Source organism: Rousettus aegyptiacus, unplaced genomic scaffold (assembly GCF_014176215.1).
Source record: "Rousettus aegyptiacus isolate mRouAeg1 unplaced genomic scaffold, mRouAeg1.p scaffold_m13_p_9, whole genome shotgun sequence".
NCBI classification, from domain to species: domain Eukaryota; kingdom Metazoa; phylum Chordata; class Mammalia; order Chiroptera; family Pteropodidae; genus Rousettus; species Rousettus aegyptiacus.
In genome coordinates, this window is record NW_023416312.1 from 89,225,929 (window position 1) to 89,802,644 (window position 576,716).

General features: G+C 38.1%; 1 protein-coding gene, 1 non-coding gene and 3 pseudogenes across 4 annotated transcripts; 1 reads left to right on the plus strand and 4 right to left on the minus strand.

Moving 5' to 3' along the window:
• Positions 1-20,294: 20,294 nt before the first annotated feature.
• FGF13 (fibroblast growth factor 13) lies at positions 20,295-477,721 on the minus strand. 3 transcript variants are annotated; one of them, XM_016125141.2, is made up of 7 exons: positions 477,586-477,721; positions 476,214-476,426; positions 207,428-207,595; positions 83,655-83,765; positions 78,297-78,400; positions 23,003-23,201; positions 20,295-21,716 (listed from the first exon to the last, which is right to left on the minus strand). In XM_016125141.2, exons 2-7 carry the CDS (start codon positions 476,260-476,262, stop codon positions 21,580-21,582), a joined length of 768 nt encoding a protein of 255 aa, XP_015980627.1. In that variant the 5' UTR covers positions 476,263-476,426; positions 477,586-477,721; the 3' UTR covers positions 20,295-21,579. The 3 variants fall into 3 exon arrangements, with proteins under 3 accessions (XP_015980627.1, XP_015980629.1, XP_015980628.1); XM_016125143.2 differs by lacking the exon at positions 207,428-207,595; XM_016125142.2 differs by lacking the exons at positions 207,428-207,595; positions 476,214-476,426; positions 477,586-477,721 and adding an exon at positions 85,697-86,608.
• LOC118608559 lies at positions 40,433-40,551 on the minus strand (annotated as a pseudogene).
• LOC118608031 lies at positions 59,271-59,389 on the minus strand (annotated as a pseudogene).
• LOC118608134 lies at positions 174,740-174,843 on the plus strand. The gene has a single exon (XR_004952932.1). It is a non-coding gene; the product is annotated as a U6 spliceosomal RNA (small nuclear RNA).
• LOC118608562 lies at positions 237,528-237,646 on the minus strand (annotated as a pseudogene).
• Positions 477,722-576,716: the final 98,995 nt, after the last annotated feature.

Genomic DNA, 576,716 nt, shown 5'->3' on the forward strand with positions numbered 1-576,716 from the left:
AAATCTGAGACAAATATGAATTTTTCTTCCTCTTCAAATTCCCTTTGTTCTTCTGTATGCTTATTTTCTTGATCATAGAAATAAAAAAGTCTTGTCCTGAAATTTTCGCATATTTTCATTATTTTTTCTTTATTTCTTCTGAAATATTTTCCTTATTGGGTCTTGCATATTTTGGTTTCTCAATATGCTCTCCTTCCTTGTACAAGAGCATGAATTGTCTGCATTTGCCTGATCCCTTACACCTACCATTCTTTCTCTTATAATCATCTTTTTAATTTCTTCTCCACATCCTGAGAGAACCTCAGTATTATTATAGTGTTGCTTCTTCTAAAGATTCTAATTCTTTTGTCGAATTATGATTTTTTTCTTACATTTTCATTATTTCATCCAAACTTCTTTTAATTTTTCCATTCTTTTAGCCAAAGACTTTTCTTACATTTTTATGTACTCTCAAATTTAATCCCTTATTTTATACTCTCTATTTTAATAATATCCATTAAAATATGTTACCTAATATTTTTTCCTTCTGTAAATTATTTTTAAAAGTATGCCTTTTCTCTAGAAAGAAAAGGGATCATCCAAGATTGTTATTTTCCCATTTGCAGTGTGTGGTATATATAAAGGCTCTCAAAAACGTTCATAATATCTTTTAGTTTGCCTTCATTGTAAAGGCAGGATATCTAAAATACCTTTCCAGATTTCCTTGCGGTTAATACAGTTTCTAGCCAATGAAATACAAATAAATATTACAAGGTAGGGCCTACTGGATACTTTATTTTCTAATTTTATTTAACAACTTTTTTCAGAGGAAAAAAAATGGTGTAGATGATCGAGACTCTGTTCATCCCTCGGGCGACCATCAAAGTTGCGAGGGAAACAAGGAACAGGAGCAAGGAAAAATCATCTGGGATTTTCCATACAACTAGGGAGAAATTTAAGAAAGCACCCTCCAACAGCAGCAAGTAGGATGGGGCAAGGACGTAGGGCTACTGGTTCCGAGTGGCTGAGTGAGATGGAGGCAGCAGGAGCGGCAGATGCCTCTTAAAGGGGCCGTGGATGCAAGCAGATTCTCATGGTGATAGACCTGCTCGCTCTGAGCACCGGTACCAATTTGTCTGTGTGCAGGGGACACCAGGGACTTACAGGGAGACATTGTTGGAGTGCGGGCTGAGGTGAGACTCGCTCTGTACAGCGGTGCCGAATATCCATTGTTCCCTTTTGAGCCCTCCACCTACCAGTGCGACCGACACAGCGCTGCCATAGCTGTGACATCATCAAACTGGATAACGGAGGTTGCTCTGCCCAGAGGATTCCCTGAAACTCTGCCTCCACCAACTTATGACACCACCCAAGCCACATCCAGGTGTATCATCTGTGAATCAGGTGCTACTTGCTAAATAGCACCTAGATTCACATTGCTGGCCTCGGTTTCTTCTGTGGCCTTTTGAGGCAACTATAAGCACAGGAGCTTTGGATTGCTTGCTGAATCTTAAGAAGCAGACCCGGAGGGTTAAAGGTTTGGGCTGAGTTTGGCCTGCAGCTGAACCCCTCTCAGGACTGTGCCACTGGACACCTACTCTGCAAATCCACACTAATGAGACCAGGAGACTTAGGGACTTTGCTTAGTCCACAGAAACAGACACGGAAAGGCAGCCAAAATGGGAAGACCAGCAGAAACCATATGAAAGAACAGAACAGAGATCCAGATATAATGGAGTCAATTAATCTAACAGATGCAGAGTTAAAAACACTGGTTATAAAGGTGCTCAATGACCTTTGGGAAAGTGTAGATAAATTCAATGAGAACTTCATTAAAAAACATAAAAAAGGAAATAGGAATTATAAGAGGGAACCAGTCTGAAATGAAGAACACATTATCCGAGATGAGAAGCATATTAAATGAAATAAACAAAGGAATAAACAAAGTGAATAAAGAAAAGGATCAAATGTCCTATCTAGAGGATGGGAAAGCCAAATGCACGCAATCAGAATGGCAAGGTATGAGATGCCATGACTATAAAAATAATTTAAGGAGCATATGGGACACTATTAAGGGTCCAAATATCCATCTGATAAGCATAACTGAAGAAAATCAAGATGTAGAACAGCTGTTTGAAGAAATAATGATGGAAAGCTTCCCTAATCTAGTGAAGGAAATAGACATAAAACCCCAGGAAGCTCAGAGAATTCCAAAAATCAGGGATCCAAAGAGGCCCACACCAAGATGCATTATAATGAAAACTCCAAAGGTTAAACACAAAGAAAGAATATTAAAGACAGCAAGAGAAAAACACATAATTACTTATAACAGAAAACCCATAAGACTGGCAGCCGATTTCTCAAAATAAACTATATAGGACAGAAGAGCTTGGCAAAAAATATTCGACAGGATGAAGACCCAGGATCTACAATCAAGAATAATTTATCCAGCAGAGCTATCATTTAGAGTTGAAGCCAGATAAAGAGTTTCCCAGACAAAAATAAGCTAAAGTAATTTATCAACACCAAGCCAGTATTACAGGAAATGTCGGAGGGGCTTCTTTAAGAAGAAAAAACATGACTCAAAAACAGGAATAAAGAATAACTATGTTCCTATCAATAAGTAGTCAAATGGAAAAGAATTAAGTGCTCCAACTAAAAGATAGAGTGAGTGAATGGAAAGGAAAACAAGAGACTCACTTCAGATTAAAAGACACACACAGACTAAAAGGAAGGGGATGGAAAAAGATATTGCTTTGATGGACCTAGAAGGTATTTAAGTCAGACAGAGAAAGATAAACACTATATGATTTCACTTATATACAGGCTTAAGGAATAAAAAGAACAAATTAATCAAAAACAGACTCAGATATAGTGGACAATTTGGTAATGGACAGAGGGGAGGGGCCTTGGAGAGCTGGAAGAATGGGGTGATGGTTAAAGAAGTACGAGTTGGTAGCTGACGGATGGTTCTGGGGTGGGGAGCATGGCATAGGGAATGCAATTAACATTAATACATTAGCTAGGTGGAGGGTCAGGGGAGAGAGGGATCAATTGAGATCATTTTATGAACTATATAGATGTCTAACCAATGTACTGTATAGCTGAAACTAATTAAAATAAATTAATTAAAAATTTTTTCAATTACAGTTCACATTCAATATTATATTAGTTTCTGGTATAGAGCATAGTGGTTACATATTTATATAACTTATGAAGTGATCTCCCCAGCTGGCACCATACATAGTTGTTATATTATTGACTATATTCCTTATGTTATACTTTAGATCCCCATGACTATTTTGTAACTGACAATTTGTACTTCTTAATCCCTTCACCTTTTTCACGCAGTTCCTCAACCCCTCTCCCATCTGGCAACCATGAATTTGTTCTCTATATCTCTGAGTCTGTTTCTTGTTTTGTTTGTTCATTTATGTTGTTTGTTATATTAGGCATGTAAGTGAAATCATGTGGCATTTGTCTTTGTCTGGAAACTTTTCATATGGAGCATAGTAAATTGGCATGTCTCTTTGACACTTTGTGTATTCCTGCCTGAAATTCATCTGAGAAGTTTGGCTTTTAACCATAAAATAGCTACCTAGGAACCATGAGGGGGAAACCACACACCAAGGCTAGCAGAGCAAGAAGATAGAAAGAGCTTAGGGTTTTTAAAATTTTTTTTAAATGATATCCTTGAGTAGCTGCTGTACTTGAGTAGCTGCCTTGAATTGCCTACTTCTGGCTTTTCCATCACTAAAATAAATAGACTCATCTTTTTAGACACCGTTAGACAGTTTTTCTCATACACATAGACATATGTGAGTAGATTTCCCTTTTATATATTTACTATTTACCAATTTGCTGTTCAAGAGAATCGGCTGATAATATATTCAAAATAACAATTATTGATGGAGCAGAAAATAGAGAAGGGGTTGGTGCTTTGGGAGGACACAGAAAGAGATTCTCATCTCTCTGTGATATCTTTCTTCTATTTGGTCAAGCCATTGAGCAAAGGGACAACTTTATGGATTTAGCTCTCTTTTAGCTTAGCCTTTGTTCCGGTTTTTTAATGGCTCTGTCTTGTCTTCTTCTTAAGGCTATTGTCAGAAATGCAGGTATCTGCACAGCTGGCTACCTGTTCCTGGTACCTCTGTGCATCCTGGAGCCTTCCAACGTAGCTTCTTGTTGCTATTATGGCTATTGGCAGAAGGGACTCAAGAAGGTTTGTTTCCCATCTGCTTTTAGGTTCATCCTTGTCTGCAGCTCTTGCCCTTTCAAGTGAGATGGTGATGGTTGCCTGTTTTCATGATGGCATCTACATATGGCCATAATTCTGTAATGTCTTTTCAGAATAGGGGTGAGACTGATATTTGCACATTACTTCAATATGCTAATCATCACATTTAGAAGAAATTTCTTGAAATTTCTAGTATAGCAGGCCCTTGAGTGTTTTGTTCAATGTTGTCTTGTTATAACATTAATGAGATGCCATAGGAATTTAACTCTTGTTTATATCAATTAGCCTGTGGTAAAACTCGTTTCATTATACATTGTTTCACATAGTCACAGAACCTATAGACCATGTTAAGTGAGGGCTTACTGTATGTGAATAGTACCCTTACCTACTTTCCAAAGAAGAAGCAGGCCCCCTGCCATCCTTTAAATTTCTATGCTTATTCCATAGGTGGATATTTGGAAAGAGGTAGACACTTTTATTCAAGTCTCATCTTATGTAGAATTCCTGACGTTCACTTTAAACTTATGAAGACACATAAACATTCAGAAAGAAAATTAAATATCTCAGTTTCAAATACAAAAATCCTGCTGAATGACACTTGACATCGATTCTAACACACCGCAGTCAAATCGGTGAGGTACAGTTTGAAGTGCACTGGTCTGGGACCTAGAGGCTCACTTAGGAAGTTTGTAACAAGGCAAGGGATCTAAATTTTCAATTTCTTCATTTTCTCATTTGTAAAAAAAATAATTTGGATTAAAGTATGGTTCTCAACCAATACTACACAGAAAGGCAGTAAACTATCCAATATCTATACTGTGAACTTCAGGAATAAACAAATAGAAGAGATGGACAGAACAGGGCATGTTTTCAAAGCATGAAGTAGCAGACAATACACTAAGATTCCTTCTACCTACTATTCCATGTGTTTCTATGTGTGACAAGACATTTTGAAATTGCTACAGTCTTATCACAAGTGTGCTGTCACATGCATAGTGGTTATTTATTTTTAATTTGGTGATAATTTTTATTCTATAAAAGTTTATAACTTTCTACATTTTTCAAAATTTTTAAAGAGCCACATATTAAATATTTAATAACAAAAAGAAAATGATCATTTTTTCTCCATAATGTCATATATATTCATTTATGTAGGAGATTGTCTAATAAAGACCAGTATGTTGCATTATATGCCCCTCTCAGTTTCCAAAGGGGATGACAGTGCCAAGAGCAACAGCAATAATAATGATAGAAAACATTAAGCTTTTATTTGAGCTCCATTTTTTGTCTTATACTTGTATTTTTTTTGTTATATAATATAGTGAGCATGTCTATTTACTTGTGCCAGGCTCCGTTCTAAGCTGTTTAATTTAATCTTCATAATTAACCTATAAGAAAGGTTCTATTATCATCCCTATTTAATATATAAGGAAATCTGGGACTGTGAAGTTCTATATCATCAAAATGACATACCAGCACATAAAATAGCAGAGGTGGGGCCACATCAGCCCAAAGAACTTTGCAAAGGTGAAGTTCATTGCTCTGGCAGCAGGGCATTTGGGAAGTACTTTCCCTCTCTGTTCCCTAGAGCTGTGTTGACTTGACACATAAGTTTTGAAAAAACGTCAGACATATTTTGTTACTAATATTAGTCAAAAGATTATAGTTGGCTAATTGTCTTAAAGTTTATACTTTATAAAATTAAAAAAAAAACATTTAGCGTTTTTATTGTATTCACAAAGTTGTACAAACAACACTATGATCTAATTCCAGAATAGTTTGTTACCCCAAAAGGAAATCTTATACCTAATAGTCACTCCCCAATTTCCCCTTTCCCCCAGCCCATGGACACTATGAATCTATTTTCTGTCTCTATCAATTTGCCTATTCTGAACATTTCATATAAATGGAATCGTAACATATGTAGTCTTTTGGTCTGGCTTCTTTCAGTGAGCATAATGTATTCAAAGTTTGTGCATATTATAGATGCGTCAGTACTTTATTCCTTTTTATGACTGAATAATATTTAATTGTATAGATATACTACATTTTATTTATCATTTCATCAGTTTGTGGATATTTGGGTTGTTTCCACATTTTAGTTATTGTGAATAATGCTGCTGTGAACATTCATGTACAGTGTTTGTAAGAACATACGTTTTCATTTCTTTTCCATGTATACCCAAGAATGGAATTGCGGTGTCATATGGTAACTTTATGTTTAAGTTTTAGGAATAGCCTGACTTTTTTCCAAAGTGGCTGCATCATTTTACATTCCTACCAGCCATGTATGAGAGTTCCAATTTCTTCACATCCTCACTAATATATTACTGTCTTTTAATTTTTTTTAGCCATTTTAGTGAGTGTGTTTATTGTAATTTCATTGTGGTCATGATTTGTATTACCCAAATGACTAATAATGTTAAACATCTTTTCATGAATTTATTGGTCATTTTTATGTAGTTAATGAACTGTCTGTTCAAATAGTGTGACCATTTTAAGTAGGTTATTGTCTTTTTATTAAGCTGTAATAGTTATTTTAATATTTTGATTAATTTCCAGAGTTTTCAAAAAGTTGAATTAGAATTTTTGCCAGTGTTCTCATTGCTTTTATGATGGAAAATATTTTCATAGGTTCTTACTCTACCATTCTCAAAGGTCTCCCTTAATTATATACTTCTAATAATCAATCACTGGAAAAAAAATGCAAACCATATACCTACCAAAGGAATCATAACTATAATACATAAAAAAACTCTTAAAACTCAAAGTTTTTTTTATAATCCAATGGAAAATAGACAAAAGTCATGAACAGACATTTCACAAAATAGCATATAGTAATGGAAAATTAAAACATGAAAAGATGTTCATAATCATTAGCCACTAGGGAAATTCAATTAAAACCATAATGATATTTCACAGGAACCTATCAGAGTGGCTAAAAGAAAATAGTGACAACATAAAATGCTGACCAAGATGCAGAAAACTGGGATCAGTATACACTAATGCTGGAACCTAAAACAATACAACCATGTGGAAAGGAGCTTGTCAGTGTCTTATAAAACTGAACATGTGATTATCATATGACCTGGTAATTACATTCTAGTGAATTTGTCCCAGAGCTCCCTTATCTGCAGTTTTGCTTTCCGCAGTTTCAGTCAACCGTGGTCAGCTGCGGTCCAAAAATATTAAATGGAATATTACAGAAATAAAAAGAAATCAAAAAAAATCACAAGTTTTAAAATGTGTGCCATTCTAAATAGCATGATGAAATTTTACATTGTTCTGCTCCATCCCATCTGAGTGCGACTCCTCCATTTGGCCAGCGTATCCATGCTGTAGATACTACTATTAGTCACTTAGTAGCCATCTAGGTTTTCAGATCAACTAACTGTTGAGATCACAGCGTGTGTTCAAGTAACCTTTATTTTACTTAATAATGGCCCTAAAGTACAAGAGTAGTGATGCTGGCAATTCAGATATCCCAAAGAGAAGGCATAAAGTGATTCTTTTAAGTGAAAAGGTAATAGTTCTTGATTTAATAAGGAAAAAATAGTATGTCAATGCTGCTGAGACCCACACTAAGAATGAAACTTCTATCTATGGAATTGCATAATTTATAAATTAAACTTTATCATAAGTATGTATTTATAGGAAAAACATAGTATATTTAAGTTCAGTACTATGCAATATCTCAGACATCCACTGAGCATCTTGGAACATATGCCCTGTAGATAAGGGGAGACTACTGTATGTAACATTTTGAAATTAAATTATAGAACTAGTGGTTACCAGAGGGTAGGGGAGAGGGGAGAGAGAGGAAGAGAGTAAGTAGCTGGGATAAAGGGGGTCAAATATGTGGTGACAGAAAGAAATCTGACTATGCCTTACTGTTATAGTGTACAGCTGAAACTTATTGGATTTTTTAAACCACTGTCACTATAAAAATAGATTAATTTAAAAAGACAAAAAAGAAATAAAAGTATAGAAATGAAGAACAGATTGGTGGTTGCCAGATTTTATGGATGGTGAGGAAAAAGGGAAATTGGCATGACTGTAAAGGAACAGTACAAAGGATCTTAGTGGTGATGAGCCAGTTTCATATAATGATCATTGGTAATTACATAAATCTATACATGTGATAACATTGCATGGAAATACACTCATATCTACACACAAGAGTGCATTGTAAAATTGATGGAATAAGGTCTGTGGTACTGATGTCAATTTCCTTATTTAGATACTGTACAATAGTTAAGTAAGTTGTTATCATTGGGGGAACTAGGCAAAGAGCACACAGACTTCTCTGTACTCTTTGCATCTTCTGTGAATCTATAATTATTTCAAGATAAAAATATAAAGAAATCAATCAGAATGGACTCATACTCATTCCTACAGTTGTAACATTGTTCTCAACTACATTCTCATAGCTTCCTTAATTTGGAGAGAAGAAGAGGTAAGGAATCAGAGTTAGTAATCAGAAATGGAAAGGAAACATGGTGGATCAGTTTGAGTGAATATCATGGCAAAAAGAAAGGTTCAGAAACACAGTTTTCTGGTACCAGAGAGTAAAGAACAAACATAATACAATAAAGGGGAAGAGTTGTGGGAGTATAGGTTTGCTTGTGTGTGTTTGTCTGTGTGTGTGTGTAAAATTTTACTCTGTAAATGTTGCATAGTGGATTTCAGAATGATAGTCTCTCAACTTCCCTGAAGGGTAGTTTTAGATGTAGAGCATTTTCCCACTATGTTTCTATTTTATTCTGTGAAACAATTCTGGTTCTGAGAAAATGTAAAATCTTTGCTATTCTCATGCTAGCAATGCCAGGATAAAAGAGGCAGATGAATTTTCTTTAAAAAACCCTACAGCCCAAGGGACTGAACTGACTCAAGTTCCATAATTGGTGGTGTAAACCTTGCTATTTTCTCTGATGTTGCTAATTTATCAGAATGTGGTCCTGTAACATTTTGTAAATATTATATTACATTCCAGTCAATAAGATAATTTATCTATAGGCATCTTGTCTTCCTCATTTGACTATATTCTTTTCCAGGATGAAGATCATACTTATTTTGTTCCTATATTTTGAGTGCCTACATAAAACTTGGACCTTAGTAAGAATCTAAGAAATGTTTGATCAATGAATGACTGAGTGTGGCAGATGAGGTCATCGTTCTTGAAAGTTGTTTAATTTTTGGTCCTCATTCTTAATAATAAGGGTAGCATATTTCATTCTCTTACCCATCTATGAGAGATTTTACTTTGAGCGTTTCAGGTCCAAATATGGTCCAGTGGTGAACTAATTTTAAATCTAGGGCCAAGTTAATGTATAAATAGATTGGGAATTGCCTAGGTACAGTGTTTTGAGGAAAGGACTTCACTCAAATACCTTTCTGCCATTAGATATCTAAAATGCCATTGTCTCCGTTCATTCTGGCTGCTATAACAAAATACCACAGACTTGGTGACATAAACAACAAAAATTTATTTCTCACAGTTTGGGAGGCTGGAAGTCTGAGATCAGGGTACCAGTACCATCAGATGAAGGCTCTCTTCCAGGGTACAACCTTCTTGTGTCCTCATATGAAAGAAGAACTGATGGATCACTGTGGGGCATTTTTTATAAAACATTAACCTTACTCATTAAGGCTTCACCCTCATGATCTAAGAATCCTGAAGACCTCACCTACTAATACTATCTTATGGGGCATTAGGATTGTAATGTATGAATTTTGTGGAACACAAACATTTAGACCATAGCAGCCCTTAACATAATCTTAGACTAGGATAACTGGGATATACTTAAACATCATTGATTCAAAACCACTCATTTTACAAATATAAAACAATCTGAGAGAGAAGTGATTTATTCTATATCATCGAGCAAGTGAGTGAGATGGCTAGAACTGGAGTACCTATCTCCTAAATTCTAATAAAATTAAAATTACATGAAGATTACTAAACTTCTTTCTATGATGATACAAATTTCTTCAGGAAACAATGAATTAGAATTATCTGGAGCCTAGACTGAAAGAATGTAGTGGGAGATTAGTCACATATAAAACACAGAAAGGAAATTTGTCAGTATTTACTAATGCATATTTCAAGAATAACTTTCTTGCTGAAATAATAGGAGCAGAACAAAATAATGCTTAAAGTTTGCTGCCTACAAAAGTGTCTAGGAATAAAACCAAGAAAAAATTCCTGATCAGTGTCATTGAGCAGGTCACAGAAGACCTTAAGTTCTGACACACTACTTAATCAATGCTGACTAGCAAGGGATAGAATAATGAAGGGAACCAAGATGTCTCTGGGAAATTTATTAATCAACAGATCCAAGAATACTTTGAAAAGATAGAACTCATTGGTTAAAAAATCTAAGTTTGAGCTAAAATGGTTAGTGAAACATGAAAAAGTTTAATGCAATGTGACTATTAAATAATATAATTTTTTTCTGTTCTGAATAGAAGAAAATCTTTCTAATTACACCTTGTAATATCTGGAAAGTTTAAATTTTATGTAGTTAGAATGACTAAATTGTTAAAAGGCTCAAATAACTACCAGATAGCACATTTATTTATAAAGATTACTAGGAGATGAGGTGAGAGAGTTGGAGGGAGACTACATATGGAAGTGCTTCCAAGGCCAAATCCAGATGTTTAGTTTGATCATATATTAGCAAACAAGGGAATGATACAGGCTAAAGGATTTTCAGGAAGATTATCTAGCTAGGTTATGAAAGGGAGATAGTGGGAGACTACAGCATTAATTATGGTGGAATATTCTAGAGAATGTGGCAATAAGAACGTAAAAAAATAGAAAAATACAGCAAATAAAAACTCAGAAACCACCAATGATTGGCTGAGTATAGAAAACAAAGACACAATTCAAATTTTGTTTTTCTGAGCTTGAAGCTGGTAAGAATGATTTTACTCCTGATTTGGGCCACCTTAAAAGACAGCCTAATGAGCACAATTCTTTATTGTTATGGAGAAATGTCTGAGCTTTAGGGGAATATATGTATGGCCTTGGGGCATGAATTGGATTTAGCTGGAGATTAAGATTTGGAGATTTGTTCATCATCAATGATTAGTGAAGACATGAGATCAGGCGAGCACTTAAAGGGAATGGAAGTAGAAGGACAGAAGACTAAGGAGTGTGCTTGAGGGGCACCTCCAGCTACCATCAAAGGACCTAGAATTTTCAAAATGAATCTAGGAAAGAAGAACACATATGAAGGAATCTTTACCTGACATCGAGACCTACTACAAAGTTACGGTAATTTAGATGGTGTAGTTTTGGCATAAGAATAAATAAATATGCCAATAGGACAGAACGAAGACGTTAGAAATAGACTCACACATACATAGTTATTTGATTTCTGACAAAGAAACCAAAACAACCTAACATGGAAAGAGAAGTCCTTTCAATCAGTGGGGCTTGAAAAACTAAATATCCACATTAAAAAATTTTTAAAAAACACCTCACCTAGAACCTTAAACTATACACAAAAAATAACTTGAACTGGATCATAGATGTAAACATACAACTAAGGACAGGATACAGAAATTAATGATCATAAAACAAAATTATTTATAAGTTAGATCATTAAAGTTAAAAGTTCTTGTCACTAAAGATACCATTAAGAAAATTGAGGGGCTTCTGGTGAAGATGGTAGTGTAGGTAAATGCTGTGCTTGCATCCACTCATGACCACACCTAAATACAACAAAATTACATCTTTGAGAATCGCCTGAGGTCTAACTGAACTGAAGTCTTATGACTAAGGATACACAGAAGCAGCATCGAGACTGGTAGGAGGGGTAAAGAGGTGAAACAGGCTAGTCCCAAACTCACATGTAGTGGTTAAAAAGTGGGAGGGATATTTCAGCTATGGAGGTTCCTCCTGAGGAGTGAGGGGGTACTAGTCTCACAACAGGCTCTCCAGTCCAGGGCTCCGGTGCTGTTGAGAGAAGTCCCCATTACTTCTGTCTGTGAAAACCAATGGAGATTGTGGCTGAGTAAAACCAAAGTTTCTTGGCGTCTCAGGCATTCCACTTAAAAAGGCCCACAAATGGACTTATTCACTGAAAGACTCACTAGCTCTGAGTTCCAGCACTAGGGCAGCAGCCAAAAAGATGCCAGGGATGTACATGGAAGAACTGAATTCTCTGGCTTCAGGGTGAGGACTGGAGGTGACCAGGGAGACTGTACTTCTGGGTCTCACAGGACACTTACTACATAAGGCCAGTCTACTAAGACTGGGAGACATAGCAGACGTATTTAATACATAGAAACAAACACAGGGAAGCAGCAAAAATTGGGAGACAAATGTGTCCCAAATGAAAGAACAGAACGAAACCCCAGAAAAAGAACTAAACAAAATGGAGACAAGCAATCTACCAGATGCAGAGTTCAAAACATTGGTTATAAGGATGCTCAGTGATCTCAGTGAGAACTTCAACAAAGAGATAGAAAATACAGAAATTAAGATAGAAAACATAAAAAAAGAACCAGTCAGCAATGAAGACTACAATAACTGAAATGAAGAATACATTAGAGGGAATAAACAGTAGATTAGATGAAGCAGGAGACTGATTTAGCAATTTGGACAATAAAGTAGCAGAAAACATCCAATCAGAAGAGCAAGAAGAAAAAATAATTCAAAATAAGAGGATAATTTAAGGGGTCTCTGGGATAACATCAAGTATACCAACATTGACATTATAGGTGTACCAGAAGGAGTAGAGGGTGAGCAAGGAATTGAAAACCTATTTGAAGAAATAATGACTGAAAACTTCCCTAAGCTGGTGAAGGAAATAGATGTACAAACCCTGGAAGCACAGAGAGTCCCAAACGAGATGAACTCAATGAGGCCCGCACCAAGACACATCATCATTAAAATGCCAAAGATTAAAAACAAAGAGAGAATCTTAAAAGCAACAAGAGAAAAGCAGTTACCTAAAAGTGATCTCCCATAAGACTGTCAGCTGATTTCTCACCAGAAACTTGGTAGGCCAGAAGGGAATAAAATGAAATATTCAAAGTGAAAACAATTAAACACCTACAACCAAGATGACTCTACCCGACAAGGCTATCACTTAGAATCAAAGGACAGATAAAGAACTTTACAGACAAAAAAAAGCTAAAGGAGTTCATCACCACAAAGCCAGTATTACAAGATATATTAAAGAAACTTCTTTAAGAAGAAAAGAAAAAAGATAAAAAATATGAATAATAAAATGAAAATAACTACATATCTATCAACAATTACTTTACATGTATATGGACTAAAAGCTCTAAATCAAAAGACATATGGTGGCAGAATGGATAAGAAAACAAAACCACTACATATGCTGCCCACAAGAGACTCACTTCAGAAAGAAAGACACACATAGACTGAAAGTAAAGGAGTGGGCAAAGATATTTCATGAAAATGGAAATAAACAAAAAAAGCTGGGGCAGTAATAGTTATACCAGACAAAATAGACTTTAAATCAAAGGCTATAACAAGAGACAAAGAAGGACCTACCAATCTTACTTCTGGGTATATTTCCCAAGAATCCCAAAACACTGTTTTAAAGGAACATGTGCACTCATATGTTCATTGCAACATTATTTTCAATAGCTAAGATATGGAGGCAATCTGGGTGTCCATCAATGGATGAATAGATAAAGAAGAGGTGGTACATATGTACAATGGTACATTACTCAGCCATAAAAAAAGAATGAAATCTTGCCATCTGCAACAACGTGAATGGACCTAAAGGGTATTGTGCTAAGTAGAATAAGTCAAACAAAAACAAATGCCATATGGCTTCACTTACATGTGGCATACAAAGGACAAAATAAACGAATGAAGCAGAAGTAAACTCGTAGATACAGAGAGCATTTTGATGGTTGTTAGATGGGTGGGGGATTGTGGAGATGGGTGAAGGGGAATGGTAGAAGAGGTACAAGTTGGTAGTTATAAAATAGTCACAGGGAGGCAGAATATAGCATGGGGAATATAGTCAGTAGTATTGTAATAGCTATGTATGGTGCCAGATGGATACTGGATTTATTAGGGTGATTACTTTATAAGTTACATAAATGTCAAATCACTATGTCGTACACATGAAATTAATATAATATTATATATCAGTTGTAATTTAAAAATTAAAAACTATTAAAATAAAATTAAGAAAAGGCCATAAACTAGGAGAAAATGTTCATAAATTATATAATTGGCAAAGGACTTGCATCTAGATTACATAATTTCTAAAAAATCAATAATCGAAAGACATTGCAATATAAATGGGCAAATCAGAAGAGCAGACACTTCACAAAGGAAGATACACGAATCACCAATAAGCATCAGTGAAATGCAGGTTAAAACCAAGATACCAAGGCACACATACCAGAAATGCTAAAATTAAAAAGACTGACTATATCAAACGTTGACAAAGATTTGGAGCAACTGAAACTTTTATATCCTGCTAGTAGAAGTGTAAAAATAGCATTTCTATTTTTGGAAAAGTTGTAATAGTCTGTTATAAAGTTACTCTAGGATATAGAATATCCTTGGTATTTACCTAAGAGAAATAAGAGTATATTTACACAGAAATATTTAGTAAGACTGTTTATAACAGCTCTACTCAAAACAGCTCAAATTTGGAAACAGCCCTGGTGTTGTCAACTAGAAAATGGATAAATGAACTGATATATTCACATTATGGAATTCTAGTAAGCAATAAAGAGGAATAGGATATGTGACAACATGAATGGATCTGAAAACCTTTATCCTGAATGAAAGAATCCTTACACAAAGAGCATACATGGTATGATAATATTTGTAATAAGTTTAAAATGGTGAAATGGAAAAAAGTAATATAAGATGAAAAAAATCAGATCACTGGTTGCCTGTGTGTGTGTGTGTGTGTGTGTGGATATTGACTGGGAAGGGGCATAAGGGAATTTTGTGTGGTGATGGAAACATTTTATATCTAGATAGAAGTTTGGGTTCCATGATGTGTGCATTTGTCAAAACAAATTGATACACCTAAGAGGTTTGTACATTATGTTACATAAAAATCCTAGCTCTGCCTTCCAAGGAAGTATACAAATATTGTGTGTATGTGTTTGTGTGCATGAGAGAGACAGACAGAAAGGCAAAGACAGATACAGAGAGACAAAGACAAGGAGGCAGGGAGGGAGGGAGGCTATTTTAAATAATTTCAGAAATATGAAAATTCCAAATAAACTTTATTTTACAAATCATTAAATTGCACATTTTGGATGGAATGGATTTGAAGAAAGTTTTCCTTTCATCAAACTGCTTGACAAATTCTTTTTAGAGCAGGCAAAGGACAGCTTGTTCAATAGAAGAGAAGGAGGAATTAGTAAGGTCAATCCACTCCAGTCTAATAAGCCAGGCTGTGAATCATACTTTGTGCAGAGACCATTATCCTGAAGAGAATAATTTTTCCATTGGGTTTCTATAAAACATATAGAACCACTTGGTTTCAAAGACATTCCAAAAATCCACACCTAGGTGGCTTGCAATATCTTTTAGGCAATGAGACATAATGAAATGAAGCACTCGGGGTAGATCATTCCTTTCTCAAGCATCTCTTGCTACCTGGGGCTCTGACTCCTATTGTGCAGCTACACTAGGCTAATTAATGTTTTCCGGACACTCAGTACTATTTCATGACTCTGTGCCTTTGCTCATAAAATTTTTGGCCTAGGGTTGGCTACATTAGCTTTTTAGCTGTTGAATTCCTACTTATCTATTAAGACTCAACTAAAAAAAATTAACCCCTCTTTGAAACTTTTCAAATTTCCCTAATCAAATTTTTTCCCATCTGGCACCTTGATTGTACTATAGAATTTATCATATTCTGACTAAATTTGATAGTTACATGTCTATCTCCTACTCTAGACTGAGATTTTCTGGAAAGTAGAACCTGTGTATTTTGTTTTTAGCAGAATTTAGTAATATGATAGTATACTTAATGCATGTGACTCCAAGGAAATTTGAAGACCTCTTTATTGAAAGCTCTAAGAGTAGGAAGCAGGACTCTTTATTTAAAAGTGTCCTGTCCCAAAACGCACACACACACACACACACACACACACCAGGGCTTTGTGTGTATTTGGCATTCAATATGTTGGTAAATGTAATGATGATGTATTTTGAAATGTCCCTAAGACCCATGAGACACCAACATTTTGCAAACTGTTTAGTTCAGCTCTTTTACATGAAAATAAAAACTGTACTGTAGTAAAGTTAGCCTTTTAGAAATACTTCATTTTGGTTTTGCAATTTTCAAAGAAGAAAAGAACTCTTGGGTTATAATTATCCAGTTTATACAAGGGTATTAGTGATGGAGATGTTTATATATGTGAAGAATGTAAAACTGAGTAGTTATTTCCATTTGGAGTTCCACTTTATTAATTCCAGTAAGAAAATAAAATTCCCCTGTTGTTAAACCCCAGAGTATCACTTTTTCTACAAGGCTGACTCAGTCTCAGTCAACTCATCCTTGCGTGAATGCTTTATCCAGGTCTCAGTTACATGCTGTGCAGCATTGACAGCTTATAAGGTAATAAATATCCACTCAGCTAACAAGCAGAACAATTGACGTAAAGCAGCTGAGCTTTTTACTCAATCATCACCCATGTACATTTCTCTTACTCTAATTGTTAGCTCTACAGAACTGAAAACAAATTAGTGTGCACACTTATTTAGTCCAAAATGTGCAGACATGCTTTCATGTGGGCCAAACCTGGGCAATACTCCTTAGTGTACAGAAGTGTCATAGCTGGCAGGACATCTTCAGAAGCCAGAGAGCCCTGGCTTTTTAACTTGGCTGTCCCAGACTCCCTATTGAACAGATATGTTCACCTCCCAGAGGAAGAGAGCATTTTGAAGACCTTTAGGAAGCACATCTATGTGTGTATGCAGTGTCAAGTGACTGTATGAAAAAATTAATAGAAACAGAGAAATTGGATTGATATTCCACTAACTGGTTTAGAATTCTAATATTGAAAACAACCCATGTTGTGTGTTCTAGAAAGACTTCCTGCAAGATGACAAAATTACAGTTGTCACAAACTTCTTCAAGAATGGCTACATAGAAATTGGATCATTTTCAAAGTGATGCCATGTACTTTCCTGTATTTTTTTTATTAGAGTGAATGTGATGAAATAAATACCAAATACATGTACTCGTGATATTAGCAAAAGGGCTGATTGATTTGGCATATACTATTGTTCTCTGTGCAACAAATTCAAACCAAAGCAGCACCATGTTTCAAGATTAAAAAGGTCCAGGTTGCGATGGTCCACAAAAGAGTAACACCCAAATGCCATTACTTTGAGTTAGGATTTCTCTCTCTTTTTTCTCATTTAGAGCTAAAAAGCAGCCTAGACCACACCTGTTGAGTGTCTTATAGCTTGTAGCATTCTCAATCTTCAGGGGTGGGGGAGGCACACCCAAAGGACAGAATAAGACAGCATGGTGACATGGCGTTTTCATCCCACAATAGCTAAATGCATCAAGCAAAACCATGGGACCACATCTTTGCATACTGAGCAATGAAAAGTCGTCATCATAAACATGGTAAATAACTTGGGGTATCACTTGTTTTTGTGATTGGAAATGGTCATCCATTATCACTGCCATATCCCTGTATAGATTTTTGTACTGGCAAGTGGGTGTTGCTATAATCAATACCTAAAATGCAAAAATGTTTTTGAGTAGAGTTTGGAAGAATTTTGGAACACATCATAGGAAAAGCCTAGATCGCCTTGAGAAAACTGTTGGTAGAAATATATGTGTGCTAGTTAGGGCACATTTCAATTTAACCCATGAAGGACCAGTGGCTATATGAGGCTGCTAGGGTACATTTGGATGACATATACTCAAAATAGTTATCAATTATGATTCTGTCACCCCTTATCCACAGAATGATTAATATCAACTGGTACAGATGGGGGATGGTCCTATTAGATATTCATTTCCCCCCAAATATTCACTTGGACAATGGATGCTTGGGAAATTTGGGATCATGTAGCTGGGGTCTCTCAAAAATTCTTCAGTGAACTTGATTGGCTGAGAACTGGGACATTGCACTGGGGAGTGAGGTGAGAAGTGCTACAGATCACTTCCCCTCTCAATCTAAAAATTCCATGGCAAAGAATGTTTCTCTTCAGGTAGAAATAAAACTCCTGGAGGAAAAAGCTGGCATTTATTTTGTTTTTAAATAATTTAAAGTAGCTTGAGGAAAGTGGTTGGGTTCTTTTTTTCTCCTAATGCCTCCAGGCTCAATACAATGCAAGATTGGATATACACTTATAGTGGTGACAATATGAGATCAAATGTTATGCTATAGAGCAGTAGTTCTCAAGTTGTGGTAGGCATCAAATTCAGCAGATTCCCGAGCTTAGCCTAAAACCATAGAAGGAGATTAAATACCACAGGTGATTCAGGTGCCCACAAAAGTTTTGAGGGACCATCACTCTATTTAGTGTTAACATGCCTCTGTGAAACTATGGCTTCATGGTCAATGATATTTATCCAGCATTTGTCAAAGTTAAGCAGGTTTCCTTAATGCAGGGCTTTTTTAGAACTCAGTATACTAATAAACATTTTTGAATCCCAAAGAAGGAAATAGTGTATCCAGGTGGTTCTCAAAGTGTGGCTCCCCAGGACCAGCAACCTCAGCATCACCTTGCAACTAGTTAGAAATCCTAACACTTGAGCCCACTCCAGACCCACTCAATCCGAAACTTTGGAGGTGGGGTAGAGCAATCGGAGTCTTATTAGCCCTCCAGGTGTTTCTGATGAGTACAAAAGGTCTGAGAGCCAATAGTCTTTGTAGTGTTTTCCACAACTATTCTTTCATCAAGCATGTGACAGGGCTAATACATTCTGCCATGAGAAAATGTTACTGGAAATGTGTGTGTATAATGAAGATGTGTGAAAGTATTGTTATTTTAAGGTTTTTTGAGGACTATTTAATTACCGATTTTTTTAAATACCACATTCTGTTAAGAACAAGTTGAGGCAGCTTAAAGAGAATGCTGAGAGTAAAGGGCTCTTCCTGGGTATTTTGACCACTTCTTATTTATGCCAGGCTTCCCTGAGACACCAATATACTGATATGTTTATTACCAGCAGATCTATGCTCTTCCTGAAGAATGACAAAGCAAAAGCAGCAACCAAAATAGTTAATAAACCAAACCTTAAAGTCTTTGGAGCAAGACTGAGAGGATACACTTCTTTTCTTTACTGACTGAAAATTAGTTAAGACTTAATAGGGGGCGGGGGTTGAGTAAGTCTACTACTGGTACATGATACAAAGGCTAAGTCCAAGCTAGGCGGGGAGTCTAACTTCATGCAGGTAGACTTCAGAGCTCAGGCAGGATGAAAGTTTAAGATGGAATCACAAGGTGACTGAACTGGGCTGGGCTGGGCTGGGCTAGGAGCTCCTGTTGAATGTGGTCAAAACGTCTTAGGAATAGGTGGCCTCCCTTTCATGCAAAAGCATGCTTATTGGGTCCCCAGTAACTTTATCTGATGGATGCTCTGAAAAGAACCCGTCAATTATGTTCTACCTGTTCCTCCACTCTTACCTTCATATATTGACTATTCCCGAACTATGCATTACCAGGCAATGGTAGCTTTGGATAACTAATGAAAAGTCAATGGCATTAAAAAAAAATATTTAAATTTTCCTTCAGCTCTCAGAGGTGGAAAGACCTTAGATATTTAGTCCTGTGTCTTTCCTCTACCTAGAAAATGAGCAACAGAGAAAGGGAAATAATAGTGTGGATGGTAGAGAGAATACTAGAATATAGGTTTCCTTTGTATAATTCCATCACTTAATGGGAACGAGAATTCTTTGCTCTAATGTGAGTACAATAGAGTACAATAACTAATACAATAAACACACTTTAAAGAGTGTTTATGTTAATATGAATCACTAGACTGTAGATTATCTTATATACATAATTCAGTGTTTGTTTAACTCCAGTTTGTACAGTAGTTAATGGCAAGTAACGGACATTCAATAAATACATATCGAAAGATTTTTCTTTGAATGAATATAAAGAGTTTATTCGGTGCGTATCTGGGTATACAACAACAAATATTAAACAACTTTTTTTAAACTTTTTTTTTGTGTGCACAGGGCAGAAAACTGCCTGTACATGCTATGTCCACTTTTGGAACACAGATTTTAACAATTATTAATGCACAAAATCTTACATATCATGCAACTCTATGCCAAGATTCCAACTTTCTTCCATGCAACAGATATGAAGATCTAAATGGAAACCTAGCTAAGTCTTAAACACTTTTCCAGAAGCAAGTATAAGTATATGTTGTTTAGGGGTAACCAGTCTTAATATTTCCTTGTACACAGTATTCACGTGCCAAATACAATGACAAAAGGACTCATACATATACAGATAAGACATTTCTTATTTTAACAACACAAAAGACAACATCACAGTTCCACAGTTCCTGTCTTTACACAAGAAGCCACAATAATAGTTTAACATGATAACACAAATGGAATTAAGAGAAATCTACACTTGAGAATAATCTTTTTTTTAAGTAATCCTTACTGACTGGGGTTGACAATACAACTTAACTTCTACGCACAAAGTAGTACAGCACAAGAACTTGACCAGAATACTACAAATCTAAAAAAAAAAAAAAAAAGAGGTAAAACCACAAGAACATTGTTACCTTGAGCCTGAGATGCCAATTCAGATTCAACCCTGAATTTGGTTGATTTGGATTAAGTGACAGAGAGTGAATAGAACCATTGAATTTCAGAGATCATAAAGTTACACTATACCAAAGTAAAGAAGACATTTTAATCAAGCGTAGATAGAAAACATTAAGCCAAGAAAACGACACGGTTCACATAATTTTGTTTGCCCCTACAAAACATTTAAGCAGTTAATTTTGTTTTTTGTTTTGTTTTGTTTGTTTGTTTTTGAAGAACAATTGTGGTCTTTTAAAGTTTCTTGGTTAGAGGGCAAATTTTTATCAGCATTAGTGCTGTGAAATGATTTTGGTTTGTCATCCTCAAAGTATAAGTGAGATTATGAGAAAATTGGGCAGTCCTTCTCCTGGATTTAGTTCACTGATAATGCTTGGCATTCTTTTGCACAAGCTCAATCTAAATTATGGGGCTTTAGTATGGATGATAAGGTTTGATAGCAGATAGAATAATGAACTCTGCCGGTTTGTTTGGTAAACATCACTGACAAATTTGAACTTTTGGGTGAAGGACTGCTAGAAGAATTCAACAGCACCTGGAGGTAAGGTTCTGTTACAGAGCCCTTGTTTTGCCCTCACTGGCTACGTTGATTCATTGTGGCTCATGGATTTGCCTCCGTTCAGCACGCCGGAGACACTTCTGCTCTTGGTTGGGGTCCCGCTTCCAGATCGGGAGAATTCCGTGAGATCGTGCAGTGATGGCTCCTTGTACATGGCCACTGAAAAACAAAGAAAGATGGTGTCAAAGGCCTTCAAATGGGCACACCACAGTGGCCCTCAACTTTTCTTCTGGTTACTAGGCTTCCATGCTTGAGGCCAAATATGGCAAATGCTGCTTTCAAAGACTCACTAGGGAGTGAACTGGATCAGATTAAGCCAAATGTAAGCTTGGTGAAGAAGCATGTAAAGAATTCTAATGCCCAATTTACTTCACTTATGGTTATGTATATAAGAGGATAAATGAAAAATGCATTTAATAAAGCTCTTAGAAGTTTAAATACGATCTAGAGCATGCTGTGCAAGGGAAATATTAAAAATTTCAAACCCTTTAAAACACTGATTTCTATCATACTTTAAAATGAAACTCTCTAAGAGTCTAAATATTAGCACAATTATTAATTCGATAAATGGTAAATATTATTGTTAGGCTATAAACAACAGTACTAACTTATATTTATGGAGCATTTATAATGTGCTAGATACTGTTCTAAGTGCTTCACATTCATTATCTCATTTAATCCTCATAAGAATCTTCTGATTCTTACCCATATCTTATAGATGAGGAACTTGAGGCACACACAGGTCAATAATCTGCCCAAGACCATCCATCAGGTTAGTAAATGGTAAAGCTGGAATTTGATTTCAAGTAGTCTGGCTCCAGAAAATGTGCTGTGAAGCAGTGCTATGTTGATTTGACTGGGCAGTCTGCCCTGCTGGAAATCTCTAGTTAAACTCCAGACCTCTTGGAGGTCATGCTCTGCTTGCCTGCATTTTCTTTGCCTTCTCTACCATGTCTCACTACTAACATCCCTATCTTCTGCAGCCCATTCTTATTCTTCACCCTTTCTAATTTGCTATTAATCTGCTAATAATTACTGAAAAACAAAACTATGAATGAAAACTGTTGGGACCATATTATTGGGCACTTAGAGAAGGCCCAAGGAGCTTTCCAATTAGTGTTGTATGCACACATTTAAGCATCAGTGTTTCTGCCCAGGGACCATTTTGGCATAACTTAGGGTTCTTGGATATCCTGAGTTAGCAATTAAATTACTTCCATATAAGTAAGGCATTACTATATGTAGATATACTATGGAAAAATCAAAATCAGGAAATTAGATGCTATTGTCAATGTTTTAATATTTTTAAGTATTGTAAAATGTTACTAAATTTTTATATAAATATCCTAATGTAGAAAAATTATGTTTCATTTTCTAAAGTGTGATAAAGGATTGCTTTAAATACATACTCATTTAGTCCACAGCTCCTATAAAAGCAAGCTTACCTTTCAGTGGTTTGGGTAGAAAGTGGGCTGCAGGCTTGTTCTTCTTCACATGGTTTCCTTTCATGATCTCTCCTTCTTTGTTCAGACCCAAATACCACCCTCGGCCTGACTGCTGCTGACGGTATATCATTGATGAATATGTCACATAGTAATTTTCAAACACGGATTCTTTGAATTTGCACTCAGGTGTGAAATGTTCCTGCAAGAAAAATAAATAAACTAAAGCTTAATATTTTATCTATAGATTTAATATAGAACCATGTGGTATTGCCCTTCAGAAGTTAAGGACATACTTTGTTAAAGCTTAAATGACCAGTGTTCTATTTTAATAGTATGAACTATTATCACTGGAAAACAAGACTATATATAACATTTTGCATGACACTTTAGAAAAAGTCCCAAGTGCAAGTGCTACTGATCAATGATTAGCTCTCTTTGTAATAAGGAAATGGAAAAACTAGATCCAGCCACACAGTGTAATACACTGGATAAATATAAGAGCCAAAGATTGAAAAGACAAGCATAAAGTGGTTACATGGAGCTTTGTTCCCTTTGGGATTAAAGATGAGAAAACAAACATTCAGTCCTTGTATTTAATTTTCATAAATTCTTCAGTTATTATAAACTATTAATTTTCAATTGCTCAAGGCTGAAATCTGTGTTACAATTTTACAGTACTGGCTGCCTATATTTCCAAATGAATGCTAGAAGGAAAGACTCCCTTTTACTTGTAGGTAAACCAAATTGATTTATTTTTTAGATTGCTGGACCTTGGCTTAAAAAATTCCCGCTTCACCCCGTCCTTGCCTTATAGTAACATTTACAAGTAAATCAATATAAAAGCAAGAAATTTACAGTATTTCTACAAGTAGACATGAGAGAACAGCCCAGGGGACTCTGAACTCTGGAATGTGATTTTCTGCCACATACTTGGCCATGTTTTCTCTGGACTTGCCTATAAAAATTAAGGGCCTCGGAACCAATCAACTGACAGTTTCAGAAACAAAAACAGAAACAGAAAACCTTTCAAGTTTTGGGTATGTGCATATATATAATAAATAGCTATTAAAATGGCCATTTGTAAGCAAAATAAAATGAATAGCAAATTTTAATCCCTAAGTAATCCATAAAGAAACAGAGGGTCCTTTTGGAGTGGAAGATACTGAAGAAAATGCTAACGGTGGCGTCGAGGAAGCCATTAGAGTTTTGCTCATTTGCTGAGATATTATGAGGAATAACTTTTGATAAAACCATAAAAAAAAACGCCTTGTAAAAATACTGTAAGCTTTCTGGATATTAGTCTTTTCTGAACAATGCCTCCATGGTCCCAGCTTCCTTCATTTTCATGAGATATCATTTTAAGCAACACAAACTACCTCAACAACAGGATCTAAAGCACTCTCAGGGAGTCAAGTCAGCAAAGAGGGACAAATTCCTCAAATAAGGCATCCTTTGTCTGTAGGTTAAACAACAGAACTTTTTTTTCCTGGGAATCCACAAAATCTGTCTCTCTCAGTAACCTCACTGACTCCCCTCTGGTCTGTAGAGTGCACAGACTGGAATCATCTTTGAGGGTTATTTCAGCCCGAGGCACACTTCATAGAGCCTCAGAAGACTCATACAAATTCAAGCTACCCAAGAAGAAATGTACTTCTAAGGCAATTATCACTTGGTTGGAACCAAAGTGTTTTATTGATCAGCTGTGAAAACTTCTCTTTGTAGGATTCTTAACATAGGGAAAGCCAAGGTATCCCTACAAAGAAATTGTACTAAGAGTCTCCACATTCCCTCTAGTGATGAGGACAATTGCATAGAACATTGCTAAAATGCATTGGGAATTAAATTATCATTTAGTAAAAAAAACTCATCGTTGGAGAGTACATTTTAGTTTTAAAGAGTCAGACACCATTTGAAAATAAATATGGTGAATAACATATGATTATGGTGAGTGATATTGTGTAATCACATGAACAACTGTATGACTGACTAAAAAATGATGAAATGGGATCATTGTGTGCTCTAAGGCAGGTCCCAAAAAGGGGCTACATTTATGTCTTTTGTGTAACAGCACTCTTTCATTTATTTATACGCATTTTCTAACAATCTATTACATGCTTGGGTGGTACTAAAAATTTACAGGCAAATAAGTCGTGGCCTCAGAATGCTCACCATATATTTTCAGGAGCGAGACATGAACCCAGATAACCTGGACACAAGTATGCTCTCATTAAGTATAAACAGAGAGGTATAAACGAGGTGTTCATTGTATGAGAAAAGAGGAAGCCTGACTTCATTATGACTGGGGGACTAGGGAAGGGTATGCTTTATAGAGAGGGTATTATTTTAGCTGAGCCTTGAAAGATGGGTAGAAATTGTAAACAGAAAAGGGGGGAGGAATAATATTTGAAGCACAGAGCCACAGTTCCTCTAACCTCCACTTCTGTGTCCCCTGTCTCAGTAATTAGAGTCCACCCTCCTGGTGATGGCTCACACTTAAAACTTCAGAAGACCTTGATGTTCTTCCACATTCTCTCCAGTTCATGATATTTCCCTTCCACTCCCATTGTCACTATTATTACATTGCTACCCTTATTACCTCTTCACAGGCCTGCCGTAATAACCTCCTAACCCATCTCTTCTTCTGGTAAAAGGGTTCCTTCCTAACACAAAGTTCCTTTCCTCAGGAACTTCTGATGGTTTCATCATGCCTCTAGTAAAACTGACAACTTGATGTGGCATTTAAAATTCTCCACAATTCAGTCACTATCATGCCTTCAAGTCTCATGCTCTACCACAGAATCATGTGTGCCTTTGGGCCTTTACAGATTCCATTCATTTTCACTGTTTAGAATGTCATTCTTATACTCTATTTCTCATCCCTCAAGGCCTAGCTCAAATATGACTGCCTCTGGAATCATATTTTATTTCTCCTAGTTAGAAATGACTATACTCATATTTGTGCCCTCACAAACTCTATCTGCATTTCCAGCTTGTCCCTGTGACTAAGGCACATGCTTGATTGGCTCCAAATGGCAGGGAATTTGTCTTATTTCTGAATCCACCTTCCACTTTCATAAATAGCTGGTCATATTGCCTAACACACAGCAGACCACCTGATTATTGTTTATGAGATTTGAATTTCAGATATTCAGATTTGAGGACTGTTAATTCCAGGATTCAGAAGTATCAAGCAGTAAAAAGTCTGCAGGGAATTTCCTTAATACCATATAACAAAATCAGTTGTATATAGAAGGAAGCTGTATAGCACATAGAAATCCTGAATGCATGACTTAGTATCTGTTAAGAATAACAGATACTACACAGATACTGGCACCTACAACATTAAGAAGAAAAACTTGGCAATTGTTACAACTATTGGAAAGTGGCAAGGAAGGACTCAATGAACTGAATGCTCTGTCATATCCTGGAAATTTCTTAGTCATCACCACTAAATTTGGACTCGAAAGCTCAGTAGAGAGGGAGGAAAATGAGGCCAAAAAAAGAATGTTGAAGCAACCAAAGGAGTGTTCTGTTCTCTGTGTGCGACACTGTCATTTTATCCAGTGTTTGAATGAGTAGGCAGAAGAAGCTTGATTTTTATGAAATGTGAAGAAATGTGAACATCCCACCTAATACAGGAAGGGTCACCAAAGAAAAAGGGGTGCAATTGCATCTATCAGCAGTGCTTTATATAAATAACAGAAATTAAATTTGACTCCAATCAGGGAAGCCCTATTGAGAAGATACAAGGTAGACACATGGCAAAGAATAAACTTTTGATCGATGTGGAGAAGATTATTAGTACTCCTGAAGAAGGTACAATAGTGGCTTTGACACATAGTAGGCACTAATTAGAGGCAGCAATACCTGCTCTATATTTAATGTGAATTAAATATATAATAAATGAATTTAAAAGGATTCCAAGCATTCCATCAACAGCTACTAAGAAATTACTTGGCATGAGTACAAGAGAAAAGATGCTTTATATCTTATAAACTTATATGCATTGATTTTTCTTAAAAGTTGTTTACGTCTTACATATCTATATTTTTTTCAGATAAATAATATCTTTTTAGTTTATGATACAATCAATCTGTCTCTCCTTTGTACCATCATCTCTATTTCCCTTAAAGATCAAGATTAGTTTATTCTCAGCCAAATTTAAAACTTTTTTATATAAGGGATCCATACCAGTTAGTTATAAAGATTATATTTTCAGTCAGGAATCGAGAATCTACATTTCCAGAGTGAGAAGATCCAGGAGCAAAATCTAACACTTTTTTTTAAACCAGTTTAGTCGCTATTAAGGGGAGATAGTTATTTGGACATTGAAATATCACTGGCAAGAAGAAAACTTTTGAAATCCTCAACATCAGGTCAACAAAATATATTGGAGAATTCTTAGAGCCACAAATGGTAATGGTCAGCTATCCTTTTCAGGGCATCTTAGACCTCCACGCAGACTTTGAAAGGCAAGTGAAGAGGCATTAACACCGTCAGCAATGTTGGATATTTGCAAATAACCTTAGATCCAATGGTGTGCCAGAAAACATCTTTGTCCAGAACAAAAGGCTTTAGACCTATGTAAATTGCTGTTCTTTATTAGGGTTAGAAGAAGCAACACTGTTCCTTGTACCAAGTGTGAAGTATGGAGAGGGTGCAATACCTCTTTGACCTCCTTGAGCTGGAGTCAGGTTAGAAGAAGCATGGGCTGTGATGTGGCTTCCCTGAAGGGAGCCAAGTAAGGACCATACCACTCAGCAGGTGATGGGTAGCTACATATAACCAATAAAGGCAAAGTGCCCTAAAGACATCTACAATACCAAAAGACATACAGCATGATTAAATGCCTTCCTGATTAAGAGAAGTAATTCAGTACATTAAGACCTCAACAGAAGATTTTTCATACATTCCCCCCTGCTTTTGGATTTTCAGCTATGGTCCCACTAATAAGCTGGCTGTGTTTCATTTGCATCTGTATCTCAGTAGGACAGCGAGCTCTGAGGATTGTCATGCATATTATAAATGTTTCTTTTTAATGCATTTCTCTCAAAAGAAATATATTTTTTAAATGGGCTGCACTGATTCCTTTGGATCCCAAGAAAGCAACAGTCTACTGAGGCTGCCCATATATAAAAAATGGCAACACTACCCCCCCTAGATGTTGAACAAAGTCTGAGATAACAGTATTGCACATTAAGTATAATCTTTCACACATGCATATGCTATGCCAAGTGCGCACAACCTGGTATAATGTTTCTCAATACATTTTGTTTTATTCACATGTAACAGTTTGTAAAGCAGGCATCATAAAACAAGAAACAAAAACATACTATATTATGAGTGGACATTTAAAGAAACTTTGAAAAATGAACCTAATAAAACACAATTTCCTCTTTTCAGTAAGTTATTTAGATGTATTATAAATAATCTACCTCTCCCTTTAAGCCTCTTACCTCTTTCTTGTCTCTTCCTCTCTTGCAGTCACATTTTCAGTAGCTTGGCAATCCAATTAATTTAACAATTACTGTCAAAGCAAGGGTCACTTTTCTAATTCTGAGTTATCTTCTAATGACAATTAATTTTATAGATTTAAAGTCGCAGGTTATCTAAGAAAGTCTGACTTGTGTTAATCAATTATACTCCAGGCTAATGAGAATAATATGCAAATTAAAATTGGATCTTCAATTCTATTAAAAAATAAAAAGAATCGAACTTTAAAATATAAGTCATACCCATGGGAGTGACACTGTAACTACCTATATTCTTTATATAGGCTTCCCCTCTATCAGTGATTTCAAAATCCAGGATTAATTATTATATTCAGAACTTTGATGTTCTCTCCCAGGGTATATTTGATGTGCATGAACTTCATTATTATAAGATCAAAGCGTGGGAAGGGAAAGGTTGGGGAAGAGGGAATCAACCCTCGCCCAGTGCACTGTAGCTAAGCAAAATTATTAATTCACAATAAACCGAGGATGGTTTGTTCACTCGAATATCCTCTGGACTGTCAGATACTTGAGGGCAGCTCCTAGTGTTAGGCCTAGCTTATAGTCAATGATCAATATGCACCTGATGAAATAAATAAATGAAAGAATGGAATATCTATAAAGAGAGCTTAGAAGCATAGATCCAAAAAGGAGTTAAATGTGGCAGTGCATGAATAGAGGGGTTGTTTTACAGTAGAGAAGGACAAGTAAGAACTTGCCTGCAAGGGTAGAAAGAATAGGTGATAAAAGGAAGAAAGCTGCCTACAAATAAATTCAATTAAAAAAACTGGAGATGGAGAAAGAGAGGAAAGAGAGCGGGAAGCGGGTAAGGGAAAGAGGGAGGGAGGGAGGGAGGAGCAAGGGAGGAAGAGGAGAGGGAATAATAAAGATAAAACAGTGCTTAAGTTGCAAGAATAAAGAGATTTCCTGTTAGCCAAGTATAAGGCATTAAGCTTATACTCTTGGTCTTTGGATCTGTATAAATAGCTAAACATTTCAATTAAATTAATTAGTTTGAGTTATAAAATGAGGGGGGGTGACTACCAGTCCTACTGACCTTACTGGATTGTTGTACGAAGATCCAATGAGGTGACATATGTGAAAGAAGCTCTGAAAATTATAGGCTCCAGAAACATGAAATGTGGGATTCCTTCTGATAATGCATGCCCAGAGAAACAGGGCAAAAAAAAATTCTCTTCTTTCCAAGGTTATTTTTCACTACGAAATCAATTTTAAAAGAAAAAGTCTGCCTTTGCAGGTTTTAGTAACATGGAAGATGATAAATTCTGCCAGAAATTAAGACTGCATATGAATACTCTGTGTTTAGTGTTCTCCTCCAAGCTTGGTTCCCAGAAAACTGTTTTGACTCCTTTCATTTTCCATTTCTGCCTGCAGTGGGCTCAGAAGGCTGCAGTGCTTCAAGCCACAGTATTAAAAAAACGAAGTTCTTTACAATGGGCTTCATGAAATACCATGTAACAAAATGCCTTAAAAGTACACGCTAATTAGCAACATTAGTAAAGAAACGAAAAATATAATTAAGAATATGCACACAGTACTATTTTTCCTTAGATAGTTACAATGAAATTTCTTGGCAGCATTTTCATATTCCAAGATATTTCATAGGCATTTTAATTTACCTCTGCTGATCCCACAAAAACTGCCAGCACAGTATTGTTTTTTCTCCTCAATTCTTTACAAACAAAGATGAAAAAAATATTAAGTAGTTTGTTTAAAACAGAATTAGGATGCCGATATGACCACATTTTAGTCCTTTGTATTGGATTGTTCGAGATTGTCATATATTTCTGTAAAGCAGTCTCATGCAATGCATTACTCAAGTTGTCAAATTTTACAAAGCAAATTGTTTTATAAAAACACACTCAAATAAGCTAGAGAAAACAGGAGACAAAACAAAAATAATGCATCCCTTACAGAGCCTAAGAGGAGTTATATTGTAGTGATATAAAAATTATATGATCCAGAGGCCTCACTCAGCTCCAAACCTGGTCAGCAAATACATTCTGAAATGGAGGTAACTTGCTGAGATTTATAACAAGGGAAAGGGACCAGCCACATGTCTAAGGTTGTGTAATTGGCTCAAAACAGTGTTAGTCTGACCCAAACCTTGCAGAATACTGATCGTTTAGACAGTCCCATTAGGTGGCAGAAGATGTATTTCATTTTACATAAAATACGCTACAGAGGTACTGTATAACCATCATGTTATTTTAAAAATCTTGCCAGGGGATTTCATTGTTGAGCAAACATCTGTGGAAAGTCTTTTTTCCCCAAGTAAAGAACACTTCTCTAAAGTGAATAACTCCCTAAAATGTTTTTAATCTATTATGTATATTGACTCTAGATGTTGGCTTTTCTCATAGAAGGACTGACCTATGCATTTTGAAATGGGAATCAAATATCAGATACAGTTTTCAAAAATAAACTTTCCTGTCTTTTGGCTGATTACTGCAATTTGTGCCCATTGGATAAATATTCTGTTACCATGTTTTCTAACTTGTGGTAGTACTCTTCTGTGTAATAACTTCAGAGTGAGATCTAAATACATCTGCAAGAGAATGATTTGGATATATTCATAGTCAGCAGGAGAATAAGTTTAGTATGTTGTATCTTTTTAAATAAATGTTGCAAGCTCTTGTCTGAAAACTCAAAGCCTGGGAGTCTGAAAACTTTTCCCAGAGATACAACAAACTCTCATACAGAGGAGAAAGGTTCTTTCTTTGTAGATCAATTTCAAAAAAAAACTCTGGCAAGGGAGGTGGACTATTAAAAAATAAAATCATTGCAAGGCGGGCACATAGGATGTTCTAGTAGTTCAGGAAATTGAGGACAGGAATGTCGATTTGTGTTGGATAGTGGTTGTGTTAAATTTGATAAGGTCTGTCTCTGTAGAAAACAGTCAATTAACAATAACCAAGAGGCCACTTTTTAAGAGTTCCAAAAAAAATATCTTACCTTTTCTCCTGCACAAGTAGAAAAGCTAGACAACAGTGACTGTTCGAATGGAAGTCACTAATGCATCCTTTCCACTGCAAACCATAAAACCTCAAGTCTCATAGGACAGGGTACAATGTCCTTGTCTATAAATGAAGGATGAAAAAGGTGTCGCAGAGGGCTATTGGACTGCCACATTGCATTACACCTGCAAATTACTTCCGAGGATAGAAAGTCGTAAAGAGAGTAATTCTCTCTATGAAGAGAGTTCAGTCTACCCTCATTTGCCCCTTGAAAGTAGCAAATGAAAAGATGCTAGTGACAATCACTTGTCATGAGTCTGAATATATTACATTAATTTCAGACTCAGATAGAAGAATTCATTCTAAACTACTACTTACCAAGAGCCTACTGTGTGCCAAGCATGATGTGAGGCCCCTTTGAATACGTAATGATCTGATTTAACCGTGACAGCAGTTCTCTATAACAACTTGAGCGGATCTGCAGCCCTCTGGTCTGAAAGAGGAGTCCTCTCACCTCACAAGTGAAGAAACCACAGGAAACAAGCCCTGAACAAATCATTTTTTATAAGCTCAATTGTAAATGGGATTTTTTCACCCAAATAGTCACTGTGTAGGCAATAGCTGCAATGTTAATTCTCTTCTAAATGTACAGTTCCAACATTTGCTGAAGGTTCACCCCTTCTTCCTTATTCATGTGCCCTGTTTCTTTGAACACTGAAGACCTCTGTTTATACCTGCCTCTTCCACTTTCCAGATTTCTAGCTTTGAGCAATTCACCTGTGCTATGAGCCAGCATCTGTAAGAGGAAAATAGCATCATGTGCCTTATCGGGTGGACTGCAGAGGCTATGGAAAGCTGCTAGCTTATGTGTTAAGTACTCGCTGACTGTGGGACCCCTTCTCTTGCCTTAATTTCAGTGTGTGCGATATATAAAAAAAATGCAGCCTCCTCCCCATCCTACTCGCAGCTTGAAACTGGTATGAAAACTAGTGGTTGTCAATGAAAGCAAACGGAGTAGAGAGCACCTTTCCGTTTTTGAGAGGGGTTTATGTTACACCTTAACTGTATGACAGCTGTATTCAGTAGTGATTCCTTTTCAAGAGTAACAATACAAGAGCTTTCAACTGGGGTCTTAAAATATTCAAAGATTCTAAAATCTGAATTACTATAACATGTATTGGTGAATCCACATGATATTAAAGAGATTTGTGAAATAATGTAGTATTAATGGACCAAATGAGATTTACATGTCTCATTTTAATTACTATGCTACAAAAAAGCACAATATTATTAGCTCAATTCTTTTGTTCTAAACCACTGTTTGCTAGTACTAATTTCATAATGCCAGTTACTAATAACAACAATAATGAAATATCTAACAGTACCTTATGTTTAAGCAGCACCTACTTTTAAAGTTTTCTACGACTGCTTAACAGTTAAGGCATTTGAGTGACAAATAAGGGACAGTTTAATAATGATAATGATAACAAAAGGAGTGATTATAATGGATTTTGGTAGAATTTTTTTTCTCTCTCTAAAGAGCTTTTTTTTTTACAGTTAAAGAAATGGAACCAGAGATGCTAATTACAATGAAATCTGGCTTTCACACTTTCTTCTAGAGATTGAATCCAGGTAGGGAAGCAGCTTCTTATAGGGGAAGCTAGAATCTGTATAAAGTACTTGGTGATGACATATGAGAAGCCCTCATTTTAACACCTGATCTCTAAGATGTTTCCAAGGCTACAAAACACTGAGGACCAGGCAGCCCTAATTGGTCTGGGTTGCAGAGGGAAGGAAGAGCTTTAACATAGCACAGCCAGGCCCGCCAGTCTGTCTCCCAGCCCACTGCTTTCTCTACCACACAGCTTTCCATTTCTCCTATGTAAATGTGTTCATTTAACATTCTCCTAGATCATGCCATGAAAAGTTCATTATCCTATTGCAAAATGTTCATGACTGAATTCTGGCACATTTTCAGTTTTTTTTTTTTAATTTCCAGTGACCCTTCTACCTTGGAGTTTTTAGGTGATGACCACAGAGCACGTTACTGAAACTAGGATTCTGCCTTTTTAGGTACAGATGTGGGTAACAGGTAAAGAAAACCGTAAATCAATCTAGTCAGACTCATGTGTGATGGTGTGAGCTTGTGATAGCAAGAGAAGGAAAGGGAGGTAGAAACAGAGAGACAGAGGTGTGGGGGGGAACAATGAGACAGGGAAAGACAACAGGAAGTGAAAACAGAGAAAGTAAATGAGGTGATTTGTTTTTCCCAATTCCATAAGCCTGTGGCCATTTAGAAATGTCTGCCATACCCTCTTCCTCTACGCCCACCCCATAGGTTTAATGGGGAAAGCGGGAAGGTAAGTTGTATTTCCTCCACTGGAGAAAATCTCTCCAAACTCCCAGTTGTGCTCTGAGCTCAGGGTTAAAATCTGAGAGGCCACCCAGGGCAGGTTATGTTCTTCTGTAAAGTTAGTACCTATAGAAGAGTCTGATAGAGGAGTAAACCTATTTCTTCCTTAAGATTTTCCCATGTGTAATGCATAGCCACCTCGAAGAAGAAGAAAAAAAGGAAATACGGGTCTCAAGAAACTCAGGATTAGTGCAAAGAAGTCCTGTGAACGTTCATTAAAATAAGACACTTTGAAATATGAATATCACTATCATCAAGTGAATTACATTTTCATAAGAGAAATGTAATGCTTACATGTGTGGCTATGTTGCAGTAATCAATAAAATGGTTCCCTAGTTATGACCAAGCTGCTGTTACTTGTGACGCCCTTTATTATTCCCATCACCTTATATTATGGTTATGTAGAAACCACTGCAATGAAGTCTGATTTCTAAATATGCAGTGCTTTACAGGAGTGTACAGACCAAGTTTTCAGGTACAATTCATAAATGAGCTTTCAGAAGCTTAGTTTAAATTAAATTTGGTTTGTTCTGTAATTTTATATTAATTTTTTAAAAGTTTTGATGACATTAAATTTTGAAATAGGCAAATTACAGTCCTTTATCAAAATATACAATTTAAAATTTCAAATATTTGTTACTTATGTATTACCATAGTTAAAAACACAATGCGACAATATAATACAAACTATAAGAATATATAAAAATGATTAATAGTTCATAAGCTTTGCACAACCGTGACCTATTTGGAATAATTTTCAGCTTTCATTTTCAACAGTGCAGACTATTAAAACATTTGCATGAGAATTCAAAATGCATAAATTATCCCTGCAGGGAACACTTAAAACTTAAGGTAATTATATAGCATAGAAGTAGTTTAAAGAACTCAACAAAATAGCAAATAATTCTATAGTCACCCTTTAAAATGATTATTATTCTGTATTACCAGTGATCTTGATCACTAAAATCCCTCTCTTTACAATTACATTCACACAATCAAGTCTTACTTTTTTTTTACCATCAAGCTCTTGCAGCTGGCCCTGAAAATTTGCATGCTGTAAAAGCAGAACTAGACAGCTAGTAGAGATGAATTCTCCAGTTATAGTCATGCTGTGAACAGAACCATAACACTCTCTTAATATATCTTATCATTGCACTTTTATACTAAACATGCATCCAAATCAAGTCCTATTTTTTACATTCCTCCTGTTCAAAATCTTTTAATGGCTCCCTGCTGCCTACCAAATAAAATCCAAATTCCCTGGCCTGGTGTTCAAGGCCCTCCACAATCTTGCATGTGTTCTCCTACAACTCTAGCATAAGCTTCCTCAACTCAAGCCAGATTGGAGAAATAAGGCCAGGACCAAAAGGAGCAGAGATTTCTCTTATGAATGGAAAAATATCTCCTTTGAACCAATTATTGTGCTTTAGAGCCTGGGATATTCACTGTGATTGCAGAGAAGTACTGGGTCACATCTCTCCTAAATTTCTTTCTTATGCTCTGCATTTTTTTTAATTCAAAAAATGACTTGCACTTTTGCAACATCCGAGCAGCCTCATGTCATGGTTCCACACACTTGATTTAGCAGGCAATGTGTTTGTGCAGGGGCCGCCACCAGCTATGCAATTCTCTGAGGCCAGTTGGTAATAATCAGCACCTTGGTTCTTTTCACAGCACAGAGGAAAAAAGAATCAAACGTCAGCATGTCAGAAACCTCTAGGCTCAGCTTCAGCTGGAATGCAAAAGCACTTTACAATTGATTATTTCTGAAGACTTTCATAGCATCTAGGAAGAGGGTAGTGAAATTGTGTCAGAACAGAAGGAAGCTAAATTATTTATCTCATACTAATTTTTAGCAGATGGCTGGTGATGAAAAATCTATGCTGGCAAATATGCTGTATATATTACTTTAAAGATAAGCAAGAGGGCTAAAACTTCAAATGTTCACAATATATTTGTATTTAGTCTCATGTTGATTCCACACAAAGGTTCTTCTAAGTTTACATGATTAATATATGATAAACTGGACCACCACATCATTGTAAGTTGCATCATCTATTCATGAATCTCATCAGCAGTTGGATTGTTTCTCTTTTTTTAACCTCTCAGATAGACTACATGTTGCTACTTGATGGTGCCTACACTATCCCTCAGCATCAGGAGAGTGCAAACACTCCTTTCCCCAAGAGAGAAGAATATAGCCCTTCGGGGGCATCACGGTCCTCAGAATTAAACTCCCTCACCTAGCTTCAGGCAAAACTGATTAAATGCTGACTTCCAGCTAAAATAAACAGTAAGTTGATGGAAAAGTGATGATAGGATGGCCCCAATGTACATCCTTTTTCTTTTCTGCCCAAGTTATGTCTCCAAAGAGAGGGCTGTGGGTTTAATATGCATTTTTTCCTTCCCGAACCCTGTCAAGGATCTATTTTCTTTCGTTGCACAAAGAAGACATGGACTTATTCTTTGGTAGGCTCTCAAATGCTAATTGTTAAGGAAAAATGAGAAGACATTCAATTACATGCGTTGTTTCATATTGAGTAAAACATCTTCATATGAGCCTAGCTATTCTACACTGTTCCCTAGGTAAAGCTGATGAAAGTTCTGGCCCCAGAAAGGAATTGGTTTGTATACAGAATCACGATGCAAGCTTTACCTAGTGAGTCAGAGCTTCTCTGAACAACATCTTTATATAATGTTTGTTGTTTTGCAGAATGTGCAGTATCATCTCTGGCTGATGTATGAAGGCTGATTATTTTATATGCCATTTTATCGGTATTATTCTCATTCAAGCCAAAAAAGATTTCTTGAGTGCCTACCATGCACACTATTTTTCCCAAACTAGTTGCTGAGTTGGTGCTCAGTACTTTGGCAATAGCAGTTGCCTTCTCCAGACATTTGTTCAAAGAGCACTTTCCAAGCTGCAACCAGAACCCATGCAGTGCCCCAAAGTGGGTTCTTACAGTGAGAACACAGACCAAATCTGAGTCCTATAGTCTATAGTGGCCAAGCAAGATGCAGACCTCTTGTGGGTGAATATCTTTATACTATGAGAACTTCATTGAGCATTTATTCCATTTGAAAAGGTTACATTTGGTAATGACATCTCTTACATTTGAGTGTTCAATTACTATAATCATCAGCAGCTAAGCATTTAGCAATCTCTAAAAAAGTGAGACTATCCTAGGTCAATGCATAGCTTAGAATGAAAATAGCACATGGTGAAACCTAAAAATAGATTCTTCAGAATTACACTAGTATGGCCAAAGTCACCACTGTAATAATAGTACCTAAAAAAACATAATTTGTACATGAATCAATTAAATAAGAGTGAACTATAAGTGATACTGCATACTACATGCCAATATAAACTAATAAGGCTCCATTTTTAAATCAGCCTCCTGTATGGTGAGATTAGTAGTACTCCAATCACCAGAAAAAAAATACGCTTTAAATACACTTTGTGTTTTGATGTCACTGGGTTATACTTTCTGAAATTCCAATCTACTGAGAGAATGTTTACAGAAGCTAGATATTGGCTGAAAATCATAGGGAAAAGGAATGAATAAGGGGCTAAGCTAAGTGACTAGAATACAGGGCAGTACAAATACTTTGAGTAAACATTAACAGAGTTTCAGACCTCATAGCTTTGGGGGCAGCTCCATAGGCCATGCCATGCACAGTTGTCAGTGACTTTGCTAATTTTCTAACATTAGAAAGAAACAGGAAGAGACAAATTAAACAGGTGTGAAGCCATTAGAACTGCAGCGTTTAACTTTGTATAAACACATCAAATTACATGTACAACTCCAATGAGAAAGTAAAGGGATAGGTGTGCAAACAGCCACCAGTCACTGGCAGAAAGATATACACATAAAGCCAGTGTGAGAACTGCAGATTACATATTTGTCTTCTTAGCAACATTAACGTTCTGTTCTTCTAAATAGGCTCAATGTTTATCCACAGTTGCTTACTGTCTTTTGAGTAAGTGATAATAGGTTCAATTTTCCCTAAGTCTGAGTCACAGCCTGGTAGTAAATTAGAAGCTTAGGAAGGTGCATTACTTCCTTGAGGCCACTGAGCCATCATTTAAGGCATAATACACTTGCTTTGGTTTATGAAGATGCTACCGACTCACTTCAGTTGGAGTTATTTTTCCTGCACTGCCGATGGCTGAGTTAAATAAATGTACTTGATTTTTTCTCTTTGCATTATGGATGGGATAGTCTGAGCTAATTATGTATTCTTGTACATTTCACTGTGACCCACAGAGCAAATGCCCAGGATGTTTGCTTAAAGTTTGAGGTTCATTCTGTAGCTGTGGAACAAAGCAAAGTCAATGAGGGATAAAGGAGATTGTGGACTCCTTGATAGTATTCTCTAACTATGTTAGCTGGCTACTAGTACCATACAAGCCTTAATTTGTAATAAAACATTGATATACAACATAAGGCAAATCACTTCACTCCTCTACTCAACACCCTCCAATAGCTTCCCATCTCAGAGGCAAAACCAAAGTCCTTGCCTTAGGTGATAAGCTTGGTCATATGTTATCTGATCCTGGCTACTTCTCTACCCGCATTTATCTATGTCAAAATGGCTCCCTATCTTGTCCCTTGAACATGCCAAACATATTTTCATCTTTCGGCCTTGGAATTGGCTGATACCTCTGCCTGTATTTTTTTTCATTCCAGAGACCTACTTGAACCCTTCCCTCTTGTCCATCAAATGCCACCTTCACAAAAAGAAGCTACTCCTGACCACCCTATATGAAAGTTGCCCTTACCTCTCAGCACACATATCTTATCCCCCAATCCTGTTTTTTTTTATGCACCAAAACAAATTATATATTAATTTATTTATCTATTGTCCATCTGCCCTCTCTAGAAGATAAGCTCCATGAGGACAGAAAATATATTTTGTTCACTGCAATATGCCAGCATTCGGAACAGTGCCTCAAGCTTTATATTCATGCTATAATAATTTGCTGAATAGATGAATGTATCCTGGTGGCCTAACAGATTGAAGAGATAAATTATTCCAGATTATTATGGTCTTTGCATAAATATTAAAGAATCGATGTGTCATAAAATGATATTTAGGCTCCTATCAAGGTACAGTTATTGGGGCTTTCATTTTCACTGTGGTTATGACCTGCATTATAATTATAGCCAGGATCTCTCCCCAAAGAAACCAAATAAACCTTTACTAATACACTGTTGAGATCTCTATGAAAGGCTATTCATAAAAAAGGGTAGGTCATGATGAAAGGAAATAACTAAAAAAAATATGTTTGAAAAGGGTTCCAACAGGTAATCAATCACTGAAAGCAGCAAATCCTGATGGATAGTGAATTTCAAGGGCTAATCTCAGTAACATATGAAAGTACAATCTCAACATATTAGAAATGTCAGTTGATTGTACTGAATAAAGGAATAAATGAAGAATACATCTTTCCAAAGATGTTATTATTTTTGATGATCCATTAAAATACATTAAATAGAACATTAAAACATGGAGAAGAATTTAGCTAGAGACCTAGTGTTTAACTCAAATGTATATTTCATGGGGGGCTTAAAAGCTGATATGACTTGTGCTGAAATTGCCCTGAGTAGAGCACAAGGATCAAAGGCTGAACATATACAATACAGAAGCATCCATATCTCATTTCTTTGCCATGGACCGCATTTTGTCTTCAATTTATCAAAAGAAAGATAGGAAATTTTTAGAAAGAGGAATGTTAAATAAGAAATAAATGCCACAACTTGCTAATTAAGTACAATGGGATAAAACAAAATTACTTCAGTGCCACACTTCAGATATTTAGAAAAGGAGTAATTCGAAAGGAAGCATAGTGAAGAAGGAAAACAATGGTTTAAATTGTAAATTATACCTTACATAAATACACTTATTTAACTCTGTCAACAATGATAAATGCAAACGGTACCACTATTCCACTCACTGGACAATCATGCCTATTGAGGTGAGCGGGTACATCAGGACTCTATCACAATGTGCCTTGCTAGCTAAAAAGTGGACTCAGAATTAACTATATCTAACCCAATGCCTGGGATGGCTTAGCCAGCAGTGGAGGTTCAGGGCCCTGATCTAGGTAGAATAGAGGTTGGGCTATATTCCTTGCATGATAGTCTCTTTTGGATATAAACTAATGGACTAGATACTGGGCAACAAGCATATTATGCCTCTACTTATTCTTTTCATGGTAACTGGTTTTTAAGATATGCTCACTTGATTCAAACGGTTTGGTTTGTTGATGTTGGCACTGGGAAAAGGAAAAGAGGACAAACAATCTTAACTAGTGGCAAACAGCTACCCAGAACTGTTGTACTGTACACTCTCTTTCTTCATTTTATGTTTTAAAGTAAGGCAACTTTGCATACCAGTTGAGAGAACAGGTTTTCAAGCCACGAAGTGACACAGCAATAATTAGAACCCAGGTTTGTCTCACTGGGTAAGTTTGGGCAAGTACCGCAATCTTTGGCCTTAGTTTCTTCATCTTTATTTTTTTAATTTGTATTTATTTTTACACTTACAGCACCCGGTCTTCCTAGGTGGTCTCCCATCCAAGTACTAACCAGGCTTGACCCTGCTTAGCTTCTGAGATCAGACAGGATTGAGTGTGTTCAGGGTGGCATGGCTGTAGACTAGTTTCATCATTTTTAGGATGAGGAAATTAATAGTACTTTCTTCATAGGGTTTTTGGGAGGATTAAAAAGGTTAAGATTCGTACAGGGCTGCCTACCCCATAAGGAAAATATAATTTTCTAAAGCAGATGTTTTAAATTCTGGAACGAATGGCACTATTGTAGGACATTTACATTCATACAAAGCACAATTACCTTCTGCTGGAATAAAATATTGGCGCAGCAATAGCTGTGAACAGTCATATCATTCCCATGTATAAATCAGAGCAGGACTGACAATCAATTCGCACCTGCAGTCAGCATCAAATCTGCTTCAGGGTGGATGATTTAGGCATTTGGTTCTTAAAACAGGGTGGCGGCAGGCACTGAAATTCTGTTAACTAATTTTCGGGGTAAAGTCTGTTTTCTCTCTGTCCTTAATCAGTCGTCCTTAGAGAATAGGTTAGGAGTCTCTGCCTTCAAGAATTAAAACAATAGTTTATAAACGTCTGCCTAAGAAATCCCTGGGGAGTTCTCTGGAACTGCTCTTCCACTCCCCTGCTCTTTTTCAGCTTTTGAGGAGTGAAGCCACTTCTGTTGCCAGGCGATGAATCCCAAGAGTTTAACTTTGGATAGTGACTCCTAAAACTGTGTCTCATTCTAGTTCATCTCCTTGTTTACATCCCAGTTCCTAGTCCTTTCTTATTGTGTTAATACTCACATCTAAAATTACAGTTATAGGGCTGCTTTGTAACAATAATCTTTTCAAGGTCGTCTTCATCTGGCAGTGGTCAGACATCAGTAAAGAGAGGACCTTGAGTAGGCACTTGATTGTAATTAGCAGTTCAATCTGTTTTTTTACATTTGACTATAAGCTCAGAGAAGGCAAAAACTGTGTTTACCAAGTATCGGGCAATCAGTGGATTATTGCTTGGATAGATGGATGAATGGAAGTATATACACTAAAGGAATCTATTATGAAAGAGAAAAAAAGCAGCAAGAAACATTTGTTTAGGATCTTACTAACTAGTCAAAGGAAAGTAAGAGGAGCTAAGATTAGGTGTATATTTGGTGAGACTATCAATAGCAGGTGGACAAAATGAAAAATGAGATAGGGTTAAGATGTGCTAAGGAGGGGCTACCAGGGTTGATGTGTATGAGTGACAGTTACTTGAGAGGAAAGTGACTTTTAGGGGCTGCTATCCTTAGCGCATTTTAGCTGATCACTAATGATATTGCATAATGATGGTGAAAGGATAATTATCTACTACCTTATCTAAAGTTTTGTAATTAATATCTAACTGTGATTATTATGTTGTATCCAATCTGAGACATAATTGCATCTATTCACATCACTCATTCTGATTATGCTAACCCTGTATTTTGGGGACATAACTAAAGAACACACACCTTTTTGTGGGACCACTCTTAATCTCTGTGGGATTCATTCAGTACCTGTGATACTAGGACACTTAATTCAGCAAACATTTACTGAACACCTACTACGTGCATGAAAAGTTCAGTTCAGACCCTATGCTAAGCATTAGGGATACAGTAGTGAATGAGACATAGCTATTTTCTTCTTCAGTTTCTGTTCTGGTTAAAGAAACAAGAGAGATAAATGTACACGTACTGTTTGGCAAGATGAGTATGGAAGTAGGAGTAATTATAGTGCCCTGTGGGGTCTTTGAGAACACACAATTATCTAGTCAAGGAGGAAGCTGTTGATTGGTTAATACCATCCTAGACATGGATTAAAAAGCTATTTTATCCTGAGGGCCACTAGAGAAACTTAGTCATAATACCGGATATTTGATAATAGAAACAGCTGACAGACATTTATTGAACACTTGTGGTATGTCAGTAATGTACACAGGGCTTGACATAACATCCTATAGAATAGGGTAAAATATATGTGAATCCCATAAGCGTTGGTAGGGAAAATCGCATAGTTGCCTTGGGATATTTTCTAAGAAGGCTTCCTTTAGGAGGTAGTGGCTTCTGAGAGCTGATAGGAACAAAGAACAAAAACCATCTTGTGACACTGTCTCTTGGTTGTCCAGGAATTCAACTGTGCTTGTTAGAGGAGTAGAACATAGTACCTTGGGGGTTCTTATGATGGCAAGCCAGTGAATGACAATAGTTATTCTACATTGCCAGTTACCAGAAGCATATGCGTCTAACACTAGAAAATCTTCTGGCAGATGCTAGCAAATCACTAGCTCAATGATGGAGGGTAAAAATGGTTTAACAAAATGGTGGTGACGAACACAACCTCCTTTTCAACCCTCTAGGTAAATGCCACTAAAGCGTCAAACAAATGACAGACAGAGATTCCTCTGAACTTTGGAGAATAGACATAATATCCAGGAAAACAAAGGTGGCAAGGAAATCCTAACTTGAGAGCATTGTGAAGCATCTTAGCCATGGAAACACCATATACAGAAGGGAATAAAGTGACAGCTACAGGCATAGTTAAGGCCTATCTTCCTCCACCTGACTGATAGTGTTGAGTGAAATAATTCCTTGTATTTAATGACCCCTTACTGAAGCCTTTAAGGATTGATGGCATTTCACTGATCACTCTGTACGCTCTGAGCTCAACTCCCAATTATCGGTAAAATGACTCCTTCATATTGTTCTCCTTGAATGAAGCCTTGTTCTCTTGGAATTATAGGAAATCAATCTTAGCAAAACTAAAGCTAATTAATTGCTATATGTTAATTGATTGCCTACAGGCAAGGTACTGTTCTAGATTCTTGGAAACGAATGAAAAGATTTAGTTGAATATTTAGTTTTAATTTTGATCCCATAGAGTCTCAATTATCATGAATAAACACAACCCATTAAAGCCACTAACTCACAGATTAGGTGTCCATGTGACTGCATCTACTATTAAAATAACATTAATCGCTCCATGTTCTTCAATGATCTTTTAAGAACCAAACACAAATATATACCCAGCAATCACTGATTTTACCCCTAAAAAGCCATTATTAGGAGCTTTCGTCTCAAGTCACATGGATATGCATAATCTATTTGAAATATTTTAAAAATTTGACCCCATATTATACAATGAAATTGCATGTGGCACTGGAACAACACTGCCTACTTTTATCATGTCAATTTTTCATTTTATGGCTGTGGTTATATATTTAAAGAAACCAATCTAATGACTGGGCTTTATGAAGGTTTATTCTGGTGATCCGCAACAGAAACTCAGTTTATTTCCCAGTATTTTCCCTTCTTGGAGAAACAACCAACCTCCAAAGTGATTACTGCACAGATGTCACAAAGCACAACCTGAATATTTGATTAATATAGGTCTTCGATGATTCTGTTTCTCTTCAATTACTATATAAGGCAGCAAAAGATTCTAATGAAGATCTTGCCTCATTGATTTTCTTCTGGGTTTAATGTGACCAAGTCCAAGTCAATAGTAAAATATTTATTATGCTTGACTGGTTGTTTTCTTTTCTTGTGGATCAGCTGTAAAAGTAAAGACTGTGAAATAAGCCCCCATTTGTAATTGCTCAAAATCTCACTGAGACGAAGCCAACTAGTGAAGATGAGCAGTTAGATTTCACCAGGACTATAATATTTATATTCAGGAGAAAGAAATGTTTTTCCTAAGAGAGAAGGAAAAATAAATTTTCTGTACTCAAGTAATTTTCCCAAGTAATTTTCAGAACGAGCAAAAAAAAGTGAGCTTGTCAAAACAGACAAGTTTCCTTTAAAGAAAGGTGTGAGCAAACAGTACCAACAATTACTAGCAGAAATTGCCACCACTATCACAGCTATCAGCTAGGCTGCTCAGCACACGCAAGAAAACTCATCCTTAAAACCTCATTTTCTTTGTACAGATACTTAAATGAAACCAACCAGCTAATCCAATTATTCTAATTGTACTTTTTAAATTAATTTTTTCATTTATTTTGGCTAGGTAGATAATCCAAAAGTTCCAATTATGACGAATTTGAATTCCATTTACCAGTGTAGAAGAAATATCATTATTATGAAATGTTGCAGGAAAGAACTTTTCAGTTTGCCTGAAAAATGTCTGAGTATTCAAGTGTCTGATGTAGCTTATATAAACCCAGTTACATTCTTTTAGATCAAGGAGTTCTGGTGGGGAGGGACCTTTGGCTCTTTCACCGATTTAACTAAGACCCTTTACTAAAGTCTGGCAAATGCTTTGAACTTTGGGTTTCATAATTTATATAATGGAAAGAATGATAGTGACCTTTCTCACTTATAAGTTAAAGGATGATGAATATTATTTCTGTAAGGCTGCATAATTACAGCTTATTTTTTTCTCAAAATTGTCTTTAAAGAGGAAGTTATTTTTTAAAATGAGTAAACCCTCATCTCCTGCACATTCTGATAAACACCTCAAATTGAAAGAAATTGGCTCACATCACACTTCAATGATGTAAGTCAAAATATTGTATCTTAACTTAAGCTAATGGTGAAATACCACCTTGCTTTTTCTATCAACCTTACATAATCCTGAAAATTGGCCTTATCTCTACAATCCTTCTGAAATGTGAAGTACATGAATGATGGTTTAAAAAATGAATGACTGATCTTTATCATCACAATAATACCTTCTATATCAATGGGCCAAAATGGTTCATAAAGTAACTTTAAAAAATTAAGTGTAAAATGGACATTATAAACATAATCATTCTTTTCATTTTCCCAAACCTGTACTTTTACTAATTTGATGCTTAGAGTATTCATGTCCAAACAAAGATATCACATAGGTTATTAATACAACATTGCTTAGGGGAAATAAAATTTAACTGGTTCTCCAAATTAATTTGTAAAAGAAATACATTGTTGGAACCCACTCCCTTAAAAGTGAAATGCTACAGTCTTTTCTAAAAATCCTGTCAGTTGAAAATAAGTGATGACAGCCTCATACTCATTTTTAAACCCACCTGTATACTTTGTCTAAACAATGTACATGTTGTCTAGTAAGGCAAACCATGATTTGGAGTGATCTTCCTAGAAGTACTCTATTCCAGGGTTCCCCAAACCCCTGGCCGCAGACCAGTACCTGTCTGTGGCCTGTTAGGAATCGGGCCACACAGCAAGAGGTGAGTGCCTTTGAGTGAGCTTCATCTGCATTCACAGCCCCTCCCCAGAGCTAGCATCACTACCTCAGCTCCACCTCGGATCATTAGGCATTATTCTCATAGCAGCACTGGTCCCTGGTGCCAAAAAGGTTGGGGACCACTGCTCTATGGCATAAATTTAGTTTGAATGTTGCTCTATACATATATTTTTTTTCATTTTTAGAATAAAATTATTTGAAATTTACTATATTTGGGGGGAGTTACATAGGGAATACACATTCGCTTTAGTATTCACCTAAAATAATATAAATAGGAAGAATAATTTATGCCCCAAACACCATCTTGTACAGTCCAAAGTTCCAACAGATTTGAGGAATTCTGCTCCTTTATATAATATACAGTGTTATCATTCCAGAAGTCTATTACCAGTATTCATTTTCTGGAGGAGTTAGGGCTAGTAAATGGATAAAAGTGACTCAAACCACGTGGTTACTTGGCTAGAATACATCCATGTCATTTTCCCTCCTTGCCCTAATCCCTATCATGGCTGTCTCACTTGGCCTTATTTTGTCGCACACCGATTAAGAGCTTGAGAACGTTTATTACAATTTTGTCGCACACCGATTAAGAGCTTGAGAACGTTTATTACAATTTTGTCGCACACCGATTAAGAGCTTGGGAACGTTTATTACAAACAGTTTAACCCTCAAATCTCACCCTCTCAGATGCTCCTCTACAATTGGCATTTGTGGATACAGAGTAATGGTTTACTTTGTGCTTCTGACATAAATCTGAACAGTGATTCTCTTTCTTTACAAAGAGACCTATGACTAAGGAAGGTTCTTGTTTTCTAAGCTCTAATTCTGACTCCACTTGGTTCTTTGGAGCTCCAGTGGGGATAAATGATAATATTTCACTATGAACTCTTATGATGTTACTGTTGCTGCATTACTTAAGTGTATTAGGTATTTTCCATACCAAGGAGTCCAGAAGGCACCAGGATTCTGTTTGGAGGTTTTCCTTGTTTCTCACAGTCTTCTGTTTTTGCCAATATTAGACAACAATTTAATTTATCTGACTTATATTACTATAGTTAAAAAAATGAGGAAGAATTGCTAGATTAAGTGAGAAATAAAGATATATGGATACTTGAAGATCAATTTTTTTTGTTCATTTTCGTGAGTAGTTCGCCATTTTCATATGTTTCACTCTATAGGAATGATTTATTTTATTGAATTTGATAATTGAGATATAATGAGAAATAGAATCAAGCTGTGAAAATGTTCATGACAAAATCTCACCCCCAAAACACTATTTGTTTAAATGTAATGCAGATTTTACCAGGTGATTCTACCTTCTTTATAACCTTAGTCTTTGGGAAAAATAAAACACAATCCTCAATAAAAATTCTAACTTGCACAGTCTTGCCTCTTTTGGGGGGAGGTAAAATAAAAATCCAAAGAAACAAAGCTTCAACATAAAAAAGAGAGAATGTGCATTTACATAAAGCTTCATCCATGTCTATGTGAAAAATATTTTAAAATTCCACATTAGTAAAGTTAAAATTCACGAGGTCCTAATGACATTCCCCTGACTTCTATAGGCTTAGCACTGAATGATCCACTTCCTGAACAGTGAAAAAATCAGATCCATTGTTCCTTTAGTTTTATTATTTTTCCCTATAAAATAGTTTCCTTTTACATGAGTCCAATAATGAATAATGACAAATACAATAAAAAAATGTTCCCAGTTAGCAATGAATGATTAAACTGTCTCAGTAGCAGTCAATACAGTTCCATATTCTTGCAGTGTGAATTAAAAGGTGACTTTGGAATATGTTTTAACCATCTTTTTAGTGTTGTTCAGCATGAGGAAATTAGCTTACTAAATAATGCTTTCTAAAAAGCATATGAAAATAGAGGCAGCAATCAGCAATAAAGATACTGAATCCGTGTCCAGAAAATTTCCATTTTTAGGTGGAATAGAGCATGTATCAATGACAGAGAAATAAAATGTAATGTAATTCAGGTAAAATTGTACATTTGACTCTAAAACGAGCATCTGATTCTATTCAAATGTTGCTTCTAAACACTAAGAGCAGCAAGGGGCTCTTCAGTTTTCCATTTGCTAATTGTTTCTAATCTAGTCTGTAATAAAAAAAAACACGCTGTACTAATGGATAATCATTAAGAAGGAGGGGGAATGGCTTTCAGCTAGCTCCTACTCTTTTGAGGTCCAGAGAACACATCAGCTGTGGTTCGCAGGCTCTGATGCCCACTGAGTAGAGGCCGGGTGTTGTCACCATCCGGCTGACAGACATGATAGCTGAAGTATCCTTTTGTTTCCGAAGGCTCTCAGCTTTTACATTTCCTTTTTTATCATCTAGTCCAAAAGCTTATTCAGGGTTTCTAAACTATCTGTGCTTTCTAAGGAGTGTCAGCTTGGACAAGACTAGCTGCACCCCCACTCCAAAAAGCTAGGTTCTGGCCTAATGAAAAGGAACAAAAATCAGCATAAGTTATCCAAGAGAACAGATTACTTCAAATATGTTTCTCTTGGAGTTCTGGTTTGTGCAACATGGTATTCAGGGTAGAAGTTTATCTTCTTAATTATATTTTGCTTAAGTGAATATTAAAATGACTATATTTTCAGAGCTCCCTTAGATAGGAAGAACTGGGAAGTGAATTAAGGCTGAGATGGCCTAGAATTAATTTTTTTTCTACATACACAAATCATAATTTTCCGTGTTGTAATTGCTTCTAATCAATTCTGAGCCAAATTGTTCTATGAAATCCATAAAGTTGTTAACATTACCTTGATTATTTATTCAAAGACAGTTGAAAATTGACTAATGAGTCTTAAGGAACAAAATCTACAAAGCGACTGTGTCATTCATGAAAGAATGCACATTAAATCCACACCAGAAACCAGGATAGTTATTTCTAAGCTTATGCCTTGTGTACAGACATCCATTAAAACCTTGAGAATGGCAATATTTGAGTTATAACTGCATTCTGTATCTAGTCCCAAATGAATCATCCTCAACTACTCTCCCTCTCTCTCCAATATGTAAGCATATAGTAAATTAATGGACACATGGTCATGGATAACCTTAGCCGCAAACACTCAAATTAATAAGCACTTGTTTCATTTATTAAAAAGCAAACTAACCAACTAACTAAAATCAGATTTAGATCAGAAATAATACAGGGCTGGTATGTGTGTGTGTGTACATCCACACAAGGTATGGGGTGAGAGGCACATACATTCTGGTCTACATTTTTGGTGCTTTATAATTCACTTAAAGCGTTGCAGTTGAAACTTTAGTTATTTCAGAGTCACAGAGGGGAAGCCCTATAGAAAGTCCCATAGCATCTTCTGCTGTGATTCATTTGTCTCTTCTGTATTGTCATCTGATCATCTACTAGACTCATTTCAGTCTCTTTTAGCACACTGCCAAGCTTTCACAAACAGGAAGCTGCCATAAGAGCATCTTCTGAAATGGCTCCATGAATGAATAAGTAAAGAGTGTGGCTCTTCCTGTAGCTTATGAGGCTCGATGGTACAAACTCCTAGCTATACCATTCCCCGGGAGTTAACTCACCAGTACAAGTAAAATCTGTTTGACTGATGCAATGAAATCTGAATAATAATATGGTATGAAACTCCCTAGCCAACTCAGGAGGAAACTTTGGCTAACACAATCTCTTGAGGATACTTTTTTTTTGGTGGGGAGCAGGGTTCTCAGGAAGTGCAAAGTTATTCCAAATTACTAGTCAGTTCCGAAATTGTTACATTTAATACCTTTTCAGACTCTAAAAATACACATCATTTCTTTATTTCAGTGAAATCACCTCATTTAAGATTTTAAAGAAAATATCACCTCATTTAAGATTTTAAAGAAAAACAAGGAATAAAGTTCAGCTGAAAAAAGTTGTTACAAGAAAGATTAGTTGTTAATTAATCCTTAAAAACTAGTGTGTGAGAGAGAAAAGGAAATAAATTAATAAAAAAATTAATTAAACAAAATTTCCACCACAGATGGCTGGTTATAGAACACTTGGCAGTTCGAAAATGCCAAGAAGGTTTCCCACACAGGGGCAGGAAAACTTATTTTACCTCTTTTTAAAAGAAACAGTGGCGGAAAGATCAAGAAACTGGGAAAGAAAGAGATGAAGAAACTGAACCTCTCTCTGTACAAATATCCAACAGTGATCTGGCTCCAAGAAGTCAGGTAACATACAGTAAGGAGTTTGGCTCTGAGAAGTCCAAAGAGACAAAAGTATAAGAAAGAAGTTGTCTTCTCATCCTTTTTTACCTTCCTCATCACTGCCAACTCCCTTATGTGCCTACATTTTCAAATTCAGGTATGTATTGACCTCACATTCAAGGATGTACTAGGTCCAAAGAGCTCCAGAAAGTGAGGGAACACAGCTTAAGTCTCTGTTTCACAAGGATTCTCAGTGTCCTGGAGTTTGCTTCTTTAGTCCAATCATAGTCTTCTAGCTCTGGAGCATAGTCTGTAGCTCACACTTTACAGAGATCATCCAAGATCCAGACCTTACTGAAGCCTAAAATTCCTTCATTCATAACAAATTGAAAGGGACAAAGCTAGGCTGTATCTCTTGTGGTCCTGTAAGACGTAGGAACCTGTATCAATTTTCCTTCAAATATCGTGCTGATTTGGGTTTGCTTCAAGCCAAGTTTCTAATGGTTTCAAGTTATTCTTGATTCTGATTATGTACTGATGATAGTTTCATCTCTGTGCATTAATAGCAATTATACTTATTGCTATTTTTCCTGCTTGGCTTTAGGGGATAGTGGGTGAACAAATATCTGTGACTTTTAGGAGGACACAGGAAAAATAATTTTAGAAGATTTCATAAACCCTTGAAATCGATGTTATCCACAATGTGCTCTTCTGGCTGGGCCTTTGGAAATGTTATCTTAAGCACTTAGCAGCCTGCAGTTTATGCCCAAACATTAACTCTGAGCAAAGGGATACTATTGAAAGCATTTCACTCCTGTTTACGAAGAACGTGCAGATAATTTTGCAGTACATCATTTCAGTATTCTGTAATTGCTCATTAAATGCAGGCAGTTTAGCTGAGATGTAATGACATTTAATTCTTGAAAGAAAAGCAAAATCTTTACCTTCACATAAAACAGGTTGCAAAAGTGTGACCTGATCACTTTTTAAATAGACACCAGGATCAAACACCAGCATCAAAAGGTGCCATTTTAAAATAATAACAATAATAATAATAATAATAATAATAATAAACATAGCAATCTGCTGTGAAGAAAATAAAAAATCAAGGAGCAATAATGCCATTAACTAAATTAAGGCCGATACAGGACTAGGAAGCACACTGTCATCAGTACATTCATCAGGGACCCCATTCAGGGTATAGGCACATCTAGACTCTTTCTCTGTCTCTCTAGATCCTTCTCTCTTTCTCTGTCTCCCTCCCTTGCTCCTTCTCACATATATACATACATACATACACACACACAAACACACTTCTCAGTCCTATTCCACTATAGCCTGGGTATCTAAGTGAAAAGACTATAGATGACACACAATAAATTAAAGGCTGGCTTTGGGTTCACTATTCTTATAGGCACTCTTTTGCCAGTTTCTGTATTTTAACGTGTATCTTATTTTGATAAGGATTTTTTCTTTGTCCTATGGTTTAATTCCCTGGTATTTATACTAAATTTCTTAACCAGGCTATCCATGTTTTGAAATTAAAATGTTCAATCTGTGAATGACTGCAGTCCAGCCTCCCTACAGTGTTAGAGAAAAAGAATGGGTTATCCTTTTTCTGATAAAAACCTGAATGGCTATGTAAGGTACTGCATAAACATCATCAATAAGGACCAACTTCTAAACGTTTTTTCCAGGTATAACACAAAGTACATTTGCATTTCAGAAAGGAAAAATGTGATGTGTTTTTATTGTTAGAATCTAGCTATTTTCAGTTTTCTGCTAATGAAGAAATAGGTGAGCAAACTAAATTCTAAGTTATGACTAAAAAATGTTTAAGAAGAGAATATTTGAGTAAGAAATGTTAGTAAAAATCACTTAAATAAAGTGCAGAGGTTGGGATACTGCAAAATGTACTGAAAAGAGGATTGGTTTGGAATCAGGAGATGAGTTCGAATTCTAATTCTGCCACTGATTTATTAACTGTGTGTCTTTCATCTCTGAACATCAGTTTCCTCATCTATGAAGACATAATAATAACCCTTCTCTATCTCTCAAAGTGGTTGCAAGGATCAAAGAAGGAATGAATGTGAAAAATACTATATATTTTAAAATGTTAGACATATATCAATTACTAGTATATATGAGCAGGATACAGAATAATACATAATTTGTAAGTAAATTATTAACTATTCCGTTTCCTAACACATTTTGAAGGATTCATATGCCCTGATCTAGACATGGAGTTTACACACATTTAGGTGTGAGCAATTCCTTGTTTATAAAAACAAAACCAAAGAAACAGAAAACAATGTAGATTATTATTATTCAGCCATTAAAATGATAATATGAAAATGTTCTACTAGATGAAATTTCAAACATGATATGTATGGAGTGATTCTATGAAAGAAAGAGAGGGAGAACAGCCAGTTTAAGAAATGTTAACAGAATGTTAACATTGGTTGTCTCTCATTAGAAGGTATTTTTATGTATAGTTCTTAAAAATATCTCCTAACTTTTTTTTAATAAAAAACATACATTACACATTCATAACAGAAAATAAACATGCACAAAATCAGTATTACTTTAAAGATAGGAAGAAGAGAGAAAGAGAAGCTAAATTAGAAAGTTAAAATTCTTGTTCAACCTAAGACTATAAAGACTGTTACAATGAACCAATGTTACCTCAATTAAAAAAAATAAGTAGCTACTGCAGAGACTTAAAAGAATTGAGCTTCTTATGAGCAGACCAGCAGAGTTTTCATGAAGCGCTGGACTGGTGAGGCAGATCCAGGTGAAATGGCTTTGAACTTTGAAATGGAGTTCCGATCAACTTTTGCCATGCGGTGGTAGCCTGTGCCCTCTGTATGGGAAACCCTGCCCTGCACTCCCTTTAGTCAGCATACAGATAGAGTGCAGACCAGGGTCTCCCAACAGCAGCTGATCCAACATTCCACTTCAGATTTCCTCTCTTCAGCTGTGATGTTATGTGGGGAATAGATGGCTTGTTGAGTTACCTTTTCCTTTTGAATTATCCCGCTGCAGTGATTAGTACTGGGGCTTTGTGGATCAGTTTGTTCCCTGTGATTAACTACTTTTGGACTTTCTTTAAATTTTATTAATTCAATCTTAGGAAAAAAGGCGAAATATGACAATATTATGTATGATAAGATCCTCACAGTCTTCCAAGAATAATAGGCTGCCACATATCGGCCTGAAGTTGGCATGTCATTATGTGGACTGTAACAGCAACTAATAAGACAAAACATCATTATTAACTCTCTGTGTTTAGCTGTCTAAAATGCTCTGCATGTGTCATCTTCTTTAATCCTCTTAAGGAGATCTATTATATGATTAGCCTCATTTAATAGGTGGAAAAACTAAAGAACAGAAGAACTAACTCATTTACCCCAAAATCACAAACCATATAAGCAGTTGATCCGGGTTTCAAATCTATTTAGTCTGGCAGAGACCTCCCTCTCAACCATCTTGAAGGCAAATATTAAATATCATTCATCAATGATGCTGGAGCCTATTTAAACCTAGGACATCAGAAGGCTGTTACCACAGGGTGAGAAGTAGACTATCCTGTTCTAGTTTCGATATAAACATACTGTTGGTTATCTTGAGTTTGAAGAGCTATCAAGTGATAGATAAATGGATATGTGGGGTAGCCAGTTGTATATACAGGTCTGGTTCTCAAGATGGGAGTTGTTTGCATATGGATGGTACCTGAAGCCATGAAAATACATTTAATAATTTAGAGAATATATGCAGAATAAAAGACAGTCACTGAGGCTGGAACCTGAGGGTAGGGAAGACATAAACATTAAAAAAAATGGTGATATGGAACAGAGAAAAACAGTGTTCTGAAAGCCAAAGGGAAGAGTTAGTTTCAATAAGGAGGTGACCAACATAGTTCAAGGCTGCAGAGAGGAGAAATAAGGTAAAGACTGAAGAGAATGATAGATTTTATTTGGTGGTCACTAGTGACCTTTGCAACAGGAGTTTAAGGATGATAACGAGGGCAGAAGATAGAATGAAAAGGGTTGACAGTTTAAGAAGTAGATGAGAAAATAAAGAAAGCAGACAGATTAATTTGGCGTTTGACCATCAAGGAAAATAGACAAGTAAACAGCTTAAAGAGGAAACAGAGTTCCAGGAGAGGCTTTTTAGGATGAGTAGTCCTGAAATGATCTATATGCCAATGAGAAAAAGCCAGTAGTCAAGGAGATAGTGAAAGTACAGGGAAAAGGGTAATCGATGGATCTAGGTTCACACATCTTTGGGAAAGGATACAATCAAGGGAAAACTAAGAGGGCTTAGCCCTAAAAAGGAAGAGGACTTTTTTATATGACCTATAAAGCCCTTCACAATATTAATATTATCTGAAAAAGGATAAATGACCTTATAGCAGCTGTAGTGAGTTTTGGATAATTAGGGAGGAAATGTACTCCTGTGGACTTAGGCTGGCTCTATAAGGCACAGAATAAGATAATGTTACAAGGATACAGACAACGACTTGATGTTAAACCTAGACTTTTTTTTTAAACAAAAGCTGTCTCTTTTTTTTCTGTCTTACTTGGTTTCTTCTAAAAGCCGAGAATGGAATGTGATACCATGGCGTGAAAGTGACATGCAATCTACATATAAGATCACAAGAATATACTGGAAATATGTCACTTTAATAAGGTGGATTGGGTCTCCCTTCCCCACTCTGGTCCCCTCCTACTTCTCCCTAAAATACCTTAATTATTTCTCCTGTGTGCATAACAAATAACAGCATGATGTACATTTCAGCACTTCTTCAAAGAGGTTTCCAGGTGTTAGATACAAGCCGTAGAAGACCTTGTGATTTTTCCTTTAGATCTAAATAATCTGAATCTCAAACTATTGCTCATGGGAACTGTTTCAAAGCTGAAGTGTCAAAATCAGAAAGGAAAGAAATATGTGGGTGGAAAGTTGCTACATGCAAACCTGTCATACTCTTCTTTCATTTTCAGACCTGAATATGCATGGGTGCAGAAATTATAGCTTATTGCAAAGTCTTTATTGTCAGCATCAAATACAACAAAAAATGTGAAGAAGATGAGACTGGTATATTTTAAGTGAAAATATTCAACATATTTGATCTTTAACTCAAATAGCTCTATGTGTTAAAAAGCCTTTTCATTCTCTTTGAATATACTTTAAGAGAGGGTTCTGGGGCAAAGTATACAGTAAAATCTCATTTATTCAAATTTCATTACTTCAAAACTTCTCAATAATTTAAAAACAGAATAAGGGAGAAACTTATATTGCTTAGCAAACCCATATATACACAGAATACAAAATAATGACATTGAAGAAACTTTAAAAATACTTACAAATTAAATGAAAAAAATGCATGCATAAGGTTGTTCATCACAGCATTGTTTTATAACAACAATCGAAAAGGAAACAATCTAAACATTCATCAACAGAAATTGGCTAAACAAATTATAGGACAAATATAGAATATTATTCACCTTTTAAAAACGATGTGGATGTACAATGATTGACATTGAAATATGTGCATGAGATATAACTGAAAAAAGTGAGTTACAGAACAGCATGTGTTGATTTATCACATTTATGTACAATCAAGTACATACATGTATATATATACATAGAGAAGCACATGAGTGACAGACACCAAAATCTCTGGGTGGTGAGTTTGGGGTAATGTTTAAAAGTCTTTTCACTTTCATAAAAAACAAAAACTAGAAGTAAAAAAGTACCCATGAATAAACTTTTGTGGAGTCCTCAAATAACTTAAATTCACATTAAACAGCTGAGGTATTAATTATACATTATTTTTTTCATTAAATCAGGTCATCTCAAACCTTTACCGAAAAAGGAATTAGCAATAGTTTCAGTTAATCTAGGGAATATGTATAATTGCATCTCTTTAAAAAGTACTTTATAAGACTGACCCACTTTGTGATTCTTTTTTACTAGTGAGTGGGTTGTGTGTATGTGTGTGTGTGTGAACTGAACAGTAAGTCTCAAAGCTGTTCTTTAGCTGTGGTACACACACATCACCACCACCACCACCACCATCATCATCATCTCCATTATTAATCTACATCATCATAATGGACATTAAAATATACTAAAGCTGATTACATAACTCTTAGGGGGAAATGTATAATTAAAATACTCATAGTGTTTCCTAGCAACAAATCTGAACAACTGAGAAAGGAGTCAATGTTTGGATTATAGGAGTTCAATATAAATTAAGCTAAATGCCATCTGTGCTTCATGCAAGAAAAACCTCTGTTTTTCATATTTATATTTACCAGTTTTTTAAATAAATCAACATTTCCACATCAAGAAGTAGGATAAAATTATAAATCTTAAAAATACAGTCAATGTTTATCAATATGTTTTCCTCATATAGCACTTAGATATTTATCCATCACATTGATTTGAGTTTGAGCATTACTCCTAGAAGAAGTTTCAAATATAAACGAATTAATCAATTAATTAAATATTTCAACATATATTTATTGCACACCCACCACATGCTAGCCAGTGTTCCATATCCCAGGGATAGATTATTGAACAATATAAAGAACCTGCCCTCAAGGAGCTGACATTCTAGTAGAGGGGGACAATAAATAAACATGTACAGATTCATTCATTTAACAGAAAGGGAACAAAATTCTTGCCTCTAAGTAATTTATATTCTAGTATATAGATACGAACAATATACAAATAAGCACCTTATTCAAAAAATATACATTCAATATATTTATCATGACTTCACCTATTTACATATCTATATAAATGCTATGTAAATAATGGACAAAGGAAGATAGAGAATGAGGAGGGGAAAGAGCTATTGTAAATTAAATTAGTCAAAACAAATAAATAAAGAGCTAGATAAATAAATAAATAAATAAGGAAGCCTCTTTGATAAGGTAATATTTGTACAAAGACCTGAAGGTAGTGAGAGTGAGCAATAAGGATATGTGAGGAAGAGGAGTCCAGGCAGAAGGAATGGCCCGTGCAAAGGCCCTAAAGCAGGGAAGGGCTTGTCATGATATGATGAAGGAAGAGCATGAAAGCTAAAGTGACTTGAACAAATTGAGTGGTGAGAGAGAAGCTAGTGAGTGTTAGGAGGGTGCAGTCAGACACATAGCTAGGGGGCCATGTCACAGAACATCTTATAGTCCATACTAAGGATTGTGGAATTTACTCTGAGGAAGCCAGCCATTGGAGGAATCTGAACAGAGGTGTTATTACATTTGAAAAGGATAACTATGTATAGACTAGAGTGAGGAGGCATAAGATGAAAGGAGGAAGACTAATTAGGAGGCTGTTACCATAATCCAGGTATGACAGGATGGACCTAAGAGGTGTAAATGAAGGAGATGAGAACTGGTTTGGTTCTCAAGTGCATATATTTTAAAGTCAAGATTTGCTGATGCATTGGATGTGTAATATTAGATAAAGGAAAGAGACAAGGCAACTCCAAAGACATTGACCTAAGCTACTGAAAGGATGGGGTTGCCATTTACTGAGATGGAGAAGACTGTGGGGAGAGCAAATCTGGGGAAGGGATGGGAAGATTTCTATTTGAACGAGTTAACTGAAAGATGGACAAGCTAACTCTATCAGGTTTCCAAATGGAGATGTCAAGAAAGCAACTGGAAATATGATTCTGGATGTTAGGTAAGAGGTCCAGGCTGGAGATTTTGAGGACACACACACACACACACACACACACACACACACACACACACACACACAGTATTTGAAGTCATGAGAGTGGTACATCAAGAAAGAATGAATTTAGAGAAAATAACAGGGCCAAGAACTGAGCCCTGGGACCCACAAAAATCTAAAGGTGATGAAAATAAGAAAGAACCAGCAAAGGAGACTTAGAGGGACTGGTCAATGAGGGAGAAGGAAAATCAAGAGAGTGTGGTATCCTGGAAGCCAAGTAAAGAAACTGTTTTCAGGCGAAGGAGTCGTGAACTGCATCAACCACCACCATATGGTCAAATAAGAGGAAGATTGAGGGCTGGACATTAAATTTGAAAACATGGAGGTAATCGATGACTTTGAGAAGAGGAGCTGGGTGGAAAAATTCAGGGGGAGGGGTAGTGTAAAAGCCTGACTGAGACAGATTTAAGAGAGCATGGAAGGAGATGAGGTGAAGATGAGCATACATTTCTTTAAAGGGAACTAATAAATGGATTGGTAGCTGGTGAAGGATGTATAATAACGGGAGATTTTTCTTATTTAAATGGGAAAAATAAGAACATGTTTGTATGCTGATGGGGATTACATGTTAGAGAGGTGGATTTGATGACATTGGAGAGGGAGGAACAATTTCTGGAGTGATAATTTTGAGTATGGCATTGAATCTAGCACAAATTTGTAAGGGCTGGCTTTATATAAGAGCAAGGAAAAGTGATCTATAGTAACAGTAAAAAAGGCAGAGTATGTGGGCACAGATCTGTTCTCTCTGTAAAACAAGAATCTCAGCCTTAGGAGGTGCAGGAGATACACAGAATTTCAGAAGAAGGTATGAAACAATCAACTAGGCTGGTATAAAATTAATTCAACTTAGGAAGTTCTAATAATACTAACACTAATAAGGAGAAGGAAGTGGAGAGTCAGGGTAGGGGAAGAGGAGGAGAAATTAAGCACTTACCATGTATCAGGCACCGTTTTGTGGGCTTTATATATGCTAACATATTTAAATTTCTCAACTGTAAGACATAATTTCTTGTTATTATCTCCATACTATCGGTGAGATAACAAGGTAAAGTCAGTGACTCCTCTGTGTAGTAGACTTACTTGGGCAGCACTGATGGTTCACCAGTGGTCATTCATTTAAAGTGAAACAAGTCAGCAGTATTGCATTTTCATCCAGCAGCAGTAGCACACATGATATAGTACAATTGGCAAAGATGTGAATTTAACTAGGGTTTGGGTATTGCCAATCAATGAAAATGGGAGAGAGAAAGGAAACTGAACTAAATCCATGGTGTATGAACGAGTGATTATCATGATGGATTGTGTCACCTAAGTTGGGGAAGGAGGTAGTTGAAGAAATAGAAGGGTAGGGGTTGAGTACTTCCAGTGGAATCAAGAAATTGTTAGAAGCTGAGGACTACAAAGAATAAACTGTTAAGGTAGATGGTTAAAGAGTGGGATGCTTGAAATTGAGATGGGGGTGGGGGCAAGGTTACTTTTAACGACAGTCTTTTCTATAAGAGTGAATGGCTGAGATTGGTTAGACATGATCCTTGAAGAAAAGTTCAAGACACTGAAAGATCAGAGCACTTGAGAATCATCTACATAGATATTGAAATCATCAAGATTCTGTTTTTTTAGGAAAGGCAAAGCTTGGTTGATCTCACAGATTGCAAGGACCTTGTCAGCTTACAATCCCTTATTTTTAATTTTTTTTTACACCTACAGCACCTGATCTTCCTAGGTGGTCTCTCATCCAAGTCCTAACCAGGCCCGACCCTGCTTATCTTCCAACATCAGATAGGATCAGGCTTGTTCAGGGTGGCATGGCCATAGACGAAATCAAGATTTATAGCAAGAGTAATGCTGGAAGCTGTGACAATGCACTAGAAAATGAAATTGTCAAGGGGTAATGGATATTGGTACTGAAGAGAATAATAATCATACACAAGAAAGGCTGCCAAAGGATTTAATGTCACTTTCACAGGAAGTGTAATCAAGGGAAAACTAAATAGTGGTGTAGAGTATGACGTAAACTAATAGTGAATGACAATCATGTGGGATTTCTCATAGTTATGGTTCTAAAGAGCACTCCTAATTCTTGCCACTTTCCAAGTAATTGATTGACTATACAAATCAACACACAAGAGGGAGTGGAAGACTGAGGTAAGCTCAACACTGTCTAAAGAGTCCACTGTCTGTCTTGCTTTTATACTATTTATAAATTTAATGCAATACATTTAATTTTAGAAACTTTGATAAAGACATAAAAATAAAAAAATCACATATGAATCTACCATGTGGTAACAACCATTTTGAATATTTTGGAGTATGTGTCTCTTTTATAGGGAACGAGAGCCAAGAGATGGGGCCTGAGTCCTCTAAGAGGTTTTGTTGTTGTAGCCTCTCAGTCTTTGCAGTTTGTAGTAATGCAGGTTCCTGTTAAATCATGGAGAAAATCCATGCTAATTTCTAAGGCATTATTATTATTAATTAAGGGTTCTTCTTTGGAGGACAAATATTGGTTTTGAATGCAGAGAAATATCTTCGATCTGTAATAGAACAGCTTAGTAGGTCTTTAGTACCAAATATTTGACACAGCAGTAAAAGATAAAGAAAAAGCTGAAAAAAATCCATACCTCAGTGAACCTGAAGTTGGTCCCTACAAGGTCTGTTAGCCTCACAGCCTAAGACAACAGGGTGAGTTGTAACTAGGCATAGACTAGTTTATGGGGTCATTCTGGGTTTAAACATGGATGGGATTAATGCACTTGGAAAACATAATTAAATGTTTACTAATGATTTGTTTCCATGAATATATATTTTCTTCACCATATGTCTCACTGAATTCAGAAAGCCTTATTTGGGCTTCAGTCTCCCAATCTATAAAAAAGGTAGACTATAAAGAGAAAAGGGTACATTATCTGAATGCTAGTAGGTCATCTTGGTGGAAATTGTTAAGATTTCCTTATAAGGAATTTCCAAAGTTATAAACTCTTTCCCGTCAATCAGCCAATCAGAAAATTAAACGTTTTGGAATATGATTAATATTTAAAACTAGCTCGTTCTTCAAATTTAGTTGACCCTTTCCCAGAGAGCTTTTCACATCTCACCGTGTGATATACTGCCTGTTATAGCCACACACTGATAGAATATCTCTGCAAAACAGAATAGCAGAGATGATGATGAACTCTGGGATGATAGCTTGGGAAATAAAGCAGCCTCCCAAATAAATTGTTCCTAAGCTGTTAGATTCAGTCATGTCAATTTTTCTTTTAGCAGCTTTCATGCTCTCTTTGCTCCTTTCTAATACATGGCATGTACCATTCACACTTATCTCTGGTACAAAACAAAGCTAGAAAGGAGCTATGACTGTGAGACTCTCGTGATACCCAAATTGTGCACACTTATGACTGGACCATATGTTTTTAATGCAAAATAGGTGAGCTGTGGAAAGTCTTAGCTCTGAAATGATCTTAGACTTATATAACATGAACTCGCACGAGTGTAGTGTTTTCTTGTTATTTTTTCCCACCAATATTCCTCAGTTCATTTAACTTAGAAGAGCTTTCTGCCTACAATGTACAAAGAAGTATACTCAACCAAGTAAAATAGAATAACAAAGCACCCATACGAGATGTTTTTATCAAAATGTTTCATAAAAAACTCTTAAAAACTGACTGTTTTTCTATAAACCACACTTGCAAGCTAAAATTAAATTTTAGACTCTACAATTGCATGAGCTTCAAGAAATGTTTCCAAAATTTTTGTTACGTAGAAGGCTGCCTTAGTCCAATATTCACTCAACCACAGTGATAGGGGTGCAAATATTTATTGAGCACCTATATGTATCAGATAATCCACATATGTAATCTTATCAAACCCCAGGAATATATAATACCCCAGAAATAAAAATGTCCCCATATTTTAGATGAGGAATCTGAAGGTCAGAAATGTAAGATAACTTGTCCATGGCCACACAGCGGAGGATGTACATGCTTATGATGCCTATATTGGGTCTCAGAGGTGACCCAATTTTCTTAATTTCTTATATTCTATGATCCTATGAAAATGGAAAATAAGGCTGTTTGTGGCTATCACTGTAATTCTTTCCCTTACATTTCTATAAAGACATTATGAGATAGAAAATTTCATGCATTATAATGCCTAAGGAATATTTACTATGTTCCCACAGGTCTTACCGCTGAAATGGACTGTCTCCCTAAGATGGAAAAAAAATTTCAACAGTAGAAAGCTATACCATAAACTCTTCAGCATTGTCCTACAAGTTAAATGTACTCACAATCCTCATAGTTCTTAACATAATTATGCACATCTTTATCTTGAAATATATTTTCAAAGGAGGAACCTGGGAACATTGACCTGTATTTCTCTAAAATGAAATAATTAGTGCATAACTAGGAATTTTATGACAGATTCTATGTCTTTTAAAGTTATCTTTAATTTCACTGTCATTTAGAGATCGATGAAAGACTATAAACTATGAAACAGCTTTTCTTGGCTCATTCCTGAGGAAATAGGACCGAACTCTTTGAATTTCATTTACAGAAATCCCAAATGCCAGCATTTTTGATTTTCAATGAAATTAAATATAAAGAAATAGGAAAAACTAAGTCAAACTTGGTACATCAGCCCTTCCTCTCCCTTCAGACCATCAAGGTTTGGATGCTTTACCTGATAACAATTCCTTCAACGAAATCTCAAGCATGTCTTCCTGCCAGCAAAAATAATGTAAATTCTAGGGAATCATGACTTTATAAATTCATAGAAGAGAGAAAATTTTCATGAATAATATCAGAAGCTTGCTGCTATTTTTTAGTAATGCTAATAAACCCTGTTAATGTCCTACATAACTAGGGTAACTCTGGAGGTAAATTTGTTTTAATTAGACCTATGACTATATATTTGTTAAATCTTGCATATTCAGTTGCCCTGAGATCCCTTCTAATAAGTACCAACTTTTCTAATACTGTTTTACTGAGTTTGGAATGAAACTATAGAATGGATAATTACCATCTGAGAAAGTAAAGCCTCTAACTATCACAATTATCCACATTAATTCAAATTGCATGAAAAGAGAAATAACAAATGTTTAGAAGTCTGTACCATGGAGGAAACTAAACAAACTGCACCAAAAAATCCTGACATTAACAGAGGAAGGAAATCATGTATTTTCTCCTGTCGTATGGGATAATAAGATTTGAGCTTTAAGTGCACTTGGTTTGTTCCCTGGGTCATTACCAGTGGGGCAAGAAAACAGAGGAAGCAAGTGAGCTCTTCCTTAGATGATGTAATAACTAAGTGCACCATAAAAGCATGTTTCTGAGCCCAAATGACAATTCTTCCCATTTAGAAATATCTAAGTATATACCTTAGCATTTTTGAAAAGTGTCTCCCTCCCTTTACATACAGCAAATTGCCATACTTTGACACTGTTCACACATTCCTTTATTATTTAAGACACAGACCATGGAAATGCGACATTTTCTATAACTCAGCGGGATGCAGAGCAGGACCATTAAGTGAAGCAATTAGAAGGCACAGTCATCCTTTATTGGTCAAGCCCAATTATGTCCCCAGTGAAATCCTAATGTTATTTTAGATAAATAAACCAGATAATCAAAGGCAGAAAAAAATATAAAATGTTTTCATAAAAGAGTGATTAGAAATCTATGTCCACTGTTTTGATCATGAGTATAAAATAATTGTTCTTTTCCTCAGGTATATAACCCATCTATTTCAAAGATGATTCCTTAGTCAATGAGTAATAAGGAGCACTCACTCAATCTGCATGCTACTCAACTCTGTTGCTATGGATTTTATTAAAAATTTAATGACAGATGCAAAGTTGAGGTATTTATGTCTTGCAAAATAGATTCCAGGGACCATAAGAATCAAATTTAACATTCTCACTTAATATTTGAAGCAACTGAAATCCTGACAAATGAAGGGAGCTGCCCAAGTTCATAATTCATTTTAACAGGGCTTAGAAGCTACATTCCTTGAGTTCTAGTTTAATGTGCCCACCAGTGCAATTGTGACACTGCAACTTGTTCAATCGATGCTCCTCGTGTATTAAAAAAGACATAATTAATCAAACACCATTTTATTCACCACTATTTTGGAATGGTGATGAAGACTTGGTATACACATTAACTTCCATGACGAAGAGGGAGAGACGTGTACATGCACACACATGGAAACACATACGTAATTTGGATCACTAAATGGTTCCATACTAAATTGCATAGTTCTTGATTTAGTCATCTCTTATTATATAAAAGAAAGAAATCTTTTATTTTCTCTCAATCTTTGGCATGTTACATAGTAAAATTTTCCTCTATCACTTATTTACTAAATATTAGTAGAGCATCTACTGGGTATTTAGTAATGGATTTGGTATGGTAGAAAATATAAAAGGAAAGGACACCATTTTTATCCACCTATAGCTTAAAGTACAGTTTGGGGTATCAGATGTATACACAAGAAACATCTGGGGAATAAAAGAGGTACCTAAAAATAGTACACACATTGTGCTCTGAGAACACAAAGTGAGGCGCTGTTGATGCTTGCACCGACTTTCATAAGGTCATAACATTATAAGAAAATAGTCTGATATCAGATACTTCTTTAATCTCTGTATTTATAATGGACTTACTGGAAGCCAAACAGAGTATAGCTGTCAGGATGTGTAATCCAGCTTCTATCAAGGAACCTTTGCTAAATAACAACGTGAAGGCAGTGTGTCCTTCCATGAGAAATTCAGGAGAGAAGGGAATTATTGTAGACAAAACAAACAAAGCAAAAACAAACAAGAAATCCTGTCTTTTGAATTCAAATGTCACACTTAAAGAGAAAACAAATAACTAGGTAGTCTTACAAAAAAAGTTTCAATTAAAAGCAGGAATTAAAAATTGAGTTGGTAAGGAAGTTTCTTTAGTAACCACAAGGAGATACAATAAAACTACCTAGAAGAACAATTTTTCCTTGAATTAAGTGGGATTACAACTGAAGGCACATAATTTCAGACTACTGTTGATATCATAGCAGCAAGAAAAACTTTCTAAGACCATTGGAAACTATGTGAATCTGCCACAAGATCATATCAGAGGTATTGAGTCTAGAATTCTGTAAAAGACTCAGACTCATGAAACAACTAAAAGTTAAGTTCACATATCTTGCAAGAAAGCCACTAATGTTTCTTGGCCAGTATCACCTCACATATAAATATTATATACATACCTATAATTTCTAGAACGATGAAGAATCCTTTCAGTGTGACTCAAGGGCAGAATAAAAAAATTAAATGAAAAAATGATGAATTCCAAACTATTACTTTTGTTTGTTGTTACAGAAAACACTTATTTTGACTTTACATTTAATTCAACAGAACAAAATAATAATCCAAGTATAGTAGTTTTTCTTGACCATTTGTCAAGTACACATAGTGTGATGTAAGGTGATTTGACAATAGGGCTATGAAAGAATAAATCACCATAGATAATAGTATGCATTTTGATATTTCTGGGCTACCTCTATAATTCTGCCCTTATTGTTCTAGAGACAGGACAAACTGAGAATGGAACTCTTTTTATAGCAGTTTTTTTTTTGACATGACACAAACTAAACTCTCTCAAATGAGATCCTCCTATATAGAGAAAACACACTTATTTCCATGGTATCCCATGAACTTTTGACCCATCATGGATTCTGGTATAGCAGCTCTGCATGTGGCTTCCTGAAAGATTAACTTCCTCAATATATTAAATGAAATACTGGTTCAAAAAGAAATAGTACTAGTTTGGGTAGCAACAAAAACAGCAAAATCTCATAAAAAATCTCATAAAAAAGACACATTTTCTTTATTACTGCTGTACTTAGATAAACTCCCCATGAAAAATATTGTTTTCTAAAGCGTCTTGCTGCTAACTTTTAAGAACAACGTTTAATCTTAAACTCTAAGAGAAAATATATTATTTATGAGAAAATGGATACCAGCCAGCTTCAATTTTTCCCTAATGCTCTAACAAATGTTTGACAATTCAGTGTAGCCACTCAGTTGGGTGACCCTTATGCTAATTTATAACCTAAAAACTTCACTGATTCATTAATAAATTAAATGTTGGTAACATTAAGAAAAAGAGTGCTATCCTGTTTATAAAGTGAAATGGGAACATGGCGAACAATTTGTGAAGTAATTAACTAATGTGTCAGAAATGAGCAACATGCTGATGGTACTTTCCAAGTTTTTTTCAGAGTGGGCCCTATTTTCATTTCCCCTGATTAAAGACACTGTATAAAGTTTGAGATCCCTGAGGTTAAGGAATGCTAAGCCATTAAAAAAAAGTAGGATTTAACTACTAATAGACGCTATTTATTCAGTAAATGAGTGATACAGTTCATATAGAGAGATCTTAATAGGCTTTCACCTCTATAGAAATGACATTGATATGCTGGTAGAAATTCTTGGATTGCTGAATTTTGAATTTGATGAAATCTGTATAATATCAGGTAAGAAAATTATACTATATTAAAGGAACGACTCAAATTGTGCAAATGACATCTATATTGAGGATTAGTTAATTATATATAGTAAATGGCTAGAATGTCATCATTCAATGATGAATAACAATATTTCAGGAAGTAAAAAATAATAAAAAAACAATTAAACATGAATAGTTAAAACAAAGTAAAAATTCAAATCAGCTAATTATCAATCTTCTTTCAGCATGCTTTTTTATGTCAGCATTTAGCCAGTACAATAACCCACCACAGGACCAATTAAATCTCATTATGGTTCCAATTTTAAACTAAGGCAGTTCACAATTATTCTGACAAAAAAATGGCAAGTACTTCCTCCTCCTCACTAATGAAAAATTGATCATATAAAAAGACCATTATACAAATGCTTCTTTATTTATCAGAAAAAACCGTCAAATATTCTGACAGAAAATGCAAAATAAAAAATGAAAACCTGATCATTTAGGTATGTAATCAAACCATTTAAAATCTGTTTACATAGCTACTTATATGAATAGGCACAAATGGGGGTGGGAAACAATGATGGTAAACTTATTTGAAAGTATCTGTCATCATATAATTTCCTCTACTGACTCACCGAATTTATGGCATGTGTTTACTACAAAGGTAGGAATATCGAAGATAAGGTGCCTGGGCCAGGTGCTCCCACACTGTTGTACCTTGAGGGTAGACCTTAGCACTTAAAGGCTAGTCAGAATTTCAGAGTATAACAACCTTGTGGAAGAAAATGCACTTTATTTTCATTTTGGCTCCCTGAAACTGCTCCAAGGTGCCCTGACTGTCAAAAAGAAAGGGGTGAAGGGTTAAAGAAGTACAAATTAGTAGTTGATAGATGGTCACAGGCACGAGGAGCACAGCAGAAGGAATGTAGTTTGCATTAATGTAATGGCTAGGTGGAGAGCCAGAGGAGAGAAAGCGTAATCAAGGGGATCGTTGTGTAAACTAGATAAATGTCTAACCAATGTACTGCATACTTTAAACTAAACTAAACTAAACTAAACTAAACTAAACTAAACTAAACTAAAATAAAATAAAATAAAATAAAATAAAGAAATGTAATTGGGTCTGAAACACACCTAGTCCAGAATTGTTTCGAAAATATCCGGAATTCTTCTATTACTTATTATTGTTCCTCACTTGATTGCTTGCATCTTTTGGATGTTTTTATGGTATATAGTTACAAAATTAGCACTACCACCCTGGCTGCAAAACAAACACCACTCTTTGTCCACATCCAGGTGCAAGCTCTGCAGGCCAGAGCCCTGACATCTCCAACAGCAAGAGCCAGAAGTGGTTCATTCAAACAGATGAACATCACCAGAATGTGTTATATCTGTTGAAAAACAAACAAAACCAAACACCTCTCCTGATGCTGGAACTCCGCTAGTCTTACCAAGGCTTCAGAGGTTCAATACAGCAGCTGTTGATGAAAGGTGGCAAATAAAAGATGAATTATGAAGAGGAAAAAAGCCTCTACCTCAAAATCTAGAGAGAAGACATACCAAAATTGTTTCCAAACCATATAGAATAAAATACTGCCGCTCTCCATGTCCCTGAGGTGGACAGAAATAAGACCGAGGTCCAAAGCAAAGAAAAGCACTGAACAAAACCACCCATCATGGTTTTGTTGACCTCTATTCTCAAGGTTAATTACTGGTTTGAATAAAGTCTCATGGCTAGATGAAAGACACTAGCAGTTAATATGTTTCCTGAGTTTATTAGCTTATTTGAAACTGAAGAATTGTTAGATTCAAATATCCTTGTGACATACAAGTGCTTGATTTATTGATAGCCATACTCGAAGCAGAACTTCTTTATTTGAGTAAATAATTCTATTTGGGAATAGAAGAGTACAAAGAAACACAATGAGTTGGCTAGGTCGCTTTCCTTGCTGGTAAGGACATTAGGAATGTAAATGTAATAACCAGCTTTAGTAAGTGTGCTTTTTAACCACATACTGTCTCTCGTGTTAAACACTCATCTAACTACCCATCTAATCAGAGAGAAGTGGTACATGAGTAACAGAGATGTCAGAGCAAAAAGAGATGGTAAGGGATAAAATTTTGCTCTGAAATTTCCTCAGCAGTCATGAAAGTCACTGGTAGAAAATGATAATTCCATGTTGGAGAAATGAACACTTGGTATTCCTCAAAATACCAGGTGTTAATATATCTTGCATGTAATAACTCCAAGAAGTTGTATCTCTGTCTATGGGTCAGAACAGTTTCTCTTTGCTATGTCAACTGCTACAGCATGAAATTATATAAAAACGAACGATAAGATTTCCCTGTGTCACTGTCCAAACATGTGAGGTGGACTCTGATATATCGTAAAGCTTTGGTTAGTTGAATCCACTGAAATCCATCTGTGTTACACGAGTGGGCGACTTTTTTAAAAAAAGAGTCACACAGTAATAAAACTTTTAAAGTGCTTCAACTTGCATCATTTCTTGTTAAAATTGAAAACAAACTTTCCATTATATTCCATTTTACCATCCCATGACATATAAACATCTTCTTAATGTGATCTGCTGAAGATAATGGTGCTAAACATCCAATATATATTGTTTATTACAAGTGGTAAATTTCCATTACGATGCACCCTCACTCACCCCATCCCCAAGGACATTCAAATTGTTTCTCAATGCGGAATTTTCTTACAGAGAGTTCTGAACTGAAAATAGCATTACAAGGCTGCAGAAGTTGGGGAGAAATGGTTTATTCTGATCCTACCTGTAGTAGATCAACTATTAACAATTAGAGCTCTCAATTTAGGATGAATCTCCTGATGTGTACTCTAAACTCTAGTAAAGATCAATGTGATCACTGTCTGGGGTGCCTAGTACCTTATAGATGTTCTAACAGGTATCTGATAATTGATTGGTTGACAGAGCTTGTAAACCCCTGCATGCCTCAGTTTCTCTGGGAGTTTAGATATGTGACTGAGCTTTCTGAGACTAGAGGAATGGAGGGAGTTTTCAGGAATTCTCTTTTTTAAGGGTTTCGATAACGGTGTAGAAGTGCTCAGCTTCAGGTCTCCCCTACACTCTACCTCTATCTTCTTCAGTGCAAATAGCCTGCAAAGAGGCTCTTTTGTTAACACTTGTATTACAGTGAATCATTTTTATGATGTGAACAGGAGCCAGGGAATATCTTATACGATATATGTGAGAATTATTTAATCAGACCAACAAGCAAACACTTTTGTTGTTGAAACCTTGCTGATTTTGTGGCCAGATTATAGCAATGGATTTGTGACGCACGGGCTTTTCCCCCCCTTATATTTGCTACATACAATGGAGTTCTTCTACCTGCTGGAATCTCATTTCTGAAAGTTAAAACTGTCATTTTTTGTGTCTCATTGTCAATTATGAAAGTATTATGAAATGATTCATACCCTCCCTCTGGTAAGCATTCTTCATCCTCTGTATTATAGCAGTCTATGTTCTAACACCTTTGGGTTGGTTATTTACATTTGACTTTTCCAAATCTCTATAATAATTTTTTTTATCAAGTAAAAATGGACATCATTTTGAATTTTGGCTATTCCTATTATATGCTGAGCCAGAATTTCTATATATATATCTCTGAGGCCCTTATGGAAGGGGATGTTATATATTATAGCTACTGGCTATATGCAAAATCTATCCAAGAAATCAACTGAGGCTTCCCCAATAGTTCCACTTCCAGGACTGTCAAAAGCAGTTAGCATCAGTGTATCTAATGAATAACTTAATCAGAACATTAGCACAGATGTGTTATCTATTCACACATTCAACCTGGGCAAAACATATTAAATGTATTAGTCTGGGGCTTGCCAGTTATTAACCTTAGTTATTATAATAATCAGAGAAATGCTTTCATTTAAAGTTTCCCTGTTCAAAAGTCACAGTTCCCTTTAAGCAGTGTAACCACTGAAACCAGCACCTGTTACCTTCAATTTTTTTCTTCTGTCTCAGTAATTCACTTTCTTACATAATCTTAAAATGCTAACATTTGGGAGGATTCATGAAAGGTTATAGTTGGGTCCTTTAACTTAAATATTCAAAAGTCTTGACAAATAATAAGACATGCCTTTATTGTTTATTATACACATATTTATTAATTATTTTAATAGATATTTGTCAAAAATGTCATTTTTACTGGGTATCACTCTATGACTGGGGGGGTGGAGAAAAATCAAATTAATTACTACTTAATGAGCACAGGATTTGTTAGATAAACTATTTTAAAACACAACTTAAATGGAAAGAAGGGCAATAAGATAAAAGGTCTTGATGGGCTCTGTTTTTTGTTTGGTTTTGCTTTGTTTTAATTCACATTATACAAACAAGAAGACAGGGACTAAAAACAGTGTCTGTACCAAGATATGAGAATTACTGGATAACTGCATAAAACATAGCTAAAAAGTCGTGTTTACTGTGTTTTATAAAGCTATTAAGATTACCAAATATGTCGCTTGGGAGTAAGCTCCAAAGGCATTACATGTTCAGTATAGGGTATGCATTTAAAACAGAATTATTTTAGAAATTCCAAAATAACTCGTCCCATAATAGCAACAAGACCAATTAATGATTGGTTTATTCCATTTGTCTTTTGTGCATGTGTGCTGTATGAGTGTCCATTGCGCATGCATGTGCGCCTTACTTCCTTACGTCTGGCTTTACTTGCTAAACCTCTCCTTCATTGTTCTTGCCAATTACTTTATTCTTTAGCTCCGAGAGACTGGCTTTTTTCCTACAAATATGAACTTCGCTTCTGAGTTAAAGCCATGAAATATTCTTTTAAATATGTGCCCCATGACCTCTCATTTGGACTATTTTTTCAACTTCGCCTTGAAAACGTTATACAGTCAATCTCATGCTATTTAGCTACAACTACTATTGTCTCTTTGATTTCTGAAAAAGTACCATCCTTAGTCATTCTTCTAATCTCATGTTCAAATAGTGCCAAGCTAGATTTTCTTTCACATTTGAATGAAACTTCTATTAACTACAAGGAGTTCTTTTTTTTTCTTTATATGTGAAATAATCTGTGATGTGGGAAATGTATTTTGGGTTTGAAAATTATGCTGATTCACTGGTATTGTGAAAGACTATCTAAGAGGAACACAGCTACTATTATAATTTTAATGACTTATAACTCAACAGCAGCAAAACAATAACTAAAAGCCTCTTTAAAACATAAAATTTAGATCCTTGACCCAGCAGTCATTCATTAGCAAATATGATGTGTTTGTTTTCCCTGCTTTTCACCTAGTGAAGTAAATTCATTTTCTCTACTTTCCACTTTTAGTGATACCATTCAGAAATATGTGTGTAAGTGTGTAACTACCCTTAAAACCCATTAGTATGAACTGAAATGCCCATCAGAAATGTTTATCCCACAGCCACTGAAAACAAGAAAGTTTGTTAGATGTAGGCACCAAAATTGGGAATCTAACTTTTCTTAGTCAACACTTTTCTAATTTTATATTAAAGAAATCAAATTCAACAATTTTTGAATTATCTACAGTATACAAATAAAGTTGTAGTCAGAACCTGAAATTTGGTTGTATTTAATTGTTTGGTAGGGGGAGCGGTTCCCAACCTTTTGGCACCCAGGACCTGTGCTGCTATAGCAATCTAATGCCTGATGATCTGAGGTGGAGCTGAGATGGTGATGCTAGCACTGGGGAGCGGCTGCAAATACAGATGGAGCTTTGCTCTCTAGCCTGCTGCTCACCTCCCACTGTGTGGCTGGGTTCCCAAGAGGCTATAAAGCGAGGGGAGGGAGGGGGTTGGGGGGTTGGGTTATACATGATGGCTACTGGCTATATGAAAAATTCAGTCGTGAAATCAATTTTGATTCGATAATGATCAATTTCCTCTATACTGGATATAATAGTATTTGTTCGATAGTTCATGTTTAGTTTAAATCTATTTCCTTTTATATTTGAGTCAATCCCACTTCCCTAAAGAGTTGTAATATTTAAAACAGCACTCTCAATTTAATTCTATTAAATGTATAAGCTGCTATGATAAAAATCCTAGAAGTTAAATTATATGAACTTGCTGATATACAGATCTGACATAACATTTTGCAAGGTAAAACTGTTTACTAGGAGTACATTCATCACTATGAATTGATCAATGAGTTCATCTAAACTTTTAACATCTTTTCTATATTAGAATATGGGCTACAGCTGTGAAGCCATATCACTGAAAATTAGGTCTTAAATTGTCACACACTGAAATCAGAGGAACTAAACAAGTCTGCAAAAGACTAAGCTTGCAACTGATAGCTAAACATATTGAACATCTGAGGTATCTTAACATAAACAAATCCTCTACCCTTAGTATAAAATTAAAATATATACCAGAAACAATTTTAATTCACCTGGACAATATAAACTAACCTTCTGTTAACAATGGCGTTTAAGCACAGTAACTAGAATGCTGAACCCAGAAAACCCTTTGCTACTGGATCTTATTTTTTATGATCCTTGTTTGCTTTGTAAAAAACATGTTAATTTTTCTCTACCTCAGTTTAGTTATCAGTAAAATTATGTGGCATATCTAAGAATCAATTATCACTTTTCAATTTTTGACTAATTATCTTATTTTTCTAAATAGGTTTGGAATTCCTAGAAATATAGTTTTAAAACCTGGGCCCTATGGAGCAGCATATTTATTCCAAGTGTCTCCCAATGGATTATTCAGCCGTTGCAAAAGAAAAGCAAACAAAACTATACAGCGGAAAATCAGACAACTTCTTGATTAGATCATCGAAATTAATGTCTGTGATGGAGAAAAAACCTGGTAAGTTAAGGTATGTGGAAATAATCCAGTAGAGAAAGAAAATACATTCTCTTTGTTCAGATTTGAAGTATGACTGGGCCCCTGGGATCAGTAACACCGAGTGCCTTATTCCCATGGCATCAAGAGACCTGCTTTCTAGCCTTGCATCGAGTTTGCTGTGGTAGTCCCGGGACCATAAAACATGGTAGTAAAATCACTTCTATAAATCCTCTCTAGAAATATGTGAATGGAAAAGGTTTACTTGTCCAAATATTTCTACTTGTCTATACATTTTAGCTACTCTAACCCCAACAACAATCCAAGCAACACCGTGTACTCTGGAAATGGAAAATTAGTGTTGATGAAAGATAAGTAATTAGGAAAATAAAAATGTTGCTGCTGAGCTCTAGAACATTCCAAAATGAAAAGAAAACGCTTTTGGTTTAGCTTTGAGTTTTTATTATTCTGTTTCTAATATCTATTATTATTTCTCTATTAAAAGATACTAGTATTTTAATATTTTCAGATTTAACATTCTGATTTTCTATAGTTTATGTTCATTTATGTCAAATAATTTTGAAATACGTATTACAAATAGCTTTACATTATTAAATATATACTATTAGGTTTTAAGGAACTCTCAGAAGCATGTATGTAACTCATTATTATTGGTAAAGAAAACCCAAAGGTATGAACAAAGTTCTCTATGCACAATGAATAATAATTTCCTTGCAGTTCCAGAAAGACTTAGTTATATCATGGACAAAAGTAAATGTGTTATGAAATAATGGCTAATTATGATTCTCTGTGTCACAGATGGTTTCTCACTGCCACTTGAGCCTACATCAAGTCTGTCCCCCATGGCAACAAGAAAAAAGGGAGGGGAAGGTTTAGTGCAGGAATCCTGAGATTCTATAGCAATAACAACACGGGGGTATTATTTCTTCATTTAATTGACAAAAGGGGGGAGATATGGTAAAAATATAAAATTGAATTTAAAAGAAAGTAAGGGATGTAGAAGCAAACATGCAAAAGAAAAAAAGAAAATAAGAAAGCTCTTCTAAGGATCAGCATTTTCCTTCACTTCAAGAAATAATCCTTCAGAAATAAAAAGGCAATTTTTTTGCAAGAGAAGAAAGTAAGATCAGCATCAGAAACTTTGAGTAAAGGATAAAGTACATATAAATTCATGATTTCTGACTTCATTGCAGGCTTTTCAGTGCTATTCAGCAATCATCTATCTTAGCCCTAGACCAGCAGTTGTCGACAAGAGCAGCAGCTGGGTAGCTTTAGAAAATATTTATGCACAGATCCCACCCTCAGATATTTTGATACAATTGGTTTGGGTGTGACACAGAGAATGAAATTTTTTTAAAGGTCCTCCGGTGATTCTAATAGGTAGCTAAGGTTGAGAACTACTGTCTCACTAGGGATCAACGAATGTTTTTTGGTAAAAGTCAAGACACTAAATAATCTAGGCTCGTGGGCCACAAGGGCTCTGTTATGACTATTAAACTCTATTGTGACAGCTTAAAAACAGCCACAGACTATAAGTAAATTAATAATAGAGGTGATTGTTCCAATAAAACTTTATTTACCAAAAGAGGTGGTAGGCTGTATTTGGCCTGTGGGCTACAGTTTACCCACTCTTGGTCATGAGACTGTTTCCTCTACCCTTTCCCAAAATAACTATTTCAAACCTTCACTTATGCCATCCCTGTGCCTCTGATGACTTTCAGCAGATGGTCTCTCATTCTATTTTAATGGGAAATACAGGTTATCTAGTTGGAAATTCTTCAACTTCCCTGTCCATCACTTGCAGACATACTACACCTATGTCTGTATCTGTCCTCATTTCTTTGCCTCCTATTATAGCAGTGATCCATCTTTTCAAAGTGAATCTAATCTTTTTAAATCTACTCTCAATTCCATCACTCTCCAAAACTCCTTTGGGTACTCCCTCCATTGCATCAGATCCCATTTCCTATATCCTAAGAGAGTGTGGGAACATTTCCTGTCTTTAATTCTTCCTTCTCTACTGGTTCTTTCTCTTCAGCTAACACATATATTCAAGTGTCTTAAGCAAAGAACCCTCAAAGCCTTCCTCAACCCCATGTCCACTTCTACATACTCATCCATTTCACCTCTTGCCTTAGAAATTATATGCCTACTGTCTCTACTTCCTCTCTTCCCATTCTCTCCTCAAAAACCACTAGTCTGGCTTTGGTCTCCACTACTCCACTGAAAATGCTCATCAAGATCACTGAAGACCTTCATATTGCATATTCTTACTTATTTTTTGTTTTCTCTGAAGCATTTGACATTGCGACTCTTCTGAAAACTCTCTCCCCACTTAGCTTTTGCAATACCACAATTAGTTCTGCTGCTGCTGGCCACTTCCATGCTGGTATTCCATAATATTATTTAACAAATTCTCTTTTCTTATGATACATATTCTCTCAGCTATTCCCGTGGTATTGACCACTACCTACATGTGATAACTCCCACCTTTTATCTTTAGGTCACATCTTTTTTTCTCAGGCTATAGGTTCATATTTTCAAATATCTATTGCAAGCTGTATTCAGGTATCTTCTTTCTCCAGTTCTTCCCTGTTTCCTTTGTACTTCATCTCAGTGAACAGCTTCACCATCAACCCAACTGCCAAAGGGAAAATTCTCCTCTCCCAAAGGGCCCCTAATAACCTACTATTGTGCAAATTAAAAAAAAATCTCTACATATATGGTTGCAATGAGTGGCAACCATACATGTTCAATCATCTATGGTGGTCCTGCTTTTATGTAAAATCCAATTAGCTACCAAATTCTGATGATGCTACTTCTAAAATATTTCAAACTCATCTCCTTTTAAACTTTGCCACTGCAAAAGCTTTAAGGCAGACCTTAGCCATACCTCACCAAGATTACTTTTAATAACTTTCTAACATTTTTTTTTAGTTACCCACACCAGTAGCCCCTACTTTCTTTTCTTATTCTGCTTCCTCCTTAGGTCATTGTCCAATACTATTTTCTCTTTGCTAAGTGGCAGCTAAAAAAACTGCAGACAGTATTTCAGTAGCAAGAAGTGCCACGGTTTTATGTAAGGGCAGAGTGGTCCTTTATCTTCCAAATGAAGCATGACATTCATTTAGCTTTTTGGTCGCAGCAACACAAGTTGAAATCATTAAGACAAACTATATCCTAAGAGAGTCTGAGTACCACACTTCAAGTAAGGTGACAAAATGGAGTGCCCACAGAGGATGGTGATCAACATGATGAAGGGATTCCAAACCATGATCAATAGGAGAAATGGGAAACACTGAAAAATGTAATCTGAAGAAGACTGATTTGGATATTTTTACGTATATATACACCAGGATTATCAATCGGACATTTTTCCTTCTTAACAAAAACAGTTTCTTTTCTTTAATAGGAAGTGCTTACTTAGGTTCCTTTTCCTTACTAGAAAATGCATGCGAAGCGTCCCACATGTGCTGTCTATTGGCCTATCCAACAGAGAAAAGAAGCCCAACAATCCACAATGTTGATTCCCTTGGGAAACCTTCCTTAGAAATGAGGTCACATTGACATTTATCGATTTGCTAAAATAATGGTCAATTTGAATGGTAGGCTATGAATTTTTAACATCAGTTCCCTAAAGGTAAGACTGAATGTCCTAATTTTCATGAGTGGGGAACATGACATACACCTAATTTAAATGACTTTTACTCATTTTAACTTAAATATTATTTCCATTTTTAAAAATCGTATTGTTGTAAGATTAAATAATTATAAATATCTATTTCAATACACACACACATATAATTTCAATCATTCTCAACAAGGCACCACAAAAGGTGACCACAACGCAGTGAAATTATTTGCTAGTAATTATTCCCTATGTCATCTGGTATTTACCCTCTCAAAAAAATGCCCAGTATATTAAATTTCCTTCTCATGCCTACATAGTAGTTTCAGAAAGCAGCCACTTATTTTATTAAAAACCTACCTTTGTATCTGGTTCTGATAAGGTAGTCTGTTGATCTGAATGAGGTTAAATAAAATCCTTCAATATTAAATTATCTTACCTTGATGTACAAATCTGAAAAGCAAATCCCCTTTCCTATCATTTATAACAGCAGTGCATTAATAACATGACAGATTTCATGAAATTTGCAATAAATCCAAATCTTCCATTTGTAAAAAGAATAAAACCCCTGAATTTACTAAACAAAACAGTTTAAATGCCCTGAGAGGGATGCTAATAGTGGCCAGGGTTTGAAGATTATGCTAATAATTAATCTTTTATCATAATATGAAACGGACTACCCCATTTATGGAAAATATAGGCCCTTTGTGGTCTTACTCTTCTCCCACCTCTCTTTCAATCTTGGCCTCTGAAAAAGGGTTATGACATGCTTTCCTCCTGTCTCTACCAAGAGTCTTTCTACACACCTGTCTTTGTAGTAAATTCAGGGAACAGGAGAGAGCAAGAGGGGTTAACACTTTCTCCATTTGAGAAATAGATTTCTACAGTCGTGGTAATAGCCTCCTTCAAGGCTATACCTAGTAGGAAGTTTGGTAAGCAGTTTTCTCCATTTTTAACATCCAATCCTTTAAAATATATGAAATTCAAAACAAAAATTAAAAATGTTTATATATTAAATGGTCTCCTGTAATCTGTAACTAGCTCTGCTGATAAGAATGAAATCCTAATCCTGGTACTATTTCTTTCTATATTTAAATGTCATTTTTTAAAAAGCTTAATTTGGCATCATGTTCCCGATGTTGAACTGTTATCTGCATTGTTTATAAAATTTTTGGTAAAAGTTCCATTTTTCACTCTGTTCATTACAAACTCATAAGAAAAAGGTAGCAGGAATTTGTATGAGAGAGGTTGAATCGTGCTTGATGGAACAAGAGTAATAGTATTTAAAGTAGAGACAGCAAACATGAGCTAACTGAATTGAAGATAAGAAACAAAAACTTCTAGAACTGTTCTTTAGGTCCTAGAGGTGATCTGAGGAAGAGCTCTCAATAATTTCTTTAAGAATAAACATGGATAAATATATATATTGAACTGAGTTATAGAAAAGGCTTTCCCATAGCTACAAAGCAAGGCAGATTACTATAATATATACTACATAAAATAATAACCCAATGCCACTGTATGCAAAAATGGTTAGTGGACCTTTGATTTTATACCAAATGTTAGCTTTAAATGATTAATTAGTAATAGACATAATTTTCACTAGAAGTTAACTTGTCCTTTCAAAGGAGAGCTTTCCATGAAGAACATTCTTTATTGCATAACAGAAATCTGCCATGATAACACATATGCAGCATATTTTATTTCATATAAGATGAAAACTACAACATTCAAAACATGAACACTGTGAAAGGCTTACCGAGGTGTACAGGTACCCCTCGCTGTTCATTGCCAAATACAGCTTGGTTTGAACTCCTTGGATAGCCACTACTCGAAGACCCACAGGGATGAGGTTAAACAGAGCTGAAATCCAAAAGAATGTGAAAACAATGTTATATTCTTAATTCCACAGCTTTCAATATATCCAGCAGGACTATCTGGTCCTCCAAAAGTAATGTGCTTGGTGAGAAAAGACATATATTTATACACATACAGATATGTAGGGCCTCTTCTACTTTTTAGTATATTTGATTCATGCTTACAGTCACATAATGGGGGCTATAACTACATATTCTTAAATCCCCTGGAGAAAATGGAAGAAAATTCCATGGTTTGTATAGTGTTAGAGGTGGGGAATCTTAACATTTCTAAAGAGATCCAGTTCCGGGAATTGGTCTACATATTAAGTAGCTTTATCCTCAACAAACTAAGGTTTTAAACTGCTCCCAAGATAACTGCTAAAATTCACAGAGACAGTTATGATCTACCAGCTGGGGAGAGATTCCTAGAATCTTAGAAAAGACACTAGTCCAATTCCCTAATCTAAATTATCTGTAATATTTCCAATGTGACAACCCAAAAATAAATCCAGGCCTTGGGGGAAAAAAGGCATTTTATACTCTTATGTTCCCAGAGTAGTATTTCTTAAAAAAACAACATTTTCCAAGATAGGGTTAGCCTCCAGGGACAATGCTTATAGGAATAAAAATAATTAACTTGATAGATTTATTTATTTATTTATTTTTCTTGCAAAATAGTTGTCAGTGGGCAGCCAACTGGTGCCAAAGAGGCCTTCATTTCTCCATTTAAAGGTCTGACTGCATGAAACTTACACCCAGGCTCTCCTCACAATCACACACCACTCACTGGAGAAAACAAGTGGGTGTCCTCCCCCTACCAGCTGTCTACTCCCTCCTACATTATGAATAAAAATAAAACAGTACATTTTTAAAACGTAGTGCTTGCCACACACATCTTTTGAAAATAGTATGTGCACCTTTCTCTCAAGAGTCCTAGACCAATGTTGATTTTTGTCTTGGTGTGTAACTTTTTTGAGGAAGATAAATTGGTCTGCTATCATTTCTGTGAACAAGAATGTAAAGGAGTCACCTCATGGGTAAGCAGTTTTTTCTGAGATCTGTTATCTTGGTGTGTATAGATTCTGCTGTAGTATATGGCATCATACAGATGAGAAATATTAAGGAACAACTTAATATTCCTTTGTGAGTCTACAATGTATCTTTTCCTTAAAATTGGGGTGTTACCAAAGAGGAGCTAGGACATATTGTACAGTTCAAAATACAAGTGTTCCTACCACATGCCACTATGGCACTTTATTCAATACTCATCATATTAAAAGCTGTGCCCTTCTGTTATGTGAGGTAAAGGAAAGTAATTGCACAGATTGCAAGCCAGGATCTCATGCTATATTTGACAATGCAATATGCAGGAAAGAAGACTGAGATCTTTGAGCATATCATGTATATATTTTTTTCTGCTGATGATGCCTTGCTCATAGCAGGTACCCAACACACATTTCTAGATTGATAGCAATCTATATGGTGAAAACATGATAATATTATATTTGGGGAAAGTAATAGGTCACAATCCCATTACATAAAAGCTCATAGTTTAAGAATTCTGAAATCTAAATAAGAACCAAACCAAAACCTTCCCTATGGGTTTTGTTTAAAATCCATGCCAGTGCATACCTCTAGACAAATAGACCACCAGTATGTCTGAATCCTAGTTTAGTCATACTAATAGATGACAGGGAATGATAAATGAAATTCAGAATTGTTTTCCCAAACTTAATTTTTTACAATATTCTGAACCTCCTTACTTCTCTTAATACGGCTTGTAACAAACAGAGAGAAAGAGATTGATTCGATTTTCACTGTATGCCCTAACTACTCGCTGATGTGGATTTTAACAAGGAATAGAATGTTTAAATTCCAAACATCAGATAGCAGGAAGAGAAGGAAAGAATATCAATAATAGGAAGAAGAGAAGCAAAGAATATCAGTAATCCATGCGTGGGATTATCTATTCCTGAATAATGGTATTAACTAGAGTAGAACATGAATTTCTCACTACAATCACCACTCTAAACAAAAAACTGAAGAAACAGTAAAAGTAAAAAGTGGCTGGTTATACTAGTGCAATCTTTTCTTTAGACATTCAAGAGAGATCATAAATTCAGTGGTTTAAAGTCTGTCTAAAGGGATGTCTTTCCAGATGAAAATACAAAGATATTATATTAGAGATGAGCTTGGACAGAATCAATATTTTCTCTTATGCCTTTATTTCACTAAACCTGGACTACTTCTTCATGAACTTAAGATATTACTTTGAGTTGGATAACAATATCCTAAATATCAGAAGAAAACAGTTGATTTCATTTGTGTATCTAAAACACATTCACTAAGTACCTAAAATCTCTTTTCATCAAAGTTTTGAAGAAGTTTTTAATAAAGTGGTCTTTATTTCTTGTTTGTTCTCTGTTGTGTTAACATAAAAGCAAACTCCTTCTACCTTGAAGGGAACATCTTTTTCAGAGACGTGCCCACAGTTGGCACTCAGTGTTTGCCGAAAACAACACTGAGACCATCCTACTTCACAAGTTTGGCTAAGGTCAATTTCTCAAAGGGCGTAATTAATGAAAATATATCTTAAAGTAGACTGGAAAAACTAGACACGTTGAACTGGTAATACATATTGTAGGTTTGAAGGAAAAGTTGTCTATTCTTTTAAAATAGCCCTCACTGGACACAAGGGAGATACAATAAAACTGCCGCCATGAAATGTCTATCATCTTTTTCCTTTTGAGGAAATACATAATTTACAAGGGCTGATTTGCTCATGAGTTTTTACTGGACTGACATTTGCCATTGTAATAACTCTACCTGAGGTCATCTTAAATGTGTAATATCAAACATATGTTTCCAGAAATAGATGTATCTGGGTAAATGTGAACTGATGTTTTATCATGATCTTGCTTCTTATGTCAGAATTAAAATATCGTAAAACTAATCAAAGTGAACTAAATAAGAAAAGTATGATTAAAATACTAAAAATTAATAAAAATAAGAAAAATATAAACATAATATCAGGAATACATACTAGAGAACTACTTACTACATAAATGAAGAAGTGATAGTCAGAAAAAGACACTTCACCCTTGCTCCACTTTTTTAAAATAATTTAATTAAGTAATACATGTTATGAAAATTGCTCGGTCTTAGGGGAAAATTTGCATGGCTAGACTTCCATTTTAATGATCATTTTAATCATTAAACATTCTTGTTCCATTATGACTTATGACCTACAATACCCTCATTTGGAAAGATTAACTAGTTCCCTGGCCCCTGGTCACATTTATCATCAGGGGTAGAGAGTCAAGTCCCACAGACTTGCTATTTTTTTGGAGATATTTCTCATCAGCATGCTTCATGCTATGGTAATACTTACCATTGACTGACTTACCTTTCATTATTTCATTCTGCCTAAACACAGATTCTGGTTATCAATTCATGTTCTTGAAAGGTCTTACAATATCATTAGTACACAGAAATGCCATGTATATCAGTCAAAGTTATAAGGACAACCAGAGGCAGAAGTTATGCATATGAAGAATTAAAAAATAAAAACTACGATGTGATTTAAAGCTACATACTAAAAAACGGAGCCTTGATTTACATATATATATGTGTATCTGTGTGTATATATGTGTATGAATATACACACACACACACATACATATATCCTAAAATGACTACATACAGTATGATCTTGATGCATTTGGTACATCACTGTTTATAAGGCACAGCAAAAGAATTTTTTATTTTTTTTTCCTTTTTAGGAAACACATATGAGCACTGGACCCAAAACAACTTTTTTTTATGATTTCAAAATGGGGAAGATGTTAAAAATAAATGGGGAAAATGATGACTGGGTGAGTGAGGCTCATTAGCATTTAATCATGAGCTTCCTTTAAATAACCCCCAACTGATACATTTTGCTGAGGTACTTTGGAAAACAGAGCAGCTTATATCCCCTAATTCCTCCCCCAAACACTGATTTATACATAAAATTTATGGGAATGTTTTATTACTGATCGTCATATACTACTGCCTGTTAAATGATTACAGTAACCCTCTAGTCACATTGGACTAATCTTTTTCAAATAGAAAAGTGTACATAAAAAGTCTATGATATTTTAATATCACAACAATAACAATGTATTTTGCAAAACAGTAAAGAACCATTCAATATGAATGTTTTTCATCCTTGGTACCAACAAAGCTTTCTTCAAGGGTAATTAAAGGTGACTTCCTCTTGAGGTCACTGTTTAAGCATTCTTAAAAGGTGTGAAACTAACACTTAACATTGGGACCCTGGTCTATGGCTTTGCTGTCTATAGCCCAACATCTCTACAAATGCTGCAGAGGACTCATTAATATTCTGACTAGACTTCCTCGGCCTTTTTCTTAGCCGAAAATGGGAATATTTCTGGGAAATTCTCACAGTCTGAGGTAAATGCAATATAAATCAGGGAAAATGGAGAACGAATGGTCAGAACTAGGTGTTTTAGTCTCAGAGAACATTTAATAGGTCAGCAGAAATCATAAATTGCAAGAAAACCAATTATTATCACTGAAGACAGGGCTGCACTATTTGAGTTTGTTGTTATTACTCAAAATAAATAAAGTATATGTAGTAAAGGTTATGTAACATCTTGGAACTATCTTACTTCAATAATTAGAAATAAAATTGACTTTATTTTTGATGTGTTTCCTTTTTTAGGTTCACCATTAACGGTCTCCAATTTTGCCTTAACGCATGGTTAAAAATAAAACACTAAAATAAATCTCTTTACTCACCTGTGGAAGTATCTCAATGTTAAAATCTCAATTACTCTCAGAGTTATCATTGTGTGTGGAGTGGGGAGCAGAAGTGAAAGCCTGTAATGATGAATTCTCATGACATGAAACTACTCCTTTCTCTTGAGATGAGACTAGTTCTTAAGAGTAGAGATAAAGCGCTATTTCGGGATCAGTGTGTGGGTGAGTAAATTTTCTGTGAGAAAAAAAGTAATAAAATCCAAAGGACAGCCATAAATCTATCCAGATCAGCATCGAAATGTCATTATTTGCTACAGCTCACAATTTTAGATATTTTCATGTTCAATTTCCTTTAGGTTGACCTGCATTAACAGAATTATACAGTGTTGGCTATATTCTGTACTCCCTTCAGGATTTAGCAGGAGTTTACTTAAAAATAAATAAAATACAATATCAAATACATGCTGAGATATACTATTTATTTAGTCACTCACTGTAAGTGCTGTCCTCGTCTTTTGTGCCATCAATGGTTCCATCTGCCTGTAGCTGCAAGTGGTAACCTTGTCGGCTGTATAGTTTGGTAACTATACCCTTAAGTTGAGGCTCTGTAAAGAGAGAGATGGTTTGGATTAATTGTTAAGTTCTGCATAGTTTGTTTAAAAGACTAGGAATTCAAAATTTTAATTTCAATTACAACTTTTAGTGGAAAAGGTCAAGCTACACTTTAAAAAAATCCTCTGAGAGAAAGGAAACAAACTTCGTTTCAGAATAAATCTCCAAATTAAAGAAACATTTGATTTCTACCTTGTAATATCGGTAAAGCCATAAAGCTTCTGACAGCAGCTACAGTTTCTGATAGTGTGTCCTTTGACTTAACAGACTGGTGGTACTCTTATTTCATTGAGTATTCAGAATGGGTTGGCAAATGGCATATCCTGCCTTTTAACAATGTGCCACTTTTCATGTGAAAGGAAAAGAAGAAATACAAAGATAATTTAGAGTGGTTTACAAACCATGGACCAAAAACACACTAGCAATGATTTCTCTCCGAATCACAGCAATTTGGATAAACAGTCCTCTCCATTCTAAGAAGGCTGAAATGCATAAATAACCTGCAACCTCCATCAAAGGACTGAAATTTAGAAAATTGAGCCATGATACAAAAGAAGGAGGAGGAAAGAATAAAACAACCATTACCATATCCCAGCATGTTAATTATCCATAGGGAAAACGGGTGCAAAAATAGCAGAGTTTTTGTTGGTAGTAAAGAAAATTAATTCATACTTATTTTCAAATTTAGTATCAGAAATATGATTCTCCAAAATGTGTTCTCAACTAAAATGATTTTTAAATATGAATCACCATAGATTAATAAAGTAGCAGCCATGCTACTCAAAATTTGCTTATATTGAATACAGACACCTGCAATTGAATAATATTCACGTGATTATTTGGGCCACATAATTACGCCTTGCAACTACTTAAGCCTTTTTAAAACAAGCCTAATTTACAGCTAATGTCTTGAAAAACTTTGAGTCAACAGAAAATTTTTGTCTGCATTTCCATTCCGGGGTGTGTATAACACATAAATAGAGAAATAACAGGTTGTTAAATAAGTCTTAAATTCTGCAACATTTACATGGGTAAAAGCAAGAAAAAAAAGTAAAGGATTCGTTTGGCTAATGGCCAAGTAAGCTGCATGTTCGCCTTAAGGTCTACCTTGACGCAACCTGACACCTAGAGCTGAGTAAATTTCCCCTGGCACCAGAACGCCGCACTACTCTGATCACTGAATAGGTTCCAAAGGACTCACACTCTGCCTATGAGTTTGAATACTCTCTTCAATCCTGCATTTTAGTAGCAAGTGACCATAGTTTCACTATTCTAACCAGATCACTAAAGTCTCTGCCACAAGGTTCTAGGAATCCACTCCCCCCCTCCAGTAAATATTGAAAGCTGCACCACAAGTCAAGTCTGTCCCGATCAGCTTAAAAGTGATCAAAGAAACAGAATGCCTAGATAGCTGAAGCTGGAGTAAACTGGAGGGGAAGGGTCAGACTTTCAGAGATAAAGATAAGGGAGGGATTCCCTGGGTTCTCCTCCAGGGGGATGGAGGGAACAGTGGTGTCTCCTCAGCTCTGCGTCTGCAATTTCCACACGCCACACACACACACACACACACACACACACACACACACGCACACACACACGGCCATGTCTGGGTCGCGCCTGCCCAAAAACCCAGGGGTATACACACAAATGGCACGTCTGAAGCTGAGGGCGCGCTACCTGGGCAGTGTATGCCCCCAGGTTCTGCGCCTGTCCCATGGTAGTGGCAATGCAGTAAGCCTGGTAGCGTTACGAAGGAGGCGAAAAAGCAATCACTTCCCACGCACGCACAAGGGCTGGGTGGCCACATCCATATAAGATGGGCCACTGACAAACTCACCTACGCTTACCAACACGCCCTCCAGCCCCTCTATACTTGTAAAGTATGAAACAAAGAAAACAAAACCAGTCATGAGCCCCTTCCGACCTGGTCTCCTTCTGCGCCTCTTCTTAGAGCCGAAGAGTTTGACCCGGGAAAAGACGTTTAACTTGTTTTTGTCGCAGCTAGTCTTGCCTTTGCTGGGGCTGCTGACACACTTGCAGGCGTTGGATTTCTCGCGCTCACGGGCTTGTCTCTTCTGCCGGATCAGCGAGCTGGCGATAGCCGCCGCCATAGCCACGACGCCCACCACCACCACTTCTTTCGCTGCCCCTCTCTGGCTTCGCCTCCTCCGCCCGCTCCCCCGTCGCTCGCTCGCTCGCTCTTTCGCTCTGTCTCGCGCCTTCGCCGCCTTCGGCTTCTTAGCCTGCGCTCGCCTGGGCTTCTCCGCACTCGGGCTTCAGCCGAGGAGTGGGCTCAGCATGCCATTCAAGCTCCTCCGGCGATGGTCCGGCTCCTGCGCGGGCTGCGGGCTGCCTGGGCTTGAACCGACGCCACAGCTCCCGGCCGGGATCAAAGGCGAGACTGGCGGGCGGAGGCAGAACTGCGCGACTGCGTGAGCTCGGCCCCTGTGCCCCGAGGACACTGTGCACGTCCAAGTGGCTCTGGTCGGAGTTTGGTGGCACCCCCCGCCCAGTGCCTCGCGGAGGGGGCTGGAGGAGAGAGGCGGGCCGAGAGAGCGCAGGCGGGAGAGAGGCCGGGAGCGAGGGCGGCGGGAGGGAGGGGAGGAAGGGGGAAGCGCGCTGGGGAGCGCGCCCTCGCCCTGGCCCCTCTGAGCCTCCGACTAGTCCTTGAAACTTCGTGGCGTGACAATCGGGAAAAGTTGGCCGGTGCCAGCTTTCCAACGGGGATCAAACAGGTAATGGCCTGGCATCTTTGCGGCGGCGGCTGCTGCTGCGGCTGCTGCGGCTGCTGCTGCTGCTGCTGCTCTGGGCGCGGCACAGTCTCAGCACAGGAATTCCGTCGCCGCAGGCACCCTCCAGAAGATCGCGATAGCCTCCCTGAGGCCCCCTCCACCAGAGGCCCCTCCTTCCCGGAGCCCAGCCCGCTGGCTCTGGGCCGCGGGCCTCCTCCCCCCACCAAGTCCTCGCCAGGCTTCTAGGGCTAACACCTGTAGGGGCTTAGGCACTGCCCCATCACCAAGTCTTCCTCCCCTCCTGTTCCCAAAAGGAGCTTCAGGAACAAACAGTGATGGAGGTGGTACCGGGATGAGGTAGTTGCACTAGGGAAACGAAGATGGGAGGAGGTGGTGCTTGGAGATGAAGGATGGCGCGGTGGTGGGGTGTTTCGTTAGTGTTTGACTCTCAGCTAGCAAGATTACGGCCTGGCTGGAGCCCCTGGGAAGTTCGCCAGCCGCTTGCCCCTGGTTCGAACTCACAACATACCCGCTAATACCCTCCACTGAGGTATTTCGCTTGGCAACATTTGTACCCATTCAGGGGAGAGGCTGGGGCTTCCTGACGGGCTCAGCCCCACCAGCGGCAGCAGCTGCCTTAGCAGCAGGCACTGCAGAGCTGTGCCCACACACCACGCTGCCACCCAGTGGTTTTTGCTGACTTTTCATTTCGGGCCAATATGTGCGGTCCGAACTCAGTTTTCCGTCTACATCCCCTCATCATTCCGTTCGTGTTTGGAATCCAAGCAGAGAGCGTGAGTCGTGCACCATGAGCAATATAGGAGAAATGCAGATCTAAACCTCCTTATTTAAGCTGTAGCCCATTTCCAGTCTCCTAACTTCTTTTTTACCCCTGCTCCTCAAGCTCAGACAGCCAGCCTCCCTCCAATTTAAGAATCAAGTCCAGCTTTTTGCTTGCCTCATTCAATTCGCAAGCTCTATCCTTCCCTTATTATACACTTTAATTTGCAGAAGAGTTTTGAGGTCAAGAATGCAACACAGAATGGTCCACCCATATCCCTACCTTCAAACATTTCAAACGGACATGATTGTTTTACTATTTTACTTGATTTCTGTTGCCAAAAAGAATGACCCCAATAGTAGGGCTGGTCTATCTTGGAGCTGCCCCTACATTCTCTTTACTGGACTCCAACCTCTTCCAGATCTTTTCAGAATAAATGTAGATGTAAAACCAAATGCCCAGACTCCAGCTCTTCTTTTTTCTCCTGAGCTCCCAGCTAGGAAACTCTAGCTTCTTAGTCCATCAGAGCTGAATCACCTGACCCTTCTGAATTTTCCAGAGCTCCATTGGGGAACTGCTGCCACCTCCCCTTCTACTTCTCCCCAGTCTTGATCCCTTGCCCCATCAGAAGCGCTATTGTGTCTGCAAAGACAGAATGGGGTGAAGGTTGCAGATGCAAGACAGAGAGTTAAAGGAAAGTGATAATAAATGGTCTGAAATTCCCTGCAGGTTAGTCTATATCTTTGTGCTTTTGGCTTTCCCAAAAGAAAAGGGAGGATGAGGTAGAAGGACAAGTCAATTCAAGTATCTACTTCTTAAGACTTTAATTCATAGGGGAAAAGTCCTAGCTTGCTCCCACTGGATTTCGAATGACTTGGTCTCTGTCACCACCATATTCCCATCTCTGGGCACAGTTCCTGTCACAATTTATGCTCAATAAAACTTTACTGAAAATAATTGATGAATGACTGGTTTATATTGATTCTAAAGGGTAGGAGAATGTTTCCTGGCTCAATGCATGTGATTCAAATTCCAAGTACCATGAAGGGAAATAATCTCACCAAAAGAAGGGTCAGAAGAATCTATGACCAGGGCCAAATATTTGGGTTGTGGGATGAACAGTTAAGATGTTCCTATTCTGCATGTTTCTACCTTCTATGGAGCACCAGGGCCTTTCTTTTCATTCCTCTTGCTTCTCTCTTGGGGCCCTGAACCAAAGCAGGCATGAAAAAGTTAAAGGACAAAGTCCTGATTCAGGCAAGGGCTAGAACTTGGGAAGAGTTAGAATGAGGAAATGGTACTTGTAAATACATCAGCTCTGTTACTAACCCCGATGCTGATGGAACCACTGGGCCAAAGCTGAAAAGCAGATGATCCTATGGGTGTCTATAAATACATTTATTGCTCTAACTTCTCCCTCACAATCAAATTTTATAATCTTAAATAATAAGGGTGCATAGGGGGCCCAGAATCTCTCCCTACCACATGTTTCCATCTGTCTATAAAATGTACTTCTGCCTTTTTAAATCACCCTTTTATTATTTTGTCTTCATGGACAGGAAAAGAAATGGCGCATGATCGGTGAGAGTGGACATGGGGGGGCCTCTAACTCTCTGTGTTCTGTTTAAAGACCACATGCATTCTCTTCTCTCCACTAAGAGAACTCACAGAGGCCTGTGAGTTGGGGAATCATCCCCAACTAGTGTTGGGGAATCATCCAGGGGAAAAGTAGAGGAAGGCCATTTTGACTTTTGGTCCAAATCATATTGTGAAACCAATTAAAATATTAATTAAACAGATAATTTGATCTTTTCCTAACTCTCGTGTGCGTTTCTTAGGTACTTTCAAATTCAGAGCAGAGAGTGATCATAACTCTCAAGTCCTCAAAGGAGAACTGTGCCACAATTCCGGTCATCTTAGGAAGTCATATGAAAGAAAGAACTGCTGCTCACCCTAGAGAAGCATATTTTGCTTTTCCTTTGTGTCTTCCTGCCACCCCAGACCACAAATGTGGCAGTTTAGTGGGGGATGAGAGAAGAAAGAACTTCCCGTTGACACTTATTTCCAAAGTGTCTTTTTGTCCTATCTTGCTCTATTCTTCCCAATTGACACCGAACCCTTGTTATGAAACTTTCTGAGTCTACTCCAGATTCCTAGAGTTTAAATTTTCTCTCCTGAACTCCAGGGCTCTCAACTCCTGTATGCTGTGTGGGTCCATTTTCCTTTGCTTTTCCTAGACTTTCTCCCACCACTGCACTGTCCACCAAACTCTCCTCGGTACTTACTATTCAAGAAGGAAGCATTCATAGCCCCTTTCTCCAATTCAATTGACAAATAGTTCTAGCCTTGGTGACAGAACACATATGTTTTTATCCTGTGTCTGTCACTAACTGGCTGTATGACCTTGGGCATGTCATTTCTACTGTTGGGGCTTCAGTTTTCTCATTTTTAAAGTAATCCTGTAGACTCAACTAATGGATTTCAAATTGTATTCTACAGAGCATGAAGAGTTCATGGAGGGGATACAAGTTCTCCCACTGACAATTCAACCATAGTGCCTCTGCTTTCATCTATTTTATATGCTGGGGCTTGTTGTATGATTTCTTAAAAATAGAAATAAAAGATTCTACTATTTAAAACAAACTGTTTGAAAAATTCTGTATGAAATGTTCCTTAAAGTCTTTTCGGCTCTGGGAGCCTATGATATGACTCTGTTCCTTCAAACTCTTTATCTTCTCCTCCTCATACTTCCACTCTCCTCTTTCCCTTCCCACCCCACCAGAAGATAAACTCTAAAATGGATTCTGAAGAAAAACAAAGAAGTCTCTTTGGCTCCATTCATCCGGGGTTCACTTGAAAACCAGGATTTAGCATTCTTTCCAGAGAGAGTTATGTGAGTTATCAGAGCATAGAATGCTGATCGTTCTCTGCCAATCTCTTTTGGCAGGCCTCAGATGAGCTGTAAAGAAGCTAAGGGGACCTACTCTCAAGAGGCATCTCCAGGAGAGAGACAGAAACCCAAACAGATGTGACTGTGATGAGCAAAAACGAGAAAATTGACAGCTTAATCAGGAGCAGCCTCTATAACTTTTGAGCAGGAAGGAATTGGCTGTCTCTCTGAAACTGTGACAGTGAGAAATTTCAAACACCCTTCCTTCTTGAAGATAAACATTAATGGGCCACTTGCCAGATTGCTCTCCATCTTCACCGACTGTCCATCAAAACATCTGAATGACTGTTTACAGGTCAAGGACTGATAATGTGCTCAAAAGGAGGACAAAGAGGCAGGTTCAAGTGCACTGAAGTCAAGCAACACGGATCTCACCATTAACTGGGTAGGCCAGCAGAGTGGGTATTTAAGAGACAGGGGAGCAAGTACTGCTTTTTATGGTCTATCTAATTGTGTCCAAAGCCCAGAGAAACAACTGGAAAGAAATACAAATGAGATTAGAGAAAAGCCATTAGCAAAGGCTCTTGCCACTTAACTTCAAGCAGAAAGAAAAAATGCAATTGAAGGTAATCTTGTCAATGTCACACTGAAATTCCAGGAACAGAATGAGTGTCTACTGTATTCTGTAACAACTTGACACATTTAAAAGCTGGCAATGAGTCTCTTCTAGTCAGATCATTTGGGGAAATTATTCTCCAGAAACAAAGGTCTCCAGAACCATTTTTTTTTTTTTTGGAAATTGGTTAGCTTTCTAGATTTGCATTCAGGATGAAAAGCCAAGGAACCCGAGTTCTTCATTGTGTCCCCTCTCTGAGATCATTCTCTAAATACTTAAACTATAGAATTCACTAAAGCCACCTCTGGTTTATATTTAAAATCAATTGAGAACACACCGATTAATTCTGATTCTTTAAGAAGAAAAATCCTATAACTCACATAAAAATTTCATTGTTCAGTCATAATTTATGAACATTAAAACCATAAAGCATCCTGATGGTATTAATCATATCTATGAATTCAGCCACTTAATTAGCCATAGCAGCTGCAACATCAAGAGTTCAAGGCGTCTGATTACCTGCTTGGTCATTTAATCAAGAAAACCTGGAGAGAAATATTAGGTTGCTAGGGCTAAGGTTTCTCCCTTGATTATAAGGGAAAGAACACAAAGAGATGAGCTTAAGCTCTAATACATAAAGATTTAAATTTTGTACAAAGAAAACGTTCTTTTCAGTAAAAGTTGTTAAATACCATAATTGCTGATTTTCCTATAGAAGCTTTTGTGAATAGAACAGAAATCTTATCTATCCTGGTGAGTATATGAGTTGATTTCCCTCAAGGCTCTCATTCTGTCATAAAAGCTACACTATATACTATTGATATTGCTCATGATCTGCAATATCGATTAGTCACAGGGAGAGGGGCAGCAACACCATTACTGAGAAAGCTAAAGGTCCTGTCTTTGACTTTGGAAAATCATATTTTGTGCACTTAAAGCATGTGAGTCAAGGCAGTCACACCCAATTTCTAAAGTTTCTCTCATCCAACATATGGAAAATACTTTGTAGGTACAATAAATTTATTCTCCTCAAACAAATGGGTTGCCTCATTGGTGACAAAGCATCCAGAGCCAACAAAAGCAACAGCTTCTCTAAGTGAGTTTGTTCAGCTTTATTCAGTATTTGAAGATCCTGGAAGAACGGCTGCTATTTTATGAACTGACTGGTGGCTAAAAAACATAAATGAGGTATTACTGTGATGGAATATTTATGGCAAACGAAAAATGCGCAAGACTCAAAGGCAAAATATCTTTAACGCTGAGTTCATTTCTTGCCCAGTGAACTAAGTAATCTAAATGAAAAGCTAGAAGGAAAAATGATGGAGGATTGGAGGCAAAAGCAGACAATCGGTAATTTTTCTGGATCTTAGCTGTTTTAGGAAATGCGATTTCTGGAGGAAGGTGACCTAAACTCAGATTTTGAGGAAGAGAATGCAGTGTTTGCAAATGATGTAATGTTCATTATTACTTAGCATGTTGGGGTGGGCTTCACAACCAACATAAGAAATTCTGGATGGATTTCCTATTGACGATGGCACTGACTCCACCAATTTCCTATCAAGAGCTGTTGTTTTTTTAAAGGAGCAGAGTGGTTATGGGAAAATATTTCTGGACTCAGGATTAAGAATCTTAACACATCTTTTTTCAGTTGTTAACCAGGATTTGGTCAGGAGAAGCTGCTGAATTCAGAGGAAATGGCAGCCTCCAGATTCTAAGGAGGGGAAAAGAGCAGGTCCATGATCCACCTGAGAACTATGCAGATGCCCTAGACTTTAAAATTATTTTTTTTAATTTAAGTATAGTCAGTATACAATCTTATATTGGTTATATTAGTTTCAAGTATACAATATAGTGATTTGATATTTTTATACCTTATAATGGTGATTGGCTCACCAATTCTAGTAATAATCTCACCTTGCAAACTTATCACAATATTATTGACTATACTCCCCTTTCCCTTTTCACCCATTCCTCACCCCATCCCTTCTGGTAACCAGGCCATTGGTCTCTGTTTCTATGAGTCTGGTTTTGTTGTTGTTGTTTGTTTTTAGATTCCACATATAATGTGTCTTTCTCTGTCTGACTTATTTCACTTAGCATAATACCCACTACACACATCCATGTTGTCGCAAATGGCAAAATTTCATTTTTTTATTGTTGCATAATATTCCACTGTGTGTATATATACACACACGCACACACACACATCTTTATTCATTCATCTAGATTGCTTTTAGGCTCTCTACTTTTTTTTGGCCATTAGTGTTTCAAATGGTGATAACACTCAATGAATTCTGTGGTTATAATTGCACAAGCAACCTGTTAAGTGCAATTCTATTTTTCTTTAATTCTTACATCAACCTCTAAGGTAGGTATTATCATTATTGCCATTTTACAAGTAAGGAAAGTAAAGTCTAGAAAGACTAAGTGATATATCTATGGTTTCCTGGACTTCACAGAGGTGGAAGTGCCAGTATTTACACCAAAGATCCTCAGCCAATACAATTTATATGTACAAGGTCAGCCCATTAAATACTTTTTCCTTTTTGGCACTGTGTTTGGAATTTGGGTTGCTGAACAGTGGTGTCTGAATGTGGCTACCTCTTGGCTTGGGAAACAGAAAAACTGGACTATAGTATAATTTTCAATTCCATTACGTTTTTTTCTCTTTCTTAACAAAACTGAATTAGGAAACAAATTAGATAGATATGACCTATATTTAGTTATGAGCATAGTTCATATACTTTTAAGAATTTCTTAGAGTTATATTTAAAGGAAACATGACTATGTTTCTCACTAAAATTAAATGATTATAAATCACTGCTTTATGTCATTCTGGGTTTCTCAGTCCAGGGAGGACTCTGAGATAGGGACCTGGTCTGACGCAGGTAATCTGGAGCTTTAGAATGCTATGAGACCCAAAGCACAGTTCCTGGCCTTTATCTTCATCACTACTTAATAGAGACAAGAAGTGAAAGCATTCCCAGTTCTTTCAGTTCTTTCCATACAGGGAAAACTGGCTGTCCACACTGTAAGTCTTTTTATGCCATCCGATTTCAGCTCACAGAAAGCTTGGGTTCAGCCAAAAGAGAGAAATATACTAGACACGATGTATGCATTTCTACGGTCTGAAGCCCACGACTATCCTTTTGCAATCAGGGGTTTCTCTAATATCCATTCTAACTGATTTGCTCTACCTTTTTTCCTTGTGACAAACAGCTAAAAGTATAATCAACAGACTGAAATTATTTAGTAAATTCTCCTTCAACCACTGAAGAACTCGAACAATTTTAGAACCTGATTTCCTAACAGAGGCTTTGATGCTCAATTAACAATCTCATTTTAGAGAAAAGATCTGAGGGAAGAGTAGTTAAATAAATAAATGTGTCCTGGGCCAAGTTGTTCATTCACTTGTTTGTTTGTTCATTCATTCATTCCCTCATTCAGGATTTACTGAGAACTATTTGGCATGTACTGAGCTGTGTCCTGAAGGATACAAAGGTACTAACAAGTATAATTTATTTATAGAGCTCTAACTATATTTTGGACACTATTCTAAGTATATTGCCATTATTTACTTATTTAATACAACAATCTTATAAGCTTATCTCCATTTTACAAATGAAAAAGCTGAGGCAAAGAGAGGTTAGCAAGTTCATTTAGGTAGGAAGTAATGGCGCCAGGATTCAAAGCCATGCATTCTGACTTCATATCTCATGTTCTTAAAACTGCTCTACTGCCTCTCCAGTGACTGTCCCTGGCCTCAAATGAAGGTGCAAGAGAAGTAAATAGCTAAAATAAAAATGTGTACCACACTGTAAGAGTGGTACCAAATGTCCAAAGTGTTGGAGGGCACCCAACAGAAGGCACAGAAAGGCAGAGTTTGGGTTCTGCTTCAGAAAAATAATCTCACTGAAGATGAATTTTGGAGGATAAAGAAGAGCTGGAATGTTGGGGAATGGAACTGAGTAAAGCCAGACTTCAAGCCTGGGTTACTGACTCTTCTCCAGGATGTAATTCTCTGTGAAATATTTCTTACTGGCATGGTCATGAAGCATTCTGGAGATTAGGAGAAATAACATGTGCCATGTGGATATTCTGATGGACATTTGTGAATTTATTTCTTGCTTGGAAACCAATTGTCTTGCCTTTCCCACTGACCATGTTTAGCACATATTGTCAACGGTGATGTTCAAGTGTACAGTAGTTTATTAATTTGCAACTGCCACTGGCAGAGGGGTTATTAGAAATGATCCCTTTGGAAAGATGTCAAACAAAATAAAAATTAAATTGCAATGAATGCCGCAGTGAGTCAGGCATTATCCTCCTGTAATTACTGGGGTGAGCTTGGAGACCAGAGATTTGCATGTGGGCAGTTATTAAATAATTTTATTATGATGACGATAAAACTTTAAGCTAACAAATGAATTAAAGATCATGAGAAAATTACTGTTCAAGCCAGGTAATCCTAGTAATTTCTCAATGTAGACATCAATATTCTTACTGAACAAGAACAACTATGATTTGGTTGGTATTTGAATATGTTAAAAATATATATATTTAAAAAAAATCTTCCTGCTTCCTTCATTCTTCTTCCTGCCCCTAAAATTCCAGTGCCTACTTTCTTTGTCAGAATCTTGGTATCCTTTGGTCTGAAAAAAATATGCTTAATTACTGAGGGAAATAACAGTGCTCCATTTCGGTATAAGAACCAAAACAACATGCGTGTATGTACACATCAGGCAGGCCTCAGACAATGCTATAAAGCTAGCATTTTAGCCCAGAAGCCCACTGTCCTTATGAGGCTCCAGAGGAAACTGATCTGCCAGACAAGATTTTAGTTTCCAGTTTTCCTAATTCTTCTCCTCCATTAAAATCACACTTTCCTATATCTCATCCTTGGGTCATTGCATCCCGCTAAGACAGCTAGTTAAATACTCTCATCAGTGCTGAGTTAATGAGTACTAGTATTCCTTGCAAACCCCCTGGGAATCGACTCATTCTAAGAGAGATTTTATGGAAGCAATAGTCTATTACAAAATAGCATCTCTACTGGTGACATTTGAAATGACAGAACAGGCTGCTGGGATAGCTTCAAGGAAGGGAACAGCTTTGGAGAATCCCTCAATTTAACAGCCCCCTGCCGTTTGCATGTGAGTGTACATAGAAGGTTGCTCTACTAACTTTGTTATTCATACAACATAAAATAATGTCAAGCATGCTCATTTCAGCTCTTGTTCAATATTTCTAACCCTTCATAGACAAGATTCTCTAAAAAAAGCTGTCTAACAACAATCACTACCTCCTTACTCTACATTCATCTTTCACTCTGATTTTATTATATACCATATCATATCACATCACATATTATATTATGCGTGTGTAGTCCTAGTAATTTTTCTACATAGATTACAATATCCCTTTGGAGAGAGACAACTAGTATTTGGTTGTTATTTGAATATATTTCAAACATGCAAAAATATTCCTATTCACTGCATTCCTCTTCAATTGTGCTTCTTCAATTTCTCACTTGTTTTTCTTCAATTCTGGAAATTTAGCCACCAACTCTCCATCTACTGCCTCTCCTAGATCTCTATCTACTCTCCTGAAACTTCTATTAGCTGTATATAAGAGCCCATTCTCTCCTCTTTGACTCCTTACTTCTTCCTAGTTCCATCTGTTTATCTTTCTTATAGAATCTCAGTGCTTCATTGATCCACTCTCTACTTGGGTTTAGTCTATTCGATTTTGTTTTTATTTCATTGGAATATACACATATACTATATATTAATATACATTATATATGCATACATATTCACATATACATATATACATATATAATTTTTATAATTCGTTTCATCTTTCTAATATATCTGCTATTTTTTTCACAATATACTGTTCATACCTTATGGATTCTATTTCTTCATTCATCCTATTGAACATTTTGAAGATACTTATATTAAAGTCTCTTTCATATAGTCTTATGCTACAACTTTCCTGGAATATGAATTACTCTGTTTATTGTCACTACTGACTCTCCCTGCAGTGGTTTCTGTGGCCTCACCTTCAGCAGGAGGGTGATTTTCTGCAGAAGTCCCATTGAACCCTGGATAGGAGAGTTATCTATCTCTAAAATTTTGTGTTCTTTCTATGCCAGCATTCTATGGGTATCGTTGGATCCAGGTCCATTTTTTCTTATTTTAATTTTCCAGCTTTTTAGTACAAATTCAAATGTGGGATTCCAATTTCTTACACTAAATGCCCAGAATGGACACCTTGCCTATATCCTGCATCCCCAGGCCTTGAGTCCTGGTTGATCATGAACTGAACAGGATTTCCTAGCTAGTACCTTTATGCAGGTGGTTCAGGAATCTGTGTCAGCACTGTAGCTTCAACTTAAACTCCAGGGTATATACTCAGTTCTAATACCCTTCCTTGATGGCCATTTAGCTTCAACTGTTACACTTCACTTTGACTTTGAATTGTTTTGTTTATATCACCTGGAAATTTCTCTTTTTTGCTTTTGAATTTTCTTGTATATTGCCAAAGATCTAAGGTAATATTTTATCCACTATTTCTATGTGTTTATAAAAGAGTAGGGGCTTCTGCAATATCTTAGTTCAGCACATTGACTGGAAGTCCCTATTCAATCTTTACCTCCACCATAACACTAAAATTGCTTTTATTAAGATCATCAATAGCCTTTGTACTGTTATTTCCAAGGACCACTTCTCAGTCATTATACAACATTTCAACAGTATTTCCCATCATTAACTATTCCCTTTTTGACATTCTTCCAGAGGCTTCTCTGAGACTGTGTTCTCCGGGTTTTCCTCCTACCTATATTTGACTCCTTCTTCACAGTCTCCGTTTCCAGTCCCTTCTCTTATTACTGACCATTTGAGTTCTTTAGGATTCTGCCCTTTGCCCTCAGATTTTCTCTCTCAATCTCCTCTTTCTAGGTATGGGCTCTTCATTCATCCATTCAACAAATGTTCTTTAAGCATTTACTCTGTGCCAGGCTAGGTGGTAGGTGTCCAACAGTAAACAAGGTAGATGTGTTCCTGCTCAAATGGAAATTATAGTGTAACAAAGAGTCAGATAGTAAACAATTAACCTAAATATGTAGATATAGATTGTGATCACTGCTATAAAATAAAGGACAGAATGCTATTCAAGAGTAATTACAGAAGAAGCTAATTGAGATTGGAAGGAAAGGGAAGGCCAATAAAAAGAGATGACATTTTGCTGACTCTTAAAATATGATACAGATTCAGTCTCATGAATTGTATAGGAAATAACTACCTCGTATACTGTAACAATTCCAAAAATCTCCATTGTTTTTGATGGGGTTCTAGACTTGCTACCCCAAAATACGGCACTTTGGCATATTGACTATTTTAAATTGAAGAAGTTTGAGAAAATGATAAAAGCAAGACAGTCACTCTAATCTTCCCTCCTTTCTTCTCCTCTGAAAGAGGTCATAAAACCATCCTGTGAGAAGTGCCCTCCTTGTAACAGAGGAAATGAATATCATTATTTCCCAAGACAAATGGATACCAAGAAGAATTATAACCCACAGACCCTGCTAAGTTTTCAATTTGCTGCTCTTACCTCAACCTCCTTGGCCTATCATAGCTCTACACAACTACCCCATCCTTGATCAAACCTAGCATAAAAATACTCAGGTCTATATCATTTCTCCTGCTCTCCATTTCCTAAAGAAGGCTCTCATGTCACATAATACTTAAACAAGTTAGCATGTTTTTCTCTTGTTATTATATCTGTTTAATTTTCAGACCCAGCCAGGTACGCTAAAAGGTTTGAGGAAGTTTTTCCTCCTCTGCACTTTTGTCAGCTCAGATAGCACCTTTGAGCTCTAAGTATGGATAGTTCAAACACCACTCAAGACCTCGAACAAAATAAACCCCAAATTGAACCCATATCCACAAACTGGTTCCTCCTCTCTTATTCCATGTGGTTATTAAGGTTATTTCATATATTCAACTCCTTTCTGGATTCATCAACTATCTCACCCAAGCCAGAAACTTGGACATTATCCTGCATTTTTTCTGCTCCTACCTATATCCAAGGAGCAACCAACTACTGCAGGGTCTATTTTCTTAATATCTTTTCTAAACTCCTATTGTTAAGGCTTTCACCTATTTCTGTTTCATTTCTTGTCCGAGTTTTACTATAGCTTCCTTCTTGGCCTATGATCAAATTGGTCTGTCACTGCCACAATTCTGACAAATCTGATCATGTCATGCACTGTTAATAAGTCTCAGTTGCTGTCCACTTACAAGCCCTCCATTATCTGGTCCCAGAATTCCTTTTTACCCTTACCTTCTGTCAGTCTCCCTCCCCCACACTGTAATTCAGACATACCTAAGTATTCGCCTTCTCCCTACTGCTGTGCCTTGGAAAGTTCTGTTCCCTCTCACTCGGCAAACACATCAACATTTATCTCAGGCATATTCTCCTTTGAGAAGCCTTCCCCAACAATCCCCATGTAAAGACACAGTTTCCTCTTCTCTGTTCCATAGCACACTGTACATATAATTATCGTAGCATTTATAATACTCATTTCTGTCTACTTGTTTGTCATGCCCACAGTGAGCTCCCTGAGGCAGGGACTGGCACTTTGACTCTGGATCCGCACATCTAAACAGATAGGGACTCAATAAATGATAGCTTCATGGCTAAATGAATTAGCTAATTCTCCCTTTCTCTGTTTAGAAAGCAAGCAGAAGGCATTTAAAGCAATGAAATGCAGGACAGGTCCATTTTGCTAAGAGTAGGTTTATGTACAGTGCATGTTAAAGAGTGGTCATGTCTTAATTATTAACAGAACTATGGTTCAGGCACTGAACTATAAGCAGGGGCCTACCAGCTTCTTGTGAAAGGCAACGTTAAAAAAGGTTAGTAATTAGATTCCATCGTCTTATTTGATCTGCATGGAAGCTGATGTAGCCAGAGCTGCTTTTAATTAGCTCCATTTTACAGAATAGAAAACTTTCTCACCAACAGGTCATGGTTTCCCTAACATCATCCAACTGATCCATCTATTAATCAGTTTAGGCCCTACCTCATCCCAAAGAGCAACTGTAGTTGCTTACAAAATAGTGTACAGGAATATAAAACTGAAAACAAAGAAAATGGCATTGGAGTGAAGGGAGAGGAGTCATATCAGAGGAAGCCAGCAGGGTTTCTAACCCAAGGTTTCCTACTCCTAGCCTGATTCCCTTTCAGTCCCATTAGGCTGCCCCCAAACGTTTTCGAACTACTGGGTGGTAATCGACAGGAGTTTGTTTGCATTTAAAAAACCAGCAACAATTTTGACCTCATAAAGCAAGTAGCCCAGTATCTATTAGAATAATCTCAAATCAAATGTAAGCACTGAAAATTAAATCCGAACTTGAATTACTTCAATTATCCTGCTTGGACTAGAAATCTAATCAGTCAACAGAGAAAGGCAAGGTGAAATGAGATGAGGCCACTAAGAAAATTGGTCCATGAAGGTGCAGGGTCCTGGGTTTGTTTTTTAGAGTGACACATATACTGAAACATTAATTAGAGCAAAAGGTGACCAGTTTCTGAGGTAATATAATTCAATTTTGATCACATCACATTTTACAGACATCCATCTGCTCCTAGATTTTGATGAGAGTTTAAACAATAATGTGGCTTTACTTGGATCCTGTGACTCAACCAAAATCACAGTTACCATTTTCCTAAGTGTTTTACTGAAATTGAAAATGATAATACCTATCAAAGCTCTCCAGTGCTGACATTTCCAAGTCTCTTTACCAGTACAAACAAAATTAGGAAATGGAAAATATAACCTTTCTCGCCCTGTATTTTCTTTACGGGGTATAAAATTGAAAGGTAGTGTATGTTCCAGTATCATGACCAAATAGCAGGAACGATAATAATGATGAGAGAGTGATAACAATAACAGCTATTTTTCTGAGCATTTACTCTGGACGGTATACTATTCTAAATGCTTTAGAGAGTTAACTTACTCGATTCTCTCAGCAACCCTATGAGAGAGGAACTATTATTATTCCCATGTTATTGATGTGAAATGAGGCACAGTGAGATTAAAAATTTGCCAAGGTCACACAGCTAACATGTGGTAGGACTGGAACACTAATCCAGATAATCCAGCTACATACAGATAGGCAAATAATCCTAATTTATAGTTATTTGGTCAGATGGATAGATTGTATATTTCGTGGATTGTTTCTGACCTTTTTCTACTAACTCTTGCTTTTTTCCCTATTTATATCATTGCCAATTAACATTCTAGTAATAGGGGTGCAGGGAAAGTGAAGATACTACTAAATTTATAAGAGCTTGTATGAATTTCTTCAAGAAGTGGAAATACTTCTCAGTTTTTGTCCCTTGATGCTCACTGCAGTGACTTCTATCATACTTTGCAGCTTTGAAATCTTCTTCACATGTATATAGCTAACCCCTGTGTTGCCATGGAGATTTAGATAAATGCCACGAGCATGGGCCTGATTTGCATATTCCGTTGATTAGCAGGGGTACTTGCTAATCCCTGCCAAATTCTCCCATCCACTACCATGACTAATCTCACATGTTGGCAATTTATGGGATTCATGAATGTTAGGAACTGATCCTCTCAGGTTATTTAACACTTCAGTTCTGTTTGGTAACAGCTTAATTAAACTTCGAGGGGGAAAACAAAGGTCAACAGAAAAATAAAATTAAGTCTTTTAGTTAATTAGTGGAAAGGGAAATATAATTCACAGCTATGAGAAAGAACAAAAATATAATACAACATAAATGGTACATTTCATTCTGGGTATTCAGGAGTTGATAAGAGTAATAAGAGTTTTTTTTCTGTGCCTGGTGGGGTGCTAGATGCTTTCACATGTGTCATGTCATTTCGTTTTCACAATAATCTTATGATACCTAGAGAGGAGAGGTTGAATCACATACCCAAATTCAGACAGCTATCAAGGGATACGCTCTAAATACAACTGGACCAGTCAAGTGTGTCTGACTCCTTCCACACCACTGGAGTGAGACTGTAGATGGAGAATACTTTCCATTCAACATCTTGATTCTCTAGAGAATAGAAATGGGGCCAATGAAGAGAAGCTGCAAGGAAACATATTAGGGCTTCCTTTGATGAAACCATTTCTAACAATAAAGGCTGTTTAAAACTAGATGTAAAGGATTATTTTGGGAGGTAATCAGTGCCCTGTCACTGGAGGTGTTCAAAGATGAGTTGCGGGGATCACACAGAGCTGGTAAACACTTATCAGATATCATAGAAGGTATTCTTGCATTTAGTGAATGAGTGAATCATCGTGGACTCCATTTTCAAAGCTCCGCCACAAAGACCACCAGAGAAACGTATTCATCATAAAACACTGGGCATGTGAAACATACTGGGCAAAAGAAAGCACTTCCCGGACACATTCTCAGTGGTGGCTCACAAGGGGAGAGTTAGTGAAGAATGCGTATAAGGTTATAGGAGCTGGAGTTGGTCATGAGGTAGTTTTTAAGGCAGAATTTTATAAGTATGATCTTTACAAATTCTGGTCAGGATTTGCAGACCAAGTTTCTGGAATAGTCAGTGGTCTTATCTTTGGGACATATGAGCCATGTGGAAGTACTCTTAAAGCAGTCTAAGCAAAACAAACAAACAAATAAAACAAAAACAAAGAAATTGTCACAGACAACAGAAGACTAAGACATGACTGCCAAATGCAATGTGGTATCCTGGATGGGACCCTGGAACAGAACAAGGAAGGGCATTAGTGGAAAAGCTGGTCAAATCCAAATAGTCTGGGGTTTGGTAGATAATAATGTACCAGTGCTTTTTCCTTAGTTTTGACAAATGTACCATAGTATTTTAAGATATTAACATTAGGGAAAATTACATGAAGCATATATGAGAACTCTCTGTACTATTTCTGCAAACTTTTCTGAAAATCTAAAATTATTCAAAAAAAATTTTTTAAGTTTCTTCAAAAACAGTTTGAGTTTCATTTGTCTTGCATATCATGGCTTGCTTCAGTTTTTCTATTTTATGAGTAATAGTTCAATATGTTCTGCAAGTTGTGGTTTGCTTTGTTTCTCACCTTGACTTGGAAAACGTTACAGGGGCTATCTAGTCTGAATAGAGTGTCTATTTAACCTGAGCTATCGAAAATAAGTAATGAGATTTGATGGGATTAGAAAAAATGCATTTGAAATAAGACTTATTTTTCACTCCTTGTCCTTCCCCCCTGCCCCAATTTTATGATTTCCTGAGGTAAGGGGACCATCTTGAGTACATAAATGATAGTGCACCAACAGGGCAGTGAGAAGACAGTTTCTGAGTCTGTAGGGAGAAGCATGGATACTTCCCATCACTGCTAATAGAAAAGTAACAAGTAAAGACTAGTGAAGTCCATGATACAGTTATTTACTAGGAAATATCACTCCCTGAATCCAGCAAACAGAGCACACAAAGTCGGCACAGGTCAAGAATGGCTCCTGTATGTCTCTCTGAATCAGAAACAGCACTCTTGTTTTTCCTAAGCTGTACTGTGAGATTTCTCAGCATTCAGACTGCCAGCACCAGACATTATAAATTTTAAGTCTTTACCTCTTAGAGGAACCAGCTGCAGATGGTGTTTGTGATTGCAGCAGAGGAAATGGCATTTAGGGCAAAGAGTATTGATAGTATAATGGCTTCTTTCCTAAGGATATTTGGCATGCATTTCCAGTGATATTTACTTTTACTTTCCCAAGAAGCTTGAATCTCCTTTTCTCCTTCTCGCAAAAATATTGATATTATTGGTAATGGGCAAAGCATGACTTTGCACTTGCAAAATAAGGACTACACATTGTAATAAAGTACCATTTGTTATGGGTTTGCACATGATAATTAGAAACAGTATTTAGCTGTGTCCAAGGTAAGCTGTCATTTCCACTTTTCAAACTATACCCTTGATGGAATGATGAGAACAAGAATACTGGGTTTGAGTCTCAGTTCCCCTACTAACTAGTCTTGGACTTTAGGAAAACTCTGTCTTACACTCTGGGCTTCTATTTCCTCATGTATAAAATAAGAGATCCATGTACACATAATTTCTTTGATTTTAATTAATCCACCACTAATCAGAAAGACAATACCATGGGAGTGTACCATAAAGTCTTAGAATTATTTGTCTATCATGTTCAGTTGCTCCATCAAATTGGAAAGTCATGAAGTACAGGAAGCCTGAAGCCCCAGGTTCTCCACTTAATGCAGAAAATAGTGGACCATGTTGCAGAATGGTCAAGGTCATGTGTTCTGCAACTAAAAATTCCGGTGTCAGTCTTGATTCTGTAGCATGCTAAATGTGTGACCTCGGTATACCAACTAACCTCTCTGTTCTTGAGTTTCCTCAACTCTAAGATGAAAATAACAACAGTACCTACCTCCTACAGTAATTGTGAGAATTAATTGGGCTAATATTTGCAAAAAGCTTAACATGTATTTGGCATATAGTACGCCCACAATAAACTGTAGTTGTTATTTCCATTATTCCTCTTGATATATGTTATTAAAACCAGCTTTATCTTCACACATATCTGGACAAAAACAGCCAATAACGCTTATCTGCTGTAGACTAATGGAAGTGACTGATATTTATTTGAGACCTCCAATGGTTTCCAATTTCCTAAGCCAGCCCTGGCCTAGGCTGTCTAGAATAAAAAGAATAGCAAATACCTACACTGTACTTACTGTATGTGTCAAATACCAGTCCTTTGCATTTATTACTTAATTTAAGCCTGCTGATGAGGTGGATACCATTATTATCTCTAATTTTTGGATGAAAAACTGAAGTATAGAGAAGTTAAGCAAGTTTTCAAGTGGCAGCTATTATATATCAGGATTTGGACTCATTCTGGTCCAGAGTCTCTGTTTTTGATGCTATGCTTTGGTGCCATAATAGCCTGCATTTATTAAGTGCCTACTAAGTGCCACACTCATCATAAATCTTATCTCTAATCCTCAGATAACCCCGCAAGGAGGGTATCATGCTCATCTTAACTTTTATAAATGTGGAAAGCGAGGCTCAGAAAGACTAAGTAACTGGCTCAACATCACAGAGCTAGAGAGTGCTAGTCTGTTTTCACAACCTCTGTTCTGTCCAGTCTACTGCATTATCTTTTAGCAAGAATAAGATTCTCATTTTTTTTTAAACTCAGAGGTTGTCTAGTGGGAGATGAAGGCCAATTTTATTCAGCGTCAAATTTCTGGAAGGGTGGAATAACTGCAACACTAACTTTCTCTCTGGGAAAAACGCATAGCCCTCCCATTAATGAAGCATAGGAAAAAAAGCCTTCGGTGAAGGCTCCCTAGTGCTAGTCCATGTCCCACAGGCATTGGTGAGATCTGCAGATCTCTTCAACAAGAAGATTTTCTCTTATATAAAGGGGAAGAGTTACCGAAGCACATAAAGAGAGCTTTCATATGAAATTCAAATTTGTCCAACCTTCCTGAGAATGAATCTTAAGTGAACAAAATAACATTCTGACTAAAGCCCATAATCACATCACTTCTTACATGATGAGACACAATGAGATGCATGAAAGAAATAACTGTAGAACAAATTCACCCTATTTAATTTTATAGGAGAACAGTTCTTCTAGATTTACCCTAGAAGTACATAAGATGTCAATGAGGCCAATGCATTTTTTTTTGTGATCTACTAAGAAAATGTACCTAGTAAAATATAACACTAAGCTAATAATGAATTTGTCCTTAGATTCTTAGAAGTATGACCCACAAAAGATGTTCCAAAATGCATTACAGTGGATTAGAAAAATATACAAGTTCTGTGATTTTTATGCTTTTCCCACTGGATATTACCTACACATAACTCCTTATATGTTGATTTTGTACAAAAAAGTCTCCCCAGTTCAACAGGATCTCAATATTAAATATAAAAAGAAGACAGATGGGAAATTTATATTTTAAATATAACAGTGACTTTTACTCACCCAGTATTTTAATATTACATTATCCTTTCCAAAGCTACAGTTAGCAAAAACTGAAGAAAAATGTGTGAATTCATCTCTGTTGAGGATCCTTATATGCAGGGAAATATGAACACATTTATATTAAATAAAAGCCTTTTTATGAATCATAATCCAGCATGCAATGGCTTATTTGCTTATACTCCACTTTAAGTTGATAAATCTTTTGCAGTTTTTCTGTTTTGGCTGTGTAGGTTATACCTCCAGATTTCCAAAGCTTCAGAGGGGAGTCAATCTCTATCTAACATTTAAACGAGTAGACAGATAGACCATTTTTCCCTTCTCCCATTACCAAATACTCTATCCTTGAAACCAGAGCCCCTTGACTCTTCAAAGACCTTTCATTGAAAATTTACCGTCAACAAACTCTGACCTCCAAGTCGGAGACTGGGTTTAACCAGGCCATATATGCAGTTATTGCTTACTCAAGCATGTGGAGAATTTTGGAATATTATGTCATTGGTGATATTTTACTCACATTATATTGAGTACTATTATTATTGCAATAATGGTACTTTAGCCCAAGTCTAAGATATAATGGTAAATAAAACTCAGTAAGTATGAATTAGAACTCCACACTCTGGGCTTTACAATGAGTCGGAATCATTAGTTACATGCCACTGGAGAAGGGCCAGGAAAGCTGAATGAGACACCCCTCTCCACTCAATCCTAGATGTATAGTGTAGGGAGGGCCAGGATAACTGAGATAAACCTCACAGGCACTGGGGACATTGAGTTCACTGAGTAACTCCTTCGTTGGCCCTCTAACGCTGTGATAGGCGAGAGACAAAAGAGAGAACACCTCCTCCTTTCAGGGTTCCAGTACATAGAGTCTACTGAAATATGGGGTTAAGGAAGAACAGGGACAGACTACCCAGATACACATAGTGAAAGCTCTGATAAAGAGAAGGTTGTGATCTGGCTCTTAAATAAGGTGAAACTTGTCGTAAATTGAATATAACTAAAGCAACAACAAAGCCCAGATCCAGATCAATCTAACAGGAGATTAATCCCAGACCAAATACTAATGGTCTAATAGAAGAATAAGTATTCCCATTTTGGGACATTAATATAATTTATCTCAGTTTCTCTTTTGTACATCTAGTAACTTGTATTTAAACAGAAATTACACAAAAAAACAAAAGACTTAGAAAAAGAAAAAAATAGGAAACATTATCAAGAGTTAGAGTCAATAGAACCAATCCCAGAGATGGCCTAGATGAAGGACTGGATATAGAATTTCAACACTGAGATGGAATCTGTAAATAGAGAAATATGGAAAAGCTAGAAATGAAATGCAGAAGGATGGCTTTGTTTTAGGGATTTTCAGTTGACTGGCTATAGCAGAGAATGAAATTTCTGACTTAGAAACAGGGAATAGAAAGAAAAAAAGTAAAAAATTAGAAAAAAGTGCCTGATATCTGTGGGATAATAGCAAACCATCTGACATGAGTAATTGGAATCCCTGGAGGAGAAGAAAGGGAGAAATGAGCAGAAGAAATATATGAGGGAATAATGACTAAAATTTTTTTCAAGATTGATGAAAAATAACATCTTAAATATCCAAGAAGCTCATAGAATACCAAACAAGATTGAGATGGCAAACAAAAACCAGCTAGGCAAATCATAGTCAAAGTACTAAAAAACAAAGATAGACAATCTTGAAATCATCTAGAGAAAACAGAAACACTACATATAGTGGAACAATGATAAGAGTAATATATAACTTCTCATCAGAAACAATGAAGGACAGAAGACAACAGAATACCATCTAATCTACTGAAAGAAAAATAAAAGTTGTCAACCTTGAATTACATATACAGCAAAAGTTATCCTTCAAAGATAAAGGTGAAATAAAGAAATTTGCAGGATTTAAAAAAAAACTTAAAGAATTTTTATCCAGCAGACATGCACTGTGAGAAATGTTCAAAAAAAGTTCTTTATAATGAAGTAAAATTATACCACATGGAAATATAAATTAGAAGATTATACATTATAAATTAGAAGAAGATAAAAAACACCAGGAGTAAATATATTGGTAAACATAAAGGGAAATTATTTATAAAAAAAGTATGTGCATGTTTACGTGTGTGTATGAAGAAATCATATCTGACTATTGACTTTATATAGTAAAAATAATAATATAACAAGGGGTTTATAATACGTATAGGATAAAATACACAAGAAAATTAACACAAAGGTTGTGAGTGGCATAACTGGAAGAATATTACTGCAAATTTCTTACTTTGTGAAGTAACAGAATATATATTGAAAGTTGCAGAGATAAAGATGCCTATCATAATCTTGTGAAACTGCTAAAATGATACGAAAACAGAAAATGAAAAAAAAAATATTTGGTTCGCCCAATAAATGCTGGAAAAGAGGACCAGGAAGATGAAGAGAAGATTGGATAAATAGAAATCAAGCACCAAAATGGAAGATTTGACTCCAAACATATCAATAATTATGATAAACAATAAATAGTCTTAAAATCTCAAAAGGTAAAATTTGAGGACTGGAAGAAAAGCAAAGACTGAATTATATATTGTTTACAAGAAACATACTTTAAACATAAAGATACAAACAAAATAAACATCTAAGGATGGAAAATATACATATTGCAAACGGTAAATTGAAGAAAAATAATGTGGCTTTGCTAATATTGTAAGAAAGACCTCATGGTGACGAATACTACTAGAGACTGAAAAAATAAATTTAAATTAGAAAATAGTCATTTATCAGGAATATAAATTCCTATATGTATTTGCACCTACTAACAAAGGTACTAGATACTTGAAGCAACAATTGAAAAATTGATAGCAATAAAAGAAAATACAGATAAATCCACAAACATAGAGATTTTAATATTCATCTCTAAAGAATTGCTAGAATATGCAAACAGAAAAATCAGAATACAGAATTGAACACTGTCAATCAATTTGACTTGATATAATTTATAAAACATTACATGAACCAATAGCAAGAAACACATTCTTCTCAAGGGCACAATGGACTATTTACCAAGTAGACTATAAACTCAGCCATAACACAAGTTTAAAGAAATTTCTAAGGGTCAAAATAAAACAATATCAGACAGCAAAAATGTCAAGTTTGAAATCAGCATTAAGAATATAAAAAGACCATCCCCCTACATTTGGAAATCGAATGTCACACATTTAAGAAATATAAAAGGGAGGTTAAATTCAATGATAATTAAAGTGTGATATGTCAAAAAATGAAATGAATCTAAAGCAGCTCTTATCAGGGAATTTATAACTTTAAATGCCTTTACTCAAAAACAAGATAGTTGTAATATAAATGATTTATATTCCCACTTTAAGTAACTAGAAAAAGAACTAACTAAATCCCAAATAAGTAGGAAGGACACAATAAAAATGAGAAAGGAAATCAATGACAAAAAAAGAGATAGTCACCAAGGCCAAAAGTTGAATTTTTAAAAAGATTAATAAAATTTTAAACCACTAGCAAGACATTTTTAAAAAAGATACAAAGTATTAATATAATAAATGAAAATGAGAACATCACTAGAGATACTACAGACATTAAAAGGGTAATGAGAGCCTATTGTGAAAAAGCCAATAAGACAAAAAAAAAAACCCAGTGAAAACAGGAAAAACACTTGGACAGATACTTCAATAAAGAAGATATGTAAATAGCCACTAAGAGCATGAAAAAGCACTCAACATCATTTCTCATCAGGCATATGCAAGTTAAAATCAAAATGGAATGCCACTATAAACACACAAGAATAGGAAGAATGAAAAGAAAATAACCGACAACCCTAAATGCTGGTGATTATTTGGAATCCTCAGAATTCTTATTGGTGGAAGTGTAATGTGATGGAAAATTGTTTTACAGTGGCTTAAAACTTAAACTTATGTCAACCTTATGACTCAACACCTCCATTGCCAGGTGTTTGTCTCCCCCTGCCCAAATTTAAGTCTATGCCCACCAAAATTTTGTAAAAACTGTATATAAATGCTTTACTCATTGTATTTAAAACCTAGAAACAGTTCAGATGTCCCCAATGAGAGACTAGGTAAACAAACTGGCATATTCATATAATAGAATTAAATATTCATTTAATAGCATTAAAATGTAATGACTTACTAATAACACAGACACATGAGTGAATTTCAAAAACATTATTCTGGGTGAAAGAAATCAGACACACAAAAAGCACATCCTATAATGTTTCCATGTTTCCATTTATAAAAAGTTCTAAAACAGGGAAAACAAACCTATGATGATAGAAATAAGTTCAAGTTCTGGCAGCAGAGGGGTGTTGACTAGGAAGGGACATGATGGAACTTTCTGGGGTGAAGAAAATGTTCTATATCTTGAGTATGGATTACATGAGTGTATGCATTTTTCAAAACTGATCAAACCGTTTACTTAAGATCTGAGCACTTTACTGAATGCAAATTATAGCAAAAGAACTTTAAAAAGTAATATACTTTCAACTTTTTGCATGTGGATATGAGAGGCTGGTAAGGGAAAGACAGCAAGGAAGTTAGTTAGTAATTAGTAGAAAATACTTTCAGGAGGATTTCTCTAAGTGAGTTATGGGTGGTCTTCCTGTTCCAGAGTCATATGAAGTACTTGTTAAAATGTAGATTCTTGGATTCCAATCAAATCAGCTGAGAATCTCTAATTTTTGCTAGTTTCATAGAGGATACTGATGGCATACACTACAGGTTGGAAACAGCTGAGTTACAAAATTTTCAGCTCAAAATACAGAATTTTCCCATATAGAAATAGTGTAGTTAAACAACACTGAAGCTATGCTTGAAATGTGATTTTGGATATTTTCATGAGTTATGAATGCTATGAGTCAGCTTTCATATGTCTATAAAATCAGATTATTTTATTTGCTTGAGATGACTTGATGTTGTAATTTTTTAGTTGTATGTTTGAAACTGAGTATCTGACAGAAACTATAACTTTAACTGAGGTTCTAAATTTTCCTGTTATTTAGATGAATCGTCAATATATATTCATGTAAAAATGTTTAAGAAAAGTGAATTATAGCATATAAAACAATAGTTTTGCTTCTATTAAGCATAAAGAATTCATAGAATTGCTACTGAAACATAAAGACACCTGCCTGGGATTGACAGGAACCAAAGACTACCAACTTCTTACATTGGAATTTTAAATATATAAAGATCTTGCAATCAGAATGACAATAATCAGCCAATCAACAAACCAATATTTGCTCAAATTCTATTATATTTGGGATAGTATGACATTACATGGATCTGTTTAAAAGACTTACTTTAATGTTCATTAACTGAGGAACTCTGTCTCATTCCTTAATCTCTCTGAGCCTCAGTTCCTTCAGTAGTAAAATTAGGAAAATATTCATCTACCTTGCAGGATTATTGTAAGAATTCAAGTTCTACCTGTACAGCATTTATACTTGAAACTGCCCTCTAATTGATGCTTAACAAATGGTAACCATTGGATCACACAGTCTAACCATTAAGGTGATTATTTAAGCTTCTTTTCATAATGTGGAGGAGCAAAGAAACTGTTGACTAAGAAAAAGGATCAAGTGGATCACATACTTAGAGAACAAAATATTGCAGAGAGAAAAAAAAGAACTTACTACTTGTCTTTGGGTTCACCATTCCCTGTCTTTGGAGTGTTAAGATCTATAGCACAGGGTTATGATCTGATTTAGGGGAAACAGAACAAAAAGGCTGCTTGAGTTGCTTCCATATTATATGTTTCATGTTTTATTCAGTATTGCAGGCAACATAGTAGGTTCTCCATACATATTCGATTAGTGAATAAAAAAGGGCAAAAAGAATCTTCACAGCTTGGATGTAGTCTAGTTTAGCTCAGTAACTGTGAATTTGACTAGTTTTGTTCTCTATCTTGGCATATTACTGTGTAGCAGTGGTTAACTAAGAAGTCAAGGAATTCTCAGGACTCAATAAAAAGTTTGTGTTTTTTTTCACGGCATTTTTAGTTACTATTGTTATTAGTCCTGTGTTATAGATTAGGTAGATAAATAGAACTACTGAATATGGGTGTGGTCTCCTAGGAATTGATAATCCAATAAAGGAAATGAGCACAAACTTCATTCAATATGAGGGAGCTTAGAATGAGGGTCAAAATGATCAGTTTATAGATAGTAAGTACTATGAGAATTCTAGTGGTGATGAAATCTTATTTGGTTGGGAGAGGGGCTATGAAATGCATCTCAGAGGACATGAACCAAAGTCTAACACACATTTAAGTCACTGGTTAAATTACACCTCTTCAATGAGGCCGTCCCAAAACCAGCCAGCAGAAGGAATCTATCCTAGCCCTGTTCCCCTGTGGCTTTTTGTATTTCCATTATAGCACTCATCACAGTGTGTCTGGTATTAGCTAGCTGAGCAACCAGACTGTGCCTTCTGGAAGGCAAAGCCTATGGCTCTTTCATTTTGGCACCTTCTTCAGTTTGTAGCACAACACAGAGAGAGCACTGTACAGAGTACACACTAATGAATTAGACAAATTCCTCTAGGTGCTATGGAGGCAATTGAATTGACTGAAGCAGTTATTTGAGGGAAGAAAGGAGATAGAACTGGAAAGGTATGCTAAGCCAGACTGTTGTGGGCTTCACTCGTAGAATAAAGTCAATCACCTCATGCCCCTAACTGGTTGGCATTCAGAGTGAAGTGAGGAAAGGTATTTATATAGGGAAGGAATATGATGAATAGGACATTTGGAGACCTTATCATATTCTATCATCTTTTCTAGTATTAGAGCTGGAAAAATATCTTTTTACTCCACTACATAGTTAGGCCTAAGTGGAACAATGAATATTACAAAGAATGCCAGCATATTTGGTCTTTACACAAAGATTCATACACTTAACCAACCAAAGAGAATCATAACAAATATCTGCAATCCTGATTCCTCTGGAGCCCTAGTAAATACCTAAATAACACTCATCTTGTCATTCAAGGAAAGGCTCCTGAATCATAATTCTTAGCCAATATTTGGACATTGTAGGTCCATGTTGAACTAGATATAGAGAATTAGCATGGGTAATGAATTAAGAGTTTTGGGTGCATGAGACAAGTGTATACCCTCTTTAAATATGTAAATGACCATATCTGTTATTTATAACTCCCTTTGAGTAAGGTTTTTTAAAAAATTCTATTTTAGAAGGCAATAGTATCATGTCATATCAGATAACAGCTGCTAAATTTTAAGAAACACTAGTAAGTTATGCAGAAACTTGCAAAACAAAGTAAGCAGATTAGAATTTTTAATATTCTCGCAAATGAGGCACTATTATGTGAAAACATACTTACTTTACTTAGCCCTGGTCATAGAATTTCTTCTGAACAGAATGTAGATATCATGTTTTCATTTGGTATAAAGAAATTCGGACTTTCAAGAGGATAGAGTAATTTTTAAATATGTATATTATAAAATAAGTCATTTTATAAAAGCACTCACAAAAAAGGCTTCTTTCCTTACTACACACTCCACATGGATTTCAAATGGGACTTGATTTACATATAATTTTCTGAAAACAACTTAATTGTATAAAGACACAGTTGTTCTGTCTGTAGCTCAAACTTTTAAGCCATGCCCAGTGGCACTATGGGAATTAAAAGAAAAGTTATGGCATATTTATACCTTTTGGCCTCAGGCATGATATCCCAAGGAAAACTTACAGAACCTTGTCTACACAAGAGGCACTTGCTTCCTGTGGATACTCTCCTTCCTTCCCAAGAACTTAACTGCTGGAATGAATTGTCCTATCACCCAAGACCTCTCCTCTTCCAATAGTATTCATAACTCCAAAGCCTCCAGTTTTGAAAGCAAATGGCAAAAGACCAATATAGACTTCCACTATACATTCTAAAGACACAATATGAAGACAGTATTTCTAGTTAGTTTTATATGAGCTTAAATTGTTTAATCATGTGTCCAAAGCAAATATACTGAAATATTTTTGAGTGTTCTATGCAGCCATTGTGGATATATTCATTCATTCAACAAACACTGAGTATCTACTAAGCCCAGGGTCATGCAGTCAGAACTGCATATCATGAGAAGGCACTGTGAGGCACTGCCCTGGTGATAATAGCCTCAATGTTTGGAATGAGTGACTTATGGAACCGCTAAAAGTACACATCCGTATCCCTTGAAAATGGACTAAGTGATTACTGATAAAAACAATTAATACATATATCATTTCCTGAGTACCTATCAATAAGAAAACAATTAATCAATGTTATTTCTTATAGTGCCCAAAGAGAGGAAAATCTGTCTTCATGTGTTCTAAATTGTCAAAACTCTAAATCAATAGGATATGCTGACTATTAGGCAGGCCACTGAATAGAAGGCCCATAACTAACCAGAAACAGAAAAAAAAACACTAAGGGACCTTGAAAAGCAGAAAATGTAGTTGTGACAAGCAGAAAGCAGGAAGTACAGCAAGGACAAAAACACTTAAGAGAAGCAGCTGGGTGAGCTAAAACAGGATTGGTTAGAAACAAGACTAAAAGGGTAGGCTAAAGAAACTCAGATTCCTTTACTTAAAAAAAGCATAATCATGAGGGCTTCCAGCCTGTGAGGGGTTACACAGCACACAGATACTGTCTCTTCTTTAGTTTCTCTGAGGACAAAAGAAGAGGCAGCAGACTTAACTGAACAATGAGAATTTCAGGAGAATGTTTCTGTCTTGAGGGCTATTGAAATGAATTCTTTAGAGAGCTTCCAGGCGCGGTTGCTGGGACAGTTTCATCTGTATACCAGGGGTGAAGTGTTTTCCTGTCTAAAGGCAAAGAAATAAACTACATGACCTTTCTTGGGACTCGTCCTTCTTTGGTTGCTTAATCCTTTCTTCTGGTTTCATTTGCACTGTGCTACCAAGGACTCGGAGCTTGCCTTATATTGCATCAGATACTTTTAACATTTCTTTGAAAGAGAAACCCCAGTCACTGTCAATCTGCCCCACAATGTGAATTCATTTCTGCAAAGTGGCTTGGTTTGCCATGAACATACATCTATTTAAAAGACATGTCTATTTATAATATTTCATCAATCCAGAAGTCTTTTATAAGCAAAAGTTGGTTGATGCTTGAATCTAACCAAACAGCTTAGATTGCAATTTGATCATTTCCAATTAATACATGCACATGTCAATGCAATAATTGTTTGGTGAGAATTGCCTGTGTCATAGACCCTACTCAGCAAAGAATTAATGTACAGGTTCCACTCGCATACTTTACAAGCAGAGCGATGAGTTTAAATATTTCTGCTACATGTAGCATATCCTGAGATAAGGGGCATAGAGTCGGCAGTTCGTTCCTTCAGAGATGATTAAAAGCTGTCTCCCATCTGACAGGTGGAAACTTTGGTGGGTTTATTAGAAGCATGAGTTGTGAGAATAATCAAAAAATGAAATGCTGAACCGACTTCAGAAATTCTATAATGACTTTCATCACTAATATTGCCTTTGATGCCCTGACCATTCAAATGAGGTTTTTCTTCCTCCTTTTTGTGGGGAGAGCAATTGAAAATAAGCAAATAAACAATGCCCATGCAACATGACAGGTAAATCCGAACCTTCATTTGCAGAAGCTCCGGGACCACTCCAAGTGGTCCAAGAGATCCTGCCAGGTACTCAGAACAGAAAGCCTTTAATTCTAGTTAACTCCATTAATAAACACATGTTACTCAGTAGTTTCAGGACAGGGGGGAGGATTTTGAAGAAACAAAAACTGCAAAGAGTAATCACTTACTTGGATGAAATGTTCTAGCAAAATAAAACGTTCAGAGGCGTTAGCATTCTCTGGGATCCTTTCAAGTTCGTTGTTAAAGGAAGCGCAAAGGGTTTCAATGAGAGTATTAGCTTGATGAGGCTACTTCATTCTGATAATAGGCAGACTGGCAAAAAGTTTCCCAAGAAAATATGTAATTTTCCACTGAGTTACATGTTAAAATTTCTCATCAAAAAGTAGCCGGCGGAGTGATTTCAGCCCTCCAAAGGAATCCCTGTCTTGCATTCTGAGAGGTTTCTAACTAGCTGCTCTGGCAACCTTCTCTCATCTTGTTTTCTCCCTGAGACGGAGGCTCTTGGGCGTTGGTTCCATTAGCTTTCTGCGGCATCTCCCTTGCCGCCATGGAGGAACAGATCCTTTCCTAGTTTTGCTTAGACATTATGGGGTGTCTATCTTCTTTGATTTCCCTGAAGATGGACCTAATAAGATTCTCAGAATTAATGTGTAATTGTGTCCACCTTTCCTTATCTCTCTGTCGCCTTCCCTTTCTTCCCCTTCACCAAACTTAAAGCAAAATACATTTAAAGCCAATTATAATTCTCTTTTCTTCCTTTAGAAATTCAGATTAATGTTTTATGCTTTATACATAAAGTAAATGCAGATATAGAGGTAGGAAATCTCTCTTGAATCAGCCAGTGTCGTGGTGGTTCTCTAAACACAAATAGGACTTTAGATAGATAGATACACACATTCACTCTTCTATAACAATTAATACCCAAAATTCTTCTTAGAAAAAAACAAAGGAAGCATTTTTCCAAGAGTCTATGCTCAACAGCCAAATATCATAGAGTACTGGGACACTCAAGAGTCCCTGTTCCATCCAGAAAGAAAAGATCTCAACAGAAAGATCACCGGCATAATTTTGTTAATTTTTACAAAGGCATTCATGCCCAATATAAGCTATCAAATCTATGTCCTTCAAAAACATTGCTAAAATAAATCTTACCTGAATACGACTTCCTTAACAAAGCCATGCTTCTTTATAAGCTGTTCCTATCCAGACAATTGCTGTCTACATTTGGAGCAGACACAGAGAGAGGAGAGGGAGAAAGTTTAAGGCATATCTAAAGTATTCTCCAAGGTACTGGCCAGAAGCATCAAGCCCATACTCGCGGTATAGAGAGATCATTAATGGGCATTAGTGACAGACCATTATGACTCTCACAGATCATTAATGATTCATCATGTAGCGGTATTGTTCTGGCAATAATCAGACCATTGCTTGGACTCAGATATAGGCTTCGCCCATACAATTTGCTTAAACTTATTATTTCCAAGCAGAAAATTTTATTTTGCCTTCTAGAATTACGAAAAATGGTCTGTAACAAGATCCCTCTGTGCATTAAAGGCGCTTTTGGAGCTAGCTGCCTTTTTGGTAGATGCCTCTCAGGAATCTCGTCAGGAATCTTGTAGTTTGAAAGGTTCCCCACTAGCTTTTGGGATGTAGAAAATGTGTCTTCTATTTTGAAATTGAATTATTGATGAAGAGAAAATGCTGCAAGCAAACTAGACATTTATAAGAATTACAGTTGCTCAATCCTCTGTAACAATTACTTGTAAAATGTTGAAATTCTAACTGAATTTTGAGTTTCTTGCTAAAAATATATTTTCATATTGAAGTCCTTTGTTAAAATTTCAGAGAATCTACCAGCAGCCTATGACAAGGCTTTCAGCTAATTATAACAAAAAGCAAGATTATTTTAGCATTATATCACACATGTTACTGAAGCACGCAACAGTGTTAATATAGGAATCAAAATTTTAAGGAAAAGTGAAACCCCAAACCAATTGCCATTCTTTTTATTTTTGCCTTATTCATTCTTTTGGTTAAAAATTCAAATGCAAAGGGAGATTTAGTTATTCCGGGAGAAAATGAGTCTTTCCTATTGAACAGATTGGATTCTCCTTCTGTGTGGCTCTGGGTAAACTTCCCTTGAGTCAGAGCGAAAGGAAATCTGTCTCAAGGTCTGAATATTGTCAGTATCAATGAATATTGAAGAATTACTGACACCCACAGGGAGCTATATTTATTGAGCCCCACCACCCATACTCAGTGCTATATGGAAAGGAAGATTATGTATATCCAAAAGCACTCCATAAACTTACATAATTTTTTTCCTTAAGCTCCTCTGCATAATCAAAATTGCCTTGTGATTTCTCCCTCCATTTTTTCCATGAAAAACTAAGAGTGTAACAGACAGCTGCAAATATTAGCCCCTCCCAAGGGGATCCAGCCTCAAGCGAAATTGGTTTAGCTGTAGGTTGGGATTTCAGCAGTAGGCAGAGGATAGGAAAAAATCGTTTGGCCCTGAAATTAAACATTCTTCCCCGACTCCCATGAGCTACCCATAGCCCAGGGGCCTAAACATCAGAATTCCTCAGAATGCAGATGGGCCAAAGAGATGTTCCTCAGTATGGCTGGCTTCCTGAAAGCATGTCCTGTGCACACAGTATCCTGCTCTGAGGGGAACCCTACACTTGGTGTCATGCTTTGCTGTCACCTTTTAAAATTATTAAGTTTTGAACAAAGGACAGATTTCTGAACATTTTCATTTTGTACTGGGTCCTGCAAATTATTTAGCCAGTTCTGCCCCTCAAAAATCCACTTGCTAACCAGTCAGGCATGCTTAGAGGGGCAGATGACCAGCTTCAGAGTGTGGCCAGGGCTCTTCCCCATTTCCCTGTGACTGGGAAGCTGAGCTAGTGCCCAGGCCAGGCACACAGTTATATATGCTCAGATCCCTGTTTACAATCCAAAATGGCTAATGGAAGAATTTAAGTTTTAGTGAACTTCTTACACAGGAGAGATGCCAACTTTCCTCAAACAAAAATAGCAAACCCTAATATGGAGGCAGTCTCTCTTGGTCAATGTAAGAGCTCTTAAAAAAGGCACTTTCCGAAGGACAAAATTAAGTCATCTCAATATGAGTGGTCTTATCAGGTCTAATAAAGAGACTCAGTCTCTCTTTCAGTTGTGCAATAGCTCCTTATGGCCCTGCAGGGGCTGCACTGGTCAGTACAGTTGGGAATGGGGTCCCTTGGGATGCGAGCAACTCAATCCTTGATGTCTAGACTGCACAGAAATAAACAAAGTGAAGGCTGAAATGGAGCCAAATTGCAAGGCAGGTGAAATTTGTTTCTGCTATCCTTTCTCTTCTTGACCCCAAACTATCAGCCACTCAGGGCCTACCTGCTACTCAGGACCTTTGTGCTGCTCTTTAACTGCTGTAACTCCACTGCAGGAGTTAACCCCCTATTAGGCTTGGCAGTTCCCTCAGTACTCCAGGCTTCTACCTTCTTTTGCATTCTGGATCTCCTTATTCTTTTCATCATCAATGTGGCTGATCTGGGTCAAGCGTTATGAAGTAAAGCAATCTGATTAAGCTAACTTACATGATTTTGTAAATAAATGACAGCTCTCACAAACGTGTGTTCATTTTGGGGAAAAAAAGTGACTTTTCCTCCGATTGGCATACTCCTGGGTAGTGGGACAGATGGAAGGATTTTAAACAACAGAAAGGCACAGAGCATAGTAGCATTCATCCGTTCTACTGACCCTTATGGATACAGGTTTATATTTATCTAGCTCAATAAATTAGGGTACCACTCCCAAACCCACATATAAGACTGAGTTTTCTGAATGCACTGGGCTCTTTCATACCTCCACAGGTATGTTTATGATCTTCCCTCAGCTTGGGATGCCCCTCTCCTTTTGCCTACTCTCAAGTAGGACATCTCCTAGGAAGACTTTTCTGCTAAATCCTTCATGCTGCTCAAGTTGATTGAGGCCTCCTTGGTCCTTTCACTGTACCCAACACAAACTTCTATCAATGAACTATTATATTGGATCACATTAAGCTGTTTACATGATTCCTCACTTACTGGACTATAAGAGGCTACAGGGTAAGGACCACATGCAATCTGACAAGCACCTGTGAATAAATGAACTTAATAGAGAACAGTGTATCCTAAATGGTGAATGCACTAAAGCCTAAGCCTGTGTGGCTGCCATAATTGTGACACATACATATTCATAGGTCATAGGGTGTAGTTTTGCATTAGTCAATGTAGGCAGGGGCTGCATGGTCAGCTTTCACTTCTTTTATGAAGATTTTAATCCAGATTGAACCCATACTGGGGTGAGTGCTCAGTGCTGTGTCACTCACCCTTTTCCAATAGATGGCATTAGCAAGCAATTCTCTCTCTGCCCATCTACTAAAAGTACTCCTCTGAAGTCATGATCTATCATTTGCCCCTACAGGCATAGTCCAACTAAACAGATATTGACAAATCCAGTTAACTGTCTGGTGAGTGGCCTTTAATCCCAGCCCCAAAAGTCACAGATCTTGAAGCTTTCATTGCATTGTGGTCAAGCAGGCTGAATAAGCTTCCTCCCTTCCTGGAGGCCCCAATCAATACTCTGTCCTCCTCTTAGAGCCCAGACACATCAAAAGCAATAACGCCTGATATTTAATCATTTCCCATTAAAATTCAAAGCTCTGTCTCCAAGCCCCCTTGACAATTTAATTGTTTTAAAATGTCTGCAGAAACTGATGTAAACAGATTTGTAGTACATTGTTTACTTGCTGTGCCACCATGGCCTCTTGGGTAATTAATAAAGAGCATTTTGCTGTAAATTGGGCATCTTGGCTGCACTGATCCCACACTTTGGGAAGAATTTGTGGGAGTAAGGACAGGTATGTTTCGCATTAAAAAGAACCAATGAGTTAAAATTTTATATCCACACAAAATCCTGCAAGCAGATGTTTACAGCAGCTTTATTCATAATTGTCAAAACTTGGAAGCAACTAAGATTTCCTTCAGTAGGTGAGTGGATAAATAAGTTGAGGCACATACAAAATAACAGTGGAATATTATTCCAAACTAAACAGAAATGAGCTATAGTGCCATGAAATGACATGGACAAACCCTCAAGTCACATTGCTAGGTAAAATAAGCCAATATGAGGAGGCTACATTCTATATGATTCCAACTATATGACATTCTGGGAAAAGTAAAACTATCAAGACAGTAAAATGGCTGCCAGGAGTTAGTGGGGAGAGAGGGATGAATAGGCAGAGTACAGAACATTTTTAGGACAGTGAAAATACTTTGTGTAATATCATAATGATAGATACATGCCATTATACATTTGTCAAAACCCATAGAATGTACCACACCAAGAGTACATACACACCAGTGTATGTTCATCAATTGAAACAAATGTCCCACACTGGTGGGGGATGTTGATAATGAAGGAGGCTCTGTGGGGCAGAAGAGGGTGGCAGAAGCGAGTATAATGGAAGTCTCTGTACCTGCCACTCAATTTTACTGTGAATCTAAAACTGCTCTAAAAAATGAAGTCTATTAAAAACAAAACAAATGAACAAAAGAAACCCTGGGTACCTAATATATTCCATGAGTACATGTTTTCTCATTGAATCCTCATGGCAAACATGTAAGGGTTTCTTTGCTTTATCTTTTTTTTTTCAGGTGAAGAAATTGGCTAAGAGAGGTGAAGTCCCTTGCTCAAGGTCACATAACTTGAAACTGGCTGGAATAGTGTTAAGAGTTTCAAAAGCTTGTTTTGTGGTTAAACTGGATACCCTTTATAGTTTCTCAAAACCTCGAGTCTTCATGATTCCATGTCTTTCCTCCTCCATAAAGTATTCTCCAGTGAATCCAACTGCTCTCAGTCCATCAGCAATGCCCATGTCACTCATTTTGTACAATACTAACAAGTTAAGCAGAAAAGGAAATATTGTACAGGAAGTCCCACACCCCTGTCAGAAGATGAGAACAACTGCTGTCACCTACCATGGGTTGCGCCTCTCTCTTATTTTCTCTGAGGGCATCAGAGGCAGAGAGCCAGATGGGGAGATCCCTACCCCTCTTTGCTGTGAACATAGGATGCAGTTTCAACAACAGTTCATTGGCTACTCTGCCCACAACTCAAATCCCAGTCAGTATCAACAAGGCCTTTAGGTACGGAAGGCACAGGCAAAGCCTTGAACACTCCCAGCAATGCCACCTAATTGAGTATTTTAATGTGACAACCACAATTGTGCAAAAAGATAGGTGGTGGGATTAGGCGATGATAATTTTTTCATTGGACTATTATAAGAATTAAATGAGAAATTCATATAAAGTGCTTAGGGAAGTAAGTGTCTGTTAGACTGAGCAGTCAATGAAAGTTAGTCCTCTTCTATTCCTCTTTGTCCTTTTTGCCCATTTGCTTGTATCACCTGTAATCTCCTCATTATCCTCTCTGACATTTTTGGAAGCATTTTTTTTGGAAACTGATCAATAAGTAAGTAATTCACGAACATTAACTGAGTACTGACAATGTACCTTTGCACAGTGTACTTCTGCTATATGCAGGAGATACAAATGGAAAACACACATATTACCACAGAGCTCAGAGTCTAAAGGGGAAGATAAACATGAATATAGTTCAAAAAATCACCCCAAATCCAAGACCATAAGAGATATGCTGAAGGTCGAAACTTGGAGATAAGATGTTGAAACACCTAAGTCACTGGTTGTACAAACTACAACTCCCCAAATGTTGGCCATATCATGCGTGTTCCCCCATAATGTTCTCATAAGAACCAAAACTACACTAGTGCAGGCAAAATGGTGTAGATGATAGAGGCTTTGTTCATCTCTTCTTGCAACCACATCAAAGTTGTGATGGAAACATGGAACAAACAGCAAGCAGAGTCTCCTGAGACAGAAGCCCTACAACTAGGGAGAGAATTAAGAAATTCTGCAATGGTAGAACGTAAGATGGGGCAAGGACACAAAGCTGCCTAGTCCCAAGTGGCTGAGTGGGACAGAGGCTGTGGCAGTAGCACAGGGCCATGTCCACGAGTGGGCTTCTGTGGTGATGGACCACTGGCTCTGAGCACCAGGCACCTGGAGGGCTGTTGGGGGTGGGGCACCAGGGACTTACATGGGGATGCTGAGTTGTCAGAGTGAGGGCTGGAGGCAAGGCTTTCTCCTGAGCAGAAGCGCTGGTGGAATCCATTGTTCATCTGTTGAGCCCTCCCACCTCCCAGTCTGCAGACACAGCACCACCATAGCTGAGACGTCATGGAATTAGATAACACAGGTCATTCTGCCCAGAGGATTCCCTGAAACTCTGCCTCCCCCAAATCAGGGCCGCACCCAAGCCACATGCAGATGTGTCCTTGGAGAGTCCTATGCAACTTGTTGAGTAGCACCAACACACACACTGGTGGCAGCTGGCTTCAGTTTCTGGTGTGGTCTCTTGAGGCAACTATAAGCACAGCATCTGTGGATTGCTTGCTGAATCTTAACAGGTGGCCCTGGAGAGGCACAGGCTGGGGCTAAACTTGCCCTCCCTACAGCTGAACCCCTCTCAAGACTGCGCCACTGGATAGACACCTACTATACAAAGCCACACTAATAAGACCGGGAGACTTAGGAGCTTTACTTAGTACATAGAAACAGATGCAGAAAGGCAGCCAAAATGGGAAGACAAAGAAGCAAGAACCATATGAAAAAACAGAACATAGATCAAGGAAAAATGGAGTCAAGCAATCTCACTAATGCAGAGTTTAAAACACTGGTTATAAAGATGCTCAATGAAATTAAGGGAAGTGTAGATGAATTCACTGATAACTTCAACAAAGAGATAAAAGCATAAAAATGGAAATGGAAATTATGAAAGAGAACCAGTCAGAAATGAAGAATACATCTGACATGAAAAGTATATCAGAAGAAATTAACAGAGTGGATGAAGAAGATTAAACCACCAATATAGAGGATGGAGAAGCCAAGGTAACCCAATCAGAATGCAAGAAAAAAGAAGCCAAGACTTTAATAATAATTTAAGGAGCCCATGGGACAAAATTAATTGTAAAATCATCCATGTGATAGGGTACCTGAAGGAAAACAAGACGTTAAAGAGTTATTTGAAGAAATAATGATGGAAAACTTCCCCAACCTGGTGAAGGAAACGGATATACAACTTTAGGAAGCTCAGAGAGTCCCAAGAAAGAGGAACCAAAACAGGCCCACACCCAGACACATCATAATTAAAAGCAAATCTTAAAAGCAGCAAGAGAAAAGCAGTTAGTTACCTACAAGTGAGCAACCATAAGACTGGCAGCTGATTTCTCAAAAGAAACTTTGAAGGACAGAAGGGCATGGCACAAAACATTCTACGTGATGAAAACTCATGATCTACCACCAAGAGTACTTTATCCAGAAAAGCTATCATTTGAAATCAAAAGAAAGATAAAGAGCTTCCCAGATGCCCCTCTCCCCCCAAAATACAAAAAATAGAAAAATAAAATTAAAGGAATTCATCACCACCAAACCACTATTACAGAAAATGTTGGAGGGACTTCTGTAAGAAGAAAAAATATGTATCAAAATCATGAAGAAAAAGTGGTAATAACTACATATCTATCAACGAGTATCTCAAATGGAAAAGAATTAAGTGCTCCAATCAAAGGACAGGGTGGCTGAATGGATAAGAAAACAAGACTCTTCTTACATATGCTGCCCACAAGAGACTCACTTCAGATTAAAAGATACACATAAGACTAAAAGAAAGGGGATTTAAAAAGATGGCCTTGATGGACCTAGAGGGTATTGTGATGAGACAAGTTATGTCAGATAAAGACAAATTCTGCATGATTTCACGTACATGTGGAATATAAAGAACAAAATAAACAACAACAACAAAAATAGAAACAAAGTCAGAGATAGAGACTATTTTGATAGCCACTAGATGTGAGGGGGGTTGGGAAGACGGTGAAAAAGGGCAAAGGGATTAAGAAGTACAAATGGATAGTTACAAAATAGACATGGAGGTATAAAATATAGCATAAGAAAACAGTCAACAATGTTGTAGTAAATATGTAAGGGTACTAAAATTAGTGGAGCGATCACCTGAACTCTTAAAACTATGCTGTACAACTGAAACTAATATATCATTGCATGCCAAATATAATTGAAAAAAATCCTCAATGAATTGTACAATGAAAATATGAGCAACTAATTGTTATATTTCAATAAAGCTGGGGGAGGGGAAGAGGAAAAAGAACTAAGCTAGTGCACGTAAGCTGGTACCACTGTGTCTGTGGGTTCTTAGTAATAAGAGCTAACAGATATCCACTTCTAACGCTTGGACAGGACTTCTTCTGTAATAGTGTATCCCATGTCGGGGTTAAAAGCAACATAGTACATGTTTCTACTCTGCTGAATTCTGCTTCTGACATCATAGTAAATAACACTTAAATTTTTTGATGAATAAATTCTGGCTATAACACGAATCACGTATCTTGAAATTTGATGTCTGGATTTTTTAAAGATGCTGGAGATGGGGGAGGGGTGTACACATGCACACACACACATCTTATTAGCATCTTATTAGCAGGAAGAGTTGTCCCAGGGATACATGATTTTCAAGCCTGATGGGAGAATTATTCATTTATTTTGCAAAACTGTATGCAATGCAGGGAAAATAGAAAAGTTATTTGGTTTCTGCAGTTTCTGAAGAACGAATTAAAGGTGAAGTTTCTCTTTGTGTTCATATCACCCCCTGGTGGATAGCTATGATATTTCAGTTGCATGCTAACCTCACCCTCAACAATTTTATTTTCCTCTCAAGAGTTTTATAGAAATTAAATATTCAGCTTTTTCTTAACTCCTATCTCATGACAATAGGAAAATAATCCAATTATAGTCCTTTTTGTTCATTTATTCTGAAAATTCTCTTGCCTGATTTTTAAATTGTCAGATACTTGCCTATTTTAGGAAAACTTTCTTTTCATTCTTTTAGTAAGCAAAGATTTCTTGGGTGCCTATTATGTGCTAGGCCTGTTCTAGGTGCTTGAGACACAAGAATAAATAATCTCGAGTCCCTGCTGGAGAGGAGCTTGTCCAGACCTAAGAGGTAGTTGTGAAGGCCAACTTCGAAACTACAAGGTTCGGAGGCTGAGCCAGGCCTGGCAAGACTCAAAGAAGGTGAGCAGAAACCAGAAAGGCTTCATAGAGCAGGTGAGAGTTGACCTGAGCATGATAAGTTAAACGGTTCTTCCCAAAGCAGCTGAGGTTGGTGAGGGAGATAAGGTGTTCTGGGCAGAAAAAGTACAGAAGGAAAATTTAGAGGTATGAAACAACCTGAAACTAGATGGGACACAACAGAAATTGGAAGTTGTTTGGCATAGCCACAAACTAAAGAATGAAGAGTGGGCATAGAGAGGATTTGGAAGCATAAACTGAAGAAGTAGATAGGGGATATTTAGAAAGTCGGTTTAAGGAGTTTAGACTTTATCCAAAGGGTCATTGGGTTTTATACCAGAAAGCATTAAAACTGCTTTTGGAAACGTAACTTGTTCTTTAGCATGGAGAATATGAAGGAGAAGGGGTGAGGCTGGTGTCAGGAACTCTGTTACATGTTATCAGTGAGTGATGATGTGTGTCCACCTTAGTACTTTACTGTGAGGGTGGAAACTAGACTTGTAGATTCCCTATGAAGACCACACCAAAGCCTGGGCCATCATCTATACAACAAAGAAACAAACAAAAATCAAATTAGTTCTATTGACTAAATCACAACTGACTGGGTTTGGGGGAGGGGACAGGCAGTAATTACTTTGAATAGTCATCTAAGCCACTCTTTACTTTTATGAACATATTAAAGATGGGTGCAATCCCATCTGAAGATTTGCTAGAAAGCACAGGGCAAAGTGGTGAGCCACAAAGATGTAGAATTGAATCCTGGCTCTGCTACCCATTGTAAGCTATGCTTTGTTGGGTCTGTCTCCTCGTCTCTCTGAGCCTCTGTTTCCTCCTGTGTAAAATGTATATGATAACTGTATCTATCTTGTATGGCGGCTGCAAGAACTCAATTAGGTAATGTATGTAACACACTTACTATACAGTGCCTAATATATAGTAAGTGGGTAATAAAGATTAATTTATTTCATCTTTGTCTTCCCTGTTCAGTATGCCTAGAAAAATTAGTCTTTTGCACTATGCCTGGTGCACACATTCCTTAGCAACTCTCAATGGTACTCTACCTTGGGCTAAAGAAAGCCTCTAAATGAAAGTTATCTGGTAATTTCATCAGTTGGTTTCCCTCCTAATCAGGGTAGAATCCAAGTTCTATGGATAGAGTTAAGACCAAGCCAGGTTCTCATGGCCCAGAGAGTCTGGTTTGCACACCTGCCAATTCTCACTGGAAATCACGGAGCCTGGAAATGAGGCTGGCACCAGAATCCTATGGGAATTCTAAGTCATCCAAGAAAGAGGTGAACAAGAAAAGGCCCAGCCAAGATGGGAGGCTAAGTGGATTCGGCATTACTGGGAACGCATGGGTAGGCAGTGCAGGAAGGGAGACAGCAGGGCTAAGCATGGTGAAATTCCTTGAGTCAAGGCACCTCTCATGCAAAGACTTTTTACATGATTCTCTCAGAGTCAGCATTTCTAAATGAGTCCTGGAGAACACTCATACAACCAATATTCTCTGACTAAGAAGATCTTGTGATCAGTAAATTTGGGAAGGACTGTCCACCAGGCCCTGCTCTCAGGGATTCCTACTATACATTTGGCTTGCTGGAGGTTCTAATAAAGCCTAAGATAAAACAAAAAGAAAAAGAAAAACAAAAACAAAACCTATTAACTATGAGAAACTCTGGGTTAAACATATTAGTTTGTCCCCAGAATCCTTTATTTCCCACAATAACTATTAATGCTCCTTAATACTAGTATTTAGTGACAAACACTTTGAGGACATGCCAGGCTAATGTCTCCTGAGCACAGGCCTCTTTAGCCAGGACTGGCAGACATAATCACTCAGATAGTGCCACATTAGTGGCCCCCAAAGTCCTAATCTCAGGTCGACATTGTATTCTCATCCCATTGTATCAGTTGGCCACAGAGGGATTGGGTCAGAAAGTTGCACTAAGTGTGGCCAACTGCTTCTGATTATTTCTGGTTTTCAGGCTAGGGAATCCCTTAGGGAGGCTTTGAATCCCTGGAGTTCATAAAATGGTAAAAGTAAAGTCCTTGAAGAAGGCAATCTGCTCAACCTAGAAATAATGGAGCTTCTGGGCCTGCTACAGTGATTCTAGCCTTCTGGGGTAATGAAGAGATGGAAAGAGAAAGCACTCCAATATCATTTCTCCAGCCCAATGGTTCTCTGGGGCTTCCACTTGTCCCTGTACTATTCCAGCAGCATACACTCCTTCCTTTGATACATGAGGTAATGGAAACTCAGGAAGTTCGATTGTAGGTTGGGGTTACAACCAAACCTACCAATTTGGTTCCAAGACAATTTAAATATAGGTTCGCTGAATTGCACAAAATTTTGATAACCTTGGGATGTGTACCTGTTATATACTGAGTTATGTGTCCTCCAAAATTCATATTTTGAAGCCCTGGCCTTCAAGTTGTAGATAGGGCCTTTAGGGAGATAACTAAGGTTAAATAAGGTCACAAGACTGAGGCCTTATCTGTTAGGATTGGTGTCCTTAGAAGAAGAGGAAGAGAAACTAGAAAGCACTCCCTTCCTCTCTTCTCCTCACTTTCTCTCCACATGTACACAGGGAAAAGACTATATGAGGACCCAATGATAGACTAAATTAAGGCATTGACACTGTGAATAGAGAAAAAGGCAATAGACTTCAAAGCCAGTGTGGACGCAGAATTGATAAAATGTGGCTGTCAACATTGCTCTCTGGCCAGTTGACATCCTCTTAAAAGGTCTCTCTGATTTTAGTCTCACAGCCTCTAGTGCATCTGGCATTTTGGTACATACTAGACAGATGATGTCGACATGACCAGCCCTCAATAAAAACCCTAGGGACTGGGTCTCTAATGGCTTTCTTGGCAGACAACATTTCACATGTGTTGTCACACTTGTTGCTGGGGGAAATAAGCAAGTCCTGTGTGACTCCACTGGAAAAAGACTCTTCGAAGTTTGCATGGGTTTCCTCCAGTCTATTCCCCCATGCACCTTATCCCTTTGGTGACTTTGCTCTGTATATTTTTGCTGTAATAGATCTCAGCCATAAGCACAACTATATGATGAGTCCTGTAAGTCCTCCTAATGAATCATCAAACCTGGGGGTGGTCTTGGCAACTCTTGACATATCCTCTACTATATACTCATCACATTTCATGAAATAAATAAAAAACCCCTCAAATCCACCCAAGACTATAAGCTCCATGAAGGCAATGACCTTTCTGTTTTCATTCACCACAGTATCCTCAGCACCTAGCACAGTATCTGGCACACACACTGGGGATATTTAAAATATTGACAGGATGCCCAGGTCGATGAAAGAATAAAGAAGAAACAAGAGAAATATGTATGGGGAATTAAAACCTTAGGACTACACTTACAATCTCATTGTTAAAGGTAGTAGAAACGGTTAAACTCGATATTGGTTCTGGTTTTTACTTCAGGGTCCAACAATTTCTTGTGGAATTCATGTCTAAAATTACAATAAGAGCTAATTAGAAAATATGATCTACTATGTCAGCTTTTTTCTCCTGCATTTAGCATAGTACCTGGCATATAAAAGACACTAACGGTTATTTTATAAACAAATTAATGAAGACATAAATCAAGTTCGTTCAAATTATATAATGAAACTGCTACATTAGTTTTCTTTCAAAATAAGAAATCAGTCTAGACTGAAAATCCATTTGTTAGCAAGTCATCAAAAATTTGCATTTCTTTTCTGAAAATCTTACCCCTATTTCATAGAACCACTTATTTTTGGAAAAAGATTTCTAGGCGTCTAGCTATAACCTGTTTATCATAATAATAAGAAATCATCCAGAGAGGAAATGAGCTTAACCAAAGTCTTAATGAATCAGGCTACCTTTTCACTGTATGAAGTGTGTTATAGACTAAACTGTATCCCCCTGAATTTATATGTTGAAGTCCTAACCCCCAATACTTCAGAATGTGACTATATTTGGAGATAGGGCCTTTATAGAGACAATTAAGTTAAAAGGAAGTCATTAGGGTGGGTTATAATCCAAATGGAAAGGTTTCCACAAAAAAATGGGCACACAAATAGAACCAGGGATGTGTGAACACATGATAGTCCATGTGAGGATACACAGAGAGAAAAAGTGGCTACCCACAAGCCAAGGAAAGAGGCCTCCAAAGAAACCAAACCTGCCGACATCTTGATCTTGAACTTCGCACCTCGGTAACTGTGAGAAAATTAATTTCTGTTGTCCTAGTCACTGAGTCTGTGGTATTTTGTTATGGTGACCCTAGCACACTAATAAAAGGGATTTCTTATTTTTCAGATGACAAAGTTTGCTACACATACCCTTCAGATCAGATATAAAAGAACTGGCAGTTGGCAGTCAAAGATTCTAGGAGCCCTGGGCAGTTTATCCCTCCCTCCAGCTGTCTGGTCAAATTTCAGGATGAGGAAGCCATGCCAGCCAGTGGGGGCTGGAGCAGTGGTTGGGGAGAAGTCTGCCTGGGCAGACAGTTTGAAGCAGGCCTGCTGTGTGCTGGTTATTAGCAGGCAGGTTCCTGGAGATGGCAGCATTAGCTAATAATTACTCCTTCAGGCAGTACAGCTGCCTTTTTGCTTTTTCCTTAATAATTTACATCAAGGAGAAAATAAGCAATGGGCCCAAATAAAACAAGGACCCTTGCCAGGGTCATATGTTTCTAAATGTGGTGGGGAGCCCTAGCAATGCTTATAGAAAAAATCTCTCTTGGCTAATTTCAACACTCATGCCCCCCTCTGGCCCTTTAGCGGCCTCCATGAATGCCAGGCTTCCTGGGGGACAATTATACCATTGCATCACTCATTATGGGTTGCAAAGTCCGTGTTCCAGTCATCTTAGTGAACTCACAGTTTTGCCATCCCCTTACTTTCACCCCCACCCTCCACAACCCGAGGCAATGTACTCTGCATATTTCTGGCTCCAGGCTTGTGCTCCCCCTACATACTCTATCTGGAATGCCTACTTCCCTCCTCCATCTGATTCCAATACTTTACCTACTTCCAGGCTGAACTAAGGCCCTGTCATCCATGAAGGCTGACTTGGGCACCATAGCCTGCAGTTATATCTTTTTCATTGAATCACAGTAATGCAGTGTGATGAGAGTCATATAATGGATCTATAGATAAGAAGCTGAAGAAGCTGTGGAAGTCCAGATGGGAGCAGTGGGTGGATGCAGCAGGGGAAAGAAGGGAGGAGGAACATCTCTGTTTGTATACCTAGTGTAGCACTTCCTAGCTTAGCAGCTAATCACGTGTTGCCCTGGGAACCTGTATGGCATCTTGGTTTGACACTTGGCTTACCTTACATTTTATGTATATTGATCACTGCTACCTCACGGCTCTACCAGCCAACATTCTCCTTTTCTCTGCCCCTCCCCCATCATCTGTGCTTTACTTATGGTGTGTGTCACTGGATGTCTTTCCAAGCTGCTTGCAATATCCTGAACCTAGCAGATGTTGAATATACATGTAGAGGTGAATTTAAACTCAGCGTGACACCTTCAGTGAATTTCTGAAAAAAATTAAAAATAACTATCTTGCAACTGTTTTCTGTCATCATTAAAATATCAGTCCCGTGCTTGAAGGAAGAGCTAGCTGCTCTCTGTGAACTGTTTGGTGCCTAGAAATGTGTGTGAGTTGGCGGTTACCAGACATGGTAAGGGAGCAGAGGTTGGAGGGCACCAAAAAAAAAAGCCTAACACAGGATCCCTGACCTTGAAATGCTCAGATTAATGAGGACAAGGGAAGAAAATGTACTGAGTGCTACAATGAGGGGTATGCAAAGAGATGTGGTAGTGAGAGGACAGAAAGAGGGTGGGAGTGATGAATGGTTATTGAAAACTCACTCTATACCAGGTTCTGCAATTCCTGCTTTACATGGGTTATCTAACTCAACTCCTTTAGCAACCCTGTAAAGTTGCTACTATTATTACACCCATTTCTGATATGACAAAAAGCAAGGTCAATTGACTTGCCCAGAGCTGCTTGCCTAAAGAGTAGTAGGGGCAAGATTTGAAACTACAGTCAGTTAGACTTTAAGGAATATACTGTTCATCACTGCGCTGAACTGGAATATGCAGCACTAAACACCATCATCACATAATGTTGTAGCTCTTATTTCTTGGTGACTTGACTTTTTCTTGGTAGGCATGAAGAAGCTGCGTCTGTTCCTCCAAGTCAAGGTGAAAGGGGAGAAGCAAATGCAATCCCCAAATGACAATGCAATCCCTAAATGCCACCAGCAGAGTATTTCCAAATTACATCAGACCTTGGAGGGCCTTTGCAAGCTAGTTCTCCCCTCTCGATGCAGAAAGTGGGAGATTGCACCTTGGAGAGGGGAAGGGGACCCTTCCCGGGTTCATACAACCATCTTTAAACAAGGGCCAGACCTTTCTATAAACAGTCTTTCCCAGATACAGCCAAAAGGAACCAACATCCCAGACCTCAGCGACTAAGCTACAGAACTTACCTGGGGGACAAAGAAAGCTCCTGTGTCCTAGTGCCTGCTGTCTACAATCTCAGCTACTTTCTGTTCAGGCTCTCAGACCCTCTCTTGTCAGTTACCACCTCTAATGGTTACTAAGAATCTGTCTTCTTTCCTCTCACACAGGAAATGCAAGTCTCTTGGCACATCCTGTATACTTCCCTTAAACTGCACAGCTCCTGCATCCTGCCTTGAAGCACTCTAGTCCTGCAGTTTTCTTTGTTTTGCAGCAAGTTTTGATTATAAAAACTCTCAGAAGTAAAATCATTTATCCTTGTTAAAGGATGTAGCTGAAATCGATATATGCATTCTATCTTATATAATAGTCATTTCATTTATGCTAATTAAATAATAGATTCATAATCAATTATTTGGCTATTTACTAATGGAAAATAATGAATGTGGCCTGTGAATAAATTCACACACCCATCCTTCCTTTTTAATCATTTTGGGATGGTCTGTATATACTTTAATGCAAACGTGTTCACACTCCAGGTCTGCTTGAACAGCAGGCAGGTCCCTTACCTGCACATTAACTCTTTAAGGCCAACTGGGTAGAAAGAGCAAATCACAGCCCATTTGAAATAAATGAGAATTGAGATGGTAAAAATGTTTACTGCACACAGTCCACACTCAGTTTCCACTGCACGTTCATTTGTCATTGTTGGCTTTTGGTTCATAAGTAAAAAAGCAAATTTCTGGTGAACTGTAGATCCACAGACCAAGAGCTTAGGAAGACACCATGAATCTGATGAAATCATTTTTGCTTTAAAATCTCAACACCCTTAACTTTCTGAAAGTGCCTTGGAACACTGCATATATCAAGAGAATACTGGTGCCCTAACATCTCCTTAGGGCTTATTTCAAAGTGGTCACCTTCCCTATAAAATGCCACTGATGGCCACTGGCTGAGAGGGAGCTATTTATAGTAAGCAAAGCAGGGTACAGCTCTTGCAGGCACCTCAAGTGTGCTTTCTCATCTCCTGTTTCTCTGGACAAAAAAACAAGGGAAGAATGAAGTTCTAATACAGGTTGAGGAGAATAAAAATGTGTGGAGCAGCTACGAAGGCCCAGCTTGCTGATCCCAGGCCCTGGGTTACAAAGGATATAAGGTGATCTTGAACCCTGCTCAGTTCAGTCCTGCCTGCCTCACTCTGTGGCCTAATCCTGGGTTCCTCATCGTCTCCTTTGTCCTACATCTTGATTGCAGTGTGGAAAAGTGGAAAGGGTGTAGCCTCAAGAGTCAGAGACCTGGACTGACTCTGCCACTTAGGAACTATGTGACTGGGCAATTGTGTCACTTCTCTGCACTTTAGTTCCTCATCTGTAAATTGGGGCTATGCAGGGTTGTTGTGAGGCTAAAAGGAGATGATTCAGGTAAAGGAGCTGACATGTAATAGGCCTTCGATAAATTACAATTGTTACCACTAATACTGAGGATCAGGACTCTGTTTTTCACCTCGTCTTTATTCCTAACAATGATTAGCTCAGTTATTTCATGAATAAAAGTAGTCTTTGATGAGTCCTGCGTATGCACCAGGAATTGTGCTAGATGCTATGCACACATTGGGACATATGAGAGTGGGTGGGCACAAGCATGGAGATGATAGTTAATAACTGAAGGAATAATCTGGTTCCTGAACTTCTGCCAACCTCAGCAACCATGATTAATCTTGGAGATGCTGATGTCAAGGTCCCTAACCAAGGCACAGTTAGTCCAGATCAAAGTTATTTACAGTGTACTTTACCCAACACATTTGCCCTCCTTCAACAATTCCTTCGGTCTATCCTAAGCTGAGTAAGTAGAAAGGTGCAGCTGTGTGGTTTGCATGTCTGTGTGTGCACACTTGTGCCAAAGGGAACAGCAAGGACAAAGCCCCTTGCAAGTGTTTGAAAAGTGATTTCTTTACATTAACCATCCCCTTCCATTGAATTCCTGTGTGATTCTTGGGAAGAAGGATTAGGCAACTAATGCAAGCCTGCCTTGGAGTTAGCCTCACTAGGAACTGAGATTTCAGAAGCCCCAATGTGAGTGGAGTATTTGGGGTATAGTTGAAAAAAGAAAGACATTAACAGACAATTCCTTGCAGATTAGAAGACTGAGAGCCACAAGGCTTACTTCTGTCCACACCATCCCATCTCATTCCAGATTCTACTTTGACTCACTGTCAAGGCCTCCAGTTTTCTTCCTGTAAACTAAATATAGCATAGAGACTTTATCAACAGGTCAGTCAACAGCAGAGCTGGCTTGGAACCTACATGTAAACTGTGTTAGCCCAGGCCTTCTAACACTTCGCTATAAGTGGTGCCTAGAAAGTTACAAGTAAAAGAAAACCTGGAACAATGGAACAAGGACAGGTCAAAATGAAAGATAAACTTTATTCCAGCTCCTAGGAACACATGTCTGAATATATATTACATTATCACAAAATCCTGAATGTGAAGGTGTATGTTCCTCTCAAGCTCTAATCTCAGCAGAATCACCATGTTAACTTAAGCGTGCCTAAAAGAACCCTAGGGGGTTAATTTAAATCAACTAAAAGAGCCCTTGCCAATGTTTTTTATGGCCCTTGAGATGTAATATTCTCTATGATGCTGCCTGGTCCTACCTCACCTTTCCATTCAGTTCTTATTAATGATTGCTTATAAATTTGACAAAGGTCAAAGACTTGATTTTTTACTCTCATTACCAAACTCAGGCATTACCTTTGAGTTGAATAGTACTGTATTCTTCCAGAGCTCTTAGCACTTCACCACTCCTGGAACTGCTTAGGAAATGTACAACACCAAAGGCTTTGGAAGAGCCACTGGGCAGCAGCAGGCTGGTGAGGAGCTATGCTGCCATGCACAGTGATAAAGCCAGTGGCATGTCAGGCTCTCAAAAAGCAAATTGATAGTGCACTTCTGTGTGAGGTCTGCCCCACTGGACTTGAGAGCAGGGGCTGGGGAGGGGAAATCCACTGTCCATCAGTATTTGTCATAAGGCGGCCCCCATCATCAATGCCCACTAAGGCAGCACCAAGTGTAGCCAGCATATGGCCTTAAGAACTACACTTTGTTCTTTGATATTCCCCACTCTAAGCTTTCCTGACATCACAGTATCTGGATTATCTTTCCAGTTTCTCCTCTTTTGTCTCCCTTACTACCTCATTTTCTACTTCCTGACTCCTCATTGTAGGTGGTACCCAAGGTTCCGTCAGTACCTCTCAGTTCTTCCCTCCTTTCTCTTTAGATCTATGCTGTTCAATAGAATTTTCTGTGATGATGGAAATGTTCTATAGCTTCAATGTCCGATATGGTAGCTACAAGTTACATGTAGCCATTGAGCAATTAAGGGTGGCTAGTGTGACTGAAGAACTTAATTTTTAATTTAATGTAATTGCAATTAATTTAAATTAGCTAGTCACATGTGGCTAGTGCCTATCTTATTGGGTAGTGTAGACACTTGCATGTGGCAGTCTCATCTCTCTGCATGACCTTAGGTAGCAACTTCATATTTATGACCCCTTTGACTTGATAAGGAACTGTATATGGAAGATCCAATTTCATAAATGGTACCTATAATAAAGTCACTACTTACAGCCTCAACACATACAATAAATACTTATTAAATGTGAGCATGAAAAAAGGGCAGTAAATTAATTTTATCTCATCCATTCTTATAAGAACTCAGATTTTTGGACTGAGTGAGACTATTCAAACAAAGAACAAATTAACTGGCTGGTTGTTGAAAAATAGAACTTACGCTCTTCTCCAAATTTATTATATTCCTTCACCACATTTACGGCATAAAGAGCTTAGATTCTGTCCTCTGGGGAAGCAGCATAGTGTTGTGGTTAAGATTTTGGTATCTGTAGTCAGACTATCTAGGAATTAATCCTGGTTCTACCACTTACAAGATGTAAAAGTAGGCAAATTACTTAACCTCTCAGTGCCTTAGTTTCCTTATTGTAAAGTAGGGATAATAATAGTACCTTACTTCATAGGGTTATTGTGAGGATTAAGCAAGATACATAAAATTGAACCTGGTGCAATGTCTGGCATTTAATAATGGTAATAATATTAGCTAATATTGACCTGGACCACAAGCTTCCTCAGTTCACTGAACCTGACTTAGATGTGACATCCACTAGAAAGTCTAGGGATTCTAGATCTCAGGTCCAAAATGAGGAACCCTTAAGGAGATCCCCAAATCCTAGACACCTTTGGAAGCAGTACTGTCTAGTAGACCTAGTCCTATACTCACTTCTGGAGTACTCTTAGCCCCTGGCTCTTCAAGCCTTGTAGGGACTGATGACAAGGTAATATAATTGTTTTAATAGCTAATTACAAAATTTTGGAAGATATTCTAGATTTTATAAAGGGATAATTCCCAAAATGGCTGCGTTTTCCATCATATCACATTATAACATGAGACAATGAAACCCCCTGTTTAACTCATAGCAAGCTTGGGAAAAACAGGTATATGTATATATAATATAAAAATATAGTATATTGCATATGTATTTTACATAAAATATACATATATCTAAACCTTTTTTTTTCAAGTTTGCTATGAGCTAAGCAGGGGGTTTCATTGTCTCTAGTTAAGTCTATCTATCTATCTATCTATCCATCCATCCATCCAGTTATATAGCTTAAATATACAATATGTTATACATATCAAATAACATAGACACATACACACACATATTCTACCTATATGGAGGGGTTTCCCCTATTGGAGTGGGTCCTTAACACCTACGACTCTAGCTGGGAAACCAAGTTTATCTTTGCTAGTATGGGGATAGATACAGAGCTCACTCTGCGAGTATTTGCAGTCCTTCCATGTCACATCCACTAAATTTGTCTGTGCACAAAAGCGTGGCTGTTATATCTGCAAAACACTGTGTCTCTTGTACAGCAAGCGAGATAATTGGGTGCTAAGACCTTAAAGTCAACATTTGTTTTTGTGTCGAATGTTCTGATAAAAGTAAATTAGCATCCTTATTCATAGTATATCCTCTATCCTAAATCATGAACCTTAACATGAGGGACTTCTTCTGGTGGATACTAAAGAGTTGACGCTCTTCCCTTTGTGCACCACCCCCTTCTCTGCCTTAAATTCACCATCTAGCTATAAAACAAGGTCTTCCATTCTTTCCACATGATAAGCTGCAATTATGCGCTCCATCCAGCACTAAGAGTACATCCGCAGCAGTGGGACAGCACTGTCACCCTTGCATTTATTTATTGGGCGAAGAGAAAACAGAGCCAGGGAAGCGCTGCATCAGGGCAGCATAAGTACAATAAGTGCTCACACTGTCTAAAAAGCTGGTGGCTCTTTAGAAAGAAGCAGGTGGTTATCAGCCAGATACCTTGCTTTCCACCCTATGCCTGAGGTACATTGGGAAGGAAGATACTGTCAATTTTGTGGATCCAGTCACTCCAAACCAGCCTCTTTCCCCCCTGCGTGAATAGCATTCACTGACTGTTTCTAGCTTGTACCAAGATGAAAAGCCCCTTCCTTCACCCAGGGAGGCTCAGATCCAAGGCCCCATGAGAACAGTCCAGCAACACAGGAGCAGACTATGATTAGGCAGCATACCAATCCTGAACCTGGGCCAATGGTCTCTTGGCAGCTCTTCCAGATGAAATCATATGTAATTAGCCCTTTGATACTCTAGCTGAATAAAATCAAATTTTATTGTTCTGCCCAAAATAAAATTTGGGTATGGGGCAAACCTCTAACCCCTGCTGATCATAAACACCCAACATTTTTTTTTTACAAATAGTACAATAGTTACTAGATATGCACCCTTAGGCATGCACCTTAACCTGTTAGTGCTGGGCTTGGCCAACTATGGCCCAAAGGTCAAAGTCAGCACACTGCCATCTGTTTTTGTATGCCTATGAGTTAAGAATGATTTTTACATTTTTAAATGCTTAAAAAGAATCAAAAGAATATTTCATGATCTGTAAAAATTATATGAAATACAAATTTCAGGCTCCATAAGCAAAGTTTTATTGGAACACAGCTATGCCCATGTGTTGCTACATTGTCTGTGGTTGCTTTCTTTCTAACTACAGTAGCAAAGTTGAGTAATTGGAGCAGACTGAAAAGCCTAAAATATCTACTGTCTAGCCTTTATAGAAAAAGTCTGCCAACGACTTTCTTAGTGTTGCAATAGTCTCTTTTATAAAATGCTGTTTTTTACTGTACTTTTCTTTATGTTAAGATTTTTATAGAGATCATATTAGAGGATGTGTATAAATGTGCTTTCTTGGGAATTTGAAAGGCAATGCGGAGGCAGGAAAGAAATCTGGAGGCCTTCTGAGACATGGCTGTTACTTTCTCTTTTCAGTCATTTCCTTCATGATAATGGCAAGGGTCTATTTAACACAATAGATATGTACTAAGCCCCTGAACAGCAAAAAAAATTATTAAGAACTCGAGAGTTGGAGGGTCCTTGATTTGGATATCAGCTGTACCATTTGCTTAAATATAACTTGGAGAAGACTTGTAGCCTTGCTGAGCCTCTTATCTATAAAATTTGTTAATAATATTTAACTCCATTTAGTGTTCACAGCAGTCCAGTGAAAGAAGTAATTTAAAAAGCTATGCCAAAGTACGTTTTAAATGCAAAAATAAAAATAGAAATTCCTTGCATGTCAGTGTGGTTATTATTAATTTGCTTGGCCAATCCCTTCAAAACTATCAGATTATGCATGGTTTCCTCTTACAGAAACTAATTACACATGTTGCCTTTCTCCAGATCGGATTATGTGATCCTGTCCTTTATTATACACACTCTACAAGCTTATTTGACATGGAAAGCTAGACTTCTTCATCTCACTGTGACCATGCCAGGCACTCTGCCCTCATGCTCATTTGTGACATAGCAGAAGCACCTAAGACATATCTCAAAACAAATCATGGTATACAATTTGAATTAGAGATGGCCTGAAGGAGGTTTCAGTAAGAATGTAGCCACATAAAAATGGATAAGAACTATGTTGTCATGGTTAAGAGACTGGCTTGGGTTTGAATCCTGCTCTGCCCCTTAGAGCTGGAACAAGTCATATTCATCTCTTTGAGCCTATTAAAATCCCTTCGAAGTCTCCCTATTGCTCCAGAGATGGCATCACCATCCCTTCCACAACTGTCAAGGCTGTGCAGGATCTGATTTATATACACCTCTTCCTCTCTCTCTACTCTCAAGCTTTATTGGACTTGTTTTAGATACTTGATTGTTCCATGCTCTTTTTCACCAAAAAGATTTTGCATATGCTATTTCTGGAGCTTAGAATGAAACCCCCACACCCGCTTAACTCTTGTACACTTCACCTCATTAACAGCTGTTCATCTTTCAGATCTCAGTTCAACTGTCATTTCTCCCTGATAGTTCTTCCTAACCCCACCCCCACATTCACACTATTGGTCTGGTTTCTCCCCATGGACTCCCATTGCCCCCTGTGCCTCTATACACTAGCATTTGACACCAATACTTACATTTTGAAAAGCAGAAATTGGATATTATTTGTTAGATGTCTGTCTCGCCCATGAGATCGAGGGCTGAATCTGTTCACCATTTTATCCCTAACACTTAAATTTGTACTCGTTACATAATAGATGATAGATAATAAATATTGGAAAAATGAATGAATGGCTCTGTGATGTGCTCTTCCTTGCAGGACATCAACTTTGTCATCTTACAGAGCTCAAAGTTCAAGAAAGCTCACCTCTGCACAGTGGTCAGTTCACTGATGACAAAATGACTTAACGAACAGGAAAAACCCTTTCAGAGTAGCAGTTCCAACCTACCTGCTGACATAATTTCAGTGCAAACCTATTTCTCCTTGCTGGTGTTAGTCAAAATGCTATTAGAAACCAAATAATGCAGCCCATATTTAGGGTTTTTAAATATCTTTTTGATGTTGCACATGATTTATAATATCTACAAAGGCATAGCTGAGTTGGCTGATGTGTCCTTACATTTCAGCAAAACAAAGCTTCTATTTTTCCCAGCAGGTGTGTGAATACTGTAAATCCAATTAATGTTAATGACAGCACGTGCCTGCAAAGAGAGCAGAGTGAATGAAGGAGGCTGTTCCTATTATAATCTTCCCACAACCTTCTATTGCCTCATCAAGTAGACAGCTTCTTTTGCTTCTTGAAATAAGATCAATAATCTCACCCATATTTTCCACATCTTTCACCCAAGATAAGTAGAAGCTCCAAGCAAGCCCATTTTCAGCAGAGTAGACTAAACTATATTATCTAGCATTCAACTATGCTTCTCAAACTTTAGTGTGTATACAAATACCCTAGGGAATCTCATTAAAATACAAATTATCACTCAGGAGGTTTGGGACGGGGCCTGAAATCCAACATTTCATGCTGCTGGTCCATGAACCACACTTTGAGAAGTAAAGCCCTATGGAATACTTCAGTTTTTGGTCACATCGGTAACTGATGTGATCGATGATCATTCTGAGGTCCTGCCAATTCTTTTCGAACCCTCCATCAAAAGGGCAAAAATTTAAGGCACTGATTTGAAATTCTGGGGCCATAGTCAAGAATTCTCCAATAAAGCAACCCTTTGGGAAGCTAGAAGTGTTTCAAGCTTGGTGTGTGATGGTGAGAAGCAGAGACTCCAGTCAAAAGAGACGTGGGCATCCTGGTCCAGCCATTTTACTAGCTGTGGGACCTTGGCCAGGGCAATTATCTTTCTGAGCATCAATTTTCTCATCTGTGAAAAGGGGTAGCAACTGCAGAAGGGAGTTTGGAGAATTATATAGTGCAGAGTCTGGCAGGGATTATATCGGCAAGGGTAATCTTGGCCCTGTAAAACCTGGCTGCATTTAAAACCAACACCGGCTGGCCAACTAAGTTTCTCCACTGGTAGTTTCCTCTGTGGGAATATTGCTTGTTGAAGGGGCCTCCAGAAGGACTGCAAAGCTACAGAGGTTTAGAATTTGTCCCTTTGCACTTTTGAGATCACCGCTGCCATCAGCCCCACCAGAGACAGCATCATAGAAGCCTGGCATCACTTCATACTCTCCCCTCTCCATCGCCATGGCTACTCTTTCAGGCTTGGCTGTTTAAGCACTTATTTTATCTTCAGACACCATCAAAGACTTAAAAAAAACCTAGAAACATTCTTCTATGGAATTTGGAAAGTTTTGTAGTTTTAGACATGTATTATCTAATGTAAAAGTTCCGTGCAAATTTCACGTCTGACATTTTGTAGATAGGCCATTGCTGTACTTCTTTTAGCGTCTATGCTATTCAAAGTCAGGATAGAGGTTAACCTTAGGGGTTGCTGACCAGAGTGGCTCTTCTTGGGGTGCTGGCAATGTTCTGCTTCTTCGCTTGGGTGCTCATTATTTAGGCATGCTCAGTTATGCATACTTTTCTGTATATGTGTTATCTTTACTATAGCTTTAAAAATATCATTCATATTAACTCATCTTTAAAGATTATGCAATGATGTGAATAAATGTTTTTATGTTCAAAAACCAAGAGTAAGTAGCAGAGTAAAAAACAAAATATCTCACCAATGGCCAGTCCCTGTGCCAACAGCCTAGAAAGTGGCATCCCATTAATCCTCACAATAAGCCTACTTCCTTTTATTTGAATCTGTGTGTGATAAGATGCATGAAGCAGATTCATGGAACCCTAGAACTCCTGTGGGAAAGACTGAGTAGTTTGGGGTCCAGCACCACATAGTTCTGATTTGTTTGGTTTTGTTATCTAATTAATTGTTTTATGCCACAGTGGTCAACATCTGGCATCAGCTCCCAGTTATAAATTAGTATTGAACATGACTTAGCTGACTGTTCTAATCCAATAACACTGTCAACAAGCAATGGTACATACTCGATCTATGACTACTTCACAAGTAGTCATAAATGGATCCTATTTCGAGGTAGTCACTAAGGTAAGGATCATTTTTGTGAAGGTATATTTGTGTGGACATACAGAAGAGATGAATTCAACTTCTATTTGGTTATACACTGCAAAGGATTTATTGTAGACCTAACAGAAGTGTGGTGGGGCAGTTAAGGATGTGGGCTTTGGTGTCAGACATATTCAGGTTCAAGTCCTTGTTCTGCCACTTACTAGCTATGTGACCTTGCAGAAGTTAACCTCTGTGTCTCGGTTTTCTGATAAATGAATTGGGCTATTATGAAAATTAAAAGAGATGTTTGTAAAGTATATTTAGTCCAGTGCCTGCCACAGAATAAACACTTAGTAAGTGATTATAATTATAACATTATCATGCCCATGACTGTTATGGACAATCAATGAGATAAAATGTACAAAATGTCTGATGTAAAGTTAGTGTTTGATCAGTACTGTTACTATCTTGAGATCATGGATTCAGAGATTAGCATTGGTATGGGAACAGTTGGCTCATAAGAAAGCTGGGTATTTTCCTAATTAGCTGGAGTGTAATCTGCACTTGAAAATTAAGGAAAGGAAAAAGTAACTATAAATTACTGTCCCCGAAAAGGCCTTGCAAAGTCCCCTGGGATTGGGGCTACCTTACCTTGTGTCTGGCCTCTCATGCTGCCCACCTCAATCAATCACTCTGTTTCATGAATAATCTACAAAGAAAGTTTAGCATTGTTTTACCCAAGTGTAATCCCTGAAGCCTTATCCTGGATTTCTCTCACTTTATATTCATTCATGTAGATACTTATTTAGTGCTTCGTTAAGAACATGGTTTCCCCAAATGTATTCCAAAAACAAGTTTTTGAAAATGTATTATTCAGTGAAAAAAACAAAAGTCGTGGCCAAATAAGGTAGAAATTCTGCATATTGTACCCCTTTTGAGATCTATAACACACATTGGCCTATTAAAGCCTCTGACAAGTCCTGCCATCCATTCAATTACTATTCATTAATTCATTCATTTAATAAAATATGTATCGAGTGCCTACTATTTGGTTGTAAGTATTCTAGGCATTAGGGGGAATATAACAGGGAACAAAACTACCCCACTGGGCACTGTTTAACCCAGTGTTTATCAAATACATTCTGTCTGTATAGACCCTTCATGATTTAGCACCCCCTCATCTCCCATGATCGCTATAGCTGAAATGAATATCTAGAGGTTTCAAAGTATGGCATTCAGTTTTACACCTCTGTGAATCTGCTCATGCCACTTCACCCTCTGCTTGGAATGTCTTTTCTCCCCTCAACCCCTTCCTGCCTCATTAACCCCATTCTTCCATCTGGATTCCGCTCAAGCTCCAACTTCTCTGAGAATGTGTCTTAGTTCATACAACGGTGCTAAAATAGCTTCCCCTCCCCTGTGCTTCCATCGTGTCCTCTGCAGTCCCCATTATCAAACCATATTTTGTAACGATCATTTTACTTGTCTGCCCTCTACCACATTCTTCATTCCTAAGAGGAAGGGACTATGCCCCATCCATCTCTGTATTCCCAGAACTTAACATGGTTCTTGGCTCTCTGTAGTGACTTTGCAAATAAAAGCACACCTCATTTAACTGTGTTTTGCTTTATTGTGTTACACAGATGTTGCATTTTTTTTTACAAATTGAAGGCAAGACCCTCCTCAGAAAAAGATTATGACTTGTTTTATTGCAATACTCACTTTATTGCAGTAGTATTGAAGTAAAGCCACAGTGTCTCTGAATTATGTAAGTCTGTAACTGTTAAATGCCTGTCAGGGCCCAGTCTAGTGTTTTTTTTATGCAAATTATTTTTAAAAGGCACCTGCTCTTAGCAGGCTCAGCCTGGGAGTGTATGCTTTGGCAAGAGCAAGGCACATATGTGTATGCGGGGGAGGGGCCCTTCCCTCCAGGCACAAGGCTTGGGAGTCAGAATATGTGTTAAACTACAGCCCCAACTGACTCCTTTGGGACTTTTTTTTTTTGACAGCAACCCTGGAATAAAAGAATGAGGTTCCAGGCCAGAGTTGGAGATTTTGAGGGAACATTACACAGATTGACCTCCAGAGCCCTTTCAGAACTGAAACAATGTAAGTCTAAAATAAGTAAACTAAAAAGACATTCTATACAAGCCTGCACTTTTAGCATGTTTTCTTTTGCTTGAATTACTATATAAGTTAGTTGTACTCAACTGATGGCCCATTAACCAAATCGGGCATCTGCTGCTCATTTGTCTCTAAGGAAGTGGAGCTCATTCTGCATGATTCCTACTGTAACGAAACAAGTTAAAATGTGGCTTTATTGTTGTATTTCATTTATGTAATTCGGAAATTAGAAATAGCACTTAGGATTGCCAGATAAAATATAGGATGTCCAGTTAAATTTAAATTTCTGATAACAATGAATTATTTCAGTATAAGCATAGCCCATGTAATATTTGGGATATACTTGTACTAAAAAAAATGTTTCTCTGAAATTTAAATTTCACTAGGCATCCTCTATTTTTGTTTGCTAAATCTGGCAATGCTGCATGTGATGTCTTTGTGTATTCACAGCTAAAATAGGATAGTCATATTTTCCTGGTTCCAGGAAAAGATACAGGGCTTTGGGGCAGTAATTAGTGAAAAGTAGAGAGTGCCTCCATTTTTGCTATTGATATGTTAGGTTTTGCTCTCTGCTTTCAGAGAAAATATAAATTTCTTTTTTCAATTCAAATTTTTAGAATATTACAATACGAATGAAAATTCCTATGTTTCAGGGCTTTAGCAAGAACTAAATGCGATAACACATTTTAAGCACCTAAACAGAGTAAAGGTTCCAGAAACTCGGGCTGCTAATATTTCCATTATCTCTATTGTTGATATTATTTCTAAATTGGGAGCAATCTACAATAAGCTTCCCTTCTTCCAATATATAACAGGAGGGACAACAACACAGGAATAATTTGTTCAGGGAAGGGGGAGAAAAAGGGTTTCTATACCTCACATTTCACTCTCTAGGGCTGTATTCGTGCTCTCAAATTATGGCTCCCACAACAATAGCAAATGCTTTACCCAGACAAAATTTCAATGATGTTGATTTTTAATTATTATTCATTTTGAGTGTCAGTCCTTTAACTCTGGGCTGTTTTCAACCATGTTTAACACTGGCACTGGGCAAACTTTGCTATTTTCGTTAGTGAGGTGCAAAGGTAGAAATATGGCCAGCATGCTATGATAGCCAGATCATAAATTAGAAACTCCAATTCTAACACAAATTGATCCACTATGGTTTTGGCCAAGCCACTTTTCCTTTTTCCTTCTGTGACCTATTTAACAGGTCATTAGCTTTGAAAGCTTTTAAAATCCATGAGGTACTCCAACTACAAATAGATTCTGTATTGAGCTGGTGTTGCTTCTCATATTACTTCCTAATGGGAATCTGGACAAAGTATCATTCACTGAGTCTTGCTGTTAAAGCTAGTTATGAACATGCGTATAATGGGCTCAAATCATAGCAGCAGAGACAACTACTTCTGCAGCATTGAGTGAACTGCTGTGTCATGTTAAGTTCAAGTTGATGACAGTTCTATATGTAATAAAAAAAAACTCACTGAAAATTGATAGAGTTGATCAGCTGAGACTCAGTACAAGCAAACGACAGTTGTCACACAAAATTAAAAGGGACTGTGATTCCAGAAGGCAAGTTAATTAAAATACATCCATGAAATAAGGCCACCCATATGGCCTGTGCTCCCCATAGAATGTAGTGTGCCTGAGAACAAGTCCTTATGCATGGTGCTGATCCTTCCAGTGGGGTCACGTGAGGGCCTTTCAGAGAAATCCTGATTTCATTGGGTCTCTAGAAGATAGAAGATGTAAGTTGGACTTAACCATTGGGGAAGTGGATGAGCTTCCCAACTTTCAGTGATCAAGTTGGAAGGAGGGGAGTGAAAACATGGCGCTGTTCCCACTCGAATATTTTATGAAATATTAGACATCAATAAAAACTGCCCACTAGCCTAATAACTTTGAAATACTGAACAATCAAATGATAAATATTAACCACTTTTTGTAAAGCTATGCTACAATATATTGTTAGGTGGCTAAGACATTACAACCAAAGTGAAATTTTGACTATCCATATTCCATAAGGAGTTAACTTTTATAATCTTACTTCGGAGTTGTCAATACTTTTGCTATAGTACAAAAATTAATTTAGGTTTAAGCAATTTAATAGAAAATATATTTCATGGAGGAATGATTTCACAGCTTGAGAACACAGAGCATTCAGCACTAATCTAGTGTCTACAGAGCACACTTAAGGTACTATATGGCAGCAATGGGACATGCACTTGCCTTTATTTTGTTGGGCTTCTTTCCATTTATTTCAGTTGATATTGTTAATGTCAACCTAGATGGGTTTTACCTTCAAAAGTGTGCACGTGAATAGACTCCATTAATCAAGGCCTTGGCTTAATCTTCCACACACTTGACATAAGGTCCCATGTACCATAAATTCTAGGGACACCAGTATTATTGCCCTCTGTCCTTTCATTTTTCCATTTCTTTGCTCTAGGTCTTGCCTCAGGTCCAGACTTTAAGGAATGATGATCTATTGACAAAAGAGCGGGTCACAATGTCCCTACCCAGTCCTCATAGGAACTGGAAAAAGTAGGACCTCAGTAAGGTAATTTTTGTTAAAACAAACAAACAAACAAACAAACAAGTATACCAGAATTTAACTCATCCTACAAACACACTTCAAATGCTTCTTCTGCAGTAATAGAGAGATGAGTATGATGATATCTAGAACTTATTCAGCACTTACTATTTGCTAGGAACTAGTCTAAGCACTTTGTATATATTAACTCATTTAATTCTCACATCATCCATACAAAGTAAGCACTATATTTTCCCAGTTTGTAGATGAGGTATAGAGATGTGCAGTACCTTGTCAAAAGTCATCCATCTGCTAAGTAGCAAAATTAGGACTCAAACCCAGACACTTTGATGCCAGAGTCTATGCTCTTATCCACCATGTCAAATTGTTATGTCATCTTAGATCTCTCTTAGCACCTCCACAGGTTTTGGCATAACCTAATACTGTTGGCACTTAAAAAAATGACTAGAATACAAGGCATGCTATCTAAGTGTTCACTTCTTATATTAAATGATAAGATACTTGAAGGCAACGCCCATATCTTATTTGTCTCTGTATCCTCCAGGGCCTAACACATTATCCAAAATATTTTTTTTCATATATTCCGAGCTTTAATGAGGTATAATAGACAATTGCTCAAATTTACATTGTACGATTTAATGAGCTTATTCCAATTGTAGCCAGCATACAATAATGTATTAGTTTCAGTTGTACAGCATTAGAGATCAATATGACTCACAAAGTAGTCACCCCACTAAATCAGGTACACGTCTTCCCACTTACATATTTATCACAACATTGTTGACTATTGTCCTTATGCTACACTTTACATCTCCATGACTATGTTGTATTTATCTATTTGTACTTCTTAATCCCTTTGCCCTTTTAAACCATCTTCCCCAATCACACCCTCCCATGTCAAACTGTTATGTCATCTTAGATTTCTCATAGCAACTCCACAGGTTTTGGCTAATGACCCTCGACTTAGAGAAAAAAAGTGATAGAGGCTTTGTTCATCTGTCTTGAAATGAACAAGTTGTGACAGAAACACGGAGCTAACAGTAAGCAGAGTCACCTGGGATGTAGATGAACAAGTCCTACAACTAGGGAGAGAAATAAGAAAGCACCCTGCAACAGGAGGAGGTAGGAAGGGGTAAGGATGTGGGGCTGCTCCGACTAGAGTGGCTGAGTGAGATGGAGGCTGTGGCTGCAGCAGCATCAGAAGCCTCTTAAAGGGGCCGTGTCTGTGAGCGGACTTTCGTGATGATGGGCCTCACTCTGAACACCAGTGCCTGGTGGGCAGCAAGGGGGCCACCAAGAACTTACAGGGGTAAAATGGGTTGTCGGAGTGAGGGGCAAGGTGAGACTCAATCTGTACAGAAGTGCCAATGGTATCCATTATTCCCTGTTGAGGTCTCCCCTCCCCCAAACTCAGTGCGCAAATTCAGTGCCACCCATAGTGGAGCTGTCATCAAACTGGATAACAGAGGTCGCTCTACCCCAAGGATTCCCTGAAACTCTGCCTCCCACAACTCACAGTCCCACCTAAGCCACATCCAGGTATGTCTTCGCTTAGTTAAGTGTCCCTTGCTGAGCAGCAGCCAAGACTCACACTGGAGGCTGCTGGCCTCTGTTTCTGGTGTGGTTTCTTGAGGCACCTATAATAACAACATCTATGGATTGCTTGCTGAATCTTAACAGGTTGCCCCAGAGGGGCACAGACTGGGGCTAAGTTTGGCCTGCAGCTGAACCCCTCTGAGGACTGTGCCACTGGACACCTACTACACAAAGTGATGCTGATAAGATCGGGAGACTCAGGAGCTTTGCTTAGTACATAGAAACAGACATGGAAAGGCAGCCAAAATGGAAAGACAAAGAAGCAGAAACCATATGAGAGGACAGAACAGAGATCCAGGAATAATGGAGTCAAGCAACCTAATGGAAGCAGAGTTCAAAACACTGGCTATAAAGATGCTCAATGAACTTATGGGATGTGTAGATGAATTCAGTGAGAACTTTAACAAAGAGAGAAAAAACAGAAAGGTAGAAATGGACATTGTAAAAGGGAACCAGTCAGAAATGAAGAACACATTATCTGAGATGAAGAATATGTTAGAGGTAATCAACAGAGTGGATAAAGAAGAGGATTGAACCACCGATATAGAGGATGGGGAAGCCAAGGATACTCAATCAGAATGGCAAGAAAAAAGAAGCCAAGACTTTAATAATAATTTAAGGAGCCTATGGGACACTATTAAATATAAAAATATCCATATCATAGGGGTCTCTGAAGGAAAACAAGATGTTGAAGAGTTACTTGTAGAAATAATGATGGAAAAGTTCCCTAACCTGGTGAAGGAAATTGACCTTTCATCACAGGAAGCTCAGAGAGTCTCAGGAGATATGAACCCAAAGAGCTCCACACCATGACACATCATAATTAAAATACCAAAGGTTAAATACAAAAAGCAACAAGAAAAAAGCATTTTTTTTACCTACAAGGGGGCACCCACAAGACTGGCAGCTGATTTCTCAAAAGAAACTATGCAGGACAGAAGGGTTTGGTACAAAATATTCAATGTGATGAAAACCCAGGATCTACAACCAAGAATATTTTATCCTACAAAACTATCATTCAGAGTTGAAGGACAAGTAAAGCGCTTCCCAGACAAAAATAAGGTAAAGGAATTTTTCAACACCAAGCCAGTATTACAGGAAATGCTGGAGGGACTTCTTTAAGAAGAAAGTATACGTATCAAAAACAGGAATAAAAAAATAGTAATAACTACATTCCTATTAACAAGTACCTCCAATCAAAAGATAGAGTGGCTGAATAAATAAGAAAACAAGATCCCTACATATGCTGCCTAGAAGAGACTCACTTCGGATTCAAAGACATACACAGACTAAAAGGAAGGGGATGGAGAAAGATATTGCCTTGATGGACTTAGAGGATATTGTGCTAAATAAAATGGGTCAGATAGAAAGAGACAAATATAACATGATTTCCATGTACATGTGGAATCTAAAGAACAAAATAAACAACAACAAAAAAGCAATAATAAACTCATAGATACAGAGAATATTTTGAGGGCTACTAGATGGGAGGTGGTTTGAAAAGGATGGGAAAAAAGACAAAGGGATTAAGAAGTACAAATGGATGGTTTCAGAAAAGACATGGAGATGTAGAGTGTAGCATGGATAAGAGGGTTAATAATGTGATAAATATGCAAGGGGGAAGAGGGGTACTAGATTTGGTGAGATGATTGCTTTGTGAGTTATGTGGATCTCTGATCACTAAGTTGTACAACTGAAACTGGTATATCATTGTATGTCAAATATAATTGAAAAAATAATCTAATTGAATTGTACAATGTAAACACGAGCAACTGTCTATTTCAATAAAGTCGGAAAAAATTGACCTTCAAAATATTCTCTGTATTTATGAATTTGTTTCCATTTTTATTGTTGTTTATTTTGTTCTTTAGATTCCACATATACGTGAAATCAAGTGGTATTTGTCTTTCTCAACCTGACTGACTTCATTCAGTGCAATATCCTCTAGTTCCATTAAGGCAATATCTTTTTCCATCGCCTTTTAGTCTGTATGTGTCTTTTAATCTGAAGTAAGTCTCTTGTAGGCAGCATAGAAAATGGTCTTTTTTCTTGTCTTTTGGTTGGAGCATTTAATTCTTTTTCCATTTGAGATACCTATTGAAAAATATGTAGTTATTACCATTCTTTATTCATGTTTTTAGTGCATGTGTTTTTTAATTAAAGAAGTCCCTCCAACAATTCCTGTAATACTGGCTTGTTATTGAAAAATTCCTTTAGCTTATTTTTGTCTGGGAAGCTCTTTATTGCTCTTTCAACTCTAAATGATTTGCTGGGTAAAGTATTCTTGGTTATAGATCCTGGGTTTTCAACATTTTGAATATTTTGTGCCAAATCCTTCTGTCCTACAAAGTTTCTTTTGAGAAATTGGGAGCCAGTCTTAATGCAGCTCCCTTCTAGGTAACTAATTGCTTTTCTCTTGCTGCTTTTAATATTCTCTCTTTATTTAAACTTTAGCATTTTAATTATGATGTGTCTTGGTATGGGACTCTCTGAGCTTCTTGTGGTTGTATGTCAATTTCTTTCACTAGGTTAGGAAACTTTTCCATAATTATTTCTTCAAATATATATTTGACTTCTTGTTCTCCCTCTTTAGGTACCCCTGTGACATGGATATTGTTGCCCTTTAATTTTGTCACATAGGATTTTAACTTATTATTATATTCTTGGTTACTTTTTTCTTGCCATTCTGATTGAGTATCCTTGGTATCCTTATCCTCTATATCGGCGTTTCAAATCTCTTCTTCCTCCACTGTGTTTATTCTCTCTAATATACTCTTCAACTCAGATAATGCATTCTTCATTTCTGAGTGGTTCCCTTTTATAATTTCGATTCCCATTTTTTTAAATGTTTTTTTTTTAAATCTCTTTGTTGAAGTTCTCACTGAATTAATAATCTACATGTCCCCCTAAGTGCATTGAGCATCTTTATAACCAGTGTTTTGAACTCTGGATCTGTGAGATTGTTTGACTCCATTATTCTTGGGTCTCTGTTCTGCTCTCTAATATGGTTTCTGCTTCTTTGTCTTCACATTTTGGCTACCTTCCTGTGTCTGTTTCTATGTACTAAGCAAAGCTCCTGGTCTTATTAGTGTGGATTTCTGAAGTAGGTGTCCAGTGGCACAGTCCTCAGAGGGGTTCAGCTGTAGGCCCAATTTAGCCCAGTCTGTGCCCCTCTGGGGCCACCCATTAAGATTTAGCAAGCAATTCGCAGATTGTGTGCTTATAGTTGCCTCAAGAAACCACACCAGAAACAGAGGCCAGCTGTCTCCAGTGTGAGTCTTGGCTGCTGCTCAGCAAGGGGCACCTGACTAAGCGAAGACACACCTGGATGTAGCTTGGGTGGGGCTTCGAGTTGGGGGAGGTGGAGTTTCAGGGAATCTTCTGAGCCGAGAGACCTCTGTTATATATTTCGATGAAGTCTTAGCTATTGCGGCGCCTGTGTCCACACATTGGCAGTGAGGAGAGCTCATCAGAGGAACCGTGGATACAACCAGCATTTCTGCTGAGGAGAAAGCCTAGCTTCCAGCCCTTTCTCCAATAACTCAGTGTCCCCCTGTAAGTCCCTGGTGTCCCCCATGCAGCCAACCTAGTGCTGGCGCTCAGAGTGAGCAGGTGCATCCTGCTCATGGACACAGTCCCTTGAAGAGTCATCTACATGCTGCCACAGCCTCTGTCCCACTCAGCTGTTGGAGACTGGACAGCCTTGTATCTTCACACCCTCCTACCTCCAACCGTTGCTCAGTGATTTCTTAATTCTCTCTCTAGTTGTAGGGCTTTGGTTCATCTAGACCCACAGCAACTCTGCTCACTGTTCTGTGTTTCAGTCTCAATTTTGATGTGGTCACAAGAGGATGAGTGAAGATTTCTATCATCTATGCCATTTTTGCTCAGTACCAAAAGAAATACTTTTAACTGAACTAATTTAAAAGATTAAGGCAATCCATATGAAATTGACATTGTTATAAGTCAAAAAAGTTGATCGTCGATTTCATTTAGTTAGACCTACTAGTATATGGATAACACCTACCATCTCTGAAGCTAACGATATTCTTCATTCTCTTTAAATGCTTTATTAATTTGTAGCACATCGATACTTACAGGAAGAGAATGATATCATCAGTTTTCTCAGCTACCTCTGAGAAAGTCATAAGATGGAGAAGTTGTCAGTACTTGATTTCTTCATGCAAATATTTTATTCCTCATTTTCCTCTATGGCAGGTACATAATAATGCCTTAGGCTATCTATAACACCATATTTAAATGTCTCTAAACCAACAATGTGCAGTGCATCGGATATTTTATCAAGGTGACAGCCACCTTAACTTTCCAAAGCAAGTCTCCATCCATCCCCATCACCTTCTCTCATTCATTTATTTATTCAGCAAATAGTTCTCAAATATTTCTTCCAGACTGGGACTTGAGGATACAAAGAAAAGATACTCAGCTCCCACTGGTGGCTTTTGTGACACCTAAATGGTAATGATACCTCATTCCACAAGATGGCACTCTTAATTCTTCTTTGTATTCCTTTTTCATCATGATGAAAGGCCTTATTTTTTTCCATTGTTGCAGAACACATAGAACCATGACTTGTTTCACTATTGTTGTAGTTGACTGCTCATATGAACAAATTTCATACAATGCATTAGAAACTTAGTTTTGTCAGAGAAGTTCAAATGTTACTTTAGGAGAGGGTGGATGTTGTAACATGAGGGCATGTTGTGATGTGAAAATGTGGGTACCTTCTCTTATTGCTAGTCCCTACCCTGGAGGAGCACTCTGGATTAAGGAAAAGAAGGGAAGAAAGCTGCATGTAACACTGCAGGAATGTGCACCAAGCCTTGGGGAGCTCAGTTGGCCCCAGCACTCACCTAAAGCTTCCCAGGGAAGTAGATGCTCCAAATGCATCTAGGGAGTTCTTCTTACTCAGTTTCCCATCCCAACTATTTTTACCTGGACTAATTCCAGAGGCCTATGCCCCCTGCCTCATCTGGACCCTCTTTATGACAGCACAGGATTGAGCTGAGTTTGTCAAATTTTGATCAATGATTTCACTTCAAGGAAACAGCATAAGGGTAAAAAAGTATAAACATGATAGTAATAGTCATTGAATACTGTGTCCCAGGCAGTTTGCTAAGTACTTTGCCTAGCAAATGTATCTCATTTAATACTCCCAAGAATCCTCTGAGATATTTTTATTTACAAAACAAATACTTACGTAACACCTGATTCTAAGCTCTTTACAATATTAATTCATTTTAATTAACCATTATAACATTCCGATGAGAATATATGTTATTATCATCTTCCTTTTACAGTAAACTTATGACACAGAGGAATTAAATGACTTGCCAAAGTTCTCACAGCTTACTGAAGTGCAACTGGGGTTCATAGCCAAGGACATCAAACTCCAGGAACTGGCCTCTTCTGCTATCTCTGTTTCATAGGAAAATAATTTGACCTGTCAGTCAAGAATTCCTCAAATTCCTGCTACCAAATCTATATACTTTGCTGAATGTGCATCTTCTCTCTTCCTCACTTCTTACTAAAGCTGATATTCTCATCTATGTTCTGAGTCTTTTTCTCTTAGCCTTTTGTAGGACCTCACTCTATTGACTGTTCTCTTTTGCTTACCTTACTGCCATTTAAAACATATATTTGGACTTTTGGTCTAGACAAGATAATGTAGATACATCTCTCCCTGCTCTTCCATACAAAATACAGCTATAAATTCTGGGAATAATGTGAGAGGCAAACAAAGGAGAACTCTGAAAGGTGCCAAAAGGAAGCTTAACTGGTCTAGGATCCCAGACTTGAGAAACAAGATAATGGCGAGGTGTCCTTTGACTGCTGTTAACCAAGGGAAAGTGACCCAGACCAAGCATTTCCTGATCCCTAGATGAATAAAAGAAGGCAACCCAGGTAGGCTTGTTTCTTCCCCAGATAAAATGGTAACCCCTTTTGCAACGTCAGGAAAGTCTGGTGGCACAACAAGGAGGCCTAGTCCAGAGAGCTTCTTTGTCCAAATAAACTTGCCACACCCCTCCCCTCTTTGAGAGATACCAGGTTGCCAGGCAACACCATTTAGGAGGATCCTATTCCAACAAGTACTTTGCACCATAAGCATTTTTGTGCCCACGAAGGGTACAAAGGGACATAGGACTCCATTCCCTTGCCAGGGCAGGTGGGACCCAGTCATGATAAGCAGCTTTCCCAGGAAGCCTCTTCAACCCTGTGAGCTTCAGAAAACACTGTCCCCTTAGGCAGCACCAGCAGGAACCAGTTGGAGCTCCCATGGCATAGATAAACCAAGTCAATCAAAATAACACTGCAAAGGTTTTAAAAATTAAACTGCCACTGGAACCACGGCCCATAGAATAAGCCAGGACCTGCACGCCAAACTGAAACAGAGTGACTGCCTACTAGAAGGAAATATTTCAGTAGGATCCAGAGTGCCCTAACACATTAGCCAAAATGTCCAGGACAAAATAAAAAGTCATCTGTCACACAAAGAACCAAAAAACCACAACATGAATAAAAAAAAAGATAACTAATACCAACACTGAGATGACTTAGATGTTAGAATTATCTGACAAGGGTTTTAAAGCAGCCATCATAAAAGTATTTGAAAAACATTTACAAAGTCTCTTGAAGTAAATGAAAAAAATATATAGACAATTCAAAAAAAAGAAATAGAAATTATAAAAAAATAACCAAATGGAAATTATAGAAATAAAAAGTACAGTAATATAAATAAAAAACTTGCTGGATGGAATCAATAGTAGAATGGAGAGGACAGAGGAAAGGATCAGGGAACTTGAGAATGGATTAACAGAATTCACACAATATGAACAACAAAGATTAAATAGACTGGAAAAAATATAACAAAACCTCAGAGACCTGTGGAAGAAAAATAAAATATCCAACATGTATATTATAGGAATCCTAGAAGAAGAGAAAAAAAGTGGAGCTTAAAAGATATGTAAAGAAACAAGGGCTAAAACTTCCTACATTTGGTGGAAGTTACAGCCCTACAGATCAAGAAGCCAAGCAAACGCCAAATAGGCTAAAACCAAATGCATACCAAGACACATCATAATTAAACTTCTGACAAAGAAAGACAAAGAAGAAATCTTGAAAGCAGCCAAAGAGAAACATCTCATTACCCACAGAGGAACACCGATTTGAATGACAGCAGATTTTTCATCTGAAACCACGGAGACTAGGAAGGATTATCGTAGTATTTTTTGAGTACTGAAATAAAACTCTTCTCTGAGCAAAGCCATGTGAAAAAAAAAATGGAAAACAAGCTACAGACTGAGAGAACATATTTGCAAACCACATATCTGACAAAAACCATCTAGAGTATCTAGAATACATAGAGAACTGCCAAAACTCAACAGTAAAAAATAAAATAAACCAATTAAAAAATGGACAAAAGCCATGAACAGACATTTCACTGAAGAAGATATACAGATGGCAAATAAGCACATAAAAAGACATTCAAAGTCATTAGCTATCAGGGAAATGTGAACTAAAACCATAATAAGATACCCCTATACACCCATCTAAATGGCTAAAATAAAAAAAAATGCAAAATTCTGTCGATAATGCCAAGAAGCTGGATCACTCATACATAGCTGGTGGGAGTGTAAAATGGTGCAGCCACTCTAGAAAATGGTTTAGCAGTTCCTTAAAAAAATTAAACATGCAACTAATTACCATATGACCTAGTAATTGCACTCCTGGGCATTTATCCCAGAGAAATGAAAACCTATATTCATCCGAAAACCTATATACGAATGTTTATAGTAGCTTTATTTGTAAGAGCTAAAACCTGATAGCAGCTCAGACATCCTTTAATGAGTGAATGGTTAAGCAAAGTGTGGCATATTCATACTGTAGAACTCAACAGTAAAAAGGAATAAACTATTGATACATCCGATATTTGGGCGAATCTCGAGGGATTTATGCTAAATGAGAAAAGCCAATTCCAGAAGGTTATATACCATATGATTCCATTTATAGCCTTAATTTATAGCCTTCATTAAATTACAAAACTATAGGAATGTAGAAAAGAGTAGTGGTTAGGGACTGAGGGGAAGTGCTGAGAGGGATGCAGGAGGGTGGTGAGTGTGGTTATAAAAGGGCAACACGAGGGATCCCTGTGTTGTAACTGTGCAGCGTCTTGACAGTGGTGATGCATATACAACTTGCACAAGTGATAAAACTGGACAAAATTTAACAAACATATATTCAAATGAGTGTAGGTGATGCTGGAGAAGTCTGGGTAGGCCTGGTGTTTTATATTAGTGTCAGTGTCCTGGTCAGGATATTGCAGGATATGACTATTGGGGGAAGCTGGGCAGGTTGTATAAAAAAAAATCTCTCTGCGTATTGTTTCTTAGAACTGCATGTGAATCTACAATTATCTCAATAATAATCTCAGTTAAAAAATATAGTCAAGTGTTGCTCAATTTTAAAGTCTTCACTTCCTCTCTAGCTACCATCTAAGTTTTCAGTTTCCCTTCACAGCCACCTCTGACCATTTTGTCCCAACTTCCTCAATGCAAAATCAATTCTCAAGCCACCACTATAGATCCTTAACATTCCAATGAAATGGCTTTTATCAAAGTCAACAATGATCTTCTTGTCATTCTATCCAATGTTCACCGTTCTATCCCACCTTTCTCTCTTGATGTAACAACATGTTGACTATTCCTTCCCTCTGGAAACACTCTTTGCCCACCCCCTACTTCACTGGCCACTCCTTAATCTCACTTTTGGGCTCCTCTTTATCTATTTATTTTCCTTCCATAGTAATCTCATTCTAGTAATTAACTTTATCAAGACCTGCAAGGTACTGACCTCGCTACTTTCTCACTGTTCTTCATCTACACCTCATGCCTTCACTTCACTCTATCCAGATGTTAGGTTCAGCAATCCATCATTCTTTTCATTGTCTTGCAAACAAGCTTAACTCATTAAATTCTCTATCACATTTGCTTTGTGAAGTCTCAACTTTAGTCAACTCTACTCTCTGCCTACTTCATCCCTGTATTTAGCAGATGAATATCGCCTGAGAAAAAACACACAGCTGTGTTGACAGGTTTAATTTTAAAATCATGGCCATAAATTTCAAATGAGCCTGAACATCCTACTACACTTGCTTTAATGTTCACATTCCCACTCTCCAAAACTATTTCGCAGCTTTTTCTCATGTTTCAAAACTACAAACACATTCAACACCAAATCTTTCACTCACAGATGATATCCTTGCCTCACTTAACTGGCAAAGCAGGAGCACTACAGTGAAATGTCCCTGCTTCTCTCTGTGGCTAACTCCTCCACTTGTGCTTGGTATTCGGCCCATCTCCTCTAGCCTTCTCAGGGGTTCCCCTCCTCTGGTTATTCCCCCTCTTTCTTGCCTCCTAAATTTCTCCTTCTCTGTCTGATCATTTTCATCAGCAAATAGGCATGTCATGCCCTAATTATCACCTATTTTTACAAAATAATTCCTTTTATCCCACATCTCCATTCCAGCTGCCACCTTGATTTCTCTGCTCCTCTTCACAACAAAATCTCTTATAAGTGGTCTATAGTCAGCATTCCCACTCTTAATCATTCTTTTTTCCCTCAATTCTAATCCAGTTTCTGTCTCCACCACTGTATATGCACTGCTTTTGCCAAAACTATCAATGACCTTCGTGTAATCAAAGTCAGTGGTCTTACTTGACTCCCAGCAGGACTTGACACAGCTGACTACTGCATCCATTTTAAAACCTGTTCTTCCTCGGGGCTTCCAGGACACTTCATTTTCCTGGTTCTATTTCTATCTCACTGGCCTCTCCTCAATCTGTTTTTCGGCCTTTTTCTTCTCACCCTAAGTGACCTCATTCAGTCCTATAGCTTTAAATATTATCTATGTGTGGATGACTGTCAAGCTTACATTTCCACTTGTATAGTTATCTGCCTACTTGACATTGTTATTTGAATGTCTAATAAGGTACCTCAAAACTGACATGGTCAAATCCAAACTCTTGATTCTTCCTGCAACAATCTTCTCCCTCAGCCATTCTCAGTTGCTCACATAAAAAATTTAGGATCGATTCTATTATTTTTCTCACCGTATGTTCAATTCTTGCACAAATCCTTCTTACTCTACCTCCAAAAATGTATCCTGATTGTATCTACTTCTACCCATCACTGCTATTACCATCCTGATCTGATCCACCATAGCTATTTGACTTAAAGAAAGTACATTTGATATTTTGTTTTCTTCTTAGCTTCTTTAACTCCCTACCATTCATTCTCCTCAGCATCAGAGGGATTGTTTCATAAACTATATAAATGTCTAACCAATGTACTCTATAGTTGAAACTAATAATAAAATAAAATGCTAAAAAAGATTAAGAAGTATAAAAATATATATCATGTGAGAAAAAAATTAAAAAAATCATTCATTTATTTTCTTAACATCTTCCAGGGACTACCCAGCAGACTTAGAATACAATTCAAACTCCTTTTCCTACCTATTTTTCCAACTAGTCCTGTGGGAAAAGACAGGGAGGAATTTTAGTCTTCACTTTCCAGGGGAAAAAACAAAGGGAGAGGACAAAGGAACTAACATATAAATACCCAGTCTGTATCTGCACCTGAGGAGAAGAGGGCTGTTTTATTTAATAGCAGGAAATGAAAATCCCTTGGCAGTTTTTTTTCCAAGTATAGGTCAATCCATCTGCTAATCTGGGCCTTCTCTGGGGGACTGCTTTCCAATGAACTTCCTACCTCCAAGAGTTTCCTAGAATCCCTTTTCCCTCATGTCTTTACCTCACATGTCCTAAAAAGTTTCTCACCACCTAGCCAAATGTGACCATCATTCACTACCAAAGGAAAGGTACTGAAAACACTGGACTTCTGTCTTCTGGTCCAGTTAGATCTGCCACTAATGAGCTCTGTGACCCTGCGCAAACCACTTGACCTCACTGAGCCTTAATGTTGTTGAAATGATCCCCGTTAATGTGAAAATTCCACCATCAACTGCTAGTTTTCAAGTCACAACATATCACCAATTCTACTAGCATCAGGACAAATAGAGGAAATGTAATACGTAGTTTAGAGAAAAACAAACAGACATTGGGCATTTACTTGCTTTTTCTTAGAAAATCTTTATGCTTAACTAATTCTTTGATCTTTCAAAGAAATCTTCAGCTCCTGAACCAAATTGCCAACATCTGCCCACTTATTAGCTTATAATTTGCAACAGTTTTAGACTAATTTCTTTAAAGTAGTGGGTCTTGCTTGACGTTTCAAAAGAGATTTCTCCTCATTATCTGCAGTGTGAAAATGTTTTTAAAGAAATTAAATAAGGAATGATGAATTGATATTTGAATTAGCCCTTAATCAGCCAGATGGGGCTGTGACTCCATGAAGCCATGGCTCTGGCAGCCCATATTGGGCTGCACAGAGAAAGTAGGCTGGGCAAACCCGCACTGCTCGCCCAGTGCCCAAACCTGAGGCCTTCTAAGCCTCTCTGCCTCAATGCCTTCTGTCCTCTCCTCCACTCTATCCATCACCTGCTCCTAGTGAATCGACCTCAGAAACATTTTCCAGAAAGGTCCAGGTCCACAGGACCAAGATTTTCTCCTTTCACCTTCACCCACCTTATGCTTTTTGTATTTTCACACTCTATGGCTTTGTCCTTTGCCTTTACTAAAATCTCTGCCTCTAATACCCAGGCTTCGTTCTCATTCATCTTCTCAAATGCAGCTGAAGAGTCCCTTCCTCTAGGAAGCAGCCCCTCCCCTTCTGCAAGGCATAGGCATGCTTCTTCCCCTGTACTCTCACAGAAGTTTGTCCATATCCTTCCAAAAATGCACAACAGTGCATCACAATAACTTTTAGAGTTTACTGGTTAATGCTGAATCTTTGAGTCTTCTTTAGTTCTGTATTGCCAGCATCTGTCATAAGGCCGGTGCATTTTTCAAGTACTGAGTGTTTATTGAATAAATGAGCACAAGAATGGAGCATCAGAACATAGATTTGCCCATTCAGGAAACAAAAGTTGTATATCCTTGACCCAATGTCTGGTACGATGGTAAGTTCTGCCTTCTGTATGTCAAAGCGTTATTTGGATGTTTTATTTAGGGAATTCCTTTTCCTCTACTATCAGTTGTACTATTGCATTTGAACTGATATTAGAAGACCTAGGCTGTTGTTTTATTTAACTGCAATCAAAGAAGGAAGTAACTCCTCGATTATTGTCCTGGAAAGCTCCCTCGGTGGTCTGAATTTTAATATCTTGATGTCTGCAGCAAAACTTTAATTTCTGTACAAAGCAAGATATTTATGAACAGTCAAGTTGCTTTTGTCACTCTAATGACCCTAATTGGAATTTGGCAGTAAAACAAGAAGGAAAACTCCATGAGCATTCGGCGAGAAAAGCGAAATGCAATTAAAAAGGGTTCATTTGTTAGTTGTCTACATTTCTGCACTTATCCCCAGGACATTTTTAAAATCTAAAAAAATTGACAGGAAAGACATTAGCTTTGATCTGTGGTCTTGATATCAAAATGTTCACCATAGTTAAAGTGTTTGTTCGTTAAAATTTAATTCACCCCCAGCTTCTTTGTTCCTTTCTAAACTTGAATTTATGCAATTTCACCCAAGAGTGAAGATGACTTAACTGTATCCCAAGAATTAATTTTCAGGGACATAAGTTGAGTGGTGCTTCTAGTTTCTCATGGTAATACCATCTTTCCCCTTCTAAGCTCAACCTTCTCTTCTGGAGGCTCCAGATGCATCTGCATTGCTTCATAGTGCTTGGTAGGATGTCTGGCATATATTTGGCCTCTGTAAGTTGTGACTAATGACAACAACAACAATAATAAATTTAATAAACATGCATTGACACCAGCTATATTTTTCTATACATCTTATTATTAAATCCTAACATCTCCACAAGGCAAAAGGTATTATTTCTATTCTGTGGATGAGGAAACCGAGGTGTAGAGCATCCTGACTCAAATTACATGGTTGGTGGGTGGCAGAGTCAGGAAACAAGCCCATGCCTCTCTAGCTCCAAATGCAAGGTATTTTTTCTCTCTTACAGGAGCCTCTGACCAAAGTAGATTTCTTCTTCTCATTTCTATTTTGAAAGTGAGTAAACTGAGTTCTAGAGAGGTTAAAGTAACTTGTCCAAGGTCATATCACTAGAAAATATTGGAATAATTTATAACCCAGTTCTGTCAGACTCCTAAGTACATAAAATCTCTCTTAAACTACCATTGCTATAAATGGATGTACCTGGTTGGCCTGAGACTGATCTTATGGGATGTCAGTAGAGTCTGAGGACTCAGGGGCATGATGGGTGAGGGGCGATATTCAAAAAGGTAAGAGTGGAGAGGAGCTGCAATCCTATCTTCATATTCCTAGTGACTCGATTTGGCCTTTGATAGCTTGATTCCCTGTAGCTCAGAGCACCATTGGGAGTTGTTAACTCTCCTGTAGTAAGTTAAATGGCGATTTCCCCCAATACACATCCACGTCCTAATCCCTAGAACCCATGAATATTGTCATATTTGGAAAAAAAATGATCTTTGCAGATATAATTAAATTAAGGATCTTGAAATGAGATCATCCTAAATTATCTGGGTGGGTCCTAAATCCAATTACAAATGTCCTTACAAAAGAAAGGTGAAGGATATTTGAGACAGGCAGAAGAGTAGACAGGAGAGAAGGAGGTGACATGAAGATTCAGGAAGAGGGCGAAATGATTCAGTTACAAGCCAAGGATCAGGAAGGAATGCCTGGAGCCACCAAAAGAGGTAAGGAACAGATTTTTCCCTAGAGCCTTCAGAGAGAGTGAAGCCATGTGAACAACTGGATGTTGGATTCCTGGCCTCCAGATACATGAAAAAATGAAATTCTGTTGTTTTAAACTGACAAGTTTGTTATGGCTGTCACAGGAAACTAACACACACCCTGAATATGGTTCTAGGAGACACGCAAAAGGAGAGCTCTGTCTACCCCTAGGGCTAAGTAGTTTAATCATGGCAATACCAAACCAGGGAATCCAAGATGCTGAGAATCCTGGCCAAGCTTCTTGAACTATAAAGCACAGAGAATAAGTGGGTAGCAGTCAGAGCCTGGCAAAGAGCCTATGATTAGAAACACTTGGATTAATAGGTGTGATGGGAAAATCTTGACAGGTGTGAACGTAAGGATTCTAACTAGGAATCAATACCATTTCAGATGTATTAGCCTATAAACATGAGGACTTCAGCTAGGCATCAATTAGGATAATCTGCCCTACCTTCTGAAGCTGCATAATTTGGAGAAATGAGCATGGACTTGTCTAAAAACTTTGGGTTTGAATTTGGTCCTGTCCAAGGTCACGTGGTCATTGAACTGACGTGACTAGAAAGTTTCTCAGTTTCCTTATCTTTGAAAATCAGACAATGACAAGAGCTATCTCATTGAGATGTCAGGATTAAATTAAATATGTCAAATTTACATGTAATATCACTGGCACAAAATAAGAGCTCATTAAATGGCAGCAGTCATTATGTCCAGCCATGAGGCCTCATACTGCTGCTCTACGATGGCCATCCTTTCCCTGAGCTGGCTCAGGAGTAAAGGACGAGCTCTAATCTCACACCCAATGTTGTAACCTAAGTGGGAGATGACTCAGAGCAACAGCCTCCTCTCCATCCTGGACCCAATTCTCAAAGTGGGGAAATGGTGAAATCTCATGGATTTCATAACTCAGAAAAGAGGTGATGGATTCTCACTTTATCTGCTAATTGTTTCTCTGACTTTATTGCAAAATTGCTTGGGTGAGTAATGTGACTATTCCCAAACATTATTATTTTTTTTGTAGTGTAAGGTAAAATTTAGTCACATTTATAAATTGAATGATTCATAGAGATTAAATTTCTTTAAATGAAGTCAACAGAATGATACAAGCTGCCATCACAGCTAATGGGCTGGATTTGGTCATGATATTCAGTGATAGTATCCACTTGAGTGGCTTGGAAGATTGGATGACGCAAGGGACACTGCGTTTGGAATGAGTATTTACTATGAAGTCATACTTCATTTACGTTGTGACATCAAATGACTCAATTCATTTCATCTATTACTCTGTTCACAGGACTTACCTGCAGTCTAATCTGTCAGATTCTTTCAGAGGTGTTACAAGTTAGAGTCTGTCAGCATGACAAGCAGTCTTTTTATTTCTATTGTTCAGTGTTCTTGCATTCTGGGATTCTGACAACTGAGAAAACTCCTGTGATTTCTTATGTAATCATGGGGAACCTCAGAGGCGAAGAAACTGACCTACTGTCCCAAAGGCAATAATTCTATTTTCAAATATTCTCCAGGGAAAGAGAGGTCAGGATAAAGTGAGCATAATTCAGTGTACTTTTAACGGTCTCTATTACTGTTACCAAGTCACAGGTTAACTCCCACTTTAGAATGTCAGTTATCTAAAAGAGATAAAAAAAAACAGAATTATAAATAACTCCAGCCAGGAATAATATAATGCATGTGTTTGTCCTTAACTGAAGAGGTATTTTGACATTTTGTTCTGTGCCTGTCATCTTAGAGTTTCTCCACAGAAGTACACAAGAAGTCAAATTCAGGCAATCCAAGTGAGGTTTTATTCATTCTGTTGGGAGTTCTCTTTACAACTACAAACATTGGGTATAAGAAGGGTCAAGTTATTCCCTCAAGAAGCTAAACTGTAGGTGGAATGGAGCCAAATTAATTAACTCCTACATAGGTTTAAGCTATTTATAAACCTGAGAAATAAGCACAGCCTGGATTTCCAAGTGCCTCTAGTTAACACACTTAACTCTTTATTGACCAGCTAAAAATACTGAGATCCTCACTTCTATGCTAGATAAATTTGCTTTAGCCAAGTCAGTTCTGCCATCTTCACTTAAATGTTAACACTATAAAATTTGACAAGAATGCCTACAGTCCTAAAATAAACACAATGAATCTAGGCTAGGTTCTACCATGAGTTATTCATGTGAGTAAGTGACAGACCTGTGAATCGAGATCAATCAATGGCCATCATGCATTCTTGGCAAATAACACATTAATAGCAGATTTGGGGCAGGTGAGCCTCAGGAGCCTCTGTGGTCTAAGATATGTTACACATTTTATAAGATATATGTTTGGAAACACATAACCCATGTTATAAAGACAATTTTGGAGATGATTCTTTTAATAGTCAACATGGCACACATAAGGGTCGCATTTCAGTTGAGTTCAGAAAGCCCTTGCACAGGCAAGAAAAAATTATAGGACTGGACTATGCCAGACGAGTCTGGAAAAGTGGACCAGAGTAATAAATATAATTTATTGTCCAAATCAGGACATTTTTGAGGGTGAAATGGGGAGCTATTAATAATTACATCAACATCAATACCTATAAGGCAGGAAAGGGCACTGCAGATATTATAATTCATATTAGTGACCGAGAGATAACATCTTGCACAATGCCTGGCATGTAGTAAAGTTTGACAAAGGTTTGTTGAATGACTAAATAAAAAAAGTAAAATTATATTGCTTTACTTCTCCAAAGGCTTTTAGTCACTGATCACTGGGGTTGTTATACCATTATTAAGGACTTGGTGGTGATGGTCTTAATTCACTTGGGTTATAATAAAAGGAGAAAATGGAATTCCAACCACCAAATCCAATTACTTGGTATCAGCTCTCACCTTCCTTGATCTTTTGAAATGTCTAATATTATTGGCCGACCCCTCTTTTACCTTGGTTTCCATGACACTTTGCTGTCTTGGCTCTCTTCTTACTTTTTTGATCACTGTTCCCTGTCTACTTCTATTGGTTTCTTTTTCTTCCTCCATGCTAAAAGCAGATAGTCACAAGAGATCCATCCTTAACCCCTTGTTCTCTTTTTCAATATGTGCTCCCTTAGTGGTCTCATCTACTCCTGTGTACTACTCACATAATTCTCAAATTTTGGCTTTCCTCCAAAGCAATAATTCTGCAATGCAATGTTCAAACTGTACCTCAGATCCATAATATTTGAAGCAGAACTCAATATCTTAAACTAACTCTTACTTCTGGTTTCTTTTTGTAAAGGGCACCTGCATTCATTAAGGGGCCAAGGCTTGAAACCCCAGGCTCACCATTTTTTTCTTCCCACTCTCTGAGCCACACATCCAGGACAATGCTAAGATCTCCTGGACCATTTGTCTAACACTAATGCAATCGCTTTGGTTCAGGCCCACCATCTCTTTTTTGATATAGTGTATCATCCTCCTAATTAACCTTTCTGCCTTCATTTCTAGCTTCCAAATTCAAATCACTGAGATTTAAAGTTTCCTCTATTTGAATGTCAAGGCACCACCTATCTTAGGTGCATAATTACTATTCCTGGGTGGGGTTGAGGGTGGTGACTCAGAAGTGATCCAAGCACTAGGTAAAGAATTCGAGTAGAAACTTCTATAATCCTTTCAGATGGCTAGCAGAGCAGGTAGGAGATAAGGGCCTGGAAATTGAGTCAGAATGAGCACCCAGACTTTTGGGAGGTAAGAACTGCCTCATATTCATTGGGGCCCATTTCGTTCATCTCTACATGGGCTAGTCTCTTGAACATTCTTGTTGTCCTAGGTGGGGGTCTTGGCAGTTCAGACTGAACCTCCTGGATTTCTAACCTCACAGCCTACTGACATCCAAATAAGCAGCACTTAAAGAATCTATTTTGGAGGCCAAGTTGATGTGGGGTACTTGAGCCCCAGAATGTGATTATAGGTTAAGAGTTTATGAAACTGGTAAGATAGTGCCTCAGTTATCTAAAACACCACTGTTGGGAATCTCCTGTCCATTGCAGTCATCTATTTGCACATGACTGGCCGACGATGTTTTTGTCTGGAGTCCTGGTAAAGCTTTTCTCTCGTCCTCACAATCCCACAGTGTTTCAGAAAACTATCAAAAGCATAGCCTTCACAAAAGTACCACTTTGCAGCTACATTTGCTTCCTGCACAGCAGAGTCAGTCTTTTGATTTGATGCTAGATGGAATGGTAGTACTGAGTCTGATTTGGGACTGAGAAGCAAATAAAACAACAACAACAACAACAACAACAACATCCACACTCTGGAAAACAGTATCCACTTTAGTAGAGACAGTGCCATCACTTCTGCCTGAGTTCCAGAAAGGAGCCTGTTCTCCAGGTGATCCTCTGAAGAGAGGCATACGTCACCACGTTTAGAGTTAATGTGCTTTATAAAACCTGACACACTTTGCTCCCACAGAATTTAAAATTTCTTCTTCATTCACTTAAAATATCCTTGGCTGCCTAACAAGGAAAAAGTGTTGAAGCAAAGTGCTTCTCATTTATTCTCTCAAACCCGTTTCCTTAGTTTATTAGTACTGTTTACTTTACTGTTGTTGATAGTTAGGTTCTTCAAAAGTGGCATTACATTTTCCCATAAAATGCTTTCTATCTCATTGTCACAGCTCCTCCACAATACTTGCCCAGTGATGCTTTTCACCATAATTCTTGATCGCAAATTAATCCAATATTATTTTTATGTCTGTGGGATGTGTATGCGCACACACACACTTACACACATACACACTTGAAACCACACACATTATCACAATCTTCATCATTCATAAAAAGAGAATCATTGACATGATATATCGCTCTATACACTTCATGTTCTCTGCCGCATTGTCAATTTGAGTTCAGTTCTTTTTGTATACATACAGCCTATTTTTAAAAGGCTTTTTTTGCAATTCAAATCTACGTTCTCTAAGTATATCAGAAGAAATAGTTCAGTCTTGCTTTGTGCTATATTGCGGTAAGCTTTGAAACAGATGAATATTCAATTTTTGAGACTGTCTTTCTACTGAACTACATTCAAGTAATTTTATCCCTGAAAACACATTCTCTTCTATCATCTAACCTCAATATTTAATCAAAAGACCCCCACATTACTTTTGAATAAATATTGGAATGTCAATTTAACAGTAGGGAAAAGGTTAACAATATTATTTCATATTACCTAATGTCATCATGATTCATTTGTGGTTAAAAAGAAAGACTCATAACAATTATTTGTTGATACTAACCAAATGGAAAGGCAGATGATTTAAGTAGCTACAAAATTGATGTCAGATGTCAAATTAACATGGGTTTATATATGTTATATAAATACAAATTTGAATATGTATAACCTCTTATACTTCCATCTTTAAATAAATAGAATTGGATATGGATAACAGTAACCATCTATATATGATGACTTTGGGAAATATATATACAAAGTAATATCAGATGCCAAGTTATTTTCAGATATTCGTGTCTGAGGAAACCTCTTTGTTTTCTGTCCTCAAAAACTTTCAAAATTCTTTGCTGTATTTTCAGATACTTGATACATTACATCTGAAATAGAGTGAACTGAAATAATAGCACAAAATATGTAATGAAAACAAGCACAAACATACATTGAGGAAAGAATCTAAATATAAAAATGGCTGATGCTCTTATTAAATTGACTGTATTATTTAGATGCAATATTTGATGGGACCTGTGCTCTAGCAATCTAAAGTGAAGGGCAGGAGTGGCAGAATCTGTTAGGCTCCAAAATCTAATTAATCCTGTACTAAGTGGCCAGAATGAAACACAAATTAAAATTTTATGATTCAAAATGTATACGGCCAGTTGAATACTGTAAATGTTGGGACCTAACCACTCTTAATTCTGGAAGGAAAGGGGAAATGTTGGAGCACTATTAAAATCTGGGATGGCTGATCACCTTCATTAAAAAGTCTACAAGCTCTGTCCATCTTTGTGGCTCCAGGATGGAGCATGGTGCTTGGGACACAAGGGGTACTCGATAAATGGCTGTAAATAAAGGAATAGATTAATGAAAAAGATCCTTAAATAACATCATTGTTTTCCAAAATACTCTTTTAATTATTTAATTCAGTGGTGAATGTATATATTCCATTCCATGTCCACTTACTCTAGTTACTTTTGTTTTTATTGTTGAAGGCTATTAATCCCCATAAAACTCATATTTTTCTTGCTATATGACCCACCTAATCATTAAAATAAACACATTGACTGGGAGTAAAAATAAAATTCTTTTTAAAAAAATCCCAACTTAAGAAGAGAATCTAGTCAAATTAAGAGTTTGAATCTATTGTTTGAATCTATTATTTGTACTTTTTAGTACAATGAATTTCAAACTTTCTAAAAAAGAAACAATATGTAGCACTCAAAATATAAAACAATTAAAAGCAGTGCCAGTCTGCATGGGGAGGTGGCCTTTAGTCCTGCCCTGAATGTATCTGTCCCCTAACTGCATCAACTCTCTCCTAGCACTCTGCAGCTCAGAACCCCTATGATTCCCAAGGACAGTTTGAAAACTACTGTTTTAGGACATCCCTTCAGCAAAGCTAGAGAAGGGAAGCTGAGTTCTATCTCAAGGTGGCGATATGAGGACATGAATTTGGCGCTGAACAACATAGATGGACTTGAAAGAATGTATCACAAGGTAAAATGAGCAAGAGCTATAATCAGATTTGGTGACTTCCTAGAATAGCACAGCCTGTGCTCTTGTTGGTGGCAGCTGCCTTAGCAGAAACACGCAACCTGCTGTCTATAGTCATAGTGCATTGTCATCACTTCCAAGTGCAAGAAGTGCTTTTCTCCCCATGTGCCCTTCCACCTGCACATCTGTATTTCCTTCTACCTGAAGGAAATATACTTGAGAAACTTCTCCACCTGAGAAACTGAGTGAGGAAACCATTCTGCATCCTGGTCCAAACAGATAGTGTAATCCCAGAAGGAGGTGATTATCTCCGGTAATAGAGATAGGCCACAAATATTTGAGATTCTTTAAAAGTCATATGCTCATGTGCCTCCATTATCCATTCCATATCCCTTAACCATGAGCAAAAACACTACAGCAAAATTGGGGCATTTCCACCCCAAAGCAAAGTGGAGTACAGCACCCAGGGCACTCTCAGGTATGTCAAAGTCATCAAGTCAAGCCATACTGAAGTATACTCTCACAGAGGACTAAGGCTACATTGTATTTTATCAGATCTTTGAATACTCACACCCTTCCTTTCTCCCTGGGCATAGCCTTCAAGACCCAGAACAAATGCTACCTCTTGCAGGAAGCCTTACTGCAGGCTTCAATTATCTCTCTCTTCTCAGGCCTTCATTTGCATTTATCACTTCTACCACATCTCTTTTTTTAAATTGCTTACTTTTGCTTCTTGGATTCTTCTAAAATGGTGTCCTGCCTCCCAAATCAGACTAGAGGCTCCATTAGGATGGACAGTATATATACATAATAATGAACCACTTAGCTCTGGGTCAAATCACTAAAAATCAATCATAAAGGTGAGAGCTATGAACAATCAATAGCTTTATTATTGACTTGTCCCTTTATTTCCACATTCATAAAGCCAACTGCATACCAAATATCTTCACTTCAATGTTTAGGAGGCATTTCAAAATTGGCATGATCATAAGAGGATTCTAACTTTCCAATCCCACCACTAGTCCATCCTGATTTTCACCCAATATGCCCTATCTCTGTAAATGGTACCATAATCCCCTCAGTTATTCTAACCCAAAACCTAAAGTTCATCCTTCATTCTTGGCTCTCCCTCATCTCCTACATCCAATCCATCAACAAATCTCATTAATTTCACCTATAATATATATTCCAAAGCCAATTACTTTCCATCATCCCCACTATCACTCTAGAGTCTAGGGCAAACCACCATTGTCTTCTGCCTGTACTTTGCCAGCATCCTCCTAATTGAGCTCTCTGCTTGGGCAGTTATCCCATTTATAGTTCATTCTCTCATTCTCATTCTCTTTTTCGGTACCCTTTCCTCCACCCCTTCCCCATTCCCCACAAACTCTTTGGTCAACTAAAAGTTTCTTAGGAAATCAAAATTGAACCAAGAGCTGCTCCTTGTCACTTTTCTGTTGCTTCTTGCTCAGCGTTGCTGAGCTCCTGAGACCTATTTATCGAAAGATGTGTTTTCTCTTCCCTCTCGCTAATATCTCCATATCTTTCAACAATTCTTCATGGCACATGCTTTTTTGACCCCTTGACATCTCTGGGTGTTCTCCTCCAGATTCTCCCTAATTTGCCCATGTTTCTGTTAATTTAGAATTCTTCACAAATAAAGAGAGAGCTACCTACAAGTTGTTCCAACAAAAGCAGTGCACTGCTTGCCTTGATCTGGTCGCCACAAGTGCTTTAATGAAGCTTGGGTGAATATCCCATTTTAACAGCTGCTAAATAGAAAGTATTGACTCCTGTTAAGTGAATGGGTCAATCTAGATACCTCCACCAGGTATCAAAAGCGCTGCAGCTAATGCAGTTTTTATGTGACATTTACCTATGTAATTCTACTTTTGAACCTCGGTAAAGAATTTTCTACACTTGTTGAGTTTATATGAAAATTCTAGACCATTTAACTATTCTCTTTGATTTTAGCAACCTGCTCTCTGCCTTCATGAAGTCAGTGATGAGACTGAATGAATAAATGAGTTAATGGTATACTAGGACGTTCTTGTCTTGGAATATAATTGGAACAAGTCTGGAATGATTGATTTTTTTCTTTTCTACTTGTAATATATATAAATTGCATGAGCATCAAATATATTTCTCATGTTTTGAATAATTTCAATTTTCCAAAGAAAAATCTAATTTTCTGAAAGGTTTTATACTCATAAAAGACACAGAAGTAGACTTGAAGAAATGGAAAGGAGGAATTCCCTTGTTCTTTGATAGGATGGCTCAATAGTATAAATGGGTCACTTCATTTATAAATTTAATTTATACACTTATATAATCTCAATAAAAACACCAACAACATTTTTTTATAGAGTTAGACAAGTTGTCACTGAACCTCATGTGAAAAAATTAACAATAGCCATGAAAATACAAAAAATGAAAAACCATGAGCAGGTACTAGCCCTATTAGACAATAAAACATATTATAAAGCCACTATAATTGAACAGGTGTGGTACTAGCAGATCAATAGAGAGATCAGTGAAAAAGGATAGAATGTTCAAAATTAGACCCAAGTAGATATGGAACTTTAGTACACAATAAAGATGATATAGTAAATAACTAAAGCAAAGATAGACATTTTGATAGATGGTGCTGGGACAAAGTTTAGCCATTTGGAAAAAGATAAATTTGATCTGCAGTTCACATCACATATAAGAGTAAGTTCCAAATGGATCAAGGATCTAAATGCAAAGTGAAACCATTCAGGCAGTAGAATAAAATATGGGTAAATTCCTCTTTAACCTGGGTATAGTAAGATGTCTTCTATCTAGAATTCCAAATCCAGATAAAATAAAACGAATGATTGTTAAATCTCACTGAATAACAACAATTTAAAAAACTAAAGCATGTCAATAAATACAAAATAAAAAGATGACCTACAAACAAGGAGAAATATCCACAACATATATGACAAATAAATAGCTATCTCTAATATATAAATAATCCTTAAAAGTTGAAGGAAAAAATCTCGGATAGAAAAATGGCCAAATATGAAGACAACTCACAAAAAAAGGTATTAAAATGGTCTTCAAGCTTATGAAAAAAAATCACCTTTACTCATAATAAATGATATACAAGTTATAACTACATTAAGAATCCATTTCTCACCTATCAGATTGACAAAAATTTTCACATGTAACACTCCGTAGGTGAAGCTTTGGAGAAACTGGTACTCTCATATATTGCTCATAGGAATGTAAATTGGTACAAACCTTATGAAGAAAATCCGGCAATATTAACCAAATTATAAATGTACTGACTGACCTTTTGACTCACCAGTCCTATTTATCAGGATTTACCCTGAACACATATCTCCAACAATATGAAAATACATAAGCCTAAGGTTATTTATTGCAGCACTATAATTGCAAAAATTTAGGGAAGAGTATTACTGGAGTGCATTGTTCTGTGACTTTACTGGATATCTGAAATCATGCCAAAATTAAAAGTAAAAGAAAAAAATGATTTTTTTTCCTCTTAAGCAGGGGTCCCCAATCCCCAAGCGACAGACCAGTACTGGTGAGGAACCAGACTGCAGAGCAGAAGGTGAGCGGCAGGCAAGTGAGCGAAGCTTCATCTGTATTTGCAGCCGCTTCCCAGCGCTAGCATCACTGCCTCAGCTCCACCTCAGATCATCAGACATTAGGTTCTCATAGGAGCACCGGTCCCCGGTGCCAAAAAGATTGGAGACTGCTGTTCTAAGGAGTCTTTCATGAATTTCTCAGAAATCTCATTTGTTATAGTATTCATCTCACATTGCATTTTAAAAATAATTAGAGATTTAAGTCTTTGAACATATATGTGAACAGAATATTCAACAAATCATTAATCACACTGTTGAAGTCCTCTTCAGACTGACAATAAATTCTAGAAGTCAATCAGTCAACACCATTTATCTTAGGAATTCCTCCTGTGTGATGAGTACCCCAGGAGGTACTGAATGATATTAAGGTAAAAGTGATGGAGGTGATCTGCTTATTCTTCTATGTCTCCCTAAATTTAGTCATTGAGTATTGTGAGTCCTGCTTAGCCAACTTAGGCATACTCAAGGGCAGTAAAAGCATGGCTGCAGAAAATGGGCTTGTATCCTTCTGTATGGGAAGGATGACAGGCCTCAAGCCCTTATTCCCTTAAGTTTTCTACAGATTAATGTCGTCAATATGGGCCAGATAAAGACTTAAGAGCATGCTTCATTTGAAACTCAAAGAGCAACATCAAAACCAGTGTTTCTTATTCCCTTTTAAAATGCAAAAGCTACCTATAGATCTCTCACACTTTTTCTGCATAAATTGGCAGGCTAAATTCTATAAAATTTAAGAATAAGTTCCAGATGGATCTTTGCCACTTCTCTGTAGGGAACATGTATGCTTTCTTTTTTAAAGAAATGTCAGTGTATCAGAGAGGCTGTAGAGACAAATATGCAGAGAAATGGATGAGAAATTAGGACAGTTGTAACTGCTAACATCTCTTCCCACTTAAAGATGGCATGATTATATGGTTTAATTTCTCTGAAAAATTCCTGATCCCTCTAAAAGAAGAAGTAATTATATGTGCTGCCTTTGTGCCTCCTCCAGTCTTGTACTTAGGCCACCAGAGTGAAATTAAAGATATACATGTTTGTCTACAACAAGGGATGGCAAACTTTTGCTATAAACAAATCAAACAGTAAATATTTTAGGTTTTAATGGCCATATGGTTTCTGTTGCAACTACTCACTTCTGCTGTAGTAGTGTAAAACAAGCCATGAAAATAAATGGGTATGGCTGTGTTCCAATAAAATTTTATTTAGCAAAAGAGAGGATTGGTGGGATTTCGCTTAAGGGCTATAATTTGCTGACCCCTGATCTATGACATTCAGAACAGAGGCTATGTCCAAAGTCCTAATGTCCCCAGTTCCAGCACAGTACCTGGAATCCTCAAAGATGATCAATAACCAGTTGTTCAATGAGTATGTAGTTAACCACAGAGTCAGATTGTGTGGTTATGCCTGGAAACTTTAATACATCACATATCTCGCAGAGTGGAAGTATAGAAACAGGCCTACTCATAATTTCAATCCAATCATTAATATCTGAATAACTTGTATAGAGTCCCTGTCCATTTCTGCTTGAATATGAAAATGCCTCACTTCTTAAAGTATCCAAATTCATTTTAGGAAGGCCATGCCCATTTGAAAAAAAAATCTTATATTGAGTCAAAATCTCTTTTAATTGGTCCTGGCACCTCTGCATCACAGTACTAAAATCATAAACTATGGGCCAGAAAGGACCTTAGATTTTACCCTGTTCATGTTCCTTATTTTACAGATAAGAAATGAAGGCTCAGGGAGATCTAAAGAGGTGTTCACGGTAGTCCAGACTGTCAACAGAACTCTGGGAGAGGCAGTTTGGTGTGTGCTGGCATCCCTGGCTGGATTCTCTGCAGATTTGGTTAAAACAAATCATCTTTGGTTTATTTCTGGAGTACTGTTTCCTTTTCTTTCCCCTTCCTTCAGCAAAAATAATTTTCTTAAAATGAATCTTATAATAAAATGGGTGGGACCGAAATATCCAAAGTGGTTCAAAATTACTTTATACGGAAAAGCTATCATTTAGAATTGAAGGACAGATAAAGAGTTCCCAGATAAGAAAAAGCTAAAAGAGTTCATTACTACTAAACCATTATTGCAAGAAATGTTAGAGGGACTTTTTTAGAAAAGAAGAAAATAATTAAAAACATGAATAATAAAATGGCAATAACCACATATCTATAATAATTACTTTAAATGTAAATAGAGTAAATGTATCAATCAAAAGACATAGGATGGTACTCACTTTGACAGCACATATACTAAAATTGGAACAATGCAGAGATTAGCATGGCTCCTGCACAAGGATGACACACAAATTTGTGGAGTGTTTCATATTTTATTTAAAAATGGGCAGAAGATCTTATGGTATTACTCCAAAGAGGAAATACATATGGATAATAGACATATGAAAAGATGCTCGGGTCACTCATCATCAGAAAAATGCGAATTAAAATTAAAATTAAAACCACAGTGAAATATCACCTCATACCTGTCAGAATGGCTATTATCAATAAATCAAAGAACAAGTGTTGGTGAGGAAGTGGAGAAAGAGGAACCCTTGTACACTGTTGGTGGGATTGCAAATTGGTACAGCTGCTATTTAAAACAGTATGGAAATTCCTAGAAAGATTAAAAATAGAACTACCTTATAAACCAGCAATTGCACTTCTGGGTATTTATCCAAAGAAAACCAGAACACTAGTTCATAAAGATCTATGCACCCCCATGTTCATGGCAGCACTATTCAGAATAGCCAAGATATGGAAGCAACCTAAATGCCCATCAACAGATGATTAGATAAAGAAGTTATGGTACATCTATATAACGGAATATTACTCAGCCATAAAAAATGAAATCCTATCATTTGCAAAGACATGGATGGACCTAGAGGATATTATGCTGAGTGAAATAAGTCAGAAAGAAATATAAATATTATATGATTTCACTTAAATGCAGAATCTAAGGAACAAAAGAATAAACTAAACAAAAACAGACTTATAGATACAGGGGAGAATCTGATGACTGCTAGAGGGGAAGGGGGTTGGGAGACTGGGAGAAAAAGGTGAAGGGATGAAGAAATGCAAATTAGTAGTTACGAAATAGACCTGAGGACATAGAGTACAGCATAGGCTGTACAGACAATAGTATTGCAATGACTATGTGTAGAGCCAGATGGGTAATAGAGTACTCAGGGGGATTACTTCATAACCAATGTACTGTATCCCTGAAACTAATATAAAAAATGCACATTAGAAAAACATCATATGATCCTATCAATACATAGAGAAAAAGTATTTGTTGAACTCTAGCATCCATTTATGATAAAAAAAAAAAACTCTCAGCAAAGTGGGAATAGAGGAAACATACCTCATCATAATAATGGCCATGTATGACAAACCCACAGCTAACATCATACTCTATGAGAAAAAGATAAAAGCATTTTCCTTAAGATCAGAACAAGACAAGGATGTCCACTTTCAGCACTTTTATTAAACATAGTATTGGAAGTCCTAGTTACAAAAATAAAGCAAAAAAAAATCTAGATTGGAAAGGAAGAAGTAAAACTGTCATTACTTGCAGATGACATGATACTATATAGAGAAAACCCCAAAGATTCCACCAAAAAAATATTATAGCTGATAAATGAAATGAATTCAGTAAAGTAGCAGGATACAAAATTGATATTCAGAAATCAGTTGCACTTTTATATACCAATAACAAACTATCAGAAAAAGAAATTAAGAAAATAATTCCATTACAGTTGTATCAAAAAATAAAATACCCAGGAATAAATTTAACCAATGTAAAAGACCTGTACTCAGAAAATTATGTCATTGAAGAAGATACAAATAAATGGAAACATATACTGGAAGAATTAACATCATTAAAATGTCCATATTACCTAAAGCAATCTATAGATTCAATGCAATCCCCATCAAAATACCAATGACATACTTCACAGAACTAGAACAAATAGTCCTAAAACTTATATGTAACTATAAAACCCCAAATAGCCATTGCAATCTTGAGAAAGAAGAGAAAAGTTGAAGGTATCATGCTACCTGATATCAAACTATACTACAAGGCCATTGGAATCAAAACAGCATGGTACTTGTATAAAAATAAACACAGAGATCAATGGAACAGAACAGAGAGTCCAGAAATAACCCACTTCTATCTGATAATTTAATCTATGAGAAAGAATGCAAGAATATACAATGGGGTAAAGACAGACTCTTCAATAAATGGTGTTGGGGGCTGGGTGGAAAAGGTAAAGATTTAAGAACTACAAATTGGTAGTTACAAAATAGTCACAGGGATGTAAAGTACAGCATAGAGAATATAGTTAATAATATTGTAATAAATATGTATAGTGCCAGGTGGGTACCAGACTAATTGGGGAATCACTTCATAAATTAAATAAATGTCTAACCACTACACTGAACACCTGAAAGCAACTTAAAGTAATAGTGAATGTCAACTATAATTGAAAAAAATAAAGGTAAAAAAATGAACACTCTAATAAAAAGACATAGAGTGACATAATGGATAAGAAAACAACACCCTTACATATGCTGCCTACAAGAGACTCAGTTCAGATTGAACGTCACATGCAGGCTGAAAGTAAAGAGATGGAAAAATATATTTCATGAAAATTGAAAGAAAAAAAGCTGGGGTAGCGATACTTATACCAGATAAAATAGACTTTAAAACGAAGTCTATAACAAGAGATAAAGAAAGACCTAGTAAACTCATCTCTAGATATTTATCTGAAGAAACCCAAAACACTACTTCAAAGGGACATGTGCATACATATATTCATTGCAGCATTATTTACAATAGCCAAGCTATGGAGGCATCCCGGGCGTCCATCCATGAATAAATGGATAAAGAAGAGGTAGTACAGATATACAATGGGATATTAGCCATAAAAAAATAAATGAAATCTTGCCATCTGCAACAACATGGATGGACCTGGAAGGGTATTATGCTGAGTGGAATAAGTCAGAGAAAGACAAAAAAATATCATATGATTTCATTTACATGTGAAATTAAAAAAAATAAATGAACAAATAAAACAGAAATAAAGATAGATACAGAGAGTATTTTGAGGGTTGCCAGATGGGAGGGGTTTGGCAGGATGGGTGAAAAAGGGGAAGAGATTAAGAAGTACAAATTAGTAGTTATGAAATAGTCAACAGGATGTAAAGTACAGCATAAGGAATATAGTCCATAATACTGTAACAACTATATATGGCGTCAAATGGGTACTAGATTGATTGGGGTAATCATTTTATCAATTATATAACAGTCTAATAACTATGTTGTATACCTAAAACCAATATAATATTGCATGTTGACTATAATTAAAAAATAAAAATAAATATTAATAAAAAATAAAAATACATAAAAAATAAAGTGAGTGTATACTTGTTTACGTCCAATCAAAAATGTGAACTGGGATGTAGTATGAGGAACATAGGACTAGGAGTCAGGAAACTAGAGTATTTACCACTAACTTAGCTGAGATAATGTGGGCAAGTTGTTCGACCTCTTAGGATTAGGTGGGGGGATTTCTATAGCCCCTTCTAGCTCTAGGACTAAAACCTTCAAATAAAAAAAGCAGAGTATTTCAAAGCACAGAATGGGTAAATTTCATCCCCTTCCCAAAGCCTAATTACTTTCAGAAAATGCTACAGCTTCTACGGTGGTTAAGACGTGGATTCGAATCCCAGATCTGCCACTTTCTTGTTATGTGACCTGGGAGCAAGGACTTTAGTCTTTTAAGGTTTAGTATCCTTGCCCGTAAATTGAAGATAATAGTATCTACCTCACAGGGTTATTGTGAGGACAAGAGATGACCTATATAAACAAGATATATAAATGGTATGTAGCAGTGTTCAGTAAGTCGAGTCTGTCATTAACCTAAGAATTCTGAGAAAAAGCAGGTAGAAACCTAAACTATAACACTAGTTGTGGATCTGGATAATGAATGCCTCTAACCACTATCAAATAGAAAGTCTTCCTAGAAATGGAACTTCCCAATGACAGCCTCTCCATCTTTCACCCCATGTCATAAAGCCTCCAGACCTCTACAAGATCTTTAGCTTCTCATCCTTCAAGTTCTTCATTCATAAAGGTATGGCTCAAGTGTGGAAGCCACCTCTGACTTTTGCTTTCAGAATTCTAGTTTTAAAATGCAACATTAGAACTGAAAGCCAAGTGATCTTTTAGTGTTAATCTCAGTTATGATGGGATTATTGATGGCAAGCAATGTCTTCACCCAAGAAGAAAATTTTTAATAATGGAGGCCAACTCTAAGTGATATTCAAAATTAGTACAGATAGTGCTTGTTCTTCCATCCTCTGGAGGAAAAATACCTGCAGGAAAATCTATGTTATATTAATAGTACTCATTATAAAACTGCACACACACTACAAGCAATAATTTGAAGGAGGAATATTGTAATTTGCACTAAAGAAAATTACACCAATAAGAAAATAACACTAATAAGTTAGGGTCAAGTGTTTTATCCAAAGTAACCAATTAGGCCAAAGATTAAGCCAGAACTTAAAGGCATAGCTTCTGCCACTTCTGCGTGTTGGAGCCACCCAACTTCTCAAGATTTAATCAATATGTGTCCTTTTAAAACAAATAAAATCACATATAAATTAAAGTACATAATACTAGGAAAGGATGAAGGTAGTAAATTGTTTTATTCAAGCAAATTGTTATAAAGTGGTAACAAGATAGATATCGTAAAGAATTCTAAAGAGGTAGCAGAAAAGGATTTTCTGTCCTCAAAAATCTTATTAATGACAGACAAAAGCATCAACTCATCAATCCAATTTCATTCAATACATCTGTTGTTCAATTCCACAAATATTTACTGAGAACTTGCCATGTGCCTGGTGCTGTGCTAAGCACAGAACTTGGGTGAGAGAGAGCCCCAATCTTCTAGGACAGAGGTAGGCAAACTTTTCCTGTAAAAGGCCATATAATAAATATTTCAGCCTTTGTGGGTCATTCAGTCTCTGTTACATTGGCATATAAACAGAGCAAAAGACAATATGTACATGAATGAGTGTGGCTGTGTTCCAGTAAGACTTTATTTAGTAAAACACAATTTGGCCTAGGGTTTGTGGACTGTCGACCCTTGCTCTGAGCTTCCAGATTAGTTCATGAGCCAGATCAACTCACATCTGAAGATAATAAAATGAGAAAAGTGTATTATTTGAGATACAAATGGGGACCTTAATGTTTCCTGGCAGCAGGGCTAGTGGAAAGCTTCTTGCAGGAAGGCTTCTGTGGCAATTACTCTGGACCCCAAATAAAGAGTAGAATTTGGGAGAACTTAGTGCAAGTGAATTTGTGGAGAGAGTTATTTGTGCAAGGTGGTCTTTGAGAATGGGGAATAGCCCAGTGTGTCAGAAGCAGAGGACAGGCAGAAGAAGAGGGTGGGGAGGTGGACAGAGATTAGGTCAGGGAGGACCTAGCAGGCCCTATTAAGGAAATTGGGCTTTATCCTGTAGTCAACAGTGGGCAAAGAAGAATCCTTAAGCAGTGAAATGTGATCAGACATGGGTTTTACCAAAATCCTTCAGGAATCAGTGAAGATGATGGCCTTGAATAAGGGGGAAGAGGATTAAAGAAAAAGAGGTTGAATGTGGTTGACAGTCCAAACAATTAATGGGAAAGTTTTCATCTAAGGCTTTGTTAGCGAAGTGAAAAAAATGCATTCTAGAGATAATTTAGACCTGCATGGTCTAATACAGTATCTACTAGTAGCCGAAATGTGGTAATGTAATTAAGGAACACATATATAATTTACTTAAAATTCTGATTAATTTCAATTTGAATACAAAAACTAGTATCCAATGTAGTTACTGCAAAATTTTCAGGTGTATTTGGAACAACTTGGACAGTATATCTCTACTTTTTCAAAAGTTAATTCAATAAAATCAAAATACAAACTAAATAATTCCAATGAATATTTGCTATGGACATCGAGATGTGCTGTAAGCATAAAATACACAAATTTTAAGGACTAAATATTTTAAAAATACACTATTTCACTAAAAACTTTATATTGATTAAATGCTGAAATGACAAAATTTTTGACATATTAGATTAAATAAAATATATTATTAAAATTAAATTTACCTGTTTATTTTGACCTTTTTAATGTGGCTGCTAGAAAATATAAAATTACTTTTAATGTGGCTCATATTATGCTACTATTGGACAGTGCTGCTCTAGAGGGGGAGATTTCTATGATTTGTTGACTACATGTGACAGATTGGGGGTACTGAAGGTGAGCAGATTGATTGACGTGAGGAAGATTATAAAAGAAAGATGATTTCAAGGCTTTCAAAAAAAATAAAATTATTTTCCCATAGTCTACATGCCCAGCCCAGTATCTTCAATCTGGGATAGAGGACTAAGGCTCATACACTCTGCATCCCTGTACCCAGTACTTAGTACAGGTCATCATATATGAGAGGTACGCAGTTATCTGTTGGCTATTATTCATGCTGAAGATAATATGATCATAAATACGCACTGAAACTCTAGGTCAGATCAGATCAAGAATATGATAGTTTCTCTGTCCAGGATTTTACTGTTTGGTTAGAACCATTCTAAAGCAAAGACAAAGCCTCCTTGATCTCTTCCTACAGAAATGAAGACAGGCGTAACCACCATATTCTTCACATTAAAGAAATCAAAAAAAATTCTTACCTTCACTCTGTTATACATCATAATGCTAAGGTTTGTCAACAACTTTCCTGGACCTGAGTTAAAAATATAGGGATGGGAAATTTGTAAAACACCTCAGGGGCAGTAAATACCCTGATGGAAACAAGTTACCCAAAACTAACTGGATTCACTGAAAAAGAAGGTTAATCTCATACGGGCAGCTTCCTGGAAGGGAACAGATGGCATATTCAAGGGAGGAACTGAAGAGTGTCTAACAAAGGGACCATTTATGGAAACATGGGCAGCATTCAGGGAAATCCTACAGAATGGTGAAGCTCCCAGGAGTGAAGAATAGAAAATTGTTATCCCAATTAAACCTGAAAGGGCAAGGGAAGACAGTTATTACTGGAAGCCAGAGAGAGAAGTAGCCTTGGAAGAAGAATCAACTGAAAGAAACTGTGGCTGAAAACAGAGGAAATCCAACCTTTCTCTACTTCTTTCTTCCAATCACTTGTCAGTGCTCCCTACTGGTCTGCTCTAATGTGAATTGACTTGAAGCCAGAGGGCAAGAGACCCTAGGTGATTCACTCAGCCCACATCATTTGGACAAAGCAGGTCCCTAAAAATAGTACAGAACAGATCTAGGGGGACAAATGGGGAACATCTGCCTTCAAAATTCATTCTTCAACCCAAGTGTTTAATCTGTGAATCTCCAGTAGAAATTAAAACATGAGCATAACCTCTGATCAGATGATGAGAACATCAATTAATAGGAATACGAGTAAAACACAATTCCTTACATTAGATACACACTACAAAAACATCTGGAAATTGAATTGGATTGACCCACATCATCCTTTGGAAAAAATCTGCCTTGGTCATCATTTTCTTCTGTTTCTTTTCTAAAATAGGGAATTCATCCCATGTTCTTGCATTGAGGCTTCAAAATGGACAAAATGTTTTAAATCAGTGATTCTCAACTGGGAATGTTTGTGCCACCACCCGGGGCAAATTTGGCAAATGTCTAGAGACATTTTTGGTTGTCATAATTTGAGGGCAGGGCTAGTGTACTACTTGTATGTCAAGGGTAGAAGACGAGGGATGATGCTAAAAATCCTATAATGCAAAAGACAATCCACCACAACAAAGTTATCTGGCTCAAAATGTCAATAACTTAGAGAAACCTTATTTTAAAACCTGGTATTATAGTTGATTTAAGAAAGTGAGAGTGTGAAAAAAAGAGGATAAAATATTCAGAGATTTGGTATGCCAAACCAAAGAACCTTTTAAAAATTGATGTTTTAGTCTTCTAATAGAAAATACATCTTCTCTGAGACAGTTTTTTTCTGCAACGTGAAATCAAAATAGGCCCTGAAATTACAGGGTCTTTCTTAAAATGTTTAGATGACTGTTTTGAAGCCAGGCCTTAGCCTGTTAGAATGTTCATTGATTGAGTAATTTTACTTATATGAGAATTTTCAGATAACTGATAACAATGAATAATGTCTTTCATCCTACTTACTCCTGATTGAATCCTCACAATCAAATTCCTAAAAGAAAGAGTGACCAATTTGAGGTAATGGTCATAGATAATGCTTCTTCATTGAGACTCTTGAGGACATCAATAAAGGTTTTCAGAGGTCTGAAGGTAATTGCGCTAGTTCTGCAAGGTCCCACAGGAGGGGGTAGAGGTAGGAGGAAAAATAAAATCAATAACAGTAAAAGTCAACTTTCCCTCTATATTCCTCATTGAATATTCACAATGATCTCAATAGTTAGGTACTAATATTGTGATCATGTTACACATATGTAAGCTAAGGCTCAGAGTGGTTAAAAACTATGCCCAAGGTCAAATACTTGTTAGTGGATAAACTAGATATCGTAACCACGATGCTCAAGTTAGAAGTACGGATGGTACTGAAATGATTCAAACAAGAATAAAAGAAGACATTTAGATAAACTGACCTTTTAGGTCACTTCTAAACTTGAAGTTGCCAACAAGTGAAGAAAATCCACTTTTGGAAGAAAGGGTCTGATTTCCTTGCAGGAAAAGCAAAGTAAGGTCTTTAGGACACCTGCAGCCAATGAATAATATGTAAACAAACTATTAACTGTCACAAGGATGCAAGCCTCAAAAGTAAGCAACAAACTAGTCCCTTGGCTATGGGAGCCCTGCATGCTTCATCCTTCCTCAATCAATTTCCTGCCTAACAGAATCATACCCCTGACCCTGTCAACAGAATCAAGGCTGAGCCAATCAGATTCTCTTATCTGCAACTCTTTGCTAAATACTGAAGCTGTGCTTTGCATCTTGGATGAAAGAATAACTTGATGATAATTACTGCCTCCAAGTTTGCTAAGTGGGCTCACACATTAAACAGGGAAGATGGCATAGTTGTCTTTCGAATTGATGAGAAATCATAAAAATCATTCACAGCCTCACAGAGATTGAGAGAAGAATAGCTGAGAAGGAATTCTGCTTATTGGAGTCAATTATTTTTAAGAGGCTACCTCCTGCTTATAATCGAGAAGCTAAAAGGTTTGGTTTTTTATCACCAATTGGAATACAAAGGAGAAAACCAAATATTGTATTAATTTCCATATTTAGAATGTTTAAGAAAGGAACATAGCTATTTAAAAGCTTTAAAATATAAAATAAAAGAAGAATCTCCAATAATGTGATATAATATTTGGTCAAAGTGGCCAAGCAGTTCCTAAACTGATGGGCAGTGCCATGAGGTCATAGTGCTGTCCATTAGGATAATCAGTAGGCTTACTGAGTTCCTAGGCACTAGAGATACCAAGCTTAATTCACCCTAGTCCTCCAGAAGTTCCAAGTGTAGCATAGTCAACAATAAACATAAATGTGGGATAAAACATAGAAAGGCTATGGGATGACCAACTCTACCCACAGTAAAGTGGAGATGAGGAACATATCACTGATGAGGGTGCATCATTCTAGGTCTTGTGATAAAGAGGGGAAAGGCAGAGAGAGCAGAGGGAACAGGATGAACAGAGTCATGAGGCATAAAAGTCTACAGCATGATTGGTGTTTGGTATGCCTTGAACAGGGTGGTTTTGAGAGGAAATGAAACTGGACTAGAATTTGGTTATAGTTACAATCTATTAAATACTGTGACTAAAGATTGGCATAGAGGATTGTGGCATCCAAATTAATATTGGAGGAGTAAAGGACAATTTGAAGATATTTCAGCTCAATTTCCCCATATAATTACTCCCTTTACTACTATAAGTACTATAAATGATACCATGACCATAAGCGTCATCATTTTTGAGCACTTACTAGTTTCTAGTTTCCATGTTTGGTGATACACATTGCTCAGGGATATGCACTGTTTCATTTGACCCTCAAAAGAACCATATCGTGTTCATATCATTATATCCATTTAAGAGATCAGAACATACACCAATGGATTATTTTTTATATAGGTGATAGTTGAGGCATGGGAGCGAACCTGTAATTAATTTTCCTATGTTCTCTGCTTCTGCCAGTTAGCATCAAAAGGCACCCATTCTCCAGAGCTCTTTTACCTGTAGATATTTATAATTCAGAATGACAACACAGCCAGTGGGAAGGAAAAAGCGGAAATGTAAGGGAGAGAAAAGGACTGACTGAGATCAAGTTCATTGTAGGGTCAGGAAGGTGGTCCACACCTCATGCAGACAGGAGGATTAACTTTGAGCTGGAAGGTTAATTTCCTATGAGTTGGGGAATGGAACAGAGGGCAACTGCAAATGTTGCTAAGTTTGAAGGTACAGAAAAGGGAAGCTGATGAAGTTCACCTGATCTTTTTTTCTGTAACTCTGGGAGTTCATCTGCTGATTAGGTGTGATGGTTAATTTTATGTGTAAACTTGACTGGATTAAGGGATTCCCAGATTGCTGGTAAAACATTATTTCTGAGTGTGTCTGTGAGGGTGTTTTTTTCTGATTAGTATTGGAATGAATGGACCAAGTAGGAATATCATCCTCACCAATGTGGTGGGTATCACCCAATCCATTCAGACCCTAAATAGAGCAAAAAGGCAGAGGAAGGGTAAATCTGCTTTCTGTGTGGACTGGGATATCCATCTTCTCTTACCTTCAGATATTGGCACTCCTGGTTCTAGGCTCCCCTGGTTCTTAGGCCATCTGACATGGACTGAATTCTATCATCAGCTGCCCTTGTTCTCCAGCTTGCAGGTGGCAATTGTTGAACTTCTTGGCCTCCATTATCAAATGAGCCAATTCCTACAATCACTCTCTCTCAGTATAGAGATAGATACAGATATAGACAGACATAATCCTATTGGTTCTGTTTCTCTGGAGAATCCTGAGTAATACAGTAGGCTATAGATGGGGCAGAGGCTTGAACCAAGTGGCAGAATTTAGGGACATCTGCTGTGGGAGGTGAAAGAGGGAGAGAATAGGATACATGACTGACCTGATGACTTAATGGCAAGGCTGTATATCTTGCATTCACTTTACCTACTTACTTTCCAGTGTAAAGGAGCAATAGGTGAAATTCTTCTTTTATTATGTTCCAGAGTATAAATAATCTAAAAAGTTAGAACAAAACTGATACTTTTTGTAAAAGTTGACTTTATGGAGGTCAAAATTAAGGAATAACTAAGGATACATAATAAGAACAATGTCTTATTCTTAGTGATACAAAGCACATCTTAAAAGTGGAGCTGTGTCAAAGATCTTGGCCATAAATACAGGCCATCTTTCATGGAACTCTGCCAATATTCTGCCTAAGTATATTCAAAGAGCCCATTTGGCTTGTGAAGAGAAGGAATCAGGGGTGATTATAGTTTTCTACATTAAAAAGCCTCTAACTCACATCCCTTCCTTCACTTATCCTGTAGCTTCACAACCCCTAAAGAAAAGGAATGCTGTCTTTCTGCTTTGGTGAGCAGACTATTACATCTTGCTGCAAGGGAATTATATGCCCTACTCGATTTGTGCTTCAGAACAATATTCCTGCTCAAACATTTTCTCCTTTGAACATTTCCTCCACCACACTGGTAGCTCCCAATCCATTTCTTATGCAGACAGGACTATTAGCCCAAGCAGTTGAGCAAAGCATTTCTTTAAAGAGGATGACTCTAGGCCCACTGAAAAAGACCACAGGAAGGTTGGACTGGACATCCGTTTCACTATTATTTTCTTCTCTTAGCCATCACCGCTGCTTCTTGGTTGTGAGTGATAAATTTGGTGGTCAAAATGACTGTTTTGATGGTCTTGTGAGTTGCTCATTGGGACAATTATACATAGTAGTTAAAGATTATGGTCTTTGGAGTCAGGCAGATCTGAGTTAAATCACAACTCCACAATTTACTAGCTAGCTAGTGGACCTTGGGCAAGTGAATTCAAACTTACACTCCAAGTCTTCATTTCTTCATCTTGAAATTAGGGGAAAATGATAAGATCAAACTCACAATACTGTTGGGAGGATTACAAAAGATAATTCATGTAAAGCCGTAGTGGTGCTCCATAATCTGCAGCTAAATAAAAATAATTCAGTACTTCCTTTGCTTCAAAGGGAAAAGTAACTTGGCCTTTACCTTTTTAGGCCCCCACAGTAAGCATGAAAACCCTTTCGGAATGGACTGTTATAATTAAGAACTTGACCTCTGGACTCTGACTGTTTTACTTATAAGCTGTGTGACTTCAGGCATGTTACCTTTCTGAGCCCCAGTTTTCTCATCTGCAAAACAGAAACTAAATGAAACCATGTTTGTAAAATACAGTGACTGGCATATAGTATACACTAAAAATGTAGGCAACTGATATTGTTATTTAGTAAGCTCATTCTTAGGTGGAAATGAAGATGACATTTTCCAGAGGCAGTCTCACAAAAACTGAATTCTAAGTTTCCCAACAATAGTGTCTAAAGCTCTATACTACACTTGGTTCCATGGTGGCAGCCACACTCACATCAGGATGCTTAATTGTTTGGCTTCTTATACATGTACTTTCTAATTCCTTGGGGAATAGAAAAATAGTTCAACACCACTGGGCTAACCTGTGAGGGCTTCTAGAAAGTGTAACTGCCCCCCACCACAATAATGGTTCTCAGTGTGAATGAGGGCATTTACAGAAATAGCATCTAAAGAAAAGCTTTTTCAGATGGAAAATTAATCCATCCTCTCAGTCCCCATCAGTTGAGCTTTCTGATTTATAAAGATCCTTTCTAGAAGGATCATTACATCTGCCCTTTCTTAAATATTTGCTGTGTCATTTCCCACAGGACCTTAGTCTTATAACTCTTCAGAGTTCCAGGATGATTCACTCAATGCATTAGGTGTTCTCAGGAATGAGTTTGCTATTTCTGAGAAGCTCTTATCTTTTTTAGGTTAAATGAATACCATTAGATAACATATGTCTATAGTGTACTAATTACATCCAGGTGATCTAAAAATTGGCACACCCCTTAAATGCCTAAGTGATTTCTCTACAAGTCATTTATAATGTGCAAACAAAACCTATCCAAAACAAAACCAAAGAAAAGTACCTTCACAGAATACAAAATGATAAAAACACAGGTCTAAAGTACATATTTCTTAAGTGGTAAAAGGAAAAACCTGAATGACAATATTTCACAAATATTCTAGTCATGAAAGCCTCTTCAAGATCTACAGACTATGCAGAAATAAATAAATTAAAACTCAGATCCAGAGAATGCTGCTAAAGGAAGCAATCAAATCACATAGCCGAAGGCTGCTATCTATCCCTTACTTTAATAAAATGGTTTGATCTTGGAAAGATGTATATCAATCAATGCTTATTTAAATAGTCTACTTAAGAAAGGCCTTACAAAGCAATCTTTGTGAATCCATTAGTAAAATGAATAATTACTATCATTTACCTCTTTTATAAATTAAAATGCTCAAATAGTAATACTTAAAGTGGGATTTATTTGTGACCCAAGAGACATTAGCTCGATAGCTATATACCATAAACAACTTTTAGTCCAAGATGGGCATTATGGCACTAAACTGGTACACTGTCATATTAATGCACAGTAAACTGAAAGACAGGCTGTAAAGCGTGTGACACACAGAATCGTACCATGGGGGCATATATATGGTACATGGACGCCTCTATATAAGATTACACTCCCTGTTGCATTGGCTATACTTTAATATTTAGTTGATATCAAAGGAAAAGCCTACCGGCTACTGAAGCATGTTTGATGCTGGAAAAACTTGTATAACAAGCTAGAAAATGGCACAGAACACCAACCACCTGGAAATTTCTAATGAGAAGATTGATGTTCTATGGTCCTGGTGGCCTGATCTTGGTAACTGCAATTTCAAAGCCCCTGTCTACTGCAATATTGCAAAACTTTCCGGAAGTGGATAGAGTGGGAAAATGATAAAGGTCCTTGATCTTAAAATGAAGACAGCAAGAACAGAAGAGATTTCCTTGGGGAGAGGTACTTTGTAATTGCAAAAACAATTTCATATGCATAAAATAAGAATGAGATAGAACTCTTTAGAGTCTTTATTATTCTAATGTGCAGTGTAAACCTCCAGGGCAGGGAGATGGCAAGCAGCTGTTTCTCAAACAGTTTTTACTCTCAGGACCTTTCCTATGGGAACATTTCATTTGGGTAACATATTTAGAAATGCTGCTCTAAAGACAAGTTTAACAACAATAAGAATAACTACCATTATCTATCATTTATTAAGCTCCAGGGACAGAGCTCAACATGAAAATTAAGAACCAGTCTAGAAGCACAGTGCAAGATGGGTCCCATTAAGTAGCTTGGGACACTGTACATGACAATAGCTGGACTGGCTTAAGGATGGCCCCATGAGTTTAAAGGCTCACCCAACCTCTATCTTAATTATCATCAGTAACAATTATAATAATAAAAATAGTTCAGCTTTATTGATCACTTACTATGTTTCAGGCACTACAGTCAATCAATCCTGAAGACAACCCTGTAATTTCAATCCTATTATTGTTTCTATTTTACTCTCTTTTGCCCCAATCATCCAGCATATGTCAGAATGGGGTTGAAAACCATGTTTGCTAGACAATGAGTTCTGTGTTCTTTCCATTCCACTACAGTTATCTCTCATGAATGACCTGGTAAAGACTAATTCTGAAGGATTGCAGGGTATCATGTATATTGGTTTATAATGTAGTTAACTGGGCCCAGCAGAAGGCACTAGGAGACTATAATATATATAAATGGAACACAGCTCAGAACTTAAAATACAGAAAAATGCAATCAGCAATCAAAATGTTTTCAACCTGAAGTAACCTGCAAGCAAATTTTATGTGGAGGCTAATTGCCTTGATAAAGTAATGAATCTATTGTTCACTCTGCATTTTAAAATTTCCATTAAGGTAAAACAACACTCAAGAGACAAGCCTTATTGTGCAACACACTCTGCGAAAGCCTTTTACTAGTAAGACAAACATGCCCTTCACAGCGATGTGTATGTAACACACAGTATTTTCAAATTCTGAGAAGTATTCTTTTGTGTATTAAGAGGTAATGGAGGGTTATATTCACTTGTCATGCCACCCTGCTTCATTTCCAAAGCAGCAACATTGCAGTCTTCAGTGGAGAAGCCTGTATTAAGCACATACAATGTACCAGGAAGAAGATATGGGTTGTGCCCTCCACGGTAAGACAAAACCTTTTAATCTTTGGCATGCAGTGAAAAGACCTAAAAAGAAGAGGTTCACCAAAATGTTGAGAAATCAGCAAGGAGAGACTGATTTCAAGAGGGTCTCAGGGTAGGAGTGTTGGGAATAGATCTGGGAAGGCAAAAGCTGAGGTTGTCATTTTAGCAAGGCTTTTAAGAGTTTTGAATTTGACCAACTTTGAACTTAAAAGGATGAGCTGTGTTGTCCACAAGAAAAGAAAAGTTAAAGACCTCAAGTTAAAAAACAGAAGGCCTAGAAATAAAGACCTAAATAGAGACCATAAATAGAGACCTAATTTACTCAATAAATTAGGTCTCTATTTATGGAGAAAAAGATTTGAATGCATATTTATGCAGCTACTATCTTTATAGCTAAAAAGAAAATTACCAAAGCAGTGTTTTATGTGTCCAGTATAGCTATTACTCTTGAATAAATCATTTTATAAGTAAAAAATTTAAATTTAAATTTAGTCACATTTTAAGCAACAGTTTAAGTCACCAATCTAGATGACACACCAGATAGAGGGGTCGGTGTATCAGAAGATTGATTTAAATCACTTAATAGTTCAAAATTCAAATTAACTTGTATTTTAAAACACCTACTGGATTCCCTAGTTCTGCCTAGCCTAAACTCTCTGAGCCTCAGTTATCCGACGTATAAAATTGGGATAAAATAGCTATGTTACAGATTTATATAGGGATTAGAAAAACTCGACATGGCATTTGGCCTTAGCTAATTTAATCATAGTAACTACTTTTGAAATAAAGAAAGTCAAGTACTCTGAAAATGTTACTTTTCTCCTTCCCATCTCCACACCAGCTCATGCCTATGCTTTAATCTTCTCAAAGCTAGCCCAGAATCAAGATCACCAGTTTCAGCGAGAGTCTATAAAAAGGAGAAGCCCATGGTCATCACCTTATGTCCATGAAGCCCTCTAGCTTTTGAACATTGAACTGTCTAGCTGAAGTCAGTGAAACCTTGAAATTTATGAAGTCAGACTTCAACAATACCTATTAGTCCAATTTTCATTGGGACTGTCCATAAAGTTGTTAGGAAACTTAGCAACCAATTAATTCTTATTTTTAACCATTCTGAGATATATAAAACAAGATGAGAATTCAGTACCCATTCAATCCATTTTTTTTTCATTATTCAGATAAAGTTATAGAGATCTAAGGAAGGAATGGACCTTGTTCAAAGATACATACCTCACTGGGGGCACTTTACTATGATAAGAAAATAAAAGCAAAGCTAAAAAAACAAGAACCAGAAAAAAACATAATTGCTTTTGAGAAAAATATGTTAAAATATATTAAATTAACTGAGAGGTAAATTTCATTCCTTTAGAGTATTAATTTCTCTGAATTTTGATGAGTTTAATTTGGTACATCACCTAAAATATTATGAAAGGCTTCACAAAATTCCTTTTTTTGCTGATCACATGTACTTGTTGGTATAAAGGGACCAAGAGGATAGGGAAAAGTGAGAGTACATTTCTAGGGTCATTTTAAGGACTCCGAGAGAAGCAACTAGCTAAGTGCAGTCACAGTTAGTTGAGTCTCAGTAGTTAGATTTAATGTCCTAATCTTTTGAATTTTGAACTAGATAGGAAACCAGGCAAAAGCAAATATTGAAGAATACTTTCACTTCTGCTTATCATCAACTCTGAAGAAATAGAGTAGATTGAGCAAAAGCTTTCTAAAAGGACTACAGTGAAAAGACCTTCCTGTCTTTATACTTGAGCCTGAGCCCCTGAGACAAACTGACTTATATTACTTTTCATATATGAGAGTTTGAGTCTAAGCTCCTAGAATGCAAGAGCTCTGTCATATGTATTCAGATCTGCTATAATAGACACAAGGAAAAACAAACTAGGTATTCATTAAATGACTGTGGAATGACAAATTTAACCAGATGCCTGTTTCCTTATAACAAATCGCTGCAGCAATTTCTACTGAAAAGTCTTATAAATAGTTTAGATAACTTAAAAAGCTTTTGGAGGGATGAGGGAAGATTTAGAAGGGGTAAAGTAGAATTTGGATTAAGCTGAAACTATTGTATCCAAGGAAAGAGGACATTGGTTGGGATTAAGCAAAAATATTTTGATTGGTTCTTAAATAGAAGATTATTTTTCAGACCATCTCTTTACTTGTATATAAATTATATAGTCAAGTGGTTCTTAATGGGATGATTTCTTTCCTCATGGGATGTGTGGCAATGTCTGAACACATTTTTTTGTTGTTGTCACAACTTAGGGATGGGCAGGAGCATTGCTACTAGTATCTAGTATATAGAGTCTGGGGATGCTGCTCAACATCCCACAATGTACAGGATGGCCCCCTACAACAAAGAATTGTCTGGCTCCAAATGTAAATAATGCCAAGGCTAAGAAACCCTATTCTAGTTCAGCACAGAGCCTGGAACTAACTGAAGGAAAAAAGTCATGACAACCAATTTTTACAGCAGGAAAGAAGCATTAACAAATATGCTTATTGGGTTTTAGTTCTCACTTGTGTTTCCCATGTTAATTTGGTATTATTTTTTAACTCAATGTTATTTGTTACCAACTACTGGAATGTGTTGGTTGATTTGTTCAGATCTTCCAAATAGGAAAAAAAAAGATATTAATGCATAAAGATGATAAATACTACCACTTGAAACACTCTAGGGGCACAGGTCCATTTCTGATTTTCCCAGTGTCCACTCTCTACAGCCAGCAGGAATAGCACTAAATAGGAGAGAAGACAAAGTTCAGGTTATGTTTAGATCTAACTTTCTTCTTTCTACCTACAGAGATATTTCTCCTTCCTCAAAGCTGTTTCTCAGGACCAGCAGCCAGATGAGAAAAGGACGACAGGCTAGTAAGTTTCACAGCTAAAGGAATATATAGTCTCCTTGGTTAGCTACCATGTCCCACTATTGAGACGCCAACCTACATCTAATGTACAGGAAACTATCTCAGCATAGATTTCATTGAGACACAATCAGAGAAATAAGTAGCATTGGATAGGTTAAGGACAAACCAAATATTGTTAGGAGTAGGTTCATGAATGCAGTATTTTCTACAATGTCATTTTCCTATCTTGGTGAAAAGGGCACTGACCAAAAAGGTCCAGCAGCTGTAGCTTCTGGTCTTCAAAGATAGCAGCCTAATGTAGTTTTAATTAGGAGGTGATCCAAGTACAAGGCTTCCTTCAAAAATAATCTTCCTGAGAACCCTCTGGACCAATTTACATTATGAGAAATTAGTTAATTTTTTATTTTGTCTTCCTGAAAATAGAAGGCTTCTTTCCTCTCTTGAGGCCACTAAGGAATTGTTACTTGACCTTGGACAAGGGGACACCCTGTACAGAAAATTTTCATCCAGTTTTGCGTGGGAAGTTAACATTTCCATGGAATCCAAATTTGCAAGTCCTAGATGAAAACTCAGCTCAATTACATAGACTCTACATCATATTGTCAACTCAATGGTTCTTCACCACAAAACTGTGTATTTGTTCTTTTAAACACCAGCTCTTTGATTCAGTAAGAAACTTTCACTGTTAGCCAAGGAATCAATTTCCATAGTCTAGCAAGAGTGAACATGTTTCTAAAGGTAGTAGAAAACTTGCTTTATTGGACAATCACATCATGTCATCCTTGATTGCATCATATTAATACAACTCCAAAAAGTATGTCACTTCCAAAATCCTAAACTCAAAAGCCAATTTATTTTTAATTTGAATTCCCAGCTGTCCAATATTTTTAGGCTACTAAAAACCATTGAGCAACCTTAACTACATTAAAAAGAACAAATAACAAAAGAATAATTTCATCTTGGCAAAGACTTAAATATTAGATGCATTATGGAAAAGAAAAATCAATGATACCTTTACAAAATCCTACTGCTAAAGAAATAACAGTAAGGCAATATGTGATCCCTGATCATTCCATCTATCAAGAGGTGTTCTAACCAAACCCATTTCAATGCCAGTTATTTACAAGGGTATGAGAAGTGGAAACGCATTTGCTCTGTACAGTGATGTGATGCTTAATGAGAGGGATATGTTTTGAGAAATGTATTATTAGGCAATTCTGCCATTGTGTAAACATTATAGAATGCATGTAACAAACCTAGATGGTCTAGCTTGCTACACACCTACGCTATGTAGTAGTATAGCCTATAGCTCCTAGGCTACAAGCCTGTACAGCATGTTATTGTACGAAACAAGATGAGATCAGATAAAGCACAAGAGAAAAATGATGCAATCAAGAGACAAGTAAATGCGAAATGTATGAGGCTACTGCCCGTGTAACACAGCATACTATTTTACAGCAAAGTTTTTTTTTCATAAGTAAGAAAACTAAACTATAGAATAATGATTAACTGTATGGTATAGTAAATATAGAACCCAGTAACATAGCTGTTTATTATCATTATAAGTATTATGCACTATACATAACTGTATTGCTACACTTTTTTATATGACTGGCAGTGTAGTAGGTTTTACACCACTGTCACCACAGGCATATGAGGAATGTGTTGCACTACAACATTAGGGTGGCTATGCAACTAGGTTCCATCATTGATGGAGATATTATTATGCAGCACACCACTACTGAAATAAATTGGGCTTCAAAGTGTTGATGTTAAAAGAAATATATGAGAGGCTTGCATTAAATTTGAACCTCCCCACTGCATTCTGCTCTACTGATCTATCCTTACTTCCTAGAGGTCAGTTCTCTTTGGCTTCCTGAGCACCTCGTTGCCTTAGTTTTTCCTTCTTTCACTTATGAGGAGTCCCTTCTCTTCTAGATCACCTTAAAATATTGGCGTGCCTCAGAGCTCAAGTCTCTACCACCCCTCCCCCCTTAGTGATCTCGGCGCGCATGATTTTAATACCGTTCACAGGCTGATGAGTGTTGAATGTTTGCCAGCAGCCTAGAACTTATTCCTGAGCAATTTGAAGACAGGACCATGTAGTGTCTTACACACGGAAAAGTCATTCAATAACTGTTAAATGAATAAACAGAATAAAATATAAAAATGGGTCCACTGGACTTCAGTTGGAGAACCATAGAGGAGAGCTGAGTTGTCCTAGACAAGCCCATCTTAAAACAGTCCAAACACTCTGGCTCACTGACTGCTATTCATCTTTTCACATTTTAAGGACCTTTCAGCATGGACCAAATGCCTCCATGGATGTTTTGGGAAAGGACCAAATCTCAAGGGCCTTTTGGCATGAATCAAATGTCTCTAGACATTTTACACAGGACCAAATGACATGGACCAAATATCTCTGGGGACATTTTAGACAGAACCAAATGTCTGCTATCATAGACTGCCTATAGCAGAACTAGCTAACCTATAGACTACTAGAAAGAATAAACTCATTCCTGTTTTAAGTCACTATGTTTTAGAGTGACTGAAAATACAAGAGCCAAGTGATAGACTAGTTTAAAGTCTGCCTTTCCTGACAGTCTTTCCTCCTCAGGGCAGAGATAGTGCCTCTTATCAATGCTGTGCCTGAGATCCGGCATAATGCCTGGCTTGTACAAGACAGTGAATATCTATTGAGAAACACATTAATTCTGTAATGGTGACTGGAAGCACTGTCAGTCACGTGCTGCCTCCAAGTTCAGCAAATGGCCGAACTCTGATGATCAAAATTTGTTATTTGAAGTTAATTGTAATGATAAATACTTAATATTTATTGTCGACAGGCACTTTGTGATGCCTGTGGTATCTATTTAATAAACCTCTATTGAGTAGAGATGAAATGAAGGATATATGTTTAAGTGGGGTCCTAATTTGAAAGGGAGCTAGATCTCTTTTTAGACAGAAATAACTGCTTCCAAAGAAAAAGTCCCATACTAAAATAAAAGGCTCTCAAATTATTCTGATTTGCTTTGGGGATTTCCTTTTCCTCCTACAGTAAATATTCTGGGTATATTTAACCAATTATCCACTAAACAAACAGCTAACCATGCATGTCAATTAGAAATTTAATTAATCAGATCATGAATCTTTCTAACATGGGTCCAAAATGCTACCTTCTCAGAGAAAAATCAAGTCGCTACAATAGAAAAAAGGCTGAAGAAGGAACAGAAGGGAAAAGTTTCTGCTGGAAGCAGCTGTAAACCCTACTTTTTGAAATGCCTTTTGTTCCTTCCTTGTTGCATGAAAAGAAGTTAATTTTGTTCACAGGATAAGGCAGCCTGCTAGACAAATGTCCTTATTGTGTGAATGGCCTGCTTGAGCCCACATTATCCTAGAGAGGGCTGTGATTAGATTGAGTGTTACTGGGCTGGGTGTATCCTAGAAAGGGACCATGTGAGTTCTACTACTTCTCTGCTTGTGTTTTTCAATAAAATATTTAACTAGTACTGTGTGTGCATTTCTGTGTGTACATTTGTGTCTCCGTTTGCATGTATGTATGTTTACAACTTCTATGAATGCCAATTAGTGTCCATATTTCACTTGTCCCAGTGTTTTGTGTTTTTGGATGGGGCAGTCATCAGTGTTACCATGGGGAGGATGGCAGGTCTCTGGTAGAATTGTATTGAGACAGCTCTTGTACGAATGAGGTCCTCAGTCAAGGGCTTGCACATAATCTAGGGGCAGCCACCTATGCCCATACTAAGAGAGAGAGACAGAAAGAGCAAATAACCCCAATATGGCCATGTTTGACCCTATAATCTCCCCAAATTTCAGACAGACTACATAAAAGGGGATTCACCTTTACTGCACAAGATCACTGCACTCCAAGGTGGGCACAAAAATCCAGACCAAGAATAAAGCATCTGAACTCTCACTGGGAGGACCCAAAGCTGGATGGCCTAAAAATAGGCTTTCTGTATCTGTGGGAACCCCACCTCAGAAACATGGCACTCCCGGAACTGTGCATCACCCTTCCCTCTTCTTGGAGAGGCAGATCATAGCAGAAGCAGTTAAGGCTGCTTTATTTATTTTTTTCTTAGTAATAGATTTTATTATTATTTTGTTATTATGATGGCATTGGTTAACAAAATCCAGTAAGTTTCAGGTGTACAATTTAACAGTAAGGTGTATATATATGTGTATGTGTGTGTGTGTGTGTGTGTATGTGTATATATATATATATAGATATAGATATATTGCATCGTGTGTTCATCTCACATAGTTAGATTTCTTTCTGTCACCACATATTTGACCCCTTTTACCCCATCTACTTCCCTCCTCTCCCTGCCCCTCCTACCCTCTGGTGACCACTAGTCTATTGTCCATGACCATGAGTCTCTGTTTGTTTGTACTATTCATTTGTTGCTTTTAGGTTTATATCCCACAAATAAGTGATATCACATGGTTTTCAACTTTTTCTGTCTGGCTTATTTCGCTTAGCATGATTATCTCAAGGTCCATCCATGTTGTCACAAATGGTAGTATTTCATCTCTTTTTATGGCTGAGTAATATTCCATTGTATATATGTACCACAGTTTTTAAGCTGTTTTAAATTCTAGTGGTTCTGTGGGGAAAACTATGGGTTTGAAGCATTAGTTTATTTAATCAAGTACTGCAGGAAAAATTACCTGCATGTGGTAGACATTTATATAAGAAACAAAGGAGAGGAAAATGTGAGAAATCTCAGGTATGGTGCTTTGTTTAACTCCTTCTCTACTGCTTGTACCAACATTCAAACCAGGATGTGGGGAAACACAAGAAAAATCTCTCAATGGATGCACTGGGTATGTGTACTCTGCCAAGAACTTAAGCTATCTCTTATCAGCAGTGGATAAGATGGTGCCAAGCTCTTCTCAAATGTCTTGCACCTGAAGTGGAGAGTTAGAGGTTAGAGTATAAGAACGAACTGAGGCAGTACAGTGTGGCAGAAAAGGCCAGTCTTGGGAACTGTGTAGACTTGGCTTCAAATGCCAATTAAGACATTTATTAGCTATATGACTTTGAACAACTTATTACACATCTCTACATTTCAGTTTTCCCATTGTGTCCTTCAAGACTGATGACACCTACCTCAGAGGTTAGGAAGATTAGCAATAATAAACCTGAGGTGCCTAGCACATAAAAGATGCTAAAAATTGATAGCTAAGCATCCAACTAAAGCATGGTGTATAGAATATACTACACAGGATACATCACACTCACACAAATCCCTGAGACCTCCTTCTTCATGCTTCTGGAGGGAAATGGACCATTTCATGCAATCTCACTTTTTGTGAAAGTCACATAGAATAATATCTTGACAGTGACTCAACCTAGTTTGGCAGGACATTCTCTTCATGTGCCTTAAGTCAGTTCTCACTATGCAATGAAGGTTTCATCATTCAGTTACTTAGGTCAGCAACTATTTTGTGAGACCAGGTTTTGAGGTGGAAGGTCAGTTGGCCCGAGGTGATTAAGAATTAGCCTGAAGGTAAATAAATGTATACCAGCACAGTGAATAAATCCCAAATCTGATACTGCAGATTGTAAAGAATTTTGACCAAATCATATTTGATGAGAATTTGCCCTTTATGCATATTTAAGTTAAACCTGGCTGTTTCTCTCTTCTCTGAAGAACAAGCCAACTTTTTAATATAGTGTTTTTCTGAGAGCAGGCACAAAGGTCTCTCTACCTTTGTCTACTTAGTATACCAGGTGATACATCTCAAAAAGATGACACTGGAGTCACTGAAGAGCAAAATGGGAGCTCTTTCTAGGGCTGGCCTTGTTATTAGATACGGTCTCTTATAATTGAGAGACTATGGAATTTGGAGTGAGACAAGCTGCATTTGAGTATTGGCTCTATCATTTCTCAGTCACGTGACCTTGGATAAATTATTTCACTTCTCTGAGTCTTCATTTCCTCATCCATAAAATGGAGAGGAAGAAAAGTACTTAGTTACCATTAAGGAGTGTTGTGAGAATTAAGATAATGTTAGATAAAGTACTTGGCACACAGTAAATTCTGGATAATTGCCAATTATTGTTTTTATTATTTACCTCAGACTGGAGAGTAGTGTTCCAATAAGTGATAAAAGAGAATTCATTGCTAACATCCAGACCTGTAGGTAATAGCTAATCCTATGAAACTGGGGAAGTGCTAAGAGCAAGTCTTGCCATTCTTATCAATGGTGGTGATTTATTGAGCTGAGAAAAAATGAAGCAATAGAATCAGCTTTTTAATAATTAGAAATGATCTTTCCTCATTTCGACCATTATAGGTGAAGAGCATCTCCTGGCTTAAAGAAAGGAGAAGTGGCAAGTTACCAGTTTTTTTTTTTATTTAATTCAAGGATAGTTCTATTACATTTGAATTGAATTTAGCTATTCACTAATCATTCTATGCTTTCTTTGTGTGTCCTGGACAAAGTCATTACTTCCTTGAGGATAAGGGTCATTTCACTGACTTCTTTTGAGTGCTGCACTCCTCCTAACTCCCACAGAATTAGCAAGTACCTCCTGAGCCCCTTCTGCTAATGACAAGTCCTTGTCATAGCAAAGCTGAGAATGGAGTGTGAACAGCATTTTATCCCTTTAAACCTAAGATTTCTTTTCTGCACTAAAATTGTTTTTAAACAACAAACCCATGTTTAGGGCAAGAGATGGAAAGCTGAGCACGTGGAGAAACTATGGAGGGAAAAGGGCATGGGCTTCAGAGGCTAGAAAAATCAGGTTCAAATCGAATAGTGTCATTTATCAAGGAAGTGACTTAACCTTTCTGTAACTTAGTTTGCTCATGTGTGAAATGTTGGCAACAGCCTCTACTTTATAGTGTTTTGGTGATCATGCCTCAAAGGGACTCTGCTCAGTGCTCTCACTGTATGTAGAAGTAGTCCAGTGGAACTCTTTCCCTTCCTCTGTGTATATCTGGTCTTTCAGCCAATATACACTTGTTGCTTCCAAAGTGGGACATGCTTGAAGGTTAACCTGAAGCTGTTCTGAGAATATATATCTTAAAATAGCTGGGCTCCTAACTAGAAATATGCTAGCACATGGGTGGAAGTGGACATGTGATTTCGATGTGTTGGAGTGAGTGTAGATATTGGCTGTGAAGCAAGACAAGGATAAGTGTTGATAAAATACAGGATGTTACATCTCTTGTTCCACACTTTTCTCAAGGCATTATTCAAGCTGCATATTCTTAAGCGCACTATCAAATGTTATAGAGTATAACAAATGGAAACCTGAATTAGTGTAATATATAAGTCTAGGAATTATTTATAAATATGAATAGCAATTAAAGCCTCTTCATCATGTGAAAGTCAGTTTTCACATACATGTTCCTGCAACAATTTTATGCTGCAGTAACTTGTATTGTCTATATGATAAGACGACAATGACTCAATGATGACAGCCTCTGGTATAACTCAGGTCACAAGAAGCTTGAATCGACTTTTGCAACCTCATCCTAGAGCAGTAGCAATCACATAAAGAAGTAGTAGTACTTTCCTGGCAAATGAATATGCTCTTCCCTTCTCCATCTTCTTTTACACTCACACATGGTCCCTAGATACTCTTCCATCTATGTTTTCAAGCTGAATCATAGTTCAGAGGAGAACAAGTTTGCAACAATTGCTTGCAAGAAAGGATGTTGGTCACAAGGTGGCAGATCACCATGCTCCTATAAAGAAACCTGATTATTTCCTAAAAATGCAGAATGGCAATGAAGCAAAAGAACTTCAAAAAGGTGTGTGTGTGTGTGTGTGTGTGTGTGTGTGTTAGGAAAGATGGATACCTTACATGGCCACACATTCTAAAGGTCATTTAACTGCTGCCTGTACAGAAATGCCCCTAATCACAAGACACCTACTGAAGAGGCACATGCAATCAGCATGATAAGATTTCTGAATTGACAACTGACATCACACAACAGCCCTTATGCCAAGGTGATATTTTTTCTAAGACAAAGATTCTAACCATGTTAGCACATTAGAATCACCTGGGAAGCACTTTTTTTTTAAATAAGCTTTGTTGAGTCTCTGCAACAAGAGATTTTGCAGGGTTTTTGTTTGGATGAGTTATCGGTGAGTGAGTTGGTTGGGGTCTGATGTTAGGCTCAGGCATCAATATTATTTAAAAGATCCTCAGGTGATTCCAATGTTCAGCCAAGTTTGAGAATCATCTAAGTACCCAACATTGCCACTCAAGGTATGGTCCACAGACTTAGTACTGATCTGTGAACTATATCCCTAAGTACATCTTTAATTTAGTATAGCTGACATGTTTCTCAGCAAGACAGCAATACTTTCTTGATGAAGGAAGCAGTGCATTGATTTATATTCTAGCTCAAGCTCCTTATCTCATCGTGGGCTGATAACAAACAATTTCAGACCACAGTTTGAGTAGCACTTCCCCAAAGACAGTGAGTGAGGGTCAGAGGGAAATGGAACAACATTCATTTTCAAAAGTGTGTTACTTGTCCAACCCCAGCTTTGATGGGAATACGCTGCTCAGTAGAGCCAGCATGGCATTTCCAAAGCATACTTGTGGGGTGTTAATAGGTGCTATGAATAAAGAGTCTGGTAGCTGGAAGATGTCTGCCATTGAAGTGACCAAAGATAGATTCCTAATCTATAAGACTCTCAAAACCTTAAATACACTCCTATGCATTGGGACTTGCTGGAATTTGGGAAACATGTATTTGAACACAGAATCTGTCTTTACACAAAGACATATGATCAGTGTTTCATGAAACATAATTTGGAAAATACTGATATGATAATTATTTAAGAACATGTGAAAGAGACTAAATTCCTGCATTCTCTTCCTCCAGGCAAGTGAGTTATCATTTAAATCAAAAGACAGTGAAAATTGGAGCCATGGCAGCAGCACATCCTGGTGCATCTCCTTAACCAAGGCAGACCTCCATGCAGTACTGTCAGGCTTAATTTGAACAAACAGCTAAAAGTCATTCAGACTATACCTTTTAAATGTGGTACATAGTCTACCTGGGTCAAACCATGCTGGGTGGCATATTTTCTGAAGTGATTTTATCAACTGGCTGTGAAGGCAAAACAAACAAATGAACAAACAAACAAAAACAGGAGGAGTTGCTGAGCTACCAGACCCTCAGGAGTGATGTTGGCAATGCAATCCTTAATGCAACAGCTTTAAAGGGGCAGCACCATATGGATGGATGGATCATTTCCAGATATTTTGTCAAGTATCATCACTTAATTTTGGCTTTTTTTCTTTAAATCAAAATCACCACCAATACTCTTTCATATGTCCAGTAGATCTTTCAGAGCATATTCCTAAAGCAGTGTTATTTTAAAAACCAATACTTGAAACAGCTCATTAACATTGGCTTCACACAGGAGAAATATCTGCCTCCAATAATAACTGAGGGAAACCTCAGTCACAAGAGTTGTAAAAGAGAGACCACTTCTCAGGAAAACATTCCCACCACCTCGATGGGAACACCTAGGCTCAAGGGGAAAAGGAAGGCCTGTTGCTTTAAAAAGTGAATATTGAAGAATGAATGGTTTTTACTTTCTACTGTAAAAGCCAGCCTGAGCTAGACTGAGTCGAGAAGCATATATCTAATAAGAGAATAATAAATGCCCATCCTAGCCTGAAATTGAATTATTGGCTGGTAAGTATACTTCCTTGATCAAATTATTAGTTTCCCAGAGAGTAAACTCTATCCCCAAAATACGACTTAATTTTGCATTTGCTGACATAAGGTGGGGAAATAGGAGAGAAGAGAGAATATACTTCAGTGCTATTACTAGTTTTCTAATGTTATTAGAACATAACAAGTTGGTTTCTAAGAAGTAGCTGACATGCAACCAAGAGAAACATATTTGAGCACTATATGCAGAGAAGATAGTGTTTACTCATTGCTAAGCATCAAGGACTTCAGATTTCTGGCTTTAATTTAATTTTGCTATGGACCAATTTTTTTTTTATCTTTCTTGTGACTCGGCAATTAAGCTGCCATTTGCTTTAATAAGCAAAGAAAACTCTTTGGTGTTACTTTGTTATCCTTGAAGTCATAAATCAAGGCAGTGTGACCTTAAGTCACAGTGATTTTTGAATTAATAGGTTAAGCATAAAGTCTTTTATCTCCTCAGAGTCACTCAAACATATGGCCCTACATTTTCCTAATGAAATAGGAATAGTCCCTCAATTGTTGTCCTCAAAGGGACAGATATGGAACTCAGTTATATCCTTCCTTTCTGAAAGTCAAGGTATTTTCAAGTGTAAAGTATCAGAGGCTGCTCAGTTTTATCACACTGACTATTCATTCAAATAGGATTAGACCCATTTTTCTCAAAAGGTACATTAAAACAAGGAAGACACACAACAGGAGACAACAGAGTTGAGGAAAAGGTAAGGATAAAAATACAAACATTTTCCTCAACATGTTCCTTAATATTCTTCTACCTTCTTCCTCTCCTACCTTGTAGGCAAGATTGATATTTATGGTGACATATTCTCTTTCTAGGATAAAGAAGCCAACGTATTATCAGAGTAACAGTCATTGTGCTAGTTACAAATATGCCTGCTTAAAAACATCTGGCACAGAAATTTGCTTTCTTTTGGTTGGTGAAAGCTGCCATACTTCATCACCAGTGTGGAGCACTGATTCTCTTCTTCAACCAAAGTCACTATGGTTGGATGCCTCTCTGAATAAAAAGGTTATGGATGTCCTAAGGGAGATGAAATGTGTGTGCATTTGTGTGTGTGTGTGTTTTAAATCACGTGAATACAGAACTGTAGGAAAGAAGCCAAATGCTTGATTAAAAGACGGTGACAAACCCCTGAGCTCTGTAATACTTTCCTATTTTGTGTTAACTCCTTCAAATTTACTATTGCAATCAGGATTTTCAATAGTAAAAGCAAATGCCAGGAATTCATGATTTATTTTTCTCTGCAGAATTTCAGTAGTAACTACATGTAAGCATGTGTATCTTGGTACGATTCTTTTGCACAATCTTTGAACATCAGTAAAATCCCAATGACTGGTATTTAGGAAGCAGCAACTATGCTGATAATAGATTGGCTTTGAGAATTTACTCTAAATCAGTGATTTAATTTTGGCACACATGACAATGAAAAAAAAAGGAGCACAAGAATAAAGCTATGAAAATTATACTTTCTCTTGGCAAAAGACTCCTGGAACAGTAAGAAAAAGATTTTGGTAATGATCTCCATGTGGCTTTCTTATAACAAAGAACGTTGTTGGTACTGGGCCAAATTAGACTCAGACATTTGCATGTACTTCTTCAGCCAAATTCCTGTACTCACATAAGATTACATCATAAGTGTTTTTTATGAAAATAATCACGTCACTGAAAATCACAAGTCTTTGGAACAGATTAAAGAATTTATTTTGGAATTGGCTGCTCAGAAATAGAAACCTGTTTTTGGCAAAGTGTAATTTGGCCTTTGTATATCCTGAAAACCCAGCGAGATATTTCACTCCTTCTATGTATTATTTACATGGATTCCAAGGGTCCTGGACACAATACAAAAATGTCCTTAAAAATACAGATGACTGCAAACAATTGTAAATAAGTTATCTGTACCAAATCTCAGATGATTATAAACTATGGAAATAACATGGCTCTTACAAAAACATCACCAACCAAAAGAAACACCAAGACTTTGTCTATAACAATGCAAAAATAGTTGATAGATTTATCAATTCAATAAGAAAGAAGAAAATTAATTCAAGCTTTATCACAATACAAATAAACCTCTTTGACCTAATTTCTAGGATTGATGCAACTCAAACTTTTATTCCCCCCCCATATTTAAATGTTTTCCACTTTTCACATAAGGGCTGTATAAAAACCTCATTAGAAGAGGTCATATTGGCAGTTAGGCATGCACACTTCCAATGATGGTGAAGCTTATTGCTGTCACCTGCAGTGGAACTGGTGGGTATCCACAGCCAAGAGCAGTTAAGGTCTCATGCTTTAGCACAGAGACCAGGAGAGGAACTCTCTCTCTCCAAAATGCTTCACATGAGAATAACATGTTTCAAGGTATGAACATAGTGTAGAACTAAGATTCTATCCATTTGTACTAATTATAATAAAATGTTACAGCAACTGTAAGAGAGAACTGAAGACTACATCTTACAATATTAAAAACCAGTCTTGCAAAAATCCTCCAGGTCACCAGAATGACCACCAAACCCTTACAAACCCACAATTACTTCACCTCCTGGCAATGCCCAGCTTCGGTATCCTATATGAAGTATAGTATGTTTATTTCTTAGCAATGTTTCCTTATTTATCCAAGGTGTCTTCCACAGCATGTTTTCCCTCACCCCCATCTAAGGTCTTCTGGACCCTGTTCATTTATATAGAGATCAAGTGATTTCATTTTAAAATCTTGCTTCACCATTAGCTTCTGGGCCTTTGTTTGAAGGGGGTAAAGTAAAAATGCAAATAGTATTAAAATGTCATCCCAGAAAACCTCTAATGAATCTAATATTATTTACAAATACTTCATAGGAATAAGGAGAAAATTAGCTTTGCTATTCCAGAGGAACTGGTAGGAGAGTAAGACTAAGGGAAATCTTTAATCTGCAAGAAGGCAATGCCCATCATCGAAGTATTATAAGTGAAAGGATGACAATCACATTAGGCAGCTACTCAACTTGTAGGTGAAATGACAGAATAAAAACTATCCAAACCTTATATAAGAGAGTTTAATTGTCACCGATTCTCTAAAGAATTCTTCACATCTGAAAACATTCATAATAATATTCACAATACACTCCAGATAATATTTTGAAAATTAATAGATCTTGCCAAAATAATATGTAATAAGAAAAGGGATAAAGGTCTTAAATTTAGTTATTCAATGTTTTCTAAAAAATCTGAGCATCGTTAAAACAATTTGAAGTTTCTAACCAATTGCTTGACTAAATTTAACTGGATGTTTTTTAAATGGCTTATTTTTCTTACTCAAACCAATTTCATTTTTCAGACTGATGTGCAAGTAGAAAAACAGTATAGTATATAATTTATAATATATTATCATAATTAGAACAGTATAGTTTATAATCTGTTATATAATTATATAATAAAAAATACATATCTATAATTCAAATATTGTTTTTGTACTTGCAAACACATGCACAATTTTAGAGAAGAGAAAGTAGAGCATATAGGAATGCATTATATATAGTGAAATAATTGTCATTGGTTAATTTTTTGTTGTTTCATTAGAGCATAAAATCAAGTTAGTATCTTCTCTACTAAACCACCAAAAGATATATCTTCTCACTATAAAGGATCTCTAGATGAGTAAGTATCAACATCAGAACCCATACCCAAAGTGGATAGCTTGGATACCAAAGTATGGGTTAAAAAATAGAAACGTTCTATTCTGTTGCTGAAATAAGATTAAACATAAAAAAAAATGTACACTTCTCATTTTCTGCCAATGAGCACTGAAAACTCTATTTGGAAGGAAAGAAAAGGGGAGACTTTAAGATATTAAAAACTTGCTTCCAAAATTGTGAACTAGAGTCAATTTGGAGTAATTTCCTCACACACCAAACTTTAAACAGCAGCACATGGCAGTCTTTTCCAGGTGACAAAGACAGTTGTAATGAAGATACCCATAATGTTACGAAAGGGCAACATGAAAAAGGAAGAAGGTGACTTTTAGAAATCGTATCAGAACCATTTATGCAAACATGTACACTGACTGCCAAATGACAGGTGAATTTTGTCACTTCCAATGTCATTCACTGGTAAACTGCTTCAACAGTATTTGATATGGGGGAACAGGCTGTTCTACAATAACTGTTTAATTAGCATACACACTACACATCTCAAATGTCATTTTTGAAACTGAAATGTACACAGCTGACAAAAAAGTTTACCACATTTTCTGACGTGACAAATGTTCCCATTTGATATATGCAAAAACACTGTAAAACATGAATGCTCTTTCTAGATAGATGAAGTACTTTTGAGATAGATTTGTACATGGATTTCGATGAACTCCTTATTGAAGTAACAGCAAGTAGTTTTCCAAACCTGTGCTTGAGCTGAAAAGAAAAACAAGCTACTCATAGTTTCCTTGAGGCATGCATTTCACTATGGCAAAGAGCAACGGGGCGTGCATTACATGGGGAGTCTGGGCTTGCTTCAGCGGACTAAGTAGATCATGAGCATTCTTCGAGCGCAATGCAGAAGCTTTATGGGTGGAAGGGAGTCGGAGAATTTGGAACAATCTTCTCATTATTTCAGTTTTGAAGTGCCATTCCTCAGCCGACTGCTGCTTCAGGAATGCCAGGTGATGGCTACAGACTGGGCCAGATGTTGGCTACAGGAGCAAGCAACTTTAGCAGCCCAAACGGGGAAGTGTAATGCCACCAGCTGAAAATTCTTCAGCTGTGAGAAGCAGGAGGATGCTGCGTGCTGTGCCAGAGATGACTGTATTATACAGTGTCCCATCAGAGACTGCATAACACATTCACCAGCGAGCTAGGGGGCCTCCTAACTACGTCAGGGGCCGAACGACACACAGCACACCAGAGGGCAATGCACAGTCAAAAAGAAAGAGAAAGAAAGAAGAATGAGAGAAAACAAGCAAAACACGCATCTGTCGTGCACAAACCTTCGGGCTCTGTGTTTTCTTTGTGGTGTACTTGCTTCAGCGGGCAGCAGAAGATTTCGTGACACTTAGCACGAAAGGGGGACTCTTTTTTCTTTAATTCCGCAGATTGGATGGAATCTTGCCGTAACATAATGTATTCCTGTGTGCCAGGGGGGGCGTCATCCAGAACTGTGGTCACCACATAACAAAATGAACTCAAGTTAGAGCTTCATGAAAGCAGCGAATGTCTTAAATCAAATCTACTCCCACTGAAGACTAAAGAAACAACATTCCCCCAAAACGTTTCTAAGAAAAGTATTTAATAGCTTGACAGTTTTATTTTTAGGGGCTTAATTTAAAATACTAAAGGCCTGGAAATAGCTTACTCAACTATATATACTTCTATTTCTAGTACAGTGAGAATTTAACAGTGTTAAACTGTGTCTGGATGCAATGAAATATTTTAATACCAATAACCATATTGTATCTAAACAAACACCATGCAGAGTTCACACATTTCAGTTGGAGATACAATATAAATATTTACAGGTAAAATTGGCTAATGTCCACCAATTATCAGTGACTTAGTTTTATGTTTTTTTCCTTCATCTGCTCCTGGCAAGAACTTGACTCCCATGCAGTATATACCGATTCTGATGGAAGAATCAAGGGCATTGCTCTTTACTCTTTGATTTCCAAACAAAACTGGGGCTGTTGCAAATTTTCCTCAGATATTGAAAACCTCTTAATGAAGACAATAAATTCCATTTGAGAGCCTATAATCAACACTTGTTTCAAAGACCTACCTTGTTGAACTGTGGAAGAGCAAGGCCTGGTTCACTAATTTTGGCCTTAGATGTAATAGACACAGAGTGCCTTTCAGCCCATGTTTTCTTTCTAGGCCTTTTCTGGATTTCCTAAGCAACACTGGGAATTTCTAGTGTTTTCTCCCTGCAAGAACAGGTGTCTGCTTTTACAGGGTCCACTGCAACTTTCTCTAGCCTGATAACCACCCACCAAATGGGGTGCAAATTCGATCTGCATTTGCAAAAGCAGGAAACTGACCCCAGGATGGATTTTTTCTCTCTCACACCCTTCCCAATGAGGCCATTCCATTTTGCCAGGAGTGAGTCACTGCCTCCAAAGCTGTGATTAGTGACATGCTGACTCATTCTACTCCCCCAAATGCATACACTTAACATGCATTTAGGAAGACTGATAGCACCAGCAAATGTCTTATGGGGAGAATAATGCTGTGATGTTTGGAAAATATAAACAGCTTATGGTCAAAATTAGATGGGATCTGAAGCTTCTGTATTTGGCAAAACATCCTCAGATCATTGGCTGGGATCTTAACAGGCCTTAAGAACTTTCATGGTGGGGTAAAAATGGTACAAAACCAACATAACCTTTAAATTAGTATTATGAGTTTTGAACAAGTTCTAGATAGATAGCCTGTACGTGGAATTGTTGTCTTCCTTTATATGTCATTAAATTATGCAAGAAGGTGATGAATAATCAGTTCTCTATTTTCCTCTAGTGTTCAGCAGCAGTAATCAAAAATATTATATAGACACACAGCCACAGCTTTTCCTGGCAGAGAGTTCCCTTCATCTACTAGGAATGTGACTATAACTTCTTAGAATCTCATTGAATGCACATCTTTGCTAGCAACAGCTGCTATTCAAAAACATTTGCAACCATTTCCTGCCATAAGCAGATAGTTATGATAATATAGACACTTATCAAATTCCAGCATCACAGCTGAAGACAAATTCTGGTTTACCATCCAAAATATTTAAAGAAAACTTTCCAAACTTGGAACTCTTAAAAAAAAAAAACCGTGACTCTATAGAAGCTGAGAAATTCCATTTTCATGCACTGTTATATATAAGAACCATATTTTTAGATTAAAGGACAATTGGAGGATGGAAAATAAAAGAATAACTTTTTGGTAATACAGAAGGAACTTGTTATTCAGAAGTAAGTGATAAACAGCAGTTAACTGTCTTCCATTTTCATTTTTCAATACCAAGAATGACTTCATAAATGGGCATTTCTGGAGATTAATGGCAGACTGAAGCTAAAAGCCTTTGGCTGACTCTCCAGCCATCATCAGCCTTTCCCAGATGGTCATTAATTCCCAGAAAAGGCCTCACACTGCCATCATTATTATTTAATTAGATACAACTGGTTATCTGTAACATACAACAAAATTCTAGTGAATGCGACATGCTGACTGATACAAGAACCAGCCCAAAACATCATGCTGGAAAAAGCATGAAGGTCACAAAAGTGCAAGATAATCTCTCTCTCTCTCTCTCTCTCTCTCTCTCTCTCTCTCTCTCTCATTCTTTCCTCAAATTGAATTTAGCAAGTACAAAAGGTGCCAAGATTAGAGCATTTAAGGAGCCCTCTGAGTAATAACCACAGGCATAGAACATTTCCTTGGAAATCATGAGCATCTTGGCAGTTAATGGCTCAGCTTTGGGTCTCAGGCTCTCTCTACCCAATGCCACAAACACTAATCAATTCAAGCAGAGCAGAAAAAAAGAGAATGGTCAATCTCTTGAGTAGCTTGGTGTCATGTTGACTGACACAAGAGCTAGAAACATTTTGGACTTTTTAACCAGAGATGACATTTTATAGGCAACATCTCACTCAGGTCTATAAAATTTCTGAACTTGAGAATATTTTGAATAAAAAAAAATAAAACTATTACATCAAATCCATTTATTCCCAGGATACCCTCAAGTAAGACAGTGGCTATATATGCAATTGACAGTAGCAGGAGTGACAGGAGACTTCCCAAAGCACCCCAGCACTAAACCTTAGTTCTAATATATAAAAGGGATGAGGATACAATACTTCCAAGGGGCACTATCTCTAGAAAAGGGAGAGTAGGCTTGCAAAGAAGTCAGCTCATCAAAACAGGAAAAAATAATGGGATTCTTCTTGCCCTGACTTAGTCCAATGTTTCCTGCCATTTTCCCCTTTCTAGTGCATTCCCTTCTCACACAGAACCTCTATCTACTGAAAACCACTCCTCTTTCTGTTCATTCCAAAAATTTGTTCGCATTTATTCAGTGATTCCTGCTGCTCTTCCCAACAATAGATTTATGCAATCTTTGAGATGGACTGAGGACTCCAGTGATTAGGTAGACAATGAATTTATATAAAGCCTCCTCCAGTTTCAGAGGTTCAACTTGACTCTTCAAGGCAGATAACATGGTATATGGCTCATTGTTGATTTCTGGACTGTGTGGCCCCATGTTTTGAGGAAGGCTGCTGAGCCCCATGACAACAGCTGCCTAGAAGTAAGACTTTGCCAAGAAATTGTGCCCACATAGTCAGTGCTCTTGTCCTTGACCACACAGCCCACCGACTCAGGATTCCAAAGTCCCACAAGAGTAGTAGAAAACTGGAAGAGATAAGTACAAATATGCAAATCCACACATTCACTGACTCGCAGACACTGACGAGTAGCATAGTTAGAAACGGAGGTGACAAAAATAAGTGACTTTAGTGGTGTGATGATAGTTATGAGCACAATTTATGAAAGAGCTAGTTCCTGGTATAAAAGGTACCCTACTAAGCATTAGTTGGGCAAGCTGCATCTGGAATTGGTTTCCCAGCAGGAGTTCTAGACTTCCATTAAACCATCCCCATTCTCCTCCAGGCTTCTAAGCAATCACCAAGATCAAGGACAAGGTTGGGAATGGGAGGTAATCATGGTAAGGGAAGATGACCTGATGACCTGACCTAAGCCACAGAAATACAGTATTCCTATTTCAAACTAGAGATAAAGAAATAACTAATCTATAGATAAACTTAATCATCGATAAACTTAAATACTTCCAGTATAATAGATAGACCTTTTAAATATATTTTTTAATTAAAGAAGTTAACAATCACTTATCCTTCCTAGGTTTAGAAAATTCAGTTATTGTTTTACATTATAACTTTTATCAATAAATATAGCATTGGCTATATGAAACAGCTACCCAAATACTTACTGGTATCACAAACACTACAATGTAATCCTCCATGTCATTCCAAATAAAATTTCTTTAGAGAGAATATAATGTAACCCATCTGTCTTAAAACATAAGGAAAATAAAGCTCAGAGAGAGGAAGTGACTTGATAAGTCGTAGTTGTTAGAAAAGCCCAGCCTAGAAGCCAGGATTCGAGTGTGTTTACCACTAAGTCTACGGTAAGCCTGCTTTGTACAAAGATTGATGTATTAAAGAGGGATTGGGTTCTTCAGTATAATTTAGTTTCAAAGATTACCCCTGTCTTCAACAAATTTTTCTTTCTTTATTCAAAGATAGAAAAGTAAGTCTCTAGGAAACTATTTAGACTATGCCACAAAGGCACCTTCACCTCACCAGGATGTTGTAATTTACAAGGTTTGCTGACTTCGAGCTGGAAGTAGTTAAAAAGCCCTCAATTATTTGATGATGCTGTTTTTTTTTTGCTTTAAAATTAACTCATCACAAAGATGACTCAACATACTTAATGATACATGATTTGAATCAAAGCAAATCTGAGATCACCAGAGCAATGAAAATCACATACAGCCATGGGACTACCAACCAAAGTTATTAGACATATGTTAGTAACTCCAACAAGCAAATAGTTAATATCTCCAATGAAAAAGAAAATATAGCAAAATGTAGAGATTATCAAATGACCTCATATAATGAGAACGTGAGACAAAAATGGAGTAGTTAGAGAGATTACTCTTCCATGTCACTGAGCACCTGTCATGCTGAAAAGTTCTTTCAACCACAGGAGGAGTAAACTCAAGACCTCCATTTTACCTCCCAGCTAACTATCCACCTATTTATCTATATGTGATATTCAAGCTTTACTGCCACAGTGGACACTATCAAGATGTCAGATTTAAATGTAAGTGAGTAACTTAAGTAAACCTTGTGCTGAATGAAATTGATCAATACTAACGGTCATTTCATTTAGCCAAGATAGAAAAGCTTTAAAATAGTTCTAGGAATTTCAGTTACCTTCTCATTTGCAATCCCTTCCATTCTTAGGTCTTCATTTCAAATTCTGTTCATTCATGCTGTTATGATCTTCTCATGAAAGAACAAAATGCAAACCCCCTTCCATAGTAGCCTCCTGCCTCCTTATTTCCATTGCAAGTCTTGCTCACACTAGTTTCCATTAGTGTCTAGAATATGGCAGGCTTTTTCCTGACCAAAGACCCTGCAAGTGCTGTTCCGTATGGTTTCCCTCTTTACATCCTTCAGGGCTCTACCTAAATGCCACTTGCTCAAAGATGGCTTTTCAGCCACCTTAGGTAGTTTTGTACCTGTCACAATCTGTGATTATTTTATGTACGAATATCTGTATTTGTCTCTGAATCTCCCCACGGAAATACAAGCTCTCTGAAACAAATATATTATTTGTCCCATTTACCATTTAATATGTGGGGTCCAGCACTGTGCCTCGCTCATAATAACACACTCAAAGAATTCTCATTGAGCAAATGAAGGATGCCCTCCTGTTCATGCAGCCTTCTCTCAAAGCTAAAGTAAATGGCTCATTCTAACTCTTATTTTCCATATAACATTTTAGGAAATTTATCTGGTCTCGTCTTGGGAGAACTTTTTGTTTATATAACAGACTTTTACTGAAAGTTAGATTGATAATTTTATATATATATATATATATATATATATATATATATATATATATATATATATATAAAACATTTTTATATATATGTCTTTCCTTCACAACTTGAATGTAAGCTCTCCCGGAAGACAAGAACCATGTCTCTTCTGGCATCACCTTTACATTCCTAATGGCCTACAAGACTTTGCACATGGATAAATTGAGGCCCTTCTAGGGAGAACCATGCCTACCTTAAAGGTATATGTTAAGAAGAACAGGAAATACATACGAAGAGCTCAGTACATTGCCTGGCACCTGCCATGGAGGAAACACTGTCCATGACAGAGATGAAACTGTTGAGAAATGAATTCTGATGGCTAGGAAACCAGAATCCTCATCCTGAGTCACTGCTGACTTTCTGGGTGACCTTTGGAATGCCATGTCACATCTCTAAGCCTCAGCTTTCTCATCTCTAAAATAAGTGATTTGGACTAGGCTAGGGTTTCTGAACACGGGCACTTTTAGCATGTGGGGCAAGATACTTACTTGTTTTAAGAGGCTGTTATATGCACTATAGGATATTTAGTAGCATCCCTGCACTCTACCCACTAGATGCTGGTAGCATCCCTCTCCTTATATGAGAATCAGTGGACTTGATGGGTAAAGACCATCTGGTTTATGAACCTCTTTGTAAAGAAGTAGTATCAGTCCTGAAGTCCCTTTGTGACCCTCAAAGATTTCAACATCCTGCAAGGACTCGGCTATTCTATTCATATGAGTTTGGCCCACACAGTCCAGACCAGAAAGAGAGAAAAACGCAATAGTGAGCATGCCAATTATCCAGGTCATAGGAATCCTCTGATTGGCAAGATGTAAAGCACTACTGGTACACATCAGTGGGGTCCTTCCTCAGCCTAGGGCAAAGGCTTTCTCCAGGGAGTGATGACATTGGGTAGCACCAATGGCATTTCTAACCACTAGGTGATTATCCTCAGGCACCTCTGTGCAGGCCAGCCAAGCTAAGACCTGGCTCAAGTGGGGATGAGAAGAAAGAAAGAAAGGAGGCTGAGAAACCCTCTCTGGCCTTACCAAAGTAGGAGGAAATGACCCATGGGCAGGGGGGAAGGATGGCCACACTGCTCACATAGTAATAAATTGACTGACAAATGGTATCTATTCCAGAATGCCATCTGGAATTTCTTGAAAATGTCTATGATTGGCTTCATAGAAAATTTTTATTTAGTCTCACTCATTTTGTCTTTAATGCAATGTGCTCCTGGCCACCCTGTCCAAGGGACAGAAACATCTAGGCAGCCTTTACAGATTACTTACAGATTGATTCCAGCTGTTACTTTTGCACTAAATTTTGCCTCTTTCTCCATGCACAATAAATGTTAGTACAGAATTTCTAGTTAGGCTCGCAAAATGATGTTATAGCTACTCACAGAAACTTTCTTGCCTGAAATTTTTTCAGCCTTTGATCTTAAGACTTTTCTTGGGCTAAATTGCTATAGAAAGCCTATTTTCTCTATCATTTTTTTTCCATTTTTAGAGCATCGAATCTCAGAGGACTGAGGTATCCTCACCAGTATACTATAGAGTCACTCTCAAGTATTATACCCATGTCTTCCTGGAAAATGTGCTCATCAACACCATTCTTCTTCACATGGCATGCCGGAAGTGCCCTGCATGACTCATTATCACTATTTCCTTCATATTCTTATTTCAGGTTTTGAAAGCTGATCTCTGATCCAAATCTTCGGTTGCCCCAAGTCCTTGGGATACTTTGAGAGCTCAGGAAACCTTACCTCACAGGCTCTTTCAACAGCCAGAAATCCCTTGGTCCTAGTGATAGTGACTTGAAAACTATACATTACAGTATAGTTGCTTTAAAGTTATATAATCGAGAGTCCAATACCATCAAACTCACCTCTCCTTCTCCACATCCCCTGCCCCCTGCCAAAAGGTACCTAAGTAGCAAACACATTTTACTTCATTAGTTAGGAAATGCTACACTTATTTTCAGGCAAGGAGAATTCTCTTATTTCCCCTTCCTGCTAGTGTTCTGTGATCATATGGGCCTCTATTACCCACTGACCTCCTTCTACCCACAGTGACATGGATGAAAATTCACTCCAATACATTAGCAGCCCATATTAACTAACCTTTTGGCAAGAATCATAAAGCAAATATCGGCATGTGGGCCGATCTATCAAAATCATTTCTCAAAAAAATAATAAAGCATGTATATATCATTGTGGCTTTGTGCTACCTGACATTCCACATAATATGTCTGTGCAAGTGACTCCAGAGAAGTAAAAAGAGAAAAGAAGATAGGGTGAAAAGAGGTAGGAGAAGGCTCTTCTAACTGATTGAGATGTGAGTCCTGGCATATCTTGTTTCATTTAAAATATGCAATGGTTAAATCCTTCTCTTCCTAGTTAGCCACAAGATGCACTCGAGCTCATCAAAAGGCATTTAGTTCAATTTGGCCACAACATCATATTTATCAGTTTGCAAGCTCAAATGGTCCTCAACACATTCAAGAAATGCAGTTCTCACCTATATGCTGGGAATGGCCCTCAGTTGACAGCTAGCAAGAAAATAGGAATCTCCATCTCACCAGGACCTGCATTCTGTTAACAACCAAAATGGGTGAGAATATATCATCCTCTAGAGCCTCCAGAAAGGGATGCTGCCATACCAAGACCTTTGTTTTGTTCTGAGTAGATGTCTATCTGACTTCTAACCTACAGAAGTGTAAGATAATAATTTGTGTTGGTTAAGCCACTAAGTTTGTGGCAATTTGTTATGGCAGCAATAGAAACCTAATACAATATCTAAACCTTAATACTGAAAACCTGGCTAGGTTCTAAAGTCCATAAGCCTTCTACAGTCACTTTAATAACAATAATCAAATATAGTATGTGGAATTGACTTTTTTTCATCATCTTCCACCTAAGAAGAAGACACATGTACAAAGTTGCTTTCTTTGCCCTTTTCATTTTCCATTCCCACTCATAATACTAACTTTTTCAATATTCTTTCAATGAATACTTATTGAGAACCTACTATATGCCAGGCACTATTCAACACATACAGTATATAGCAGGGGAGAGTCTACAGGTAGTAAACAAATCAGTAAGATGAGACCTCCTAGAATATCTGAGGCACTGATGGGAAGGGAGCTACTCTGAATTTCTGCTAGACCCATACAGTGAGATAAAAAATATTTTACAAGTTAAACTCCTGACATATCAGTTAGCTTTCTGTTACTGCAGTATAACCTAGCCTAATCAAAATAACACAGAAAGTCTTAGTGAGAAGGTAATGTTGGAGAAGAGGCCTGAAGGAAGACCAGAACAGAGTGAGTCACTGAGGTATCTAGAAGAGTGTTCCCAGGAGAGGAATCAAAAATGCAAAGATGCCAAGGTAGGAGTATGACTCGCTGGGTTTTCCCCCCTTTTTTTAGAAAAGGAAGGAGGCCAGTGTGGTTAGAGCTGAGAGACTGGAGTGGGAGAGGAAAGTGGTAGGAGGTGATAGGAAGCCATGTAGACCACTGTAATAACTCTGGCTTTAATTCTGAGTGGTAGGGAGCCAAAGAATGGTTCCAGGTAGAAGAGTGATGTGATCTGGCTTATGCAATCAGAAGGTCACTCTAGCTGCTATGAACAGACTTCAGGGCACAAGTACAGGAGCAGAGAAACTCGTCAGTAGGTTAGTGCTATAATTCAGGCAACCAATGACAGTAGTTAGTACCTAGTGGTGTAGACAGGAAGAAGTGTTTGAACTCTGGGTACATACTCTAAGAATATAGACTCTTATGAACAGAAGTTATGTCTGAAAGTATGCAGATCCTCCTTGAGAATGATAATTCCATGGAATATACACTTCCCAGAGGTAATGTATTTACTGTGGGTTAGGAAATTCTACTCTTGAGGCACAGGAGAGAAATTTCCTCACACTTAGCTCTCCTCTGCCATCTCACTGTGCTAAACACATTTGTACAGAATATGATCAAGTAGGTACCTAAACATTAACATTGCATGAGAGTATTAATGGCAGTGATAGAGATGATGATGGGCAGTTTGCAAAACAACATTCCTGAGAAATCAATTCTCTTGAACCTTGTTTCCTTTCTATGAATCTATTCTTTGCCATTATGTCAAAGATTCCACCAAACAAATCTAACACTCTAAGTGCTAGTGGGAGAGAGGAACGGAGGGAAAACCACCTTAGAACTGAGGTATCTCAACTCTCAGCCCAGCTTAAGAGCCTACCCTCATTCTGTGTGTCACATCCCCTGTATGAGCCCAGATGTTCTCAAATAGAGTTGACCAATCTCCAAAGTCTTTTATAGTCTAAAGATTTTAGACTTTTAGGTCTAAAGATTCCTCTAAAGTCTTTTTCATTGCTTAATTTGCAGGAGGTTGGGGAGTTCTCTCTCCTTTATATTTTCTTCACTATGAAACTCAGGAGCCTAACACAGATGGTTTCTCTCTGCCCCATCATTCGCTATTTTCTGGATTGAGTATTTGTGAGGTTTTAAAAGAGAAACTTGCATCCCTAGGCCAGCCCCTTCCTTTTCTCTTTCTCCTTGGGAGCCAGCTTACCACAAAATGCATGCATTCTGCTCTGCTCCTCTATGCCTTAATTTTTGCAGGTGGAGGCCCTGTGCCAGGTGGTGAATAGGAGCATAAGCCAGGAGTCTAGTATAATCCAGAGATGGCTAGGAATGAGTGGATTCATCTAAGTATGGGGTTCATTATTAGAATGTCTACCTTTTCACAGATAAAAACCTCATCTCCTAATATTAGCTTTATTAAGAATAAAGGTGATGTTTTATTGTTCATATACCTCTCTCTTTTGACTTCTTATTCATTCACAACTTGGACAGCAGGAGAAAAAGAGTTGATTTTCCCCCGCAAAAAAAAATTCCTATCAATATTTCTGAATGCTCAGAATCATGGCTTCGGGATATTGGAAACATCCTAAAACCTCTACAGAATGTCAAGTTCTGCTGGCCAGATACATTATTTTTCATGGCCAACACCAGTACCAGGAGACCTGAACTCATAGGCCAGGATAGATAGGAGTGAGGAATGAGGAAAAGAAGACGTAGAAGGGAGGGGAGATGTGAATGAGTGCCAATTTGATCCTTCACAGATGGAATAAGCAAGCTGCCATGTTAATTTAAAAAGCTACTGCTGCCATGGAAATCACTAGTTATTGATGATGTTCTCGTAATCCCATAGGAACCTCAGTAGGAAGTCCTATTTCAAAGCAGCAAGAAGAGAGTGGAGAGGGAAAATGCAGGTCATGCATGGGGACGGAGACATTAACGCAAAGAAATGCAGCTGTGAATACTTCCTCTTAGATTTCACTGGAGCAAAGTGCCCCTACCAGGAGGCAGCACAGATTCCCAAATCTGACTTGCCTGCCTTTTCTGACAGTTCCTGCCAGTTAGTCCCCTCTGACAGGCCTCCAATGTTTGCATTAATTAAACTCAACCTGAGAAACCTGGTCATGCCTACTGGCACCATCAAGGAATTGAACCCTCTGCTTTCTCCTTAATTGCTGAGTGGTACCTTTTGAGTTCCTATGAAGTGCATAAGTATTACAATCAGTAACCTTTTACAGTAGTTCCCTCCTCTTTCCTATCACAAGGTCTTTCTTTAACAATTATTTAACTGACAACTTCTCAAAGACAGGCTTAACATATACGAGATATTCTCAGAGCTTTCAGACATCACCCATGAGTGAGTCCCTAGTTGGCAGAGAACCTCAGGTTGAGCTATGGAAACCCTGACGAAATGTTTTGGGCTTGGCGGGCGGGGGGTGGTGTGGGTCACACTCTGATTTAGGAAGCGCCAATGATCATAGTCTGACCCATGTGCTACTTTGGGTGGTAAATCTTTTGCTGCAGGCTATTTCTTTAAACATTCTTTTGTTCTGGGAACTTAGGAGTCCCTTACCAGATTTCTGGTGACAAAAAAGAAACACATAATTCTTTTCGATATCCATATTTAGAGTGGTTGCAATGAATGGAGGAACTGGCAGAGGCATGTAGAAGATGGAGTAGGCATGCCTAACTTGGAAAGTCCAGCAAGAGAAGGACTCCTGCCTCTGCTCCTGCCTTCATTTTTGCCTCTTTGCTTCCAAGCAAGTGCAGTCTGCTTCTCTTCTCCCAGAAGTTCCCTGGAGGCACACAGCTTAAATGGTGTAACTAAACTTGTAATGTGCTACCACAATAGCTATAAGAAACAGCTTGAGGAAAGGTCTTCAGCCTGGACTCAGGTTCACAGGAAAAGCAGGAACTGGACGAGGCATGATGCCATGATAATTGGATTAGCCACACTTGTCAGGGAAAGGGCATGTAATTACTGAAGAACACTCTAATGGTTATTTTATGTATGAACTTGACTAGGCCGTAGGGGGCCAATATATTTGGTCAAATGTTGTATTTCTGTGAGACTGTTTTTGAATGAGATGAACATTTAAATTGGTAGACTAAATAAACCCTCGTGTAAGTGGGTTTCACCCAATCAGATGAAGGACTGAATAGAACAAAAAGAATGACCTTCCCATAAGTAAAAGCAAACTCCTTCTGCCCGATGGCCTTTGAACTGGGTCATCAACTTTTCTCCTGCCTTTGAACTCAAACTGAAACATTGGCTCTCCTTGGGTCTCAAGCTTGCTTGCCTTTGGACTAGAATTATACCATCAGTCCTCTTGGTTCTCAGGTATTAGAACTTGAACTGGAACTAACCTATCAACTCTCCTGGGTGTCTGGCCTGCTGACTCACCCTGTACTTGGGACTTGCCAGCTTCCATAATCATGTGAGTCATTTTAAGATGTAATTCAGGTCCAAGTCAGTTAATTTTAAGTTAATTGAAAAAGGGATTAACCTGGGTGGCCTGACTTAATCAGGTGAAAGCATTAAAAGAGAAAGATTTGGCTGCTGGCCTTAAAGAAACAAGCTGCCCTGTGAGAAGGCCAGGGAGAGGGTAGGAACACTATCAAGGAACACTGGGTAGTCTCTAAAAGTGAGAATGGCCCCAAGTAGACAGCCAGCAAAAAAATGGGGACATTGGTCCTACAGCCACAAACAACAGAACTCTGCCAAAAATCATATGAGTTTAGAAGAGGCTCTTGACCTCCAGAAAGGAATAGATTCCAGCCAAAATCTTGATTATAGCTTGTGAGATCCTTAACAGAGGAGCCAGCTATGTCATGCCTTCCAAACATGTATTAGCATCTTTATTAGCCACAAATGTGCTATTGTTTTGAGGCTTTGGTTGTTGAGATTGAAGAAACAAGCTGTGGTGATGGACCAGAATAATTAGGATGAATCTATTTGTTCTATAAGGCAGCAGTTCCCAAGCTTTTTGGCACTAGGGACCAGTGCTCCTAGGAGAATCTAATGCCTGATGATCTGAGGTGGAGCTTAAGTGGTGATGCCAGTGCTGGGAGGCGGCTGCAAATCCAGATGCTTTGCTCTCTCGCTTCCTACTGTGTGGCCTGGTTCCTATCAGGCCACGGATGGGTATTGGTCCAAAGCCCAGGGGTTGGGGACCCCTGGTATAAAAATTACCATGATAAAGAAAAACAATTATCTCAATATTTAGTATTAGTCACCTCAGAAAGGTTACAACAAAAGAAAATTTCTAAATAGAATCCGAGTAAAGTGTGAGTAATATTTATTCCATTTGAAGTCATTCTGAATATGAAATATAAAAAGCCTTTTTATGAATAGTTTTCTATTTTAGGAAAGACTTCTGTGGTCATCTTTATTTTCTATTTCAAAGAAAAAGATTATTTGAAAAGAGTAGTTTTAAATAATATAACCACTCCTGAAGGAAAATAGTTTCTCTCGTCATAACATTTTATTTATTGTAGTAAAATATATAACATAAAACTTGCCATTTTAACCATTTTTAGAGTACAATTCAGTGGCATTAATTATATTTATGGTGTTATGCAACAATCATCACTATCTATTTCCAAAAATTATTTATTACCATAAACAGAAACTGTAACTATTTAGCAATAACACCACATTCTCCTCTCTGCCCATCCCCTGGTAACCTCTAATCAACCTTCTGTTTCTATGAATTTGCCAAGGTGGAATCACACAACATATTTTTTTGGTGTCTGGCTTATTTCACTTAACATAATGTTTTCAAGGTTCATCCATGTAGTAGCATGTATAAGAACTTCCATTTTATGCATATACCACATTTTGTTTGTTTATTCATCTGGTGATGGACATTTGGGTTGTTTCTACCTGTTGGCTATTGGGAATACCACTGCTATGAACATTTGGCATACAAGTATGTTTGAATCCCTGCTTTCAATTCTTTTGTGTATGTACCTAGGAGTGGGCTTGCTAGATCATATAGTAATTTAACCTTTAACTTTTTGAGGAACCCACCAACATTTCCCACAGAGTCGTACCACTTTACATTCCAACCATTAATGTAATGAAGGTTCCAATTTCTCCTCCTCATTGCTAACACTTGTTATATTTTTTTCAAAAAATTATAGTCATCTGAATGGGTATGAGACTGTATCTCATTACGGTTTTGATTTGCATTAATCTAATGACATGATGTTAAGCATCCTTTCATGTGCTCATAGTCCATGTGTATATCTTCTTTGGAGAAATGTCTATTCAAGTCTTATGCCCATTTTTTTCTCTTTTGTTGTTGAGTTTTAAGAGCTCATTATATACAAATTCTCCTCAACTTATGATGGGGTTCTGTCCTGACAAACCCATCATAACTTGAAAATCTCATAAGTCAAAAATGCATTCAATACACCTAAATTACTGAACATCGTAGCTTAGCCTAGCCTACCTTAAACATGTTCAGAACACAATATCAAAAAAAGAGAGAGAGATGGCAACACAGTACACTGTAGAGTATCGATTACTGACTGTCATGATTGTGTGCCTTAATGGGAGCTGTGGCTCACTGCTGCTGCCCAGCATCATGAGAGTATCATAATGCATATTGCTAGACCAGGAAAAGATCCAAATTCTAAATTCCAAGTATGGTTTCCACTGAATATGTATCACTTTTGCACCATCATAAAATTGAAATATTGTTCGTTGAACCATCATAAGAGGGGGACATATGTATTGTAGATATTAAATTTTTATCAGATACATGATTTAGAAATACTTTTCCCCATTGTGTAGGTTGTCTTCTCACTTTCTTGATAATGTCCTTTGCACAAAAGTTTTTATTTTTGATTTAGTACAACTGATCTAATTTTCCTTCAGTTGTTCATGCTTTTGGTATGATCTGTAAGACTTTGTTGCCAAATCCAAGTGCATGAAGAACTATTCTATGTTTTCTTCTATGAGTTTTATGGCTTTAGTTCTTATATTTAGATTGTTAATCCATTTGAGTTCATGTTGACATATGCTGTGAGGTAGGGGTCCAACATGATACTTTTGCATGTGGAAGTCGAGTTGTCCCAGCACCATATGTTGAAGAGATGAGTGTTTCTGCATTTAATGAACTTGTCACCCTTGTCAAAATATCAATGGGCCATAAATACATGGGTTTATTTCTAGATGCTCAATTATATTCTATTGGTTTATAAGTCTCTCCTTATGCCAATACCACACTGCTTTGATTACAGCAGCTTTGTAGTAAGTTTTAAAATAAAAAAGCATGAATCTTCCAACTTTGTTCTTCATTTTCGCTATAATTTTGTGTATATAGGGGTGCCTTGCAATTCTACATGAATTTGAGGATTGGCTTTTCCATGGCTATGAAAAAGGCTGATAAATTTTGAAACAAATTGCATTTAATCCATAGATTATATTGGGTAGTACAGACATCTTAACTATTAAGTTTTTCTACCCATGAACACAGGGTGCTTTTCCATTTATTTAGTTCTAACATAATTTCTCTCACCAATATTTTAGTATTCAGTGTGCACATCTTTCACTTCCTTGTTTAAATTTATTCTTTTGTATTTTCTACTTTTAGATATTATTATAAGTGGAATTTCTGTCTTAATTTCCTTTTCAGATTATTCATTGATGGTGTATAGAAACACAACTGATTTTGCATCAGAAGACATGAGTTTCCCATCTTCACCTCCCAGTTCTTTTCAGGCCTCCTAACTGATAACCTACTCTTTTACTTACTTGTTTTTCAGATTTGAAACTGATGTAGCTCAATCATGAATTTAATAACTGTGGGTTTCAGTGCTTCCTCGCAACCCTCTGCACAGGTCGCAAGTGCCCTAGGCAATATATTGGGTCTGCAGAGTTGGAATCATTCCTCAAACCCCTTCAGTGTTATGATTGAATGAATTTTTATCTGATGGTAAAATATTTTGTAATTCAATCCATGTGTCTATACACACTGGAAAAGGTTAAAATCAACACTTCAGCATAATTCTGTGCTCTCCTTGCTCTGAGGTGATTATCCTAAATGAAATTTATCAAAAATCAGCGTTATTTCTATCAGAAGTTATCAAAATGTTTTGATGCAGGGAGTGAAAAACACTAAATGTTATCATTCAGTGCTAACAACAGATACAGAAGAAATCCAAACCCAATGCCATGTGTTACTAGTAGAATAGTAACCAATTCAATTGCTGTTTTTAGCCTTTCAGTTTAAAAAGTGCTTTCCCATATAGTCCCTCATTCCGATTTAATTTTTATCTTCCTAACAACTATGTGAAATAAACAAGACAAGTATTATCATGATTGTGAGGGAAGTGAAGAAAGCTGAAGCTATTTGCTTAAGGCTACCCAGAGAATACATGACAGAATTAGGACCACGACCAGGTCTCTGATCCTAAATCCAGGACCCAACACAGATATATTTCTTAGGTTCAATAAAATCATTAGCATACTCAATTATTCAGCTATGAATCAGATCTATGATAGACTCTGTATAGGGCCACAAAGATGAGAAAACCAATGAATGTTTACATAAGGTTAATGTATAAATCAACCTTGGCTTCTTCTAGTCTTATACAACTCTCCGGAGAGAGAAGGTATATGTGTGGGGAATATAGTGTTTTCTGTCCATGGGGCACCATGCTAGACAACATGTGCAACATGTAAAACCTGAAAAACCTTTTGAGCTAGAGAAATTGGGGCTAGTGGCAGACTTAGAAGCAACCCTGGGAAGGAAAACACCATTAGACAGGGATTATTCAATTAAGCATTGCTTCTTGAAAGCAAATTACTCCAGACAACTCTTTTTCTTTTCCTTTTTGAATTTAAATACAGCAGTAGCAACAACAAAAAGAGTCAAAGGGGGTCCACCAAAACAGGCTGAGAAACTATACTTCCAGAGGGAAACACAAAGATTTAATCAGCACCTCCACATACTTAGCTGCCTGAGGAGATGGTAATGCTTTTTCTCATTGAATTAAAAGGCAACAAACCCCTAATTTTTTCCATGTTTTGGCAAGAAAATTATAAGTAGCTGTGCCCCCTGGGGTTAGCTTGAATCTAAATACAGGCAGATGTATGTAGCCCCTATATGTGAATGCTGTCATTTAGAGGGATGTGCCTTACTCAGTATTTGGGGTAGAGCAGGTGGTAAAAATCCTCCTTAGCCAGGTGTCCTACAAAAGCCACCAAGCCCAGGTAGTTGCTTTACAAAGGTTGTTTTGCCCAGGCCAGACTTCCTCTCTACTGGATGGAGCCTAGTGCCCACTTAGCAGGTGCCCTGGCATTTATATAGAGGTGTGGTAGACTTCTCTCACCCACCCAACTTCACCACAGGATCTGTGGTAACTTGACTTGGCCACTTCACACACAGCACAGATAAATTTCACATGAAAATTCAGGCCCAGTCTAAGGCCATGCTACTCTGAACAAGCCTGATCCCATCTGATCCGGAAGCTAAGCAGGGTCAGGCCTGGTTAGTACTTGGATGGGATACCCACCTAGGAAGACCAGATGCTATAGGTATAAAAAAGTAAAAAGTAAAAAAATAAGGGATTGTAAGCTGACAAGGTCCTTGCAACCTGTGAGGTCAACCAAGGATTGCCTCAGCAAAAACAAAAAGAAAGAAAAAGAAAGAAAGAAAAGGAAAGAAAGAAAGAAAGAAAGAAAGAAAGAAAGAAAGAAAGAAAGAAAGAAAAAGAAAAAGAAAAAGAAAGTAAGGTAGTTCAAGCCTATGCCTTGTGCCCAGGCCAAACCTACCACCAATGCTTACCCTTAAGCATAAGAATGGAGTGAGAAAGTGGAGCTGACTCCATGTGAGTGAGTCCCACTACTGAAAACATAGGCCATATGGCATGAGAAAGCCTACTAATTATCTAAGCTATCAAATTCCTGGAATTTTCCCTATCTTAAGTGTAACTAGCCACGAAGAGAGCCTGTGAAGGTCCTGATGAACAAGGTCCCTAGAAAATTTCCTACAAAACCAGACAGAATATGGGCTCAGTCAATATTTGTAATTGAATTGCTTCCTTTTGTCCATCTTTATAAAAATGACAAGAGATGTCCCTGTTATCTTTGATGCTCTGAATCATTGAGAGATTTCTACTTTCTTCTATAAAGGTTTATAAACATAAAAGTCACAATCACTAGCTTGTCCCATAGGGAATCATGTATCTGACCATAGAAAACCTACTCCCCACATCCCAACAGCCACCCCAACTGTCCAGTTGAACTGGAAGAAAGCTGATCCAAATATACTGAGGTTGGTTGGTAGGTTTGTCTATTTGTTTGTTTACTTTTTTAAAATCTTGGGAAAATAACTGGAGCTTGGGTATAAAAGCATAGGCAACACCAAGACCAGTACTCAGAAGTCTGTGTCAGTATCCTACACAACAGAGTATGGCATTAATTGATGACGTTTCTCAATGCTAACCAACCAGGAGCCAAGACAATAAACAGGAGTGGCGAATATGCCGCCATATGATGGAGATTGACAAGGACATGGCTGGTTGTGCAAATGATAAAAATTAAATGTAAAATGAGACCCAGGAACACTACAGACACAATGCAGAAGCTCAAGGCTTACAGAACCACTCAGTGAGAAGCACAGCCAGCCACTAGGAGGCTTCAATGAGCAGAGCACTACCTAAGCAAACTATAGCAGTCCCCCCTTTTCTGTTGGGAGATATATTCCAAGACCCCCACAGGATGCCTGAAACTGTGGATAGTAACAAAACCTATATATATGTTTTTCCTATACATACATACATACATACATACATACCTAGGATGAAGCTTAATTTATAATTTAGACAGAGTAACAGATTAAAAACAATAACTAATAACAATTTAACAATATAATGTAATAAAAGTAAAGTCAATGTGGCCTATCTCTCAAAAATATCTGGAATTTTACATTTAATAATCTCAGACCAGGGGTAACTGAAACCGGAAAGTGAAACCACAGATGAGGAGGAACTACCGTACTTGGAAAAAAAAAAAAACACACATTTGGGTTGGATAAACAGAGATGCACTGACATCCCCACACAGGAGGAAATCAAATGAATGTATAAATAAGTCATTGACTTTTCATAATACTTTTCTCTGGGAGGGCACAGCAATTAGATCTGGGGTCTCTCTCTGACTCTTCCCAATACTAGTTTTGTGATCTTGGACAAGTCACGTAAGCATCTGAATCTTTATTGCTTCACCTGCAAAGTAGGATCAACTGCATATCCTCTGCCTACTTTACTGGGTAAGTATTAAAGTATAAGATGGCAACTTACACCATCAGGACTATTCTAGATGAATACAGTGAGGGAAGAGACAGGAGGGCAAAGGGGCTTGAATACATGGGATCAGGTTAAAGGAGCTAGACTCCAGCCAAGCCACCACCTTGCTTGGTAGCTCCTTCCCCTTCCCTCTCCTGCTTACTCCCATTATCCCCCAAGGAATCCCTGTCTTGGGATCTGCTTCTAGGGAACAGAAGAAACCAACTTTCAGCAACACGATTTTAGAAAACTAATATATTCTATTTTTCTCCTCAAAGGTTGACTTTGGGTGATATTTTATTGAACCAGGCACCCTGGATGGTGAGACAGATCATTCATACCAGTCTCCACTACATTCCATTGTCTTAAGGAGCCAGCTAAATGGCACTAGAAGTGCCATTGTAGACACCCGTGACTGTCTAATTCTGGTCCTCAGTGGTGGAGGGCATTTTAAAACTAGGTTCTTGATTGCATTGTGTTACAGTGATCCCAAAGAATACCAAAGTATCTTTATACAACATGAGTGGCCCTGGTCTTATACCTTAAAAGCGGCTCTGTGAAAGGGGGATCAAATGTTCTCAGGATCATGGACAAATTCTATGTCAAAAGCGGGTAGTGGAGAATCTCAGACTTGGAGATGCCCTTCAGGAACTTGGCTTTGTTCATTCACAGCCCATGCAAGGGAGAAGGCCTTCAGCCGGAGTTTAATTACATCAATTCCTACAGTTCAAATTTATAATCGAACACTTGTTACCCAAAACTTGTTCTCTGAACCTTGTCCCTGACAACAAAGTTAGTTTGCCCACATCAGTGACAAGTGAGGTGAAGACAAATCAATCACCTGTTATTTTTGAGATGGGTTCAGATTTGCCAGCCACAGCTTATTTCCCCTTCCTAAGGTAGAGTACAGGAAAGTTCTAGTTAAACAAAGGGTGTGTAAAACACTGCCAATTCTCAAACAAAACATTACTGTATTCACTCACGCACAATTGCATGATTGCAGAAGTCAATATATATTGATTGCGCATTCAGGTAACTAAAATGAGACGTCTAAAGGGACCTTCCTGTGGGTTCATTTACCAATAAAAAAAGAATCAATCACTGTAACATAACACCATCAAGACCCTAATTTACAATGACTAGAATTAGAAAGACAGTCACAGGTGTCAATAGTGGCACCTCTAGTGCCATCTAGTTTATGAATATATTTTCTGGCTCCTTAAGACAAGGGAAGGTAGTGGAGACTGGCATGAATCATCTATCTGCCTCACCATCCAGGGTGCCTGGTTCAATAAAATATAACCCAAAGTGGACCTTTGTAAAGAAAACAGAATATATTACCTTTGTAAAATCGTGTTGTTGAAAGTTGATTGTCTTAGGTTCTGTTCCTAGAAGCAAATCCTGAGAGAGCATTTCTTTGGGGGAAAATGGAAGTAAGCAGCGAAGGGCAGGGGAAGGACCTAACCAAGCAAGGAGGTGGTGCAGCTGGAGTCTTGTGTAACTTGATCCCATGAAGAGTTGTGGGGCATGAATTACACCACAGAGTTGGTCCCATCTTGAGGCAAAGAGGTTGAACCAGTTATTGGCTAGGGGCTTCCCATAAGGACGAGAAAGCAAAACCTCTTAGGCAAGAAGGCTCCTGCTACAGAGGAGGAGGCAACTATGAGCCTCGACAACCAACACTGCCAGCAACTAAGGGATAGGTACACACGACTGGTAAAGGGAATGTGGGCAAGGCACCAAACAGTGTCCACCACACTAGCTCAACATCAGCCACACACCTTGTAAACAAAACTTCCCACTGTAAGCTGGCCAAGCTTCCTGGCCACCTCACGACCTCATCTCCTACTATTCTCTCCTTTGCTCACGCCACTCCAGCTACACTGGTCTCTGCTCGTCCTTGGAAGTTGCCTCATCTCAAGGTGTATGTACCTGCTGCTCCCTCTGCCTGGAGCTCTCTTTGTATAGATAATCTATATTACCTCCTCCCTTCAGGTCATAATTCAGATGTCATCTTCACAATTTAGCCCTCTCTAGCTACCCCCACAGACACATACTGCAACACCCCATTTTTCTTCCTTGCTTTATTTTTCTCCATAGTACTTATCAACATCTGACATAAAAAATTTTATTTATGTTTATTGTCTCTTCTTTCCCTCTTGAATGTCATCTCTAACAGGGCAGGAATATTTGTCTTTTTTTTTCTTCACTGCTGTATCTTCAGTGCCAAGAACAATGCCTGGATCATTATGTATTTGTTGAATGAGTGAATGAATATCTCCTTAATTTTAATGCCCTCCTGCCAAGTGGAATATATTTTCAATGTTCACATCTTTCCCCTCTATTTCATCTACACCATTTCCAGTGCATTAGGTTAGCTTTAAAAAAAAAACACGTACAGTAATAGTCTTGTTTATTCTCACTGCATAGTTTCAAATGTTCACCAAAGCAACTACAGTCATTGTAACCACATGGGTTATAAGTCATGTTTGTTTTGAAAGTGAAAATGCTTAAAGCTACCAATCCTGCCAGTCATGAGGAATAAGACACTGCAAAAATAATCCACTGACACTTCCCAAGTAGACAAAAATCTAAATATAGTGAAGTTGCATCATACATCCTAAAAGGGACCAAAGCTACCCCTCACCCCGACAAGCTGTATCTGAACAGAAATCCAGTAGCTTCTACCAACTAAAACCATCCACATATGCTACTTATTTTAGGAAACCTAGATAATAATATAAGCTAATTTTTATATTACTTCTATCATATGTAATACAGTGTTCATGAACACAATCAACACTTAATGAATTTTTGGATCTGGAATGAAAAAGAAATCTTAGTGTATCATTGAAAACCTGCATACGTGGTACATGTTTTGAAAATTCATATATTTTACTAACTGGTTTAATTCAGTGGGAGGTACAAAAACAGAATTGCAAGTTATAATAAGCTTCTCAAAGATGGGTTCAGATATGCTTTCACCCATATCCAACAACAAAGGTGCCCGGCAATGGCTCCTAAACTCTTACTAGCTCCACAACTTTGGGCTTACTCAGCCTTACATTTCCTCAACTATAAAATGGGAAAAACATTATTGGGTTTGTTGTGAGAAATCCCATAAGATACTGAATGTAAAAGGACTTCGGAGAGCAAGATACACACATAAGGTTTGAGATAAATCTGCCCTTCCAGCACATCTTTAAAATTCAGCTTGCATGTTTCATAGCTTAAATTACTTGAAAAAAAAACACAGTAGGAAGATGGAAAGGCTTCATAAATTATGCGTACAAAGTACTATGGCACAATAGTAGAAAACCAGGATTCAACAGTCACTTGACATCTGAAATAAGCAAACATGGTCAATCTACTCTTCTAAATCCAATCTTGTGCATCTTTACCTGTTAAACGACTATGACTCGGAGTCTTGCCAGGAAGAGCAATCTTTGGCCTTTGTCCCAGACTGCCCCTTTGTCTCTAGGCTAGTGTCATTTACTTCATTCCACTCTGGTAGATAGATGCAGCATAGTATGGTGATTCAGAGCATGGGCTATGGAATCAAACGACATAGGTATGCATTCTATAGCCCTGAATTACTAACTGAGCAAGCTTCACAATGTTGTATAACCTCACTGAGCCTCAGCAGCCTTATCTGTAAAACAGAGAAATGAATATAAGTATATACCTCACTCATAGGGTGGTTGTTAGGATTAGATACATGACATGCATAAAAGTTCTAGCCCACAGAAATAATTCAAAAAGAGGCAGCTGTGGTTGTCACAGAGATACTGTGCCCAAATTCTGTTTTTGTTTAAAGTTTACCTTTTATAGTCCTGGGTTTTCAATGTGCTCAATGAAAGTTAAGGAAACACTCATTAGCTGGTAGAACAAAAGCTAAGGTGCCCCATCTGGCAATGTCATCATGGATGTGACTAACAGGGCTTCTTCCTTGTTGAGTCACAATGTGACAACACGTAAAGAACACTGGACTTGGAGTCAGAAGACTTCAAGCTTTAGCTACCTCTTATCTGCACTGTAACCTAGGCTAACTCACTCTACTTCCCTACTAGAAAGTAAACTCCTAGGGGCCAGGAACCATACCTAAACCTGTTCATCTGGACCCAACCACAGTGACTTAAACCTAGCAGGTACTTGATAATGACTCCTTAAATGAATGAAAGACATGAATATATCTGAGTCTCAATTTCCTTCTGCATTGAAAGGGATAATCATAGTTGCCCTCTCTCTCAAGGTTGTTTGGAGACTAGGCAGTGGCTCACAGTATCCTTTCCTTCCCCAGTCCTAGCATATACCCCATTCAATTGTGACAGCCTTTTTATGTGGGTTCCCTCTGCCTACTAGAATGTCTCTCAGGATCCTCCTCCCCTTCTCCTCCCTTCTAGTTAATGCCTATTCATCCATCAATTCTCAGCTCAAAAGGTGTTTTCTCTGACCCTTCACAGCTCCTCCTGCTATTATAGCTCTTTCTATATGTCCTCCATGAACTCAAATTATATGTGTATGATGATTTCGTTTTTCCTATTAGACTATAACTACAACCAGTGCAGGATCCATATCTGTCTTGCTCACCACTGTGTTTCTTGTTCATTGGCCAATTGTTAACCTACACAAACAATTTATTTAAAATATTTCTTGGATGAATGAGTGAACAGGTGAGTAAATAAATGAATGAGAAGCAGTCGAAATCATGGAAATTATCCTCCTTTCTGCCTCATCCTTTACCAGCACCCTCCAGTTATTCATTTAAGACTATTGCCATTGTGTGGTATCAGTCCATTCTAATCCTCTTAGGAATGTCACTTTGCCTAGAAAAATATACCCTAACAAATTCTTAGATACTGAAACTGAGAAAGCCAGCACTCTAGCTCAGTCTTTGGGGGCACCCATCTACCTCATTATGACCACAAGGGAACTTTCCTGTCTTGGATCCTCACCATCTCCTCTGCCTCTAGCATTTGAGGCCCCAGGCTCCCATTCATCCAGCTTGCTCTACTGTTCTGATCCTCTAAGATCAGTGTTCAGCAAGGGGTCATCTTAAGTGGTGCTTCACAGTCCCCTTAAAGTTGATGGCTGGCATTTAAGCACTACTTTTGTCTTAACAAGGGTGGTGGGAAGGCAAAGGAGATGGGAGGGAAGTAAGAAAAGAGGTAAGCATTGTTTGCTTCCCAAGGCACTACTATTTTTCCTTCTTCCCCATCCTTCTACCTGCTCATATGACTGACAGTGAGGAAAAAAACAAAATTCCACCTTCTACTATAAAGGTCCCAAGCTAGATCCCTTTAGAGGATCATCCCATTGAATCCCTACAACATTCCTAGGAATTTACTATTATACTTGTTCCTATGTTCCAAATGAAAAAAAAACTCTATGACCAACCATTCCCCTGGCAGCAATCTGATGAATGCCACCATCCTTCTGGTATCTGTCTATAAAAAGCCCTTTGTGTGATATAAATGTGATGTATGACACTGTAAATGTTTTTGCTGACCACCACGGGCATTAGAATCATTAATCTAAATTAATATTTTTTGAGCACCAATCTTCAGCTTAGCACCGTTCTCAGCAGTGGGAAGACAGCAGTGGATGAGACATACGCAGAAATTCAGGAATGAGAGGAGGGGCAGAAAGACAGAGAGATATTACAGTACAGCAAGTACTGTAATGAGGGAAATGAAGGGTGTGTGGGAGTACAGAAGAGAGGTGGATAATCCAGGCTAGGGGTGCAAGTAAAGAGGAAAAGCCTTCTTTACCTGTAGTACAGATGAGAATGGCCAAATCAAAATAGGCCAACATAAAGTATTTCTTGTCTCCCCCTTGCAAAATATTCACTTAATCAACAGATGTCTATCACATACCTACTCTATGCCAAGCATAGAGTTATGTACTGGGGATACAATGGGAAACAAGGCAAACATGATCCTTGCCTTTACATGGGAATTTCAAGCAGATGGTGCCTCTCAGCAAGAATGTTTGATTGCTTTTCCTCCCAGCTGTACAAAAATCCTTTGATTTGATGCCACCATGAAAACCCCAAGGGTAACAACAGGTAGTCTGTCCAAGATTAGAAGGGCATCTCCTTAGCTTTCTACAAAAAGGAAACCCATCAAATCTCCCTGGTGTCTTAAAGGGGACAATGCACGTTGCTTTCACAAAACATCCCATAGCCCAGCGCTCTTGAACAAGCCCATAAAGGAAATGACTAATCAGGCATGGAGAGCTCCAAAAAAATCATTCTCATTCATATGCCAGTGAATAGAGTTATTACTGTGGCATCCTTGCTTACAATCATATATCAAATCTAGAACAGAGAATGATCTGTCATAAAGAGGGGCCCTGTCATAGTGTTGAGCCAGAAGTTGGATTTTAGGGGATCTGAATGGAGGGAGAGACTGGATGTTAGTGTTTTCTGGAACCCATTCATTGTTAACATGAGGGAAACATGTTATCCAACCTCTTTCTACCTTTTGAACTTTTTCTACTTAGATATTTCAGAACAGTGAGGGTTTGAGATCATTCCACAACTCATTCATTCTCTAACTATTTTTGTAGTACCTATTATGTGCAAAGTTGTGCATAAGTGATAGCACGTTTCTTTCCCCAAGACATATGGATCACTGGTGGCATTATCAAAACCATCCCTCTCCACTTTGCACAAAGTTGCAGACACTAACAACAACAGCATAACAATATCAGTAGTAGAAACTTATAGGGCTTTCTCTTTGCCAAATACTCTTCTAAATACTGTGTGTATGTGTGTGTGTATGAAAATTAATTTATTCCTCATAATGACCCTATGACAGAAGTACTATTATTATTCCCATTTTACAGATAAGTAAATTAATGCACAGAGAGCTTAACTAACTTGACCAAGTTGTAGTGTCCTTTTTCTTTTCTTTCTTTCTTTTTTTTTTGCTTAATTACACAATCTGGTATTGAAATACATCATCCCAGTATCAGTAGACTTACCATGTGACAAATTAAGATATGGAAAGCTAGCCTTTAATGAAGTTCAGTAGCCTCTAAACTATCAGAAAATCAAGCAATGTACGAATATTGAGTACCAAAGAGCTCCCTGACTGTTCCAATGTACTAAGAAGAGTGACTGAGTCTGCTTGGGCTGCTATAACAAAATATCATAGGATGGGCAGCTTAAAAAAGCAAAAAATTATTTCTCAAAGTTCTGGATGCTGGAAATTTGAGATAAGGGTACCTTTTTAATTAAATTTATTGGGGTGACATTGGTTAATAAACTTGTATAGGTTTCAAGTGTGCAATTCAATATACAATATACATCATATGTATATTGCATTGCGTGTTCACCACCCAAAGTCAAATCTCCTTCTGTAACCATATATTTGACCCCCTTTACCCTTATCTACCGCCCCTCACCCTCTTTTCCTTCAGGTAACCACTAAACTGTTGTCTGTGTCCATGAGTTTTTGATTGTCTTACATTTGTTGCTTTCAGTTTTTATATCTCACATATGAGTGAAATCATATGGTTCTCAAGTTTTTCTGTCTAAATTGTTTCACTTAGCATGATAATCTCAAGATCTAACTGTGTTGTCATAACTGTCAGCATTTCATCTTTCCTTATTGCTGAGTAGTATTCCATTGTATATTTGTATCACAGCTTTATTCAATCATCTATCGAAGGGCACTTTGGTTGTTTCCATGTCTTGGCCACCGTGAATAATGCTGCAATGAACATCAGGTGCACATATTTTTATGGATAAATGTTTTCAAATTTTTGGAGTAGATACCCAGAAGAAGGACTGCAAAAGACCCTGAATAGCTAAAGCCATCCTAAGAAAAAAGAACAAGGCTGGAGGTATCATATTGCCTACCTTCAAATTATACTACAAAGTGACAATAATCAAAACAGTGTGATATTGGCAGAAAAACAGACACACAGACCAATGGAACAGAATTGAGAACCCAGAAATAAATCCATATATGTATGGGCAAATAATTTTCCATGAAGGAGTCCAAAACATACAATGAAGAACAAAAATCCTCTTCAATAAATGGTACTGAAAAAACTGAAAAGCCACATATAAAAGAATGAAACTTGACTGCTATCTGTTACCATACACAAACATTAGCTCAAAATGGATCAAAGACCTAACTATAAGACCTGGAACAATAAATTGCATAGAAGAAAACATACATGCTAAATTCAGAGATGTTGGTTTTAGAGAGGATTTTATGAATTTAACTTCAAAGGCAAGAGAAGTAAAAGCAAAAATAAATGAATGGTATTATATCGAACTAAAATTTTTTGCACAGCATAAAGAACCATCAATAAAAGAAAGAGGCAACCAACTGAATGGGAGAAGATATTTGCAAATAATACCTCCAGTGCAGGGTGAATATCCAAAATATATAAAGAACTCATACAACTCAACAACAAGAAAACAAACAATCCAATTTAAAAAATGGGCAGAGGACCTTAACAGATACTTCTCCCAAGAAGACATACAAATGGCTAACAGACATGAAATATGGTCAATTTCACTAGCTTTAGGGAAATGTAAATCACAAATGATAGGGTAAAGGGGGTCAAGTATGTGGTGATAGAAAGAAATCTAACTATGAGAGGTGAACACACAGTATAAATAAACATATATATGTGCCTTACTGTTAAAGTATACAGCTGAAACTTATTGAATTTCATTAACCAATGTCACCAAAAAATAATTAATTGATTTTAAAAATCACAATGAGATACCACCTCACACCTTTTAGAATGTCTATCATCAATAAGACAAGTAGTAACAAGTGTTGGAGAGGTTGTAGGAATGTAAATTGGTACAGTCACTATGGAAAACAGTATTGAAGTTCCTCAAAAATTAACGGTAACTTTTTAGGAATCTCCATACTGCTTTTCATAAAGGCTATACTGTATCAATTTACATTCTCATCGTTAAGAGTTTCCCTTTCTCCACATACTCAAAAAAAAAAACTTGCTATCTTTTTAATTTTTGAAAACAGTCATCCTCAAAGGTGTGATGTGATATTTCATTATAGTTTTGATTTGCATTTCTTTGATGACTGATGATGTGGAGTGTCTTTTCAGGTACCTATGGGACATTTCTATGTCTTTTTTTTAAAAAAAATCTATTCTGGTCCTTTGCCTATTTTTAATTGGGTTACTTGTTTTTGTTGTTGTTTTTCCTATTGAATTGTAAGTTATTTATATTTATTTGCAAAATTAACCCCTTATTGAATATATGGCTTGCAAATATTTTCTCCCATTCTGTAGGTTGCCTTTTCATTGATTGTTTTCTTTGCAGAAACTGGTTTGATAGAGTCCCACTTGCTTATTTTTGTTTTTGTTGCCTGTGTTTTTGGTGTCAGATCAAAAAAAAATTATTGCCAAGACAACTATCAAGGAGCATTCCCACTATGTTTTCTTCTAGGAATTTCACAATTTCAGGCCTTACACTTACTTCTTTAGTCCATTTTGTGTTTTGTTTTTGATAATGGAATAAAATAAGGATAAAATTTCATTCTTTTTCAGGTGGATATGCACTTTACCCAGCACCATTTACTAAAGGGACTATCCTTTCCTGATTATGTATTTTTGGTCACTCTTTATCAAAAATGAGTTGATAATACCTAAATGGGTTTCTTTCTGGGCTACTATTCTGTTCCACTGATCTATGTGTCTATAGTTTAAAATCAGGAAGTATGACGCTTCTAATAGAAAGTGTGATTCCTCTAGCAGTGTAGTGGTGTAGTAATGTAGTTAAGTCCAATGTTTCCTTATTATTATTCTGTCTGGATGATCTATCCATTGTTGAAAGCGAGGTACTGAAAGCCCCTGCTATTATTGTGTTGCTATCTATTTCTCCCTTTGGATCTGTTAATATTTGCTTTATATATTTAGGTATCCTGATAACAGGTACATATTTATAATTATTATATCCTCTTGATAAACTGACCCTTTAATCATTGCATTATTACTTTTATTGTCTCTTGTTATAATTTTTCACTTAAACTCTTTTTTTTTAGTATTAGTTTAGCTGCCCCTGCTCTCTTTTGGTATTCATTGTCACAAATATCTTTTTCCATCACCTCATTTTCAGTCCGTGTGTATCCATATATCTGAAGTATCTTACAGGCAGCATATAAATGAATCTTGTTTTTTTTTAAATCCATTTAGCTACTCTATGCCTTGTTATGTCTTGGAGAATTTAGTCCATTTACAGTTAAAGTGCAATTTACGTTTCTAGATAAGGGCTTGCTATTACCATTGTGTTGTTTTGTTCCTTTCTTCCTCTCTTGCTGTCTTCCATTATGATTTGATGAATACCTCTAGTGGTATGTTTTGATTTCTTTCTCTTTATGTTGTTTTGTAGTTACCATGAGGCTTACATAAAAAGTCTATTGTAAGCTAAAAACTTAACTTCACTTACATAGAAAAACTCCACATTTTTAATTCCCTTACCACATTTTATGTTTTTTGATGTCACATTTTACCTTCTTTATAGTGTATCCATATCAAATTATTATAGCTATAGTTTTTGTTTGTTTGTTTGTTTGTTTGTTTTTAGGCAAGGCAACCCTTGGTTGACCTAACAGATTACAAGGACCTTGTCAGCTTACAATCCTTTCTTTCTTTCTTTCTTTCTTTCTTTCTTTCTTTCTTTCTTTCTTTCTTTCTTTCTTTCTTTCTTTCTCTCTCTCTCTCTCTCTCTCTCTCTCTCTCTCTCTCTCTCTCTCTCTCTTTCTTTCTTTCTTTCTTTATTGTTTTTTACTCCTACAGCACCTGGTCTTCCTAGGTGGTCTCCCATCCAAGTACTAACCAGGCCCAACACTGCTTAGCTTCCGAGATCAGACAGGATTGGGTTTGTTCAGGGTAGCGTGGGCATAGACTAGCTATAGTTATTTTTAATAATTTTGTCTTTTGCCTTTCAGTTCTAATTAGGGCACTAGTCTCATCATGGGGGCTCCATTGTCATGACCTTATATGAATCTAATTACCTCTCAAAGATTCCCATCTCCTAATATCATCACACTGGGGATTAGGGCTTCAAGATATGAATCGGTGAGGGGAGACCACAAACATTCAGTCCATAACAAGGAGATATGTGAAATGGAACTCTTATCTTCCCACCTAGAGTGTGAGCTCTTTTAAGGACATAAGTTAACATCAAATAATGTAGTAGTTAAAAGTATAGGTTCTGGATTCATATGAGAATTTGGTTTAAATTCCAGTTTAACCACTAAACAACTATGTGGCCATAAGCACGTTAAGAGGTTACTTAACCTCTCTGAACCTTACAAAATGGGCAAAATTATAATTCCAAATGGAAATGATTAAGTGATATGATCAATATAAAATAGTAAGTACAGTGACTGACCAAAAACAAACAATGTAATGAAACATATATGTGTATCACAGGAAGCCCAGAATAATTAAGTGTGGAATTAGTGATACTGGGACAAGTGCTATAGGAGGTCGGCAGAGCAAGAATCAGTATAAGGAGCAGGTGTTAGAGAAGGCTTCCTGGAGGAGGTAGAGCTGAAGGATGCTTAAGAATAAGTGAAGCAGAGAAGGGAGGGAACTTCAGACCAGCCAGAGAACAATCTGAGCTCATGTAGAAGCCTGAATGTGGGAATAAGCAGAAATCCACAAGGGGGACCAGGGGTTCAGGTTACCAGACAAGTTTCTATTTTATAATATTTGTTATTATCATTCTCATTCCAAAGTAGTTCTGTATTCCAAAACACACTGTATCCCAAGGGATTTAGAGAGAAGACTTAGGATCCATACTACCTTCCCTGCTTACCTTACACAATTATTCCGAGTATAAAATTTAAATTTGCCTGAATATACTGGGAATTCATAATAAAAAGGGAAGGGCTCTGTGAAAATCAAAGTGATTATCATATAATTAGTAATTATACCTATGGCTCAGCTTGTATTATAACAGCAAATATCTAAGTGGTGGCAATGGCTGTCAAATTATTGCAAAATAAAAGACTATCAGTTTAATCCCCTAGGAAGGCTGTTGAGACAGTGATTCTGCGACAATGAATGATTCAGTTGGTTTACCCTGAACTGAGTTATTTCACCTCCCTATGCAAAAGCTTCAATGGCTATTATATACAGTCTCCATAAGAAGCAGGGAATGAATGAGTGTCTGAAGTGGGCTCCCTCAGTGGTCTCCTTAACCTGAGCTATTGCACCCTGCTTAGACCCATATTCACAGCACAGAATCCAAGAGGTATCTGATTATGAAGATCACGTAATTATTATTAAGGATGTAGTAACAGTTTCACAAATGATTTGACTCTAACTCCCTCTATCAATAGAAGTGAGCAAAGTGCATGTTGTGGCACACTATCTGCAGCCTGTTTTCCTTGCTAACGCTCTAGAGTACCAATTCCTATTATTTACAGCAGCTCATTTAAATTTCCCTGGTAATCCATAAAGTCATACCACATACATGTGCAATCAATGTCTTTTAAATGTAACCTGTAATGATGATTCACATTTTCAAGCTCAGTCTCCAAATTTGATTAATATGGTCCTGATGAATTTGAATTTAATGAATACCGTTATTCGCTTCTTATTTATTAGAAAACCAAGTTCTTCCTGCCAAAATGACCCCATAAGTATATCATTGTATCTTACTGTATTTATAAGTATCACTAGAAAGATTTAATTCAGCAATTCTATTAGGGTTACAAATGGCAAATAACCAAGAGAATAAAATGCAAATGGAATATTCAGGAAAAAAAAAATTAAACGAAAGAGTAACATTAATTTGAAAAGGTTCCTGATGCCTTCCTGAAAATTTCTGGTCAATCCAATTTATTTGATATTCATGAAATGTAAATTAAAACAAATAAAGCCCAAGTACCACTACCGCCCAAGCTACTCCATTCCAACCAGATTTCTATTGGGAACAATGTTCATTAGATCAATATGAGATCAGTAATAGAATGTACCGAAGAGGGGAAAGCAAGTACTAACAAAGTTCCTTTGAAGATAATGCTATATTGATATGAGCTAATAGGCACAGAACTGATCATATTATGTTAAATGAAATCTATGATCCCTATCCTACCTCAAATTAGTGAATGTAATTGGAAATAACTTTGCATCCTTCCCTGCCTCTAGTCTATGCAACAGATATATTTAAATTAACTTATTTTTGCTTATTAAAGTTGCACATGCCCATTGTGAAAAATTTGGAAATTAGGACAAGCATAAGGAAACTAAAAACTACACACAAGCCTACCAATAGAGATAATCCTCTGTTGACATCTTGGCATATTTTTTCCTTCTCGTTCTCTTTTTCTACACATTGTTAATTTTTCTCCCATACAGTTAAAGCCAAACTTTTATAACCTAATCTTTTCACATAACATTATATAATAGAATTGATATTGTCCACATTATTAAAATTCATTATACACTTAAAGTTTAAATGGTCACATAATACGCAACCAAACAATTTCCTAATGTTGAACATTTAGGTTCTTTCCATTTTTATTATAATAAATAAAGCAGCACTAAACATCTAAATAAGATTTGAAAACAAAATGCAGACAAATGACAATGAAAATTCTTAATTTTTGTTCTAGATGTAGAATTACAACATCAAAGGATATATGCATTTTAAGGCTTTATAAATACATCTGGTCAAAATAATTTTCAGAATGAATGTTTGAATATACCTTTTCGACAGACTATCTCAACTTAATGCTCTTCAATAACGAGCATTACTGTTAAAATACAAGTTGATGAAAACACCTTTGCCAATATGATAAATATAAAACAGATGTTTTATTAATTTGAATATTCTTAATAACTAGAAAAGTAAGCTGAACATTTTATCATAGGTTTACTGTCTCTTTGTAGATTTATTTAAGCCTTTTGAGACTGGGGCTATTTTTAAAACAATGAAAATTTAAATATTTTCAAAGGAGAAGAGATAACACTTTCTACTATCTACCTAAATCCAACCTAATTATCCAAACCTACTTCCATTTGTGCTTTCATCAATGGTGATAGATGGCTTTCTCTATACCTATATCTATAGATGTAGACATAGAGACAGAGATAGAAATATATTATACATACACAGATAGATAGATCTTAATTAGTTTAGCCCTCAGCCTTCTCTTCATTAGACAGGAAGAGCCTTTAATCCAGTGGTTCTCAAGCTTTAGTGCATATACAAAATCATTTGGAAAGTGGATAGGTACAAAATAGACATGGAGATATAAAGTGTAGCATAAGGAAAATAGTTAATTATGTTGTAATAAATATGTAAGGAGAAGAGGGGTACTAGATTTAGTGGAGTGACCATTTTGTGAGTTATATAGATCTCTAATTACTATACTATACAACTGAAACTAATATATTATTGTATGCCAACTATAAATGAAAAAAAAAAACCTCATTAAATTGTACAATGTAAATAAGAGCAACTAATTGTCTATTATATTTCAATAAGCCGGGCTGGGGGAAAACCTTAAAAAAATCATTTGGAGGATTTGTTAAACATGCAGATTCCTTGGTCCGTCTCCCAGATTTTCTTGGGTGGGTAGGACACAAAAAGTATATTTTACAAAGTATCCCACGCAATTTTGATATAGGTGATCTAGAGACCACTCTTTGAGAAACTCCACTTTAGCCATTCCTCATAGATCTTTAATAATCCTGGAAATGCTGTAGGAACTCTCCTGTGCCCTCAATTCACCAGTTTCCTCTTCAGTGTTTCCCTGTAGAGGCAGTACTATGGCACTGGGGCCTGAATAATTCCTTCCTGGGCAGGATAACCCACTCAATGTAGAGCATTTCACAATACTCATGCCCGCTCACAAAATGCCACTAGTTCCCTTCGTTCAGTGCGATAATCCAAAAACGCTCCCACAACTTTGCCAAATGCCCTGCAGGAGGGCAACACTGTCCCTTGTGTGTGAAAAAAAAATGCCAGAGTGCCTTTGACTCAAAAGGTTAGGGTATATCTGACCACTGAGACTCCTGAGAGACATTTACTGTGCGTGTGCATGTGTGTATGCATGCGCGTGCATGTGCATATGTGTTTAATAACCCCAAATCTACTAGTAACTCCTCGGAGAAGATAAAGACATTTGGCACAGAAGTAGAAGTACAGCAGAAAGAAATCTAGAGGGAAAAAACGTATGACTGTCTCTCTTTTGGCCTCTATGGATCACTATCCATTTTAAGCACAATGGAAGAACAATAAATAGTTGGAAAGCTAAGCAATGATTTCCATTAAAAATGATTGTTCAAACGCCTCTTGGATAATAAAGGCCTTGCTGTACTCTGCCAAAGCTGTCATCCTATGTCTAGGCTAACTCAGATTTTAGGCAACCAGGATGCTGCTAACAATGGAAGCTAAGATGTATGTAGTGTATGTTACCTTGAAATGCCCACCACACGAAGGCAGAGATGGCCAGAGAGAGACAGTGGGTATATACTGGGCAGTTCTATGTAGCCAGAGGGTAATTTATGTGGAAGTGCACTGACATTTTTGGTCACTACAAGTTTCAGTGATCCCTGGGCCTTCCTTCATGGCAGTGAAGCTACAGTGAGGAGGGCTTGCCAATGAAAATAGCTGCACTAGTAGTTGGTAAGTTGTTAGTAAGTTGAAAGAATCTATTTCTGCCTCAGTCTATGGAATAAAATGGTCTAGCTAGCATGACAGTCGGCTTCCTGGATTCATTTTATTTTTTGTTCTAAGTGGGTTAGAGGAGACAGACTGAAGAAGTGACTCTTCTAGGGATACCTTCTAGTTAATAACATCATGAGAATCCTGGGACCACTCAATGCAAAGTAGAAAATGTGTGGTGGAGCTGAGAATGAGCATGCAAGGCCATACTGTATAAGCAGTCAGGGGGAGGGAGGCATCAATGCTGCCCCTACTGTTTCAGCAACCGCCGTGGAGGTAGACATTTCTGCCCTCTGCCAGATGGCCAAGTAGGAGGATGTGGCATCCAAGAGATGACTGCAAAATAATTCTGAGAGCTCCAAAGAAACATCCCAAAGCAACAGTGACTCAGTAATTATCTGGGCAGCAATACCATGAGGGTGATCATACATGCCTACTGGTTGCAAGGACAATTAATGAGTTCCTCTCTCCGGGGCATTTGCCAGTATACTTACCGGCCATATGACCTCTTGGCAGCAAAAAAAAAAAAAAAAAAAAACAACCACTAATAATCTCTTTTCCCTTTTCCCAACTCCCACTCACTCAACTCCCAAGGCTGCACTTTGTCTTGTCTGTTAAATGGCCCCAATATGTCCACACTTAAACATTTGGACATTTGGACTAGAAATAAAGGACACCCCCTTTGGCTCGGTATGCATGCTCAATACTTCTCTTGGGCCCCCATTATATGACAACCTACATTGAAAGTATGTGTGTGGCTCTACCAAAGCAATCTCCTTCAAAACAAATATCTGGTATTCATATTCTTGCCCAGAACTGTTTGGGAAGAAGAATCTGAGGCATCTGCTCCAGGCCAGGAGATTGATCTGTTGGGAATCCGCCCTACTCAGATGCTCAGCCAGGGGAAGGGATGGGTGTCTACTCTCCAGGGTCTCCTCCTACTACTCTGGGTTGTCTGTCTACAGTATTCTCAGTGCCCAACTTAGGGTAAGACGTATCCTTTGTCAGCTCCCCTTCTTCTTCTAGTCTGCTGAGTAGTTCTCAACCCAGGTGGAGGTTTTGGGCTGGCAGGCTACACACTCTACGTTCCTGGTCCTGAAAAAACTCTCTGGTTACCACCTGTTGCCCCCTCACCAATGGCTGCTAAATTTCAAACTCAGCCTGACTTCTTATCTAAGCCCCATTTCTCTGCCATCAGTGGTTTGTTGAACATCTGATAATGTATCAGGCTGGTCTGGTGCTATCTGAAAAGAGGTCTAAAACCAAAATCTTCAAAATCACAGACCAATAAATCAAAAGGGACCACAGGGGGCATTGTCTCCCTTTTCTTACTTCCCAGCTTTAGTCTTCAGTCCCAACTTCTTCTAGTCCCTAAACAGAATGCTTATAAATAACAGTCTTTGGAATTAATCAGACCTGGATGATGACTCAGCCTATTCCTGACAATGTGGCCAAACATTCTACCCTTTCTTTTCTTCCCGGCTTTATTGAGATATAATTGACAAATAATATTGTGTAAGCTTAAGGTGTACAATATGACTTGATACATGCATGTATTGTCACAATTACCCCAATAAGGTTAGTTAACAAATCCATTGCCTTACTTATGTGTGTGTGTGTGTGTGTGTGTGTGTGGTGAAGACATTTGAGATCTACTCTCTCAGCAACTTTCAAGTGTACGATACAGTCCTGTTAACAATAGTTACCATGCTCAACTCTAACCCTTCTTAAAGAGAATTTCCTTAGTTTTAAATTATGGATGATAACAGGACATATCTTCCAGGGTGCTTATGAAGATGAATTGAGAAAATGTAGTTAAAGCACTTGCTTAGCTCACAACAGATACTCATGAAATGGGAGCTATTATCATCCTTACTCTAATATTTTAAATGTTTATCTACTTAACCTTACTAAACCATTTCAAATCTTCTTTCTGTGTCCTTTATTCACATTCATTCATTTATTTGTGTATTTATCGTGTATTTACTAAATGCCTGGAACTGTGCAGGGCACCAAGGATGAAGGAGCAAATAAGAGAGACACACTCCCTATCCCCTTCAAGCTTATAGACTAGTGAGTGAAAACCAACTTTAAAAAAATAGAACTTGGATAAATATTATGAAGTAAATATCAATAGTTCAGCACACAGTAATGAATGCTAAACCATTGTGTCTAGACTTTTAAAGTGTCCTCCAATTGGACTCTGTTTCTAATCTCTCACTTTGCTAACCCAGCCCCTACACATCCACCAAATTAGTCGTCATAAAACACTGCTTTAAGTCTCCTCCTTAACCTTTTTAATGGCTCCCCAACTTCTTATCTGTACAAACCCTCAGTCTGGCCTTCATGAGGCAGTGCATGGGCAAATGCATAGGCTTCGGAGTTAGACACATATGGATTTAAACCTGGGCTCTGTCATTCACCAGGTATATAAACTGGAGCAAGATGCCTACCTCCTCTAAGCTTCAATGACTTACTTTGTAAAATGGGAAAACAACTGTTCTCCTAAATCTGAGACTGTTACATGCTACTCACCCTGCTTGAGATTGTTCCCCAACCCTTCTTCTGTCATCTCTGTCTGAATGGCTCCTATGTATCCTTCAACCAGTACTTCAGTAGCATTAGCAGATTGGAGGGAAGAGTAACAAGATAACATTGATAATGGCAGATGATGGTGAGCTTCTAAATCCCTGATCCAATCAAAAGTTCCAAGGGGTGCTCAATTCAGCCTTACGTAGCTAAGTGAACATGGATCCCAGGCTTGGAATTGTTCACACTCCATTGATCCCTAACTACTATGAACAATTATGTGAGAGGGCCCTAAGGCCACATGATTGCAGACACGGTTGTTAGAAATTTGGAAGAGAAACTCACCAGTGAAGTCTCAGAGCAGCAGAACAAACCACAGCAGATGCTGTACTACTGCCACACCTCTGTGTGCTAGGCCAGCACTATTTCTACTGTGCCACTTCCAGAAGACTTTTAGAAGACCATCTGAGGATGGGCACACTTGTTGATTAACCTGGGCACATCTGAGGCACACACTCCACCAAACCGCTGTAGGGCTGATGGATCTCAGTCCTTACGCTACAGCTAGGACCTTAATGGTCAGCCATAACAGTTTGCACTTCTGTTTAAAAATGCTTCCTCTGACATTAATAATAACAACAAAAATTAAGATTTCTTGCTGGGGCTGGAGACAAGGGTTCAAGAGGAGACTGAACTTGGAACATTTCCTTTCACTGAGGAAACAGCTTTCTGGAATTTGCCTTCATGCTGGAAGGTTTGACCTCACATCCCTGTTCCATCAAAAGTCCAACAGTCAGGTTCACTGAATTAGAACCCAGATTCAATGTTCTTTTTTATTCTCTCATATTCCCTAGCCTTTATCCAGTTCCTTATTCAGGGCAAAGTTGGCTATTGCTGTGGCTTGCATATTGGAAAAGTTTAGAAGAGGAAAAACAGAAAAGGCTATGGGAGGCGGGTTATCAGAACTTGAAGAAACTGACCACTTTCTGGGTGTGAGCTGAGGCTGATATGTGTGGGTAGGAGAAACAGGGAAATTAAGCCTATATTTAAATACAATTTTCAACGTCATAGTTATTAAGCCAATTGCTATCCCCTCGCCATGTGCAGCAGAGCACACTGTTCAGGCTGTATACTGCATTCACATCCTACAGAGCAGCCTTTCTGGCTGGGAAATGCCATCTTTTCGGCCTTTCCTTGGTGCAAAAATCTGATCACATCAACACAATTCACTCCATTTCTGGAGCAACAGTTGCCAAAGTTCCCATTCTAGGAAAGTTTGGTGAAGTTTCAAGAGAAATTGAGGTTTGGGGTCCAGGTGACACATACCCAGAGAAACCTTCTGGATCTCCAACCAGAAAGTAGCCAGAGTTAGAAAGAAGACTCATGACTATATATAGATGGTGAGACAAGACAAGAATGAGTTGGCTGTCCTCCACCTTGGCTTTCTCCAAAGAATAACACCCCATGGAATGTACTTTAGCCAGAAAAAGAGGCCTTTCCTAAGGTAACTCGTAACTGAGTAAGTAACTGCCATATCCCAAGGAAACAGCCTGAAGTCGAAGGCATGAAGCAGAGAGCTAGGACAGCTCCCAAAGTGAGGTCCTTCACTTTTAGTCAGAAAATCGGAGATAACACAAATGTGTATGTGTGTGTGTGTGTGTGTGTGTGTGTGTGTCAGTGTTTTCATGTGTGTGAATACACGTGTATGTGCCTTGGGTTTATAATCATGGAAATAGTTAAATGTTAGAGAAAATAGGAGAACAGAAAAAGAATAAGATAATAAGAACTTGAGTTATATGTAACCAGTGGTCCAATCGGACCTGGGAAGTCAGCGAGTTTCTTTTTGCTCATATGAGTCAAAATAATTTTTACTCTACATTGGTCAACATTTCAAGGCTGCCACTGAATGCCCGGCAGCATTCTAAATTGCAGAAGCTGATCCTGTTACTAGTGTCCAAACTTCCACTAACTCAGGGTTCTACACAGGATCACATTCTAATTCTCCCCAACGTATGCTTATGTGGTGTTTCTGCTCTTCCTCCTTTGGTACGTCAAAACTGGGGACTCCCGATAGACACGTCTGTTCCTCCTGATGACCTTCCCCATCTCAGTAAAAGGTACCACTTGAAAACTCAATACAAAACCTGAGTTTCCCTATTTCCAATACCTTCAATTCAAATCTATCAGCAGGTCCTATGGATTCTACCGCAAAAATAGGTCCCAAGCCTAATCACTCATCATCTTCACTCTACTACCCTAGTCTAACCTACCAACACTCCTCTACTGGTCTCCTCCAGTAGGTTCTTTATTTTTCTCCTCACTTGCATTTTTGCCCTTTTCCACTTAATTACTAACACAATGTCCAGAGTAAAACTTTAAAACCCAAAATCCAATTGTGTTGCCTCTAGCTTAAAACTGTCCAATGGCTTCTCATGCTGCTTTTTTTTTTAAAAAAAGTGCAAATGCCTTCTCCTGGCCTACAAGGCGTTGGATGGTGTGACACCTGCCCACCTTCCTGGCTTCATCTTCTCGGACTCTACCCCAAGGTCACTGCTCTTTTTTGTCTTTTGGACATAATCCACTTGTTCCTGACTTAGAGGCTTTGCACTTCCTTCGCCCTCTGCCTGGAACACTCTTCATTCACCTCTATTTTTGGCTAGCCACTTCACATCCTTTAGGTCATACTCTTAAAACCACTTCAGAACCTCCTGCAAGTTACAGAATCATTCCCCCAATTACTCTATGCCTATTCACCCTGCTTGTCTTTTTTTTCAGAGCATTTAGGACTTTATAACATTATCTCTCTATTGGGTCGCATATTTATTACACATCTCCTCACTTTAGCACAAAATCTCCATGCAAAGAGGGGCATGGTCTGCCTTGTGTAGTGCTGTATCTCCAGCATAATGTCTAGCATGTAATGAGTATGCAGTAAAAGGCATACTAAATCTGCTTCTTCTTTATAGGTTGGTCATTTCTCTTTCCTCTCTAGTTTCAGTATTTAGCATTTGGACTGATGCAGCTGATTAAATGATAATACAGAGAGCGAGACAATTTGCTAGGATCTTACCCAGGCCTGATAGTTCTGTCACAGGCTCTAAACTCAGTGGCCATCTAACACCTCTATCTGTCATTCATCACCAGAAACCCTGTGCAGGAGATTGAGGAACTCACTGAGGGCAGAACTGCCTGTGGAAGGGCCAGGGCAGAGAATTACATGGTCCCCCTTTAACGTGTTCCCTTTATGTCCATAGTAATCTTCTTGTCAGGAGCCATCAATATACCAATCTCCGCAAGCCTCAGGCTCTTGTGAATCTCTGAGCCTTTGAATACAGTGTTTCCTTTCTCTCTTCCATGCCTCATCCCCCTGGCAAACTCCTAATGATCCTTCAAAATCCTGTACAAGCATTGCTGCCTCTACAAATATTTCCCTGATTCCCAGTTCTTCTTCTGGCTCCCAGTATATCTTGTACAAAGTAAATTAACAATTACAAAGCAATCTGATAACTTCCTTTCTAAAATATAAGCAACATGAGGTCAGGGACTGGGTTTTTCACATTTACACAGGGGGATGGGTTCATTAATTCAGCCATTAATTTATCATTCGTTAGGTATTTATTGAGCATTCCTTACTCCAGTTGAATTTCTAGTTAGCTTGAAAGTGTTAGGAGTCATGAACATTAATTGATTAATCCCTTGCTATTTTGAATCCATGCACATCTGAAGAATTGGTGAACTGGAGACTTTCTGAGAAAAGAAAAAAAACTCAGACTGTAGTACAGAGAGATAAACAGATGGAAATTCTGAAAACAAAGAAGGCAAAATGAAGAATATCAACCAAAGTCTAACAGGATTTCCAGAAGGAGATAATAGAGAGAAGATGGGAGAAGAAACATTTTAAGACATAATGGCAATAATTTCCATGAATTGAAGAAAAAGACAGGAATCCTCAGATTTAAGAAACATACAAAGTTCTGGAAATGATAAATAAAATAAATTCTTATCTAGAAACCTTGAAGTGAAACTGTAGGACCTTGAAGAAAAAAAAATATTTAAAGTGAATGAAGAAAAATAAAAGATTGCCTATGAAGGAAAGATAATTGGTTTGACAACAGTGACAAATGGAGTTGTGCTGTTAAAGTGCTGAGGTTGGCAATGGGGACTAAGACATCTCCACCCAGCTAATCTATCATTAAAAGAGTAAAGATGAAACGTCAACATCTTCAGACAAGGAAAATACTTACTGTTTATTGCTTGAAAAACTTCACTAAAAGGATCTACCAGAGTTGGGAAAGAAAGTAATTGAATCCAAATGGAAGGAGTAGAATGTAAGAGGAAATGGCAAGCAAAGAAGGTGCTGGTGAATCTAAACTTTAAATAATAAAAGAAAATGATGGCTAATGGAAGGAATGTGAAAACAAGGTGGGACTATACACTGGTAGGCAATCATTTGGTACATGGTAATTGAGAGATCAAAGTTAAAAATATTCGAAGTTTCTTACATTTCTCCTCTTGGTGGAGAGTAGAGAAGCTGAACAGCTTTATATCTGTGAAGCTAATTATACATCTTAACATTTAAAGAAAAAAATAGTAAAATAACACAAACACTAAGGGAGATGTTTTCTCCATTGGAGGTGTTTGACTTGTGACACTGAAACCTACTCTCCCTGATGTCTTGATACCATCCAAACCTCTTAGCCTGCTGAGTTACACATTCAACGATGTCAGATATTTCTGTTAGACTCCTGGAGCAAGGTACTTGATAGTAATTGTTATTTTGATGACTATACCAAGGGGTATGGCACCTGTTTTGTGTTATACACACGAATGTTCTTAATGTGGCCTATCTGTTGCAAAACAAACTGAGGGAATGTTTCACTTATTATAGCATGTAATTCAATCTTATTCTAATCCGACCTGCTCCTTGTTCTCTGAAGAAAACCATTCCTTCTTTCCTAACAGGATTTGATTGCCCCTGCAACTTCTCTTCCTTTCCACAGATACTCTTACAATCTCATTTTATCTAGTAATTTCAAGCTTCTATCCATCAACTTTTTACCTGTTTGTGGGGGGAAGGAAAAAAAAGTCGGAAAGGGATCTCTAGTTCTTCCTCATTTTTCTGTGCATGCATAAAGTAGGAAGGATAAAAGAGAAAGAGTAGAAAATTGTAAGTGATTAAAATCCTGTATAATAAACATCGTGGTAAAAATATTTAAATGCCATAACACATATTTTCAGGCAATGTTTTTTTTTTAAAATCTATGAAGGAATTCTGGATATATTTCTCAATGTCTTCTGTATTTAAAACAAAATACAAATTGTATGCATCATCACCTAAATGCTTAAATAAAAACATTAAAAAAAACAGTTATAGATGCTTCTGAGGAAACCATAACCACATTTGACTAAACACTCCTGGTTTAAAGAAACACATTTAATTGAATGTCAAAAGAATCAACAGACAAAAAGTTATGAGTCTTATATAGAAAAGAACAGCGCTTGATGATTGATATTTGAATCCAGAGAACTGGATTAGACATAGAGTCAGCTTATGATTATCTGTTATAGTAAGAAAAGGCCTTAAATGAAGATCAATTTCATAGAAGCCGAGATCTGCTGTTGTTTCTAGGAATGGAGGAAAAAAACATTAAAAAAAGATCTAGTTCCCAGTGAGTTTCCAATCTCTACCAGTTTAAAACCAGCTTAACAATTAAAAAAGAGGGGTAAAAAATATAGCAGGATAAAAAAAAATGGAGGGGGGTGACTGAGTCACCAGATATTGGTGACTGTCACTTGCATTCAGGTTTCCAGGATGTCAATAAAAAGTGGAGCTCCTAATTTCCATTACTGAATATGTCAATAGTCAAATTTTAATGTTGATACACTGCTGAAAAATGTTATTACAGAACAGAAGACAAGAAAAATGACAAGTCTATAAAAAAATCAAAGGGGAAAAATGAGTATTGACCAATAAAACTATACTCTGTCAGCTGAAAAGCAACTAACCAAGTCTGGGGAAGCCATTTGTTCTGATGCAGTGAGGTCCACAGCTGTTCAACAGGGTATAACTCAGCACCCTGCAGGGTAATAGAACAACTTTGGGGCTCCCACTAAGTGATTTTAACATACAGCCAGGGTGGGAATTACTGAGCTAGCTGGAAGAAGAGACTCAAGACCCCAAGAAAACAAGTCACATGGGCTTCTTTTCTTCCTTGACTATTCATGACTTGAACTGATAGAATACATTAAAAAGTAAAATTTGGTCAAAAATAAATGTTTCTCTAATGTGACATCAATTCAAGTGTCAGGAGTCTATATTCCTTCTATTATGGATTACTCATTACTAACAAATCAATCTGAAATATTGAAGAGTACTTCGAAATCTCAGCAATTTCATGATAGATGTAAATACAATTCTGACCCAACTAGAAGGAGAGAAAGAAGAATGGCTGAGGAAATCCATTAGTGGTTTTAACACCAAGAAAGAACCTAAGTCCAGACTGGGTTAGATGGCACAAAATTTCCCTCAAATCTAGGACTCTTGGTACAGGTTGCTGACTGAGCACAGAATCTGGGGATGGAGATGCTGCTGGAGGAGCCTGCCTCGGAAACAAGGAAGCAACTCCTTGAATCTTCCCTGGAAACAGAGTCTCTCTCTTTCTCTCTCTCACTCATATGTAGGTCTTCTCTACAAGGATAACAAAATACTTTAATTGGCTAATTATAATACACAACATGATAGAGACTTTAATTTTCATAAATACAATATAATGATGTAACTACTCTGACAATGGTTTGTACCAGGTGCTGCTGTGTGGATAAGCTATGCTCAGGATAAAAATGAGACTCAGCACACTCCCCAGGCCAGCACACTTACTGTACCAGGGAGACCCCAGAAGGAAATGAGCCTCTGCAGGGGCCTCAGGGACTTTTAGATGTCATAAATATAACTGCCCTTGGGAAGCTCAGTGGGCTGCTGTTACTCAGTGTGGTGTTTTTGTCTGATATATTTTTGCTCTGTTTTATTTTAAGAGGGAGAGTACATCAGATTGCAATTTCATGAATAAAAGTGATTTAAAAAGTGACTATGAGGCCCTAACATGCTCCTGCTTTGTAAAACACTTTAAGTCAGTAAATAGGGTTATCTAGACCATGTTTTCAGCAGGAGAAAGTCAACATTAGAGTATGTCAGAATGGTCATTCATTTTCATTTCAAATATTCCAGGAAAGGAATGGCCATTATCTAGCAGGTATGGATGGCTTCACCATTGAGTCCCAACTGTGCCAAAGAAGGTGGATCTCTCTGACACAGAGCAATGAGGAATATTCTGCTCTGCTACTTTGGGCTTATGATGACAAGTTCATGGGTGTCACAGGTTATGTAGATATAAATGAAACTTATCTAGCTCATGTGATCATTTTAGTAAAAGAGTTTAATAGAGTTGAGGAAGAAGCATGGAAAGAAAATCCAAATAATTCAATTCAAAATATTATCAAGTGAATCCTTAGTCTAGTATTTCTCGAAAAATTGTCCCCAGGCCCATAATCATGCTGTGACTCCAAGGTCACAAAGACAAGTCACTTAACCCCAAGTTCCTTAAATGCAAAATGAGGTTTAGGACAGTGTATACCTTGCAGAGTTGCTGTGAGGATTAAGTGGGTTAATGTGCAGCATTCAATATTTATCAACTGATATTGTTGTCATTGCTATACTCATCATCTTATTAATATTAGGCTCACTAATTCACACAATCCAGATTTATTTAACATGTAATTCCTGAGCATCTGACATGTACTAGGTAGGCACTGTTTGCAACTCTGGGAACATAGCCATCAATACAACCAAGTCCCTATTTTCTTGGGCCTTACATTCTAGTGAGTGAAACAGACAATAGAAAAATTAATAAACACATAAAAAGCATATTGTCAGGTAGAATTGTGTGCAGAGAAGAACAATCACGAAGAAAAAAAGGAAAGTCAATGACAGGGGCTACTTTAAACAGTGTGCCAGGAAAAACCTCACTGAGGGTGACATTTGAACAGAGACTCAAGATTTCAATGTTCCTAGTGACTAGGCCATCTTTTTTTTTTTTTTAAATTCAGTCATTCACAGGGTACCTTGACCCTCAGTTCTATGTCTCCTTTCTGCAGCATTCATGTTTTGGTTGCCCAGGGATGTGTGATTACACTGACAGCATTGTACCGAGGCAGGCAAAAAAGTCTCATTTGCAGCCCAGCTATAAGAACTTGAATGTTAAAGTCTGGCAGATCATTATTCCACCTGCTGATCCCTAAAGAGGAAGCTGCTGCCTTTTTTCTCCTCTTCTAAAAATAGATGGCTGCTGCAGTAAGGTGCTGTGTAACAAAGAGGCTACATGGTTCTCCACCTCATTTATTTCCTGTGATTCAAGCCAGCTAGGACAGTACCCTGAGCTTCTGATTCCCCTCCCCAAGGAATTGTGGTCAGACAGTGAGGCACACAGAATTGAATGTCTTTAAGAAAAGCCTTGGCAGGGAGTGGATTTCTTAGCTGAGCTTTACTAGGGGAGCTAGAGGGAGGGTGATTCTACTCTCTCCCAGTGCACAGTATGCTATAGCATCACCTCAATGAAGGTGGAATGAACTAAAAGGACAGCCTGACCTGTCTCAGTTCCCCTCAGTTGCATCTCCACTGGCTCCTGCTCCTGACCCCCTAACAGATTGATAACAAGACAGTGGGTTAGAAAGAGAACAGGGAGTTAAAATGCAGGATGCAGCTGGAGTTAAAGCAATTCAGCCATGGGAGAGAGGACAGAAGCTGAGTCAAAATGCCCTGGAGCTCAAGCAATGCATTCCTGAAATTCACAGAACTGCAAGAAGCATCACATGTGGTCTTACATTTTCTACACCCTTTCCAGCTGGGAAGAGCACAGGCTTAGAGGCTTAGCTTCAGATAGAGGCCATACCACTGAGCATGTTCCCTGAGGCCAGGGGCTGGGGTGGGATATTGTGATTTGGGGATTCCCCTGAGAGTCTAGGAACAACTGGGTTTTCTGCTCTGGGCCATCCTGGTGATCTGATTTGTTCATGATCTCATTATTACACCTGTTTTCTTAATGAGTCACATACATTTGGGGGTTCATTGGCAGCTTTACTTGGTTTTCAGAATTAAAAACTTAAATACCATTTATCAAATATCAAATAGGAATGCTGATTAGAAAAGCCACCCTGATGTGCTAGAGAAAGAATTGATAGAAATCAGAAGCCCTGGGTTTTAATATATCCCTAAGCAGGTGGGAAAAAATGCATTGGGAGAAGACAAGAAGGAAGGCAATTTTACACCCAAATAGTAATAGTATATTTGTCTGTAGAATGAGAGTACAGGTGGTTTTTTCTTCTTTATCATTTTCCATATTTTAAAAAAATTATCTAATAAGCATATCAAATCAGAACACTGACATCATATAAAATGAAATATCAGGGTTAGAATCTCATTTTTATCATTTGTTATTTATTTCGATTTGGAGCCAGTCCTTTCTTTGAGCATTTCCCATCTATAAACGGAGAGGCAGAGACTGGAGGACGAGACTTCAGTTCTAACATTCTGAGTGGCTAATGCATTTTGGGGGGGGAGTAATATTAGTAGATTTAGGCAATTTAAAGAGCTGGGACATTACCCGTGCTCAAGTCACGCTGACCATTGTAGCCCAGTGTGGCTAGAGCTAATCTTTTCTGCAGGGCTCTAACATTCAGTTCAAGAGCTAGCAGGTGCTGCTATTATTCTGCATTTGCTTGTGAGTCACAGTCGTCCTGATCTTGGATCTTCAAGTGCCATTGCTGCGGAAGTATGGGATTAATAACAAACTCTTCATATCATCTTCCTTCAGCTGAAGCAATTTCTTTATTCAAATCCTACCTTGGAGAGTTCATCATAAACATGCATAACAAAGTATATTGATTATCTCTTTTAATCCTTACAACCACACAATTAAACAGAAATAAGTATTATTATCCCCTTTTTGTGAAAGATGATGAAACAGGCTCAAAGAAGCACACAGTCAGGTACCAGTATTTGGACCCATGTCTGCTCAGCCATGCTAAATGCCACTCTAGGAATTCGACTGAAAAAAAGATGTGGGCAGCTGGGCGTGCTGGAGGTCACTGAGCTTCTAGTTGTTTCTATCCAGTTTTCCTGTGACTCAAGCCCTCTTGCAAGAAAGATTTGTTGTTGTTGTCATCAATGTGCTAATTCCCTGATCCCTGGGGCATGAAGATACCAATCAGCAATGAAAAGCCCCTACCACCATTCCCACCCAGAACCAGGGGCTGAAGGTCTGGGAGTAGGTGTGGAAGATGCTGACAGCCTCCCTTAGCAAAGTATGGTGGTAATTATGGTAGGATCTGAGCTCCTCCATTTGAGAATTTCCTCCAAGCCAAGGAAGAGGTAAAGATAACAGCAGCCCCCATGGCAAGTTCCTGGGTATAAGACTGAGTGACATACCAGTAAGAGGCTTCCCGGCTTTGCTTTCTGGTCTCAGTTCAATTTAGTACCAAAGTGGGGCCCATCCATGCTCTAAGATTCTGGACATTAACATCAGCTTCTGATGGACATGGGCGGCCTATGGAAAGGTACTCTTTCCCAACATGTGCTAACATGACATTTCTATCACAAAGGCCGAGGGCAGGGCTAATGCATGCAGAGACAGAGTATGGTGGAAGAGCATCAGGATTTCCAACTTGTGCGAGCTTACTAGGTGGCTTTGGACAAGTATTGGAAACTCTTTGAATACCATTTTTCTGCAGCAATAAAATGGAAATAATATATCTTACAACATGTTTATGAAGACAGAATTAGGACATATTCCAAAAGTATGGAGAAACTATTTTCTAGGTATGTTAATAGGTATTTGGTGGGTGTGTATGTAAATCAAGGTGCACATGAGCAAGGAGTGTACCATGATCTAATAATATGGGGAAACACTGGGCCAAACAAAGTTAAATTATTGTATTTTAGGTCTTACACCACCAACTTCCCAGCCTATCATGGAGTCTAGAAGCCGCATAGAAGGCACATTGGACAGCTCAAGGCAGGCCAAAATTGTTAGGCTCACTGAGTAAACCATTCTGGACCACCAGTTTATTCAAGGTATGTTGAGGCAAGGTCAAGCTATGATCCACAGGTCCTCCTGCCTTTGCCTAAGGGGTATCATCTGAAAGGAGTTGCCTGTACTGAGGAGTCCAGCTCCAGCTCAAGGTCAACAAGCACTCAGGCTGGCCCAAAGCTATTGCCCAAAGCCCCAGTCATGACCAAGTTGGTCACCTTTAACCAGCAATGGCAATCTATAAGATTGGCTGGCAATATCTTACATATGCAAAGACTGGAGTATATTTAAGAAGACAATAAGGTAGCTTGACCTAGTGGTGACAATGGTACATACCATGGAAGGGTTGGGGTCAGGATCCCACACAGATAGAACAAAGCCAGCAAGATTAGAAAGTTTAAGTAGGGGGCAGAGTGCCAAAGCATAGCAAGATGGAAGCATCAGCTGAAAGAATTGACAAATGAGGAAGCCGTTTTAAATTCTGAAGTGATGGTCTTTCTTTCTTCCAGACCAGGAACATTTAATGAAGCATCTTGATCTTGGCTAAGCCAAACAAAGCTGAGATGTGAAAGAGACACAAAAGCTCATAAAACTGTGGCTCTTTGGAAACCCAGGTGAGAATCTATCATGGCTTTTTGAAACTTGGCCTTTATACACATGACTCAAGCAGTTAACTTACTGAACATTTACTATGTACCAGCTGTAACAATTATACTACACTCATAATATTTAATGATTGCCTAGGATAACACTGATAACTGGCAGGACCAGGATTGAAATCCAGGTCTATCTGATTCCAAAGCCCAGGCTTTTTCATTTACATTGTGAGAGAGGCAGGTTGCTTGGTTTTCCTAACCCTCTTGGCCTCTTTTGTTAACATGTCCCAGTGCTGAACCCTTACCAGTATCCCACAACTAGCCCCCATGTCAGCAGTGCTACTGCCATTTGTTCATTCCCGCAGCTCACAAGCCCTGGTACCCCAGGCTTTTTTTCTGCAAGAAAGGTATTGAGTTGCCTAGATGCCTAACAATCCCAACTTATGCTAAGAAAGGGAAAATTACCCTTTTTCCAGAACAACCTAAAAACCTTTCAGTAGATTTTGAAGGCTATTGCAAACGCACCTTGCCTGTGCCCATTAGGCTGTTGCTCTAGATGTTTTGTATAGCGAGAATGCCTATGTCTTGTCAAACCCTGAGTGTTTTTCAAAATCCACCTTAAATCTCGCTTCCCACCATGAAGTATTTGTTCATTCTCCCAACATCCTGGGACCTTTCGCTGCTCTGATTCTCTGTAACAAATATTTTATCCTATATCATAGCCAACTAGTAATTTACATCTAGCGTAAACTTCCCAACCATTACTGTAAACCTGCCAAAGCAGGACTGCATATTCCTCACATCCATCTGCCTTGAACACTCAGAGTAATAAACACCCAGGAAAAGACCTCTGTTCTCAGAAGGTACTCAGGGACAATTCCATGATGTGAATGGATGTATAAATGCCTAACACAGATCCTGAAAGAACATCCTCTTCACTTTCCTGGGAAGAGGAATAAAAGAAAGTGAGCCTCCTAAGTCACTGAGCAAACAGCTTCCAACTCTCTGGGAGATTGGTCTTTGTCTATATCCCAGAAGAAGCATAGCATGTTTTATAAGCATGTTTAGGATTGACATCAAAAACAGTAACCCAGGTGAATTTGGTCCAGAAAACTATAATTCCTTTTAAATCACTCTACTTAAGATGACAAGCAAAGACTGGTTAATCCAATGTTGATGAATGGGTAGTTTCATCCCCCGATATGTCTTCCCCTTCATCTGCTGAGTATACATGTGTTACTGACGTGATATTGTTTCCATGGCAGTTTACATTTTGAACTTTTCACAGTTGTTTTCCTTTTGCCTTGAGCATGCTAAACAAGAGTAGTTAAATCCACAGTGAAGACAGGGGAAGATTCAACCACAGTGATGTTAAAGGCCATCCTTCAAATCAGAGGCAGATCTGAGAATGGAACACTGGCTTCAGAGACTTGGGCTCTGAAGGCATGTTATTCAACAAGCCAGCTGTCCATACAAAGGAAAGAAATAAAAATGGAACTGAATTAGAGTTAGAGACCTCTTCTATCAATGTATCATTATTTAATTGACTTAGACTGAGGGATTGACAAAAATTGTGCAAAACTGGGCAACCCATGGAGCAGATTAAAGAACACAGACTCCTAGACACCATCCAATGCCCTCTATACCAAAATCTTGGAAACCTTGCATTTTATAGGCTTCCAGGTGATCCTGTTGTATGGCTATGTTTAAATCTATGCATTTAAGCTACTACAAAGGTGTCAGCTTTGCAGTCTCACACCCAGGCTCTGTTCTGCCTTGCCCCGAAGTTCCCATTCAAAATGGCCATAGAACATAGGAGATGGTGGGGATTATTCTCAGGCTACATTCAGGGAAGATAAACTCCTTAAAGAGCCCTGTCAAAATATCTGGAAAAGAGTATCCTGACCCTCCCTCTGGTTGTCCTCAGTATTTGGCCCTGACATTTCTTTAGAATGTAGTATGAAATGAAAACAAGGCCCTAGCAAAGAAAGACAACTCATTCAAACTCAGGCTATGATTTCATAGCAATAAATTGCAAACACTGTTTCATTACATCTCAAAACCCATTTGTATTCAGCCAGCATTATTCCCCTTTTAGGCACAGGACCTTGTTATGATTGTCTTCTCTTGTACATGGGCAGGAAAAGCCTCAACTATTTGGAAAACTCAATGATAGCTTGGTTACTGATACTGATAGACTTGTGAAAATATGATAACTTAAATTACCCAGAATTATAACAATAAACAGGGCAGAGAGGGAAAACAAACAAACAAACAAAGCCAACCATAACATTGAACAACTAACATTTTTAAACCATCCTTTAAAAAATGATATGATTTGACAGGTTTTGCCAATCCTTAATGATTGGAAGAACTCAATAGCTTTTTTTGGGTTTGTGGTACAAAGATAAGACCCCAGGAAGAAATAACTTAATGGACACATGCCACAACATCAGGATTAAATCCAGACACACCCTGAGGGAAGGCTCTCAGGGCCATCCCGTTAGTATTATTTGCACTGTGCTAGAACCAGGTGAGCTAATGCCTCATAATGAGAGCAAGGCTACCCCTGAGATAATTCCTACCCTTCTGGGCCTTAAAAATAAAGAAAATACAAAAAGCCATGGAAATTTACATGAGGCTTTGGCAACCTTCATTACTAATTACAAATCAATCATCAGTTCTCTTACAGATACTGGTCTTGGGGCTCCTCCTGAGAGAGCTTCTACCATCCTTCCTGCTGTTTCCTGGACAGCAAGCAGCTAAGGGCAAGATAGTATTGAGATCCTAGCAAAGTGAATGGACCAGAAGGTTCAACCCACTTCTGCGCTGAGTGGCCATTGCCTTTTACACAAATCCCTTTCCAGTCCTTTCCACCCCACTCCATTTCCTTGAATCCTCCTCCCACCATTATTATGTAGCTACCTCACACTATAGTATAGGCCAACTTCCTGGCCTCTGCTTGTTCTTCTACTATTCCTGAAAATAAAATCCAGCCCTTCATGCTGCATCCCTTATCAGTTCCCTAGGCAGCAGGGTTGGGACATCCAGGGCTCAAGATACATTTATCTCTGCCCTTTTTCTTTAAAACCAATCTGCCTGACAGTATGTTGACAGCTTCCAAATCCACTAATGGTTTCCAAAGCTCTCGTAAAGCCAAAACCTTGCTACTGTTCCTGTGCTTCTTTTGGAGCTTTTATGAATTACAAACAGAAACATAAGAGAAGGAAAAATAATCATTCTTTCATGGACCAAAAAAAATGTCATGCTTAAGTTGGGAGAGTCCCAGTGAGAACGTGTGAAGGACAGGAAGTGGTGGAAAAAATTCTCCAAGCAAAGGCTTAATCTTCTTAGAAAATCCCAGGTCAGGTCCTTTCAAGTCTCATAGCAAATGCGGTGCTGTCTGTACGCTATCCATATCCCCTTGGCATTACTTGTTCTTGTACACACGGACAGTTTTCTGCTGCAGATACCTGCAATTTCTGCCTGCCAAAGTGCACTCTGGCTGCAACAACTTGCTTGGCCAGGGCATGAGGCAGGCTGGAGAATTAGTAATTCCAGGGAGTTGAAGTTTCCAGGAATAGCCCTTAAAAAATAGGAGCTGGTGAACAAATGCACCAGTTTTTCAACTCTGAGGCATGTTCCACACAACTCCTATATCCCCAGAAGGAGTGAGTCCCAGTTGCCCACTGTCAGAAATTGCTAAATAATGTATACTTTATTGGTTTTTACATTACGTCCCTAATCCAGTAATGGTGCTTCCTGGAATCACCTTCCAAATAAATGATCTGAACTCAAATCTGATCAAAGGGTTTACTTCTGGGAGAAGATTATTTAAGATCCTTATCAGAAGAAGAGAGAGACCGAAGAATGAAAAATAATGAAAAAAAATACAAGAACTAGCTGATACCATCATTAGAGGTAACAAGAATAATGGGCATTACCGAAGGCAAGGAAAAGGAGCAGGAACAAGAAAGCATTTTCAGACAAATAGTGGACACGAATTTCCCAAATCTAAGGAATAAGCTGGAGCTTGGAATTCAAGAAGTCAATAGAACACCCAATTATCTCAACCTAAAAAGGCCTTCACCAAGACACACTGTATTAAAGTTATCAAAAATCAATGACAAATAATTCTCAGGGCAGCCAGGGAAAAGAAGATGGTAACCTATAAAGGGAAACCCATTAGATTATCATCGGACTTCTCAGCACAAACCTTACAAGCCAGAAAGGAATGGAATCAAATATTCGAACTATTAAGCAAAAAGAACTACCAGCCAAGAATAATGTATCCAGGTAAGCTCTCCTTTAGATATGAAGGAGAAATAAAGATCTTTCCAGACATACAAAAATTGAGGTAATTCTCCATTACAAGGCCTGCACTACAGGAAATACTCACCTAAGGGGTCAGCTCACCTAAAACAAAATGAAAAAAAAATACATAATTAGGAGTAAAGTGACTATCAGATAAATAGAAGCAGAGGAGTGCAATCCTTAATAAGAACAGAACATTATAAGCTTAAATAAGAAGAAAATTGCTATAGCAAGATAATAATGAGTGTTTATCATACATAGGGACAAATTGAGATAATGACTGAAAAGGGGAGGATTCAAAGATTCAAATTCGCAAAGGGGAAAGGAGATAAGGCACATGCAGAAGAAAATGGATGACGATATATATATTATAATCCTTTTCATATTTGTAATGGTAACCGCATGCCAAAGATTTGGAACTGAAGTATATCACAAACAACAACAACAACAACAACAACAACAACAACAACAACAAAAAACAAGGGAACCAGAGGCAAAACCCACAAAAGCCAACCAAAATAAAGAAAACAGAAACACAAGGACAAAGAAGCAATGGAAACATTGAGCTAACAGAAAGCAAAAGATAAAATGTCTATAAGAAGACCTCAATTTCAATAACCACCCTAAATGTAAATGGACTGAATTCACCAATAAAAAGGCACAGAGTTGCAGAATGGATCAAGAAACAAAACCCAACCATATGCTGCCTCCAGGAGACACATCTCAGTTCCAAAGACAAATACAGACTCAAAGTGAAAGGGTAGAAAATGATATTTCAAGGAAAGGCATTCAGAGAAAAGTAGTAGTAGCAGTACTAATATCATACAAAATAGACTTCAAATTTTTTTTAAAAAAGTAGAGAAAGATACTGAGGGACACTTCGTAATGATAAAGGGAATCATGCACCAAGAAGACATAACACTTCTTAATATCTATGCTCCCAATCAGGGAGTCCCAAAATATGTAAAGCAATTACTAACAGAACTAAAAGGAGAAACAGATCAAAACATTATCATAGTATGGGACCTAAATACCCTACTGTTGGATATGGACAGATCATCCAAACAGAAAATCAATAAGGATAAAATATCCTTAAATGACACATTATACCAATGGGACATAACTGACATATACGGAGGCTTCCATCCCAAAACAGCAGCTTATACATTCTTCTCTAGTGCACATGGAACATTCTCAAGAATTGACCACATACTGGGACACAGAAATAGCCTCAACAAATATAAGAATGTTGAAATCATACCAACCATATTCTCTGATCATAATGCTTTGAAACTACAGATCAAGTGCAGAAAGAAATCAGGAAGAATCACAAATACATGGAGATTAAACAACATGCTACTGAAGAATAACTGGGTCAGGGAAGAAATAAAAAGAGGGATCAAGAGATACATAGAAACGAATGATAACAATAGTACAACATATAAAAACTTTCCAGACGTGGCAAAAGCGGGCATAAGAGGAAAGTTCATATCATTACAGGCCTACCTGGAAAAACAAGAATGAGCCCAAATAAACAACCAAACACTCATCTTAAAATACTAAAAAAGGAAGAGCAAATGAAGCCTAAAGTCAGCAGAATGAAAGAAATAATCAAAATTAGAGCAGAAATAAATGAAATTGAAAAACAAACAAACACACAATAGAAAAAAATAAATGCAACGAAGAGCTGGTTCTTTGAGAAGGTTAATAAAATTGGCAAACCCCTGGTTATACTTACTAAAAAAAAAGTGAAAGGACACAAATAAACAAAATCAGGGATGAAAGAGGGGAAATTACGACTGACATCACAGAAATACAAAGGATCATGCAAGAATACTATGAAAAAACATATAAAAACAAATTTAATAACCTAGAAGAAATGGACCAGAATATAGAAAAATACAACCTTCCCAGACTGAATCAAGAACTGGAAAATCTAAATAAAATGATCAGCAGTATGGAAATTGAAACAATCATCAAAAACCTACCAAAAAGTAAAAGTCCAGGACCAGATATCTTCACCAGTTAATTCTACCAAATATGCAAAGAGGATTTACTACCTACTCTCCTCAAACTCTTTCAAAAAATCAAAGAGACAGAGATACTTCCCAACTTATTTTGTGAGGCCAGTATTACTCTGATACCAAACCTAGTAAAGAAAACACAAAAAAAGCTACAGATCAATATCTCTCATGAACACAGATGCAAAAATCCTAGATAAGATACTAGCGAATCAAGTACAGCAAAATATTAAAAAGATTATAAACCACTATCAAGTGGGCTTCATCCCAGGGGCAAAGGGATGGTTCGACATATGCAAATTGATTAATGCGATATGCCATATAAACAAATTAAAAAATAAGAATCATATGATCATATCAATAGATGCAGAAAAAAAGTCTTTGACAAGACATATTGGAGGTCCTAGCAAGTTCTATCAGGCAAGAGAAAGATATAAAAGGCATCCAAATAGGAAATAAAGAATTCAAACTGTCACTATTGGCAGATTACATGATTCTCTATATGGAAAACCCTAAAGAACACTACTAGAAACAACAAACAAATACAGTAAAGTCTCTGGATACAAAATCAACATTCAAAAATCCATAGCATTCCTATATTATAACAAAAAACAAAGAATTGATCTACCATATGATCCTGCAATCCCTCTATGGGTATTTACCCCAAAGATGTGAAAATCCATTTCTGTAAAGATATTTACACATTGATGTTCATAGCAGCATTATTCACAGTGGCCAGGACATGGAAGCAACTGAAGTGTCCTATGATAGAGGATTGGCTAAATAAGCTGTGGTGTATATACAGAGTCAACACACACATATATATGTGTGTGTATATAGATATACACACACACATACACACACACACACACACACTGGAATATTACTCAGCCATAAGAAGAGATGAAAAACTGCTATTTGTGACAACCTGGATGGACTTCAAGATAATCATGCTAAGCGAAATAAGCCAAACAGAAAAAGTTGAAAACCTCATGATATCACTTATATGTAGGATATAAACCTAAAAGAAACAAATGAGCTGGGCAAACAAACAGAGACTCATGGACATGAAGTGCAGACTAGTGGTTACCAGAAGGTAGGGAATGGGGTAGGAGCAGGGAGGTAGATGGGGTAAAGGGGAGTAAAATATATGGTAGCTGAGGGAAACTAGACTTTGGGTGGTAATTACACAATAGAATATATAAATGTCAAATTATAATGTACACCTGAAAATTATATAATTATATTAACCAATGTTATCCCAATAAACTTAATTTGATTTTTTTTTAAAAAAAAGACCCTTATCATTGTCATCCCCAGTCTCATGGCTACCTCTTTCCAACCCCTGCTGCCATTGCTGCATGACCTTCCCTGCTAGAAAGCTAACAAGTCTGGGAACAGTGCTGTGGACAGCAGCCTTCTTGCTCTTTTTGAGGACTGTTCATCCGTGCAGTTTAGATGCAGAACAGCAGTAGTTTGAGGCTTGCTAGGCCTGTCTCAGCCCTGAGGTAGGGGCCTAGGGTATTACTAAGCCATCATGTATATTTTACTGTCTATGATGAGGAGGAACGCTTGCAGGGCTATTCAGAGATGCTCACTGAAAGGTGTCATCTTAAGATTGCTATTCAGAGTCAACAGTTAGAAGTTACATGCAAAGACTTCTTGCTCATTCTACCCAACTGGCCACTCTAGAAGATTATCTAACTAAGGACTATACTTCATGGCTCTGGTCTAGATAACTAGGCTTCCCTGTGACTGACCTATGCCATTCAACAATTCACTCTATATATTTTAGGGTAAATTTCTTCTGCCATCTTCATGATTCCAAGTGGAGGGATTCCTTTAGGATAATACTCTTGGACTCTTTCTACTAGCTCATCCGCCCCTCCCCTGGGAAGGAGTAATCAGTCTATTTTATACATTTGGAAGAAGAAATTGGGCATATTCAGCTCAGATAATTGTTTTTCTCTTGGAATCTGCTTGCTTGAAGGATTATGTATTCTGGTCGGCTTGGCATAGACCTAAGCCAAAATCTCTAAATAGCTTTACCAGAAATCAAAGTGATATATTTATCTTCATCTTCCTCACTACTATGTCTCATTTTTGTTCAGGACTTGGAGAATGAAGCAGTTAAATTCATTGATTCACTAAAGACTAAATAGGAGCTTATGTCTTGTCACATTTCCATTGTTAGAAGAGACCTACAAGTAAGGAATCTCAAATCCACAAGAGTTCAAGTTGATACGTTCATGGCCTTCTCTTCACTGCTATCATCGATTTCTGTACACACACTTCAGAGGGGTCAAGATACTTATTACTTCCTATATGAACTTTGGAAAACTACTTGAACATTCTCCACCTCCATCATAGGACTGTCATAAGGTTTAGATATGAAGTCGAGTGCCTTTTTAAAATGCCTGGCACATTACAAATATATAATACAAATGGTAGATCAATTTACATGGTGAACTGTTGGTTTCTCCAATTTCCTCCTGGCCCCAGCACCCTCATTGATCACATTACTTCTTACCCATTTCATAGCAAATATTTCTATAAATACATATTTGTCCTGGATCATAAGAAGCTGCAAAGTGTAAATAAAAAGTAGTCCTGTGATCTTTGTGTAATTTTCCTCAATTGGTCCTGCTGTCATACAAAGTTGCCTCCAGAGCTTTGGGAGGATCGAAGAACAACATTTGCTCATAATCTCCAGTGAGTCAATTATAAAACAACAGGAGAAGACTTGAAAATCTCGTGTCATGTCTTGGATGACAAATTCTTAACATACTGGTCACTCTGAAAAGTCTAAGTCCATAGTGGCCAAATAGTCCTCACAATGCTTCTGAACATAGATTACTGATATCTTTCACCAACTGATTAGAGTTGGCAAGTGAAATTAATCCATTTGCAATCTCTGATCCAGGTAAACTAGATCACAGAAGAAACAGGCTTCGTACTGTTGGGAAGCTTTCAGCGGTGTTTGGATTAATGTTGCAAAGAGTTCACATTGTGATAGATCACCATGAGAAGGTGACAACAATGAGTAAGAGAAGGGTTAACTTCCAGTATATCATAGTGATTATAAATTCCAATTTCTGATGTTGACAAAGATATCATTATTAGAAATATTTATATGAAGCAGGTAAAACATATTAACTTTTCTGACAGATCATTTGCTTTAAAAAAGCTACTTTAGTTGAGAGAATTATCATATTACTGCTTATTAAGACATAACATCAATATCTAATTGAGTAGTGACCATATTTCGATGAGACCAATATGAGCAAAAGCAGAAGGATGTTTAAGAGATCAAGTTATTCAAACTTCCATTTATATAGAGGGGAATGCTGAATTCTACAAAAAAGAAGGAATTTACTCAAATTCACATTAGTAAGTCAGAGGCAGGATTATGACCACAGCCAAGATGTCCCTGCTTCTGGACCAGTTATTCTTATTAAACCAGATTGTCCCTGAATTACAAAAAAAAAAAAAAAAAAGCAAGGGCGAAGCAGAGAAAGAGAGAGAGGGAGAGAAGAGAAAGGAAGAGCAAAACAGTACAAAATACGGAAAAAAATTTTTGAAGCTGTCCCTTACCATAGTTATATCGTAGCTTAAAGAGGACTACTAATTATGCGAGAACAAAAAGAAATAAAGAATAAAAGGAGCAGTCTAAGACTTAAGAAAATATACATTTAGCTTCGGGTCTCCACCACCCTTCACTTTGTGAGTAGTAAGTCTTGCCTGAGAGAATTTTCTTTCCTTTAATTTACCACAAATTCCAAATGATAGTTCTCTTCTGGCCAAGAGTTTCCAGTTTGGTAAAGATAACCAAACTGTTCTCCATGTCTCATGCTTTCTTGAAGTTTGCTCTTCATTTCCTCTATTTTTAAATTGACTTGCTATGACATCTTTGGCTAAAGGCAGCATCAGGGAGTGTGTATTTCTTTGGCAACAGGTTGTCATGACATAAGATTAGGCTTTCAGTTCTCTAATTAAAAAGGGCCTTCTGCTTCATGGTGGCAGTTGAAGCCCAGGAGCAGCAGGAGCTACTGGAAAAGAGGCCAGCGGAACAATTTTCATGAGTTACGATGGGTCTGAAAGGAAAGTTCATGACCACTTCATTTGAAATAAGGAGCTGCCGGTAATTTTATCCACTCTGATCCAACTTTCTTAGACAGAATATGTCTGTGTCTCTGTGTCTGTATCTGGCAAGGAAGGAAAGCCATTACCACTAGATAGTTTAACCATTGGAGCAAAGCCTTTCCAAAACAATTGGCACACTTCTCTGTCTCCTTAAATAGGGGGCAAAAAACAAAATAAGACTTCCTGTCTACTTGTGTTTCAATATTATTTTCATGTAGCTTTTGGCTCTTAACACAGAGGCTTTTGTTCATACACGTTCTCTTGGGAACTGGACCTTCACCTTGCTTGGCTTAGCTGACCACTTCGACTATCAAGGCTTCTCTCTGCCTTGAGCATAAAACTCCCCACTGGACCCTATGACCTCTAGACCCCATTCTCCAAGCAGCTCAGCCCACAGAGCTCTGGCCAACCTGCTTTCCCATGAAGAAGGAAATCCTGGATCACAAAAAGGTGTTCTCTACTCTAAGTACACTAAGCCACTGTGCTTTTTGAGGTACAGTGTCTGCTTATTTGAAATGGATCTCTCTTATCCCCACATTCAATACAACTAACTGATCAATTACCATGGAACCAGGCACTGCACTGAGGGATACAACTGTTGGACAGGCACAGTCTCTTCTCTCATGGAGCCAAAACCATGTTGGGGGTGTAGGCAAGTAATGTGTAGTTACATGCAGTGTGAGAAGTGCTATAATGAGGGTAGCACTAGGTGATGTGGGAACACAGAGGGGAAACTCAGAATAAGACTAGAAATGTGTCAAAAAAAATCTTCCCAGAGGAGTAAATATTGAGTCCTGAAGGATGAACAGAAGTGAATGACTGGCTGGCAGATAGTGTACTTAATTTAGAAGAGGTGAAAATCATCATTATTTGCTGTCATCAGAGTATCTGCCTCTAGAATTTCCCTTATCCCTTCCTATATACTACTTCTAATGTGTGAAGTACTTCAAAATCAGATCAGCGGGAGTGTTCGTACTGTGTATAAATTAAGAGAAAATGTACTATTTGAGACTCTAAGGGGCTTACCTATGAATAAAGTGCAAAAGGATTTCTTATTCAAGACCACAAAAAACACAAACCATTAAGGAAAAGAATGATAAGTATGGGTATACTTAAAATATTTAAATTTAAAAAGGTACCATGAACAATTTAATAGGTCACAGACTGGAAAACATTTGTAGTATATGGAACCAAAAAAAAAAGATTACCATTAACAATAAATAAAGAACAGCAACAAGTCAGTAAGATAAAGGCTAAAAAAAATCATTAGAAAAAAATGGTCAAATTACATGAATAGGAATTTCAAAGAAAAGAAAGGTAAAAGAACATCGAAAGATGTTCCACCTCAAATATAATCTTTAAAATGTAAATAAAAAAGAAGTGAAGGTGTGGCCACTCCAAAAAATAGTTTGGCAGTGCCTTTCAAATTAAAAATGGACTAGACCATAAATAACAACCTAGCAATGTGCTTTCGGGCATTTATCCCAGAGAAATGAAGACTTATTTTCAAAAACTGTAAATTATTCAAATGTCTTTCAATGGATAACTGGTTAAACTATGGTGCATCCATACCACAACATGCTACATGCAACAACTCGAATGAACCTGAAGGAAATTATGGTGAATTAGTGAAAAAAAATCAATCTCAAAAGGTTACATTCTGTAAGATTCCTTTTATGTATCATTTGTGTAATATATAATTATAGATGTGGAGAACAGGTTAGTTGCCAGAGATAAGATAAGCAAGAGAGAGAGGGGATGTCAATATCACTAAAGCATCAACATCTTAGCTTCAAGGAACTCAATAAGTGGTACTCCAACAACTTCTTAGAATCCACTGGTCTAGTTACCTTCAGATTCAGCTCCTGAGGCTATTTATTTTTGTACAATCTTTTCTATTAATAAATCCCATTTTCATTTCACACATTCCTCTCTTAAGATATCTGATGTCCCTGCCTTAAAGGAATTTCTTTTGGTAAGGTTAATTAAAATAATGATTATAATGTGCCTGTTAAATAGTATGAATGTGATCGATGACTGGTTTAAAAGGATAATAATGATGATGATAAGATTGTTCCATTTCATATAGCTTCAGGTGAAATTAATTTGACATGTCCCCATAAAGTAAGCCAAAGATTATTCAATGTAACCTATGAAGGCTTTTTTGGATGGACAAGTGTACCTCTGATGGTTTTCTTTAATTTAGCAACCTCAAGTCATATTGTCTATTAGATAATTCCATAAAATGTTATGGCATAGGAGGTAAATGAAGATAACAGATGTGCTATCAACTCTGCCACTGAGTTGTATGACTATTTTTAAGTGATTGATTTACAGAGAAGGTAGAACTCAAAGAGCATGGTGAAAATAGTTACCAGGGAAAATGCTCCAAGTTCTCTTGGTTGTCCCTTCTCTTTATCTCATATACATAGACAAAAGATTCAGCAGTCCATGGCACAGCCCCATGAACTCAGACATATCTCTATCCAATTATGTACAAAAGAACAGGCACTGGTTTTAATGCAGTTAATTGATCCTGTAAGCATAGCTCTTAAGAGCATGGATCTTAGATTTAGTCCTGGATTCAAGGACAGGCTCTGGCCCTTGCTTCTTGTATGCCCTTGGACCAATTATTTTACCCCTGTGAGCCTCCATTTTCTTATCTATAAACATATGAATGCTAAAACCTACATCATAGGCTTATTTCAAGGATTAAATAAAATTATATAGAACCCTTAGTATGGTGCCAAGCACATAGTAAACACTCAAGAATTAGCTAATAGTAATCTACCCAACCATTAAGTATCACTCATATCAAAAGCAAACTCTACTGACTACATCAGATCTCAGAAGTTCCTGAAGGGAATTAAAAGGTCATAAAAATTAACTGTGTTAGAGCATACATCTACTCATCATTTCTACCAGGAAGAAACTGTACAATATGAACTTCTAAGTATGTAAAGACCTCATTTTATCCTAAACTTAAATGGTGATGCTATGAACATTTACCAAGTTCTTTGCAAATTTAGTATTTCATTTTATGGTATTAAGTCTAACTCCAAAGTAACTTTTTAGTGACAGTGTTGATAGGATGTGTATTATAAGAAATGCTACTATCAAGTTCCTTCAGGGGAGTCTTACAATTATCCTTTCCCATGTCTATTACTGCCTATTCCATTGGCATTTTTGACTTCCAGCTATAAAGAGCCCTTGAAGCTATGGTTTCTTTACACAATTTTTTTTTTTGCCTCAGCCTAAGAAACATACCTTGTAATTTATAAGAAGAAAGTTCATATATTTGGGACAGCTTGATTGCTATCCTACACAATAGGCTGTGAATAGACTTGACAGTGTTTCAAGGATCCGTCTACCTAGCCTCATGATTCTACATGTTGTGATACAGTTTTTCTATGAGAGATTATTTGAATGTATATTACACTAGTTCTGCACTGTGCTAAGAGTTCTGGGGAGATCCCAAATTATAAGGTAGAACTGAACCTAGGCTTCAAAACAACAGAAAATTCACTGGGGAGACAAAATTTACATACATAAAACAGAGAAATCAGCCAACCAGGTGTTTATCATAGGATTGTAAAAAGATGTAAGACCTCTATATTTTTATTCCACATCTTGGTCTACAGTTCAGGGTATCGATAGCTGATTTTACTATTGGCTATGCCCCCAAATAAACCTTTCCAAGAAATTGCTTCCCATTTCTGAAAATCTTAAATGTGTAAAAATATTAAATTAGGGATCCCTCACTGTATCCTAAGTGAAAGCACTGTTTATTCTCAGTGTTTGAGGTTTATCATCCAGCCATCAAACATGCTTTCAGAGGCAGAATTTAAAAGTTCTCATAAATTTCCCTCTTTCATAATATAAAGCTTGAATCTCAAATCAAGATGGACCTGATGGTTCTAATCACCTCATGGAAAAAGGCATGGTGGGTTACTGCAGGCTGGCCTGCATAGGACTCTGTAAGCCTCAATCTGTGGAAATTCTCTCTCTCTCTCTCTCTCTCTATCTATCTATCTATCTATCTATATATATATACACATACACACACACATATACATGTATACATATATTTCCTTACTAGATGAGTTCATCCATTTCCATGGCTTCAGTAATCATCTTCAGAGGGGGTAATCTCCAAATATGCATCTTCAGGCATGACTTGATGCTCAGCTCTAGACCTGTCTTCTAGATGTCCACTCAGCATCATCTTCCCAATCTATGTTTCCACAAGAACTCCCAAGTCTATCTGAAGTACCATCATTTTCCCAGTCATTTGAATACAATCTGTTGACTCCACAGACACACACTTGACTCCAAGATCTCCCTATTTCCCCACATTCAAATTGTCACCAAGCTCCAGTAGATTGCCCCCTAAATATCTTTATCTGTCCACTTATCATCTCCATGGTCACTTTCATAGCTCGTGCTAATATTTTCTTTTCCCTAGAGTACTTGAAATGTTTCTTAATAGGTGTCCCTGTTTCATTTCTTGCCCCCATGCAATAATTCTCTTTAAAAGGAGCAGAGTCATCTTTCTAGACTGAATATCCATACCAAACACTTCATATCTTCTTAAATGGCAGCTTCCATATTCAGTACATGTGCACATTAGTGATTTAGGGATATGTTCAGTGCCAGAGAATCAACATGATTTCAAGGTATTTTACAAGCATAATGTCCCAGAACTTAAAAAGAAAAATATACTTTCATTATATTCACTTTCTATTAAATCACCAGCATGTTCGAAGAATGATGAGCTTTATAATATCAATTTATTAATGTTTTGAATTCATTTTTTATGGTTTTGTCCACTGGAAACCAAGCAGAATTCTGAGAATAAGGTACTCCCACTGAGACAGGGTGTACTATTGGCCCATTCAGGGCAATGAGGAGGCAATCACTAAATTAAGCCCTGGTGGATGTGAGAGGTTAATTTGTTTCTTCTTTATTCTCCTTTATTCTCATTTATTCCCAGCTGTGCTGACTTTCTAAAACATCAAACAGAATATATGTGACTATATGATCAAAACAGAAGGATGATTCACTGACTTTTCTAGGTTGGTAGTATAGCAATTGATATGCTCCTACAACCTTGCAGACACTATTTTGTACAGCTACACCAAATGACACAGTGCTAGCCAGGCAAACCACTCTATGATGTTGTTGAATAGAAGGCAGGTCTTCCTTACCGCCAACAAAGGTGCCAATTTTTACCCCAGTCTCATGTCAGACTAAGGTCGTTGCCCAGACTGCTCTCACCATTCCCTAAGCCATGCCTTCTCCTGAAAGATGCAGGTGACTCTTGACTACCTCTCCATCTCCTCTTTCACGAAGCTCTTGCCACATGGACTTTCTGTAGAGTTCTTAAACCAACACTGAGCTCTTTTCTGTCTCTAGGCCTTTGCACTTGCTGTTGCCTCTACCTGAAATGCTCTTCTAGATCAGCACAGTCTGCCTGCTTCTCATCATTCAGATGTCAGCTCAAATGTCACTTCCTTTATCTAAAGCGGCAACCCTCACCAGCACCTCAGGTGCTCTTTAGCCCATTACCGAGGCATTCTGTCTCCAATGGCATCATTATCTCTGTATTCCTGAATTGATCAAGGCAGAAGGAGATAATCATGTGGAATCTTTAATACCAGGATTTATAACCTTTTGCTGATGAAAAGTTCCTTTTGATTTTTCTAAAGCTTTATGAAGCAGAGGTGAGAAAGTCTATTAGTCAGTCCTCTTTATATTGCAAATGACAGAAACCTCAAATTAACTTTAGTAACAATGGGAATTTATTGGCTCACAAATGGATGTCCAAGGGGGTTTGTTGGCTTCAGGCATGACAAGATCTGAGGGAGTGAACAATGTTGCAGTATTCTGCCCCTCTTCTGCCTCTCAGCTTTGATTTCCTCTGTGTTGACTTCATTTTCAAGCAGGATTTTCTCATATTTGAAAAAGGTGATCACCATAAGCCCCAGGCTCTCTGCTGGGGACAAAGCCATGAATAATAAGAAAGACAGGGTCCCTGCTCTCTTGCAGGTATGACTTGAGCAATGATGAGCTGTCTGGGCATCTAACACCATCTGACATAACACAGAAGTAAAATGGGCGACAATGCATACAAAAGGACATGCATATGTGCAAATTAAGAAATAAATGGGAATCATTTCAGATAGTGACAGTGATATTTAACACACCCTTAGGATACCTTGGTTGCGGATTATATATATTTTATTCCAGCCAGTCTTTATAGAACAACTATTTTGTGCCGGTTCATGCCAAAAGGTTGGGGAGAGAACCCAATAAGTCTGTACCCTTGGAGGACACACAGTACTGTCCTATTCCCAAAAAACTCAACCACCCAGTAAGTAGAACAGGATGGAAACCATAAGGGACATCCCAACCAAGAGCCAGGGACCACCCTAGTAGGTGAATTTTCCTACCTAGTAGGTATTTAAGATAAGAGCAAATCAAGAAAAAATATTGGTAAAGTAGTCCATGTTTGAAGTGAGGAGGGGCAGGACTAGAGTACTGGTAATGGAGAGAGAGGAAGAGAAGAAAAAGCAAGGCATCTGAGTGCTGCCAGGAAGTCCAAGAGCAGCAGTTATCAATGGGAACAGTAAGAAAGGGAGTGGCGCTAGTTTTGGGGCATGTTTATTTGGAAGGGTAGAGGGAAAGCAGTTAATATTATCATTTCTGTTCCCATTTGTCGAGGGCCTATGTGTGCCAAGTATGCTACATATACAGTATTCTACTTAATTACACACCCAGGGCCTCTTGGGAAAGCAGGTATTGTTAGCCCCAATTTTTGCTAGTGAGAAACATGAAAATCAGGGAAGTTATACAACTCACACAAGGTCACAGGGCAAGTTAGTGACACTGCCATCATTTGACCCTCTACCCCTATCTGACCCTTTTTACTTTACCCCTCTACCTTATCACAAACTATCTTTTCAAAACTGGCAACTACAAAGGTCTTACTGTCTCACTTTCTCATGAAAATCATTTCCAGTTGAAGAAAGAAGCAAGGGAATGACTAAACCCCATGTCGATTTATTTTGGAAGACTTTTCAAAAGACTCTTTAAGGAGCTCTCTGACAGTGCTAATTTTAACCAAGTCATTGTAAAGCAACCTTGGATTTCTCCATGTAAGACAAAGTACAAATACAAGTATATGACTCAGCACAAACCAGCTGCGGTTCTCCATGTACCCCATTACCCACACCCCAAAAGGAATGAGTAACAGCCCCAAGATTCACTAAAGAATTTATGCTCAGATAGTCTCCACATTCCCCATCCCCTCAATTTCCCATACTGAGGCTTTTGCACCACTTCCTTAAGAGAATCTAGTGAATCCTAGTGATTCTTATAATGCTCTCTTGTCCTGGTGTAGAAAGCAAGGCTGAGTTGGTCTATGGGACATGGCATGCAAATGATAAGTGGCAGGGAGCATGTTTGCTGAGACCACTGATCAGAGGTGGAGGTGGTCAAGGAAGGGCTCAGACTATAGTAACAGTAGCAGCAGCAGCCACAAAAACCCAGTCTCCAAACTTGGATGAGGTCCTTCACTTAAAGACCTCTGAGATGCTGGCCTGCATTACTGTTACCAAAACAAGGCTGCCCAGGGCACCCAAAACTCAAATTCTCCTCCAAATTTTGTCCTATCTTTCCTGCTGATCTCACCATCCATCCCAAGAAATGGAGGAGTGTTTTTCTTTGGACTTTAATCTGGAGTCCACAGCCCCACAGCCCAGGGGAAGGAGGAATTTCCCCTTTGCTCTTCTGAATGTGCTCTTCAATGTCACCTGCCAATCACATGACCAGTTACTCATTCCACAAATATGTCATGCTCCCCCACTTTGTTCAAGACACTGCTTTAGGTTACAAGGATATAGCATGAGCAAATCAAAAATCCTTGCTTTAATGAAAATCAGGGAAAACAGACAGTAAACAATCAGTATAATCAATAAGTAAATTATGTTATAATAAAAAATAAAGTATAATTTGATTTTTTAAAAAAAAATGAAAATATGAGCAGAATAAATGAGAGCAGGAGTGCCTGAGCTGGAGAGTTTAATTAGGTTGTGGTGTTGAATATGGTGGTCAGTGTAGGCCTCACTGACATTGTAAGACATGAGCAAGACTTGAATGAGAGGAGGGATTTGGTCCAGTGGGTATATGAGAAAAGCCCATTATAACACTGAAGAAGCAGCCAGTATAAAGGCCCTAACTAAAGTGGGAACATGTCTAATGTATCTGAAGAGCAACAAGGGGGCTTATGTAGCCAGAGAGAGTGAGTGAGTCTGATTCAGTCAGCCTCTTAGAAAGCCATGGTGATTCTTTAGCCCCAGAATGCAAACCTGTATCAGCTTGTTACCTAAAGCATTTGAATAAACTACCAGACTGGCGACTCCAATACTATATGTTCATAGCTGCATCACCACTAGGAAATAGTGCCAATTTCAAAAATATTTGTGAAATGAATGAATAAATAAATATAAAATTCTTTTATTACTACAGTTCATACTGTAATAGGGCCCTGGGAATCCTCAGTCCTATCTACCTGGGGTCCAAGGTAAAATCTACTGATATTTACATTGAAAAAATGTATAGTCTACCTATGCTTTGCTGTCTGGACTAGCCCATACTTTACCTTAAACAAGTTTCTCTCCCTGGCCTTATTTGTTAATATTTTAAGTTCCTGTGCTTTTCAACAATATCATTGCTTACTACCTCCTTTACTTCTCAATCCTACCTCTCCACTACTTCCTCCTATACATGCTTATATTAATTTCCTCCTATCTTCTACACAGACATGGGATGAATCACATACAATCATAATAGATCTTACTACCTTCCCTTTTGACTGTTATTTATTCAACAAACATGCATATTGTGCCTGACATATGTTAGACACCATTAAAGAAGTAATGTCATGGTCTCTACCCTGAAAAAACTTTCCAGCTATCCCACTGATATAGATTACAAGCCGTGCTATTAGTTAGTACCAGAAAGGATGGGGTAGTCAGCCACTCTCATGCACTGCTACTGGAAGTGTATATATTGCTACAACCTTTCTAGCAAGCAATTTGGAACTATGTTAACAAAACCTTAAAATGTTTACATACAAAGATATTTACCTGCATTATTATTTCAGAAGGGGAAGTTGACAATGAAATTCTCCCAAATAAGTAAATATTTAAATGGTTTTTTTTGTAAAATTCTATAGCCATCAGGAATATTTAATGACATGCTCACTATATACTACCAATACAAAAATGGATACAAATTTCTATGTACTGCATTGTTATAATTTTATTTTAAATAATATACAACATGTATAAAATATTGGAAAGAATTACAACAAATCTTCTTTGGGAGTTTAGTATCACAGGCACTTTGTGTATTTTCCTGAATCTCCCACAGTGTGCAAATTTTCTCATTTCTATATTAAAATTTTTAATAAATGTATAATTTATAAATTTTAAAATGAAATAAGATAAATATTTTAAGTTAAGCAATAGGCATTACACAAGAAATTGACCCTATTGGGGGGATGCCAATAAAAGGGACATGTATATTTCATATGTGTACTGTATCACATCTAGAGAACAGATATCAGAGGAGAGTTTCAAATTTCTTCTATTTCTGCCTTTGAAAGATATAGTCTTCTTGTGGGAAGTTAGCACAATGCTCTCCAGAGGTAGATGGCCAGACCCAGTGGTGCCCTCATCTCTCACAAGTCTCCTGAGGGCAACAACCACCCCATTGGGAGAGAGAAAAATCACATCACTAGATTTCCTCGGAGAGAAACCTGCAAGAGCCTCACATCAAATACCCATATGCTTGGAAAGCAATCTCAGAAATTCTTATTCTAGTCCCACAACTCCCCATCCAGGGCAAGAATTTTCTCTACTGTTTCCCTGAGAGCTATTCAGTCAGAATGCATCTCAATACCAATGAGAAGTAAAGACCTTCCTTTGTCACACTTAAAACAATCTCTTAAAACACAGGTTCACTCTACTTATCTTTCCAGTCTACATTCTCATAATTTCCCACCATGGCAAACCTGGTTTTCAATAATACCATTCTCCTCACTGTTTGACAAACACACCATATTCGGGTCAGATATGGAGGGCTTTTGCTCTCTCTACCAACAATAATGGTCTGTACCTGAAATGACAGTCATTTCTCTTGCTCTCTTCTTAAATTCATGACTCTTGTCATTAGGCATAGCTGATTGGATCAGAATAAACGACTGATCCAAAAGAGGTCACTTGGGCATTGGGACACAGGAATTCTGGTCAATCTCTCATGGATCTTTAAACAAGGAAGTAGCTTTAAACTGAGGCTGATGTGACCATAAGCCTTGTGAAAGCCGAAAAAAACCTAAAACTGTGTGTGGGGTGGAGAAGAGAAGAGAAGAGATAAACTTAAAGCAGCAGTGAGTGTCTATATGACCCACAGTGATGGAGTAAGTAATTTTGGTTCTTGATCTTCCAGGTCTTGGATCCTGCCACAGGATCCAGGGCATGCTGTACTCACAGACTCCAATCTGATCACCTCCTTTATTTAAGCAGTTCAAATGGATTCTCGATTTATTTACAGCACTTTGCACATATGTAATAACTCAGATAATAACATATAATTTAAAAAAATTGTCTTCATAGTAAAGGATAAGCTCCACCACAGCCCACACAATGCCTGGCTTATCCTTCACTTGCCCCTAACATTCATCAAGTAACAGGCTCTCAATAACTACTTGCCTTAGTTGGGCAACATCGTGACTCCCTCGCCTCTATGTTTAAAATACTCTCTTCATTCTCCATAGTCAAGTGTAAGCTCCATTTCACCAGAGCCCCTTCCCTGGCTCCACAAGTTTACCATGATGACTTCCTTTCCCTAAACTACTCTACGACTGCTCACCCTGGTCTTCAGTCATACACTACTATGAACTACTATTTCCCTGCCTTAGTTGTATGCGCATGTATTGCATGCACACGTGTGTGCATATGTGTGTGTTCAATCTTATCAGCAGCTTATAAGCTCTTAAAAAGCGGGGGCTACTGTGTCTTCCACTTTCCAGTATAATTTCAGTTCATATGACTGTTTATGGCTAAAGTAGGCACAAGATAAATACTTGCCTATCAAATAAAACATGCATTCTAAATTTTCCTTTTTCAGTCTCTGAGCCAGTCTTTGGCAGGAAACTGATAGTTTTCAAAGCCATGGACTCAAGCAGGCAGGGAACTGGGTGCCTAGCGAGTAGCCTGAAAGAGTTTATAAGCTTTATCAAGTCTGAGAATATGTAGCGTGTTTACTTTGAGGCCCACATATTCATCAAACTCCCACTGAAACATATGGTCTGCTAGGGTGTCTGTTTTTTTATCTACTGTGTTTATGCCATAATAGAATAATGTTTCTATCTGAAAGCTGCTTGAATTCAATGAATAACTACTGTGTTCATTTATTCAGAAAAAGCCAAATTTAGGTTGTAGTGTTTTATCTATTTTAATGTTCACAGAAACAAAGTAGATGGATAGTAAAATGCATGTAAAACAAAAAATGTGATCTACTGCTTTCTGGATGAGGTAAACTTCCCTCTCACAAAAGACTTCTCCAAATCCAGAAGAGAGGCAGAAATGAAGATACATGAATAAAACATTCTACTGCTACTTAGGAGGACAAATCTAAAAGTCTTTTAATTTTTTTCCCTTTAAAGTCAGAAACAGTCATTTGGCAAGCATCATTTTTCTTCACGAACCTCGGAACCTGTACTATCAAACTCTGCCTACTATCACTTGCTAAATCATCTTCCTCATGCAGTTATCTCAGCAGAGATATCTTAGTAAAGAATGATAACAAAAAACACCAAGCTGCCTCTGTACTGCAGCTGTTTACCAAAAGCTGCAGGGATCATACATAGCTTAAACTACAACTTGACCAAAAGGATCTATAATTGAGGTTGAAAAGTCAAGGGCTATGGAGATACCCCAAACCTCCCTCAGCTGCTCTCAGCTGAAATACTCGATGTATCCCTAGCAACTTGGTTCACTGAGGTACACACACATCCTATAAAGAATAATTGGTTATCTGCAGGAAACAAAAAAAAAAGAAAAGAAAAAAGAAACAAAGGACAGTAGAAAGGGGAGGGACCCCTCTAAAATCAATTCTCTTCTGAAGTAAATTTCTTATGAACCTTAAGTTGAAAAAGATTTTCTACCATAATCAGAATTCTAGTTGTGTTTTTTTCCATTAAGGCCAATCATTGGGGCCATTTCGTCCCCAAATGCCCACAATGCTTAGCAATAATGAATATGTGCTGTAGAAGATACTTAAAAAGCTCCGCAGTGGATACAGCCCATGTACTACAGCGGACTTGTTTTTTTACTGATAGAAAAGGAGCCTCTTTTTTAGTAACTGTCGAGTTTTCCCCAGTCCGTATTTGAGGGCTGCAGGCCCATGTACAGCTAGGAAGTAGAGACTGACAGGAACTCTTCTGGTTACAGATGTTTATGGGAAACATTCTAGGGAATACTGTCTAGAACAGTACGAATCCCCTTTGCTTAGCAGATGTTTTTGTGAAACTCTAAACCACCAGGGAGCTGAGATTCTAAGCAGAACCCCTTCGTCAAGAATCAAAATGATGAACCAACACCACTAAGCTGAAACAGGAAAATACACTCATTAAAAATAAAACATGTCACAATATCTAATCTGGAGGCTAAATTTTCTTCCAAACCTAAAAAGAACTCTCTGGCCAAATTACCCAGGCCTGCAACATACCTAGTAGAGCTATATGTGAATAGAGTCATCAGCTTCTGTAAAGTGATATAAAAAAAGGGCTGCATATTTCTAGTTTTAACCAAGGATATGGAGATGGGAGAATTTACTCTTTCGAAAAACTCAAGTGTACTCTACTTGGCTGTATCCTAAACACATACAAGTCTAGTAAGGGGAGCATAATAAAGGGTGATGGGCATTTAAAAATAGGTTTATGTACTTAAATAAAAACAAGTATATAAATAGGAAAGACTGACCACAGCTCAGTTTCTAAGAAATGGGCCCTGAATCTGTATCTAATGTTCTCCCATGTGCATTTCCCAACAGCTTAGGAGGCCATACAGAATGAAAATCCAGAAGCAAATTACCTGTCTCCTCCCCTCCCCCCATTTTAAAGGTTGCTCCTCCATGGAGTTTAGGGTAGATTACCTCTCCTGAAGGCAAGTTTTAGTCCATGACGTGTCCTCTCTAAAGGAGTTCATTGCCAATGAATGTTCCTGAGACTGGCTCCACTCCTAACAGTGTTCTTTTAAACCTAAATATCACCATGGAGTTAAGTGGCACATGGTGCAAAGTCAGAAGAGCTTAGGACCTTTTGAAGCAAATGGCCCACTGATCCCACCCTTCCGCACCAGATCCCTGAGCCATTTACTGAGCCATTACAATCTCCTTCCCTGAAATAATCTGAAAAATGACCCCATCAAAAAACTCGAAGGAGGAAAAAAATGTCTGCCAGGAGTATAATGTTTCAGTTTATTTTTTTAAGTTTTGAGTTTGTTTGCTTCTTGGTTGTTTTTAAATTGTTGTACAGGAATCTTCAGTATGCAGAGGTTCAGCCATTTCCTCTAGCCTGTCAGCAACTTATACTTCTTGGCTGGGCCATGGTGGAAACAGTTGGAAGCTACATTTGAGGCCCACCTGTGGTACTTACCCACTATATGAGACCCTCAGTAAGTACAATCTCTCCTTTCCTCATCTATAAAATGTGAGGCCTCCATGATTTTTCTAGCTTGAAATATGCCTTTTGTTTTATACCTTTCTGACCAGGAGCATCTAGATTTTAAAGAAAATCTGAGTTTCTTAGAAGTAACAGAGATAGACTTGGGAAAATTATCCAAGATATTTCTTAACATGGACACCCAGTGGCTGACTTGCAAGGGTTAAGAATATGACCCCTGGTACTCTGGTTCTGCAGTGTAGCCTGGGAGCTCAGCCAGAGATAAGAAGTACTGCTTGCGGACCTTACACTGAGAGCCTCTCTGAGCCTCTTGTTGCTTAGTAAATGTGAGGAGAGCAATGCTACCCTTCAAGTCTCATTCTTGGAAGTCCCTAGAGAGTAACTTGGAAACAGTCACTCTGGTTGAATGACACCATCTTTATCTTAAGGCCAAATAGTAAAATGTGTGGCCTCTTAGCAAGGGCTTCTTAACCAGTCTCTATGCTTCAGGGCTCACTTTCTTTACACTATTCTGCATACTGCTGTCAGATAAATGTTTCTTAAATATTTTTGTCTTGTCAATGTCCTACTCACAACTTATACTGGCTCCCTGTTGCCTGCAGGACTAAGTTCATCTATCTGTCTTCTCCATTAGTCTGTGAGGATACGAGAATATTAACCATGTCATGGTCATCTTTAGATTCATAGCATCAACCATAGTAACTGTACAAATCAAGCTGGATTAAGTAATAGACCTTTTTACCTAAGTGGCAGGCTTACAAATTATGTTAATTTTCTGTTTTACTTATCGATATTTTGAAGTTTTCTGTAATCAGCATATTCAGTTTTGCTTTTCTAAATTAAAAAAAAGCCCCTTTCTTAGAATTCAATATAACACCTTTTGCTTTTAACTTTAAACTCAAGAGCTAAATCCCAGATAGCAGCAATGCATAAGGCGCTATGCAGAATCCCCTGAGCAAGACCTGGCTGCCCTGGAGGGGCTTCTAGACTAATCATAGAAAGAGAAAATAGAGGAATAATGACGCCTATACAGAGCATAAAGAAATGAGGACTGTTTTTGGACTTTATGAAATGGATCCCATGGGAGCCAGGACAGTGACGTCAACTTGCACATTCAGGAAACACCCTTAGGATAGGACTAAAATGCCCCAAACCACGGAAACATCAGCCCCCATATGCAGGAGCCAATAAACATGAGGATCCCACCTTGTAATGTCCATATAAGCTGAACCTGAGACAGATGATGCTCAAGCCTGACCCAGAAAGGTGAACTAGAGTCGAAGGCTCTGACCTTCTGGCTCGTCATAGCCACTGGTTTGAAATCACATGTAGCTCTCTCTGCACTGCCCATCAACAGAGCTCGCTTTGAAGAAGCTACAGACTTTCATTCCTCTACTCTGTCATGTAAGACTCTGTACTTCCTTCTCTCATTGTGCTGTGTTAACCCATATGGGTACCTGATTGGTTTATCTGAAAAAGTTTCACTCAATAAACCTGACCTTGGGGAAAGACACAAACGTGTTCAAGGGTGTTACTACTATAGCCACTTTTTTTTGCTCACAATGATGTCGTAGGCAAAATGTAGTAATAGCTCTAAGAGTGGTCCCAGCAAAATGTCATGAGAGTTCTGTGGAGAGAGTGGTTCCATAACCAAGAAACTGGAGAGGATGTCTTCTCCTCAAAAAGGTCCTAGATGAAGGAGCAAGAACATCCTTCCCCTGTATGACCACATCTCAAAAATGCTAGGTTTGATCATGGACAAGCACAAATGAATTTCAGCCCTAATAAAAACTGCTTGTCAATCCTGCCTAATTATTCCAAAGCACAGGGATAATTTGGCATCTCGTCTAACATATTAGAATATCTTAAGAGGAACTTGTACGTTATTTCAAAGGTGTTTTGCTCATGGAATATGGCTCTCTGCTCACAGCTTTCAAAACAAGCTGGATGAAATGTGCTATAGGTTGCAAAAATACACCTGTAATTTGGTGGCTAGTAGGTTGGAAATCAAAAAACAAAATTCCATGGGAAGAAATTGTAGGTATCAAAGCTAGTTAATTACAAATCCCATTGAACTCAACTTTATCATGACACAAATGTGCCCAGCACATTAATATCTGCTCCAAAGAGTCTCTGTGTGAGTTAAGCAAGGCAGGTAGATACTGTTATCCACATGTCCCAGGTAAGGAAAGAATTAAAGAATTTTAAGTGGCTTGCCAAAGGTCCCATAGCCAGTAATGGGAAGGATTTGGGAAAATGCTAATACCAAAGCTAGTCTAGCTAGAATATAATTTGTGACAAATCATTCCTTCTCTTTCCCTCCTGTGCCCTGGACCATAGCAAACCCTAGACTTTAGGAGGAGAAACAAGAAGAGGGAGAGGGGAAAAGGACAAGTCCCCAATTTGGCTGGTATAAGTGGTCCTTCTTCCCTATGGCACCAGAACTGAAATTACTAGTCTTCGGTCATTGCAGAAACTTTGTGGGTGATCCTTCCAATGGGTTAAGGCCTATGTAAGTGAAAGTCCACCTGCTCTGCTCTGCAAGTACAAACAAGAACTGAAGTCATACCAAACACTGACAGAATACTGGAAAGTAAAGCACTGAGGACTGTGGGCTGCAACTTGGGCAAAAATGCTCTTTCACCCAGCTTCACAAGACTTCCCTGGAGCATACACTATAATCATGCATCATCCTACATTGCCCACGTGGAAATATTTTAAATCAGGACATTCAGCAGCTCAGCAACAGAGATGATACATGGGAAGATAAAACAGTTTCTCATGACTTGAAAAGAATCAAGTGCTAATTTCAACCAATCTTCCTTTATTACCCTTGTTTCAACCCTGCCAAATCCTCAAAAGCTATGAGTTCCTGTAGTTTTCTATAGGAACTAAGAGGTGAAAAATAAAACCTATGTGGGGTGTGTGCTTGGTTCTTTCTTATTTTTTTTAATTAACGTACAGTTAAATTGACCTTTCTTGGTGGACAGTTCTCTGAGTTTTAACATGTGCATAGGTTTAGGGAACCACTACCAGAATCTGTCACTCCAAAACACTCCCTCGTGCTACCACAGTTTACACCTGCCCACCTACCCCTAAACCCTGATAATTGCTTTTTTCTACATCATTATAGTTTTGTCTTTTTGAGAATGTCAAATAAATAAGAAAAACAGAACCTATGTGGTATGATTTTCATTTTGGTGTCCATGAGGCACACTTGCAGGCTTTGCTGCTACCAAATGCAAGTACTTAAGTGTCCAGCCTGGCTGGCCTAAGGGTTCAGAAAGTACTTGTGAAGAAGACTTAATCTCTCCACTGCCTCTCTTGGGCCCCTTTGTGCATCCTTAGAGCCACGGGCAGGGACAGGGCATACTGCGTGATTCCAAGGTTCCCAAGTTACGCATAAACAATGATGAACCATCTCAAAATTCTCAACTAAGGCTCAAACATCTTTTGGAGAGAAGACTCCATAGTCTACACAGGGTACACTACCATGAACTAATGAGCCTGCGACATTCTACTGCTCTTGTGTAAAGTTCCATGCCTTGGTGGCCTCTTTCTACACAGAAAGAGCCACAGCTCCCTGCCTCCGCCCATGATCTTACTGATACATGCCCAACACTCTCAAGCTTTAGCCCAGACCTAAAAGCAGTATTAATAGCATGTAAGGGCCCAAGCTTTGGAGTCCATCTGCCTGGTCCGAATCTTGGCTTTGTCAATTTTTCCCCTCATTTCACTCATTATGACATTCTCTTCATCTGAGGAGTGAAGACTGACAAAAGAGCTCACACAGGTTTATTGAAAAGATTAAATGAGATAATTCACATGAAGCATTACCTGAACATAGTAAAGGCTCAATAATCATTAGTTGTTACTTTACTATTTAGAACACCAAGTAGCATTTACTTGTTAACATTTCGATTTCTTCCATTAGATCGTGAACTGAGGTTCTTAGGAGCAGGGACCTGATGTTCATCTCTACATTCCTAGTGTGCAGCATCATGGTTGGCTAGTATACATTCTGGCTAACTCTTGTTCACAGTATAATGCATTCATTCATTCAAGAAATATTGAGTACCTTGTATGTGCTCCATTCTATGAAAGCACACCTTCTGTGGGAAAATTTCCATGAAAACACGTGTATGCTGGTTTTCATGGAGAGCTCCAATGTTTCCCACTCCATCATCCCTCTGCACTGGAGCTCTCAACGACTGACAGTATAAAGTACAAGGCCATGGGTTGAAGGAGGGTTGTAATGCCATAGGGAGAGAGTTTACCCTTCAGTGAGGAAAAGGATTGAAGGCAGAGGTGAGAATGAGGGTAACTTTGGCTTTCTCAATCTCTGTTTGAGAGAACACCTTCCTGTGTAGCCAGGCCATCCCTCTCTACCTGATCTCTTACACAACTGGTTTGACACACACTTCTGCCTGAATAGAGGTGTCCTCCTTTCCCCCAGCCTATCTCTATCTCTTTCTTTGGAGAGCTTAGCAGAAACCCAGAGAAACAGACTTTAGACAAAATCTGTCCTTCTTGTTTTGGAAGCTTAGTTCAGCTCACTAGGCCAGGGTTGCACAGTCTTGCTGGGAACCAAAATCCTATAAATTGTTCCTATGTGTATTATCATGGACAAAGCTGGCAGGAACTTGGTAAATACCAATATTTCCAACACAACTTATAATAACATGCAAAAAAACACCAACAGGCAGGATTTGAGACCTTTACCTCTACTCATCTCTGCACCCAAGTCATCTTTGTGGGATACTTAACATTACCTTATGACTCTCTAACTAAACTACAGGCTATATGTGAGCAGGAGCTGGTCCTCACAGTATCCTTTAGTGTGCAGCATAGTGCTTGGTGCACTGTAGGTTCCCAGTTAATATCTGCTGAATGACTATTTGTATGTAGCTATGTACATATTAATGACTGCACGAATGAACACATACTTCTCTGCCAGCCCTTGCAATCATATATCCCAGTACGCTATAATTTGCTATCTCCCTAACCCACAATCTCTACAGCAGCTAACACTATGCTTGACACAGTGTAGATAATCTGTCAATATTTTCTGAAAGAGTATTTCTAGATGAATGATCTAGAAATGAGAAATCGAAGGTCAGCCCCACTTCGATACTCTGCTTAAGAGATGATATTTTGCATAACACATTTGAGAAAAATAGTAGTAGTAGAGAAAGAAATATGGAAGTCAACCAGGATAGGAGTATAGATGAAGAGGAGAAGAAAGCATAGAAGCAAGCTCTAAGGAATGCTGTCATTTAGAGAATAGTTAAAGGGGGACAAGCCTCTAAAGGAGAAGAAGAAAGAGTAGCCAGGGAGGAAGGAGCATCAGGGGAATGTGAAATCAAGTAAACCAAGAAAAAAAAAGCAGTCAACCAGTGGATACTGCTAAGAGATAAAATGAGATGCGGGAAAGAAGACCATTTTATTGATCAATACAAGAGGTCACTGGTGACCTTGAAAAGAGTAGTGTCCATGGAGGAATGACTGGAATGGGAAGAGGAGAGAATGGGAGAAGAGGAAGTACAGGCTGTTCAGTATCAACACAAAAAGTAAGTCCTTCTCCCAACCTTCGGAGAAACGTAATCTGCTTGCCAAATAACTTTTTAGTAGTTCATTTCCTGTCCACTACTTAAAAAGAAATTTCTCCTGGCCAAATCAGAGCAGTTCTAGGATGCAAATACCAGGCATCCAGAAAAGGAAGGCAGGGTGACAAGCTCTTGGCTTGATATGCACTGGATTCTGCAGCCCCAAAGAGCTATAACTTATCTGCCTGTGCTACCCTCTGTTTGCTGTTGAGCCTCTGGCACATTCTTGTTCCTCCCATTCCATCCATTATTAATGACATCACCATAATCAAAAAAGAGTTAGGGAGAATTTGGCCTGCATCAAGTAGGAGTTGCAACAAAATACTGTGCTATTCAATGATAAATTTTTAAATGAAACATCTAAATACAGACTTCTCCCCAAGAGATGTTCTGATTTGAGGCTGAGCTTGATGTACTTCCAAGAAACTGTCTAATTACAAATGAGGCCCAAAACCTAGATGCTTAGGTAAGTTTCTCATGCAGAACACAATGCAGTCTTTTCTACCCAGCTCCTCATATAGCTGGAGTTCAGAGCAAGGTGAAGGCCAGAGAAGCTCTGATGAGAAGCTTGTCACATAGGTCTTCAGAGGTATTTGCTAAGGTTTCCCTGCCTTGGATTGATTCGGTTTAAATGTAATTTCATTTTTTTCATTGCTTTTAAAGAACTTGGAGAAGAGAGGCTAGTATTTAAAGTCATTTTCTAAAACAAAACAAAATCTAATTTGTCCCAAGATGTTCACGCTTGGTTGAGACAGTGCCAGGAAATAATGACTCTGGACCTAGCCTGATCTCCTATGGACAGTGCCAAAGCTGCTAGTGAAAATTTATTTATGGAAACCATGCCACAGGTCAACTGGCCCAGGACAGGACCTAAGTCAAATGATCAACTACTGTATTCATCTGCTAAAAGCAACAAACCACAGATATTGTTTCATATCTCACAAATTGCAAATTCCCAGTGTTTTATAGAAGATCCCTGCTCACACATCCGAAGCCAGATTGAGCTGTTTCCATGACTTCTCATTCCCCTAAAAAAGTGGCTCTCCTATTGATCTACAGGTGTCTGAGGACCCCTCTTCACTACTGTGTATATACTCAAGCCATCTTTCATCGGGAGTCCCTTGAAACCAATGGTTCAATCTAAAGGAGCACCAAACAGAGCTTAAATCTGCAATCTGTAGGCCCGTGTCAGAATTTTCCACTGAGTAAGACTCACTAGCTAAAAAGATGAGGTCTTCTCTTTAGCATCATGTTCAAAGAAAGAGTCTATAAGCTCAGAGAGTCCTTATTTTACAAAACACTGTCATTATCATCTATCTTTCATTGAGTGACTACTTACTATATACTTGACACAGTGAAAAGGGTTTTTACATGGAATATCTTATTTGATCCACAAAACGAGCCTTGGAACTTGGTATTATTATTCTCTCCATTTTTTTTTAGGCAAAGAAACTGAGGCCAAGAAAGGATAAGCCATTTGCCCTAGGGCATACATGTAATCTATGGCAAAGCTTAGACCCTAGAGCTCCCACTCCTGCACATTCCCTCCTCTGGGACAAAATGCCTACCTGAGTCAACACGCACAGAGCGTCATCTCCGTTTGGAAGCATGACCCCCAAATAACCAAGTCTGGGCTATGTTGTTGTTGTTGTTGTTTTTTAAATGTACATACATGTCTACATAACAATTTTGTAAAGGGACATCTTGGAGGTGTCCCTTCACCCTAGGTCAGCAATGAGTCAGCCACAGCTCCAGGTCCTCATCATTTGAGCAATGAGATAATGTCCTCTTTGCTGCTTCTCTCCTCTCCTGGCTTCCTCAGAAAAGCCAGTAAGAATAAATGTATCTTTTTTGTTGGCTTGCTACAGAGCTAATTCTTCCTGTCCGCAGACAGAACATTTCTCAGAATTCTACCTCACACAACAAATCTTTGGACAGTTAATTAAGAATCCATTCTTAACTAGACTCAAAGGTATTTTTCATCTTCTTAGTTTACAAGGAAAAAAACACTCAATATGGGAAGAAGAAAAACAAAACTGGGAAATTTTCATTATACTCGCTCATTATACATTGTGCTCTCTTCAAGTATTATGTTTGTTTTGCCTTTCAACATATAGCTTTTCATCTTTGTGATTGCTCTAGGCCATTTACAAAATTGAAAAATTTTATTTGAGCCTGACAAACAGTTTCTGCAAGCATTAGACCAGCGTAGATTCTAGTTTGCCCATGAAATTTATATCAAGTCTACCTAAAATTCCAAGTGGGGGGGAAATCTCACCTTGTTCTCTCCTATTGACTCTAAACCTTCCAAAAGAATTACACTATGTATTATTTTTTCGCATGGGGATGGGGAGTGGATGCACAGAACAGGGGACTGCTGATCAAAGACTAGGCAACCTGTTCTTCCCCTGGCATCAAAGTGCACTCCAGAGCTGTGCATGAGAAAGTTGCTACCTCACTCCCACAGCCCGTGGTAAGGGTCTACAGAGGCCTCCCCTGAGCTCCAACGTGGAAATGTAGTTTAGGACCTGCCCATCTAGTCTTGTAGGCTGCGCACAACTCATTCTGGTTGATGTGAATGACATCCTGCATGTAGGACAGTACATGGCAATGAAAGCCCTACAATTAAGCCCATGTCTCAACATGTCACTAAGCTTAGAGAGTACAAACTTGCCAGAGCTCCCAAATATAAATTCCAATGAAAATCACTTAAAGTATACACCACTGACACTTTATTATCTCACCAACTGGGAAGCAGGTATAGCTCTCTGTCAAAAATGTCATTAACTAAGAATGACCAACAGATGTGTCCCATATGGTTAATGGCAGGGCATCTGAACAGTAATAGAGGCATATGGTTAAAAGCACAAACAAAAAAGCTAAGTGAGTCTTCACTATGACTCCATCTTGAAGGATTGGAATGACATCTTGGGTTATTTATATTCAAATTCTAAACATTTTAGCAAAAATCATCACTGGAAAGAGGATAAAGGCAAAAGAAGAGAGTGAACTTCACTGCTGAGAATAACTTTGTGTCTTTTCAGCCCTCAGGGATGAAATATAACGGGATAACATAAACTTGGCTGTCTAAGTGAACCTTTTCAAGAGTATCCAAGATATTCTATAGAAAGATGCTTGAAATCATTCATGGAAAGAAGGCTAGGTATAAATTCAGGACTTGGAGTTGCACATTAGTATTATTTTTTATTTAATGAATTTATGGTAGATTTTTATTTTTGGCATCTCCTACATATTAGGCACATTATAAGAACTACATTCACATCATTTCATTTAATTCAAACACTACCCATGAGGTAAGCATCATTGTTCCTATTCTACCAATTAAGCAAACAAATATTGATGGACCGCCTTTGGTGCCAGACACAAAAGTTCAAAGTGAGTAATAAGAAACTGAACCAGGGTCACATGGCCACTAAATGGCAGAACCATACATTGAACTCACATATTTTTGACTCCTAAGATTGGGCACTTTCTACAAACTACACTCTCATTTCAGCTTCCATGGTGCCTTCTGTTATCCAAGAGGTCTGTACTCACTGCCATTCTCCAACTTCCCAAAACAAAATTTGCCACTTTCTCTGTCCCACTTGCTCATTAAAAAAGTCCTTGTCACCAAAGAGCACAAGACAACGTGGACCTCTTAGACTTAAGGTGCATATAAATTGAGAATGTAGAAAAAGACGACTGAGACTCAGGAGACATGAGTTCTGGTCCTTCTTGTCATTGAGGTACTGTATAACCTTGGGCCAATCACTTTGGTTATTAAATCTTAGTCTTCTCATCAGGAGATGAAAGGCTCTCAAAAAAGATTACAAGCAAGTCATGGTGGGAGTCTACAAGCTCTTTTTAACATTTCAGTAAGCCCAAGGGAGATGAATTTTAAATATCCTTGAGATCCAGCTGACCCCAAGATAACTCAGCCATCGAGGACTTTTACTTTAGGAAGGAATTTTCTCAGCTTACTGTGGTCACATTGATTATTTCATGTTGACCAGATGCTCTAATGGGCAGTTATCAGTGGCTATGAGCAAGAAACAATGGGAGGGGTGGCTCCATAGTTTAGTGGTTAGCACGTCTGCTTTACATGCAGAAGGTCCCGGGTTCGCGCCCCAAGTTGGAGCCACAGTCTGGGCCCTGGGTGTGCCAGGCCCCGCAAGTGTGCCGAGTACACTCTGCAAGTGTGCTGAATGTACCCCGCAAGCGTGCCTGCCGGATGCGCACCATGAACATGTAGGAGGAAAGGTCCTGCCTTCAGAGATCCAGTTCTTAAGGGGAGATGGCAACATCTGTAAGTCAGGGATGGAAGTGACATGGGGGGGGATGGATTAAAGAGGGGGTAAAAAAAGAAACAATGGGAAAACAAATTATGATGTGATAAATGTAATTTGTTTAGTAGGCCAGGTATTTCACAATAGGAAATGCAGGAGAAAATTAATTAAAGTTGTCCTTGGTGATGAAAACTTTTGGAACCACTAGACTGAGTCATCTCCAAGGGCCCTTCCAGCTCAGAAATCCTCCAAAGCACTCCTGAGCAGCCAACAGATCAGAGGCTGCACCTTAGAGCCAGGCAGGTTAATTTCAGAATGAATGATTAAAATGCAGCTTCTATGTTGTTGCTCCTCAAATATGCTTAAATACTAAATATTTTAGTGGCTGAAAAGCAGTGGGAAATTTCTCGCTAGTACTTTTCTATTCAGGAAACAGGTAATCTAAAATTTTAAGAAAAATGTTTCCCACCATTCCACCACCACCGCAGGATTAATAAAACCATTTTAATTTTGGAAACCATCCATCCTTCTGGTCCTATGTAGTGAAGTGTCTGTTATTTATCACATATATAGTTTTCTTTTCCTCTCAGAAAAAGTTGCTCCTCACTCATGCTCTAAGAATTGTTCTCGTTGGTGGTAGGTGGGCTGAGATGAGGTATTAAGTGTACAGAAGCAGTCTACACTGAAGGAAAGTCAGAATGCACTTTCAAGGAGCAGCCTAGGAAAACGAAGCTGCCATAGTCAGAAAAGCAGAGTCCCATGATGGACCTGTAGTGTAATAGAAGGCTTAGACTTTCATTTCCTACACCTTTACATCCAAAATGATGTTTTTATTGCTGCATAAGGGCACATACACTGAGCCTATTCACAGGGAAGGTTCTAAGTCCTAAAAGCACATGGAGTCATTAGGATGCTTTGTGTAAGGACTGCTCCTCTGCTGCTCCAGCACAGATGCTGACCTCCACCACCTTGTGTAATGAAGGTAAATAGTAGGTAGCAACAAAAGAGATAGTCAGATGTCTACAGGTCAGTCAAGCACTGGAGTAGGAAGGAAGCTAGTTTAGTTCAGTTCTCCTGGCTAGCTCTAAAAACAGAGGGAACTATCCAGGGCTCTTATTATTATATTTATCAACATCATTTGCCCACAGAAATGATTAACCCTTCATCAGGAGAGCATCCAGGAACTGAGACTTATCTCAGTGAGTATGTTTTCAACTAAATGATTAGGCATAAACGAAAATGACAGGTATGTAGAAACAAGATGCAGTGGATTAGAGAGATAGGACATCAGAAATAGTTTCGTATCAGGAATAAGCAAAACAAAAGGTATCCTCTATATATTTACGGTGACTACAGGGCACCTCCACAGAAGCTTGGCTTATACCGCAAGCTTTCCATCCAACAGTAGAAGACTATTACCTAATTAGGTGATATAAATAAGTTGACAGTTTAACTTTCCATGTACATTTTCCATGTACACATGGCATTTTTCTAAGATTATTATATATGTTTAATCAATCAATTTCCTTAGGACAGACTCCTAAGTTAAAGAGGTAGAATGCAGTCAGCAGAAATGTAATGGCTAGGTGGAGAGCCAGCAGAAAGAGCAATCAGGGGTCATTTCATAAACTATATAAATGTCTAACCAATGTACTGTATACTTGAAACTAATAATAAAATAAAATTTTAAAAAATCTTAAAAACAAAACAAAAAAAGAAGTGGTCTAGAGTCAGATTGGATGATCTGGCTCTACCACTTACTCTCTGTGTAACCTTGAGAAGGTTACTTAATAGACCCAAGCCTCAGTTTCTGCCATTTTAAGGTGGGTATGATAATATCTCTTTTGTAGAGTTCTTGTGAAGATTAGAAATAATACAAAGATATCACTTGACAGATGGCTAATGTTCAATAAATGGTGGCTATTATGAATTATTAATGAGATTAAAGCATAAGATGGAAGACTGAGATATGGACTGAATTCACTAACTGTTCTTCACATAGCCCAGGGGAAAAAAGAGCCCCTGTATCTTGATTGGCATCCACTGGGCACCAGAAACTAGCAAGCAATTATTCATGGCCCCAATTCAACTTATAAGTTTTTTCCAGGAGGACAAAATACTCAACAGTTGAAAGTGAATGAACTCAGTGTGTTGGACTGATAAAGAGTAATTTAGCAAGGAGTTGGGAGTGATCAAAAAACCTGGGAGTTTGCTCTGCCTCCATTTAACCTCTTTGAACCTCAATTTCCACATCTGGAAAGTAGATAGAACAATCCCTGACTGATCACTTCAATATTTTTTTTTAGTGAAAATCAAATGAAATACAGAAGGTCCATGTAAACCGTAAAGAATTCAACAGTAGGAAGCATTGCTATTATCACTGCCATCATCATTTTCAACTGGATCCTCCAATCCTTTGAAATGTATTTTATCTGTCATTTGAACTACCAACACCCATTCCTCTGCAAAGAATTCATCCTTAGGAACTGAACTATTCACTGGTGGAATAAGTCTCACAAAATATATCACAATAATAGGAAATGTACAGAGAACTGGATGCTCCTGACTTTTCCTGCATAATCTCTGACCATTTTCAGAGTTTGGGAACAAAACTGCATAGGGACAATGCACATAAACAGACCATTCTTGGTACTGCAAGCCAATGTTTTGTGACAAAACAAACTGGAGCTTGATTACAGAGGCCATGAGACAAATTTGAATCACTTCATTACACTAGCATGGCTAAAAAGGCTCTCTGCACCATCAGCCCCAATTCTTTTTTCAATTTTAATTAAAAACTTTGAGGTCACCATTTCCTAATTCTTCAGTTTTGCAATTTGCATGACAAGCTTTAAAACAGAGGCAGTAAGTGAGGCAATCCTAGAAAGAATGCAGTCAAGTATGGGTATGTGATAAATGGAAATATGAATAAACGATGATTGTAAACATCTAGAAACTCTTCCATAAAAGTTTTTCTTTTTCCACTTTAATTTGACAGCTTGAAATGAAAGAAGATAACTTGGTTTCCAATTCCGGATAAGGGATGCGTGCAGAAAGGGCATAGCTTTACAATCAGACAGATTTATAGTCAAATCCCAACTCTAGTACTTACTAGTTTTGTGCCTTTGAGCAAATCACTTTAGCCTCTTTGAATCTTAATTTTCGCATCATAAAAATGAGAGTATAAATATCTATTTTTCTGGGAGATGATAACAAATAAATACAAAATCCCATTGCAGTACTTGGCACATTGCAGGTGTTCAATAAGTGTTAACTTCTTTGATTCGTTTGCCTCTCCTGATGAGGAAAACCTGTGAATTGTGCCTAAGTTCTATGTATATACCATGAGCCTAAAGTCTCAACCCTTAGAAGATTTTATATTTGGAGAACCAAGACTAAATAATAAATTCATCACAAAGTGACCTCAAAGCCTATTGATCCTGGTCATACAGCAACTACAGGGCTGCTAAGAGCCAAATTATGTGTGCTTGAAATTCATATATTAAAATCCTAACCCTAAGTACCTCAGAATGTGGCTGTATTTGGAAATAAGTCTTTGAAAGAGGCAAATCAGGTAAAATGAAGTCATTCAAGTGAGGCCCTAATATAAAATGACTGGTGTCTCGATAAGAAGAAAAAATTGGGACACAGATATGCGCTCACACAGAGGAACGACCACATGAAGACACAGGGAGAAGATGGCCATCTACAGGCCAAGGCCTTAGAATGAAACCAACCCTGCTGACATCTTGATCTTGGACTTCTAGCCCCTAGACTTTAAGGAAATAAATGTCTATTGTTCAAGCCACCCCCTGTGTGGTACTTTGTTATGGCAGCCCTAGCAAATCAATACAAGGACAAAGGAAAACAGGTGTGTTATTAATTCTGCCATGCTAACCAGAGTCAGTGTCTATAAACACTCCAGTGTGATTTCACAGAAAGGATCTCAAATAATTCTGATGATATGCCTGGAAAAGGAGATAATGGACTAAAAGCAATGAAATGATGTTAATCTTGACCTTTAAAATAGATTGGTGAAAGTGAGACCTGAGGGTCCAGACAGCCAAAGAGAATTCAGAACATGGAATATGAGCTGAGCCCCCAACTTTTGGCCTGACAGTGAAGGCTCCAGGAGAGGAAAAAAAAAAACAGAGACATCCTCAAAGGATGAGGCCTTTTGGAAGGTGTCCTGGAGGAAGAGAGACCATAATGCCAGATGGAGGGTTTTTGGCATTATCACAACATGCAGTCAAGTGTAAGGATGTTCCAGTGCCGTGTATAGGAGCCATGCAATTAGTACAGGGCTCTAACATTTCCAAAGTTCTTGTTTCACACTTAGCCACTGAGACCAAATCCACCCCACATCTTACAACTCTGGAGTTTAGGGGCTAAAAGCAGATGTCCCTATTTCTCTTTTATAATTCAGTTTACAAACTTATGGTTAGAACTCTCAGTATGGAAAAATAGACTCCCGATACTCTCATTTGGGAAAGTATGACTCCTTGAACACTGATTGTCTCTACCATTGGTAGATACTGCATTCTCTCTTAGAGTATACAAGGTTGACTACATGTATATCCATGCTCCCTCCAGCATATAAACTAGTAATGACGAAACTACTGCTAAATCCAGAATTGTTGCAATATGAGGCAGAATGGCTGACTCAATTCAGAGGGCTAGGGAGAGTCATATATATCAGCACAACCCTATTTTATGGGTGTTATTATTCCCATTGTACAGATGATGAAATACAGTCAGTTGCTAGCTGGGAGTAGAACCATGATTTCTCTGGCACCAAAGTTTGTTACGGGGATCAAGAAAAGTGAGGTTACATCTAGTCAAGAAGACCTGAGAACTTATCATATCTGACCTTGACTTTGAAAAACGATATATAAGTTTCCTAAGGCTGCCATTGTTATTTACTATTTACCATAAACTAGGTCACTTAAAACACAAAAATTTATTCCAGATAGTTCTGGAGGGTAGAAGCCCAAAATCAAGGTGTTGGCAAGGATGTTTTCTCTTTGAAGGCTGTAGGGAAGAATCCTTCCTTGTCTCTTCCTAGATTCTAGTGGTTGCCAACAATCCCTGGTGTGCCTTGGATTATAGCTGCATGACTTCAATCTCTGCTGTCTTCATATGACATTCTCCTCCGCATGTCTGTGACACTGTGTTTTCAGTGACTTCTTATAAGGCTGCCAATCATTGGATAAGGGTCCACTCTAATTCAGTAGGACCTAATCTTAACTAGTCTCATCTGCAAAGAACTTATTTCCAAATAAGGTCACATTCTGAGTTTCCAGGTGGATGTGAATTTCAAGGGAACACTATTCAACTCAGTAAAGATGAATACACGTTTAGCAGACATATATGTGAAGAAAGGCTTCTCGTGTGTGTGTCTGTGTGTGTGTGAGCACACACACGAGCACACATGAACACACGTGCATGCTCGCATTTGTGCGTAGGGAGAAAAACAGCATGAACAAATACACAGAAACATGGGAATATGGGAGAAAATATGGGAATTATGTGGAGAACAGTAAACGGTTTACACCTGCAAGAAAAGAGGTAGTGCTGTAAAGGTAGGTTAAGACCAGAGCATGAAGGGCCTAGAATGAATCCCATGGGGAGAACTTCAGCAGATGTAGTTCCAAAGGCTTGATTAAGGTCTTTGATGCCTTCAAAAGGCAGAGAGAAGGCTCAGCCAATAGCCTTTAGTGCTTTGGTCTGTGTACTCACTATGAAAAGAGTAGGAATAGCAGAAAGCAATTTACAAGCACAATCCTCTTTCCTCTCCCCACCACAACAAGATGTTAAAATGGAAGGTGTGAAAGGGGGAAATGTACGTAGTAAATGCCACATTATTCTCCATTACACAGAATCAATAGAATGTGTATTTCCATCATTCAGACATAACAGCCAGAAATATTCTTCTACAATTAAGGAATGTATTGAGTCAATGAGTAATCTACAAACAGCCTCACATATCAAAAGATATATTTTTAAATATAAATCTCTAATACAGAGGAGAAATCCATCAATTTCCTTTTTTTGAATGTAACCATATAAAATTCAATATCTCACCTTCATTTGCTATTACATATAAAAGTAATGATACAAGTAGCTAAAAATATGAGGTTAATAAATAAGTACCATTTTTGAGGGCCTACTATGTGCCAGATTGTGTACTCATATTCTATGAAACCCTCACAAAATATTCGCCACTACTTAATTAAATACCACTTCACAGATGATAGAAGTGAGGTTCAAGAATTCTAGTACCATGTTTGTTTCATCTCAAAGTCCCTGTTTTTATCACTGTACGATACTGACTTAACCCTCTACACATGTACATCAAACCACATTTAACTAGAATTTTGCATTTCTGAAAAAGAATTACATGTGTTATTGCATACAATTTCAGTTTTCAACCAAATTGTCCTCTATGCCAGGGAGTTATATAAACATGTCTGCCATGCCTGTGCTGGGAGATTCTGTTATTAGCATTAACTATAACTATAAAGATGTGATTGTAGATGTGTATATAAATAACCATGTCCATAACTACAGCTGGTCTCTTCTTGGTGGGTCCTATCTATGTTCAGTGATTCTGTTTCAAGTCTGGTAGGGAGGAAAAAAGCAACTCTCCCTTTATTTGACTATTAACATTAATAATTCTTGGTGAGACTTGTATAATATGAAGAAAACTTATTATATTGACAGTGGAAACCCTTGCTTGAGGGCTTACTGTGTGTTATGCCTTGTGCAAAGAAGTGGTCATACAATTGTTCATTTAATATTTATAACTGCCCTGTAAAACAAGCAGGTGGGATTAGCCTCTTTATAAAAATGAAAGAACTGACACACAAAAAGATCAAGTAATTTGCCCAAGGTCTACTACTAGAAAGTATTGAAGCCAGGATATGAATTCAGGTCTCTCAAACGTCAAAGCTATCCTGTTGAATTCTGCAGTCTACTGCTTACCATCAGCTCATTCTGATAAAAATCAGCTGATGAACTAATGTATCCACTAAAACATAAAAAGGTCAAAAGGGGGATTTACGTTGTAATTGTTAAAATGGAGCCTTTACAAGACTCCACAGGAAAATACCTTTGTGGCTTTGAGGTTGCCAAATATTTCTTAGGACACAAAATATGAACCATAAAAGAATTGATGCAATAGACTCCAATAAAATTAAAAGATACTGTACATCAAAAGAGCAGAAAAATAAGCAAGCTGCAGTCTGGGGAAAAAATTCACAAAACATATCTCATACAGAACTTACATCTAGATATGAGATATATAAAGAACTCCTACAAGTCAATAGTAAGAATATAAGCAAGCCAATAAAAAACAAGCGAAAAACTTTAACTAACAGGCACTTCAAAAGGAAGATTTATGAATGGCCAAAAAGACATGAAACTGCTCACCAGAGGCACATCAAGGAAATATACATTGAAATCACAATGATACCACAACACATCTGCTAGAATGGCTACAATTAAAAATATTCCAAATATCAAAAAAAAAGGATGTGCAGCATCCACAACTCTCATATATTGCTGGTGGGATTCTACTCTTTCCATATCACCCAGGAAATCCATATCTAGATAAATACTGGAGAGAAATGAACATATCTGTCTACAAAAAGAGTCAAATGCAAACATTCACAGCAACTCTACAGTAACTAAAAACTGAAAATGACCCTAATGTCCATCAACCAGAAATTGATGAAGAATGCTACTTAATGATAAAAAGGAACTACTGCTATACATAACAACATGTACAGATCTTAAAACCATCATGCTGAGTGAAAAAGAACTGTAGACACAAGGGACTTGATAATGAAATAAAAACAGAAAAACCTTTGTCTCCCAGAGTGGGTGGAGAAGTTGACTGAGAAGAAACGAAAGGGAACCTTCTAAGGTGATGAAAATATTCTATATCTCAATAAGGTTGTGGGTTATACAGCTATTAAGCATTTGCAAAGGGTCATAAAATTGGACACTATATACTGGTACATTTCATCATATGTAAATTTAACCTAAGTCAAAGATGTGTATGTGTGTGTGCATGCACATGTGTGTAAGAATTACTGAAAAGTGATCTTTGAAACCTGGGTTGAATCCAGGTTCCATAAGCAACATATTCCACAAGCATTTATTTATTGAGCCTCTGTTATATGTCAGGTACTATTCGCATTGCTGGGGGTACAGCAATGATCAAAAACAGACAAAAACACAGCCCTCACAAAGTTGTTTGGCTACTTTGTTAAGGATAAAGAATAAGTCATGGAAGGATTTTAAGAGAAGGAATAAGGTAATACAATTTGCATTGTCAAAAGATCAGGCTCACCCCTGTTCAGCAAATGAAGAGCACTTATCAGTTGTATGACCTTAGGTAAGTCACTTTATTTCTCTGAGCTTTATCTTTGTTTTAAAACTGGAAAAATATTAATGTCTATCTCATGAATTACATAAGGATTACAGAAATATAGGTAGCAACTGACATTTAGAAGGAGCTCAGTAGCTATTATTATGACCTACCCTGAGATACTTCTACTCCATTACATGAACTGTTAAACTTCATTACTTCAGCTGCAGTCATAAAACAGAGTAAAAATGCATTTTTAAAATGATCCAAGTGATCATCTGGGGAAGGCAATAGGAAGTAGATTCCTCAAAGTTCACCCTGCTCTAGTATTACATCCACTGGAATCAGGCATCAAGCCACTAAAGCAGGAGGGGGAAAAAACGAAGTCTTCTTTGGAAAAATTTCGTCTTTGAGGTACTCTAGAGAAAGTGTAAATACTCTGTGATTTTCTGTGTGAAAATCACCATGTCTGAGCGGTGGGTCTCATTAATGGGAAGAGAGGTTTGTAACTGTAAGAAGTTCTAAGACTGAAGGAAGTCAGGGACGGGAGAATCTTTAAACTCTCCTGAATCAGTGATTGCCATACCCAACTATGCATCAGAATCACTGGAAGGACTTGAAATATACCATAGATCTGTGACTACACATAAGATCTCAATCAGACTGGGAGGAGCACTTGTTCATCAATACTTTAAAAAAGGAAGAAGACTCTGAGGTCCTAGATCAATATAAAGAACAACCATTCAAGGGAAAACTACTCCTTCCCTAGTGGGGAAACTGAGATGAAACAGAGGTGAGAGAACTAAATCATGGTTCACACAATAGTTAGTGGCCAAACCAGTGCTCTTATAACAGTGCCCTGCCACATTGCCTATGTTCTCTTAATTCAATAGAAATATAGATGACAGGTGGTGAATACAACAGTCAGAACACGAAGTCTGCTTTACGGTTCTGATGAAGATAGCAAAGGGAGCAAAAGTTTGGTGCTCTGTCTCACGCTCCTCAAAACATTCTTCTAATTTGGACATTATTTTCTCCATTTTGAGAGATGAAGGAATTGAAGCCCAGTAAAGAGAAGTTAACTCTCTCAAGACCACACAAATGGTCAAGTGGAAGAGCCATGATTCAAATCACATCTAATTGCATGCAAAGAATGTATTCAACCATTACACCATGCCACTATCCTGGTTTGGAACTCGGGCCTGGTAACCTTCCACTAGTTTTCAATACCTTGGATAGGCTGAAGCTATATGTAAGTGGATCTCTGGACTGGCAGATTAGCTATCTTTGCCTCTGATGAACAGAGAAATTCCACCCAAAGAAATATTGATCTTAAATTCAGGAAGTACAGAGACAAGCTTGCACTTAACCCTAACAAAGGTGTCTGTGATCTAATTTTTGCTTCTTTGAGTTTTTTTGTTTCTCTCTCCACTCTGGTACCCAGGAATAGTTGTCTTCATCTTAGAACAATATATAGTAAAAGGAGACCAGGACAGACTTGGTTTGGCTTACCCATAGTCAAGCCCATAAGAACTCTAGAGACTGTAGCTAGGGCTCAATCAGGTTTCTTGACAGTGACAAAGTAGGTTGGAAGGTTGGAGTGGAGATTAGCCCAATAATAGCCTGAGTTGTCTAGCTACTGGCCTGCACCCAAGCAGGCACCATGCCAAGGCCATGGCCAGCTGCCGCTTCTTTAAAAATTATGGCAGAGTGTTTGGAAAGCAAACAGAAAGGCACTTTGTTGAGGACAAAGGGAATGTTTTTGACTGTGATGTGCATTCTAATAAAGTACATGCTATAAAATGGTTGCAGACAATAGAAGCAAGAGAAATGAGACAAAGTGAAGATGGCCTTAATGAAAGTGCAACACACAAGTTAGCTTTATTACCAGTTCCTACTGCTGAAATAGTGGTGATTATATAAACTTGTGGGTTTAAGCTGTGTGTGTTCAGGTTCTTTGTGAAGCTAATGTGGTATTGGTGGTAATAGAATTGCAATTAGAAGAGAAATGAGAAATGCCTGAGGCTCTTCCCTGGTGGTCAAGGCCACGAGTGGTCAGGAGCTCTGCTACTGACCGAATGTATAACCTTGAATTAGTCCTTTCTGCTCTCTTTAAATTAATATTCTCATGTGAAGAAATGAAGGAATTGAACTAGAACACTGGGTTTCAAACGGTGTTCCTCAGAATCACATATCAATCAAAATGATAAACCACATTCATAAAACAAAGGATAAAAATAATATGATCATCTCAAAGGATGCAGAAAAAGTACTTTTAAAAATGCAATATACATTTATGATAAAAACTTTCAACAAAGTGAGAATAGAGGGAACACACATCAACATAGTAAAAGCCATAAATGACAAACCCACAGCTAACATCATACTCAACAGTAAAAAACTGAAATCTTTTATTCTAAAATCGGGAATAAGATAAGGATATTCACTCTTGCCATTTTTATTCAACGTAGTATTGGCAGTCTTAGCCATAACAATCAGACAAGAAAAAATAAATAAAAGGGATTGAAACTAGAAAGGAAGATGTAAAATCATCACTATTTGAAGATGACATCATATAATATATAGAAAAGTCCACCAAACACTCCACCAAAGAACTATTTGAAAAAATGAATACAATAAAGTTGCAGAATCCAAAATTAATATACAGAAATTTGTTTTAGTTTTATACACTAATAATTAACTATCAGAGAGAAATGAAGAAAACAATCCCATTTATAATTGCGTCAAAAATACCGAGGAATAAATTTAACCAATGAGGTGAATGACCTGTACTCTGATTTTAAAAAAATGAAGACAACATAAATAAACAGAGATATACTGTGTTCAAGGATGGAAGAATTAATATTGTTAAAATGTCCATACTACTTAAAGCAATCTGCAAATTCAATGTAATCTGCAAGAAAATACAACGCTATTTTCATAGAACTAGAGTAAATAATCCTAAAATTTGCATGATGCCACATCAAATAGCAAATGAAAACTTGAGAGAAAGATGTAGGTATCAAACTTTTTGATTTCAAACTATACTACAAGGCTATAGTAATCAAAATAGTATGTCACTGGCACAAAACAGACACATAAATCAATGGAAAGAACAGAAAGTCCAGAAATAAATGCACACTTACATGGCCAATTAATCTATGACAAAGTAGGGAAGACTATACAATGGAGAAAAGACAGTCTCTTAAATAAATGGTATTGGGGAAAAAATGAACAGCTAAAGGCAAAAGATGAAACTAAACCACTTTCTTATGCCATATACAAAAAAAATAAACTCGAATGAAGTGAAGGCTTAAATGTGAGACCTGAAATCATAAAATTCTTAGAACATAGGCATAAACTCTTTGACATTGGTGTTAGCAATACTTTTCTGTAAATATCTCTGCAGGCAAGGACAACATAAGCAAAAATAACCAAATGGGACTACATTAAACTAAAAAGCTTTCATGCAGGAAAAGAAACATCAACAAAACAAAAAGAGACCTACTGAAAATAGAAGGTATTTGCATATGACACCCAATAATGGTTCACTATCCAAAATATATAAACACTCATACAATTCAATATCAAAATAGGAATAATCTGATCAAAAAAATGGGCAAAAGACCTGAATAGATATTTTTCCAGAGAAGACATACAGATAGCCAAAAGACACATGAAAATATGATCAATAACACTATTCATCATGAAAATGTAAATCAAAACCCCAATGAGATATCACTTCAAGCCTGTCAGAATGACTATCATCAATAAATCAACAAATTACAAGTACTGGCAAGGTTGTAGGGGAAAGGGAACCCTCATACACTGCTGGTGGAAATGTAACTTGGTACAGCCACTATGGAAAACAGTATGGAGGTTCCTCAAAGAATTAAAAATAGAACTACCATATGATCCATCAATCTTATGTCTGGGTATTTATCCAAGGAAATCAAAATCACTAATTCAAAAATATATATGCACTCCTATGTTCATGTCAGCATTGTTTACAATAGCCAAGATAGGAAAACCACTTAGGTGTCCACCAATAGATAAATGGATGAAGAATAGGTAGTACATATATACAATGGGATATTAATCAGCCATAAAAAAGAATGAAATCTTGCCAGTTGCAACAACGTGGATGGACCTAGAGGGTATTCTGTTAAGTGAAATAAGTCAGAAAGAGAAAGACAAATATCATATAATTTCACTCTTACGTGAATCTAAAACAAAACAGAAATAGACTCATAGATACAGCAAAATGATTGTTGCCAGAGGGGAGGTGGTAAGGAATGGGAGAAATAGGTGAATGGGATTAAAAAATACAAAGTTCTAGCTATAAAATAAATCAATCATGGGGATTGGATGTACAGCATAAGGAATATAGTCAATAATATTGTAATAACTTTGTATGGTGACAGGTGGTTACTAGACTTGTGATGACCACCTTCGTAAGGTATATAAATGTCTAATCACTATGCTGTATCCCCGAAACTAATATAATATGGTATGTCAACTATACTCAATTTAAATGAAACAAATAAAAATGAAAGGAGGGCATGAAAAAGATCAGTTCCCATGTAATCTACCACATTAGAATTAGAGGAATCATTACAAGACGAACAGAGTTTCCTCAAAGAGGAGACAAGGAACATTGTTAAAGCTAATATAAAGCTTTTTAGTGAGGAGAAACAATTAACACTCCTGTAACACAGTATCAAAATGCACAAATGATTTCATGGCATTCAGAAAGGCTTGGCACAGCTGCTGGGTACTATTTAGCAAAAAGGTAGATGAAAAATGAGCAGGCACAGAAATAGATTTACTTTTCACCTCCAGATCATAATTACGTTCAATTCAAGACAAAGAAAACAGATGGGAGTTAAAAGTTCAGCCACCAGAAACAGAATCTCCATTAACTTTCTTGGCACATAGTAGGCACTCAATAAACACTACTTGATGGTTAGGAGAATGTCCTAAATCACTCACTGGTAGGACCATTAAACCCTTTCAGGTCACCAGATTCCTTTTTCATGAGTCATGAAATTCCTACTCTAACTTTCTGAGCATCTGCTTAGAAGCCCCCTCCGGACAAGGTCTTCTGACCACTCCCATTGCTGGGCAGCTCTCAGCATTCCTGCAGTTAAAAACTGGCATGTAGCAGTTTGGAGAACAAATTACCTGGGAAAAAGTTAACGAGCATCCCTACACATTGCCTTAGAGGCAATCGCTCTCATTGCTAGCCACTCCCCATTAAATACCTCCCTGGAGTGATGCAGCCTAGGTAACTCCCCTGACCTTCTCAGTGTCCCCACCTCATCACAGCAGTGCACATGTACACACTTGCTATTTGCTGCATGTCGGATCGTTGGAGTTATACTCCATGCAGTTATCTGACTGGCCTTGTTACACTGCATACCCCGTGGAAATAAAGAGAAAACAAACCAAATAGAATCTTCACAGTTGGTATTTTCCTTACACAAAGTCCTACTTAACTTGTCTTATTTGTCTCATTTCCAAACATGCCCTTTGAATGTTTAAAATGTTTTTAAAATAAGTGTGATTAACTGGAAAATTATTATAGGTCAAGTTCTTTGACTTCAGTCAAGATCAACTAGGTATGCCTCAGTTTTAGCATCTGCATAACTGAGGTAGTGGGTAGTGATATTTCAGGCACTCATACATATGTTCAACAAATATTTGTTGAGCAGCTATTGTCAGCCAGGCCATGCACTAGGAGCTTGAGTTTAACTGTCTTTTTTTTTTAATACAACTATAGACCCTACTTTCACTAAGTGTCCAGTACCTAAAGAGAGGTAAACATTAAGCAGATAATGTCTTCAAAGTATGATGTATGACTTGATAGGGAAGTTGCAAGGATGTTACAGACATACAGCAGGAGTGAATTCAGTTCTAACCTAATCTATACAGTAAGATTTCATTAAGGGTAAGGCCAGACCTGTAACGGAAGTGAGGTTGAGGCAGAGTTTTCTAGGCAATGAATAGCAAATGCAAACAAAGGATCTGGGGTCTGACAAAGCTTAACTCTAGATCAGAAATCAGCAAATGATGGTCAACGGACCAAATATGGCCCACCACTTTTTTTCTGTGGCCTGCAAACTAAACGAGATACCTAGCTTTTTAGAGGCTAGGTCGAATTTTAGTAGAATCAGAGTTTATTTGAAATCTGAGACTTTCTAAAATAAATATCACCAGAGTTGATCAACTGCCTTAGAGAGAGGGAATGCAGTAGATATTGCTACTTTCTTCTCCCATATAATATCTAAGACATCAAACAATATATAGTCCCACTCATCCAAGGAGGCAAGCCCAAGAGTACATAGCTTGAGATAAGTGTAAACCATCAGAGTAGAGGCCAGCCAGCTGTTCCATCCACACCTGACCCTTAACCCGATGGATTCCCCCTACAGGCCCCTTGTCTTACTAAGGAAAGAACAACAGGGGAACATGCTGTTTCCTTGACCTGAATGCCCTTCCCAGGTTATGCCCTTACCTGTACCTCTTTTCTTCCTCCAGCTCATCATTTGGATTTCAGCTCACTTCAGAAGACTTCCTTAACTCCTCTTTCAGGCGGTACCTCTGCTCTATGCTTTTGCTGCCCTCTGAGATTACCTCCACATTGTATTGCGATCTACTCACTTGAATCTCCACCTCCTTCAGAGCAGCAGCAGCATTCATCTGCTCACCAATTTACCCTGGTGCATAGTACAGCACTTGGTACAAAGTAGATACCCAGAAAATATATGTTAAGTTAATGCTAGGATATGTGGTACATGGTGCAAGGTGTGGAACGGATAGGTGCCACTCCTTTCCCGTTTAAGCCCAGTTTTACTGAACAGGTGGTTTCCTATGTTCTGTCACCAAGCATCATATAAATGGGCCTGATGTAAAAACTATCACTGGAAGTGGGGAGATTCTAGAATGAGTCAAGAAAACTCAGACTGGGTACATAATTTGTGGGGCCCAGTGCAAAACAAAAAAAAGTAGCATGAGTCTGGTTCAAAAATTAAGAATTTCAAGATGGCAACAGCATAGAATTAAACCAAGCACATATCACACACTCATGAAACCAGCCCTGCAGAAACTCTTAACAACCAGAAGTCTCTCGAATGTTCATAGCTAACAAAAAGGGAGTGTTAAAGAAAAGTTGTTTTTATTTTTGGTATTTTGATAAGTGTTTTTTTTAAATATGTCAAGTCTATCAATCATTTTCTTTGTGATTTCTGATTTTCTACTTCTTACAAGTTCTGACAATTATTACACAGCAAGAGGGTATGGAGACAAAGATCAATTCACCTGTGTGTGAGAGAGATTTCATTTAATTTCTTAAGTTAACATAAAGTTGTCAAGACAATGATGTATAAATCAAATCACAAGGGGGAATATTCACTTCTTCCACACTTTTTAGAAAATATCATCAGTTGTAAAATTCAGGGGCATTGTCTTGACTATGCAATCCTGCTGGGTCATAATTCAAAACTAGTTAAAACTTTTACAAGCCAAAAAGAAATGGAAATACATTTATTTCCTTCCTTTCTCCCTCCTCTCCCTTCTCTTTTTCCTTTCTGTCTTTGTTTTTCCCCTTCATCCCTTCCCTCTCCTTCCTCCCTCCTTCCTTTCATTCCGTCATGGACTGAAACACCTTTTCTGAGTCCTGATTAAGTGCTGGCACAATTCTGGGGACTGTAAAGCCAAACTAGAAAATGACATTGTCTCATTAAGTAGAGAATATCAAGAGGGCTGGGTTTGGCATGTAAGTGATGAGAAACAACAGCAAAGCAGATGCTACACTGAAAGCATGCAAAAGTACAAATAAAAGAGGAAAGCGGGCTGAAAACTACCTTAGATGTAGTGCTTAAAAGCTGATTCCTGAAAGGGGAGTAGGCAATATCTAGACAGAGGACAAGGAAGCTTCCTCAGGCAAAGGGAAAAGTATGTGGAAAGATAATGAAGTTGTAGAAATAATGTATGTGTTTACTGTTTATTTACCCAGTATAATGTAAATATATGAAGAAAGGAACTTTTGTCTCTTGCTCACTGCAATATAGTGTCTAGACATAAATATCCACTGAACGAATGACTGCTATATTCTGGAACTATAAGTATTTTGGTATGACTGGGAAATAAACAGGGATGATGAGTATTGAAACTGGATGGAGAGGAAACAAACTGGGCAGAGGTTTGTATATATCAATCTAAGGAGTTCGGGCCTTATCGTGCATAGGCGATGGGGAGACATTGAAAGACGCTGAAAAGGAAGGTGGCATGGCCAACTCTATTAGAAAATGTATTCTGATGCAAGGGTGGTAGGAGGTGGAAAACGTAGAGAAGGTTTGACTGAAGGTAAAGCGGTCTTTTAAGTTATTGCCATCATTGATGATTGAGATGAGAGCATAAACTAAGTAACGTAGTGGCAGTGGAGATGGAGAGGAGATCTACTTAAGAAGCAAACTCGAGAGAACTTTGTGATGGAACAGATTTGGGAGAGGGTAGGTGTCAGAGAATCAAACTTCTGGGATGACTTCTAGATGTCTGATTTATTTGATGGTGTCACAAAGATTTGAAATACATGGAGGGCAGAGCAGTATTTCGGGGAGGATGATCAATTAGGACATACAATAGCAATACAGCAATATAACTTGTATAAATGCCTACAAAATAAAATGACTTTGTGGGGTGTCATATTTGTGAAAGTTGTCATAAGATAACACAGTATGTTTTTCATTACTAGTGTCATTGTCTTATAAGAGTGCTGGCTTTTGAAATCAAAATGCAATGTATTAGGAATTCCTTTTAATTAGCACATCACTACAACACACTGGAGAGCTGATAGCTTGCCATTGCTTCTCATGTATAACCAGCAGCAAGAAATTAAGTTTGCAATTATAACACCAACGGAAACCCTGAAAGCCACCTGATTCAATGGCTATATTCATACATCCCTCCTGCTTTGTTGGCAGACAAGTCGCTCAGGCAAATCAATCAGGCCCATTTTTAACTGGCAGACTCATCTGCCATAAGGGCTGTGCATGTGAATGACAACAATCTTGGACTAAAATATATGAAAGACACAGAAATCTGAGTATGTGTGTGTGTGTGCCTGCCTAAGTCAAGGACACCTAATGCTGTAATGCCAAAATGGAGAGAAAAAAAGGAAATCCAGGCACTAACAATGCATTAACAAGGCTTTGGCCACTTTACATCCACCTCTCTCATTTAATCTTCATGGCAGGCTTAACTGATTGGAAGGTAGATACAATCTGTAAAATTTTAAATTTCATGAGAACAGGAAGAGTGTTTTATTGGTCATTATACCCACCGTCCCTAGCACAATGCCTGACACATGGTTACAACTCAATAAGCATTTTTAAAAAACAATTTAATGGAGAGAGAGAAGGAGGGTGGGCCTCAAGACCCATTTTACAGTGACTCAGGCAGTTAGTAAGAGGCACAGCTGGGATTTATATGTTATTTACCCCATAATCAAAGCCTGTCTACTTGCCATATTGTTCCTCTCAATGAGATAGGTAGGGGAGAAGAAGAACAATGTGCCCTGCTATCTAGTGGGCTACAGAAACAGTGACAATTCAGATGCTCCTACAAGCAGCCTTCTCTAAAAGCCTTTGACCCAGAGCTTGCCATAATGTTTCTAGTTCAAGAGTGTTCCACTTCTACCAAATACGCCTTCAGGAGAAATTTCTGTTCCCATAAAGCACCCAGTGGGCCCATTATATCTGCTAGTGACCAGTGCACTTGAGAGTTGACAGATCACTTCTAAATGGATGTTATCTCCTTAAGTTTTCGGCCTTTCAGATTTCTCTAAATTCTCACACATTATCCAAACTTTTTGCAGTACTCAAAAGTTATTTTCAAATATGACAAGGAATAAAACACTTTTAGGTACTACAGTTGAAAAATTTTAGATAAATACTATATTTAGATGCTTATGTAATGACCATATAACAGTAGCACTAATTCTTTCATCTTTTAGCAAACTCATTGGCAACCTGATTAAGAATAAAATTCAAAACCCTGGCCTCAGCTGTTAAACATTCAGTAGGTTCAGGATGTAAAGTGTAACAGGGGTAAGAGGCCAGGAGTTCAGTGAATATGGAATTGGAGAATATAGACTAGAACAAAGTTGTGGAAAACATAAGAAGCTGAAATGACTATGGCTTTAACAGAACCAGGCTGTCCATATCTCTTTACTGTTAGTTGCTAGTATATGATAAGTTACTTAAAGGGGTATGAGCAGGAATCATAATGGATCTCTCTGGCTGGTGCCATTTCATTCATTTTATAATACAGGCTGTTTAGGATCCCCTGACCCTGAGAACAAGAGTTCAGGCAAGACTGCCACCCTGCAGAAGCCTGATCTCTATAGTTCTGCCAAGTTGCCACACTGTGACCTCATTCTCACTTCCCAACACCCTTTGCACTGAATCATTATCTCCTCTCTCTACCTCTAAGTCTTCAATTCTTAAATATTTAATGAAGGTTAGGAGAACCCCTCAACTCTATAGGAAATCTAAGAAAAGAGAAATTTAACAATATATCAGACTAGCACAATATGGGTTTTGGACTTTACCAGATAATATTTCAGTTATATGTATTACATCAGATGTTTTTAACATTCATCACACACCTCACTAAAAGAGACCATGGAGACTTCCAGTCAAGATGGTGGAGTATGTACATGCTGTGCTCATCCCTTCTCATGACCACATTCAGAATTACAACCAAGCTACAGAACAACCTTCATTGAGAAGGGCCTGAAATCTCTCTGATCAGAATTCCTGTAACCAAGATATACAGAAGACTGGTAGGAGGGGAGGAAACGTAGAACAAGTTGGTCCCACACCCACGTGTGACAGTAAAAAATGGGAAGGATATCTCAGCTGTAGAGGTCCTCCATGAAAAGTAAGGGGTCCTAGCCCAACACCAGGCTCCTCAGCCCTGGGTTCTGGGGCTGGGAAGATAAGTCCTCACAACTTCTCGCTGTCCAAACCAGCAGATTGTGGTTATGTGAGAGAGGGCAGCTGGAGTCCCAAGCATCACTCTTAAAGGGTCCATGAATGAACTTACTCACTGACAGACTCACACACTCTGAGCTCCAGCACTGGGAAAACAGCTTGAAAGGCCCCAGGGACAAATGGAAAGGAACTGAATTGTCTGGCTTCAGGGCAAGGGATGGAGGGACAGCTTTCATCTAACAGAAGTGCTGGCAGAAGCCATTGTTTCTTTGTTGAGCCCTTCCCTCAACCAGCCTGCAGACATAAGCAAGTGCCATGTCTGAGTCTCCATCAACCTGGTTAACACCATTCACTTCTCCCTACTGATTCCCTGAAACCCTGCCCATCCAAATTTCAGGCCCACCCAAGACACTTCCAGTGACTTTTCCATATAAACAGCCTGCTTTGGCCCATGCTGTGGACTTTCCGAAAAATCTCTCAAAGGCTCTCAAACCCCACACAAATAGAATCTGGCTTCAGCTTGCCCTATACCTCTTGCTAAGCAGCCCCAAACATAACACTAGTGATAGCCTGCTTTAGTTCGCAGCTTAGCTTCTCCCAGGCACCTCCAGGCCCACTACAAGTGACAACTATATGCAGATCACTTTGTAGCTCATACCAAGTGATCCCTGGGCAGGGCACAGGCAACGGCTGACTTGGCCTGCACCAGAGGCCCTCCCAAGAGGCCCCAGAAACAATACACTCAGTGGCCAGCTCAGACAACACCAGAGAATCACCCAACCATTTCCACAAATGGCAGACCCAAAGGGCAGACTCAGCAGGCATGAGAGCCCTGCTAAAGTGAATCCTGCTCCATAGGGTCAGCCCCTACACTATAGCTCATCCACTGTAATTACAGTCAGTCCTCACAACCAATCAGCCTGAGGGTCAATCCTTCCCATTGATATGCAAACAGCAATCGAGGCTCAACTACAACAGGAGGACATACACAACCCACACAAGGAACACTCTTGGGGCACACAGCTCAGGTAACCAGGGAGACTGCACCACTGGGCCCCACAGGAAACCTACTACATAAGGCCACTCTACTAAGATCAGATGATATAGCAGCTCTACCTAATACACAGAAACAAACACAAGGAGGTAGCCAAAATGGGAAGACAAAGAAATATGGCCCAAATGAAAGAATAGAACAAAGCTCCAGAAAAAGAACTAAACAAAATGGAGATAAGCCCACCAGATGCAGAGTTCAAAACACTGGTTATAAGAATGATCAATGAACTTAGGGGAAGTATAGATGAAATAAGTGAGAATTTTAACAGAGATAGAGCACATAAAAATGGAGATGGAAACCAAAAATCTGGTCAGACATGAAGAATACAATAACAGAAATAAAGAATACATTAAAGGGAATCAACAGTAGATTAGATGAAGCCAAGAATGGAATTAGCAATTTAATCTGTGGTAGTAATCATTATACTGTATTGAATAGACTTTAAAACAAAGACTGCAAGGCTATAACAAGAAACGAAGAAGGACCCAGTAATCCTACTTCTAGGTATTTATCCAAAGAAACCCAAAACACTACTTTGAAGGGATATGTGCATCATCTGTATGTTCATTGCAGCATTATTTATAATAGTCAAGATATGAAGCCATCCTCAGTGTCCATCAATGAATGAATGGATAAAGAAGAGGTAGTACATATATACAATGGGATATTACTCAGCCACAAAAGGAATGAAATCTTGACATCTGCAATGACATCAATGGACCTAGGGGGACTAAGTCAGACAGAAAGAGAAATGCCATATGATTTCACATAATGTGGAATCAAAAACAAAAACAAAATAAGTAAACAAAACAGAAAAAAAAACTCATAGAGACAGAAAACATTGTGATGGTTGCCAGATAGGAGGGAGGTTAGGTAGATGGATGAAATAGGAAAAATGATTAAGAAGTTCAAATTGGTAGTTACAAAATAGTCGTGGGCATATAATGCATGCCATAGGACTATAGTCATTAATATTGTAATAACTATGTATCGTGGGAATACTAGATTTATCAAGATGAGCAGTTTGTAAGTTATATAAATGTCTAATCACTATTTGTACACTTGAAACTAATATAACATTGTATGTCAACTGCAGTTGAAAAATAAAAAATATATATTAAAAGATGAAGAATAAATAATTAAGTAATGATCTGTTTTAAAAAATGGGGCAAGGGGACTATAATAATGAGCACGTGCTGTGTCCTGGCATTGGCATAGGGCTAAGCACGATAGAAGACACAGATCTAAATCAAACGTAATTTCTATCCTCATGGAATTCATATCTAGTGCAAACATGTGCTGTAATTGCAGCCACCCTGACTTTCATACCCTAAATCAGAACATGCAGTGTGACTAAAGATTCCCATGCCTCTCCTGGTGTCAGAGACAGTCTGGAAAGTTGAGTTTGGAGTCTGAAATCCTGCAGCTTCTGGGACATATTGATGGCCGTGCCCACAGACTGGATGACAAACTTCCCTCTACATTTTTCAGAATCACTGATTCGAGCGACCTTGGATGATTTTCAATGGAAGCACAATAATAAAAGGAACTATGTTCATGGCATTTCATTGTATACTGAGAGCTGTCACATGCATTATCTCCTTTGAGGTTCACAGCAAGACTGTGACATGTATGGGGAAGGCATTATTATCTCTGTTTTCTAGATGAAGGCACAGACTTAGAAAGTGAGGTTAAATGTCTTATCCAAGATTACACACCTAGCAAATGGCGTAGCTGCAATTCAAACCCAGGGTTTGTCATTTCCAGCTTTTCTACTATACCATGATGCCAAAGTACCAGAGAACTACAAAGAAAGATGCTTCACTATGTCTAGGGGCTCTGGGAAGGCTCCTTGGTGGAGGCAGAATTCAAACTAGGGTTAGAAGATGGATAATTCTTTGCGCAACAGATCCAGAGGAGAAAAAGGATGCTGGAGGAAGAATGATATGAGCAAGTGGAGATGGCAAAATGGTATGGTTTATGAGAAAGAACTGAAAGCAGTTCACTAGGGCTGATGGGGAGCAGAACAGTGAGAATAAAGGCTGGGAATAAGAGAAAGAGTAAAATCATAAAGGATCTTGACTTTTAGGCTGGAAAAGACTGCATCTATTAGGCATTCAGGGATTAGAGGTTTGAGAAGAGCAGAAGGCAAGAATCACTATCCTATGCTTTAGGGAGCTTAAATTGCAGCTGTGTGGAGAATATGCTGAGAAGGTGGCAGTTCGGCCTATCCAGGAAGTCCCCACTTACCATCATCGATAGGTTCTGTGACTTTGAGCAAAACAACCTACAATGAAATGAATTTTACCATAGGCTAATTGAAATAAACAAGAGTTAAGTTCCTACAGCATCTCATCATGTTTAACAAAACTATGTTGAATGAAACATTATTAACAGACCTGCTGTATAGGAAAATGGAATCTGAGGGAGCTGCCTGGGACCCGTAGTATTAGGTTTCTGTGCCACTGTTCATTGGATTCTTCTCACCCTCTCTCAGTAGAAAATAAAGCTAAAGCATGGCCTTGCATTCATGGCCATTCACTGGCAACGGTTGTTTTCAGTCTGGCCTTCCAACATTATATTACCTGTGTTAGATACAGGACTCAGAAAAGCCATTCCAAAGCAAGACCTACTTTCCTGTGACTTCCCAAGTGAATTAGTTTTAATAAATAAATTTACTCTGTGAACATATACGAGCATTTATAACAGTTATCTCTATTTTAAAGAAAATGAAAAGTATTTGTGAGAATTTCCTGAAAAAAAAAGGCCATTGAAAATAAGTTAAAGTGGGTTATTAGCAAACTGACAGACATTTTGTATAAATAAAATGGCCACAATAACATATCTGGGATTTGGTTGTTGAAATTATGGTCCTCTTCTCCATGGGCAAATGGGATAAAAGGTGAGGGTGACTATTTTCTCCAAAGAAAAGCTTCTAAAGTTATAATATAGATAGGTTCCACAAATAAAAAAGAGGTTTAACAATGCTCTGCAAAATATCTTCCTTAGAAGAGCAAATATTCAAGCCATTTCAGATATTAACTATGACTCAGTAAACATTTAAAATATTCAAAATGCTAACAATGAACTGTTTTAATGTGAATATTAGAAATGTAAAAAGGGGTTGATCTAGAAGGTCTATAACTGTGTTCACACGGTGAACACTGGCTCCAAACATTACCTGGACAACAATATCCATGATTCTTGGTTCACGTGATCTGGCTAGTACCTTTTCACCTTCCCAATATAATAAGAATGATTCACTTCCTTGACTTATATTAAGTTTTTCTCTTTCACTTAAAGAACTAGTTAAGCTTTCAAAATATTTTATAAGATATGGAAAGTATTGAAATATTATCTGTATCTAGCTCTGATAAACACTGAGAACCGATCCTGACAGCCCGCAAAATCTTAAACAATCTTGCTCATGATCTACTACTTATTATATGAATGAAATCAAGACCAAATTTATGAAAGAAAACTCTTCATATGAAAATAGTATGAGAAAAGGTCTCTTTGCACCATAGGTGTCTTAATATACTTCCTCATGGATATGTTATTGACCTTAATTAGTTGCAACTTAATTGGCAAGAACTTAACTAATATGCACAGGTCTCAAAATATATTTGTCTAAGAAGCCTAGCTACAGAAAAATGGGGTGGGGGAATAGAGAAGAAATGTGAGAAAAGGGAGCAGAACTAGAAGAAGAGATGAAGGTGCTAGCAAAAGAGGGTACAAAGCTGGAAGAGGGACATACGAGATCCCACTTGGAACCACCCCGAATTCCGAGTCACTATTACATGGCACTCACTATCTTTGAGCCAGGTTTCCTTCATTGCAATTTATGCTGGCTTACTGCTCAAAGACTTAAGGTCTGGCAAGAATAAAGAGTGAGTCTTCAACCTATATTGGCCAAAATGGTAGCCACTAGCCATATGTGGTTATTTAAATTTAACTGTGAGTTATTTAATGTTAAATACAATGAAAATTTCACTTTCTCATTAGGATTAGACACATTTTTAAGTTCCCAAGAGCCACATGTGACTGGTGGTTACCTTATCAGACAGTGTAGGTATAGAACATTTCTAGCATCATATTAAGTTCCATTGGACAGTATTATCTTAAACCATTATTTCATACGTAACTTGATGAGCCTTCCATAACACTATCCGTCCTCTTCTCTTTTACTTTGTTTCCCTCGGAGCTTGCCTATGGGTGAATGTAATGTACTTTCAGACCTGTTTAGTCTCCATGGGCTTGCTTCCAAGATTCTCTTGTTTATCTTTTTTTTTCTCCCCAGATTCTTTTAAGGTTAGATTACTCGATAATTTCAATCAACAATAATGATGACAATAGCTAACATTTATTGAGTACATACTATAGTTATACCAGTTATACTTGACTTATATATATATATATATATATATATATATATTCAATCCTTAAAATCCATTTTATAGAAGAGTAAACTTAGGTATTGAAAGGGTGATATTTTGTCCAAAATCAGTTTGCCATGTGGCCTCTCCCATGTGTCACCAGGTCCAGGAAAGGCAGAGACCAACCACAGAGAGCTTTGTAGCTCCTACCAAGTAGTCCACTGCCTGTCACAGGCAGTGGCTGACCTTGGCCTGCACGTGAGCCCCTCTCAAGGGGCTCTAGAAATAACATACCTGGAGGCTGACGTTAGACATCAACAGAGCACCATCTGATTAGCTCGACAAGCAGCACATCCAAAGGGTGGTCTCACCATGTATACAAGCCTGCTGGGGTGAATCCTACTCCATTGGGTCAGCCCCCATACAGCAGCTCATACTCTGTGAGTGTGGCCAATCCTCACAGCCAGTCAGCCCAAGAGTCAATCCCACACATGTGCCATCAGCAATCAAAGCTCAACTATAAAAGGAGGACATACGAAACCCACACAAGGGACACACCTGGACCACCTGGCACAGGTGATCAGGGAGCCTGTGCCACTGAGCCACAGAGGACATCTGCTACATAAGGCCACCTGGCTAAGACTAGGAAATGTAGTAGATCTACCTAAATACATAGAAATGAACACAGAAAGGCAGCCAAATGAGAAAAAATGCCCCAAATGAAAGAACAGGAGAAAACTCCAGAAAAAGAATTAAATGAAATGGAGGCAAACAACCTAACAGATACAGAGTTCAAAATACTGGTTATAAGGATGCTTAATGAACTTGGGGGGAGAATAGATGAACTCAGTGAGAACTTTGACAGAGAGATAAGCATAAAAAGGTACATAGAAACCATAAAAAAGAACCAGTCATAAATGAAGAATATAATAATAGAAATAAAAAATGCTCTAGAAGGACTCAACAGTGGATTAGATGAAGCAGAGGACTGATTCAGCGATTTATAAGACAACGTAGTAGAAAATACCCAACTGGAGGGTGAAGGCATTAAGAAATACAAATTGGCAGTTACAAAATAGTCACGGGAATTTAAAGTACAGCATAGGGAATATAGTCAACAATATTATAATGACTATGGATGCTTGACTAATTAGGGGAATCAGTTTGTAAAATACATTAAGTGTCCAACCACTATGATGTACACCTGAAACTAATATAAAATAACATTGAATGTCAACTCTAATTGGAAAATTTTTAAAAAATTAAAGAAATAAAAGAGTTTCTGTACTTTGAGACCTTATAATTTAATCCAGGAGACTAATAGAAAGAGGTAAACAGCAAAGTATTTGAAAAATTAATAACCACAGAGAGGTTTTGAGCCCATGGTAAAGTGCCATTTCTGATTAATATGGCTTGTTAAATTGCAAGCTTTTCAATGAAGGCTTGTTTAGTGGTAACCTTCATTCACTTAACCTGCAAGTAATGTAAGAGCAGATACAAACAACTACCATCTTTGAGTTCTCTATGTACAAACACCTCCCTGTGAAGAAGTGTCAAGGTCAGTCCTCTTATCTTCTCTGAGAAAAGTTCACTGTGACTGTCTAAAGAGACAACAGTCACTTAAATGTAGGGCATTTAAATGAGACATTACAGGAAGTCAAAATACTTATATATTCCATTACCAGCTTTGTCATTCGTTAACAAGCACTGTCACCTTAGATGAGTCCAGGCTTTTTTTCTAGGTCTTAGCTGGCCCATCAGTTAAATGATATAGGAATACACAAGATCAGAGATTTCCAAGTTGGAATACATATCTGACTTTCTAGAGGGTAAGGAGACTTGGATATCTAGCCATCATTTATAGATTCTCTTCCCACCTTCATTTCCACAGTGTGCCTTTTCCCATTTGACAAAAAAGAGAGACCTCTTTGACTATCATGCATTTTATTATGGAGCATTGTCCCAAGGACTAAAATCCTCTGGAGTACCAAATGACAAAGGAAGAATTCCAGAACATATAAGTTCCTGAAGGAGTGTCTCTGTAGAGCAAAGCAAAGAGTGTTCGGGTAAAAAATATTGATGAAGGAGTGCTTTTATTACATCCAAGTGACAAACGAGGGCAAGGCTTGTGACTTAGCTACCTATCTTCACATTAGAATTCTGTAGTGTGATACCTGTCACAAAGGAATATAACAAAATTGGACTCTTTCAAGTAGAAAGTCAATCCAACTTGTCTGATTGGTTTGACAATGGGCACTAGTTTAACTATTGAGGTTATATGCTGGACATTTTCCATTAACTGAATGAGCTGAGCATTTTAAAACATATAATATACTATATGCTGAAAATTATGTATTTTGCAACCATTTAAACTCACATGTGTGTGTATGCTGTGAATGGTTATGTAATTTTGCAAATTACTTTTATCATTTTAGGGACAATACAAGCACTGGACTAGATGTTAAAAGCCTTTCCAGCTGTCTATCTGGGCTTCTCTAATGTTCAGGAAGCACTTCTTTAACTATTCCTTTTAATCCTTGAGCCAAACCTTACCTCATTTTAAGTATAACTGAATTCTGCAAATTTCCTTGGAACATTTGACATCTTACCTTTCAACTTCTTAACTATGAATCAAAAAGAATCTACCACTTCATCACTCTCCTGGCTCATGAATGCTGATCAGTGATAATTTAATGTTGTCTTTACCATGTGGACTTGATTAAGGAACAAATGTTTTCTTTTAAAAACCAAATTTTGCATTGGTAGCTACTTTGTTCCTGCAATTAACTACAAAATGCAAAACAATTGCTAAAGCTCTTCCCATGAAACAGTTGGTTGATAAATGCTAATAATCTCTAGAGAACAGTAATGCTAGTCAGCACTATGAATGCTTCCAGAAGTATTTTTTGTCATTCATGAAAGTAAAACATAGAAGAAATTCTTGTTTAGGAGAGATACTGGTATCTTGTTTCCTAAATGACAAGAATAAATAGGCTTTGCTTGTCAAAGCCCATTAATTTTGGAGACTTCATGATCTATGTATTCAGTTTACAAGCAAAACTAATCAAAAAGGTGAACATAAGGGTCAAATGTAAAAGATTAGATATGTAGGAAGGTTTCCATTCATATATTCAGGAAACAAATATTAAAAACCTACTATGTGCCAGACCTTGGGTTAAGCACAAGGGATAGAAATAAATGAATAAGATGCAGCTTCAGCTTTCTACAGACTCCCAGTTCAATATGGAATGAAATCAGAAACGAAAATGTTATGTTTTGCTTATTTCACTCTTGTGGCAATGGTGCCATAAGGCGAAATGCTATGGGAACACAGAGAAGAACATCTGGGGGTCGGTTCTAAGGTCAACAAGAAAAGCTTTTTGGATAAAATTATGCTTATGCTAAAACTAGAAGACTAAATGAGAGTTAGACAGAAATGACATTCTAGATGGAGAAACAGCAGATGCAAAGGAAAGAGAATGTAAAAGAACATGGTCCAGTCAGAGAATCACAGTCAAAATGAAGGTGTTCCTGTATGTGTGTGTGTGTGTGCGAGCGCATGCGCATGCACACGTGCATCAACATCAGGGAAGGGGCTTCTTGTGGTAATAGATGAGGCAAGCATATATCAGGAATTTGAGAAGTATCCCGAATAAACGATTCTATATTGAGAAAATACTAATGCCAGGTAGGTGTCAGCATGCTAGGATTGAAAGGGAAGACATGAGAATGGATAGGACATATTCCTTTGAAGAACCTACAGACAAATTCTTTATAGTCCATAGAGTGGCAGAAACTGGGAAGCAGCCTACACAATTTATTCAACTCATCCCCAACCTCCATCCAAAAGCACAGGATATTAATTTTAGGTTCAGGAGCCATATCATGAAGCTCCTCTCATAACCAGCACTCCTCACCCTTTTCCTCACCCTTTATTTCTCTCACACTCCCACACAACCTCTTGATTCATTTAATTCCTTTGCTCCCCCCTCCTGCCTTGAATCTGACTTCTGGCATCAGTCACCTGCAGGCAGTCAGGATCAAGGATCAAACTTGGCACCTGATCAGGGGTAAGCAGTTTGGCAAGGCTTGGAAGAAGAGTCTGGAAGAGTATATTCAGTACTGTTGGAGTGAGGCCACTTTGGGAGCATGAGGGTGGGAATGTAGTCAGCAGTGGAGAACTTGAAAAATAGGGCAGAATAGTCTCAGTTAAAGTGACTCTTTCAGGTTGAAGAATTTAGTCAGGGTTAGGGAAAGGTTCCTAAGGTCGAGAAGACAGGTGTGGCCAGAGACAGGTATAAACAGGTCTGAGCAAATCATCTGAGTTGTTGAGTGTTGTCAGGATTCAAGAATCTGATTTGAGTTAAAGGGAATAGTTGTTATTGAAATAATCACACTTTATTTTTTTCTTATTTCAAGCCCATTTTCTCTAACGGTATTATTAACTCTTCCCCTATGAAAAGTCACAATCCTTATCCAGCCCTTTCACATAGTCTGGACACACATATGCCAGGGAAAATCAAAGAAGATAAAATCTAAACTCGGAATGTATATTTTTTCAATGAAGAACAAATTATTAATAGTACAGGGAAATGGGTTCTGCATTTCAGTAACAATTTTTTGCATGGAACTCAGAAAGGCATTAAAAAGAAGTCATTGAGGAAGTTGTAGAAGAAAGGCTGAGGAATAAACATTTCAGCCAAATATCATCAAATATTGCCTTCACAGGCTGATGGAAGAGGACCTTAATATGTACAATCCAATGGCAGAGCAGAAATAAGCACAATGTGGAGTGGGAAAAGAAGGTTTGCTGGGAATCAGGAGGCTAAGGTCCTTGTCCCAGCTCAGCTACCAGCTAGCTGAAAGTCTTTGGGAAAATCATATTCCTCTCTGAAATGAGCAGGTTTGACTGGTGGATGACAATGAAGACCAGAGTTAGAAGGGACCTTGGGACTTTGTTCATTGTTTGTTTTTAATTTTTTAAAAAACAAAAAGCAAGGTAAAAATGTAATGTACTAAGTTTCTGTGTCAATTCACTGTGATTTTTTTTATGTTTATATATTTCTTTCTTTAACAGTAACGAAGAAACACTGTCATCAGTTCTTCTTAAAATGAAAGGATGACTCGAGATGTTTCCTGGCCACAAAAATTACCTACAGAACACTAATAGCATAAAGGCAGTTTGGGGAAATATTAATGGCATCGCATCTAATCATACTAATGCCTTTTAGTTAGATAGCAGCTTTCTCGCAAAGAGCTCAAAGGGTACACCCTTCCTTTTAGCATGGTTGTCCTCATGACACCCCTGTGAGCTGAGGGAAGAAATAAAGCATTAGCGTCCTCTATTAGGACTATGTGGAAGAGAATGGTGAGGCTGTGTCTAGATCACAGCAAACATGTTGTGGTAAGGAACTAAATGTTTACAAATTCACAGGTAAGAACTGATGTTCCAGTTTCTTTTTGGTAATTGGGGGGGGGGCTGTGTGTGTGTGTGTGTGTGTGTGTGTGTGCGCGCGCGCGTGCGCACGCACACATTTACCCAGCCAAGCTAACGAGGCTCACAGAATTACAGACTTTCACAGAGACACTGAAAGGGGAAGGGACAGTGAATTGAGCAGCACGGATGGGAACAAAGCTCATGTTAGCTGTCCCTCAGTCTATGGCTTTTCCACCTAATATTTCTGGTAAACAAGATGGAGTTTCCTGCAATAACAGCTCCCCAGTCATTCTGTTACACTAACTAGATTAAAAACGAAAAAAAGTAACCCTTCATTGACATATCCTACTATCTCCTTTCCCAAATACAATTAAATGAGAAATGCTCATAGCCAAACAGGCTAAAAGAGCTTGCAAGTGCCTCAAGGTTTTTCCCAAGGTAACTCTGGACAAGTGGGGACTCTGAGCAGAACCTGCACTGAGCTTTGCACTGACCTAAGTATGCCCGCTTCCTACTTAGAGTCCACAGGAAGAAAAACAGACCAGCCTCTGGTCCAACATAATCAAATCTGTCCCCAAACTCTAGGAAAATTGTTTTCTACAAATTTAAGTGATTAATGAATGTGGTTGCCAATGTCTTAAAGAAATGGTATAATTATTACCCAAACCATTGTTTGAAAATAAATAAGTAGTAAATTAGAATTTCATTTCCTCAATAAAATGATCAGCATTAGAAAAGTCTTATAAGGAAAAACTATTATCTTTCTGATGAATAAAAGCTCATTATTCATAAAATTAAACAGCATTTTTTCTACAAGGTGTCTTCAGAGATAAAAAGACTGCTGCATTATGTCATTTATATACTATATAGCTTGACTGCTTAAAAAAATTGAGCACCTTGTTTATAAATAACTCTTGAATCTGTAGGCTTTATGTACATTAATTTATCCTTAAAACAATCAGACAATGAGGCACTACTGTTATACTCATTTGACAGATGAGAAAACAGAGGCATAGAGAGGTTGAGGAAATCAAAGCTACATAGCTTGTAAGTGATTGAAATAAGATTCAAACCTAAACAAGTTAGGTCCAGAGTCCTGTGCCCTTAACCACTATGAGTTTCTGCCTATGTGCATGGAAACTTACTAATGATGGTATTGTTTGTTTCTGTTTTGTCTGTGTGGTTTTTTTTTTTTTTGCTCTATAAGAGCAATAGAGCTCAGCTACATGACTGAGCATGCTAATTACAAGCAAAGTAGCATTTTGAGCTTCTTTCATCTTACTCATGAGGAAACTGAGGCCCAAGCCAATCCCAAGATCAAATGATAAGTAAACAGCAAAGCCAGAAACTGAAACTATGTGCCATAACCCAACATCACTCTAGCCTGAATTTATTCCATGACACCATGCATTTGAAGCTGAACATGCCCTCTACTGGATTAGCAAATCCAGTTAATCACTGCATCATCAGTATTTACTGCCCCACATAGGAAGGGGAAGGGCACATTTTCCCATGTAATAAAAATATTTTTAAAGAGAAGGCTGGAATATCAACTAAATAGGCTCTAGTGTTAATTTCTGTGAAGTAACCCAATTTTACCATTGAATCCATTTTACAAATAGGAATATGTTACATTTGATTTTCTTGTCACATGATATTATGAAAGTATATCACAATAAAGACTCACAGTAGGAAACATGGAAAATTAACGGAAATAGAATGAACATGATAAAAAAAAAATCACCCATTATCCTGCCATGTCTTCAGGCCAAATATTTAATACTGTCATAATGTTGCTTATGCAACAAATATTTTACATGAACCACAAAAACCCTCTGAAGAAATTTTAAAAAGTAGCACAGCTTATTAAATGTCTGTGTCCCTTTGGAGGAACTGAATTAGATGCCCCAGCCACACTCCAGGAAATTTGAATCCTACATACTAAGGCACTGAAGATAAGGGACAAAAGACCATTAAGGAAAGTTAAGATTCCTGAGGTATAGCATGAATATTGTGACATATCCATAAAGGCAGCAACAGTTTCAGTAGGAGTGAGCATAAGCATCCTCTGTTTTTATACGGATATAATTATTTTAAATATTCAGGTTTCCTCGAGGTCACTGTAAGCTCTGCTCCATCCTTCCTCTTCCCTTAGAGAGTTAGCTACTAAACTTGGCTCCAAATTTGCAAATAACCCCCTGGGTTCTTCTAAATACCCTGCCACTTCAGCTAGAACCAAAATTAGGAGCAAAATGGAAGGTACAAATCTTGCAATTAACTCCAAATGTCCAGCTCTGCAGACAAAACACATGCCTTAAATTCATTTCATCGAATTTTGAAGTTCAAAATTGGATAACTGTCAGCTAAAGCAAAGATTTGGCTGGTGTTCAATTCACTTAGTTGAATAATCTCAACAATGACAAAAATGACTTCATATTGGCTTGGAGAGTAAATAGACCTCTGGTCCAAATGACGTATAAAAAAATGTGAACATTAGCAAATTAGCTGATGGTAATAGGAGTCGGATACATTGAGGGGGAGAAATTCTTGAAATCATATTGGAACAATCTCAGAGATGGTGGTTGAGGTTAATATTTGTTTTCCTAACATCTGTTATTCAGATTTTGGCTATAAAAATGTGCATACAACATTTTGGTGGAAAACTAAGTAAAAATAAAACATATGCTAGTCATTTGTGAGTTCACTTTCAGTGTTAATTAAGGGACAAAAACATAATCTATATAATTTTATTAGTAACCAAAAATACCTTTGAATATAGGAAAGAATCTTTTCATTATAAGCATGAAAACAGTCAGTCCTATTGTTATAAATAAAAATAATAGTTTGATTAATAAAGTTCAGTCACCTCTCCCTCTCCATCTCCCTGGTTTTCACTTGTTCCTTAGTTATGAACAATAAGGAGATAGAATGATTTTCCACCTAATACGTGTGTGTTTTCAGTAGACCTTTTTTTATTTATATACTCCTCACTTAAATCTGTTCCAAAACCTCCTTCATTAACCCCTTTCTCTCCTCCCTCCATATTCTCTGTTGCTATAACTTCGTCTGCTCTCTGGCTTCAACTATCCATATGATAATGAGCCTTGAATGGTTTTATTTTCTGTAGCAGGCTACCTTGCCAATTAAGTCAGTAAAACAAAGTTCTAATTCTCATTATAGGTGAATAAACACAAAGCCAGTGCTCCATAAATATTTGCTGAATGAACAAATGAATAATTGAATGAATCTAAATGATATAATGAAGAATAATTGAATGGATCTATACTATATAATGAAGACAGTAGGTCCCTCAGCTGGGATCTCTAAATCATGTTGTGTAGATGTGTAGGGAAGCCCAGATTGGAAATGTACACGAATTCACAAATTTGTTAGTATTTTTCTAAAAGGCTCCAGGTAAATACTGCCATTTAAAATAGCTCTACTGTTATTAGCATGCAGAAGGGATATGCTTGAAAGAGTATGAAAACATTAACATATATGATTGAAATATGTACATCACACAGGAATCCCAAACTTCCTCTAGTATGGAAACAAAAAACTTTATTTTATGCAAGACGAATAAATTCTAGAGACATGCTGTACAATATAGTGCCTGTAGTGAACAGTATTATATCATACACTGCAAAATTTATTACAAGGGTAGAGCTCATGTTAAGTGCTACCACGATTAAAAATAAAACAGGTGAATGGGACAGACAATCCATCTAGCTGCATCATTTAAAAACATGATAAAAGAAAGCAGGAGCTAGCATAAAGAGTTTGGGGGTTTAAGTAAGGGGTAAAAAGGAAATTGTACACAGATGCCTCATTACAAACATGCTTGCTGGCATCTTCCTTATGGTAGCTGGACTCTAAGTGAATTTCTGCATTTTATTTTCTGGCCACTAGGGAGTACATAGAAATATTCTGGAGATTACTGAGGAGAAGAGAAATTAATAACAACTTAAGTAATAGTCTGAGAAGCAAGATGAGAACTAGGGTTTTGACACCCTTCCCTTTAACTTCTATCCTTGGCTGTCTACTGAAACTTATAGATGAATCAAACCGATGCCGCCCTGCCATAGCAAGGTAAGAAATAAGTTTCTTCCTCTATGCTGATGATATGTTTTTAATATTTCCAACCATGAATGATGCCAAGAAGATCTAAGAGAGAAGAGGTACTTGTATTTAATGATCAGGAAGGATTCATCATGAATGTCATCAAAATGAAACCTATGCTCCCTGGAAGCTAGTTTGTCAATATGAAAGAAATTCATTTAGCAAGTCAATTGATTTGGTGTCCTGGGATTTTATTTTACTGTGGAGCTGTCGTGGTCAGGGACACTGAGAGGCTATGCTGATCACAACCACAAGAGCCCTGCTGCACTTTTCTCCAACTGGTGTGGACCACTGTTGATACCTACTTTGAAAATTTCCTAACCCAAAGTATTTCCTTAGAAAGGAACTGGCATGTGATAATATTCAACAAACTATTATTATGGACTTTTTCATATTTAGAAATAGCTAAGCTAAAGAAACGTCCTGGTATTGTCATAGATATCTGGAGTGGGAAGATGCCATATAAAAATAACATTCGAAATTAGGGGGTCTCACAGAGATAGAGCTACAAGGGGAATTATCACAGATATAGGAAACAATACAGACATCTAACTATAACAGGAGACTGATTAAATTGGATAGTTGAGCCACACAGTGACTATCATGCAGACATAAAAATAATCATGTAAAAGAATAATGACATAGGAAGATATTCATGATTTATTGTTGTGAGAAAAAAATCTGGTTATACATCTCGACGTGGTTAAGTGTCCTGCCGAGAGTTATATAACTACCATGAGGAACACCAGCAAAAGAGCCAACATTCATCTAACTCAGACTGCATTCACGCCCCTGTCATAATAACACTCCCAGATTCAAGGTTGGCATCTGAAAATAAGCTACGACACCCACCAGCCTTAAAGTAAATGAAGCCTTAGCATAGATTTCTAAGCAGAGCTTATAAAAGACTTTGTAAAAATAAATTAATTAATGTTGAGATTAACTTTTTGGCATCTTAAAAAAATCTGTCTAGACAGTAGTGTCGAGGCCTGGAGACTACCTAATTTGAAAAACTACAGATTTCCTTTTTCCCCCGAGAAATGCACTGCATGATATATTTTAGTGAGTCTTTTTGATGGTACAAACAACCCTGTATTGCATATCAGTCTTGGATTCTAGGCTTCGATCAATACTCTGTGACCATGTGCAGGTCTCTTAACTACTGGGAACCTGAATTCATTTCTATCTCAGAAGAATAAGGTTTGGATTAGATATCCTCTCAACCTCTTTCTTCTTTCTGAGTAAAGACTGAAAAACACATGCTTTAGACTCGCACAGACTTGGGTTTGAATCCTCACCAGGGCATCCACTTGCCTACACGGAACCTCTGTGAATTAGAAAAGCTCAAGATAGGCACAACCCTTGGGAGGAGGCAGTTATCTGCCAGGGCTCACGCTTTAGTTAACAAAGCATAGGCCAGATTGAAGCCCCCACTAGCTCCCTCCCTAGGCGTCTTTGTGCATTGTGCGAACTGCAAGCCTCATTTGAAATGGAGGCTCCAGGCCCCATGGGAGGTCCACAGGCACTAAAGCTCAGAGTCAAACCATGAGTAGGAAAGGATAATGGTACCAGACCAGAACATAGCAGTCCATGCACAGTTGCCTGTTGGTGCCTTTCCATGAATGATATTATATCTGTAATTGCTAATGGATTGTGCTACCTAAAGATCCTGGGAGGATTCTGATGATAACAAAAGAGAGATTATACTTTCCCTCAACTTTGGTACTTAGAAGACAAGTTCCACTCACAGAATGAAACCAAATCAGTTTTTACTGTTCTCACAGATTGCATGCCCACTTTACACACACCTTGAAAGAGACTGTGGAGCATTCTGGTCAGGACCCTTTTCTTCCAGGCTTGGCTCACTGTGTGACCTTGAGCAAGTCACTGACCCTCTGTGGGCCTTATTTCCTCCTCTAAATCATTCAGGGATAAGCTAGATCATCTCTAAAAGTCAAGCAGCTCTGACCTGTTGACATTATTGCTCCATTTTCTTTTTAGAGAGAAGCTGGATCCTAGAGTTGGGTGGCAAGTAGAAACAGAAGTAGCAAAATCAACAATGGAGATGGCTCCTCAGTCACAACTGTGTCTCTTTAATGCTAAATAAGGGAAAATGAGGGGGGAAGAGTATTTGGGAAAGTATTTCAAGTACCTATAAATGCCTGGACAATCTGATATAATATAACTTATATTTCCAGTGATCATTGGTAACATTGTAAACCAGCCTTCTTCCAAATATCACTAGAAAAGAAAGACCATGCTGCTTTCCACCTTGGTACTAGGTAGATTTAAAAGTCCCTTTTTGTACCAGACCAATCTGCATTCCCATTAGCAATGTATGAGCGCACCTGTTTCTACACAGCCTCGCCAACAGAATATGTTAACATACTTTTAAATTTTCACCATTCCCATATGTGGGAAATGACATCTCGATATTGCTTTAATTTGCATTTCTCCAATTATGAATGAGCCAGAACACTTTTCCTACGTTTTAGGGCCATCGTTAGATCTCTTTCTTTTTACTTTCTTTCTTTTTTCTTTCTTTCTTTTTATTTTGTAAATTGTCTTCTCACACCCTTCCCACATTTTTCTGTAAGGATTTTAGTCATTTAGCCCTCAAATTAAGAGTCCATTACATATTATGTTGGCCCTTTGTGATACGGTGAAAATATTTTCTTCCAGTTTGTTAGTTATCTTTTGACTTTGGTTATGATGTTTCATAGTGCAATTGTTTTCAGTTTCATGTAGTCATATTTATCAAACTTTTCTATACTTAATTATTTTTGTATCTGGAATTTGATTGATTGTTAGAAAGCCTTTCCCTACAACAAAGTTTATGGGATATTCACCCAATTTTTTCTAGCATTTATATGGTTTCATTTATTACATTACTTACCTGTTTCATTTGTTTTTTTTTCTTTTATATAGTGTGAGATAAGCATAATTAAACAATTATAGTAATGGAGTGCAATGTATGCAATAAATACCCCTGATCACATGCTGATATAAATAAATAATTGAATACATAAACAAACAGAGGGAAATGGCAGACTTTCCTCACAACAGAGTTCAAATTAATAAATGTAGAAGGAGTGATATCAATAGAGCATGACCATTGGGCAGAACCACAAAAATAATTATATACAGTTAAGAAACACTGAATGGGTGGTAAAATTACTGAGCAAACCTATAATAAAAAAACAGATATTTACATAAGCTCAAAGTATTTCTCCACGAGATACTAATTAATACAAAGAGAAAACTACTATTTTTACAGTGCTATGACCTGGTGATACCACATCAACAAAGTAATCAAAATTATTATGACCAGTAAGGAGATGAGATGTAGTGAAATAATGTACCTCTTGATATGATACAATGGAAAAGACATGATATTGCTTCTGTGTTATTCCTGTCAAAAATTCGTAATCTGAATTTAATCATGAGGAAACTTCAGACAAACCTATATTGAGTAACAGTCTGAAAAAAAAAAACACCTGACCAGCACTCCTTGGAAGTGTCAAGGTCAAGCAAGATAAGACAAGACTGAGAACTCTCACAGATTAGGAGTGACAAAGATACTAAGGAGACGTGGCATGCAATGTGAAATCCTAGATGGGAACCTTGACTAGCAAAAGAACATTAATGGAATAAATGGTGAAATATGGATAAAATCTATCATTTAGTTAATGGTATCATATCAAGTTTTGTGTTCTAGTGTCAATAATTATACCATGGTAGTACAAGAAGTAAAATTAGGTAAAACTGAATAAAAGGTATACGGAAAGTGTACAATAATTCTGCCACTTTTTAGTTAACCTAAAATTATTTTAAAGTAAGAAGTTTGAAATACTCCCTCCTTGCCAACTGATCTATTTTATCCAAAGTGAACAGCTTAAGGAGTAAAGCAGCTGCCCCCATCGACACTTAATGAGCATGTGTTTCTAAGACAACAGAATACTCAAGTTTAAACTCTAGTTACTGGTTAACCATCACAGTTAAATACCACCCTTTATAGAAGGGCTTTCCTGTCATGGTGATGAGCAAAGAACAGAGGCATAGTAACCAGACAAACAAAATTCTCACTCTTTTACACATCATAGCTATATGGTTTTGATTAAGTGTCTTAATCTCTCAGAACCTAACTTTCTATATCTGTCAAATTAAGATGACTCCCACCTTGCCATAAAGTGTAATAAGGATTAAATGACACACTGTGTTTTAAAAGGATTAAATGATTAAGGTGTAAAAGTGCCTGTGTCAGGAACTTAATAGATGCTTAATAAGTAATAACTACTGTTTCCATTATTTTTATTATCAAGCCACTTGACCCAACCTTTCCTCTCAGGATCAATGCATTTAAAATTATTGAAACTATTTCTAGTGATTAAAAAAATCATGATTTTCCCCCTTTATCAGACTAGAGACTGCTGGATCCTAGAAATAGGATGCAGCCCCTCCAGTTTTGTAATTTGTCTTATTCAGCTCAGGCTGCTATAACAAAATACCAAAGACTGGGTGGCTTAAAAATAGCCATTCCCTGTCCTACAGGCTGAGAGGTCCAAGATCAGGGTGCTAGCATGATTAAATTCTGGTGTGAGTTCTTTGCTTAGCTTGCAGAGGGCTGCCTTCTCACTCTGTCCCCTCCTGGCAGAGAACAAGAGAGCTCTGGTCTCTTCTTTTTCTTATAGGACACTAATCCCATCATGGAGGCCCCACCCTCATGACCTCATCTAACCCTAATTACCTCCCAAAGGCCCCAACTCCAAATACCATCAATTTAGGGCAGTGCTTCTACATATGAAATTGAGGGGTACAGAAACATTCAGTCCACAGCACTGTTGTTGTTTTATTGTCTTTTAAAATTTTCCAATACCATCTTTCTTGGTAGATGTGATTTTGAAATTCGAAAATAAAAACATTTTAAACATGTAATTCTTACATAAGAAAAGTCGACCTATTATTTCAAGATACTTTCTCTTGTATTTCCCCATACATACAATGTGTGTACACAGATATTATGAATTATACTGAACATATAGTGTGTTTTTTCACTTAACATTTGTATCAATACGTTTATATAACTTATTGAGGAAACATTGGGAATTTAGAGTTTTTAATCATATTTAATATCTCATTGGAGCGACGATTATATGTTGCATATTCTTTGGTTTGCTTGGTCATTATTCTTATAAACAATGTTATAATATACTAGAGATGCATAAACAAGGATCTCCACCTTTGAAAACATGGTCTTACATCAGTAAATACTGACAAAATGCTTTTTAACAATTGCATTTTATTTCATCATCTGTTCTATTTTCGTAACTAACTTTCTATTATTGGACAAAGGTTGTATTTAACATTTGGCTATGAGAAATAACTCTGCAACAAACTTCCTTGAAAAAATGGCCTAATGCACATCATTGATCCTTTATTTCAAATGAATTCCTAAAAGTAGAATTGCTGGATCAAAATCTTCGCAACTTTTTAAGGTTTTGATACATAATGCCAAGTTGTCCCCAAAAAAGGGTATATTATTTCAATCCCTGACTAGGAGGCTATGAAAATGTCCACTTCTAACATACACCATTTTATTTTTTTTAATCTCCTCTCTTTTAATATATAAAAAATATTTCACTTGTATCAACTTTTTTCTTTTAGTTGAGCGAAACATTTTAGTCTCATTTTAAATGTGAATTACATGAACTTGTGAGGGGATTTGAAAAACATCATCTAAGCGATGATAAGTAAGTTTAGTGCTTTATAATTGATAACAAGCAATATGCAAAAAGGGTAGCAAAAGTATGATTATCCCTATCTCTACTTTTGTAAATAAAGAAGTTGATGTTCAGAGAGTCCAAGCAATTTCCCAAGGTCAGCAAGAGATCAGGACTTCCAGCATTGTTCCCAGTCCCTTCCTATCCTGAAGTTGCCAATTAAACACAGAGCTGGCAAACAATCTAAGCTTTCCTAAATGCAACTAAAAAATCAACATGTATAATTCAGTTATGGAGTTGGCCCAGCCCTCTCCTCTCCTCATGTCTTTACCTTCTAGCATTATCTTGGCAATAAAAAAAGCAAAGGGAGGAGGAAAGTAAGGCAGCTGGGCTTGGGAGGTCTCCCAAGCATAACTAGAACATATTTTATTCGCTTCAGCATTTGGCTCCACAACAGTACTTGAGATGACAGTCTGTGAGGTGCCTCAGGGCCAATCACATGGCTTCCCTACCGATGTCCTATCTAGGTTGCTCCAGCCTCCCTGGTCCCAGCGTGTCTCCAGTTTGCCTTTTGCGTGGAGATCCAAAAAGAAATGGGGCACTCAAGGGACAGTTGCTTTCTCCCACACCATACAAATATGCTCATTTCTTAATTTTAGGTTTTGTGTTTTTAAGAAAGATGAAAATGCACTAATTCCTTTTCGTCAAAGTCACATTTTGTTTAACGGCTTTCTGAATACATTAATTTCCTTCCCTCATACCAAATACTAAGAACTGACCTCTGTGGTAAATAATTCAGCAGTCTGTCAAATGACTTAATGTTCAATAACTACTCATTTTATTCTAGAAGATAGATGATAGACATACAGATGTATTATAAAAAGAGAATATGTTATGTGTATATGTAAATATACATATGTGCGTGTACATAAACATACACACAAAATCAATAGCCATTTGGCCGTATGAATAAAGGCACTATGAATAAAGGTAGAGAGGAAGGAAGTAGCATTCATTCAGAGACTATACTACATGTTAGGTGTTACAATTATATTATCTCATTTAACCTTTCAAGTAACCCTTTAAATAGGAACAGTGCCGCACAGCAGGAGGTAAGTGGTGAGGGAGAAAGTTTCATCTGTGTTTGTAGCCGCTCCCCAGCGCTAGGCTAGCATCACTGCCTTAGCTCCGCCTCAGATCATCAGACATTAGATTCTCATGGGAGCACTGGTCCCTAGTGCCATAAAGGTTGGGGACTGCTCTACAGGCTTTCACACCTCGAGTTTCCCCCAATCACAGAGAATGTTTTCAGTAATGTTGCATAAAGTGACTTCACTTGCATTGTGTTAATTCAGGATGGTTCAAAGTAAAGACAAGTAGTAGATAGAACTCATTACAAAATCAAGGGCCAAGATGTGTCATTTCTTTTCAGCCTCCCTGATCATGGTTTGCTGTGGAAACCAGTGGATGTAACCCCTTACAAAATAGAAGCCCAAAGTATGTTCCCAACTCTTAAATCTTCCAGATTGTATCAAATGTCTCTAGTAAAGCTTCATAAAAGTAAATCCACTTTGGAGGACTTTTCTCAGTGAAAATAAGTAGCAAATCGAACTCCTTAAAACATATGACCTCAACTCTATCAAATGTCTCAAGTAATTCAGCATTGGAATTACCAGCACTACCAGGCCAGGGAAGTTTGCAGTGAAGACAAGTAGATCAAATTCTTTCAATGGAGAGCCAACTTCGCACAGACGAAAAAGGTTGCAGTGGACCTTTGAGCCCCAAAGGACTCCATTGCCCATCATCAAGGATTTTCCGTTCCTTTATTTACTATTTTCTAAACTTTTTAAAGCAGCTTTGTTGAGGTATAATTCACATACCATATAATTCACCCTTTAAAGTGGACAATTCAATGGTTTCATTATAGTCACAGAATTGTGCAACCATTACTACGATCACTTTTGGAACATTTTTCATCAACCCCAAAAGAAACTCCATACCCTTTAGCAGTAGACCCCACTCACCATTTCCCCCAACACACCCTCCCATCCCTGGGCAACCCCTAATGTAGTTTCTGTCTCTATAGATTTGCTTTTTCTAGACATGTCCAATAAATGGAATCATACAATAATTTCCAAAATGATGGAACTCTGAAAAGAAGCCATTTTAACTTCTTATAAAGATGGAAATGGGGGCTTAAAGAAATTTACAACTTCCCCCATGGTCACACAGGTGGAAACTGCTGAAGCCAGGAAGGAAAGCAATCTAAAGGCAATGCTATTCTTACCTTTCCCTTCTAAACCTTCCAAAAGACCTGGATTCTAGCCCTGCCTTAGCCACTGTTTTGTTTTGTGAAATGGAATGAATGATTCAACACATACTTTGGATGATTGGTAGAAAAGACTTGGCGATGGTATGTCTATAGGTATTCAGAGACAGAGAGCTTCTAGACTAAGTAATTGGGTGGATGAAGGTTCCATTTACTGAAATGTGTAAAAAGTAAAGGAAAGGTAGGTCAAGAGAAACACATTAAGTAAAAAGCTAAAGTAATACTACAGAAAAAAAAAATAGTCACATTATGAGGATCTCCACAGTGCAATAAAGATTAAAACATGGCAAAAATGAAAAGGATAATAGATATGAAGGACAGAATTATTTATTATAGGCATTCCTAAGGAAGAAACCAGAATAACTAAAAAGACAAACAATACTTAAAAATATAACAGTAATTTAAAAGGATAACTTTCCTAAGCTGAAGAAAAAATTGAGCAAATTGCTAAAATGAGTTTCACATACTCCAAGCAAAACCACTGAAAATAGATCCACATAAAGTGTGTGTGCATGCACACAAGCACACACACATATGTGTGTCTGTGCAAAACCCTGTAATAATCCAGTCTAGAATAAAAGGTCAGTTATAAAACAACTATTGGCTTTCTCTGGGGATGTTTGTCTTTTTACCTCCTGATATTTAGTACTGCATAATTTTTTTTAGAAAAAAAACTAACACCATAATAACCAAAGAGTTGTGGAATAAAAGGACTAGCAACCATTGTTACATCATTAAAAACTGTGATGTTTATCCTGGAGAAGCAGCACCGAATAATTGAAAAACCATCAAACTAGGGGCCCTAAGATCTGGCTAGCAGTGTGGTCATATGAAATTAGTCAACCTCCTAAAGGCTTGGCTCCTTCCTATTTCATAACAGTATAATTAAGAAAAAAAACTTTCTCAAAGCTTTGTAAGAAGGATAAAATGTGATGCTTTTTACTTACTTAAAAGTACAAATTCACTTGTAGAATCAGCATAATGGTTTTCATTTTCCTTTCTTAAAGTGATTGTGCTCTGTTCTTTCCTTCTCAGCAGAGATTTGTAGTTGAGACAGTGTGACCCAAGGAGACATCAAAATTCCTTCCTTCTTTCTCTTTTGGATGTGACAATAACATAGCTATAAACATCTCCCTTTTGCACAGAAAGTAACAACTCTCTTGACAGTCTAGGTTCTCTAGAACTTGATACATTCCTGCTTAATGAATCATACCACCCCTCCCCCCTCACCAGAGTAAAGCTGACTGGTCTTCCTTTACATTATTGATACTTGATCTATCTTCAATCACCCATTCCATTTAGTGGGGCCTGGATCATGCCCACCCTAGTATCTTTGTTAAATGGAGTTGGCTGAGCACTGAGGAAGAGAGTAATGTTAAGCGAGCTTAAATTCCACCTCTGCTATGAAATTTATCTCAAAGACTGCAGCCATCACTGAAATTCTATAATTCAGGGTTCTGGTCAAGATGGCGTAATAGATAGACACTGTGCTGGCCTCTTCCCACAACGACTTCAAAATTACAACTACAGAATAAGCATCATTGAGACTCACCTGAAGTCTAGCTGAACAGAATTTCTATAACTAAGGACATACAAAAGAAGCCATCTTGAGACTGGTGTGTGTGGGGAGGGGGGTTGGGGCAGAGACATGGAATGAGTTGGTCCCACACCCACATGTGGCGGTTAAAAATCAAGAGGGATATCATGGCTGCGGAGGTACCCCTGAGGAATGAAGGGTCCCAGCCCCACACCAGGCTCTCCAGCCCAGGGTTCCAGTGCTGGGAAGAGAAATTCCTACAACTTGTCTGTGAAAACCCGTGGAGATTATGGCTGAGTGAAACAGACAGTGGCTGAATTCTCAGCATTCCTCTTAAAGGGCTCACCCATGAACCTCCTTGCTGACAGACTCACTTGCTCTGAAGCTCTAGCACTGGGGCAGAAGATCCAAAGACACCAGGGACATATGAGGAACAACTTATTTTCTGGCTTCAGGGTGAGGATTGGAGGGGTGGCTTTATCCCAGACAGAAGTGCCGGTAGAATCCATTATTTCTTTGTTGAGCCCTCCCCCACCCAGCCTGCAGGTGCCATATCTGAGTCTCCATCACTGGCGGTGCCCTGAGACCCTGCCCTATCCAACTTGCTGGCCCACCAAAGCCACTTCCAGTGGTTTTTCCATACAAACAGCCTGTCTTGGTTCCTGTTGCGGACTTTCCTAAAATCTCCCAAAGGATCACAAATGCCAAACAAGCAACATCTGGTCCCAGAATGCTGCATACCTCTTGCTAAGCAGCCCCAAACCCAGCATGAGCAGCAGCTGACTTTTGGTTCACAGCTTAGCCTCTCCCAGGAACCTATAAGCCTAGCACAAGAGGCATAGATACAGACATCATTTTGGTGGTTGCCAGATAGAAGAGGGGTTGCAGAAAATGTGTGAAAAAGGGAAAGGAATTAAGAAGTACAAACTGGTAGTCCCCAGATAGTCATGGGGATATTAAATATAACATAGAGAATATGAGTCAATATAGTAAAAACTATGTATGGTGTCAGATGGGCACTATTTATTGTGGTGATCATTTCTTAAGTTATATAAATGTCTAGTCACTATGTTGAACACCTGAAACTAATCTAATATCACATGTCAACTGTAATTGAAAAATAAAAAAATTAAAAAAATATATTTTGTAATTCAAACTTTCCAAACTGTGGTATAAATACTGTGATGTCATATTCTTTAATTTCTATAACTCACATTTTGATACTGTTCTATTTACTATTTTAAGCATATTTAATTGTATACCAAAGTCCAGTTTAATTTTCTTGGTGGTTAGAGGTATGAAAGTATGATGTTCAAAAAGAATGTGTAATGACATGAGAAAATGTTTATGGTAGAGCAAAGTTAAAACAAATAAGATATAACATTGCACTTTATATATGATCTCAACTAGAAAAAATATACAAAGAATGAAAGACTGTATGGTGAAATGTTGGCAGTGATTATGACTGGGTGATAGAATTATGATTAAAATGATAGATAAAATAAATCAATAATAATTCTTATTCCCACAATGGCCAAGAACTACATTTATAAGTTTAAAAAATTATGATATACTTCAGGAGGTAAATATTAGGCCTCCATCCCCTAAATATTATAATACTTCTAAATGGTAAGTCATTGTCTAAGGTTTAATTTTTAACTAATTTTATTAGAAACAAAGCTTATTATATGATTACATGTAAAATGTAGCTTTAACACAGCAATATATATATCCTAAAAATAAGTGACACAATAATAGCATATTTACAGGGAAAAATCGATAAATTCACAACTATAGTAGAAGAATTTTAACCAATATCTCTCAGAAAGTGAAAAATCAATCATGCAAAAAATTAATATGGTCATAGATTTAAACTACATAATTAACACGCTTAATCTAATTGAAATATATAGAACCTTGCATCCAATTACTAGAGAATACACATTCCTTTAACTCACACATAGGACATTAAGGATATTGGATCACATGTTGGTCAAAAAGGAATTCTCAAAACTTCCAAAGAAATGCTTTAAAAAAGAACACCATCTCTCTCCAAGATCCCAAGATCCAATAACAAATAACAAAGAAACGGAGAGGGAGAGGGAAAGAAGGAGGGATAAATATTTACCAGCCTGTGTGTTTGGAAACTGAAATAGTAATCTAGGTAATTCACAGGTCAAAGAAAATAATGTAAAGAGATTTAAAATATTTTGAATAGAGTAAGCACTTAAAAGGTGACTGCTTAAAAAATAGCTGCCATATCGACTTTTGCATTCCATTGATCTGGATGACTGAGAACTGTTAGGGACATCAGTAAGTGGCTCTTTCATCCACATTATATGTCCTGCCTTGTGTTCCTCCAAATACCAAAGAGGACCCTGTGATAAAATTTCTGTAGAAAATGTCACTCAGAATGTTTGAAGATTAAGGAACACAGAAGGAATAATTGATGAAGAAAATAGGCGATCAACCAGGCAGGGATGAAACAGGAGCAACAGGATAAAGGGCAAGCAGAACCAATGGATTAGTCTTGGTAGGAAGGAAAGAGCTCTTTTCCTCTAAGATGAGAGAGAAGGGGGGAAAAATGATGGATGTGGAAAGAAGCGCGGAAAGAACTTAAGCTATGTTAAAAGGGCAATAACCAACTTCTGGGTTCTGAAGTCATTTCTAGTAATGAAGTCATTTCTAGTAATTTCTAAAAGCCTATGTTTTCTGGATATTTTTTTCCTGTATTCTTTGGGTACACAATACTCAGCCATTTTTTAAATGACTCTCCTAAATCTAGTTAAAGTTGAAAAAAAACTCATCATATTCCAATGTTTTCCCTTCTGTCTGTTTCCCTACACTCTGTCATGTTCCTCTTCTCTTTCTTTATATACTCCTATTCCAACCCAGTTCTTATCTTTCCTTCACTGTCTTCGTTTTCTATGAATTCTTGATTTTTTGAGCATTTGTAGTCCATGTGCTGCTGATGGTGACTTTATACTAGAAGTGTAACATATTCAACCACATTCAACCACCAGGAGCACCCAAAATATATCTATCTTCCAAGTCCCCAATCCAAAGATGCTACTTGATCAGAGATAATAATTCCCACCCCAGCTACATGAGGGAGCATCTGCAATGGTCTTAAAAGGCTGATACAAGTACAACATAAATGAGGTTCGTCAAAACAAGAAAGCTTGGGCTTCCCCATTTTAAAATAAATAGCACACGCTCCCAGTGAAATACTTTGCTAGTAGCTGTATGCACTCCAGTGACAGTACTTATCAGTTCTAAGGCAGGCAACATTCCAAATACTTCAAATGCATTATTAATTCTTCGCAAAAAATATGTGAGATTATCATTATTATTATTATCCTCTACAGATGAAGAAACAGAGTTACAATATATAGATTAGGGCATAAAAGCAAATTATTCTAAAATCAAAATAAAGGATCAGTGTATTAGCTGTAGTTACTTTCTAAAGTCCTCTGGTCTAAAGCAGGGAATATCAATCTTTTCCCATAAAGAGCAAAACAGTAAATGTTTTAGGCACTGTAGGCTTTATAGTCTATGTTGCAACTATTCAACTCAGCCATAGGAGCATAAAAGGAGCCATAGGCAATCTATAAACAAATAGGAGTGACTTTACTCTATACCTTATTAATGAACAATGAAATTTAAATTTCAGATAATTTTCACATATCACAGAATATCATTGCTCTTTAGATGATTTTTAATCATTTAAAAAATATAAAAAAGAAGTTCTTAGCTTATGGGCCATACAAAGCCAAAGGCAGACTTGGCCCATGAGCTGGAGTTTCTTAACCCCTCGCGTTATCAGGAACACATCTGATACAAATCCACAGCACCATAATCACAAGGATACAAGTGATTTCAAGCGCAAATGTACTAAAAAAAAAGAAAGGAGAAAGAGAGGGAAGGAGGGAGGGAGGGAGGGAGGGAGGGAGGAAGGAAGGAAGGAAGGAAGGAAGGAAGGAAGGAAGGAAGGAAGGAAGGAAGGAAGGAAGGAAAGAAAATGGCAGAAAAGCCAACAAAAAGGCAGGAGAAAAGAGAAAAAGAAAGAGAAAAGGAGGAGAGGGAAGATGAGGAAGAGTGATAAGGGAGGAGAGAACACTTTGATTCACCTGTTATATTTCTAAGAATTTAGGTACATAACATGAATGTGTGCAAGATTAATTTCTTTTCAAGGATGTTCATACCAGCATGATTTATATTTCCAAAATGATGAAAAAAACACAATAAAATAGCATGAGGAGACTAGTTAAATAAATGTAGTAAATCAGTGGAATGCTACACTGAACATTATTTTATGTAAGAGTATTAATGATATTTGATCATGTTCATAAGAAAATCCGGGAAAAATAAAAATATGTTATTATGGTCTCACTTTTGCTAGAAAGCACATAGACAAAAATTTTTGACTAATATTAACAATGATTATCTCTAGTTGGTGAAATTAAAAGTGCTTTTCCCCCCTTTTTTCTTTATTTTTTAAAAATATTTTTTAAAATATGTCTTACTTTAATAATTAGGAAAAATCTTCAACCTGCCTCCACCCCAGCCAAGTAATGCTATAAAACATCTGAAGAGTTTATCAAAGTTTCTCCTGCTTTTAATCATTTTTGGCTTAGGTACATGAAAAACATTTTTTCCCCTGATAAAATGGTTCTTCTGTTCATCAATGAACCCACAGAAGATTATCAAATGCATACAGCCATGCCACTAAGCAGTAGAAAAGCAGTAATCAATTAAATCCACACATAGTGCCCCAAACATCATTTTGATCAGAAGTTTCCCTAGAAGTCATTTTTAAAGACTGTTGCAAAGTAAATAATTTGAAAATTACATTTACTTTATAATCTTATGAGGATATTTTTGGGTTACAGAATATCCACAAACGGTGGGGAAAAGGCCACATATAACCCCTCAAAACCTTTCCCAAATTAACTAACAATACATTTCCAGTCAATTCTATTGATGCTTCATACCAGGAATCTCACAATATTGAATACCTGCCTTAAATCTTCCTCGAAATAATGAGAGGGCACAAATAAATGAATAAAAGATATCAAAAGCAACCCAAAAGATAGAATATTAAGGAATGCATAGTGTCCTCAAGATATCACTGGTCACAGATGAAACTGTATCCAAACAAATTGTTAGCCTGGTAAGAAATAGTGACAAAGTACTAAGCCCTGAAGTTTCGGGTTCTTATCTACATTCAAGCTTTAGAATCCAAGAGTTCTTACCCATGACTCACGTCTCTAGAACTCACAAGACTGCAAATAAACGCCATAAAGTTTCCCACTGACCTCAGGCACCAACCTGGTTATTCTTTCACCTATACTTCATCTCTCGATATATAAAAAAAAAATATATATATATATATATTGGGGATATGGTCCTATTGTTCAATAATAGCCCAACTTCATAACCCACTATTCCTGAATCCTTATGTAAAAACCTCTGGTCTCTCGGAAATGTTTGCCTCCCAGATATATATTAGCTATGCTTCCAAATAACCTATTCAAGATTATTTTCTCTATCCTAAGCTCTGACGTCACCCTCCGAGAGTCCTTCAGTCCATTGATCTCTGTATTACCTTCCAGTCTACCAGACTTCTGTCTTCACTTCCATCCCTACCCTGCCTGGAGCTGATGGCTACAAACCCAAGTTAGTTTCTCTCAAACTCTGCATCTTTCCACCACTGTCCCTCTACCAAAACCCCAAATCCAAAACCCTGCTCCAATACTTAAATCTACCCTTTCTACTTTCCCCAGCAAGAGAAAGTCATGCAAACCAGGCAGTTTAGCAACATTACGAATTCATGATCTCCAACCTTTACTGGAGTCTCCGCAATACCCATTTACACTTTTCATCATTCCATTCTCCCCAGTGACCTTGTTAAGCCTTTACTACCTTGCTCAAAAGCCCCTTACTCAACCTTGCCCCTTCCAATTGCAACATTTGGCTTGCCACCATGCTTTTTTAACATGACTGAGGATTTCAGCTATGATTTCCTTAACTTTCTAAATCTCCATCATAAACATTTACGAACCACATCCTTCCTCAGAATTGAGAGGTTCTTCATCCAGTTAAAGGGCAATCTTTCTCCTGTGCCATAGCCCACATCCCCTCCTGTCACCTCTTGGACATTGGTCCTCAAGTCCCTTCCTATACCTCAAGCTATTTTCTCCATACAGGCCTTTTTCTTTCAAACTATGGTTATGGTGGAGTCTCTTCATTGCCTTATTTTTTTTTAAATACCCCTCCCTTAAGGGTATGTCCCCTAGAAACCACACTCTTCTCCCCTGTCTGCCCCAGCAAAACCATTGGAAATACTAGGCTAATCACTAATGTTCTTCTCCTCCTTCACTTCTTATTCACCCCTCATTCTCAATATCTGCTTCTCGCCTTTTCTACTTCATAGAAGGAGGAAAGGCTCTTAGTAAGGTCAGCATCAACTTCCCCAATGCGAAGTACTGTGGCATTTTGGACCTCTCTTCTACGTCACACAATGTTGAGCACCTGCTCTGTCATGAAACTTCCTCCTCTCTTGGTGTCCATGAAATGCATTCTCCTGGATATACTTGCACCCAACTGACTCAGCTTCTCTTGTAATCCTGCCACAGGATTCAGGAATGGCCTTGATGTGCTCAGTGTTACTCATTGTATTCCAATTCCCATTATCCCAGCTTCCCTGATCTCACACGACTTCACCAGTGAAATGTCCTTGGTATAATTTTTGATACTTAGTTAAAATTTATAACAATGACATACATCTTTTAAAAAATTATAGTCTTATCATTTTATGTTACATATATAACATAATTTTATTTATAAAAATATTAATATGTTTCTCCCTAAAGTAAGGAGAGTCATAGCATGGGTTAGTAGAAAGGGCCTTAGTTTAATCATTAAAAATGGAAATAATGAGATTACCCTTTAAATATTATGATGATTAAATGAAATAAAAGTGCCAGAGTGAACAGAACAGTGCCTGGCACAAAGCAAGTCACATGATAAATGTTTGTTGGATCCAAAACTACAGCTATTGAGTCTCTTTGGCCATTAAACAATTTGGTCAGTTGGAAAAACACAAAATGAGTAAAGGCAAGTAAAGTATTATTAATCCAACAAATTGTCTCATGTACTAAGATTAAGGCCAAAGGTTAGTATCCCTTGGCACATGCAAATGATGACATGGCAGTCCACTGTTTCTGGTGGGAGGCCCAGTGGCAGCCTCCATTCTTCTCTCCACCATTCCTGCCAGCAGCATGGTGACAATCACTGACAGTAAAGAGGTGGGAGAGCTTGAACCTGAGCTTCTAAGGCTGGCTGCAGGGATAGCAGGCCTGGGAAACATTTGCTGATGTTCTAACTGGTGTTGAGGAAACATTCTCCTCCCCAACTGTGACCCGGCACACTTGAGCATACCTCTTCATAAAGCAGCCAACACCAGCATAAAGAAAACCAGAGGCAGATGGGCTGGATCTTGATTTTTGCAAGCAGTCATTTTGGCATTATGCAGCCAGTCTTTGAGTGCTTCTCCTCCCCAAGATTAATGAGGTCACCATGGAAGTTTGTAAATAGATGCAGGAGGTGAAACTGCCACATTTCTTTAGCTCCTCTTTTTTGGCTGTCAAGTGAAATTACCCAGTGTGGCTTCAGTAGTGCCCAAGGCAATCACGAATTTAGCACACATTACACATATCCATTGCATCTCTTCTACTGTGCCCCTTATTCAAAGTGGCATCTGATTGTATTGGGAAAATATTTGTTCTTATGTAAGCTTCCTTAGACCTTATAAAATGTACTCTCACTTACAATCTAACAGATACAGAGACATTTATATAACGTGACACTGATCTTTTTGAATTCAAGGGGGGCATTAATGTATAACACTTTTCCATAATAGGATATAGCTTTTTTCCAAATTTCCTTAAAATATAAATATTTAAAAACTCACTTACACAGTCAATACACTTTTTGATGTAGGAAGCATTTCATCTAAAGCAATAGAACACATCACACATTATCTTTCATGAGTCCTAAAGACTCATTTGTAAGTCTTTAAATTTCCCAAGGTATTTATCTGCCTAAATATAATCTCATTCTTACTTTGCAATTACTCAATGGATTTAGTTTGCATCCAAAGGAATACACTGATGGTGACGTTTAAAACATACAATGCCAATTAACATCTGTGCTTCTTTTGTTCAAAACATAGACAGGTTTATTTCAAGTTTCTACTCAATACCGATAGGCCATAAATAGAAATATATCTTTAAACATGCTAAATAAAAGGCCAAGGGCCTTTTGCATCCTTTGTTTAATGTCATTGTAAATAAATAGGCATAAAAATGCAGGCTGACAAGGAATGAAAGGACAACATGAGACTCAGAGAGGAAGAATTCAGGAACCAACATTCCTCTATTTTTCCAGGCCAGCCATTTTGTCTCAAATTTTTCAAACATCAGAAAGTGTCACAATACAGTACATACAGATACTTATTTTTGGCAAGTCTCTACATGCTTTCAAAAGAATGGACAATACACAAAGATCTAAGGCAGATAATAAAAAGCACAGAGAACTCTTCCACCCAGAGATGACTGTCAATATTCAAGCACAGTTCTCTCCAATTTTATTTGTTTAGGGGCGAGTTAATGCACACATCTTTATTCAAATGACATCATGCAAAGCTGATACCACAATGTATACAGAGCTCTTGTTAATCAGCATTACACTATAAATATTTTCTCATGTCACTAAATACCTTAATAAACATAATTTTTAATCTTTATATATCAAACTCCATCATATGGATTTACTAAATTAAAAATAGCATTTTTAGTATTCAGATTACTTTAGATTTGGATAGGGAAATTTGAAGCTTGGAAGTGATATCACCAGTCTCACAAATATAGCAGTCCTTGACATTTTTTATTTTTGCAATTTTATAGAATGCCTTGTGAATCACTGGCATTGAAGCAAAAGAACAATCAGACATTTGTGCTATAGAAAAAAACAAAGAGAAAATTATGATATCCCAAGCCACATGTCATTCCATCTTTTGTTACAGGTCTTGAGAATGTCCACACTATATTTGGGTTAAGGCTGAAATTAAAGTGTGTGTGTGCGTGCACGTGCACACTGCAGTGAGGAGGGGTATGATCACGGAGCACTTTGATCAAAGAAATTCTGCTTTAATCTGTTTAATATACATTGGCTCATGGGTAGCATTATTTTTTGAGTAAAAGAAGGTTCTTCTGCCAAAAATTTAAATGTATACATTTAAACATACATATATACATACATAAAATTAAATTAAATCAAATTTTGGAAAACACTGGTATAGTACTTGGAGCCTATAGAGTAGGTTCACATCCTAGTTCAATCATGTCAGCAACTATATGTTGTTAATAAAATCATGTTTTCTCTTTAAGTCTCAAATTTCCTTATCTATAAAACAGGGACAATATACTCACCTCACAGGATTATTACATGCAGAAATGAGTAATATATAAAAAAACACATACCTACACACTAGGTAGCCAGTGTACAGTAGGTACTTAATATGTTAACTGAGGCTGAATTTATCTTCTTGGTGGTCCCTAGAAAGGATGAAATTAGAACATCATTCTAAAGCTAAGTTATCAGATTCAGTTTAAGCTCAATATTGCACATAATCTAAAATATCATCAACCAGTTAGCTCATTGGTTTAGACCAGGGTTTGGCAAACTTTTTCTGTAAAATTCAGATAGTGAATATTTTTGGCTTTGTATACTATACCATCTGTTACAATGAGTCAACTCTGCCATTGTAGTGTAAAACCAGTGATAGGCCATATGTAAACAAATGTACAAGTTCTAATGAAATTTTATTTACAAAAATAGATGGTCTGCCTGCAGAGGCTCTACTTTGCCAACTGCTGTTTTGACAGTTGTATGAGGTCAGCCTGGCAAGTAATTTAGGACACTATATTACAAAATCTTCTATAAAACTTGTCATAAAAATAAGAAAGAAGTTATAAACTTGAGTATCAAGGAGTTGAGTAAGAAAGATATAAGCAATATTCTTGACCCACTGGTTTTAACTTAATCACAAGTGTTTTTTTGTTAAGATTCATCAACTTGAGTCAATGGCAACCGTTGTGGTCCCTCTTACTAGACAGCCACATGTCTCCCAACAATCCTACCAAATACCCTGCTGGAAGCTACATACAATTCACCATTGTTTATATCTGTGTGTGTCTGCCCACCTTCACGTGTGATTTTAGCATCTTTTTCAGTTATATATTGTTGTAAAAAAAACAACTCCCAACTAGTATATACAAAGAACAATTTTTTATATTATCTCATAGTTCTGTAGATTAACTGGGCTAAATTAAGAGCTCTTACTTTGGGTCTCTCCTGCAGATGCAGTTAGATGGCAGCTGGAGTCCTGTAAAGGTTCACCTGGGTTGGTTGTCCAAGAGGGTTGATTTACTCACATCTGGCACCTCAGCTGGGATGACTGGAGCAGCTGGGAGATGGTCAGACATCTGTTTCTCCACAAGGCCTTTTAATATTTGAGCTTCCTCAAGCATGGTAGAACTAGAGTAGCTGGACTTATTACATGGTATCTAGCTTCTCTCAGAATGAGCATTCTAAGAGGCACAGACTGATGTTAAAAGACTTCTTATGATCTAGCCTAGGAAGTCATACAGTGTCACTTCCACCACGTTCAATTGGCTGGTCAAAAGCCAGCCCAGGTTCAAAGGGAGGGCCTAATACAAAGAAACCTGGTTCATTTGGATACTATCTTTGGAGACTAGTTAGCACAGGCATGTCAGAAGGTATCAATTTTGAGGATAAGGTTGTTAGAACAGCACATGGCTGAATTATTTAAAAGCCTGAGGCCAAATCATATCACAAACTCTAAGCTTACACTATCTACTCATATATGTGTTCCCCTAACCTATTTGGCTACATAATGCAATAAATCAAAAGTTTTATTCAAAGACTCCCCATCTTTCTAAGGGGCACACAGAGCCACTTTATAATAAAGATGTAAAATCTCTTCAAAGAAGGTGACGATATTTTTAAGACATTTTTTATAGCTGACCTTTGAGGTGAAGAGCAATTGTGGCCTAAGATTCTAGTCACAAAACCTGTTCGAGGGTAAATCCAAAACAAAAAGATAATAGTTTCTGGAATACTCAACAAAACATAGCAGAAAGGATAAAACAACGAGGAATCTCAGAATTACAAGAAACCTGAGAGAGCATCTAATATAATTTCTGGCACAAAGCAGGTGCCCTTTCCTCAATAAGTTTTAGGAAGCTGACATTTTGAGCAACTACTCTATACCCTGATAAATTGTTTGTGTGTGTTAACTCCTCACAACAAACCTATGAGATCATTGTAAAGTATGAAATATCATTATTCCCATTTTACAGATAAGGAAACAGACTCAAATAAAAGTTAAACGATTTGTCCAAGGAAACATATGTAGAAATTGGCAACAATCAGATCTAAAGTTCTTTCTGGATGATGCTAGGTCCAGCGCTTTTTTCAACTATGCCACACCCTGCCTCTCTGGCCAGCCAGTATCTATACATGTAAAGAAACCAAGTATTCATGCTCTCATGAACTATACTTTCTAATACTGGGCAGTTCTAATAATCAAGAAAAAAAATAACATGCTTCCTTTGTGTATATTTACCCCCAACAACTTGTGTAGTCAATAAAGAGAAGCCCTTCCTGTGGGGACTCAATTTCAGAGTGTGTGGCTGGATTTCAATGGCACCATAATTCCTTAAAAAAATAAGTAACTTGTACTATTTACAAGCATTTTTCATGGCAACAGGTCTACAACTCTGATCAGATTCTCAAAAAAAAGACTACTGGAAAAAGTTTATGAGCAACCAAATCTGTGAGGAACACAGAGCTATGCCCAATGGAAGCTGACGAGATGTCTATTCATCAAGGTTGCCCACAACCTTTTTCATTCGTCCTTTCTTTGGTACCTATCTGCCACCAATTTCCTCCCTATAAAGGCCTGATACCCCTTCCAGGGTATACCTATAGGGTCTTGGGAGCAGTTTGAAAAACACCAAGTTCAGTTATTAGGATGGTCTCTGAAAATCCATTTACATCTATATTTCCCTGTAGCTCTGGTTTGAAACAGACATCCTGACTTATGTTGGTTCAACTTACAATTTTTTTTGACTTCACAATGGTGTGAGAGCAATATGCATTCGGTAGAAACCATACTTTGAATTTTGAATCTTAATCTTTTCCTGGGCTGGTGATCTGCGGTATGTGACACAATTCTCTCCCATGATGCTGGGCAGCAGCAGCAAGTCACAGCTCCCAGTCAGCCACCAAATCGCCAGGGTAAACAACCTATACTCAACAGTATGCTGTCTCATCAGCATTTTTTATCTATTATGTTCTGAGCATATTTAAGGTAGGCTAGGCTAAACCATGATGTTTTGTAAATTAGGTGTATTAAATGCAGTTTTTACTTCTTATGGTTTTATTGGTGTAACCTCATTGTAAGCCAAGGAGCATCTATATTGTACCTAAGTACCAAATGACCATATAATGTGTTCCTAATTAGGTTGCACAGAGAAGTTGTTAGGTACTGCAAGTGAATGAGTAAAGAAAGAAAGAGAACCCTCAGCACCATAGACAAAGGATTTGGCTTGGACATAGGGAGGGATAGGTAGGAAGGAAGGCATCAGCCACATTATTGAGTACCTAAGGAGTGTTGATACATCAGTAGCAGCAAGTGGGAGCTCATGTTTGCATTTGGCAGCTCACTGCTTCCTGCTTTGCTGAGGTCTGAATGACAAAGGAGCCACAGCAACTGAGATGGATGGATGTTTCTTTACTCATTTGTCTACCACTTTCCTACTTCAAGTTAATAACCTTGCAGTCTCAGAGGCAGATCACACACATTTCAAAAGAACAGAGGACTTCAATGGACTTTCTGTTCCTCTCTGAATTTTGTGGTACCAAGAAAGAATTGGGTTTATTTGTCAGCTTGCCTTTCTCAGCCTAGTGAAATAATTAGAAAAACAGGGTCAGAGTATCCGATTATACTCTAAAAGAAATGTGGCTAAAATTCAGGGACTAATTTGGAAAGATTTGGGGGGGTCTTCTTTTTCCTTTCAGCTCTGTGGGGGAAACTCCCGGTTTTCATTTGGATTACATCAAAGCGGGGCAAAATTAGAGTTTCTGGCAGCTATTGCTTTCTTAAACAATTCATTTTTATTTGGAAAGGTAAGTTATGTGACATTCTTTTTTATATCTTTTTGTTGCAGAAGGGTATTGTGCAAATAAATAATGTTAATAATAACAATAAAAGTGTTTAAATTCATCCACAAACTGAAAAAGAGAAAAGCCAGACATTCACACTTATTATACCACAGTATGGTATATCTTTTTTTGGCATTTGAATTTAACAAACCCTTATCAATCACCTACTTAGGTATGAGATAATTTCCACCAGATGAACACATGGCTTACATTACCATCCTCATTTTAGAGTTGAGGAAATCAAGGTTCAGAGTGATCAGCCAATTTACCCAAAGTAACACTGTTAGGAAGTAGAAAGGTAGGAATTTTTGACTATATGTTCAAAGCTCTTTCCAATATACACAGTTGCTTTTTTACAGAAAAAAAAACATGTAAACGAGCATGGCATTTCACGACACCCACCCCCTGTGCTTATATCCCAATTTCCATACTTCGAAGCACCCTCTACTTCATAACCAAATGACTGCAGCACAAGGATAAGCCCTAGAAGCTCCTTCGAGTTGTTGAAATAGGAAATCATCTCGGAAGCATTCGAGCTCCCAACTAATATGACCTTCTGTTGCATTGAGCAAGAATGAACTAAAAATGAAAATTAGTTTGGGATGAGTTGATTTCTCTCCATTGCCATATATCTTATTACTTCTGATTAATAACTAAAGAACAGGGAAAAGTAATGTCCACTACAGAGTCCACATGCTACGTGAGCTTCTGCCTTCACTCACTGAGTGATTATGGCTGTTCTGCTCCAAAAATGGCTTCTATCAGCACCACTGACATTTACCAAGTGTCTTCCAAACACGGAAATACACACTTTATATTCGCAATAGCAAGTTCAATTTATTAGGTTCTTATTCTGTGCTAGCCACTGTGGTCAGTGCTTGAAATTCAGTCACAAATAATTCAGTCCTAGAGGCCTACAGTCTAGGAGCAGAGATAGACATTAATTATGTAATCAACATTCACCGGAAGATGTGGCCCACTGGGAAAAGTAGGCAAAGTGAGGAAACAAGAAGTCTAGGAACACAGGGAGAAGTTCTAGTAGAAAGTGACATCTAAGCTGAAACATGGCAAAAATGAGGGGGAATTAGCTGGGTGGATGGGATAAGGAGGAAGAGAATATGATCCTGACAGAGGGAACAGCATATTTGAAGGCCCAGGGGCAAGAGAATGTTCTAGAAACTACAAAGAAAGTATGTTATAACTAAAGTGAAAGGGAAAGTGGTGATTGATTTGAAAACTGAAGAGGTAAATAGGGACCATTTTTAGAGGGCCTTTTAGGCCACAGTGTCTGGTACAGAGTGGAAAGCCACTATAGTCAATGGCTTGGTGTTCAGTCTCCATGAGTCACAGGAGGCAAATGCATATTTAGAGTATCTTGAAGACTGGGCTTATTTTCATAAATACTCTGTCGAATTTTCTATTTTTTCTATTTATTTGCTTAAAGAAAAGCTCTCAGAGGACAGATTGGTTTTCTCAGAATAGAAGTGTTTTGTTGTATGTGTTTGTGGGTGGGGGGTGGAATGAGAAATTATTTTTTAAATTTCCTTTTTTTCAACTTTTAAAAAGATGCTAATATCCCTCTTTTCAATTAAAAAGCAAAAAGAACTATGGGAATGTTTCTATAACATCACAAAGATCAATGTTATCTATTATCTCTACAGCAGGAATCACCAGTACAATGCCATTTGCAATATCTAATGTATGGAGATATCTTACGGCAGTGAACAGACCAATTATAAACACTGTAATAGCACTGGTATGTCTTTACATTATCTCTTCACCCACCAATCTATCATCTTTTGCCTTATTTCGAAGATCATTTGAAACAGCCCCAATAAATATATAATGACGATGTGATTTTTAAAATAGGTTAAAAAAATTAGGAGAAAGGGTAAATTAGAATATGTTACTAAGATCAAGGCCAGATTAGAAATTCATTTAGAATTGCATACCATCAAGTTCTATATAGCTGTTGTAAAACACCTTGAACTTGACTTTGAGCTTTCCAGTAACCAAAGAGACCCAATCAGTTGTAACAGTGATCCTCAATTTTTGCTGCTCATTAGAACTGCTAGAGGGAAGGGAGGAGGGCTTTTGAAAAATTATCCTCACCCTAGAAAAATTAAATTCCTAAGAGTGGGGCCACAGCCTAAGGTTTTTACAATGCAGCTATGGTTTTGTTATTCAGTAGTCAGACCCACTGAATAACGAAATTCCAAGCACCCATAAGTTAGATAACCTATTATCTGCTCATGAGAAAGATTGCTTTTCTTGGCAATGAGTATTAAAAAAAATTCTTTCTATGAGTTCTAACATGTACAGAATGGGATACGGTGACAGTACTCCCAACACACTCCCTACCACCAACTCAATGACAGGTCTCTGATGAATAGTTCTGATAGAGTGCTCCATGGGAAGTCCAGTGCCTAGTGCTGAAGTATACATTTCAGGGAAGATTAGCTTAGGAGGCTTGAGGTGCATTATTGGGACAGAGCTCTCTGATGTGCTCACTTCATTCAGAAAGAGCATTTCTAGAGGAGCAGACAGAAAAATATAGGGTTTTTTTTACCCACTGTCCCCAAAGGAGAAGCCTTCTGAAACTCCAGCACATTTCTCAGCAGCCAGGCAAAGAACAATTCAATGTGCAGTAATTCTAGATGATATATTTAAGGTATTAGAGATATAAAAGTCCTTCATTGGCCAAGGGACCAGTAAATAAACCTTAAAAGTCATTTTTATGTCAAGTAAATACTTAAGGATCACAGAGAAATTCACTAGTGATCTATGGAATAACATAGCACACGTGACCTATGAAATATGGGGAAATTTGAGAAACCTATTGACTTTGACCTTGACTAATGCAAGAGTAACACCCTGGCATCACAAATGTGTTTAGGCCTCATGAGCGATGGAACTCCAATTTTTACAATCCACTTTCAAAATCAAATTAACAGCCCAGATTCTGTCGCACACATGACATTCTGCTGCTTCTTATAGCCACCCTCTGTGTGAAAGCTTGAAGGCCAGGCCTCTGGGGGTCTCCACAAAGTCTGCCCTTTCCTACTTTATCTGAATCCACTGGAGTTTGATCAGCCATCTCCCCAGAGCTTCTGCTTCCTCTTATCTTCTACAGTGGCAATCTGAAGCATGATCACCAGTATTTTCAAACATCTTTTTAGCCCCAGGATCTTATTTTTTAAATGGAATCTGATCTGGAAATCAAACATTTGAAAAAATAGCTATATGGAGAGCTTCTCTGGTTGAAGCCACCTCTCAGCATCTCAAACCTCCAAAAAGCCCTAGTCTCTGGGGTGCTCATGATGAAACCATGGCCTTGCAGCAAGCACAAGTTTAGGGGAAGGTTGAAGTCCTGAACGTGAAGATAGGCTCATATCAAGCGGCAGACTCTCTTAGTTATGTTAAAGATAGCTCTTCTACCAATTTGAATAGCTTTGCCACTTTATTCTTCACCACCTACTTGTCCCATGACTCCTTGCAATATGGCTTCCCTCAGTCACTTCTCTAGAGTAGAAGGCACAGTGTCAAGTGAAAAGGACACTGAACTTAGGAGTCAGGAGAGCTGGGTTCCTTCTCAAGCTACCACCTTTACCAGCTGTGCATGAGCCTGTTCAAATCTGACCCTCACTTTCCCTCTCCATACAATGAACAAAAGAATTCCTTCTTCAAAGAGTTGCTATACTGAAGCAGATAATGTTCGTGAACCTACTTGTGGAACTGCAAAACACAATAGAAATAGAAAGTGATTAGATTAGTTTCCTATTGCCGCTGTAAAAAAAATGACCACAGACTCAGTGTCTAAAACAATACAAATTAATTTTCTTAGAGTTCTGGAGGTCAAAATTCCAAAATAGGTCTCACTGGGCTAAAATCAATGTGTCAGCTGGGCTGTGCTCCTTCTGGAAGTTCTAGGGGAGAATACACTTCATTCACTTTCGCAGCTTCTTGAGAGGCCGCCCACATTTCTTGGCTCACAGCTGCACATCGTTCTGAACTTTGCTTCGGTTTTCACGTCTCCTTTTCTGACTCTCCTGCCTCCCTCATTTCCTTATAAAGGCCCTTCTGATTACATTGGGGCAACCCGGATAATCCAGGATGATCACCCCATCTTGAAATCCTTATCTTAATTACATCTGCAAAGTCCTGTTTACCATGTAAGGTAACACGTTCAAATATTCCAGGGTTTGGGGACCACTATTCAGCCTACCACAATTACATATTAGATACTGTGCAGAATAGCCTCCACGTGTCTCTCCAGATCTATGCCCCATACCTCTCCACCCTAATCTGTCCTCCAGATGGTTGACTGCTAAGGACTATATCAACCCAGCTTTCCTTCCACTTTGTCTTACATTTGAGTTTGGCCCATAGGAGGCTGGCAAGAGAAAAAAAAATTAAGGGTGAGGTATATGTCCCTACCACCAGATTCCTTGGGGCTGGTCTACAGGTCGATACCACTTGTATTCCTCTACTAAAAGCCACGGTGCTGACAGCAGGCTGCTGCTCTTTCCAGGCTCTGTACGCGCCTCCTACACCAGCTGTATCAGGACAGGGGGTGATAACAGCTTCTTAATATTGCTTGCTTTGGAATGCTTCCCCCTCCCTTGTTGATTTCCTTTAACCATTAATCTTAAATCCTGACCATAGTTTGGTAAATAGCCCCTTCACTAAATTATCCTCTAGCTACTCCTTTGGGTATATGACCTGTTTCCTGCTGGGAAATTAACTGATAAAAATACTGAAATTGCTTTCATTAAGCTTACTATGGCCAAGGGTGGCTCCATAGTGTAGCGGTTAGCACTTCTGCTTTACACACAGAAGGTCCTGGGTTCGCCACAGCTCCCCCTCCGGTGGGGGGGGGGCGCGGCTCCAGGCGCCGGGGCCCCTGCAGATCAGACCCCTGAGTGACACTACATAACTTGAGGAAAGATGAAGAATGTGAGACATGCTAGAAGACTACGGATGGGCAAACAATTCTCAAACATTTTAAATATTTACATTTTCAAACAAATTAAATGAGATCAATGGGATACTTTCCAAGAGCAGTTTGTTTAACCAGGGGCTCAGGAGAGCTTTTCTATGAGGAACCCTAGTATTCACCATCATCTTTTAATATGTTAATTGAGTGTTTATTGTGCACATGGATTGCACTAGGTGTTTCAAGTGCTTTATCCCATATACTCCTCATGATAGCCCTATATATGAACTAACATCATTATTCTCTTTTCACCAGTGAGGGAAGTGAGACATAGAGAAGTTAAGTACCCTGTCCTGGTATGACTCCAATGCCTGGCCATTTTAGAGCCCTATCTCATCACTATAGTAGCTAAACCTACCAAGGAAGTTAGAGACACTCTCCAGTCATACAGGTCAAGTAAGGGACTCACAGAATAAGGAATCTGGTTTCACTGAAGCATTACTTCAGTAGAGGGACGGTAGGTTAGAGATGGAGAGTAAGATAAACGCTCAAAGGCTAGAAATAAAATGTAGGCTAGATTGGCAATGTCAAAGGACATTAAGAACCAAAATCCGTGGAGGGAATTGGGGGAAGGGGGATCCAGACTTGCCCAAGAAAACGGAAGCTCAGACAACCTTGAGTAGACCGATATAAAAGGTAAGATGACACAATGAAGGTTTTTTTTTAAATTTCCTATTATGTAGAATAGAATGGGCAGTTATGTTTCCCATTATAACACATTTAAATGAATGGGATAGCACTTGAGAAGATTAGCTAGGATTATAATGTGTGTATAAAAGCACCGATGCTCATATACATTGAGCTTGCTGAAACAATGATTTCAGTCTGAGTTTCTTCTGCATAATGGACCTCTCCCACTGACAATAAACTTATATTCTGGATAACTTTTCTTTTTATTAATTACATGCATTCATTCATTAACTGGCATTTATTAAGCACTTTCTATTTTTAGCACTGCACTTGGCCACATCTTAGCTTTGCTCTTCCACAGAAATCCAGGTACTTAAATAGAATTCAGTTGCTTGGATAATTTTGATTTTGTGTTCTAGTTATAATAGTGGTTCCTAACTTTTTTTCAGGTAACCCTAATGGGTATTTTTGAATTATACTAACCACAACAACTTGGATTTTAACTTAATGTAAAAGCAGGCATTTGAACAAAACATCACAACACTTAATGATTGTGGGTGAAGGAATGACATGGAAAATGGACATGTAAAATGTGTCCAAATTTTAAATACCAAATCACAAAGGCATTTACTCTCTAGAAAAGAAAAGTGATGCCCGTTCTTGTGTCAAAAACACTCAATTATTTTCAGTGTTTAGTAGCCTGTCATAGAGAGGAAATATCCTGAACATTCAATCACGTGAGTAAAACTGCTGACCTGTCAGAATATTCCATCATGGTATTTAACAATACTGGGCATTTAGCTATTAATTAGATGCAATAAAGGAGGCATTGTTACATGTGTCTATTTCCATTTGAAAAGCCTGAACTCTGTTCTACCTATAGAATAGTGTTATTATGAGCAAAAGATGGGTGTTCTCTGCGACCCACACTAATGTGCTACCCAATCATGCAGAACATGGGTTTGTGGATGTGGAAACAGATCCATAAGAAATGAATCATTTGGATCAGGAGTCATTCTGAGAATGGAGTGTTGGGCTAGTATAATACCCCAGGCAGTGCTAACAATGGTTTAGTGAGGTAGGTGAAGAGGTAATCTACTCATTGGTAATACCTACACTGAAGGAGTTTAGGAACAGAGTTATGTATTGCATGACGATGGTAAATTCTCTTAGTTGTAAATCAAAATTGACAGATATGTTGCCTACCTATTAACATCCATTTATGTAAAAATATTTTATTTCAATAATACAAATAATGATTCTATTTGGTTTCTTAATTTAAATATTATTTTTAAAAGACAGATGATCCACTGTAATGTATTCAATTTTGTGCAGTGCTAATCTCAATTGAGTTATGTAGAATTTTTTGGACATGGCCCTTTAAATATTTTATGAACTGACATAACATGAAACTAAGTTCACTTATCATGAAAGACATCACTATATAATATTAAATTTGTATTTCAGATATTGGATTTTGAAATATATCATGGATTCTGATCAGTGCATTTATTTCATTTTTTAAAATCTATGCTGAGTTTTTGGAATCTGAACCTATACAGGACAGAAAATCTTCCTCGTTTCTGTTTCCACAAAGCTTGTCACACACCATGGCACATTATAGATCCTCAATAAGTTTATGTTTAACACGTGGATGTCAGTTTGTCCTCCCAGGTCTGTGTCATCTGTTGAGAAAAGGAGAGGTACTCCATTTCCCTGTCCCATGCATATACATGAAAGAAATACAGCTGGAGTAATAGTCCTGACTTCTTACCCATCTGTGATTTACCCTACCATGAGGAATGGTGGGGCACATCCATTGGGATTCACTTCTTGATCAGGCAGAGCTAATCTATATTAGAAGGCCACAAGTGTGGGACACAGTTTGGTGGTTTCTCAACAAATTAAATATAAAATTACCATATTGCCAGAGATTCCACTCCTACATACCTGCCCAAAGAATTGAAAGCAAGTATTCAAACAAATACTTGAGCACAAAAGTTCATAGCAGCACTGTTCACAATAGTCAAAAAATGGAAACAACCCAAATGTGAATAAGTGTATGAATAGATAAACAAAATTGATAACTACTGGACTTTAAGGCACTTACAGGACGGGATGGAATACAATTGTTAGCAAACATTTGCTATAGATCTAAAGCCAAATTCTCCCATCAGCATTACTTATAATAATGTCAGTATTCTGTCTCCATTTGTCCACCTTCTGAATTTTATTTCCCAACTAACTTGGAAAGGAAAGAATGAAATGTTATTTATTGGCCTCTCCCAGCCCCATCGACAAAACTGAAAAATCTGACAAGCATGGCTCCTGTGGCTTCATAGAATTTAATTATTTCAATGTTGAACAGTAGAGGGTTAAAGATAGAGATAGGCCTATATAGGCACCCCTCCACTTCAGTCCATCCTCCAGGGTCTACAAAGGATGGCTGAGCATCTGTTCAGAAAATACAGCAGTGGAAAAAAAAAGAACTCGCTCACCCTCAAGATACTGAGACGGTGTAGACACAAAGACTTCATTCAAGATTTTCCTAGTTTGGTCATTCAAGCCGCCCAAATACCCACCTCATAAGATCTGAGACATGCCCAAATTGCTCTGTAAGTTAGCGAGTCAAAACAGAATAGAATGAATTCCTTATCTACTCAAAGTCCTCTTTAAAATATAAAGCACATCATCACTATGCTAACAATCTCTGGGTATATTTTCTTAATGATCTAAGAACCCGTATATGTCACCATCTCACATATCCTCCCAGGTTATGGAAAGTACAGGATTTAATGCTGATTTTAGAGTCCCTCAGAACTAGATTCAAATTGCAGCTCTGCCACTCATGGGCTACGTGACCTAGGACAAGTTAGTCTCATGGAGCCTCAATGTTCTTACCTGTAAAATGGAGATAATAGTATTATATACCTCTAAGATTAGTTGGAGGCTTGAATGAGGAAATGTATTCAAAGATTTTTGCATAGTACCTAGCACATACTGGGTGCTTCCTTGCAGTTAATTTACTCCCTCTGCATAGGGTCTTCCCTTTGCCTTTAAATGGGCATTCTTTACATTTCAAGGGTTTTTTAGCTTTACATTTTAAGGGCTTTTTAGCTTCATCTTTATGGCTCATTGCAACCTTTCTGACAATAAAGAAGTAACTAAAGTAAAAGTGATACCATTCCCCTTCCTCATCCAATAACAGCCTTGGATATAACCACCGTCAACAGGTTTTTTTTTGTTTGTTTATCTTCCCATAAAAACAAAACAAATTAAAAAATGTATGCCCAGGTTAGGCTCGCTTTTTAACAAAATGGGATCATACTATACATGCAATTGTAAAACTTGCTTGTTTTATTTAATTATATATAGTAGACAATCTTTCAAGTTTATGCATAGCTAGATAGGTCTACAGCAACATTTTTCTAGCTGCATATTACTCCAAAATAGAGAATTCTCACAATTTATTAGACTATGTCCCTATGAATGGCCATTCGGGTTCTTTCCAGCTTTTTAATATTCCAAATAAAAGCTTCGAAAAACTTCCTATGAATACATCTTTATGGAATGGTATTTTTTCCAATAGATACATTTCTAGAAATGGGATTGCTGGGTCAAAGAGTATATGCATTTAAACGCTAGTAAACATGTAACATTAATATCTCAAGAGGTTGCTCTACACCCTTGACAGATGTAAATGTTATTGATCTGTTTTATTTGGGCAAGTGTGATGATATCTCATTTTAATGTGCTGTTACCTGATGATTAGTGAAATTGAGAACCTGTTAATTTTTGTATTTTCCTGTGGCTGTCCGTTCAGGTTTCTTCTAGTTTTTTAATATTCCAAATAAATACTTTAGCAAATTTCTACTTTCTCCTTTAAATTGTTGAAATCCTTTTCTCATATATGCATCACATAGTTCCTTTTTTTCTTATGAATCTGTAGGAGTATTTTGTGTTAGAAATATCAACATTTTATCTCTCAGAATTATGCAAATATTTTACCCCAATTGAGCATTTTTATGTTATAAAATTTGTAAAGTTTTTTTTTCTTTAAAGAGTTTAGACCCATGTCTTACTTAAGGAACGTCACCCTAAAGTCATATACATATCGTCTTACGCTGTTTTCTAATACTTCAAGAGTTTTATTTTTACATTTCACCTTCAATATATCTAGAATTTATCTTTACAAATGTTGTGAAGAAGAGGTTCTATTTTAATTTTCTTCTAACACCATATATTGAAAATACCACTCTTTCCCTACTGACTTCAATAAGTCCTTTAGCATATAGCAGGTTCCCATGTATACTTGGATCTATATTCTCAGTTCTGATCTATTCATTCATTTGTTGACAGTTGGATCAATATCATATTCATTCGTTCATAGGCAATTTAATATCTGACAGGGGAACTTTTTCCTCACTCTTCTTCTCCAAGATTCCTTTATTTATTTTATTTACTGGCAAGATGCTAGTATATTTATTCTTCCATATGAACTTCAAAATCATGGCCTTAAGTTTTAAAAATAAATCATAAGTGTTTAAAATAATAATTCTTGCCATGCAGGGGCATATAAGAACTGACTCTGAACAGTTCTTATTTTCTGCCATTATATAAAATGTTATGGTTTCTCACACAGATTGTATCTAATTAATTCTATTCCTGGTGGATTTTATTAGTTAAACCTTTTTGTGAATGGGACAGTTTTCCTATTTCTGACTGGTCAGTGCTACTATGAATAAAATAAATTAGTTTTCTATGTTTACTTTACATAGAACCACCTTATTAAATTCTCATTCATTCTAAGGATTTCATAGGTGAATCTTTTGGGTTTTATAGCTACATACCAATATTGTATACAAAATAATTTTGTTACTTTTCCTGTTTATAAAACTAATTTATTTTCCTTAACATATAACATTAATGATTACCTCTAAAACAATGTTGAATAACAGTGATAATGGGGAAACTCTGTGTTGTTCCTAATTTTAATAGAAATGCCATTTGTATTTCTCCACTTATTATGATGTTTACTATTGGTTTGTAGTAAATATGTTTCATAATGTTTAAGAAGTAGCTTTCTTTGTACCTATTCTTACTTAAAACTGAGCATTTGTTCCTGATTATTTTCTATTTTCTCTATCTACTGATTATAAGGTTTTTATGCTTCAAATCTATCATACTATCGATTTCCAATTGTTGAACCAGCCTTGCATTCCTGGAATACACCTAACGTGATAAAGTGTTTGTCACTCATCCCCTCTATCTGTCCCTCTTCTCTGCACATCTGCCATCCTGAGTCCATAAAAATGAATGAGATGGACGAGTTATTAGGAACCTGTTTGTTCAGGAGTGCCACAAAATTAGTTTGTTTGCTACCCTTACCCTTTCTGGTCTCCACCCTGGGTAGGGTACCTCTGCTCTGTGGTTCTTGGCTTTTTCAGGCTGAGAGCTTGCCATGACCCACAATGGCAGCTGGATTTCAGAGGGAAGCTGGTCTGAGTTTGTTTTCTGCCTATGCAGATGTTATTTCTATCTTACTGATTGAATGACTTCTCAGAATTCATCCATACATAGCAGAGATGGCAGTAAGTTTTGTAATCCCATGGCATTCCTTCTGCTTTCTGGGATCAGTATGTTTGTGTAATAGGCAGTAAGGAGAACAATTTGGGTTACCTTTGGGATAAGACTGGCATGAACATTTGTGAGAGATCTCAGTCTTTACCTTTCATAGTTCAAAGCCCAATCGATTAAAATCTTCCTAATCTATGACATCAATAAATGTGTCAAACAATGCACAGCAACATATCTTTATCACATTTTACTTTTCCAGAAGGGTCTCTCCAAAATTATAGCTCTAACTCACTTTCTCTCTTTCATTGAGTATGACGTGCATAGCAATCTCTATAAGTAGTGTGCGAGACTCTGGGAATCCCATATTTTGTGTAAGCCAAAAACCTGTTCTCAAGGCAATCTATCTAGTAAGGAACAGACATATGTTAACAAATCAATGTGATACAATGAGATAAGCTGTGATTAAAGAAGGACATACAGGACCCAAGTCCCTCAAATCTTTCTGACTTAGTTTCCACCTTGGATAAAATAATTGATTTTCTTTTACTAGTCCTAAACAAGGTCCTCACCTAGAGTAATAATCTTTCAATATGCTACCTTCCAAAATGCAATAACATACTAAGAAGAGTAAGTAGCTCATCATCAATATATCTCCAGCAGTGCCTATCACAAAACTTTGCTCTGCATAAAGAAGACATCCCGCTGCTTGGGACTGCATGAATGCAGTGGAGTATCAAAAGCATGAGAGCTTATAGAGGAAGGGGGTAAAGCAACAATGAAGGGATGAATAAGTAAATAGATAAACAGGCTAAAAATAAATTCACATAAAAAAAAACACTAGTGCCACAAAGTTCTCCCCTCATGTAAAATGACATTAATAGCACCACTGTCACTCAGAGGGAGGTCACTACATTTTAAAATTTAATGTGCAATACGCCTCCAAGTTTACATTCTTGGAGATGTTGGGTGTATCCTGACAAAATCTAGATTTCTGCTTTCATGCATATGTTTTTTTTAGTCGCTTGGAAATGTAATAGCTCAGAAGAACCATTTTCAGTTATAGTTAATTCACATTACCCAAAATAACTCTGTGCCTCAAATAAATCAGCCTTTACTATATGCTTATAAAAAATGGACCAACACTCATACCAACACTCATACACACGCCTCTTCTCTGGCTCTTTTTCATGAAATCCTCTGTATAAGTAAGAGAAGCACTGCCCAAAATTTAAATTGTTCACTATCTGATTCAATACACTTTCTACTACCTTGTATAGCTTGGGAATGGCATACATGAGTTAATCAAGAATTTTATTCATTGGAGATCCATCAAATACACTTGGACCCCCACTAAATATACTATACATAGAAATGTGACAGTAAAACAAAATTAAGTCAAATTCAAACTTTCTTTGATGACCCAGCCACTCTTGAATCCAGTCGTAAGATGTGCCTAAGAAGTATAGTAAGCACATCTGTTACCATTGTCATTCTAGCCCAAGAGCTGGCTAACTATCAGTCATCGAAAAATGGCACAGACATCCACTTTGGTTATTCAGATATCATAGAATCTTAAAACCCAAAGAACCTTGAGGATCACTTAGCCTAGTGATTTTCAATTTTACTTAGGCCTTGGAACCCTTCATTCAAATGAAACTGTGAGAACTCCTATGTATAAACCAGTGGAAAATTGAACTACTTAGATTGAGGTTGGATGTTAAGGTGTCAGAGTGCGCCCTTCAGTAACCTCTGAGGTATCTCTGTGGAACCCATGAACCTACAGAATGTAGTTTATAATTAATAGTATTGACTAGGTTGGTAGTTTTTGGATGAGGATACCGAAGCATCTAACTGAAGAGGCTTGCTCAGGATCACACTATAAAGCCGTGACTGATCTGGAATTAGAAGCCAAGTCTTCCAACTTCCAGGCAAAGGGCATTTTTCCACCCCTCAAAGTCTCACTTGCAGTTTCTCTTGCTCTGTATTTTCTCTGGAAAAGTGGTATTAACATTGGTTTCTGAGAGTTCCGTGTTAAGCCTATGAGTGATTTCAGCCATGTTCAGAAAGTCCTCCTGGCAAAAAAAAGAAAAAAGACAAAAAGAAAAAAAACCCTACATTTTTCGCTTGTTTTAGGCCATTAATCCAACAATAGAGTATCTCGGGTCTAGGATTTAGTATAAATTACAAGTCCCTGAAGCTTTCTAAGATTTATTTAGATAGGGGGCGTTACTTTACCTCATTCATCTGTTGATATCTTTATGTGATATGTGATATAGTGTTTCTTATGTTAAAACATTCTTTCTAATTTTATAAGTCTGGTTTTAGGATGCTACCTAGACCTTAGCACTGGGAGTAATGATTATTTATAAAAATCATAAGTTAAAAATAATACAAAACAGAATGTGAAAACAAATCACATCACATCTTCCCTCTCCCCTACAGAATTAGGAAGCAATTACCCTATTCTCAATGAATGAATAAATGAATGGGTGAATGAATGAGTTTGGGATATTTGAGGGGGTTTGAGGAATCAGCAAAGCCCTGTTTCCCAGGTCCACAACCTTCTCTAGCAGAGAATCTACAGTAGCTGCCATACAAAGAAGACCTACTAAGCACTAGGTGCTTTACATAAAATATTTCTCTGAATTGCACATAAGATCATCACATTTGACAGCCTAGGAACTGAGGGTCAGATAATTACTGAAGGGCTAGTTAACAGTAAACCAAGCGGTCAAACTTTCAAACCTGGACAGCCAGTCAGAGTGTGACTGTACCACCTGAGAAGCAGGTATACACGACTAACCCAAGGCAGTCACTGCATAATGAGAATTAGGAAGTTCATGTTTACAGCATTTCTCCTAATCTCCTTTGAAAAATATAAACTCCATGAAATTACAGAGCATTGTTGTTATTACTACAAGGGATTCTGAAAATGGCTGAATGTACTTTCAATTCAAAAGATTGTGCTGGGAATCATTTTAATTCAGATTCTCATTTTGGTATGAAAGCAATAAACATCTTTTTAAAAGATTTCTTTCTTTGCTCTAAGTGGTTATGAGTAATAATGTGGGTGTAAATCTTCTTAATTCTTCCTGAGCTATGTGAAATTCTTAATCATGATCAAGGTAAAAAACAGAACAAGATATTATATGTGTATCATTAAAAACTGTATTTGCTGAAAAGTCACTGTAAGTTCCCTTTCTGTGGCTTAGATGATGGTGGTTTCTCAGTGCTGAAGCATGCAACTTTCAATGATAACAGAGCCATTTCTTTGACCTTCAATTTAAGCCCTAGAAATGTACAGTTTTTTTCTCCTGCCAAAGATTAGTTTCAATCTCCACAAATTAGCAGCAGAGGGGAAGCAAAGATGAGTGAAAGAAATTGTCTGAGTTCATAGAAAGAACGCTGGAATAGGAGTCAGGGGACCTGCCCAGTTTTCTGGCTCTACCCATTCCCTTCTCTGAACTTCAACTTTCTCATTGATAAAATGATGGGATTGGGTAGACAGCTTCTAAGCCCTCCCAGGAATTGGGTGCAAAGATTTTTTGAGGCAATTTGGGTGTAGGACACAGAATCTATCAGTAAAATCTATTCACTCAGCAAAGGTGCATGTGGGCACTCCTTTGTGTTGGACCTGTGCTGAAAGACACATAAAGGAAAGAAAGAGACCTTCAGAGGGAAGCCACCACATGCAGATTATGTAAAGAAGAGTTAGGGGAAGCTTTCCAGTAGAAGTGGGATCTGAGCTAAATCTCTAGGGCTCTCTCCATATATTTTAGAAAAAAAAAAAAACAGAAAAATATTGGTTGTTCTAATGAAGGCCCCGGATAGGAAATGATCTAAGATTAGTTAATTTATAGAAGTTAGCTTCGTAGTTATTATCTGAGTCTTACAACAAGACATAAAAACTACAGGGGAAAAAAACCACAGATTTCTTACCAGAATGGCTAAAATTAAAAACATACTAACCATACCAAGTGTTGACAGGATGTGGAGCAACTAGAAGTTCTGTAAGCTACTGACAGAAATGTAAAATGGTGTGGCAACTTTGGAAAACAGTTTGGCAGTTTGAAAAAAAGTTAAAAATAAACAAACAAAAAAAACTAGAGTTACCATATGGCCCAGCAATTCCACTACTGAGTACCTACCCAAGAGAATTGGAAACATTAGTCCACACAAAAAATTGTACATAAATGTTCATAGCAACAATACTCACAATAGCCAAAAAATGGAAACAACCCAAATCTCTATTGGTACTATATCCATGCAATGGAATATTATTTGACAATAAGAATGAATGAGTCTGGATACATGCTACAACATGGATGAACATGAAAAATGTCCCACTAAGTTAAAGAAGCCAGTTACAAAAGCCACATATTATACAAATTCATTTATGTAAAATGTTCAGATTAGGAACCTCCAATCCATGGTTACCCTTGTGGTGAGGAGTAAGTTCTAGACGAGTACATAAAAAGGATTTCTGGGGTGCTGTTAATGTTGCCTTAACTGATCTGGAGGCTAGTTAAAATGATTTGTTCAATTTAATGAGCTGTACACTTAGAATTTGTGCACTTTTCTGTATGAATGTGATTCATCTGAAGTAATTTACTGAAAATCTAAAGAGGCTATTTATAATTCAGCTGTTTCTATCTTCTGGGGAAATATTAACTCTATACAATCAAATACCTGCATCATCTTGAATGCTATGTTTGAACGTAAAATCAGAAAAGGAGGAGTGTAGCTCTGATGTGATTTTCTTCCCTTAGTCTCTGCAATGGGCTTCAAACATTTTTAAGATCATAAATAGCAAGTATCCTGTGGCTGACACTCTGGGTAATCCAAAGTAAGAGGGCAGAGATTTGAAACATAAAAGGCAATGTTCATGCAAAGTGAACACCTTCTTCACGGAAGCCCTTTTCAAAGCACATTTCTCTCACCCTCCTTCCTCCCTTCTGTTCTTTCTTCCTTATTCCATGCATTCATTTATCCATCCACCCATTCATTTACTGAGGTCCTACCATTTGCCTGGCACTGTGCTAGTCATTACCATAGTGAACAAGACAAACAAACCCATGCACTCATGGGGTTTACCAAAAAACCACACCAAGGTGATTGAGAATTCTAAAATTGCATCTAAGATCAAAAATCTTTTTGAAGCTCATAGAGACATTTAAACCTCCATAGCCATAGATCTAGTCATATAAATGATTAAATGCTTTTTCTTAAACAAGAGGACTGGGTCCCATCTCCTATATTACCTGCTGATTTGACCATTCATTCAGTGCTATTAAAGCAGTGTCTATACACACTGATTTGTAATGAAATGTTGTGAAAAGTGTGTGCCGAATGAGAAAAAAAGTCCATAATATCATAAATCAATAATATCACAATGGTTTCTATAATGAGCAAAAAACTACACATCGACAACTGTATATAATAATTGCAGGCTCTTAGAATGAACAGAATAAGTTCCCAATGAAAACATAACTCAGTCACGTTCTTTCACATTTGCAAAGAGGATTTCAGATCAAACACCAAGACCCATGAAACCTACCACCTAAAATATGGTGGCGGGAGCCTGGGTGAGATGAGGTCCTGATTTGATCTGTGGTTGGCCTCCCATTCTCTTTTTCAAAGTTACACTGGGTTCAAGGGGATTAGTGAACCAAAGTTACTCTTCAGAACTGCTTTCATCTTTCATGTTTTGAGATTCCAAAAGGGGGGCGGGGAGGGGAACGTGGGAAGACAGAAAAAAAAATGAGCATCACTTTCACTATTAATATGGCCAAAAGTCTGAAAAATTCTGCTGAATTTTTGAAAAATGGCTTCTAATCTTCGACAAGAAAGAACTAAAAGTTAACTGACTAAAAAAATAACCACTAGCCCTTTTTCTGTCAAAAAGTTTTCTATGATGCATAGAAGAGAGGAGGAAAAAACACAATTTAAGTTCCTCTGTTTCAGCTTGTAACTCAGCTTTTTAATCTAAAATCCTGAGTCATTTGACCCTTCAACTCTCCCAGGCAGAGAGCCACCACACAATGTACCTGAGTCACTGCCATAATAATAGATGGTGCTACACTAGGCTTTTCTTCAAGGGTAAAGAGAAGAAAATTCTCTAAGTAAAAATGTCCAGGAGGGTCTCTCTGCTTTACAGTTTCAGGTTTGTCAGACATGAGAAGATAGGACTAAACTTTTTCAAATGTATCCTTAGGGGAACCTTATGGGACATGTGTAGCTCACTACACCAGGGCTCCAAGAGACCTTCTTGGCATAGCAAACTCTTATTTTTCTGTTCTTTTGCACAAAAGTGCACCACATATCCTTTTACGAATTGCTTTATACACCCAACAATATCTTCCAGTTTCATCTGTATTGATGCATATGGATATAGTTCATTCATTTAAATTGCCAGATAGCCTTTCATTCTTGAACTATGTTGCTATTTATAATATTAGTCCATTCCCACATGATTGGATGTGAATTTTTATATGGCAATAAACTCTTATGTATGTCTCCTTACATAGGCAAGGATTTCACCATGGTAAATATCTAGAACAGTGACTTCAGGATCATAATAAGGTATGCACATCTTTGACTGGCTAGATACTGCCATAGTGCTCTCTAGAGCAGGTGTTTGAATTTATATTCAGGTCATTGTTTATGTTCTTCAACAAAATTTCGTAATACTTCCTCAAAATATTTATTGTTAGATATATCTCTACAGTTATTATGGGTTTTAGTACTACATAAATGGGACCTATTTTCCTTTTCAATTTATTTTGCAAATTAACTTTAATTCTAGTACATATTCATAAATTACATAAATAGCTTAGCATATAAATAAATACCTTATGTGTTTGAAAGTAGCTGACATTCTGAGCACACAAAATTAGAATCAATTTTGGCCTTTCACTAACAAAATAGGACAATTCCTATGATGTTCAGACACTGATATTTAGTTAGTATGACATTGTTTCTAAATTTTAGAAATGATAAATTTTCTTATGGAAGCTTCTACTTTTCCTACATGGGACTCACTCTCTTGTCTTAGTTCTAAATGCAAAGTTTTTTCTTCTTATTCTTTAAAAATGTGTTGGTCCTTTATTTGCATTTAATGGGCATACTTGTTCAAAGTTATGTTTCTTTCTCCTTAGAAGTTTCTGAGTTTAGAGAATATATGTACACACACAGGGATGAATGCAAACACACTACATCTGTTTTTTTAAATATATAAATTATTTCTTCTTGATACTGTTTTCCTTGTGCTGCACTTATATTCCTAACTGTTCTCTATTTCTAGTAATTCTGTCCTTGTTTTAATCATTTTTTTTTTATCTTTGAAGATCTCTTCTTTACAGATGAAGCAGCTTCCTTACTATATTTCTATTGTTTTAGATATAGGTTCATATTCCTTAGTTATTCAGTACTTAGTATGAAAAAAACTATCTTCTACCAACTTGATATCACATGTTTGCATATTAAAGGTAACCTGTATCCTCTGTGATGGACTTACCAATAAGTGAAATGGATCCATAGCTATCTAAACAATCAGATCTATAATCATTAAATCTTCTTTTACTAAATCTTCAGCAACTCAAGGATTCTTTGAAGTGACATCACACTTTGGTTTTTCAAGACAATTTTAAAATCCTCTTGATTTACTCAAAGATTAAACTATTTTTCAGAGAAATGGTTTCCTTCTATTCTATGAATATCGCAGGAACCCAGGGCTTTTGCCTTTAAATAGTTTCTTATTTATTAGTGAAAGTCATAAAGTATTTATACTTCCTTTTGATCTTCCCTTTCCTTTTTATACTTCTTTTTTTAACTTCAACAAACAGGCTTTTAAAAGTCAATGGGGTTGTTTTAAAAGGAAAGTAACTTGATAAACTTCTTACTTGAAAACACTCAAGTGAGGGAATACATTCTCTGATGGGGCATTGACTCCTTCACTTAGGTGAGATAGGAGTGAATTGAGTTTTGAATAAGCTGGTACCAGAAGAATCAGCGTTATCACTTTGGTTTTCAATTTCCATAGTAGTAGCTAACTCAAAGTCACTACAGACTTGGAAGAGGAAGTATTACAAAGGAATATTCTCTAAGTTCTAACCAACAATATTGTTTCCTCATTTTGCTTTGTTTTAAATTAATTTCTCTTTATAAGGCCTCGGGGGGGGGGGGGAACCTCACGGCCTAAGTATATTGGGGAAAGGGGCAAATCTTGCAAAAACAACTTAAGACCCAGAAGAAACAAAGAAGAGATACAAACACACAATTTTGGGTGCCATGTTGCCTGTCAGAATTTGTCTTTTATAACATTTTATCCTTGATTCTTACTATTGAACAAGACCACTATTCATTTTTATATATTGATCATATGCCCAGAAAACTCGTGGAACTCTGTATTAGTTCTACTAGTTTGTCTACATGTTCTCTTACTTTATATGCGTAGACAATCATGCCATCTGTGATAACTATATTTTCAACGCTTTCATTTTCTTTTCCCAATGAGCCATTAGAACTTCATTTACAATGTTCAATAAAAATGGTGGTGAGAAGTTATCTTGTTATTCTTGTTCTTGACTTGAAAGAGACATATGGACATCTAATATTTTACCATTAAGCATAATGTTTGCCATAGGGTTTTCATAAATAGCTTTCATCAGATGAAGGATCTATTTCTAGTTAGGTGGGTTTTCGTTATTAATCATACATGTTTATTGAAGTTCATTGAATGATTTCTATAACTACTGAGATGGCAATAGGTTTTTTCTCCTTTAATCTATTTTATAGTTGCAGATGTCACACAGTATTGGATTTTTGTCAAATAGCATGATCTATAGATACTGGCTTTTGGGTATTACAGATTTCCTTTAAGGCTTAATATACAGTCGATTTTTCTACATGTGCCCTATTTATTATAAAATAATTTTTATTCTCTAATCACTGCATGCAGGGCGCTCTACGTTTTACTATTTTGTTTTCCAAACCTTCCATATGTCAAACAATATTTGCTTGCTAGATCCCAATTATTGACTTCCCTGAAGATGTCTAGCACAAAGCATTGCCCAGAGAACCTGCACCACAACAAATATCAGGCAAATGGAACTGGACCATTTGACAGGCTTAGGCATATAGGTTCAGCATTTGCCTCCCCTCACCAGGAATGCTATTTGAATACCTAGAATCAAAATAGTCACACACAGAGTCACCTATTAGATACAGTGTAAAATTATTACAGAGCTTAGTGAGATGAGCTGGCAAGAAATGTTTGCCTAGGTTCGAAGGTTTAAGGGAAGACACTATGACTCTGAAAGGCATTTTCCTTTTATATTGTTTTGAAGTCCATGTAATTCTAAAAACAAAAGATAGCCCTTGGACTGCCACTTCAGGAATAGCTAGCACTAAAGTTCTCTTTACTATTAACAGTTTCCTAACTAACTGTAGTTGTATTCAATTACTGCTGAATGTAAGGAGACTTCAGTTGGATCTTTTGTTTAGTACTTTAGGGTGAGAGGAATAACAGGTGTGGTGTTATATCAACGCTCCTTCATTCATTTCAAAGTCAGTTTTTATCATAAAATATATAACTAAGTTAGACCGCCAGCCTCAAGAAATTGTAATAAATACAATTTGAAAGACTTCCAAGTTAGCTCTGTCTTTCCCTCATGTATCAAGTGTGGACACAATGTTTCTGTTGAATACTTGACATCTAAGGAGAGGTTACACATAGCCGCTGATCTGAGCCGTGAAGCCTGCTCTTAAATCAAAAGATGTGATAGACCAAACATGAAAGATAATAAGCCTAATTAGGCTCAGAGAGGTCAAACGACTTGCTCAAGGTCACATAGTCCATCTATTTTTCTCTTCTACTGCTTCCATCCCAGTTTAAGCCACCACCATGCTTTGTCCAGTCTTCTGCAACAGCCTCCTAAATAGTCTCCTTGCCTCCAGTATGGCTTCTGCTTTATTCCATTCTCTACCTCCTTACAACCAGTCATCTAATTAAAACATTATCTTACATGAAATCCAATAATGGCTTCTCATTGTTCTTATAAAAATGTTCAAACACTTTACTATGGACAGGTAGGCTTTGAAGGCTCTGTCCCCTTCTGATCTTAGCCTCAGCTTTTACTACTTTCTCCTACATTGGCTATATTCCACACATGTTTGCCTTCATGATATGCATTAAAACATATTGTATACTTTCCTTAGGCCCTTTCTTCTCTCTTTCAGGAATGTTCTCTTTACACGCCCTTGCCTAAACAACTCTTCATCCTTTTTATCTTGCCTCAAGTTTCACTTCTTTGGGTGGTGAAGTCTGTCAGTTAGTTAGGTTCACTAATGCCTGAGAAGACGTCAGGTCTCACGTAACCTTCACTTTTTCTTCATAGCACCTCTTTGGTGAATGCATGAATCATTTGATTAATGTCCCTCTTTTCGTATAGATGATAAGCTCCAAGAGGATCACCAGTGTTATTTGTTGAATGAATAAGTAGCAGATCTAGGATTTAAACCAAGGATTCAATCTCTCCCTACTCCCTCCTGTTCCTTTGTCCCCTACCTGCCATCCCAGTGGCCTCTTCACAACAGTTATTGCCTATTTCCATTGGTGATTCAGTGGGGGCTATTCCCAGTTCCACCTAGATTCTCATTGGCAACTGCTCATTATCTAGAGACAGGCTCTGTCATAGGCAGAAACAGTTACTTGCTAACACCTAAAATGTTGCCATCAAGGTATTGTTCCTTCCTGTTAAGGATGACTGTCTCCATGTAGCCCTCTTTCAAAATGCCCCTAAGTCTATTATGGGAAATGTAACACTTGCCTTATCCAACCCTGAGTCAACATATTTGAGTCCATACCCTTCACCTGGTTCAGAGTTGGCTGAGGTGCTCAATTAATTAAATCAAAGAAAGAACTGAAATCAGAGGAATGAAAGAGAAACAAAAGGCTCTCAATTTTGCCACAGCCTAATTCTTTCTATTCCAGTCTACTTTTCCATTAGTTTGGAAGGATTATCAATGTTAAACCTGTTTATACTTGTATATTACATTACCCATTCCAAACCAAAGGAAAATGGCATGTGTGTGTATTTCTCCAATTACCTTCATTTATATAGCTTAAATCTATAACAGTGAGCCACCACTACCCATTAGAAAAACTCCCCTCTGATGATTATACTGGTGTCCTACTCTGACCATTTTAGAGCCTCAGTGTGTGGAGATAGCCTTCTCTATATTTAAACCTTCCCCTTAGCAAGAACATCATACAAATGGCTTCTCTGGTCACCTAACACCAAAGCACTCTTTAAGCCATTAGTACATTTTGGATTATAAAACCCAAAAGGTATAAAATGGGAATTTGTGACCTGAATGTGGCCTAATTATCACATGGTCAAATACAATCAGTGCAATCATTGGAATAAATGCACCAGTGTAAAATCATAATTTGAACTCATTTGGATACCTAACTATTTACTTGAAACAAAGTTATTCATGTTCACCAGAACCTAAAAAGCAAAAGTAAAGGGAAAAGAGGAGCCATAACACTTTCTGCAGGCACACAGATAAATCAGCTTTAAAGCAATGAACATTAGTGAGTAATATCTTTTATTTTCCTTATTTTAATGATTTGATGTATTCTCCCTGTCATCTCTGACCAGTGAAATAAGAATAATAAGTAGAAATATAAATAAAATGCAACTCTATGCTATCATAACCTTAATAATGAGTTTTGATTGCACACAAATCTAAACACAGAAAAGGTGAAAAAGAATCACTTAACTGAGGCTAGAATCTGATTCTTACCTGGGAAATGGACAGAAGGAAAAGTCCCATTTTTTTCTCAGTGCTCTTTTGTCAACTCAGAACTCATGCCTTGAAGGTGGTGAGGCCACTTGGCACAGGTAAAAAACTATACTTGAGGTTTGCCCAAATGATTCAGAGGAGGTACTTCCAGCTACATCCCATGGTACAGGTATGTTTATTTGATGGCACAGAAGAGGAGAAAGCATGTTTTCTCTGAAATGTCCAGATTTGAAGAGGTGGGTTTTGTGGAACTACCCGGCTGTTTTTCCTGCATCACTGCACCTGAACTTAGGATCAATTCGCTCTGCTGCAAAAGAACAGTATAGTGTAATGCCAACTGGCACTGAGGGCACAGTTTCAGTCCAAGTGCATTGATTCAACATTGATGGCACTGTTTTCTAGTCAGCTGCAGCTGTCCACTCCCCAGACCCCTTGGGGGTCTTTATTTAAAGAGAAGGAGCCACCTCTGAAATTTTAATATCACCTTAACAGAACAATTCAGGACCTAAAGGAAAAACACATTGTTTTTCTATTGTTGTTTTTAGTATTTGATTCAATTCAGATGTAAACTCTGTGAACAATCTCACATATATTCAAGTAGAGGTCTAGAGATGACTTAGTTGAGCTGAAGGACAGATAAACTAATAGTATTGAAGACCGCACAGTTGATAATCATAAATTATTAATTCAATTCATCATTCTAATAAACAAGTTCAACTTTAAAAATTGCTAATCCACTCAGTGGAAAAGGAACTTGAGAGAACACAGGCCATTCTTCATGTTAAAAACGATCTGTAACCCCAACGCAGCTAATATTTCTTAAGTACTTACATGCATTTATCATATTCATCTATTTAGCCTTCTGTAAAAATATCAGCCAAGGGAGCCCTTATACATTGCTCAGGAATTAGCTCCCATCTTTAACTCCTACATGATCAGGGAAGGGTAGACAGAAAATGTGACTTAGTGCCAGAAAAGTCTGGATTCAAATCCTGTCTGCCTTTTACTAGTTATATGACCTTGAGCAAGTTACTAAATTTCTCAGAACCTTTAGTTCCTCATAAATTGTTATGAGGACAACTTCATAGATTGTCATGAGAATGGAAAGGGAGAGCATGCCTGACATATGGCAGTTCTCAATAAATGCCAATTGAACCTTAATAAAATGTACCTCCTTTTAAAAAGCCAGGGGAAGATAATTAAAATAGAGATTATCAATGGAACATTTGTTACAAATTAGTTTACAAAACGATCATGTTTGGAGCAGCTTAGATTTATTAGAAATAAAACCCACCTTTGAATGCCACAGGGAATTTCTGTTACATTGTATTTGGAAATACTATGCCATTTCATCACAAAGCAGAATGCAGTATTAGGCTTCTCAATACTAGGGACCATGTTTCATGGTCTCTGTGTCCCCAAAATCTTGCACTGTGCCAGGCACAGCATAAATACCCAATACGTACGTACATACATACATACATACATACATATACTTTTATGAAGTGATGTCATAGGATGGAATCTGAACCAGCTACTGAGCACAGTTTGAAGGAAAATCCTTTTTAGGAGTAGTGATTCTAAATGGGGCTAGAATTCCAAATACCCTGTAAATGTCTTAAAACGCAGAAGCCTATCACCACCTAAGAGCTAATAATAGTAAGCACTCAAATACTAGGTGTATTTTTTACCTATGTACTATCCACTGTCCATCATCTCATTCACCCCTCTGACAACTTTATGGAAGTGGTATGAATGTTCTACCCATTTGACAAGTAAAGAAAGTGAGGAGACTTGGAAGAGGTGAATGATTTGCACAAGGGCACAAGACTAGCGAGTGATGAAATTGGGATTCAAACCAAAGTCCATGTGACCTCTTCTTTCCTATTATTTTCTATTTACTTGAGCTACTTGAACATCTCTGGGCCTTAAGCTTGTGTTTTTTTCTTTTTCTTTCCATAGTGCTTCTGATTCACATGCATAGTTAAGAGACAGTAAATTAAGGAATGATTAAAAATATGTGAGAGACAAAGAAAGGACGCAAACAACTAAGCCATTAGCCCAGTTTTCCAAAATCTAAATAAAGCTTTGAAAAATAACCCATCCCTGTGAGTTAAGCAGAAGAAATTGGACCTTTGCATGGCTGCAAATGTCTTTGCAAATTTTCTAACACTTCTGCTGATATTGGCTTGTTCTAGACAGACTGTCACCACATAGTAAGGCTGGCCTGGTTGTTTCCTGAAATGGCACCATTGCATGGTACTCATCAAGACGGACAGATGGGATTGACTATAAGAACGATGACGTAATCTATGAGGTATCCTAATTTAATATCAAAGAGTATATGTTATTAGCAGTTAACATTGCTGATTCTTTTCCTCCATTGAATCTTTAAAGGCTTTGGAAAATAGTCGAAACCTCACTGTTATTGCAGAATCAAGGAGCAATGACTGCTCCAGTTCCATAATGAATGCAGATCAAATACATTTGAATTGGAAAAGTAAATTTAATTTACAGGTTTCTGTCTACATGTTCTGCTTCTATTTTCTTCTATAAGATTAATGAACAAAGTTCAGAGGACTTTTTCAGTTCAAACGTTTTCCCATAATGGCAAATCAATTTGCTCAGGCAAACAGAACATCAAAACGCTAACAATAAGGAGCCATCATTGAAAGTTGATCTGATTTACACATAAATATACCCACTAAAATTTGAATGAAACTTTATAGAGGAAAAAAATTGGCTAAAGGATTTTTTTAGTCTTTCACAGCAGCTACTATAATAATAACTGCAGAAGTATGCACAAATCGTGCCAACTCTAATCAATCTTGTGTATTTCTTCTGCACTGTTACAAAACACATTTCATAGAAGGGTAGAGCAGTCTCACAGCAGGCAAAATATGGTAGTTTAAGTCAAGCATAGCTAATTTGCTATTTAGGACAGATGCAATCTACAGAATTTACTGATCCATCATGATCAGCTATGAGATGGAGGACCGGTTCCCAGCATGCATTGCTTCTATGCGTTCTATGCAGATGATGCAGGCTTCATGGATCTAGATGGATATAAGAGATGGTAGTAGTATGTCAGCAGAAAGAATATTTTATTTTATATTCCAGCATTAAGTATGAGAGAAAGACAATTTGTCATGTCAAGCCTAGTAGGGGTTACCCAGGAACAGGTCTCAGACTCTCCTACAAGAATTAAGAGCTCAGAAGAAGGAGAAGAACAAGATGGAAGCCTAATACCATCAGAACCAGCAAAAACAAAAGATACAACAAGGTCTCAGAGATGAAGGAGGCAGAGGTACAGTCTCGGTCTCAAAACCTTAGTCATCAGAATATATAATATGAGTCCAGAAGACTAGTCTCTAGAACAGCTTCCCAGAACAAAGGCAACTCCCACTTTAGCCTCTTTTGGAATCTCTGAGCACAAAAAGAATGAAGAATTTGGGGCTGAACCCCACCCGCAGCCTTGCCCCACCCAGCCACTAACACAATTACAACAGAGTGGGCATTGGGAGACTTCCATTGAATGGACAGAGACATGGATGAGTGTATAGACTAAGATGCAAATTCTTGGGCACTGAAGGGCAATGCAGGAGTGGTTAACAGTGTGTACTATGTAATCACAAGTTTCTGAGTTCAAAACCTAGCTCTGAAGCTTGCTAGCTGTGTTGCAGTAGACAAATTACCTAACCTTATCTAAAAATAATGGGAATGGTACTTAACTCCTCTGACTGTTATGAGCCTTAAATGACTTAATGCATCTAAAGCATTTAGTGAAATGCCTTCATCAGGGTAAGTACTCAATAAGTGTTAGTAGTTGAAGATATTATTAACAAATGACCAGTCAGCTTTTGTTGACCGAAATTGAAACACTGCTACTGCAAAATATAATAAAAGCAGAATCATAGCAATTTTTCCCCAAACTACCTGTTACGAAGTTTCTTAAAATTAAATATTCTACAAACTCGGTGCCAAGTTCTCTTGCTTATGTTCGTGTGCTTTTTCTGGAGTCCTGCCATTCTCTCACTGTCCTCCATACCTATTTGTAGCTAGGGAGGACATATTTCATACCTGCAAAGTGTTAGCTGCCAAGTCACAAAATTAGAGAGGATGCACAAAGGTAATGAGGCAACATTAAGGAGGCTGAAGGAGACAAATTCAGGAAGAGGTAGGCATACAGTCTCAATTCCCCTCCTCTCCCTCCATCATGCACCCTTGACAAAGCCCTATCATGGGTTAATACAACTCTTCAATGACTCCATGCCTGCTCGCAGGCAGCTTAATGTGGTTAGAAAGACACACAACCATATTGTCTGTTTTTTAAATTGATAACAGCAAATCTCAAGTGGGGGCCCTTCAGTGCTGTCTGCCATCCTACTATCTTCCTCCAGTCCATTCATTTGTCTACTTTCCTTGAGATTATTTCATACTGTCTCCTCTCTGCTCACACCTCTAACTTTTTCTTCCTCCTCGCTCTCCACTGATCACCTAGCTTCTGATTTCAGTGAAAAAAGAAATTACACATCTACCAACCTACCAGCAACTGCAGCCACAGACTCTGCCTGCTCTCTGTTAACTGTGGAAGAGGAGTCCCTGCTCCCAAGGGCAATCCTCCACCACTACTAGGAAACTAATATGACTGTTTTTCTTCATATTATTATGACATTATAGCAATTACTGATAGTATAATACAGGTCTATTTGTTTATTGTCTACTTTCTCCCATTAGAATATAAACTCCTTGAGGGCAATGTTGTATCCTTCAGCCAAAAATAGTGCCAGGCACTTATTAGGTACTCAATGAATATCCGTGGAATAAACAACAAAAAAAATGGATTAGAAAAGAAAAACATCGAGTTCTCACTGTGTGAAATTCCCTTTTTCATGCTTATAGTTCTCTCTCACTCTACCCACCCCCATGCCTCTCCCTTCATCTCCCAACCTTTGGATAGAACTCTAATGTCACAGGAAGCTATGCTATTAAAAAGTGATGCTTCTCAGGGAGGCATACCCTGGGCATCAACATGAGTGAGGAAGCCTGCATAGGACCTGCTCTTGGCTAGAGTGCCCGTGAGTGAAGCTCTACCATGGAGTGGCCAACCAGGGAATATGGAAAGCATGCTTGCCAAGCAAAAGTCTATTTAGGATACGGATCCAATGACAGGAAAGCTTCTTAACTTCTTTCCTTCCTTGCCACCAAGCCTGAGGCTGTGCCAGGGAAAATCCAAGCCCCAAACACCTACAGAAAGTATCCCAGGGAGGAAGTCTGTGGCTTGTATATACAATCTGCACAATGCTCAGGAGGCCAGCCAGCCTGAATGGGGAAGGGCCTGTGGTTAGCACTTTCTGTCTATGCATAGGATACTCAGTTTCTGAGCACTGTGGCCAAGATGGATAAAGGATCAAATGAGATAATAGATGTAAAGTGGCTTGTTAATTAAACAGTAGGCATGATACACAACATAATGTTTGTGAAAAATTAGAATGTAGAAGATGAATATAAAAGAGGAGGAGGAAGAAGAAAAAGGGAAAATAGGGTGAGGGAAGAGGAGTAAAGAAGAGGTAGAGGAGAAGGAAGAGAAATAACTTAGTTCTACATGTCTATAATAAATATATAACTTTTACTGAAGAATGCAAATGTGACTACTGAACTATGACACTGGAAATCAACAGTTTGGGCACCTTGGACAAGTCCCTTTCCTTGTCTGGGCCTTCATTTCCTCATCAGTCGATGTAGGAAGTTAGCATCTCAGATGATCTCCAAGGACCCTTGCAGCTCTAACCTCTGCAATTCCATAATCTTTGCACTCACCAGCTTGGCTTCATGATCTGGGTCAGTGGAGTCACTAAGTACCTAGGCCAAGAAGGACACAGTTTGGAGCTTTAGCAGATGTCCTTGAAAAGAGGCAGAGACTCCCAGTACCAAAACTATTTTGGTCACTGAATGGAGCCTTATTTGTCTTCCCATAGTCCCCAGCTTTCTTCCCTAGAAGACATTCTACCTGGGGGCCTACTGATGTATAGGTCTCATTTTACAGCTTTTTCCTGAGAAATAAACAGCACAAACTACCATTTGTTCCTCAGCATAGAATGAAACAGTCCAATGAAGTTCAGCCAATTTATCCTTTAATACTTTTTTTTGGCTCTTTAATGATGAATTCACTTGAGCACTTGGACCCAGCACCTAATTCACAATGACTCTTAATATAAATGAGACCTTTCATAATCTCTGCTCATGGACTCTTTTGAACTTTCATAAATTGCACCTGACCACTTGGGCATGGCCACTCAAGTCTTACTTTGGGAAGGGATCCAGCACAGAAGGCACCACACTTACAGTTCTTATGAACCACATCATGAAATCAACCTGAGGCAGGCATCCCCAGAGGAGCAAGCACATACTGGGAAGGGAGGGGACAGTTTGTGAACACCATGTTGTTTTCTTATTCTTAAATCTTTCCAAGTTAAGTGATGTGAAATCTAAGTTGCTTGTTCATATACAGCCTTGGAATATCTGATAATTTAAAGAGGTCTTGTGGTATCCTAGAAAGAATACTGAAGCTAGACTCCGAAAGACCAAAGTAAAATCTTGGCTCTATTACTTATCGTAGTTGGGAAAATTTATATAATTTCTCTGAGTCTCCTGACTCTCTGCATCTCTAAAATGGAGATAATAATGGCACATAAATAAGGTTGAATAAGATACCTTTGTCTACAGCATAGTTTCTGATACATATGTGTACAATAAATATTAGCTATCTACCATTGTTAGTGTTAAATGAAATAATGGCTATGAGTGCACTGCAGAAAATAAAAAGAACCACCCAAAGTGTGTTTGTAAAATACCTGACTCGAATGTGAGCGAATAGATTTTTGCCTTTTCATTGCATCCTAATCCTCATCATCATCATGAACAAAAAGCGAGTTTTCACCTTTGTCCATAGGAACTAATAACAGATGTGAGTACAAATTTAGGCACAGGATGTAGCATCATTATGATTGCTGACAACTTAAAACCAACCCAGTGTCTGAAAACATAGCCTAGTTAAAGAAATTGTGATATGTACATGAAATTGACCACTAAGCAACAATTAAAATGATGTTCTGAAAGTATATTTACTGACAGGAAAAATATGGCCAAAATAATACTGTTGGATGGACAAAAGGGAAGTTAGGAAACAGATGTTATCTCTTATACTTTACAAACTTATCTTGTATGAATTTCAACAAACATCTCTTACCTTGGAAATAAAAAGTTTGTACAATATGATCTCACCTTTGAAAATATACAGTATAAATGTTAAAATGCATAGAAAAATTCTCAATAACTTTACCCTAAAAGGTGGTTCTTTCTGCATAATAAAAATTTAGTTGATTTTTACTTTTTCTTTAGACTCAGCTAAACTTTGAAGTTTTTTTTAATGACTTTTTTAAACAATAAACTTGTATTTGTTCAACACCATATCAAATAAAGTCCCTAACCATAAGTCTCTCAAAGTAGCCAAAACTTGGTTTCCAAGGCTGATATGCAGGTTTCTGGAAGCCCTGCACCTCCCAAGAATCAGATAGGCATTTACATGCTGCCCTCCAAAATTTGCCATCAGAGAGATAAAGGCAGGTATATCTGTTGCTTTTCCTGCCGCAGGAGCTGAAATGCCCAATCCACCTTTGAAATCACTTTGAAGGCACATTTTTTAAAATTATGCCATTCTGGGTGGGGGGAGAGGGAATGGAGAGTGACTCCTTAATGGGTACGAGGTTTCCTTTGGGGTGATGAAAATGTTTTAGAACTACACTGGCAATGGTTGCACAGCACTGTAAATGTACTAAATGTTACTGATTTGTACATTTTTAAATGTCTAATTGTACGTTGTGTGAATTTCACCTCAATAAAATAAAAATAAAAAGTAAGCTATGAACACCAAGATAAGAACACCTCATTACAGATGTGGAAAACTTGCCTCTTTAGTTGTGTGTGTCCAACATGTAAATACTCTGCACAACTAGATCAAAAAAAAATTTTTAAAAGACTTTTTACTTTGTTTCAGGGGCATGTGCATTGTTAACCGATGTGCTGTTTTCATCATATCATTATCGTAGTCACAGGGTTTTAGAATTGAAAGACAGCTCAGCCACTTCATTTTACAGAATAGGTAACTAACACTAGAGAAGTGAAGATGAACACACAATAATTCATGAAATATGATTTAGAATTCAAGTATTGTTGTCCAGTGTTCTTTCCACAATAATCCACTACCATTCATTTCTTCATTTAATTTTCCAGGCCTCTTTAAAATTATTTTAAAATAAATATTTACCATTTTATCAAATTCTGAACCTCATGCCACTTGCTAGAACTTGCTTTGTACATCCAAAATCCTTTGATATACTGTATATTGCCCTTCTGGTTTGATAGTTGTATTGAGCAAACTCGTCCTTCTTTAATAGTTACTTCACTGGTGAGAAGCACGTGATGGGTTGTGGATTAACTCAGTAATGCTCCACACCTTCTTAGTCCTACCACTTTATCCCTGGGAAAGCTGAAGATCTGGGTTTCATCTGAACTTCACAAACACTGTCATTAACACAGCAGTTTCTGTGTCTGCACCTCTCACACTGCCCTGACTCCATAACCCAGCTAGATTGTTTATTAGAAGAACAAAAAAAAATCATTTCATTCCCAGTCAAGAAAAGTATACCTCCCTGGTACTTGTGTGGATTAATCCTGAGAGAAGGCCTATTAACAAATGCTTCTCAACTGTATCTCTCCATAGTTGGACTATATGGTTGCCAGTGATCTGCTATTTGGAATCAAAGAAGCACTGATAAGATAGAGTCAATAAAGATCTTCTGGGCATTTTGTGAAGTTACATGTCACCCATATGCAGTTTTGTGACACTGTCATTCAGTCATTTGGAGTCTGAGCTGAAGTTTTCCCATTCATGCAAAATGGCAGATTTTAAAAACTTCTGGGCACCTCTAGCATTCTGAGGACTTTGGACACATTTGGAGACATTTGTCTAAATTTAATCCAGATCCCAGCTTCCAAATGTTTACACAGCACACACCTCACCAGTGAAGCCATATAAGGTTTATCATTATCATCATCATCATCGTCATCGTCATCATCATCATCATCACAATAACTACATTTTTGAGCTGTGATGTACATCCTTCATGTACCATGACCACGCTAGTTTGACATGAAGTAACTTAACACTAACAATGCATTTATAAAGTCCCCAGAAGAGGTTCCTATAGATCAAGAAAGTGACATTGCTAGACACATCACTAGTAAGTGACAAAACCAGAATTTGCACTTAGATGTGTCTTATTGAAAAATGACTATTAATAATGATAATGAAAATAGCAAAGCTTTATTACATGCTTACTATGTAGCAGGCATTGTATCTAATGTTAAACCTGCAATACAACTGTATTAGGCAGATTCTGCCTGACTATAAAATAGTGCCTTGGGTTTCAGGGTCATAAATCAGAAAGTCACTAGAAATATTGGGAGATTTGGGGTCCATAAGGCAAAAAAGTGGAGGCTATCCTTTGTTCCCCATTCTTGTCCCATAATAGCAAAAGATTGTACAAGCCCATGCTGCAAAGGGAACCACTCAAGCCCTAAGTAGAAAACCCAGTTACATAAACACTTCTTGGAAAGTTGGCTCATAGAATATTAGACCAGGATCTTGAATAACTCCCCTGATTAGAAGACCAGAAGCCTGAAGCCTTGAGAATGGAGCAATGTGTCTAAACTGCCTCCCACAGAATCTCTCATTTTTTGTGAGCTTTCCAGAGTGACAGATGAGGCCACCCAACATTTACAAAAGGCTATGTTAGGCCCCCATGTGACAATGAATCCAGAACAGGTCCTGACCCTTAAGAAGCTCACTGTCTACTGAGGGAAACAGACAAGTCACAAACGACATGAATTCCAGCCAAGAAGCAAGTTCAATATCCAGGCTATGTGAGTTCGGAGGAAGAAAAATCCTGTCCTGCTGGGACAGGGAGTCAAGGAATGCTTATTTCGCAAAGTGGATGATATTGACAAATGACAGGAGGTAAAATTATGAGGAGGAGAAATACAGTTAAGCACCCAATTATAACAAAGGCAGAAAACTTCCGAGTGTGTTCAGAAAGCACTGACAGGTCTAGTGTGGCTGGAAATCATCACAGGTAAAAGAGACCACAGGGTTGTACAGTTGGTTGAGAAGCTTATGAATAGGAAGCTGAGGAGAGTAGACTATTCCTTAGCTGCCGAAGTCTGAGTACAAGGCAAAAGTGACTGGAACTGGGCCTTAGAAGGATGTACCTGGCACTGTGGAGGGGGGATAAGCCAGAGAGGAGAGATACAGGAAGGCAGAAAACAGTTAGGAGGCTGTTTGTTGCAATAACACAGACAAGAGGTAATGACAACCTCCCTGAAAGAGGGCAGTAGCCTGGGAAGTGTAGAGAGGTGGCTGCTTGGTATACTTTTCCTTCTCTTCCGCTAAGTCTCCACTTAATTGCTAAGTGGCACTTAAGTGATCTGAAGTGGTAAATAGTCCCAGATCACACATACCTGACTTCTTAGAGACTTGTATTCTGAAGGGACATGACTAAATAACTTCTGAATATTCAGTCCCTCTACCCTCAGCTATGTTTGGTCAACCTCTGGCGTAATCAAGCACCTTTTTACATCCTCAAATCCTAAATCTTATGGCCTCACCAAAACATTTCACCAATTGCCTTTTTTAGGGGGAAGTTTTGGGGTGGGATGTACAGGCAGAAGCCAGCCAGTTCCAGACAACAGTCCTTACTGTGATCACATCGGCAACTGTATCCCATTGTCTGTGATCACCACTTTTCTGGGTCTTGGCTCCTAACTGGGGCTTTTTGCTATATCAATCCTCATGCAACAAAAGGCACCTACCTGCCAGGATCAAAGCTACTTGGCACTTAGATACGTACATTCAGAAGCCAGCATTTACCAACTGAAACCCTGAGAAAGTAGCTGGGAGGCACAGGGCAGAGAAAGATCCACCGTGTTCCTAGACATTCCAAGAAAAGTGCCACTAGGAAAACCTATCCTCAGCACTACAAGCTTAGGGTTGACCTACTTAGAGGAATGTAAGCGATTTTTCCATCATTCAGTGACAATAGCTGCTGAATATTAACTAGATGGATTTGGTTTTCTCCCCAAGGATTACTTATGGATCTTAGAATAAGGCAATAAAATTCAATAAAACCTTGCTATAGCAGTAGATCACATCTCAAATCTTCCTGTAACAAAATCTGTTTCACAACTCTCACCGAGACTAAAAGTAGAAAAACCACAAGAAAGCAAGAGAGCTTGCAGTGATCGGTAGGAACATGAATAATAAAGTCCTCCAGGGATGAGTACTGGGGCATGCTACAAACACCTGTGGAGTACTATTTACTAGAACCAGCTGCAAGCAAAGTCATCCCTATGAAAAGTAATGGGCCAGTAGGCCTCCTGCAACACACCAGGTAGAAGGCATGGCTCCAGTGGACTGGATATAATTGTTATCACAATCACACCCCAGCTTACAAATCCATGTGATTTCTTGCCTTCAGAGTTGTCCCTTGCTAAATTCAAATTTATTGCCCCACATGTACATACAACTTTCAAACAGCTTCTCCTTGGCAGCTGCCTTCAGAGATGCTCATGTATACTTTTCAACCATCTGCTCTTGCTAGGAGAGCCAGAGGACAGTAGAGAAGCAAGTAGCAGCTGGAACTGTCTAAGAGAAAAAGATAAAGCCCCAACCTCTGCCAGAGAGCGGGGAAGTGGGGGTTGATCTTAAAGATATTGAAGAGGGCTCTGGACTTCCTACAGTATTTGGTCAGCTATTACTTTGGATGTTAAAGGAAGGTATGATCTCTATAAATTCCCTCAGACTTCCAAAGGTGTCAGTGGCTCCAGCCTGCCAGATGTTCATGGAGCCAAGATGTGCGTGCTTGGTAACACTCAGGACACCAGGCTTAGTGTCTTAGGGGACCTATGCAGGAGCATGACGGTGTCTCTAGGTTTCCAACATCTACTACAACTGAATGTTACTATTTTCTGAGCCCTCTAATAATGAACAATCACACCACTACTGCCCAGAAGGCTGTATACAACATGTTCAAGTGCTTTGATAGACATTACTTCATTGGATCCTCCCAACATTTTTATTTTTGTCAATAGATGAAGAGATTGAAGCTGGGAAAGATGAAAGACTTGACTAAGGTCACTGTACTTGGTAGGGGATGCCAGGGGCAGCACCTCAGCCTAATACAGGAATTTCAATGAAGAAAATTGAGCAAGCCTGATATAATACACCATTCAGAAATGAGGTTGTCTTTCCTACAGGTTCTCTACAGTGCCTGTTTGTTTGTGTGTAGTTAGATTAACATCTCAGGGGAGGCTTCCTTTCTTAACATGGCAGGACCCAGAAAATCAAGATTCATAACCAAACTATTTCGCATTTTATAGAGATGATAGACATAATTGCATACCCTTCTCTATGGTACTGTGTGAAGAATTATCATATAGCTCTAAAGTTAAATTTTAAAAAATCCACAAATGGTATGCAATGCAAGAAGATTTTATAACAAATCTGCATGATTTAGAGACCGGAGCTAATGGATATAGAACTAAAGCTAATGGAAGGGTTGGATGTGGAAGTACTATGGTTCAGTGCACTGAGGGGCCACTTCCAGGTGAGAGGAATTGCATCTGGTGGAGGACTACACCTTGCTTAGAGCAATCCCCACACAGAGACTAGGAGTCCTGTTGAAAAGGGTCAGAAAAGGAGAAGGCTAACCCAATCAAGGCCACCAGTCCCCAACTGGGAGCCAACTATGTGGAAGTTATGGTAAGGAGTCCAAAATCAATTACAAAATGTGCTCTCTGTCTTCAAGGCACTAGAGACCTAACTGAAAATGAAGAGCATGTTGCCTTGCAAAGATAAACTGATAAGAAAGGGTAATCTACACTGAGGCCTGAATAAGTTTTCTAGTCTGGGTCATTCCATCAAAAGCCTTGGGTCTCAGTGCAGGCTCGCCTCCCACTTTATGTGACTCTGTGTGAGATATTGCCCTCTCTCTGACCTCCGGTTCCTCATGCACACAGTGACTGGGTTTGGACCAGATGGCCTGTAAGACTATTGATGTGGCTGTCCTAAAGTGGCTCTGCAGATCAGTGGGGTAAGACAACTGCCTGGAAACAGTAAGCTATTATTGCTCCCAAATATGCACAGTTCCCAAGCATTCCTGGTCTCTGGTTGGCCCTCTGAGCTATTTCCTAGCTTCCTTGGAAACAGCTGCCTCCCTCCCCTTTAATCAAGGAAGCTGTTGTTTCTAAAAGTTAATGCTACATACTAAGGTTTCAGGAATGGTCTGTAGATGAGATGGGCATGACATGACAAAGCAGAGACTTTTGTTTCTAAAGGACTTCCAGACCCAGATTATGAAACCAAGAAGCCCCTGCTCACGGAGTAAAGAGAGATACTATCGGAACAGGAAGCAGCCCACGCAGTTGTACACATTCTTACATCATTCCAAAAGCTTCCAAGCTCAGTCAGTAAACAGGAGGTCACTTATGACCACTGAAATACCTGAAAAACTGCCTGTGGGATAGTGGAGAGCCAGGAAGAGGCTACTCGCATAACATGGGCTCAATAAATAGTAGAGGTTTGAAGATGAGATCATGAAGAAGAAATAGGTTGAGTAGCTGAAGAAGAGACTTCAATTTTAATTTCAGCTCTGCCATTCACTAGCTGAGTAGACTTGGCTAATCTGTTTAACATCCCTGAACCTCAGTTCCTTTCATCTGTGAAAGAGGAGACAATTATACCACCCACTTCTTTGAGTAGGAATATTATATACAACTTAATACTTAGAATACAGTAGATACTAAATAAAGGATAACAAATATGAGTATATCTAGCCATTCTTTCCTTCATTCTTGTTCCCTTTAAGAAATGTTCCTTGTCCATGCCCATCAATGTATCTGCTCTCAGAAAAGGAATTAGCAAAACCACTTACTTGTTAGGGACCAGTGAAAATTGTGAGGGGTGGGTTCTCCTATGCTTCCCCAGATCAGGTAGAATTTTTAGCAAGGAGAAAATGCATTAAGATAAATAAATGAAGCACAAATGGTGGACTTTCAGACTTAAACCAGTTGATGAAGGAGAAATTTTCAGAGGTAAGGACATCTTCACATTACCCCAGATTGTGCCAAGTAACCTACAATCCGCTTTTTCAGTTTTACTCTTTGCTAAGGGATGAATGCCTATTTGGTCCCACTCATTTTAATTCAGTTCAATTTAATTTAACAGATTCTGAGTCATACCCTGCTAGGGGCTTAGAATGCAGACAACAGTAAGACAGGGTCTTGCCTTCAAGAGGCTTACAACCTACCAGACTTTGCAGACATATCGGCAACTCATTAGACATAAAACAGACCATGATCTTGCTATGGAAAAGTTTGGGGGAATATGTTATGGGAACACAGGAGAAGGAGATATCTATTTGTTGGTGGGCCGGGGGAAGATAGGGGAAAGATCCATGGAACTGGTAAAATTTAAAATGAGCCTTGAGAAACAACAAGTATTTCAAAGGACGGAGATATAGGAAAGGGTGTTCAAAATGGTAGGAAGGGTATAAATGAAGGTACTGTCTAAGGGAAGTAAAGAATACATCAGGAGAAACCCAGTAGTCCAGTGTGGTTAGAATTTAAAGTAATGAGTAAGAACACAGTTTTTTGAGAAAATGGAAAGCTAGGCTGGGACTAGATCATAAAGGGCCTTGAAAGTCCTCTTATGATTTGTAAGTATGAAAGATTACTCTATAACTAGTACCATGTTTTAATAACACTGTTTTAATAATTACATGGACTTTGAAATAAAAGGGAGTACTAATGTAAGAAGAGGCAGACAAAGTATTAAGAATTAAAATGGGAGTAACCAGATGCAGCAAAGAATTTAAAAGTCAGATGTTATGAACAACCTTACACCTATAAATTTGAAAATTTCGATGAAATATGAGTTACTAGAAAAATATATATTTTAAAATTGATAATAATGGTCCTATATAACCATTATTAAAAAAAATCCATTAAACAAATGCCAGGCCCAAGGGAGGTTTTTATAGGCTAGTTCTACTAAATATTCAAGAAATAGATAATTCCAATGTTATAAAAACATTTCCAGAGAAAAGAACAAAGGAAAATTTCTCAACTTGTTTTATTATGCAACTTTCATCTTAGCACTAAATAGACAATAGGATAAATAGAGTAAGGAAAAATATATACTAGTCTAACTCGTGAACATAAACATAAAAATACTAAACAAAATACTAGCGAGTGAAATCCAGCGATGTATAAAAAATGAAAGTAAATTGTGACCAAGATGCATTAATTATAAGAATTTAAGTTTGTTTTAATATTAAAAATTCTATGAATGTAAAGCACTGCATTGCTTTAGAGGATTAAAGGAGGAAGAAACAAGTATGCAATATAATCATCTCAAAAGATACAGAAAATATATTTAATAAAAATCAACATCCATTCGCAATACAATTTATTAGCTAGCCACAGGTAGTTATTTCTCCAACCTGAGAAAAATCTATCCATACAAAATATTTTGGAGGCATCATAACTCAACAGTGAAATATTGTTAAGTATTCCATTTAAAACCAGGAACACAAGGAAAATGTCCACTTTTACTACTTTGATTCAGCATTGCACCAACAGTAAGGCAAAACAATGGAAAAGACAGCACAAGGACTAGAGACAAAGAAATAAAACTTGTCATTATTTGCAGATTATATGACTGACTACATAGAATAAAAAATCTTATATATTATTAGAATTTTATTAACAGAATTTAGCAAGGTTGTCAGATTGAGGCTTGTAAAGTACAGGCAGTATTTTTCTATTTCCCAGGCTATACGGTGGACCAGTGGGGGTTCATTTTATTTTTTCATCATAATTACTTTTAATCTTTATACATATGTTATATGCACTCTTCTGTATGTACGTTTCACCACAAACATTTAAAGAACAAACAACCAGAAAGTATGGAGGCAAAAAAATCAGTGCTGTGCTCTCCTGATAGTCCAGGTTGGAGAAAGGAGAGCTTGACAAGGGGCAGTAACAATGATGATAAGAATGGCCAGCTGAGAGCTCTTAGAGGAAGCCCACTCTGTAACTCCAAAGCTCAGAGGAGGAGGAGAGACTAAGAGGAGACTGAATGGAGCACAGAACTACCCTTTATCTCTCTGTCAATGCAGCCTCCCCTCTGTGAGCAACTTCTGCCCAGAGCCCTCTTCCTGACAGCCTGACCTGTCCCTCCTAGCGGTAGACAGTGGAACTGCTCTCTTTTTGCCCTGACCATGGCTACAACTGGTGATCCTGTCTCAGATCCCTGCCTTGCTTCCTTTGGCAACTCTGTCTCTGCAAGCACAGTCCATCTTAGCCCCAGCCTCTGAATGACATAGCCAAATGAATCAAGGAAATATGCATTTTCTGGGTCTGACTGACCCAGCCTCTCTCTTCTTAGAGTAAAAGTTAGAAATAACAACGGCGTTATAAGATAAGAACAATTTTTACTCACGTAAATAATCTCTATCAAAGGCTCATTTCTGCCTGGGGTTTTTGGATAAAAGGAATAATGGTGGAGAGGACTTTTTCTATCTCAAAAAGAACAATGATTCTACTATATTCTAAGCACCAAGACTGGCCAAACAGCTGTCAGAATACTGATACAACTAAAGAATCAAAGGTTCCCCCTGTGGTTCATTCAGGACCAACGACTCGCTCCTGGTCTCACGATACTTCAATTTTCTGCCCTTGAGCCTTTCTGTACCATGTCCTTTCCCCTACCTCTGGATCTCACCTATGAAATAAAATAGGGACAAGCCCAGGGGTATATCAAACTCTCCTCTGAAGAATCATAGCACTCTTCACAGAATCCCTCAGTGGGCCCCCGAGGTGGGGGAAGGGCAAGACAAGGACTGAATTTCCCATCAAAGCTTCAAGCAAAACACCTCCAATTTGACCTGTTGAAAATATTGAACTTAGCCTAAGATTTCAGAGAGGATTTGTAAAAACTCACTGTCAAAATAATACAAAACAACATAAATAAACCAAAAATGTGAGAAAACTGCTGTTAGAAGAGCTCTGGTCATGAAAATGATAACTTAATCCACGATCAGTTAAGTCCTCAAAGCCCAGAACCATTACCCAAAGTACTGGCAGCAACTGAGAGGCAGACTTGAATGTGAGGCGGGCCCATCCATACCCCCAAAATAATTCAATAGCCATGTGGGCCATCCTGCCCCTTACTGAGGAAAGCAAATACACACACACACACACACACACACACACACACACGGCAACCACTAGGGAGACAAAACAACTTCTTTGGGACTAGAAACCATCACGGTGTGGCATGGAAGGATTGGGTATGAGCAGAGTTTGCAGAGCAGATGGCCCCAGCTTGGAATGCAGCTTTACACAATCAATAGATCATGAACTACGGACACACATGTAGAAGATTATGAGGGTGAAGAAAAGCTAGTAAACAGGTGCCTCAGTCAGGAGACACTAGTGCCTGCAAATGAGAGGGACGGAGGGATGAAAGGAGGGAGTGAGAGTAAGCAACAGAAGAAGGAAGGGAGAGAGCAAGGGAATGAGACAGCGAGGGAGGGTAGAAGGGAAGGTAACAGACAGATAAAAAGAAAAGTGGGAGGCTCTGAGCATCGCTGACAGTAAACAACACCAGAAATTTTATCAGAAGACTAAAGTTCAAAAAGCAGCCACCTCAGGAAAGGCAGGCCACCACGTAGGAACTTGGCACTTAAAAGGCCCAGCAGAGGCCCCTTCGGGGGAGCTGTAATACAAGGAAGAGGGAGCTTTCCTTTCCCTTTGAAAACTATGAACACCTGCAAACAATAGGATTCATCCACTAGCCAAGAAAGATGAAAAGCTTCATAATAATTCCCACTTTCTTGGAAAGTAAAAGCTCAGACACCAAGCCTCAGTGTGGGGATGTGATCTCTCATATGCCAAAAGGGAAATGGGCATTGCAAACGTTACATGTGAGCCATGTTCCCTGGCCCAAGTAGAAGAGATGGATATACTACCATCCATCCTCTGATCTTTTCTCTCAATACCAGAAGCCAAGAAATGTAGTTGCTATGGCTTAGCATCTTCACAAGACACAAAGAAAAGATTGAGCAAGAGGAGCAATCTTTTGTAAGGATGAGATGCTCCGAGTTTCTCCAGTTCCCAAACATGATGCATGTGCCTTCAAACTGAAGAAGTCCATTAAGATGGAGAAAACTTTGCTGCTAAATTGTAAGTGCACTGCCCAACTCTGACCTCTACTGAGAAGCTGGCATTAGAATCAAAGACCATATTCTCCTCAAAGCCATTCTGACAAGAAGCCAATAGTCCACTATGCCTCCAGAAATTATTAATATTGTGGTTTGGTTAGAAATCAATAAATGTACTTTTTAATCATCCTTGAAGCCAAAACCTATTGAATAGTCTGCTGCAAATACCTAAAAGAACAGTGCGATTTATTTTATTGCTATTCCAACTAGAGCATTTGTTTTGAACATGTTCTATTTATTTATGGTTTTTAATCTGACATGGTATATTTTCAAGTGAGAAACAGGTTTACAATTTTAAAAAAGAATATTCAAATGATTGGATATTATTTTGCCTTTCAAGAGAATTGAAAGAGCTATTACTATACTTATAGGATAAAAAATAGAATTTGAGGAAATATAAAATCTTCAGAATAAATATAAAATACTTTGGCAATAAAAAAAGTACATTAAGGCTCCAATATATTCCCTTTAAAACTGTAGTAAATGAAATGAAATGTAGATTTTTAAAACCAGTTTAATAGCTCAGCAGACCACCAGATGCGCTTCCTGAAACACCTCTGTGACACTATACTACACAATAATTTCAAAGATGAGGAGAAAACAGTACTCTGGAAATGCAAGTGAACTATATAGAAAAGGATAAATCTTTAGAATTTCAATTAGAGTTTACAACTAGATTGCTCCGAGGACAGAGAACAGAAGGCTTTTGAGAGAAATGCCAAGCAGAATCCAAAGCAACAGTAGGTTTCCAACCTTGCCCAGGCTTCCTCTATGAGAGACCCAGGCACCTAACATGGACTGTCTTCAGTTCTTGTGGTCTCCTGGGGCACTTCCTGGGAGAACGCAGCCAAGGCATTCTAAAGCAAGGGTCCCCAACTCCCCAGCTGCAGACTGGTCCTAGCCCATGGCTTATTAGGAACCAGGCTGCACAGCAGGAGGCGAAAGAGCAAAGATTCATCTGTGTTTGCAGATGTTCCCCAGTGCTAGTATCACCGCCTCAGCTCCACCTCAGATTATCAGGCACTAGATTCTCATAGGAGCACCGGTCCTTGGTGCCAAAAAGGTTGGGGACCTCTGGTCTACTATGCTTTCTTATCACACTGGGCTCTTAAAAGAATTTAGAAACTTGGATTGATTCAATAGTTTAGGCTTATACTGTCTGCTTCCATATTTCACAACACAACCAAAATGAGGAAAGAGGAGAACCTACACAGGCCATGGCCTTTGCTTAGAACTGAAGCCCTCATGAGAAGGGCTGACTCGTCATAGCCACAGCATATGCTGTAATTACATCTGTGCATGATGCATAGATGGTTGCTTCTGTGAACTCACCCACAAATAACAGTCATTAAAAATGGTGTCAATATATTCACCAAAACAAGTTTATTTAAAATAGAATTGCCAAGTAATTCTGATAGACATCATCCAAACGTATAATGTCCTTGACTGTCCCTTTGATAAATACAAGCATATTACAAAGCCACATGCTCACATCCATATTACACAACTGTTTCTTTCTTAACAGCTGTTCCAATGATGGTAAGACCAGTAACCAGACTGTTAGAGAATTTGGATCAAAGTGAAAAATTGAACTGTGAGAATGGCCTCACAGGAAGATTTTAATCTCTTCCTTTGTCTCCCTCTTTTTGTCTATCTCTCGCTCTCATCTCTGCCTCACTAAACTCAACCCTCCTTCAAGGTCTAGCATTAGGATTCCCTCATCGCCAAAGCTGTCATAACTTTTCTCAAATTTCTATAGCATTTATAATCCTCATCACAATAGAGTATCTTACTGTTCCTCTTGTTCTTTTTGTATGTGCATCTTCTCCCTACTGTTTTATAACATAAGAATCATCATCGAAGAGCTCACTGAGGTCCCAACATACATTAATGCCATGGTATAGTTTGGGAAAATAAAAACGTGCTTACAGACAGAAGTTCTAATTTTAAAGTCCCTGCTTCATCATTTACTAAGACTGTGAATCCTAGAGAAGACATCTAACTTGTCTGCGCCTTAATTTCCTCATCTGCAAAGTGAGAGTCATGACACATGATGACAAAAAAGGAGGAAGAAGAGGGGCAGAAAAAAAAGGAGTCCTTGTCACTACGACACTGTGGAAGTACAAACTTTGAGTCAGATGGACCTGAGCTCTACCATTAATCTACTGAGTCACCAAATACAAGTTACTTAGACTTCCAAGTCTGTTTCCTCAACTGTGAAATTGGAATAAAAGTACCTACACTGATTACTTGTCTTGTTAGTTAACAAATGAAAGGACCTAGTAGAGGGCCTGGCACATAACAATGCCTCAAATTATTATTATACTTTTGAGCATCATTATGAGTCATACTTGATCCCTGACTTCAAGGGATTCCCAGAACAGCAAAAGAAATGAGACACATGCAGAAGCATCTTCCTCCCAAGGCACAGCAGCAAATGCTGAGGGCCACATGGGCAGTACAGATTGGAGAGCCTTGGATGATGAAAAGGGAATAAGAGTTTGCAGGAAGCTGCAGCAATGAGGGAAGACTGCATCAACGTGGGAGGGCTCCATGCTCAGGAAAGCACAGTTCCTTCACCATTCCTTCCCCAGGATAAGTGTTCACTTCGTGCCAAGCAGTTTCCCCCAATATCTGAACTCAGAAGTTTAAACGATATCCTAGAGGCAATGAAAAATCAGAGATGACATTCAATCAAAGAGGTGACATGGTGAGAGTTGCATTTTAGGAAAACTAACCTGAGCGTGCTGTGTAGAATACATTTAAGAGGCCAATTAGCTCATAATATACAAAAGGTAGAAATAACCCAAAGGCCTATCAACGGATGAAATGATAAACAAATATGGTCTATCCATATAATGGAATAGTATCTGGCCATAAAAAAAGAACAAAGTACTGACATATACTCTAACACAGATTACCTTGAAACCATGATGAACCTTTAAAACATTATGCAAAGCAAAAGATGTCAATCACAAAGTCCACATACTCTGTGATCCCATTTATATGAAAAGTTCACATAAAGGAAATCCATAGAGACAGAAAATGCATTAGTGGTTGCTTAGGGCTGGAGGGAAGAAGTACAAGGGGATAGTGGTGTGATAGCTAAAGGGTTTGGGGCTTCTTTTTGATGGCAGAAGATGTTCTAAAATTGACTGCAGGTAACTCGTATGGTATGTGAATTATATCTCAATAGAGCTGTTTTAACAAGAAGCCCGTGAAGAGCCACTGTAACAGTCTGAGTGTGAAATATTATACGCCTGAGATTGGGAATCAAGGACAGATCAGAGCAACATGGGAGAGGAAGAAGTGAGCAAATATCTCAGGCCTAGATTCAGAGGAAGATGGAGATGATGACTACTTTGAAAGGCAGGCTCACTATGCCCTCAAGAAACTGTACAGAGATGGAAGTGCGATAGCATGGTAAAAAAGTGTAGACTTTATCATCACCCAGACTGGGCTTTAGATCTGCCTTAGCCACTTAGTTGCTTTTTGACCTTGATCAAGTCACTCAGCCTCTTTGAGCCTCAATTATCTCAAGTGCGAAATGGGGGAAATGATAACATCTGTCTCATAGAGTCGTTGAAAGAATTCACTGATGAAAATGTATTAATGTCACATGACTTACCTGACACATATAGAAGGTCCTCAATAAGTATTAACCAGCATGATTATCATTATTCAGAAATACTTTTGACTAAACAAGGAGAAAAATGGTAGGAGTTGGGATAACTTCAGAGGAGCAGTTTGTAGGGCCTCATATTTAGTGAGGCCAAGGCTAGGGCTTCTTGTCATTACCGTTGAGAGACATATTAGCTGATGTGACTTCATTGCTCAAAATACCTCTTAAGCTGTGTTTCCAAAAAGAACAGTGAAACTTGATAGCCAGTCTATCAGTAAGGAATACTCTCTGAGAAATGTGGCCTTTGGCACACTCAAGGATAACCACAGACATTAGGCAACACTGACTGCTCTACCTTAACTTGGGCTTAGGTATTTTCTGCCTGCCTGACAAAAGGAGAATACATACCCCAAAGCAGTCAGAAGTGCAGCAGTTCACACTCCTTGTTATAGGACCAGGGTTGTGGAAGTCAGAGGTCAGCGAACTATGGCTCATAAACCAAGTCTGGCCTGCCGCTTGTTTTGTAAATAAAGTTTTACTGAAACACGGACATAACCACGTGTTTCTGTACATCTATAGCTTGTCTTCCTGCTACAAGGGCAGAATTCAGTAGCTGCAGCAGGGACCGTATGGACTACAAAGCCTCAAATATTTACTAATATCTGGCCCTTTACAAATAAAGTTTGCCCCACCCTGGTTTACATTATATTGGGCCCGCTACTGTGTCCTGTATGATTATTTCTTTCAACTTTTTTTCCATTTTTATATTCTATTCTTATTTACTATATTTTACCAAGGCCATTATTAATATCAACATTGTTTTTCAATATGATTCACTATCTGGCTAACTGACACCAGACTAAATATGTCTCAGGTACAAAAATCATTGGATTCAGGGATGCTGGGCATTTAAAAAAATAAAACCTGTTGATGATTCATTCATTCCTTAATGTGCAACTACCATGATGATCTGGTATCCATAGATCATGAGGTATATAGTATGCAGTGGAGACAGGGTGTGGGGAACAGGCACTGGGCTGGGAGATGGTAAGCCTCCATTCTAATCCCAGCCTTTCCATTAACTTGCTGAGTGACTCAAGGGAAATGCTTTCCCTTCCTAGACTACAGGGTCCTCCTGTGAACCTAAGACCCTCTATGTTCCCCCCCAGCTCCATGACACAGGCTCCATACTCTACAATATATACTACTATACTCTACCTTCACAATACCTATCAAATAGTAAGGCTCCAATAAGAGCATATAAAGCAGTAGCGCAGCCTGGGACACATAGTAAGCACTCAATAAACAGGTGTAATTACTATCACCATTATTAAATATTTACTTTTTATTTACTAAATACTTAAATTACATCATATTTTAGACTATGTTAGAGCACATTATTTTACATTACAATACTTTAGAATACATTGTAGGCTGACATGACTAAAAAAATTGATATATAAGGATCTAAACTTACAGAAGAGATAGAAGATAATTATTTCTATGGCAAAAGGTCTTTGTCCTTGACCAAATAAATCGTCACAGGTTTCTTGCAAAAAGTAAATTTCCCTCAAGTAAATATGAGTTTTTATACAACTATGTGATTCTCATTCAGTTCTTCAAGAGCATTTCCACTGTGTGAAAAAGTACTGCATGTTTGGTACACATCAAAGGGAAGCACTGCTGACTTCTGTTGGCAATAGCAGGATTCCAGAAGTAATTCGAGTGACACTACATGGGAATGCTAATCCTGGATGTTTGTAAACTGGAGCTAAAGCAAACGTGTGCCTCCAATTCAAGATCTGTGACTGAGTAGCCTTCCTGAGAGGAATCCCCCTGTGTGTGTGTCAGCACCTTCCAGCTGATGGAGCACGTTCCATGCACAGAGATGCCCTTAGGCTGCTCGGTAACTCCACAGAGACACTTGATATTAAGTGCTCTTTACTTGTCAGATGGCTCAACAGAGCCACAGAGAAGTTTGGTGACTTATCCTGGGCCATCCGGCTTGTCAACCATTCCTTCAACATGAATTTGTTCAATTCCAATGCCATAAACGTCTAAAGCAAAGGTTGGGGCTTCGTTTTTAGGAGCCCAGAGTTTATAATTTCATGTTGACTGTGGTCTTATGGCCTTTGCACTTACAAAAACTTTTAGGGCCGGGTGGAGAACCAGCTTTCACAGATGCAATGGGAGCACAGGATAATCGATGTTAGCCTCCGAGATGTTTTTCCTCTCATTATTGTTTCTGCTAGGAGATTTAAATATTTTAATGACTCATTTTATTCGGCTCAGACTCAGAGGATATGTGAGAAGAGAGGGAAACTTCTAGGATCTAGTTATGACTCCAAATTTACTAATGAAAATATGTGAGAGCTGCTACACAGAATGAAAACGGGGATTTGACATTCTCTATAAACAGATTGTAAGCTCATCATTGCCAAGTGTGAAGGAGCCAGGATTTGCTGATGTAAGCACAGCCCTGAAGGACAGGGAGGAGACCAAGACAACTAAGAAGGAGGGAGGGGGAGGGAAGAAAAAGTCCCTGTGTAGCCACTATGTAAAATCACTACTGCGCCCGCTGAACAGATGAGGAACTCAAGCTTTAGGATATTTCCAGAAGGCTTCAGAAGCTTGTAAATTATTCTTTTTGCACAGGCAATGTCATTTTTTCATTGTTATTCTATTTTTAATATGTATCAGACCCTGGGGATATAAAAGTGATTAAGATGCAGACTTACCCTCAAGGAGTAGACAGTAGAGTGAAGAGGAGGAGGGTGTGGACAAGCAGACTGACAAGTACAAAAAATATAATAGAGTCATATGCGAGGCACTATATCATAAAGGGCACCTGGTCCCTTATAGAAACGCTTGTAAATGTTATCTTATGGCATTTAAAATTATGGTGAGGGGGAAGCGTATTGTAAATTGTTCCTTAAAATGAAAGCAACTGGTTATTTGTCATGAATACATAACATACAAGAAACCTCTTTAAAAACCAAGACAACAAAATTAACTAGGCCCCACAGATGGAAAGTAATCAGAAAGCCTGAGGTCACCAATAAAATACGCTGATCGTAAAATATGTATCCTTCACTGCTGAAAAGAAAAGAATGCAGTTATGAAAGCTGGCCTCTCAGACCATCTGCCAGGGCTAAGTCTAAGTCTCCAGTGAATCTTCAGAAGCAGAGTTTAAAAATAAATATTTATAGAATTAACTATTAGAATTAGAGAAAGATGGAAGGAGGAAGGGGGAGAGAGAAAAGGGAAAAAAATACAACAAGGATGTTTTTGTGCCTTTGATGTCACCCCTCCTCTTCTGGGGTTTCTTATCACATTCATGAACAAATATTCACTCTCTTGAAATATAAACTATAAATTGCCATAAAGATACTGAATGGGAGGAGGAAGAGGAGGAGGAGGAGGAGGAGGACAAGGAATAGCAGTAGCTATCATTTTATTGATTACCTAGTATTATCTCATTTAATCAATGAAAACATTGTGGTGAAGTGGTCAGAGTGAAGGGATGTGGATTCTGGAAGTCTTGGCTGTGCCTCTTCCTAGATGGACACTCCAGGTGTCAGTTTTCTCATCTTTAAAATTAAATAACAATACATCTCTTAACCATCTAGAAGACTGTGAAGACCAAATGAGATGACAGAAGTGAATAGGCAATGTAAACTCTAAAATACTGTACAGATGTTAGTGAATATTTTAAAATAATTTCATTTCCCACTATGGAACACTACTTGACTTTGATATAAAATAATGTACCTTCTCAAGTCCCTGGTGAGCTACAGATCTGAGAGTAAGGTACAGCTTTACCGTTTTCTCATCCAATAAAGCACATAAAATAATGTACAAAAATTCATTCTGAAGGTCAAGAGTCACAAACCTAGAGAGACCTGGTCACTGGAAGTTCTAATCTGTGGATGGACTTGTAAATTCTCTACTCAGTGTCTGCTGAGACACTAGCACCTCATAAATCCTGCTCTGCCCGGGCAGGTGATGTAAAAGAGTGTTGTATCTCACTGACTTAGAGACGGGCACAAAGGACAGGCATATGACAGATTAAGCTTTAACAACATGCCCATTCAGCGCATGGTCAACATTTTGCTTTATCATTCTTCTGTTCTTACAAAAGTCATACAAACTCATGATAGAAAAAATAAGAATATACATGCAATAAAAAGAATCAACTAAAAAAGCCATAATCGTACTACTTACATTTAACCATGGTTAATACCTTTTAGTATGTATTTTCAGATCTCATTCTATGCATATAAAAATGGATTTTAAAGCTAAAATGATATATAGAGATATTTTTAAAAGTAAAAATGTTTTATTACAAAAATAAGGGTGTTTTATAAAAAGAACAATAATAGATTAAAAACACAAAGATGAAATTGAACAATATGGTGTTTTCCAGTTTTTATTCTCTTGACAGCTATCAAGACCAGGTCCTGTGGTATCTGTCCCTGCTTGGGGAGATGAGATCAGCTCATTAGTGTTTACTAACAATCAACCTTGCAACAAAAAATGCTCTTGGCTGTCAACACATGTCACATGTGTTCAATACCAGGAAAAAAAATATTCTTTGCTTCAATATCAAGAAAAGGGGTGGGTGAGAATAACAAGATATAGGCCAGGGGAGCCGCTGTACTTTTGGATGATGATGAAAATTTAAAAAAAAAATACATGGGACATGGAGAAAGAAGAAAGGAAGTCAAAATCATATCTCAGTGGTCATCTTCTTTGAGAAAATTAGGGCTTTCTCAGTGATTAAGAGCACAGGCTTTGGAGCTAGGTAGACATGATTTGGCATTTGAGCTCAGCCACTCACTAGTGGTATGACCATGGATCAGACCCTTCTCCTTTGTGAGCACCAACTTCCTCCCACATAAAGTAGGAATGGATAACCAACATAAGTTCCTCACAGGGCTGCTAAGAAGGTCAAAGGAAACAATGCACGTTAAGTGCTTAGAATAGAGCCTGGTATCCAGTTAAAGAACTATAAAAGTAGCTCTTCTTGTGGTTGCCCTTGCAACTCAATCCAAAGAATCCTCAGGTATATTAGTTGGAAGGAATTTAGAGACAGAGGGTCCAAGCCCTTTATTTCTTCACTAAGGAGAACCCTACAACCTAAAGAGAGAAAGATAGCTCCCAATGGCATGCATCTATTTCAATTAATTCAGTAAACGTTTATTGAGCATCTGGCAAAACACTATTCTAGGAGTGTGATGGGGGTATAGGTAATAAAATGTGTCCCATAAGTGAAGATGCTTAAAATCAGTGCAAAGTATTTATTTAATCTCTTTGTGATCATTGTACCTACCTCATGGGTTAATCGAAAAATACATGTAAAGACCTTAGAACACTACGTGGAACGTAGCAAGCTGCATATAAATATAAATATATATATTTACATTTTAATATTGATATATTTTATGTTTCTTTTTGGAATATAGGTACACACACTTTGTTTGTTTGTTTGCTTGTTTATTCATTTATTTATTTAATTTTACATGCTCATGTATTCGGAAGACTAGAGTGAGGCCAAGGCCATATTCCTACATCTTCATCTGTTTTGTTTTTCCACTCCTAAGAAGCAATATTGTGAAGACATGGAGTACTCTGCAGCAGTTTTCCAGTATCCAGTCATTGGCTATGTGGGTATTGAGAGACAACTATCATGGCTGTGGTGGTGGCCTCCTCCCACTGGTCTATAGCAATAGCTGTGTCTTTAAGGCCAGTACTCCAACAGTAGCCTCCTTATTCCCCACTTCTCTGGATGTGATAACAGGAGTGGCTTCCTTTGGAGGGCCAGTTCAGTGCTGGTGTTGTGGGTGTCATTCCTGGAGACCCAGATAAATGACCTCACTTCTATCCATCCCAGTGATTTCATAAGTACTTAATTAAACAGCACTGAAATACTCAACAACTTCAAACAGCAAGAGTAGTTTTTGACACCTACAGATGCATGTTGACTGCAACAAATGAGTAAGATCTCAAAAGGCAGAGATGGAGTGGAGAGAGAGTAAACACACCCCAGCTAGTAGGGACAGCCTGAGCAAAGGCGCAGAGCAGAGATGTGCAGGATACAGTCAAGTGACCATGAGAAGGAGAATCCTGTGAGAGCAATCACAGCTAGTCTGGCAAAGGATTGCTCTGGGGAGTGATGTACCAAAATTAACCCTATGATCATGTTATCAGACCTCAGAGAAGACTAGGAATAACTATACCATCCCAGTCAGGCAAGGCTTGGGAATTCTCAGTACATTAAAACCCTCAAGAGTATTCTTTAAAGGAAAAAAAAGCTGATTTCATAGAAACAGAGAATAGAATGGTGGTTGTCAAATGCTGAAATGTGAAAATGAAGCGATGTAGGCAAAAGGGTACAAAGTTCAAGGTATAAGAAGAATAAGTTCTGAAGATCTAATACATAGCATGGTGGCTATAGGTGATAATAGGTTATTGTATACGTGAAAGTTTCTAAGAGTAGATCTTAAGCATTCTCACCATACAAACTAAGTTATGTATATTAATCATGTGAGGTGATGGATGTGTTAATTATCTTGATCTTGGTAATCATTCTACAGTGTATATGTATATCAAATCGTTATATTGCATACTTTAAACACATACAATTATATTTGTCAATTATGCCTCAATAAAATTAAAAGATAAGTTCTCTTTTAGGAACAAAAATTTGGAGATATATAGTTATGGCGTCATAATCCAAAAATGGAAGTTTTGTTTTGTTTTGTTTTGTTTCAGGCAGGATAAGGATAGAACCAAGGCTGCCTAACAATGAATGGCTTTACTGCTTCCAAACAGAAAATTTTGATTAAAGTATATCAATATTAACTCTATTTTATAGGATTCCAGTATTTCTGCCAATATAGTTCTGTTGCAGTGCCACAGAAAATTTCCCCAATGAAACTGTTTCAGTTTATGAATGCTATCTATTTCTAGAAAAAAAAAGGATGAGCTGTCATAAATGGAGGAAGTTTACATAAGAGAAACAAAACAGAACACCCAAAATGAACAGTACATTTAAAATAAAATGCTTCAGTACTGCCAAAATTGAGCGTAACAAATAGCTAAAACATTTTCTCTATTCTAAATTCCTTAGATATGAAACATTTTTTCAATCTCCAGTTTATACCTGACATTAAAATTTAATCATTAAATTCCTGAATGAACAAGCCCACCCCCACTCCACCTAGTTTCTTCCATATAAACAATCAAAACAAGTGAGTTGTGATGTAGCAGAAACACTGAAAAGTTTCATTCCATGAACTTTTAGTAGTAGAAATGATTAATGATTATAAATTCTAAAACCTATAAAAACTGGGGCCATGGTTCTTTGATACTGAAAAGAAAACCAATCTCTACCTTGTTTTAGTGAGACAGAAAAAGTTCAGACTTTAGAATCAAATAGACATGGGTTTGAGTCCTGACTCCAGTGCTTATTAGGTACATGATGTCAGGCAAATGTCAGTCTCTGTTAGCCTTGATTTCTTCATCTATAAAATGGGGATTATAGTATACCTACTTCACAGGTCTATAGTGAAACTGAGTAAAATAATATTTGTAAAACTTTTAGCATAGTGCACAATATACAGTAAGCTCTCCATTAGCATAAACCACCAAGTTATGACAGCTTTGAGACATAATATACATAACATAAAATTCATCTATTTAAACTATACAACTCAATTAATTTTTTTCTATTAATTCAAAGAATTGGGCAAGTATCACCACAGTCTAATTTTAAATACTTTTGTCACCCTCAAAAGAAGACTTTAACTCAGCAGCAGTCTTTTTAATCACTACTGCCTTTTTAATCACTACAAAAGATTCCTAAAAACTTAGACCCTAGAGCCGGTCGCAACTGAGTTTAAGTCCAACTACTACTATTGGCTAGCTGTGTGATCCTCAGAAAGTTGCCCAATCTTACTGGGCCTTAGTTTCTTCACTGTAGGAGGAAGATGGTAATAGTACCTATGCTATAGACCAGCTGTGAGGATGTGGCAAGAAATGCATATATAGCACTTGTCAATAGCAAGCCTATAGTAGGCACCAGGTAAATGGCAGCCATAGTCATCACAATCCTCCTCCTTTTTATTCATTCTGCTTATTTTCCTCTCCCCACTTCACCTATCTTTCATTATCATTCCAGAAAACACACCCCCAGGGTCTACAATAGTACCTTGCACATAGTACATGCCATGTATTTTTTATAAAGTAGTTACAGTAAGCCTTCGCTTAATTTCATTAATAAGTTTTTGGAAACTGCATTTTTAAGGGAAACCACACATAATGAAACCGATTTTGCTATAGGCTAATTGACATAAACAAGAGTTAATTTACTACAGCATATTTCTGGTAACGAAGACATCACCAAACTTCTAAAGAAAGGCCTAAAATGTTTCCAATATTAAACATTAAAATAAACATGAGCTTTATACACATTCAAGAAAAATGAATAAAAACAAGTCAGATCATGATTTTCCAAACTGCTTATTCCAGTTCAGAATCACAGCTGGCCTCTCCTAGCAGCTCAGGGCACAAGGTGGGAACTCACCCAGGACAGGATACCCTTCCATCTCAGGATGAATCACACACATACCCACACTCACTTAGACTAGGACAATGTAGACATTTTAATTCACCTCATGTGCACATCTTTGAGATGTGGTAGGACACTGAAGGATCCAGAGAAAACCCACCTAGAAGTGAGAAGAATGTGCAGACCCAACATAGATTGTGAACTTGGCTGAGAATTGATTTTTTTTCTCATCAACATTATAATGTTGTTACTCAAGGACTGCTGTACTTAATTATGTAGCGATTGTGTGTGCGCATTGCACAGACACACACAAACGTGTATATGTACTTTTTATTTAGACCAGGTTCTAGTTCAGAAAAGGAAAATTAAAATGGCTTCTTGAACAGTAGTAAAACACTATGAAAGCAAAAGGAAATGTTCACATCTAATGCCAAATACAGGCAAGTTTATCCAAGCACTGTGTCTATCGACACTGATCCAAATTATCATCATCACTGTCTAAATTCTGCCACAGAGACCTAGTGGAAGGAATTCAGTCACATTCTAGTGCTCCACACCAAGTGGTCATCTCCCTCTCCCCAGCCCTTCTCACATCCTTCAAGTGTATTAATCTAAACCTGGCCATATTCTTCAGTAGCTCTGAGAAGGTTCTTACCGAAGGCTCACAAAGCTAGTAGGTTGCAAAGCCATGATTCGAAGCCAAGCCATCTGACTCCACAGCCTGTGTTCTCTTGGCTACATCATACTGCTGCCTTACAGAATCTTAATGTTTTCTCAGGAATCAAAAAAAGTATACTTGCCTCCTCAAGTATTCTGCAATGGTGACAGGTAACAAAGTAGAAAAACCCTTCTGAAAACTATAACCTCTCATTAGCAGATGTTGCTATTTCAAACCCGGTTGGAGTTGAATATACTAGGCTTATTATTTGAAATAAATAGTTAAATTATAACGAATCACCTCTTGACTCTAGAGCAAGAGTCTATTCACAATTCCTTACACTCAGTAAGACTCCCTTTTATGTGCTGTGTAAGTGACAGCATGATGGAGCAGAAAGAACAATGGGGTGGGAATCAGATGGCAGGGCTGCTGTATGTTTGCCTTGGCCAAGTTCCTCTGCTGCTCTGAATCTCCATTTCCTCTTCCTATGAAAAGATGGGGAGGGGCCTGGAGCCAGTAACCACTGAGTGAGGGGGACTGTACTGATGATGACTAAAGGCACTTCTGCCTCTAATATTCTCGGATTCTCTGATGTCTCTAGGCAAAGCAAAACTGACTTTGGATTCTCTTAACACCCACTTAATTTAAATAATTAATGTCTTTACAGCCTAGGATGGCAAGTCATCAAGTGACTTAATCATGAACTCCTCACAGAAGAGCACAGAGTTCAGGCCCCTATTCTCCACCCAAGTTGGCCTCAGGGCCCAGATAACCAAAAACTGGCTTACTAAAGGGAATGAGAGAAAATGCATGGGTACTAAAAAGAATGCCCTTTGTATAGAATGATTTGCCTTAGAGAGTCTGAATTGTTTTACCTTGATGTAAACAAACTCCATTAAGCAAAAAAGAGAACTAAGTCTACTTGAGAAAACACTGTGATCTAAAATCTAGATGTACAGTGGTGTTTTATTAACACTCCAGGGCAGTGTGGAAAATAAAATAAAATAAAATCTAGATGAACAAAATAGATGCATCAGGGGCATCTGTTCACGCACTACAACAGGACATGGGCTTGTTGTAGTCCAACAAACCTGGATGGATTGAATCTTGGCTCTGACACTGAAATGCTAGGAATGTGAGCTCGAGCCAGTTCTGTTCAACAACTGGACATTTATTGGGCACTGACTAAATGCCATGTCCCGGGTCAGGGGATAGGGCTATCAAAGTCAGTACAGTCAGTCCCTACCCATGAGGATCTCATGGGTGAGACAGACACTTAAACTAAAGGAGGTGACACCTGAGCAAGGGTTTGAACTTGCTTACCCAAACTCTCTGAGCCTTTGTTGTTTTTTTCATCTGTTCAATGGGGAAAATGAAGGCTGCCTCACATAACTAATGTGAGAGTCCAATGAGAAACTGATAGAGAAACTGAACACAATAAAAATCCATAATAGTGCCCATGATGTTTTCTCAATCTTATTAAAGTCTGATCTATATAATCTACTTATTTTTATGTCATTTCTTTTCTGCCTTACCCTGCTAGAATGTCCTACATGACAAGAGGGATGTTTGTTTTGTTCTTAATATATATCGCCTATACCTAGAAGAGTGTTTTACTTAAAATAAGTGCTTATTAGTTAGGGAAGAAAGGGAGGGGGGAAAGAAGGAAGGAAGGAAGGAAGGAAGGAAGGAAGGAAGGAAGGAAGGAAGGAAGTTAGTTTTAAAAAGTTTGCTCTTTTTATCATATTCCATAAAAATCTGCTAGTTGACTACCTAAAATCTATTCTCTCAACCTTTCTTACTAACAAAACTCTCATTTTATTCTGTGTGGCCATTTATCCAGCTCAAAGATAGCATTCCCAACTTCTTTGGTAACTGGCATGTAAATGACAGTTGTTGGGTGGAGAGTCCATGACTACTCTTCAAAGAGACCGACTTAGCTGGAAGGCAGGCCCTTTTGCCTCCTCTGTCTCCTTCTTCCTCCTTCCTGACTGAAAGTCTGGCAGGAATCTTGGACCAGGAAGTGACCTTAAGAATGGGAAGCCCCATTCTAAATCCAGAGGACCTGCAAAAGCAGAAAGCTAGAAGGTACCTGGGTCCTGATGACATCATGCAACCACTATATCTATCCTGGGATGATCACCTCCAGATTTCATGTGAGAGAAAATATTTAAGCCATAGCTTTGAGAAGTTTCTGTTATCTGGATGTGAATGAATTTTCTGATACATATAAGGTCTCTGTTCAAATATTTGTGTGTTTCCTTCATAGCATTTCTTAGCAGTTATTATTAAGTTATTTCTGTGTAGTTTTGTTGTTGTTGCTTGTCTTTCTTTCCAACTAGAATGTCAACTGTATAACAAGAGACTGTGTCTGTTTGATGTAGCATCTCCTAGTGTGTGAATGGTACATACTAGCAGCTTAATAAATACTTTTTAAATAATGATGCAAGTAGTTAGAATATGGTATGATACATAATGAGTACACCAGATCACTCCCATTTTGAAAAATAATGAATGGCCATTTAACTCAATGGGCAAAAATGCACAGATCTCCAGGATCACTTCTATTAATACAATTCAGCAAAAGGTATCAGGCCCTATATGCCAGGAACTAAAGAGAAGTGTTCTCAAATGTTCACTTCATAGCACTTCATATAAAAAGTCTCTATTTCAATAACAAATTAACAAAAATAGTCAGAGTTTGATTGTGGGTTACTTTGAAATCTTAGCAAGGAATATATGATGAGTGATCATTGCTAATTTTCATTAAAAATGTACAAGTTCCAAAATAGTGGGATGCTCATATTATGGCATTAAGATTAATATCCTTAATTTATTTTGCTCATTCCTGGTATTTTTCCTCCTAGATCAAGAAAATACAGAAATGAATATTTCTCATTTATCCCCAAAAGCAGCTTGTTTTAGTAATTAATATATGACAGACCATCATAATTCTATTGTAGATTTGTCTATTCTGATAGTTGAATTCTTTCCATGAATATTGTTTTGGCATTTTCTTTCCTCTTAAAAATGAATATGAGTATTATGTAAAAATTGCACATGGCCCTTCTCATTGCAAACCTAAAAGCTGATTTTAATGTTCTTTTAATAGAAGCAAACTAAAGTAATACAGGAAATTGTTCTGGAGGTTGAATGGTATTGCTGTTAGTAAAGAAAGAAAAAGAGGGAGCAGAAAAAAAGTTCCATTTTGCAGTGTGCCTAGTTAACCAGGAAGAGAGATAACCACACCAGGGGGAATGTTACTGAGGACAGGAAAGGCCAAATTGAAGAACATACAGCAGGAGGGAGAACAGAACATAGTGACCACGGTCCCATCTCCTCCATGGCAACCACCTGATTACTGATGGCTAGACCTCCCTGGGGACTGCTAATGAGAAAGCAAGGCAGACCACTTTGCTTCCCAAGATGAGATATGCTACCAAATTGGACTCTGAAAATATCAGCCACAGTATCAGACGAGGAATAGCCAACCTAGAAGGATTAATAAAGTGAAGTGCATAACAATAACAACAGTTACCATTAACTGAGAATTTAAGATGTGCCTGACACCGTGCTAAGGACCAGGTAGGAGTAACTGCTTAGAACATAAAAAACGGTAAAAGTGGGCATCAGAGGCCATTTAGCCCAGTGGTTCTTAACTGGGGATTGTTTTGGCCCCCTGAAGACATTTGCCAGTGTCTGAAGGCAAAAACTTGGAGGGGGTGGGTGCAAAAGGATGCCACTGAATATCCTGCAATGCACAGCACAATCCCACTCAGCAAGGAATTATCCAGTCCCAAATGTCAATGGTTGAAAAATTCCGATTAAGTTCTATACCTTATGGTACAGAGATCAAGGTCCAGAAGGAATGTATGTTGTCCAAAGCCATTCTTATATATTTATCATCTATGTAACTATCCTATCCATCTATCAATTAGCCATAAGTTAAATTTTCATTTGAATAAAAGGTTATGCTACTAAAAAATGTGAATACCACTGCTCCAACCCCCAAATATTATCAGAGAAACTAAAGTAAGTGCTTTTCCCCTTTCTGTAGAAACCTATTACCATCCAGAAAGGAAGACAACTGTCTGAGTTAAGTCCTCTTACTATTATTTTTTAGATGAGAAGCACGGCCATAAGCATAGGGGAGACAGCCACCCCATACCATCACCCCCACACACACATTACATATCACGGATGCCTGAGGTGGTACTGTCCTGCTGCTTGGGACCCAGACAATGAGCTCTCTGCCCTCCCGCAATCACTACCTACTCATTTGCTCAATGGAGCATCCCCTCTCCTGCTTCCTCAGGCATCCAATCCTCTTCATATTATCTCCTACAAGTCACTAAGCTGGGGCTGGGAGCAGGGGATCAAGGAAGTCTAGAGAAAAATAAGGCACAGTCCATCCAGGTCCTCTATGGGCTTCTCAGGCTGGTAAGGGATGGGGAGGGCATGAATGATTTTCCACAAGGTAAGCTGAGATAAGAGTCTCTGAAGGCTACACAGTGCTATGGGAGGCCACAGGAGGAAAAGAGTACATAGAACGCTGGAGGAATCAGAGAAGACTTTCTCAAGGAGGTGACCAGCATCCCACATAGCCAGAGACAAGCAGCAGATTGTCCCTTTACAGAAGTACATATACTGGAAAATGGGGAGAATCCATAAAGGAGGACACAGACAGAAAAGGAGCCTCAGACCCTCTCTAGTTTTTGAGCTTCTGACATTTAGGCAAAACAACAGAATCTTCCTGGACCGCTTACTCAATGATTTATAGCCTATACTCCTAGCAAAATAAGAACCAAATTCCCTACCTGGTCTCCAGTGCCCTTCACTCCCTGGTAAACCATATTTCCCACTACAGGACACTGCCAAGGGAATCCAAACTGGTCTACTCATCACTACCAGAACTCCCTGGGGAATTTCTCTTCTCCCAGCCTTTGCCAGTATCCAAACCTTCCCCTCAGAGCACCCAGGTCCTTGCCTACCTTTTACACTGGCAGCCCTCATTCTGCCTGAGAATAATAGGATTTATTCCTTATATTCACTGAAACTAACAGCATGAGTAGTAATTACTAAACAACATCTTCCTTTACTGAGTACTGACCATGGGCCAGGTACTTTACATTTTTATTTTACTTAATCCTCCCCAGAGTGTACTATTTTAATTCCCATTTTGCAGTTAGAGAAACGGAGGCACAGAGAGATGTAATGCCAGTTGATGAAGGTCACTCGGCTAACAAGTAGCTGAGCAAGGATTCAAACCTATTTCCAAAAGGCCCTTCAGCCAAGCTGCTCTCCACCCACCTATGCATCGTCCCTAAGGCCTACCTGCTCTGTGATGTTTTCTTTGAGCCCTCAGCTCTCCAATCTCCCTTGTTCCTCAGAACTCTGAAGCACACAGGGTCTGCCTCTCTTGTAGTCCAAACTGCCTTTGGCCACTGAGAGAAATTAGCAATAGTAATAATAGCAGATATTTCAATAGTCCTTCTATGTGGCAGGAACCCTTTTAATTGCTTGATGCAGGTTAGCTCATTTAATTCTGCCAACAATCTTATTGTCATTGTGATGCCCAATTTACAGATCAGGCAAGTGAAGCACAAAGAGGTAAAGACACTTGCCAAGGCCCCGCAGCTAGTAAGTGGTCCAGCTAGGGTTTGAATTTAGGCAGTCTGGCTCCCATGTTGTCTTTCTAGTTATTGTATTATACTATCTCATATACCTATTTTTATAGATAAGAAGTTGAGGATCAGAAATGTTGCCCGATGTCACACAGCCCAGGAGAAGAGGATCTTGGATTGGAATGCAAGCAGTTTGACTTCAGAGTCCATGCCCTGAACCTCCACACTGTAGCCCCTTACTAAACAATGAGCTCTCTTAGGTCTCCACAGCTCTAGTCTTTACCATATACCACCAACCTAAACCAGAAGATTATAGGCAAAGAAAAAGTGTTTGTGGTTTTCAAGATACATTGGTATAGGCCCCCTAGGAGGTTTCCTTCCAGAAGGTCTACTTGGACACTGACCTCAGATACTACAGAGCTTGTTTCAAGGGCAGGTGCACAGCCTGGGCCTTGCAGCTCTCCAGGCCCTGTGAGCTGTGGGCTAGCTGGAAGACCTAAGCCCCAACCTCCAGGGCCCAGACTGAAGTCAGGCCCAAAGTGACAACCAAGTTCACTACTGAAATACAGATGACTAATGAAGGCAGAGGAGGCAAGGGAAAATGACAAGTGCATTATTCATTTTTAAACCACAAACGTACAATTATAACCTTACTCACTAATAATTTCAGGTGGCACTCTGCTGACAAGTAAGGATGACTCTTCGCATGCCATAGTACCATTTCACAGGAGCAAGTAGAGTGGAGAGAAGCATATAATCATTTATTGTTGTTTTTATTTCCCCTAAGGGCTTCTAAAATTACAATTGCGACATCACTATAATTTATTGAATTTCTTTCTAGTCCTCAGTCATAAAGCCTGTCAAAGAATGAGTTTGTCATCTTCCAAGAAAATATCGGACAGGATTTTAAATACTTAGGGTGTTTTCTTGAGAGCAACATCTCTGCACCATTTATAAATTAAGCAATGACATGACGTAAAAGAAAGAGTATATGTCTATATTTGGGAAGATTTTCATTCCGGAAGTGGCTCCATCACTACCTGTGTGATCATAAGCAAGGTAGTTACCACTCTAGGCCTGTTTTAATGGCACCTGTTTTAATCAAGTGCAGCAAAACATAAAGACACAGAAGTGACTATCATGAAAAAAAGTTTACTGTATTACTCACAGTCCCCTAGAAGCAGCAGGCACACTACGCCATGCAGGGCCACATGGGGAAGCACTGGGGCCAGTCAGGAGCAGAGGGAGTGAGAGAAAAATGTGAAAAGAGCCTTTTTTTGTGGTTTCCATAGGAGGAAACAAGTGACACAAGGTAAGCAGGTTTAGGATTGGCTAGGTATAATCACATTTTGGCAGGTTCTGGAGCCTAAAGCCTGCCTCTAGCTATCTGGTACCTAGCCCTGGGGTGACTGGGACAGGTGGATAATGGCCGAGAGTGTGAGAGCCCCATAAATGAGGTGGCTGGGGCTGTGGGCTCTGGATTGGTGGTCTGTATTAGAAAGGAACACTAGAAGGCAATTCTATTATCTCTAAGAAGTGGCTACTGGGACGGGCAATCCCTCCAGAGTCAGCAAGGCCCCAAGATGTCAAAGCACCAGAATACAGAAAATAATAGGCATGGTTAATCCAAGGCCTCAGTCTCCTTCTCTATAACGGGCAATAGCAATTGTTGTGTGGAGTTGCTGTGAGGAGTAAATACCACACTGGTAAGTACAAGCTTCTCTGCAATCTTCCAAAGCCACATAGAAGTAGAGCTGCTGGGTAGAAATCACAGGGAGGCAGATTCTGATTCCAGAACCTGCTCCAAGCATGTTATCTTCTCTACCACTCCACTGGCACCATGTTCATCGTGATTACCAATGATCTCCACATGGCCATATCCAAAAGGCAATTCTCAGTGACACTGGAGACACTGCTGTACATGACCTCTAAGACCAATACATTCTTGATTTCCAGTCTTCCTCTTTGGCTGCTCCTCAGACTCCTCTAAAGAAACTTTTGATAAATAACAGGCTTTGTCTTCAAATTAACATTTTCAAATTGAATTGTTGATTATACCCATCCAAACCTTTCTTCTCCCAGGCTTCTTCATCTTATTAAAGAAGACCACCATTCACTCAGTCCCTCAGACCAAAGTCCTCAACTCTTCTCTTTCTCTCACACCCATATTCAACCCATCAGCAAATTCTGTCAGCTCCATCTTAAAAAATATATATATTTCTCTAGAGTAGGGTTTCTCAGCCTTGACACTATTGATATTTTGAGCCTGACCACTCTTTGTCGTGGGGGTACTCTAAGCTTTGTAGGATGCTTAGTAGCATCCCTGGCCTTTACCCACTAGATGCCAGTAGCAACACCTCCCAAAAGTTGTAGCAATCAAAACTTTGTCCCAGACATTTCCACACGTTCCAGAAAGCAAGGGACAGGAATTGTCCTATATGAGAACCATTGCCCTAAACGGATCACTATTCATCCCCTCTATCTAAATCCAAGCCACCATCAGCTTTCATTTAGACTAGGGCAACACCAGTCCTGCTCTCACCTCTGCCTTCTAAAATTAACTCCCAAAAGAGAAGCCATGAAACTTTTCAAAATTAAGTCAAATCATGTCATTTCCATGCTCGAAATCTTCTTATGGCTTCCTATCACATTTTTTTTTAAATCCTGGTATGTTTATCATGTCTTACAAGGCCATACATGATCTGGCCCCTGCCCACCCCTCAAACCTTACCTCCTGTCAATTTATCCTTTGTTCACCTCATGATGGCCCCTCACTGGTCCTCAAGCACAACAAGCAGATCCTGCACACTGACCCTCTCTTTTCAGGCATGCTCTTCTCCAGTTGTTCAGATGGTTCGCTCACTATATGGATGTGTGAACTTAAATGTTATTCCTTGTGGAGGCCTTTCCTAGCTAAAACAACACTTACCACTATTCCTTTTCTTTTTTGCCTTCAAGGCATTTATCACCACCTGATATTAGACACATGTTTATTGTCTGTCTTCTCTATTAGAACATCAGTTCCATGAGGCCAGGCACTCTATCTTGTCTATCACAGCTTCCCCAGCACTATAAATGTTATTCAGCACAGAGTGGGTGTTGAATAAAAATGTGTTGAATGCATGTGGTCTAAGACTCAAGATTAACTCCCAATATCATAGGCTTCTTTGACATATGACAAATTGGGAGGGCCTTGAATGGCTAAAAAAGCTCTTCTCCCCACTCTGCTCCTACACATAAGGTCCTCTGGCCAACTGAGCCCCCTTATCAAGAGAACCAGGCCCAGTTATTATTTATAACTGAGTCATGAGTTTCAGTTCTCTGCCAGCTCAGGGAATTATTCAAAGAAACCAGTAGCATCCTCCCAGGGAATCAGGGCACCACACTCCCTCGGTATAACAAAGCCTGTGTTCCATAGCTCCTAGCTATTCACTCTGCCCACAAGTACAGCCCTGCATAGAGTATGGTGTTCTACTGACCTGAGCTGTGAGTTTTTGTGACTGTCAATCTCATCTGTCCGGTGGCAGACGTTGTGTGCTGGGCCATTCCCAAAACCTTAGGGCACAAATCCCTCCCCCACCGAAAGAGAAATCAGAGGCAATTAAAGCAATGTATGAATGAAAAAGGAGCAATGAGGGGATAGTTTTATAAACTATATAAATGTTTAACCAATGTACTGTATACTTGAAACTAATTAAAATAAATTTAAAAAACTAAAAAGAAAAACAATGATGTATGAATGAGCACAGAAATCTTTTTTATAGATAAAGCCCATCACATGAGAATTTAGCTATTACTTCCCTCTGAGTTTATTCTTCCCCAAAATAAACATCACCCAGCCCCTTCAGTGCCCTTATAAGCCTAACCTGCAGACTCTCTATCCTCTTACACAATTCTAGATGTCCAGATCATGTGAACCTTGCAGTACAAGGCCTACAACTAAGCAAAGGCACTTCCTTCCACAAGTGGGCGAACCACAGAAATTAAAGCAGCAAAAGTCCCAGAATTAGACAAAAATTCTGGGATCTAATCAGAACTCTGCAGCTTCTGCTCCAAGTCACCCTGGCCCATTCTCCTCACCTTTTGGAGTCTCGGTTTCCTCACCTGGCAAATGAGAACAACAGCGAGGCTCTCACAAAGGTTTTCTTGAAGCTCCATTGATAGCATATTTGTTATGGAGCTGGGTCCAGAGTTAGTGCTCATGAAGCATTTGCTATTATTATCAAAATCAAGTCAGAAAAGACAAATGGCACACAGGAGTGCACCAGGGCTGTGGGGAGCCGGCTGACAGTGAACAGAGCACAGTCAACCAGGCTTCCAAATGGAACTCCGGGGAGAAGGTGCCACTTACTGCTAAGTGCCACTCCAGCTGCATGGCCACTGGACATGTTATCAGGCTCCAAAATAAGAATCCAATGACCAAAATCATATAATACAGGTTTTATGCTTCTGTCTGTATAACAGAAAAAAATCCTTTTACCCCCCAAATTATGAGGGCAATATTGTCATAACATGGAATAAGGACCTAACCAACCAAAATCTATTAAAGAAGCAAAGGGGGAAAGTCTCAGAAATAGAAATTGCTATAGGTCTGACTTTAGGGGTATTTTTAAGTCTCCTTAGAAACAGCCTCCCTAATATTCATTTTTAAGACTGATTATTTCATAAACGTCTTCAATCTGATCCAGAAAAATAACACTGTTGTCATTAACACCAGTAAATTTTTTTGGCAAGAAAAAGATGTTTAGTTCTTTATTCAGCTTGCGGAATTAAGGATTTTGTAGTGTTCCCCCTGCCATTCATTTCAAAAATATTTAGTTAAGAATGAAAACTATTTTTTTCTCTTTGGGGAAGCTCCAATATAATCTGGAAATATAATCTGGAAAAGTTCCTATGTTTATGATGCGGTTCCATAAAGTTGAATATCTTAGTTTTTAGGGGCAGTAAGTTACATCAATGAAAACAAAAGAATTTGATTCCAGTTGTATTACAAACAGTGCTTTAAGTGATCCATAGCCATTAACTGAAACCTAGGTAAATCCATCAAGCAAATGTGGGCTGGGCACTTGTTCAGTGCCAGGTCCTGTGTTAGAGTTAGGCAGTTTCAATGAAAATGTGTGGTTGACAGGCCAACAGCTGCTGCAGAATCAATGAAATGGGTAGTCCAGCAGGTGGAAAGGACAAAGGTAGAGGGTAACAATAGGTCTGAGTGCTAGCATCAGCTCCAGCTCCAATCTGAGCCCACCTCCTCCAGCTCATCCACATGCCATATCCCACGTGCACCTCTAGCCTCAGCTACTAGTAACTGGACCCCTTGTGCCTGGGTTCTTGTCTGTTCACGTGAGGTACTTAACACTCAGGCGACCGGTTAGCCTTGAGCAAGTCACTTCACCCCATGACTCTCTGTTTCCACACACCTCAAAAATGGACAATTGTGTACCTATACCTTATGTGGTAGGGCATACTTGGGCAGTCAGCCATGGCAGCTTTTTGCACTAAGAGGATAGAGACTGTATGGCCCACAAAGCCTAACATATTTACTATCTGGCCCTTTATAGGAAAAGTTTGTTGATCCCTGCCCTAGAATACCTTCCCCTTTATATCCTACTTGGATAAATCCCATTTATCTTTTAGAATTCAGCTCCAGTCCTCTCCTCCAAGAAATCTTCCCAGACCTTTTTCCCCTGTCAGTACTCCAGGGGAATTTGAACCTTCGTCTTATATGCACCCCACTGTCACTTTACACTCAATTCATGCCCTTAATGAAGCACTAATCAAACTAGATTGGAATTATCTGCCAGAAACCAAAAACAGTGTGGCCTGAGACTGTGGCTCATTCATCTATGGATCCTGAACACCCAGTACACAGAGCTTGACCTGGATATGGTACTAAATAAATCCTGCTGGGATGAACAGGCCTGGCTGTCTATATTTGTACTGTCAAACAAAAGTACACCACCCACCACCCCGCAGCACTGACTGAAGTCACAGTCATGGCCCTTCATCGAAAATAATGACTGCTTGAGGAAGCTGTCCTGCAGCACATAGGTGTAGCTGAAGAGACATCAGCAGGATTATAAAACCTGCCCCTGTGGCTTGCAGAGGAGGTTTGCCCACCAGACCTAGAGGCCTAAAGGCTATTTTCATCTCTCAGCACAGCTTATTTAGGAGTCTGTTAGATAAATCACATCCCAGGCCGTTGGGTCTTCCTTCCTCTTCTTACCTCCTTCATTCCAGCTGACCACACCCAGCTCCTGCCTATCCCCTCTACCTGTTTGCATCGTACCCACCATATCTTGAATGCTATCTCATACAGGTCTGCCAGCATGTCCATGTGCCTGATTTTTAACATTATCATGCTCTTCTTAGGTGCTCATCTTAATATCAAGGATGATGGCACAGTGCCACAGAAAGAAGCACTGGACTTGGAGTCAGAAGTCTCAAGAGTTACTACTGGTTCCCCTACTTTCTAAGTGAGAAAACCAGGCAGCTCGGGCCTCTCAGCTTCCTTATCTAGAATTTAGAGATGGAAATGCTGTTAGATCAGAGGAAGCATAGGAGTGAAAGTGCTCTTCACTCTGGGAAGTAGTGATTCTCAAGGGATAGGAACATGGCTCTCTCCCTGAGGAAGATATTTCAGAGTCATATGGGGGGCTTTCTCAAACCATACCCAGCTCTGGGCAGATCTGGAACATGGCCTTTCCCTCTTGATAATTAGAGCTGTGGTAATGTATCTTCATCTGTTGAAAGGGTATTGTCTCTCAAGGGTTCTCAAGGGTCCAGGGCGAGAAAAATAATGAATACTATCACTCTGGTTCTGTACAAATGGCAGTGGACACAGTAGTGCAGTGCTGAACAAAAGGCCAAGGAGGAATGGGGCTCCAAGACATTTCTCAACCTTTTCCATGTCATAGCACTTATACAGAATGCCAGTTCACACATGGCATGCCGAGGTTGCCAGCCACCACAGACAACCCAGGCCAACACTCCCAGCAGTCATGAGTGCTGAGGGGAACAATGTGTCAAACACATCTTAACTCATTTTTTCAGCACATCCTTAAGAAGCTATGCTTGATCAAGTAGGAGTTGGTAACTTCAAGATACATGACCATCTTTCAGAAGCAAGTAAGCCACTGCAGCCACCTCCTGCAATTCAGGAGTTAGGAGTATGCCTATAATCATTTCCCCACCAAGCCTCAACACATCAGAAGGACTCTAAACTAGCGGTCCCCTAACTTTTCAACACCAGGGACCAGTGCTCGTAAGAGAATCCAATGCCTGATGATCTGAGGTGGAGCAGAGGCAGTGATGCTAGTGCTGGGGAACACCTGTCAATATAGGTGAAGCTTTGATCTCTAGGTTGCTGCTCCCCTCCTGCTGTGTGGCCTGGTTCCAAACAGGCCACAGACTGGTACCAGTCTGCAGCCTGGGGCTTGGGAACCGCTGTTCTAAACCATGTCTCAAGACTTTAAAAATGTTGTCAATCCTGCAACCCCTTTTCAATTTGTTCTGGGGTTGGATGTCACCTTAAGTCCTCACACTGCTTTGAAGGTGCCTTTTGGATCTCTGGCCTGAGTGTTGATCTTTCTACTTCTCATGTTCCTCAGCCTGACTTCGCAGGCATGGCCCTACCTTAACCTGGGTCCCAACCTAGTTTCAGTCAGGGAATATAATTCGCCCAGGGCAGGAACTTAAGAAGCTCATTATCAGCAAAAGATCACCCTGAGGACCATGGATGCTAGTGCTGCCCAGGCCTCTAGCTCTCATTGCCACAGTTAGGCTGCCTTCCTTAGAGTGAGACCCTACCTCATCCACAAACCCAGTAACATGCTTCCTGCCTTGTTCCTTTGTACCCAAAACTGTATTTCCCAGTTATTCCATGTCTTGGCTCCTGCCCTATTCTTTTCCCATCTTGGGGCCTGGAATACACAGTCTCCGTCTGAACTAGGACCCCAATTAGAATATACTGCCACAACTTCCTGTCACCAATTCCCTGGGCCCACCTGACTCTCCGGATGCCATACTCTAAATTTTCCCATGGCCTAGTGGCTAATTGTTCTCCCCAGCACTGTGCCTTCTAACCTGGGGTGTCTGTTGTCTTTATCCATGCCCTTCTTAGCCTGGCCCCTGCCTGGCCCATGTGGTGAAAAGGCCCCCTCTGCTGTATGGCATAACTGCTCAGGACTTGGCCTTTAGTATGACAGACATGAAGGAAAATTGCAGCTCTACTGCTCACTAGCTGTATGACTTTGAATATGTCGGCCTACTTTACCTCCCTCATTTATGAAACGAGAGTATTCATCCTAGAGGGTCACTGTGAGAATAAAAAATATATATATTGCATTCATTTATTAATTAGTTGAATATCTACTATGGGTGAGAGACTGTGCCAATCAATCACTAGGGAATATAATGGTGTCCCCTGGTGCTAGTAGAAATTATCAAAAGTTCTATAATTGTAAGTTATGATCACGAAAATGCCAGTTAGAGACCATACCATTTGAAGTGTTTACTAGAGCCTCTGCAGTGTATTCCAGCATCTCCATCACCATGTGGGAATAACACAATAGAATCACTCTAAACACTGTAACTAATTTAATCCCTTCATTCAATAAATATGTGTGGAGATATTCTGTCTGATGCTATGAAACCAAACCTCATTCTTCATTAATGTAGTCTGATGAGTGTGTGTATGTGTCTGTATGTATACACATACACATATACATAAAAATATATGCATGTATATAAATTTATAATTAATATATAATACTATGTAATATATAAATTATATATTATTCCCCCAGATCTACTGAATCTATCTCACCAAGGTCAGGGATATGTATCTATTTAAAGGCTGCATATGGTTCTGATAAGCAGCCCAGCTTGGGAAGTGATGCTGTAAAAAAAAGAGAGAAGGGAGCCTAAATCCCACCCTCAAGGAATTTGGTAGGGGAGGCATGCCTGTACAACCATACCTCATTTTATTGTGCTTCACTTTATTTGCACTTCACAGATGTTGCATTTTTCACAAACTGAAGGTGAGACCACCCACCATAAATAAATAAAGCAAGTATCTCTTTATTGCGATACTTGCTTTATTGTAATGGTCAGGAACCGAACCCACAATATCTCCGAGGTATGCCCATACAAGAGATAACATGGCCTGTTTTAGATCCTTCACAAAACAAGTATATTATTGGAAGAGTGGGGAGCAGGAAGAGGCATTTTTGTTAGGGGAATTTGAGGAAAATTTCACTCCAGAGATAAGCCTCAGAAAATGAAGGAATATATCTTGTATCTGCATAGAAGGGCCAGACCCAAAACAGCAGCAGCAGGAAGCAATGGTATCCAGACTGGTGTTCATGTTCAAACTTCTCTCATTTCTTTATGCAGATGTTAACTGATGAGTGAGAGCTCCCAAGTGCCATGGCAGCATTGCCTGAGCACTCCACATGCTGAAAAAAGGCCCAGGCAAAAAGCTAAGAGGTAGGTTCCTCCTCTGCTAGAAAAATGTCAATAGGCAGACTACGAGATCCTGGAACATACTTCTCTTTTCTCACTATGACCACACCTTCCTTGCTTGCTTAAACATGAGGCCAAGTCCCTAATGTTCCATCTCATCAGCTCTCTGCCACCTTGGAAAAAGCGACTAGTCAGCTCCTAGCTTATTTTCAAAGCCCTACAATAAGGATCCCTCCTTGTCTTCTTTCAACTAATATTTACAAAGATCCTTGTATGATTCAGGCACAATGCTAGGAATTGGGCAGATGTGAAAAAAGAGAGTACCTTACGATTGAACAAATATGTGACAATAAGTATAACTTCAAATGATTAATTTCAAAACTCTTCAGTATTTCTGGTGGTTTATTTTTCTAGATGAATTTTGCTAGCAATTTGTCACATCTCATAAAGTATCCCACCAGGTCTTTCATTGGCATGCACTGACACTCTATATTAACTCAGGGGATGCTGGAATCTTTCCCATATGTTGTCTTTTCAGCTGGAGAAAGGTATCTCTCTCTTCATTAATGCAATACCTTTTATTACTCCCTTTAGGACTGTATAATTTTATTCAAGTAAATCTCATGTCCCAAATTAAATCAATGCCCTAGTATTTAATGTATTTTTTCTCCATGGCAAATTAATTATCTGCTTTATTATATTATTCACTTGTTTGCAACTAGAAACATCACTATTTGTGTTCATTTGCTTTGAATTTCAATATGTAGATAACCTCATTTATACCAACTAGTATATGATGATCTTGTAAGTTCTAGATATTCAAGTCTTTCTGAGGTATATCTCCAGTACCTATCACAAAGCCTCATATACAGTACACCTTCCCATTTTAGGTTGAAGAAAGGTATGCCTTTCTTTGCTGATTGTACTCACTTAATTTATTTTTCCTTACCGATGAGTATGGCTTGTATTTCTACTACAATGTTTAAAAATGGTAGACCCTTAGTCCTACCTTTGTCATCTAATTTTTCCTATTTTTATGGGAACTTTCCTTTCAATAAAAAAAATTGTGTTAGATCTTATGTTTAAATATACAAAAATCATACTCTTCTCAGGTTGCCAAATACATTGTCCGAGAAGAGTTTTTTTCCATTTATATATGCCTTTTCGACATCTACTAAATATTATTTGAACTATGTTTTCTTGTTGACATGAATTTTCGCAATAATTTTTATATCATCATCTTATTCTAGGCTTCTGGAGAATTATTGCTTGTTTATAATTGTTTAATAAATAATGAATACCCATAAGCAGAGAGCTGGCCTATAATTTCCTTTGTTTTTTTTTACCCCCAATTTAGGGAGTAAAATCATATTTTTTCAAAAGGCAAATTGAGAATTGAGTAAAGCAGCATCAACTCAACAACTGAAAACAATTTAAACAAGACATGAATTTTTATACTTTCAGAAAATACAATATAGGGAAAAATTTTAAACTTTGTGGTCAAATAGTTCTGAGTTCTACCATTTATTTGCTGTGTAACTCAGATGAGTCATCTAACTTTTCAGAGCCTATGATATGAACTGTAAACTAATGCTACTAATAGCACCTATATGTAATTATTATATAGATTGGAACTTAGATGTGTGAGTGTAAATGATCTAGTCCATAGCAGGCAGTCAAAAAATATCATGGCATTCATAGCTTAGGATCTTTCTTAATGTACTACGCCCAAATACCCATGGTTTGTGTGAGTTTCATGGCAAAACTTTTAACGACTTCTTGTTTCTTCAACTCTAATTGGCCTGGTCATGTTTTCTATTTAATCTTGCATGAATTCTTATATTTTATCATTTTATGAGGAGTCATTCTTTCCCATCCTGACTTATCTGATTTATTACCATACAGTGGAAATTTCTAAATCTTTTACAGTTGTTGTCAAATCTGTCTCATTTCTAATTTAATGAATTTGTGTTTTCTCTTTTTCAGTTAGGCAAAACATTGTTCATTTTCCTCCCAAAAAAATCAGCTCTAGGGTTTATCAGCTTTTTCTCCAGTCTATTTATTTCTGCTATTACATTTATTACTTCCTTCTGCCCACTCTTTCTGGCTTCTGACATTGCTCCTATTCAAAAATATCTAGGTATAAGCTTAGTTGATTATGTTTGCCTTTTCTTTCTTAGCAACATAAACACCTAGAATAATGCATCTTCCTCTAAAACACTACTTTGGCAACATCCTACATTATTTTGATATGTTCATATTTATGTTTGTTTTGCTTATTAAAAAGCTTGAGTTACTGGGTTCTGCACTTCTCTCAGAATCAAGATGTTATTTAAGAGAGTATGTTGTTAATTCCCTTTATTTCACATTTCATTATGGCTTCATAAAGTGTTTTTTAGTACTTTCCTCCTTTTATATTTACAATGTATGTATCTAAATCCAGGCAAATCATTAATTTTTATGAATAATTCACATGCATTTGTAAAGAAATTTTATCACTATCTTAAGAATAAATAATGTGATTAGTTTGAAATTTATGCTGTCATTTTTAATTAAAATAAGAGCAAGAGGACTCTAAAAATGTGCATTTTTATTTTTCAGATTCTCATCTTAGTTATGGGAATTCTTCCAAAGGAAAACAAAACACTTTTAGTTGATTTCCTAATGTTTCTGTTTAACATAAGAATGACAGTCAGTCTAAACAAAATATTTTAATTGTGCTAATTCTAACCAAATGTAGTAATTCGTGGCATTTAAACTTGGGAACACAGTGAAATTCTGTAGTAGAATCAAAATATACCAGTGTTGTAATGTGCACCTCTTCTAGATAAATGGCCATTGGTCAGGGGGGGAAAATCCACATACTTCTTTTCTGATGTGTGTATGGGTAAGGGAGGCTTCAGTAGTGAAATACATTGGGAAATGCTACCTTAAGCAAAGGTTTCACTACTGTAAAATTTCTTAGGGTCTTTATATATGAATGTAGATTACCAATCTCTAAAAGAGAGATATCGGTTCCCAATATTTAACCATGGAATCCGTCACTGCTAAGCATGTTGAAGCACTAGTATTTTCACAAAATACATGGTGAGAATCACTATTGGTGAATAACAAAGCAGTTCTCCAAAGGCAGGGTTGTCTGGCCTTTGGAATTCATTCCCCAGGCAGACACAAACATACCCCAGCCAGAGGCTTAGTGAAGTCAAGTTTGGGGCAGTTCTAGAACCATGAGAAAATTTTTCTCACCAGGAAGCTGAGGCAAAGTAAATGCAGAGGATGTGGAGTGCAGATAGAAGAATTCACTGGTGACTGTTCTAAAGATTTCAAAGGGTGTCCATCCCTTAGGACCAAACCAAAGATTGTCCCAAGTCAAACTGAGCTTTAGATGGCAGAGGAAGAAGAGCAACTTCATATTATTAGAAACATGTCCCTTTTCCTTTGAGTTTCACAACCATGCATTTATAGTATCTCTTCTTCTTATCACTGTCACCTTGAGCCTCATGAGCACTTTTTTACATTCACTGGGGGCTTTGGCACCTGGCTCCCAGTCTTCCACTCTACCACAAGTCCAACCTTCACCCTATATGACTTTGGAGTACATGTGGATAACCAACCTCTGGCCTCTCAATTCCTTATTCTCCCCATCTCCAAAGATCACCTCAATAAACCTTTTTTTGACGCCTAAAATTTGTACTTACCAGAAACAGTTCAACTCTGATAACTTAAATTCAAACAGCCTATTTTCTTATCACTAGTTTTCTTACCCTGTTACTCATACTTTTCAGCATTAAGAAAGAAAGTAGAGGAGTCAAAAGACTCCAAAACCTCCAAAAAGCCCATTAGGCTATTCTTGCCTTCCATCTTAAATATGGCAGTCCCTGATTTCAATTATTCCTTTGCCAATATCTTTAACTTCTGTGTCTCCTTTTCCTTCTACCTCTCCCATATGGCAAACTCCCAAGCCCAGATACACATGGTGGAACCATATGGACTGGTGCCATTGCTGTCCAACCTGGGTCTTGACCCTGCCCAACAACTGTTTTCCATGTCCTACTCCAATTTCTCTCCCAATTCCTCAGTACAGCTCACTTAATCTTTTCACCTGCTTCCTCAAACTTGTCCTTACTACCAGTCGAAATATAGCTCTTTTATCTGCTACTCCCCAGATACACTAAACTACTTATTATTTTCAGAAGACATCATGGTCCCTCCAGCCATGGTAATTTACACATGCCATTTCCTCTTCCTGTAACACCTTCCTCCTATCCCAGTTGAAACGTGCTTGTCCTTCTGACTAAACACTGCCACTCGGGGAATGCTTTACCTGACTCTCTGCCCTCAGATTAGCTTGCATGCCCCCATCAACACAGGTATCACTTTGCATCATGATTTCCTAAAAACCTAACCATCTCAGCCCATAAATTGCCAAAACCTCCTTGAAAGCAGGGACCATTCCTGTTCTTTCTAGGGACCCCACTATAAAGCACAGAGTAGTTTAGGACAGTCAATCCTAAACCCACATTTAATGAATGAATAAGCATAAAGCCATTAAACACTTTTTAAAAAAAAAAGTGACTCCGATCTAAAATGATTTAGAAGAGCATACTAGGCTTTAAAGGTGTCTAATATCTTTTCCTCATGTTTCACATAGCTAACTTCTAATTACCTTTCAAGATTCAACTCCAAGAGTTCTCCTGGCTCCTCAGGGCTACCCCAGCACCCCCTCCACTAACCACGTTCACTGTACTGTAATTAAATACTGACATATTAAACTTTCTGTCTAGAATGTGAGTTTTTTGAAGGCAAAGAATGCACCTTACATTTATATCTATATCCATGTGTCCAGGTCTCCAAGACCACCCCCCGGTTCAATGATTTGTTTGCTAGGGCGCAACAGATTTTTGTACTCACAGCTGTGATTTATTACAACAAAAGATACAAAGCAAAATCAGCAAAGGGAAAAACACATGAGGCTAAATCCAGGGAAAACCAGGAGCAAGTTTCCTGGTAAAAAAAGTCACACAAAACACACTTAATTCCCACAGCGAGTTATCACAAGAGAAAAGTTGTCTACTAGGGAAACTCATTAGACTAAGTGCTCAGGGTTATTCTTTGGGGCTGGTCACATAGACGCTCTCTGCCAAGCACATATCGAAATTCCAGACTCTGAATTCGGCTTAAACCACATTGTTTGTACAGTTTAGGCATAGTAGACATTTTATCATTTAGGGAATGATAGGAACCCTCATGAATTCCACATTCTCACAGCCAAGGACCGACCTTGTAAGTAGACCTTTCAAAGGATAGCAGTCAGGCCTGCTGTGTTAACTCTTTTCTGCACAGTCCGTAACACCTACTGAATACTGAGTCTGGCACAGAATAAGCATTCAATGAATGCAGAAATAATGAATAAATGACTGCCAGACATTTACCAATATAATCCATGACTTTTTACAAGCACCTGTAACGTAAGTGTTATTATTCTAATTGTCAACAGAGAAACTGGCTCAGAGATCTTAAACAACGTGCCTAGCTAGCGTCGCAGCCAGTAAGATAGTAAGGCTAGGATTTAAGCCAGACCTCATGCCTTTGGCACTGTACCACAACTGCCTACTCAGTGGGGATTATACAAGCAGCAAACAAGTACAGTAGGGCAGCAGAAAAAAAATGCATGGCTACACACACACACACACACACATACACACGAATAAGCTACTGAACTTGCAAGACACATACCAAACAAGTTTCCAAAAGTTCTCAGGAGGCATTCAAGCGGCAACTGATACAGAGGTTGCTAGGTCCCCCTCTGGTTTCCAGCCACTCTCCAGAGGTAGCTACTCAGCAGGGCAATTGCTAATCCACAGTCAGCACTGCCATTCAGGACTGAGGCGCATGCCCGGTGCACAGCTATGCTCATTAAGGCTAAGCAGGTGGAAGCCCACTAATGGATTCCACCTGGAGCTACCCCAGGGCTAGGGAGTGGGAAATGGAAGAATCACCAGTCCTCAGGCCCTACTTGAGGAACATTCACCTTTGCCAATTTTGCCTCACAAAAACATTCCAATTGTGCCAACCTACTACCCGCTGAAGGAGCTAACTGTGAGACTGTGACTGTGGTGAAATCCCACTCACTGAATTCTCTAAAGAGTTGGGCATTATGTGTGTGTTTAGGAAAAACTTTCAAAACACTGTGAAGCAACCTTTATATATCCAGTTCAAGTTCAAGCTCTTTGCCTTGTATTCAGTGCCTGTTCTGGCCAGGGCACTCACCTGGGCCCTTGGAAGACAAAGGTGAGCAGGTCCAGTCACCATCCTCGAAGACTGTGTCACAGGGTAAGGGTTCAAAAGTGGATGTCTCCTTGTTCCCCTCTCCCAAGACTGACTAAGGACTGTCCTCCATCAGTACAAAGTTGAAGGACCTACTGGAATCACTATCAACAATAACAACAGCAGCCAATATTTATTTAACAATTACTAAGTACACCAGGCACTATGCTAAGCACATTACATGCCTCATTTCATTTACCCTCATAATAGCCCTGTGAGGTAGATATATATATTAGCCCCACACTGCAGATGGGAAAACTGACACTTAGAGGGATTAAGTAACTTTCTCAAGGCCAAACCTCCAGTGAGTGGTAAAGCTGGCCTTGAAATCCACTTCTGCTCATCTGCAAAACCCAAGTCCTTAACCACAGTACTCACTGCCTTTGAAGCTAGTGCGAAAGTAGAGAAGGCCAGCCAAAGAAGCAAGGCAGCAGGACTTAGTCACGCTGTCCCTCCCCCCCAACCTGGGGACTCTTCCTATACTAAGGACAAAATGGTCCTTCTTGGAGCCTTCCAACATGCTCTTCTCTGCCTGGAACACTCTTCTCCCTCACGCTTCCATCTCTCACTTCCTTCAGGCCTTTGCTGAAATTCCACCTCAGTGTGTGGTGTTCCCTCACCATTCTATATAAATTTTCACCCTTTCCCCCAACTGTGCATTCCTGGATACTTTCTGCTCTTCTAGATTTACTTGTTGATTTCTTTATTATCACCCCCCCACCTCACCAACCCCACTCTCCGACTCAAACTAGAATGTAAATTCCACAAGGGCAAGGATTCCTTTTTTATGTTTCTCCCTGACTTATTCTCAGAACCCAGGACAATGCCCAGAATGTAGTAAATGCTCAATAATTCTTTGTAGAAAGAAAAGTAACTGCATCGACCTTTTCAAAATGTCAAATTGGATCATGTTACTGCAGGCTTAAAATCCTTTAATGACTTCCCACTGCCATAGAAAAAGGTTCAAATCCAGCATCATCCTGCACTACTCTCTTGTTCACTAACTCTGCTCCAGCCCTGCTGGACTCTCCTGTTTCCCTATTGTTTCTTTCCCTGATGGGCCTTCACATCAACTGAGCCCTCCACCTGCAATACTCTCCTCCCTTCTCATCATATACTCACCCCTCCACATCCATACCATTCCAGCTGAAAAGTCACTTTTGGGGGGAAGCTTTCTCAGAACCTGCAGACTAGGACAAGTTTCTCAATTTTGTCCATCTCCTTCAGTCTTTCCCACTCCTGTTATTAACTTATTTATATTTATCTCTTCGATGTTTTGTTTCCTCTAATACACCATGAAGATGGAGACCATATCAATCTTATTCAGTACTCTTGTGTCTAACAGGCACATAGTCGGTACTCAGGGAATATCTGTTAAATGAGTGCTAAAAGCAAGTGTCTGATAATGCAGCTCCAATCACATTAACTTCTGTAAATGCAAGTAAGGTCATGGGTTTGGTGCACCCTGGGTGTAACACACTGATTAGTCAGAAAAACAGTTCCCTGATGATCAGGCCAAATTAAGACTTTGCAAGGTTCAAGCACCCAAGGTACAGGCAATGCCTGAGAAGCCCACAGGCTAGGCAAGACTACCTCATTCCTTCTGCAAGATCTAAATTGGTGCTGTAAACACCAGCTCTTTACAAGTGTATCTGTCACCTGAATATGAAGACAGATAGTTGCCAAAAGTGAGTTACGATAAATGTGTTTCACCACATTTTTTCTAAGCTGCAAGCAATGACTGAGATGTTTATCGTCAATATTTTTGTTGTCAAATGAGAAAATAGCACAGATAATCAGTTATAGGTTCTGTAGATTAAAATGACAGCCAAGAGAAAGAGATAGATAAAAACACCACCACATAAAAACATAAATGGCATCACAGACAATAAAAATAGACAAGGTGTAAACTTCCAGAGAATAACAAAGTACTCTCTCCAAGAAAACTTTAAGTACGTGCTTCTTCAGAATCTGTAACTAAGCAGTCCATCTCTCTTATTCTTAAATGGGAGAAGAAGTGGTTTTTGGCTTTTAGGTATAGTGTAATGGTTGTTAAGGAGGACTTGGGCACAGGCTGTCTGGATTCAACTTCTAGATTGGTCACTTTCAAGCCATGTGACCTTGGTTTCCTCATTTGTAGAAGGGAATAAACATAATACTTCACTCATCTGTTTTATGAGGATTTGATGCACTAGTATATGGAAAAAAAAAACAGAAAAAGCACTCATCAAATGTTAGTGACTTCATGGTGGTGGTGGTGGTGGTGGTGGCTGTCATCATCCACAGGTAAAATGAACTATAGGCTAAAGAGAAATTGGCAAGCAGAGGTCCCGATAGGCTTCTTTCAATGAAAAGAAGAATGTCTGGGCATTTGGAGAATCATCTAAGCTCAATCAAAATAAAAATGTAACAACATAGCGTCAAAGATTGGGTTTCACAATGCAAACACTACATTCTCTCTAGGTTTGATAAGTAGAATAAGTAATACAAGGAATCTACAAGATTAAAAGGCCAATGAGAAACTTCTTGCTTCTGAGAAACATGCTATGAAGATTTTAAAGAGAGAACCAAGAGTCTGTAAGAACCTTTCTTTATGTTTTGGATATTTACTTGATAATCTGAGTGACTGATCCCACATGCCTAAGTCAATAGGTTCAGTAGTTTAGAAGACCTGTTACAGTCCAAGCAGAAACCCTGAAGACACGAAGCCCCTTCTTTCTTAACCACTGCCTGAGACTCTCCCCTTCCTGGAGGCCAGTTCAATTCCACATCCTATGTGAAGTACTGGAACTGTACCCCCTGTCTTGATTATCCCTCAAAGCAGATCACTTCTCTCCAGTCCCCACAGCCCTGCCCTTCAGGCAGATGTTCCTTTGCCCATACCTGGACTCCTGCAGCTTTCAGCTACCCTTATGCTGCCAAAGGCCCCCTTACAAAACTAAGTCAGAGCCTGTCTGTCACCCTGTTGCTGAAAAGATCTTCAACAGGTCCCTCTACTTAGGGAAAAAAAATTACACAAACCTCACTCAGCATAGCATTCAAAGCCCTCCGTAACAACAATCCTCAAACTTTTTGATCTCAGGATCCAAGAAGTAATTGAGACGTGGCAAGATAAAATAAATGGCAATTTCTTAAAAAAATAAATAACTGAGGGGCCAAAAGAACTTTTATTTGTATGAATTACATCTAACAATGTTTATTATCTGAGAAATTAAAACCAAAAAAAAAAAATCACATGTTCAGGTATTTATATATTTAAAATTAGCAGTAATAAACATACATGGTAATATCAATAATATAATTACATAGTAACATACATGTCATACTTTTATAAAAACCATATTTTATGTAAAACAGCGATATTTTTCAAAACAACTAAAAATGTAGGTAAGAGCAGCACTGTTTTGCATTTTTACAAATCTCTTCAATGTCAGACTTCCTAGAGGACAGCTGGATTTTCCTGTCAGCTTCTTTTTGTGCTGAGAGGTTGTTTTAGCTGAGGTAAATGAAGAAACTCCAGTCCTACACATAATTAGAAAAGGTAGAGCTTCTCAGACCTCCTCAAAGGGACTCAGGGATGCCTGTGAGTCCTCGGACCACACTTTCATAAATACTTCTTGATCAGCATCTTCCTAAGGATGATGTATGGGCATCGGAGTCAGGAAAGAGTGGGAGAGAGGGATTACAAAAGAGTAAAAGGAAACTTCAGAGTGATGGCTATGTTCATTATCTTGACTATGGTGACGGTTTCACAGTATACATACATCAAAACTTATTAAACATTTGAAATACACATACATTTGAAATATATACTGTTAGTTCTATGTCAATTATGCTTCAATAAAGCTGTTACAACTAGGAAAAAGGGGGGAGAAGAAATACTGCTCAGCATAGCCTTGAGCTCCCTTTCTTCCTCCTCTCTCCAAAATGCCACACACCCTGCCCTCCAGGCGTGTTACTAACATTGATGGCCCAGCCCTGCCCAGCCCCAGTCCTTCTCTGCCCCTCTCCTCTTGCCCCTTCCTCAGCCTGAAATTTCTTCCCAATAATGCCTCCACTCTGCCTCTCTCCCTTTTCCCACTGGAGAAATTCCTCAAAATCCACATCAAATGTCACCAGCCTAAAAAGCCTCCCTAGTCCTAACATCTTCTCCAGGGAAAATTAAGCTATTGTCTCAATTTTTATAAGTCAGGAAAGAATTAGGTGAGAGCAGCTGGGGGCACATCTCCATATGAATTTTCTTAGATTGGCTTATGCCAGTTAATCTTTGAATCAAGAATAGACACCTCCCCCCCCCAAAAAAGGACCAAAGCAGCCTGTAAGCAAATAAAGGCAGCCCAGGACACACAAACTAGTGTTGCAGGGTCAATAGGAAAAACCCATCTCCCCTGCCAGTTCCCCCCCCCCCCCGCCCACACACACACACACATGCACAATACAGAGGAAATGGTCCATATACATTTCTCAAGGAGCTTCCTGGGGGCAAGGGCCACATTCAGCTATGAATAATCCTCAGGGGCCAGTCCCAATCACAAAATATCTGTGCTGCAAGTGAGGCAGGATTTCATTAATAAGACTGAGCTTCTCTATTTATAAAAGGCATCTCAGAGCACCCACTTGCCTGGGTTGTCCTAAGTCCTTATTACAAAGTGTCTTAGTTTCTAAGGATACCATAACAAAATACCATAAACTGGTTGTCTGAAAACAACAGAAATTTATTCTCTCACAGTTTTGGAGGCTAGGAGTCTGAAATCAAGGCATCAGCAGCTTCTGGTGGTTGCCAGCACTCCTTGGTGTTCTTTGGCTTTTGGCCGCAAAATTCTAATGTCTGCTTCCATCTTCAAGTGGCTCTGTATGTCTCTGTGTGTCTCCAAATCTCCCTTATAAGCACACCAGTCATTGAATTTAGGGCTCACCCTAATTCTGTATGACCTCAGCTTAACTTGATTACATCTGCAAAGATTCTATTTCCAAATAAGGTCACATTCTAGAGTTCCAAGTAGACATGAATTTTAAAAGGAAGTATGGGTGAAAGTGCCTAGCACAGAGCATGTGCGAAAGCACCTAGTACATAGTAGGTACCCTGCTCACATTAACATTTTCCCTTCTTTCTGAAAATGCAGAAGAGCAGCAGAACACTCCCTTCACAGGGGGGATGGCCTGGGCTCATGGAAGGCTTTCTACATACACACCTACTTATCAAGTGTGACAGATTAGCAGGAAATCAAAGACAACAGCAGATGATAACTGTTTTCTTTCTCAGTTCCTGCTTTCCTCCCACAAATGCTCTGCCCCAGTATTTCCTTGTTCCCTCACACCACACCCACGTGGACAGTCCCATACAGAACGCACACCTGCCTGTTCAGAGTAGAACTTCAAATGCTATCCAGGAATCTCCTCCTTACACTTAGGAACTATAATTTAATGCTAAAATTCATCAGTGAAGGAGACAGAATTTCCTAGTGAGAGAATATGTTTGGTGTATGCAGCTTACATAGTAAATCCTAAAGGGGTGCTTTCTCAAAGTGAATAAAAGAAAAAGAATGACTCTGAACATAATTACCCTAAAAGTGCCTTCCCTAATCAGTTCTGATCAAGAATGCTGAAACTGGACTTTCTAATGTCAGTGGCCACTAGTTAAAAGAAGCCATAAATACTGGGACAAAGCATCATGAAGTCTTTGTTGAAAAACAGAAACAAATAAATATGCTTTGTCCATCTTGAACACTGAAAGGCCAGGAATGTTCAATGAGACTCACATTTGGGGACCTGAGCTTGAGCTGCTGGCTATAGTGAGCTTGCACCTAATGCCAGTTTGGCTGTCAATGCATAACAGTCCTTGCCACACCCCCAGAGGCTTGGATGCTTGGGAAGTATTTTGAGATTCATGGAGGAAGGTCAGGTAGGGTCCTGATACCTCTGGCCAGAACAAAGGGATTGATCAGCTAATGAGGTGGTGAGGCTCAGAGGCCTGCAGTGATTCCCTTCGTCCCCAATACCAAATCTGAGTTACTCAAAACATCATTATTTCTGAAGGGCAACCTAGACTTAATCTCCTGCAACGTTAAAATGGCCTTGACCTTTTCTGTTGTCAGTCTTAGTGATTTGGCAGTATATTTACAAAAACCCTATTATTTCCCTTGAGGATTCTCTCTCTCTCTCTCTCTCTCTCTCTCTCTCTCTCTCTCTCCCTCTCTCTGCTTTTCTTCTATTATTTACTCATCCTCTATTCTTTCAGGATGTTCACAGTGTCTTCTTCAAATTGTGATACTTAACACATCATTAATTTGCACCCTTTCAAAGGTTTTCTATATCAAGACCTATCAACATAATACACACTAATACATAAGATTAAAGATTTAAAAGTTAAATTAGAAACTTAGAATTGACATCAAAAGGGGGACCACACACTGTGTTACATTGAGAATACTTTGTTAAATGGACACAGGGTCAATACCCAAGGACTCAGTCTTTATGACTACTGAAAATTTAAAGTGATCACACTTATAATGGCTACTAATATCATCTCATTAATATGTTTGGTGAAAAAAAATGTCTGTTTAAATTTAAAATGTCCTAAGAATAACAGTTAAGTGTCTGGGTCAAAATTCCCATTCAAGTAATTACATTTTCCCAACCAAATATTAATTAACGCTTCTTAAAAACACTGTTGCTTGGTGCTACTTGATAAGACTATTTGAGCAGATACATGTCACACTGTATGAAACAAACTAGGTCTCTCCCATGGGTTATTTTTTCTATGAGTTGGGAATCTGTAATCCCTGACTAAAGGGTGAGACTCCTCCACAAAAGGAATTTTGGACAGCCCATTGAGACAAAGCTAAACTTCTTCATATGTATACTTTCCATAAACTCTTCTGAGAAGACATTACACCTATCATTGGCTCATCCAGCACAACACTTATTTGTGCATTTCACCTATCCAGAACAAAGATGGTAACAGAAAGGAGGGGCAGCATAGGTCTCTTTGAGGTGCATGAGTTCTCTATCTTTCCCTCCCTCCCCCCCCCCACACACACACAGAGTTCTAGAAATTTTATTCACAGGACAGCTTCCCAACTCCTTACTGAGAATTTCTTTTCTCCTATTTTACACAAAGTTTTTATAGGGTTGGCTACTGATCACTGTCTGAACATCTGAGAACCATCAAATGAAAAGGAAAGCAGATGCTACCAGTATACCAGCAACAACTGAAAGTTACAGTTACTGGCCTGCCAGAAAAGGAAACAGAAAATAGTAAAAAAACAAAAAACAAAACCGAGAAACAAAAGCCCAAGAACTCAAAAGAGTAGTCTCAGACCATTTGGTGCAGAATAAAATGTTCCTCAGACCTCAAGAACTGATTCTTCTTAGGAAGATTTTGAGTCTCCAATAAAAGGTAAATTATATTCAGCAGGATTTGCTACAAAGAATCAAAGTAATGACTAGTACATTTAAGGATGATAGCCACTCAAACTTTTTACATTAAAACTATTTTGATATCTCTACAGGGCAAATAGGAAGTCAGATATCCACAATGACTTCCTCCCTTGGGATAAAGTAGACAAGGTTGTATTGAAGAGAAGGCTTTATTTGGAGATGGTTGCTTGGGCATCTTATAAAACGGTGCATCATCTTGATTCCTGATGGATCTAGCCCTCATCTTGCCCATAAGTAAGCCAAGTCTATCTGCAGTGTCTTCTCTCTATTTCATAAACAAATATTTACTGAGCGTTTTCTGTGTGCTAAGTGCTGTGCTAGATACTAGCAACAGAACAAGATAAAATGGCCAATGCCTGTATAGAGCTTGCAGACCAGACATCACATAAAACACCAATTAGTCATTGTATAATAATTAGTAGAATGTGATGAGCCTAAGAGATACAAGACTCCAAGGAAGTATCCTTAACTCTTCCTTGACCTCACTGCTTAAGTGTTCTCACTAGTGGCGCAATTCTCTTATTTCAGTGTCCTACTTAGACTGATTTCTCACAATAATGGTTCATGTCTTAAATCTTTTCTGGTCCTCTTCCCTATACCTTTTTAATACGCAGCTTTCCCAGGTCCTATGTGTTAGGGAGTTAGACTTCTAAGAGGACACAATCAGATAACCAATGCATTTTCACCCAAGGGGGTGAAAATTGTTTTGGCGGAAGGAAAAAAAAACTTACATATTACAATGATTTCTGGTCTCCAAAGCTCACCCTATCCAACAAAATAGAAATAAATAAATTATTATTAGTTGCTTTTTAACTTTCAAGTTAAATTTTACCTTTAAAATATTAGCATTCTTAATTCTGCATGTTTTAAGGAATAAGGCTTATACTTACTCTTTTGTATATAAAGCACAGATATACACATACAACACGGAGATATACAAACATATCTCTGTTATTAAAATTTTGCAAGGAGGTAACCAGGGGGAAAATGTCTAAAAAGATCTTTAGGGGAGCAATAAGAAAAAAAAATAAAACTTTAAGAAACACTGAAATGAATTAATCTCCAACATCTTAACAGAAAGTAATTGCACACTGCGAACAGAGTTAGGAAACATGAGGTTGCTCTGTGTACTCAAATTTGAAGAATTCCCTAAAGATGGAAAGCACATGGGATCAGATCGATAAGAGAAGAGGAAACCCAGCTGAACTCACGAGCAGGAATGAAAAAGCAGATCCAGAGAAACTTTATGCTCAGAGTGAGCTATTACAAAAAGATAGAGGAGGCCTTGAGGCAATAACCAGGGCAATTAAGTTTAAAAAACAAGGCCAGCATGTACTGGCTATAACTGCCCCTGTGTGGGCTAGCAAGCACGCACGTGCATGTACACACGCACACACACAGAACAGAAGACAGGAGGCCTAAAACCTACAACCATACTCTAAAGAAAACTCTAGCTTCAGGGTGGGAGACAGATGCTGGAGCTAATTCTGAACTAACATATAATGAGGGGGAAAAGATTGAAAAGGTGGCTCTACCCAGAATGGAGATACCCTGAAGCTTTCTTTATTCAAAATATATAAAGCTCTGTTCATTCTCATTTGGGAATTGAGTCCCCAGCCTGAATGCCTATTCCAGCACAGATTCCCTGAAATGAGTTCCCAATGCCTCAGGAAAAATAAAAAAAAAAAATCCTTCAATGAAAATTTACAAAGATGTTCACAATACCCCACCCCCATATCCTGTGCTTCAGCCAAATTGGATTTCTTTCAGTTCTTCCAACATGTGCTGTTCTTGCTCACCTCCAATTGTATAGTTTCCTCCTCCTGCTCTAACAGTCTCCCTTTTCATCCTGATTTATAAATCAAGTTATTCCTGTACCACCGGGTTGTTGCGGTGGTGTTTGGTAGAATTTTCCTTTTTAAAAATAATAAAGAAATAGGGTAAATAAGAGATAAAGGGAAATAGCTACTGTGGTGGATTGAATTGTATACTCCAAAAACATGAAGCTCAAGTTCTAACTCCCATGCTATAGAATGAATGTTTGCGTCTCCCTAAAAATTCATACATTGAAGCCTTAACACCCAATGTGATAGTATTTGGAGGTAGAGCCTTTGGGAGGTAATGAGGTTTGGATGACGTCATGAGGGTGTTGTCTTCATGATGCAATTGGTGACCATATAAGGGAATGAAGAAATATGAGTTCACTGTCCTCCATGTGAAGATACAGCAAGAAGACGGCCATCAATAAACAAGGAAAAGGGCTCTTATGAAGAACCCAACCATGCTGGAACCCTGACCTCAGACTTGCCAGCTCCAGAACTATGAGAAATAAATGTTTGTCATTTAAGTCACACAGTCTGTGGTATTTTGTCATAGCATCCCAAACTGACTGGGGTGCTTCAGAACCTGCGAATATGACCTTATTTGGAGTAGAGTCTGCAGATGTAATCAAGGTAAATGAGTTCATACTGGATTTAGGGCACACCCTAATCCAACCACTGGTGTCCTTATAAAAGAGGGAAATTTAGACACAGAGAAAAAGTTGATACACACAGACACACAAAGTTGAAAAGGCCAGGGATAGATGGAAGCAGACTGGAATGCCAAAATCGCCAACAACCCCAGAGCCTAGAAGAGATCCTAGAGCCTTTGGAGAGAACATGGCCCTGACAACATTTTAGACATTTAGCCTCCAGAACTGTGAAGACAATGAATTTCTGTTATTTCAAGCCACTACATTTGTGCTAAGTTGTTAGAAAAATCCTAGTAAACAGGTACCATTTAGAGAAAAGACCAAACACAGAAAAAAATCTACTCATTTTGCATAAGATCCAACATTCCTTGACTGTCCTTGCTTGACATGTCTTTGGGTCCTGGTAGTAAGAGGACTTTCCAGGATAACCGTTAGTGATTTGGGGTTCTGGCTATACAGAAAGCAAGCACATGTGTAGGAGTGGAAGAGGGGACCAAAAATATCCATACTTCAAGTCACCAGAGGAGTTTTCTATTCAGAACATTTTGTGCTGCTCAGAAAGCATGCAATAACTCAATCTTTTTAAGAGCATCAATGAAGCGAGGTATTTACGAATCCTTAATCAGCCAATAGAGAAGTATCCAGGACAACATATCCATTGTCCCAGGAAAGCATTGGATGAATAGGTAACATAACCATGGAAGCAAACAATTATGAACAAGGGTTCTTCTGGACATATTAATTGAGAAGAGTGACCAGACAATCACTACTTGTTAAACAGGTCCTCAATATCAAAATGTGGCTACTAAATGACAATAGGCCCTTAACAAAAGAACAATAAAAATTTACATCTACTTTCATTAAACGAAAGCTTTAAGAGAAAGAAAGTAGGGTCTGCAATAGCAAAAATGATGTGGCAACTGTAGTCAGTAGCCCTGGGCTCCGTTACTAGCTCTGTGCTCATTTAAGGAGCATGACAGCACTTGTACTTCCAGTAACTTTTGATTGAGAAGACACTGAACCAGCTAGAATGCATTGAGTACTTCTGTTAATTTTTATTTCATTACAATAAAGGTAAACACAGCACTTACTTTGTACCAGGCACAGGCATTGTCCTAAGCACTTTTTTTGGAACTAACTCGAGCCTGACTACCTTCTGAGATAAAATTGTGATGTCCATTTTACAGATAACAAAACTGAGGCTCAAAGAAATTAACAAATTTGCCCAGCATCATCACACATCACATAGATGTGTTCTAGATGTGTTCTAGATGGAGAATCCCAAACCAAGCAGTCAAATCTCAGATCCTTTGTCCCTAACTTGCCATCACAACAGTAAGCGCATACATATGGAAACCAGAATCATGTATATAGGCCAGGTTAATCAGTCTTACAGCTAATACTAGCTGTGCATACATTGTACCTGAAGCATTAATGTCACTTCCACAACCTTAAGTTCCAGGACTCATAGGGTGGGACCCAGTGTTGGAAATACTTTAAAGCCTAGTCCAGCTCTGTGTCTCTATGCAGGTCTCTTTCAGGTCAGTGCTGGCCAACAGGAACCTACGATAAGGAAAGCCCCTCAACTCTCAACCTTAGGCAAAGAAATCTCCAGCAGTCAGATGGCCAGTAAGTGTAAGGATACAACTTATTTGACTTGTTAGGTTGTCCCCCAGGAGTTACCTTCAGGAGACTGCAGCTAACTGTGCACTCCCTTATTTATCATTCTAGGGTAGAGACTTCACAGGTCCTGGATATAAAAAGGAATGTGGAAACGTTCAAGGGCTCTTACTGGCCACAACACAGGAGCCGGGACCCAGAACTCTTCAGAGACATGTTTGCCCTGGAGATGCAGATGCCTCATGGATAACAGATGGGTAGAGAAAAGCATACAAATGCCTGCCTGAGAATTCTATTTTCTCCTCTTTGCTTAGCATGAGCTTTCAAAGAATGCTGGACCATATACAAAAGCAGTCTTCTGGAACTTGTCCTCTCAACTCTCCACAAAGTACTTGGGATGATTTAGGGATGCACGCTGCTAGTGACTACCTCCTGGAAACAGCCGCTGAGCCAAGGTGATGCAGGCCTACCTGACGACTCTCGCCAGCAGGGGAAGATCTACATTTTGTGAGGTCTAAAGCTTATACAGGAGAACTCTTTTTAGAAATAGAATATAAATTTCTGAATATAAAATTAGGCATCTGGCCTCGTAAGGGGCCATGCAGGTACAGGGCCCTCACACTGAAATTTCTTTGTACTTATGATAAATCCACCTCTCCACACAAGTACCTTAAAAGTCACATGTGGAAAAGTGAACTCGCCATCTCCCCACTGCTCTCACAGTCTGTGGAAGGCTGACTCTGAGGTAGCCCCCATGTGCCCATCCCCCTGGTGCCCTGCCCTTGTATAATACCCACTCCTTGAGTGTGAGTGAAACCTATGACTTGTTTCTAACCAATAGGACATTGCAAAGGTGATGAGAATGTATGTGATTACGTATATGCGATTACATTGCCCTGGAATGTAACATCCACCTTGTTAAGAGATTCTCCCCATTTGTGGTTTTAAAGAAGCAAGTAGCCATGTTGAGAAAGGCTATGTGGCAAGGAACTGAGTGAGGGTGGCCTCTGGTCAACAGCCAGCAAGAAATCAAGACCCTCAACTCTACAGCCCACAAGCCTAAATAGTTCAAGTATTATATGCACAAGAATAATCATAGAAGCTTATAAGAAATCAGAGCCCACCCCCAGAGGTTCTTATTCAGCGGCTAACATAGGAGGGGATGGGGGCCAAGACTTTTGATCATTTCTTTTATGAAATGGTGATTCTGAGTCTACACTTTACCAAACAACAGATCCTAACTCTTATATTCATTTTCCTGCCTAGAATCCTTTTCACTTGTTACCTCTTCTCCATTCCCATTGCCACCAGCTTAGTGTATCTCTTAACTGCACTAATAGAATATTCTCCTATCTACCCTTTCTCCCTGCTTCAAATCTCTCATCTCAGTAATCTATTTTTAAAAGTACCCCTAGAGTGATCCTCCTAAACCTAAATGGGATCGTGTCCTTCCCATTTCTCAAAAACATTCACCCATAACTAAGAAGGTCATTCATTATTGCCCTCATATACAGAATTATAAACTTCTGAAACAGCCAACAACAGAAGAATGATTAGATAAAATGTAATATACTCACATGATTGAACAGTATGCAGTCATGACAAATGATGTGTTAAGGATGTTTTAATCACACCAAAAAATATTCAGAATACAATAAGAGAAAAAATGCGCAAGAAATAGAACTATAAACACGTATATCCTCACTGAGTAGATTAAACACTGAAAAGAAATTCACAAAAAAACTTAACTGGAATTTTCCTTGAGTGAATTATGCTGTCTTTGTATGTTTCTTTATTTTCCAGGTTTCCTACGATGAGCATGTAATGAAAACGAACCAAAATAAAATAATCTGTAGATAATATCTAAGATTCCCCAATATCAGGAATCTGTTGCCAAACCTGGTAGTCAAGGCCATCCAAGACCCCTGCTACTTCATTCAGCCTCATGTCCAAATACATCCTCCCTCCAGCCACAATGAACAATGTGCTATTCCTTAGCTACATACCATGTTTTTGCTCACATGACCTTGCCATCTCCACCTTCAGATCTCTTACGCAGCTTCCAAGGTTCAGGTCCAAAGCCACCTTCCTCCAAGAAGTCCTTCTCTGATTCCTTCTTGATGAATGTCCCCCATTCTCTTTCCTAGAGCAAATTGTTTGCTAACTTGTTTGCTGCTTCATTTATCGCTCATTCAATTCCACTTTCAATCCCATAGCAGTTTACATGCCTCTCCATCTTACAGAAAGCAAGCATTGGGGAAGGCACAGGCTGTGTCCGAATCAACTCTCAACTCTTCACTTGGCCCAAAGGCTTAGATATTACAGACATTCAATAAAAGGCATGTCGAAATGACATAAACAAACAGGCTATTTATAGCAAGTAAGTAATCTCATCTTTTGGAAAGTGGCAGAGTATGGTTTAGATCCAATGGGACATCAACTCCTAATTAAATTCAGCATTTTACAAGATAAATAGAGCCATCGAACAAATTATCTGGCTGTAGATATAACTGTGCGTCATCATGAGGAACCTACTTAAAATCTAAGGCAAGACAAGGTACTCTGCAATCCACAAGCCAATACCTAGGAGCTTTATGAGCCACAATAAATGAAGGTAAGGAAAAAGTAACAAGTCCTTAAGCTGCTTTTATGACAAATTGAAGTGAGGAGTCAAAAGCTAAGTGAACTAAAGTAAACACCACAAAGCCATCTGAGGAAAACAAGACCCAAACAGACACTGTTGGGAAACTCTCAGAGCAAAATAGACTATTCCAGGTGTCATCTGAAGTGCGCGATTGCAAATATGAGAAGGGAATAGGAAGGGAAATGGCATTTCCTGAGCATCTACCACGTGCCAAGCGTGTGATGTAGCTGTTACATGCCTGATATTACTTAGTCCTCATGATAGCCCTGTAAGATAGGGATTGCCATCCCCATTTCATGGATGGGCATCTGAAGCTCAGAAGGGTTCTATCACTTACCCAAGGTCACACAGCTAGTAGGTGGTAGAGCAAGGACTCAAATCTAGGTTTTTCTGATTTAGCCCCTGATTCTGCATTAAAGCAGATCATAACCAGGCCACACCTTCCACCACTAACTCACCTATAGTTCCTCCAAGCTGCTATTGGAGAGCCCTTTCCTAAAACCCAATGAACATTGCACTTCCCCATATAAATCTCTCCATCAATTCTCCATTACCTAAGAGATAACGTCCCAGCTCCTCGTTTAGACACATAAGATCCTTTATGACCTGGCCCAGACCTATATTTCCAGCCTCCTTCTTACGCACACACATGCTTACCAAACTCATCATCCTCTTTCATGATTTTGTGCCTTGGCAAGTAATATTCCCTCTCCAAATTTGGCAAATTTATATTCAGCCACTAAGACTCATGTCGAATATCACTTCCTTTGAGAAACATCCATTGAGTAATTATCCTTTATAAATTAACATCTCCTTCCTCTAATAAATTGCGCATAACTCAACTGAAGAACCTGCCAAAGCATACTGTCTGTCTCCCTCACTGGAATGTAAGCTCTTCAACGGTGAAATAATCTCTCTACACCCTGTACTTCACATAGCAGCTGGCATATAGTAAAATGTTTATGGGAAAACAGCAGGTTTAATCTAAACATCAAGACAAAATATATTCTAATTACAGAGATGAAGATAAGCAAAAGTCAAGTCAGCAATTACATACACATACACACAAACACACACACACACACATCAATATGTCAACATTGCATTAATTATAGGAAAGTAGAAGCTCAGCCAAAATGTCGATCATCTCAACTCACTCTGGGTAACTTTTTATTACTAACCTCTGAGATATGAACAGTGGTTAACACCTGAAGATTGAGAACAACTCACTCAAGGATATAGTAATAACAGTGTCCCAGATAAGTTACATCTAACAATGACAATAAACCAAACACATAGCCAGGTGTCAAAATCTCAGGTGGTGACACATAATGATAAACTTTCTGATCACCAATCTAGAGTCCGAGCTGGCAATCTCAGAGCCCAGAAGAGATATCTGCACTGATCAGCCACATGTTTGATTGAGAAGATAAACATGGCATCTTTCATCAATCCACAAAGTAATCTCTACTTAGCAAAAATAAGGGACATCATAATGTACATGCTATAAACTACTTAAAAAAAAAGCACATGTGTCATCTCAAACATCAATGCGTAAATGTTGTGGGGTAATAATTTGCAAACTATAACAATGCAACTTTACCAGAATATAAACTACAAATATCTGCCCTTTCAAAAACCATACAATTACACTTAAAAAGAAGACATCATACTTCACAAATATAAGACTCTGGAGTTCAAAATGAAAACTAGGAAACTATTTCACGCTCAAATGAATAACTGTGAGAGCACAGATGACAGCTGCATGGATTTCATTTAAGACCATTTGTGAACTGAAATATTTCTCATGAAAGTTTCATGTTTAATAGTCAAAATGCCAAGTATCCAAATCCATGTGGGTGTTGTGTAAACACAATTCAGAAAGTTTCATAAATAAAGCCAACCAATCAAGGTTCAGTAAGGTGCCAGTATTGCCACCCTATATTCATGATTGATTGGCCAGTAGGTATATGAAATAAAATTCCAAAAACTGAGTCTGTTGCTGCCCAGAGCTTTCAGAAAGGTAACTTCAAATATCCTTACCATTTAAAAAAAATTCACTCTTTAAAATTTACAATAAAAAGACAATAATCTTCTCCATAGTAAATAACAAAATTCTATTTCCCTGTCTCATTTGCTGCAACAAGTATATATTAATATCTATCAGAAAAATATTGAAGGAGGAAGCAAGCTACATAAAAATAAATACAGTTAAGAGGCCTTTTTTATAAAGTAAAAATAGCGAAAAACAAATGATATATTCTTCAGAGATAGTTCCAAATGTAATAGCAATATAAAAACATAAATGGGTTTTTTTGTCTCGTTCATATGTTGCTTTCAGTTTTTTAACCTACATTTGAGTGAAATCATATGGTTCTCAACTTTTTCTGTCTGGCTTATTTCACTTAGCATGATTATCATGAGGTCCATCCATGTTGTCGCAAATGGCAGTATTTCATCTCTTCTTGTGGTTGAGTAATATTCCATTGTATACATGTACCACAGCTTCTTTATCCAAAAACCTATTAAAGGGCACTTTGGTTGTTTCCATGTCTTGGCCACCATGTATAATGCAATGAAATTGGGGTGCATATATCTTTACAAATAAATGTTTTCAAGTTTTGGGGGTAGATACCCAAAAGAAAGATGGCTGGGTCATATGGCAATGTTATTCTTAATTTTCTGAAGAACCTTCATACTGTTTTCCATAGTGGCCATACCAATTTACATTCCCATCAGCAGTGTATGAGGGTTCCTTTCTCCCCACAACCTCTCCAACATTTGTTACTACTTGTCCTGTTGATTATAGCTATCTAACAGGTGCGAGGTGGTATCTCATTGTGGTTTTGATTTGCATTTCCTTAATAGCTAGTGAAGTTAAGCATCTTTTCACATGTATGTTGGCCATTTGTACGTCTTCTTGGGAGAAGTGTCTGTTCAGGTCCTCGGCTCATTTTTAAATTGGACTATTTTTTGTTGTTGAGTTGTATGAGTTTTTTATATATTTTGGATTCATAATGATAAACATGTCTCTGAACAAAGGTATTATTTGAAAATATCTTCTATACAGTTGATTCATGCCAGATTTGAGTCCTGGTAACTTCCATGCAGGAAAGAGGGGAATGTGATCAGTGACGGGTATACAAAGGGCTTCAACTGTATCTGTAATATTTTATTACACTGGTGAGTCCATTAGTTCACTAGATTATTCTCCATACCATTTTTATATCTGAAATAGTTCCTAGTAATGTTTAAAAACCATTGCTAATGCTAACTCACTGAATTGCCTTTATACACATAACTAAAAATAAACGATGCCCATGTCAGTGTACTGAGGTGTTCTTTCTTAGTAATAAGGAATTGCTCAAGATATAAAGTCTGAAGTCACTACCGTAAATTGGTAGTCTTCTGATTACAAATAAGAATATTAATAGCCAAAACAATAATTGACAACATTTAATATGTTGACTTTATTATTGTTTTTGGTGTTTATTATTTGTTAATACATATTAATAGCCAAAATATTAATGAATAGCCAACACTTAATATGTGCCAGGCCCTGTATTAACCACTTTACACAAATGATCTTCTTTCATCTCCATAAAATCCCTCTGAAGGAGATACAGTTGACCATTGAACAATATGGGTTCAAAAGGTGAGGGGGGCCACTTATACATGGATTTTTTACAATAAATACTGTAAATATGTTTTCTCTTCTTTATGATTTTCTTAATAACATTTTCTTTTCTCTACCTTACTTTATTATAAGAATACAATATATAATACATATAACTTGCAAAATATGTGTTAATCGACTGTTTGTTATCAGTAGGCTTCTGGTCAACAGAAGGCTATTAGCAGTTAAATTGTGAGAGAGTCAAAAGTTATACATAGATTTTTCACTGCACAGTGGAGTCGGTACCCCTGACCCCACATTGTTCAAGGGTCAACTATACTAGTATTGTTTATGTCTGATTGATAATTAAGTTGATGTTCAAAGAGGATAGGGAAGTTGTATAAGGTCACACACCTGGTAAGGATGGGCAGGGACTTGAACTAACTCCAACTTCAAGTTCTCTCTTGTACCACGTCTTCACACTGTTTTCCCAAATATCCAGTGCTGGAGCATAAGGTGTCTTTGTATGAATTAGAAAAAGGTAACCTCTCTCTGCAAGAGTGTGACTGACCCCTCATCAGGTTGGCAAAGCACTGTCTGGATTTCATCCCCACTCACCTCAAGGCCAGGTGCCCACCTTTGGGCAATGGTTCTGCCTCCTGCTCCTCTTGCAACCTCTGACCTAGACCTAGGCACTACTTTTAGCCCCTGCTTTCTTCCTAGAACTCCAAAACCCCCTTCATAAATTCAGGCTGGTGGGACTACAAACAATTATTCAGAATGTCTTGGGACCTACGATGATCCTAAGTATGAAAAGAATACTCCAGACACCCCACCAGACAGCCACTAAGAGGACTAAGAACCTCAAATAAGACCAGGTTGACTGTTTCCAGATGAGCTTGCCTTCTCTGTGCCCAGCCATCCCAGCTTGAGGCCAGTTACCCCGTCCCTGACGCATGGAAGTGTTTGTATAAGATTTCCTTGGAACAAAGAGTCTTATTGCTAAAACTATAGTGTAATTAAAAGTATAAGAACTATTCCTCTAAATCCTTTCAGTCCACTCTCCACGCCCATCCCAGACTCTAAGTCCAAAACACTGCTTACACATTTTGGTCCCACTGCCATGCCACCCTTCTCCCAGCAAATCAAGCTTTTTTCCCATTTGTGCTAACTGAACCCCTTTACCACAGATAGAGCAATGTTTCTAAAGGACTGGTTCATCAGGTAGGCCACCTTCTTGCATATGGCCCTCTAAGTCCAAGCTGCTTAGCTAAGCCTGCCAGGTCTAGTGTGATCTGGCCCGTGACCTTCTCCTAGTCTTATCTCTTGATACCCACTTCCCACATACTTACACTCTCTATACTGAAATAATTGTCATTCTCTAGCATGACATGCTCTCACAGACTTCTTGGAGTTGACAGGTACTATACCTTCTGCCTGGAAGGCCATTCCCCAACTCATTCCCTGGAGAATTCATATCCATCCTTCAAGACTCATCGAAATGTTACCACTTACGTGAAGCCGTTATTGACCACGTCCCAGCTTCCAAACTTGGCAGCTTAGTGGTTTCCCTCCTCTGTGCTTGCAACCATTTTGCACTCATTTCTATTGTGTTTCATGCCACAATATGCTATAAATATCTGTTCATATTGCTGCCGAGCTAATCCTCTGAATATGTCTAAGCATTGCCTATAAATAAAGTCCCAAAAAGGGTGACCCAATATTCAAAGCTTTCCTTAACAATCTAGCTTCAACTTGCATTACTAACCCTGACTGCCTATCATTTCCCTCTATGCTCTATGCTCCAAGAAAAATCTACTTTTCACATGCCATACACTTTTTTCAATCCCGTGACTGCTCCTTATGCATTCCCCATCTCTGCATATCCAGATCCCACCTGTCAAGGACCAGCTCCAACTACCCTCTTTCCAGGAGTCCCCAAGCGGAAATCAATTTCCTCCTCCCCTTAATTCCCATAGGCCTTTGATGACATCTTTATTTGTATCTTACCCCATGGAGCTGAGGGGAAACAGAGTTTTGCTACTCCAAAATATGCCTTTTTTGAGATATTGGTTATTGTAAAATGGTTATTTTTAAGAAACAAAAGTCTCAAGAAGAGCTTTTTACCTCCTCCTTTACATGCCTAGTGGAATTCAGACAGAAAACCCTGCTAAAGGAAGATAAATTGCCTTTTTTCCCTTTGAAGTCCAAACCACTATCCAACCTTTCTCCTTAGCTCAAGATGGCATATAAACCTCAACTGCCACATTTGTCTCCAGGTCTCATATTTTTACAACCCCCCATTTGTATATATGCAATAAAATTGATAATTTTCTCTTGTTAATCTGTCTCATGTCGATATGATTATTAGACCAGTCTGAAGAATTTTGAAGGGTAGAAGTAAAATTATTTTTCCTCCCCCACAGAGCTTACTAGATTGTGAGCTTCTGGCAAGCAGGGTGGGTCCCATTTATCTTTGTGGGTGCCCAATGCAAGCTTGATGAAGGAATAAGGATCCATTCTCAGGGCTATTTTTAAAAGAAGAATCCTTATTAGGAACGTGTGAAATGCAAATTCTAGATTGTGCTCCTTTCTCCTCCTTAAGAAAACTATTATTAGATGCTGAATTTCTCTTAAGATGTACAACAGAGTACCCAAAGAATATTGAAAAAGCCTGTGAAAGAAATAAGTGCAGGGAGTGGGGAAAGGAGAATGCCTATGAATAGCTTCTGATCTGAGGTTCTAATCCAACCTTCTACTGTACACACTTAGACTGTCATCAACCTTCAGCAGAAATGGACTGTGAACAGACCCTGTTCCCCAGGCCATGCTCTGCCTCATCGCCCTGTTTGCCAACCTGCTTGTCTCCTTATCGCCTCTCATAATAACTTTTATTTTGTAAAAAGAAAGTTCAATTTCAAATCCAAATTTGACGCATTTTCCTGAACTATATAAAGCATTAATAACAAAGCAGCAAGCCCATTCCTCAACAGCTTCCTGAGTAAACTGAAGGACTTATCATTCTCATGTGAAAGGACATGCTAATTATTCTTTTCAATGTGTGATTTCCAAATGAATGGATAAGTTAGAATGGTAATGGCTTTATACAACAAAACAATGGATTATCTTCTCTACATTGTAATTATGATATTGTTTTGACATACAGCAGATTCATAAACTTTTCAAGAGTGAAGAATATACATTGTTCTATTATTTTCCTTTATAAACATTCAAGTCCCTTTGATGTGACTAGTTCTCTCCTGCAAAAAAAAAAAAACTGAAAAGCATACCTAAAATGTGTTTTGCCCCCAGTGAGTACTCAATAAATATAGTTGTTTAAAACTAGCGTCATCGAGATCTGATTCCAACATAAAAATTCATATACAACTGTGTATTTCTATTTCATTTGTATTAAATTCCCTACAGGTTGATAAAAATCCCATACACTTTGATAAACATTTGAAATGGTTTTGAAATGGTTTATTTTTTTACTCAATATCAGGACCCAAATTCAAGTAGACAGTTATATGTGATCAATTTAATGGTTCTTGGGCTAAATCTGCAGCAGACTAAAAGGCCAGCCTTAGGAAAGGGACACATTAATAACTCTTTCTGGTCAGCGTGTCATGACAATCAGCCAGGCCCACAGGAGCTTTGTTTCCTGATTCAAACATGGGACTTATGCCAAACTCCTGCTAACATGGCTTACACTTTCCATTTCTTCCTTCCTCTTGCTCTCTTCTCCATTTTCTACCTTGACTATACTGGCTTCTGCTTTGTTGGCTCTTAGCAGAAAGCAGGTATTTGATCCACTCTTGCTTTTCAAGGTCCTGGTTTTAGGAGTAGAACATTATTCACGAATCTCTGCACAAAGATCTAAAGACAGAAATCTTAAAAAGAGAAAAAAAGATCAACTTGTTCAATACTGGCAAATACCAGAAAGCTCTGGGGGATAATTTAGATAGTATTCCACAAACTCATGCCAGAACTCTGCAACCACAAATTAATCTGTATATTCATGTTCCAATAGTCAGAATCTGTTGGCAGACACAGATATTCTCAAGTCGAGATACAAATTTTATATAACACCTGATTAGTCTAGGAGACTTGCAAATTTTATTACCCATGATTTTTTTGTCCTGAGCCAAGAAATAAAAGACACTTTAATTTCCAGATTTATATTAGACATATGCCAGCCACAGGTTGATTTCCACTATCAGTTAATCGACAAATATTCATCAAGCACGTATTATGTGCTAGGTACTAAGGGGGATTCAAAAGCTGTATAAAACCTGCCTGTCCCCAATCTTCAGAGAGATTATAATATACTTAGTGCTGTGGTCTGATGTTTGTGTCCCAAAAAATCTCATGTTTAAAAATTCATGCCCAAGGTGATGGTTTTAAGTGGGGCCTTTAGGTCATGAGGATAGAGCCATGATGAATGGGATCAGTGCCCTTATAAAAGTGGCCACAGTGAATTCTCTAGGCTTTTCCACCATGTGAGGATACAAGAGAAGGTCTGCAACCCAGAAGAGGCCCCACCCAACCATGCTGACAACCTGATCTTGGACTTCTAGCCTCCAGAACTGTGAGACATAAATGTCTGTTGTTTATAAGCCAACCAGAGAAACAAAATACCTACCAATTTAAAAAGTTAATTACTAATCTGAGGCAATTTGCAAGTGTCGATGAATAGCAGTGTCAAAAAAATGATAAAGGAGCTAATTTGAAAAACGCAACACAACAGAAATGTCTGTTTTCTGAAAAAGAAGGATTCAGAGGTATTATTGTGCCCTACTACAAATAAAAAGATCCAAGTTTTAGTCTCTGCTATGCCACTGACTGTCTCTTGGATCCTGAACAAGCAATTTACCTTCTCTGGCTCTCAATAGTCTCATCTATGCAATGGAATACAACAACCTATCCTACCTACCTCATCAAATTATTTGAAAGAGCAAACAGGATAACTAATGGAAAGCATTTCTAGAAACTATATTTTGCTGTAGAAACAACCCTTGGGCAAGTCTTTTACCCTCTCCAGGCCTCAGTTCCCTCAACTGTAGAATGCTGGGTTCTTCCCTGAGGTCATCGAGTTTAGGATGATGACAGAGAAAATATAAAGGAAGGATTTGAGAGACATCACTTATACCATACCGCCAGAGGCGACTTTCAAATCAATCAACATTCCTATCCATTCAATTCTAAAAGGCCCAGAGAGAATGGTGCCAAATATACACAGGTATTTTCATGCTAACATTCCAACAATCTCATCTCAAACTTAGAGCCTTAAGCCCATACTCTGCCCCACTATGTCACATATGGAATTTCACTATTGCAAAGTTTGAAGCTTCCCATGAAAACCTCAGGTGGGGGTGTCCAGAATGTGATTACCGGAGAAAGAATTTCTCAACAATCAACTCAATACCTAAGAGCTTTAAAGAAAGATCAAGTGAACTATGCCTAGAAAAACATTATGGGGGGGGGGGGAATGGCATAGGTGATAGAGGCTCTGTTCGCCCCTTTGGCAATCAAATAAAAGTTGTGACAGAAACAAGGAGCAGCAGCAAGGAAAAATCGTCTGGAATTTGGAGGAACGAGCCATACAACTACAGAGAATTCTAGGAAATCACCCTGCAATGGAAGAAGGTAGGACGGGGAGAGGATGCAGGGCTGCCCGGTCATGAAGGGCTGCACTAGCAGCAGCAGCATAAGCCTCTTAAAGGGCCCGTGTCCCTAACCCTAACCCTAACCCTAACCCTAACCCTAATCCTAATCTGTGAGCGGATTTTTGTGGAGATGGACCTACTCACTCCGAGCACCAGTGCCGATTCGGCTGCGCTCAGTGGGTACCACAGACTTAGAGGGAGACACTGTCAGAGTGATGGCTGAGGCAAGACTCACTCTGTACAGAATTGCCAGCCGTATCCACTGTTCCCTGTTGAGCCCTCCCCCATCCCAGTGCGCAGACTCAGTTCCATCATAACTGTGACCTCATCAAACTGGATAACAGGTTGCTCAGCCCAGAAGATTCCCTGAAACCCCACCTCTCTCAACTCACAGCTCCACCCAAGTCACATCAAGGTGTGTCCTCAGTGAGTCAGGTGCTCTTCGCTGAGACTCACGCTGGTGGAGGCAGCCAGCCTGGGTTTCTGGTGTGGCCTTTTGAGGCAACTACAAGTACAGCATCTGTGGATTGCTTGCTGAATCTTGACAGGTGGCCCTGAAGAAGTCGAAGGTTGGGCTGAATTTGCCTGCAGCTGAACCCTTTTCAGGACTGTACCACTGGACATCTACTTCACAAATCCACAGTAGTAAGACCAAGGGACTTAGGAGCTTTGCTTAATTCATAGAAACAGACACAGAAAGGCAGCCAAAATGGGAAGACAAAGAAGCAGAAACTATATGAGGGATCAGAACAGAGATCCAGGAACAATGGTGTCAAGTAATCTCACAGATGCAGAGTTCAAAACACTGGTTGTAAAGACGCTCAATGAACTTTTGGTAAGTGTAGATAAATTCAGTGAGCACTTCAACAAAGAGATAAAAAAACATAAAAATGGAAATTATAAAAGAGAACCAGTCTTAAATGAAGAACACATTATCTGAGATGAGAAACATATTAAATGGAATAAACGGAGTGAATAAAGAGAATCAAATACCCTATCTAGAGAACAGAAAAGCCAATCAGGACCCTCAAACGGAATGGCAAGAAAAAAGATGCCAAGACTATAAAAATAATTTAAGGAGGCTATGGGACACTATAAGGCTCCAAATATTCATCTGATCGGTGTAACTGAAGAAAATCAAGACGTTGAACATCTGTTTAAAGAAATAATGATGGAAATCTTCCCTAACATGGTGAAGGAAATGGACATAAAACCCAAGGAAACTCAGGGAATTCCAAAAATCAGGGATCCAAAGAGGCCCACACCAAGACACATCATAATTAAAATTCCAAAGATTAAATACAAAGAAAGAATATTAAAAGCAGCAAGAGAAAAACAAATAATTACTTACAAGGGAACACCTATAAGACTGGCAGCTGATTTCTCAAAAGAAACTATGCAGGACAGAAGGGTTTGGCACAAAATATTTAATAGGATGAAGACCCAGGATCTACATCCAAGAATACTTTATCCAGCAAAGCTATCATTTGGGGTTGAAGGGCAGATAAAGAGCTTCCCAGACAAAAATAAGCTGAAGGAATTTATCACCACCAAGCAAGTATTACAGGAAATGTTGGAGGGACTTCTTTAAGAAGAAAAACTATGTATCAAAAATAGGAATAAAAAATGGCAACAACTACATTCCTATCAATAAGTGCCTTAAATGGAAAAGAATCGAATGCCCCCACCAAAAGATAGAGTGGCTGAAAGAATAAGAAAACAAGACTCCTACATATGAAAAGGAAGGGAATGGAAAAGATGTTGTTGTGATGGACCTAGAAGGTATTTAAGTCAGACAGAGAAAGATAAACACTAAATGATTTCACTTATATGCAGAATCTAAGGAATAAAAAGAACTAATCAAAAACAGAATCACACATATAGTGGACAATTTGGTGTCGGACGGAGGGGAGGGGAGTTTGGGGGCTGGGAGAATGAGGTACAAATTAGTAGCTGATGGATGGTCACGGGGATGGGGAGCATGGCATAGGGAATACAGTTAGCACTAATACATTGGCTAGAAGGAAAGCCAGGGGAGGGAGGAGGCAATTGGGGGGACTATTTTGACAAACTATATAGATGTCTAACCAATGTACTGTATACTTGAAACTAAATTTTTAAATAATGTTTAAAAAAATACATTATACCATGTGTTTCATGTGGTCTCAATCAGCACAATTTGGCTGTAAGGTGTATAGTCAGAATGTTGGTGTGAGGTCTGTAATCACAGTCAATTTCTTTCTTTCATTGTTTGTCACAAGCCCATTCCAGTTATCTCCCTACTTTATCCTCTGATTTCAGGAAAGAATAAGGAATTAAACTTCACATCAGTGTTCTAGAGCTTTTCTATCTCTCTTTCCTTATCTTAAAATTATCGACTCAGCAAAAGGAAGAAGAAAAAGATGAAGAAAGGAGGGAGGGAGGGAGTAAATGAAGGAAGGAGGAAAAGAGGGAGGGAAGGAGAGAGGAGGAGAGAGAGGTGGGGGGAGAGAGAGAAATCCACATACCACCTAAACTACCTAACAGTTTTTCCTTTTAAAAATATATTTATAAATTGTAAGCCATCGAGATCAAGAATTGACACAGACAGGTGATAAGACACCACAAGTGACTTTTTACAAACAATTTTACTTTATGGAACATTTAGCTATGATACCAATAGGCTCATCTGTGGGCAGCCTAGCCCTGGTTATTTGGGAAATAGATTACAGCAATACGATTATGGTACGAAGGGGAAGAATCATGACATTGAAGGCTCTTGTCTGGTAAGTTTTCATTTTTAATCAAATTCCTCTCCAAAAATTAAGACTGCCTTAGTCTTCACTGGTGAATCTAGAAGGATTCCACAACTGCATCCTAGCTTCAATGCAAGAAAGAAAAGCTAATTCGCACAGAAAATCTCACAGTGGAGTAAGGAAACAACAAAGCCCAAGGAGGTCCCTTCTTATCTTTACTCCTTTCTTTACTTACCTTCCGATTACTATAACCTTCAAATTTTTCATAACATCCTGAGTTGATAGCAATTTTCCCATTTAGAGAAATTCTTCCATTTCTTTAGGAAAAGATGTATCTCTTTCCATTGATAATCAGTTTCAACCTTTACTTCTGCTCATACAGTTGAGTCAGGCAAGTCTTGTGATTCCAGGACATAACGAAAAACATACAGAAGAATTGGTTTCATGTACCAGTTCAACTGGTTATTAGCAATGCGATCAGAGGCAAATTGCTTAATAGCTCTGTGCCATAGTTTTCTAATCTGTGAGGTGGGGACGATAATGGAAATAACCTCACAAGATTGCTATGAGGATTAAACCTGGCTTGTATGTGAAAAGAAAACCCTTTGCAAATGGTAAATGGTTGACTCTATGTTTTAAGTTATGCATCTACCTAAAATACAGAAGTGTCTTGGACTGGTCTACTCTATTTCTGTATGTCCAGCATCCCGCACTGAGTGAGACCCAAGTGAGACACTTATTACATGTTTGATGAAAGCATGAATAACTGATGATTAAAGGAATGCACTCATTGTTTATGTGTCCCCATAGTAACAACAGCAGGGGCCATGTCCTATGTATCTTTGTTCCTTGGTATCCAGCACAGGGCCTAGCTCAAAGTAGTTGACCATAAAAATTTCACCTGAATAGGATGAATGAATGATCCTGTCAGGCTGGGCCCATCACCAACACCCCAGGATCACTTTTACTTCCATTCCTATCTCCTCTCTGCCCCACTACCCAGATTGTACTTCCCACTCCCATTACTGCCCTCATCCAAGGCCCCCCTCCTTTCATAGAGCCTCTCTGATTTACCCCAAACTCGCATACTTCCTCTGAACACCTCCCATGTGCACAAAATAAAAAGCTTAGCTTCATAGTTTGTTTCTTTTCAAGCCACTTCCATTTCAGATATAAGCTTCTGAGATCAATGAGAATGCAAACTCTTTGGGGAAAAAGGCTTTATCAATCTGTGAAATTCTTTACAATGACTGGCACCATGCTGGGCACTCGGCTAAATGAGGATCTTCTAGAATTGATGTTCCCAAAGGGTATCCCATGTACAAATTGCTCTAAGCTTGGGTGGTCACTGCAAAAAAAAATGCTATTATCCAAAATCCTCAATAATTGAGTTTTCTGAACTACCAGAGGTTAATATTTTTTCTTGGTTCTCTCTCTCTCTCTCTCTCTCTCTCTCTCTCTCTCTCTCTCTCTCTCTCTCTCTCTCTTTCTCTCTCTCTCTCTGAAAACTCATTCTAACTTATACCATATACTTCCTTAACTTCTCAAGTAGAGAATCTCAAATATGATATGGCCACTTTATGTGCATCAGTATTAGAGCAGGCTATACATACAACAAGATACAGTTGAAGATAGTGTGCAATGGGGTTGCCTAATTAGCTGGTGCCTGTGTGACTGTGTTGTTAGAACCCCTACCACTTCCTAACTGCAGAGGTTGGCACACTGCTCCCCTACCCCAGTGACTACTGTGCTATAGGTTCCTGATCTGTATTCCTGCCACCAAATACACACAGGCAGTAGAAGTGCCCCATATCTGTGCTGCTTCCAAGTACCATTCAATTCAACAGCCATTCACTGAACTCTCCTGTGTGCCACGTGCCAAGTGAGAGAGGATGGTTCCACTATTTGCTGAAAGCTGAAACAAACAGAAAAGATGGCTGATAAACAGGTAATAAGATATGTTTTTCAACAATATCTGGGAAGATTGCTTAAGTAGTATCAGAAGGATAAACTGATTTACTCATTTAACAACCATTTACCCCAGGCTGCTCAACAGAGCCAAAAAAGACAGTCCCTGCCCTCTCATGGCTCACAGTCTAGTGAGGAACAAACAGGCAAACAAACCATGATTTACGTATTATTATTATTATTATTATTTACTTATTATGCAACGAAATTACTTCTTTAACAGAGATGCTCAAATTGCAGTGAACGCATGGGGGCGCAGAAGAGAGGTCTGCCTGGGGGCCTTTGGGAAGGCCTCACAAGAGGCATTGCAGGGCATATAGCTACTATCCCTGCCCTTGAGCAGCCCAGTCCAGCTGGAATGAGGTATAAATATTATTATCCCTAACTACCACCCCAAGAAGGTAGAGATATGCCATCATTCTAGTTGTCTCTTCTCTTCCCTTCTGCTCCAGCAATTGTCTCAGCCTACCTTCATTGTAACAACAACCTTCTTCAGCTGTCCAGCTGCCCACTGCAGAGAGAGCGCAGGCCTCTGGCTAGACAGCGAATTGACGTCACTTGGGGCTAGCTCTGTTCTACTTTTGTGGGGAAGACAATGACCATAAGAAAGGACAGACTTAAAGAAACCTCCTACCTAGCTATTGTCAGCCATTAAACCAGAACAAATGGCGTGGCTACTGTATACCAAGGCACTGTATTTGAATCACACCCATCTCTACCCTCCAGGAACCCATAGCCAAGTGAGGAAGATGCATAAATGGGTAATCCAAGAATTTACTACATAAACTGTTGAGATTATACTGGAGATTGTCCACTAGATTTAGGGAGAAGGGTGGAGAAGGTAGGAGAGTGAACATTTGAACTAGACCTTGAAAGGACTTGAAGGGCTTTGCCAGGTAGATGAGGTGGGAAAGACATTTGTGGCAGATGTTATTGGTTATTTACTGAACACGATTCTTTACCATCCTCCTTTCCCTCTGTAACAGAACCCGGACTTTATTCCGACTTTTGCTTTAGTCAAAGACCCTTTATACCAATAATCTTGGTAATGAGCTCTTAAGTTACAATAACAATAATAACAAACACTTACATAGTGCTAACTATGTGTCTGTCACTATTCTAAGTGTTATATACATTTACTGACTGAATCTACGTATCAACCCAATAAGGGACACACTATTGTTATTCCCAGGTTATTTACAGGTGGGAAAACTAAGGCACAAACTCTGTGTACTTAACTACTATATCATATTGTCTCTTCATTATGAGATGCTGAAGGCCCACACAGTCCAAGTGACTTTAGTGAGCAGTCTCAGGGTACCTTCGCTTGAATATTAAAGAGTAAAGCCCAAAGGGGGACACTGGAAGACATAGTCTAAGTATTTTAAAGTGTCCTTACTGAAACACTTCCAATTTTCCACTTTGAACTTCAACAGGACCACCAGTCTTTTATGTTAAATAAATTGAAGTGTCATAGGTTGCTTCTTTTGAAATTGCATACCGTCCTAGTACATGTAGTATTAAACATTCCATTATATTTCCATCACTGAATGACAGCAAAGCACAGAACTGCAAGCCCTCCTGCTGATTCAGGCCTGTCCCTTTCACAGTACATTATCTTTATTTGTCAATAGTAATTGTCCACATGTTCCCTTGGGGTCCATGGATTTGGGAAGGTAGCAAAATGAAATGATCCTGGTGATGAAATCTTAGGAATCACACATGTAATTTCAAATGTGAATAATGCTAATTTGAGGGATTTTCTTAATAAAATGCCGTGTGCCCTTTGTATGGCTGAATGATCTTCCTCCAATAAAGGCCTTCTAAGTCAAAGCCAAGTTTATTCATTCATAAAAGTGCACTTTCATGTATAGTGCTACACCAAGTGCTTTCACATGCTGTTTCTCCTTTTATTCTTTAACAAGCTTGACAGGTACTTGAAAATACTATTCATTTTATAGGTTCACAAAACTGAGACCTAAGGGCACCCAGTTCCTGTCCTCTTTCCACAAGTACACACAGTTCCCTGTGCCCCACCCCCATCCCATTCAAATTTTATATAACAAATAAACACTTAACTGGAGGCAAGAGGGAAAGGTCAATTTACATCCCCTTTCCAAATACAACAGCTCCTTGTGCAGACACAGATCCACTCCAACGCTCTATTGGCAGGCAGTACCAAAGATAAAATACCACATGCCCAGATCTTGTCTAAGAGAGGCTAAAGCAATAATTGTTCACTTCGGAACTGTGGTCTGCCCACTGTCAGATCAGTTCTGCTCTTCCACTTTTAGCGAGTCTTCCTATCTAGGTACTTGCAAGTGCCAAGGGTTAGAGCACTGTTGAAAGTGAGAAAAATAATATGTATCTCCTATTCCTAACATTAATCCACAACAAATACTGAACCAGAACCTCTTGTCCCCATGACTCTGTCTCACTCATTACTCGATGAAGCAGTTCAGCACTGCTCTTGCCTACACCTTGCTGGTCCTCAAGAGAGGCTGATCCACCTAGCTGATACTCATTCCCTCCTAGTTTTAGAAGTCAAATGGTCCAAAGTAACTCAGGCTGAACCTCCATACAAAGGAGGTGCTCATTCTTCTAAGATATCAGGATGGTTCACGCTTTCTTTTGCATAAATGAAAATGTTGGCATGCATGCATTTGTAAATCGGCAAGTAGTTTTCAATACCAAAGCAGGCAAATACAGTGTACAGACCAATCTAGTGCATGTAAATGTTATGTGGATGCGTATACACAAATTTCAGAGACTACAATAAAAAAAAGTGGTTTGTGCACTTTTAAGATTCAAATAACTGTAAGCTACATTTGAAATTCTGCCTTGCAGAATTTATACAGGAATGCAGAAAAGACTCTACTCCTGTTCAATAAAAAAATAACTCTGTCTAAATTCTGGATAATACACATTTTTATTCTTGGACACTTTTTTCCCCAAGCAAAGTGCAAAAGTTGGCGATCCTCTTCCTGCAGATATCCGCATGGCTGTATTGCAGGTTTTTACTCAACTGCCACCTTAATGAGTCCATTCCTGACCATCATACACAAAACTGTAGCCATGCATCACCACCAGCACCACCACATTCACATATCATTTTCCACAGCATCTGTTAGCAGACAACATATCTTTTTGGCTATATATTTTGTTTATTATATGCCTCCACCTCTGTACACGCACACACACACACACACACCAAATGTAAGGACAGGGATCTTAGTTTATTTCACTGCTATATCACCTATGTCTACAACAGTGCCTGGCACGTGGTAGATATTGGATAATATTTGTTGAAGGAACGTTTTATGAAAAATCTTTGCCTTCAAAGTGGAAATAAAACTTTCCCATACTAACTCTAAGTCGTATTTTAGAATGAACAATCTTTTCCATTTCTTCATGATTACTAATGCATTTCTAATTTACTATGACCATCTTCTTCTGAGAAAACACTCAAATCCATATTCCAGAACAACTTTTGGAACAACTCTCACTATTATAGCCTCAAATATAAACCACTTAGTAGTTCTAGTTCATGGACCAATGAACTTGGCCCTGGTCAGTACCTGTATTATCTTTGTTTGCAGTGGAGAAAGTCATTAAATTAGACGCAATGATACAGAATTCACAAACCACACAGGTGCCAATCTTGAGCTATCTATAGGGAAAAGGTATACTGAGTACATTGTGACAGCTTCCTAATCACTCTAGCAATACCTACTTAACAAAAACAATAAGAAAATTTTAAAATATTTGCATTCAATATGACAAAATAACAAAATCCATGAAATCTGTAAAATTTTGCTAGCTAGTTCATATTACTTTGTATACTTATGCATGATAAAGTATTTCTTTCAAACCATTAAATAATACTAGCTTTCTTTTCTACTATTCAGAAGACACCAATCCCCTGCTGCAATGATTCCAAAGCAGTGAGACTTCATATCATTGCCCTTAAAATCTAGCCCTCATCAACAATACCTGTACATTCCCCTTAACTATGACTGGATTCTTCATCAGTTGTGGTTTTGGCTTTTACATCTGGTGTTTCTGAAACAAGAGAAGACCATATTACAGAGCAGGGTCTCTTTCCTTGGGTAAGCAGAGAGATCCCCAGACAGCAATAGCCCACTGTGCCTGTACAGCCTGCACCCCCACTGCAGTCAGTATGCCAGAGAGTCAGGACAGACAGATTCTCTGAAAAAGGTCCTCAGGGGCTTCTATTCTCTGCCTTATCCCATAGCCAATGACAATCACCCATAAGTTCTTAGGACAAGGGTCTATTGTAACACTAAATGCTTAAATGCTATTATCTTGTTAATAACAGTACCCTTAAAACTTAGGATCTGGCACTATCTATATTGCACAGACACAAATATTGATATAAAGCTCTTAAGTGATTTTCTGTTGTATCGAAGAAAGGCAAGACAACAGGAAAATAGGAAATAAAACCTGAGATCTCAAGCCCCACTCCAATATGGGCACTATTATAATTCACTCACTCTAGGTGATTTCCACTTTTCACTTGTTTAGTCCTCATTAGAAAATAAAATCCCCAGCAGTAAGCTCCAAATAACAGAGAGACTGAATATGCTAATATGCACCTAACCAGGAAATATACCTGCATGAGAAATGAGGGGTAATTGATTAATGTCAGTTCATTTATTTGACCAATATTTTTCTGAGAGTTTGTTATATACCTTAGAAGTAAAGGATATTAGGGTCACTATCAATCACCACTGAAAATGCATCTGCAATCACACTGGGGAAACTTAAGAGACAAAGAAAGGGAGATGCAGCTAGAAGCAATTCTGCCCGATCGCACAGTTTATAAGTGCTGGAGATGGAATTGGATTCCAAAAACATAAGAGTCATCATTATCAACTCCTCTTTCCCCTTAATTAAATGAAATATCAATGTACCACTCATGTTATTATTAGCATTAAACCCAGTCTCCTCCACTAGTGCTCTTAAATCTTTAGATGTCATCCACCTTCATTCCTACTCCATTGAGTCTAAACTTGGGACCATCAGCACTCTCACTGCTTCCCCCGCCACACAGTTTTTAAAAATGTACATCAGATCACAGGTCCTCACCATGCAACCCTCCAAAGTCTTTCCAATGCATTTAAAATGAAATTCAAACTCCTCATCCTGATAAACAAAGCCCTTGATGCCTTCGTATGCTGACCCCTGCCTACCTCTCAAGAAGCACCTCATATTTCTTCCAGCCATAATGAGTATTATTCAATTATTCACATTTATACTTACACTTGCAGTCCCTCTTCCCTTGCTCTCTTCCTTCCTTCTCTCTACGCCCCCACTTCTTTGTCTTAAGATGTGCTGTTCCTCCTGCTTGAAATTGTCTTTCCTTTCCTCTTTGCCAGAGCAGCTACTACCTCGCTTTTCTGATCCCAGTTAAATGTCTCTTTCCTCAGGAAGCCTTCCCTGACCTTTCAAAAGCTGAGTTAGCTGCCCTCCTCTGTATTTGCACAACTTCCTGCGCTTCTCCTACTACAGTGTTACTCACATTGTGTTTATCTCAACCATTTCTTTGTCTGTCTTCCCCACTAGACTGTGAACCCTGTGAGGACAGGAACTATCTACAACTTGCTTACTTTTTTATCACCAGTACCTAGAATCAAGCCTGACACAGAGCTGGCACCCAATACACATTCAATAAATGAATAAGGGATATGAATGGAACAATCCTTAAACTTCTTTGTGGCAACATCTGAGCGATATTTGTGAAAGCACATTACTTTCATGCAACTGCTGAAGTCAAAGCTGAGAGCCAACATGAGTTATGTAACTTGGAGTCAGAAATAAATTGTGTCCTGCCTGACTATACCCCAAGCTCTCAAGAATATTATCTGTAAATAGCAATGGTCTTTTTAACTTAATAAAAATTCATGACCTACGAATACTAGCCATATCACTAGTATGTACTTTTGTATAAATAAATTTGATAAAGCTGCTTTTTGGACTGGTACTGTCTGATTGTAAAACAATCCATATTCTGAATACCTAAGAGGCTATCTCTCACTCCTGTTATCAATTAAAAAATCACATTGCAAACACAATGGATTTCTGATCATGGAGCACACAGCTAACAAACTTCTAAGACCGCTGATCTTAGCAGGAAAAAATAAACACTGTCAACAACAGAAAAAAAAACCAGACTTCTACTTAAAATCTAATGAGTTTATTCATTTAAAAAGATAATACCCCTGACCTCTGGGACAACATCAAGCACAACAACATTCGCATCATAGGGAAACCGAAGATGAAGAAAGAAAGAGTAAGAAATTGAAAACCTTTTTGAAGATGTAATGATGAAAAACATCCCTAATCTGGTGAAGGAAATAGACATACAACTCCAGGAAGCCCAGAGAGTACCACACAAGATGAACCCAAAGAGGTCCGCACCAAGACATGTCATAATTAAAATGCCAAAGGTTAAAGACAAAGAGAGAATTGTAACCCATTTCCCATTTAGAAAAAAAAATGCACCTCACTGCCAGTGTTAATTTTACACAAACATACTCTTTGAGGCTGAAGCAAATCTGACTGGTTTTCAATTTGAAAATAAAATATAAAAACTGCTCTTAAATTTATTTCTAAACAGAACTTGTCTCTAATTCTAATGTAATAGAAATGTATATATAAATCAAATTCATCAAATGAATCTCTGGCTAACAATTGTTCAAGAATGATGTTAACATCATACATAGGAATGCTACGTTTTCTAGGATTAGACATTTTCAGCGATCAAAAATTACTATGTATTTGTAAATGGAAATACCACTACTAAACACAGAATGCTATAAAGAGAACGATGTCTTTTGTTTCCAAACACTATCAATATACTATAACAGTGCAAAAATAATAATAAAGCGAGATATTTCATGGCAAACTTTGGGAATAAGGTTAGGACTGCAATCCACAAGTTATCTCAGAGTAAACACTACACCCACAAGTGTCACTGGTGAGTATGCTCAGGGAAAATGGGAAATGAGTTAAAACCAGCAAGAGAAAAACAATTAGTTACCTACACGTGAGTGCCAATAAGACTGTCAGCCATTTTCTCAACAAAAATTTTGCAAGCCAGAGGGCTTGGCACAGAATATTTAAAGTGATGAAAGCCCAGAATCTACAACCAAGATTACTTTACCCAGCAAAGCTATCATTTAGAATTGAAGGAGAGATAAAGAGCTTCCCAGGCAAGAAAAAGCTTAAGGAGTTCCTCAGCACCAATCCAGTATTACAGGCAATGTTGGAGGAACTTTTTTAAGATGAAGAAAAAAATGTATCAAAGGTATGAATAAAGAATGGCAATAACTTCATATCTATCGACAAGTCTTTCAAATAAAAAAGAATTTAATGGTCCAATCAGAAGTTAAGGTGGGTGAATAGATAAGAAAACAAGACCCTTACATAGGCTTTCTATAAGAGACTCACTTCAGATTAAAAGACACCTAGATTTAAAAGGGATGAAAAAAGATATTATATGATGGACCTAGAGGATATTGTGCTGAAAGAAGTCAGATAAAGACAAATGCTATATGATTCCACATACATGTAGAATCTAAAGGACAAACTAAACAAATAAAGCATATAGAGAACATTTTGAGGATTACCAGATGGAAGGGGGTCTCAGGGAGGTTGGTGAAAAGGGGGAAAGGGATTATGCAGTTCATATTGGTAATTACAAAATAGTCATGGAGATATAAAGTACAGCATAAGGAACATAGTCAGTAATATTGTAATAACTATGTGTGGTGTCAGATTGGTACTAGATTTATTGGGTTGATCACATTGTGAATTATATAGATGCCTAATCGTATCGTATACCTGAAACTAATATAATATTGTATGCCAACTATAATTGAAAAAATATTAAAAATAAAGAATAATAATAGAGAAAACAAAGATAGTATCCCATGGTTTGGTTCACAGTTGGCATGTAAACATGTGCATTAGGTTATCATCAAGTCTGCCTGAATGCTGAGTAGTTCATCTCTTCATATATTTCTTCCATTCAAGGAATCTGCTCATTAATGCATGGAGAAATGGTATTTTAGATACTGCTGCTTAAAAATTGAATCAATGAGACTGTCCACCAAAATGTTGAGTAGCATAATCCAGCATCTGCAAAGACTGTCCTTTAAGCAAGCCATGTTCTAGCTCATCTGCTAACATTTGCATGTACTGTTCCCTCTTTCCAGGATATTTTTCTTCTTTCTCACCAACTGACAACCGCTTGCTCATCTTTCAGGTGTCAGGTTACTGTTCCCACTACTAACACAGCCCAACTAGGTCAGTTCTCTTTCTTATGAGCCTCTCTAACTCTCTATGCTCCCAAATCAGGGTACTGATTCTTTGTTTATTTCACCCACCGTCAGTTCCATGGCAGCAAAGAACAGAGGCTATTTTCCTCATCAGTGTTTCTCCAGATCCTGGCACTGAGCCTGCCATATTACTAGTATTCTGAATGAACAGTATCCAGATTCTCAGACGTGTGTTTCTAAAGTGTTGTCTTTAACCCGGAAATAAATATATTTGCATGTTTCCCACTCACCAATAGGAAACAATATATTGAACATTGCCAGGGTCTTTATTACAAAGCAGAGCCCACTCTGGGAGATTTCTATTACTAGAAACATAAAAAAGATGTTAGAGAGGGTTCAGAAGATAGCAAGAGGCATGATAGTAGGAGCAGGATAGTAGGAGGCAAGATAGTAGGAGCCAATACATAGAGTGGGAAATCTGTGCCCTGATATAAATATCACTCACAGCACTAGTTGTAAACCCAAAGCCACAGACGTTACCTCTGCAAACCATCTTCAGACGTGGCTGGGAGAAGAGAGAATGTACAGCAAGGATGATCAGAGAGAACTACACAAAGCAAAACTAAAGTCCAAGCCTGGATATTTCCTCTTTTTGATGCCAAGTATTCAGCAAATGTTTCTTCCACTTCCCACAAAGAATTTAGAAAAAAAAACTTAATTGCCACATATTTAAACCTAATTTGTGGTCCTGAACATAAGCCATGTCTCACACATAAAAGAAGCAGAGAAAAACAAATAAAAATGTCAAACTGTTCCAAGACTAACTAGGAAGTTAAAATTTTCCAAATGACAGACTGAGTCCAATTTCTATTCAAATAAGCACTTATTGCATTTGTTTCATAGGCTCTGTCCTGGGTACTGGGAACCCAGAGATGAATGACAGGGTCAGGAAGTTTACAGTATAGTGGGAGAGACATACAAAGCAAAAGGGGAATGTAAATAAATTGCAAAGGGCAAGAGAAGGCACAATCTACTCCAAATGCAGCGATGAAGGATCATGGAAGTTATCAAAGAAAAACCAAATTATTTCTATAAAAGAATCACTGTACAAAAAAAAAACACCGTAAACAATAAATAGACCTAAGAGGATCAAGAAAGCCCTATTCATTATTCTCATGGTCCTCAAACTTGCAAGTCGTTGCATTAACACCTCTGTACTCCACGTCCCTGATAGTTTGGGCTCTTTCTTCACTTTATTCACCATGTTATTTTGATGACCTAAGACTAAAGATTGAGGAAACAAACCAAGTATTTAAAATAACTTATCTTATCAACTGAAAGAAGAAAAACAGGATCAACGCCCATGTTCATAGCAGCATTATTTACCATAGCCAAAAGATGGAAACAACCCAAATATCCGTCAACAAATGAATGAATAAATAAAACTAGGTATATACATATGTGGTGGTTAATATTAAATGTCAGCTTGACTAGGTTAAGGGATGCCCAGATATCTGGTAAAACGTTATTTTTGTATATGTCCATAGCATGTTTCTGGAAGAGAGAGTGAAGATCATTCTCACTAATATGGGCAGACAACATCTACTCCATCGAGGGCCCCAAGAAAACACAAAATGGGGGAAGGGCAATTTCAATCTCTCTGTCTTGAATTGGGATGCCCCTCCTTTCCCACCCTCAGACACTTGGAGCTCCAGGTTCTGGGTCTTCACACTGTGGGATTTATACCAGCCCCACTCAGGCCTTCAGCCTCTGACTTGGAATTACACCAATAGCTCCCCTGGTTCTCAGACCTTCGTACTTGGACCGAATTTTACCATCAGCTGTCCTGGTTCTCCTGCTTGCAGATGGCAGATCATGGGATTTCTCAGCCTCAATAACGACGTGAGCCAATTCCTATAATAAATCTCTTTATCTATATCTATATATTTATATCTATATGATCTTTTTTCACTGGAGAACCCTAATACCACATGCAATAAAATATTATTCAGCCTTTAAAAGTGAGGATATTTTGATGCATGCAACAACACACATGAACCCTGAAAACATTAGGTGAAGTGTTAGAAGCCAGTCACAGAGGTAACTACTTTATGGCTGCACCTACACAAAGTAGCTAAAGCAGTCAAACTCATAGAAACAGAAGGTTGAATGGTGCCTGCCAGGGACTAGAGGGAGGGAGGAATGGGGAGTTGTTTAATGGGTACAGAGTTTCAGTTTTACAAGATGAAAAAGTCCTGGAGATTGGTTGTACAACAATGTGAATATACTTAACACTTCTGGAACCACACACTTAAAAATGGTTAAGATGGTAAATTTGATGTTATATATTCTACCACAATTCAAAACAGGATAAATGTTTTTTAAAGAATCATGCTATAATGATACATGGTACACTGTCATGAATCTCTACTCCAAGAAAATGTGGTTATAGTATATGAAGGCCCCAAATGTTTAACTTGTGTAGAAATACTCTTCTCCTTCTAGCAAAAGTTTCCTCGTCTAATACATAAATAGGAAAAACTGCAAAGCTTCAGTTATTTTTGTCATGGGTAAATACAATGGTATGAAAGGAGATGAACATACTTTTAAAAAATGTTCTTGCATTTGTAGGGAAAAACAATACAAGCAATCTTATTTAGGTCACAGTAGTTACTGTAAACATCCCAAGGAAAGCATATTAATAACAGCCACCCACAAAAGACCTGGTTTCAACCATGGAATGCCATGCAGTCAGTGAAAGGAAGACTGGAGGAATTTGTTCGGATTTTAGAAATTAGGATGTTAGCATCTCTTTGCAGTTCAATTTAGATTTAGAAATAGCAAATACAGATAATATTTTTAATTAGGAATTTGGACTAGATGGTGTCTGAAGGGCTTTCTGGCTCTAATTCATAAAAATTGATTGCTTACTTGATAAAAGAAAAAAATCAGAAAGGCAGCCTGAATATTATATCAATCCTAGATTCTGCTACCAGTAGAGTGTATCAGTGTAGTCACATGAAAATGCACTGGGCTAGGCCCCTGCCACTAACTTGCTCTATAACCTTGGGAAGCTCACTGAAGGCCTGATTCCTTCTTCTCTGCAATGGGAAGGATGGAACAAATGGTTATTATGGCCCATTCCAGTTATTATAGCCTCTAATTAAGAACCTGGGAAGTATGGTAGTGATGACTGTGGAACAATATGAGTGTACATGATGCCACAAAGCTGTACACTTAAAATCATTAAAATCATAAATACTATGTTAGTTTATCACGATAAAAAAGATAAATTAAAAAAATTTGTTTAAAGAACCTGGGAAGCCATTCTGATCAATAGCTTATAATTAGAATTTGCAGAAAACCCAAATGCTCCACAAGAGGCCTCTAGGCTTGACTTTTATTTCTTTATATTTAATTAAGTAATCTTCGATCACAAAAGAAACATTCAGATATCGCAGAAACAACTCTATTGAAAGAAAAACTTTTCATAAAACAATAACTCTTTCAATATTTTAAGTAACCCCCCCATTCACAATTTGAGTCCAATCCATATATATATAAAGCTTTCACAAACTGAGCCTCACAGATGTACAATATGGTCAAGAGAGATGCACCCTGGCCAAAATCTCACTCTCAGTAGAGCAACTACTCTCATTCCCTCCAGCCATAGAAATAAAGCAACTTGACTTCTAGCTCAGAGGCAAGGGAACAAGTTGATTACCTTCTACCAGGCTTTTCAGATCCTAGGAAGATGCCTCTGTACTAAAAATCAATACAAGCATTTTCAAGGTATTCAGTTTTGTCACTTATCTGGAGACAATGGCCTCAGAAAAGAGGATGAACTGTCTTACTTCCTTTTCCTCCCTTTTAGTGCATGCTAGCCTTTAAAGACATGCTCTTTGTTCCATCAATTCAAAGGTTGCTTTTATGTCCAGTGGAGTAGAGGGAGAAAGCTGCCTGTTTTTTAAATGGTGAAATATGTCAAAGTCCCAAAGGCTCTTGTGATACAAATCAGGTCATTCTATACAGCCTGAACCCCCAATTCCAGAGGGGGAAGAAAAACCATTTATAACTCAAAGTAACTAACAGTAGGTCAATGCACTTGATTGGTCATGAACCAACTGACATTAACCAAGAGACACTGTTTGGTGCATGGAGGATGAGAAGAGGTAGAGGTGCACCTAGACCTTGCCCAACCCTCATACTTCTACCCCTCTACCTCCTACCAGATTCAGACAGGACTCCCCTTGCCCATCTGCTCTGACTGGGGAAATGGATATCATAGAAGTCTCACTCCCACCACCTTATCCCACCACAGTAATATCCATTGAAGTTCAAGCCACCAGAAAGGTCAAAATATTTTAGCATTGGCCTCTGTCATTCTAATAGTTGTGCTGAAATTGTCAACTATGGATGGCATCCCCAAAGCTCCCGCCCAGCCCTGCCCTTCTTGGAATGGCCCAGGCTCAGAAATTCTTTCTTCTCCATTTTCTCCTAAAGAGAATAAAGCAAGAAGAAGAATGGAGGAAAGACTGGTGATGAGAGAGAAAAGAAGAACAAAAAAGGAGAAAGGAGGCTTCCGAATAGAATTTTTGCATATGAAAGATGAGCAGGACTGGGGGGCACATGAGGCTATTTAAGCCAACCCACAAGAAAACTGAGGACCCAAAGCACACAATTCAATGACAATAATGCTGGGCATAGACCTAAGGGCTCCACCCAACTTCATTTTTGCAGTTACTGAACACTTGAGAATCTATTTAAAGCTATGGACCCTATTCATCAGAAAAATGTACATCTATACATAATTTCTAGGGGTCCTTTTATGTCTCTAGGACTTTTCCACAATTTCCTGATGATAAGAATCACCAAGAAATTTTTATATGATTCAGATTAGCAACTCTCTTCCTAAATTTCTAATTCAGCAGATCGGGGGGGGGGAGTCTATTTTTTTTTTTTACAAACTCTACAGGTGATTCTTAACTTTAAGCTAACTTGAGAAACACTACTCAGGAGCAGTAAGTCCCTGAACTCGTTGAGCATTAAAATTATGTGAAATTTATGAAAAATATGGGTTCATAAGCCTCACACCCAGATCTACTGAATCAAGCTCTCATAGTCAGGAATGTATGTGGTGTAAGGTGATGCTGACTCCCAAGCAGGTCCAAGAACTTCAGCTCTAATGGTCCCTGGACAAAATATGAACAGTGAACCATGTCCAATTCTATTAAGGCTACCTCCTTGGTAGTTTGGCCAGGGCACCAATGGCCATGAAGGGCACCAGGTCACTCACTTCTTGACATATAATAAACACGGAGAAGAGTGTTTTGTGTAAAGTCTGGTTCCTTTAAATAAACTTGTAAAATATCAGCCAAGTGAAGGCAGGGATGATTATCTGTTCTGCTCACTGCTGTATCCTCAGTGTCTGGCACAGTCGGTGGCACATAAATGGTTTGATAAATATTTATTAAATGATTCAGTGGAAGAATTAATTAATATATAAATTGTATTACTCCAACTGCCACATCAGAAGGCTAAAATCTATTAAATTGGAGTATGACTGTTAGACAGATATGTGAATCTATAGATTTGTTTCTATGACCAACAAGCCCTCTAAAGAGAACATTCTAACTTGAATAATTTATATGAAAATCATTGCTATTTTAGTATTATTATCAATATCGGCAGTGACCAAATCCTTCAGTAAGTTTTCCATACATTATCTCAATCATCTTTAAAATAAGCCTGTGAGATAAATGTGACTATCTCCATTGAGAGGCTTAGAAAAACTACTTGCCCAAAATTACACAGCAAATAAGTAAAGAAACTTAGGTATGAACCCAAATCTCTAAAATATCCATGCTTTTAACCATGTAGCCATTTTTACATGGAAGATGGCCCATTGTAAAGCAGAAAGTATACTAAAAAACTAAATTAGCAATATTAAATCCAGATGGACTATTGCTTTCACTCTAAAAGCTTTTGTTATGGTTTGGAGTTCAAAAATACAGGCACATTTAAAGAAATCGAGGAAGAATGCTGAGCATCATGGGTAAATAACACATTTATTGAGCACCAGTTTTGTGAAAAAGGCCTTTAAGGAAGTTACAATCTAGCCGGGGAGATAAAATATAATGCAGGGAGAGAGGTTTCCTGGAGGATATATGGGTTAAGCTTGGACATGAAGGATCATAAACTATAAAAAAAAAATAGGTAGAACATTCCAGATCAAGGAATGGTGAGAGCTGCAGTAGAAGTCAGTTTGAAGACAACCCATGAACAATATTTTGTTTATATTACTTTTTATTATATCATTATTATCATTATATACATTCACCGTAGAGAAAATAGAAGATAGAAATAAAAACTACATCTCCTATATGCCAACCATCACCCAGAGATTTTTTTTGGTGTCTATTCTTTCAGGATTTATTCTTAGCATATTTATGTGTGCATTTATTTAGACATATACATATGGTCTACATGCACTTATTTTTCTATTTACAGATTTATGCATGCATATGTTTATATATGCACATATTTGTATACGCACATTTAGAAATACAAATGATATTTATAGAACTCAGTAAGAAGGTTCTCAAGTCAGTACAGAAAAACCTTTCACACCCACAGGCACAAAATCACCGTCCCTCCTTTGTCACTCCCAAATTCACTCCCAGTACACACACTAAAAATGATGGTATGAAGATTATTTAATAATATAGAAAAACATTCTAACATGTCGTTAAGAGAAAAGAGCAGGTTACAGTATATACTGCATAATCCCACACATAAGTGTATGTGTGTATTATAAAATTTAGAAAAAAGACTGGAAGGATAATCTCAAAAAGTTAAGCTGGAAGTGGAACCCATGGGTGATATTTTCTTCTCTGTGCTTTTATGATTTTTCCAATTGTCCCAGTAAATATGCATTACTTTGTAATCTGAAAAAAAAGTCAATGCAATGAAACACAAGCAACATAAAAGCTCACAAATAAATTCAAAACGGCCCTGAGTGGTCTGCTCAAGATGTATCCTACGTTCTTGAACTGCTAACACCGAATGAGCATTGACCAGAAAACAGAGGAAGCGAAGCTCTTGTATTGGCCAAGCCCTAACTTTAAGGCTTTGATTGGAACCTGCCTCTCTGACTGCCTTTGAGGGGTCTGGCGGGTGGGTCAAGTGCATGCAGAGCAAGGCCGCTTCTGTTGCGGGAGAGGGGGCGGGGGCGCGTCCTCCGGCAGCCACCATTTTAGCGCTGCCTTCCAGCTCCCAGGGCTAGACCTGAGCGCGGACCCCCTTCCCCCGCCTGTAGCCGCCCGCATCGCCCGCTCCCGCCGCGGCTCACTTTGCAGTGTCCCCACGCAAGCGGACCGGGCCGTGGGCGCTCCAGGCAAGTGGGTAAAGCCCTCTGCTGCCCGCGGCCACCGTCACTGCCCGCAAGGAGCTTTGTCATGCCCAGCGCCCAGCGGCTCTTCGTCAAGTTTCACCTTTGGTGACACAACTTTTCCGTGTTTCTTTTTTAGGCAGCTGCCACATCACGAGGCTAATGAGCACACAGAGGTTTGTAATAAACCCTCCTGCCAGATCCACAGCGACAGTGGGACGCTAGTTAACCAGACTGTTCAGCACTACTGTCCGGTTCCCAGCTAGTCATAAAACAAACGCTCCCCGGAATGAGAGCAGCGAGAAGTGTCTGGCCCTGTTTCCAGGGGAATGGCTTACTTTGGTCCCGGAGCTCCGAAAATCACGCGCAAATCCAAGAGCTCTTGGAAATCATCACGTTCAGCAAACCCCCAAAGGGAGAAGCAAGCATACACATAGAGAATCAAAGGCAAAATAAGCAGGTAAATTCACAATACTTTCAAAGTCATGGTTGAAAGAAGATTCCGAAAATATCCACAGGCATATTCAAGCATTGCACCGAACCTGCCTTCTTTAGGCTGTTTACTTCTACTTTCTACTTTTAACAGCAAGATAAATATTTTAAGAACTCAATCTGTTTACTACCCCCAGTTCAAGAACAGTAGAAATGCTATCTACATCATTTCGAGGGATTTTTGAGAACTGGATTTCACATTTGTTATTAAACTTACCTCTAACCATGAAATAGACTCGTCACTGTTAATTTCCACTATTAAACATAGGTTCTGTGACACAGATAAACACTACATGATTCCTAATTTTGAGAACTATAATTAACATGCTCGTTCAAAGTGTGTGTCTCTGTTAACAAGATATATTTTTGGAAATATTATCTAACTGGAGGCAGCATAAATAGTGTAAAACATAAAGCTCACACTTTTTTCCCCATTTAAAATGAGTTATATAATAAGTAGTGAAAAGCTTCTCTGTGGAAGGGAAGGAAGGTTCTTTTCCTGAAGTTACTATAGCTATCAAGGGAGAAAATCCAGAAATGAGAACTCACCAATGAGCCCACTATACACTAAAGGACGTCATTTGGTTAATGAAAACCACTGACATCTGTTGACAAGAAAAGGAGGTGGAGAAAAGAGCGAGGGAAGCAAAAAGGGAGGGAGAGTGGGGTAGGATTGAGAGAAAGAGGAGGGAAATGAAACATATGATTCTGATGAGAGGCAGACTGATAGCATATGCCGTGTAATGGGGAAAAAAAATAAACAATTGGGAGTTTTAACCAGCAGTGAATTAGGAGGAAGTGTGATCTTTAGAACAGGTGAAACAAGCTCCCAGTCACAGTTCTGGAAAAAAGTACTAGTATTTCTAAACTGACAGATGCTTAAATTTTGAAAGTCACAGACATGGTCAAGTGAGGGGTAATGTACATTGGAAAGTAGGAAGTCAATGTCCAAGGCCAAAGAGGAAGGAAAGGGCACCCCTAAGGTAGGAGTGGATTTCTTTCATTTCTGCACACCCAGGCCCAGCATAGTGCCTGGTGTGGAAAAGTCACTCAAGAAATGCTGAGAGATCTGTTCAGCTGCACCAAGACCACAGCTCCGGAGCAACTATGCATGTATAGGTACACTCATCCTAATCATGTCCCCAGTGGCAAATGGGAAGTAATTTTGTCTGTGTAAACCTAGATTAGAAAAGAACCAATTGTGTTACCTAGGGAGGCAGTATAACAAAGTAGTTAAGTGAATTTGAAGTCCGTGAAACCTGGCCCAAACCCTCACTCCACCATCTTGTTGGCCAAGTGACCTTTGGCTGGCCTCTACCTCTGAAGTTCAGTTTTCGCATCTGTCAAATGAGAATAATAAGGATATGTATATCTATCTTCCAGAAAGTGTAATGAAGATTTCATAAGATATTTCATGTCAAATATCTGGTATACAGTCTGTGCTCAGAAAAACTATTATTTTTCTGACTCCAATCGAAATTACTTCGTCAACCTATCTAGGTGTCAGAAAGATAACCATGGACATTAATTCCTTTGGGTTAAAGCTCTGACTCTGGCAATGCTTAGTTAAAATGTAAATATCCCCAGACATCTCAGATTAAGCCACAGTAAGTAAAACAGAGCCTTTCTTCATCATACAGCTTTGACGACAAACTAGAAATGAACATAGTATATGACCAGTGAGTTTTGATATGTGCATGGTAGATGTATCACAATCATTTATTGATTACTGCAATGCCAAGTATTGTGCTGGTAATCTGCAACCCACCAGCTGTATGACCTCATGCAAACTACATAACCTCTCTAAGCTTCAATTCACTCATCTCTAAAGTCCATACATACTAATTACTACTCCATTTGGCTATCCAAAGGGTTAAATGAGACATATGTAAAAATAATGTATGCCTAGTAAAAAGTAAGTGCTTATTAATTAAGAAGCTATTTTAAGGATAATAACTATGATCATTACTGTTATTGTTATTAAATGAATAAAACATATCCCGGCTTAAAGGAATTCCCTACCCAATTAGATCATTCAACAAATACTCCTTGTGAACCTGCCAAGTACAAGACCCTGTTGAGTGCCCTAGTGTGAGACAGGCAGGAGTCTTCCAAGAAACCAGAGGAGACAAGGAGTGTCAACCAGAAAAGGAAGTATGCTGAAAGGAGTGGTGGCTAGGTGTCAGAAAAAAAGAGTACATACTGCATGATTCCATTTATACTAAAGTCAATGACAGGCAAAACTAATATATGGCAGAAATCAAAATAGTAGTTGCCTTTGAAAAGGGAATGACAAGAAAAGAACACGAGAGAACTTTCTGGGGTAATGAAAACATTCTATGTCTTGATTTCGGTGCTGATTACATGGGTGTAAACATTTGCCACATCGAGATGCACATTCAAGATTTGGGAACGTTACTGTGTATAATCTTCAATTCCAGAAAAGGAAATTGGGCTTGTACTATTTTTTTTTAAATTAACTCCTTTCTAACTTGGCCTTTGACCAAGTCTGCTTTTCACCAGATTTTTTCTTTCTTCCCAGCCCTACTGACCAGGTCCAGAAAGGACAAAAATGTATACCTGAGAGTTCCTTTGGGCTAAATATTAATCGTCCAGACTAAATCTGAGGTCTCTTCAGAAGGCTGACAGCAGGCAGGACAAGCAAGTGACCCAGCTCAGCCTAGCTCTACTAGACTGCCAAGCCAAACCTTATACCAACAGAAGCCAAGGGTGCTACCAGAGTTAAAAAGAATACCATTTCCATTTGAAAATCAATGATAAGTCATTTCAAAGAGTAGATGCAAGACTAGGGCATGAGGACTGCTCTATAGTAATTCCAACATAGGAATTGTAAACTAGGCTTAATGTTTCTTGCAAAACCAGATCCTTAATAAAACACTCCTCCACAGTTCCATCATGCCCCAAGAATCAAGAGCGTCTCTCTTTTCTAATATAAAACCCCCATTTTCAGGGTTAATACCCTGGAAAACACTGCTTTAAAGAAAAATAAATGGCCATCCAATTCAAGGAGAAATTAGACCTGCAGGCTACAGTGGTGGTCATAATGATTACTAACTAGATACTATTTCATTTTCTTTGGGAAATTAATGCATTTACCCAGAAATCTACACCTCTAAGAAATGTTTCATCAAGATATGGCATTCAACAAAGTGATAAAATGCCATATTTTAAAATGTCAGAAATCTGATTCAAGTGAGTTTGTAGAACTGATGTATCACAAATAGATAAGCTGCATTTCAAGTTAGGACTAAGATGAACCACATTACCCAAACGAGGAGCCTGAAATCCAGTCCTCAGCGTATGTTGAGAAATCCTGGTGATGATAAGTCTTGTGGATAGGGAAATATAAGTCAGTGACTGCAGACAATGATTTATGCAAACATTTGTCTTCTCTACTAATTGCTAAAACCGTATTATGTGCTTAACAGATGTGTAGGACCCCTTTTACCCACCATACTTTAATTTGTGTTTTTTTTCTCCTTGAATTGTTTAATCTTGGCAATTATTTCCTATTCCTTTCTAATTTCTCCAATCCAAAAATATAAGCCATAATGAAGCAAACACTAGAAATCCTTTTTATTGGATATATTTGAAGAGCTGCGACACTTCCCGGTTGTTCTGTGTTGATTGTAATTCCCAGAATGAGGAGTTGATTTGAACATAAAACAGCACAGCTGCAAAGAGATCTGGACTGTTAACAGTTTCATCTCCCTACTCACCGCCTCACAAATCAGCCCTCCAGCTTACCACCCAAACCCTGATTCCAATTCTCTCCCCAGTTTTGATTCTGTCCTCAAGGCCACCATACATTTCCGTGTCCTAGGCATGGACCTCAGCCCCTTCCTTTACCACATAGCTCACTTTCTGCTTCTCACACAGGCCCCAACTCAACATCCCTTCCCACTGCAATCTTGACAACATCTCTAGCATGAGGATGTACCCTAACCCCTTTTAACGATTTGAACTGTACTAGAAAGAGACTTAGAGGAAGAAGTACTAAGTAAGGAAGAAGATACTACTCCTAACCCATGTCCCAACTTCCACCTTCTTCTAGTTTCAGCCTCAGTCAGTAAAGAAGCTGCACATCACTAAAAATAATAATGAAGAAGATTGGGGGCACTGTGATCTCATGTTCTGTACCTATCTATAAGAACAGCTCAGCAAGGCTATAATCACCATCGTCAGCCTTAAAGAAAATAAGGGCCTTATAACTGGTCCATGATGATTTATTCACAAAGTGAAAACACAAGTCCCTACATGAGTAATAGGTAGATTATGATTGTTAGTTTTTAATAAGAAATCACCAACGTCATGATTTCTTGTGGGTAAAATATCTCTAAACACCTGCTTCGCCTGGCCCAAGCCTGAAAAAGACACTTTCTGGACACTATTACAGTAATCCACCAAGACCAAGATGATCTTTTGGAATGGCATTCAGGGTTCAACACCTGATATGCTGGCTGCCTGTTCACAGTGCCCTGTCCTTCTTAGGTATGGTTAGAGTGGCTATTGGAAGAGGGCAGGAAATGAGCAGATAATGAGCTGTGTCCATAAACACATGTGGGCACCATAACCCGTTACAACAACAGCTGTGCAAGTGGCTGTCTTCTTGGACTATGCCTGGAATTGACCTGCATTGCCCAGGAGCCAGAATAAGCCCAGCTTGAAGCTGGTGCCAGCTGTCCCACCGAGAGAACCCACAGCCCACATGGCCTTGAAACTTACCTGGGTGTGATGACACTCTGGCTAAGCACAAGAGAAAGAGTTGTAGAAAAAACACACACAGTTCCAAATAGATAGCAACAAACCAAATGGCAGTTTTTAAATTGAGAACTGTCTAACAATCTTGCTCAATCTAGACATGACTTGGTTTTAACTGTAACAGGCTACACGTTTTCTGAATGCCGCAGGAACACAGTTGCAGTAAACCAGACACAGCCTTAACTGCGTGCTTTTCCAACAAAGAACTGCTGAAAAGATTTTATGTGACAAGGTAGAGAAGAATGAGTCAAAGCTAAGTGAATATCTGCTTGAACAAACAAATGTTATGCTTTGTTCTTCCTCAAAATGGAAATAAGTCCTCCAGTGCCGGAGTTGGACTATATGCACATCTGTCAAGTTCAAAGTTTATGCAAATCCTAAATAAATACACAAAAGATGATTTGCTGCACAAGGGGCCATTATAATAGTTTCAAAAAGAATCAAGATGCCCACCCACCTGCCAAAGAGAACTTGGCTATCTTGGCTGACTACATAATTGAAAGGTAATCCTAAAGATTGTGTCCATCACTGGCCTTAACCTCCATTAGTTGAAGAAAACTTAATTAAAAAAAAAACAATCAGCAATTTATATGCTCTCAAAGCCACTATTTCATTAAGCAGCACAAAATAATTTACTGACTACCTACTACTTGTGCTTTAAAAAACTCTAGAAATGCTGTACTCTATCACAATCTTCTATGTAGTTCTGATAGGCTGTGGGCATGAACCCCAAATGATGAAGTGGGAGGCTGAATTTAAACGAGCAGTAGGCTCTTGAAAACAGATTATGAAATTCATTCAAACTGTTACTAAATTATTTGACTTGACTCAATCATTTGTTACACCACTATTTAAAATCAAATTTGTGGATATCAAAGTACCTATTAAATGCTCAGTCCTATAGCTATGTTGCAAAGAGGGTCCTCATGAGTCCTTTAGCTTTAAAAAAAGTAGAAAACCACCTATATATAGGAAATTTATAAATGACCAAACTTCATGAAAATGATCAATAAATTTTACTGGTTAAAAATATCAACAGACCTGCTATCTTTCATCTCTAACATAAAAAGCAGTGTCTAAAATTTTTCATATAAGACTTTTAACATACTTGAAAGGAAAATACTAAGAACTACTAGGAATTCACTATTTTGAAAATATTTTAAATTCACCAACCAACAGAAAGGCAGAAATGGGACTCCCGCTCTTAGCAGCCATAAGATTCCCATCTCCATAGGAAAGTAAATTTCCTTCTTAAAAGTCGCCTTATAAAATTACCTTAATATACTCTAATTACAAACATAATTCCAAATGATAATTACACAATTCCTACAGAGAGGTATTCGGTTTCAAATGTGGTGAGTCAACAAAGAAAATGTTATGACATATGCCTAGTAAAATTTTCATTATTGAATTACGAAAAGTTGTTCTGATTTTCAAAACTTAATCAGTTCTGGACAATTGCAAATTATATTCCTAAAATGGCAACTCAATTTCTGTGAATGAATTTGGTTTCAGGGTCCTCACTATAGCCTGAAATAAAGTTTAGGTAACCACCTGATGGAAATCAAGTACTGAAGTTCCAGAAACAAACTTGAAACACTTTCAGATTCAGAAGTGCAATCACTTGCCTAGATTAACCGGGTGCTGCAATCTTTAATTGCATTTATCTTCCTGTGCCCCAGTGGAAAACAAAACCTTTAATGATCCTGAAGTCATGTTCTCTTATATGAATGCCCGTTTTAAGATGCACTACAATTAGGAAAGCTCTGGAAATGTGTAGCTGGAGTTCTACTTTCCAAGTGTCTGTTGCTATGAATCTACACCTCAATCAGCCAGCGGATATGAGTGGGTCCAAGGGGTTGAACTCTAGCCTTGGGCCAGACCTGTGGCAACACTGATTCTTAGGACCACAGATCCAACCTCCTCCCGCCCCCCTAACAAAGTTCCCGAGCCTTTCAACAATGCTTTGCCTGGTTGGAAAAGAAAAGGCTGCATTTAGAAACAAGGATAAAGGCCCAGAGCTGAAGACTTTGACAACTTTCCGCGGGGGAGGGCTGGTGCTGCCCTAGAATCTCCCGGGAAAGAAAGCTCTGAGAGATGAGGAGAGGCGAGAAGGAGGAGATGGGAAAAAAGAACAGGGAAAGGAGTGGGAGGGAAGGGGGCCCCAGGACTTACGAAGGAAATGGGGGCCCAAGAATGAAAGCTGGGGCTGCCCCCACTGCAACCCCACTTCTGCAGCGTGGACTCGGCATGCGTTGCTGCGGTTCAGGGCCAGTCCAGCCCACTCCAGCGTCCGCTCTGTGGCCATTCCGGACACTTGCACCTAAGGCATCTGCCTTTTCCCCACTGCCTAACCACACCCCCTCTCTGCGCCTGTCTGCACCCGGTTCTCCAAGGATGCTGTCTCCAGTTTACAGCCAGAGCTGCGCTGGGTCCAAAGCAAGTCAACGGCTAGGACAATTGGGAACCAGGAGGGATGCCCCCTCCTTCTGAATTCTCCCCAACCTGAGCCCTGTTCCACTGTGCGTCTCCAACCCTCTAGTGGGAGGCCTCAGGCCGAGACGCGCACTCCAGGGGGACCGGCAGCAGGGCGCCCCGGGCCAGGTGACTAAACCCCAGAGAGCAGAGGGAGGGCACTCTCCCCTCCGCGGAGGCCCACTTCCGCTGGGCACTAGTGGCAAGGGGACAACAGCCTTTGTTCTCCCGGGGCTTGTGGCGAGGCTGCGCTGCCAAGGCACAGCGCGGGCGGCGCCGGGGCACCGCGATTGCTCACTTTTGCACGCGGCATGTCGAAGGTTGCAAGCTCCTGCCTTCTGGGGAGGAGGGGTAGAGAGTTAGGGAGCAGGGGGTGTGAGGGGGAAAGGAGCGTGGGGGAGGGGTTTTGCGTCTCGACCAGGCTCTTTGTTTGCATTGGGGGCGGGGAGAGGGGGTGGAAGGTGGATCCGAGCTTAGGTTCTGAGAGTGGGGCAGATTCCTGAGTATGTAACCGTGTTTCACCCGCGCTGCACATATATGCACACTCGCGCACACGCACACACATGCACTCACACAGGCAGGTGGCCGGTGGGTAGCTGGCAGCGCTGTTCCAGCGCTCCGGGCTGCAGCAGCTTCAGCTGCCCGCAGCGCCACCACGGTGCGTCCAGAGGGGGAGTGGAAGAGGCTGGAGGCACTCGTGGGGCGACAATTCCACGAGGAAGGAGGGAAAGTGGTGCAAATCCAGACCCCTCCCCCACAGCGGCAACGGTTTCCCCCTTTTTCGCCCGGGGTCGCAGAGGTCATGGGCAGCTTAGGCTCCCGGAGGGAGGCCGGGAGCCGCTGAAGGGCGGCGCACAAGCGAGGCGGGGTGAGGGAAACCAAGGGAAGGGAAGCAGGCGGACTCGGCGGGCGGGCTTACCCTTAGAAGCATCTTTTTCCTCTTTGGGCTTGGTCACCTTTCCACTCATAGATCCCAGCTTGCTTGACAAGGTTCGCTCAGGAGACGGACGTCCTCGCCGAGCGGGCCGGACTTGAGAGAGTGCTTAGGGCAGCAAGACGTGACCGCGAGCTCCCTTCGGTGTGGCTCGGGGTGAAATCCGCTTTTCCCCACCGCTGCCGCCGCCGCCGCTGCCTGCGAGAGAGTGGGGAGGATAGGAGAGGGGTGAAGGAGGAGTCGCTGCCGCCGCCGCCGCCGCCGCGAGCCCCAGCGGCCGGCCGCGGGAGGAGCCGCTCGCCTGGCTCAAGAAGAAGTGGAGAGACAAAGCGGTGCGACGCTCCCTCTGCGCCCCTCGCCTGCCACTCCTGCCCACCCGCCGCCTGCCCGCTTAGAGCCGCGCCCATAACCCTGGGGCGGCCGACAGGGACGGCCGGGACTCTCCGGCTCCGCAGCCAACCTCTCCGGGCTCCGCGCGGGCCGGTTTCCGGGCCGGTACCGGCCGCACCGGGAGTTGCATGGGTGGGCTGCCCCGTGCGCCGGCGGGCTGCTCCCCCGCCCCCCCCCCAACCGCTACCAATACGCTGCTGGCCACCAACTCCATCAAAATAAAACCTCAAGGAAGGTCTTTAAGAAATCAAAACAAAGACGAAAATAATCACTTAAAAATAACGAGCCTCCCTGAAAGGGAAATGTTTGAACATGTGATGAGCAACGTGTGAGCCTGTTACACCGCAGAGCCGCGCAGCTCCTCGCTCGCGGAGAATCAAGAAGGGAGGGTCGCGTCTTTCTGTTTAATCAATTTTCAGGTTCCTATTATTTTGCTAAAAGGGGAGTACGAGTTGCTCGCAAGCAGGAAGCGGGGAACCGAGGGCCCTTACCTGCTCTCTCTCTCTCCCTACACCCACACCCCCTCGGAGCACGCCCGCTTCCTCGCTCGCGCTCTCCTTCAAAAGAACTCTCGGGCCCCGGAGCCGCGACTCAACACGGTGGCGCCTTTTACATCCACGGCAAGGTGTGGGCACGCGGGTGGCGGGGACTAGCGAGGGCGGGGAGACACATAGCAGCCGGCCGGCTGTAGTAAAGGAAGAGCTCGGCAGGGGCGCGCCGACGTCAGCCGCGGGTTGGCAAAACCCCGGCGAGCCCAGCAGCGAGCGGGCAAGCATGTCAACTGGGCGTCCCCTGGCCCCTCCAGGACACCCAGAGCCCGCAGGCGCTGCTCGAGCGGACTCGCACAGCTAGCCACCGAGGTCGGAGCCCGTCGCCCCCACCCCCCATTCTGCCCGTGTTACCCCCTCTGCTCCCATCGCCTGCAGTCTCCGCGGCGCTATCTGGCCCCACGCTAATCGTCACCTACACTTTGGGGACTCCGCTGTTGGCCACCGCCTGCACCCAGCGGTGCAGTCTGTCCCAGAGTCGACGACTCCTTGTCTCCTCCGTCCAGCTGCCGAAGTTGAGATAGCCAGGCTCTCTGAGAAGGGAGCGCTGGGACCTGGGTGTCACAGAGTGAAACTGACCGCGGCGGCTGCTACCTCCCACCCCACTCGCACACGCAGGCCCCTCCTCCTAGGGCTGGTCGCTCTGGTTGGCAAACTGGGAGTAAAGAGTGCCCACCCCCCAGGATAGCCAACCCCAGGCAAATGGAGTGAGTTGGACTGGGGGGGAGTGTTGGAGAGAGATAAGTGGAATCGACATGTCGCCTGGGGCACGCTAGTCACAAAACATAGGGAAGGTCCCTGAATATTTGAACTAGAAGGAAAACTGCTCAGAAATTGTACCAGAAGGAGCAGACAGAGAAGAAAGAGCCAAGGAAAGAGAAGGAGGGATTGGGTAGTCCTAGGGTTTGGGGGGGAAACCCTTTCTGCAATGGCCCTTTTGGGGTGCGTCTAAACCCGGAAGCCCAATGTTCTGCTGGGGGACTGGAGTGACCGCTGGCAGGACTCAGCCATCCATTAATCAGACCATGAGCTCCAGACTGGCAGTGGAGACGCGGCATCCACTTCCATGTAGAAAATCCGTTTCCTCCCTTCCCACCCAACCCCACCCACTCTTTAATTCAGTTTTGTTAATGGCCTTAAACCAGGCGAAGAAATTATATAGATGGATCGGTCCTACTGAATCCCAGGCGGTAACACAATTATAAGAGCCTGCTGTGGCTTTCAAGACCAGGAGAGTGGGCTGCCCCTTGCAGCCAGCCTGGGTCTAAAGGTCAGCAACCCTCTCAATTCAATTTGCAGCCTCTGCTCTAGGTCTGGGAGGAACTCCAGGCCTGTTTTTCCTGTAAATAATATCTAATGCTCTGGAGGTTGATGACACAATATGATTATCCAACCCAAGGTTAGACCATTAATTAATAACAGTACTCTGAGAAAGAAGGAATCTCTCTTCAAATGATAGGAATTTAAAGGATCTGGAGACTTGGGTGCGTTTTAGAGGGAAGGTGGAGGGGAAGAGGAGAAAGAATCATTAGATAGTTTACACTCAATATTAGTCACTTACCGGTGGATTTAGTGCCTACCCTGTAACAAACAACATGCTAAGTACTTTACACCATTATCTTATTTCATCTTTAGGACAGGCCTAGGAAGTGTTGAGACTATTGTTTCCATTTTATACATGAGGAAATTGAGGCTCAGAGAGGTTAAGTAACTAGCACTAAGGTCACACAGCTGGTAAATGGTAAAGCCTGAATGAAAAAAAACTAGGAGAACCAGGATAGAAATTAGGTGGGCCTCTTTTTAGACAATGCTCTTCTATTATACCACATGGTCTCTCAACATTCCTAGCAGCTTCTCAACAGAAGGGGAAAGCACATTTTCAGTGGACCTATCTGCCAGCTCTAAAGTCCTAGGTCTTTTCAAACTCCCTTAACTCAGCACATTCAAACACACAGACAGACACACATGGGTACACACACATGGGAACACACACCCCTCTCTTGTGTACACAAAATATTTACTTTATCCACATTCCCCCAGTAAGCAACAAGAAGACCGGTTTCTGTCTTGGGAGATATTAAGATCATACTTATGTCCATCCTGAGTGTTTCAGCTTTCCTACGACATTAAAATGTCCAGGAAAGTTCTCTGCATAGATCAAAATGCCCCCCACCCCAAACATTATCACTAATGGCACCGCCAACAAGTTTAACTTCCAACCGGAAGCCAGCTATCACCCTATTTCTTGAAGGACACTAATAATTAACATATGACTAAATTTAGGTTAATTAATATTATTGGAGTGGGTTGAAGAGATGTCCGCTTGGGAATATTAGTGGAGTCTGTCTGTCCATGAACAAACAGGTCAAATAAAGTGTAGTTCTTCACCATAAACCACCCTGCAAAAGAAATAATCAGAAGAAAATAGACACTTTATGCAAGAACAATATAGTGATTGTGTGTTCATATGGGGACAAATCAACGACTTTGTACGGGTATTCATGCCAGAGACCAAGGATTATGAACATTCAACTGTAAGGACAAGCAAGCTCACCTAAATGAAGCTTCTGAAGACCCCGATAGAAAAGACACAGGCAGCCTCTTTTGTGAAAGGCGAGGGGGTTTCCCCCTCTTCAAAGCCCTATGAGATGTTTAACATGAACAGAAAGTTGTTGGTACTGGCTCAGAAGAAGGCATGCTTCAGTGTCCAGCCGCCAAGCTACTTAGTAAATGGAGATGGTCAGCTGGAAGATCTGACATCTGTGTGAGGGTGTTCAGAGGCTGGTCCTTTCCCCACCACCAGATAGACTGTCTTGAAGCATCTTTTTAAAGCCCTGGCTTAATCCGTTGTACTTTCTCTTCCCAATCCAGATCCTCCTGCCCTGTCCCACTGGGGTGGAAGTGCCTTCATTTTCAATCCAACAATTTGCATTACCTGATCACTGTACTTTTCTCTGCCTTGTCACTATGGTAAAATGGTCCCATTCATCCTGTCTCTGCCCCTCTTTTGGGCGAGAACTCCAAACATCTACTAAAACATGGGACACAGGGGTTGTTCTGTGTAGTCGAGTAACTCAGTCTTGGAATTAAAGCAATATTATACAACAAAATGCTGCATGGCTCTGCCTCTAAAGAGAATCTGGTTGTTTTCTGAAGTAAGGGGCAGAAGCTTAAGTCTTTGGTAGAAAAGTGGAAAAGGTCCTGAAAGTCTTATCCTCTTGGTCCTATCATTTCCCTGGTGTCTATTTCATGCCAGACCCCAAAATATCTCTAGACACCAGCCTCTGGATTGCATGTTTGTTCATCCTCTAGCAGCTCTAAACAGTGTTTCTGGGAAATATGACACAAGATTTCATTGTCTGTGCTGTAGGTTAAGTTTGGGGTGACTAGGGGCACAGAGGACAGATATACTTTGGGCTTTCTCCTAGTGGGTTTAGACTAGTTGAATGTAGAGCCATTGTCATCAGGTACAACCAAATTAGATGTTTTAGTGACAAGACCGCTTCTCACTGGACCGAATATGATTTTCGTTTGGGAAAAAAAATTACAGCAGAAAGCTGGTTCAAAAAGAGGCAGCCTAGCATAACCTAAATTTCTTGCCATGGTACTGGAGAGTAAGAAAGGCCCACAGGACCAAGATCTGGGCGTTCGAAGTCACTTCAATTTAAACTCACATCTCAGCAATATCATCTTTGAGATCCAAATACTAGAGTTCTACAAGGATTCATTTCTGACTCAAACCCTACAGAGCTGATCTACATCACAATTTAAGATTGCTTTCTATTGGAATCTGTGGTGAGTTGGTAGATTTCTGTGACAAAAGAACTGAGTAAGATAATCTCCAAAGATGATGACTGTGCAGTTTTAAAACATGGCCATTGAGAAGCAGGTATTATGACCTCTCCCCTTGATTCTGGGTGGGCTTGTAACTGTTTCAATCTATGCAATATGGTGGAAGTGATGTTCTACTAGTTTTAAGCTAGGTTAGAAAAGGCCATATGGTTTCTGCCTGGCCCTCTTGGGATGTTCGTTTGGGCAAAGCCAGCCACCATGTATAAAGTCAGCCTACCCTGAGAGCACTATGGGGGTGGGGGGAGTTCACATCAAGACTCTCCAGCTGATAGTGCCAGCTGAGCTCCCAGACAATAGCCAGCATTAATTGCCAGCCAAGCAAGAGACCCATCTTGGATGTCCAGCCCAGTCAAACAACCAAATGACTTCAGCACCAGCTAACATCTGAGTACAACCTTGTGAGAGACTCCCTCAGTGGAGAACTATTTGATAGAGCCCTTCTCAAATTCCTGAACTATAAAATTATGAACAAAATTAAATGGATGATTTTAGCTGCTATATTTTAGGGTAATAAGCTATGCAGAAATAGTACATATAATAGTGACCATCAATTTCTGCTAAATGTATGCGTATGCCATTCTACCCTTTAGACAGAATGTCCCCTTGAACCCTCATGATTTGTTTTTACCAACAGAATGTGGCCAAAGTGATGCTATGCCAGTTCCAAGTCTAGCCTTTAAGAGACTTGGCAGCTCCACTTTCCTTCTGGAGGAAGTAAGTCAGTTTTAAGAAGGCAGACACCCTAAGACCTGTGTTGTGTAGAAGCCTAAGCGGGGAGACCATATGAAAGAGAACTGAGGAACCCAATTAATGGCAGGGACCAAGGCTGCAAACATAGGACCACAGAAAAGCCATCGCAGCCAGCTCCTAGCCATTCAAACTGCGAGGCTCTAGACTTCACGGAACAGAGAAAAGTCAGCCTTTTTGCACCTTGTCCAAATTCCTGACTCACAGAATTGTGACAAAATGTTCTTTTTAAGCCAGTCAGTTTTGGGGTAACTCGTTACACACAGCAATAGAGAACTGAAATGAGAATTCTAGAATCACTTTTCAACCAAGCAGTCTGTTTTTTAAGATCAGAATAGGTCTCAAGAGTGGAGGAAAGTTATGACACAAAGATGTCAATGATTTATCCAAAAACACATTAATATTGAGACCATTCCAATCTATACCAAACACAAATGTGATTTTCTGCACCCCTTGAAGTTGAATATTTGGAACGTTGTAATGCGATGTTGTGGTGCCTGTCAGGAATGAACATCTATAAATGTTTTGCCACTTTCTTCTCCAGTGAAGGAGGAAACAATGAGCTGGAGCTTGTTCAAAGATCTGAACTTGCCCACAAACAAGGAACAACACTGGACAGCATCGGCGCTCCACCCAGAATTCCTATCAGTCCACGGCATTCAGAAACTCCTGTCTCAAGAGGAATGGATAAATCAAAGGTGGCCTTTTCCTCAGAGCATACTTCCAATTTTCTCTACATCGGAAACAGAGGACCTAGCCATGGTCTCTCCCAGTGAATGACACACAAAAGACTCTGGCCTATGTCAGTTTCCAGAAGATTTTTAAGTCCTGCTCTTGCCTCCATTTTAGTGGTTATACTGACAATGCCAACAGAAAACACTTCAGGCAGAAAAATTTTATTTTTTGAAAAAGTCTTGGATGTAGTAGTAAGTTGCTAGCACACTTTCATTTGCCCGTATCTTGAATCCACAATAAGATTGTAAAGTCCCAGATGTGAAGGACTAGGTTAAAGGCTTCTAAGACTAACAACCCCCCCCATTTCCACCCCATGGTTTACACAGTGCCTGGCACATCAAAGGCACAGTAAATGGCCTCATCATTCTAACACCATTTATTTAATTTACTAGGTTTCTTGCTCTGTACTAAATACTTTTCCACATTATGCCATTTTAGACTCAAAGCAACCCTCTGAGTTAGTGACTATTATTATCTCCATTCTCCAGATGAAGAAACTTGACAGGTGAAACAACTTACCCTAGATCTTTGTAAAAAGGAACACCCAGGATTGAGACTCAATTAGACCTGCTTCCAAAGTCCCTGCTCTTTCTACTCTATGACACTGCATATTTTGTAAATGTTATGGAATAACTAGTGCCTCTAAAATTTCTCCAAAGATAAAGCCAAGCATTAAAGCAAGAGCAGAGCTCTCAGGGCTTATTGGGCTTTTGTCCATTTAATGTCAACATCTTCCCCCCTCATGTGGTAGATGTAGATGAGTGCTGTCCAGATTTCCCTGGAAGGGCTTGCTGCCCAGCTGGGCACCGTCTAGTTGTCAGCTCCTTCAAGGTCTATCTGAGCCATAGAACCCTGACCTCACCTAAGGCCACCTTCCTAGGGCAGGCCACGTCCAGTGAGTGAGTGTGGCCTGGCCACTATGGATTAATGTAGGCTCTCTGGCAGACACTACTCACTCCACAGCTCCCCATCTGGCTGGCCAAAGCTTTGTTTGGCCTGCTTCACAGTTTAGCTTATCCTTCTGCCCAATCTTGCTTCCTCCCCTTCTTTTCACAGTTGTTGACTCCTAATGAACAGCCTCCATCCCCAACTCTATCTACTTTCGGAGATCCCAGGCTGTGATTCCTCTGTCTTCTTCTCTACAACCCTGTCTTATTGTCCAGGCTTTGGGTAAAGAGAGATTCTGAGAATCCTCTCCTTCTGGTGGTTTAAATCATCTTCATGGTGTTGCTAGTGCCTTTTGCCTCAGACTTTCCTGTCTTATTGTGGAATTGTTTGGATCCTTCTTTGGAGAGCCAGGATTTGGGGCCTAGATTTACACCTGCCATATAACCCTAATATATAGCTGGTATTGATATGAGTGTTACATTTTAGAGAAAGAGGAACCACTTGAAGATGGTTAATGAATACCAAAATGAGTTTCTAATGATGAGACCCTTGTACTAGTACTTTCCTTGACTTGAAACTGTTCGTAATCCAAAGGCTGTAATTTTATCTGGCACAAAATGGATATGAACCTGTCACACAGTTGGAGGTGCTCTGCTCATGGCACTGTTGGTGTCACTGTACCTGCCAGACTGTGTCTAATGGTGGTATTTTCAAAGGAATACCCCCTACTCAGTTTCCCACTTCTGGAATTCTTTATTCTTCTCCACCTCTGCCAGTGCAGCCATCAGTGCTATTTCCCTTTTGATTTTCTCATCCCCTCTCCCACTGCCAGGGTCTAGCACGACTGTTCCCTATTACCCGCCCCCCCATATTTATTCCACTCTGTTACATAAAGCCTCTTCCTGCCTATATCACTGTGCCTTCAAGGACAGGTTTTATTGCTATCTGCTTCTAGGGAGAGCATCTTATATCAGTGATAAGAGACTTCACTCCATGCTGTTAGGCCAGCAAAGGAGGAGCTCCCTTGAGAGTCCCCACTTTCTATGGAAGGATAAGAAACAACAACATAATTTTTCTTCTCTGTAAGCGTGTACTGGAAACATTGTCAAGGCAGCAAGACTAATGACACACACAAAAAAAAAACATGAATGGCAATTAATATATGATGCTTTATATAAACCTTCATTTCATTCTTATAACTGTCCTAAGAGTTAGATATTGTTACTCTTCATTTATAAATAATGAAAAGGGCTGAGAAAGAGAAATTTACCTGTTCAGGTTCCCACAGCTAGTTAATTGGCACCACCAAGATGTGAACCCAGGTCTTTGTGTTGCAAAACCTAGGCTCTTTCCACTGCCAGATGCTGACATAGTCAGGAAGGCTTATGTACCCATCTTGGCACCGGTTGGCATGGGCCATTTGATTCTGGAAGAACACATGACTAGTGAGTAAGTGATGTTCTGGCTTTTGCATTATTGGAGAAGACATCTCTGAGAACCATATCAAAGCATGCCAGTGAAGAGGGCTATGACATTGAAACCTAGAACCTAAGCATTCTCTCCAGAGGCCTCTTTAGCCACATCCGCAATCCTATACAGCTACTCTTTGATCTTCCTGCCAAGGAACGGTGCTAGATTGTCTGTTTTCAGCTCAGCTACGACTGCCACTTCTGACCGAAGCCAGGAACTGGGTTACCCAGAAGCCACTTCCCTATGTAGTTCCAGATTAAAGTTTTCCACTGAGGAAACTCACTGAAGACTTAGAAGGTGGGAGTGAAGCAGAAGTCACTATTCTCAGAAGGATGCGACAGTCAGTGTAGCTTCACAGATCTCTCTCTTCCACTTCGTGGTCACCTACACCTAATGACTTCTCAAAATTCTGTGAGTTCTGGTTTCCTCATCTCCTCCAATGTTTCCAAATGAAGTCATTAGAGATACCTGTCTGATCTGACATGAACCTAGCTCTCCTAGCTCCTCCCAATTTGTGTAATCCCAGTTTATATATAAAACCCCTTTTAATGGCAATAGTTTAGGAGCTCTATTTTCATAACTACACCTAGACTGATATAGTTCCATCCTGAGCCTCATCACCAGTCCTGTGTTATTATGAAGCAATGCCCTGGGAAGTCATGTAACTAAGGTCCAGTCATATATGTGCCGTTTTTCTTTCTCTTCATAAGCCGCAGAAGATTCTGGGAAGATGACAACCTAAGCATGAGTTTGTTTCTCATTCCTAACTCCAGGCTGCTTGCCTCTCCTCAGCCAAATAGCTATGAACTCCTATGGAGAAGAGCTGGATATGAGTGAGGTCCTAGACATTGTGGGACTTTCAGCAGAAAGAAGAGTTCTCGAGGTTTCTTGAGTGCTGAGCAAAGCCTGAATCCAGCACTAGAAAGGAGATCAATATGCTGTCAAAACAACATCAGACTATGTTCCTGGACTCCTAGGCCTTCAAGGGAACAAGAAATAATGAACTAAAGCAGTATACTCGGTCAGCGTAGAGAGGGCATAGGTGAGGAGAACTGGGAAGAGGGTGGCTGCCTTCAGGCACTTCATCATCCCACCATTTGAGGGCCTAATGGCACTTGAGGAGCTCTCAGAGATCCCTTCCACCATGAGCTTACCCTAATGGGCTGACAACGAAATAGTTTATAGCCATCCGTGTTGGTTCAGCAACCAGCACCCAGAGGAAGGTTAATCGAGCAATGTAGGCCTAAAGAAATAAACTGGTGGGATGAGAGACAAATGACAACAGGAACAGTAATAACAACAAAATAAGAACATATGAGGAGATTCAAGTGCAATATAAAAAAGAGACTTTCTGGAATTACAAAATGTGATTCCCCAAAGAAATAGTTCAGTAGATGAACTGAAGGAGAGGATGATCACTGCTGAGACCCAAAAGAGGAAAGAGACAGAAGAAAGGCAGTAATTTTTTTAAAAAGGATACTAAAAAGCTTTTCTGAGCATAACAGCTATAAAGTTTAAATAAATAACTTAAAGGATGAAAGAAATAATGGTTTGGAAATTAAGAAATACACTGCTACAGCACCACTGGGTCTAAAGTGAAATTATACAGTACCTAGAAAGCAATTAAAAAGAACATTTTATTCCAAAACCTACATAGAACAGTGAGTGCTGTACTCAGAAAAATATTACATTCTTAAATGTCTTTAGTTTTAACAACCAAAGATAAAAAAAAATAGAGGAACTTAGTATTCATCTTGAAATATTTGGGAAAGAACCACAAGTTAGACTAAAAAAGAATTTGGAAAAGCCTTTTAACAACAAAAAAGCTGAAATTAAGGAAATAACCAAAAATCATTTTTTGAGAAGACTAATAAAACAGACAACACTCTTGCAAGTCCAATTAAGGAAAGAGAAAGAATAAATATTGACAAGAAGGGAAGTGAAAAAGTACACACAAACGATTTAAATAATTACATTGAGCTCTACAGCAGCAAATTGAAAACCTAGAGAAAAAGAATGATTTTTTTTAGAATCCAACATTAACCCAACAAGAAGTATTGAATAAGGTTAATTATCAAAAAAGAGATTGAAAAAGTTAATAACTACCATAGAAAAAGTCATCATTACAGATTGGTTCATCATTTTTAATTCAACTTAAAAAAAAAAGTTCAATATCATTTAAACTATCTCAGGCCATAAAAAAGGAAAGCCCCTTAATTTTTCTTTGCCAGGTTTACTGGGATATAACCGACACATAACATTGTGTAACTTTAAGGTGTTCAAGGTGATGATATGATGCATGTGTATATTTGACACACGTATACACGTATATAATGCATGTTTACCAAGATAAGGTTAGTAAACATATCCTTTGCCTCACATAATTACCATTTTGTTGTTGTAAAAGTGAGAATATTAAACCTCTACTGTCATAGCGAATTCCAAGTATGTGATACAATGTTGTATAGTCACCATGCTGTACATTAGATTTCTGGAATTTATTCTCCTTATAACTGAAAGGTTGTACTCTTTGACCAATGGCAACCACCATTCTTCTCTGTTTCTATGAATTTGATGTTTTCAGAGTCCACATACTAGTGAGATCATATAGTATTTGTCTCTCTATGTCTGACTTATTTCACTTAGTATAATGCCATCAAGGTCCATCCACATTGTAGCAAATGGAAGGGTTTCCTTCTTTTTATGGCCAAATAATATTCTACTCTGTGTGTGTGTGTGTGTGTGTATCACATCTTCTTTATCCATTAATCCATCAATATACACTTAGATTGTTTCCATATCTGGTCTATTGTGAATAATACTGTAATGAACATGTGAGTACAGATATTGCTTCAAGATGCTGATTTCATTTATTTTGGACAAATACCCAGAAGTGGGATTGCTGGATCATATGGTAGTTCTATTTTTAATTTTTTGAGGAAACTCCATATTGTTTTTTTATAGTGGTTGTGCCAATTTATATTCCCACCAACAGTGCACAAGTGTTCCCTTTTCTTCACATCCTCATCATACTTTTTATCTCTTGTCTTTTTGACTATACTCATTGTAATGGGTGTAAGGTGATATTTTACTGTGGCTGTGATTTGCATTTCCCTGATGATTAGGGATGCTGAACACCTTTTCGTGTACTTGTTATCCATTCATATGTCTTCTTTAGAGAAGTGTCTATTCAGGTCCTTTGCCCACTTTTTAATCAGATTCTTTGTGTGTGTGTGTATGTGTTTTTTTAAATTTTTTATTTTTTGTTATCGAGTTGTATGAATTCTTTATCTATTTTGTATATTAATTCCTTTTCAGATATATGACTTGCAAATATTTTCTCCCATTCCATAGGTTGCCTTTTCATTTTGTCGATTATTTGCTTTGTTGTGAAGAAGCTTTTTAGTTTGACGTAGTCCCACTTGTTGGTTTTTTGCTTTAATTTCCTATGCTTTTGATGTCATATTTTAAAAAAATCATTGCCAAGAATCATGTGTAAGAGATTTTCCCTGTATATTCTTCTAGGAGTTTTACAATTTCAAGATTTACAATTAAATCCTTGATTCATTTGGCGTTAGTTTTCGCGAGTGGTGTAAGATACGGGTCCAATTTCATTCTTTTGCATGTGGATATCCAGCTTTCCCAACAACATTTATTGAAAAGACTATCCTTTTTCTATTGAGTGTCTGTGCCCTCCTCGTGGCCTCTCAATTCTGTTCCATTGGTACGTGTGTCTGTTTTTATGCCAGTACCATGCTGTTTTGATTCCTTTAGCTTTGTAATATAATTTCAAATAAGAAAGTGTGAGGTCTCCAGCTTTCTTCTTTCTCAAGATTGCTTTGGTTTTTCAAGAACTTTTATGGCATACAAATTTTAAGATTGTTTTTCCTATTTCTGTGAAAAATGACATTGGACTTTTGATAGGGATAATGTTGGATCTACACATGGCTTTGGGTAGTATGGACATTTTAATAATATTAACTCCTCTGATTCATTAACATAGGCTATTTTTCTATTTAGTGGTATCTTCTTCAATTTCTTTCATCAATGTCTTATAATTTTCAGTGTATTGCTCTTTGACTTCCTGGTTAAATTTATTCTTAAGCATTTTATTCTTTTTATGCTATTGTCAATGGGGTTGCTTTCTTTATTTCTTTTTCAGCTAGTTAATTCTTCACATACAGAAATGCAACTGATTGTTATGTTTTTCTTATACTGAATATTTTCTGAATTTGCTTATTAATTCTAACAGGTTTTCTTTTCTTTTCTTTCTTTTTTTTGGTGGAGTCTTTAGATTTTTCTATACATGAGATCATGCAATCAGCAGAGACAATTTTACTTCTTCCTTTGAAATTTGGATGACTTACATTTCATTTTCTTGCCTAATTGTTCTGACTAGGACTTCCAGTACTGTTGAATAGAAGTGGTAAGAGTGGATACACTTGTCTTGTTCCTGATCTTAGAGGAAAAGCTTCCAACCTTTCACCTTTGAGTATGATGTTAGCTATAGGTTTGTCATATGTGACCTTTATTATTTTGAGGTATGTTCCCTCTATACACATTTTCTTGAAAATTTTTATCACGAAAGGATATTGAATTTTGTCAAATTCTTTTCTACGTCTATGAGATGATTATAATGACTTTTGCCTTCATTTAATTAATGTGGTGAATCACATTTATAGCTGTGTATATGTTGAATCATCCATGTATCACAGGGGTTAATCTTACTTGTTTGTTGTATGTGATTCTTTTAATGCACTGTTGAATTCATTTTGCTAGTATTTTGTTGAGAATTTTCACTTCTGTATTCATCAGGCATAGTTATCATTTCTTGTGGTATCCTTATCTGGCTTTGGTATATCAGGGTACTGTTGGTCTCATAAAATTTGTTTGGGATTGTTCCTTTCTTTTCTATGTTTTGGAAAGTTCGGCATTAATTCTTTAAATGTTTGATAAAATTCACTTTTGAAGCCATCTGTTCCAGAGCTTTATTTTGTTATGAGGTTTTTGATTACCGATTCAATCTCCTTACTTGTTATTGGTCTGTTCAGATTTTCTATTTCTTCATGATTCAGACTTGGTAGAGTGTATGTTTCTAGGAATTTATCCATCTTCTGGATAGTCCAATTTGTTGGCATGTATTTTGCTCATAGTAGTCATATGATCCTTTATACTTCTGTGGTATCAGTTGTAGTGTTTACTCTTTCAATTGTAAATTTATTTTTTCGAATCCTTTTTCTTATTATTATGTCCAGCTAAAGTTCGTCAATTTTGTTTACTTTTTCAAAAAACCAACTTTTAGTATAGTTGATATTTTCTATTGTTTTTCTATTATCCATTACATTTATTTCTGCTTTGATCTTTATTAACTTTCCTTCTACTCACTTTGAGCTTAGTTTGTTCTTGTTTTTCTAGTTCTTTGAGGTGTAAAGTTAGGTTGGTTACATGACATCTTTCTTTTTTATGTAGGTATTTATTGCTATACATGTCCCTCTTAGCACTGCTTTTACCCCATCCCATAAGTTTTGGTATGCTGTTTTTCTATTTTTGTTTGATTCAAGATATTTTTTAATTTCATCCTTGGTCCTATTGGTTGTTCAGGAGCGTTTTATTTAACTCACATATCTGTGACTTTTTCAGTTTTCTGCCTGTCATTGATTTCTAGTTTTATACTGTTATGTATGGAAGAGGTAGTTGGTATGCGTCCGATCGTTTTAAATTTGATGAGACTTGTTTTGTGTTGTAACATATGATCTATCCTGAAGAATTTTCCTTGTGTACTTGAGAATAATGTGTATTCTGCTGTTGTTAGATCAAATGTAGCCCTGCTGTGGCTACATGATCTCCCCATGGAGATGCATATAGCAGGGGAGACCAGTGTTGCGAGCCAGGCTGGGGACATTCAGATCCACAGCTGGAGGGGGAGCTGTAGGTGAGGCCAGTGGTGCAAGTCTGTGATAGAAGACAGAGCCAGACCTGGGCTCACAAGCAGCTATGGGGACCTTGGCTATCAGCGTACACTTCCATAACTATTAAGACCTTGCCACAGGTGTGCACATGGCATTGAAGGCTGGCGATGGGTGCCAGGCTAGTGGCATGCAAGTACAGTGGTATGGTTCAGCTGTGGGGTCTAGGCTGGAGTGTTTCACTCATGTAGTTGAAGAGTCCTGGGCTGGTTGCCAGTGCGGGTGCGGTTCCAGGTCGGGGACTCAGGTGGCAGCAGGGGGAAGGAAACAGGGCAGGACTCAGATAGCTGGTGTCAGTGAATACGAGTATCTGTGGGGCAAAAACTCAGTGAAATCTGTAGAGGAGTCAGAAATGTCAATGATGACCATTGATTTCTTTAGTGATAAAAGCTGCTGGGGTCATCTACAGAGCAAGTCACTGGGAGCCTCCTTATACTTTTTCTGTGCAGCCAACCCGAATTCAATATCCAAACCTACAAAAGAGGCTACAAAAGAGAAGTCTATAACATTCTGTTTTTATATATACATGCTGAAATTTTGAATAAAGCATTACCAAATACAATCCAGCAATCTTTCGATCAAGTAAAATTAAGGCTACATATGGTATTGGCCCAATTCTTCACTCCTCCTTGTGTCTAGGAATTTTTTTCATATGATTTGGGAGTTTCTGCCATAAATATGCTGTACATTTTCTTGTCCCTTAACTTTGAGATCTGCCTAACATCTTGTGTGTGTGAATAAAATGAGAGAGAAGTATGTCACTTTCCAACCGAAGAAGCCTTATGCATTTCCACCTTCTGTCTTGTGCTTCTGCAGTCACCTTGAGAACAGCCTGACTAGCTTGCTTACCCCAGTAAGAGGATAAGAGTTACCTGGGTCAGAGCTACTCTAGCCACCACAACTTGAAGCAAAACAATCTTGATAGACCAACAAACCTATAGTGACAAGCAGAGCCACTCAGCAGAGCTGAGACCATATTGGCCAGACCCCAACTAACCTGAAGAAAAGGGGCAATAACAAATGATTGCTGTTTTTGAAGCCACTGAGATATTGGCTGATTTGTTTCACAGAAATAATAACTGATTATAGATTATTACATTTGGAAATATAAAGGAGGCTCAATATCAGCAAATCTAGCAACATTATTCATTACATCAATAAATTAAAGAGGGAAACCATATAAAAATCAAACCAAGAAAGGCTTAAAAGTCAACTGACAAAATTCAGCTGAATTTCTAATATATTTCTAAATTAGATAGGATTATAAGAAAATTTCTTAAAATAATACAGACTACCGAAAACAGATGCCAAATATCATCCCAAGGGCAAAACACTGACCTGTCCAAATAAAATTTAGAAGTAGACAAGAATGCCTCTTATTTCTATTATTATTCAACAATGCCTTATAAAAACAGATGAGAGAGGGAAAGAGAGAGAGAGAGAGAGAGAGAGAGAGAGAGAGAGAGAGAGAGAGAGAATATAAGCATTGGAAAAGTGGAAAAGACATCTATTTCTTTTTCTGCTAATGGTATATTTGTATAGCTAGACAAACAAAACACTCTAGTAAAACTGGTGAGACTTATTTAGAGAATTTGGTATGGTAAAGGAATATAAGGTTACTATACAAAACAGTGTTTCTCTATTCAAACGATCAACACAAAGAAATGAAAATGGAAAAAAATTTATATTTGCAATAACAAAAAAACCTATATAATACACAGGAATAAATTTAACTAGAAAAAGATTAGACTAATATGAAGAAAATTGCAATAGCTTACTGAAAGACTAAATCAAAATCTGAAAAAAAATGAATAAAAGAATCATAGGACTTTATATCATAAAATTTCAATTCTTCAAAAACCAATATTATTTTTTAAAATTCTAATTTAAATTCTTAACATGATTTTTCAAGGGAAAAAGAAGGGGTTCATTTATATACATAATCTTAATACTTGTGTTGGAGAATAAAAACCTTAGCATAGCCATAAAAAACAAGAATAATGAGAGAGAAACATCTTAACCAGATATCAAAATATACCATAATGCTACCTTAATCAGGTCAAAATGTGGTAGCTGCATAGGAATAAAAGGCAATTAGATCAGAGGAATAAAACAGAGAATGCAGAATTAAATCCCATATATGAACATTTAATATACGGCAAAAGTTTTAATTTTGTGGGGGAAAAGATGGATTGCTAATTAACAATAGAGATACAACTGGCTATTAATTTCAAAGAATATAAAATTGGACTCTATTTTACACCAAAAATCAATATAGTTTTTAGATAAAGACATTTAAATATAAAAACAGTAAAAGTCTTACAAAAAAATCTAGGAAGCTACATGACCAACCTAGGACTGTGTTGATCCCCTTAACCAGTTCTCAAAACCGAGTTGTAAAAGAAATTTGACTATATACAATTTTCTAAGTTTTGGTACAAGGTACAATGATTAAAATCAATAAAACAGGAAATTGAAATCAGAGCTGTACACGGAGAACAAATGAGTGGCTTATAGCTATTATATACAAGGAGCTCTTAAAAATTGATAAGGAAAAACAATCCATTCAAAAATAGTCAAAGGATACAAAAGCCCACGTTATAGAAAAGTAAACCCAAAAGGCTGACAATTTTTTCAAAGGATTCTCAGACTCCTGAGTAGCCAGAGAAATTCAAGTAACAATGAAATGACACTTTTCAACCACAGGACTGTTAAAATTTAAAAAGAGCAGTTAGATCAACTGTTTATGGAATTGTGCATTTTCTACATGCTTTTTAGAAAGCAATGTAGCCACATTTAATGAAATTAAAACTACATATGTGTATATATAGTGTATATAACACACACACACACACACACACACACACACACACTTCAACCCAGGTATTGCATTCCTGGGAATCTGTCGGAGAGTAAGAAAAAGAAGTGCATGTAAGAGTATACATACAAAGGTATTTATTGCAGTGTTGCTTTTTAGTGACAAAAAATATGGAAGGAAAGTAAATGTCCACTAAACGTTATATGGTTAGATAAGCCACTCTCCATTTACATCACAAAATTCTGTGCAGTTGCAGTTGCACAGAGATTGAGCAACTGCATTTGACTTGTAGATTTTGTTTAATGAGAATAATAGTAACAGTGAAAACAGCAAACGCTCAAATACTCATATACAGGAGTTTTATATATGTTATGCACTTTAACTCATTGAATCCTCACAGCAACCCTATGAGATAGGTATTATTTTCATCCTCACTTTCTAGATGAGGAAACTGAAACACTAAGGCAAATGGCAAATAGAGATTATTGTATATTTTTACATAATTATATGTTATATGGATATAAGAAAATTTAAAATAACTAACCACAGAATTTTAAGAACAGACAATTCCAGAGCTGAAGTTGCTGAACCAGGCGAGGCAAAGAAGAGAAGCGTATCCCAACTGAAGACTCTGCAGACCCTCATCACCCAGTGTCTCCTGCCTCTCCTCTGCCCCTCACCTTGGCACTGTGCTCATCCCTCCCTTATGGCAGAACTACTGTATTTAGAAATGCCAGGTGCTTTTCCATCCAACCTAAAGCACAAGACTCCCTGAAATCCAGTCATCACTGAGATTCCCCAATCACAGAAAGATTCTCATGTCCCACTCCTGTGCATAAATCTCAGATTTGGGGCATAGACACATGAAGGACCTGCCTCACATCCACATCTTTTAAGGGGAAAAAAAGCCTCATCTGTTGCAGAATGAATTTAACTTTGCCATGCTCACTGACACACTGACAAGGTACCTAGATTGGTAGATATGAACCAGAGGGACAATGACAACGAGGCCCTGAGACCAGCTCAGAAAAGTATATACAACCAGGTGTCTGGTAAACTTCTGGAGACTCACTCATTTCCCTAATGTCAGAAGCCAGATAGGAAGGCAAGAGACCTGGCTACGCCTGGCACCTTCTTTACGCCCTCCACCCGCACCTCTGCCCCGACTCACCTTCCATGCTCCCAGGGTCAGTTAACTGCAGACGAGCATTATATGACCTTACACTGGGGGCACTCGACTAATATGGGCAAAACTACTTAACTGGGCATGCGCATACCCTCGAAGCTCCACAGCGCAGGTGTGTGACTGCCCATCTATGCGCACACGCCAGGCAAGCCCCAGCTTCGAACAAGAGGGTATGAGGGAGGAGCAGGGAATTCACTTCCTTGGAGGTAGGAGGGACAAAGAGAGAACAAAAAAAACCCTATGGCCCGTAAAAATTGAGAACCCCGATTTCTTAATACACTTGATTTTTATTAAGCTGCCAACTTGGGCTTTCTTCCAAGTGTACTTTACTCTGCCTACTTTACTTAATAAAATCGCTTCTGTTTGCTATTTTTCCTCTGTTTTTCTCCAAGCGTTAGACCTCCATGAAAATCTTTTGTGGGGGATTCAAGGACTGAGCTCCTGACTCCCACAATGCAGACATCTGATAGCTGATAATCACTCCACGCTCATGTGCAAGGTGTTTACATAGAGAAATGGACAGAGACCCTTCTGACAAGGAGCTTGGGTTCTTGAAGAAAAGATATACCTTTTATTTTAGGTACTCAATGAATGTTTGAGTGAAGAAAATGATACTATATAGAAATAATTCAAATAAAAAGTAGAGGGTGAAGTGTGAAATTCTAGAGAAAAAAGCAAATGCTATGGGAATTGGAGTGGGGAAGCATGAATGCTATGATCGAGAAATGGTTTTATAAAGCAATGACATTTGAGCTAGATGGGATATTTCTCAAAGCATGGTCAGCATCAGATCCTCTTAGGTGCTTAAAAACACCAGACCTGCTGAATCAGAATCCCCAGAATTAAGTACTAAGGTTTGATATTTTATTTTAAAGATGCCCTCCAAGTCCTTATGCACACTCAAGTACACACTATGAGAAATAGAGCAGATTCGAGTGTACAGAAAAGTGAGGAAGGATGCAGCGGTCAAAGGCAATAACACTTACAAAGTTCCCAGGGCATGAAAGCAAAATGCAAAATGTGCCAGTTCAATTTGACTAGGGGTGGAGGTGGTAAGGAATAATAAGGAATAAGATTTCCAAACATTGGTTAGGCCTAGATCATGGAAGGCCTGGGGAATGACAAGTGAAGAAGTTTGAACTTAATTCATTCAGAGATTTGACACAAACCAACAAAACAAAAACAGCAGAACATCGACTTTCATAGTGATTCCCAAATGTGGCCATGTGTCAAAATTATCAGGACCGCTTACAAAAGTCCAGGTCCTGGAGCTCCACTCCCGACATTTTGAATTCAAATTTCCAGGGATGTGGCCCAGAAATTATATTTTGAAATAATCTTTCCAGGTGACTCCTGGGCAGCCAGCCTGGCATTGGTTCATGAAATGGAGTTTGGGAATCATTGCTTTACTAACAAATGAATTCCTGAAAAGTTGTTTGTTCATGGAGATTTCATTAGTGGAGTCATTTGTTCAAAGTACTATACCAGTGTGATATTTCCAGGCAACCACCAACAAATCTCTTTCCCTAGAGTGCTTCAATAAAACTCATACTCAATTTGAATGCAAAACATCTTACAACTTTTAGTAAAATGTGACAACGCATTTGAGTGGTAAGACCATCACCTGCTATTAATTATGTCATATTGTTGCACAAATGCAACATGAGGAAACCAATTGAAAATATTCTAGTTTCATCTAGCTTTGCAGCAACGTGAATGAACCTTGAAGTAATATTGGAAAGGAGAAAGTGGTAGCATGTTATGATGATAGAGCAATGGCTTCAAAATGGAAATATCTACCATATATCCATTTTGAGGTCACAGGGGAAGTCGAGGCAACAATTGACATATAAATCAGATGATCACTCATCTCAACTCATGCTCCAGTTTAGGATTAGACCATGTGACTTCCACGATATTTCTTGTTGGATTAAGATTTTAAATATATATTATTTGGACAGTCATCTATTTTGAATATAAGTGAAAGGGAAAAAACTAAAGAGGGGATATAATGTTCAAGTATCAGTCAGTAATCTATTCTTAAAAAAATAGTCGACAGATGATTCTGAGTATGAATACTTGTTTCCTTCAGCCATGTAATATTTTAGGAGTGTTGTTTTCATTTAAAGTAAGCACATCTGCCTCTTCATTTACATGAAAACACCTTGGTTTGGCAAGCTGGAATGTTGGCATAGTAATTTGCTTAGCGCAATGTTTAAAAGTCGACTTTAAGCAAGAATTGTTAGTGTTTAACCCTCTAACGACCAAGACAGCCTCTTTTTCTCTCAGAGGGCTCCTAACCTCACACCCAGAACTTTCCAGCTTCCTTCAACTCCAACGCCTTCCCCAAGGCCCATTCCTATAAACAGGCTAGAAATCAGAGATGAGTCTTGACAGCAGTATTTCAGGAAGGAAATTGAATCCAAGTAAGTCTTTTGTGCACCTGGTTTGGGTTCCCTCTTTCACAGGGACTGCCTAAACTATAGGAAACCCTGCTCTAGGCAGTTCTGTTTTACTCTCTGTTGCTGTACAGCAGAAAAAGGCAAACGCAGATAACCAGTACCCTGAGCCAAATTCAAATTCTCAAAGTTAATAGCAGAACAGGAAGATGAGACATTTAGAATAAAGCACCTCTATGTAAAGAAGTTGAGACAGGGTTAAATGTAATATGTAAGGTGCTTTCTTAATAGCTAATACCTTGGCTTTTGGGTAGGAGGGTACAAGGAAAGGAAATAATTTCCAAACATTTCTGTGGCTTGATCAGTGTATTGGGGCATAGACTTAATTTTTATTTGTAAACTATGACCTGCCCTAGCACTTGCCTCCATGTCCCAGGCAGAGTAAACCTGGGCTGATGTTACCCAAGAGGATCACAATTTCAGTAACATATCCCCCAATGAATTTGGTTTCACCTACCTTAGAAGTGGAGACGCAAAGGGCCTGGTGGTGATGAACAAGCAAGATTTCACCATGGACCAAAATCTTAAAGGGGCCTGTTGTTATAAGTGCCAGCGGTCACGCGTTCCCAGGGGGAAGAAGCTTCTTGGTTATATTATCGCCATGCGTTTCTGAGATTTGTAAGTCTACATCTGAGTCAAAGCACCCCAACTCCCTAAGCCCCTCCTGGTTTCAAGGATTTCAGGCAGTAAAAGCAAATAGTCCAAAGTGATTGCAGGGGTCAGTGAACCCTGTGCGGTTCATATCAGACTGTTTTGAGGAGTGGTAAGTCACAGGGTCTATATTGCAGCTATTTATAGTGAAAACAAATTCCTTCCCCAAGTTCTCTTGCTTCCAACTTGTTCTAAGTGTAGGAGACCAGCTGTGATCAGATCATCTTACTGGACCAAGGCTGTGTCAAGGCGAAGGGACCAAACCAGGGAGGTGGAGCAAAGAGCTGTCGACTGTTAGTGCTTTGGCTCTTACTGTCTCAGACATCTTTAGAGGGAGTGGGCATTCCCCTATAACCTGGGAGAAACTTGATAGGTTGATGCCATTAGAGGGAAAAATTTAGAAGTTGGCAGTTCTTTACCTATCTTCCGCCATTCCTACAGTCTTCTCTCTCTCTCTCTCTCTCTCTCTCTCTCTCTCGCACGCACACACATACATGCCAGGTTCTGCAAGCCAAAGCCAGATCTTGGCCTGACTTACTAGAAAGGTCTAGAAAAGTGCCATCATTTAAGAGTCAGGCCAGGGGTGAAAGCATGAGGAGGACTGGTGTCTAGTTACTTTGTAACTGTCATTCATTGTTCTAAGAAGTAGCTTTAATGGGGAAGAAAAGTCAGGGAACATCTATTTTGGCTCCAAACTTTGACCAGAGGTGTTAAGTCAGAAGAACACAGCTCTCTGGGATCCTGAGAGTGGTAATTGCCTTCCCCAGACTCGGCTATGTAAGTGTTTTTATAAACTGTGAGCCAAGACCCAACAGCCAGTAATGAAATCTATTTAGTGGGCTTTGATGAGCATTTAAAAATGAAAGGAAATAAAATGAATAAAATAGAGTAAAGTAGAATTGAATTGAATAGAGCAGAGTAGAATGCAATAGAGTCAATTAGAATAGAATAGAACAGAATGCGTTGCACACAGTAAAGATAAGTATTGTTCTGTGAAACTTGTTTCTTCTATGTATATATGTACTCAATCACCACATAAAATGTATTTCTTACTGCTGGTCACCATGAAATTTCACTTTAAAACACTGATCTAGATGATTTGGTAGAAAAGAACATGACAAAAAGCCCTTGGTCCACCCCTAATTTCATAAATACTACTACTATAACCACTATTTGGGGGGTTTTATTATATGGCAGGCATTATTCTAAGTGTTTGATGTTTACTGTCTTATTTAATACTTACCACAACCTTCAGAGGTAAATTAATTTGAGTTTTACCAAAAAAAAGGTAAGGCTCAGTATCAAGTCCAAGCAGCTCGTAAGCGGAAGCGCTGGGGTGTGAATCTAGGCCTGTTTGTCTCCGAAATTTGTGTTCTTAACAGCTCTGAACCGCTTTCCTCTTTAATTGGTCAATACACACTTAAATTCATTAGTTAAACACATATGAAATTCCAGGCTGTGCTGGGAGCTTTATAAAAATTTAGATGAAAATGTTTAGAAAAATAATTTCAGATACCCAGAAACTTCTAGTAACCTTTTATTTAAAAAAAAAAAAGGCTTTAATTTTGAATTGGTTGCCTATTTGGCTCAGAACCCCATGCCATAAACTTACCCTCAAGACCCTCTAGTGGTCATTTGAAAAATCAGCTGGAAGAATAAGATTTCAAGGCACTACACTTTCATCGTCTCACCTCTTTGGTTGCTTCCACTCTATTCCACACAGAAATTTTGTACCAGGGTGCATTTGGTTTTTGTCTTTTTATAGTTCGAGCTAAATCAGTTCAACCACTTTTGAGTTGAGGAAAAAAAAATCATACTTCTTCCACTTCCAAAATAAGCTCCTCTTTTGGGCATACAGAAAGCTTAGAAAAGGCTGAAACTTTAAAACTTCCCACTTCACATATGGGTACTTTTAAGTCCTCATTACTTTTAAACTTACTTTTAAAATTTCTAGCAATTTGCTCATTTTGCAAACTCCTATGTTCTGTTGTCGTTTTTGTAATTCCCATAGCACACACCCTGCGTTTATGCCCAGTATGTTATGGACCCAAGGTACTGGCCTCAACAACTGCCACTTCGTGGGGAGGCTTCCTTTTGTTTCCTGGCTGCTTGCGTGGCCCAGAGTAACATCACATGGCTGCTGGCTTCAGAATGGGATTCTTTCCAAACCAGGGAAGGCTGAAACCTGACCTAACTGGCTATTAACATGTAGCAGTTCTTGGCCACTCATCAAAGCTTCTCTAAGCTCTTTGTTTGAAATGAGAACTAATTGACTCATAAACACGTGCAGAATTTGTAGGCAAGTTCTCCTTTGTTGCCAGTGAACTGACCAGACGCTGGGGCCACAGGAGCTGTCAAGAGTCCAGCCCAAATCTCAGCTCTCCCCCAGGGGGGCCCAGTAACTTCCTGGCTGGGCTTTGCTCTGGGGGGCAGACATTCATGCCCCACCTGTAGCTACATCCTTCCGACACTTTTCAAAACAGGAACAGTAGTCGCAGTCCTCCCTTTCTCCAGGCTATTCTATTTTTGCCTGGTTGGAATAGGATATTGCAGGGCTGCCCCAGCCAGAGCAGAGACTTGCCTAAAGGGAGCACTAGGACTTCCCACCCCAGGGCATGCTCCTAGCCTTGCCTGTTCTAGTTGCCACACTCAGGAAGCACAAAGGACAAAGAAAAAGGGTTCTACTTCTCAACTTTACCACTCTGCCTGAAGCGTCTATGAACAAAGGACATTTAATAATAGAATTCCTCTCCTGGTATTTATAGCACCAATTGCTCAAAACTGTTTTAAGCTTTATTTTTTAAATCCCAACCTTTGTCACAACCTCCCTGAGAACTGGAACAGAAGGCAGGTATTAGCAGCTCCACTTTGCAGACCAGGAGACTGAGAGGTCAATGAAGAGAGACTATTCCAAGGAAGGACGACAAACAAAGGCTCCTGAGAAGTGGAAAGCCCATACGAGCGCGGTTCCTAACTCCCTCATCCATTCATTAATTCATTCATGCACTGACATTGATTAAGTTCTGATTCTTTTCTAGGTTCTACACTAGACACCAGGAAAACGAGGAACAAGTTTATGGTTTCCCATTTCTTCAACAAATAAATTTTAAGGAAATGAAAAACTGGGAGAACATAATGATTGAAAGACTTTTGAGAAATATAACCAAGTACAATGTATGGACCTTGTTTGAACTCTGAATCAAACATACCAAATGTAAGAACACATTTGTGAAACAATAAGGAGAATTTTATATGGACTGGCTATTTGATATTTGAGGAATTTTTGTTAATTATTTAGCTGTGATAGAATTACAATGATAAAATTACCTTACCATTAGAGACATATATTGAAGTATTTATAGATGAAATTATATGATGTTTGAGAGTGGCTTCATGATTGATAGGAAGGAATGGCTAGGGATTTAGATGAAACAAAAATACCTTTAAGTTCAGGATTGCTGTATGTGGGTAATGGATACTGGCCAGTTCTAGTCTAGTGGAAAGAGACCCCTTTTTCTGTAATTCCAACCAAAATTCCAGAATTGAATTTCACTGAACTGGATTGGTACTGTGGCATAGAGCTTAGAATTCACCAGTAGGCCAGGCCCAGGTCACATTCCTTGAGACATGAATGAGGATCACTCCCACTCAAACCAATTGGACTGAGAATAGGATCCAACTGGCTCCTCAATTAAAATAAGTATTATCAGAAGATGGGAAAATAAAAGCTGGGTAAGCAGAAACAACGAATCCAGTGCACTGGAGGACAACACTATGGAAAATAATGTAACAGAGTGAAATGTTAGGTTTCTGTAACTCCATCTTGTTCAAGCCTGCTTTGTTCCCATCGCCTTCAAGCTAATAGCTTCTGCTTAGTCCTGCATATAAACATACTAATCATTAGAGAAATTCTTCTTGTGGCCTGAGAAGATAAAGGAAGTATGTATTGTTTATCAAAGATTTGAAAGAACCTCGTGGACTCAGATCAACTAGCACAATCTTCCTCAGACCCCTGCTGGCACCTAGATGTCAATCACCTCTTGCCAGTCCCATTTCCCTTTTCCTTGATATAAAAAAAAGCCTGCATTCTATATTTCCTTAAGATGGATTTGAGGTACCACTAGGTCTCCCATCTTCTCAGTTGGCATCTTCTTGATCAATAAACTTTGCCTTACTCCAAACTCTTGACCTTTTGAGTGTTGGCCTTTCAAAGTCATGGACATTAGACCAGTAACAATAACACTCTCATGGGGAATTAGCCCAGGCAGATGAGGAAACCACGTTAGATGACAATGGAGGAGGATTGTCAGTGGAGAGAAAGGGGACTCCGAAATCATTGGGATGGCCTTCAGAGATTTTGGCCTTGAACTTGGAGTAGCAACAGAATTTTTCACAAGATTGAAGAAAAATCCTCTTCTGTTGGGCTAGTCAAAAAAAGGAGGGCCTTGGCAAACTGGTGTAAATACAGAAGCTTTGTTCATCCTCCCCCTCTTGTGACTACATCAAAGTTGTGACAGAAACACGAAGCAAATAGTAAGCAGTTTCCTGTGGTATAGATGCACGGAAACCCTACAACTAGGGAGAGAAATAAGAAATCATCCTGCAAAGGTAGGAGGTAGGATGGGGCAAAGACACGAGGCTGCTTGGTCCCCAGCATCTGAGTGTGATGGAGGCTGCAACAGCGGCAGCTGCAGATGCCTCTTAAGGGGGCCGCAACCACGAGCGGATATTTGCGGTGACAGACCTGCTCACTCTGAGCAGCAGCTCCAGCTCGGTTGCTCAGGGGGCACCAGGAACTTACAGGGGACACTGAGTTGTCAGAGTGAGGGCCAGAGGCTAGGGTCTCTCCCAGGCAGAAGTGCCAGTGGTATCCATTGTTCCTCTGTTGAGCCCTCCCCACATCCAGCATGTGGACGCAGTGCAGCCATAGCTGAGATGTCATGGTCGCTCTGCCCGGAGGATTCCCTGAAAGTCTACCTCCCTCAACTCATGGCCCCAATCAAGACAAAAATAAAGCTAAAGGAATTCATCGACATCAAGCCACTATAGCAGAAAATGTTGGAGGGACATCTCTAAGAAGAAAAAAACATGTATCAAAATCATGAAAAAAATGGTAATACCTACATATCTATCAATGACTATCTCAAATGGAAAAGAATTAAGTGCTCCAATCAAAGGACATGGTAGCTGAATGGATAAGAAAACAAGACTCTTACATATGCTGCCCACAAGAGACTCACTTCAGATTAAAAGACACACACAGACTAAAAGGAAGGGGATGGAAAAAGGTATTTCCTTCATGGACCTAGAGGATATTGCAATGAATGAAGTAAGTCAGATAGAGAAAGACAAATACCACATGATTTCACGTACATGTGGAATCTAAAGAACAAAAGAAGCAACGACAACAAAAAATGAAATAAACTCATAGAAACAGAATATTTTGAGGGCTATTAGATGGGAGAGGGTGGGGGGACAGCGAAAAGGGAAATTAGATTAAGAAGTACAAATGGATAGATACAAAAAAAGTCATGGAGATATGAAGTGTAGCATAAGGAAGATAGTCAACAATGTTATAAAAATATGTAAGGGGGAAGAGAGGTACTAAATTTAGTGGGGTAACCACTTTGTGAGTTATACAAATCTCTAGTCACTACGCTGTACAACTGAAACTAATATTGTATGCTGACTGTGACTGGCAAAAACCTCATTGAACTCTACAATGTAAATATAAGTAACTAATTGTCTATTATATTTCTATAAAGCTGGCAGTGGGGAAGGAGGGTCTCGACCTGGTCAGCAAAACACATGTACTTTGGGCCAAGCAAGTGTTTTTTTTTTATTTTTTGTTGTCTGTTGATTGTTTCCTTAGTTCTGTCAAATCAGTCTTGTTCAACTTCCTTCAAAAATCTCAACTATTATAAAGGTTAACATGATTAATGGTGTACAACAGAGAACCCAGAGTCAGTCATACCAGAAAAGGACTCCTGTACAACCATTCATAGTGTGGCTTCTCCAATTATGGGGGTGGGGAGAGAATGAGAAACTGGAAAGCTGCCTATTTGCCTGTTGAAATCACTCCATTTCTTTGAGGTTTAGTTGTTCTTAATCTGTAAAATCTAGATGATAATAATGCATTTGGAAATACTTAGCATCCTACCCAGTTCATTAGACCTTAAAAAAAGACTATTTCTTCTTTTGTTCTACCTCTCCATATCCCAATGTGACTTGTAAAGTCAAAGTATTTTCCTAAAAGCATCTGTTAACTCATCAACTGAACTATAGCCAGAAATCCTGAAAACAGCTAAACCATTCTTTCCTTCTGGCCTTCCTCACCCTCTGGAGTCATTGGGAATTTCTGATGGTCTATTCCCTCTTAATTTGTGAGAGAATGGAAAGAGTCATTTCCTGCCTTGCCCAGAGGTCTGAGGATGTTACTAGTCTACTCATTCTGATCATCCCACTCTACCAGTGGACTGAAAGATTCATGGTATTTCCAAAACTTAAGTGAGCATTAGATGTCATCTGGTCTAATTCTCTCTCTCATTAAGGTTACTGATGCTCAGAAGGGGAAGGAGTTGACTCAAAGTCACACAGTATCTTAGGGACAGATTTAGGAGTAGACATTAGGGCTGAAATACCAGTGTTCCTTCTATTGCTGCACAGCTGCTTATAAACCTTTTTCATTTTAACAAAATGTGATATACAGATGGTCCCTGACTTACAATGGTTTGACAGGATTTTTCCACCTATTCATTCGCCTACCCTATGGCTTTTGATTGGAGAATTTACTCCATTTGCTTTTAAAGTGATTATTGATTGGTACATACGATTTTTCAACTTTACAATGGTGGAAAAGCAATACTCATTTAGTATAAACCCTACTATGAATTTTGAATTTTAACATCTTCGCAGGCTAGCGATATGTGGCATGACACTTTCTCTTAAAGCTGGACAGAGGCAGCAAGACAATTTTGCCCAACTGTAGGCTAATATAAATGTTCTGAGCACATTTAAGGTAAGCTAGGCTGAGCTATGATATTACGTCAGTCAAGTATATTAATTACAATTTTTAAGTATGATATTTTTAACTCATAATAGATTTATTGGAACATAATCCTATTGTAAATTGAGGAGCATTTGTACTTTATTAGCTAAACCAACTTCTTTCAATATACATCTATAATAAGTTATCCTAACATTCATTCAACTATGGCTGATTATGTGGAGTGGGGGTATGAGGGAAGGAAGCCCCTGGGCCTAAGCCACATAGTCACAGTGGCTTAAAAGTTAATTTTTGACATCATCTTTAAATGATAATGACAACAGCGAACATGTACCACTTGGTATACACCAGGCCCTGTTCTGAGCCCTTTATAGATAATAACTCATTTAATCCAAATAAAGTTATACTACAGTGATATTTTAAGTGCATGTTAAAATTGTTAAAATGTTCATAATATTTTAAACATAGCACAGTTGTTGCAACCCTATTTTGGCATCATGATTTTCCTTAATATATCACGAGCTTTAAACAATGAAAGAGGCCTGACCTTTCAGGTATTGACCTTAGAAAGGCCTTGCCACCATCCATTCATCCTTCCAACCATCCATCCATTCATTCATCAACTCATCCATCTATCCATCCAACTATCCATCTACCTACCCACCCACTCATTCATTTGAGATTTGCCAAGTTTCTCTCATACAGCAAGCCCTGTGTTTGGTGCTAGTGATACAGAGGTGAAGAAAACACATTACCTGTGTCTGAGTGGCTCACAATATGATAGAGGAGGAATAAGTATGAACTTATGTGGAAACCACTATGGGATAGTGGCATAAAGGCACAATGGAGGTACACCTTGCCAATTATATTTACTTAATTATTTTTAGAGGCAAGTGTCTAGAAAGACTTGCCCAAGGAGGTGACACCTCAGAAGAGATCAGGAAAATAACAGTAGCAGACATGAGCAAGAGTTCTTCAGCTTCTGGTGTCATAATACCCTTGGAAAATCTGATGAAAATTTTCTCTCTCTAGATCAGGGCATATATATACCTGTACACACATTTTACCCTTTCACAGTTGAGTTTAAGATTCAGCTCCACCATTCACTGGCCATCAGATCTGGTGCCTCAGTTACCTAATTGGTTGGTAAAATGAGTGTAATAACAGCACTTGTCTTCCTCTCCAGGTTGTCGTGACAATCAAATGCAAAATTGTGTGTAAAGCACCTGCAGAGACTTGGCAATCAATAAGTTGTAGTTCCCTTTCTTTTCCCTAAGTGGAATTTAATTTTCAGAAGCAATGAGATGACAACATAGCCAAGAGGATAAATTGACTTTTTCTTGTTTCCTATGGAGTCTTTATTCCTCTCTTCTATCATGCAGGTTAGTTTGCCTGGCCTCATTTTCCCAAGTGTCTATTTATGGCCAGCCCCTTAAATTACTTGGCGCCCTTAGGGTACCCACAGAGGTGTAATAGAGGTCATCTTTCCCTTGGGAAATCTTCTCTGCTACTCGAAAGGATTTCAAAATATCTTCTTATAGGGATTCAGAAATCTCCAGCCACATACAGATTCCAATTCTAACACGGTATTACATGAACTGGAGTTGCTGTGTCAGGCATGCAAAAAAATACTTCCGCCACCCCGACTAATCTCTTAGATTAATTTATATGGTCTGTATTAGTTTTTAGGGTGGCTATAACAAATTAACACAAACTGGGCTGCATAAATTAACAAAAAAAGGAATTCTCTCACAGTTCTAGAGGCAAGAATTATGAAATCAAAATATGGTCAGGGCTGGTTCCTTCTGGAGGTTCTGAAGAAGAATCTACTGACTCCTTCTCTCTTAGCCTTTGGGGGTTGCTGCCAATTCTTGGCATTTATTGGCTCATATGTATATCACTCCAATTTCTGCTGCTGTCTTCACATTCCCTTCTCTGTGTATCTCTGTGTCAAATCTCTCTCCTTTCTTTTAGGAGAACACTTATCACTAGATTTAGAGCCCATCCAGATAATCCAAGATGATCTCATTTCAAGATCTTTAACTTAATTACATCTGTAAAAACCCCTTTACACAAATAAGATCACATTTCCAGTTTCTGAGAATTAGAACATGGACACTCTTTTGAGGGTCCACCATTCAATCCACTACAGGTCTCATTTCTCAGACCAAAGTCCAGCTTTCTCAAGCCTGGAGATTTGGGTTTTTCAGAATGTCACTACCTTTGAGTAAAGGTGAAAATATATCAGTCGAAAATTGGTACTATACACAGTGCTGGGGGTTGTGTATGTATTACCTCACTTAATCTTCATGACCATTGTAGGGAGAAGATGCTACATCATCTTTATTTTTGCAGACGAGATTGGAAGTACTTCAGTAATTAGCCCCAGGTCAAACAGCTAGTATATAGTGAACTTGCACTCAAACTCATCTCTGTCTGATTCTGAAACTTACTTTATTGAGTGCTAATACAGGGCAAAACACTCTTCTATATGTTTTATGAATCAAAACACATCTAACATTCATAAAAACCACGTAAGTTAAGTACGTTATTAATAGCCCCTCCACACCCTGTAGATGAGGCACCAGATGGCTCAGAGAGATTTAATAACTTGTCCATGGTAATAAAGCTAAAATACCTGACTCTCGATGCCCTTGATCTGAAAGATTAGGAATTAAGATTCTAGAACTTTGTGTTTTTTTCACATGGAGTCTTCCCTGGACACTTGCAAAACAGTTGATATTATTATTCTGTTTTCCGGAAGGGAAATCAAAGCTCAAAGGGGTAAAATGACCTGCCTATGCATGATGGAAAGTGGGATACAACCCCAAGATTTTGGAATTGGCCAGCTATATTCTTTCCATTAGCCCTCACTGACTTCCAGAGTCTTCGTGAGGATCAAGAGAGATGATGTGTGACTGGGATTCACTTTTAAAAGAAGACAGGTCTAATAGAAAATTAAGTAATTTTCTGTGTGCTTATAGTACTCCTTAATCATCATAATTGCCAGTGTTGTCATCATTATCAAAGTACTATTATACTATTATACTTGTCCAATCTGAAAAGTCCCAGACCAGGGTCAGCAATGACCAAGGGATGGTACTGGTTTATACATATGCTTCTGATCAAATCCTGACACTTTAAGAAAAAAAATACATAACCTGAGGAAAAAAGGATGAGCCAGCATGAAGCACACAGTCCGGTCGCATTGTAGTCATGCTTGGAGTGTCTAATTAAGCATCGAGTATGTGCCTAATGGCAATGGCTGAAAAGAGGGTCAGGACAGAACCACTGAACCCCTGCATACACGAGGAACTGAGAAGGCAGAATATGAAGTCTCAACAGAGCCACAGGTGAACAAGGGCTTCTCAAGGTGGACACAGTTATTACTAAGTCTGGGGCAGGGCTGGAGATTGAGGGGAGGCTGCAGTTGATGTCACCCTAAATGCAGCTTACTTATACACAGGAAGTCCGGGGCAGCAGTGATTCAAACACACAGAGCATGTTCCCAAACACACCAGTTCTATCTCCTGCTTTCCCCATGTTTCGTTTCAAACGATATAATCAGACCTGAACCTTCAACCTGCCTTAACTCCTTCTTCACCTTCATCTCCAGTGGGATATGCATTGTGGTGGTTGTCCAGGTCCCAGAAGTTTCCTAAGATGGTATGCCTGTAGTCTCCACCTCTTTTGAGAAACTGTTCCTCTTCCACTGTGATTATGTGCCTCTATGAAGCACTCTACCTCCCATTCCTGCTGTGGCCATGGACGTAGGCCCAGATATTTCTCAAAAGACATAAGCCTGGCCAGTCCACATCCATTTCTAGGAGTCTTCAAATTGGAGCTGGAGATGAGGACTCTGTTCTCTGATCAATGGCCTGAAAAGATGTGAGCTTGAGGTTGCCCTGTGGTCAGGATTTTCACCACAAGGATGCCAGCCTCCAACAGAAAAGAATGAAGCTGATGCATAAACAAAAAATAGATGAAAAGAGGAAAGAATGCCTAAAAACATTCCTCTTCCTGCTTTCCAGCTGTCTCCAAGGCCGACTCCATTATTGTCCTTCCCCTGGCTTGATCACAAGAACCAATATATTCCTCCCTTTTTTGGTTTAAGCTTAATCAAATCATGTTTCTGTCACTTTCCATGAAACAGTTCTTACACCTAACACATGCAAATAAGAGTCTTAATTATTCAATGTGGTCCATATCATCAAGTGCCTCAGAACGTTTCTGTGAGGCAGCTAGCCCCGTTTTACAGATGAGGAAGCTGAGTCACAGAGAACTTAAGTGAATTGTGCTAAGTCCCACCAATAGTTAGTAGGAAAGCCTGAAATCTGTGTTCCTTCTCCTACCCCTTGCTACTAAATATCATTAACTTAATCCCTGCAACATGTGTCCTAGCCCCCCTTTCCTTTCTGTCCATCCTGCCATCTGCCTAGGTTAAGCCTCCTCACCCTTTTCCTAGTGTAGCATCCTAACTAGTTCCCATGCCTCTATCCAACTCCAATCCATTATTTTCCAGTCAGTATTCCTAAAACATACATACTGGTTATGTAATTACTCAGTTAAAAACCTTTCATGGCTTCGCATCGCCTACTCAATCAACTGGCTTCTTAGCCTGGCATTCAATGTTGTCCACAATCTGGGCTTAATCAAACTGTAGATGTTTCTCTTCCTTTCCCTTGCTACCAGCTGTCAAGGTTCCTGACATGTCCCATGCATTTTTGCTTCTACCCCTTTGCTCAAGTAGATCCTCCTTCGGAACTGCTCCTGTGCCCACTTTAGAAATCTATATGGTTCATTAAGGCACATCTCAGAGACTATCACTTCCATAAGGCATTCCCAGGGTCACTGATTGTATATCTTGTTCCCTCTTCAGAATCTTCGTGAATGCTCATTCTCTCCTTTCAGATTCTCCTCTTCACATTCTCCTGGATATTATAGCTATCTTGAGATTATTCTTGAAGTTTTTACCAAGCCAAGAGTATGAGGAAGATAAGGTGCATGTCTTCTTTCCAGATTTCATTCAACATACATTATTCAGCACCTTCTATGTGATTGGCCTTCTGCTTTGTGCCAGAGATGGCAAATTACATTAAATAACATCCCAAGCACTATTCTAATAATTTTATGTACAATAGCTCAGATAATTCTTACAATGATTCTACAAAGTAGATATTGTCATGGCCATTTTATATATAAAGAAACAGAGGCCCATAATGTTAAGTAATTTGCCTAAGGTCACACAGCTAGGCAATGGCACAGCTAGGATACCAACCGACGCAGTCTGGCCCCAGGGGCTGTGCTCTTAAGCACTATGCTAGGCTTCCTTTGTAAGCTCCTTCCTCCTTCATGATGCCTTTCCTAGGGCATCCTACTATCCTACCTGCATCTACATTTATTTATTCTTTCATCCACTCCTATCACACAGTTTTATTGAGTGCCTACTATGAGTTAGGCATTGGTGGTGATTCAGCAGTATAGTGGTCTGAATGATGGCCCCAAAGATGTGTCTTGTCCTAATCCTTGGAACCTCTGAATATCACCTTATATGGCAAAAGATATGATTAAATTAAGAGTCTTGAGAAGAGGAGCTTATCCCGAATTACCCAAATGAGCCCACTGTAATTACAGGGGTCCTTATAAGAGGAAGTCAGGGGTATCAGAGTCAGAGGAAGAGATGTGATGACAGAAGCAGAGATTGGAGTGATGCAGCCACAAGCCAAGGAACTCTGCAAGCCACCAGCAACTGAAAGAGGCAATGAACAAATCCTTTCCTATTGCCTCTAGAGGGAGTGTGGCCCTGCTAACACCTTAATTTTGGCCAAGTGATACTGATTTAAGACTTCTGGATTCTGGAACTGCACCTCTGTTGTTTAAGCCATACAATCAGTGATAATTTATTATGGCAGCCCTAGGAAGTTAATACAAACAATGAGCAAGATAAATATGATTTCTGTTCTTGGGATGGGTAACGCAGATACTAATTTTAACAAATTAGAAGGTCATTGAGTGTTACAAATAGGAAGGGGAGGTCACAGTGAGAGTTTTATATCAGCAAGCACATAGCCACATCTTTCCTGCCCCACAATACATGCAAAGAGGACAAAGGGATGAGATTGATGGCTCTAAGAAGAACTTAGTACACTGAGAAAGCATAGCAGGAGTGTATTTTGAACACTGCCACTGAAAACATGAATTTACCATGGTACTGTTTTATGAGACTAAAAAAAAAGGGATCTAATCTTCATCCCTGCTATCAACATTTTCATAACAGTTACAGAGGCTCTTGTAGCCCCTGCCCAGAAGAATACTTCTCTCCTGTGTAGTGCAGTAGTAGATATGCACACAGGTTATTATAGAGGCAGTCCTATAGCCACTTATGCTGGGATGACAAGTAGGTCACATCCAATAAATTAGTAGTGACTGAACAAAATGCTGTTTAGAGAAAGGCTGAGGTCATGTCCAGGTTCAGTCAGACAGAGTGTCACAACTGATTAGCACTTCTTACCTGCCATGAAGTGCATATAGTGAAATGGGAACACATAGCTCATGAATTTCTGACCATTGTCTAGAGCAGCAGTCCCCAGCCTTTTCGGCACCAGGGACCAGTGCTCTTATGAGAATCGAATGCCTGATGATCTGAGGTGGAGCTGAGGCAGTGATGCTAGCGCTGGGGAGCGGCTGCAAATACAGATGAAGCTTCGCTCACTTGCCTGCCACTCACCTTCGGCCCATTTCCTAACAGGCCATGGACTGGTACCAGTACATAGCCCAGGGGTTGGGTACCCCTGGTCTAGAGTACTGTTCTCAAAAATTCTGCTTACATCAGAATCACCTGGGGGATTTGTTAAAATACAGATTGCTGGGCCCAGCTCCACGAGATTCTGATACATTAGATTTGGAGTGAAGCCTGAAAATTGACATTATTCACAAGTTTTCAAGTGATGCTGTGCTGCTGGTCCAGTTACCATACTTTTCAAACCACTCCTCCAGAGTGTTTTCAAACCTTAACCTGAGAATGAATCACCTGGGGTCCTTGCTAAAAGGCAGATTCTGACTTAGAAAGTCTGGAGTGTATTTTTTATAAGGTCCCAGGCCATGCCCATGCTGCACCATGTATTACACACACCTTGACTGAAAAAGAGCTAGAAAAACATTTCTCGATTGAGGTGGCACAACACGCAAGCGTGCCAAGGAAAATCGTTAGGTACCACAAGTAATTTAGAACTAATTATTTTCTCTAGAAGTAAATTAGGGAAGATTCATTCAAGTAAAAATCTCTTTTACTTGAGTACTTGTGTAGTATGAGAGAAAGATGCAATTGCAGAGAATCTACCAAGAATTGTGTATAGACTCAGAGACCATCCCATCTCTTTCTCTTTTTCCATTCAAATACCATTTATTTATACAGATAATACAGGGAGTTATAAGGGATCTGGAGGACCCCACTCTACCCTCCATGCCCCAGGGAAAAGGACATAGTTGCCTATAGGTGACCCCATGAGAGGCTGGGTGGGGGAGGGGGGCTTCCCTTGGAGGAGTGTTGAGAGAGGTAGGGGTGGGCCTCTCCCCTGAGGGCATCGCTGCTCTCTAGGAGTTACTGACCCTGGAGGCATTGGGTAGTGTCTGGAATGCTGTGTTGAGGGAACTGGAGGGAAGCATGGTGGACTAGGTGTCATTCCAGGATGGGCCAGGCCCAGCACACCCATTAAGGACAGCCTGGGGTTCAGCTGGCTCCATGGCTCACCAAGAACAGGAGCACCTGGGGTTCCTCAAAGCACAGTCCCCACCCAGGTCTGGGAGGATGGAAAAGAGGGGTTGAGGATTCAAATAAAAATCCTGGCACTTTCCGGTGTCTTAGAAAAACCAATCCCCGAGGACCCCCAGCCCTAGCTGTGCTGCCTACAGCAGAGTGTGGTTGTCCATAGTGCGTACCATGCCACTGAAGGTCCTCTATCATAGCAGAGAAAGGCTAAGAACACTGTGCTAGAGCATAAGAATGTCCTTTGGAAAGGACATCCAACTTCTTCCCTCTTAACTGAATTACAAAGACAACATGAACAATGAGGACAGAGATAGTAAGCTTTACAAATAGAAAAGTGACCGGGAACACAGGGGGGTGACCAGGAGCCATTCTGGTTTGCTCAGATTGAGTGGGTGTTGCTGTATCACTGCTGAACCGCCCAAGCATTCCTTTAATCTTTATTTCCCTGAACCCTGAAGATTCTTCTCTATCATCCTCTCTCTGACTGTGTAGCTTCCTCGAGTCCACAGCCTACTTTTCAGCACCATCCTAAAGTAACGGGGGCCAGCAGAGTATGTCAGGCAGTGTCTTTCTAATCATTCAATACCACCCTTGGTGTTGACAGAGTGTGGTGAGGTGGAGATACATTCCTCTACTGGCCCCAGAATATGTCCAGATAAGAGGATGCCTTTTTCCTCACATGGCAAAGAAAAAAATCGGAGTGGCTCCAAGGGAAAAGAAAAGGAGCAGGTTGCTTAACCTGCCTTTTGTCATCAAGATGAGCTCAATAAGAGGGCTGATCACACAGGGATCTGGAGCCAGAGCCCCAGCTACTAATATGTTTTTGGAGATGATTTCAATTTCAAGAATCTAGAGAAGAGAAAATGGCTTGAAAATTAGTAGATTTGGGGATCCGACTAAACTGTTTATAACATCCAGGGACCAACTGAGCTTTCTTCTTCTCTCACTATCAATTAGTTATTTCTGTTATTTCCCTCTATCTTTCTAAGAATGTTTTTTGGGGGTATATCTTGGTTATGTTAGCATTTCAAGAAAACAGTTTTTCCCATAAGGCAGAAGTTGATGCAAGGTGATCTTTACACATTCTCTCAGGGGGTGTCTTTACTTAAGGCCTTAAAGAATCTCATTATGAAATGTTTTAATGATGAGAATCCTAGCATGTGGTCCTTCCCATTAGTTTAGAATTACATACCCGTTTGTTTGTTTGTTTGTTTATAGCAGAAAAGGAAAGCTTTATTAGAAGGGAAAGTACACTTCCAGATGTGGAAGTGGACCTGAGCAAGATAAGCGTGGCTCAAAAGGCCTGTTTTTTAAAGAGATATTTTCTTAGTTCAACAAAAATTTTTAATCAAATTCATACACACCATATTAAATGGATAGCTTTTTGTTATGAAAATTGTAATGCTGGACTATAGCAGTAACTGAAATTCTCCCCAAAGTAATTAAACTATATGTAACAAGGTCTTCAAAAATATGTTCATATATATCCTTTGCTTCAATCACACTTCTCGGAATTATAGTAAGAAATTAAAGATATGAAGAGATCGTACTTCTGCTCAGGACGTAGAGAGGTACAAGAGAATATCACTCAACCCTAATTATGAGAAAAACCTAGGTAATTTGTAATAATATAATTAACATTTCTTGAGTTCAACAGAAATCTGAAATCATGGGGTAAGCAAGTAAAATGACTTCTAGGGTGACAAAACCTTTTGAGAAGAGATGAGACACATGATCTATTTCACCTTTGGCAGGACAGAGGAGAAAATGAGGCTGCCACACAGTGGTATCAGTTAACATTTTAAAGGCTAAGTATGGGTTAGCACATTAGTTTGGAATAGCTAAGAACCATAGACATAAGGAGAGCTCACATTCACTTCCACAGATCTCCACTGGGTGTTTGCTGAAAAGAATGAAGGGAAGGCAGGAGACTGGAAAGAACTCCACTTGGTGACACAAACATGCAGGAGGTGATTGGCTGCTGATGGGGGACCAGTAGAAAGTCTCCCTTGCTTCCCTGCACTTTTTGTTTTTAGAAGTAAAAACTTAAAGTCACTGCAGAAATGACAACAGATTCTTTTGCTCTCAGGCTCCAAGCTGAACTTTATTGCTTCAGGAAGAAGGGTAGAAGCAAAACCCTTCTGTCCACAAGAGAGAAGCAGAAATCCATGTTAAGCTCAGGATCCTGCAACGATACCAAGCAAAGATCCACATCATCTAGGAAAGGGGAAGGGAAATACCACACTAATTCAAACACAGAAATAAGGCAGAGTTTGGCAGAAACAGAAAAATGAGGAATAAGCATTGATAAAGTCTATCCTTGATGTTCACGTATAAAGGGCCTGCGTAAGAGAAAGGCTGGACAAGGAGAAAAATCATTCCATCCCCTACCATGAGCCTAACACTTAGCAACAAGCAATATCAGTTTAGCGAGAGTATAGAGGGAGTCAACTTCTATATGGAAGGAATAGAAGAACTAGTAATTTCTCCAAGGGGGAGAGTAGATACACTGAGAAAAACCCATTAGTGCTCCAGTCCTATTCTAAGAACAAGGTAAGAGCAGTCAATACCTGGAGGAACTAGAAGCCTGTGGTACACCTGAGATAAAGATAGCAACAAAACTCAAACCCTGCCAAACTACAGACAAAATTGACTCAGCTCCCAACACCCATGGCATAAAAGAAAAAAAAATTAATAAATATATAAAAATTAAAAAAGAAAAGGTGTACTCACTACCAGGTTAAATACCATTTAACTCTGTTTTTAACGTTCTACTCATGATGTCCAGGATTCAGTAATTTTCAAGAAACACAAAAAAGTAAATTTGAAAAATACATTGTCAAGAGATGACATAATCAATAGAACCAGGCACAGAGATAACCAAATTGCTGACATTTTTAAACAGGGACTTGAAAATGAATATTACTAATATAGTAAAGGCAGAAGGTGTATGATACTTGATGGAAATTAGGATATATGCAAATAAATGTAGAAGAAATAGTAAAAATTCAGGTAAACATAAAATATATTTTCACGTTTTAATTGCTTTAGAAGATAATTGATAAGTTCTAATTCTGAGTAACTTGGTAAAAGCAAACTCCATGCTCTTCCCGCTGAAAGCAGTTATAAAATCTTTATAGACTATATGTGCTTCTACTTGAGGACACTGAAAAGTAAATAGTAGTTGGTGGGTTGAAGCAGTAGATCATAATTCAACATAACACCAAACCCGTAGTGTTCACCATTTTTTACCCCTTAATGTTTACCATTTTCTACCTCTGCTATCTTTGAACTCAGACTTAATGCAGCCTAAAACCTGGAAATGGGAACTGGCATGGACAGAGAGAGCTTCAGGAAATACCCTGTAGTTATTGCTTAATGAACAAGAAAGTAATTTCATAATGCTCAGAGAAAGTGGGGAAATCCACATTATTTATTTCTCCATCTTCTCATACTTCAGCCTTTAAGCTGATGGTCCTTACCCAGTCTGTGGCCTTTTATGAACTGGGTCGCACAGCAGGAGGTGAGTGGCAGGCAAGCAAGCGAAGCTTCATCTATATTTGCAGCCGCTCCCCAGCACTAGCATCATCACCTCAGCTCTACCTCAGATCATCAGGCACTAGATTTTATAGAAGCACCAGTCCCTAGTGCCAAAAAGATTGAGGACTGCTGCTTTAAGGAATCTTATTTCAGAGGAAGTAGCAGTGACAAAAGCAGCAATAGGGGTTGTCAAAAGCCAAAAACTCTGAAAGAGGAGAACTGTCCTCTGCAATCTGAGAAGCTGAAATCCAAAATGGGAAGGCCGAATCTGCATTGCTTTTTTCTCCCTTCATTCTTCTACAAATTGTGCCAAATTTGTGCACAGCCATAGGAAGTACATAGGAAGTGCATAGCAACACAAGGTAAATGTAGCGTCAGCTATTGAGCCAGAAGACCAAAATGGGATGGCAAATGTACCAATGAGACCACGGAGAGAAAATAGATCAGGATAACAAATCAATAAAGTTATTTATGAAATCATGTGCATGTGTGGATGGGACCCAAAACAATATAATACAGACTTTGAGAACTGAAAGAAAAGATACCCTACCACCTAGGTCCCAGATTAGTCAATGGGTGGTATAGATACCAAAAGCACTGTAAAGGCTTTGAAAATCAAACAAACATTGAAACCACAACCCCCATAAAGCTGGTTGGAACTTTTGCTCTGAACAAGACAGAGTCGACTACCTACAAAAGCTAAAATATCAGTGTTCTCCATTGGATTTAAACAAGACCCAGAATTGCATAATATGATATTTACAATATCCAAGATACAATCCAAAATTACTAAACATATAAAGAACCAGGAAAATGTAAATATGCCTGGGGAAAAGTAATCGATAGTCACCAATGCCGAGATGACAGAGATGCTAGAATTATCTGACAAAGCAGCTATTAGAAATTAACTGTTTAAAGAAGCTGTTATAAAAATGCCACAACAAGTAAGGGTGAATAAATAGAAATATAGAAAGTTTCAGCTAGAGAGAATATGCTTTAAATAGGTGTGTGTGTGTGTGTGTGTGTGTGTGTGTGTGTGTACCCATTGCTATTTCTATGTTGTTGACTTCTTCAGCTCCAAGTCCAGTCATATGAGGAAAAAGAAAACTCAGGGAACTCAGTAATATGTTGTACCTCAGTTCCTAAGGTCCACAGACAGTTTGCATTCTTCTCCACATTTTAGATTTTTCTTATACTTGTTGTATATATAATTCCCATGACTTTTAGTTGCACTTAGCAGAAGAGATAGGATGAAATATATTTACTCCATTTAATAAGAGATGGAAGCCCTCCAAATATTTTTTAAAAATTGAAATCATACACAATATTTTCTCTGGTTACAAAAGAATTAAACTAAAAATCAATAACACAAGGCTATCTGGAATATCCCCAAATGTTTAGAAATTTAAAAATACACTTCGAAATAACTTATAAAACAATAGAGAGGTCACGAGGAGAATTAAAAGAAATTTTGCGTAAAAAAAATCTGAAAACATAACAGTCAAAATGTGTTGGATGCAGCTGCAACTGTGCTGAGAGGGAAACTTATAGCATTAAAATACATAAATTAGAAAAAGAAAAGTTCTCATACCAATAATCTAAGCTTCCACCTCAAAAAACTAGAAGAGTAACTTAAATCCAAAACAAGCAAAATGAAGGAAATAATAGAGATAAGAGAAGAAATAAATGAATAGAAAACAGAAGCAATCCAGAAGATCAAGAAACTAAATTCTGTTTCTTTGAAAAAAATCAATAAAACTGATAAATCTCTACCAAGTCTGTTCAAGAAAAAAGACTAATTATCAACATTAGAAATTAAAATAATGTTATAACCATAGCTTCTAAAGATATTTAAAATAAATTAATGCCATATTATGAACAACTTTGTGCCGATACATTTGGTAACTTAGATGAAATAGAGATATCCCTCGAAAAACACAAATGACTAAAGTTATTAAAGAAGAAATACATCACCTGAATGTCCTTTATTAAAGAAATAGAATTTGTAGTCAAAACAGTCCCACAAACACAATCCTAGTCCCAGGTTAAAAACCTCCCCAAGGAAAAAAAGTATAGACCCAAAAGAGGAAGTAACGATTAACAACTCAGTTTATGAAGCCACCTTTACCTTGATACCAAACCAAAGACATTGCAAGAAAAATACAGACAATACCCCTCCTGGATATAGATGTGAAAACAAGATATTAACATAGTTAATCTAATGATATATAATAAGAATAATATATCTTGTCCAAGTAGAGTTTAATCTAAGAATCTAAGGTTGGTTCAAAATTCAAAGACCAATAATGTAATTCACTATAACAATAGAGGAATTAATTTTTTTTTATTATTTCATTCCATTGTAGAAAAACTTTCGACAAGATTTAACATTCATTCATGTTTAAAAAAAAATCTCAGAAAAAAAGAATAAAAGAGAAATTCCTAAATCTGATAAAGAGTATCTACCAAAAACTATATAGCCAGTAGATCTTCTCTTTAAAAAAAAAAAAAAGCTCTGTCTTACTCAAATGGTGAAAGAGTTAATGTTTTCCTCTATGATCAGGAATAAGACAAAGAGGTACACTCTCACCTCTCTACTCAACATTCTACTGGAGGTCTGGCTGCAAATACAATAGAAATAAGAGGATACTTAATCTCATTCTAAATCAAAAGATATTTGAAAGGAAGAAACAAAACTATTAATTCATAGAACACATGTTTTTTTCTGTGAAAACTTTCAAACAATCTACTACAAAGCTTCTAGAACTAATAAGTACATTTTCAAAGTCATGGAATATAGGCACTATAAACAAAAGTCAATTGCATTTTTATGTATTGACAATGAACAATTAGAATTAAAATATTAAAAGAAGCATTACCTTTTAGAATACTACCAAAAACATAAAATACATATAAATCTACCAAAACATGCAAAATCTGTATCCTGAAAATACATTATCATTACAGTATTATTTATAATAGATATAAACCACAAACTAGATAAATACTAATAATAGAGGACTGGATGAATAATTTATGATTTTTTCAAATAAAGGAATGCTATTCAGTCACTAAAAAAGACATTATAGATTATTATTTATCGAGACTTGTTTTAAATCTTATGTTTTTAAAAAGTTTTAAAACAGTATGCAGTAAAATTTTGTTTAAAACTATAGCTGAAACTAATATAAAATATACATATATAAAATGATTGATATGTATGTGTGCATAACAATGAGCTAAAATAAATGTAATATTTAAATGACAATTACCTCTGAGTGATAGCATTATGATTATTTTAAACTTTTTCATCTATTTTTTTATCTGCTCTTCATCATTTTTACAGCCCTCGCATATAGAAAAATGTAAAAAAGGGATAGAATTGATGCTGAACCCAGTCTCATTCTGCAAAAAGTAATATTAATTCAGAGATATATAAATTAATTGAGAATTTATCTCATGCATTATGAATAGAACTTTATTTTTAGGTTTCATAATTTTTATCAAATATTTAATATATTTATATTCTTTAGATAACATGAATATGTATAGCTAACAGCATAAAAAATAAATATTTTATACATTAAATTTGGTCTGTCGGCTTTCTTGTATGGTTGAGAAGGAATGTTACAGAGTGATCTACATGTATCATCTTTATAAATTTCTCTTCATCCTTCTCATCTTCATTTGAGTAGCTCTCTAGATAAATTTGTCCCCAAACTTATCATTTAACTATATTGAGTTTTAGGTGTTTCAATTTGACCTTCATATTTTCAACATTCTAGAATCTCAATTATATTTCCTATTTCCCCAAATTATTTTGAGATACAGTAATATTTTGACATTTATATATGATTTTGCCTATTCAAATTTTCTTTATTTTATCCCTATTGCACTTGGTGTGATAATATAACACATCACTAATTCCAAAATTAGTTTTAATCAAACAATAGTTTAAATGATCACATTTCCATTTGCATTTAAAAATATTTTAAGTATTCATATCATGCATATATTTAACTCAGATACTGCTGAGGAACATAATTTCTGTTTTACATGTATTATCTGTATTGGAAAAAATTACTAATTTACATCTTGAAATTATTATTATGTTAAAATGTTCCTGAGTAGAAATCAGGTCCTGAGTTGTCAACAAAATCTTTGGCCTGATTTTTTTTCTAAAAATCAGTTATTCTACCCTCTCTATTAAAGGATTATAGAAACTATTACATACTGGTCAGTCACTGGATTTGAAAGAGAAAACTGACCCAGGACCCTAGAATATGAATGTGGAATTGAGTGAAAAACACTGGTAACTGAGTTAATCGTGACACATCTGAAGCATATCACATGGTTTTTAAAAGACCAGGCTCTAGAGTGAGACTACTTGGGTTCCAAATCCTGGCTTGCTGCCCAGAGATCTTAGAGAAGTTATTTAACCTCTCTTGGGCTCCATTTTCCTCCTTTGTAAAATATAACTCATGCCAGTACCTTCCTCAGAGGGATGAGATGACAATTAATTAAGTCACTACACATAAAGTACTTAAAATGGTGCCTGGCACGCTATAAGGACTGAATAAATATTACCTATTACTATTTGATAAACTAGTGATTTGGGGTGGGGTAGAGAGGTGTTTAGGATATAGAATGAATTGAAGAGGCTCTATTTAATCCAATGACAGTTACCTAACAGGCAAGATATGCCAACACTTACCTACTGAGTACTGAATTCCATATACTTGTGCCAGTTGCTATCCCATAGCATTATCTGATTTAATGTAATCTCCCAATAATCCTATGGGATAAGTATTATCATCTACATTTCATAAACAGCATAACATGGTAGTAAGAGTTCACACCAAGAATCAGACTTCCAGGGTTTTAATCATGGGCAAATCCAAGGTTAAATTAAATCCAGAGTTGTGATAATAGTAACGTATTTGCTATGTGAGCTGGGCAGATCACTTAAACTTTCAAAGCTTCAGTTTTCCTATATCAACAGTGTCCCCACTTTAAGCAAAAGTCCTACATCATAGAGTTATTGTGAGTATTAAATGAGCTACTACATATTAAGGTCTTAGCACAGTACCTAGCACATAAGTGATCAAGAACGCTTAGCTCTTATTATCACTACTAGAACAGATGACATAAATAACTTGTCCCAGGTCACAAAGCTGCTTAATTCCCTATTCCACGTTCTTTGTATGGTTCTGCACTGCTTGTGATGGCAATTCACTTCTCCTTTCTTGGTTTCAGTGAAAGATTTTCATCTTTAAAATAAGCGTTGTGATCTCTTGTTGTATTATGAAGCTCTCACTGCTCTAAAAAGCAAGGATTCCTGGATAGATTTAGATAGTCTAAGTCAAAAGCTGAACAAAGAACAGGAGTGTATTCTTTCCTGCTCTCCCTTTCAGGTTTGTATCTGTGCTTACATGTCAGCACAGATACAAACCTGAAAGGGAGAGACCAGTAAAGATGGCACCATGACCTAAAGCACAGGTATTCGCATGATTTGTGAATTATTTTGTTGTTTTTATAGTGGTTATAAGAGTATACAGTATGCATGGTCTGATACCCTGGCAAACCTCACTAAGAAGCACAGTACATTGAAAATGTACTTCTGTCCAAGCCAAAGATGGTTCTTGGCTTTCCTCTGTGGAAGGATGGGAAGGGTGATCTCCAATGAGAAAAGGGCAAGCATGAAAATCCACACTCATGAGGAAATCTTTCTATGGAGACGACCAGGGTATTTGTTTGAGTTGTTAGTTCTGTTGTAGAAAAAGTTCCATACACTGGTGGCTTAACAACTAACATTTATTTCCCAGACTTCTGGAGTCTGGGAAGTCCAAGATCAAGGCTTCTGGAGATTCAGGATCTGGTGATGGCTCATTCCTTGTTCATTAAAGGTCCTCATTTCCACGTATCCTCACATGGTGGCAGAGGAGAACTTTGGTCACTTCGGCCCCTTATCAGGGCACTAATCTCATATACGAAGCTCAACCCTGATGGCTTAATCACCATCTAAAGGCCGTACCTCCAAATATTATCACATTAGAGATTTGGTTTCAACATATGAATTTTAGAAGGACACAAACATTCAGTCTTCAGCAGAGCTCCAGGCAATGATCTCCTCTGGATAACCTCAACCCTTGTAAGATATTGCCTCTGAGTTTGACAGCCAAAATATTTTTGATTCCTTTGTTAGCAAGAGGTCATTTGAATCCTTAGATTTCAGCTTCAATAATAAATTGGCACCAAACCAACTAGAGATTTGTTATATTTAAACAATGTGATTAAAATATCTTTTTGAAACTTTGAAGATCAAAATTCAGAAGTCAAAAAGGTCATGAGAGAGAAGTCTTAGCAAAAATACTGAATTTGATGAAACAGACCAGAAAAACAATGACTTTATTCTTTTGCTGCAGTTTTATTGAGAAATAATTGACATGCAGCACTGCATAAGATTAAGGTTTTACTACTGGTTGATTTCAGATGATTTCTGAGAGGTGGCAGTAAAGTCTTTACTCTAGTGGTCTTCAAGTATTATTATTCTCATCCCCCAAAAGAATTTTTAGGATCAATGTGTCTCTGAACATTAAAGTTTATTTGTTTATCATAATGTAAGTAGGTAAAAGGAATACAATTTCCCAAATACTGTGAATAAAATAAAAACTGTCAAATCATTATTTACTGCTCACCATTATCTATTTTAAATATATATATTCCTGTTTTTTCTTAACCTCATACATTTATTCCATTCCTCCGCAAGATTTTTATACTGTTATACTTGAATATCTGTAATTAAGTCATATTAAAATATATACATACATTGAAATTACTTTTTTAAAATTGCCTGTAAACATAGGCTCTATATGATATTGTTTTCTTCAAGATCAAATTATAATTATCACTATCACACAATAGTTTGAAACAATATAAACATATTAGATATTTGATAAAAATTACTAGAGCTAAACATAAAATTTTATTCATCTCAATGCATTGGATGAGTTTTCAATTAACTTATGCATTTCTTAATTAATATTACCTTTTTGCAGAATGAGACTGGGTTCAACATAAAGTCTACCCTTCTTTTACATTTTTCTATATGTGAGGACTAAGACACTTTGTTCACATAAACAAATACTAGAAGGAGTTTAGTATAGCAAAGTCACTAAATTCCCTATTTCTAAATTTTATGCCCAAATCGTTTAGTCATATTCTGTCAAAAATTCTATTTAATGATCCATTGGTGGGAAAGTCTATTAAGTCATCCTGACATCTCTTCTCAGGCAGATCAATTTCAAGAGAGAATACATAAGGAGAAAATAATGGCAATGTTCTCCCAGGGGTACGTATTCTCCCCAACTCAAAAATCACTATTTGATTCTACCATCTTAAAACTGGAATTTTCTGTTAACAATCTTCAATTAAAAAATTAAATAAAAGTGAAAAACCCTGAAGCAAAATGTTAACGTTTATTAATTTTGATTATGGGTATATAGGTGTATCGTTTCTAGTACTCTCTATACTTTTCTGTGAATTGAAAATATCTCATTTAATGTAACATGACTCATTCAACCTGACACTGATGCGAAGGACCTAATGAGAACATTTTGCTCAGGTCTGAGCACAAGCCCCACCCGTTGTCTAGCATATCTGTTTCCATTGTGGCATTCAGTTGCTTTGATTTCTCAGATTTCACTGTGAAGTTCAAGTTGTACTTTTTTAAATAACCATTTAAAATCCCCTGAAGAGCATGTAGAGAATGGGGAGACTCGTCAAATTGGAAAGCCCCAGATATGGCTGATGGGCATATATGTTTAACCAAGCCTCTACCACCATGCCAGCACCACCCAGTATACACACATTCACACACTCTGAAAATGCACTGTGCACAGGGATCCTTGAGAATGGGCTTATAGCCAAAGTTTGATAAGTATGTGGCCTATGGACTGATGAGGTTATGACAGGCTATATAGTATGACTCTGAAACTACCTAGCCTGAAGAAGAAGGCAGAAACAGTAAATAGTAAGCTTGACCATAGAGCTTACATGGCCAAAGTCCAGAAGTGTTCATTGAGTAGTACAGCACCAAAGCTCTATGAAGATCATCGCAAAAGTAGCCTGTTAGGTTAAAAAAAAAAAGTACAGACTGAGGAGTCGGGTGACCTAGGTTCAAATCTTAATTCTGTCATGAGCTAGTTTAGTGATCTTGAACAAACTGATTAATCTATACAAGGGTTAGTTTTGTTGCATGTAAATTGGGGTTAGAGTACCTATCTGAAAAGATTGTTTTGATACTTAAATGAGTTGAATTTATGTAATAGATCCTGGCAAGTCTGGCACAAAATAAGCATTCGCTCAAAACGTGTTCCTTTCATTTTGTCATTTTCTAAAAGTCATTCTCACATTGTTTTAGGTATTGGAGGCAGAGAAGAATAAACACATGATCGATGCCTGGATTTTCCCAGTGGGGAGTTTATGAGTCCTTGGTAGACACTGATATGCAAGGTTGGGATAGTGCATTGATTAAAGAGCTCTTGTGTCCAACTGTCTGGGTATGATTCCTGGCTCTGCTCCTTTCTAGATGTATAAACTCAGACAAATTATTTCACCTCTCTAAACTCAGTCCCTCAGCTGTAATAGAGCTATTAAAGACTGAATGTTTGTGTCCCTCTAAAATTCAAGTGTTAAAACATAATCCCAATGTAATGGTATTAGCAAGGTCATTATGTCATAAGGGTAGAGCTTTCGTGATTGGGATCAGTGCCCTCACAAAAGAGGCCCCAGAGAGCTCCCTAGGCCCTTCTATCACATGAGTACACAGCAAAAAGCCAGCTATCTATGAACCAGGAACTATGCCCTTACCAGACACAGAATCTGCTGGAACCATGATCTTGGATTTCCCAGACCAGAAACGTGAGAAAAAAATCTCTGCCATTTATAAACCACACAGTCTAAAAGACAAGTATCTTCCTCACAGGATCATTATAAGGATTAAAAAGGGATAATTAATATAAGGCTTTAGCATTGTGCCTGGCACATAGTAAACAGTGTGTTATTTTACATACATATACTCCCCATTGTATTCAAGGTCCTTTGCTGAGGATTTCTGCATCTATATGCATAGTGAATATGGATCTATAGTTTTCTTTGCTTGTGATGTATTTGTCTGGCTTTGATAGGGTAATGCTGGCTTCAAAGAATGAGTTACAAAGTATTCCCTCTGGTATTTTTTGGAAGAGTTCGAGAAGGTTTGGTGTTAATTCTTCTTTAAATGTTTTGTTTTGTGGACTATATCAGTTACACCATCTGGTCCTGGACTTTTCTTTATTAGATTTTTTTTTACAGTAGAAAAGAAAAGTTTTATTAGAAAGGAAAGTACACTTCCAGAAGTGGAAGCAGGCCTCAGCAAGAGGAGCGTGGCTCAAAAGGCTTTTAGAAATTTTTGATTACTGATTCCATCTCTATTTGTTATGAATCAACATAGATTTTTTATTTCATCTTGAGTTAGGTTTCAGTGTTTCTAGGAATCTATCCATTTCATCTAATATATCTAATTTGTTGACATTTAAATTGTTCATAGTATTATCTCATAATGCTTTTTATTTCTATAGGTCAGTAGTAATGCCCTCAACTTTCTGATTTCAGCTATTTGAGTCTTCTCTGTTTTCCAGGGTCAGTCTAGCTAGAGATATGCCAAACTTGGTACACACCGATATGCAAGGTTGGGATAATGCATTAATTAACCAACTTCTGGTTTTGTTAATTTGCTAGTTTTACTATTCTCTCTCTCTCTCTTTCTCTCTCTCTCTCTCTCTCTCTCTCTCTCTCTCTCTCTCTCTCTATATATATATATATATATATATATAAATTTAATTTAAATATATATATATTTTAATTTCTGCTATGAATTTTATTATTTCTTTCCTTCTGCTACTATTAAAAATGGATAATTAGTATAAGGCTTTAGCATTGTGCCTGGCACATAGTGAACAGTGTGTTACTTTACACACATACACTCCACATTGTAGCATTTAGTTTGCTCTTATTTTTCTAGTTCTTTAAGGTATAAAGATAGATTATTTGAGATTTTCTTTTTTGATGTGGGCATTTACAGCCATAAATTTCCTTCTGAGCATTGCTTTCATTGTAACTATTATGTTTTAATATAATATCTTTTCATTTTCATCCACTTCAAAGTATTTTCTAACTTCCCTTGAGATTTCTTTTTGATCCACTGGTTGAGTATGTTGTTAAATTTCCACATATTTGTGAATTTTTAAGACTTACTATGTTATTAATATCTTGTTTCATTTCTTTTAGGAGAAAGTATTTTATATAATTTCAATATTTTTAAATTGATTGAGACTTATTTCATGGCCTAGTCTATGGCCTATCTCTCTAGATAATGTTCCATGTGCACTTCAGAAAAATGGATACTCTATCGTTAGTGGGAAAAGTATCTGTTAGGTCTAGTTACTGTTATTCAAATCCACTATATCTTTGTGAATTTTCTCTCTACTTCTATTTATTTTAAAATATATATATATTTAATTTTTCAATTACAGTTGATATACAACATTATATTAGTTTTAGGTGTACAACATGGTCATTTATATACTTATATAATTTATAAAGTGATCACCCCAATAAATCTAGCACCCATCTGACACCATACATAGTTATTACAATATTAGTGACTATATTCCTTATGTTATACTTTATCTCCCTATGACTATTTTGTAATTACCAGTTTGTACTTATTAGTCCCTTCTCCTTTTCACTCACTCCTCTAGCTTTTTCTTGTGTAGAAGGCTATTTATCTGCTCTTCAGTTCTAAATGATAGCTTTGCTGGGTAGTGTAGTCTTCATTGTAGATCCTTACTTTTCATCATTTCAAATATTTTTTGCCAGTCTCTTCTGGCCTGCAAAGTTTCTATAGAGAAGTCAGCTGACAGCCTTCTAGGAGCTCTCTATAGGTAACTAATTGTTTTTCTCTTACTGCTTTTAAGATTCTCTCTTTGTCCTTAAATTTTGGCATTTTAATTATGATGTGTCTTGGTGCAGGCCTTTTTCTGGTCATCTTATTTGGAACTCTGCACTTCCTGGGCTTGTATGTTTATTTCCTTTGCCAGGTTAGAAAATTTTTACATCATTATTTCTTGAAATAGGTTCTCAATTCCGTGCTCTCTCTCTTCTCCTTCTTGTATCCTATGATACAAATATTGGTATGCTTAATGTTGACCCAGAGGTCTCTACTTTTATTCATTTTTGAAAGTGAGGTATTGGAATAGCCATCTGTTATGCAGAACTGTCTATTCAATTCTCTCAATTTTTCCTGTATAAATTTTGGGACTCTATTATTAGCTATGTATATATTTATAAATTTTGCATCTTCTTGATGGATTGCCCTTTTATCAATAATTTTATTCTTTTTCCTTGTAACAATTTTTAATTAACATGAGTCTCTTGTAGACTTATTCTTTCATTCTGCAAATGTTTCTCCCTTTCTATTGCTTTTTGGTTCTATTCTCATACTGTCTCTGTGACCTTGGGCTACTTGCATTACTTCTGTGGGCTTTCTTCCTCTGTATAACATAGGGGGGTCTGTGGGTATGAAGGCTAGATAATCTCAAGACCATTTTTTGTAGTTAGTCAATGTACTTTAACTTTTCACAAAGAAATATATTAATACTTTATTTCATCGATTCTAAGGTATATAATTTTTTTTTAATTTTAACATTGCAGATATTGAAATGTATGCTATAATTGGTACATAAGACAGCATTGTCTCATAGTTTACTTTTAAGCATTAAAAAACTTCTAAGTGATGCAAAAGAAAGCATCTTACAAAAGTAATATCTAAGATTCTATAAGGTGCATTAAATAAGTCCTATTCAGGAGGCTTTAAGGCACATTAAATTCATGGCAAGCTGATTCAAGCTTTTTTGATAAGAGTCACTAGATGATATGCTATTTTTTCTCTTCAAGCCCTGGTCCCAGGGTCTATTGTTAGACTATCTTAAACACTCCATTCTCTATAAACCTCAGAGCTTCAGAAAAGGGGTAAACTTCAACCTGTTGATTTTTAATCCTAGATCATTAAAACTGACACAAACCCTAGAGATAAATGTCCAATTTCCTCTTTGTTCACAATGAAACACTGAGTCCCAGCTTGGCAAAAGGACTTTCAAGGTCACACAGAAAATTAGTGACAGAGTGAGAGTTAGAACCCTTCCCTCTCAGCTTCATATTTATCTATATGTCATTTTTTTCAAATTGTCCTAAAGGCATTCTCCCCACATTAATGGGCAGTTAGAATGAAGACAGCTACACATTTTAAAATTCACTAAATCATGTTTGTATTTCGGGTAATGTGATTTGCATTTGGACATGAGTAAAAATGTCAAGATAAGCAAGAGCTGCATTACAAACCATGTTTTCCTCCTTCCAGGCACCAGCCAGATCACTGTTGATGAGAAGGGGTGGGCTGGTGACAGATTTTGTTAACCCTTAGTGACAACCCAAATGCTTGTCAGTCAATCGGATCAAGCAAAGGAGAGTTTAGCCTCCACTCAGACATAGCTAGTTGGCTGTGTGAGCTGAGGTCTTCGTTAATGAAGCAACACTTGGTCTGAGGTTTCTGCAGCCAAAAATGGAGCAATTTGGGAGGCAATATTTTTAGGAGAGGCTGGATCACATGCCAAACAAATAGGGGTTAAGAACTTTGTAAAAGTATATAAACCTTTATATAGAAATTCAGTATGTAGGAATTTATTCTTTGGAAATAACAAGATAGGCATACAAATATGTATATTTAAGGAAGAATGCAGAAATACTACTTAGTATAGTGAAAAACTGGAAGTAACTTAATATTCAGAAACATGAGATTAAGTACATGATAGTTCTTTACATTGAAATGTTATGAAGCCACTGAAAATAAAAATAAAAGTGAGATATTTGTGATCATAATTTTTTTTCAAAATTGATCAAAAGGCAAGTTATAAAATAATGTGTGAAATAGAATTCCATGTGTATAAATTTAAAATATACATATCTCTATAGGCATACAAAAAAAAGAAAGACTGGAAGTATGTTTACTGAATGTCAACAGAGGTTTCCTATGGTTGTTTTCTATGCATTTGCTTGTATATATTCTACAAAAGATATGTATTTTTTAAAATAATTAAAATATAATGCTTAATAAAAAGCAAAACAGAGCATTTAAAGCAGAGTAGGCTAAGTTGCAGGAAAGACTATGGGAGCTGAAAAGATGGGTCTTGGACAAAGCCTTGCTGACCCAGAAAAAGGAAAACTTCACATTGTGGTCAAAGCTACTTTGCTTTCTGGAAGGCTCCTGTGGAGAAATACAAGGGATGGGTCCCAAGAGCTTAAGGACCTGTGCCCCCAAGCAAGGCACTGTTTTTAGACCACACATCCACATACTCCTCCAAGCAACACCTAATACAGGTCCCCGATAAGCACTCTGTAAACGTTTAATGACTGAATAATAATAAACAAACACACAGCTATTAGTTGTTCATTAAGAACAAAATTTTTACATAACACGTGAGAGGCAAAAACTGCATGATTTCAGGCAAATCTCCAAATTAATATTTCAGAAACAAACACTTCATTTACGACATTCTGATATTTTGAAATAAATATATACACAAAAAGCTTACTCACTTAGCTAAATTTTCACAACTACCCCTGAGTTCAGGGGATGATATGTCCAGCAACCCAAACAGGAGTTATTACATTAAAATTACTTCTCATCTTTATGAAATGATTAAACCCAAGTTTGCTTTGAAAGGATCTGAAGCAGCCTTAATCAAGTTCTCACTCTGGCACTGATCAGCTATTGAGTGTTGAACAAGTTGTGTCTGCCCCACCCCAAAGCTTCCATATCTCCACCTGTATAATCTATACAAAACCTCCTCCAAATATAAGAGTAATGACCCCACAGGTGAAAGCTACAATAAACCTCTGTGTCATGTTAAAAATACAGAAGACTCTGCATTCCTGCTCAAAGGCCCATCTTCATTAAGGGTTCTGGAATTGAATATGCATAACTCCCTTCCCCCAGTGAGATAATTCTGTTTATGTTGATGCTAATGGGTCAGAGTCACTGCTGAAGGACTGGGAGGAGAGGTTGATTTCCAGATAGATTCATGAGGAATGGTGGTGGGGAGAGAAGACCCCTCTCTTGTCAGTAGTGACATTCACACATTATTAGATTCCTATTCAAAAATAGCCACCACATATTCCACCAATTGGAGAGATGTTGAGGTTGATCAATGGGTTTACAAATACACAGAAGTCATTCACTCACTGGTGTCTACTGCTTTTAATCAGCTGTACATGGGGACGAAATGGTCTTATCCTAAGTTCTGCTGATTCCTTTGCAGGAGGAAGAAGAGAGAAATAAAAGGAAAGATATATGAAAATGGAGAAAGGAGGTTATTTACTTACCATATATCAGATTCCTCCTGATCGGTAATTTTGCTTTTTTTGGCATGTTATGCCTCTTTCCTTTCCATCTATATATGGACACCCAGAAATTATTGTTTTTTCCCTCTATATTAGCTATAGTAAAGTTAGCTTTTGTAAGTGAAATTTCAGTGACTTAACAGAAAAATGGCTGTCATTCACATCACAGTCCAGTGCGAGTGTTCCTAATTGGGCAGCTCCCTTTTTGTCCCCTGGACCTATGCTCTGCTAATCTGCAGAGTTCTCACCATCAATCCGATACATAAGAAAGTAAATGAGGATAACATGGAGGTGTTACAGGCTAAGTCTTCAAAAAGTTCACATTTACACTCACATTTTATGTGGAATAATTACATGGCTACACTTTACTGCAGGGAAGCTTGGGAACCAGAGCTGAGCTATGTGCCTAAGAAAAAGAGAACACAAATATTGGTGAGTGTTAGGGGTCTCTGCCACATCTTCCAAGGTCAAGTACTCCATTCTTTGATTTTCAATCAGGAATACAAATGACTAAGTAATTGCAATAAATCTGGAGATAAGTAAAGACAAAAGGAAAACAAGTGGGAATCCTGCAACTGACCGCAGCATGACTAACACTTCCTCTAAATAACCCAAAGGGAGTAATCAGCCCATAAGTTAGAGGTTACTTGAATGAAGACAGAACCTCTACTGACAGAAAAGATCTGCTTTCTGACAATAAAGTACTCAATGGCTGAGTACATAATTAGAGGTGAATGACAGATTATACAAGCCATGCATACTGCCTCTCAGCCTACATGCTGCTTCTAGGGAAATTTAAAACAAATGTGACCAATGGGAGATGTGCAATGAGAGAGGTTGCAGAACTCTCCACATGTCAGCATACATATTCCTAGACTTTAGGATGCAGTGGGTTTAATGGAAATAGAGCAGACTATGGAGGTAGACAGTTTGTATTTAAGCCCTGAACCTGCCACTTACTGGGATTGTGGCCCTGGGAAAAGAATTCAGCCTGTCTAAGCCTTGGTTTTCTCATCGCTAAGATGAGTATAATAATCATACCTTTCTCACAGAGCTATTGAGAAGGGTAAATAGGTTATGTTAAAGTGATTGGCATGGAACTTGGCATAGAGAAGATAGCCAATGAAAAGCCTCTATTTTTAAAATCTTGTCAAGCTAATTTCTAAGTGTGGGGCCTGCCGTTCTATCCTGTCCTGTCTCTCAGATATCCAACCAGGGAAAGGAGGAGATAGGAGGCAATGACATCAGAACGTTAACAGGGAATTTTAGAAGGAACTTGCAAGCCATCAGAAAGGCTTTGGCTGTTAATCTGAGTAAGGTGGAGGAACCGTTGGGGATATTATTAGCCCCCTTTTCACGGTCTTGTTTTGAGGGTTAAATAAAACAATATCTCAATGCTTAGCCAGTGCCTGGCATATAAACATCAGCATTACTGTAAACAGACTCATATTACTTATTATCCATATTCTGAACAAGAGAAAAGTGTTTCTGACTGGGTAAGGGGAAAAGGAAAAGGATTTGTGGTGTCTCTTTGACTGGCTTCAGTCTTCTCGGTAATGTAGAAGGTGGGATGGGAGTACAATGAAGGTCACGATGCAATTCACAGACAGTTCTGCCATGATGAATGTTGTCTTCCTCAGTCCAGCCTCATAGGGGGATGTCTAAAGACAATAAGATCATGTCTAAAATGTTCTTTGTGCTCCAGAGGAGAAAGACGTCCTGCAAATTTAAGTTGCTATTATTTTCAAAGCCAAATACCAGGCTTTGAAATGCAGCCAGCTTCTCTTCAATATCTAGTTATATTTTCAAAGCATAGGAAGAAAAAAAAGTCAACTGTTTATATGCAGTAGGATTTGTGGTAACTGAACTTATTAGTTTAAAAGGTAATATTTACAGAGCTCCCAAAATAGCATGCTTTCTGTCCACAGAGACCTGTTTTAATTAAAGCTCTACCTTTAAAATTCATTAAACTAATCAGTTCTAAGAGACTGGAGCCCACATATTAGATTTGAACACGTGAGTGCTGCAGATCCCCTTCCGCAGGTGCAGGTGGCAATGATTTCAACAATTGTGAAGACCTCCTCTTTCATTTGATTCAGTTTTATTTAAAGGAACTGGCTGGATGGCTTCAGGAATTTCACTTTTTTATTAGGTATGAGCAGCTCAGTTGCCTATTATGTAGATTAACTCATTGTTTTTGTCACCTGGGCAGAGCCGTGTTTCAGAAGCTGGCTCTCCCAAGGAAGAGAGGATGGAGAAGGAGAAGGTGACCATTAATAGACAAAACAACACCATGTTCTCCTGTCACAAAGAAGCTTTGCTTTTAAACCCTGGAGCCCTGGCTGTGCAGAGAAGAGAGATGGCCAGAAGACCTCAGTGGGGACAGCTTAGAGTGGTAATGATATCATAATAGTAATAACACAACTACAACCACGGCAACTATTATCACTACAATCTATGGAGCACTTAGTATGAGCTAGGTACACACATGATTGTGTTTTGAGCTTTATAGCAACCCCATGAGATGGGTACTATTACATCTTCATTTCCCAAATGAGAAAACTGAGGCTCAGAAAGCCTAGGTCACTTGCCGAAACCCACATAGAGAGTAAGTGACAAGAAACCAGTATAAGAGGAAAATTTCTGGCCTTGGAATTCCATTATGACCACTCTCTAGATGCAATCCTTTTGACATAATTTCTATGAGCTTTGGTTTGCTCATACATGAAATGTGCATAATTATGTCTACCTTACAATGTCATGGCAAGGATGCAGTAACACTAATACAGCATTTAACACGACCTGACACAGAAGACACACCCAAAAGTGAGATAGCCATTCATATCATGAGACTGTGAAACAAGAGCCTGGGCTCCCCTGTGCCTCACCTACCTCCATGGCAACCCCAGCTGGGAGATCAGAGGAGGTGGCAGGAAGGGAAGATGGGAATTAAATCAGCTTGTTTGGGATGCGGGAGAGCCCTGAGTGTGAGAGGGCTGTAGCAGCCTATAAGAGTCAGCCCCTCTCCTCACAGCACGAATGGAGTGGAGGTTTCATGTAAGGCACCAAGGTGGGTATCTTAGGTTCAGCTGACAGTACAGTGCAATGAGACTAGGGAAGCATTGGTTGGGCTCAGAAAGGGATCTCAGCCACTTCTCCCAGGAAAACAAGCTGTCACTACAGATGAAAACACTAAGAAAGCCCCTTAATGGCAATCTTGTCTAACCACCTCAATTTTCAAGAGGATAACAAGCCCCAATTAGTGTAAGTCTGTTTCATTTTATGTCCAGAGAGTAAGTCTCTATGCTGAAGTTCAAAATGACTCTGTCACCTTCCTAACCCTATTACCCTGACAAAATTACCTAATCTCTTGATGCCTCAATTTCCTCATGTATAAAGAAGCATCTACTTCATAGAGTTTAATGAGAGATTAATGAGAGAATGCCCATAAAACCCAAAGATTAATGAGAGAAAGCCCATAAAACCCTTAGCACATTGCTTGGCACCTGCCAAGCATTCAATACATAGACACTTCTGCTTACTTTCCTAAATTCTCTGAAACTTTACCCTCTGTCACAGTCATCTTCTGTGCTGTCCCTCAACTCTGTTGTCCCTGAGCCATCCTTCAAAGCTCACCTAGTTTCCTATAGCTTAGACCTAGTGCCTATGACAGTAAGGCCCTCACTACTTATACTCACACTGGTGAGATGTATATTTCTATGGGGCCCTGGAAGATGGAGGAAGTTTCAGTGTTCTTGTTCCAGAAGCCCCTTTGGGATAACTGAGCCCCAGAGGGATTATCTCTAGGAGTCCCCTCTGGGCAGGTCTTCCTTATATACTATGGCTTCTCCTGCTAAAAATACTGAGTGTGTCCCCCACAGGTTTGGCATTTGATAGCAGGCTTCTATAGCTGTCTTTCTTAGCGTCCTTGAAATGAGGCTAGTGCCTACCCTTGACCCGGACTCACTTCTTTGCCAGGCACTGAGATTACAGCGATAATCAAGATGGATACAGTCTCTGCCTGCAGTGATCAGAAATACTCAATTGGGCAAGAAATAACAATAAAAGGTGATTAGAGCTATTCACTTAATCACTAAAAATTGAGCACATATTTTGTGCCAAGTCCTATACTCAGTATTATAAATATGTTGCTGATTCAAAACACACTGTGCCTGGCCATATGGTGCTTAAAATCTAGTGAAGGGGACTGCATAATTGTAATTATATACTTCTTATTGTAGTAACATGCTTGATGTCTAGGTGATGGAAAGAAAAGGAATGGGTCGCTAAGAAAGCAAATATGGGGACTTGACTCAGCTTGGAATCACGGAGATATCCCTGAGGAAGTAACATTTGGTCAGAGCTCTGAAGGATGCAGCGGTTTCTAGGTAAAGGCAGTGGGAGGCTGGGTGCTGGGTGGGAGAAATTATTAGAGGCAGAGGAAATTTAGGGAAGGCCCCAAGAAAGGAAAGCATCTGACAAGTTCAAAAGAGTTGAGAAATTGTTAGTGAATGTAGGAGTAATTGGCAAAGGGAAGAATGGTACACAATGAGGTGAGTGGGCCCAGATCCTGCAAGGCCTTTAGTCTATGATGATAAGGACATGAAAGTTTAGACTTTCTTTAAGAGACTGTGGGGAGCTGTTGATGAATTTTAAGCCAGAGAGTAACACGATCTGATTTATATTTTTGAAATATCTGGCAGCTGTGTGGAGAATAGGTTGTGGCAAGGCAACCACAGGGGAGTTACAGAGACCTGCTAGAATGCTATTGTTTAGCAAGAGATGATGGAACAGTTTGGAGTAGGAAAGTGGTAAGAGGGAATGAGAAAAGTGGGTTGATCAGAAAAATATTAGAGTTACAATTGAAAAGACTTGATGATGAGTTTGATGTGGAGTGTGAGAGAGAAAGAGATGTCAGGGATGACTCCCTGTTTTCAGGCTTGCATGTTGAGTGGATGGTGAGAGCTGTTCATGAAGATGGGAAACACAGGAGGAAGAGCAGGTTTGGATTGGGATGAAAGGACAGTGAGCTCATTTTGAGATGCGTTGAACAGAGGTAACTTGGAGACATGGTAGTAGGCAGTTGCATATATAGATCTGGAGCTCAGAGGAAACGAAATAGAAATCTAAATTTTGTCGCCTCGGTATAGAGGTGACAATTGAAGCCAAGAAGTGAAGGAGTTCTCCTAGAGGGCATGGAAAGTGAGCACAAAGGAGGATTGAAGACAGAACTCTGATAAACAACAGTGAAAGGTCCAGTAGAGGATAACCTGAGGAGACTGAGAAAAACTAGGCAGAATAATAGCCAGGAAAGTGTGAGCTTCAAGGATGGAATGATTAACAATAGCTGTTTGGACAAATGTCATGTAAGATGAAGACTGAAAAATATCCATTAGATGTAGTGAAGCAGACATAATTAAGGGAGGATGAAGACTTAGTGCTGCTCCTCCCCTTCACTCTTTTAGCTGAGAGATATTCTTCAGGTACATATCATTAAGTTATAGAATCTAACCCCTCATTCTTCCCATGAAGCTTTGCCCCTTTCTCAGGCCCATACATATGTTGAGTAAAACTCCAGCGACAGAGCAGGACTTCTCTCAGTACAGTTCATCTGGTGCTTCAGGTCTCTGGGTAACTCTCAAGTCATTGGTGCCCCAAGCATCATTTTTCTAACTACCACTTACCACTAATTTGATCTTCATGCTGGCTTCTTGTTGTTTGTCTATTATCAAGTGCTAATAGTTATGTATTAGCTATAATTTATTCTCACAATTACTTTTGAAGGGCTTAGCAATGATAGTAGTTTTCAATCCTATACCATAAAATGTGGGTTTGAGGCTATTATAATCATATAATTATATAAATAAGTGAATGAGTAAATTGTCCAAAGCAAAATACTGTTAGACTCCAGGCAGCCCATCTTATTCTTTACTATTATAGGGATCTTCCTTTCCAGGGGCCTTCCAACCACCTGCCTCACCCCTATATGGGTACATAAAAGTTAAAACACAAAGCTGGATTACTAGGGTTGCAGATAAAACTGGGTCCATCTTAGGTATGAAATTTGAGGATGCAGATGTCCCTGATAAATGGGCAGTTATTTAAAAACAGAAATTCATAATTAAATAAACCAAATGCAGGACCATGATTCAATTTGTTTCAAAATTAGTTGTTTTCTTATAGAAGAAAGCAGAGCATAATTGAGATTGGATTTACTTCATATTGTACAAATTCATCTATTAACATATCCTTCGAGGATTCTCATCAAGTTTAGTTTCAAAGATGTCATCCATGACTATTTAACATTTGAACAAAATGGTTTCCTCTTACTCTCTAGTCACATTTGAATTTTTTTAGGAATGTAACTGAATATTATCTACCAAGTTTGGCATCTCAAAAGTACCAGGTAGTTACAGGTAAGGAAGATAAGAGGAAATGTGATGCATGTATATCCTGTATTGCTCACCTGTGGCACAGAGTCTGGAGGCTCCTTGAGGGAATTTCGCCCATCGTTCTGGGCTCTAGCCCCCACTCCAAAACTTGGGGGAATATACTCTCTCAGTTAGCTGGGCACTTCCTACCAACAACTCTTTAGCTCAATTCACAGATAAGTTTAAAAACCAATTACTATTAGACACAGTGTCCTCACAACACTCTACTTGGTCTCCATTCCCTTTTCTTGGGCCCAGTCTCTGAACTCAAGTTTGACTTCTAGATGCCTTACTTCTCACTGCCCAGCCTCTGTGGTTCACCTGAGGTTTTCTGGTCTGTGTCCTTGTTACTCCTAGTTATCTTCTGGAAAACTCCCTCCTTTAAGAAAGGATCCAAGTACATTGGGATCACCAACCCACTTATACTGTCTCCTCAGGAAAAGATACATCTTTCTTTATAAAGTTCCTCTTACACTACTGTTGCTGGTGATCAATGAAACAGATCTCTAGTCAATTGGAGTGAACAATGTTGTTGTCCAAACTTATTGTCCTTCCAATTCCACTTAAAACTTGGTACTTTCTTTTTCAGAGGACTATACCCTAAAACTCAGTAGGGTTCCGTAGCATCAACTGCAGAAGCAAATTAGCCAGCAAAGAAACAAAGAGGCTCCTACACCCATTAGCAGGTTGAAGTTTTGTTTTTGTTTATTTTTTTAAGGCAAAACTTGTTGGTTTCAACTAATTTCTTTTTTTAATGACTTCAGTGCCCTAACTACAGTTTAAGAATGGGAAAAAGAGAAAAGTTTATTTGGAATGCACAAGGAAACCTACTTCATTTTGCAATGAAAACAAAAAATAAAAGCAAAAACAAAGATCTTAGTGTCATTATCCTGATATTTGACACCTGGCTTCTCTTTAATTTCAAGATCTTCTTGATTTTTGTCCTTGTTGGTTTTGAAAATCTCCTGTAAAGTTTCCAAAGCTTGCTGTTCCAAAGTGAAATGGGTCTAAAACAAAGTCAGTGTTTTGCAAGACTCATTAACAATGAAGGGAAACAATGGGATATGAATTTCTGGGTGAGCTGAATTTGAAAATGAGCTTATAAATAAGCAATATATTTATGACGAGGCATTACTAATATAGTCTCTAAGAAACTCCTTCCCACAAAACTCAAAAACAATACAGATAGATTAGAGAGAGCTTATTTGCATTACAAAAGGCCTTTTCAGTTTACAAAAGGATTCACCACAAGGCTTCTTTAATGAGAGAACATTTGTACAAGATTTCTGTTTACAAAAATAAAAACATCAATTTTTACCAGAGTTACAGGATCTCTCCAATGTTGTAATATGAGATTCACCCTCAATTAGATGATTTATCTTGGGTCAGCTGGGATGAAAGGCCACACTTGGGAATGTGCCAGCTGACTACCCCAGGATCCTGGAATCCACTGAATAAATTCTAAGCTCATATTTCCCAGATGTCCCACTCTCTTTATGTTTTCTAAGTGCATATATGTGGAAGACTGTCCTAAGGAAACAATCTTTTGGAATATTTCAACTGGGAGATTGAGGAATCATAACACTCCTACTCTCCTACTCCCCTGCCTTTTGACCTCCAAAACTGGGATTGGCAAGTTTGGTGGTCAGGACTCCAAGACCCATGGGGCTTGATCTTAATGTCCATCTGTGGAGACAGCACTCTATCTCCCTGCTGATTTGAGGCTTACATGAAATGCTTGAGATCTCTATTTTAAAAACTTTGTTGATGATTAGATTAAAACATCTACAGAGGTTCTGTTGTGGTAGGAGCCTCAACTTGGAAGCTCCGTCCAACGAGGCCATTTGTTAGTTTCGGCAGTTTATCTATCTATCTATCTATCTATCTATCTATCTATCTATCTATCTATCTATCATAGTTTCAAATATACAGCACATTGGTTAGACATCTATATAGTTCATAAAACAATCCCCCAATTGCTCCCTCCCTCCCCTGACCATCCACTTAGCCAACGTATTAATGCTAGCTGCATTCCCTATGCCGTGCTCCCCATTCCTGTGACCATCCATCGGCTACTAATTTATAATTCTTTAGCCCTTCACTCTATTCTCCCAGCTCCCCAACCCCTCCCTCTATCCAACACCAAATTGTCCACTATATTTGTGAGTCTGTTTTTGATTAACTTGTTCTTTTTACTCCTTAGATTCCACATATAAGTGAAATCATGTAGTGTTTATCTTTCTCTGACTTAAATACCTTCCAGGTCCATCACAGCAACATCTTTTTCCATCCCCTTCCTTTTCATACATAGAGGTCTTGTTTCCTTATCCTTTCAGCCACTCTATCTTTTGGTGGGAGCACTTGATTCTTTTCCATTTAAGGTACTTGTTTATAGGAATGTAGTTGTTACCATTCTTTATTCCTGTTTTTGATACATGGTTTTTCTTCTTAAAGAAGCCCCTCCAACATTTCCTATAATACTGGTTTGGTGGTGATAAATTCCTTTAGCTTATTTTTGTCTGTGAAGCACTTTATCTGTCCTTCAACTCTAAATGATAGCTTTGCTAGATAAATTATTCTTGGTTGTATATCTTGGGTCTTTATCCTATTGAATAATGATGGACATGTCAAATATTTTTTGCCAAGCCCTTCTGTCCTGCATAGTTTCTTTTGAGAAATCAGCTGCCAGTCTTATGGTATTCCCTTATAAGTAATTATTTGTTTTTCTCTTGCTGCTTTTAATATTCTTTAGTTTTGTATTTAACCTTTGCCATGTTAATTATGATGTCTTGATGTGGGCCTCTTTGGATCCCTGATTGTTGGAATTCTCTGAGCTTCCTGGGGTTTTATGTCCATTTCCTTCACCAGGTTAGGAAAGCTTTCCATCATTATTTCTTCAAACAGCTGTTCAACATCTTGATTTTCTTCGGTTACACTGATAAGATGAATATTTGGAACCTCAATAGCGTCCCAATCCTCCTTAAATTATTTTTATTGTCTTGACATCTTTTTTTCTTGCCGTTCTGATTGGGTGTCCTTGGCTTCCCCATCCTCTATATCAGTGGTTCTATCCTCTTCTTTATCCACTCTGTTCATTCCCTCTAATATATTCTTCATCTCAGATCATGCGTTCTTCATTTAGGACTGATTCCCTTTTATAATTTACATTTCCATTTATGTTTTTTTTAATCTCTTTGTTAAAGTTCTCACGAGTTCATCTACACATCCCATAAGTTCATTGAGCATCTTTATAACCAGTGTTTTGAACTCTGCATCTGTTAGGGTGCTTGACTCCATTATTCCTGGATCTCTGTTCTGTTCCCTCATATGGTTTCTGCTTCTTTGGCTTCCCATTTTGGCTGCCTTTTCATGTCTGTTTCAATGTACTAAGCAAAGCTCCTAAGTCTCCCAATCTTATCAGTATGGCTTTGTGATGTAGGTGTCCAGTGGCACAGTCCTCAGAGGGGTTCAGCTGCAGGCCAAACTTAGCCCAAGCCTCTACTCCTCTGGATCTACCTTTTTAGATTCAGCAAGCAACCCACAGATGCTGTGCTTATAGTTGCCCCCAAAAGGCCACACCAGAAACCAAGGCCAGCTGGCTCCAGTGTGAGTCTAGGCACTGCTCAACAAGGAGCAGTTGACTCACTGAAGCTATACCTGGATGTGGCTTGGGTAAGGCCGCAAGTTGGGAGAGGTGGGAGTTTCAGGGAATCCTCTGGGCGTAGAGGCCTCTGTTATCTAGTTTCATGATGTTACAGCTATGGATGAGTTGTGTCCAGTGCACTGGGAGGGGGAGGGCTTAACAGGGAACAATGAATACTGAAAGCACTTCTCTACAGAACAAGTCTTGCCTCGGCCTTCACTCTGACAATGTCTTCCCGTAAGTCCCTGGTGCCCCTGTGAACAGCTGAATCAGCACTGGGGCTCAGAACTACTCAGTCCATAAGAATGAAAGTCCACTTGTGGATGCGGCCCCTTTAAGAGGCGTCTGCCACAGCTGGTGCCGCGGCCTCCATCTCACTCAGCTGCTTAGGAACAGGCAGCCCTACATCCTCTCCTCGCCCTACCTTCTGCCATTGTAGGGTGCTTTCCCAGACTTGTATGGCTTGTTCATCTAGATCCCAGGTGATTTTTCCTTGCTGCTGCTCCTTATTACTGTCACAACTTTGATTTGGTCTCCAGAGGGATGAACAGAGCCTCTGTCGTCTACGCCATTTTTTTTCTCTCTAGTTTCAGCAGTTATTGATGAAAGCTCTAAAACTTTTTAATGATGTTACATTTCTTCACACTTGGTAGTTTCCAAAGAAAGCACATAACAACAACAGAAAAAGAGAACCATTCTGTTCTTTACCAAAGAGGAAATCAGTGAGCAACCTTTATCATTAAGGGGCCCATTTCAGTGTGATGAGGATGATAGCACAGCTCCTCTTTCTGTTTGTACTGGGAGAAGAAACAAAGTAAGCATCTCATAAAGAAGGACTGGTTTCCCTGATCTGGAGATGAGCTAGAAAGGCAGCTTCCTAGAAGCCGTTGACCACATCCTATGGAGCTTGGCAGCTCTGCAGACCTGGGTGTGAATCTCAGCTCTACCATTTGTTGTCTTTGTAACTTGGGCAAGTGATTTCATCTCTTTAATGAGATGATTCCTCATCTGGGAAATTGGGAGAATACCATCAACCTTGGAGGGTTGTTGTAAGTGTTAGATGAGATAGTATATGTGACGGGCTAAAAGAACATGGAGCCTGGCACAGAGTAGGTTCTCAATAAATGAATTAATGACCACTTATAAATATCGGAAAGGGTGCCCCTTTTTTTCTAAAGCTCAAGCAGGGTCAAGATAATTGTGACATAAAGAAAACTAGAACATAAAACTAGAGGTCATTAAGCTGTTGATACAAATCCTAGACTCAGGAAAGATTCTCTAATATCATTTTTAGAGTAAGTTAAGAAGGATGGTCTGAGCAGAAACAGAGTTAGATTAAATGTGGGTGATTACCATTAATGGATGATAATATTGTTATTTCTGCTTCACCACAGTTAAGTCCAGTACTTTGGGTCACATATCAGGGCAAGTGGTGATAGTGTTGATATCTTTGCAAGGAAATGTCCTTCATTTGAAAGGAAAAACTGCCAGCGCAAAACCTACTAGCTTTTTTTTTACCACAAAAGCGTGGTAACCATGATGACAACCCTTTCTAATCACTGTCAGTTATTAAACTCAGTACTTTAGGGAAATGAGGAAGTTTCAAATGTTTTTTTTTCTTTTCAAACCTGTGGCTACCAATCACAGAAGTCTTCAGGAACAAGGAAGCCCCCTTCTGAGGATTTCCTTATGATAGTATCAGGCCCCTTGGCTCTTCTTTTTGTGGTCTTGGATTAGTTCAATGAGACACATGACTATAAATAAAGTGACATTAACAGGTGTTCAGCAAAGCAAAGCAAAGCAAAAACAAAGCGTGAAACTTGCTTTGGCTTAATAAATCCCTTTTTCTTGTTCCAGTTGGTATTGGAGAAAATATTAGCTTATCCCTCTTATTCAAGCTGTATCAGTAACCCTTTGCTCTGACCTCCAGTTGAACTCACTTATCTGAGAGTGAAAGATGTTTTCCTATGACTCCCTCTCTAGAAGTCAAGGCAGCCTCACATTATTTACAAGTGAGAAGCCTGATGTGGTAGAAAATGTGGGCTCCGAAGTGCTCCTTACACAAAGACCCCATTGTGACTATCCCTAGTACTCCTTGGGCAAACATGAAGATCAATGTTCAGGCTACACTAATTACCACAGATGGTGTTTTAAGTTCATTTTTTACCTTCTAAAGATACCATTCATGTATGCCTTCATAAAGTATTTATTCAGCATCACAAGGGAGGAACATTTTTTTTGTTCTTTTGTAAATTTGAGTGGATTACTAGACATGCTTAACTCAAGTCAGTCCCCCTTCTTCTTGGGTACAATTGTACTCATGGGAGCAGACGTTCCGCTCTGCTTCTCCAGGTAGGCAGCCTGTTCTACTCTGCTTCTCCTGTGCTCCTTATATTTAAGTAGATAAGTCTGCCTAATTTTTACAATTCATTTGACACATTTCTCTTGCTGGTTAAACTAGGTTGTCTGGCCTGGACTCCATCAATAATGAAGTGATATTTTAAAGCCCATATTTACTGTTTTGTGTATTTAATGAAATGAAGTGATATTTACATAGAGCCTTTAGGAGCAACCATAAGCACCAACCGTGCACTAGGCACACAGTTTCTAAGTCACAGGGATATAATAGTGAGTGTCATAAGCAGAGTTCTTGACTTCATGGAACTTATCTAAGTCTCCCAGGAAACATTTCTGTTATGAATTGCATTTCTATCACCATCACTTGTGCAGCATGCTATCTCCATGGAGTAGGCAACTTGGGCAGTCCTCCAACCATGTGGCATCAGTGGAAGAGCCAGGTAGATGTTTTCCCTGCTTTCTTGCTCATGCCTCTTCTTGAGATATCTTGGCTTGGGGATGTGTTCCTAAGGGATAGGACTGTTGTTGCAACAGAGAAGGAATTCTGCCTATTATACCTAATGGCAAAATTTGGCACTTTTTTTCCTTTACATATACTGTTCTCTTCTCACTTGTAGATCCCATCAATGCCCCGCGGCAGAGTAAAGCTTTTGAAGAGTCACCGTTTAGAATTCAGAATTACTTCAAAGCCCAAGAAACTTTAATCCTTGATCAAATATCAGTATAATTTTCTAAATCAAACCAGAGAATTTCCAAAAATATTCTATGTGGTACAGTGGGCTTAATGTTGTGAGATAGTTTCAATGATTTTAGGTGTGGCAGTCCAGAACCACAACTTGGAACCAATTATATTTTTACTGGGTAGATTGGCATTATCTCCAATAAGTCTTTTCAATCAACATGCTTTGATTGGGTGTCAATGATGTGCCCCTAAAGTGTGGTAACTCTCAACCACTGCTTTCCCCAGTTCTGCTCAGCTTTAAGTATGACAAACTTATAAATTATATGCAAAGTAATATACCAGAGGCCCAATCTCCACCATGGGCAGGGCTAGTCTCAGTACTGCTACCTGGAACCTCTTCTGCAGTGTATGGACTAGGAGACTTTGGACATTCATGTCAATTGAAATACAGGCTCCACACCAAACCCCATTTCATTATATGTGCCCAGCAACAGATTCTAATTATCATTCTAGTTCCCCACTGGTACTGGAGCTCTGCTCTATCCTCACTATTAACATTTATCTCATGCTCAAGATAACTAGTTTTACAACCATTTTCTTATGGTTATAAAATTAGACTGCCAAAGCCACAGTCACATGTGACCTAAGACTAATCCAATTAAAAAGTCAGACCTAAAGATTCCACGAAGTTTGGTGGGGAAGGATCTCAGTGAGAAGTTAGCAATGATTGGTTTGAAGGAAAAGGAGATATGGTCTGTTTTATCATCTTTCCCTTCTCATGCACTGACTGAAATATGGACTGACTATGATAATTATTTTCTGGACCATTAGTCTTAAAGACACATGAACTGTCAAACAAATCTTTATACTACTTATACTACTTTATTTCTACACTTAAAAATAACGTTTGTAACCCCAAACACTGAAAGTTTTGTACATTTTGATTATGTCAGTGGTTAAAACTCAAATGTCTACAAGGGTCAAATATAGAACATAAGTGGATGAAATAGGCAAAATTTAAGACATTAAGTGAGGAAATTGGTGAGCTGGAGTGTACCTACTCTATATAAAGATATACCAACTCATTAATAAATAACTTATGGGACAAATTATACAAATCTGTGGGTTGGCTTACTCTTGGGAGCCACCAGTTTTCCAAACATAGGTTTATAGAGATGAAAGATCATTGTACCATCCTTGAAACCTCACATTTTGTGGTCTCTATAGCTAAACTTCTTCTTGATAGAATTATTCAGCTTTGTACAACTGTGAAACAATGGAAGAAAGAATGTATTCAGGAGTAGAAGACCTAGGTACTAGTTTAGATCTTATAAAATGTGCTCTATGATATTGATAAGTCCCTTCTCTTCCTTAGACTTTAGTTTCCTCATCTGTAAAGTTGCCCTAGATAGCCTTTAAGACATGAAAGCACCTTCATTTCTAACATTCTTTTTTTTCCATTTCTAATCTTGACCTCAGGAAAGAGGTTCTGGGAAACAGGTAGAGAAATATATTAGAATAGCACTATTTACTTCCATGATGTACAAATAAGATGTCCATAATCAAGATTTGAAACAATAAATTCTATTAGGACTCGTGATGAGCAGTTAAATTCAGTAGTATGCATGTGTATAAATGGTTTGGGACCAGATATAGTGAGGGAGAGCAAGGTGGCACAGTTCCATTTTGATCTTTCTCCAATAATGCTGATGTATAAGTCTCACTCGTGAATAATTGTGAGCAGGGAAATAGGAAATGGATACTGCCTAAGCATTTTTCATTCACCATTAATTGATTCTTCACTCATTCATTTAACAGACATTGGACACCTCAGATTCTAAATGAGCACGGTCTCTTGTCCTGTAGAGCTCACTGACAAACATTAAAATGCATCTGGTTTCACTGAAGAATATATTGAATAGTGAGGATGTGGTGGCTGAAGTTCTTCCAAATGATGTCCTCCCTTCAGATATAAATCAGTTTTATTCAAACTGCTCCTAGAGCCACAAGGTTCCACTTGGGTTCTTCTGTGACTGTCACAGGTAGAGGCTGAATGGGTAACACTTTAATTTCAACTGCTCTGCTTTGATACAATTCATTAGGTTATCTCACATGGTTTCACTTGAAAAAATAGTTTTACTAGTTGTAGTAGACTTAATAACACCTCCCAATATGTCTACATCTCAAGCACTACAATCTGCGAAGGTTACTTTGCATGGAAAAAAACAGTTTGTCAGGTGTGTTTTAAATTAAGGATATTTACATGGGCAAATTTTTCTAGATTATCCTGGTAAGACCAATGTCTTCATAAGAAAGAGGCGGGAGGGTCAAAGTCAAAGAGAGAAGGCGATGCGACAGTATAAGCAGAAGTCTAAAAGATGCCACTATGGGACAAAAAAAAATGTGGGCAGCCTGTGGAAGCTGGAAGAGACAAGAAATGGATTCTCCCCTAGAGTCTCCAGAAGAAATACAGCTCTGCTGACACCTGGATTTTAGGCCACTGAGAATTATTTTGGACTTTATACAAACAGAACTATAAGATAATAAATGTGTGTTATTTTAAACCACTAAGTTTGTGGTGATTTGTTACAGAAACCACAGGAAAGGAATACACTAGTATAAAACTCGATGTTTATAATCATCTTTCTAAATGATTTTTCTGTATATTTCTTTTTTTATCCTGAGACCTTTCTAAATTCATTATCAGTTTGAATAGCTTTCCTGTAGATTTCTTGGAATTTTTCTATATTCATAATCATGCCATCTCTACATAAAGACAATTTCACTTATTTCTTCCCTCATATGTCTTTGTTTTCTTACAAAATTGTACTGGGTAAGACCTCTAGGATAATGTAGACTAGAAGGGCATGGTAATCCTTGCCTAGTTCCTGAGCTTAAGGGAAAAGTATCCAGCTTTCACCATTAAGTATGATATTTGTTATGGGATTTTTGTATAATCATCTTTCTAATCAAAGCCAGGCCTCCTTTCACTTAGATTTAGAGGATATTTCCCCAAAGCAGTGCTTCTCTATGACTCTTACTAGGATCCCTCTATTCCTGGCACTGCAGTTAGAATTCTAGGCGTGAGCTACCCAATCGTTCCAATTTTGAACAGGTTCCATCCCCATCAGCTTTCCCAGGTCAGAAGCTGAAGTTTTCCTGCTTTATGTAGAGCTCATAAACCTCCAGTTTTCCCCTCTGTAACAATACCGACCCACTTCTCCAAGCCTCTCCTAGTTAAGGACCTGAAAAAATCCACGTGAATGCTTATTTTTCTCCATCCAATTATCTAACCTGGATGGATTAACAGCTAATCAGAAATTAATGCTCTCAGTAATTTTCTTTGATTCAACAGGGAGCAAGTCAGTGAGAACTTTGTAAGTGACCCTTTTATTGTCCAACCCCACTCCAACAGGGTTAATGATTATGAGTCAGGGAACCTAGCTATCATCATTCCCCATTGGGATTTTGGCTATTCTTTTAGTTCTTGAACTTAAAACAAAACAGGAAATAAACGGTGCATGGTAAAAACTTGTTACATAGTGAGGTCAAGGGAGGTTTTCATCAGTGCCTCTTTCATTTGGAACAGCAAGGCAGAAAACAGAAAGGCTCAATAGCCTTGATATCGAGTGAGGCAGTTCGAGTCCTGGTCCTGCTACCAACATGGTATGTGAGATTAAATCTCTCAGTTGACTCCTATGTAAAATTGGAATGAGCTTAATGTTGAAGAATTCTTTCATCTTTGGCAATCTAAATCAATGGTTCCCAGATTTTTGAATTTCAAAGACCAATAACATTTTCCACGAACATTTTAGGGACATATGTAGGATTTACAAAGTTGAATTGTCAAGTGAAAGCATTTTAAAAAGCTACCGTGAAAATCTCAACAACAAAAAAGGCATTTTATCATCAAAAAAGCTGGAAAGGCATACTCTCAAAATAGAGGACAGATCATTATGTTAAGTCCTTTTATCATTATGAAAAACTCCTTACTTTGTCTTTATTTTTAATCATTTAGATACAGGTATGGAAAACATTATCAAGGACTGGCAAAGTCCCGCAGACCCACTTTTGGAATTCAATGTTCTATGGCAACAAAACATTCTTCCTTTTCACCTAAGTCACCCTGGGTAGGCGATCACTTCTGCCAGGTCTGCTCACTGCTGCTCCAGTCAGAACCTCATCAAGGACAATGCCATCAGGCCTTTTCCTCCATAGAAAAAGAACATCTATGTCTAAAAGTCTCAGCAGTGAACAATAAGGATAATAAAGTGGCAAAGGAAGCTGTATTTGATGAAGTGGAAAAAAAATCAAACAAACAAATCAAAAGGACACGCACACACACATATTCCAAAAGAAGAACCTAGGAAATTTGAAGTTTGGCCTCAGGCATCTGAAGCTGAGTCTCATTCATGTGACTCTGGTTCACAGAGAAAATGCCGTATCCCAGATCTCTCGACCCCTTAGAAATGATAGGCCTCTCTAAGCTTTTCAGCAAATGCAATGGAAATAATCCCAGCTCAGAAATGTTGGGGCGGTTTATTGATTCAGAGGATGGATTAGTGGCCAGTGTTGCTAAACCATATCGACTTTTTCTTTCATAGACTCAGAGAAGTTGGGTGATTTACCCAAAGTCACAAGTTGGTTAGTGGGAAAGCTGAGGTCCCATCGAGGACTGTCAAAATACAATGCCTACAATCTTAACCACCATTATATAGTGCCTTCTAAACAGTCCAGTTTTACCATAGCATAGGGTACGTGATGGTTTGGTTTCCTATTCATCAAAAAATTTTTGATCCAAATAATAGAATGACTGTGGTAAAATTTAGGTGAAGGGTAAATGGGAGCTCTTTGTAATTATTTCTGTGTAAAATTATTCCAAAATGAAATATGATCAAAAATAAAAGACTGCCAAAAGTGGTCATGATTTACAGATGGCATGATAGTATATATAGAAAACCCTAAAGACACCACCAAAAACACTGTTAGAACTAACAAATTTGGCAATGTTGTGGGATACAAAAACAATACACACAAAAAAAACCTGTATTGTTTTTCTAAACACTAATAATGAACTATCAGAAAGAGAAAGTAAGAAAATAATCCCATATACAATTGCATCAAAAAGAATTAAATACCTTGGAAAATAACTTAAGCAAAAAGGTGAAAGACCTATACACTGAAAAGTAAAAGACATTGATAAAAGAAATCAAAGGAGACAAAAATAAATGTAAAGATATACCATGCTCATAAATGGAAGACTTACTATTGTAAAAAATGTCTATACTACCCAAAGCAATTTACAGATTTAACGTAATCCTTACTAAAGTTCCAATGGCAATTTTCACAGAAATAAAACAAACAATCCTAAAATTCATATGGAACCACAGTATACCCACAAATAGCCAAAGCAATCTTGAGAATAAACAAACCTGGAGGCATCATGCTATGTTCCCTGGTTTCAAACTATATTACAAACCTATCATAACCAAAACAGTATGGTACTTACATAACAACAGACACACAAATCGTAATAGAGCAGAATAAAGAACACAGAAATAAAGCCACATATAAGGTCAATTAATTTATAATAAAAGACCCAAGAATATACAATGGGGAAAGGACAATCTCTTCAATAAATGTTGTTGGGAAAACTGGATATCTCCATGCAATATAAATGAACTAGACCACTATCTTACACTATATATAAAAATTAACAAGATGGATTAACGGCTTGAATGTAACACCTAAAACCATAAAACTCCTAGAAGAAAACATAGGTGGGCAAGCTTCCTGACATCACTTTCCGTGATGATTACTTGAATTTGACACCAAAATCAAAGGCAACAAAAGTAAAAATAAACAAGTGTGACTACATCAAACAAAAAAGTTTTTGCAGAGCAAAGGAAACAATCAACGAGATGAAAAGTTAACCTACTGAATGGGAGAAAACATTTGCAAATCATATATCTTACAAGGGAATAATATCCAAAATATAAAAGTCATACAATTCATTACCTAAAAAACCCACAATCTAATAAAAAAATGGGTGGCAGAGGTCTACAGTCGCCACCCTGAACAAGCCCAATTCCATCTGATCTCGGAAGCTAATCAGGGTTGAACCTGGTCACTACTTGGATGGGAGACCACCTAGGAAGACCAGGTGCTGTATGTGTAAAAAAAAATTTAAAAAATAAGTGATTGTAAGCTGACAAGGTCCTCACAATCTGAGGTAGACCAAGGGCTGCTTTGCCTAAAAAAAAAATGGGCAGAGGCCCTGATAAAACATTTTTCCAAGGAAGACATACTGATGTCCAAATCATACATGAAAAGATTCTCAAAGTCACTAAACATTAGGAAAATGCTAATCAAAACAACAATGAGATATCACCTTACGCCTGTTAGCATGGCTATTATCAACAAGACAAGAAATAGCAAGTGTCAAGAATGTTGAGAAAAAAGAGTCCATGCACACATTGGTGATAATGTAATTGGTACAGCCACTAGGAAAACTGAATGGAGTTTACTCAAAAAATTAAAAATAGAAGTGCCACATGATCCAGCAATCCTACTTCTGGTTATTTATCCAAATAAAATGTAAACACTAATTCAAAAAGGTACATGTACCCCGTGTTCATTGCCATATTATTTACAATAGCCAAAACATGCAAACAACCTATGTGTCCACTGAGAGATGAATGGATAAAGAAAATGTGGCATTGTATGCACACACACACACACACACACACACACACACACACACCACAAAATATTATTCAGAATGCCATGAAAAGAATGAAATCTTGTCATTTGCAGCAACATGGATAGACCTTGAGGGCATTATCCTGAATGAAAGAAGTCAAAGAAAGATAAATACTGTATGATCTCATTTATATGTGGGCTCTAAAAGAACAGAGGTAGGTGGTAGGAGTGAGTGAAATAGATGAAGGGGGTCAAAAGATACAAATATTCAGTTATAAAATAAATAAGTCCTGGCGATGTAATACAGCATGGTAGTACAGTTAAAAATATTGTATTGCATATTTGAAAGCTGATAAGAGAGTAGATGTTAAAATTTCTCAACACAAGAAAAAAATTGAACTATAAATAATGAAAGATATTAACTAAACGTATTGTGGTGATCATTTTGTAATATATACAAATATCAAATAATTACTTTGTATACCCAAAACTAATAAAATGTTATACCTCAATTATCCCACAATAAAAAAAAATAAGACTGCCAAAAAAATCAAAATGTGGTCAATTGTTGAAAATTATCACAAAGGTCAGACTGTGTTGAATTCTTACTATGTGCCAATCACTGTGACAACCCTTTCTACTCATCATTTAATTGTCACAGCAACGCTTTAAGTACTACAATTATCCCTAATTTACAAATTAAGAAACTGAGGTTCTAAGAAATTAAGAAATCTGGCCAAGGTCATACAGCTAACAAGTGGTAGAGACTGGACTTCAACCACGATGTAGACTGATGCTTTTCTAGTATCACATTTCTAGTAGCACATTTCTTGGATGCAGGGTACTGGTATTCCAAGCATATAGATAAGAATAAATAATGTTAAAAAATACCCATTTAACTATATTCTGTGTTATCAAATCTTAATTTTAGCCCATATTTATTTCAGATTTCATTGTTTTAAGAAATAGCAACCATTTCAGATAGGATTGAGAACCCCACTCTACTTACAAATTCCATTCCCCACTTATCCTCTTAATTAGGCATTCAGTATTGAAGTTAGTGTGCATATTTTTCAATAATTTTACACCATACATATGAATTCTTAAACAATGTATACTATTAGTGTGTGTATTTTTCAACATTTAACAAATGAGGTCATACTGTATTATGAGGAGGCTTGGTTATGGTGTCTTTGCATAAATTTTTAGCATAGAATCAAGTTGATCACTTGTTCCCTCTATGATTTGTGTTTTTTTCTTTTTGTTTTATTTAATGTCATCTGGTTTTGTTTAAGAAAACTTTCCCTGTCTTACGATTATAAAGATTTCCTCCTGTGTTTGGTTTTGTATTATGTGTAATAGAGGTTTCTACTAGAACCATATAATGGATGATACTTCCTTTTCCTGCACTAATTTGATATGCCACATCTGATATATATCCAGGTTTCATGCACATACGAGTATATTTCTAGGCTCCCTATTCTATTCCATCAGTGTTTTTGTCCCTCCCTACACCAAGACACAGTGTCTTAATTGACATAGCTTTATAGGAAATTTTTATACCAAGTAGAGCAGGATCCTCTGCTCAGTTCTTCCAAAAGCTCTTAGATATATCTCCCCTAGGTTTTCTATTTTCTGAAACAGTTTGTAAAAGAGTAATTAACCAATGCTTGAAGGTTTGGTAAAATTTTTTTGTAAAAGTTTCTGAACCCAGTATCTTTTAAGGTAGAAAACCTTTGAATACCAATTCATTTTCACTGATGTTTGTTTATTGGTTTATGGAGATTTTTGTTTTGTTCTTGAGTCACTTTTCATAAGTTTTCTAGGAAATTATTAAGTTTTCAATTTCATCGGCATAAATCTGATTATAGCTTTAACTTATGATCCTTGAAATCTCTTATCTGTATGAACAATTGCTTTTTCCTTTTTTCCTAAAATAGTCTTTTCTTGACCATTGTTGACATATTCTCATTGTACTCACTCCTTTTTCCACCAAAGAACCAATTTTTGATTTTGTTGATCCTGTCTGTAGTTTGTTTTCCACCAAACTCATTAATTCCTTCTGCTTGTTACAATTTCCTTCTTTCTAATTTACTTTTTTCTTTTTTCTGGTTTCTTAAATTGAATACTTCATAAATTTTTAATCTTCTTAATTTTTTGATTAAATGTAGTTAGAATTGTAAAATTTACCTTTAACTATCACTTAGGCAAATGATAGGCAAGATAACACTAGCTTTGATAGTATAGTGCTTTTATTGTCATATTGATTATTTTTATTTTTAAATAATTTAAGACCACCAGAAAAGCTGCAAAAATAGTAAAATAATTCTTATGTACCACAATCCAAATTCCACAAATGTTAACATCATATATACATAAGCACACATGATTACATATATGTATTCTAAACTGCTAGGTTTAAAAGAAAGTTGCTGGCACAACCCTCTTTATCCCTCATAATTCAGTGTGTATTCTCTTTCAAAAGTCATTCTTTCACATAATTATAGTACAATTATCAAATATCAGGAAATTAGCACAGATACAGTAGTATAACCTACAGGTCTTATATATTCTATGAATTGTCTCACTAATGTCCTTTATAGAAAAAAAAGATCCAATCCAGGATCAAGTATTGCATTTAGCTGTCATGTTTCTTTAGTGTCCTTCACTCTGGAACAGTCTTTCAGTATCTCTTTGTCTTCCATAATCTTGACAGTTTCAAATAGTACAGGCCATTTGATTTGTATAATGCTTATCATTTTGGGTTTGTTTAATTTTTCCTCATGATTAAATCCAGGCTACATGATTTTACAAAAATAGATACCAGAAAAATGATGTGTCCTTCTTGGTGCATCTTATCAGGATACACACAGTATCTATGTGTGCCATAACTAGTGGTGCTAATTTTGATCATTTAGTTATGGTGGTGTCTTCTAGGTTTCACTATTGTAAAGTTACTATTTGCCCTTTTGTTATTAATAAGTGTATTATAGAGGAGATCCTTTGAAAATATGTAAATACGCCATTCCTCATAAAAATGTAACCTGATAGTTTTAACATACTTTCATGATGATTGCCAAATGATGATTTTCTATCATTCCTTCTACATTTATTAACGTGTTTTATAAGGAAGTGGTCTCACTAACCCTCCATTTATTGATCATTTATTTATATTTATGTGGACTTATAGATTCTTAGCAGGGCCTGGTGAGGGGAGTTAGGCAGCTGGGACATAAAATTGTTGAAGGGGAAACTTATTCTCCATGTTGTGCAAGTACCTTTTTAAAAGAAATATACCTAGGGCCTTTTTTCCCTGTTTCTATTTTCATCCCTTCCCATCTAGTGGTTTTATGATTGTCTCTATCCATCCCTACAGGTCCCTATTCCCAAACCAGATTTTACAGACTCAGTTTGGAGTTTCTGCCCAGTGGTAATGTTAAGGACAAAAGATTAGCCAACAGCCCTACAGAGCAAGAGTTATAGAAATCCTCATCTAAATCGTGCTATGATTTACCAATTAACTTGGTTCAATAATAATTATTAGAACAGAAAAGCAGTATAAACTTGAAGAAAAAAAAAACCTAAGCAATGATTTAGTACCAAAAAATTCTGTACAAATCTTTGTTTATAACAAATTAACCAAAGGCATCTTTTAGAGATCTTGTTTCTGATAGTTTTTTTTATGATTCATTATTTTTTTTTAAGTGTATTAAGCTTGTTCCTAGAGACTCTGGTTAACAACACTGGAGCAGAGTTTAAAGCTAACAGCCTGTACTATAGAACATTACTCACCCAATAAAACCCTAATATAAAAAAAGAACAAATGGACAACTTAACTCACTCCTAGGTCATGAGGCTGTGTCTGGGTCCTCCTGTTTCCTAAGGCCTATATCTTGTAGGAGTATGGTCTCGGTTCATATTTTTCAACTTCTTTTTATGAGACAAGGTGAACTATTCTCTTCCTCATTCCTAGTTCTTGATTTTAAGCACAGAGTTAGTCTTGATCCCCCTTCATGTGTGGAGCATGTTAGGTGTCTTCTCCAAGAGGATCTAACTTCTTGGCCATCATTGCCTATTATTAGAAGAGAAAGTAACACTCAGCCCTGCTCACACTGGTGTTTTTCTTTTTTTGTATCTAATCCATGGAGATGTCTGTTCTCTAATCCAAGACCAGATGAGTCTTTTTGTTTGTCTTTTCTATATTTTATCCATCAATACTATTGTCTGCAGCCGAGGAGTTCTCAAAGTATGTGTAATCTCAAAGTATATGTCATTTCTCTTATTTTTCATTCAGAGATATTTAACATTTCAATGTATAGATATATAAATGATTGATCTATCATGTGAATTATGATTTAAAGCATCCTAATGATATTTATATGCTCTCTTCATTTTAACTAGGTATTCAAAATCTACCTAATAATATATTCCTGTATAAACACAAGCTTTAGATTTCAAATAAGGGATGCTGGAGAATTAAATGTAAACCAGATAGGAGAGCTCCATATGAAAACTTGATTACTGTTGTTAAGGTGAAGAGGAAAAAAATGAAGCAAATTAGTCCTACTAGATCTTACAGATTGAGCTTTTTGCTTTGGTATCAAATGCCTAAGAGAAGGGGAGGGGTTATTTTTGTCTTATGCATGCATGTGAATTGTATTTTTATTAGCAATTATGATTACAGACCTGTTCTCAGAGGAGAGGTTAATTGTCCATTTATCTAGGCTCTAGACTTCTTCACTATAAAATTAATTTTGTGGCATATGCGTTATGTTTAATGATCAACTAATAAATTCATTTTAAGAAAGGGCCGCAGGTTGGCATTCTAGATTTTTTCTTTTTTTTTTATGGGCTGAATATTGAAATCGAAGGTATGTTACTCTCATTGAATTACTAAGCCCCTTCTCTCCAGGGACTGATTTATGTATCAAATAGCTAACATGGGTGTGTGGTAGAAACATTCAGTTCTAGCTACCTAAGACAAATGGCTAATTATTCTGCAAAGCAATTAAATGAACAGATGACCTTCCTTTAATTAAATATCAGATTTAGTATCTATACAATAATGTCAGTTCAGAAAATATGATGGAAACGATGAAAAGGCAAGTCTTTTAGAATCACAGTATAAAAGATTTAAATATGAGACTCAATATTCCATTGTAGGGCTCATTTTCTTATATTGTCAAATCCCTTGCTTTATCTCAAAACCTTTCATTTCAATAGTTCCAAAATGGAAAGGCTTTGGGAGATATGACATCAACACACTGAATGCTTAAAGAATGATAGATATAGATATAACAAAATTAGAGTCAATTTCTTGCAGTCTAACAAAAGCTGTACAAATAGTACAGTGCACACAATAGATAATTTTCACTTTCGAATCTGTTTTGCATTTGCCAGCACAATATTCTGGCAAAAGTAAAAAAAAAATTCTCAACAACCTAGCTATGCAAGAAGGAGTCACTGTCTTTCAATTATTATTTCCCTCTTCTGATCCTCTCTAGTCACCATCTCAGGCTGGGCTTTTTCGCCTTGTACATAGATTACTTTAACAGTCTCCAAGCTAGTATCCCTGTTTCCCACGTAACAAAATAGGGGTTCTAATGTACTTCATGATTACTATGGATCTGGCACTGAGCAGAGAATTTCACATATTTTGTCTGGTTTACTCCTCAGAGAATCCTTGTGAAGCAGGTACATTGTATTATCATCTTCATTTATAGCTGAGACAGCAGAGGGTCTAGAGAGATAGAATACTGTGCCTAAAACCACACAGCTAATCAATGACAGAACTTGGCCCCAGACTCATGCCTCTGGGCCTGTGCTTGGAGTATGGAAACAGCATCTGTACTTATTCTAGTTACTGACATTCAATTCATCTTTGCAAACCAGTGCCTGAGGAGCAGTTCTCATTATCTCCCATTAGCCTTCTCAGGAAATTTGACTAACTATCCATTGTCAATGGGACAAAGTCCCAGAGCTCCTGTAATCTGGGTCCAGTGTACCCTTTCCAATGCTACAGTGAATTCTCTGTTCCAGCAACATCTCTATTTGTGGTCTTTGTGCCAGGTCTTTTTTCATGCCATTCACCCAGATCTGGCAACATCATGTTGCTTTGCCTGTTTCCTCAGCTACGAACTGGGAATAATGACATTGCTCTTGCGAGACCCAGCCTTAATGAATTTAAGGAACCTAGTGTAATACCTGGCATACAGTAGGTTTTAAATAAAAGGAGACTCTGTCTATTCAAGTCTTTCCATCTCTCAAGGATGCACTTAATGTCTCCTATTCCATGGAGCCATTCCTGAACAAAAATGGTATTTCTCTCTTCTACAAGATTACTTCTCTTTCTCTGCCTCCTTCCTCCTCCTTTCTGCCCCCTCCCCTTTCCCTTCTTCCCACCTTCTCTTTCTTATTTTTCATTACTCATATGGAAGTTATTACATTGGACTTTGAATTACAATGATTCACATCCAGGGGCCCATTCCTCACTTATTAGAACACAAATTCATAATGGGCAAAGGCAGTTTTATCAATCTTAGTAGCCTCCTTGCAAGCTGGTGTTTTAGAATCAGAAAAACTGGAGTTTGAGTCTCAGCTCTATACCATACAAACTAGATGGTTGAGGGAAGCTATTTTGTGCCTCAGTTGTCCTATCTGTATGGTGGTGATGATGACACAAGTATTCTAATGAATACATTGTAAAATTTCTTTATTGATCTGCTGTCTTCAATAATGCATCTGTTTTTATGCTGATAAAAAACTGGGCTTAGTAGTTAAGAACACATGCTCTGGAATTAAACTACATAAGTTCCATCTCAGCTTTGCCTCCTACTGTCTGTCCTTGGAAAAGTATTTATCTGTGCCTTGTTTTCCTCATCTGTAAAATGGGTATGAGAATAATAGTATCTATCTCACATAATTGTTCTGAGTTTTGGCAGTACTAGTAGTAAAGCATCTACTACAATAACCTAGCACATTTTAGGTGCTTGACTCTTTCACATAATTGACACTCAGTGAAAATCAAGTGTTTCATTAATGTATTTATTTTATTTTTTTATTTCTGGTATTAGGAATGTATTTATACTGCCTGCTATACTTTCCTTCCTGTTCTCAGGCTAGCCTGCCATGTCAGCACACAGCACATAGCGCACAGTTGTTTAGGGAGGACAAATGACACAAACTTTTCTTCACTAGGCCCCTTTGAGGGATATGGCTTGCTCCATTTTCCCATTTTCCAGTGAGAAGACTAAAGCACATGGCAATGATGTGATCCCCAGTACATTATAGCCAGAACTCCAATCCAGAGCTGTGTCTGGTTCTAGCATCACTAGATTATGTGGTTTTGATAAAAAAAGGAGTAGAGAACCTCACTACTTGCATTCATTGTTCATAGGAAAAAATCAAGCTAGAATCTACACACCATACATTTCAGTGGTAAAGAAAATACCTACCAGAAAACTATTAATTTCTCACAGTCAAAGTGACCTCTTCCTTCAAAACAGGGGTCCATTAATTCTCCTTTAAAAATTAGAGTTCGGTTACTAGAGAGCCCTTTCATCCGGAAGGAAAATTGCCCATTCATACAGTCTAGCAAGGATAAATAAAACATGCTGGTGGTGAAATACACTAGGTATGAGGTCCCATTTAATTCCATTCCACTGTTTCAGCACATTCTGTAGAGAGAAGTTTCCTAGACTGCCAAAGAATTTTGCTATTTAACACGTAAAATAGGAGAGATTGGGTAGGTCGTTGCTTCCTATCATGTTAAAGCAGACTCACGTTCAAGTATAGCATGCAAAAGTAGAAGTGCCCCTGCTTATCAAAGATATGTATAACACAATGAAAGTAATGCCTCTGCTTAGAAGCCTTTGTCGTTTTGGTACGAATGGTACAGCTCTGAGGATCTCAGGGTTAGCCAAGTTCTCCTAGCTTACCAGCAACTTTCTAAGAGGCATTCTTCATACACAGTAGAATCAATATTTGCATATCTGTCAGGCAGTGTTTGGTCTGTTTAGACAAGGAATGAAGTCCCTGGTCTTGATTTGAGGACATGAGGATTCATGAGGTAGAAGACCTGATCACTCTATAATAGTAATAGGACAGTTATCATCATCATCATTATTAATATTTACTATCATTTACCAAATGCTTACTTTGTGACAGGCACTTTACAACATGCATATAATGCTTTCAACATCTCTGGGAGATGAGTATTATGATCTCCACTTTCATTACCAGCTATGTCACCTTGGACAAGTTACTTTATCTCTCATTTCCTCTACCTACTCATTAGCAAAAAGGTTCCTGTGGGAGTTTTCGGGTCCCCACAAGTACAGACACATACAATGGCATGCACTGATGTCAGGGAACAAACCCAATGATTTGCTACTGTGTAAGCAAACTTAGCCTGTGCTTGAGAGACTTTTAACACTGTTGGGCACTTGAAATGAGGGCTGATATTGGTAACTGCATCCAAATGGCTACAGTGGAACCTAGGGGTAGAGGAAAAATTTACTGAACACTGAGACCAGGACATGGATACTAGTTTCACTGCTTAGTCTCTGAGCAACTTGAAACGAGTTATTTAACCATTCTAAGATTTCTCTGGAGACAAAATAAGTTTGAATCCCGGTTCTTCCATTTGCTAAATTTGTGACTTTAAATAAGTTATTTTAAATTGTTTCTCATTGTCCTTATCCATGAAATGTGGTGCCAATTTCATAGGGTTCTTTTGAGCATTAAGGAAAATAATACATGCAAAGTATTAGACAATGCATGTCCTATAGTATGTGCTTGATAAATTTCCATTGTTACTATTGTTTTCTGTAAAGTAAGGATGATAGTACTTAATCTGTGTGACTGATAGCACTGTTGCAAGGTCATTACATAGGGAAAGTCATGACAGCTTCAAATGGGTGGTAGTTTAAATTCAATTTCTAAGCTGAAAGAGACTGTAAGTGCTGAGTTATTTTTACCTCTTTTTTACTCAAGGATGCCACTCTCACAGATGGAATGTGCCTGTAAATGTTGCAACAACAATAACCCTTCTAGTAGGTAGAACAACTTCAGCCTCTGACCTGCAGGTCCTCCATCCTGGTTGCTATATATTACTATAGATGCTATCCAGCTCTACCTCAAGTTTCCTGAGGTCATCAAGGCCTTTGTGAGCTAGTAAGGCTGAGGCTCAGTCTTTTTCTTATGCCCAAAATATAGATCTTTAGATAAGGAAGATGATTTGGTAATTCAAAATAATCCTAATCTATTTTATATTAAATGGCCATGTAAAAAAGATGCCTCTAGTATTGGTTAGAATCATTATGCAGTATATTAAAGTCAATTATGGCTGCTTGATATATAGATATATATGTGTCAAGGGCCTTAAACGTGTGTATATATTTAAAACAGTAATTCTACTAGGAATTTATAACAAGGAAATAATCAGTCAAAAATAGTCAAATGGATTCATGATAGAATCAGTTATAATTGGTTTTGTAATAGCAAAAACTGAAAGCAGAAAAATGTCCAACAATAAGCAACTGGTTAAATGAATTATGGTACAGCTGAATGGCATGCAACCATGAAAATGTTTTCAACAAAATTTAATGACTCGAAAGTATGCTCACAACAAGAGGTTAAATGTTAAAGTGGAGTACAAAACGTCCATAAAACCTATTCATTTTTTTTAAATGCCTGTCCATCAGGGATAAATACTTGAAGAAAATGTACCAAATAAAATATATATCTCTAGGTTAAGGTATTATGAATATTTTTTTATCCCTGTTGTTTATTCCTTCATTACATTTTATGCTCTTCAAATTTGCTGTAATAATCATGTATAGAGGCAGGATTTGGCAGCAGTAAATTATGCAGTCCTCAGTGTAATAAGACCCAGATTCTAATGCTAGCATTACCATTTTCTATTTGTGTGAACCTAAACAAGATACTGGATTTCTTTGGACCTCAGTTTCCATCAATGTTAAATAGAAATCATAATATTTACCTCAGAAAGTTGTTAAGATTAGCCAATGCATGCAAAACACTGAGTCCTGAGTACTGAGCTCTTAGTATGGACTCAAAAGCGTAAGTCATTGTTATTCATTACTTTTATAATCAGAAAGAGAATGTTATTTTAAAAATAGCTCTGGACTTTAATACCCATGGTTTGTCATAGGCCCCAGGCATTTTGTTTGCCTAGCACTTTATTGGATAGCAAAACATGAGCAGAGCACAGAAATTGCTTGAATGAAGGCCCCATTTAAAACACATCACAGAAAACTTGTACTGTGTGAAAAAAGAGTTACACTCAGAAGCCCCTATGGGTAAGAAACAAATAGTTTCTTTCAATGTCAGTGCAGAGCTAACAAAATCAAACTCCAGTTTCCTGGGATATTTATGGTGGGTCTGTCCTTTACACACTGAATGTTTTTTTCCATAACATATATTTTGATATTTTGTGAGATCATGTTGGTTACAGTTGTCCATCAGCAATCGTTTCCAGATAAGCAATGTCAGGCTGTACCACATCTAACGATTTGCTTCCACAAATTTGAAGTACCAAAGGACACTAGGCAGGTCATAGTGTGAATTCATCTGTAAGTAGTTCATCAATTACTCCCCAGAAACCAGGGCAGGTAAAAGCATTTCCTCATTCTCCAGTACGTAATCAGCTCTAGGTAAGATGACACAGAGTCCTTTTGAGATGCTAACCTGACAACCCGGTGTCAGGTCAGGAAGTAGGAGATGGATAGAGTTCAGATACAGAAGGAAATATAGACAACTCGCCAAAGCATTGTACATAGAACAAGTAGTGTCCAACACAGACGAAAGTCAGATGCTGAGTTAAATGACCGAAGATAATAAGCAGGGCAGATATAAGGTCAGGGATAAGAGTCTAATAATTCAACTTCAGATTGGAGATGGTTCAATGCAAAGAAGACTGAACAAAAGGACCAAGATACCAAGAAATTTTCATGGGAATCTTGGTTGAGGAGGGAATATCTCTGCTTCTTTGATTAGTCAGGGACAATCTGGGTATTCTGTGAAACTTCAAGAAAGCACCTTGGGAAAAATAATCCCAAACCCAAATAATTGCCCTGGAAATTGATGCAAAAATACTACTGCAACTCAAGATGCTCACTAGACTCTCTAGAGTCTATGAGTGCTCACCAGTGTCCATGTTCTCTTCTTCATGGGCACATAGCTAGATTATATTTCCCAGTCACCTTTGCAGCTAGATATGCACATATGACTGAATGCTGGCCAATTGAAAGTGAGTGGAAGTGACCATATCACTCCTGAGCTGATTCCCTAAAACCTACTATATGCAACAGCCCCGCCACCACCTGCCACCCCGCAACCAATGTCTGTGTCCTTGTGGACCTGCATTAGATTGTTAGAAAGAAGAAACTCTACTTGTGTCCAGACATTGAGTCTTTGGGATGTTTTATTATAGCATTAGACTACCCTAATGCTCCCTTCCTCTCTATATGAACACTACAGTTATACTCCAAAATTGTGTCTCTTAACTATGCTATAAACTATTCTCTTTTAAAAATATTTTTCTATATAATAGTAAAATATATTTACTGCAAGAAATATTGGGCAACACAAAGAAGACAACAGAGCATTCAGAACCATCATCCACTATTCAGAGATAATCAGAGTTGACATTTTAGCTTGTGTCCTGCTAATATATTTTATAGAAATATTTATATATGTCTGTATTTCAAAACTGGAAGCAGAGTGCTCATCATGTACACTCAATAGATATGCTTTCCCATCACAATTTTTATAGCTGCATAGGAAATTATTTAATAAAATAACATTAACTTTCCTATATATAACAACCACTTAGAAAATATAATCAAGGAAAAGAACCCATTAAAAGTAGTAACAAAAATGATTCTTACTAAAACAATTCTATCAAGAATATTTACAAATTTAAAAATCCAAATAAAATACAAATAGGATTCTATTTTGACTCAGCCACACTTATTCTAAAGTTCAAATGGAAATATAACTTGTTAGAAAGTTAAAGAAAATTTTGAATAAGAAGAGTAACACCTAGCAGTAACACCTATTAAAATACCATAACACTCATGTAATTAACAGTTGATACCAGTAAATGAAGAGATAAATCGATGGAACAGAACCTAGAAGATTTTATATATAATATATATAATATTATATATATATAATGCATTTGCCCATGTTAATTTTAAATGCCTCCTTTATATATATGTACTATATTATATTATATATTACATCATATAATATTTATTTTATATATTATATATTATATTATATCTATAATATATATTATATTCTATAGTATATAGTATATGGTATAGCATATACCATATACTGTATATTATATTACATTATATAATTTTATACTATATTTATTATATTATATTATATTATATTATATATATTAAGGAGGCATTTAAAATTAACAGGGGCAGAAGCATTGTTCAATAAATGGTACTGGGCCAACTGGCTAAGCTTTTGAAAAAATAAAGTTGTATATCTACCTCATTCTTTATGCTAAAATAAATACCAGATGGATAAAAATGTTAAATGTTTTCTTTAAAAATGATACCATTTAAGTAATAAAATAGGGAAAACTGATTTATTAGTCTCGGAAATGTTTTATAAGTGTGATGCACCATCACAACTCATTAAACAAGACAGAGACATTAAAATATTCCATATATTAAAATATCATTAATACCACAATTAAAGTCAAAATATAAGTGGTGGACAAAATACTATCAACTATACAGTAAAGAATCACATTTTAATATATAAAGGAATTTTAGACATGAGTAAAATAAATTAATTCTTAAGAAAAATGGGCAAAAGAAATCATATAGAAAAAGAAATGCAAATGACTTTTAAATATATAAAAAGATGATCAATTCACTCAAAGTAAAAAAGAAGAAATACAAAATTAAAGTAAAACAAATGATCATCTTCCGACTAGGATTGTAAAGGAGAAAAAACATATGTACTGTGTCCCAGAATATGAAGAAACACCCTTGTTCGTTGTTAATGATAATTAAACTGGGACAACCTCTTTGAAGGACAATTTGGCAATATTTATCACTATTGTAAATGTACATATACTTTTATCCAGAGATTCCAGTAATACCTATTTATATTATGAGTCTGTGCACAGGAGCAACAATGTGTATATGAAAATAATGCCTTCAAAATTATATGTAATACCAAAAGACTATAAATAATTTTGGTACTGTTTACATAAATTATAGGATATCCATTTATTTGAATACCATGCAGCCATTAAAAAAAAATGAGGGAAATCTACTCACACTAAAATGAAAAGATTTGCCAAGACACATTGTTAAAAAATAAAAACAAGGTTCAAAACAGTGTGTAGGTAGACTATGCTATCATGCTTGCGAAAATAAGCAGGGAGATAAAAATATACAGATATGTTTGTATATGCACAGTACATCTCTTGATGGACACTCAAAATAATTGATAGCAGTGGTTACTTCTAAGGATGGTGACTGGGGGACTGAAGGTGGGGGGGGAAGAACAATTTATTCTTCAGTGTATAGCCTTCAATAGCTTTTGCCTTTTATTCCATGTGCATGTATTATTAAAAACATAAAGAGCAAAAGGTCAAATTTTGGAATCCTCTGATGTACGCTCTTTGAGAGGTTAGTGCTTCCATGCAAACACTCAGAGAACAGAATGCTTGGATTTTTCAGAAGAGTAAGACTATCAGGTACAAAATTACTGGACTTAATTTCCTCAATTTATCTAAATGCTAACATAGAAAAATCATATATTCCTAATGTAAAAAATAGTAGAGCTAAATTTCAGCTGTGACTACTACCAAAGTGAAACAGAAATATGCCAACAGTTCATGTAAAGGTAAGATCTATGATTACAGGGAAGGGAAAAAATGAATAGATAGATGCTGGACTATATAGTCTGTATACACTTTCCCATTTAATGTTCCTGGAAAGTTTGTGAGCTAGGAGTTATTTCTGCTGTACAGGTGAAAAACAAATTCCTAGAGAGGAATGAATTTTCCCAGGGTGACATGGCTGGTGACTGCATAAAAGCAAGGAAATAACATTCTACTTTCTGGTATTACTCAGAAGCCCACTGGTTAAAAAGAACAGGGAGTTTTCTATTTCTTACCATCTGAGGTAGTGTCTCATGAAATCTGTTAGTGTACAGATCTTTTGCTACCCAAAGGCATTCTTATGCTTACTATTGCTCCCCATCTTGAAGGAAGGAAAGTTTACACTTAAGAGTTGGTGCCTAAACTCTATGAACCCCAAATTCCTAATTCATAAAATGAAAAGTACCTATTTAGCATGGCTGTTCTGAAGATTCAAAATAAATTTTGTAAAGTACCTGGCACATTGTGGATACTCAATGTATGGTGGTCCCTAGCATTGTTACCAGGATCAACTGAAATTGAAAGATACATGGGTAAATGTGGAAGTCTAATTCCAGATTGTAGAAATTTCTAGAAGCTTGATAGTGAGGGATTCAAGAATGAGATCACTGACTTATTTCAGTTAGCATAATGCCCTCAAGGTCCATCTACATTGTCACATATGGCAGGATCTCCTTTCTGATGGCTGAATAATATTCCTAGATAGATAGATGATAGATGGATAGATATAGATAGATGATAGATAGATAGATAGATAGATAGATAGATAGATAGATAGATAGATAGATAGATAGATAATAGAGATATCTCATGCCTTCTTTATCTATTCACCTGATGATGAACACTTAGGTTGTTTCTATATCTCGGCTATTGTGAATAAGTCTGCAATAATCTTGGGAGTGCTGTATGATATCACTTACATGTGGAATCTACAAAAGCCATATTCATGGAAACAGAGAGTAGAATGGTGGTTGCCAGGAGCTGAAGGGTGGGGGAAATGGGGAGATAGTCAAAGTGTACAAACTCGCAGTTAGATGATAAGTTCTGGATACCTAAAGCACAACATTGTGATTATAGTCAACAACTTCAAACTTGTTAAGAGACTAGATTTTAAATGTTTTTACCACAAAAAAATGATAATTATGTGATGTGATAAGGGTGTTAGCTAATGCTACAGTGCTGATCATAATGTAACATGTACATGTATCAAATCGATACATTGTACACCTTAAACTTACACAATGTTATATCTAAATTAAAAATAAGAATGTGGGCTCTGGAGTCAGAATGAACTCTGTCTGAATTTAACTCTATCACTTTCTAGCTGTGTGACCCTGAACAAGTCATTTCACCCCTCTTAGTTAGCCTTCATTTTCTCTTCTGTAGAAAGGGTATGATAGTTTGTAGGCACTATCTCATAGGTCTGCAAGGATTTAATGAGATGATGCACATGCCTTATTTAACACAGTACCTGGTGCATAATAAGTGATTAATAAAAGTTATGTCCTTTTTTTTTAACTCATATATTTTTTTGTACTTAGATGTAGATCCCCATGTTTTGTATCAAAGATCACTATCTTGGCTTTGGACATCCAAGTACAGAGATACTGGTAACAAAGGAAAAGGGAAAACATATCATTAGTCATCACCTCTGCTGTCAAAAATTCTATTTCATCCTCCTCAAATTCTACTCTTCTATGATCCTCTTCCCTCATCCAACCAGAGGGAGATCTAACTGCTCCTTATTTAGGATTCCCAAAGTAATGTGGCTATACTTCTGTCACAGCATATTTGAAAGTCCATTTGGACTCATCATATAATTTATTGATCAAATCAAGGCATTTTCGAGGGTAAAAAGGGTGCTATTATCATTTCACTGGTACAACAAGAATAAACAAGGATTGTCCCAGAGAAACCATGATATATGTAACTCTATGCTTAATAGAATGAGAAGGAGCTTTGGTTCATATGAAGCACCTGCACACAGTATATATTTAGAAAATGATAACTATTATTTTTGTGCACTGCATTCCCTAATAAATCGTGAGCCTCTTGGAATGAAGAGACCCAGTTTCAGTGACTTTTACTCCTCCCCAGAACCTCATTTACATGATGCCTAGAAAACATTAGGTGGTTATTGAACTTTCGGACATGTGACACCTGTTATCACCTCCAGAAGGCCCACTGTATGAAGGATAGCAAAAAGCATAACAGTGCCTGCCACTAGAAGCAACAGGCTCAGAATATCGATCATGGTTTGAGACACCATGAAGCTGTGACACACAAAGGCACTGGGTAGAACTACGCTTTACTCACATAGAGAATAGACAGAGCAAGATCAGCTTCAATAGTGGTGATTAGTTCTTCACGACCAGCAGGTCTTGGTCCACAAGAAGATGATTTGCACCCTTGGGGAACAGAGCAAAGGTACCACATGATGCACATGCTTAAGCAGAACAAAGGAGCACACATTAAATCTGAAATGGGGAATGTTCCCAAACAAGGTAATAAACCCAGCACAGGCTGTGAGGACTCTCTATTGGTAAGAAAGTTTGTAAGCCCAAGGCCCATTCTTATGCAGCTGAGTAGGGGTCAAAGGACTGCATGCACACAATGAGACTGCTTTTCCCAACAATGGTTAATGAATATTTTTATTGATTGAGTGAACTGGAGTAAATATTATATTTTCTTGTATATAGCCGATATTCCTAACTAGGCCTTACAGAGCTGTTTGAGAGGAAGGAGCAGGAGTCATGAAGTAGGTGAGAACATCAGACAATACTAAGAGGACTCATAGAAATCTTTTGTATATTAATTTGAATATTCAAACAGTTATAAAGTGCTACCTATGTGCTAGGCACTAGAGACATGGTGGCTAAGACTGTGTCCCTGTCCTCACAGAACTCAAATATGTAGAGGATGAAGGCAAGGTAACTAACTGGTAATGATGGCTGAATACAATATGTTCTCCAATAGAAGTAGACCAGAAGGTGGTACTCCATCCAGACCTAGAGAGAAAGATCTAAATTCTAGAATGACAGCATTATAGAACTAGGAATGCTCTCAGAGAAGAACAGTTTAATCTATCCTAACAATAATACAATTGACCACCATATGTTGAATGCTTACTATGTATAGAGCAGTAGGTTAAGAGCTCTATGTACCCTTAACCTCACAATAGTCCCTTGAAATAAGTATAATTATTATCCTCATTTTACAGATGAGGGAACTGAAAGATTAGGTAGCTTTCCCAAGGTCACACAGCTAAATGGCAGAATGGAGCTTTATCTAACCTATGCCTGTCTGGTTCTCAAGCCCACGTCCTTTTTGCTATGGAGTATTGCCTTGCATCAAAGCCTTCTGCTGGTAACATCTCTAGTATCTTGGTGCCCAGAACCGTACCTTTGGGTCTTTATTAGTACTCTAGAAACAGGCTTCAGTGAATTCTGAGATCCAGAACCCTTTCCAGAGTCAGAACCCTAATCCACATATTAAAACTCCAGCCAGTCTCTCTGATTCGGACATCAGCTATTGTGCCACTTGAAGCTGGAGAGGTCCAGCCTTCACCCAAGTCTTTCAGCAATGGGGAACCAGTGAGGCTCCTCAAAAGCTTCCAGCCTCTCTCTTAGTCAGGAATCTCCTGAGTCTAAGGCCAGAGGCCCCACAAACTCTCCAGGCCCACACTATCCAGTTACTGTGCACATACTGGAGGAGGGAGTTGTATCCTATATCCTATAATTCTGCAGGACTCAATTGAGTCCTTGAGGATTGGATCTGTCTTCAATGGGCTTTTTTCCTCCATCTAGACACCCCACGGTCATAGATACCTCAGATGCCCTGATGTCAAACAGAGAAAAACAAAGCCTACTCAGAGAAACACAGCGGGGACATCATTTCATCTCTGAAGTCTTCTGCTCCCAGGCTGGGAGTCAGAAGTTTGAAAATAGTTCTGCAGGTTAAAGTGAGTTGTAGAGAGAATGGAAGGATCATCCTGTATGGCTCCCTGAGAAATTAGTAGACTCTTTGAGGCAATTTTCATAGAGTTCGAACATCGATAATGATTCCAGAAATGCACTTTTCTGAGCCCTGAGCCTCAAAAGAGCCAGCATGCGTGACCCTTGCATCGCACTCTTGTTACCTCGATTTCTAAGTATCTTCATCTCATTCTGCAACATTTTTTGTTAGTTGATGTTGTTATATCTGTGATGGATAAGAAAAAAACTAAGCAAACCTCTGGAGTGATACAGAGAGGAATTAGAATCCTGCTCTTCCATCCACCGGCTATGGTATCACTTGTTTTCCTCTGGATCTCGGTTTAATTATCTGTTAATGGGGGCTAATGGTACTTACTTTAATGGGCAGCTGTAAGCATTACATGAAGAAATGCATATAATAGTGTTTCATAAATGTAAAAATGGAGTAGGTAGTCTAGTGCGTGACATATAGAAAGTGTTAAAAAAAAACGTACAGTTGTGATGAATGTGAGTTAGGGTGTTCTCCAGTGGTGGATAACTGGAATGTCGAACAGTCACACAAGAGCCCAGATAAATCCTCTTCTCAAAGGCAACCAGTGGCTTTTTCTTAACATCCCACAGAATGCTATTACCCTTCTAACTTTTTTATTAAAACCAAGATTGAGGCTGGCTAATCTGTAACAGCCATCTCTAATGGTAATCTTCAGTTTGTCTAATCCAATGTTTATTATTAAGTAGATATTGGACTGAAATAGAATTTCTCAAATGTATTCAGAGTAAACACAGCTTTTCAAATGACCCACTTTGCCCCTTCCAGATGGTGGTTAGAAATGCTGGCGAAATGCAAGCATTTATTTGGTACATTTATTTAGGTGTCAATTTGAGTTCAAAACCCTGCCCTTTTTACTTGTGTGCAAATAAATGGAAATTGATTTTGAGAATTTGAAAGCAAAATTTTAACAATGGTTGGTATATAAACAATCAATATCTAAATTATTCTCAGTGTTCATTATCATTACTGGCATTTTAGTATATAAGATAAGGTTAATAAGTCCCATGTGTAATGAGCACTAAAGTCAATGCTTCCTGCACCAAGATGTTGTACAGTTTGTTTAAGTGTTTCCATCTGGAGCTTAAAATACTTTGATATCCTAATTAATGCATGAAAACAACTTTCAATCCATAATAAAGTGCTAGGCTTTGCCATACTCCAATCAAAGTGATTTACCATGAAATTTGGAACTATTCCAATTGAGTTGCTAGGTAAGCATAGGAAGAACTCAAGGAACAATATAAGCCTAAAAGATTGGTTCAGCTTCCTGGTGACAAAGAAAAACCAAATTTCATTTTCTGAGGCAGAGGCTGGAAAAAAGACATTTCAAGTTGCCAACAATAGGAAATACCAAAGCAGATCCAGCCTGAGCTGTGGAAGGTGCACAGAGCCTCCCATACACAGCCAACTTGGCTCCTTGGATGATGCCAACCCTCTCCCAATGAATAAATGTACAGACCCAGCCCCTCCTAGATCAATGAATAAATACTATTTATTTGACAACTATTTCTTGAGCACCTACTTTGTACACTGAGCTAGAAACTGATAGAAGACCCTGTTCCCTTGGAGATTGCATTTCTCTAGGAGAAACACTGAACAAATAAACAAGCAAATGGATAATTAGATATTGTGATAAATGACAAAACAAAAACTGAAGAACAGAGAATAATGGAGTTGGGGTGAATATAGTCTTTTCTATCTTTTTATTATACTTAATATGATTTATGAATATTTTCTCAAGGTATTTGACTTTCCTATTTATTTTTTAATGGTATCTTTTAATAAACAGAAGTTCTGTATTCTCATTATGCCTAGTTGACAATATTTTCTTTTATATTTCTTTCTGCGCTGTGTCTACAACAACAACAACAACAGTAACTACGCCCAGATTGAAAAGAAGCTTCCTTCTAGAAGCTTTGTAGTTCAAGCATTATATTTATATCTATGATTCATCTTGAATTACATTTTGTGTATGGTGTGAGGTAGGGATTAAGATTAATTTTTTTTCCCACATGTTTATTTAGTTGTTCCAGCATCATTTGTCAAAAAGACTATTTTCCTATCTAAACTGCTTTGGCACATTTGTCAAAAAGCAATTGACTTTAGAATTTTGGGTTTAATTCTGGAATTTCTGTTCTATTTCATTGATCTATTTTTCTATTCCTTTGCCAGTACCACATTGTCTTAATTACTGAAACTTTATAGCAACATTTGAATTTACATATAAGTTTACTAACTTTTTTCTTTGTTTTCAAGATTTGGCTATTCTGTACCTCAACACATTAAAGGCAATATGTGAAAAGCCCACAAGTAACACCACAATCAATCGTGAAATTGTAAAGGCCTTCATTCTAATATATGGTACTAGGTAAGTGTGCCCACACTTGTCACTTCTATTCAACATAGTACTGGTTCTCCTAGCCATAGCAATTAGACAAAAACATAAAAATATAAATAATAAATAAATCCAAAGAAGAAAAGAAGAAAAATTATCCATTTGCAGATGACATTATCATATATGTACAAAACTCTAAAGACCAACAAAAAAAGATCTACTAGAACTAAAAACCAAATTCAATAAAGTTGTAGAATATAAAATCAATATACAAAAGTCAGTGGCATTTCTCCAAATGAACAATGACCGATCCAAAAAGGAAATAAGAAAGACAATCTCATTTACAATAGCAACAGAAAGAATAAAATACTTAGGAATAAACTTAACCAAAGAGGAGAAAGACTTGTAGACAAAAATTATAAAACATGAATGAAGAAAATTAAAGACACAGATAAATGGAAAGACAGATCATGTTCATAGAATGAAAGAATTAATATTGTTAAAATGTCCATACTACCCAAAGCAATCTGCAGATTCAGTGCAACCCCTATCAAATTCCAATGGCATTTTTTAAATAAATAGAAAAAATGATCCTAAAATTCATATGGAATCATAAAAGATTCCATATGAATTTCAAATAGCTAAAGTAACCTTGAGTAATAACAAAACTGGAAGCATCACAATTTCTGATTTCTAAATATATTACAAAGCTGCAGTAATCAAGTAGTGTGGTACTGGCATACTAACAGACACATAGATCAATGGAACAAAATAAAAAACCCTGAAATAAATCCACACATTAATGGTCAACTGATGCTCATTATCCATAAATGAATTGCTAGATTCATGCAATAAATTAGAAATCCTGGAATGTTCTTCTGTAAAAATTGACAAGCTATTCTAAAATGTATGTGGAACATCAAAGGACCTAGAATAGCCAAAAATTTCCACATCTTTACTGAGGTATAATTGATAAATAAAAATTACATATATACTATATATTTAAGGTATAAGACTCGATGTTTTGATATACATGTACATTGTGAAGTAATAGCCAAATCAGACTAGTTAACACATCTATTACCTTACAAAGTACTGTTTTCTTTCTTTCTTTCTTCTTTCTTTCTTTCTTTCTTTCTTTCTTTCTTTCTTTCTTCTTTCTTTCTTTCTTTCTTCTTTCTTCTTTCTTTCTTCTTTCTTTCTTTCTTTCTTTCTTTCTTTCTTTCTTTTTCTTTTCTTTTCTTTTTTATTTTTCTTCCTTTCATCTTTTCTTTCCTTTCCTTCTTTCTTTCCATTTTTCTTTTCTTTCCTTTTTCCTTTTAGCAAATTTCAAGTTTATAGTACAGTATTATTGACTATATCCTTATTGCTGGACATCAGATCTTCATAATTTATTCAATTTGCATAACTAAAATTTTGTACTCTTTGACTGATATCCTAACATTGGAGTGATAGCCCATCATATACACAGGTCCCACCTACATTCAAAGGGTAGGGGAATTTGTAGAGTAGAACCAAACCAGTTAACACTGGGAATCTTGAAAACCATCTAAGATTTCTGCCTCCTACAGTATATAAGTCCCTAGCCCTTGCTTACCTGTCTTGCTTCAACTCTGACAATTACTCTGTCATGCCCTTATAAGTTCATTGTAGAATTACAGGATTATACATAGATTCTAGAATACATATTTCCCTACTTCTGTACATGCCGTGTCTCTCTACCTGGAAGGCTCTTACCTCTTTCTGTCTACCAAGTAATCTATTCATCCTTTAAGTCTCAGCTCAAATGCTACCTCCTCTATGACACCTTCATGGGCTGCCAGGTAGACCTGCCATCTTAAAATTAAGCTCCACTATACTAAGTTTTTTGAGATCAGGTACCCTATCTTTTTGGCTGTATCTCCAAATCTAAGAGTGTGAAACCTCTGTAAATGGTGGCTAGGTGAATAAATAAATGAATATCTAAAAAATTATAAGAAGTCTAGTATGGGAGGAGAGGCCGAAGATAAATCTAGAAAGACCTGTGGAGGGTTTTGTGCGTCATACCAAGGGATTTTTACTTTATCCTAAAAACAATAAAGAGCTATCAGGAGGTTTTAAAGCGCAGAGTGAAATTATGAGATTTGGGTTTAAATAAGCTAACTCTGAAGCTGCAGATCAGCATTTCTCAAAGTATAATCCTTGGACTACCTAGATCCAAACCAGTGATGTTTGTAGAAATGCAGATTGCCAGTCACACTCTAGACTTATTGCATCAGGGTATAGGGTAGAGTTTGAGAATTTTAACACACTCTCTCCCCCATGATTTTTATGTTCACTAAAGCATGAGAATCATTGCAATACAGGATGAATTGGGGCACTTACTGGATGTGTATAAACCTGGATTAGTTTCTTCACTGCTCTCTGCCTCAATTTCCTCATCTGTATTATAGCCATTATGACAGCACTTACCTGAGAGGGTAGTTGTGAGAGTTAAACAATGTAAGGCATATAAAGCTCACAGAAAGCATTTAGTATAGAGGAAGAATTATATCTGTGTTTATTATTATTTCTTGGAAGAGCAGAGTGGGGAAAGAAGAATATGTTTACAGTCATCTGAGTGGGTAATGCTAAAGTCCTGATTTAAGGCATTGGCAGCAAGAATAGAAAAGGGCAGAGTTAATAAAACATCTGAAGGGACTTATTCACTGGCTGGACAGGAAGAGGGAGAATAAGAAATCAAAGTTGAAACTCGTGGATGTAAAGGAGGAAACTTAACTCTTAGAAGGAAAATTCTGAGTTCATTTTGAAATATGGCAAGTGTGGGTGCCTACAAGACTTCCAGGTGGAGCTGTCCTGATAGGTTGGCTGACACAACTGAGAGGAACGTACATTGTGAAAAATAATGTCTAATATTTGGTTGCCAGGGTTGCTCATTCAAAACATACCTGTAGTCTCAAGTCACTTACCAGTTAGTCACCCAAACCAGTTAGGGGGTCCTCTGCAAGCCAGATATTAGACTGGGATAAGGGATAGGCAAACCTACCTTAACACTTGGGGTTGACCCAGAGACTAACTTCAACTAGAATCCACCTCATTAGAGGACCAGCAAAGATGGCGTAGAAGGTCGAGCCTGTGTATGCCTCCTCCCATAACTACACTAAAATTGTAACGAAACTACAGAGCAACAATCAGCGGGAGTGGCCGGAGGTCTGGTTGAACAGAAGTGCTACAACTGGGGCCATGTATAAGAGGTCACCTTAAGGTTGGTAGGTGGGGCAGAGATGCGAGATGGCCCAGTTCCACAATCCCATGTGGCGATCTAGAATCGAGAGTCTTATCTTGGCTGCAGAACCCCCTCCCCTCATTGAAGGACAAGGTGTCCCAGCCCCATACTGGGCTCCCTGACACAGGGTTCCAGTTCCAGCAATAGAAGTCTCCACAATCTCTGGCTGTGAAAAAGCAGCAGAGATTGTGGCTGAGTAAGACGGAGGGCTGTGTGAATTATAGTCATTCTTCTTCTTAAAGGGCCTATGCTAAGATTTACTCACTGACCAACTCGCTCCGAACTCCTGTGCTGGGGTAGCTGCACAAGGAGTACCAGGGACATATGGGGAAAAGCCAAGTTGTCAGGCTTTAGGGCGAAGGCCGAGGGGTTGCTGTCTCCTGGACAGAAGTATTAGCAGTATCCATTTTTTCTTTGTTGTGCCCTACCACCTCCCAGCATGTGGACACAGGTGGCCGCCATATCTGAATCTCCATCAACCTTGTTAATACAGGTAACTCAGGTGATTCCCTGAGGACCAGCCCCTCCCAAATTGTGGGCCCACCCAAACTGCCTCCAGTGGTTTATTCGAATGGCCTGCCTTAGCTCAGGCTGCGGACTTTCCTAAAATCTCTCAAATGCTCACAAAACCCAGCAAAGCAGCATCTGGCCTTGGCATGCCCCGTATCTCTTGCCGAGCAGCACCAAGCCCAGCACTAGTGGCAGCTGGGCTCAGTTTCTAGATAGGCCTCTTGAGGCACCTATAAGCCCAGCACAGGTCACAGCCATCTGCGGATTGCTTGATGACTTTTACCAGGCCCCGGAAGTGCACAAGCTGCAGCTGAAATTGGCCTACAGCTGGGCCCCTCCCAGGAGGCCTTTGAGCTGGCATACCCAGCAGCCTGCATCAACTGGCCATGGAGCCAGAACACCATCCAGAGCTGCATCTGAGGAAGACACACCTGAAGGACAGACTGGGCAGGCACCAGAGCCCTACTAAAGTGAATCCTCTCTGAAGGGTCAGCCACTCACCGGCCAATCCTCACAACCAATCAGCCTGAGGGTCAATCCTTCTCATCGAAGTGCAAATAGCAATCAAGGCTCAACTACATCAAAGGGTACACACAATCCTCACAAGACGCACACCTTGAGCACCTCGCTCAGATGACCAAGAAAGACCATGCCACTTGGCCCTACAGGACATCTACTATATAAAGCCACTCTACTAAGACTGAGAGATTTAACAGCCCTACCTAATACATAGAGACAAACACAGGGAGGCAGTCAAAATGGAGAGTCAAAGAAACATGTCCCGCATGAAAGAACAGAACAAAGCTCCAGAAAAAAGAACTAAACAAAATGGATGGAGACTAGTAATCTACCACATGCTGAGTTCAAAACACTGATGCTCAATGAATGTAGGGGAAGAGTAGATGAACTCAGTGAGAACTTTAACTAAGATATAGAAAACATAAAAATGGAGATGGAAAACATAACAGGGAACCAGTCAGAAATGAAGAATATAATATCTGAGATAAAGAACACATTAGAGGAAATAAACAGATTGTATAAAGTGGATAAAATTGGATAAAATCAGCAATTTAGAGGATGCGGTAGTATAGGATGCCCAATCAGAACAGCAACAATAAGAAAGAAAAGAATCCAAAGAAATGAGAATAGTTTAAGGGGCCTCTGGGACTACATCAAGAGCAAGAACATTTGCGTCATAGGGCTACCAGAAGGAGAAGAGAGAGAGCAAGGAATTAAAAACCTATTTCAAAAAATAATGACAGAAAACTTCCCTAATCTGGCAAAGGAAATAGACATAAAAGCCCAGGAAGCACAGAGTCCGAAATAAGATGAACCCAAAGAGGTCCACACCAAGACATATCAATTAAAATGCCAAAGGTTAAATAAAAAGAGAATCTTAAAAGCGGCAAGACAAAAGCAATCAGTTACCTACAAGAGAGCTCCTATAATACTGTAAGCCATTTCCTCATCTGAAACTTTGCTGGCCAGGAAGGCTTGGCACGAAATATGTAAAATGATGAAAAACCAGGACTTACAACCAAGATTACTCTATGCAGCAAAGCTATCATTTAGAATCAAAGGACAAAGAACTTCCCAGACAAGAAAAAACTAAATGAGTTCATCGCCACCAGGCCAGTATTACAGGAAATGTTGGAGGAACTTGAAGAAGGAAAGAAATCTATCAAAAGTATGCATAAAGAATGGCAATAACTACATATCTATTGACAAGCATTTCAAAAGAAAAGAATTAAATGCTCCAATCAAAAGACAGGGTGGCTGAATGGATAAGAAAATAAGACCCTTACATAGGCTTTCTATGAAAGACTCACTTCAGATTAAAAAACATACCCAGACTAAAAGGAAAAAGATGGAAAAAGATATTTTATGTTGGACCTAGAGTGCCTTGCGCTGAGTGGAGTCAGTCAGATAGAGAAAGACAAATGCTATGAGATTTCACGTACATGAGGAATCTAAACAACAACAACAACAACAAATAACAGATACAAACTCATAGACCAGAGAACATTTTAAGAGTTTCCAGATGGGAGGAATATTGGAGGGTGTAGGT

Coding starts and splice junctions, on each gene's coding strand:
- FGF13 (XM_016125141.2), bottom strand. CDS start 476,262: ATGAGTGGAAAGGTGACCAAGCCCAAAGAGGAAAAAGATGCTTCTAAG. Junction 207,596..476,213: donor GGAAAAAGATGCTTCTAAGG/GTAAGCCCGCCC, acceptor TGGTGACCACAG/TTCTGGATGACGCCCCCCCT. Junction 83,766..207,427: donor AGAAAACACAGAGCCCGAAG/GTTTGTGCACGA, acceptor CTCTCTTTACAG/AGCCTCAACTTAAGGGTATA.